Genomic DNA, 576,716 nt, shown 5'->3' with positions numbered 1-576,716 from the left:
GTAAGTATAGAAGAGATTCTTCCATTATAGCAAAGCAAACCTTATGATGAGGAGGGATGGCGTCAGACAGTGACTCATTAATAGAGTGTTCTCCTGAATGTCTAATTGCTGAAGGCACAGCAAGTCAGATTATTTTGACACCTGACATGCAATTAAAACATGGTCACACGGCTAAAGAAAGATTTTACACCTTTATACCCCCTCTTCTACATAGAGAATGAATAATTAGCATATTTCTTCTGCTTAGAATAATAATAAGGGCCTCAGATCAGGATTTGCTTAATGAAGTAAAATTCAAGTTGTTGACATTAATATATGTGACATATTTTTTCGGTTGTAAAAATAAGCCCTGGAAGGCTTCTTCTTTTACATGAGTGTCGTTAAAACAAAACTGCTCCACGGACAGACAAAAGACTTACGCTGCAACCAAAGGGATGGGGACAAGTACCTCTCAATGCAGTGACAAACGAGAACATAGGCTTCATATTATTCAGCAGTATCCGTTGTCCTTGTGCTGAACCCTTTTGCCCTACAGTTCTGGGTAGACAGAAATAAAGAAAACTTGAGTGATCCCACTGTCCATATGACACCACCAGTTTGGCAATATGCAAATAAAGTGTTTACTCTTTTTGGTCCAAAGAGGATTTGCATGCTAATGGAGAGCGGTTGTACAGATGGTAAAGATACTTTAGAAATTGTTACATATAGGTGATAAACTGATCTTTAATAAAATTAAGTTGCTTTAGAAACATGTGTATAACATTTTAATAGACATGATCGAATTTGTTGAAATTAAATCTTCTGTCCGATTCGTCAATTTTTTTAAAAAGTTTCTATTGAGTGAAATGTTCTTCAATTGCCTTGAAAGTAGGTATAACACTCTTTAACCTCATATTTTTATCTAGGACCAGAGGGAGGGAGAGACTAGTATGCTACTCTGGGTTTCTGGGAAATATACATGTGTTCTCTGGGGGGGAGGGGGGGGGTACTCTTTCTTATTACGGAGAGTGCCTAGTATGCTTGTGGAATATTATGTATTATGTAGGCCAGGCAATGCCCCTCTGGGTTTTGGGGCATTATCTTTCTTAAGCCTATCTCATGCCAGCAGAAGAAATTGTGCTAATTTCAAATATTTTCCCTAGAAACCCAGAGGAGCCTTGACTGGCTTATGATGATACTCCTCATACATACTCAACACCCTCCATAATGAGAAATAGTTCCCCAACCAAGGTCTCTCAGGCAGCCAAGTAAGTTTTCTTTGTTCAGCTCTGCTAAAGGGTACTAACGAAGAAAGAACTGTGTTCCTGGTATGAGATACTCTTTCTTTTTAGAAAGGAGACTAGCTTGCATGTCTCTTTTGCAGAGAAACATTGTGTGGGGATGCAAGCACAGCAATAAATTAAAAAAAAATCTTATTATTAATAAGCACTGATTGAACAGTTTGAAGCTACCACCAGGGGAAAAGTTTATTATTAAAAATCACTGATTGAACAGTTTGAGACTACCACCAAAAACTTAGTGAAAATAAATATTAGGAGAAAATTGATCCATGAAGCACAAGGAGATGTCTATAAATATATATACTAGAGATGAGCAATTCTATCAGTTTGGAATTCATCCAAAAATTTGGATTTTAACTAGAGATGAGAAAATTTCATCATTGTTGTTGATTGTTTTGGGTTTGATTTGTCAAAACTTTTTGAAAAGTTCAGCTCAGACCCAAATCATATCAGGACTAATTAAAAATGCTGCAAATAACCTAATCATTGGTATATAACACCTTCTAATCTCTTAAGAAGCCTCAGCAAATAAACATGAGCCTAGAAGAAAAGAGAGACCCCACATTACTAAAACTTAGGTACAAAGAAGCCAAACCCTTTATGGTGTATCCATCATGATTGTGATTGGTTGAAATACTCCTGTGGGTATTTGTTTCATGGGTGTGATATTGTTATAGGGCAACATCATTTGCAATACTACAGCAAAGATGCTATGCGGAAATTAATCATGCCCTGCACTCCAGAATTCTGGCTTTAAAAAGTCACAAAATAGGGCATTTGGACTTTTTGGTCTTATTTGCGAATATATTTATCTCATCTTAACCTCATGAAAAATGAACCCCCTGTACTCAGATTTTCTTCAATATAACATTTTTTTTTATAAAGATCAGAATGAATTCACAAATATGCAGTAATGGGGTTTATTTGGATATGGGGCACATTTTTTGCCGCATTAAAAAATACTAGGCATTGACTTTACATTGCCATCATTTGACCATATGAGACTCTTAAGCCATGCATGACATGCTGACAAACCTATGAAAATGTGACAAGTGGATTAGCTATGCTGCTTTATGAGGGATATTCAAGTCTCTTTTGGTTAGTGATATTTCATGGGGTCTAACCACAGCTGACCTGTAGAAATGGCTAGAAGAAATATTTTTCAGTTGTCTTAACAGATAAGGTAAGCAGCAATCATAATATGGCTTTGCATCCTGGGTGTGTGGCTTTATATAAATACTTACTGATAGAATGGGCACAAAGGCAAATATTCATCTGTTGGATGTTATGGAGTGTGACCACACATGTATAGAAGAGGAGGACTGTGAGATTTATAACAGCTGTTGCATGTGCCGTTCTGTGCACGTCGTAAATAAAATATCACAAGGACTCCACCAGGTAAACTGCAATGCTGCTCGTTATCTTCCCTTATACTTAGCAATGATCATGAAGAAATCTTAATGTCCCATTATGAAGTGAGTAAAAGTAAAATCTTTAGTAATCACACGTAATCTGGTACTTGGATGGTTTGTATCCTGAACAAGGTGGCAAATTGGGTGAATAACATGAACCTTCAGTTCTAATGTTGGCTAAAAACGTGTCAGCATGGGCTGGAGGCAAGCTTTAAATGACTATTAATGCCTTGATGGATGCGAAATGGCAGAAAACCTCCAAGCTTGTATGAAAGTTTCATAATTGTGCACCTGTGTTCCTAATTTTGCTTTACCTACATGTTTTAATTATAACAATAAGGCCTCATGCACACGACCGTATTTTGTTTCCGTGTCCGATCGTTTTTTTTTTTTTGCGGATAGGATGCGGACCCATTCATTTCAACGGGTCTGCAAAAAACGCGGACAGCACACCGTGTGTCCAGTATTTCCGTTCCGTTGCTCCACAAAAACAAATTGTGCATGTCCTATTTTTTTCTCGTTTGTGGACAAGGATAGGCATTAGTACAATGGATCCACAAAAAAAATGGATCCGCAAAAAAAACGGATGCCCTACGGAACGTCATCCGTTTTTTTGTGGACCGCAAAACACATACGGTCTTGTGCATGTAGCCTAATAATAATAATAATAATAATGATATTAATATTTAGACAATTTGTCCGTATCCCTTTTCATATCAGATCTTAGTGACCCTGCATTGATTATTAACGAAAGGTGACATCTTTTGCATCTCCAAGATTCAGAGGACCACAGTTGTCCACTAGAGATGAGCAAATCAATTCTAAACAAATCAAATGAGTTCAAAATTTTCCAAATGATTTGAATTCTGGCGAATCAGAAATTTGTCTTTCGTCCCAGGCAAATTTCTCAAAATGACAGCCACCATTTTACAGATCATAAGACAGAGGAGAGAGTATCTGGCATAAAGATGAGCAAATTTCTTGAAATTGGTTGTGTCCGACTCGCAAATGTTTCCAAAAATTTGATCCTGATATGAATCGATTCTACCCAAATAAGATATGCTACAATTGCTCTTAAAATTTGTATATAACAGTCTTCGGTCTCCTAGGACTCATTTTTTTCTGAAAACATTTAGGGTACTTTTACACTTGCGGCAGAGGATTACGGCAGGCAGTTCCGTCATAATCCTGACGCAAACAGATGGCATTTATCAGACGGATCCAGATGCGGCTCCGTCTGACAAATGCATTGGAATACCGGATCCGTCTCTCCGGTGTCATCCGGAAAAACGGATTCGGTATATTTTTTTTTTGCATTTTTAAAGGTCTGCGCATGCGCAGACCGGGAAACCAGATTTGTTTTGCTGGAACACTTAATGCCGGATCCAGCACTAATACATTTCAATGGAAATTAATGCCGGCAAGTGTTCAGGCATTTTGGCCGGAGAGAAAACTGCAAGAACTGGTATTTTCTCCGGACAAAAAACATAAAAGGGACTGAACTGATGCATCCTGATGCATACTGAACGGAATGCTCTCCATTCAGAATGCATTCGGATAAAACTGATCTTTTTTTGGGGGGTATTGAGCACCTGTGACAGAACACAACATCGGAAAAGAAAAACGCTAGTGTGAAAGTACCCTTAGAGAAAAAATATGAGTCCTAGAAGACCAGAGAGATAAAGACAGCGAGATAGATAGACCCATACGTGATACTCCACTAATTTGCTAATTAGCATATATTTGACTTTCTGGGGAAGATATGCAAATTTGATTTTCTTCCAAAAAAGAAAAGAACTCTATGCCTATCAGATGCCAGTATACATAAGATACTAAAATTTGCATCTATGTTTCCCAGAAAGGCAGTGCAGGGTTGGCTGGACTGCAATACACCTCATGCATACTTGTTAGTCTCCCTAAAGAGAAAGAACACTCCCCTAGAGTACCTCCATGGCCAATCAGCTAACCAGATATCCAGTTACTTGTCCTTTTTGAAGGAGAACTGGATTGCTCATCTTATTCCCAGTGGAGTATTATGCATGAGTATCTCTGTATAATTCACCTGAAATGATTCACAAGAAATTCGAGTTTGTTAGCATCCAAATTTTGGGGGAACTTTGGGACGAATTCCAAATCAGTAAAATCGATTCACTAATTTCTAACTAGGCACCAAAAAGGAATCATTTTTTAAATCGATACAATGTGATTTCAAACTGATTTTTAAACCACAAAGTATCATAGGTAACTTTTAACTCAATTTAACCAAATTTATTCAGAGCAAAATGAATCTAATGGCTGATTCGACCAAATCAGACCCAAATTGAATTTTGGGAATTTTGCTTATCTCTACTGTCCACTGAAAATAATGTGAGCTTATTGACTCAATTGGGCATCATACAATGCTTTGATTTCTATCTAGCAATACTTCCAGGAATATAGGAATAGGTTTTTGCATGAACGCACCATCGGCGTGTGTGCATTTTGCAACCACTGAGTACCGATCAGTAGTGTCCATTACTGATCGCGTCTTGCAGTTTGAACTACTTTTTTTCTCTACTCCTTTTCTCTATATTTCAAATTTATTACAAGCCCCTTTACGTGTGAAAACGCTACATACACACCCCACACTAAATAAAGGTTTACACATTTCACACATCACACCCCAATAAAATAAAAATGGCCCTTCCATCCCAACATGTATACTCAGCTGAAGAGTCATATGCCATGCTTGCCTCTGATATTGAGTCTGCCAGTGAGGGAGAAGAGGATGGCACATTCCTCTACTCCTCTACCCCCTCATTATCACCATCATCTGCTGATGAGGGACCCTCTAGAAGGCGCCCCATGGTACCAGAGTAGGTAGCCCCCCAGAGTGACCCCATATGGACCCCACCCCCTGATGAATATCAGACCCAAATTCCTGAGTTTGTGGGCAACTCAGGAATTCAGATAGATTATGCGGACTTCACTGAGCTAGATTTTTTCAAAATCTTTTTCCCTGAAGATTTTGTAAATTTAATGGTGGCCCAAATCAATTTGTACACCGATTTGAGTCAATTAGGTAATTCCTACACTACTATGACAATGCACAGTGCCCACCCCAAAACGACCCAACATTTGACCATCTGTTCAAAGTTAGGCCTGTCATAGACCACTTCAGCATCAAGTTTGCTGAGGTGTACAACCCAGGGAAAAATGTATGTGTAGATGAGTTCCTATTACTGTTCAAAGGGAGTATTAGATTCCGCCAGTACCTGCCTAAAAAACAGGCAAGGTATGGCATAAATATATACAAACTCTGTGAGAGATGCTCCAGGTACACCCACAAATACCGCATTTTTGAAGGGAAAGATTCCAGTATAGAACCCCCAGAATGCCCCCCATCCTAGAAGTTAGGAAGATTGTGTGGGACTTACTGCACCCTCTGCTGGATAAGGATTACCACCTATATGTGGATAACTATTATACCAGCATATCCCTAACTGCCAGAGGTACTGTGGCTTGCAGCACAGTGCGCAAAAATGAGAGGCCTCCCTAGATCTCTGGTAGTGCAACCACTGAGAATGGGTAAAAGTAGGGCTCTCCGCCATGAGAACATGCTGGTTGTTGGAGGGACGTCCTTGTACTGACCACCATTCACACTAATGCCAGCTCCCCTGCTCCCGTACGAGGTACCACAACAACTACCTCTAAACCAGTTTGTATCCTTGACTACAACAGGCACATGGGAGGCGTGGATCTTGCAGATCAACTTATGAAGCCCTACAGTGCCGTACACATGGCAATGTGCAATGCGCACGTGCTATTTCATTCTGCAGGCTACAGAGGAACTTTCCTTCAGTTCCAAGAGGTGGTTTTCAAGGCCCTAATTTTTCAAAACCAGGCCGTGTTGGGTCATAGTACTACCAGAAGTTATGGTGCCTGTGTTGTACCAGGGCAACATTTTCCAGGTCAAGTCCCCCAGACAGCAAGGAAGGGAAGGACCCAAAAAAGATGCAGGGTGTGTGCCAAAAGGGGGATAAAGAAAAACACAATTTACCATTGCGAAACCTGCCCTGAAAAACCTGGCCTGTGCATGCAGGAGTGCTTCAGAATCTACCACTCATCCATGGAGTATTAATTAAATTTCATCCATGATGTACCCTGTAGTTTTACAACCTTATATCTCTGATTTTGTCCGCATAGCTCACATATCCACTTTTCACCAACCACTACATATTCATTTCTATGAAAAACCTGTTAGGTCAAAAGTGCCCTTTCCACCCCTTAAAATGTTTCGTATGGGGGTGCTCTTTCCAAAATGGGGTTAATTCTTTTTTTATTTTTTTATTTCTGGAAATTTATTTAATGTGACATGGCACCTAAAATACATGTCTGTTTATTCAGGTCTACAAAAACCAGTTTTTGCACTTTGCATCTTGAGACCTGCTGTGTGCCAATACAGCAGGCTACAAACATATATGGGGTGTTTGCAAAAAGCGGTGAAAATGAGTAACATATATTGTGGTGCATTTTCTCCTTTAACCACTTATGAAAGTGAAAAATTGGGGTCTGCTAGTAATTTTTCATTTTTACAAATGTGTGCTTATGAATCCTTTCTCTAGTATTTCTGCTTTCTGTGAGACACCTGTTTGCTGAAAAGTACCATATCCACCACTTAAAACGTTCGTACGGGGGTGCTCTTTCCGAAATGGGGTCACTTCTTTGGGTTTTTCATTTCTGGGGACCTCAGAAGTTTTATTTAATGTGACATGACACCTACAATATATGGCCTCTTTCACACGACCGTTTTTTTTTTTTTCCGTTTACAGGCTGTTTTTTGCAGTCCGTATATGGAAACATTAATTTCAATGGTTCCGCAAAAAAAAACGGAATGTACTCCGTATGCATTTAGTTTCCGTATTTCAGTTTTTCCGGCCCGTTGAAAGATAGAACATGTCCTATTACTGCCCGCAAATCACGTTCCGTGGCTTTATTCAAGTCAATGGGTCTGCAAAAAAAAACTGAACACATACGGAAATGCATCTGTATATCTTCCGTATCCGTTCCGTTTTTTGCTGAACCATTTACTGAAAATGTTATGCCCAGCCCAATTTTTTCTATGTAATTACTGTATCCTGTATAGGCCATACGGAAAAACGGAACCAAAACGGAAACACAACGGAAACAAAAAAACAGAACAACGGATCTGGAAAAAACGGCCCACAAAACACTGAAAAAGCCATGTGAAAAGGGCCTTTGTCTGTTTATTCAGGCCTGCAAAAGCCAGTTTTTGCACTTTGCCTCTAGAGACCTGCTATGTGCCAATACAGCAGGCTACAAGCACATATGGGGTGTTTGAAAAAATGGGAGAAAATGGGGAACATATACTGGGGTGCATTTTCTCCTTTAACACCTTGTGAAAGTGAAAAATTGGGGTCTACTAGTAATTTTTCATTTTTACAAATCTGTGCTTTTAAATCCTTTCTCTAGTATTTTGGCCTTCTGTGAGACACATGTTTGCTGAAAAGTACCCTTTCCATAACTTAAAATGTTCGTACGGGGGTGCTCTTTCCAAAATAGGGTCATATCCTGGGGTTTTTCATTTCTGGGGACCTCAGGAGATTTTTTTAATGTGACATGGCACCTAAAATACATGTCTGTTTATTCAGGCCTGCAAAAAACAATTTTTGCACTTTGCCTCTAGAGACCTGCTGTGCGCCAATAGAGCAGGCTACAAGTATATCTGGGATGTTTACAAAAAGGGGAGAAAATGGGGAACATATAATGGGGTGCCTTTTCTCCTTTAACCCCATGTGAAAGTGAAAAATTCTGCTAGTAATTTTTCATTTTTACAAGTATGTAGTTTGAAATGCTTTCCAAGTATTTCTGTCTGCTGTGAGAACCAGTTTTCTGAAAAGTACCCTTTCTACCACTTAAAATGTTCGTACAGTTGTGCTATTTCCGAAATGGGGTCACTTCTTGGGGTTTTTCATTTCTGGGGACCTCAGGAATTTATTTAGGAATACTCAGGAATACTATAAGTGAGCAATATTTATGTGGGTTAAAACATGCGCATGTAAGTGAATATTTCCTAACTATCTAGAGCACATTTTCATTAGAGATCAGCATCTAAAACCTGTCTGCCCCCCAACATGTTTCACCAGTGATCTGGCTTCATCAGGGGTTTGGGCATACTTAGGGGGGCAGACTTAGGTTTTAGATGCTGATCTCTAATGGAAATGTGGGGTGCATTTTGTCCTGTTACCCCTTGTGAAAGTGAAAAATGTGGGTGTAATTGTAATTTTTCATTTTCATTGCCAAGCGTTTCCTAATTCTGTGAAACGCCCGATTGGTCAAAGCGCTCACTACACACCTTAAAATATTCCTTGAGGGGGTGTAGTTTCCAGAATAGGGTCACTTTTTGGGGTTTCCACTGTAGGGCCACATGAGTGTGTCTTCATATGCGACAGAACTCCCAATTACCATTCCAGCTAAATCCGCTCTCCTAACGCTATATGGTGCTCCTTCCACTCTGAAGCCTGCTGTGCGCCCATATATCAGTTTTTTAGCACATATGGGGTGTTGGCGTATTCTGGGGGAAATGGGGACCTGTTACCCCTTGTGAAAGGTACAAATGTCGTGTAAAGCAACTTTTTCAGGAAAAAATAGTAATTTTTCATTTTCACAGCCAAGCATTTCTTAATTCTGCGAAACTCCTGATGGGTCAAAGTGCTCACTACACACTTTTAAATATTCCTTGAGGGGTGTAATTTCCAGAATGGGGTCACTTTTTGGGGGTTTTCACTGTAGGGCCACCTCAGGGTGTCTTCATATGCGACATAGCTCCCATTTACCATTCCAGCTAAATCCGCTCTCCAAAAGCTACATGGTGCTCCTTCCCATCTGAAACATGCTGTGCGCCCCATACATCAGTTTCTGGCACACATAGGGTGTTTCTGTAAACTCCTGATTCAGGGTAATAGATTTTGAGTGTTGATTGGCTGTTAACCCTTGATGTGTTGCAGAAAAAATCGATTAAAATTTAAAATCTGCTATAAAAAAAGGAAATTTTAAAATTTTAATCCCTTTTTTATTTAATTCTCATGGGGCACCTAAAGGGTTAAGAAAGTTTGTAAAATCTGTTTTGAATACCTTGATGGGTGTAGTTTATAAAATGGGGTGATTTATGGGTAGTTTCTAATATGTAAGCCCCAGAAAGTGACTTCATAACTGAACTGGTCCGGAAAAAATTGGGGTTTGGAAATGTTCTTAAAAATTTTAAGATTTGCTTCTAAACATATAAGCCTTCTAATGTCCCCCCCCCCAAAATGTCATTTTCAAAATTATCCAAACATAAAGTAGTTATAAAAGTAGAGAAATTTTTGGTAAATTTTGTATTTTTTTATTAATAAAAATGAAATTTTTTTACTCAATTTTACCACTGTCATGAAGTACAATATGTGATGAGAAAACAATTTCAGAATGGCCTGAGTAAGTAAAAGTGTTTTAAAGTTATTACCACATAAAGTGACACATCAGATTTGCTAAAAATTGCCTGGTCCTTAAGGTGAAAAATGGCAGGGTCCTTATGTTTTTTTATTTATTTATAGTTGCTTCTCCCACAATGCTGTGATGTTTATAGCTTCTGTTTGGACCTTTGGATAGATTGTGGTTGGATCTTGAGTTCCTGGTGCTTCCATTGCTCTTTTGAAGTAAAGTCTTCCCTTTCCATTTTGTATTTTGTTTAAATTCTGTGTTGCATTTCCCTATTGTTTGTATTAGGCCTGAAGGAGACTTTGTTCATGCTTCCTTTCGGAGGAACAGGTAGTCTCGTCCCTACCGTTAGTACCAGGGTTCTATAGGGCTTGATAGGACTCTAGGTATTCCTGCAAATGAACTCACCTACCTTTGGGGTCTGTTATACTGGTAGTCAGTCAGGATTTTGGTTAGGGTTTTCACTAGGAGGTGTCCCTTTTCCTTCCCTAGTTCTCAGACATGATTCCATGTTCCCCTCTTCCCTCCTATGCTCGGTGTGGTGTTTCCCTCCCACACTGAAGCGTGACATTTTAAACCACCAAAACTGTAATTTTTGTTTGTTTGTGTGCATTCATGAATCCTATTGCAGTGCCGCTGGGGTATTTAAACCCTACGGCGCTTGCTCCCATTTTCCCACCCTCAGCCCAGGTGGGCTGGCGCGGTGATATGACATCACTGTGCCAGCCTGCGCATCCTGGAGCCCACTTCCAGGCAGGGGGATCCTTTGATCCTCCCACCTGTGAAGATAATGCATACCTCTGGCACTGTAATTACAGCACCGGAGGGCAGCGGCACACAGGGGCATAGGAACTCTTTGTTCCCATGTACCTGTTAGGCACACCATCTCTCCGCTGCTGCCGGAGATGTTAACAAAGGGCAGAAGATCATTATTGATCCTCTGTCCTTTGAGGAGGCCGAAACTGGACATAATTGCAGGCACATTCTGGGGGGTAGGGCATCCATGGTTGATCTTCTGGCCACATTTTAACTCTATATACAGCTGCAAGAAAAAGTATAGGTAATATCTTTATAAAAGTTCTTAGCAAATATTGAACCGGTCCATCAAACTTGCCCTAGATGTATCCAACTATTACAGTTGCAAGAAAAAGTATGTGAACCCTTTGGAATGACATGGATTTCTGCACAAATTGGTCATAAAATGTGATCTGATCTTCATCTAAGTCACAACAATAGACAATCACAGTCTGCTTCAACTAATAACACACAAAGAATGTAATGTTACCATGTTTTTATTAAACACACCATGTAAACATTCACAGTGAAGGTAGAAAAAGTATGTGAACCCCTAGACTAATAACATCTTCAAGAGCTAATTGGAGTGAGGTGTCAGCCAACTGGAGTCCAATCATTGAGATGAGATTGGGGGTGTTGTTTACAGCTGCCCTGCCCTATAAAAAAATACACACCAGTTCTGGGTTTGCTTTTCACAAGAAGCATTGCCTGATGTGAATGATGTCTCGCACAAAAGAGCTATCAGAAGACCTACAATTAAGAATTGTTGACTTGCATAAAGCTGGAAAGGGTTATAAAATGATCTCGAAAAGCCTTGCTGTTCATCAGTCCACGGTAAGACAAATTGTCTATAAATGGAGAAAGTTCAGCACTGCTGCTACTCTCCCTAGGAGTGGCCACCCTGTAAAGATGACTGCAGGCTGTTCAATGAGATGAATAAGAATCCTAGAGTGTCAGCTAAAGACTTACAAAAGTCTCTGGAATATGCTACCATCCATGTTAGCGAATCTACAATATGTAAAACACTAAACAAGAATGGATTTCATGGGAGGATACCACAGAGGAAGCCACTGCTGTCCAAAACAAAATTGCTGCACGTTTACAGTTTGCACAAGAGCACCTGGATGTTCCACAGCAGTACTGGCAAAATATTCTGTGGACAGATGAAACCAAAGTTGAGTTGTTTGGAAGAAGCACACAACACTATGTGTGGAGAAAAAGAGGCATAGCACACCAACATCAAAACCTCATCCCAACTGTGAAGTATCGTGGTGGGGGCATCATGGTTTGGGGCTTCTTTGCTGCGTCAGGGCCTGGACAAATTGCTATCATTGAAGGAAAAATGAATTCCCAAGTTTAGGGCTCTTTCACATCTGCGTTCTTTTCTTCCGGCATAGAGTTCCGTCGTCGGGGCTCTATGCCGGAAGAATCCTGATCAGTTTTATCCTAATGCATTCTGAATGGAGTGAAATCCGTTCAGGATGCATCAGGATGTCTTCAGTTCCGGAACGGAACGTTTTTTGGCCGGAGAAAATACCGCAGCATGCTGCGCTTTTTGCTCAGGCCAAAAATCCTGAAGACTTGCAGCAAGGCTGGATCCAGAATTAATGCCCATTGAAAGGCATTGATCCGGATCCGGCCTTAAGCTAAACGTCGTTTCGGCGCATTGCGGGATTAGCTTTTTCTCAATGATTACCATGGCTGCCGGGACGCTAAAGTCCTGGCAGCCATGGTAAAGTGTAGCGGGGAGCGGGGTAGCAGCATACTTACCATCCGTGCGGCTCCCGGGGCGCTCCAGAGTGACGTCAGGGCGCCCCAAGCGCATGGATCACGTGATTGCATGGCACGTCATCCATGCGCATGGGGCGCTCTGACGTCACTCTGGAGCGCCCCGGGAGCCGCACGGACTGTAAGTATACCGCTCCCCCGCTCCCCGCTCCTACTATGGCAACCAGGAATTTAATAGCGTCCTGGGTGCTATAGTAACACTGAAAGCATTTTGAAGACGGATCCGTCTTCAAATGCTTTCAATACACTTGCGTTTTTCCGGATCCGGCGTGTAATTCCGGCAAGTGGAGTACACGCCAGATCCGGACAACGCAAGTGTGAAAGAGGCCTTATCAAGACATTTTGCAGGAGAACTCAAGGCCATCTGTCCACCAGCTGAAGCTCATCAGGAGATGGGTGTTGCAACAGGACAACGACCCAAAGCATAGAAGTAAATCAACAACAGAATGGCTTAAACAGAAGAAAATACGCCTTCTAGAGTGGCCCAGTCAAAGTCCTGACCTCAACCCGATTGAAATGCTGTGGCATGACCTCAAGAAAGCGATTCACACCAGACATCCCAAAAATATTGCTGAACTGAAACAGTTCTGTAAAGAGGAATGGTCAAGAATGACTCCTCACTGTTGTGCATGTCTGATCTGCAACTACAGGAAATGTTTGGTTGAAGTTATTGCTGCCAAAGGAGGTTCAACCAGTTATTAAATCCAAGGGTTCACATACTTTTTCCACCTACACTGTGAATATTTACATGGTGTGTTCAATACAAACATGGTAACATTTCATTCTTTGTGTGTTATTAGTTTAAGAAGACTGTGATTGTCTATTGTTGTGACTTAGATGAAGATCAGATCACATTTTATTACCAATTTGTGCAGAAATCCATATCGTTCCAAAGGGTTCACATACTCTTTCTTGCAACTGTATATATATATATATATATATATTTATAGATGCTTCGGGCAGATCTATAAAAAAATAAATAAAATATATATATATATATATATATATATATATATAAAATCACAAATACCGCAGCAGCACAGTCAGACCGCGTGCACTGGGTGCAATTACTCACAGAGGTCAGCTTCTCCTCCACGATACGTACTTTCCAAATAACGAGGCAGCACTTCCAGATTTCGGTGACAGAATAACAGGCTGGGAATAAAGTTTTGGAGTCTTCATCCTGTCACCGAAATCTGGAAGTACTGCCTCATTATTTGGAAAGTATATATATATATATATATATATATATATATACAGTACAGACCAAAAGTTTGGACACACTTTCTTTATTTTCATGACTATGAAAATTGTAGATTCACACTGAAGGCTTCAAAACTATGAATTAACACATGTGGAATTATATACATAACAAAAAAGTGTGAAACAACTGAAAATATGTCATATTCTAGGTTCTTCAAAGTAGCCACCTTTTGCTTTGATTACTGCTTTGCACACTCTTGGCATTCTCTTGATGAGCTTCAAGAGGTAGTCATCTGAAATGGTTTTCACTTCACAGGTGTGCCCTGTCAGGTTTAATAAGTGGGATTTCTTGCCTTATAAATGGGGTTGGGACCATCAGTTGCATTGTGGAGAAGTCAGGTGGATACACAGCTGATAGTCCTACTAAATAGACTGTTAGAATTTGTATTATGGCAAGAAAAAAGCAGCTAAGTAAAGAAAAACGAGTGGCCATCATTACTTTAAGAAATGAAGGTCAGTCAGTCTGAAAAATTGGGAAAACTTTAAAAGTGTCCCCAAGTGCAGTCACAAAAACCATCAAGCATTACAAAGAAACCGCCCCAGGAAAGGAAGACCAAGAGTCACCTCTGCTGCGGAGGATAAGTTCATCCAAGTCACCAGCCTCAGAAATTGCAGGTTAACAGCAGCTCAGATTAGAGACCAAGTCAATGCCACACAGAGTTCTAGCAGCAGACACACCTCTAGAACAACTGTTAAGAGGAGACTGTGTGAATCAAGCCTTCATGGTAGAATATCTGCTAGGTAACCACTGCTAAGGACAGGCAACAAGCAGAAGAGACTTGTTTGGGCTAAAGAACACAAGGAATGGACATTAGACCAGTGGAAATCTGTGCTTTGGTCTGATGAGTCCAAATTTGAGATCTTTGGTTCCAACCATCGTGTCTTTGTGCGACGCAGAAAAGGTGAACGGATGGACTCTACATGCCTGGTTACCACCGTGAAGCATGGAGGTGTGATGGTGTGGGGGTGCTTTGCTGGTGACACTGTTGGGGATTTATTCAAAATTGAAGGCATACTGAACCAGCATGGCTTCTTGCAGCGGCATGCTATTCCACAACATCTTGCAGCGGCATGCTATTCCATCCTGTTTGCGTTTAGTTGGACCATCATTTATTTTTCAACAGGACAATGACCCCAAACACAACTCCAGGCTGTGTAAGGGCTATTTGACTATGAAGGAGAGTGATGGGGTGCTGCACCAGATGACCTGGCCACCACTGTCACCGGACCTGAACCCAATCGAGATGGTGTGGGGTGAGCTGGACCGCAGAGTGAAGGCAAAAGGGCCAACAAGTGCTAAGCATCTCTGGGAACTCCTTCAAGACTGTTGGAAGACCATTTTAGGTGACTACCTCTTGAAGCTCATCAAGAGAATGCCAAGAGTGTGCAAAGCAGTAATCAAAGCAAAAGGTGGCTACTTTGAAGAACCTAGAATATGAAATATTTTCAGTTATTTCACACTTTTTTGTTATGTATTAATTGTGTGTTAATTCATAGTTTTGATGCCTGTACGCTGAACACTGACGTCCAAAAAGTGCAAAGTGTTGGCAGAGAATTCTAAGGTGAATTGTATGTCCAGAACTAGGCTATTTAAGTAATTGTGAAACTATTTCAATTTGGGTACCGTACCCGTCTAGATAACAAAAATATCGTCTATGTATCTCCACCACCTCAGCACATGGCTGAAGTGGTGGGACACATAGATATATTGCTCCTCCAAATGAGAGACGACCATGTTGGCGTAAGTTGGGGCCACATTCGTCCCCATGGCCGTCCCCCTGATTTGCATATAATAATCATCTCCAAATAGGAAATAATTATTATATAAAATCATATTGCATATTTCTATGACGCGTTTATCTTTATTTGATGCCCTATTCATGTGATCTGTTAAGTGACGTGTCACGTGACGTACTACTCGGGATCATGTGATTTTTTCCCGAGTTACATCACGGACATGCGCAGTTCTAGTTCCGGAACGCCATATCTATGTTGTGCAGTTTGCAACATTGTATCCTCCTACCACTGAGCACGTCTGATTCCATGCCTGGCCCTCCTACGCTTGTACACATACAGGTGATAATTATCCACTGTTGATTACCACTTATGTAAAATAGAAGTATTCTTGTATATCAATATACTTGGATGATTCTGTTATATGAATTTTATGTATCAAATTATATTGTCTTCCAGGCAAGATGTTTCTGTATATTCACATGAGTTATTTACAGCATATTTTTGTATGTTCTTGCGAATTGTCACTTATGTATGTTAACACAATATGACCACATAAAAACTCGCTGTTCACTAAGATGTATTGCTTGAGAATGGTCCCAGCAAGTGGACCGAAACGTCGCATGGGTGAATAAAGGATCCCACAGTTTTTTCACCAACTGGATGTGCTGCGGTGTATTTATTCATCTAGGATCTTCACTTTGGTAAAGTGCAATACTGCTGGCACCCATCTGCACGTTACAAGGTGTGCTGCCCTGAATTCCTTTAACTATATTAAAAGGCATATATACATATATTATCATAATAATCCTTCTCTCTACACACTGTAAAAATTGTATTATTACCTTTGTATGTTGTGAATATCAGTGTGCAGTGTGTTTGTGGAAGGGGGGATTGGGGACATTTAATTCTACTTCTATCTTTAAATTACAGAAAATTAAATTACAGATAAAATACGTAGTACTGGTTTATAATCTATGTGTACCAAACCCATTACTTTTCATCTATAGGTTTCATAATAAAATGTCTTGAAATGGAAAAGTGCAAAATGAAAGACCCATGCCTCATCCTCCCAGTTAGGTAGTAGCAGAAACAGCCATTATGTCAGTAGAAGTTAGCAGCAGATGACAGTTTTCCCTGACTTCAGGAAGGTGCAACATTATTATTGAGGACAAAAAGAATGAGATTGTGGACTGGGTGTCTCTCTTCCTCACATTTACAGCAGAATTACATTAAGGTCACCTCTAAGTATGACACCGTGCCTTGTAGTCAGTGGTCAAAGAATTCCTCCTGCTCCCCCTCCTTGCAACCCCAGAGAAGCATTTTAGTTGCATCCTCCTAGAAAGGCGCCTTCTTTTTTCCTAAGAAAAGGGAACAAAACTCCACCACACACTACAGAAGATAGTCAAGAGACTCTACCTGAGTTGAATTGCCTGCCTGTAATTATGTTCTGTACTGTACTGTATATTTTCAGTTTCTAATCCCCATATTACACCTACTGCCACTACCATTACCATTACACAGCCACCACTACTGCTACTACTACCCTTAAACCGTCATGCACAAATCTACTGCCTTGTCTGTTTCATGCTGTGCTGCTCCTGCTGCCACTACTATTGTGGCCACATGCCACTGTTAACCTACTCATTCCACATCCACACTGTACTGCTGCTGCTTGCAATTTTTAGGCTCGATCAGAACAAGCAACTCTTTCTTCTGACAAATCATACTTTGTAGATGTACAAATATGGAAGCCATTCTGTCCGTTAACGCATAATTTTTGGATGTTTGTGCATAACTGGCCACTGTTATGGCAATAACATGTGTATGTATTTTGGATACTTGGTCACAACAAGCTACTGTTTTTTTTTACCATAACACTGTGTTTAAACACCCTCTGCTTCTGATAAGGTGGAATTTCTGGAAGCTTTCTAATATGAAAAAGCATAATACATAACACACAGTATGCTTTTAACACTGTCAACCATGCATTTATGAATAGCTGTTTATGTCAGTGTCACTCTGACATTACTTGCTATTGCTGTCATTGCATTCAAGAGCTTAAAGGAGGAGGGAGAAGAGAAAGAGCAAAAATTCCCCCCAAAAAAATATATTCATTAAAAAATCTAGTCTTAGGAGATGGCAGAGTTTTGTATACTAATTTTCAGGCCAATTGAAGCATGGTGGAATCCAATTTTTTTTTTTATTCAGTAAATTGGACATTAAATGAATTTCAACAAATTCGCTGGTCATATATATATATATATATATATATATATATATATGTATATATATATATATATATCTATCACAAAGAAGTATAAGAGTTGCATTGAAGCTGTAGCAATAACAACCATTGTAAGTACTTCTTCCACTTCTTCCCTCATCATCAAAGCAGATATAAATTACCCGCAGTGCACTGAAACTCCTGCAATCTTTCATATCATTTATTTAAAAAAAAAACAACGATTTGAAGAGAAAAGGTTTCTCAGCCAGGAAGAGGGAGAAATGAACACCTGTTGTAAAAATAACCTCTTAGACAGAAAGCAGTTTTAGAACGGTGAAAGGTAAATGACAATGAGAAATTGGCCTATTAAAAGAATAACATTTTCTCGCATCAAAACAAAAGATTGATAATAGTGTAAGAGGCTAATTTTCGAAATAATTTCCTTGTCAAGAGGAAAACTAGAATAAAAGGCTCCTTCTGTGATTCTGCGGAAGAGATGGCAGAATTGCCAGTTTAAACAATGTATGCAAAGTTGCTGCAATGTTAAATGCAGAAGGAAAAGAAGAATCTGAAGTTTTCTAAAGATCATTTGGACAATCCAGTCAGTACGTTTGAAGCTGACACTGAAAATCTAATTCTGTTTGATATTAATTATTCACTTCTTTTAATTTCTATTCATTTTCTAATAGAAAAACTTTATCACACATTTACATGTTATTTACATAGAATGGGCCACTAACTATAAAGTTTTGGTTTCTTGAAAACCTATGCAGTAAATTGCAAGCATTTGCTTTCATTAAACTCTAGTAACAATGGTGATAATAATACAGTGTAACAGAAACACAGTATCAGTTTTCTTGCCCGAACTTCAAATGGGGTAATGGTCTTTTGATACATATATAAAGAACTTTACATTGGTCTGTAATTTAGAAACACCACCAATTTCCAGAATTAAAAGGTTTTATAGAGTGATCATCAAACCTTTATGGCACTGCTCAGACATTTCTGCTACTGAAAATTCCACTGTTGACTGTTGACTATCTGAATACTGCCCAATGGTTTTGAGCTCCTATTATTATTGAAATCCGTGGCACTTCAAGATCAGGCTATAAAAATGGGATCTTGTCATCTGTATCTATGGCATTCATTTTAAATGGATTTCTCCTGTTGCATTATTTAAATAAAATAGGGGCATTTATTAAGACCAGCGTGTTCCACGCTGGTCTTGTCCCTCTACACAGCTGGAGGAAGTGCTAAAGTTATGTAGAGGTGCACGCCTTTGGCACCTGGCACCCCGACATTTGGCACTTCCACCAGCAGGCCCCCTTGCTGGAGTATATTTAAGCAATTTAAGCCAGTTTTTGTCGTGGAAAATCATAAATGAGTCTGTCTGCTTCCCCACCAATGCCATGCCACCTTTTCTTTCCACTACCAAAAAGTGGCGTGAGCGGGGAAAAGTTGCAGATTTTGTAACAAACACACCTCCGCATACCTCTGAACAGGTTACTGAGCATGTCTAGAATGCTTTTTCAAAGATGTCAAGGAACATTTCAAGTTGGCAGGTTACTATGGTCCATGTGACTGCTGTAAAGCATATATTTGAATGTTGTTAATAGCAGATCAAGTAAGATGGCCGACCCCATAATCATGTACAGAAAATAGAATGAAAAATATACTATCTGAAAAGTTTTAATTAGTACTTTAGTAAAAATATATAGGTAATATCTTTATAAAAGTTCTTAGCAAATATTGAACTGGTCCATCAAACTTGCCCTAGATGTATGCAACTATTACAGTTGCAAGAAAAAGTATGTGAACCCTTTGGAATGATATGGATTTCTGCACAAATTTTTCATAACATTTTATCTGATCTTCATCTAGGTCACAACAATAGACAATCACAGTCTGCTTAAACTAATAACACACCAAGAATTAAATGTTACCATGTTTTTAGGGAACACACCATGTAAACATTCACAGTGCAGGTGGAAAAAATATGGGAACCCCTAGACTAATGACATCTCCAAGAGCTAATTGGAGTGAGGTTGGAGGTGTTGGTTACAGCTGCCCTGCCCTATAAAAAACACACACCCGTTCTGGGTTTGCTTTTCGCAAGAAGCATTGCCTGATGTGAATGATGTCTCGCACAAAAGAGCTCTCAGAAGACCTATGATCAAGAATTGTTGACTTGCATAAAGATGGAAAGGGTTATAAAAGTATCTCCAAAAGCCTTGCTGTTCATCAGTCCATGGTAAGACAAATTATCTAAATTATCTATAAATGGAGAAAGTTCAGCACTGTTGCTACTCTCCCTAGGAGTGGCCGTCCTGTAAAGATGACTGCAAGAGCACAGCGCAGACTGCTCAATGAGGTGAAGAAGAATCCTAGAGTGTCAGCTAAAGACTTACAAAGTCTCTGGCATATAACATCCCTGTTAGCGAATCTACGATACGTAAAAAAAAATGGATTTCATGGGAGGATACCCCAGAGGAAGCCACTGCTGTCCAAAAAAAACATTGCTGCATGTTTACAGTCTGCACAAGAGCACCTGGATGTTCCATAGCAGTACTGGCAAAATATTCTGTGGACAGATGAAACTAAAGTTGAGTTGTTTGGAAGAAACACCAACATCAAAACCTCATCGCAACTGTGAAGTATGGTGGTGGGGGCATCATGGTTTGGGGCTGCTTTGCTGCGTCAGGGCCTGGACGGATTGCTATCATCGAAGGAAAAATGAATTCCCAAGTTTATCAATACATTTTGCAGGAGAACTTAAGGCCATCTGTCCACCAGCTGAAGCTTAACAGAAGATGGGTGTTGCAACAGGACAACGACTCAAAGCATAGAAGTAAATCAACAGAATGGCTTAAACAGAAGAAAATACGCCTTCTGAAGTGGCCCAGTCAGAGTCCTAATCTCAACCCGATTGAGACATCCCAAAAATATTGCTGAACTGAAACAGTTCTGTAAAGAGGAATGGTCAAGAATTACTCCTGACCGTTGTGCACGTCTGATCTGCAACTACAGGAAACGTTTTGTTGAAGTTATTGCTGCCAATGGAGGTTCAACCAGTTATTAAATCCAAGGGTTCACATACTTTTTCCACCTGCACTGTGAATGTTTACAAAAAATAGTAACATTTAATTATTTGTGTGTTATTAGTTTAAGAAGACTGTGATTGTCTATTGTTGTGACTTAGATGAAGATCAGATCACATTTTATGACCAATTTGTCCAGAAATCCATATCATTCTAAAGGGTTTACATACTTTTTCTAGCAACTGTATATAGGTAGGTACAACTGCATGGTATATGTTTGTTCATTTGCATATAGACTTTGACGTGAAAGCATCTCAAAGAATACAAAATGCATTACCTATGGACATTCTACCTTCAATAAGTGAGTATTGAGTACTATTAGAAAATGTATTATTACGTTGCTACCTCATAACATTATTAAAGGGTATATCTCATGAAGACTACACATCGTTAAATGTTCTATTACAGCGTAAGGAGATCATTGAAGGATGTACCTACAAACAAGGAGAGGCTCTGACTCTGGGCCACCTAGCCTCTCGATGAATTCTAAGATCATCCATTCATCTGAATGGCCAGATATAATACTACAGTTGTGGTTATTTTAAGAATCTTTGGCAATAAACCATTACTAAACTAAAATTGTCCTTTGCTCTACATAAAACTCAACATGTTGAAAAAACATTATATTGCTCTCCAAGAAAACCAGCTTCTTGCCAGTAAAAAGGGTTAAATGGTCTGGCTACCCAATTGCTTTCCAAACACTATCTATATTTTAGGAGGTGCCAGCCCCAGACCATATAACCTGCCAGAAGTTTTATAGGCAAAACGTTAGGTGATAATGTATTGATGTCTTACATTTTACACAAAGCCTAGTGCCTTCAGGGTTCGACAGCGAGTTCAGCACTGACTAACAGGGTAATAAAAAAGCCCACAACAGAAAACAGCTTTATAGCCCTCTGTTGACTTGTGCTTTTCATTATATTGTCTCACCTCAGACATCAGCAGTTCTCCATGAATTTTACTGAGGCCTTGTGAAATGCCAGTACTTTCACCTCCTACATGCACAATCCTCCAAATGTTCCTGTATCTAAGGGAAATGGATATGATGGTAATGATAAAAATAGAGGAATTATTGCAGCAGATAAAACAAAGGGCCATGGGAATCAGGGAGCAGTGCACATAAAGTAAGGCTCTACTTTTGCCCATTTAGTGGAGTTCTACTATAGCATTTTGTAATATATCTTTATTATTACCAGTAGACTAGGAACAAACATAAGGAAATACAGAAAAAAGACCAAAAGCGGCCCACGTACCAAAACTTCACCAGTAGTACACCAATAAGTATTGTGCTAAATTGGGGGGCCGGCTACAAAATATCTTAGTACAAGCTCCTAAGCAGAGAACAAGACTTAAATAAATAATAGAGCTCAAAAAGTACATGTAAAAGGTATAGTATTTTATTAATCACAAAATATAAAAGACAAATGTCACATTAAAAGGAAAGGTGGCAGAGAGAAACACACCATCCTGGCAGTACACAGACTAAGTATAGGAGTATATTACAAAGTCTTATATAGAATATTTGCACAGATATGTCCCATATATAGTGCAACAATAACAAGTGTCAAGTACTACCCATGGTGACAGTCAGCACCGGTTAAATAGGAAAAAAGATTAATGTAGAACCAGGGAACGAAATCACATACATTCCCTTAAAGGGGTTGTCCAAGTTATATTTATTGATGACCTATCCTCAGGATAGGTCATTTAATATCAGATCGGCGGGGGTCCGACACCCAGCACCCCCTCCGATCAGCTGTTTGAAGAGAAGGCGTGTGCGGTGTCAGCACTGCCTCCTCTTCACTGTTTACCTTCTAGATGTTGCATCTGCAGTGGTGAGCAGGTGTAATTACACCCAAGCCGTCCCATTCACTTCAATAGGAAGGCTTGGGTGTAATTACACCTGCTCACCACTGCAGATGCAACGGCTAGAAGGTAAACAGTGAAGAGGAGGCAGCGCTGACACCGCGCATGCCTTCTCTTCAAACAACTGATCGGAGGGGGTGCTGGGTGTCGGACCCCCTCCGATCTGATATTGATGACCTATCCTGAAGATAGGTCATAAATAAATATAACTTGGACAACCCCTTTAAATGGAAAAACTGGGAACTGTTGCATGGAACTCACCCAAGAAACTGTGCACAAACCAGGATGGCGCTACCCCGACGCACGTTTCGGCGTGCCTTCATCCGGGGGTCGTCAGGTCTGAAAAGTCACGTGAGACACTGTCTGCTCTTCTAGATCTGGACTAACTACGTCTATGCTCAAACCACGTGAGCCCCGACATGCATGCCTAAGCCACGTGAGCTCCGACGCTGCCGATCTACTCAGAGGCTAGCGCACCGAACGCCAGTCTGAAAACCCTTGCAGGAAGAGAGAAGCGGAGGTAAGCATTGATAATGTCGGTGACCACGTGGGACGCCATGTACAGGCACACTCCCTTGCTCCGCGATACCAAGGACACGTAACCGTGTAATATCAGTGGATTACTATTGCTCTGGTGGGCACGCATATACTATTACTAAACCTACTAACTGCATAACCTGGAGATATTTGTGGCAACCAGAGTCATTTGGATATTGATACATCAGCAAACATTTAAACTAAACTAATTAAGGATCTGTCAACTATTTTATATCTGGTGACACCTACCGAGTATACATCACTCACAGCATATTTATTTATTGATTTGCAGCCTCCATTCCATTTTAACCATATTTTATGGAACCCACACCGTTAGTGGAATGCACAATATTGTAGACTGTTTATGATATTTTTTGCTTGTATGCATTTTATGCTGTATTTATTATGGTTTTCTTTTAATGCAATTTGGGTGCAATTCGGTGCACTTTTTAATGTATTTGTTTAGCGTTTTCTTTTTAGCATATTAATAAATAAGTATTTGCCTCCACTTGATCCATCTGGTGAGTACCTGTTCAACTATAATAATCGCCCATTCAAGAACTGTCACGACCCCTGGTCATGGTCGTGACTCCTTGGGTGCCGCATGCTGTTGCCCGCGGTTTGGGAGTTCGTCAACCGCAGCTGGGGCACTTAGTTGTTTGCCTCAGGTGCGGTTGCCGCGGACAACAAGTGTGCGTGCGGTTGCCCTTGGCAACGTGTTTTATGTGCACTCCCTTTGTCGTTTTGTGGTGCACGAGGTTATGTGTTGTATGCACGTAGACACCTCCCTTCACCTGTGGTTGTCCGCGGCAACGTCTGTTGTTGTATGCATGTGGTGGCAGGGTTTCGGCCTGCGGGCTGTTCCCCAGAACATGGTGGCTACGCATGCCGTTGCTGGCGGTAACAGGTGAGTGGGTTGGTGTGGGTTATGTATTATGTGCACTTCCCCTTATATGTGTGTTTTCCCTTCTGTGTGTTGGAAGGGTTAACTTCCTTCCCAGTGTGTGTGATGTCACTGGGTGTGGTTGATCGTTGGGTGGGGCCTCTTGGCCTATAAAGCCTCAGTCCCTGGCTGGGCTCAGTAGGTTGCTCTCAGCCATGCTGGCTGGAGCAGCCTCCTGTCTCCTCCATCTGCCTGGTGAGGACCATCCTTCTGGTCATAAAACCTGTGTTGGGAATTTCTATGTTTCTTGGTGTTATCTAGGTGTGTGTGGGGTTATCTTGTTAGTGCAGCTTATGGTTTCCTGGTTTCCCTTGTATGTCTGGTGTGTGCTGTGTCCTTTATGTTGCTGTGGACATCAGCACTTGTTCATGGGTTCCAGGTTTGTGTGTCTGTGGCAGGTAAGTGCAGGACTAGTCTCACTTACCTGTCATTTCCATATGTCTGTTGATGTTTCCCCTGTGTTGCTTGGCCGTTGAGACTCCTGCTCCCCCGTGCCTAGGAGGAGCAGGTCGTCTCACTCTGTCCCCTAGTACAGGGCCGACTTGAGGGCTCGTAGGGACTTTAAGGTTCCGGCGTATGAGTCCTCCTACCACCAAGGTCGGCTCATACAGATAGGAGACAGGGTCAGCGTTAGGGATGCAATAGGAGGTGACCTGCTCCCTAACTCTGTGGTCCCGGCCAAGGGGTAACCCTACCATCTCCTGGCACCGCACGGCTGGGGGTTTTCCCCACCGCCAGCCGTGACAAGAACTTGTTCCAACACCAGAGGCTGCGTGGGAACTGTTGATTAGTGGAGGTGAGGAGACCCTCACGATTCAGATATTAATGATCTATCCTGAAGATAAGTTATTAATGTTAGGAGCCTTGAAAACCCTTGCCTTTGTCAGGGCTTAGTAGGAACTTTACTATGACAGGCCTGGGAGCCTTCATTGCCTTCAGCAGTTATATGGCTCTTGTGATTTCAAATGACTTCTCAGTTGCTGTGGTCGCAATTGACCATGGCATCTATGGGATTAAAAGTTTGTGATCGGATTTGTCTCCAATAAAGCACTCTGCCATTGGATGTCAGCTGTGTACAACATCTTTACATCAGCTGTACATGTTTAGCAGATCTTGGGAATGGGTTAAGCCTCCTGGAGGTGAAGGAATAGGACCGAATTTTAAACTGGTTGTAAGTAAATAAATTAATAGTATTTTGCCTTAACCTCTTCAGCCACCATGACTTACTTGTCTGTCACGGTGGCTGAGGTAATGAGCAGTGCAGGCTGCTGTAGTGAGCTCAGTCTATATGCAGCGGTTGCTGGCTGTATAATACAGCAGACATCGGGCCGCAATGACGGGGAACAGTGATCGCACCGAACCCAATCATTTAACTCCTCAGATGCCGCGATCAACACCGTTCTTGGCCTCTTTGAGGTAAGGAAGAGGAATGCCGCTCCCTCTGCCTTCTGATCGGAGCCCCTGCAGTGAAATCGTGGGGCTCTGATCGGTTACCATGGCAGCCTGGATGCTTCTGAAGCTTCCCAGACCTGCCATGGTAAGCTGCCTACTATTAAACCTTAAAATAATCTCTATTAGGGGGAATAGGACAAGGGATCAAAAGATCCCAGGATCTAGCCCCGTAAGAGGGTTAAAATATATTATTCACTCCCCAATTTTACATATAGAAATATATAAACAATAAAAAATAAGCATATCAGGTATTGCCATGTCCGAAATGTCTGAACTATTAAACTATTTCATTTTAATAGTTATTCAATATTAATAAAAAAAATCCTGTGCTGTGAACTCCAAATCACACAATTTGCCATTTTTAGTCACCATTTCCACCCTAAAAATTGAATAACAGTGATCAAAAAGTCATACATACCACAAAAGTGGTACAAAAAAGCTACAGTTCGGCCCACAAAAACAATCCCTCATACAGCTCTGTGGATGGAAATATAAAAAAGAATAAGGATGTCGTCATTTTTAGTGTACAGTGAATGCCATGATGTCAAAAACCCCACATGGGAAATTAAATGGGGCCCCTAAAAAATACAACTTATTCTGCAAAAAAAAAAAAAGCCTTCCTATGGCTATATGAATGGAAAATTAAAAACGTTATGGCTATTGAAACGTGGGGAGGAAAAAAATGAAAATGCAAAACAAAAAATGGGCCCAGTACTTAAGAGGTTAATTCTATGTGCCACATTTACTAAATGACATAGTCACTTCTCAGTCACTTTTTGTGCCTTGCTTGGCAAGTGAGCATGGCTCATCTGGAAAGCAGTGGGATTTAAAAAGAGGTGCGTGGAACTTGTGCCAAATTTGTGCCATAACTTTGGCACAAACTGAGTCAACTAATAGGTGGTGTCTAGTCTCAATCTACTCTTGTCTGACTCTTAGGATTAGTAAATCTGCTCCACTGTATTTGGTCTGTTTTGTTTATTACGAAGAATAATTGTTTCTTTCTACACAATTGCATGTTTCCATATATCGTTCTATCTTGATGACCAAAAGCCTTCTGATTCTCTTAGATAAGAAGAATATCATAATGTAATTTCAATCATTTCTTAGTACGTATTTTAGACATTTAAAACCTGCTTGTGATTTATTTCTTCAGCCTCCAAATGAAGGTGTGACACCGCCTTGAAGACAGTCGCAGTTAGATTGCATGTTAAGATCTTCTGATTATCCTTGTGATCACTCTAGCATTCAGTGGGTTAAATTTCCATTTCCTTAAATCTTGTTTTGCCCCCCCCCCCCCCTTCTTCTTAAGTATGCAAATTACAAGAGGTTATTGTTCTAAAGTGAAATTAAATAGCTATGAAAAGCCAGACCATTAATAAAATTTCCATAATATCCTCAGGATATGCCAGCAATTTCGGCAGTTGTGGATAGGAGGAGGAGTTGGAAAGGAGAGTGCTATATTTACATGGCATTGATGTAATTAATTGTGTAAAACACGGGAGTAGATGTGTTTGAAGGGGGGTTGGGGTGGCAAATTCACAATCCTCTGTCATATTTTTTCTTTGACAGTGAGTGTAAAAAGAAAACAAATGTGACACACAATATTACGGGTGGTCATATTATAATCTTCATATTGTAAAACTAGATGGACAACGGTGAAAAATAAGCAAAAAAGAAATTGAAAAGTCCAGTTCTAGAGTTAAATTGAAAGTTAGAATCATCAATCAGACAGACATAATTAATGAAGATTAATTTTATCATCGCATGTTCGAAATTCCCCTTTGTAATATCATCATATGACTTCTTGCAAAATCGGACAAAATGTATTTTAAGACATATACTGGAGATGATATAGATGTTTTATACCTTATGTCTTTGGCTCTCTCAGGCACCAGGTCTGGATGGAACAGCAGCCCTCTAAAGTTATGCCGGACCATATGTCATAAAAATATTGATATTATTTTCTGTTATATTCTTCCATTTCTTAGCATTTATATGTAGCACCAATATTTCCACGGCACTGAGCAGAGTTTGCAATCACTCACTTAAAGGGTTTGTCCCACGAAAAATATTCTACAGTTTTCAAACCAGCCACTGGATCTAAATACATTTATTATGGCATATATTAAAAAATTTAGCATAGCCGCTCATGTACTCAATTAAATGTATAGCACCACCTGCTGTTTTTTTCTTATTACTTTGTCCTGTTCACTGAGAAGGCCGCACATGCTCAGCTCCATCCTTCAACTGCCTTCTTGGCTGTGATAGGGAGAGCATGGGCACGCCTCCTGAGCTGTGATAGGTGGAGCATGGACACACCCCCATAGCTTCAGCAGAAAAGTCACTCCCCTAGAACTGTCCGCTTGATATAAATCTAGCAGAGCAATGAATGGAGAACTCTCTGGATCCATGTGAGGTACAGGGCTGGTTCTAGCTTTGTTAGAAAGTGATTGTCTTGTACTATATGATGTCTGATTTTCATTTTTTACATTAGTCATGGGATAATTCCTTTAAAACTAGTCATACACATATGGTAAAAGTCAGCCAAAAGGGCTTATTTGACCAATTTCAGCCAACCATCATTTCAAAATTTTACATGAACAATTGTTCATGATGACTGATGTAGACTTCTGCCAAAAATGAAATCTGTCACGTTGAAAATGTTTGGCCGTTGTCAGCTGAGACTAGAAGTGTATGGTGCGATTGGCCAAATGTGATCAAGCCTGCTCTGGGGTGTTTTTTTTTGTAATGATGTCCTTGATCTTTCAGTTTAATCTGGAAGGTTGGTGATTAGATCATTAATACTAATTATTTGGTCAAGTGCCGGCCGATCATACTCTTAAGTCATTTGGTCGGCAAACAATCTGGTCTTCCTATTTCAGACATAAAGGAAAATAAACATGGTGGTAGATGGATAGTTTTACAAGCACAAAGCAAATTAGAAATCATCAAATTTATCGCTCTATATATACAAACCTCCAATTATGCACATGTTTTACTGCAAAATAAAACTTTGATTTATGTGTAGAATATACTGGATAGAAGCAAAAATAACAAAATTATTAGTTTAGGCTTTATAAGATCCTACGGCAATGCATGGCTTGTTATGGTGTAGTTATCAAAGCTGTGTGTTGCAATCAGCAAGCAGAGATCCTTAAAAAAAATTGATTAATTCATACATACAGTACACTGCAAAATTGTATAACTTTTCTTATACATATCATTAATAAACTTTTTCTTTTAATTTAAACTGTTAGTTTACTCCTACGTAGGGATGAGCGAACCCGTGGAAGTGGGGCCAAACCCAAACACCATTTAAATGGGGACCCAAACTTTACTTTATTATTTTTCATTATAACATGGTTATATCAGAAAATAATAGCATTCTTAAGACAGAATGCTAACCAATATGGCCATTTAGGGGTTAAAAAAAATGAAATTAATTCACCTCATCCACTTGATCGTGCTGCAGCAAGACAAAAAAAAAACCATGAGGTAGGTATGATGACAATTCTCCTCATAAAAATAAAAATTCCAATCAGGGAATCAGAATAACTCCTTGAATCAAAGACCGCTCTCTAGTAGCTATAGCCTGTAATATATTACGCTCCAGAAATACATCCAGGCCCCTCTTGAATTCTTTTATTGTACTCACCATCACCACCTCCTCAGGCAGAGAGTTCCATAGTCTCACTGCTCTTACCGTAAAGAATCCTCTTCTATGTTTGTGTAGAAACCTTCTTTCTTCCAGATGCAGAGGATGACCCCTCGTCACAGTCACAGTCCTGGTGATAAATAGATGATGGGAGTGATCTCTGTACTGTCCCCGATATATTTATACATAGTTATTAGATCTCCCCTGAGTCGTCTTTTTTTATAAAGTGAATAACCCTAATTTTGATAATCTTTCTGGGTATTATTGGCCACCCATTCCAGTTATTACTTTAGTTGCCCTCCTCTGGACCCTCTCCAGCTCTGCTATGTCTGCCTTGTTCACGGGAGCCCAGAACTGTACCCAGTATTCCATGTGTGGTCTGACAAGTGGCAGGACTATATTCTCATCATGTACAGGTCGTGGCCAAAAGTTTTGAGAATGACACAAATATTAGTTTTCACAAAGTTTGCTGCTAAACTGCTTTTAGATCTTTGTTTCAGTTGTTTCTGTGATGTAGGGAAATATATATTAATACACACACTTCATACGTTTTAAAGGCTTTTATCGACAATTACATGACATTTATGCAAAGAGTCAGTATTTGCAGTGTTGGCCCTTCTTTTTCAGGACCTCTGCAATTCGACTGGGCATGCTCTCAATCAACTTTTCGGCCAATTCCTGACTGATAGCAACCCATTCTTTCATAATCACTTCTTGGAATTTGTCAGAATTAGTGGGTTTTTGTTTGTCTACCCGCCTCTTGAGGATTGACCACAAGTTCTCAATGGGATTAAGATCTGGGGAGTTTCCAGGCCATGGGACCCAAAATGTCAACGTTTTGGTCCGCGAGCCACTTAGTTATCACTTTTGCCTTATGGCACAGCGCTCCATCGTGCTGGAAAATGCATTGTTCTTCACTAAACTGTTGTTGGATTGTTGGAAGAAGTTGCTGTTGGAGGGTGTTTTGGTACCATTCTTTATTCATGGCTGTGTTTTTGGGCAAAATTGTGAGTGAGCCCACTCCCTTGGATGAGAAGCAACCCCACACATGAATGGTCTCAGGATGCTTTACTGTTGGCATGACACAGGACTGATGTCACCTTTTCTTCTCCAGACAAGCCTTTTTCCTGATGCCCCAAACAATCGGAAAGAGGCTTCATCGGAGAATATGACTTTGTCCCAGTCCTCAGCAGTCCATTCACCATATTTTCTGCAGAAGATCAATCTGTCCCTGATGTTTTTTTGGAGAGAAGTGGCTTCTTTGCTGCCCTTCTTGACACCAGGCCATCTTCCAAAAGTCTTGGATGCACTGACACCTGCCTGCTGCCATTCCTGAGCAAGCTCTGCACTGGTGGCACTCCGACCTTGCAGCTGAATCCTCTTTAGGAGACGATCCTGGCGCTTGTTGGACTTTCTTGGATGCCCTGAAGCCTTCTTAACAAGAATTGAACCTCTTTCCTTGAAATTCTTGATGATCTTATAAATTGTTGATTGAGGTGCAATCTTAGTAGCCAAAATATCCTTGCCTGTGAAGCCATTATTATGCAACGCAATGATGGCTGCACGCGTTTCTTTGCAGGTCACCATGATTAACAATGGAAGAACAATGATTTCAAGCATCACCCTCCTTTTAACAGGTCAAGTCTGCCATTTTAACCCAATCAGCCTGACATAATGATCTCCAGCCTTGTGCTCGTCAACATTCTCACCTTAGTTAACAAGACGATTGCTGAAATGATCTCAGCAGGTCCTTTAATGACAGCAATGAAATGCAGTGAAAAGGTTTTTTGGGAATTAAGTTAATTGCTAGACTCTTCATAACATTCTGGAGTATATGCAAATTGCTATTATAAAAACTTAAGCAGCAACTTTTCCAATTTCCAATATTTATATAATTCTCAAAACTTTTGGCCACGACTGTACATATTTTACTACAGTAAAGATTGCTGTCAACTAAAATTCTGAACAATGGATTTATTTGGTTAGACTTTGGATTTGGTTAGAAGAACCATACATACTTTAGAAGAACCCATATGATACAGTGGATGTAAAAAGTCTACACAACCCTGTTAAAATGTCAGGGTTCTGTGATGTAAAAAAAAGAGACAAAGATAAATAATTTCAGAACTTTTTCCACCTTTAATGTGACCTATAAACTGTAAAACTCAATTGAAAAACAAACAGGTAGAAGGAATAAAATTAAAAAAATATAGTTGCATAAGTGTGCACACCCTTAAACTAATACTTTGTCGAAGCACCTTTTGATTTTATTACAGCACTCAGTCTTTTTTGGTATGAGTCTATCAGCATGGCACATTTTGACTTGGCAAGATTTGCCTACTCATTTTTGCAAAAACACTCCAAATCTGTCAGATTGCGAGGGCATCTCCTGTGCACAGCCCTCTTCAGATCACCCCACAGATTTTCAATTGGATTCAGGTCTGGGCTTTTGCTGTGCCATTCCAAAACTTTAATCTTCTTCTGGTGAAGCCATTCCTTTGTTGATTTGGATGTATGCTTTGGGTCATTGTCATGCGGAAAGATGAAGTTCCTCTTCATGTTCATCTTTCTATCAGAAGCCTGAAGGTTTTGTGCCAATATTGACTGGTATTTGGAACTGTTCATAATTCCCTCTAGCTTAACTAAGGCCCCAGTTCCAGCTGAAGGAAAACAGCCCCTTAGCATGATGCTGCCACCACCATGCTTCACTGTGGGTATGGTGTTCTTTTGGTGATGTGCAGTGTTGTTTTTGTGCCAAACATATCTTTTGAATGTATGGCCAAAAAGTTCAAACTTGGTTTCATCAGACCATAACACCTTTCCCCACATGCTTTTGGGAGACTTCAGAAGTGTTTTTGCAAAATGTAGCCTGGCTTGGATGTTTTTCTTCGTAAGGCTTTCGTCTTGCCACTCTACCCCATAGCCCAGACATATGAAGCATACGGGAGATTGTTGTCACATGTACCACACAGCCAGTACTTGCCAGATATTCCTGTAGCTCCTTTAATGTTGCTGTAGGCCTCTTGGTAGCCTCCCAGACCAGTTTTTTTCTCGTCTTTTCATCAATATTGGAGGGACGTCCAGTTCTTGGTATGGTCACTTTTGTGCCATATTTTCTCCACTTGATGATGACTGTCTTCACTATGTTCCATGGTATATCTAATGACTTGGAAATTCTTTTGTAGCCTTCTCCTGACTGATACCTTTTAACAATGAGATCCCTCTGATGCTTTGGAAGCTCTTTGTGGACCCTGGCTTTTGCTGTGGGATGCGACTAAGAAAATTTCAGGAAAGACCAACTAGAGAAGCTGAACTTTATTTGGGGTTAATCAGAGGCACTTTAAATGATGGCAGGTGTATGCTGATTCCTATTTAACAGGATTTTGAATGTGATTGCTTAATTCTGAACACAGCTACATCCCCAGTTATAGGGCTGTGCATCTATGCAAACACATTATTTTATATTTTTTTCTTGCCTCCACCTAAAGTATTTCAGTTTTTTTTCAATTGAGTGGTACAGATTATAGGTCACATTAAAGTTGGAAAAAGTTCTGAAATGATTAATCTTTGTCTAATTTTTTCACAGCACAGAAACAGGGGTGTGTGTATATAATGATGAGTGTTGATCGAGCACCATAGTGCTTGGGTGCTTGGGGGCTCGGGCCAAACACATCAGAATGCTCGGGTGCTCTACCGAGCACCCGAGCACAATGGAAGTCAATGGGAGAACCCGAGCATTAAACCAGGCACACCCTGCTCTGAAGAGGGGAGGGTGCCTGGTTCATAAGAAAAGGTTAGAAATTAATGGAAACAATACCTAAATGGTTCAGAACAGAATGGGGAGGATGTCTGGATGCATCTTGGACTCCCAGGTCGCTGCTAGGAACGATGTTGTCTAAGTAGTACGCCACATTTACAGACTGATAATAATACGCACGAAACCGAAGATAAAATTGATTTGAGAGAAAAAATTGTTAGGAAAGATTCTTTCCTGTATATTTACTTGTATATAAAGTGCAAGTGCTGCCAAAAATTACAAGGAAGAGGCACTCCGATACAACCTGTATATCAAATAAAGGAGGGCCTCGTTCACATTGTGGTACAATTGTTCAGGTAGTGGGACTCCTACACTCATTAAGCCTATGCACTAAGTGAAATGGCTGCCAAAAATTACAACGAACCGGCACTCTAATACATCCTTCATTACACATGAAGGATGGCATCATACACAGCTTTGAAAATTTATGAATGATGGCCTGCTGGTGACCCTCAAAAACATTTGGAGCACGGGCCTGCTAATCTGACAATCTAAAACTTTATGGGCAAGGGCCTGCTGCCGCTTTGGTGACTCTAGATAACCTGGGCCCGATCGCACGTCCCCGTGATGGCGACGATCCATTTGGATGTCTGCCCTTGTAAATTTAGATGTTATTTTCAGAGCGAACCACGGTGACCATGGATAACGGGGAATCAGGGTTTGATTCCGGAGAAGGAGCCTAAGAAACAGCTATGGCTACCGCTTCCAAGCAAAGCAGTATGCGCGCAAATTACCTATTAGGTATAATTAGGTGAGGGCCTGCAGGTGATCTGACCCTCTAAAAAATTATATGCGAGGGCCTGCTGCTGAGCTGACCCTCTAAAACATTATGGTTGAGGGCCTGCTGCTGAGCTGACCATTTAAAAAAATTTCAGTGTTCAAAGCAGGGTTGCCTGAATACTTCAGCTAGGGATAATCGGATAGGACTCTGGTTCTATTTTGTTGGTTTTTCGGAACTGGGGCCATGATTAACAAGGACGGCCGGGGGCATCTGTATTGCGCCGCTAGGGTGAAATTCTTGGACCGCACTTTCCTCAAAAAACCGCCAGACTGTGGAACACCTACCCCGTGGGAAGGGAGATTTCCGCAAGGGGGTGCTCCGGGGAACAGTTGTGGGCCTGTTTGGTGTGGCCCGCCTTCTCCCTTTTGCCACTCCACTGCATCTTCCAGCCTGTTGTGGTGCAGCAGATCCCTCCCCCTCTGTACTGCTGTCTTTGCTCGGCTTTCAACCTTCCCAGGTTGGGTCAGTGACTTCATCGTCCACCACCTCCTCTTCCACTTCCTCACTCTGCTCATCCTCCTGACTTATTGACCTAACCACTACCTCAGTGATTGACAACTGTGTCTCATCCTCTTCCTCAACCTCTTGAGACAGTAATTGCCGTTGAGTTATTGGCAACTGTGTCTCATCATCATCCACCTCTGCGTGCACCATCAGCATCACGGCCACTGCCCAGCCCCTTACTGCTTGACTTATTCATATTAAATGTTATATATGATTGAAAGTCAGTCACATGTACAGTAGGGTAGGATTTGGAAGTGTATGCGCAAACAAATTTTAAAAGGTATTTGGGATGTGGAAACGTCACACAGGAGATATCCCTCAGATAATGTCAATGCTGTCACCAGCGGCTAATGAAAAATTACAGGGAATGTCACAGGCATTTGGGATGAGGAAACATTATACAGGAGAGCGCTGGTAATGTCACTGTCAGAAGCGGACACCGTCTATTGAAAAAGTACACTGTATCACAGATATTTTTTGGATACGCACACTTTACACAGGAGATGTGGCACAGCTAATGTTGCTGTCTGCAGCGGTCTAACTATTGTACGCTATTTACCTGCTAAAAATAGATATTGTTGCCACACACACAATAGTCCTTAGAAGGACTTTTGGGTCTGTAAAGTTTTAGCTATTTAGCACAGGTTGCGCTAAAAATATAGATTGCTGCTGCCACACACAATAGTCTTTAAAAGGACTTTTGGGTCTCTGAAAAGATTTGGTGGTAAAAATATTCTTAAATCACTCCCTACACTGTCTGTCCCTTCCTCAGCACAGCTCTCCCTGACTAAGAATGAGCCGACCATGCGTCATCGGGTGCTATGTAGCACCCGATAATGCGTTCCGGCCAGCCAATCACTGTTATGCTACCAGCCAACAAGGCTACGGCATTACAGTGAGGGCAGTATTTACCAAGAAACCTGCGGGGTGGAGACTCGAGCATTGCGCTCGAGCACATGCGGTATTCGGCCAAATACCGCCATGTGCCGAGCATCGAGATGCTCGAGCCAAACAGGTGTTCTGCCAACATGCTCAATCATCACTAATAATGATCTGTAAAAGGAAATGAGTGTCTGAAATGATCACTTAATAAAGCACAAAGGCTACAAGAAAGCCCAGTGTGAAAATTGTCCTAGAAATATAAGTACCTTGCAGGTACGCTTGTAATTCCTCAGACAGAATAGGTAATAAATGAGCAGTACCGCTCTAATTTGCTCTGTGTAGATAATAAGTGAGATATGTTCCCCTCATCTTGCCGGACTCCATTTCAACCGTCGGGTAGAATCCTGTCCAATTTATAGAAGTAATATTTGAAGAAACATGAAAATATTGTGCTGCCAGAGAGGGCAAGGATAGCTATTTGCACGCTAGTGACTTTGCAATTACAACGTTATCAAGCAACTAATTTTTTTCTTTGGCTGTGCCTACTTAAAAGAAACTTTGGGACGTGCTAATCGAAGGCTTTAATTGAGGGCCTGGATTCATCTCATTTTCTGTCTTGAACAGGTGGTAAAAACATACACAGCAGGTAATTCACACCACCTCAAAAACTGTCGCTTTAAGGAGACAACTAATCATGGAAAGCTTCCAGTTGCAAATTATCAGCTTCAAATTAAATCCACAGCTCTCGCCTTCATAAAAGAGCCTACCTCCCTCTCTACTGGGGGATGTTGGGAAACAATTCACAAATTATTTTTCTCTTTAATGTATCACTAGCATTGTATGGAGGAAACTGTATTTCCAAACATCCCGTTTGACATGTGTCATTGTTTCAATGTAATGAGCTCTTTAGAGCCACAGGGACTTGTACTCATTGCTGAAAATGTAAAGGCCCACAACACATCCATTCATTCTACTGAGCGCCACTCACTTATTAGTAGTGGCACTAGCTGTAGAGTAATTAGAAACTTGGTGGGGGGTTTATGCATTATTTTAATTGATTATTTTATAAAAATATATTATATTTATGTAGACTGTATCCATTCATGCCTGGTGTCGGCCCAGCTCACAATATAATATCTTGTAACGCTAAGAGTAAATTAGTTGAAAGTTAATTAAATTATTGGTATAATTTTCAATGGCTGGAAATTAGAGCACAGGAAAGAAACCCACAGAAATATGATAAGAACATGCAAAGCAGACCTAACAACCACATAGTCAGATCTATAGGGGGTTCAGAGGGAGCAGTCGCATCTGTTTCCTCGTGCCTGAGGAGCCAAAGGTGTGTGATGAGCCAGTGCTTAATTGTTCAGACCATCAGATCATATTGTGTCCCTGCTATGTTAACTTTTTTAATTAACCCCTTCAGGACCCTGCCATTTTTCACCTTAAGGATCAGGCCATTTTTTTCAAATCTGACATATGTCACTTTATGTGGTGATAACTTTAAAACGCTTTTACTTATCCAAGCGATTCTGAGATTGTTTTCTCATCACATATTGTACTTCATGGCAGTGATAAACTTGAGTCAAAATATCTCATTTTTAATTTATAAACAAAATTACCAAATTTACCAAAAATTTGAAAAAATTTGCACTTTTCAAAATTTCAATTTCTCTGCTTTTAAAACAGATAGTGATACATCCTGAAATAGTTATTACTTTACATTTCCCATATATCTACTTCAAGTTTAGAAGCAAATCTAAAAAATTTTAAGAAAGTTTCCAAAACCCAATCTGCCTTGACGTTCTTAACCCCAGGACGATAGGTGACAGTGAAATTGAATCTGGTGAAAAACAAAGACTATCTGGACTGCCTCAGGTTCAGTCGTTTAGCTGACTCCAGGTAAGCCAGGTTTTTGTGATCAGTGAACACCTTGATCGGATGAATCACCCCTTCCAACCAATAAATCCATTCCTCAAAAGCCAACTTAATGGCCAGTAACTCTCTGTTCCCCATGTCATAATTTCTCTGTGGAAGAGAGTTTTTTTTTGAGAAAAAGGCACATGGATGCCATTTACCAAGTGACGGGCCCTGCAATAAAACTGCTTCTACCCCCACTTCAGATGCATCCACTTCCACAATGAAAGGTTGTGATACATCCGGCTGCACCAATATAGGGGCAGAAGAGAAGCATTCCATAATCGCAGAAAAGGCTTGCAACGCCGAATCAGACTACACTGAAACAGTTGTCCCTTTCTTAGTCATGTCAGTTAAGGATTTTACCATTGTCGAATAGTTGTGAATACATTTTCGGTAATAGTTGGTGAACCCCAAAAACTGCATAAAAGCCTTCAGATTTTTGGGTCGATCACAGTCCAATACAGCACAGACTTTCTCTGGATCCATTCAAAAACCCAAAGATGACAGCAGGTAGCCCAAAAACTGCACCTCGTGTACAGCAAAAACACAGTTCTCTAATTTTGCAAAAAAATTATTATCTCTTAGGATCTGTAACACCTGTCTAACGTGATCCTGATGTATCTCCACGTCTGGAGAATAAATTAGAATGTCATCCAAATACATGACTACAAACCTCACCACAAGGTGATGAAAAATGTCATTCACAAAATCCTGGAAAACAGCAGGAGCATCGTTCATTCCTAAAAGGCATGACCCGGTTCTCAAAGTGCCCCTCAGGAGTATTAAAAGCCATCTTCCATTCATCCTTGATCCAAACCAGATTATATGTGCAGCGGACCAGACCACAGGGGCAGTATGTGAGTGCACTCTGGGTGGGCTGATGGGGGCAGTAGTCGTACTCACGGTTTCGCAGCTCCCTGGGTCGGCATGCAGTGATGAGGAAGACAGCATTAAATCCTCCGGGGCACTCTGTATTGCAGGGAACACCAGCCAGAAGGAAGTTGAGGTGCCCTTGATGGTAGTGGGTATGCTTAGGGTGCTTTGGTGGCTAGGCCCCTGTATTCATGACGCCAGCACCGTAAGGTGCAATAAAGAGATGGAGCAGAAGAATGAGGCAGTAGTTAAACCAAACAGGAACTTTACTTGTCAGTTGTAGTAAGGCATCCAATATCATCACTTTGTCTTGCATACAGATGGCAAAAAGGGTAAAGCTGCAAATCCAAATTAGCAGGCTCCTGGAGGTGAAGTGTAGAGGTTAGCTCCAGTTCACTTTAGAAAAGGTGATATTCTTACTTGTATTTGGTTCATGATCTTGCTCTGATCGCTCAACCCTTCAATAGTAGTTTAGATCCTCTGTAAATAAGTATTCTGACAGATGGCCTTTCTGTCCTTAATTACGGCGGGCAGCCTGTAGCTTAGAAACTCTCCACCTAATCAGTGGCAATTCTAGGAACAATATATGGGGGGGGGGGGGGGGCGCTCACATAAGATACCACAGTCAAAAATGGAGGGGCACTAATAAATTTCACCACTTAATCATACTACCAAAAAAATGAAATATGTATATATAAATAAGATTACAAAATACGGTATTGCGGTATGCAGGGATACCTTTTTATTGCACTAACCTAATACTTAAAAGACATTGTTTTTTACAATGTTCATCTGACGGGTTAAATTTAGTGCTATTTTTATAGAACAGGTTGTAATGGATCTGACAATACCAAATACTTTTACTTAACCCCTTAAGGACGCAGGGCGTACCGGTACGCCCTATTTCCCGAGTCCTTAAGGACTCAGGGCCTACCGGTACATCCTAACTTTAAATCGGGATTCCGGCGCCGCAGGGGTTAATCGCAACGGGATGCCGGCTGAAATCATTAAGCCGGCATCCCGTAACAACGCAGGGGGGGTCATTTGACCCCCCCGCCTTGGCGAACGCAGAAAACCGCAGGTCAATTCAGACCTGCGGTTTTCTGCGTTTCCGGTCCATTCGGGTGCCCTGTGACCCGATAAACCGGAAAAAGACTGCGATCAGTGGCGTGATTACACACCACCAATCGCAGTACAAAGATTTGGAGAGGCGGGGTGCTGATTGGTGCAGGGGAGAGAGGCGCGAGATTCAAACTTTCTGCGCTCCTCTCTCCCCTCTTCCTGTTCTGCACGAGCACCCGGCAGCATCGTCCAGCACCAGCTCCTGAGTCCCCCTAATCGCCATCCATCACCCTCCTGCACCCATTGCCACCCAGGTAGGTTAGGGTCCGTGAGGGAGAGGCACCGTTAGGCAGGGAAAGAAGGGAAAAGTTAGTTAGGGAAAAAAAAAAAAGCACTTTTATTCAAAACTTTCTTTGATCCATCTATCAGACCCCAGACCCCCCCCTGCCACTTGCCCAGATTGCCTCCGACTCTGAGAGCCCCAGTGAGGATGAGGATGACCCCACATTCCTTTTGTCATCCGCATCCTCCTCATCATCATCGGATGACGATGAGCCACCGAGGCGGCGCAGACGCCGCCAGGCGGAGCCAGGGGCCCCACATGCTAGGGATCCTGTGGCCCACCCTAGTACCAGCCGCCCTGGGGTTCGTACTGGTTTCCCGGCCCACCAAATAAGTTCACCGGAGCCCCCTGCCGATGAACTTAGCTGGTGTCCCCCAGTGGACTTTGAGCCTGAGATTCCGGATTTTGCTGGCAATCCTGGAATCCAGATTCCCACAGTGGGGTTTACTGAAATTGACTATTTTAGTTTTTTTTTTTGTAACCCACTGGTGAATCTGATGGTGGAGCAGACGAATCTGTACGCCCAACAGTTCGTCACTCAAAACCCAGGCTCATTTTTGGCTAGATCCGGTGGCTGGACGCCCGTCAGTGCAGCGGAGATGAGGAAATTTTGGGGCCTCGTGCTGCATATGGGTCTAGTCCAAAAACCCAGTGTCAGGCAATACTGGAGTGGGGACGTCCTATACCAGACCCCACTGTACAGTATGGTCATGACACGTCCCCGGTTTGAGGCCATCCGGAAAAATGTCTGCATTATTCCGATAATGCAGCATGTCCACCCCGAGGTGATCCTGCCTATGACCGGCTGTATAAGATACGGCCGGTCATCGATCACTTTGGGGCCAAATTCATGGAGGCCTACGTATCTGGAAGGGAGGTCGCGGTTGATGAGTCTCTCGTTGCGTTCAAGGGGAGACTCAGTTTCCGCCAATACATTCCCACAAAGCGGGCGAGGTATGGCGTGAAGCTATACAAAATTTGTGAGAGTACCTCAGGGTACACTTACAAATTTCGTGTGTACGAGGGGCGAGATTCCCGTATTCAACCCCCAGAATGTCCCCCCACTCTGGGTGTTAGCGGGAAACTCGTGTGGGACCTTATGTACCCACTGCTGGATAACGGTTACCACTTGTAGGTGGATAACTTTTATACCAGCATTCCCTTGTTCAGGTCCCTTGCCGCCAGATCCACGTTCGCTTGTGGGACCGTGCGGAACAATCAACGCGGCCTCCCTGCCTACCCCCTCCAGGTACCTATCCCCAGGGGTGAGACCCGTGCACTTACCAGTGGAAACCTGTTGCTGGTCAGGTATAAGGACAAAAGGGATGTCTTTATGCTGTCCACAATCCACGGTAACAGCACCACCCCAGCCTCTGTGCGAGGTACCACGGCAACGGTCCTCAAGCCCGATTGGATCGTCGACTACAATCGGTATATGGGAGGAGTTGATCTCTCTGATCAAGTCCTCAAGCCATATAACGCAATGCGCAAAACCCGGGCATGGTACAAAAAAGTTGCAGTCTACTTGGTGCAGGTTGCCATGTACAACTCTTTTGTACTATCCCGAAGTGCTGGCAGCACAGGGACATTCCTCCAGTTCTATGAGGCAGTCCTCAAGGCCCTGATCTTTTCGGACCGGGAAAGAGCCAGCCGGAGTACCTCGGGAACTGGAGGCGCCCGGATCGTCCCTGGCCAACACTTTCCAGGTGTGGTCCCACATACTGGAAAGAAGGGACGAACCCAAAAAAAGTGCAGAGTGTGTTGCAGGAGGGGGATACGGAAGGACACCACCACTCAGTGCGACACGTGCCCCGATCATCCGGGCCGCTGCGTTATCGATTGCTTCAGGGAGTATCACACTTCCATAGAGTACTAAATTTTTATAATCCCCAACAGTCCACTAGAGAACATAAAAAACTATGGCTCTCAGACTTTGGAGACACGAAAACAATTTTCCCCAAAAAATATTAGTTTTAGTGCAGGCATCCTCAAACTGCGGCCCTCCAGATTTTGTAAAACTATAACTCCCAGCATGCCCAGACAACCTACAGCCATAAGCAGGACATGGTGGGAATTGTAGTTTTACAACATCTGGAGGGCCGCAGTTTTAGGATGCCTGCTTAGTGTCTCCAAAGTCTGAGAGCCATACATATTGGGCATCGTCGCTTGCGTAAAAGTCGTCGCTCTAAAAATAACTTTTGACCAAACGCCTCGGATGAACAGTGTTAAAAATATAAAATAAAAACGGTGCCAAAACACCCATTTTTGGGCAAAATTTCCATTTGAATCCTTTTTGCCGGTAATAAAGCAAGGGTTAACAGCCAAACAAAACTAAATATTTATTGCCCCGATTCTGTAGTTTGCAGAAACACCCCATATGTGGTCGTAAATGGCTATATAGCCGCATGGCAGGGCATAGAACGAAGGGAACTCCATACGGTTTCTGGAAGGAAGATTTTGATGGACATTTTTTTTTTTTTACACCATGTCCCATTAGAAGCCCCCCCCTGATGTAGCCTAGACTAGAAACTCCAAAAAAGTGACCCCATCTAAGAAACTACACCCCTCAAGGTATTCAAAAGTTACTTTACAAACTATGTTAACCCTTTAGGTGTTCCACAAAACTAAATAGCAAATGTAGAAACAATTTTAGAATTAAATTTTTTTGTTACATTGCCTCAAAAAAGAGTAATATAGAGCAACCAAAAATCATATTTACCCCTAAAATAGTCCCAAAACAACAACCACCTTATCCCGTAGTTTCCTAGATAGGGTCACTTTTATGGAGTTTCTACTCTAGGGGTGCATCAGGGGGCTTGAAAGGGTACATGGTGTAAATAAACCAGTCCAGCAAAATCTGCCTTCCAAAAACCATATGACGTTCCCCTTCTTCTATGTCCTGCCGTTTAGCCAAATAGTAGTTTACGACCACATATGGGGTGTTTCTGCAAACTACAGAATCAGGGCAACCCATTTTGAGCTCTGTTTGGCTGTTAGCCCATTTTTTCCAGTAATAAAGGACGGGTTAAAATGGTAAATTTTCCCAAAAATTTAAATTTCAAAATTGTTTCTCCATCTGCCATTAACTCTTGTGGAACACCTAAAGGGTTAACAAAGTTTGTAAACTCAGTTTTGAATACCTTGAGGGGTGTACTTTCTTAGATGGAGTCACTTTTTTGAAATTTATATTCTAGGGGTGCAACAGGGGGCTTCAAATGGGACATGATATAAACAAAACCAGTCCTGCAAAATCTGCCTTCCAAAACCCATATGGTGTTCCCCTCCTTCTATGTGCTCCCGTTTGGCCAAACAGTAGTTTACGACCACATATGGGGTGTTTTTGCAAACTACAGAATCAGGGCAACCTATATTGAGTTTTGTTTGGCAGTTAACCCTTGTTTTACTCCTGGAAAAAAATTGATTATATTGGAAAATTTTCCAAAAAATTGAAATTTCAAAATTGTTTCTCCATCTGCCATTAACTCTTGTGGAACACCTAAAGGGTTAATAAAGTTTGTAAACCCAGTTTTGAATACCTTGAGGGGTGTACTTTCTTAGATGGAGTCACTTTTTTGAAATTTCTATTCTAGGGGTGCAACAGGGGGCTTCAAATGGGACATGGTATAAACAAAACCAGTCCTGCAAAATCTGCCTCCCAAAACCCATTTGGTGTTCCCCTCCTATGTGCTCCCGTTCGGCCAAACAGTAGTTTACGACCACACATGTGATATTTTTGTAAAGCGGTCGTTATGGACGCGGAAATACCCAATACGTCTGGTTTGCTTTCTTTTTTTTTCTATTATTTTTACAATTTTAGGTGTTTTATTTTGGGAAATTTGATATATATATTTTTAATTTGAAACTGTGTTTTTGTATTATGAAATTATTTTATTTACTTTTTTTAAACTTTTTATTTTTGTCCCACTCTAGGACTTCAACTTCTCGGGTCTGATCCCCTTTGCAATGCATTACAATATAACCTGTATTGTAATGCATTGGCTATCAGCTTTTATGCTGACAGTCTGCCTGTGAGACCCAGCCTAAGGGCTGGATTTCACAGGCTTCCGTAGAAGGCAAGCCCCAATGCCTATGGAAGGCATTGGGTTTGCCTTCTGTGCCATCGGGTCCATGCCACTGCAGCGCGGGGACATGATGGGGAAGCGGAGGGAACCCGTACCCTCCACAAACCCTCTGCATGCCGTGGTCAGCTTTGACCGCAGCATACAAGGGGTTAACACCCCGACATCTGTGTTTTCACCGATGCTGGTGTATGCAGCAGGGACCCAGCTGTCAGTGAATGCCAGGTCTGTGACGCTTATCAGGCGGGCGCAGCTCCTGCACCCGCCCTATCATCCCGCCATACATGTACGGCGCTGATCCTTAAGTCACGTCCACCAGTGCCGTACATGTACGGCGTGGGTCTTTAAGGGGTTAATATTTCTTATATTTTCATTGATAGAGGTTTTGTATCTTCAGTATTGTAGCATTGTGCGTCTATGTGCAGCAAGCCAGTAGGGGGCGAACTAGGAGGACGGAAGTGGTAGTTGGGACACTGATAGGAGTGGTAGTGGGTCACGGTGGTTGTCCTCACTCCAATACTCCCTGGGGCCAAGCAGTGATTGAAGGGAGCACCCTTTTATCCCTTGAGGCACACCTGGGATTTCTGGAGCTCCTGCTTGGTGTTAGGTGGGGTGCTCTTGAGGTTAGGTTGAAGGGTGCAAGGCAGAAGGGCAGATGTTAAAGTGGAGTCTATGACCAGACGTTTTAGTTACAATAAATAAAGTTCTCTTTGCTGAATTGATGATGGGAGTAGTAGTAGTACAAATAGCAGCAATAGGTTCAGTTCCAAAGTATATTACAATCCCAGTGGGCCCCCTTGAGGCATTTTCTTACATTTACATGTCCCCCTGTGACTCCAACATGGTATAATGACCCCCAGTGGCCCCTATACAGTATAATGACCACTAGTGGCCCTTTACACAGTATAATGACCCCCAGTGGCCCCACACACAGTATAATGACCCCACAGTGGCCCTCCATTCAGAATAATAACCCCCAGTCACCCCCCATTCAGAATAATGACCCCCCCCAGTAGCCCCCACACTGGGGGAATACTGTATGGAGGGGGCACTGGGGGTCATTATACTGTGTGGTGGTCACTGGGGGTCATTATATTGAATGGGGGATCTGGGGGTCATTATACTGAATGGAGGGTCATTGGAGATCATTATACTAAATGGGGAACACTGGGGGTCACTATACTATGTAAAAGGCCCTCACAGTATAATGACCCCACAATGGCCCTCCATTCAGAATATTGACCCCCAGACGCCCACACACTGGGGGTTATACTGTATGGAGGGGGCACTGAGGGTCATTATATTGAATGGGGGCTCAGGTGGTCATTATACTAAATGGAGTGTCAATGGGGATCATTATACTAAATGGGGGGCACTGGGGGTCATTATATTGTGTAAGGGGCCCTCACATTGTAATGACCCCCACATAGTGACCCCCTCACATACCTATCATTGCTGGAGCACAGGGGACCCGGCGGTCCGGTCATTCACTAACCACAGATCCCTGCGCTCCTTCTCTCCTCAGGCCCGCTGCAGCAGTGAGACACACGTCATGACGTCACCCCTGGGTCAGGTCTGGAGGAGAGAAGGAGATGTGCAGTGATGTAGCTAGAACTGACTGGGCCCCACAGCAAATTTTAGTACGTCAGGGATGGTGGACTGTGTTTCCCAAGGATCATTTATCTACTGGGAAATACAGGGCACAGTATAATACACTAGAATCTATATACTATAAAGATATTTGCCCTACCCCCGAATAGTAATGCAATTAGGGGGTCATTTATTATATAGAAATACGTCTATATTAGGCATATTTCTGACACAGATGTGGCGCAAAGGTCCTTAGCACCGCAATCTGTATCTTTTCCCACTCATACCAGGTCTAAAAAAAGTGGCGTGGGCAGGAAAAGGGATACAGTTATGGCCATACAGTTATTGGATACCACCACCATACAGTCATAACACTGCCATACAATTATAAAACCACCATACAGTGACCGGATAAAAGGGAATAAGAGGGCACAGTGCAGGGAATGACTAGGGGCACTGCACAGAGTGTGGTAAGAGGGCACAATGCAGGGTATAAAGGGGCACAGTACGGCGTGAGGGGCACAGTACGGAGTGGGGGGCACAGTCACATGAGCCTGTGATATTAGAAGGTCCTTATGGTGAATGTGGTTCAGATGCCACCATAATGAGAGGCAGAGGAGTGAGACAGGGGCCCTGGATGGACAGGAGGGGTGGACACAGCAAGTAGGTGGAAGGGACTCTGAGGGGGATTCATACAAGTAGTAGCAGTAGGTCTGTGTAGGGCAGCGATAGGAGATAGGAGGGTGGAAAAGGAGCTCTGGATACATGAGGGAGGAAAGGAGACAGCAGGGGCTCCATGAGAATGAGATAGGACAGGATATGGGGGGGGGGCAGGTGTCATGGAGGCAAACTGCTTAATGAAACAGTAAAACAACTAAATAGAATGAAACAGCATCAAGCAGCAGATCGAAGAGTTCCCCCCCCCCCCTCCTGTCCCACAGAGAAGAGACAGTCACAGTGCAGACTCACTGACAACCTGTGTGTACACTTCTTCTCCAGCCCTGCCGGTCTCTCTCCTCAGGCAGCATGTCCTGTGTAGAAGGGGCGTGTCTGAGTCTCTGCAGCAGCCGGCCTCATGTGACTCAGAGGGCCCACCAAAGGGGTACTGCGTAAGTGAAATGACAGCAATGAGAGCTTCCATCTGTATTGATGGAAGTGCTCATAGGAGCTCAGTGGGCCCCTCTAGGAGCATTGGTTCCCGGCACTTGGCCGGGTTTGCCGGTTTATGACGCCGGCCCTCACCTTGGTTCTTGGTGCCACCTAAAATGCACAATACAATTACACCACAGGGACATCCAGGTATATAGAGAGAGGTGCTAGTAACACAAGGGACTCAATCCGCTGATCATATTCTTTACCTGAGTGTAAACCTTTAGAGTCCATGCTTTTTCCTAATCTATTTAATATCCTAATATTTTGCAGAAGTCATGGTTTATTTTTCTTAGTAGAAAACTCCACAGGGCCATATTTACAGCTCATGTTGCCCTAGGTATGAATCTTGAATGAGCATCCTACCAAGGTGTTGTCTACCTTTTTTAAGTGATGGTCCATTCTCAGAATAGCGCATTACTAGTTTATTGGCAGGTGTCCAATAACCTGCTCCACCACCAATCAAGTGTTTGGCAGGAAGCAGACAGCTCCATCTACGTTGTGGACTGAGCTGATCCCTTCAGCGCTGCTCACATTGAGTTCACTGGCTATTACTTAATAAAAGGCCCATTTACACTTGCCAATTATTATCATGATTTACTTGTTTCTGAGCAGTCCTAAGAATATGTGATCAGTGTTCACAACAGAGATGATCAGCACTAAATTTTTTATCGTAAATAATCTATAGTGATTTCAAAGAAGTAATTGTATTAGTGGCAAGATTGATTCTTTTTAATGGCATTCATAGTGACCTTCACACAAACCATTAATATCTAGTGCAGTTCCAGGTCCTGCTGTTCAGTGGTATGGACTGTGTCATGAACTCTTCTGGGATAATACAGGTCACACTATGCTGTACCAAAACCTGGACCCTGTATACCAGGGATCAGCAACCTCCGGCACTCCAGCTGTTCATAAACTACAGGTTGCTAGATAAACCCTAACCCTAAAAAATAAATACAGTGACTAATATCAGCATAATATGATTGAGTAATACCCTTACTATATACTAGACAATGCTCCCACAGACCAACTGGATAACACTCACATACCATAACTGTATAACACCCCATACACTATACTATGGTGGACCTGAAAACAACATACATTTTCTGCAATTATGCTCAAAACTTAAAGCTCTAAACTTTGCTTTTAGAAAATCTGCAGGTCATATGTTACAGGTAGGGATGAGCGAACCCGAACTGTATAGTTCGGGTTCGTACCGAATTTTGGGGTGTCCGTGACACGGACCCGAACCCGGACATTTTCGTAAAAGTCCGGGTTCGGGTTCGGTGTTCGTTGCTTTCTTGGCGCTTTTTGAAAGGCTGCAAAGCAGCCAATCAACAAGCGTCATACTACTTGCCCCAAGAGGCCATCACAGCCATGCCTACTATTGCATGGCTGTGATTGGCCAGAGCACCATGTGACCCAGCCTCTATTTAAGCTGGAGTCACATAGCGCCGCCCGTCACTCTGCTCTGAATCAGCATAGGGAGAGGTTGCGGCTGCGACAGTAGGGCGAGATTAGGCAGATTAACTCCTCCAAAGGACTTGATTAATTGATCGATCTGCAGCTGTGGATCATTGAGCTGCTGATACTCAATTGCTCACTGTTTTTAGGCTGCCCAGACCGTTTGTCAGTCACTTTTTTCTGGGGTGATTGGCGGCCATTTTGCTTCTTGTGGTGCGCCAGCACAAGCTGGTGTGGTTGTTTTTTGACTAAAGCCTACATCAGGGTGAAGCTGTCACACCAAGTGCATTTAACCAGCAATAGTCTGTTTATTTTTTGGCCATATACTACATCAGGGGCAAGCTGCGCCTGTCACCAAGTGCATTTAACCCTCAATGGTGTGGTTGTTTTTTGGCTAAAGCCTACATCAGGGTAAAGCTGTCACACCAAGTGCATTTAACCAGCAATAGTCTGTTTATTTTTTGGCCATATACTACATCAGGGGCAAGCTGCGCCTGTCACCAAGTGCATTTAACCCTCAGTAGTGTGGTTGGTCAAGCTGTCACACCAAGTGCATTTAACCAGCAATAGTCCTGTTTATTTTTTGGCCATATACTACATCAGGGGCAAGCTGCGCCTGTCACCAAGTGCATTTAACCCTCAGTAGTGTGGTTGGTCATGCTGTCACACCAAGTGCATTTAACCAACAATAGTGTGGTTATTTTTGGCCATATCCCAGTCTAATTCTGTCAGTAAACCTATACCTGTCACCCAGCGCCTAAATACTAGGCCTCAAGTTTATATCCCGCTAAATCTGTCGTTACTGGTGTGGCTGGTCAAGTTATTTAGTGTCCGTCAAAGCACATTTTTTGTTCTGGGTTGAAATACAATTCCCAATTTAGCAATTTCATAATTTAGTGGTTTCTGCTGTATCAGAGCTATTTGAAATCTATCCCTAAAAGGGTATATCATATTCAAGGTGCACATAGGGTCATTCTGAATAACTTCACACACCCGCTACTGTGCATTTCCAAGTCTAATTCTGTCAGTAAACCTATACCTGTCACCCAGCGCCTAAATACTAGGCCTCAAATTTATATCCAGCTAAATCTGTCGTTACTGCTGTAGCTGGGCAAGTTATTTAGTGTCCGTCAAAGCACAGTTTTTGTTCTGGGTTGAAATACAATTCCCAATTTAGCAATTTCATAATTTAGTGGTTTCTGCTGTATCAGAGCTATTTGAAATCTATCCCTAAAAGGGTATATCATATTCAAGGTGCACATAGGGTCATTCAGAATAACTTCACACACCCGCTACTGTGCATTTCCAAGTCTAATTCTGTCAGTAAACCTATACCTGTCACCCAGCGCCTAAATACTAGGCCTCAAATTTATATCCAGCTAAATCTGTGGTTATTGCTGTGGCTGGGCAAGTTATTTAGTGTCCGTCCAAGCACAGTTTTTGTTCTGGGTTGAAATACAATTCCCAATTTAGCAATTTCATAATTTAGTGGTTTCTGCTGTATCAGAGCTATTTGAAATCTATCCCTAAAAGGGTATATCATATTCAAGGTGCACATAGGGTCATTCAGAATAACTTCACACACCCGCTACTGTGCATTTCCAAGTCTAATTCTGTCAGTAAACCTATACCTGTCACCCAGCGCCTAAATACTAGGCCTCAAATTTATATCCAGCTAAATCTGTCGTTACTGCTGTAGCTGGGCAAGTTATTTAGTGTCCGTCCAAGCACAGTTTTTGTTCTGGGTTGAAATACAATTCCCAATTTAGCAATTTCATAATTTAGTGGTTCCTGCTGTATCAGAGCTATTTGAAATCTATCCCTAAAAGGGTATATCATATTCAAGGTGCACATAGGGTCATTCAGAATAACTTCACACACACGCTACTGTGCATTTCCAAGTCTAATTCTGTCAGTAAACCCATACCTGTCACCCAGCGCCTAAATACTAGGCCTCAAATTTATATCCATGCTAAATTGCTGTGGCTGGGCAAGTTATTTAGTGTCCGTCCAAGCACAGTTTTTGTTCTGGGTTGAAATACAATTCCCAATTTAGCAATTTCATAATTTAGTGGTTTCTGCTGTATCAGAGCTATTTGAAATCTATCCCTAAAAGGGTATATCATATTCAAGGTGCACATAGGGTCATTCAGAATAACTTCACACACCCGCTACTGTGCATTTCCAAGTCTAATTCTGTCAGTAAACCTATACCTGTCACCCAGCGCCTAAATACTAGGCCTCAAATTTATATCCTGCTAAATTGCTGTGGCTGGGCAAGTTATTTAGTGTCCGTCCAAGCACAGTTTTTGTTCTGGGTTGAAATACAATTCCCAATTTAGCAATTTCATAATTTAGTGGTTTCTGCTGTATCAGAGCTATTTGAAATCTATCCCTAAAAGGGTATATCATATTCAAGGTGCACATAGGGTCATTCATGAATAACTTCACACACCCGCTACTGTGCATTTCCAAGTCTAATTCTGTCAGTAAACCTATACCTGTCACCCAGCGCCTAAATACTAGGCCTCAAATTTATATCCTGCTAAATTGCTGTGGCTGGGCAAGTTATTTAGTGTCCGTCCAAGCACAGTTTTTGTTCTGGGTTGAAATACAATTCCCAATTTAGCAATTTCATAATTTAGTGGTTTCTGCTGTATCAGAGCTATTTGAAATCTATCCCTAAAAGGGTATATCATATTCAAGGTGCACATAGGGTCATTCAGAATAACTTCACACACCCGCTACTGTGCATTTCCAAGTCTAATTCTGTCAGTAAACCTATACCTGTCACCCAGCGCCTAAATACTAGGCCTCAAATTTATATCCAGCTAAATCTGTGGTTATTGCTGTGGCTGGGCAAGTTATTTAGTGTCCGTCCAAGCACATTTTTTGTTCTGGGTTGAAATACAATTCCCAATTTAGCAATTTCATAATTTAGTGGTTTCTGCTGTATCAGGCTATTTAAAATCTATCCCTAAAAGGGTATATCATATTCAAGGTGCACATAGGGTCATTCTAAATAACTTCACACACCCGCTACTGTGCATTTCCAAGTCTAATTCTGTCAGTAAACCTATACCTGTCACCCAGCGCCTAAATACTAGGCCTCAAATTTATATCCAGCTAAATCTGTGGTTATTGCTGTGGCTGGGCAAGTTATTTAGTGTCCGTCCAAGCACATTTTTTGTTCTGGGTTGAAATACAATTCCCAATTTAGCAATTTCATAATTTAGTGGTTTCTGCTGTATCAGAGCTATTTGAAATCTATCCCTAAAAGGGTATATCATATTCAAGGTGCACATAGGGTCATTCATGAATAACTTCACACACCCGCTACTGTGCATTTCCAAGTCTAATTCTGTCAGTAAACCTATACCTGTCACCCAGCGCCTAAATACTAGGCCTCAAATTTATATCCAGCTAAATCTGTCGTTACTGCTGTGCTGGGCAAGTTATTTAGTGTCCGTCCAAGCACAGTTTTTGTTCTGGGTTGAAATACAATTCCCAATTTAGCAATTTCATAATTTAGTGGTTTCTGCTGTATCAGAGCTATTTGAAATCTATCCCTAAAAGGGTATATCATATTCAAGGTGCACATAGGGTCATTCAGAATAACTTCACACACCCGCTACTGTGCATTTCCAAGTCTAATTCTGTCAGTAAACCTATACCTGTCACCCAGCGCCTAAATACTAGGCCTCAAATTTATATCCAGCTAAATCTGTGGTTATTGCTGTGGCTGGGCAAGTTATTTAGTGTCCGTCCAAGCACAGTTTTTGTTCTGGGTTGAAATACAATTCCCAATTTAGCAATTTCATAATTTAGTGGTTTCTGCTGTATCAGAGCTATTTGAAATCTATCCCTAAAAGGGTATATCATATTCAAGGTGCACATAGGGTCATTCAGAATAACTTCACACACCCGCTACTGTGCATTTCCAAGTCTAATTCTGTCAGTAAACCTATACCTGTCACCCAGCGCCTAAATACTAGGCCTCAAATTTATATCCAGCTAAATCTGTGTATGCTGTGGCTGGGCAAGTTATTTAGTGTCCGTCCAAGCACAGTTTTTGTTCTGGGTTGAAATACAATTCCCAATTTAGCAATTTCATAATTTAGTGGTTTCTGCTGTATCAGAGCTATTTGAAATCTATCCCTAAAAGGGTATATCATATTCAAGGTGCACATAGGGTCATTCAGAATAACTTCACACACCCGCTACTGTGCATTTCCAAGTCTAATTCTGTCAGTAAACCTATACCTGTCACCCAGCGCCTAAATACTAGGCCTCAAATTTATATCCTGCTAAATCTGGTACTGTGGCTGGGCAAGTTATTTAGTGTCCGTCCAAGCACAGTTTTTGTTCTGGGTTGAAATACAATTCCCAATTTAGCAATTTCATAATTTAGTGGTTTCTGCTGTATCAGAGCTATTTGAAATCTATCCCTAAAAGGGTATATCATATTCAAGGTGCACATAGGGTCATTCAGAATAACTTCACACACCCGCTACTGTGCATTTCCAAGTCTAATTCTGTCAGTAAACCTATACCTGTCACCCAGCGCCTAAATACTAGGCCTCAAATTTATATCCTGCTAAATCTGTGGTTATGCTGTGGCTGGGCAAGTTATTTAGTGTCCGTCCAAGCACAGTTTTTGTTCTGGGTTGAAATACAATTCCCAATTTAGCAATTTCATAATTTAGTGGTTTCTGCTGTATCAGAGCTATTTGAAATCTATCCCTAAAAGGGTATATCATATTCAAGGTGCACATAGGGTCATTCAGAATAACTTCACACACCCGCTACTGTGCATTTCCAAGTCTAATTCTGTCAGTAAACCTATACCTGTCACCCAGCGCCTAAATACTAGGCCTCAAATTTATATCCAGCTAAATCTGTGGTTATTGCTGTGGCTGGGCAAGTTATTTAGTGTCCGTCCAAGCACAGTTTTTGTTCTGGGTTGAAATACAATTCCCAATTTAGCAATTTCATAATTTAGTGGTTTCTGCTGTATCAGAGCTATTTGAAATCTATCCCTAAAAGGGTATATCATATTCAAGGTGCACATAGGGTCATTCTGAATAACTTCACACACCCGCTACTGTGCATTTCCAAGTCTAATTCTGTCAGTAAACCTATACCTGTCACCCAGCGCCTAAATACTAGGCCTCAAATTTATATCCAGCTAAATCTGTCCTTACTGCTGTAGCTGGGCAAGTTATTTAGTGTCCGTCAAAGCACAGTTTTTGTTCTGGGTTGAAATACAATTCCCAATTTAGCAATTTCATAATTTAGTGGTTTCTGCTGTATCAGAGCTATTTGAAATCTATCCCTAAAAGGGTATATCATATTCAAGGTGCACATAGGGTCATTCAGAATAACTTCACACACCCGCTACTGTGCATTTCCAAGTCTAATTCTGTCAGTAAACCTATACCTGTCACCCAGCGCCTAAATACTAGGCCTCAAATTTATATCCAGCTAAATCTGTGGTTATTGCTGTGGCTGGGCAAGTTATTTAGTGTCCGTCCAAGCACAGTTTTTGTTCTGGGTTGAAATACAATTCCCAATTTAGCAATTTCATAATTTAGTGGTTTCTGCTGTATCAGAGCTATTTGAAATCTATCCCTAAAAGGGTATATCATATTCAAGGTGCACATAGGGTCATTCAGAATAACTTCACACACCCGCTACTGTGCATTTCCAAGTCTAATTCTGTCAGTAAACCTATACCTGTCACCCAGCGCCTAAATACTAGGCCTCAAATTTATATCCAGCTAAATCTGTCGTTACTGCTGTAGCTGGGCAAGTTATTTAGTGTCCGTCCAAGCACAGTTTTTGTTCTGGGTTGAAATACAATTCCCAATTTAGCAATTTCATAATTTAGTGGTTTCTGCTGTATCAGAGCTATTTGAAATCTATCCCTAAAAGGGTATATCATATTCAAGGTGCACATAGGGTCATTCAGAATAACTTCACACACCCGCTACTGTGCATTTCCAAGTCTAATTCTGTCAGTAAACCTATACCTGTCACCCAGCGCCTAAATACTAGGCCTCAAATTTATATCCAGCTAAATCTGTGGTTATTGCTGTGGCTGGGCAAGTTATTTAGTGTCCGTCCAAGCACAGTTTTTGTTCTGGGTTGAAATACAATTCCCAATTTAGCAATTTCATAATTTAGTGGTTTCTGCTGTATCAGAGCTATTTGAAATCTATCCCTAAAAGGGTATATCATATTCAAGGTGCACATAGGGTCATTCAGAATAACTTCACACACCCGCTACTGTGCATTTCCAAGTCTAATTCTGTCAGTAAACCTATACCTGTCACCCAGCGCCTAAATACTAGGCCTCAAATTTATATCCAGCTAAATCTGTCGTTACTGCTGTAGCTGGGCAAGTTATTTAGTGTCCGTCCAAGCACAGTTTTTGTTCTGGGTTGAAATACAATTCCCAATTTAGCAATTTCATAATTTAGTGGTTTCTGCTGTATCAGAGCTATTTGAAATCTATCCCTAAAAGGGTATATCATATTCAAGGTGCACATAGGGTCATTCAGAATAACTTCACACACCCGCTACTGTGCATTTCCAAGTCTAATTCTGTCAGTAAACCTATACCTGTCACCCAGCGCCTAAATACTAGGCCTCAAATTTATATCCATGCTAAATCTGTGGTTATTGCTGTGGCTGGGCAAGTTATTTAGTGTCCGTCCAAGCACATTTTTTGTTCTGGGTTGAAATACAATTCCCAATTTAGCAATTTCATAATTTAGTGGTTTCTGCTGTATCAGAGCTATTTGAAATCTATCCCTAAAAGGGTATATCATATTCAAGGTGCACATAGGGTCATTCTGAATAACTTCACACACCCGCTACTGTGCATTTCCAAGTCTAATTCTGTCAGTAAACCTATACCTGTCACCCAGCGCCTAAATACTAGGCCTCAAATTTATATCCTGCTAAATCTGTCGTTACTGCTGTAGCTGGGCAAGTTATTTAGTGTCCGTCCAAGCACAGTTTTTGTTCTGGGTTGAAATACAATTCCCAATTTAGCAATTTCATAATTTAGTGGTTTCTGCTGTATCAGAGCTATTTGAAATCTATCCCTAAAAGGGTATATCATATTCAAGGTGCACATAGGGTCATTCAGAATAACTTCACACACCCGCTACTGTGCATTTCCAAGTCTAATTCTGTCAGTAAACCTATACCTGTCACCCAGCGCCTAAATACTAGGCCTCAAATTTATATCCTGCTAAATCTGTGGTTATTGCTGTGGCTGGGCAAGTTATTTAGTGTCCGTCCAAGCACAGTTTTTGTTCTGGGTTGAAATACAATTCCCAATTTAGCAATTTCATAATTTAGTGGTTTCTGCTGTATCAGAGCTATTTGAAATCTATCCCTAAAAGGGTATATCATATTCAAGGTGCACATAGGGTCATTCTGAATAACTTCACACACCCGCTACTGTGCATTTCCAAGTCTAATTCTGTCAGTAAACCTATACCTGTCACCCAGCGCCTAAATACTAGGCCTCAAATTTATATCCTGCTAAATCTGTCGTTACTGCTGTGCTGGGCAAGTTATTTAGTGTCCGTCCAAGCACAGTTTTTGTTCTGGGTTGAAATACAATTCCCAATTTAGCAATTTCATAATTTAGTGGTTTCTGCTGTATCAGAGCTATTTGAAATCTATCCCTAAAAGGGTATATCATATTCAAGGTGCACATAGGGTCATTCTGAATAACTTCACACACCCGCTACTGTGCATTTCCAAGTCTAATTCTGTCAGTAAACCTATACCTGTCACCCAGCGCCTAAATACTAGGCCTCAAATTTATATCCTGCTAAATCTGTGGTTACTTGCTGTGGCTGGGCAAGTTATTTAGTGTCCGTCCAAGCACATTTTTTGTTCTGGGTTGAAATACAATTCCCAATTTAGCAATTTCATAATTTAGTGGTTTCTGCTGTATCAGAGCTATTTGAAATCTATCCCTAAAAGGGTATATCATATTCAAGGTGCACATAGGGTCATTCTGAATAACTTCACACACCCGCTACTGTGCATTTCCAAGTCTAATTCTGTCAGTAAACCTATACCTGTCACCCAGCGCCTAAATACTAGGCCTCAAATTTATATCCAGCTAAATCTGTCTTATGCTGTGGCTGGGCAAGTTATTTAGTGTCCGTCCAAGCACAGTTTTTGTTCTGGGTTGAAATACAATTCCCAATTTAGCAATTTCATAATTTAGTGGTTTCTGCTGTATCAGAGCTATTTGAAATCTATCCCTAAAAGGGTATATCATATTCAAGGTGCACATAGGGTCATTCTGAATAACTTCACACACCCGCTACTGTGCATTTCCAAGTCTAATTCTGTCAGTAAACCTATACCTGTCACCCAGCGCCTAAATACTAGGCCTCAAATTTATATCCATGCTAAATCTGTCGTTACTGCTGTGCTGGGCAAGTTATTTAGTGTCCGTCCAAGCACAGTTTTTGTTCTGGGTTGAAATACAATTCCCAATTTAGCAATTTCATAATTTAGTGGTTTCTGCTGTATCAGAGCTATTTGAAATCTATCCCTAAAAGGGTATATCATATTCAAGGTGCACATAGGGTCATTCAGAATAACTTCACACACCCGCTACTGTGCATTTCCAAGTCTAATTCTGTCAGTAAACCTATACCTGTCACCCAGCGCCTAAATACTAGGCCTCAAATTTATATCCTGCTAAATCTGTAGTATGCTGTGGCTGGGCAAGTTATTTAGTGTCCGTCCAAGCACAGTTTTTGTTCTGGGTTGAAATACAATTCCCAATTTAGCAATTTCATAATTTAGTGGTTTCTGCTGTATCAGAGCTATTTGAAATCTATCCCTAAAAGGGTATATCATATTCAAGGTGCACATAGGGTCATTCTGAATAACTTCACACACCCGCTACTGTGCATTTCCAAGTCTAATTCTGTCAGTAAACCTATACCTGTCACCCAGCGCCTAAATACTAGGCCTCAAATTTATATTCAGCTGAATTTGAATACAATACATTGGGCCAAATAATATTTTTGTTGTTGTGGTGAACGATAACAATGAGGAAAACATCTAGTAAGGGACGCGGACGTGGACATGGTCGTGGTGGTGTTAGTGGACCCTCTGGTGCTGGGAGAGGACGTGGCCGTTCTGCCACATCCACACGTCCTAGTGTACCAACTACCTCAGGTCCCAGTAGCCGCCAGAATTTACAGCGATATATGGTGGGGCCCAATGCCGTTCTAAGGATGGTAAGGCCTGAGCAGGTACAGGCATTAGTCAATTGGGTGGCCGACAGTGGATCCAGCACGTTCACATTATCTCCCACCCAGTCTTCTGCAGAAAGCGCACAGATGGCGCCTGAAAACCAACCCCATCAGTCTGTCACATCACCCCCATGCATATCAGGGAAACTGTCTGAGCCTCAAGTTATGCAGCAGTCTCTTATGCTGTTTGAAGACTCTGCTGGCAGGGTTTCCCAAGGGCATCCACCTAGCCCTTCCCCAGCGGTGGAAGACATAGAATGCACTGACGCACAACCACTTATGTTTCCTGATGATGAGGACATGGGAATACCACCTCAGCAAGTCTCTGATGATGACGAAACACAGGTGCCAACTGCTGCGTCTTTCTGCAGTGTGCAGACTGAACAGGAGGTCAGGGATCAAGACTGGGTGGAAGACGATGCAGGGGACGATGAGGTCCTAGACCCCACATGGAATGAAGGTCGTGCCACTGACTTTCACAGTTCGGAGGAAGAGGCAGTGGTGAGACCGAGCCAACAGCGTAGCAAAAGAGGGAGCAGTGGGCAAAAGCAGAACACCCGCCGCCAAGAGACTCCGCCTGCTACTGACCGCCGCCATCTGGGACCGAGCACCCCAAAGGCAGCTTCAAGGAGTTCCCTGGCATGGCACTTCTTCAAACAATGTGCTGACGACAAGACCCGAGTGGTTTGCACGCTGTGCCATCAGAGCCTGAAGCGAGGCATTAACGTTCTGAACCTTAGCACAACCTGCATGACCAGGCACCTGCATGCAAAGCATGAACTGCAGTGGAGTAAACACCTTAAAAACAAGGAAGTCACTCAGGCTCCCCCTGCTACCTCTTCTGCTGCTGCCGCCTCGGCCTCTTCTGCTGCTGCCGCCTCGGCCTCTTCCTCCGCCTCTGGAGGAACGTTGGCACCTGCCGCCCAGCAAACAGGGGATGTACCACCAACACCACCACCACCTCCGTCACCAAGCATCTCAATCAATGTCACACGGCAGCGTTCAGCTCTCCATCTCACAAACATTTGAGAGAAAGCGTAAATTCCCACCTAGCCACCCTCGATCCCTGGCCCTGAATGCCAGCATTTCTAAACTACTGGCCTATGAAATGCTGTCATTTAGGCTGGTGGACACAGACAGCTTCAAACAGCTCATGTCGCTTGCTGTCCCACAGTATGTTGTTCCCAGCCGCCACTACTTCTCCAAGAGAGCCGTGCCTTCCCTGCACAACCAAGTATCCGATAAAATCAAGTGTGCACTGCGCAACGCCATCTGTAGCAAGGTCCACCTAACCACAGATACGTGGACCAGTAAGCACGGCCAGGGACGCTATATCTCCCTAACTGCACACTGGGTAAATGTAGTGGCAGCTGGGCCCCAGGCGGAGAGCTGTTTGGCGCACGTCCTTCCGCCGCCAAGGATCGCAGGGCAACATTCTTTGCCTCCTGTTGCCACCTCCTCCTTCTCGGCTTCCTCCTCCTCTTCTTCCACCTGCTCATCCAGTCAGCCACACACCTTCACCACCAACTTCAGCACAGCCCGGGGTAAACGTCAGCAGGCCATTCTGAAACTCATATGTTTGGGGGACAGGCCCCACACCGCACAGGAGTTGTGGCGTGGTATAGAACAACAGACCGACGAGTGGTTGCTGCCGGTGAGCCTCAAGCCCGGCCTGGTGGTGTGCGATAATGGGCGAAATCTCGTTGCAGCTCTGGGACTAGCCGGTTTGACGCACATCCCTTGCCTGGCGCATGTGCTGAATTTGGTGGTGCAGAAGTTCATTCACAACTACCCCGACATGTCAGAGCTGCTGCATAAAGTGCGGGCCGTCTGTTCGCGCTTCCGGCGTTCACATCCTGCCGCTGCTCGCCTGTCTGCGCTACAGCGTAACTTCGGCCTTCCCGCTCACCGCCTCATATGCGACGTGCCCACCAGGTGGAACTCCACCTTGCACATGCTGGACAGACTGTGCGAGCAGCAGCAGGCCATAGTGGAGTTTCAGCTGCAGCACGCACGGGTCAGTCGCACTGCGGAACAGCACCACTTCACCACCAATGACTGGGCCTCCATGCGAGACCTGTGTGCCCTGTTGCGCTGTTTCGAGTACTCCACCAACATGGCCAGTGGCGATGACGCCGTTATCAGCGTTACAATACCACTTCTATGTCTCCTTGAGAAAACACTTAGGGCGATGATGGAAGAGGAGGTGGCCCAGGAGGAGGAGGAGGAGGAAGAGGGGTCATTTTTAGCACTTTCAGGCCAGTCTCTTCGAAGTGACTCAGAGGGAGGTTTTTTGCAACAGCAGAGGCCAGGTACAAATGTGGCCAGCCAGGGCCCACTACTGGAGGACGCGCAGGGATGAGGAGGAGGTGGAGGAGGATGAGGATGAAGCATGGTCACAGCGGGGTGGCACCCAACGCAGCTCGGGCCCATCACTGGTGCGTGGCTGGGGGGAAAGGCAGGACGATGACGATACGCCTCCCACAGAGGACAGCTTGTCCTTACCCCTGGGCAGTCTGGCACACATGAGCGACTACATGCTGCAGTGCCTGCGCAACGACAGCAGAGTTGCCCACATTTTAACGTGTGCGGACTACTGGGTTGCCACCCTGCTGGATCCACGGATACAAAGACAATGTGCCCACCTTACTTCCTGCACTGGAGCGTGATAGGAAGATGCGCGAGTACAAGCGCACGTTGGTAGACGCGCTACTGAGAGCATTCCCAAATGTCACAGGGGAACAAGTGGAAGCCCAAGGCCAAGGCAGAGGAGGAGCAAGAGGTCGCCAAGGCAGCTGTGTCACGGCCAGCTCCTCTGAGGGCAGGGTTAGCATGGCAGAGATGTGGAAAAGTTTTGTCAACACGCCACAGCTAACTGCACCACCACCTGATACGCAACGTGTTAGCAGGAGGCAACATTTCACTAACATGGTGGAACAGTACGTGTGCACACCCCTCCACGTACTGACTGATGGTTCGGGCCCATTCAACTTCTGGGTCTCTAAATTGTCCACGTGGCCAGAGCTAGCCTTTTATGCCTTGGAGATGCTGGCCTGCCCGGCGGCCAGCGTTTTGTCTGAACGTGTATTCAGCACGGCAGGGGGCGTCATTACAGACAAACGCAGCCGCCTGTCTACAGCCAATGTGGACAAGCTGACGTTCATAAAAATGAACCAGGCATGGATCCCACAGGACCTGTCCATCCCTTGTGCAGATTAGACATTAACTACCTCGCCTTAACCATATATTATTGTACTCCAGGGCACTTCCTCATTCAATCCTATTTTTATTTTCATTTTACCATTATATTGCGAGGCTACCCAAAGTTGAATGAACCTCTCCTCTGTCTGGGTGCCGGGGCCTAAATATATGCCAATGGACTGTTCCAATGTTGGGTGACGTGAAGCCTGATTCTCTGCTATGACATGCAGACTGATTCTCTGCTGACATGTAGACTGATTCTCTGTTACGGGACCTCTCTCCTCTGCCTGTGTGCTGGGCCCAAATATATACCAATGGACTGTTGCAGTGGTGGCTGACGTGAAGCCTGATTCTCTGCTATGACATGCAGACTAATTCTCTGCTGACATGAAGACAGATTCTCTGTTACGGGACCTCTCTCCTCTGCCTGTGTGCTGGGCCTAAATATATGCCAATGGACTGTTGCAGTGGTGGCTGACGTGAAGCCTGATTCTCTGCTATGACATGCAGACTAATTCTCTGCTGACATGAAGACAGATTCTCTGTTACGGGACCTCTCTCCTCTGCCTGGGTGCTGGGCCTAAATATATGCCAATGGACTGTTGCAGTGGTGGCTGACGTGAAGCCTGATTCTCTGCTATGACATGCAGACTAATTCTCTGCTGACATGAAGACAGATTCTCTGTTACGGGACCTCTCTCCTCTGCCTGTGTGCTGGGCCTAAATATATGCCAATGGACTGTTGCAGTGGTGGCTGACGTGAAGCCTGATTCTCTGCTATGACATGCAGACTAATTCTCTGCTGACATGAAGACAGATTCTCTGTTACGGGACCTCTCTCCTCTGCCTGTGTGCTGGGCCTAAATATATGACAATGGACTGTTGCAGTGGTGGCTGACGTGAAGCCTGATTCTCTGCTATGACATGCAGACTAATTCTCTGCTGACATGAAGACAGATTCTCTGTTACGGGACCTCTCTCCTCTGCCTGTGTGCTGGGCCTAAATATATGACAATGGACTGTTGCAGTGGTGGCTGACGTGAAGCCTGATTCTCTGCTATGACATGCAGACTAATTCTCTGCTGACATGAAGACAGATTCTCTGTTACGGGACCTCTCTCCTCTGCCTGTGTGCTGGGCCTAAATATATGACAATGGACTGTTGCAGTGGTGGCTGACGTGAAGCCTGATTCTCTGCTATGACATGCAGACTGATTCTCTGCTGACATGAAGCCAGATCCTCTGTTACGGGACCTCTCTCCTCTGCCTGGGTGCTGGGCCTAAATATATGACAATGGACTGTTGCAGTGGTGGCTGACGTGAAGCCTGATTCTCTGCTATGACATGAAGACTGATTCTCTGGTGACATGAAGCCAGATTCTGTGTCATGGGACCTCTCTCCTCTGCCTGGGTGCCGGGGCCTAAATTTATGACAATGGACTGTTACAGTGGTGGGTGACGTGAAGCCTGATTCTCTGCTATGATATAAAGACTGATTCTCTGCTGACATGAAGCCAGATTCTGTGTTATGGGACCTCTCTCCTCTGACTGGGTGCCAGGGCCTAAATTTATGACAATGGACTGTTTCAGTGGTGGGTGACGTGAAGCCTGATTCTCTGCTATGACATGCAGACTGATTCTCTGCTGACATGAAGACAGATTCTGTGTTATGGGACCTCTCTCCTCTGCCTGGGTGCTGGGCCTAAATATCTGACAATGGACTGTTGCAGTGGTGGCTGACGTGAAGCCTGATTCTCTGCTATGACATGCAGACTGATTCTCTGCTGACATGAAGACAGATTCTGTGTTATGGGACCTCTCTCCTCTGCCTGGGTGCTGGGCCTAAATATCTGACAATGGACTGTTGAAGTGGTGGCTGACGTGAAGCCTGATTCTCTGCTATGACATGCAGACTGATTCTCTGGTGACATGAAGCCAGATTCTGTGTTATGGGACCTCTCTCTTCTGCCTGGGTGCCGGGCCTAAATTTATGATAATGGACTGTTACAGTGGTGGGTGACGTGAAGCCTGATTCTCTGCTATGATATGAAGACTGATTATCTGCTGACATGAAGCCAGATTCTGTGTTATGGGACCTCTCTCCTCTGCCTGGGTTCCGGGGCCCAAATTTATGATAATGGACTGTTACAATGGTGGGTGACGTGAAGCCTGATTCTATGCTATGACATGAAGACTGATTCTCTGGTGACATGAAGCCAGATTCTGTGTTATGGGACCTCTCTCCTCTGCCTGGGTGCTGGGCCTAAATATCTGACAATGGACTGTTGCAGTGGTGGCTGACGTGATGCCTGATTCTCTGCTATGACATGCAGACTGATTCTCTGCTGACATGAAGACAGGTTCTGTGTTATGGGACCTCTCTCCTCTGCCTGGGTGCTGGGCCTAAATACCTGACAATGGACTGTTGCAGTGGTGGCTGACGTGAAGCCTGATTCTCTGCTATGACATGCAGACTGATTCTCTGCTGACATGTAGACAGATTCTGTGTTATGGGACCTCTCTCCTCTGCCTGGGTGCTGGGCCTAAATATCTGACAATGGACTGTTGCAGTGGTGGCTGACGTGAAGCCTGGTTCTCTGCTATGACATGCAGACTGATTCTCTGCTGACATGAAGACAGATTCTGTGTTATGGGACCTCTCTCCTCTGCCTGGGTGCTGGGCCTAAATATCTGACAATGGACTGTTGCAGTGGTGGCTAACGTGAAGCCTGATTCTCTGCTATGACATGCAGACTGATTCTCTGGTGACATGAAGCCAGATTCTGTGTTATGGGACCTCTCTCCTCTGCCTGGGTGCCGGGGCCTAAATTTATGATAATGGACTGTTACAGTGGTGGGTGACGTGAAGCCTGATTCTCTGCTATGATATGAAGACTGATTATCTGCTGACATGAAGCCAGATTCTGTGTTATGGGACCTTTCTCCTCTGCCTGGGTGCCGGGGCCTAAATTTCTGACAATGGACTGTTGCAGTGGTGGCTGACGTGAAGCCTGATTCTATGCTATGACATGCAGACTGATTCTCTGCTGACATGAAGACATATTCTGTGTTATGGGACCTCTCTCCTCTGCCTGGGTGCTGGGCCTAAATATCTGACAATGGACTGTTGCAGTGGTGGCTGACGTGAAGCCTGATTCTCTGCTATGACATGCAGACTGATTCTCTGCTGACATGAAGACAGATTCTGTGTTATGGGACCTCTCTCCTCTGCCTGGGTGCTGGGCCTAAATATCTGACAATGGACTGTTGCAGTGGTGGCTGACTTGAAGCCTGATTCTCTGCTATGACATGCAGACTGATTCTCTGCTGACATGAAGACAGATTCTGTGTTATGGGACCTCTCTCCTCTGCCTGGGTGCTGGGCCTAAATATCTGACAATGGACTGTTGCAGTGGTGACTGACGTGAAGCCTGATTCTCTGCTATGACATGCAGACTGATTCTCTGCTGAGATGAAGACAGATTCTGTGTTATGATACCTCTCTCCTCTGCCTGGGTGCTGGGCCTAAATATCTGACAATGGACTGTTGCAGTGGTGGCTGACGTGAAGCCTGATTCTCTGCTATGACATGCAGACTGATTCTCTGCTGACATGAAGACAGATTCTCTGTTACGGGACCTCTCTCCTCTGCCTGGGTGCCGGGGCCTAAATATCTGAGAATGGACTGTTCCAGTGGTGGGTGACGTGAAGCCAGATTCTCTGCTATGGGACATCTCTCCAATTGATATTGGTTAATTTTTATTTATTTTATTTTTATTTTAATTCATTTCCCTATCCACATTTGTTTGCAGGGGATTTTCCTACATGTTGCTGCCTTTTGCAGCCCTCTAGCCCTTTCCTCGGCTGTTTTACAGCCTTTTTAGTGCCGAAAAGTTCGGGTCCCCATTGACTTCAATGAGGTTCGGGACGAAGTTCGGATCGGGTTCGGATTCCGAACCCGAACATTTCCGGGAAGTTCGGCCGAACTTTTCGAACCCGAACATCCAGGTGTCCGCTCAACTCTAGTTACAGGTTAAAAAATGAGTGAAGCAAAGCAAGGATCCATTAAAAACCCTTTGAGGACCATAAGATTACCGTCATTAATATACATATTTTTTTTTTTATTTCCATTTAAGAATGTATTTGAACAATAAATAAAACCATTTCCACACTTGTGTCATATTTGGGGGAGGAGTTTATGACACGGGACAAATGTGACTATTTAGGTCACTTTTAATGGAAGGCCAAAAGAAGCTACATTTTTTTGTTACGGCAACTGAATTTCGTACACTTCAGTTGCTGTAACTAAGCCATTTCATGAAATAACTGGCAAAAAGCTAGATCCATTTGTTGATAAGAACTTATATTTTGACTCAAAAAAAAAATTTTGTTTAGTATTTTAAGTTCTTAATCAGACGATACAGGCAATTAAAAACATGGGACAAATACGTCCCTTGGTCCTCAAAGGGTTAAATCCATATGGGCAATCCTAGTGTGCACATGGATCGTGAAAATGATTCTCACGGGAGTAACAAATTAAAATAGGTCCCACTCGAGAGAAGCAACCTTATGCACTTTGATCAAAATTTATTAAAATGGCCTCTTGTACAGTTAGTGCACTATGGTGTTGTATACTAGCAATGTAAATTTTTTGGGGGAATAACATTACTTAGTATTGGAGAACAAAGCATGAGTTAGGCTGCTTTCCCACTGGTGTTTTGGCTTTCCGTTTGTGAGATCCGCCATGGGCTCTCACAAGCGGTCCCTAAACTGATCAGTTTTGCCCTAATGCATTCTGAATAGAAAAGGATCCGCTCAGATCCGCATCAGTTTGCCTCCGATCAGCCTCCATTCCGCTCTGGAGGCGGACACCAAGACACTGCCTGCAGCGTTTTGGTGTCCACTTGACGAAACTGAGCCAAACAGATCCGTCCTGGCACACAATGTAAGTCAATGGGGACGGATCCGTTTTCTATGACATAATCTGACACAATAGAATACGTATCCGTCTCCCATTGACTTTCAATGAAGTTCATGACGGATCCGTCTTGGCTATGTTACAGATAATACAAACGGATCCGTTCATGACGGATGCATGCGGTTGTATTATTTTAACGGATCCGTTTTTGCAGATTCATGACAGATCTGCCCAAAACACGAGTGTGAAAGTAGCCTGAAACATACCGTACTTTCCAAGTGATCCTTTTAAAAAAAAAAAAATCCTCCTTCTCCGATGAGCAACCACCATTGTCAATAGAATGAAGGAAAAATCAAAAATGTACAGTCATTTTCAGCATGAAACTGTATCATATACTGAACATAAACGCATTCGTTGGCTTTTCTCTAGCATTTAATCACAATATAGAGGATCAAACACCTTCCTAAATCTTCACTGATTTGTGTTTGATGTGTCTCGTTAATAAATGAAACATTAAGCCCTTCTTTAAAAATCTGTTCTGTTGCTTAGGGGAACATATTCATACATCATCCTCAACTAAACCAAATGTCATACCTTTAACTTAGCAAAAAGTTATGTACAAGTCTATTATTCTAATAATCACAGGAGCGGGAATATTTCATGGAGGTGCTGCAAGCTGCACCGCAGGACGCCGTTTTATAGATTTTAAAATTCTCCCTCTCTGAGCAGCCTTCATTCTAAATAATACAGTGCTAAATATATCACATTTAAAGTGCTTTTGGCATGCAAATGATCCTATTTTTCTGGCAGAAATGCTTTTAAATAAGATGTGTGCTGACTTTTTGGAAACTCACTAAGTGCATTAAATTTCATTGTCCCGTAGAACCATGCAGAGCAAAGTCTACGCATGGATCATTTTCCCATGCCAAGCCTCGACAAATGCATGTATACATGCATATGTGTAAATGTCTTTGCCCCTTTATAATTTATTTTAGTTTCTTGGCTAATGTATAGATTCTATAGGAGGCTAACTGCAGTTTTTTCATTTTATTAGTGGTCAGCCTTATGACTGGAATATGTTATGTAAATTATGTTTTTTATTATATTTTTCTTAGAATAATGTGCTTGTGCTTTTAAGCTGTAAATACTGATAATTCTCCAATGTCTTAAATAAAAGATCTCAAGATATCATGGGAACTATAAAATTTACCACACTTTAGTTATAGCCTGTTGGCTCTATACCATGATTTTTGATACAATTTTTTTTCAGGTTATGTTATTCTGGTTGTGATAACTTATCCTCTATCCACAGAATGGGGGATAACTATCAGATCAGGGATTGACCTGAGAATAGGGATCCTGTACCTCTTGGAGCCCCCCAAAAAGAACAGAGCAGCAGGTTGAGCATGCTTACTGCAACACCTGCCACTCCGTTCATCATCCATTAATGGGATTTCCGGAGATAGTGCTCACCTATTTCTGGAAATCCCATAGAGCTGAATGCAGTGGCAGTGTGCTTGCCTGACCTTCCACTTCATTCATTTTGGGGGGCTATGAGGTTTGTGGGATACCCTATCTGGTGACTGGTGGGGGTCCCAGCAGTAGGATCACTGGTGATTTAATAGTTATCCCCTATCCTGTGGATAGACAATAACTTTTAACAACCAGTTTGCCCCTTTAAGTTATTCCATTATGAGAACATTCAAATTCTTACTTACCTGGGTTTCCATGAAGTCTTCTTCTGAAGCAGAATAAAAGTAAAGCTCCCTGCATGTTCTTTTTAGACTTTTTTCATGTAATGTCAGCTTACATGATACTTCCCTTTACTGCCCGCACAATATCACCATATAGTGTCTAAAGGGCAAACCAAATAAATACATTGTTGGGTGATGAGACACTTATAAAAACATTTTTAGGGCAGAATTAAGAAAAACAAAGGTGTACATAAAGTAAGAAAAAAGCAAGCAAACACATTCTCTACTGGCTCCCAATGTTTACCCTACTAATGAGCTAAATGTAGGTGGGACTGTAGTAAATGTCTATGAAAATGTTGACGCTGCTGCACTGAAAGCTTTATTTTGTCTTTGAATTATCTGTCTCTTGAGAAGTGCTGGCAGATCTCTTAATTTAAACTGTTTATTTGAACTTTGGTAATGGTTCTTCAAACATACAGTAGGTGGCCTTACCTTTGTGATTAAAGTTGGCCGGAATGGCTGATTCTCAGCCATTCCTTCTTTCTGAGAAAAGTACCAGTGATATTTTAGATGAGGGATGGCTCTATTGTTTGAGGAAATGAATACGGTGCATTAGTCGTGACTTAGTTCCCGGTCACTAAAAAGTAATTGTATAGTATTACAGACTGGCACTCAACAACTGGTGTCACTATGGAGTGAACTATTTTATTTCCGTAAAACACAAATATACATATAGATCACAGTATGAAATCTAACCATTAAAAATTAACCTTCATCTTTGAAGGTTAATTTTTAATGGTTAGATGTCATACTGTGATCTATTTGTAGATTTGTGTTTTACGGAAATACAATATTTCACTCCGCAGTGACACCAGTGGCCGAGTGCCAGTCTGTTGGTCGAAACTGCATAATCGGCTGAATTTAGCAGATCACTTTTGCCTTCCTCTGGATCAACTTGCAGGATGACAGGCCGAACTGGATGGACAAATGTATTTTTTCGGACTTATATACTATGTTACTATGTTGATTGTCATTGTGCTCAAGTACCAGGAAATTAGTTTTTTTTCTTTTTAAACTGACTCCTTGGTAGGCCAGTTTCGTTGGTGGGATCATTCTCATGGATGACTGATCGGCATTGTGGCTGATCATTATCTTAAATGCATGACCAGCTTTGAGCTCTGAGTTAGGTGTGTTCTCAACTGGAAGTAGTCCCCTTATAGAGTTAAGACCTTCATGTGCATAAAAAGTTAGCAGTCCCTATATAGGTGCTAAAGGTCTCCTACAAGAGTATTTTGAGACAAGTATTAAGCCCACACCATAACTGAGCTTGAAGTATCAAAAGCTGGCACACAAGAATGCTAATGGAGCAAAACCTTTCACATACATCTCTCTAACGATTTTGTCACTTTATTAACAGGATATATGTATTACGTCCATGCTGTGAAGAACTGCTTACTTGTGGAGAAATTATTAAGTTGTCATGATCAACAAGCGTCTTTTAGTAATTACCTGAGTGATTACAGATCATTCAAAAAATATTTAAAGATGACAAGAAAAAGAACCACACATAATAAGTTGTTAAATCATTGGCAAATGGTGATTTACTGAGAAATTCTACGAAGGTGTTTCAAGTTAATTACATTACAGTAGCAACAAATTCTTTGTAAGGCACGGTATCATTGGAAGCAACCTTGCCACTGAACATAGAGTCTAACCTCCAAAACTACCGATACATAGAGATGATGTAGAGTTGAGATTGTCATTTGAGCTAATATCCAGGTCTGCAGTTTTATGTTAGGCTCTGCATATCAAGCTTAGCATCCTTCTCAAAGTTGGTTTCAATGGTCTACTCAGCTGATATAACAAGTAGTGTTTAGCAAATTAAAGCATCCAAAGCGGAATTCGGTGCAAAGTTTAGGAAAAATTTGATTCAACATGAATCCTAAAATGGCGGCTACACATGTTACAATGCAAAACTAAGAAGCCCGGGAATGCAATATGACCCATAATGCTGTGCAGCCAGACAATCCGCCGGTAGCTATCCACTGTGATGTCACAGCCCTGTAAAACCATGATTTCGCACTGTCTCCGCCATTGTCTTGTGAGCTGAGCATAGGAAGAGACGTGGCAGGCGCTTATGCCCTAGGGACAGTATTGCTGCAATAAACCAGCGTTCATGTTTGATCCATCCACCATGTTCAGCCATCTGGTCTTAATCCTAATCATTTTAAAAGCAAATTGCCACTGGGTTCATTAGTAGGAAGGGATTCCAGACCTTATGGAGGGATCCATATGGAATATGGTCATCCCTCTTGTGGATCCCTCAATTTTATTGCTTTAAAGGGAACCTGTCATCAAATCTATGCTGACCTCATTGAGGGCAGCATAAAATAGTGACAGAAATGCTGATTTAATCAGTGTGTCAATCATGAGCTAAAAGTCAGTGGTTGCTGAGAACCAGCATCATATTCATTGCAGCCCAAGCCTTGAAAAGAGTCAAATCTACCTGAGAAGAGTCATGATTATTCATAATCTCCTGCTCTCTTACCAATCTGCTGATGATTGGCAGTTCTCTCCTAGAGAAATGGAGAAAACTAGGTAGAAGACTGTCAGTCATCAGCAGGTGGGCGGGAGAGCAGGAATTCATGAATAATCATGACTCTTCTCAGGTGGCCGGGACTCTTTTCCAGGCCCAGTCTGCAATGTTTGTGATGTTGGTTCTCGGTAACCACTTACTTTTAACTTTTAAATGACAGACCGCTGAAATCAACTCACCTGTCTCTACTTTATTCTGCAGTTAGTATGGGCAGCACAAAGTTGATGACAGGTTCCCTTTAAGGAAGTTTTTTCCACCTCAATACTGTGTAACATCTCTGGTACCATAACACAGGAGGACAGGGGCTGCTGCATGAATGCTCCAGCTCCCCAGATCCCCGCCGGGGATAGCCAGAGCACACCCGGATGACCACGTATCCGAAGAGTTGAATATCTGCAAAAGGAATTATTGCCAGTCGTCGACACCCAGTGGCCATGGCGTCAGCTGCATTCGCCAGCGGGTGTGATTTTTAAATGTCCAGCTGCTGACGAAAATTTACTTTTCAGAAGTCGGGAAAACGTTAAATTCCAAGCCACACCGAGATTGGGCCACCAGGTGGGAAGAGTATGATTAGGCAAAGTAGCCTGATTATATCTGATTTATAGAGAGATTTGTGACAAATTAATTCGGAATTAATCAAATTTCTTGGTGAACTTTGGTGAATTGGCCAAATCTAATTTTTCAAAACTTCACTCATCTCTAATTACAAGCATAGAAGTTTCATAATTGATCTTTTACATGAGGTCTTCAGTTATTAAAATAGGTATCACAATCTGCTGCCCAGAAACGATGATTTAATTGAACAAACATTTTGCTCTTTCATCATGTGATCAGTAACACCTTTACAAACACTTATTATTGGGAACGAGCTTTCATAGTAATGTTCCTTTTTGATAATCGGACCAAAAATTGGGCCATGTAAATCCAGTTTAAATTAGTCTCAGCAGCAGACAAAACTAGACAGAATCTAAAATCCAATGGGGTTATGGGCCTATGGTAATCTTTGTAAACATGAATTTTGCTTGTGAATAGAGTTGAGAGGACACCTGGATTTTCGGGTTCGAGGGGTTCGGCCGAACTTCACAAAACCCGAACCCAAACCTTATTGAAGTCAATCGGGACCCGAACATTGGAGCACTAAAATGGCTGTAAAAAAGTCATGGAAAGGGCTAGAGGGCTGCAAATGGCAGAAAAATATGGTTAAGAGCATGGCAAGTGCTCTACAAACAAATGTGGATAGGGAAATGACTTAAAATAACATAAAATATGCAAAAAAAAAAAATCTTGATCTAGGAGGAGGAGGTCCACATGGAGGAGGTTGAGGAGGTGGTGGATGTGGAGGTGTAGGTGGAAGCGGCAGTGGAGGAGGAGGGAGGTAGCCAACACTGGTTTTTGGTTTTGTTTTATATTTTATTTTATTATTAATTTATTTTTTGTTCAAATTTGGGTAGCCCCCAAAACATTGGGAAATATAACCTGTGATCACCCTTTCCAGCCGTGCTAAACAAACATTCAGACAATACACTGGCTTCCGGCAGGCCAGCACCTCCAAGGCGTAAAGGGCAAGCTCAGGCCATGTGCCCAATTTGGAGACAAAGAAGTTGAAGGGGGCAGACCCATCAGTCAGTACGTGTAGGCGTGTGCACACATACTGCTCAACCAATTTGCAGTATGTCAGCCACGATCCAATTGGATATCTTCTCTATCAACTTTCGATGTTCTTTTCTGCGCCTACCATGGTGATCACGGGCAGCGGGGAATCAGGGTTCCAGGCAGTAGAAGTAGCCTGAGAAAGGGATACCACATCCAAGGGAGGTCAATGGATGAAATTAAATGTGATCGAGCAGAAATGTGGGACAAATTATTGAAGCAGAAGCTTCCAAGTAAAGGAGGGGGCACGCGGAAATTACCCACTCCCGACTCGGGGAGGTAGTGACTATAAATAACAATACAGGACTCCTAAGATGCCCTGTTATTTAAATGATTAATAAAAAATTACAGGGAATGTCACTGGGGTATTTTGGATTTGGAAACGTTAGACAGGAGAGGCTCTGCTGCCGCTTTGTTGACTCTAGATAACTTCTGCCTGATCGCAAGTCCCCATGACGTCCACGATCCAATTGGATATCTTCTCTATCAACTTTAGATGTTCTTTTCTGCGCCTACCATGTTGATCACGGTTAGCAGCGAATCAGGGTTCCACGCCGGAGAGGGAGCGTGAGAAAGGGATACCACATCCAAAGGAGGTCAATGGCTGTAATGTGATCAAGCTGAAATGTGGGACAAGTTAATTAAGTGGAAGGACCGAATGAATGGAGGGGGCGCGCGTCAATTAAACATGAAATTTATAAATTGATGTCCCTGTCACCTATGCAGAGAAGGGTTTTTTTATCAGCAAAAATGGGTTAATGTCACCCACCAATGGAACAGACTATTATTTCGGGCCCTGTCAACTATGCAGAGCAGGGGTTTATTCACGGCAAAACTGTGTTCATGTCACCCACCAATTTAGCAGAGAATTTTACAAAAATTAGGTCCCTGTCATCTGTGCAGAGCAGGGGTTTGTATACGGCAAAATTGGTAAAATGTCACCTGACAATGTAACAGACGATTTTTTTTAAATTTAGGTCCCTGTCACCTATGCAGAGCAAGGGTTTATTCAAGGCAAAAATGGTAAAATGTCACCCAAGAATGTAACAGACGCTTTTGCACCCTTCTCCCTCTTTTGCTGTGCTGGTGCCTCTGTGCGACCACCATCTCTTCCTCTGAACTAGATAGGTACCCTCGCATGACCTTGACTCCATGTGGGGTCTAGTATCTCATCATCCTCCACATCATCTTCCACCTACTCTTTACCCCTGCCCTCCTTGTCGGTCTGCAGATTGGCACCTGTGTTTTGTCATCATCAGAGACGTGCTGCGGTGGTCTTCCAATGTCCTCATCCTGAAACATAAGTGGTTTGGCATCAGTGCACTCAAGCTCTTCCACTTCTGGTGCAGGGCTATGTGGATGGCCTACAGAAACCCTGCCAGCAGAGTCATCAAAAAACATAACAGACTGCTGCATGGCTTGGGGCTCAGACTGCTTGCCTGTTTTGCAAGGGGGTGAGTTGAAAGACAGATGGCCATGGGCTGTAGGTGCCAACTCTGATCTTTCAGCAGGAGACTGGGTGGGAGACAATGCAAAGGAACTGTAGGCACTGTTTGCCCCCCCTTCTACTATAGTCTGTACTTGCTCTGGCCTCACCATTCGTACTGTCCTAAATGCAGTGTAGGCCGCAAAATACTTTCTAGCGCAAAAGATGAGCATTTGTCACCCAACATTGTAACATATGAATTAGTGAAATGTATTTCCTTGTCCACTAGGTAGAGCAGGGGTATATCACAGCCAAAAATTTGTGAATTTCACCCGACAATGTAACAGACAAATTAGTGAAATGTATTTCCCTATCTACTAGGTAGATCAAGGGTATATCACAGCAAAAAATTGGTGAATTTCGCCCGACAATGTAACAGACAAATTAGTGAAATGTATTTCCCTGTCTACTAGGTAGAGCAGGGGTATATCACAGCCAAAAATTGGTGAATTTCACCCGACAATGTAACAGACAAATTAGTGAAATCTATTTCCCTGTCCACTATGTAGAGCAGGGGTATATCACAGCCAAAAATTGGTGAATTTCACCTGACAATGTATCAGACAAATTAGTGAAATGACTTAAAATAAAATACATAAAAATTAAAAATAATTATCTTGATCTATGAGGTGGAGGGGTTCACTGATAATTGTAGTAATTGGTAGGCGTCTACCTAATGAGTAACATTTAACTGTGTAAGTGGTGGTCGCTAAAAAGTTACTTTTATTAAATTATTTAAAAAAGAACGGGTGGAAGTTCTCAATACATAACACAAATACATTCACCTGGGTGGCACCCACTACACTGGAGCGTACGCAGCTGGCCAAACCCAGGGTTCAAAAAATTATCACCAGATAGGGCAGACTCGTGACCAGAGCCCTAGGGAGGATGGACTTATTGTGGTGTAAAAACCTCCATCCACCCCTCTTGATCAGGCAATCGGATCAGACTGTAGAAGGCCCCAGTTCAGTCACAGAGGGTATCCAGCAGAACCATTGAAGCAAGCATATCACCACGCCTCCGGATGTGATAGAGAAAGTTTGCTGCATCCAAAAATGGCTACGGGTGGTGACCCCAGGGCTAGGATCATAGCTGCCACTTTCTGTCCTCCTGCTCCAGTTGCCTCAGGATGGATGAACACAGTTAAATTTAAAAGTCAGAAGGGGAGCGTCAGATCATTACTTACTTGGCAGGCACTAATGGCAGGTGGCCCCCTGGGCATAGGTCCACTGGGAAGTTTCCCTGTAAGGTGTATGGTCAAGCTGCCCCTGGATGGAATATTATTTCAATTACTTCAGTTACATCTTCTCTTTGTTCATTTCATTATGATTACTAGAGGAATACTGAATGAGCCTCTTAGCATGCCACCATAAATGTTGGCCATGCCACTGTTGTGAGGCCCATGGTGAAGGAGCATTGGTTCTGTACTCCTTCTGCTTCCCAAAATAATATGACATATTTCAGAACACACCACTAAAGGGAGCTGAGTGCACATAGAATTTACAGCTTCCTTTGAATTTAATATAATTTTATAATTTCCTATGCACTGAGCTCTTACTAGTAGTGGCTGAAGGGAAGACAGACACATGTACAATAAACTATATGAGGAGTAGCAGAGATTTAGAGCTACTATATATGTATTTATGCCAGTTGTCTGAAGTTGTCATTTACCATCAGAAAGATGCCAATATTAAACGTATTTCTGGCTCTGATTGTGGCGCAAAGGTTATTTGTGCCGCAATCTGTGACTTTTCCCCGCTCACACCAGGTCTTAAAAAGTGGGCGTGGTCTTGGCGCGGAATCATTTTATACACCTGTTTTTGGCATAGAAAATGGTCTAATTGTAAGCCAGCAAGGAAGCTGTCTTACATTTAGACTGGAGCTGGATACCTCTACATAACTTTGGCGGATCCACTGCTAGCTAAAGGTCTAAAACGCCGGTCTTAAAAAATTACCCCCTATATTTATAAAGCGAATGGAGCATAATACGACATGGTCTCCTTAGCATCAAGCGTGATGTGGTGATGTCATCAGGTCTGAGCTGAGAAGGGAACCGCACAGACAGAAGGATGATCCTTGGCCTGTGTGCTCTCCTAATCAGACCAGCAGATGCAATGATGTCACCACATCGCACCTGATGCTTAAGCACAGGCTTGAAAATGAGGCCCAGACTGAAATGGATGACAGACACAGCAGCTGGATGTATAGTGCCTTGCAAAGGTATTCACACCATAAGTATTATTCCTGTTTGGTTGCAATAAAACCTAGAATTAAAATAGATTTTTGGGGGGTTTGTGCCATTTGATTTAAATAACATGCCTACTGCTTTGAAGGTTTAAAAACAATAATTACAAGAAAAAGAGAACTTTATTGTGCATATAATTATTTACCCACTTAAAGTTTATTAATTTGTGGGGCCACTTTCTGCTATAATTACAGATACAAATCTCTTGGGGGTATGTCTAAATTAGCTTAGCACATCTAGGCACTGTGATTTTTCCCCCCCATTCTTTCAGGAAAAGAATAGATAAGTTGTGTTGATGCACAGTAATCTTCAAGTCCGACCACAGATTCTCGATTGAATTGTGGTCTTGAATATGACTGAAACAGGTTCCCTCAAGAATTGCACTGTATTTTTACTGTGATTCCTTTACCATTCCATACCCATCCTTCCATCCTGAACAGTTTTACAGTCTCCACCACATGATGCTGCCACCACCATGCTTCACTGTGGCATATTGTTATTTGGATGAAGAGGAAGTGTTGGGTCACACATAGTGTTTTCCATGTGTAAAAAGTTAAATTTTAGTCTCATCTGACCACAGAATCATCTTCCAGGTGTTTGGGGAGTCTGTCAGATGTGGTTTGGCAAACTATAAATGTGTTTTTCTTTATTCATTTTTATGGCCACTTTTCCATAAAGTCATACTCTGTGGAGTCCACATATTATAGTCTTCCTATGAACAGATACTTCCATCTCCTGAATGGAGTATACGCCTTATAGTGGCCCTATGGACAGATACTTCTGTCTCTCTTGTGGATCTTTGGAGCTCCTTCAGTGTTATCATTGGTGTCTTAGTTGAATCTCTGGTTAATTCCCTTTTTGCCAATCTTGGTGGACTTCTATCTCTTGTTAGGTTTGCAGTTGAGCCAAAGTCTTTCCAATTTATTTATAGATTTAATTGGGCTCTGTGGGAACCCAGACAAACCTCCATTTTCACCCAGGCAGCCCCCCTGACTTGAGCATCGGAGCAGTTCATGCTCCGATGCTCTCCTTTGCCCTGCGTGAAATCGCATTTTCAGGAGTTCCGGTGACAAACCAGGCTCTCCACGGGGCTGCCATGAAGCCCGGTGACATCACCGGTGCTGATGGTCGGGCTTTAGCGATGCCCTTGCCAGTAAAACGACTAGGGCAGAGCTAAAGCACGACCATCTGAGCGCCAGGCAGTGTGTTATTTTAAACAAAAGAGCCCGTGCCCTGCGCAATCTAGCGCAGGGCAAGGGAGCGCATCTGAGCATGAGATGCTCCGATGCTAACATCAGGGGGGCTGCCTGGGTGAAAATATAGGTATGTCCAGGTTCAGCTCTGAACCCGGACAACCCCTTTAAAGTTTGGCCAGCACTTTTTCCTATAGTGCACAAACAATTCCTGGAAACAATCATGATAAATGCCATTTTTTGATGTGAGACAACCCCTTTAATTGGTTGCACCAAATCTTATGTAGAGGTTTCATAGTAAAGGAGGTGAATACATACAACATTTCAGTTTTTATTTACTTTTTTAGTCAACATATTTTTTTATTCCACTGTAACAATTTGGATCAGTTTGTAATGTCTGTCAGATAAAATCTAAATTAAAATCCACTTGAGTTCGAGGCTGTGATGAAACAAAACATAATGGGGTGAATATTTTCATAAGACGCTGTATAATATGTATATATACATGCACTAAATATACATTTTCGAGCGCTGGAATGCAACTTTTTTTAGGACTGAATTATGAATTTTCTACAAATTCTAGCTAATAATCCAACTTCTGCTTGAAACATATGAATGAAGGCTAAATCTAAAATTAACCTCGGTTTAGACAAACAGCCTTTTCCGGACATCATGACTCTTTCGTTTTGATATAGTCTACAAACGGTTGGCTAAAACCTAATGGGTCAGCCCAAGTTTCCAAGGTTCATTGTTTCAGTATTGACCTATGAAATTGTTTAGATGCCACCAAGACAGATTCTTCACCTGAGCATGCAATCCACTGAGTACTCCAGGAAGCCATGAGCATGCAGACTTATTGGGGCATGTGGCCCTGAGCTCCACAGATGGCTAAGAAGGAAGTGAATCAGAATTTTATCTGTTAGCAGGACACACATGTTTCAGAGCTCATGGGTCAAACTTTCTTTTCATCTGATGACAAAATAGTCCCCTGAACATTCTGGCTTCTGTTCTCTTTGGATCAACATTAAAATATTTCAAGTGTCCAAAAAAGTGTGTGAAATTCCCACCCTACCATAGCTAAATTTAGAGAAGAGGGTGAGTGTTTAGCTCCATCTGTCATCTGCTGTAGCCATAGTTTCAACAATAACAGCTTATAATAGCCACAGGCCCCACCAACAATAATAATTTATTATATGTCCTACATTAACATGGATAAACCTCCAGGTAGGACACGCCACCCAGTTCATGCCATAGATGAAATAACTGCCCAGCTACACATTTAGCTTACTATTAATAACGAAAAGCTTCATACAAAGATTCAGTTTCCTGCCATACCCCTTAGCTAAATACCCTGGCTATAACAGAGTGTCTTGGTGCCATTTCCACCCCTGCAGCCAGCACACAGGGCACATGCCCTACCAGTCCACCCTACAGGGCACATGCCCTACCAGTCCACCCTTCCTTTAGCTTTGTATTAGGTCTGGTTCTAAGTTAGGCCACGCTCTTACTAATGGCATAAATGCAATACACATATAGCAAAGATTTTTTTACAAGGATTGGTCAACACATCAAGTCTCAATACATAACACATGTGTAACAACCATATTAACTCTTCTTGTACCCAGATACCTTGTTTGGTTGCATATAAAAACAAAAAGCATAAATTAAAACATATGTATAAACTTCACTGCAAGAAAAATAGATATATACAAGAAAAGCAGATAATGTTCAGAGTTCCACACATGATAACTAGAAATTAGCAAATTTTAAAAAAATTCAATTTGGCCGTTTCGCCTAAATTTTTTTTAAAAATTGGTTCAATCCAAATCTATTCGTGGCGAATTTAGTAAAAAAAATTCTATTTCCTGGCTACAGAGAGCCTTTATAGTGATGTACTGTAGAACACTGTGCCTTGCAGTAACACGTATAGGGAGTCTGCTTTTCTAGTGAAATAATACTGTGAGTCAGTATGACATGCATATGACAGGCGTCTCTCTTAGAATCACTGCACACTTCACTTATTTGGGCAGTCACGGGGCAAAAACTGACCAAATAGCGCAAGTATGAACTTAGCCTTACAGGTCGATGTTAGCACCAAGAAGAAGCGCACTCCTTTTACATCGTCGTCAGCTGATTCCACATAGATGTCTACAGAACCTGTTCTATTAAACAAGTAGAGCCCCCCGACTGAGTGGAGAGGGTGTCAGCTGTAAGTTTGTGTTGACGTCACTGAATAGTTTGCCCTTCCTCTGATCTTTCAGAACAATAACTCACAAAAATACAGATCCTGTCTGTTGAGCATTCTCCTTCACTCGGTCAGCATTTGGTCAGTAATAGAGTTGAGCGAACACCTGGATGTTCGGGTTCGAGAAGTTCGGCCGAACTTCCCGGAAATGTTCGGGATCCGAACCCGACCCGAACTTCGTCCCGAACCCGAACCCCATTGAAGTCAATGGGGACCCGAACTTTTCGGCACTAAAAAGGCTGTAAAACAGCCCAGGAAAGAGCTAGAGGGCTGCAAAAGGCAGCAACATGTAGGTAAATCCCCTGCAAACAAATGTGGATAGGGAAATGAATAAAAATAAAAATAAAATAAATAAAAATTAACCAACATCAATTGGAGAGAGGTCCCATAGCAGAGAATCTGGCTTCACGTCACCCACCACTGTAACAGTCCATTGTCAGATATTTAGTCCCAGGCACCCAGGCAGAGGAGAGAGGTCCCTTAACAGAGAATCTGGCTTCATGTCAGCAGAGAATCAGTCTTCATGTCATAGCAGAGAATCATGCTTCACGTCACCCAACACTGGAACAGTCCATTGTCAGATATTTAGGCCCCGGCACCCAGGCAGAGGAGAGAGGTCCCGTAACAGAGATTCTGGCTTCATGTCAGCAGAGAATCAGTCTGCATGTCATAGCAGAAAATCAGGCTTCACGTCACCCACCACTGTAACAGTCCATTGTCATATATTTAGGCCCAGGCACCCAGGCAGAGGAGAGAGGTCCCATAACAGAGAATCTGGCTTCATGTCAGCAGAGAATCAGTCTGCATGTCATAGCAGAGAATCATGCTTTACGTCACCCACCACTGTAACAGTCCATTGTCATATATTTAGGCCCAGGCACCCAGGCAGAGGAGAGAGGTCCCGTAACAGAGAATCTGGCTTCATGTCAGCAGAGAATCAGTCTGCATGTCATAGCAGAGAATCAGGCTTCACGTCAGCCACCACTGTAACAGTCCATTGTCATATATTTAGGCCCAGGCACCCAGGCAGAGGAGAGAGGTCCCATAACAGAGAATCTGGCTTCATGTCAGCAGAGAATCAATCTGCATGTCATAGCAGAGAATCATGCTTTACGTCACCCAACACTGGAACAGTCCATTGTCAGATATTTAGGCCCAGGCACCCAGGCAGAGGAGAGAGGTCCCGTAACAGAGAATCTGGCTTCATGTCAGCAGAGAATCAGTCTGCATGTCATAGCAGAGAATCATGCTTTACGTCACCCACCACTGTAACAGTCCATTGTCATATATTTAGGCCCAGGCACCCAGGCAGAGGAGAGAGGTCCCGTAACAGAGAATCTGGCTTCATGTCAGCAGAGAATCAGTCTGCATGTCATAGCAGAGAATCAGGCTTCACGTCAGCCACCACTGTAACAGTCCATTGTCATATATTTAGGCCCAGGCACCCAGGCAGAGGAGAGAGGTCCCATAACAGAGAATCGGGCTTCATGTCAGCAGAGAATCAGTCTGCATGTCATAGCAGAGAATCATGCTTCACGTCACCCAACATTGGAACAGTTCATTGTCATATATTTAGGCCCCGGCACCCAGACAGAGGAGAGGTTCATTCAACTTTGGGTTGCCTCGAAATATAATGGTAAAATGAAAATAAAAATAGGATTGAATGAGGAAGTGCCCTGGAGTACAATAATATATGGTTAAGGGGAGGTAGTTAATGTCTAATCTGCACAAGGGATGGACAGGTCCTGTGGGATCCATGCCTGGTTCATTTTTATGAACGTCAGCTTGTCCACATTGGCTGTAGACAGGCGGCTGAAGTTTGTCTGTAATGACGCCCCCTGCCGTGCTGAATACACGTTCAGACAAAACGCTGGCCGCCGGGCAGGCCAGCACCTCCAAGGCATAAAAGGCTAGCTCTGGCCACGTGGACAATTTAGAGACCCAGAAGTTGAATGGGGCCGAACCATCAGTCAGTACGTGGAGGGGTGTGCACACGTACTGTTCCACCATGTTAGTGAAATGTTGCCTCCTGCTAACACGTTGCGTATCAGGTGGTGGTGCAGTTAGCTGTGGCGTGTTGACAAAACTTTTCCACATCTCTGCCATGCTAACCCTGCCCTCAGAGGAGCTGGCCGTGACACAGCTGCCTTGGCGACCTCTTGCTCCTCCTCTGCCTTGCCCTTGGGCTTCCACTTGTTCCCTTGTGACATTTGGGAATGCTCTCAGTAGCGCGTCTACCAACGTGCGCTTGTACTCGCGCATCTTCCTATCATGCTCCAGTGCAGGAAGTAAGGTGGGCACATTGTCTTTGTACCGTGGATCCAGCAGGGTGGCAACCCAGTAGTCCGCACACGTTAAAATGTGGGCAACTCTGCTGTTGTTGCGCAGGCACTGCAGCATGTAGTCGCTCATGTGTGCCAGGCTGCCCAGGGGTAAGGACAAGCTGTCCTCTGTGGGAGGCGTATCGTCATCGTCCTGCGTTTCCCCCCAGCCACGTACGAGTGATGGGCCCGAGCTGCGTTGGGTGCCACCCCGCTGTGACCATGCTTCATCCTCATCCTCCTCCACCTCCTCCTCATCCTCGTCCTCCTCGTCCTCTAGTAGTGGGCCCTGGCTGGCCACATTTGTACCTGGCCTCTGCTGTTGCAAAAAACCTCCCTCTGAGTCACTTCGAAGAGACTGGCCTGAAAGTGCTAAAAATGACCCCTCTTCCTCCTCCTCCTCCTGGGCCACCTCCTCTTCCATCATCGCCCTAAGTGTTTTCTCAAGGAGACATATAAGTGGTATTGTAACGCTGATAACGGCGTCATCGCCACTGGCCATGTTGGTGGAGTACTCGAAACAGCGCAACAGGGCACACAGGTCTCGCATGGAGGCCCAGTCATTGGTGGTGAAGTGGTGCGACTGACCCGTGCGTGCTGCAGCTGAAACTCCACTATGGCCTGCTGCTGCTCGCACAGTCTGTCCAGCATGTGCAAGGTGGAGTTCCACCTGGTGGGCACGTCGCATATGAGGCAGTGAGCGGGAAGGCCAAAGTTACGCTGTAGCGCAGACAGGCGAGCAGCGGCAGGATGTGAACGCCGGAAACAGACGGCCCGCACTTTATGCAGCAGCTCTGACATGTCGGGGTAGTTGTGAATGAACTTCTGCACCACCAAATTCAGCACATGCGCCAGGCAAGGGATGTGCGTCAAACCGGCTAGTCCCAGAGCTGCAACGAGATTTCGCCCATTATCGCACACCACCAGGCCGGGCTTGAGGCTCACCGGCAGCAACCACTCGTCGGTCTGTTGTTCTATACCCCGCCACAACTCCTGTGCGGTGTGGGGCCTGTCCCCCAAACATATGAGTTTCAGAATGGCCTGCTGACATTTACCCCGGGCTGTGCTGAAGTTGGTGGTGAAGGTGTGTGGCTGACTGGATGAGCAGGTGGAAGAAGAGGAGGAGGAACCTGAGTAGGAGGAGATGGCAACAGGAGGCAAAGAATGTTGCTCTGCGATCCTTGGCGGCGGAAGGACGTGCGCCAAACAGTTCTCCGCCTGGGGCCCAGCCGCCACTACATTTACCCAGTGTGCAGTTAGGGAGATATAGCGTCCCTGGCCGTGCTTACTGGTCCACGTATCTGTGGTTAGGTGGACCTTGCCACAGATGGCGTTGCGCAGTGCACACTTGATTTTATCGGATACTTGGTTGTGCAGGGAAGGCACGGCTCTCTTGGAGAAGTAGTGCCGGCTGGGAACAACATACTGTGGGACAGCAGGCGACATGAGCTGTTTGAAGCTGTCTGTGTCCACCAGCCTAAATGACAGCATTTCATAGACCAGTAGTTTAGAAATGCTGGCATTTAGGGCCAGGGATCGAGGGTGGCTAGGTGGGAATTTACACTTTCTCTCAAATGTTTGTGAGATGGAGAGCTGAACGCTGCCGTGTGACATGGTTGAGATGCTTGGTGACGGAGGTGGTGGTGTTGGTGGTACATCCCCTGTTTGCTGGGCGGCAGGTGCCAACGTTCCTCCAGAGGCGGAGGAAGAGGCCGAGGCGGCAGCAGCAGAAGAGGCCGAGGCGGCAGCAGCAGAAGAGGTAGCAGGGGGAGCCTGAGTGACTTCCTTGGTTTTAAGGTGTTTACTCCACTGCAGTTCATGCTTTGCATGCAGGTGCCTGGTCATGCAGGTTGTGCTAAGGTTCAGAACGTTAATGCCTCGCTTCAGGCTCTGATGGCACAGCGTGCAAACCACTCGGGTCTTGTCGTCAGCACATTGTTTGAAGAAGTGCCATGCCTGGGAACTCCTTGAAGCTGCCTTTGGGGTGCTCGGTCCCAGATGGCGGCGGTCAGTAGCAGGCGGAGTCTCTTGGCGGCGGGTGTTCTGCTTTTGCCCACTGCTCCCTCTTTTGCTACGCTGTTGGCTCGGTCTCACCACTGCCTCTTCCTCCGAACTGTGAAAGTCAGTGGCACGACCTTCATTCCATGTGGGGTCTAGGACCTCATCGTCCCCTGCATCGTCTTCCACCCAGTCTTGATCCCTGACCTCCTGTTCAGTCTGCACACTGCAGAAAGACGCAGCAGTTGGCACCTGTGTTTCGTCATCATCAGAGACGTGCTGAGGTGGTATTCCCATGTCCTCATCATCAGGAAACATAAGTGGTTGTGCGTCAGTGCATTCTATGTCTTCCACCGCTGGGGAAGGGCTAGGTGGATGCCCTTGGGAAACCCTGCCAGCGGAGTCTTCGAACAGCATAAGAGACTGCTGCATAACTTGAGGCTCAGACAGTTTCCCTGGTATGCATGGGGGTGATGTGACAGACTGATGGGCTTGGCTTTCAGGCGCCATCTGTGCGCTTTCTGCAGAAGACTGGGTGGGAGATAATGTGAACGTGCTGGATCCACTGTCGGCCACCCAATTGACTAATGCCTGTACCTGCTCAGGCCTTACCATCCTTAGAACAGCATTGGGCCCCACCAAATATCGCTGTAAATTATGGCGGCTACTGGGACCTGAGGTAGTTGGTACACTAGGACGTGTGGCTGTGGCAGAACGGCCACTTCCTCTCCCAGCACCAGAGGGTCCACTAACACCACCACGACCATGTCCGCGTCCTTTACTAGATGTTTTCCTCATTGTTATCGTTCACCACAACAACAAAAATATTATTTGGCCCAATGTATCAAACTCAAATTCAGGCCTTTTTTTACAGACACCTAACACTATCTGGCTATCTATTTAGGTACCGTATTACACTAATACAGGCACAGCAGTAACCACATATTTAGCTGACTATAAATTTGAGGCCTATTATTTAGGCGCTGGGTGACAGGTATACGTTTACGGACAGAATTAGACTGGGATATGCACAGTAGCGTGTGTGTGAAGTTATTGAGAATGACCCTATGTGCACCTTGAATCTTATATACCCTTTTAGGGATAGATTTAAAGTAGGTCTGATACAGCAGAAACCACTAAATTAGGAAATTGCAAAATTGGGAATTGTATTTCAACCCAGAACAAAAACTGTGCTTTGACGGACACTAAATAACTTGACCAGCTACAGCAATAATGACAGATTTGGATGAATATAAATTTGAGGCCTAGTATTTAGGCGCTGGTTGACAGGTATACGTTTACGGACAGAATTAGACTGGGACATGCACAGTAGCGTGTGTGTGAAGTTATTGAGAATAACCCTATCTGCACCTTGAATCTTATATACCCTTTTAGGGATAAATTTAAAGTAGGCCTGATACAGCAGAAACCACTAATTTAGAGAATTGCTAAATTGGGAATTGTATTTCAACCCAGAACAAAAACTGTGCTTTGACGGACACTAAATAACTTGCCCAGCTACAGCAATAACCACAGATTTAGCTGACTATAAATTTGAGGCCTATTATTTAGGCGCTGGGTGACAGGTATACGTTTACTGACAGAATTAGACTGGGATATGCACAGTAGCGTGTGTGTGAAGTTATTGAGAATGACCCTATCTGCACCTTGAATCTAATATACCCTTTTAGGGATAAATTTAAAGTAGGCCTGATACAGCAGAAACCACTAATTTAGAGAATTGCTAAATTGGGAATTGTATTTCAACCCAGAACAAAAACTGTGCTTTGACGGACACTAAATAACCTGCCCAGCTACAGCAATAACCACAGATTTAGCTGACTATAAATTTGAGGCCTATTATTTAGGCGCTGGGTGACAGGTATACGTTTACGGACAGAATTAGACTGGGATATGGCCAAAAAATAACCACACTATTGATGGTTAAATGCACTTGGTGTGACAGCTTGACCAACCACACTATTGCGGGTTAAATGCACTTGGTGACAGGCTCAGCTTGCCCCTGATGTAGTATATGGCCAAAAAATAACCACACTATTGACGGTTAAATGCACTTGGTGTGACAGCTTGACCAACCACACTATTGAGGGTTAAATGCACTTGGTGACAGGCTCAGCTTGCCCCTGATGTCGTATATGGCCAAAAAATAACCACACTATTGATGGTTAAATGCACTTGGTGTGACAGCTTGACCAACCACACTATTGAGGGTTAAATGCACTTGGTGACAGGCTCAGCTTGCCCCTGATGTAGTAAAAATAACCACACTATTGATGGTTAAATGCACTTGGTGTGACAGCTTGACCAACAACACTATTGAGGGTTAAATGTACTTGGTGACAGGCTCAGCTTACCCCTGATGTAGTATATGGCCAAAAAATAACCACACTATTGATGGTTAAATGCACTTGGTGTGACAGCTTGACCCTGATGTAGGATTTAGCCAAAAAACAACCACACTATTGAGGGTTAAATGCACTTGGTGGCAGCTTGTGCTGGCGCACCACAAGACACAAAATGGCCGCCGATCACCCCAGAAAAAAAGTGAATAAAAAACGCTCTGGGCAGCCTAAAAACAGTGAGCAATTGAATATCAGCAGTTCAATGATCCACAGCTGCAGATCGATCAATGAATGAAGTCTTTTGGAGGAGTTAATCACTGCCTAATCTCGCCCTAACGTCGCAGCTGCAACCTCTCCCTACGCTAATCAGAGCAGAGTGACGGGCGGCGCTACGTGACTCCAGCTTAAATAGAGGCTGGGTCACATGCTGCACTGGCCAATCACAGCCATGCCAATAGTAGGCATGGCTGTGACGGCCTCTTGGGGCAAGTAGTATGACGCTTGTTGATTGGCTGCTTTGCAGCCTTTCAAAAAGCGCCAAGAAAGCGACGAACACCGAACCCGGACTTTTACAAAAATGTTTGGGTTCGGGTCCGTGTCACGGACACCCCAAAATTCGGTACGAACCCGAACTATACAGTTCGGGTTCGCTCATCCCTAGTCAGTAAGCCATCAGTATTGCTAATGCCAAATACCAGGAGTGGATCCAAAACAGAGATGACACGTGAATTTGCATGTCTTCTATGTTTTGTACCCTCTCCTGCTTTTGGCTACCAAATCACAAAACTATCTCACACTATTTATAGGATAATAAAAATGGTTGACGTTCGTAGATTATATATTATCACAGCCTGATAAATGTATTAATAGAAAACAAACAAAACTTTATTATAATCAATTTAAAATCGGGGAAATACTATATATACCACTAAGTGTGACCATCAGGTAACCAGATTTAAATGGTGTAGATAGGGATGATGTATAACCCACTACACTTCCTAAAGTCTGGAATAATTCTATTGCTTGCTAGCAAGGTGCTGCTAATGATGTGCAAGCAAAGAAAAACGGACACAGTCCAATTAGATTGTGGGCTAGTGTGTGACAACAGCACTCCTCTGTATTGACAACACAATCCGATAATTGCAGATGTACAATTGATGGCTGTCTTCTGAGAGAGCTATTTGTGGTAAGCCGCACTGACTATACTAGGCATATGGAATCTTGTCTGTGATTCAACCAATCATCCACACAATAGATACGCCTCAGTAGTTGTTGCAATTGCTAATGTACTTAGTACCATACACATAATATCCACTCGGCTATGTTTGGAAAGGTCTATATTTGTAGCCAATCATCCAAATCACATACACCGTTGTTGTGTGTTCACTTTATAGTGGACTCACTCATCATCCACATATTGTGTGGATGACTGGTTGAATCACAGACCAGATTCCATATGCTCCACTTTTTCACCGAAGTGGCGGTCACCCCTACTGCTGGCCCTTCGGCCTTAGTTCCCCAGGGTTCTAGCCTCTACCTGGAGCCAGGCCACTCTGCTGGGGTTACCTCTGTCTCATAGGTATCAGTCACTCTCGTAGCAGGCCATAATGCCGGGAAGCCCGGGAAGTCGCTTCCTATTATAAGTTTATAGTGTAAATTTGTGGCAACTGCCACTTCGTGAGTTCAACTGCTGGCCTCTGTGTTTAGAGACACCAGGGAGGTGGGATAAGTCTTTTAAGTCTCCATGGATGCACATGACCCCGACTTTCCGGCCAGTATACTCCGTAGACCGTACCAGGGGAGCCATTACTAGGGACACCAGACTCCCTGAGCCCAACAGAGCCTCCGCTGGAGTGTCTCCCACTTCCACCCAGCACAAGTGGTTTAGATTTTCTGGGGTACCTGCTGTACACATTTTCCTGACATAAAATGACTGACGGTAGCCATAGTTAGTATCCATGGGATCCACCTGATGTGGACAGTCAGCTCTTGCATGGCCAGCAGACTATCGGAGCCAGGTTCATAGGGGTTACATCCCGGATGGGTTTGGTTGGTACAATTCGCCGGGTCTAGGATGGAGATTTATGGGGTTTGACTGCCCCCCTGCAAAAAGAGTCCCCATAAGATTCCTAGTAGCCTCGTAGTGGTCCACCATTTCCAGTGCATTGCCAGGAGACACCTGGTCAATCCAGTGGCGGAGAAGGGATAGCAGAGCCCTCCAGAACATATCAGCCAATAGACTATCCAGCATAGCCGTGGGACTCAGCACATCAGGCTGTAGCCTTTTTTGCAAGAGGTGGAATAAGTCATAATTCTGGGGTCTCGCAGGCTCCGCCGGATTAAACCCCCACTGATGTACCCGCTGTGCCCGGGTCAACACATTCACCCTTAGTCTTGCCAAAATCTCACCCTTTACTTTTTGGTAGTCGGCCCCTTGATCATCTGGCAAGTCGAAATACACTCGCTGGGAATCGGATGCCAGGAACGGAGCGACTACCTCGGCCCAGTGGTCTTGGGGTAGCTTCTTCCTGATGGTCATTTTCTCATACATCGCCAGGTAGGTTTCGATGTTGTCTTTGGGGGTCATCTTAGGATTCGCGGCATGGACTGCTTTCCAGGCATTGTGGATGTTTAGGGTTGCTCCTGCTGTCCGCAAAAAACATCACATGTTGTAACAGCAACTGGTTGATCTCCCGCTGCTGCTTATGAGCATCGTGTTGGTGCAGGTTTATCTCTCGCTGCTACAGATTAGTCTCCATGAAGGCCTTTACAACAGCCTCCATTTTGACATGGGGCACTGGTTGTAATACAGCTGGTTTAATGTACAACATACAACTGTGCCTGGAAAAATGCAGAACCCCAAAATATCAGCGTTCATTGCTCTTGTCCGCATCCGTCACCAATTGTGGGGATTCGCTCTGGTAGACCGGGTATGTGGACGCAATACAGAGGCAAATTACCAGTTCTTAAATTAAACTTCCATGTTTATTCACACATAAAGCAAAAAAAAAACATCACTTTGCAGTCTTGGTGTTAGTTCACACACAATGGAAAGTCCACATAGCAAAAAATCACCTTGTTGGCAGTTCTGCCTCCAGCAGTCCATAGCAGGATTTTAGAGGGGCCGTTTCCCTTACAGACGGGTCTCAGCCCTCCAGCATGGCACAAGCCTCAGATCCCAGAACACATACTTCCTGAGCTCTACAGTTAGACTGAGGTAATCCTCCTCACCTGGCAGTGCTAGCTGGTTTTTAGGCCTGGCCAAACCCAGCCTGCAACATGGGGAGTAGTCACCCACCCAGCCAATGGCCACTAGAGGTGTTCCTTGGCAGTAATGTAAATGTTGGCAGTGTTTACATTAAAAAGCTTGCAGAGACATGCTATAGACACCAGAACTACTACATTTAACTGTTGTGGTTCTGGTGACTATAGTGTCCCTTAATATAGAGAAGAAAAAAAAGAATCAGCACAAAAGTATCAAATTAAAAAAGCACAACTTCTGACACAAATATATAGTATTTTGCAGATTACTTTTATTTATTTTTTTACAATGTGCAGATAGTACTGTACTACTAACCCCTCCATCCACCCCTACATACAGGGTAATACAAAGCCACATACCTCTTACATCCAGTGACGTCTCTTCGATGCAGATGTTCTCTTTCCTCATCTTCTCCTTTCAGACCTTCAGACCAGACCACCATTTTTCAGCCATTTCTCATCTCTGCAGTTTGACAAACAAAATCTTAGTTTACTACTTTTCCATCATCCTCCTATCTTCTGGACAAATCATCCTACCACCCCCAATACTGTGCCGCTGTGCTCCCCAATACTATACTGCAGGAAAAGATAAACCCCCTGATAATAGTAGTACCATGCAGATAGTGCCCTTCAATAATTATTGGCACACAGGGCCCTAAAATAGCTGCACCCAGCAAATAGAGCCTCTGACACTTATAGTGTAAACATAACGTCCCCCAAAAATAATTGTGGTAAGCTGATACTGTGCCAAGGTGCCCCCACAGTAATAGTGCCCCCAAATGTCCTACCAATAGGAATAATTCTCTGCTAGAGCACACATGGTAGTAATAGTGCTCCTACAGTGCCCCCAACATGTCCCCACTGTGCACCAGAAGTAATAATGCTCCGATAGTGCCTATACTAGTAATCATGTTCCCCATAAAACCCTAGTAGTAATTAAGCCCATCATAATGCCCCCCAGTAGTAATAATTCTCCTTATAATGTGCCAGTGCATAAAATACCACTTTTTAATGCCCCCAGTTGAGCCAATGTCCCCATAGTGCCCCCCATAATGTACCAGTATAAAGTGCCCCAGTAGATGCCCTCAGTGTCTTCAATAATTTGAAAATATAAAATACCCCTTCTTAGTGCCCCCCATAGATGAGCCCATAGTACTCCTCTCTCTCCTTCCCCATAGTACCCACCATAATGTGCACCAGTATAAAATATCCCTATACAGAGCCCCTCATATAAAATACCCCTTATTTGTGGCCTCAGTAGAAGCCCCCATAGTGTTTCTCTCCCCCCTTCCGCCACATAAAATACCCCTTCTTTGTGGCCTCAGTAGATGCCCCCATAGTGCCCCCAATAATGTGCCAGTAAGAAGTGCCCCCATAGTGCTACTCAATAATGTGCCAGTAAAAAGTGCCACCAATAATGTGCCAGTAATAAGTGCCCCAATAGATGCCCCCACATGCCCCCCAATAATGTGCCAGTAAGATGTGCCCCCATAGATACCCCCCAATAATGTGCCAGTAACAAGTGCCCCATAGATGCCCCCCAATCATGTGCAAGTAACAAGTGCCCCCATAGATGCTCCCCAATCATGTGCCAATAATAAGTGCCCCCATAGATGCGCCCCAATCATGTGCCAATCATGTGCCAGTAGTAGTACCATATAAAAAAAATAAAAACTTATACTTACCCCCATCAGGCCTGCACCGGCCTCTGATAGGCTGCAGGCCTAGTGCCTCTCCCTCCCCTGCCGCAGCACTTCCATCTGTATCGCTGTTCTGAGGACGGCGATACAGATGACTATGGAGATCAGCTCTTCCACAATGGAAGCGCTCATCTCTCTGTGCCTTGCCGCCACCCCCCACATAACCAGTGGCCAGCGGAGCTCAAGAGGCAGCTGCCTTGGGCTCCCCATGAGCAACTGGGCCCGGGGCAGCTGTCCCTTTTGCCCTGCGTTAAAGAGGGCCCTGCACCCAGCACTTTGACTACTCCCAGTAAGAGCCGTCCCAGATCAGCTATAGAGCCATACTAAGTATTAAGGTGTCAAACAGCAACTGCTGCTAACACATAAAAACTGGCTCTAACTCCACCAAGGCTAGGAACCTCGGTGACACATACCTATCATCCAAGATGATTCCTTGTACCTTCTTACAGGAGACAAAACTTTCACTTAAAGAACACAATTCCTACAGATAAATGTTAATAAATGTCGTTCATGATATTTTCAACAAGTGTATATGTAAACCCATGTCCGGAATATTACAAACTAAACCTTGAAATAGGGGTCTAAAGGGAACAGGTAGATTAAGCCTCATTAAGCCTCTAGTAATTGAAATTAATAATATAGTGATATTTTTGGTCTCAAATTAAGACCCTGTGCACTCAGAAATCACAATGAAAAATCCAAACTGCCTCCTGTGATAATAACCCTTTCCTATGATCCCTCCCACCCTTAATGGACGTCTCACTTTTTCAATACCCTAATCTTGAGAGCTGTAGTAGAACCTTTATAAACAGAAAAGAAATGATGAGCTACATTTGATACATTGTGATTCTTGGGATTCGGATTGATCAAATGATCAAAAATCGCACTTTTAAACATCTTGTAGTGCATCCAGTGTAGATCTTCTGACAGTCGGCACACAAAATCAAATAAATTATGGTATTACAATTTATATAACTTTTTATAGGGAATAATTTTGGCCCAAACTAATATAATTACAGGTTTTATATGGGAAATGAGTGCTACATTTCGAAAATCCTCTGCAACCCCATGTATGCCGTTTATCTACATGCTAGGGGCAATTAAATTTCCTAAAGTGGCTGGTCTGTATATAACGCCAAAACACTATTATCTTAGAGCAATGGTAAGTAATTCAACACAATGGGGTTCATTTACTATCAGAAATATTTCTGGCGCAGATTGAAGAACAAAGGTTATTTGTGCTGCAATCTGTGACTTTTCCCCGCTCACACCAGGTCTAAAAAAGCAGGAGTGAAGGCCATCTCATTCATCATTTTCTACGCCTGTTTTAGACATAGAAAATGGTCTCAATTTTAGCCAGCAGGGAAGCTGTCTTACATTTAGACAGGCGGTGGATACATCGAAGTTATGTAGAGGCCGGCGCCTCTACATAACTTCGGCGGATCCACCGCCAGCTGAAGGGCTTATTGAGACCGGTATCTAAAACGCCATTCTTAATAAATTTCCCCCAATATTCTTAATCTTGATAAATTGTTTACTGTACTGCGGAACCAATATATGAACATTGGGGAGATTTATCAAAACTGGCTTAGTTAACCATAGCAACCAATCAGGTTCCACCTTTTATTTTTCAGATCTTCTTTCCTTAACACCAGTTTTGATAAATCTCCCCCATTGTCTCCTAAAGAACAAATCTTTGGCTCTTGATTCTGCAATAGCGTTGTTCTGTTCCTATTCGATGCTTTAGGTAACATCCAACCAGGAAAACCCTGTTTTTTGTATGCGACCTTTTACAAATTTTATCCCGTGATGGAAGGAATCCACCAAACGACATTTTTTTCTTATTCTTATAAATTACCCTACTGATATTCCCTTTCTTGTATGTTTGGGATGCACACTATTAGTATGCAAGAGGTTACAATGGGCTGATCAATCACTCCTCATAGGGGCAAGTCCAAACTATCAATTAAAAATGAGTGACTCTTAGAGGAAAACTGCAAATTAAACTCATTGGCATTAATATAATCCCAGATCACTGAATAAACCATGAAATAGGGGGCACACTACAAATGAAAATGGAGTGCATTGGAGCTTCAAATCAACAATATATCCCCAAAACAGGCCACATGGCCCAAGAAAACCCCAATAGACTGCACATCCACTGTAAAATCAATATATACATTTTATTAAACCCCAAAGACACATAAACATAATTAAAAATTGCATACAATAACAAGTGTTGGTACAAAATAAGACCAAACACCTGACAGCACCCACCAAAAACCCCAAATATGGGCACAATGTATTTAGTCCAAAATAACAATGTCTAATGGTATAAGACAAGGGTATCGCCTAGAGTCCACGGTAAATATACAATGAACAATAATATGGCATCAAAACGCCTGGTGCCTGAATAAGATGAAGAATGTAAGGACTAACAGGGTGGGTCTGAGTCAAAGAAATGACACCCCACGCATATTGCCAGTAACATCCGGCTTCTACAGGGGCTCTGTTCCCTCTGCAACTGCCGTGCCCTCTGCACTTTGATTGAGAGGACCAGACATTATGATATTTTCACTCCTTGGCCCTGTCAATAAAAGTTGAGAGAATGCAGCAGTTGCAGAGTAAGCAGAGCCTCTAGGTGTAATGGCAACGCCCTCATTGCTCCTAGGGACTCATTTGCATATAATAAAAATCATTTTTCTCAGCAAAGCAGGCACATAAACTGTATGGACATGGGACCAACACAGATGCCTTCAGCTGTCAAGAGCACATGGCACATGTAACGGTTTCATAGGTACAAATCTGCTGACAGATGCTCTTAAAATAAGTATCATTCAAATTTGGGATATTTATGTTATATATGTTCCTTATATTTATTCTGTATATTTTTTACATACATGTATTTTATTTTATTTTTTTATGACTCCATTATCTTATGTCCATACAAGATTTTGTTTGTCACTGTAATGGGTATAAATTGCACTTTGTGCTACACTTCTGTTGCGACATGCCAGCGAAAACACGTTCATGCAACAAAGTGTTTATATGGTATCCTGCACGCCTCATCTTGCTTTCTCTTGGACTCGCTTTTTGTAATTTCAGGGATCCTCTGGACCACCAGTGGGCGGTGCTACGGTTACCTGCACTCAATCTGAGCAGTTCTTACGTGCTTCTCAGAGTTGTGCCTGTGTTTGCATAACTCCATTTAGCGAGTTTGTGTCACGGATCAGAGTGGGGGTAACTCTAATCCATGGGATGTCAATAAGAAAGATAGCTGCTAGGCCAGGACAGGAATCAGGGAGCAGGTCACCTCCTATCACAGCCCTCATTCTGACCCTGTCTCCTAGCCGTATGAGCCAACCCTGATGGTAGGAGGGCTCATACTCAGGAACCTAAGATCCCTACTAGCCCTCAGGGTGGCCCTGGACTAGGAGCAGAGTAGGACGACCTGTTCCTCCACATCACGGAAGAACCGGAGTCTCACTGGCCAAGCTGCAAGGAAAGGGGAACATGTACAACATATGGCAATGGCAGGTAAGAGAACTAGTATCACACGTACCTGCCACAGACACACAGCCTGGAACCCATGCACGAGTGCTGCTGTCCACAAGAACACAAACGGACACAGCCCACACCACACATCACACAGGAACCCAGGACCATAGGCTGAAATAAAGATAAAGACACCACTAGACATATAACAATACAAGAACAATAATGTCTAACATAACTTATGACCACAAGGGTGGCCCTCAGTGGACAGTTGGAATAATACCAGGAGGATGACTCCAGCAAACCGCATGGCTGAGGTACCCCTCAGCTTCTGGCATCCAGCAGGAGCTAAATAGCCCCAAGTAACCACACCCACACAGAGACACACCCAGTGTTCACACACTAGGATGGGAATTAACTCTTCCAATACCAGGCAAGGGATGGAAGCTACTTAAAGGGGAACACACACTCCTCCTGTTACCGCGGGCAACGGCATGCGTGGCAACCATGTCCTGGGGATCAGCCAGAAGGCCGAGACACTGCCATCACATGCACACAACACCACACGTTGCCACGGGCAACCACAAGTGAAGGAAAGTGTCACTAAACACACATAGGCCGTGACAGTTTGATTGCTTACCTATCTCCTCTGTGTCTTCTCTATTGCGGTACTTCACCATGGAGCGTCTTGTTGTTAGTAATGATCAGCATAGGCAATATTATTTTTCGCGATATTTGGCGCCTAATATCAATCAATTTGCAAATTCTAGAATTCGTGATCTCTAGTCATTATTTTCTTTATTGTGAAAATCGGCAATGTAATATGCACGTATTGCACACACAATACAAGCGTGGCTCACTTTTGCTACATTTTTCAAGCTGCTAGAAGTTTCTGGAGAAAATGGTTGCAAATTACTAGTTTTTTTTTCAAAGGCGAAAGACAAAGACACTAATCCCTATCACAGCACAGTAATTCCTATCACAGCACAGTAATTCCTATCACAGCACACTAATCCCTATCACAGCACAGTATTTCCTATCACAGCATAGTAAAACAGACAGCAAATGTATTTTTTTTTTTCAAAGACGACAGACAAAGACACTATACTATTGCAGCCTTCTCTCATTGGCCCATAAGCAAGAAGAGAGGTTACTGATGAAAAAAAAATATATTAGCGATTACAAAGATATAGCACTATATTCTAGATCTTCATGAATTCTCGAAGAACCGATATTCGCTATAAAAATTAGCGATTTGAATATTCGCGATCAACACTACTTGTTGTGTGATTTACTTTAGACTCAGGTTGTTCTGACATCTTCTGACAATTATCTAATACTTTAACACAGATGTAATAGGCGTGTACTTTAGCATATATATTACAACCAGAATAATTAAACTTCTCACTGTTCTACTAAACCAGGCTTGGATCATACATAGAAATGTGGTTGAATTAGCCAGTTTAGCCATGCATTCAGGGGCGTAGCTATAGGGCCCAGGAGTCTGAGGGTGTCCAAAGACCCTTGTGCCACATAAGAAGATACCAGTAGAAAGTGCATGCTGGTCAAGTTACACCTCTGGCTGGAGGGAAGGGGTTAGGTCAAAAATTTGGCATTGGGGGGTTGCTGTTTCAATTTTGCCTCAGGCAGAAGGAAGACTATGTGCTTCCCTGCCTGTGGCCACAAAGCACTGAGGGAACGGGGGCCCAAGCTGAACTCTTGCAACAGGACCCATAAGCCTTTAGCTACGCCCCTGTATGCATTATATGACCTTGTTACTGGTGAGGAAGCCCTCAACACCACTTTTTGCTGGCCAGGTCTACATATCACTATTGTCCCTGCTGTGGATGAACATGATTGCCTACCAATCCACCTCACATCCATCCATCTATTGTTTTCTATTTCTAGTGACATTCCCAATCAAGGAACTCTACATAGATGTGACAAAGCACCCATTGGCATTTTGTACATTGGAATGACACATTTTGGGGTATTATAAAATAGCTTTTTGCTTCCATTCTTACTAATTGTGATTTCTAGGTCTTAATATGCTGCAATGCCCACTGAAAACACCAGTGAACCCTCAGAATTAATTTGAACATAAACCCCCTTTATCGTCCTAAAAACCAATTACCTCGTTAGGAATTTAACACACATAAAAAAGATCCTTTCCTTAATAATGTATGAAGAAAATCACAGGCCCTAGTCAGGTATTATTACTGCTTTTAAAATTAAATAATCCACAAAACAGCCATTCTATCTCTCCTGCAGAAAAAAAATGCTAATAATGCTTTTAAAACGGTCTTTAAAAAATCTAATTATATCATTGCAAAAGTGAAGGGACCAAAGGCCAAGCGAAATTCTGCCAACATAAATCACATCTCTCCCCCCTTGTAACTTTATTCCAATGGTTTTAAACGCTTGCGATGCAGTCATTTTAATAGCAGTACAGGAACGAGTGAGTCGTAACTTTTCTCGATCACATAACTGTCTATAAGTGTTATTAAATGCTCCAAAATAAGCGAACCCATTACTGTATGTGCCTCACACTGCATTTAACCAGCATGGATTATAGTCTTTTAATCATGCAGGGGCAATGTGAGATAGTTTTAAGACACGGTATTAAGGTCACGGCAATGGACTAGCGGCCTTTAACACATTGGTAGTTTGGAAAGCATTACAGCAAGAGCTGCTGCTATGTATTATTCTATGGTTTTGACATGCTGAGCATATGTTATTATATGTAATGTTACTCTGGTTTTCTGGGTCTTTAACCCCTTCATGCGTTTGGATGTAACTGTACGTCCAAAATGCAAGTAATTTAGCGCATTTGGACGTACAGTCACGTCCAAACTGCTTACCGCGGTTGTGACACTGTAAAGTTCACAGACCTGGAGTCTCCGCTCTGTCTGAGAGCAGAGACACCGGAAAAGCCGACAAGGGACCAATCTGCAGACTAAACAATTGGAACGCTTCAGAGTTAAAATGCCAGTTTCAGGCAAGATCCCCTGTGTGCTGCCGTGTCCCTGTTCTTTTCCGTGCTCCCAGTGATTTAGTGCCCCCTGATAATGCCCCAAGATGCCACCATTTCACCCACCTCCCGATGCCCCCTGCTCCTCTGGGCCGGCTGTGATGGCGGCGGCTCAGGAACCAAGCAGCTGTTATCAGCAGAGAGTGTCAGCTATAACTTACGGCTGACACTCTGCTGCTATGGCTGAAATCTGTGCTGGAGCCGTTCTTGGCTGTTTAACCCCATAGATTTTCTGGTCAGTAGCTGCCCCGGCATCCATGGGGTTGAGATGGAGGGAGTTCCCTCTCTCTTCCACTGGGCCACCGCTGCTGCAATGGCAGCAGGCCCGGATGGTCTGATCAGCCTTAGTGTAAGTGTAGCACTGACAATACAGTGCATTGCAATAGATGACTATTGCAATGCACTGTATAGCCATCAGGCCCACTGGATCTTCAAGATCCAAATGGGTCTTGATAAAAAAAAAATGTGAAAGAAAAGTATAAAAATAAAATAAAAATTTAAATAAAAATAAAATAAAAATTGTCTTTTCTCATATCCGTTCATTTATGTAATAAAAAAAGTAAAAAAAACATATAATTTGTATCACCGTGTCCGTAATGACCTGATCTATAAAAGAATCTATAAAAGAATTACTAATCCCGCACTGTGAGCGCTGTAAAAAAAAATAATGTAAATAACAATAAAGGAATTTCTGTTTTTGTCACCTCACCTCCACAAAAAAAAATAACAAGTGATCAAAAAGTCATATGTACCCCAAAATGGTACCAATAAAAACTACAGCCCATACCACAAAAAAACAAGCCCCCAAACACAGCTAGATTGGTGAAGAAGTAAAAAAGTTAAGGACTTTAGTATATGATGCAAAATAAAATGTATTTTTAAAACAAAAGGGATTTTATGCGGAAAAAGTAGTAAAACATAAAAAAATATATAAATTTGGTATCTCTATAACCGTATCAACCCACAGAATAAAATTATCATATCAAATTTACCGTAAGAGGAACCCCATAAAAAATAAAAAACACTGACACAATTGCCATTTTACCCACTTCACCCCCACAAAAAATGGCATAAAAAGTTCTCAAAAAGACATACAGGTGAAACTCGAAAAATTAGAATATCTTGCAAACTTCCATTTATTTCAGTAATGCAAATTAAAAGGAACTGCATTAATGCAGCTTAAAATTCGAATTTTATAAAAAGGTTCAATATTCTAGGCTCAAAGTGTCGCCCTCTAGTCAGCTAATTAGTCTATACCCCCTGAGCAAAGGGGACCTCAAAATTGTGACTTTGGGGTTTTATAAGCTGTAAGCCATAACCATCCAAATTATAACAAATAAAGGCTTGAAATATCTCGCTTTGCATGTAATGAGTCTCATATAGTCTTAGTTTCACCTTTTAAGTTGCATTACTGAAATAAATGAACTTTGCACAATATTCAAACTGTTCGAGTTTCACCTGTATGTATTAGTGTTGATTGAGCACCAAAATGCTCGGGTACTCTACCGAGTCAATAGGAGAACCCGAGCATTAAACCAGACACCCCCTGCTCTGAAGAGGGGAGGGTGCCTGGTTTATAGGAAAAGGTCAGAAATTGATGGAAACACCACTGAAATGGTTCGGGAACAGCATGGGGAGGATGTCTGGATGCATCTTGAACTCCCAGGTCGCTGCCGGGAACGATGTTGTCCGAGTAGCATGCCACTTTTACAGACTGACAATAATACGCACAAAACCGAAGATAAAATCGATTTTAGAGGAAAAATTTATAGGAAACATTCTTTCCTGTATATTTACTTGTATATAAAGTGCAAGTGAAGACAAAAATTACAAGGAAGAGGCACTCCGATACAACCTGTATATCACATAAAGGAGGGCCTCATTCACATTGTGGTACAATTGTTCATGTAGTGGGACTCCTACACTGAAAGTGAAAGGGCTACCAAAAATTACAAGGAACGGGCACTCCAATGCACCCTTTGTTAGACATAAAGGAGGGCATCATACACAGCTTTGAAAAATTATGATTGATGGCTTGCTGGTGACCCTCAAAAACATTTGGAGCAAGGGCCTGCTGATCTGACCATCTAAAACATTATGGGCGAGGACCTGCTGCCGCTTTGGTGACTCTAGATAACCTGGGGCCGATCGCACATCCCCGTGACGGCAACGATCCATTCGGATGTTCGGTAGCGTAGGATTTGGAAGTGTATGTGCAAACAAATTTAAAAAGGTATTTAAAGTTCTGTCTTTGTTTGTGACGCCAATTGCGGTGTGCGCAGGGTACTATCCCAGGGCCCTTCCAATGTGTTATAACGCACGTCCCAGTTAGGAATGCCAGAGTGGTGTAATGGCCTATAATGTCTCTATAGGGTATTGGTAATTGTGTCAACAGTGTCTCCTACCTGGGTATGGCTGGACTCCTGGCTCACTTGCAATAAATTTGAGTGTAGTGATAGTAGGAGTAATAGAGGAATTCTGAAGCAAAAATTACGTCCAGACCTTTAGATGAAGTTCAAACATTTATTTACTGAAGATAACTTGTATCCAAGCAGTATACAGCTTTGGTCTCTGGTCCCAGCAGGTTTTGGCAATCATTGGCAGGAATAAATGCTTCTGCTTGATATGTGGGGAGCTTGCAGGATGAATTGTCTGCTTGGTAGCTCTGTAAATGTGGCAGGAATATATATTTTGCACTTTTCTATAATCTCTGCTTTATGGGGACAGACTAGCTGAGGAGGAATGGCTTCTCCTAGGTCTCTGGACTTATCTCTCTGATGATTTCTCAGGGGATGCTTTCTTCCTGGAACTCTGGAGGTTGTCTGTAGTTTTCTGCTTCTTCCTCCAGCTGAGGCTGAAGGAGCTCAGACTGGGAATATGACTAAGTCTTAGACCTAGACTTGGTCCTTGCTGTCTCCCCTATCCAGGGGGTAACTAAAATCTGGTTCTAACAGTTTTTTCCCTCCCTTGCTACAGGAAGATGGAATTCTCCACTTCTCTAGATAACATTAAAACTATCTTTACCAATGATGCTGCCACTTGCTGGTATATCAGGAAAATGACTTGAACAATTGCATTTAACATAGGTTTATGCACATTTGTGAAGGACATAAGCAAAATCACGTCAGATGACAGTATAAAAGCTCTTAACAGATGTGTTCTGAGGTGTTACAGAAACGTCACACAGGAGATATCTCTCAGGTAATGTCAATGCTGTCACCAGCGACTAATAAAAAAGTACAGGGAATGTCACAGGTATTTGGGATGAGAAAACATTATACAGGAGAGGTACCACCGGTAATGTCACTGTCCGCAGCGTCTACGCAAAAAAGTACACTGTAGGTCACAGATACATTTTTGAAGCGCACACGTTACACTGCAGATGTGGCCCTGGTAATGTCACTGTCAGCAGCGGACACCGTCTACGGAAAAAGTATACTGGATGTCACAGATATTTTTGGGATGCACACACTTTACACTGGAGATGTGGTGCAGCTAATGTCACTGTCCGCAGCGGACACCGTCTACGGAAAAAGTACACTGGATGTCACAGATATTTTTTGGATGGCCACACTTTACACAGGAGATGTGGCACAGCTAATGTCACTGTCCGCAGCGGACACCGTCTACGGAAAAAGGACACTGGATATCACAGATAAATTTTTTCAGCGCACACGTTACACTATAGAAATGTGGCATTGGTTATGTCACTGTCAGAAGTGGACACCGTCTATTGAAAAAGTACACTATATGTCACAAATATTTTTGGGATGCACACACTTTACACACGAGATGTGGCGCAGCTAATGTCACTGTCCACAGCGGACACCGTCTTTTGAAAAAGGACACTATGTCACAGATATTTTTTCAGCGCACACGTTACACTGCAGATGTGGCACTGGTTATATCACTGTCAGAAGCGGACACCGTCTATTGAAAAAATACACTGTATGTCACAGATATTTTTGGGATACACACACTTTACACTGGAGATGTGGCGCAGCTAATGTCACTGTCCGCAGCGGACACCGTCTACAGAAAAAGTACACTGTATGTCACAGATATTTTTTGGATGGCCACACTTTACACTGGAGATGTGGTGCAGCTAATGTCACTGTCCGCAGCGGACACCGTCTACAGAAAAAGTACACTGTATGTCATAGATATTTTTTTGATGAGCACACTTTACACAGGAGATGTGGCGCAGCTAATGTCACTGTCTGCAGCGGACACCGTCTATGGAAAAAGTACACTGGATGTCAGATATTTTTTGGATGCGCACACTTTACACTGGAGATGTGGCGCAGCTAATGTCACTGTCCGCAGCGGACACCATTTACGGAAAAAGTACACTGGATGTCACAGATATTTTTGGGATGCGCACACTTTACACTGGAGATGTAGCACAGCTAATGTTACTGTCCGCAGCAGACACCGTCTACAGAAAAAGGACACTGTATGTCACAGATACATTTTTTCAGCGCACACGTTACACTGCAGATGTGGCACTGGTTATTTCACTGTCAGAAGCGGACACCGTCTATTGAAAAAGTACACTGTATGTTAAAGATAATTTTTGGATGCGCACACTTTACACAGGAGATGTGGCGTAGCTAATGTCACTGTCCGCAGCGGACACCGTCTGCGGAAAAAGTGCACTGGATGTAAGATATTTTTTGGATGCGCACACTTTACACTGGAGATGTGGTGCAGCTAATGTCACTGTCCGCAGCGGACCATCTACGGAAAAAGTACACTGTATGTCACAGATTTTTTGGGGATGCGCACACTTTACACTGGAGATGTGGCGCAGCTAATGTCGCTGTCTGCAGCAGCCTAACTATTGCACGCTATTTAGCGCAGGAGGCGCTAAAAATAGATATTGTTGCCACACACAATAGTCCTTAGAAGGACTTTTGGGTCTCTGAAAAGTTTTGGTGGTAATAATATTCTTAAATCACTCCCTACACTGTCTGTCCCTTCCTCAGCACAGCTCTCCCTGACTAAGAATGAGCCGAACATGCATCTTCAGGTGCTATATAGCACCCGATGACGTCAGGGGTCGAGTGGAGGGGGAACGCATGGGAACGGCGTTCCTGCACTTTTTTCATGGCAGGAACGCCGTTCCCTTTCAGCCTCAAGGCAGGAGAACACGGCTGAATCAGATTCACAGGGGGAGACAGAGCGCACTGTGCAGGGCAGGTTAAGGGAGGAGGGGCGTCTTCAGTTGAGAGGAAGCTGTCTGTGCGGTGCCGCTGCCTGCGACTCCTCTCATGGCGCCCCGCCCCCTAATGACATCATCTCCTTCACTACGAGATCATTTAGAATGTCTTTTAGAAAAGTTTGTCCTGGGATTCGAACTCACGACCTCTACACATCAGAGGAAGGCATTTACCCTCACAGCCATGAAAGCCGTCTAGGTAAATGCTTAAAAAAAAAAAAAAATAAGACTTCTAATTATACCTAGTGTACTGATATCTAGTGTACAACCATACACATGACAGCTGCCCACTGTGTATGGATGTAGCAGGGCTGGGTGTGTTGGGGCAGCTGTCATGTGTATGGTTGTACACTAGGTATCAGTACACTAGGTATAAGTAGAAGTCTTAATTTTTTTTTTTTTAAACAGCTACCTTGACAGCTTTTATGGCTGTGAGGGTAAATGCCTTGCCTCTGATGTGTAGAGGTCATGAGTTCGAATCCCAGGACAAACTTTTCTAAAAGTGTTTTTTTTTTTTATAAGACTTCTACTGATACCTAGTTTACTGATACCAAGTGTACAACCATACACATGACAGCTGCCCACTGTGTATGGATGTAGCAGGGCTGGGTGTGTTGAGGCAGCTGTCATGTGTATGGTTGTACACTAGGTATCAGTACACTAGGTATAAGTAGAAGTCTTAATTTTTTTTTTTTTAAACAGCTACCTTGACAGCTTTTATGGCTGTGAGGGTAAATGCCTTGCCTCTGATGTGTAGAGGTCATGAGTTCGAATCCCAGGACAAACTTTTCTAAAAGTGTTTTTTTTTTTTTTATAAGACTTCTACTGATACCTAGTTTACTGATACCAAGTGTACAACCATACACATGACAGCTGCCCACTGTGTATGGATGTAGCAGGGCTGGGTGTGTTGAGGCAGCTGTCATGTGTATGGTTGTACACTAGGTATTAGTACACTAGGTATAAGTAGAAGTCTTATTTTTTTTTTTTTAAGCAACTACCTCAACAGCTTTTATGGCTGTGAGGGTAAATGCCTTGCCTGTAATGTGTAGAGGTCATGAGTTCGAATCCCAGGACAAACTAAAAGTGTTTTTTTTTTCTTTTTCTGATACTTCTACTGATACCTTGTGTACTGATACCTAGTGTACAACCATACACATGACAGCTGCCCCAACACACCCAGCTCTGCTACATCCATACACAGTGGGCAAAGTTACCTACAGTAGAAGTCTTATATATATTTTTTTTTAAGCAGCAAGCTAGACAGCTTTCATAGCTGTGAGGGCATATGCCTTGCTTCTGCTGTGTAGAGGTCATGAGATCGAATCCCAGGACAAACTTTTCTAAAAGTGCTATTTTTTTAATTTATTTTTTAGTCCGCAGCGACACAAATTACAGCATGCTAGATTTTCTGTGCTTTTTTATTTTTTGGAGGGGGGGGGGGGGGTTGCAGTGGATCTTGGGTGAGTTCCCACACTTTTTTTCCCAGGACTTGACCCCTGGATGACGTGTTCCGGCCAGCCAATCACTGTAATGCCAGCAGCCAACATGGCTACGGCATTACAATGAGGGCAGTACTTACCTGCGGGGCGGAGACTCAAGCATTGCACTCAAGCACATGCAGTATTTGGCTCGAGCTACACTGGTGTTCGGCCCGAGCATGCTCGATCATCACTAATATGCACCCCAAAATGATACCAATTAAAACTAAAGTCCGTCCTGAAAAAAAACAAGCTCTCACACAGCTACATTGGTGAGTAAAAATGTTTTAATGACCCCTAAAAACTATTTCAGCAAATGACATGTTAGAAAATCCTGATGCGGCTAATTCCCTTCTGAATGCTGCCGTGCCCCCAAACAGGGGTTTACGACCACATATATGATTTTACTGTATTCAGGAAAAAAAGTATAACAAATTTTGGGGTTCCTGTTAGCCCTTGTGAAAAAAAAATTGGGGCTAAAGCAGCATTATATTGGAAATAAAAGTTAATTTTTAATGTTCACAGCCATGCATTTCTAAATTATATGAAACACTTGTTGGGTCAAAGCATTCACTTCAGCCCTATATTTATTCCTTGAGGGGTGTAGTTTCCAAAATGAGGTCACTTTTATTTTTTTTCTAGGGGTACCTCAGGGTCTCTTCAAATGTGACACGGCACCTGAAAACCATTCTAGCAAAATCTGCCCTCCATTAACAATATGGCTCTCCTTTCCTTCTGCGCCCTACTATTTGCCCTGCTATTTGCCCATACAGCAGGTTACAACCACATATGGGGTATTTCTGTAAACTGCAGAATCAAGGTAATAAATATTGAGGTTTATTTGGCTGTTCACTCTTACGTTGTAACAGGAAAAATTGATTTAAATGGAAAATCTGCACAAAAAATGAAATTTTACAATTTCTCGTACATTTTACTTTAATTCTTGTGGAACACCTAAAGGGTTAACAAAGTTTGTAAAATCAGTTTTAAATAACTTGAGGGTTTTAGTTTCTAAATTTAGGGGGTCATTTAGGGGTGGTTTCTACTATGTAAGCTCCACAAAGAGACTTCATAACTGAATTGCTCCTTAAACGAGAGGCTTTTGGCAATTTTCTTAAACATTAAAAAAATTCTTCTAACTTCCTGAAAAAATAAAATGACATTTACAAAATGATGCAAACATAAAGTAGATATATGGGGAATGTAAAGTAATAACTATTTTTGTGAAGTATCACTATCTGTCTTAAAAGTGGACAAATTCTAATTTTAAAAATAGCTAATTTTTCAAAATTTTCTGCAAATTCAGTTTTCTTTATGCATAAAGTTAAAACGTATCAACTGAAATTCACCGCTAACATGCAGTATGATGTTTCACGAGAAAAAATTGTCAGAATGACTTGGATAAGTAAAAGTGTTCCAAAGTTATTACCACATAAACTGACACATGTCAGATTTGAAAAATGGGGCTCTGACATTTTGTCCAAACTGGCTGTTGCTTGAAGGGGTTAATATTCATCCATATCAGATTGGCAGGGTCTGACCCCTGGTACCCCCCTGGCAAGCTGTTTTCAGAAGTTGCTCCGTACACTGTGTAGTGGACGTGCCTGGTTACTGCGGTGCTGCTCCCATTGCCTTGAAGGATAGTGTCACGGCCTATGGTGTGTTTAGTGACACTTTCCTTCACTTGTGGTTGCCCGTGGCAACGTGTGGTGTTGTGTGCATGTGGTGGCAGTGTCTCGGCCTTCTGGCTGATCTCCAGGACATGGTTGCCACGCATGCCGTTGCCCGTGGTACCAGGTGGAGTGTGTGCTTGTTTGTGCTTTTCCCCTTTAAGTAGCTTCCATCCCTTGCCTGGTATTGGAAGGGTTAATTCCCTTCCTAGTGTGTGAACACTGGGTGTGTCTCTGTGTGGGTGTGGCTACTTGGGGCTATTTAGCTCCTGCTGGATGCCAGAAGCTGAGAGGTACTTCAGCCATGCGGTTTGCTGGAGTCATCCTCCTGGTATTATTCCTACTGCCCACTGAGGGCCACCCTTGTGGTCATAAGTTATGTTAGACATTATTGTTCTTGTATTATTATATGTCTAGTTGTGTATTTATCTTTATTGCAGCTTATGGTCCTGGGTTCCTGTGTGATGTGTGGTGTGGGCTGTGTCCGTTTGTGTTCTTGTGGACAGCAACACTCGTGCATAGGTTCCAGGCTGTGTGTCTGTGGCAGGTACGTGTGATACTTGTCTACTTACCTGCCATTGCCATATGCTGTACATGTACCCTTTTCCTTGCAGCTTGGCCAGTGAGACTCCGGTTCCTCTGTGATATGGAGGAACTGGTCGTCTTACTCTACTCCTAGTCCAGGGCCACCCTGAGGGCTAGTAGGGATCTTTGGTTCCTGAGTATGAGCCCTCCTACCATCAGGGTTGGCTCATACGGCTAGGAGACAGAGTCAGAATTAGGGATGTGATAGGAGGTGACCTGCTCCCTGATTCCTGTCCTGGCCTGGCAGCTATCTTTCATATTGACATCCCACGGATTAGAGTTACCCCCACTCTGATCCGTGACAGATAGGTCATATTAAAGTCCAGAAAACCTCTTTATTTATAATGCCTATTTATTCTGTATTTATACTGTAAGTTTCATCAACCATGACAACTAGATATGAGCAAATTTCATATTTTGAAATTCGTTCACACTTCATTTGGTGGAAAAAGGTGAATTGTGTTATGGTTTCCGTTACCACGGACCATAACGCAATTCTATGATGGAATGCATAACGTATTCGTTTTGCAACCCATAGACTTCTATTATGACGGAATGAATAACGGAATGCCTCTAAAGGCATTCCGTTATGCATTCCGTCATAGAATTGCGTTATGGTCCATGGTAGCGGAATCCATAACGCAATTCACCTTTTACCACCAAAAGAAGTGTGAACGAATTTCACAAGTGGAAATTCGCTAATCTCTAATAACAACTGTATTGGTGCCAATTCCTAAGCAACCAGACAGAGATTAAACAGTAGTGGATTTATTAAATAAACGGCAGTACAGTCCAAACCAGTAAGCATATACAGGTAACCAACCCGAATAATAACCTGTGCAGGGAAACACCAAGGGGACAGCCAGTAACCAGGCCAAAGTTCATATGTGCAGTATTAGTCCATGTAACGTGGTACCTAGGGATGAGACGTCAGGATTTCCAGGTTCCGATCGAAGGTCATACACGAGACAAATAGTGATGAACGGCAGGTGTTATATTCGAATTCACAATATTTCACAAATATTTCACCCCGTTGCCGTATTGCGGAGCGCATTTGCGGATCCGCAATACACGGGTGCCATTCCGTGGGCATTCCGCATCACCGATGTGGACCCATTCACTTCAATGAGTCCGCAAATTCAGAGATGTGGAAAGGTGCGGGATGGAAGCACGGAATGGAACACTTAGGGAGCACTACGGAGTGCTTCCGTAGGGTTTAGTCTCGTACTTCCATTGCGCAAAAAGATAGGAAATCTTTTTGCGGAACGGCCGGATCGCGGACCTATTAAAGTGGGTCCGCGGATGGTGTTTGTGCATTGCGGCCACAATTTGCGGGCCGCAGCACGACCACGGGGCGCACACGTTCGTGTGCAGGAGGCCTAAGGACAAGACAGATTTTTGCAAAATCTAACATGTGTCACTTTATGTGGTGATAACTTTAAAACGCTTTTACTTATCCAAGCCATTCTGAGATTGTTTTCTCGTCATATATTGTACTTCATGACAGTGGTAAATTTTAATCAAAATATACAAAATTTACCAAGAAAAATAAAAAATTCGCAACTTTCCAAATTTCTATTTCTCTGCTTTTAAAACAGATAGTGATACGTCATATAATGGCTATTACTTTACATTCCCCATATGTTTACTTCATGTTTGGATAATTTTGTGAGTGCTATTTTATTTTTCGGGGACGTTAGAAGGCTTAGAAGTTTAGAAGCAAATCCCACTTTTTAAGGACCAGTTCAGGTCTGAAGTCACTTTGTGGGGCTTACATAATAGAAACCACCCAAAAATAACCCCATTTTAGAAACTGCACCCCTCAAGGTATTAAAAACAGATTTTTACAAATTTTGTCAACCCTTTTGTTAATTAATGGAAAATGGAGATGAAATTTCAGAATTTCACTTTTGGCAGATTTTTCATTTTAATAATTTTTTTCTCCGCTAACAAAGCAAGGGTTAACAGCCAAACAAAACTCAATATTTTTGCCCTGATTCTGTCGTTTACAGAAACACCCCATATGGGGTCGTAAACTGCTGTATGGCCACATGGCAGGGCGCAGAAGGAAAGGAATGCCATATCTTTTTGGAAGGCAGATTTTGATGGACTGGTTTTTTGACACCATGTCCCATTTGAAGCCACCCTGATGCACCCCTAGAGTAGAAACTCCAAAAAAGTGACCTAATTTTAGAAACTACATGCCTCAAGGTATTCAAAATTGATTTTAGGAAAGTAACACCATACGGTTTCAGGGCAGATTTCACTGGGATAATTTTAACTTGCCATGTCACATTTAAAGACCCTCTTATGCACCCCTAGAGTAGAAACTACAAAAAAGTGACCCCATTTTGGAAACTATGGGATAATGTAGCAGTTTTGTTGGTACTATTTTAGAGTACAGATGATTTTTGGTTGCTCTATATTACACTTTTTGTGAGGCAAGGTAACAAAAAAAATTTTAGGGTATCATTTTGGGTTGCCGTGCAAGGCATTGGGCAGCTTCTGCACAACATCGGGCTGCCTTCTGACGCATAGAGTCCCCGCCACAGCAGCGCGGCATAGAAGGGGTTAATCCTCCAGGATCGCTGTAAACAGCGATGTCAGCGGATACAGCAGGGGCTACCAGGGACTGCCGGACCCCTGCAGTGATCGGGCGAGCAACGCTCCGGTGCCCGCCCGATCAGCCTGCTGTGCATGTACGGCAGAATGCATTCTGGCAATGCATCCCCTGCCATACATGCACGGCGTTTTGCACTAAGGGGTTAATATAGTTTATCTTATTAAAAAAATTGGCAATTAAATATGCGCATGAATCGAATCATGTAAGGGCGTTAAGCAACTTTCCTATTGGGTTGGCTTGGTAGAATTGTTGAATATGTAGAATATAGTGCTATATTCGTAATACGAATATTCGTTTTTGTTTTTTTCATCTGAACCCATTACATTTACTATCAATAATGGGTTCAGATGAAAAAAATTAATAAAGAATATTAGTTTTAACGAATATATATCAATATATTCTAAATATTCGCGAATTATCGAAGTGCCGATATTCTCAAGAAAAATTTGCTATTTGAATATTCGCGCTCAACAATAGAGACAAACTGTTCAGCAAAGATTAGGTATCCAGAGGCAGTCTCTAGAGATAAATCGAGGAAGGCAGAGGTCATGCACAGATTAGTCTGGGAGAGTATGAACCGCAACATACACCCGGGTTTTCAAAACAACAGTGGGCACTGACCAGCCAGGGAGATCACCATTTAAGTACCTGCTAGCCAATCACAAAGTGCCATGTGTCTATTCCTCATAGGCCATATAATGATCCTAATTAGTGATGGCCGAACATCTGCCGGGACGTTTCGCGAACGCCATCAAATGTTCGCAAACCGCAAGTTCGCAGCGGGTCCTATTCATTTTAATGGCAGGCGAACCTGAAAAACCTTCAGCTCATATTTGCAGCCAAGAAATAATTACTAGAAGTGCACAAATAGTCCCACAACATGGACAGTGACATACCAGATGTATTATTCGAATTTGCGATCTCCATTCACAATTTTTTTTCCAATGCGAAATATCGGAAATATAATATTTGCGTACGCGCATGCGCAAATGCACTGTACAGTCCCCAAATGAACTATTAAGAAAGTATATTGGTATATAACACCCCTTTTCAATCAGTTTTTTTAGGGGGCGACTGGTATATCACACCAGTGGAAATTATTTGTTCCAATAACGCTTGTCCCTCTATATACCTGCAGTATCGCAGCAAAACCGCGCACAACTGCCGCACAATACAAATGCACTATAATATACTGTCTAACATAGAAAGTATATTATAACATTGTACAAGGAGGGCAATCCTTTAGAATATACATAAAGATAAAACGTTACGTAACCTTTAATAATGTTACTATGAGGGTCCATTCACACGTCCAAAAGTGTTTTGCGCAAAACACGGACACCGGCAATGTGCATTCCGCAATTTGCGGACCGCACATCGCCGGCACTATAATAGAAAATGCCTAATCTTGTCTGCAATTGCGGACAAGAATAGGACATGTTCTATTTTTTTGTGGAAATGGAAGCACGAATGTGGAAGTGCGGGTCCGCGGATGCGGATCCGTAAATGCGGTTGCGGACAGCAAATTTCGGCCCCATTAAAAATAAATGGGGCTGCACCCGTTCCGCAAAATTGAGGAACGGATGCGGACCCATTTTGCGGACGTGTGAATGGAAAAGATATCCCTCAAAATGAAAATAAATTAAATTATTAAAGTTAAGCAAAAAGCATAGATGTGGTAGGCAATAACAAGTGCTCGGCAGCACCAAATCAGAAACCATATGTCCTACCACAATCCGGGGGGCTCCAGTGCACATCCATGAATCCTCGAGGGAAAGCAAAAAACATCCATCCCTGGGCTAGATGATGATGTGGTATTGAAAGACAGGGTGGGCAAAGAACTGTCCCTGATATTGCCCTACAGGGGGTGCTATTCTGGCCCTGATAGCCTAATCACAGACCACCCGCCCTGATAAGAGTGACCCCGTCCAGAACCTTACCCTATATAAAAATGGCCCTAGTAAGCCCCTAGCACCTAGGCCCCTGACTTCCAGGTGATCACTATATAGATCTATGTGTTTTTGACTCATTATAAAAGTATATTATAAGTATATCGCACCCCTCTGTGTATCACACCTATCGATAGCACACCTATACCAGTCCTTAAAATGACTTTTGTGTCCCTAACAGCCTGTTCCTGCTCTACACAGAAACCGCTCCCTACACTGGCAAAACACAGAATGTAAAATGGCGGCTAGATCAGGTTTATTTATAAGGTAGGGGGTATGTCCATGTGCTGAAACGTCTCAATTGGCTGTCCTGTACCACCTGATGGATGTGTCATGGGTCAAAGTTCTTCACAATGTAAAAGAATATGGCGGGCGCGAATATCTCCATATGTTCGCATGTTCGGCGAATCGCGAACACGCAAAGTTTGCCGCGAAACGACCTGCCGGGTGAACCACAAGGCCATCTCTAATCCTAATCCCTGACACTTGTGTGGCCTAGGCTGGTCCTTAATCACTTAACCCATGCCTGCCCTCTAATCTACTAAAATTTATGTACAGGTATTTTCCCCGTCAGCGGCCAGTGTAGCGAATAAGATGCTCGTACGTTTGGCCGGGTATCCTGTTGCGAACCTCCTCTCGAGCGTGCAGGCGGACGCTCGAGCGGCCCAGCATGAAGACACGATCGCGTCGGCATGGAGACCGGAATGGAACCCGCAGGTGATACGAGACAGGACCAGCCGCCATGTGCCGCCACCAGTCCGGTCAATCTGCCTCCGAGACCCTGGCGGCCTTCCCCTCCGGCCACCATGCGGACGCACTACCGCGTTTGCCCGCAAAGGAGTCAGAACCGAAGGTCCCCAGGCACATGTGTGACCTGTCCCGCTACTCCAACTGGGTCCCCCGCAGGCCGAGTCCCACGAGGACCCCTGGGGGCCCCAGTGGATCGCGGAACAGGAGAGTGTCTTACAACAACCCTACAAAAAAAAAAGATGCTCAGTAGTGCTCAATGGTTGATTCTTACAAACAATTAATAGCAAATAAGTTAGTAGTAAGAGGTCTAAGTAGGGGCTGAACACTCTGTCAGCCCACTAAACCGTTTTTTTTTTTTTGGTTAATATTAATCCCTACACTGCAAGCTCCCTGTACATATGCTAAATATCCATTTTCGTTCAGTAGATTTTGTTAAAAATCAAGTTTATAATATGTAAATTACCTTGCTACCAGCAAGTAGGGCGGCTACTTGCTGGTAGCAGCCGCATCCTCCTCTCATCATGACGCCCCCTCCGCCGTTTGATTGACAGGGCCAGGGAACGGGATCGTTCTCTGCTGGCCCTGTTTGAATTCAAAATATCGCGCCTGCGCCGTACCTGTCTTTAATCGGCGCAGGCGCACTGAGAGGCGGCCGCTCTGTCGGCCGCTCCATCCTCTATGCGCCTGCGCCGATGACGTCATCGCATACACCCGGAAGAGAAGACGCCGGCATCGCTGGAAGGAGGCGGAGAGTCTGGATGACGTCGCTGGATGCTCGAATCAGGTAAGTATGTAGGTAATAAGCATGCTGCCACAAAAAAACACCAACGAAATGGGAATAAATAATAATAAATGATTTTATAAAAAGTACAATTATTAACACTATACCACCAACGATTATGAATAATAAGCACCTGCTCAATAAATATACAGATACTTATATATGACACATATATAAATATCTGTATATATTTGTCAAATAGTATATATATATATATATATATATATATATAAATATGAATATATTTTTGTGTAACTGATATATATCATTATATATGTTTCTTTGTGTATATATTACTATATATATATATATATATGTTCACAGACAGGCATATATATACACACATAGAAACAGATATAGAGATACACATAAATATATATATATATATATATATATATATATATATATACACATACATAGAGAAATTTAGATATATTATCATAAAGATACATATAGATAGAGTCGTGATAGATAGGCACAGGTGGATAGACACAGGTGAACAGGCATGTCTGCGTGTCCATCTCTGCGTGTCCATCTCTGCGTGTCCATCTCTGCGTGTCCATCTCTGCGTGTCCATGTCTGCCTGTCCATCTCTGCGTCTCCATCTCTGCGTCTCCATGTCTGCCTGTCAATCTCTGCTTGTCCATCTCTGCCTGTTTATCTCTGCCTGTCCATCTCTGCGTCTCCATCTCTCCATGTCCATCTCTGCCTGTCCATGTCTGCATGTCCATCTCTGCGTCTCCATGTCTGCGTCTCCATGTCTGCGTCTCCATCTCTGCGTCTCCATGTCTGCCTGTCAATCTCTGCGTGTCCATGTCTGCCTGTCCATCTCTCCGTGTCCATCTCTGCCTGTCCATCTCTGCCTGTCCATCTCTGCCTGTCCATCTCTGCCTGTCCATCTCTGCCTGTCCATCTCTGCGTCTCCATCTCTGCGTCTCCATCTCTGCGTGTCAATCTCTCCCTGTCCATCTCTGCCTGTCCATCTCTGCCTGTCCATCTCTGCCTGTCCATCTCTGCCTGTCCATCTCTGCTTGTCCATCTCTGCCTGTCCATCTCTGCCTGTCCATCTCTGCGTCTCCATCTCTGCCTGTCCATCTCTGCGTCTCCATCTCTGCCTGTCCATCTCTGCGTCTCCATCTCTGCCTGTCCATCTCTGCGTCTCCATCTCTGCCTGTCCATCTCTGCGTCTCCATCTCTCCATGTCCATCTCTGCCTGTCCATGTCTGCATGTCCATCTCTGCATCTCCATGTCTGCCTGTCAATCTCTGCGTGTCCATGTCTGCCTGTCCATCTCTGCGTGTCCATCTCTGTGTGTCCATGTCTGCCTGTCCATCTCTGCCTGTCAATCTCTGCGTGTCCATCTCTGCCTGTCCATCTCTGCGTCTCCATCTCTGCGTCTCCATCTCTGCGTGTCCATGTCTGCGTGTCCATGTCTGCGTGTCCATGTCTGCGTGTCCATGTCTGCGTGTCCATTTCTGCCTGTCCACCTGTGCCTATCCACCTGTGCCTATCTATCACGACTCTATCTATATGTATCTTTATGATAATATATCTAAATTTCTCTATGTATATATATATTTATGTGTATCTCTATATCTGTTTCTATGTGTATATACAGACGTGGACAAAATTGTTGGTACCCTTTGGTCAATGAAAGAAAAAGTCACAATGGTCACAGAAATAACTTTAATCTGACAAAAGTAATAATAAATTAAAATTCTATAAATGTTAACCAATGAAAGTCAGACATTGTTTTTCAACCATGCTTCAACAGAATTATGTAAAAAAATAAACTCATGAAACAGGCATGGACAAAAATGATGGTACCCCTAGAAAACACAGAACATAATGTGACCAAAGGGACATGTTAATTCAAGGTGTGTCCACTAATTAGCATCACAGGTGTCTACAACCTTGTAATCAGCCATTGGGCCTATATATATGGCTCCAGGTAATCACTGTGTTGTTTGGTGATATGGTGTGTACCACACTCGACATGGACCAGAGGAAGCAAAGGAAAGAGCTGTCTCAAGAGATCAGAAAGAAAATTATAGACAAGCATGTTAAAGGTAAAGGCTATAAGACCATCTCCAAGCAACTAGATGTTCCTGTGAGTACAGTTGCACATATTATTCATAAGTTTAAGATCCATGGGACTGTAGCCAACCTCCCTGGACGTGGCCGCAGGAGGAAAATTGATGACAAATCTAAGAGACGGATAATCCGAATGGTAACAAAAGAGCCTAGAAAGACTTCTAAAGAGATTCAAGGTGAACTTCATGCTCAAGGAACATCAGTGTCAGATCGCACCATCCGTCGTTGTTTGAGCCAAAGTGGACTACATGGGAGACGACCAAGGAGGACACCATTGTTGAAAACGAATCATAAAAAAGCAAGACTGGAATATGCCAAACTACATGTTGACAAGCCACAAAGCTTCTGGGAGAATGTCCTGTGGACAGATGAGACAAAAATCGAAGTTTTTGCCAAGGCACATCAGCTGTATGTTCACAGACGAAAAAATGAAGCATATCAAGAAAAGAACACTGTCCCTACTGTGAAACATGGAGGAGGCTCTGTTATGTTCTGGGGCTGCTTTGCTGCGTCTGGCACAGGGTGTCTTGAATCTGTGCAGGGTACAATGAAATCTCAAGACTATCAAGGAATTCTAGAGAGAAATGTACTAGCCAGTGTCAGAAAGCTTGGTCTCAGTCGCAGGTCATGGGTCTTGCAACAGGACAATGACCCAAAACACACCGCTAAAAACACCCAAGAATGGCTAAGAGGAAAAAATTTGACTATTCTAAAGTGGCCTTCTATGAGCCCTGACCTCAATCCTATTGAGCATCTTTGGAAGGAGCTGAAACATGCAGTCTGGAAAAGGCACCCTTCAAACCGGACACAACTGGAGCAGTTTGCTCATGAGGAGTGGGCCAAAATACCTGCTGAGAGGTGCAGATGTCTCATTGACAGTTACAGGAAGCGTTTGATTGCAGTGATTGCCTCAAAAGGTTGCGCAACAAAATATTAAGTTAGGGGTACCATCATTTTTGTCCATGCCTGTTTCATGAGTTTATTTTTTTACATAATTCTGTTGAAGCATGGTTGAAAAACAATGTCTGACTTTCATTGGTTAACATTTATAGAATTTTAATTTATTATTACTTTTGTCAGATTAAAGTTATTTCTGTGACCATTGTGACTTTTTCTTTCATTGACCAAAGGGTACCAACAATTTTGTCCACGTCTGTATATGCCTGTCTGTGAACATATATATATATATATATATATATATATATATAGTAATATATACACAAAGAAACATATATAATGATATATATCAGTTACACACAAATATATTCATATTTATATATATATATATATATATATATATACTATTTGACAAATATATACAGATATTTATATATGTGTCATATATAAGTATCTGTATATTTATTGAGCAGGTGCTTATTATTCATAATCGTTGGTGGTATAGTGTTAATAATTGTACTTTTTATAAAATCATTTATTATTATTTATTCCCATTTCGTTGGTGTTTTTTTGTGGCAGCATGCTTATTACCTACATACTTACCTGATTCGAGCATCCAGCGACGTCATCCAGACTCTCCGCCTCCTTCCAGCGATGCCGGCGTCTTCTCTTCCGGGTGTATGCGATGACGTCATCGGCGCAGGCGCATAGAGGATGGAGCGGCCGACAGAGCGGCCGCCTCTCAGTGCACCTGGGCCGATTAAAGACAGGTACGGCGCAGGCGCGATATTTTGAATTCAAACAGGGCCAGCAGAGAACGATCCCGTTCCCTGGCCCTGTCAATCAAACGGCGGAGGGGGCGTCATGATGAGAGGAGGATGCGGCTGCTACCAGCAAGTAGCCGCCCTACTTGCTGGTAGCAAGGTAATTTACATATTATAAAACTTGATTTTGAACAAAATCTACTGAACGAAAATGGATATTTAGCTTATGTACAGGGAGCTTGCAGTGTAGGGATTAATATTAACCAAAAAAAAAAAAACGGTTTAGTGGGCTGACAGAAGCCCTTTAACAAACTCAAGCTCAACAAGAAAAAATAATTTTGAGACATTTGTTGACTTCAATATTTTGGCAACTCTTGGATTTGGAATGGATGTGTACTCTTCCAACTCTCATGGCAATTTTCTTGGCCGAGATAACGCTATCGATGAGCAGTGATGAGCGGCAGGGGCAATATTCAAATTTGTGATATTTCGCTAATATTTGAGCGAATATTCATCATATATTCGCAAATTCGAGAATTTGTGATCTCGTCATTATTTTCGACAAACAGAAAATTCTAAGATTTGAGATCAACACTACTCCTAAAGTCAAAGATATTGCAGCCTTCTCATTGGTCCACACGCAAGAAGCAGTGAGGAATTATGGGTTCAGATTTTTAAAAAAATGAATATTCGCGAATACATAGCACTATATTCTAGATATTCGCGAATTATCAAGATGTACCCCCTTCAATGCAAGGACTTGCACTGCGGGTATAACTACCACCATCATAAATACTGCCAACACTGGCTCCCTTCACAAAGTTAACTCCAAATAGAGTTGTCTTCTGCTGTGTCTTTATACCCCATTACCGTGTCTAAAGCTGTGCCCACAGTAATATCCATGGTGAGCAGGTCCTGTCCCAACATTATGATTTATTAGATTGTATACATACATTTTGCTGCTAGTCATCCATTGGATATTAAGATATTTATCCGTCACAGTCTTACTCAAGTCTTTTACCAACTTAAATCCTGTTCATGACCTAATTATTACAGGTATATTATATGTTTTCCCAATTGAAAATTTGCTAGTCTAGTGTATGTATGTTAATGTAAAAGTAATTACGTGCGCCAACATATAGGAGTGAACAATACAGACAGCACCTCCCAGGTAACATCCCTTCATTGGTTTTAGACAACCCCAAAATCAAGAGTAGAAGGAGAAAAAGGGGAACAAAATCATGTATTTGTCCTTTATGTATTCTCTCCCTTCAAGATAAATGCATGGTTTCAGCCTCAAAAACTGCATCTAAAAACCTGAATGTGTAAACCCAGTCGAAGGAGCTGCCAAAGCATGCTTTAATTAGGAGAATATTGAAGCTTTCCATGCCACCATAATGCACAAGTATTTGCGTACTGAAGGGTTTACAATGGACATGCCAAATCTAGTGTAATATTAGAACGATTTTGTGCGTATTTTCTGCTGATTGCAGGGGATTGTGCTATTAAGATCTTTTTGCCCTGCTTTACCCCCAGTGTATCTTGGGAATTTGGGAACTACAAGATAAGTATGTGTTAGACTCCAGCGCAGAACATGCTCGGTGCACAGCACATTACCACGTTATAAAACCCCTCGCATACAGAGGCACAGTGTTCATCTAAAATGAATCTCTTCTGGATAAATGGGTAATATCGAAACACAAATATTTTCATGTCGATCTAAGGGTCTCAGGAGACAAGAAAGCACAAGATAGGAGCTCGGAGAGAATGACTGACAGTTTCTTAAAGGTTAATATCTGTTTTAATCTATTTCCATAGCACAAGACAGGGAGAGAGAAATAATACTGTATTAAGCATAAGGTATGCGTTTGGGATTAGGGAAACAATTTCAACCATTACAGTATGAATAACTAAAGCCACTGGGAGAGATAGGAGTCTAAACAAACGATATTTAATTTTCCCGAAATTTAGCTGCGCCTTAAATATTGTCCTTCATTATTAAAGGAATAAAGGATTTCTTAGATTTATTTTACACAAGGAGAATTAACCATTTGCTCTCTGAAATCTCCTAGAGTTTGGTCACTAATGGAATGTGGATTGAATTCTAAATCCAAGTAAGTGCCTACACAGATTGCAGTATTATTTTACTAGATGCGAATATTAACTGCACTGATTTCTTCAAGCATAACTTACAAGCCTTACAGTAGCTAGTCAGAACGAGGGAGAATGCCACACAATGGAGAACATTTCTTACAATGTATTGCTGTTTTGCATCAATATTTAGGGGGACCTGAAAACTGTTGAAAATGTCCAGATCCATATTTGTCATAAATCCATTTTTCCTGTAAGAATACATATATTAACACCTTGCATATGGAGCTAATGGGAAAATGTTTCACAATAAGGGTAATTGTAAGCTAAGTGCTGTTCCCTTTTAGCACCTCTTCGTATTTGTAGTCTCTTCGCATACAAAATAGCTCTGCTCTCGGAAAAGGAAAATGGACTTTCTAGGGCCACCTATTGAGGGTAGGAGATCCTATGGCTCTGTCTCTGACTCTTTAATGGAGCATAGTGGCAAAGTGAAAAGGACACAGGCGCTCACAAGGTTATATGTAAGATGAACTGAGCTTCAGGAAAGGGATATTGTGGCCACCTTTGTGTGTTGTGAAAAATTAGACACAAAACTAGTGGATGAACTTTAGGTGTTATTGGCTGATGCAGCCAATGGAATCTAGGTGCTCAGTGTGTGAGGCCAACCCTCATGAGGAGAACAGAGTATTTCAACATGAGGGATGCAGGTGTCCTACATACATCCACATTCAGACATCTCCTGGGGCAGACATGACTATGGGTATGTGAAGGAAGTCTTCTTTATTAGTAACAACCTTAGGCTACTTTCACACTAGCGTTCGATCGGATCCGTTCTGAACGGATCCGATCATAATAATGCAGACGGAGGCTCCGTTCAGAAAGTATCCGTCTGCATTATATTAGCATATAAAAGCTAAGTGTGAAAATAGCCTCGGACGGATCCGTCCAGACTTTCAATGTAAAGTCAATGGGGGACGGATCCGCTTGAAGATTGAGCCATATTGTGGCATCTTCAAACGGATCCGTCCCCATTGACTTACATTGTAAGTCTGGACGGATCCGCACGCCTCCGCACGGCCAGGCGGACACCCGAACGCTGCAAGCAGCGTTCAGCTGTCCGCCTGTCCGTGCGGAGGCGAGCGGAGCGGAGGCTGAATGCCGCCAGACTGATGCAGTCTGAGCGGATCCGCATCCATTCAGACTGCATCAGGGCTGGACGGAAGCGTTCGGGTCCGCTCGTGAGCCCCTTCAAACGGAGCTCACGAGCGGACCGACGAACGCTAGTGTGAAAGTAGCCTTAGAAAATACACATTTCGGATGTACAAGGACATCTTTAACTAGTCAAAATTTTACTTTCACCTCTATCTCAGACCTTGTCATGTGACCTACACCCTTCAGTGAAGCCTAGAATGTACGGGCTCCTGAGAAGTTTTGTTACAGGATGAGATAATGTGAGTCTGAGATAGAGCTGAAAAGTAAGGTTTAGACTTGATAAATGAGTACATGCACTTTAAAATGTTGTTGTAGAGGTTGTTACTAATAAAGAAGAATTCCTTTAAATACTCATGGTCGTCTCCATGACAGGAGATGTCTGAATGTGGATGAGTGTAGTACACCTGCATTCCTTATGTTGAAATACTCCTTTAATGGGTGTCACGCTGGCGGTCCGTGCCCTCCGTGGTCTTGCTGTCCCGGGCAGGAGCAGATATTGCTCTGTTCTCCCTGTGTAAATTAATGCTTTCCTCCTCCCCCTGTCCAGATGTTGGTTAAGTTGCTGATCAGTCTCCCTATTTAGCTGGGCTGAGGCTCCACCTCCTCGTCTGAGCTTTGAGGTTATTCCTTGCTAGTAACAAGTGAAGGTGATCCATGTACCGAACATGTACCGAACGTTGTTTGTCTTCCAATTCCACTCCTTGCTGCCTGCCCCAACCTTGGAACTGTGACCTGGATTACACTTGTGCTCAGCCTGCCTTGATCTTGGAACTGCTATTTGGAATGCAAGTACTCAGTCTGCCCTGATTATTAGACTGTGTTCAGACTACTCTTGCCTGTGTCCTTAGTGCTTCACACTGGTGTCTCTGACCCCCCGAGGGTCAGCAGCCAACTAGCCAACTACACCAGGATTACTCCAGGTGATAGCGGCCTGGTTGGTTCTTTGCAGCAAAGTCCAGATCCCTGTAAAGGGGTTAAAGGGTATTCACCAGGGAGCCTCTAGGACAATGCCCTTAGGTTTAGTCCAAAGTCAAACTGGTTAGTTAGCACAGTGGGTCCACATCCACTGTCCGTTCCAAGGGTCCTTGTAATACGAGTAAGGATATAAGCCAAATATGCAGTACTAGACAGACCAGTTTTCTCCTTCCTGGAGCACAGCTATTTGTCAAAGTCTCTTTGTAGAAAGCCATGGCCAGCTGATGGTGTCCTAACAGACAGAACACATAGGGGAACAAAGTTCAATCACTTACACTCCTTTGTTTTATTCAACCTATTGTGAGCCTTTCAAATTGATATTCTACATCCTATACTTTCTACACAAAGAAAAGAAGTAAAAAAGATGTAAAAAAGACTATTCCCAATTATCCATCAAATTCATCTATGTTCGAGCAATAATATGTAAAAACGTAAAAATCACACTAACATAAGGAGATGTCTGATCTACGTATTTCCTTGCTAAGAAGCAAATGAATGAGCATAATAACTATACTGTCATATTAAGGAATGCAGATATTGAATAAGCTGTAAACAGGGCTGTAGGCTAAAAGAGAGACAGCCACAACATAATACAGTTAGGGTACTTTCACACTTGCGTTTTTCTTTTCCGGCATAGAGTTCGGTCACAGGGGCTCTATACTGGAAAAGAACTGATCAGTTTTATCCCCATGCATTCTGAATGGAGAGTAATCCATTCAGTTTGCATCAGGATGTCTTCAGTTCAGTCATTTTGACTGATCAGGCAAAAGAGAAAACCGCAGCATGCAAAAAAACCTGAAGACTTGCCTGAATGCCGGATCCGGCATTTTTTCCCATAGGAATGTATTAGTGCCGGATCCGGCATTCAGAATACCGGAATGCCGGATCCGTCCTTCCGGTCTGCGCATGCGCAGACTGAAAAAGAGGTGAAAAAAATAAATGCCGGATCCGTTTTGCCGAATGACACCGGAAAGACGGATCCGGCATTTCAATGCATTTTTTCGACTGATCAGGCATTTTTTAGACTGATAAGGATCCTGATCAGTCTTACTAATGCCATCAGTTAGCATACATCTTGCCTGATCCGGCAGGCAGTTCCGGCGACGGAACTGCTTGCCGGATCTCTCTGCCGCAAGTGTGAAAGTACCTTTAGTCGAAAAACTATAAAAAGTAGAAATGACCAGGAGCCAAATATCAACGCTGATGGAGACCAGGAAAAGTGCTAAGACTAGGGTCCAAAGTGGACTTTGATCAGAATTTCATAAAAAAATTAGATTGGCCATGAAACCGAATTTCCTCATGCTTTGTGGTAAGGAATGAATTTTCCCTGAAATGGTCGCAAAAAAAAATACATACTTACCTCATCCATTTGAGTGTGAAGAGGCTGCCGTGGCCACTTTGACTGAAGATCCTGTGCACCAAGGTGGCAGCAGCAGCCTCTTCGCTCTCAGGCTGGGTTCACACCTGAGCGTTTTACAGCGCGTTCCTACGCGCTGTAAAACGCTCAACAAGGAGAAACCAATGATTCCCTATGGGAATGGTTCACACTTGGGCGTTTTACAGCGCGTACGATCGCGCTGTAAAACGCCCGACGCTCCAAAAAGTACATGAGCGACTTTTGGGGCGTTTGTGGCCATAGGACACTGTAGTGAATCACACAAACGCGCGTCAAACGCGCGTTTACTATTACAAAAACGCGCATAAAAATGCGCGTCAAAAACGCGCGTAAAACGCGCGTTTGCGCAACGCTCAAGTGTGAACCCAGCCTCAAATGGATAAGGTGAGTATTATTTTTATTTTTTTATCAGACTAACCCTGAAAGCTCTCACTATTATTCCAAGATGCCACGATCAGCAATGAACGTGGCATCTGAGGGGTTCAATGACGAAAGGGCGGAGCAATCACCATTCCCCATCATTGCACCCACTACTTACAAAGAAATGCTCTTCGTGACAAAGTAATTTGTCACAAAGCAAATATCTTTGAGAAATTTGGCGATGTAGCTAAATCAAATTTTTTAAAACTTCACTTAACACTAGCTAAGACAATGGATTTTTTGTAGTTGCTTCGACCAGAGGAATTAAACTCAGTGCTGTTGTTACAAGTGTAGATTCTCATTGATTTATTGTGAAAAAGATAAGTTTGAAACATAATTTATAAATATATTTGCCAGGTTGTTCTCCAGTAGGTCTGAGCATGCATTGTGTAACCATGCCCCTGCTCTCAGACCACACCCATTTATACATAGCCACACTGACTTTCTGTGCCCCATGCTTTTCCCTCTCCATGCATGTGCAGCGAGATCCTGAAGAGCCAGTGCAGAGGATGGGAGTGGTAGTGGACCTAATGAGATGTTGTGTCACGGTGAACTCCCTCAGGCCATTGCTCCCTGGGGATCAGTGCAGTGGAAAGGTGATTTGAAGAATTAAGCCACAAGTAAAAGTACAAAAGTCTCTCTTTACCCAGTGCAAAAGATGTAGTACATCCAGCAGTAGTTGGTACAAAATAAGGTGTTGTGGTTGGATAAGGTACAAACCGGATTCCCAAAAAGTTGGGACACTAAACAAATTGTGAATAAAAACTGAATGCAATGATGTGGAGATGGCAAATGTCAATATTTTATTTGTAATAGAACGTAGATGACAGATCAAACGTTTAATCCGAGTAAGGCCCCTTTCACACGAGCGAGTTTTCCGCGCGGGGGCAATGCGTGACGTGAACGCATAGCACCCGCACTGAATCCTGACCTATTCATTTCAATGGGGCTGTGTACATGAGCGTTGTTTTTCACACATCAGTTCTGCGTAGCGTGAAAATCGCAGCATGTTCTATATTCTGCGTTTTTCACGCAGCCCTGGCCCTATAGAAGTGAATGGGGCTGCGTGAAAAACGCATTGCATCCGCAAGCAAGTGCAGGTGCGATGCGTTTTTCACTGATGGTTGCTAAGAGATGTTTGTAAACCTTCAGTTTTTTATCACACGCATGAAAAACGCATCAAAACGCATTGCACCCGCGCGGAAAAAACGGAACAACTGAACGCAATCGCAGACAAAACTGAGTGAACTTGCTTGCAAAATAGTGCGAGTTTCACTGAACGCACCCTGAACGCATCTGGACCTAATCCGTCACACTCGTGTGAAAGGGGCCTAAATGTATCATTTTAAAGGAAAAATACGTTGATTCAAATTTTCACGGTGTCAACAAATCCCAAAAAAGTTGGGACAAGTAGCAATTAGTGATGAGCGTCAGGGGTCATATTCGAATTTGCGATATTTCGCGAATATTTTTTAGAATATTCGTCGAATATTCAAAAATTCGAAAATTCACGATTTTTTTACTCGAAAATTGTGTAATATGCGAATTTTCGGATTCAAATTTTTATTGCAAATTTTTCAACTTGCAACTATTAGACAAAGAAGATTATAGCACTATATTAGCTAAATTGCTCTATATTCGATTTTTTTCGAATATTCGCTATATTGCTATAACTTCATTTTTTCGAATATTTGTAATATTCTAAAACAAGAATATATAGCAATATAGCGAATATTCGAAAAAACGAATATAGAGCAATTAAGCTAATATAGTGCTATAATCTTCTTTGTCTAATAGTTGTAATTTTTTTCTCATCTGAAGTTCAGATTGGAAAAAAATTACAACTATAAAAAAAAAAGATTATAGCACTATATTAGCTAAATTGCTCAATATTCTTTTTTTTCGAATATTCGCTATATTGCTATAACTTTGTTTTTTCAAATATTCGTAATATTCTAAAACAAGAATATATAGCAATATAGCGAATATTCGAAAAAACGATTATATAGCAAAATTCGCAAACACTACTACTCCTAAAGTCAAGTATATTGCAGCCTTCTTATTGGCCCACAAGCTAGAAGCAGGAAGGGATCATGTGTACTGATAAAAAAAAAAAAAAACTATTCGAAATTACGAATATATATAGCTATATTCGAAATATTCGCGAATTTTCAAAGTACCTATATTCGCGATAAAAATTCCAAATTCGAATATTCGTGATCAACACTAGTAGCAATAAGAGGCTGGAAAAAGTTAATTTGAGCATAACGAAGAGCTGGAAGACCAATTAACACTAATTAGGTCAATTGGCAACATGATTGGGTATAAAAAGAGCTTCTCAGAGTGGCAGTGTCTCTCAGAAGCCAAGATGGGTAGAGGATCACCAATTCCCACAATGTTGCGCAGAAAGATAGTGGAGCAATATCAGAAAGGTGTTACCCAGCGAAAAATTACAAAGACTTTACATCTATCATCATCAACTGTGCATAACATCATCCGAAGATTCAGAGAATCTGCAACAATCTCTGTGCGTAAGCGTCAAGGCCGTAAAACCATACTGGATGCCCGTGATCTCCGGGCCCTTAAACGACACTGCACCACAAACAGGAATGCTACTGTAAAGGAAATCACAGAATGGGCTCAGGAATACTTCCAGAAACCATTGTCAGTGAACACAATCCACCGTGCCATCCGCCGTTGCCAGCTGAAACTCTACAGTGCAAAGAAGAAGCAATTTCTAAGCAAGATCCACAAGCTCAGGCGCTTTCACTGGGCCAGGGATCATTTAAAATGGAGTGTGGCAAAATGGAAGACTGTTCTGTGGTCAGACGAGTCACGATTCAAAGTTCTTTTTGGAAATCTGGGACGCCATGTCATCCGGACCAAAGAGGACAAGGACAACCCAAGTTGTTATCAACGCTCAGTTCAGAAGCCTGCATCTCTGATGGTATGGGGTTACATGAGTGCGTGTGGCATGGGCAGCTTGCATGTCTGGAAAGGCACCATCAATGCAGAAAAATATATTCAGGTTCTAGAACAACATATGCTCCCATCCAGACGTCATCTCTTTCAGGGAAGACCCTGCATTTTTCAACAAGATAATGCCAGACCACATTCTGCATCAATGACAACATCATGGCTGCGTAGGAGAAGGATCCGGGTACTGAAATGGCCAGTCTGCAGTCCAGATCTTTCACCTATAGAGAACATTTGGCGCATCATAAAGAGGAAGGTGCAACAAAGAAGGCCCAAGACGATTGAACAGTTAGAGGCCTGTATTAGACAAGAATGGGAGAGCATTCCTATTTCTAAACTTGAGAAACTGGTCTCCTCGGTCCCCAGACGTCTGTTGAGTGTTGTAAGAAGAAGGGGAGATGCCACACAATGGTGAAAATGACCTTGTCCCAACTTTTTGGGGATTTGTTGACACCATGAAATTCTGATTCAACATATTTTTCCCTTAAAATGGTACATTTTCTCAGTTTAAACTTTTGTTCCGTGATTTATGTTCTATTCTGAATAAAATATTAGAAGTTGGCACCTCCACATCATTGCATTCAGTTTTTATTCACGATTTGTATAGTGTCCCAACTTTTTGGGAATCCGGTTTGTACAATTAATGCACCTCTGCTATGATATTTTGCTTATAACTTTCTCTTGGACTTCTGGCTAAAAACTAAGCAGTGACACTTGTGGATTTGGGTGTCCACTGTATAATGCAGGCTTGGAGTTGGTCTAGCCTGGTTGTAATGTAGGAGATGGGTGTCCGAACTATATTCCCTCACCTGCAGCAGGGTCTGTGAAGCTGTATTTTCTGGTCACTCTCCTGTCTGTATCACTCTGTCGCTTTCCAGTGCATTATTGCTCCAGATGGAGTCTATCATTGCATAATGTGACCCTCAATCTGACAACCTGATTGATACAGTGTCTGCTTTGTAGAACAAAAGTCTCTCTATGCACTCACATTGAAGTTGTCATAGACTTGCATAGAGAGAATGACCCTTGGTCCACACAGCAGACACTGCAGAAATCGAGTAGTCAGACTAAGTGTCACATGATGCAAAGATGGGAGTAGTAGTGGTAGCGAGTAGGAGGATCGACTACTGTACTATATTCCTTATGTAGTTTACTAACTGGGGCAAATCTATTTAGTATAGAATGCCATGCATCTGTAAATAAGTGAATATCTTTTCATTCCAGCTTGATACATAAATCATTCAGTGCAAAAACAAGATAAAGTTCTGCTCAGTAAGGCTGGAAAATGATCTATGGACTGAAAGGCATAACATAATTATTATGTAGAATGTGTGTCCACTGGTCTGTAGCTACAATGACCCCGGACCATTATGCATGGCCATGTTCAGGGATTGCGAGCTTCCAAGACACGAGCTGTAGCTTCTACTCCCCCTCTTTCCAAGATTCTGAAATGCTGATCTATGGGTCTTGATTGTCGTGAAAAGTAATGAAACCATTAAATGTAAGGTATTAAGACCAGACAAGATGCAATTAGCTAAGAAATTACTCTGATCTCAGTGACATTTTCAAAAAATCATAATACAATGTACATCAGAGCCCCTGACTGACAGGCTAATCCAGTTTTGATAGGAGCGCAGTCTGCACAGTGCGAGCAGAGAGAGGCGCCTGCAGATAATACCCACAGCTGTGAGGCCCTGATATGTCCTCAACATCTTGTCACCCAGGAATTTCCGCAGGTTTAAGGGACGATAAAAATATTGAGCAGTAATGACAGGATCATCTCCTGCCCCTGAAATAAAAAGTACTAATCCCTTTCTGCCAGGTCTATGAATTTGTAATATAAATTATATAAACTCTGGTAATTCATCTCTGTTAGCTCAGTTGTGTTTGAGAATCATACAGCGGACTTTTCCCTGATTTAAAGCGCCGGATGAAAGAGGGACATGCTGATTTTAAATATTACTGTAAAGTGATTTACTGGGCAGAAAGACCTAGCATTCGCATAGAGCAGTCAAGGAAAAGAAACGGCGAAGTTCACTGATTAGAAGCTGAAGTTCAAAGAATGCTAATGGTTTATTTCGTACGTCGCTCTGCCACACGTAATGTCTCTGACAGCTTTGAACTATTCATCTCTTAAGCATCATCTGAAGCTACAGTAGGATTGCTACACCGACTTTTTCCCCTGACATAAAATTAATAATAATTATGCCTATTAAAAAAAAAAAAAAACTTTGCGCAGCTACAAAAGATTGCAGATTATAATCCCACTAACTGCATTTGCAGAAGAAATGAAAGCGCCGTAAATGACAGCAAGAGACATCTGTTCATGGATGTGGAAGTGAAGGCATTACACTAAAGAAGATCATTTTTGCAACTTCAGCTTCCACTAGGCCTCCTTAAATATAATCCCCCTGAGTATAAGTAGTAGACATTAAATAGTCAAGCATTAAAGAGGTTGTCTGGTGTACAAAAACAGGGAAGTCGGATCTATTTTCCGGGCCCTTCTTTATCAAACTCAGAGAAGAGCCACTGCAAAGAGTGCCTCCAAATGTGGAGGACCTGGCATTACATACAGTCTGTGATTCAATTAGAACTGTGTGCAGTAAGCCCCTGAGGAGCAATGCAGAGAATAGTGGCCCTGATGAGAGGTTGTGTCACAGTGTACTCTCTCAGACAATTGATCCCTGGGGATCGTGCAGTGGAAAGGTAGTTGAAGGGAACCTGTCACCAGTTTTATGGTGTCCTAACTAAGGGAAACATAAATAAGTGACTGATTCTCTTAGCAAAATGCTGGGTCACTTTCTTTAATTGACCCAGTCAATCTGCCAACATCTTGTATTGAAAAGCTCCAGCTGATAATGATGAGTCATGAATATTTATGAGCTCCTGACTCTCCCCTCCTACCTGCTGCTGATTGACAGTTTTTTTCCATATGAATCAGCGGCAGGTGGGCAGGGGAGTGGCTATAGCTCTGAATTAAAAAAACGCTGGACTCAGTGACATCACGCTGGACTCAAATCAGCTCATTAGCATGCGGCATGTGGCATCTTTGTGTGTATATTATGAGGTAACCATCTGTCACACCAGTAAGTGAATACATATAAGATACTTTTTAGTAGTTAATGATTGTATAAAACTAGTTAGATTATAATCAAATATCCACATGACAGGTTCCCTTTAAAGAAAGAAAAGTCTTTCTTTATTTAGTGCAAGATATAACTTGTGGCACATCCAACAGTATTAAGTAGTGATAGACGAACATCGGCCGGGACGTTTCGTGAACTCGCGTTTGTGATCAAATGTTCGCGAACCGCGCCTTCGCGGCAGGCCCCATTCACTTTAATGGCAGGCAAACCTGAAAAACCTTCAGGTCATATTTGCAGCCACCAAATACTTACTAGAAGTGCACAAATGGTCCCACAACATGGACATTGACATACCAGATGGGGATCAATGGCAAAAATTCCCACAAAAAATATGTATTTTATTTAGGGGCCATTTATGCATCTTAAAGGGAAACTCTTAAAAATGTGCCCTGCTGGAGCCTAGAAATTTTTTATTTTAGGCCACGGGAGTTCGGGCCCCAAAAATTAAGCATTCACCTGACAGAAAAGAACAAGTGATTATGTGGTTGGAGGTACATTAGACAGTCAGTGGATAACAATTTTACTGCAGGACAGTGGAGTTCGGGCCCGAAACATTAGGCATTCACCGGACAGAAAAGAACAAGTGATTGTGTGGCTGGAGGTATATTAGACAGTCAGTGGATAACAATTTTACTGAAGACCAGTGGAGGACAGGCCCCAAACATTTGGCATTCACCGTACATGGGGCGTTGCTAGGGTCTCAAAAGATCCGGGGCACAAGCCCCAATAAATATGTTGCCCCCCTGCACTTTGCTGTACTTGCTGTACAGCAGCACTTACCTGTCACATCCGTAGATCTTCTCTGTCATCATCTTCTCCACTCGGTCTGGACAACTTCTCTCAGCCGTCTCTGCAGAGTGTGACACACAGACATCTTAGCTTCCTCACATTCTATCATTATCCCCCAACTGGAGTCCCCACAGTGTTATCCTGCTGCTTGCTGTGCCCCCCCTCAGGGGTGTAGCTATAGGGGGTGCAGAGGTAGCAGTCGCTACGGGGCCCAGGAGCCTGAAGGGGCCCAAAGACGCTTGTGCCGCTTAAGAAGACACACAAAGCACTGAGGGAAGGGGAGCCCAAGCTGAACTCTTGCACCGGGGCCCATGAGCCTTTAGTTACGCCCCTGCACCCCCCAATATCCCCAAATACTATCCTAAAGAAAAATTACTGCCGCCTATAGTAATAGTGCTCCTCATAGTCCCACCAATAGTAATTCCCTTCTAGAATTCCCTCATTAGTAACACTGCCCCAACCGTGATAATGCTCCTCAACAATGCCCCATTATTAGAAGAGCCCTCCCATATTAATAATACCCTCACAGAGTCCCAGGTAGAAATTAGCCCCCCTATTGTTCCCCCAGTGGTAATAAAGCTCCCTACAGACCCCTCAGTAGTAATAAGGCCCCCATAGTGCTCTTAGTAGAAATAAGGCGGATCTATAAGACCCTCCTATAGAGCTCCCAGTAGTAATAAGAACGCCTATAATGTCCCCTGGATCTGCAGTGCCCCCTGCAGTTATAATCCTCCCTCCACCATACAGTCCCATGTAAATAACATCACCTCCTCCCCAGCCGCCTCCAACGCACAATCCCATGTAAACATCACCCCCTAGAGCTACTTTCACACTTGCGTTCGTGCAGATCTGTCCTGTACTTGTACAGGACGGATCCGCACCGATAATACAAACAAATGCATCCGTTCAGGACCGTTTCGTTTGTATTAGATTTGAATTTCTAAGTCCCAATACGGATCCGTCCTGACTTACATTAAAAGTCAATGGGGGACGGATCCGTTTACAATTGCACCATTTGTGTCAATGCAAAGGAATCCGTCCCCATTGACTTACATTGTAAGTCAGGACGGATCCGTTTGGCTCCGCAAGGCCATGCAGACACAAAAACGCTGCTTGCAGCATTTTGGGGTTCGCCTCCAAAACGGAACGGGGGGCCGTATGGAGCCGAATGAATGCATTCTGAATGGATCCGCATCCATTCAGAATGCATTAGGGTTAAACTGATGCATTTGGGGCTGCTTGTGAGAGCCTTGAAACGGATCTCACAAGCGGATCCCCAAACGCAAGTGTGAACGTAGCCTAAACATTAAGTCCCATGTACATAAACATCATTCCCCCCTACTATCCAATTTTAACATACAGTCCCATGTAAATAACATCACTCTCTCCCCCAGCCACCTCAAGCACACAGTTCCATGTCAATAACATCCCTCCCTTCAGCCCTAACATACATCCCATTTAAATAACTACAACTCCCAGCATCTGCCTCTCCCTTCAGTTACCTCTCTTCATGTACAGACATCACCATTAGGCTCCTTCTCCTCTTCACTCCGGTCCAATCCTGCACTGGTCACATGATGGTGACATCATCCAGGTCAACCTATCACAGCCTGTTTTGCTAGTCACATGACCTGTGATGTCACCACAGGTCCTTCACCTCTTCCCAGTGTTTTAAATTCAATTGTATTGCCATTCTGTGTACGGCAATACAGTTGTATCTAGCAGGCAGGCAGGACATTCGGGGCCTGGGACAAAACATCCAGGGCCCAGGCCCCGAATGTTTTAACCTAGCGATGCCCCTGCACCGGACAGAAAAGAACAAGTGATTATGTGGCTGGAGGTACATTAGGCGGTCACTAAATAACAATTTTACTGTAGGCCAATGGAGCATTCACCTAAAAGAAAAGGCCTTTTATGCCGCTGTATATACCTAAGACAAGGACTATTCTTTGTTCTATGTGGTGGCGGATATGTGTGGGCTGGCATGAGGAAAATCAATTACACGTGGTCGTCACAGGTGTGGAATTCCTCCGAGATCCATGCCTCATTTATTTTTAGAAATGTGAGGTAGTCCACACTGTCATGAGCTAGGCGAGTGCGCTTATCGGTCACGATCCCCCCCCTGCTGCGCTGAACGTCCTTTTGGACAGGACACTCGACGAGGGGCAAGCCAAAAATTCCATTGTGCCAGCTCTGGCCACAGGTCAAGCCTGCACACCCATTAGTCAAGGGGTTCCTCGCTTCTCAGAGCGTCCACATCGGTCGTTAACGCGATGTAGTCGGACATCTCTGAGGCTGGATCCGGAGGGCGGCTGTAGATGGGTTGGCTGCAAGAATGATCTCATATATGAAGTGACCAACACATTTTCAAACCGCCCTCTTCTTGCAGGCGTGGTAGGATTGGTACCCGCACCTGTTTACTGTGGGTAGAAATTTCTCTGCCAGCGCCCGCAACAGCAGAATGCAGCATCTCTCGCAGCAAGGCCTGGAAATGCTGCACAGCCCACTGTGTTGCTGGTAACATGTCCGCCATTTTGTGTTTGTACCGGGGGTCTAAGTACATTGCCACCCAGTACTGGTCCTTGCCCCTTATGCTTTTTATATGGGGGTCCCACTTCAAACACTGGAGCATGAAAGCCCCCATTTGCACTAAATTGGAAGCGGTGGGGCGCCCTGGCTCCTGCTCATCGCCCAGAAGAATGTCGTCCTCGGTCTCTTCTCCCCAGCCACGGACAACACCAGGGATCCCCGAAAAGTTTAAAGTCTCCCTCAAAGCCTGCTCTTCTTGCAGGGACAGTTCTTTGCCCACCCTGTCCAGGGATAGATGTTTTGGGCTTTCCCTCCTACAAAAATGGTCCGCATCTGTTACGCAACTTTGTGGAACGGGTGCAGACCCATTCATTTTCAGTGGGGCCGGAATGTGCTATCCGCATCCGCATTCGCGGATCCACATCCTCATTTGCGGATCCGCAGTTCCGCATCTGTGCTTTCGTTTCCGCAAAAAAATAGAACATGTCCTATTCTTGTCCGCAATTGCAGACAAGATTAGGCATTTTCTATTATAGTGCCGGCGATGTGCGGTCCACAAATTGCAGAACGCACATTGCCGGTGACCGTGTTTTGCGGATCCGCAAAACACTTACGGACGTGTGAATAGACCCTCATAGTAACATTATTAAAGGTTAAGTTTTATCTTTATGTATATTCTAATGGATTGCCTTCCTTGTACAATGTTATAATATACTTTCTATGTTAGAAAGTATATTATAGTGCATTTGTATTGTGCGGCAGTTGTGTGCGGTTCTGCTGAGATACCGCAGATATATAGAGGGACAAGCGTTATTGGAACAAATAATTTCTACTAGTGTGATATTCCAGTCGTCCCCCAAAAAACAGATTGCAGCGGGGTGTTATATGCCAATATACTTTCTTTATAGTGCATTTGGGTACTGTATAGTGCATTTGCGCATGCGCGTACACGAAAATTATATTGCTGATATTTCGCATTGAAAAAAATTATGATTGGAGATCGCAAATTCGAATAATACATCTGGTATGTCACTGTCCATGTTGTGGGACTATTTGTGCACTTCTAGTAATTATTTCTTGGCTGCAAATATCAGCTGAAGGTTTTTCAGGTTCGCCTGCCATTAAAAAAAAAATTGTACCCGCCGCGAACTCGCGGTTCGTTAACATTTGATCGTGTTCGCAAACCGTCCCAGCAGATGTTCGCCCATCACTATTGATCAATGACACAACGCAATGCACACTCCAGAAAGAAGGCGTAAGGTATTGATGGCGCCCTGGCTGCGACTGACCAGTTTGGTGATCTCATCAAATGGCCGCAGAAGTCTGCATGCGCCACTGGCGCGTTGAAAAGAAACCAGAACCTGTCCTGCTGCATAGTTCATACAGGTAGTCATTAACGGCACGTTGCTACTGGAGCAGCCTATCAAGCATATACAAGGTATACAAGGTATATACAGCGCGTTGGGTTGTCAAAAATCAGACGTCTGACGGCAGGCGGTGTCGCCGCTGAACGTCAGCAAGGCAAGCCATGGCCGTGCAAGACGTCCTGGACCTGGTTATTTGGCAACAAATCGCTGTACGACTAAGTCCAGGACATGTGCCATGCACGGCACGTGTGTCATTTTGCCCTGTTTCAGCGCGCTCAGCAGATTGGCACCGTTGTCGCACACCACTTTACCAACTGTCAAATTGAGCGGGGTTAGCCTCTGATCAGCCTGTGACCGCAGAGCTGAAAGGAGTGCAGTACCAGTGTGACTCTTTCCTTCCAGGCACAACAACTGCAGCACAGCATGGCAACGTCTCACTTGGCATGTTGAATAGGTTCTGGGGAACTTGGGGGGTGCAGCAGAAGAGGCGATAGTAGTGGAAAAGGAGGATTCAGCCGAGGAGGAGACGGAAGATGGAGTAGGAGGAGGAGAAGAAGAGGCAGGCCTGCATGCAATCCGTGGTGGTAACACCAAACCCACCAGGGTGCCACAGGTTACATGCTTGATGGACGTCAGAAGGTTCACCCAGTTGGCAGTAAAAGTTATGTACCTTCCCTGCCTGTGTTTGCTAGACCACGTGTCTGTGGTCAGATGTATCTTGTCACCGACACTGTGTGCCAGAGATACATTTACTTGCTGCTGAATGTGGCCATATAGCTCTGTGATGCCCTTCTGGGAGAAATATTTCCTTCCAGGGACCTTTCATTGCGCTGTGCCAATGGACACAAATTTTCTAAAGGCCTCCGAGTCCACCAGTTTATATGGCAGTATTTGGCGGGCTAGCAGTTCTGACAAGCCGGCAGTCAGCCGTTGGGCAAGAGGGTTATCCGGCGTCATCAACTTTTTACGATCGAACATTTGGGCCACGGAAGCCTGCTTTCTGCCAGATGAACGCGACAACAGTACGGTGGAAGGTGGAGTGGAGGACAAATGGGAGGAGAGAGGAAAAGAGGCAGGAAGTGGAGCGCAGGGAGTGTGGCTTTGTGGGTTCTGACGGCATTGCTCCCACTGGGCTCGGTAAATAGAGGCCAGGTGCCTTCTTAGGGTCCATTCACACGTACATCTGTGTTTTGCCGATCCACAAATTGCGGATCCACAAAACACGGACACCGGCAATGTGCTTTCCGCATTTTGCGGACCGCACATCGGTGGCACTCTCATAGAAAATGCCTTTTCTTGTCCGTATTTTTTTGCGGAATGGAAGTGTGGATCCGCAAATGAGGATGCAGACAGCATACTCCGGCCCCATTGAAAATGAATGAGTCCGCACCTGTTCCACAAAATTGAGGAACGGATGCGGACCCATTTTTTGGATGTGTGAATGGACCCTTAAGGCGGTCGTCCCTAGGTGAGTGTTGGGCTTACCACAACTTATGCGTTGACAGCACAGGCTGCAGATGGCAACACTATTGTCAGCACCTGACACTTTAAAAAAAGCCCACACTGCTCAGCCATGTGCCGGCGTCCTGGGAGTGCAAGATGTGACCGTGCATGGTGGATGGCTCGCTCCAGATACAGTTGCAGTCTGCTTTTTGCCTCCTGTGCACTGGGAGTTCTGCCTGCTTCTCCTCCTTCTCCTCCCTCTCTGCTGCTCCGTCTCCCCTCCTCTTCCTCTCTTGTGGGAACCCACGTGACGTCCATCGACACGTCATCATCGTCACCTTCACCACCACTGACATTAGAGATCTCGGAGTAGGCAACAGCGGGGACCACCCTCCTTGGACTGATCTGGGTATTGTCGTCAGACCGCTGGGTGGCGGCCATTACCTCCTCTTCCTCATCCGATGTCAAGAATGACAGTGCATCAGTAAGGTCTGGGAATGGATGGGAAAATAATTCCTCTGATTTGAGTGGAGGGGCTATGGTGGTGGTGGTGTCTTTGGGGGTGCACACAGCAGAGAGTGAGAAGGGTGCAGATGCGGAAGGCTGAGTGAGCCACTCAACCAACTATGGTGCGTCCTTTGATGTAATCACATGCACCTTCTCCAACTTCCCACTTAGGCTCTGGCCTGGTGCAACTGCCCGACCCCTACCATCCCTGTGCAACGGCCTGCCTCTTCCTCTGCCTGTCATTTTCAAAATGACCGTGCACCAAAGTCCCTAGAGTAGAGCAGTATTTGTGGAAGCAGGTATCTCGCAGGCCTCAATCAGTATTTGGTGGAAACTGGTATATCGCACCCCTCAATCAGTAATTTGTGGAAGTAATTTGTGGAAGCAGGTATATCGCACTCCTCAATCAGTAATTTGTGGAAGCAGGTATATTGCACCCCTCAATTAGTAATTTGTGGAAGCAGATATATCGCATCCCTCAATCAGTATTTTGTGGAAACAGGTGTATCGCAGGCCTCAATAAATATTTGGTGGAAGCAGGTATATCGCCCCCCCAATCAATAAAACATTAAACAATTGCAGACACCCCAGGTCTGGGGTAAGGCATATGTATGCTTTATTTCTCTTGTGGTGGCGCTGCAAGAGATTTGAATGAATGCTGCCAGATTTTCAAGTCTACAGCATGTTCTATGTGATGTAATTAATTGCAGGAATTGCTGTATCCACTGTAAAATCCATAGATAACAGGCAGATTGTTTGCAAAATGTGCAACGGACAATTTCCTCTATGTCTGAATATAGCCTTACTGAGCACTGATGATATGATTTTCTGCTGATACCAATCGGTGTACTGTCGTACTGTACTTTACCCCCTAAAGCCTCGGCTACACAGAGCACTGTTTATTTGAGCTGGCACAATGTGGTGGAGCCCAGTAAACACACAGGGCACAAGCAACAAAGTCACTACTAAGGCCATTTGTTTATTCATACAGTCAGTATTTCTATAGCTGGAAAAATACATGAAAAAAAAGTCCCGGCTACCCCATAAAACTGTATGATCAGCTTGCTTGTTATTCCATTGACAGAAGGGGGAAACAAAATATCTAAAATAGACCCCTTTCCACCCATTCCCAATATGAGATGTTGGAGACATCAAATTGTCCTTATACACACAGAAATATGCAAAATCAATAAGAGTTTGGCCAGCTTATGTGAGCTTAAAGAGCGCATATGAGCAGGATCGACCCTATGAAATCTGACATACTGTCTGATAGTATTGATCCTGCTGAATAAAGGATACTTGTTTTGTAAAAATCTGTTGTGCCATTCCAAAGACTACTTTAGCTTCTCGGTGCACCTGAGCTTTCCAGGGCTGGCAATGCCCCCAAAATGCTCTTAGGATCTCATTTTCATAACACAGGAACGCCACAACAGGTATCATTTTAATTGACAGGATCAACCCTACCAGGCAGTAGAACTGTGGCCCACCTAAAGGACTGCTGGAGATTGCCAATCACTGGACATTTCTTCTCTTCAGCAAGACCACTGCACCATTAGAAAGGAACAAGGTACCCCCCCCCCCCCTCAGTCTCATGATCAGTAGGGATCCCCCAACAATTAGGCACTTTATCATGTACCAGCTATTTTGGGGGGCCCAGGAGCTTCAACTTAAGTAATAATTCTGACAGCATGCTGATCTCCAGGAACCCCCAAATATTAACCGTGCTGCCCATTTCTGTAGACATCTCTGTAGATGCAGTAAACTCCTTCCCATTGCTAAGTAGTATGGTCTTTGGTGATAGTATTTCTATTATAAATGGACATTAGCTCCATATAAATCATATTAAATAAGACACTGCATCATTACAGCATATTAAACATGATCACATCCCGACTGCCACTTACAGCATATGGTATCTTGGCTGCATTTAGTGAATCTGCGTTCCTATGAGCCGCAGGAGTGACATGGAAATACCATATTAGTTTCTTCCACTGGTTTTATACCCTCATTACTTTCAGGAATGTTGTATCTGTGCCTCTCCTGTATAATAAATCAGTTACAGCTTCTTACATTACTAACTGAAGCTTTTACTCTAAGCCCAAAGAAAAATGAATGTGATAATACAATACAAAATGAGGGAGCTCAACGTAGACTCCAAATATAGTGAAGGATTTCTGATTTTATGCTGCATGTCAGGTTTTGGCAAGGAATGTATTTTGACATTTGAGGGAAATGCCTGAATTACGGCATACAATCTCAGCTAGCTATTTTGTTGATGCATATGCAGAGTCTGAAATTACCAGCTGCACTACTGAGGATTGTGTACTTACCCCAGCGCCTATTTACTATGTGCTTGTTACCCAAACATAAAATGTGTGCACGTCAATACACCTTCCTGTCTATTTATCTACATTCTTCATACAGTATCTATCTACCTACGTCATATCTATCTGTATAGCTATCTACCTACCTGCATCATAACTATCTATCTATCTACCTATGTCATATCTATCTACCTACGTCATATCTATCTGTATAGTTATCTACCTATGTCATATCTATCTACCTACGTCATATCTATCTGTATAGCTATCTACCTATGTCATATCTATCTACCTATGTCCTATCTATCTACCTATGTCCTATCTATCTACCTATGTCATATCTATCTACCTATGTCATATCTATCTATATATCTATCTACCTATCTGCATCATATCCATCTATCTACCTTCGTTATATCTATCTATATATCTATCTACCTATCTGCATCTTATCCATCTATCTATCTATCTACAGTTGCAAGAAAAAGTATGTGAACCCTTTGGAATTATATGGATTTCTGCACAAATTGATCATAAAATATGATCTGATCTTCATCTAAGTCACAACAATAGGCAATCACAGTCTGCTTAAACTAATAACACACAAATAATTAAATGTTACCATGTTTTTATTGAACACACCATGTAAACATTCACAGTGCAGGTGGAAAAAGTATGTGAACCCTTGGATTAAATAACTGGTTGAACCACCTTTGGCAACAATAACTTCAACCAAACGTTTCCTGTAGTTGCAGATCAGACGTGCACAACGGTCAGGAGTAATTCTTGACCATTCCTCTTTGCAGAACTGTTTCAGTTCAGCAATATTCTTGGGATGTCTGGTGTGAATCGCTTTCTTGAGGTCATGCCACAGCATCTCAATCAGGTTGAGGTCAGGACTCTGACTGGACCACTCCAGAAGGCGTATTTTCTTCTGTTTAAGCCATTCTGTTGTTGATTTACTTCTATGCTTTGGGTCGTTGTCCTGTTGCAACACCGTCTTCTGTCGAGCTTCAGCTGGTGGACAGATGGCCTTAAGTTCTCCTGCAAAATGTCTTGATAAACTTGGGAATAAATTTTTCCCTCGATGATAGTAATCCGTCCAGGCCCTGACGCAGCAAAGCAGCCCCAAACCATGATGCCCCCACCACCATACTTCACAGTTGGGATGAGGTTTTGATGTTGGTGTGCTGTGCCACTTTTTCTCCACAGATAGTGTTGTGTGTTTCTTCCAAACAACTAAACTTTGGTTTCATCTGTCCACAGAATATTTTGCCAATACTGCTGTGGAACATCCAGGTGCTCTTGTGCAAACTGTAAACGTGCAGCAATGTTTTTTTTGGACAGCAGTGGCTTCCTCTGTGGTATCCTCCCATGAAATCCATTCTTGTTTAGTATTTTACGTATCGTAGATTCGCTAACAGGGATGTTTTGTAAGTCTTTAGCTGACACTCTAGGATTCTTCTTCACCTCATTGAGCAGTCTGCGCTGTGCTCTTGCAGTCATATTTACAGGACGGCCACTCTTAGGGAGAGTAGCAGCAGTGTTGAAATTTCTCCATTTATAGACAATTTGTCTTACCATGGACTGATGAGCAGCAAGGCTTTTGGAGATACTTTTATAACCCTTTCCAGATTTATGCAAGTCAACAATTCTTAATCGTAGGTCTTCTGAGAGCTCTTTTGTGCGAGTCATCATTCACATCAGGCAATGCATCTTGTGAAAAGCAAACCCAGAACTGGTGTGTGTTTTTTATAGGGCGGGTGTCACGGGGCGCCAAAGGCACACTCAGTCTCCCATCAGCCGCAGACCGGCTGCTTAGCTTCGGGAGCGAGGATCTGTGTTTGGCCTCGTTCCCAGGGCGGCTTTGCTAGCTGGGAGGCTCACTGCTCCTAGGTCTGCCTTGAGCGTCGAGCTGATCACTCGGTGCTCAACATGTCTGTCTGTCGGTCATGTGACGCTGGCCCCGTCACATGACCCTCACACCCCACTATAAATACAGGCAGCCTGCTGGCCACAAGTTACCTGTTAATTCTAGGTTCCTGGCTAATTGTTGGACTACTGAATTCTCACCTAAACATCCTGTTCCCTGATGATCCTTTGCCTGCTCCTCCTGTACTGCGCATCTCTCCTGGTATCCTGACCCCGGCTTCCACCTGACGATTCTTTGCGGACTCCTGTTGTACTTCGTTTCTCTTTTGGTATTTGACCTCGGCTTTTCCTGACTATTCTCTGCTCATTCCTTAGTACTGCGTAGCTCTCTAGGTATTGACCCGGTCCGCTCACGTTCCGTTATTTGTCTTGTCTGTCTTCCCAGCACGTATCCTAAGTTAGGGACTGCCGTCTAGTTGTCCCCTGTCATTTGGACTTGCGAGGCAAGTAGGCAGGGCCAGGGGTGAGGGTGGAGCGCAGTGGTCACGATACTCCCCCCTGTGTGTAGTGTACGTGACCGTCACAGCAGGGCAGCTGTAACCAACACCTCCAATCTCATCTCATTGACTGGACTCCAGTTGGCTGACACCTCACTCCAATTAGCTCTTGGAGATGTCATCAGTCTATGGGTCCACATACTTTTTCCACCTGCACTGGGACTGTTTACATGGTGTGTTCAATAAAAACATGGTAACATTTAATTATTTGTGTGTTATTAGTTTAAGACTGTGATTGTCTATTGTTGTGACTTAGATAAAGATCAGATCACATTTTATGACCAATTTGTGCAGAAATCCATATCATTCCAAAGGGTTCACATACTTTTTCTTGCAACTGTATCTGCATCATACAAACGGGATTCCAAAAAAGTTGGGACACTATACAAATCGTGAATAAAAACTGAATGCAATGATGTGGAGATGGCAAATGTCAATATTTTATTTGTAATAGAACGTAGATGACAGATCAAGCGTTTAATCCGAGTAACTGTATCATTTTAAAGGAAAAATACGTTGATTCAAAATTTCACGGTGTCAACAAATCCCAAAAATGTTGGGACAAGTAGCAATAAGAGGCTGGAAAAAATAAATTTGAGCATAACAAAGAGCTGGTAGACCAATTAACACAAATTAGGTCAATTGGCAACATGATTGGGTATAAAAAGAGCTTCTCAGAGTGGCAGTGTCTCTCAGAAGCCAAGATGAGTAGAGGATCACCAATTCCCACAGTGTTATGCAGAATGATAGTGGAGCAATATCAGAAAGGTGTTACCCAGCGAAAAATTGCAAAGACTTTGCATCTATCATCATCAACTGTGCATAACATCATCCGAAGATTCCGAGAATCTGGAACAATCTCTGTGCGTAAGGGTCAAGGCCGTAAAACCATACTGGATGCCCGTGATCTCCGGGCCATTAAACGACACTGCACCACAAACAGGAATGCTACTGTAAAGGAAATCACAGAATGGGCTCAGGAATACTTCCAGAAACCACTGTCAGTGAACACAGTCCACCTGTCATGGAACCATGAACCAGACGTACAACAAGAGATGAGTGGAAATAAGAAGGCTTTATTGAAAATAAAGCTGTAAGGCAAAAGTCCAAACGGATGGCTAAACCGAAGCAGGGTCTTGCGAAACCAGAGATCAGGAACCAGAAGGGTAGTCAGATGAAGCCAGGATCAGGAACCAACAGGGTAGTCAGACGAAGCCAGGATCAGGAATCAGCAGGGTAGTTAGACGAAGCCAGGATCAGGAACCAGAAGCAGTAGCAGTCTTAGAAGCATGTGAGCACAGGAGGACCAAGCAGGGAACTGAAGCCACAGACCTCCTATATATATGAGCTAGGCATCCAGCTCCTCCCAGTGAGAAGGAGGAGCCGCAGGGTGGGAGGCTACAAGAAACCCAGAAACCAAGATGGCCGCCAGCACATGTCAAACGAAGGAGAACAGCAAGGAGGTAAGACCATGACAGTACCTCCCCCTCAAGGGCCCCTCCTCCGCGGAGTAAGGAACGGTTTCTGAGGGAAGCGTGCGTGGAAGGCTCGGAGCAAGGCAGGAGCATGGACATCTGCGGAGGGAACCCAGGAACGCTCCTCTGGACCATAACCACGCCAATGGACCAAAAACTGCACCCGGCCGCGGACCAGGCGTGAGTCCAGGATATTGCTCACCTCATACTCCTCACGATTGCCCACTTGGACCGGACGAGGCCGAGGAATCGAGGAAGTGAAACGATTACACACCAGTGGCTTCAAGAGGGAGACATGAAACACGTTGGAGATCCGCATGCCAGGAGGAAGCGCAAGGGCATAGGCTACCGGGTTTACCCTGCGAAGCACTCGGAAGGGACCAACAAAGCGAGGCGCCAGATTGGGAGTGGGCACTCGAAGGTTGAGGTTGCGGGTGGACAACCATACGCGGTCTCCGACCTGGTAGGAAGGAGCGGGCGCTCGTCTGCGATCAGCCTGGAGTCTCTGGCGCTGCGCAGAGACCTCAAGGGACCTCTGGATCTGTACCCAAGAAGCACGTAGGACGGAAAGGTGATCCTCCACAGCCGGAATATCCTGGGGAGAGAATACCTCCGGTAACACGGCAGGTTGGAACCCATAATTGGCCATGAAGGGAGACGTCCCAGAGGAAGAGTTCACCGCCGTGTTCCTGGCAAACTCAGCCCAAGGCAGGAGGTCAACCCAATTGTCTTGGTGATCGGAGACATAGCAACGAAGGAATTGCTCCAAGGCCTGATTGGATCGTTCTGCGGCCCCATTGGACTGAGGGTGGTAGGCCGATGAGAAAGAGAAATGAATCCCCAACTGGGAGCAAAAGGCGCGCCAGAACCTGGACACAAACTGACTCCCCCGATCTGACACAATCTCCTTGGGCAAACCGTGCAACCGGAAGACCTCCCTGGCAAAAATCGAGGCCAACTCTTGTGCAGAGGGTAACTTCTTGAGAGGTACACAGTGGCACATTTTGGAAAACCGATCCACTATCATGAGAATGACCGTATGGCCTCGGGATGCAGGGAGGTCCACAATGAAATCCATCCCCAGGTGTGACCATGGACGCTCCCCGGTGGCTATGGGTTGCAAAAGGCCCAACGGAAGGTGCCGAGGGGACTTACTCTGGGCACAAACGGAGCATGCCGCTACATATGCGGCGATGTCGGAACGCAGAGAAGGCCACCAGAACAGACGTGAAACAGCCCAGGACAGCTGATTCTTTCCAAGATGCCCCGCGGCCTTGGAGTTATGGTAGGTTCGCAACAACCGAGTGCGCAACTCCTCAGGCACAAAACACCTGCCGTTGGGTCTCCCAGAGGGAGCACCAGATTGAGCCACCAAAATCTGCTCACCCAGGGGAGAGGTAAGGCTGGTGCGAATGGCGGCCAGGATCTGATTCGGAGGTATGACCGAAGTCGGAATCGACTCCTCCCCGGACAGCTCGGAGTACTGCCGTGATAAGGCATCCGCTCTGATGTTCTTGGAACCGGGTAGGTAGGAGACCACGTAATTAAAACGTGACAAGAACAGAGCCGATCTGGCCTGACGTGGTGTCAATCTCTTGGCCTCAGAGAGGTAGGTCAGATTCTTGTGGTCCGTCAGGATGAGAACCGGAACCACCGAGCCCTCGAGCAAGTGCCTCCATTCTTTAAGGGCCTGCACGATGGCCAATAACTCCCTGTCACCAATCTGATAGTTGCACTCCGCGGAAGACAGTTTCCGGGAGTAAAACCCACAAGGAAGCAGAGGACCCTCTGGTGTTCTACGCTGAGACAGGAGGGCGCCTACTCCCGTCTCAGACGCGTCCACCTCGAGGACAAACGGCAACCCAGGGTTGGGATGCGACAGAATCGGAGCCGACACAAAGGCGGACTTTAGAGCCTCAAAAGCTCGGATGGCCTCGGGCGGCCAGACCTGGGGATTACTGCCCTTCCTGGTCAGATCCGTGAGAGGTGTGGCTAGCATGGAAAAGTCCCTGATGAACTTCCGATAATAATTGGCGAAGCCCAAAAAGCGCTGCAGCGCACGAAGACCACTGGGCTGGGGCCACTGTAAGACAGCCGAAACCTTCTCAGGATCCATGGAGAACCCCTCAGCGGAAATGATGTAACCTAAGAAGGTTACCTGGGATCGGTGAAATTCGCATTTCTCAAGCTTACCGAACAGCTTGTTCTCTCGTAACCGTTGCAACACTCGTCTGACATCCATAATGTGGGCCTCCATGGATTCAGAATATACCAAGATGTCATCCAAATAGACCACCACACACTGCTGCAACAGGTCACGGAAAACATCGTTGATGAATTCCTGGAAGACTGCGGGCGCATTGCACAACCCAAAGGGCATAACCAAGGATTCATAATGACCGGTCCTGGTGTTAAACGCGGTCTTCCACTCATCGCCCGCCTTGATCCTTACCAGGTTATATGCCGCCCTCAGGTCGAGTTTGGTAAAGACCGTGGCCCCTTTGAGGCGATCGAACAGCTCGGAAATCAAGGGTATCGGGTAAGCGTTCTTGATCGTGATGCGATTGAGATCCCTGTAATCGATGGAAGGCCTCAACTCACCGCCCTTCTTTTTCACAAAGAAAAATCCAGCCCCTGCCGGGGACGAGGATTTGCGAATGTGTCCGCGTGAAAGCGCCTCCCTCATGTACTCCTCCATGGCCTCATTCTCCGCTACCGACAGTGGATAGACTTTGCCACGAGGAGGAACGGCACCAGATTGTAACTCTATGGCACAATCGTATGGGCGGTGCGGAGGTAGGGCAACCGCACGCACCTTATCGAATACATCCCGGTACTCCTCGTATTCAGGAGGCAACAGAGAGTCCGAGGAAGTACACAGCAACTTGACAGGCCCATGGATGCAACTAGCCCCACACTGCGGTGACCACGAGAGGATCTCGGCCGATTTCCAATCGAAAGTCGGATTATGCTTCTGGAGCCAGGGGTACCCCAAGACCACCGAGTAGTGTGGAGACTAAATAACCTGGAGACAGACCGACTCTCTGTGAACGGCACCAATGGCCATCCCCACTGGAAGGGTCTCATGAGTCACGTGTGGCGGCAGAAGGGGTCTGCCGTCTATCGCCTCAAGAGCCAGTGGGGAACCTCAAGGCTGCAGAGGAATGGAATTGGCGGCAGCGAACACACTATCAATGAACAAACCACCAGCACCAGAGTCCACCAACGCCTGGGTCGTCACCGAGCCCCCGACCCAGGAGAGGACAACAGTAATCAGTGGTTTGTCAACACGGGAAACCGGGGACGAGGAGACTCCACCCAAGATCTGCCCCCGACAGGATCTCAGGTGCGAGCGTTTCCCGGACGGTTCGGGCATGCCAACCGAAAATGCCCACCGAGACCACAGTACATGCATCGGCCCTCGCGTCTCCGGAGTACCCTCTCCCCCTCGGACAGGCGAGCAAACCCCAGCTGCATGGGTTCACCCCCAGACAAGTCATCCCCAGGAGGCATGGGAGGAGAGGGAGGCACGGGTGGGACAGCAAACGTAGGCGCCAATCTGTTAGAAGGCCTCCGCAGGCTCTCCTGAAAGGAAGGTCTCTCCCTGAGTCTGGTGTCAATCAAAATCAGGAAAGAAATAAGAGACTCGAGCTCCACAGGTAGGTCCTTAGCTGCAACCTCATCCTTCAAGGCATCCGAGAGACCATGAGAGAAAGCAGCGACCAGAGCCTCATTATTCCAGCCCACCTCTGCTGCCAGGGTACGAAACTCAATGGCGTATTCAGCTACGGATCGTGAACCCTGTCTGATGGACATAAGGAGCTTCGCAGCAGAGGCAGCACGAGCCGGCACATCGAATACCTTCCGAAGAGAAGCAACAAAACCGGAAAACTCGGCAACCACCGGATTGTTGTTCTCCCATAAAGGGCTGGCCCAGGCCAAGGCCTTGTCCGAGAGCAGCGAGATCAAGAAGCCCACCTTTGATCTCTCAGTAGGAAAGGCATGTGGCAGCAACTCGAAGTAAATGCCCACCTGGTTAAGGAAACCTCGGCACTGAGTTGGCTCTCCCCCAAAGCGCTGTGGAAGGGGGGCAGAACCGGTCATACCCCGAAACACCGCAGGCGCAGCAACAGGTGTCGGGGTAGACTCTGGCGCAACAACCGGAGCGGCAGTAGGAGCGGGCCCAGGAGCGACAACCGACCCATCGGCAACGGAAGCTAAATGAGCCGTGCGTTCAAGCAGGGTTTGCAACGCCACAGCGAACCGACCCAACAGGTGATCCTGCTGATCAAGTCTGGCAACCAGCGTAGGTAGCGAGGATGGCCCTGTACCGTCAGAATTCATGGCTTGGTCCTAATGTCATGGAACCATGAACCAGACGTACAACAAGAGATGAGTGGAAATAAGAAGGCTTTATTGAAAATAAAGCTGTAAGGCAAAAGTCCAAACGGATGGCTAAACCGAAGCAGGGTCTTGCGAAACCAGAGATCAGGAACCAGAAGGGTAGTCAGATGAAGCCAGGATCAGGAACCAACAGGGTAGTCAGACGAAGCCAGGATCAGGAATCAGCAGGGTAGTCAGACGAAGCCAGGATCAGGAACCAGAAGCAGTAGCAGTCTTAGAAGCATGTGAGCACAGGAGGACCAAGCAGGGAACTGAAGCCACAGACCTCCTATATATATGAGCTAGGCATCCAGCTCCTCCCAGTGGGAAGGAGGAGCCGCAGGGTGGGAGGCTACAAGAAACCCAGAAACCAAGATGGCCGCCAGCACATGTCAAACGAAGGAGAACAGCAAGGAGGTAAGACCATGACACCACCGTGCCATCCGCCGTTGCCAGCTGAAACTCTACAGTGCAAAGAAGAAGCCATTTCTAAGCAAGATCCACAAGCTCAGGCGTTTTTACTGGGCCAGGGATCATTTAAAATGGAGTGTGGAAAAATGGAAGACTGTTCTGTGGTCAGACGAGTCAGGATTCGAAGTTCTTTTTGGAAATCTGGGACGCCATGTCATCCGGACCAAAGAGGACAAGGACAACCCAAGTTGTTATCAACGCTCAGTTCAGAAGCCTGCATCTCTGATGGTATGGGGTTGCATGAGTGCGTGTGGCATGGGCAGCTTGCATGTCTAGAAAGGCACCATCAATGCAGAAAAATATATTCTGGTTCTAGAACAACATATGCTCCCATCCAGACGTCATCTCTTTCAGGGAAGACCCTGCATTTTTCAACAAGATAATGCCAGAACACATTCTGCATCAATCACAACATCATGGCTGCGTAGGAGAAGGATCCGGGTACTGAAATGGCCAGTCTGCAGTCCAGATCTTTCACCTATAGAGAACATTTGGCGCATCATAAAGAGGAAGGTGCAACAAAGAAGGCCCAAGACGATTGAACAGTTAGAGGCCTGTATTAGACAAGAATGGGAGAGCATTCCTATTTCTAAACTTGAGAAACTGGTCTCCTCGGTCCCCAGACGTCTGTTGAGTGTTGTAAGAAGAAGGGGAGATGCCACACAGTGGTGAAAATGGCCTTGTCCCAACTTTTTTGGGATTTGTTGACACCATGAAATTCTGATTCAACATACAGGGAGTGCAGAATTATTAGGCAAGTTGTATTTTTGAGGATTAATTTTATTATTGAACAACAACCATGTTCTCAATGAACCCAAAAAACTAATTAATATCAAAGCTGAATATTTTTGGAAGTAGTTTTTAGTTTGTTTTTAGTTTTAGCTATTTTAGGGGGATATCTGTGTGTGCAGGTGACTATTACTGTGCATAATTATTAGGCAACTTAATAAAAAACAAATATATACCCATTTCAATTATTTATTTTTACCAGTGAAACCAATATAACATCTCAACATTCACAAATATAAATTTCTGACATTCAAAAACAAAACAAAAACAAATCAGTGACCAATATAGCCACCTTTCTTTGCAAGGACACTCAAAAGGCTGCCATCCATGGATTCTGTCCGTGTTTTGATCTGTTCACCATCAACATTGCGTGCAGCAGCAACCACAGCCTCCCAGACACTGTTCAGAGAGGTGTACTGTTTTCCCTCCTTGTAAATCTCACATTTGATGATGGACCACAGGTTCTCAATAGGGTTCAGATCAGGTGAACAAGGAGGCCATGTCATTAGATTTTCTTCTTTTATACCCTTTCTTGCCAGCCACGCTGTGGAGTACTTGGACGCGTGTGATGGAGCATTGTCCTGCATGAAAATCATGTTTTTCTTGAAGGATGCAGACTTCTTCCTGTAGCACTGCTTGAAGAAGGTGTCTTCCAGAAACTGGCAGTAGGACTGGGAGTTGAGCTTGACTCCATCCTCAACCCGAAAAGGCCCCACAAGCTCATCTTTGATGATACCAGCCCAAACCAGTACTCCACCTCCACCTTGCTGGCGTCTGAGTCGGACTGGAGCTCTCTGCCCTTTACCAATCCAGCCACGGGCCCATCCATCTGGCCCATCAAGACTCACTCTCATTTCATCAGTCCATAAAACCTTCTAAAAATCAGTCTTGAGATATTTCTTGGCCCAGTCTTGACGTTTCAGCTTGTGTGTCTTGTTCAGTGGTGGTCGTCTTTCAGCCTTTCTTACCTTGGCCATGTCTTGCACACCTTGTGCTTTTGGGCACTCCAGTGATGTTGCAGCTCTGAAATATGGCCAAACTGGTGGCAAGTGGCATCTTGGCAGCTGCACGCTTGACTTTTCTCAGTTCATGGGCAGTTATTTTGCGCCTTGGTTTTTCCACACGCTTCTTGCGACCCTATTTTGAATGAAACGCTTGATTGTTCGATGATCACGCTTAAGAAGCTTTGCAATTTTAGGAGTGCTACATCCCTCTGCAAGATATCTCACTATTTTTGACTTTTCTGAGCCTGTCAAGTCCTTCTGTTGACCTATTTTGCCAAAGGAAAGGAAGTTGCCTAATAATTATGCACACCTGATATAGGGTGTTGATGTCATTAGACCACACCCCTTCTCATTACAGAGATGCACATCACCTAATATGTTTAATTGGTAGTAGGCTTTCGAGCCTATACAGCTTGGAGTAAGACAACATCCATAAAGAGGATGATGTGGTCAAAATACTCATTTGCCTAATAATTCTGCACTCCCTGTATTTTTCCCTTAAAATGGTACATTTTCTCAGTTTAAACTTTTGTTCCGTGATTTATGTTCTATTCTGAATAAAATATTAGAAGTTGGCACCTCCACATCATTGCATTCAGTATTTATTCACGATTTGTATAGTGTCCCAACTTTTTGGGAATCCGGTTTGTATCTATCTATCTACATCCAATCTGTCTGTCTATCTATCTATCTATCTATCTATCTATCTATATTTCTATCTATCTACCTACCTTCCTACATCATATCTATCAATAGAACATCTCCAGTTGTATGTCTGGCTCGTAGCCAAATACTGTACAATGCCTTCTAATTGTTTTTGTAGACACTGTTTGTCGGTCTAGGCTTGGAATGAGACATCCAGTTTCACTTACAGTAAAGAACTAATCAGTACTCAACATTTTTTCTAATCAGACAATCTGTCCATGCAGAGGTTCGCCTCTATGCACCTCCTATTGTCATTTAAGTTATCGTTGTTCTCCCAACCATGGGGACGCGCAACATTGAACAGTGCTGGCATCTCGGCCTGGGTGCATAGCTATCTGCTGGAGAGATAAACCAAGATCTTTCAGTTCAAGGATTCCATCCCTCTCAGTTTGTGACAAGAGGTGATAACTGGCACATTGATGAACAATCATCCCAAAAACTTAATCAGATTTTTTAGGTTTCATATTGCTAAAGAACTTTGCTATCAATCTGGCTTTTATGCCCCTCCCACATGACAAAGATTGGAGCTAGGTGCTTGAAAATTTGATCATCTTAGTGAAACCTGCTACTTCCTTGATTTGCAATTTCAAAGTTGAAGAATGTAGTTACCTGTGCTGTATCCTTTTAATATGGAACCTTGAAGAAATGTGTCCAGAAATTATTATTCCTTCACATGGTCACACTATCACACTTATGGCGCTTCTATAATGGAATGATAATATAATTATAATAACCTCAAAATAACTACATCATGTTCCCTGACATACATTCTTTAGGTTTGTAGTATGCAGCATATACTATATAAAGTAGAAGAAGTTTGATACAGGGCCTCCATTTTGATGGATATACTGTACACTCTGGCCATATACTGTATATATATATATTACGTACATCTTACATATTACATACATCAGCTCAGTAGCCATCTCCAGATTTACTATGTTCAGGAACTTTGGAAGAGTAGATAAGTTTACCTGTAAAGATTGTTAGCTATGCTACAGAGACCTCTAGTCATGATGATGCATTACATCACTATCATAGATTTAAGAGCTGAGCCCGTGGTTTAGCAGCACGTCTCTCTATGAACATGAAGCCATCTGGTCACGTTCTTTTGGCCTCCAGCTCCCAACTGTCTACTTTAAAATGAAAGCCAAAGCTAGTGTCACCTGTTGTAGAAAACTTTTAGGCAGCAGAACAAGGGACGCATGACTCTTTCATGTCTGTTTAGCTTGACTCTAGCTAGTTCTGCTCAAATATATTTTCAAGAGAGATCAAACACTCACTGAGAACATAGGTCCCCTAACTTCTGAGATTAAAGATCTCCCACCGTCCCATGGTTATATTCCTCATTTCAAACCTTCAAATTTCATTCCATTGTAGCTCAGCTTGATACCCACCGGTCATGACATATTTGATAACATAGGCTTCTGAAAATGTCTCAAAGAGATAAGAAGATAATTGGGAGTAGTTTGTGTCAGGTCTTTTAAAGTGCTGTCAACTTAGAAACTTTGGACTGTCTAAGCCTTAATTTCATACATATATTGGTCAGTAAATAAGCATAATGTAAATCTGTGCTTAAAGGGGTATTCTGTTTTTAGCAAGACAATATCTACAATTTGCCAATCTGTATCAGTTCTTAATGGTTTCAAGTCTCTGCCTGCTGTCATTCAATGCGAACCATTATTGTTTATGCAATGGCATCCTGGAAGGAAAGTATGGGAGTGGTAGTTGCTCTGACACACGGGTCACAGTGGCAACCCTCACACCGATATTCCTCTAGGGCTGTGCAGTGAAAAGAAGGCACAGCCTATCTTCCCTTGGGGGCATCCCTTGAAATTGAGGCACCTGCCTGATGGTGATTAGGGTGCCCTTGGTGTTAGGTGTTTTGGCCGGGTGCAAGGCAGGAGTGTAGCTGCAGAGGTTAAGGTCAACGAATGGTTTCGGAGTCAGTGGCCAGGCAAGTTGGTGCAAATAAATAGGTCTTTAGTAGTGCAGAATAGGGGTAGTAGTTCATCCAACAATATCAACACACAGTTCTAAAGAACACGGTGCAATTCTTCCTAAATAGCAATGTATGGATTGGAGCCATGATGGGGTTGTAGTTCTTTTTCTCTGTCTTTCTAAAGTTTTTCAGCGGAATCATAGGCATGCAATTGGGGGGCAGGGTTGGTATAGGTTCTGTTATTTCCAAGCTCATGGGTACAGATTTATGATATGGCTGGCCAGATCTTCTCAAAGTGTGGAAAGGTGTGTTGGCCATATACCCTCTCACAGCAACAATGTCTATATCAGCTTTAAACGAGCACAATACCTTACTGACGGACTCCAATGCACAGCCTTCTAGTCTTCCTTTACTTTCTCACTCTCTCTCTGGAGCACTTTGGATAAAGCTGCAACTGTGTCAGAGATGATGGTTCATATGGTTAATGATATGTCTGCTTGACATGACATATAAGTAATTTATGTGAAAGTGCTTAAAAGTAATAAAAAAACAACATAAAACTTGTCTAGATATGATTGAATTTCTTAAAATTCATTTCAGGTCTGATTCTAATGAATCGGTAAAGAAATTCTATTTGTGTCCAAATCGATTCTACCCAAATCAAAAGTGCTCCAATTGTCCTGAAAATAGTTGTATGACACTCTGAGGTCTCCTAGGATCAGCAATACTAAATAATGTCAGTGTCACTCTGACATGTATAGCTATGGGTAAACACATGTTTGACGGTGTTAACAAACATCAAACCCTTAGTGACCACTAATACGCCTTTTTACTGATGCAAACAAAGGGAGTTTAAAGGGTTTCTACCACCTCATTTGGACCTAATTAGATGTTAGACACTAGCGATCTGCTAGTGTCTGCTCTACCTAACCATGCTATTCTAAGACCTTTGTGTGCAGCCGTTACACAAAAAAAACTACTTTTATTGCTATGCAAATGAGCCTCTAGGTGCTACGGGGGGTGTCTTTTCAGCACCTAGAGGCTCCGACTACTCACCCTGTATTCCGCCCCGCTCGTCCATCAAGCCCGCCCATCTCCTCTAGATTGCCAGCCTCCATCTCATCCATCGGCCGAATTCTCGCGCCTGCGCCGTGTGCGTCTGTATTCGGCACAGCCGCAGTGACTGTCTGACCGGCCGGGCGTCGTCTGTTCCTCGGAGCACTCTGGCGTAATCGGCGCAGGCGCAGTGGAGATGCCGGCGCAGGGAGCAGTCAGACAGTCACTGCGCCTGCGCCGAATACAGATTCACACGACGCAGGCGCGAGAATTTGGCCGACGGATGAGATGGAGGCACGCAATCTAGAGGAGATGGGCGGGCCAGACAGACGAGCGGGGCGGAATACAGGGTGAGTAGACGGAGCCTCTAGGTGCTGAAAAGACGCCCCCATAGCACCTAGAGGCTCATTTGCATAGCAATAAAAGTTGTTTTTTTAGCGTAACGGCTGCACACAAAGGTCTTAGAATAGCATGGTTAGGTAGAGCAGACACTAGCAGACAGCTGGATTTTTATAAATCTGTATATGTACACAAAATGTTGCATTAAAAACTTATGACTGGGCAGTTAATGTACAAGGTTACAGTCTGTTTAGAAAGGATCGTCAAAACCAGAGGGGAGGGGTCTGCCTTTATGTAAAGTCCTGTATAAAGCCCAGAGTCCAAGAAGATATAAGTGAGGGACATGAACATGTGGAGTCACTGTGGGTAGAAATACATAGAGGCAAAAATAATAATAAATTACTAATAGGAGTTTATAATAAACCACCTAATATACCAGAGTCCACAGAAAATCTACTATTAAACAAGATAGACAAGGTGGCAAATCATAATGAGGTGGTTATTATGAGGGACTTCAAATACCCAGATATAGACTGGGAAACTGAGAGCTGTACATCTCATAAAGTTCAGGACCCGACTAGAGGGACGGCCATACAGGACTTAGTATTAACCAATATACCTGACAGAAAAACAGATGTGCAGGTTGGGAGTCCATAAAGTAATAACCTTCCAATTATCCTTCAAACGAGCGTTTCTACAGGGAGAAACAAAAATACCAAACTTCAAAAAAGCAAACTTTGGCCAACTAAGAGAGGCCATAGGCCTTACTAACTGGGACAAAGTCCTCAAAAATACAGCCACAAAATGGGATATTTTTAAAAGCATCCTAAAATATAATTGTGAGAGGTACATATCTTATAGGAATAAAAGGTTAAGGAACAAGAATAAATCAATGTGGATAAATAGAACTTTAAAGAAGGCAATTAATGACAAAAAAAATCACTAAAACAGGAGGGTAGCAAGAAAGCACTGAAAAACTATAAGGAAAAATATTGAATATGTAAAAAAACTAATAAAAGCCGCCAAACTAGAGACCGAGAGATTAATTGCAAAAGAGAGCAAAACTAACCCTAAAATGTTCTTCAATTATATAAATGGTAAAAAGTATAAATCTGAAGGTGTCGGCCCTCTACAGATTAACGAGGGCAGAGTTGCAGAGAGCGACGAGGAGAAAGCAAAGCTATTAAAAAAAAAAAATCTCCACTGTATTCGCTGAGGAAAATAAACTGTCAGATGAAATGCAGAATGTAAAAGTAAATTCCCCATTAAAAGTTCCCTGTCTGACCCAGGAAGAAGTACAACAATGACTTAAAAAGACTAAAATAGACAAATTGCCAGGGCCAGATGGCATACACCTTTGTATCCTAAGAGAATTAAGTAATGTCATAGCCAGACACTTATTTCTGATATTTAAGGACTCTATACTGACAGGGAGTGTTCCACAGGATTGGCACATAGCAAATGTGGTGCCAATATTCAAAAAGGGTGCAAAAACAGACCCTGTACCACATAAAAGGTTAGTATATAAAATGAGAATGCTCGGACTGGGAGAAAACGTCTGTATGTGGGTAAGTAACTGGCTCAATGATAGAAAACAGAGGGTGGTTATTAATGGTACACACTCAGATTGGGTCACTGTCACTAGCGGAGTGCCTCAGGGGTCAGTATTGGGCCCTATTCTCTTCAATATATTTATTCATGATCTTATAGAAGGCTTGCACAGTAAAATATAATTTTTTGCAGATGACATTAAACTGTGTAAAGTAATTAACACTGAAGAGGACAGTATACTATTACAGAGTGATCTGGATAGATTAGAGGCTTGAGCAGATAAGTGGCAGATGAGGTTTAACACTGACAAATGTAAGGTTATGCACATGGGAAGGAATATTGCAAGTCACCCGTACATACTAAATGGTAAAACACTCGGTAACATTGACATGGAAAAGGACCTAGATATTCTAATAAACAGCAAACTAAGCAGTAAAAACCAGTGTCAAGCAGCTGCTGCCAAAGCCAATAAGATAATTGGTTGCATCAAAAGGGGCATAGATGCCCGTGATGAGAACATAGTCCTACCACTTTACAAATCACTAGTCTGTCAGACCACACATAGAGTACTGTGTACAGTTCCGGGCTCCTGTTGTGGACAAGGCAGACATAGCAGAGCTGGATCGGGTTCAGAGGAGGGCAACTAAAGTAATAACTTGAATGGGGCAACTACAGTACCCTGACAGATTATCAACATTAGGGTTATTCACTTTAGAAAAAAGAAGACTGAGGGGAGACCTGATTACTATGTATAAATATATCAGGAGTCAGTTCAGAGATCTCTCCCATCATCTATTTATCCCCAGGACTGTGACTGTGACGAGGGGACATCCTCTGCGTCTGGAGGAAAGAAGGTTTGTACACAAACATAGAAAAGGATTCTTTACAGTAAGAGCAGTGAGACTATGGAACTCTCTGCCTGAGGAGGTGGTGATGGTGAGTACAATTCTGGAGTGGAATCTTGGATGAATTTCTGGAGTGTAATAATATTACAGGCTATAGCTACTAGAGAGGGGTTGTTGATCCAGGGAGTTATTCTGATGGCCTTATTGGAGTCGGGAAGGAATTTTTCCCCCCTTAAATGGGAAAAATTGGCTTCTACCTCACAGTTTTTTTTTTGCCGAACTGTGTCTGTTACTATGTTTGTGCTGCAAAAAATAAGCCCTCATACAAGTACATTGATGAAAAAACAAAAAAGTTATAGCTGTGCCTTCAGATTTGTTATGCTTTTTAAAATAAAAATAAATAAAAAAAATTGTCCCTCATTGGGGGCAGATGAATGCCAATGTTAAAATACATACTGTGCTATTGTTAAAAACAGTGTCTTGTTCTGAATAAGAAGTCTGAAAGGGGGAAAAGGACTTCCAATGGCTGTAACAAAAATATGCAGTGCTATTGATCCACTAAAATTAGCTTATATGTCCACATATACCAGGGCTGGCCAACCTGCGGCTCTCCAGCTGTTGCAAAACTACAACTCCCAACATGCACAGACAGTCTACAACTATCAGACAAAACACAATGAAAGTCAGTCCTGTGTCCCAATAAAGGCAAATACTTGCGCTGCTGCAGGCTCCGGGATAGTGTGGTAGGTGTTCACACTCAGTACAGGTAATAGAAAATTTGGAACCGCGCTGCTTTAGACTAATTTCCCCAGTCACTGATGGATGGCATTGGGCTCCAGACCCTTTCCTTATCACCCCAACAAGGTCCGGTCTTCCACAGACAGTAGCCTCTATGAAGTTCAAGAGAATAGGCACAATAGTGAAGCACCCTTTGGCAAATGATTTTAAAACGTTTTAATCTACTCACAAGAGTTGTTCAACAAAAAGCATATAACAATATCATTTAAGATCGTCATATTGTTATATGCTTTTTGTTGAACAACTCTTGTGAGTAGATTAAAACGTTTTAAAATCATTTGCCAAAGGGTGCTTCACTATTGTGCCTATTCTCTTGAACTTCATAGAGGCTACTGTCTGTGGAAGACCGGACCTTGTTGGGGTGATAAGGAAAGGGGCTGGAGCCCAATGCCATCCATCAGTGACCGGGGAATTTAGTCTAAAGCAGCGCGGTTCCAAATTTTCTATTAGCCTACAACTATCAGCCTACAGCAGGGCATGGTGGGAATTGTAGTTTTACAACAGCTGGAGAGCCACAGGTTGGCAATCCCTGACATATACGGTTAAAAAAAATATATATATTTTTGGGAAAACAAAATAGGGGCTCAATTGAATGTCTACTCTGGCTGTTACCAAACTATACACTGCTATCGACACACTAAAATACATTTATTTGTGTAGTTATTTGTAGTTGAAAAATTGCAACAGTTTTTTGGGAAAAAAATACTGGCCTAACTGAATGACCCTTTGCTGCGACCAAGCTATACACTGCTATTTATACACTAAAATATTTGTGCACTTATAAGCGGTATAAAAATTGCAAGTTTTTGGAAAGAAAAAGGCACAATCTATCAGCATATGCAAAGATGCTGGGATATATGCCTATTGCTCAGGTATGAACTATAGAAGTTTTGCAACAGGTTTTTGCACAAAATAACTCATGACTGTGTCTCAAGGCACAGAAAAAAAGAGTAACGTCTCTTTTAATGATTTTTGTGCAGTGAAGCAGTCTATGTATGATCAGCTCCATTTCTGGCTACAGACACTGTAACTGCTCTTATGCTGTCTCTAATTATAAAAGCTGACTTTATACCTAGTAATTGAATCTACCTAACTAAATTTATCTTATTCACAATTCTTACTATGTCCCTGCAAGACATTAAAATAGCTGTCTTCTTGTGTGCCTACAGCTAAAAGAACAGACACCACCTCTCACATCAGTGGCGGAGCTCAGAATAACTGGACTTCAGACCAAGCATAGAGCCCGACAGACCCGCCAATATCTTCCCTCCTGAGTGGCTGTCAGGTTGACTGCAAATAACTGTGGGCAAGCACGCTAACCAGGACCCACACGGGGTCTTGCGATCCTCCATCATTATCCTACCTACCTTGCTTCCCTCACTAGCATAAGTGAATTGCCAATACTTTGTATTATAGGGAACCTGTCACCTCCAAAAAACATCCCAAGCTGGCAGCAGTAGCCAGCAACATGTTTGTAACGATCATTTTCTTCCTGCAGGTAGTTGAAGCAAAAGCTGTAAAAACGTTCTTTAATCCCCTGCCCGACGCGCTTCTCTAGTCAGGCTTGAAGTCACGGAGGCAGCGGCCTCCTTGTTTCAAGTCACGGTAACCACGCCCCCTTGCCTGCCCCTTTGCTGTGATTGATAGCGCTTATGCACGACAGTTCGGCTGGCTTTGCCAAACTGATGGCTGTCAGTCACAGCAAAGGGGCAGGGAAGGGGGCATGGTTACCGTGACTTGAAACAAGGAGGCCGCTGCCTCCGTGACTTCAAGCCTGACTAGAGAAGCGCGCCGGCAGGGGATTAAAGAACTTTTTTAAAGCTTTTGCTGCCAGCTTGGGATGTTTTTAGGAGGTGACAGGTTCCTTTTAATTTAGAAGAAGAATTTTTGTGAAACTTGTGACAAATCCAGTTTGTTTAGGATCGATTTGATCATCTCTAGTCTAGACCCTTCAAATATAAAATAAACCATTGAATTGGACCATTATAATAACTTAATTCAAAATATTAATCCGTTTCTGGTGGATCCTTAAAACGACCAGGTTTGTTACAATGGGGACAATCCCCTGCAAGTTTGTCCCCGTCCCCTCCCACATGGACATAAACCTATGAATAGAAGGAACTATTCATTTTCGATATTTGTGGTGGTTCCACCAGGAAGTCCTCAATTATATGAGTTATATGACATTTCTACTTAACATGCCATACAAGGAATTTGCGTATGTGAAAGTGCTTAATAGTAACAAAAAATCTATAAAATTTGTCTTGACCCTTCCTATATAAAATAAACCATTGGATTGGTAGGCCGCTCCCGCTGCTGGTAAGTCTCGCCGCTTGACCCTTTGCCATCCAGGCTCACGATAACACGGGCTTTATTCTCATTTCTGTAATAGTGTTGTGTTATGGTTAATGAATTACTTTTTCCTATCCGTTAAGATAAATAGACAATAAGGGAGCGCCAGCGAGACACAGGGGGACCTTTGGCAATGTAACACAGCCTGCCGCCTCATTACAGAACTAACAGTCTGCAGGAGGCCTGACATTAAAAGGTACATCACGTCTCCAAACGGTCTCCTCTTACTGAGATGATTGTAGCTTCCTTCTAAAAGTGCTGGTTAGAGAGAGGCAAAAGCAAAACTGAATGTGGGCTGAATATTTCATGTAAATGCAAGCAGCCACTTACGGGTTGTTCCTCACTGATTGATGCCAGAGAACCACTAACATCTCAGCGTTGAAGAGCTTTCACCGCACTCTTCTCCTCCTAGTCAATGATTGTATGAGGAGATGTGGCTATTAGAAGAATATAGCTGTGGTTTGCTGGAGAGCTCTTGATTACCACTGATGTTAAACTAAACTATGAGAGCGGCGGCACAATGGGAATTTCCTATCGGAGTAAAGGCTGGAGGATGAAATTCAGCCATGAAAAGAATGATTGCAGTTTACCATATGCAGATGGAGATGGGTCAGATGACTTATTGTATCATCACGCCAAGGCTGCTGAGCGTAAATTACCCAGAAAAGACTTTCTTCCATTAATAGAGCTACTATTGCCCTTCTCTAATTCTTTTACCTATTCCCTAGCCTATGAAATATGGAAATCTACCAAGTGGGTAGTTAGTTGGCATAACAACATAGACTTCGAAAAATTACCCAATACCTTAAGCTGTGCTGCCTTTTATAATATGTATTTTTTTCAGCAAATAATGGAAAGTTATACAATTTTCCAATAGGCTTTCCATATTATTTTCTCATATTTTTCAAGATCTTGTCACCGAATGGCTCATTAAAGGTCAGAGCTGTAACTTCTACACAGTGTATAAGATCTATTTGCATGAAACACTATTAAAGGGGGTTATCCCATAACTAATGCAAAAAATGAAAATGATACATGATCTAGTACATGACAACCTCTTTCTAACAAAGCTAGAACCAGCCCTGAACCTCACATGGATCCAGTTGCTCCAATTGTTCTGATAAATTATACAATGCAATTAGGGCCGGGCCGACACAGAGGCTGGGGAGGCTCCAGCCTCACGGCGCAGGCCAGCTCCCCAGCCCCTGGGCGGCAGGCAGGCCACTGACCACGTCGCTGCTGCTGCCCCGCCTGCCAGGCTGCCGGCCGCGCTGGAGGACGAGGGAGTAGTTCGCACTTGGCACTGACTTACGTTGGGGTGGATGATGATTAATAACAAACATACATATCTAAATGGCGGGGGCTTGACTTGAGTCATCTACTGATCAGTGATCATCAGAGCATTAGAGCTGCAGGAATAAATAACATCTAAATGTCTGGTGGGGTAGATGGGGGGGGGGTCGAGGGCTGATGGAGGGAGGGGGGGTTAGATGATCTAACCCAGCCCCCCTTCCCCCATCAGCCCTTGTCCTACCACCCCATCTACCCGTACCCCTGCAAAACTTGCTAGTCTTGTTGACAGGATTATGTTTATTTATATTAAGATTATGTGGTTATTGTCTTATATGACTTGTTTTTGCACTTTATTTCTATCTTTATATGGATCTAAAGAGGTTGTGCATTTGTTTACAGCTATAGTTAGGCCCCTTTCAAACTTGCGTTGTCCGGATCCGGCATAGAGTTCCGTCGTCAGGGCTCTATGCCGGAAGAATCCTGATCAGTTTTATCCTAATGCATTCTGAATGGAGAGAAATCCGTTCAGGATGCATCAGGATGTCTTCAGTTCCGGAACGGAACGTTTTTTGGCCGGAGAAAATACCGCAGCATGCTGCGCTTTTTGCTCCGACCAAAAATCCTGAACACTTGCCGCAAGGCCAGATCCGGAATTAATGCCCATTGAAAGGCATTGATCCGGATCCGGCCTTAAGCTAAACGTCATTTTGGCGCATTGCCGGACCCGATGTTTAGCTTTTTCTGAATGGTTACCATGGCTGCCGGGACGCTAAAGTCCTGGCAGCCATGGTAAAGTGTAGCGGGGAGCGGGGGAGCAGCATACTTACCATCCGTGCGCCTCCCGGGGCGCTCCAGAGTGACGCCAGGGCGCCCCAAGCACATGGAACACGTCATCCATGCTCCCAGGGCGCTCTGACGTCATTCTGGAGCGCCCCGGGAGCCACACGGACTGTAAGTATACCGCTCCCCCACTCCCCGTTCCTACTATGGCAACCAGGACTTTAATAGCGTCCTGGCTGCCATAGTAACACTGAACGCATTTTGAAGACGGATCCGTCTTCAAATGCTTTCAGTACACTTGCGTTTTTCCGTTTTTTCCGGCGTGTAATTCCGGCAAGTGGAGTACACGCCGGATCCGGACAACGCAAGTGTGAAAGAGGCCTTAGTTGGTACATTAAACTGTGCATATTTATGTATGATTACAACAGTAAGTATTTAGTAAAGACTCCACAAGTTGGCACCTGCGCACTGGATGTGCTGACTGACCCCCAATTTTTCTTTGCAATTGTTCTGACTGGCAGTTTAGGGAGGGTTTTCCTTTCTCAGGGGTGTGTCCTGTCTGCTGCAGCTAGTGGCTGGAACTGAGCCTGTGTTTCCATCTCAGTGAGGGGAACAGAGAAATTAGAAAAAGAGCAAACAACAGGTGGCGCTATACAGAAAAATGTCAGTGAATAACTCAGTGGCTATACAAAATTTTTAATTACATGCAATTACAAAAGTATTCACATCCAGGTAAAACTCTAGAATACTATTCTATTATTCGTGGGACAACCCCTTTAAGGCTTAATTCACTTGCTGATATTTTGATTTAGTTATATTATTACTTTTACTAATTCATATACATAGATGCTTAAGGCTAGCTTCATACCTGCGGTGTAAATTCCAGCAGGCTGTTCTGGCAGACAATACCAGGAATCGGCCGGGCACAAACCGCAGGGTGCATCTTAATGGTGTCGGCAGGCATTCCTTCTGCATCCGGCAGTGCCAAATCCGGTGAATTCCGGCAAACTGTTCTGTGCTTATTTCTCTTGAATAACAGACATATAATCTAAAAGCTCAGTTCTACCTATGTAAGGCTACCTCATGTGTAGATGTTTGTGGATTTTCTGCCAAGTTTGATGACGTTTTCACTGCCTGTCCCTGTCAGTCAAAGTTTAGAGGGCGCGGCAGTTGCAGAGAGAGCTGAGCCTCTAGGTGTAACGATAACACCCAATTTGCTCCTCATTTGCATATAATAAAACATTTTTTTTTCCCAGCAATGCGGGCACATATGAACATGGGACTAACACAGATGCCTTCAGCTGCCAAGTGCACATGTACCAGGTCAGCCAGTGTCATAGGTACAGATCTACTGACCGATGCCCATTAACAAAACACCTACTGCAAATGAACATAATTGTGAGACATGGCTCTGACAACCCCTTTCTACATGCCTTACTAGAGCATATGGACTTCAAATATAGGTCCTCTACTCAGAATCCTCCACTCAAGATCCTCCTTTATTAGCTATGGGAGAAAGACATTGGGGAAAGCATCTCCTACTCTGGTATACTTGGCATTACATGCGCGTGCATTCATTGAATTGGCGATGTGGAATACCTATTTTTTCCCCCCCAGTTTCCCTGCCAATAAGAACTCATGGGTTCCAGCAGTTGGAGCCCTCCAGCAGTCTGCTTTATCAGAAGAGGTTTTCCAAATTGTTAGACACAAGTCTTCCAGCATGCAAGATCATCTGAACCTATCTCAAAAGAAGCTCAAAAGATGATCACATTTGCAATTGATTTACCTAAGGAGAATTGCACGATTCATGTTATTCTTTACTAACCTGCACTTATGTGAGCTACTTACTTGAGCCCAGGTTATTACAATAATTACATGTGTGTGTGAACCAGGGCATAGTACCAGTCTGAACTCTGTATCCACATTGATCTTATGCATTGATTTTTTTCTGGATCGAGCTATGTTTGATTACCTATAGGAACATGCACCATATCATTTAGGCCATTGGATGCATAAATTAAAGCTGCAACCAAATTTAGATGGAAAATGAGAATGGAAGAGCTTGCATCTCTGAGAAGTTGGGTTTCATCCCCCCGACATTGTGACTGCAAGTGTCCAGGAAGCCGTTCCTTTATGTTGAAAATGTAGCAGAGCTTCATGGTAATGCAACCTGCATAACCATCACTCTACGTACATCTTTGTTGCTCTCCCCATCACCAACATAGGGCTGTCAGCAGTTTTGAGGGCATAACGTGTTTCTGACACCTGAAAAATGGGTATTAAGCTGGCGGACATTATCGATGTGCTAATGTCAGCTGAACATAACTATATCAGTGCCATCTCACTGCCTTCCACCATTATTGAGAAGAAAATAACTTTTATAATATGCTAATTAGCCTCTAGGAGCAGGGGGGGGGGCATTGCACCTGCTCCTAGAGGCTCCTTTTCCCATCTCTTTTCACGCCTTTCTTCTCTTGATTGAGAGGGTCAGGGCAGCACTGCTCTCCTCCCGCCGTCCGTGTCTACTCGCGAAAATCTCGCGCCTGCGCTGTCCCGTTCAGTATTCGGTGCAGGCGCAGTGAGGGAAGGACGTTCTCCGGCAGACGGCTTCCTCACTGTGACGTATTCAGCGTAGGCGCAGTGAGGAAGCCAGCAGCCACTGAGCGTCCTTCCCTCACTGTGCCTGCGCCAAATACTTAACGGGACGGCGCAGGCGTGAGATTTTCTTAGTAGACATGGCCGGCGGGAGTAGAGCAGCGCTGCCCTGGCCCTGTCAATCAAGAGAAGAAGGGCATGAAAAGAGGTGGGAAAACTAAGCTTCTAGGAGCAGGTGCAACGCCCCCCCCCCCCCCCCCCCCCCCCCCCGCTCCTAGAGGCTAATTAGCATATTATACAACTTCATTTTTCTCAATAAAGGCTTCAGGCAGTGAGATGGCACTAATCTAGTTATGTTCAGCTGACATTAGCACATCGCTAATGTCAGCCAGCTTAATACCTATTTTTCAGGTGACAGAAACCCTTTAAAACTGCTGACAGACTCCCTTCAGACAAAATATAAGTCATTGGCCTCATAAAGACAACCATATTTTGTCTCTATACAATTAGTCTCTGGGATCCTACTAGATGATTCCTCTGATTCAGTGTTGCCAACCAGAAATTTTCTTTTTTTCTGGACAACTTATCCCAAAATCATGGACAGCCAACATTTTTTTTACGGACAAATTGCAAAACCATAATGAATTATAAAGATTATAAGTAATCCATTTCTATAGCTCAATATACTGATAGGAACTCATTACCAGCATTTACTGTGAGCTGTAAAATGATGATAATTATCACCAAAATAGTCTAGACAAGTACCACCAGCCTCAAAAAAATCACGGACACTTCTATTTTGTTCACGTACACAGGAAAAAAGTTGCCAACCCTGCTCTGATATCATACATAGGCATACAGAGATGGTTTCTGTTATATTCCATAGCATTGCTTTTCCATAATATGTGAGGGGACCCAGTCCCGGTTGGTCCTTTGCTATTAGGTGGTGAAGACCTTCACAGGAACTGAATTGTTCACCAAAAATTGCATAAAAAAGCTCCCAAAGGTTATAGAAGTGAGAAGCGAGAATCGGGGAGGGGGGGGGGGGGGCATACACTAGACTTGTCTGTCCTGGGGGTCCAGTTAGATCTTTGCCATGAAGTCACCTCTCTTAGGTTTCGCCACTCTCCATAGTGCTCCGTGTGCCTCCATAAAGGCTCGGTGCACACAGGCACATAGAAAAAAATATAGTACTTGTCATAAAAAATATAGAACGGTGTCCTGTTTTATCTTTTCCGATATTAATTGCAGGACGAATTGGTGAACAGCACTTGATTGGGTCATTAAGGGAGTGGTTTATGTCCTGTAGATCATGGACTGTCTCTCCCTGAGTTTATGTGCAAGGACACACTAAATAGTCATGTATCAGACATAATGCTTTCATGCTGCACTGAGAGAGATAGGAGACATTCACGGAGGTTTTTATCTGCACCGTATAGATCAATTTTCAAATACTGTATCCACTGACTGAGTACAAAACCAATTTTATCTCCTGCATTGATGTGTGAACTTTATCAGAGGGGAGAACATTTCTTCTCTCTGCTGCCTGGTCTTGTACGGTGATCATTTAGGCGTGATCCAGTAAATATACATATTTAGAGCTCTTTAAACCATGCTTTTCAGGCGACCTTGAAAGTGGCAGCAGTTGATTCTTCCAGGATATTTAACAGCAAAGTGTGTCTTGGTAATGATTGGTGGGTGGGAGATGCCAATCACAGCAGAAGAAATGATCGGGCCGATGCGCCACTTAATAGCACAGATCTTTAATGGTGCAGCACCTAGCATTCCGTTCCCTGTCTCTGACATAGAGTTTTTAACCCTTTGAGTGTAGAAGGGGACCAGCAATGCACAATATCAGAAGGATAAAATCCTTTCAAGTCAGTATGAGGCAAAATCCTAAGAAAACAGCTAAAATCTACATGTGAAGCATCTGAACCCTTGACTCAAATGTCCCAGGTTAGAATGGCATGGACATCAATGCTCTGACTATATTGTGATAAATAAAGGATTTATAAAATAAAATATACTCCCATCAGTCAAAATAATAAAACCACCGAGGGATGAAGTGAAAAACAATTGTTTCATGACCATTTAACCTGTCAAGGGTGGAATATATTATGCAGCAAGTGAGAAATCCGTTCTTGAAGTTGATGTTTAGGAAGCAGGAAAAATGGAAATTGAGGATCTGAGCAACTCCAACAAGGTCCAATCTGTGATGTCTAGATGAATGCATCTTCAAAACAGCAGGACTTGTGGGATGTTCCCAGGACGCAGTGGTTAGTATCTACCAATGTTGGTTGATGCTGGTGGTAGTAGTACTCACAGTGGTGGTCCTCACTTTGGGCCATGCAGTGAAGGCAGTGGCACACCCTTTGATCCCCTCGGGCAACACCCTGGTTTGGGGGACCTTCTGTCTGGTGGTGTTTGGGGTGCCCTTGGTGTTGCTGGGTTTTGGGGTGCAAGGCAGAGTCTTTGTCAAACTTACATGTAGGAGTGGTTTGGCTTCCAACCACCCTTGGTAAGGAAACATGCAGTAAGTGGTCCAAATCCATTTGCAGGATGAACAAGGCCTTCTCTTTTGGTCTGGAGTATATTGAGATCAATATAGTGGAAGCAGAATTCTCAGAGTCTCTGCTCTTCAGTAACGGACATTGGCAGGGCTCAAAACACCTCATTATAAAGTCTGGCTCCAATTTAGCATGGAGCCCATCTGGTGCTACTCTACTGCGTTCACTTCTCACCACAGACTTTTCCTGCCACAAACAGTGCAAAACCTAGCAACTACAATCATGTTAAAGGCACAGCATGTGTAAACATAACAGCATGTTAAGGACACATGGCCAACCAATGTAACACAATGGGAATGTCCAGTTAACCTCACTGGCATATCTACAGTTCAAGTGCACCCCAGGGGTTAGTTCTAGAGATGAGTGGATCCATTGATATGAGTTGATTTGTCCCATCAAGCAGAGTTCTAAACCTGCAAGGGAGTGTCCCTGAAGCTGAGGACGCTTCCTATGCTGCTTGATTGACCAGAGATGTAGCGGTGCATGTACAGTTGATGCTCCAGTACCAGAAGCAGAGCTTTTGCGCTTCTACTGCTACTCAGAGCAGCGTCACCGGCGTCAAGTTGTCAGGGAAATGTCCAATCCTGTCAATCAAGAGGCATGGGAAGGGGATCCTTAGCTTCCAGGACAGCCTTTCATAGGTGTAGAACTCTGCTTGATGAGACAAATCGAATCGTACAAATCGGTTCTTTCATCTATAGTCAGTTCACATCAACTTAAGTTAGTGGTGTTGGTCAACGCTAAGCAGTAGTAACCCCTTAAAAAGCAACCTTATAATACTGGTGTCTTGTAATGTTGCTGAAGGGCCACCACAGGCACCAGGCTATGGCTTTGACTGGTACCTCTGAGTCTCCTATTGTTACTCCCCTGATGATATATTCATGTGAGGGCATACAAAAGGCAAGTACAAAAATACATGGACTTATGTAGTTGGCCAATACCCTGTAGGTTCATTACTTTGCTATCTTAGCAAATGGTAACCTAATATTCCACAGCACGTCCCCCACTGAAGAAGCCGACAATCCACCTTAAAGCCCAAGTTCTCTTCAGTCACTCTTAAATGCCAGCCATTCTTTTCATCTTCCTGTATTCCAGGAGGAGGTTTCACTCAATATTAACAGCAATTTGTTCTGTTTTTAATGTATAATTCATCAATTACATGTCAGCCACCACAAACAGCAGCGCCTCTGTCATGTAATACAAAAAAATGTATGAAATTTACCTCTGGTGGATACAATATGGGATACGGTCTTACATAATAAATAGAATTAAGTGAAAAAGAGGCAACCAATACAGAATGCAAATTGAAAATATATAAATCCCAATTTTATCAACTGCATATTAAATGTAATAAAAAAACCTGTATGAATATGAAAACATGCAGAAGATGATGAATATAAACATGCAGAGACGTGGATGTGTATATTTATGTATATGGATATAGGAAACCGGTTAACATGAATAGGTACATAAAACATGTAAATGGGGGATGGTGAAAGATTCTTGTTTGTATTCAGAGACTTAAGGCTACATTCACAATACACTGTCAGTTTTTCATGGCCATTTTGTATCAGTGTGTGTATCTATTTTCTGGTCATCCATTCATTTTTAATGGCTGTTTTGCATCCGTTTTTACCGGCGGTTAAAAACAGCTATTAAAATTGGGCATTTTTTTTTTAAATACCAACGCCTGAAATTTTTAGGGCCACATTTATTAAGACCAGCGTTTTAGACTCCGGTCTTAATAAAGCCCCATAGCAGGCGGAGCATCCAGCGCAGATTCTAAATGTAAGAAAGCTTCCGAGCTGCCTAACATTTAGACCATTTTCTACACCTAAAACAGGAATAGAAAATAATGAAAGAGATGGGCCTGTCCCGCCCATGACAGGCCCACAATTGTATACCTGGGGTGAGCGGAGGGAAGTCGCAGATAGCGATGCAACTAACCATTATGCTTCCATCTGTGCTTGAAATACACCTAATATAGGCGTATTTCAGTATAATAAATGACCCCATAGAGCTTACATTGCAGCATGTCCATGAGAGTGGAAAGAATAGAAGTGAAGATGATGGTGGTGATTATTCGCAATGGCGCTTCTCTAGCCAGGCAGTGATGGGAAAGGTGCACCCATTCTTCCCCTCAGGGCACACTCTGGTTCTGGGGCCCTCTGTCTGGTGGTAGTGGAGGTGCCCTTGGTGTTTTGTGGGTGCAAGGCAAGGGTTGTGTGGAAGGGTAGTGGAAATCAAGTTATGGTGATGCAGACGGTAGTCCAAAACAGGCATATCTGCGTTTCCTTTCATTGGTTTGTATCTCTCAGCATTTTCCCTTGTAAATGGCCATCATGCATTTTTTTAAAGGGAGTCTACAGCCACTGCCCTATTTAAAGGGGTTGTCCAAGTTATATTTATTGATGACCTATCCTCAGGATAGGTCATCAGTATCAGATCGGAGGGGGTCCGACACCCGGCACCCCCTCCGATCAGCTGTTTGAAGAGAAGGCGCGCACTGTGCCAGCGCTGCCTTCTCTTCACTGTTTACCTTCTAGCCGTTGCATCTGCAGTGGTGAGCAGGTGTAATTACACCCAAGCTGTCCCATTGAATAGCATAGTCACACAATTCTAGTTCAAGTCCTGGTTTTTATTCTTGATCCAAGAAAAAAAAATTAACTGATCTTTTATCAGGGGAACTACACTTATGTGAACAGTTGGAGAGGGACTCCCCATACGTTTAGTTTTTCCCTCAGAGGGTGGATTAGTTTGCTGGCTTCTTTTCTGCTCACTCACCTTAGATGCACTGCTCAGGCCATCTGCTCAGTGCTCACCCCAGACTTAGACTAACTACTAGCTACAGACACAAAAAGCAAAGGAGGAGCCAGCCCACACTTAGCAACTGCCTAGAAACTAAGTTAATAAACTCATTACTCCTCTATACTTCCCTATACACAGCCTTTGGGATGCACAGTGCAAAATACAGTGACATTACATTAACTGTTGAAGTGGGACACTGCAAGAATACTTGTTGTGCTTCTTCACTTCAACTGCAATCTATGGTTTCATGAGTAATAATGATTTGTAAACAAGAAAAATGGAGGGTGGTCCCTAAGGGGATATAGTGCGGAAACACTCTCACAGGATGTACTGCTCTGTAACAGAGATAGTAAGTAGAAATGAGGGGCAGTAACATATTATAAAAAACTAAGGTTTATTAGAATTAATTAAGATCCCAAATTGGGAAAACAAGCCCCTACCAGACAAAACAAAACAGACAACAATGTCCCCGCAAGGTAGGTCCCTCAGTCAGAGCTCACCACCAGTTAAACACAAAATTGGGGTCTTTGGCGGGTGCCGTAGACCTAAAATGATGCCATAAGGCAAAGTAAAGGGTAGATCTTACCGGGAGTGCCAGTCAGGACAGATGTACTCCAATGCACAGGAGGTGGAGGAGCTTCTTGTGTTCTGAGACACGTCCTCTTGTCCGTGATACCAGGGTTCCAAGGGGCTACAGGGAAGAGTCTATCCCTGTTAATGCCCTACTTGGCCTGTGAGTCCCTATGGTATCCTCCTAACACGGGGTCCTGTCCCCGCAAGGGGTGGCCACGTCCGGAACCTAGCCCTATTAAGTCGCCCTAGGTAGCCCTAAAGGGACAACGAATTGGTCCTGATGATGATAAGGGCTGCCAGAGTGAAATGGGGGAAATGGGTATGATATATGTATATAAAGTCCCGTCCCTATGCGTTTCGTTATTTCGGGAATATATCAAAGTATAAAGGGTGCCTCCACTTTACTAAAAATAGACACCTAAACTCTTCAGGGGACAGGGGTCAAAGAGTGGAGGATAATATCCCCACTCCTGCCAACCTACGATAGTATATCTAGATCAGAAAGGAAAGAAAAGGGCCTGTTGGTTAAAAAACCTGACTCGACCGGTGTGGTCCAAATCAGCCCAGATACAGTTCTGATCATGAAACATAAGGCATAAGAGACAGCGCTCTCAGCCCAAAGTGGTAAATATCTAGGTTGGAAGGAGGGGTAAGCAGGGGTAGCCCTGTGAGTTGCGCAGACCTGATTGGACTGGTATAGTCCAGAACAGTCCAGATACGATTTTCAACATGGAGCGCGTATGGCGAATGCCATGTGAAGCGGTAGTGCAGGTAGACTGACCGCTTCTGTATCGGCGTCTGTCCCATATTATTAAATTGTGCTGTAAAAAAAATAGCAGCAAACCTACATACAGTATGCTGCACATCCTTCATCTAATTTAGTGCAAGGTGGAACGCACACCAGGGGTATAACAAAAATCGTAAGTCCCCATAGAAAATGTCAGAATGAGCCCTACCAAGTCAATACCCTCTGTGAGAGAGCCTGTAACTAGTGTTGATCACGAATATTCAAATTCCCTTTTTTTTCATTAGTTTTTTTTTTTTTTTATCAGTACACATGATCCCTCTCTGCTTCTAGCTTGTGGGCCAATAAGAAGGCTGCAATATACTTGACTTTAGGAGTAGTAGTGTTTGCGGGTTTTGCTCTATATTCGTTTTTTCGAATATTTGCTATATTGCTATATATTCTTGTTTTAGAATATTACGAATATTCGAAAAAATGAAGTTATAGCAATATAGTGAATATTCGAAAAAACGAATATAGAGCAATTTAGCTAATATAGTGCTATAATCTTCTTTTCTTTATAGTTGTAATTTTTTTCCAATCTGATCTTCAGATGAGAAAAAAATTACAACTATTAGACAAAGAAGATTATAGCACTATATTAGCTAAATTCCTCTATATTCGTTTTTTTTTCGAATATTCGCTATATTGCTATATATTCTTGTTTTAGAATATTACGAATATTCGAAAAAACAAAGTTATAGCAATATAGCGAATATTCAAAAAAACAAATATAGAGCAATTTAGCTAATATAGTGCTATAATCTTTTTTTTTATAGCTGTCATTTTTTTCCCATTTGAACTTCAGATGAGAAAAAAATTACAACTATTAGACAAAGAAGATTATAGCACTATATTAGCTAAATTGCTCTATATTTGTTTTTTTCGAATATTCGCTAAATTGCTATATATTCTTGTTTTAGAACAGGGGTGTCAAACTCAAATTCATCGGGGGCCGCATCAGCAGTTTGGTCACCCTCAAAGGGCCGGTTGTACCTTCTGAAAAGCAATTTCTTCAGCCACAAGATGGCTGGCTTTCACTGCTGCATCATTTTTTGCTGTCATTTTTGCAAAAATATTCCGTTGAGAATGCAGGCTACCTTTTAATTCTTGGACCTTTTGTTGCTTTTCCTGGTGGCTAAGGTTAGCAAATTTGGCTCCATGTTTGGTCTCAAAGTGCCGGCGTAAATTGTATTCCTTCATCACTGCCACTGCCTCATATCAAATAAGACATACCGGCTTGTCTCTATTAATCACAAACATGTATTCACTTTCCCATCTCTCCTGAAATTGCCTTCCCTCTGCATTAACTTTTCTTTTCTTGGACATTTTTGGGTTATTTGATTGTAGTTTATGGTCCCTATACCACTGTAAAGTGACATGGAAGTGGTCAGTATATCCAAAGTTTACCGCTCCACCTGCCATGGTATGTAACCATTGCAGTGCTGTGAAGGGCAGGTGCAGACCAACGCAGAGCCCACTCACATTTCAGTAGCAGATGATGCAAGTCAGAAAAGGAGGGTCACACATCGCTGATATTGTCCACAAGACACTTTATTGGAGACTGCTCAGACCAAATACCATGTTCTTCTGTCTGAGCAGTCTCCAATAAAGTTTTCTTGCGCATGATACCAGCAGTGTGCAACCTTCCTACTGGAATTATATTCTCATATTAATTATAATCAGACTTTTAAGCAGAATAATAAGCAGACCCCCCCCCCCCGCCCCCACATACATCATATGTACTTACAGTACAGGAGAGAAGGGTTCAGGCAGCCGTTGGATCTGTCACATTACAGGATGGCATGCGCTCAATATAAAAACAAGTGGAGGTTTCCTGAATGCATGTAAAGTGGAGGTTTCCTGTGTAGAACGGCCAGCGCCGCTAGAGGGCAGACGTTCTCTGGCTTGTAGGCTGCCGCGCATGCGCTGAAGAGGCGGCTTTCTTGTGTCAAAAAAAATTAAAAAAGCGAGAATAAAAGGTGAAGGCTGGCGGCCGGCGGCGGCTGCGCGGGCCACATGACGAGGTCTGGCGGGCCAGATTCGGCCCGCGGGTCTTGTGATTGACACCCGTGTTTTAGAATATTACGAATATTTGAAAAAACAAAGTTATAGCAATATAGCGAATATTCGAAAAAAATCAGCGAATTAGCTAATATAGTGCTATAATCTTTTTTGTCTAATAGTTGTAAGTTGAAAAATTCGCAATAAAAAATTTTAATTACGAAAATTCGAATTACGGAAATTTGCATATTACACAATCATTACCATGCCGATTTTTTGAGTAAAAAAAAATCGTAGAATATAACGAATATTCAAATTTGACCCCTTCCGCTCATCACTACCTGTAACCACCACGTAGTTCCCTCAATACTGAGTAAATGACCTTTCTTTTTCTGTTCTCTGTGTCCATCTCTGCATCATCCTTATGTGGGGCCCCAAGTTCATAAGTAGAACCTATAAGGACTGAACACCTTGGTCCAACTTGTTACAGTGGACAGTGAGGGCGTATGTTTTCAACCCCATTGCTATGAAGTCCAGTCCAGTTAATAACCCTCTGAAGTCCCATAATTCGTTGAATAAGTCCCCTCTGTGTGCAATCAAAGTTTCATTTGACCTGTTACATGATAGTATAAATTAACCTGTTCTGAAAGGCCCCTGAGTCTGCAATACTACTAAGCAAGCAACATGAAGACCAAGGAGCTCTCTGCACAGGTCAGAGACAACATTGTGCAGTATAGAACAGGGTTGGGTTAAAAAAAAAAAAATCCCAAACTTTGAACTTCTCACATATCACAATTAAATCCTTTATACCAAAATGGGAGGAAGTTGGCACTAGAAACCTGAGAAGAAAAGGTCACCAAATAAAAATGCACAGACCAGACAAGGAGGACATTAATCAGAGATTCATAAAAGACACCAGTAATAACACTGAAAAAGGACCAAAGGTGCACAGTGGAGATGGAAGTATCTGTCCACGGGACCACTATAAAGCGTACATTCCACCAAGTGGGCTTTATGGGAGAGTGGACAGAAAAAAAGCCATTGCTTAAAGAAAAACAGAAGACAGATTTGGAGTTCACCAGAAAGCATGTGGCAGGCTCCTCAAACACCTGGGAGGCGGTTCTCTGGTCAGATGAGACTAAAATTGAACTTTTTGGCCATCATGGGAAATGCTATGTGGTACAATACCCAACACTTTCCATCATCCCAAGAACATTCTTTTGTAATGTATTGACTTGTATTAGAAGTAGCAGTCTCTGTGGGATGTGCCACAATCTTACTAGGGATGCCACAAACAGCTCAGGACCTGTGTGGAAATGAGTGAGTTGTACAAAATAATCAGAACCTGCTTACAAACTCCTAAACATAGTCCTATCAGTAATATACCTCTTTTGTGGTCCATTCATGGATAGACTGAGGGGTAAATTCATATTTCCCTTTATTTCCCTTTTTTCAATGCATTTGCAACTTTTCTAGTAGCAATCTGCCTTTTACAAAGCCCTCACCAATTGAACAAAAAGGGGGCATGGCCGGGGCTGAGTCAGGGTATTGGGATGGCGTCAATATTGGCCTGGGTAATTAATCGTTATTTTAACCAGAAACTGGCATAAATAAGAACTGAAATCTACTCCAACTGCCGCAGATATGATTTCCAGAGGAGGCAGGTAATTTATGGTCAGGTAATAATTTTTTCAATTGGTCTTCATTAAAAATATGGAATCTTTTTTTCTGTACATAGCTGACATGCTCTAGCAGCAGCCTGTGGATTTTCTGTCTTTTCCGTCATCTGGGGAGCAGGCAGACTCCTTATCTTTGCTCTCTGACCTTATAAACGCTTATTCTATTATTGATAAGAATGTGGCTTAAGTAAGTGTTTATGACCCCTTAGCAATTTAGAGATAAGGGTTATTAGATGACCGGCACAAAGTGAAAGTACCAGTCACACAGTTAGAAAAACAGTTAACCCTTTGTGACAAAACAGCTCAATCTTTTTAATAAAGGCCATTTGAAAATATGATTTTTAGCCAAAAATGAGTAGTATGCAATCATAAACAAAAAAGCCTCCAAAGGTGTACATTGCCTTTAACTTTTTTGCCCATGCTGCTATATTCAAGGACTGGGTATTGTGTACACGTGGCCAGTGTATGGGTTCGCTGCATGCCATGAGCTCCCTGTAAACATTAGTGTTGAGTGCTAATATTCGAAAAAGCAAATTTTTTTCGCGAATATCGGCTCTTCGAGAATTTGCGAATATTTAGTATATATAGTGCTATATATTGGTAATTACGAATATTCAGTTATTTTTTTGTTGTTTTTTAACACAGTACATTTCAGGTGATCATCCCTCCCTTCTTCTAGCTTGTGGGCCATTGAGAAGGCTTTGTCACAGCTTAGCAACATCCCTAGCAACCAATAGAAAAGTTGCCTACTCCAAGCCGATATTTCGCGCACATTACGCAAATAATACATTGCCGATTTTTGCATTCAAGAATATAATCTCGAATTCAACAAAATATTCGCGAAATATCACGAATTTGAATATTGCCCCTGCCGCTCATCACTAGTAAATATGCCCAGCATCTTCATCCAGTCATTATATACCGCATCAACATATGCTTCAAAGTGCTTGTGCTCTATTATAGATTAGCATTTCATGAAGTGTCTATGTAATATTTCATATAAATGTGCATGCTTTAGGTACTATGCTTTTAATACCTTAAAATTAAAATGTATTTTATTAAGCAGGTCCCACTTTGGCTGCTTCATCTAGTAATGCTGTCTGCTATGTCTGGAATTCATACATTAATCAAAAGCTTGTATGGTATTATAATATTTTCTGCAAAAATTCCTTTTACAGCACTTCTCAATCCAAACCTGAAGGTTGCAAAGTTTGAGGTTGCAGGAGTCCTCAGCCTGCTGACCAGTGTAGAGCAGAGACCCACTTAGGATTCAGTTAGTGGGGTCTAATTTTATTCTAATAGAGGCTGTATAATGGAGCTGTGACTAATAGAGATGCTAGTGGAGGGAGGGGAATGAGTGAGTAGGGAGACACAGGCAGGGCTAATGTGAATAAAAAATTCAGCTGTCACATCCTCACTTTTCTAATTCAGTAGTCTAAATAATTTATTTGACACTTTAGCACAAAATGACCTTTCTCTGGGAAAAAAAAGAAAAAAATTACAGTTTTAAACTTTTAGCAACTGCTACCCACCAGGAAGATTGCTGGCAAAAATCTACTTATGCCCTAATGTCAAGGTTAATTTCAAATCTTACTAAAAATAGTTTTTATGAGTATTTTTTAATGTTAAAAGTCATTTTTTTTAAAAATCTGTACACAAAACATGATATTGATCAGGTAGGTAGCGTGCTTATTTTTTTTTTACACTGATTATTTAGTAAATAGTGACATATCTTGTGAAATCTGAGATTTCTAACAAATGTTTATACGTGTAAAATTTGTCTTAGACATAAACACCATACTGTATGTAAGTAATAGCATATAATTCAATAACATTAAAGAGTTGTCTTTTTTGGACACTTCCTTTTAATAAAAGACATACTACAAAAGACATACTGATAGGGACCTTAGATTGTGAGCCCCATTCGGGACAGTTGGATGCTAATGTCTGTAAAGCGCTGCGGAATATAGTAGTGCTATATAAGTGCATAATATAAATAAATTAAAGAAAGGTCCCTTCACCATAACTTGATCACAACAAGTTGCCCAGCTACTAAGACCTCAGCTTAGTTGCAATCTGTGGGGAAATCTGGAGGCAACTCTCCTTTACCACTAAGCAATTTCAAAAGAAACTAGACCGTCCATGTAATGTATGGATGTTTTGGATCCTCCACTGTTTTGTGCAGCCATTCTTCAGTCTGGTTGGTAGCTGAAGGTTACTGCAGCCATTTAAATGAATGGATCTCTATGTAATACATCTGTGATGAACATAAGACATCTGTATTTGACTCTTGTTTCCTATATTCATGCTTAATGTTTCAAAGGGTCAATGGCTGAATTGTAGTGTATTGGCCAGTTAGTGACCCCCAGCTGGTTTATGACTAGTGATGAGCGGGAGGTGCCATATTCGATTTCGCGATATTTCGTGAATATTCAAATGAATATTCGTGTTATATTCGTCAAAATCGAATATTCGTAATTATTCCAATTATCGCGAATAATATGCGATTTATTTTTTTCGCGTATTGCGATTATTTATCTTGATAGTATAAGGCAACGTTCCTATGCTAATTGACTATGGCTAGGCTAATATGTGTATTTTACGAAATTTCGTGATATTGCTATAACTTCGTCTCTTAGAATATTACGAATATTCTAAAAGAAGAAGTTAGAGCAATATTACGAAATTTCGTAAAATACACATATAGATTGTAATTTAGCTAATATAGTGCTATAATCCCTTTTTTTTCCTCAAATTTTTTTTTGCCTCTTCTGAACTTAAGTTTTGTAAAATATGTACACTATTAAAAAATATTACTATAGCAGTATATTAGCTTAAATACAATCTATGTGTATTTTACGAAATTTCGTAATATTGCTCTAACTTCGTCTTTTAGAATATTCGTAATATTGCTCTAACTTCGTCTTTCAGAATATTACGAATATTCTAAAAGACGAAGTTAGAGCAATATTAAGAACATTTGCAAAAGTCGAAATTGCAATGCGAGTAATATAACACGAAATAATCGCATGAAGATTTCAACTTAGTACTGCTATATTCCATATTCTAGCCTAATATGGAATATAGCAGTGCTAACTTAGCACAGCTATATTCCATATTAGGCTAGAATATGGAATATAGCAGTGCTAAGTTGAAATCTTCATGCGATTATTTCGTGTTATATTACTCGCATCGCAATTTCGACTATTGCGAAATTTAGTAAAATACACATATAGATTAGATTGTAATTTAGCTAATATGGAATATAGCAGTAAGTTGAAAACGCCACTGACTGGAGCAGCCAGGAAGCCAGGAATCCAAAGGACAGGTAAGAACAACTTTAGAGAAGTGGGAAAGAAAAAAATATAATAATAAAAAAAAAAAAAACAATATTCGAATTCGCGAATATATAGAACAATATTCTAAATATTCGCGAAATCTCAAAATTGCGATATTCGAGAAAAAAATTTGCAATTCGAATATTCGCGCTCAACACTATTTATGACCTCCCATTCCCATTATCTTGTTGAAAAATGCAGGGTCTTCCCTGAAAGAGATGACGTCTGGATGGGAGCATATGTTGGTCTAGAACCTGAATATATTTTTCTGCATTGATGGTGCCTTTCCAGACATGCAAGCTGCCCATGCCATACGCACTCATGCAACCCCATACCATCAGAGATGCAGGCTTCTGAACTGAGCGTTGATAACAACTTAAGTTGTCCTTGTCCTCTTTGGTCCGGATGACATGGCGTCCCAGATTTCCATAAAGAACTTCGAATCGTGACTCGTCTGACCACACAACAGTCTTCCGTTTTGCCACACTCCATTTTAAATGATCCCTGGCCCAGTGAAAACGCCTGAGCTTGTGGATCTTGCTTAGAAATGGCTTCTTCTTTGCACTGTAGAGTTTCAGCTGGCAACGGCGGATGGCACGGTGGCTTGTGTTCACTGACAATGGTTTCTGGAAGTATTCCTGAGCCCATTCTGTGATTTCCTTTACAGTAACATTCCTGTTTGTGGTGCAGTGTCGTTTAAGGGCCCGGAGATCACAGGCATCCAGTATGGTTTTACGGCCTTGACCCTTACGCACAGAGATTGTTCCAGATTCTCTGAAACTTCGGATGATGTTATGCACAGTTGATGATGATAGATGCAAAGTCTTTGCAATTTTTTGCTGGCTAACACCTTTCTGATATTGCTCCACTATCTTTCTGCGCAACATTGTGGGAATTGGTGATGCTCTAACCATCTTGGCTTCTGAGAGACACTGCCACTCAGAGAAGCTCTTTTTATACCCAATCATGTTGCCAATTGACCTAATTAGTGTTTATTGGTCTTCCGGCTCTTCGTTATGCTCAAATTTACTTTTTCCAGGCTCTTATTGCTACTTGTTCCAAATTTTTGGGGATTTGTTGACACCGTGAAAATCAACGTATTTTTCCTTTAAAATGATACATTTACTCGGATTAAACGTTTAAATCTGTCATCTACGTTCTATTACAAATAAAATATTGACATTTGCCATCTCCACATCATTGCATTCAGTTTTTATTCACAATTTGTTTAGTGTCCCAACTTTTTGGGAATCCGGTTTGTAAATCATTCACATCAACATCCTGTTGATGGAACCGGGTTATATTTAGTATTGCCATCTACTGTGTGTGAGGCAGTGTATGGACTCAGCTGCAGAATATCTTTTTGTCAATAAGTGTATATTCTATACAATGAAAAAGAACTGCCTCAAACACACAAAAAAGCACTTATAGGTAATCAGTGCCCAAACAGTGCATGTCAGAAAGTACTAAGCAAGGCATAACATTAATACCAAAAAATATTGTAGCCAAAGAATATATTGTGTATATTTTAGCCATTAAAATGACTGGTCAACCATCTTAAACATAGACATGCCTGGTCTGCCAGAGCAGGGGGCACTGATACTTAGTGGTACAACACTTAGGGTTACTAAGATGGTCAAACAATACCCAGGCATTGCCCAAAGTTTTTACAAGACATGACTGTCATTTGTGTCAATGTGCAACATGACTGCAAAGTCAGAGGTACGAGGATTTAGCGGACTTATGTCATAAAGCTAAGGGCAAGTACCTCAAATGTAGTGTTTATTAAAATACTTAAAATACTACCTGTACCGCCTGCCACATCAGAAAGATTAGGGAGGTAAACAAGTGGTTCAAGAACTGTTCTAGAAAGGAGGGGCTTAGGTTTTTGGAGAACTTTTTTACTATTATTATTATTATTTATTTGATAGCACTATTAATTCCATGCTGCTGTACATCAAGAGAGGGTCACACATTATAATATAAAAAATACAATAAACATGAAACTACAAAAAAAAAACTGGTATAGAGGGGGGAAGTTTGCAATCTACAAGGGAAGGGGAAGGACACAGTGGGTGATTGTAAAAGCTGCTCTTCTGGTTTTATGCTGGCTACAAGGTCATTGTAGGTGGTAGGATTTCCTGAATAGATGGGTTTTAAGGTTGCTTTTGAAGATTTGGATGTTAAGGGAAAGTCTGTGTCACTTTCGGGTGTGGGAGGGAAACACCACACCGAACATAGGAGGGAAAGGGGTGAGGAAATAAGGCCTGGAAACTAGTAAAACCCTAAAGCCCTGATTAACTACCATTATGAACAGACCCCAGAGATAGGTGAGCTCATACACAGGAAAACCTAATGCCCTAACTCACCCTATAGGACCCTGGTTCTAATGTCCGGACTGAGACAACCTGTTCCTCCAAAAGGAAGAACGAACATGAGTTTCCCTTAGGCCTTAATACAAATGACAGGGAAATGCAACACGCAAAATAACCCAAACAAAATACAAAAGGGAAGGAAAACACTTAACTTCAAGTGGCTATGGCAGCACCAGGAACTCAGCAGAGATCCACACATCAGCTATTCACAACTCAAACTGACGCTATAAACCGCATAGCATATTGGGGGGAGAAACAACAATAAATAGAGAAGGTTAAATGGCCATAAAAGCCACACCTGGGGAAAGAAGGTGTGGCAAGCACCAGAAACAACACAGACGTCATTTGATCCAAACAGAAAACATGTCAGATCAAACCACGTGTTGCCAGTCTCACTGACCACTTAAACTAGGGAGTGCAGAGAAAGGCAATTACAATATAAGAAGATAGCGTAATTAGAGAACTGGGGCTTAATAATGGCACGGAGGTGGAATGGAGGGTGGGGTTAGAATAGTTAATAATGATAAGTCTAAAATAACCAAAACTCTTAATTGCATGTCTACTAATGCCAGAAGTCTGACTAATAAAACTGGTGAACTGGAATTATTCATGTCTGAGGAGGACTATGACATAGTTGAAATAACTGAGACTTGGCTGGATGATAGCTTTGACTGAGCAGTTAATATGCAGGGTTAGAGTCCATTTAGAAAGGATGCTGTAGACCAGAAAGTGGGAGATGTTTGCCATACTGGACTTAGTGCTAACCAATAGACCTGACAGGAAAACAGAGTTGCAGGTTGGGAGACACCTGAGAAATAGTGACCATATGTTTCGTCAATGAGCCACAATAACACTGAACTGTAGGAAGGCAAAATTTCATCAGCTTAGGCTACTTTCACACTAGCGTTCGATCGGATCCGTTCTGAACGGATCCGATCATATTAATGCAGACGGAGGCTCCGTTCAGTACGGATCCGTCTGCATTAATAACTTAGAAAAAATTCTAAGTGTGAAAGTAGCCTGAGCGGATCCGTTCAGACTTTCAATGTAAAGTCAATGGGGGACGGATCCGCTTGAAGATTGAGCCATATGGTGACATCTTCAAGCGGATCCGTTCCTATTGACTTACATTGTAAGTCTGAACGGATCCGCTCGCCTCCGCACGGCCAGGCGGACAGCTGAACGCTGCAAGCAGCGTTCAGCTGTCCGCCTGTCCGTGCGGAGGCGAGCGGAGCGGAGGCTGAACGCCGCCAGACTGATGCAGTCTGAGCGGATCCGCTCCATTCAGACTGCATCAGGGCTGGACGGAGGCGTTCGGGTCCGCTCGTGAGCTCCTTCAAACGGAGCTCACGAGCGGACCGACGAACGCTAGTGTGAAAGGAGCCTTAGAGAGGCCATTAGCCTCATTAACTTGGATAATGCCTTCATAAATAAGAATGCAAATAATAAATGGGATATCTTTAAAAGCATCCTAAATTTTCATTGTGAGAAGTAGATAACTTATAGCTAGAGATTAGAAAAGTTTTAAAAATTTTGATTTGGACACCGTTGAATTTTTTCAAAAACATTTGCTTCGTTCTGAATTAATCAGTCATGAAACACGTTAATTCAGCTATATCCCGGTCTGTATATCGGTTTACATCACTGTGCATCACAGCAACGTGCATAGCTAGTCTTTTCTGGTAGCAATACTGTTACCGTGACAGGCAAGTGGACACCCCAATAACAGTAGAATTAGACAATTTATTTAACCAATTTGAGAATCAAGGCCTAATGGTATTGCTTATCTATTAAACATGGTGTACACTGTTCAATTAGAGCAGGTGTGCACAACCTGTGGCCCAGGGACCACATGGGGCCCTTGATACCATTTTGTGCGGCCCCCAATCATCTGGTAACAGTATGTCTATGTTTGTGGCTGCTCACATGTTTCTTTCATGTATTCTCCCATAAAATGACAGTCCTGAAAGTGTAACTAGACATTTATAGTATATACTCTATGTTCAATATACCATAACTACAGTATGTCAGTTGGTAACATCCCTTGAAGTTTTATTTTCGGCCCTAGGAATTGGTTTAGTCTGACAATGTGGCCCCCAATCAGAGAAGGTTGTGCAACCCTAAATCAGAGAGCTCTGTGCCCTACACAGGGATTGATGCAAAGTAGGCTGTCTCCTATGGATCCCTTCAGCTTCAGATTACAGAGACCCTGACCCTGCACTGTCCCTGCAGTATTCCTATCCAATATTCCACAATTAAAGGCTTCTTGAACACTGTCCCTAGCGCTTTTCATGTCTCTCCCTATGCTCAGATCACAGTGAAATGGCGGAGAACGGGTGGGATCAGGCTTTTTAGCAATCTGCTGATTGGCTGGCTGCATAGCATTATGGGTCATATCACGGTTGTGGGCTTTCTACTCTTACTTTGTAACATGTGTAGCCACCGTTTTAGGAAAAAACTGGTTCGTTACCACAAAGCATGAGGAAATTCTGATTCATTGTGAATACAATTTTTCCTAAACTTCGGATCAAATTCCACTTTTGATGCTTCAGTTCGCTCAACACTACTTTTGGCAATAAAAGGGTTAGGAACATAAAAAAAAAACAATGTGGATAAAATGAAATAGAAAAGTAAAGGGGCAATAAATGACAAAAAGAAAGCATTTAAATTACTAAAGCAGGAAAGTAGGTAATAAGCACTAAAAGACTAGAAGGACAAAATTAGAATATGTAAAAAAAAAAAAAAAACACATAAGGCAGTCAAGGTGGAGACAGAGAGCCTCATTGCCTTAGAAAGTAAAACTAACCATAAAATGTTCTTCAAATATATAAATGGTAAAAATCTGGAAGTATTGTCCCTTTAAAGAGTGATGAGTAACAAGATGTAGAGGGTGATGAGAAGATAATTTATTCAACATATTTTTTATGGTATGGGACATATCCATTTCAGAAATGGGTTTAAATATTATATAATATATGCATGTATAATAGTTAATGGAGAAAAAACATCTCTTAAGTTAGAAAGGGGGACAAGACAAAGTTGTCCTCTGTTTCCCCTCCTTTTTGAACTAACAATTGAACCCTTTTCTAAGGTAATTTTTCAAAAAGATTTGCTTCGATCCGAATTTATTTGCTGTGAATCGCGTTAAAAAAAGTCTATTTCCGGGCTGCAGAGAGCCTTTATAGGGGTGTAGAACACTGTGCCTTGCAGTAACACGCATAGGGAGTCTGCTGGGGTAGTGAAATAATACTGTGAGTCAGTATGACATGCAGATGACGTCGCTCTTAGAATCACTTCACTTATTTGGGCAGTCACAGGGCCAAAACCGACAAAATAACTCAAGTGTGAACTCAGCCTTAAAGGTCAATTTTAGCGCCTAGCACTGCCTTTACATCCTCGTCAGCTGATTCCACATAGATGTCTACAGAGCCGGTTCAATTAAACGCTTATACAAGTAGAGCCCCCCGACAGAGTGGAGAGGGTGTCAGCAGTAAGTTTGTGTTGACGTTACTGATTATTTTACCCTTCCTCTGATCCGTCAGAACAACAACCCACAAAAAACTGATTCTGTCTGTGGAGCATCCGCCTTTACTTGGTCAGCATTTGCTCAGTAATCCATTAGTATTGGCCCAGTCATGAAGTGGGGAAGGTGGGAACGGCATTAGAAGTCCACAGAGTGGCCCTATGACATAGTGGTGAGGTGGAAGCAGCATGAGGAGGCCACTGAGTGGCACAATGACAGAGTCTGGAGGAGGCGGATGCAGCAGCATCAGAAGTAGGCCACAGGGTGGAACAATGACAGAGTCTGGAGATGGCAGCAGTATAAGGAGGCCACCGAGTGGCACAATATTTTTTGTTTCAAAATATATATAGTTTCCTCACACTTTCAGACATCACACGACCTCACACGATGTAATTCGGTCCATACAGCAAAAGGATTTTTTCATTCACCCATCATTTTTACCGAAAAAAAATATTTTGAAATAAAAAATTTCACCAATGAAACGGAATTCGGTTTATACAGAAGAAAGTGTACATTCACCCATCAAATTTTCCCAAAAAGTGTGTGTCCCAATAAAATTTCACCAATGAAAGGATAACGGAATTCGGTTTATACAGAAGAAAGTGTACATTCACCCATTACATTCCCCCCCCCCCCCCCAAATTTTTTTTTTTTTTTACTGAAATACATTCCTATACACTTTTAACAGAAATAACTGCAGAAGTGAACTGAGAATATATTTTTCTTGTTGGACTAAAACAGGCCACTATACGCTTTTACCAAAAAATAATAGCAGAAGTGAACTGAAAATATATTTTTCTTGTTGGACTTAAATAGGCCACTATATGCTTTCACCAGAATTAACTGCAGAAATGCTCTGATAATATATTTTTCTTGTTGTACTGAAATACGACCCTATATGCTTTGACCAGAAAAAACTTTAGTTTTGAATCAAATTTTTTGTTAGCTTTGATTCGCTCATCTCTAGTAATAAGATAAGACAACAGAATAAAGGGTTTTAGGTATGGGATTTTAAGGGAGAAACTGATGCTCTGTGACGTTGCTCTTTTGCTAGAGGATGTTGATAACTCTGTTTAATCCCTTAGGGACCGGGCTCATTTTCACCTTAAGGACCAGGCCATTTTTTGCAAATCTGACCAGTGTCTATTTATGTGGTGATAACTTTAAAACGCTTTGACTTATCCAGGCCATTCTGAGATTGTTTTTTCATCACATATTGTACTTCATGACACTGGTAAAAGGAAGTTAAAAAAAATCATTTTTATTTATAAAAAAAATTCTCTACTTCTATAATACAGTTTATTACATTAGTAATACCCCTTAAATAGTTATTACTTTACATTCCCCATATGTCTACTTCATGTTTGGATCATTTTGGGAATTCCATTTTAGTTTTTGGGGATGTTACAAGGCTTAGAAGTTTAGAAGCAAATCTTGAAATATTTCAGAAATTTTCAAAAACCCAATTTTTAGAGACCAGTTCAGGTCTGAAGTCACTTTGTGAGGCTTACATAATAGAAACCACCTAAAAACCCAATTCTAGAAACTACACCCCTCAAGGTATTCAAAACTGATTTTATAAGCGTCGTTAACCCTTTAGGTGTTCCACAAGAGTTAATGGTTAAAGTTTTTTGGGCCAATTTTCCATTTTAATCAATTTTTTCCAGTTACAAAGCAAGGTTTAACAGCCAAACAAAATGCTATATTTATTGCCCCGATTCTGTAGTTTGCAGAAACACCCCATATGTGTCCGTAAACTACTTTACGGGCACACGGTAGGGCGTAGAGGGAAAGGTGCGCCGTGTGATTTTGGAAGGCAGATTTTGCTGGACTGGTTTATTTACACCATGTCCCATTTGAAGCCCCCCTGATGCACCCCTAGAGTAGAAACTCCATAAAAGTGACCCCATCTAAGAAACTACATCCATCAAGGTATTCAAAACTGATTTTACAAACTTAAATAACCCTTTAGGTGTTGCACAAGAGTTATTGGCAAATGGAGATAAAATTTGAGAATTTCTATTTTTTGGCCAATTTTCTATTTTAATCCATTTTTTCCAGTAACAAAGCAAGGGTTAACAGCCAAACAAAATGCTATATTTATTGCCCCGATTCTTTCGTTTGCAAAATCGTCCCATATGTGGCCGTAAACTACTGTACGGGCACACAGTAGGGCGTAGAGGGAAAGGTGCACCGTGTGGTTTTTGGAAGGCAGATTTTGCTGGGCTGGTTTATTTACACCATGTCCCATTTGAAGCCCCCATGATGCACCCCTAGAGTAGAAACTCCATAAAAGTGACCCCATCTAAGAAACTACACCCCTGAAGGTATTCTAAACTGATTTTACAAACTTTGGTAACCCTTTAGGTGTTGCACAAGAGTTATTGGCAAATGGAGATGAAATTAGAGAATTTCCTTTCTTTGGCCAATTTTCCATTTTAATCCATTTTTTCCAGTAGCAAAGCAAGGGTTAACAGCCAAACAAAATGCTATATTTATTGCCCTGATTCTGTAGTTTTCAGAAACACCCCATATGTGGCCGTAAACTACTGTACGGGCACACGGTAGAGCGTAGAGGGAAAGGAGTGCCGTGTGGTTTTTGGAAGGCAGATTTTGCTGGACTGGTTTATTTACACCATGTTCCATTTGAAGCCCCCCTGATGCACCCCTAGAGTAGAAACTCCATAAAAGTGACCCTATTTTGGAAACCACGGGATAAGGTGGCAGTTTTGTTGGAACCATTTTTAGGGTACATATGATTTTTGGTTTATCTATGTTACATTTTTGTGAGGCAAGGTTACCAAAAATAGAAATTCTGAAATTCCATCTCCATTTGCTATAAGGAACACCTAAAGGGTTAATAAAGTTTGCAAAATCAGTTTTGAATACCTTGAGGGGTGTGGTTTCTTAGACGGGGTCCACTTTTATGGAGTTTCTACTCTAGGGGTGCATCAGGGGGGCTTTAAATGGAACATGGTGCCCAAAAAATAAAATGCCATCAAAATCTGCCTCCCAGAAACCATACGGCGTTCATTTCCTTCTGCGCCCTGACGTTTGGTCATACAGCAGTTTACGACCACATATGGGGTGGTTCTGTAAACTGCAGAATCAGGGTAATAAATATTAAGTTTTGTTTGGCTGTTAACCCTTGCTTTGTTACTGGATAAAAACGATTAAAATGGAAAATTTGCCAAATAATAGCTGTTTTGGCACTGTTTTTATTAAATTTTTTGGACCGTATTCATCTGAGGGGTTAGGTCATGGAGTATTTTTATAGAGCAGATTCTTATAAACCAAAAAAAAAACATTTTAGTATCTCCATAGTCTAAGAGTCCGTTTATTTTTTATTTTTAGCCGATTATCTTAGGTAGGGGCTCATTTTTTTAAGGGATGAGAGGACGGTTTTATTGGCACTATTTTGGGGGGGCATATGACTTTTTGATCGCTTGCTATTACAATTTTTGTGATGTAAGGTGACAAAAAAATACCTTTTTTTTGCACCGTTTTTTTTTTTTTTTTTTTGACCGTGTTCATTTGAGGGGTTAGGTCATGGGGTATTTTTATAGAGCAGATTCTTACGAACGTGGTGATACCTAATATGCCTTTTTTTTTATTTTAGTTTTACTTATTAATATTTTTGAAAAAAAGAAATTTTAGTTTTAGTGTCTCAAGTCTGAGAACCATAGTTTTTTATCCGATTGTCAGTGGCTAAATTGGGGAAGGAGAATAAAAATGTTGTACTCCATGGAAGTGTGGTACACCCTGAAGCAACTAATAATGCAGAGGACCGGATGATCGGTGCACGTGTCACACTGAGTAGTGGTGTCCTTCCATATGCCCCTCCTGTGACACACTCTCCACCTTTTTTGGGTCCGTCCTTTCCAGTATGGGGGACCACACCTGGAAAGTGCTGGCCAGGGATGATCCGGGCGCCTCTAGTTCCCAAGGTACTCCGGCCTGCTCTTTCTTGGTCAGAAAAGATCAGGTCCTTGAGGACTGCCTTATAGAACTGAAGGAATTTCCCTGTGTTCCCAGCGCTCCGGGACAGCACAAAAGAGTTGTACAAGGCAACCTGCACCAAGTAGACCCCAACTTTTTTGTACCATGACTGGGTTTTGCGCATGGCATTATATGGCTTGAGGACTTGATCAGAGAGATCAACTCCCCCCATATACCGATTGTAGTCGACGATATAATCGGGCTTGAGGACGGTTGCCGCGGTACCTCGCACAGGGACAGGGGTGATGCCGTTACCGTGAATTGTGGACAGTACAAGGACATCCCTCTTGCCCTTATATCTGACCAGCAACAGGTTTCTACTGATAAGAGCATGGGTCTGACCCCTGGGGATAGATATCTGGAGGGAGTGGGTAGGGAGGCAGTGTTGATTTTTTCGCATGGTCCCACAAGCGGACGTGGATCTGGCAGCGAGGGACTGGAACAAGGGGATACTAGTATAAAAGTTATCCACGTACAGGTAGTAACCCTAATCTAGCAGTGGGTGCATAAGGTCCCACACAAGTTTCCCGCTAACACCCAGAGTGGGAGACAATCTGGGGGTTGAATACGGGAATCTCGCCCCTCGTACACATGAAACTTGTAAGTGTACCCTGAGGTACTCTCACAAAGTTTGTACAGCTTCACGCCATACCTCGCCCGCTTAAAGGGAACATACTGGCGGAAAAGGAGTCTCCCCTTGAAATCAATGAGAGACTCATCAACCGCGACCTCCCTTCCAGGTACATAGGCCTGCACAAATTTGGCCCCAAAGTGATCGATGACCGGCCTGGTTTTGTACAGGCGGTCATAGGCAGGATCACCTTGGTGGGGACATGCTGCATTATCTGCATAATGCAGGCATTTACAGATGGCCTCAAACCGGGATCGTGTCATGGCCGTACTGTAAAGTGGGGTCTGGTAGAGCCCATGTGCAGCACGAGGCACCAAAACGTCCTCATCTACAAAATCAGGAATCACGGGCTCAAAACGCTCTGGGGTACACCAGACAAGTTCACCGGCAGGGCGCTCAGGTGGACTGATCTGGTGGACCGGAAAACTAGTACGAGCCCCGGAGCTGCTCGTACTAGTGTGGGCCACAGGGTCCCTAGCATGGCAGTCCCCTTGCTCCACCTGGCGGCGTCTCCGCTGCCTTGGGGGCTCATCTTCATCGCTAGATGATGAGGAGGACACGGATGACAAAAGGAAAGTGAGGTCATCCTCGTCCTCACTGGGGCACTCGGACCCGGAGGCAAGCTGGGCGTATGCCTCCTCGGCCGAGAACATCCGACGGGCCATAGGGAAGTGTGTTTGTAAACTTTATATGGTGTGTGTGGGGGGGGGGGCATGGGTGTTCGCAGAATTACTCTAAACCTAACAGACAAAAATATATATATAAATATAAAAAGGGCAAAAGATTTGAAAAAAAATAAAAAATTAATTAAACCGTCCGAAGTTGATCAGCAGTGGGGTGTGGATGCGCTAATAGTGGCCGAACGCTAAGAGTGTCGGCCACAGTCAGCGTACGCAGAAACAAAGTTGTGGTAGGGAGGGCAGGGGGGCAAGCTGCAGCATCCCTGGGGGGGTCTAGGGTCACACAGTTGTGCACAGATGGGGGTGCTGGGGCACAGATGGGCGTGCTGGCTCTGATGATCCCTGCAGCTGGCTCTGGAGATCGTGCAGCGCTCCTCTCTCCTCGGCTCCCGGACACAAAAGGAGGAAGAGAAGAGCGCTGCAGTAATTTGAATGGCCCGCCCGCCCCAGCCGACCAATCAGAGCCGATCCTGAGAGGTGATGTCTGCAACTAGCGTTATGGAGTCCGTTATGGCTTTTCGTTATAACAGGGTTATAACGGAACATAGCGGATTCCATAGGGTGGAATGCAAAACGGTAGCCTTTAATAGGCATTCCGTTTTGCTCCGTCCTAATAGAAGTCTTTGGGAAAAAATAACAGATCCGTCTGGGTCCCGTTATGCAAACGGAAAACAAAGTCCTGTTGACAGGACTTTGTTTTCCGTCTTGCATAACGGGAACCAGACGGATCCGTTTTGATTCCCATAGATTCTATTAGGACGAAAGCAAACGGAATGCCTTTTAAAGGCTTCTGTTTTGCATTCCGTCATAATGCAAGTCTATTGGCAGCAAAACGGATCCGTCCTTCCATCTTATGGATTCCGTTATTTTCCGTTATAACGGAAAGCCATAACAGACTCCATAACGCTAGTGTGAAGCCATAACGGACTCCATAACGCTAGTTGTGTGATATTTAACACCAAGTATGTTACAAAAATTCAATGGTTTTTGCTTTGTTTTTTGTTTTGTTTTGTATGACTAACTTTGCAAAAAATTGCAACTTTCACCATAAAAGAAAAAAGCTTGAAAGTAAAAATGTTACTTTTCGACTATAACTTTAACTATTATTTTATACTGTAGGTCTCAGTGAGATTTGAACCCAGACTTTTTATACAGTAAACAGATGCTGTACCCACCATGCTATCAAAAAGTGCTGTTGGAAATGTGGATTTCTTATGCCTTATTACTGTTTTTAATCATTGCATTGCTGCAATCATAATAACTCGTACAATATAGTGAATATAATATTAAAGGTAATAGGTAAACAATGTATATAAAAATTAGTGGTTGAATACGGTTTGCCTGTATGGAGCCCTGAAATTCCTAATGCCAGCCTTAGATCCAAGCCTGCTTGAAGCCCTGCTGGAAAACCCTGCCTAAGGCATCATTGCTGGGCAAGGTCCAGGAGAATGAACAGAACATTGCCCGAGAGGCAAGGTCGCTGATGATGTGTCTACAGGGCAGAGCCTTACAACGGAAAAGGAGACAGCCAGATGCCATTATAGTCAAAGGCGATCCTGCGATACATGGTCATATCCAGCAATATCAGATACGGTGAGCTGCGGTAGCCTGATCTTAAGCGTGATCATGCCACCGTAATTCAAACATAACTGTGAATGGGACCTCGGGACCCAAAGGATTTTATTTGGCTAAATGTTATCCCCCTTTTTGATTAAATTAAGATGGAAAACAAGGATATGGAGAAAGCTTTCTTATCCCTACTGTTTAGGACAGCTTCAATTAAATCTGTACTTAACCCTATGGTGGTTTATATTACAGTCCTGATCAAAAGTTTAAGACCACTTGAAAAATGGCAAAAAATCATATTTTACATTATTGGATCTTAACAAGGTTTCAAGTAGAGCTTCAACGTGCAACAAGAAGAAATTAGAGTGAGACAAAACATTTTTTGAGCATTCAATTAAAATAACGATTAAACTGAAACAGGCTGTTTTTCAGCTGATCCAAATTTTACGACCACATGCCTTTAAAAAGCCAAATCTGTGCAAAGATGTGGATTCAGTGTCGTTTTCTGTCAGGTAGTCACAGGTTGTGATGGCAAAGGCAAAATAACTCTCCCTTTTTGAACGTGGTCGGGTTGTTGAACTGCATAAGCAGGGTCTCTCACAGCGCGCCATCGCTGCTGAGGTGGGACGCAGTAAGACAGTCATTTGGAATTTCTTAAATGATCCTGAGGGTTATGGAACAAAAAAGTAAAGTGGAAGACCCCAAAAAATGTCATCAGCACTGAGCCAGAGGATCCAATTGGCTGTCCGTCAAGACACTGGACGATCCTCGACCCAAATTAATGCCCTTACTGGTGCTGACTGCAGCCCCATAACCATCAGACGGCATCTGAGACTGAAGGGCTTCAAAAACAAAAAAACTTCTTCAAAGACCTTGTCTCCTTGAACGCCACAGAACTGCTCGTTTGGACTTTGCAAGCGAGCACCAAACATGGGACATTCAAAGGTGGAAGAAAGTTTTATTCTCTGATGAGAAAAAATTTAACCTTGACGGTCCTGATGGTTTCCAACGTTACTGGCATGACAAGCAGATACCACCTGAGATGTTTTCTATGCGCCACAGTGCAGGGGGCGCCATAATGGTCTGGGGTGCTTTTTCCTTCAGTGGAACAATGGAGTTTCAGGATATGCATGGGCGTCAAACGGCCGCTGGCTATGTCCAGATGTTGCAGAGAGCATTCCTCATGACTGAGGGCCCTCGTCTGTGTGGTAACGACTGGGTTTTTCAACAGGACAACCCTACAGTACACAATGCCAGCAGGACAAGGGACTTCTTCCAGGAGAATAACATCACTCTTTTGGCCCATCCTACGTGTTCCCCTGATCTAAATCCAATTGAGAACTTTTGGGGATGGATGGCAAGGGAAGTTTACAAAAATTGATTAACAGTTCCAGACAGTAGATGGCCTTCGTGCGGCCATCTTCACCACTTGGAGAAATGTTCCCACTCACCTCATGGAAACTCTTGCATCAAGCATGCCGAAATGAATTTTTGAAGTGATAAGCAATAACGGCGGAGCTACCCATTACTAAGTTCATGTTTGGAAGTTGGATTTCTGTTTTTTGTTTTATTTTGGAGGTGTGGTCCTAAACTCTTGATCAGCTAAAAAACAGCCTGTTTCAGTTTATTCGTTGTTTTTATAAAATTGAATGCTCAAATCTATTTTAAAGATCAAAAAGTAAAGGAGCTTTAGTCATTTCGGAAGTCTATGTATCGTTCCTGGCATTACAAGTTAGGTGGATGCAGGGGTGGTTGTTGAAAGTGCCAGCATATCCACATGATCTCTTAATACATAAAGCTCTAGGATGTAATACTCATTAGAGAGGATCTAGAGAAAATAAATTCCTCTTACTGGGATCAGGCTATATAGAGTTTGCATCTGTAAACATTTGGAGTTGTATGAACTGTCTTTAGTATTACCCTTTTATTTAACTGCTGACTTTAAAAGCCCATAGCAACCAATCATATTTCACCTTACATTTTCCAAAGGAGCTGTGAAAAATTAAAGGTGGAATCTGATTGGTTGCCATGGACAACTAAGCCAGTTCTACTTTACACTAGTAAAGTGATCCTGAGGGTTCAAAAAAAGTCAAGTGGAAGACCCAAAAAAAGCCAGTTCTACTTTACACTAGTTTGATAATCTCCTCCATAAAGTTGGAGAAAGCTGCATCCTGTAGGGTTGCATCATTTAACAAATGGGCCTGAGTATTGGCTAAGGCCTCTTTCACACTTGCGTTGTCCGGATCCGGCGTGTACTCCACTTGCCGGAATTACACGCCGGATCCGGAAAAACGCAAGTGAACTGAAAGCATTTGGATCCGAAATGAATGCCCATTGAAAGGCATTGATCCGGATCCGGCCTTAAGCTAAACGTGGTTTCGGCGCATTGCCGGATCCGACGTTTAGCTTTTTCAGGATTTTTGGCCGGAGCAAAAAGCGCAGCATGCTGCTGTATTTTCTCCGGCCAAAAAACGTTCCGGTCCGGAACTGAAGACATCCTGATGCATCCTGAACGGATTTCTCTCCATTCAGAATGCATTAGGATAAAACTGATCAGGATTCTTCCGGCATAGAGCCCCGACGACGGAACTCTATGCCGGAAGAAAAGAACGCAGGTGTGAAAGAGCCCTAAGATTTATTTTCCCTTTGATGGGCATATTATTGTGATATGTTTTATTTTTCTCCTCTCTCCACTGGAGGTAATGGGTTTTACATAGTTAAATATTACATAGTTAAAAAGTACCTTTCATGGGTCCAGACATTATAAAATAAGTGGCACTTTAGGTAGGGCATCAAACAGGGATCTAAGAAAGCTTACTATTAATCCTGGGCGCCGCTCCGTTCGCCCGTTGTGGCCCCTGTTAATTCTCGTGCCTGGTATGCTAATTACTAGTATTGGTTCAATGAGGAGGTGACGCCAGAGTTTCTCTGTGGGCGTCTCCTTCTCCCTGGCTGTAGCGCTGTCCAATCACAGCACAGAGCGTCACAGCCAGGGAGGTCCTCTATAATACGGTTGAAAAAAGATATAAGTCCATCAAGTTCAACCAAGGTGTCACGTACGGGAACTAAGTCAGAGACAGGGGAAGAAAAAAGAGGGTTAGTCACTGGGCCTTCAGAATGAGGGTCCAGAGATAACTTCGCCAAAGGTAGGGCAGAATAAGTGCAATTCGATTTCACCTAAATTTTGGAAAAAAAAAAATATTTGACAAAAGATATAGTTAATAGTGGAACAGAGAAGGGCAGGCTGCCAATGGTCTCAATCTACCCTGATGCCCTCGGGGTAGGTGATTGGAAGAAAACAGTGGCGTTGCGTGAAGACGCTAAAAAGGACCAAAGAGAGGCGCCATAATCCCTTGTATCTAGGATTGGGATGGTATATAGCCCAAAGGTAGAAGCTTATGTTATTAGGTATACGTAAAGTGGAGTGGCAATACTTACACACTCACCAGATATCTATGTTCTCAGGATCAATTCATATATGGTAGGCAAATAGTAAAAACAATAGTAATTGTAAGTATTGCCACTCCACTTACGTATACCTAACAACATAAGCTTCTACCTTTGGGCTATATACCATCCCAATCCTAGATACTAGGGATTCTGGCGCCTCTCTTTGGTCCTTTTTAGCATCTTCACGCAACCCCACTGTTTACGTACGGGAACTGCCCTGTCACATGACCCGGGTGCGACTGCCAAGGGTCGACCTATTTCACTCACTCAATCTCTCGCGCCCCTACACATAGGCCTCAGATTGAGCCTAGATCACACCCATACACAGCCTCTCATGCACCCCAACAGGCTGCCACCATCTATGACCTCTAGACAAGTAAAGTCGTTCCTGGGAATGGTGGGCTATTACATGAGGTTTGTCCCCCATTTTGCCACTTTAGCGGTTTCGTTGACAGGGCTCTTAAAGGGACGGAAGTCCGTGATAGTCCGCTGGAATGACCAGGCGGAAGAGGCTTTCTCCGCTTTGAAGTTGGCCCTGTGTGGGTCCCCGGTTTTGGTGACGCCCGACTTCAAGAGGGAATTAATGGTACATACTGATGCCTCCGAAGTGGGCCTCAGTGCGGTGCTGTCTCAGGAAGTCAACGGGGAGGAGCATCCTATTGTCTACCTCAGCCATAAGCTCACTCCAGCGGAGACCCGGTACAGTATAGTGGAGAGAGAGTGTCGGGCCATTAAGTGGGCACTCGAGTCTCTCCGGTATTCTCTGTTGGGGAGGAAGTTCCGTCTGGTGATGGATCACTCCCCTCTCAAGTGGATGAGCCAGTCCCAGAGAGAGGAATGCTCGGGTCACCAGGTGGTTCTTATCGCTGCAAAACTTTAAGTTTACAGTAGAACACAGGGCAGGCCGGTTACAGGGAAACGCAGATGCCCTGTCCCGAGTACACTGTCTGGCGTGTGTTCACCCCCTCAGGGTTGAACAAAGGGAGAGGTATGTAGGAAGGCGCAAGGGTCCGTCATTGACGCAAGGTACGTGTCACTAAGGGTTCCTGGCCTCGGTGAGATAGGAACCGGTTATTTTGTGTGTCAGCTGCAGCTAGTGCTCGCTGACACAGTTTTTTCTTAGTGTGGCTTAAAAGCCGATCCGGGCCGCTTCTTATTGGGAGCTGCCAAATAGCAGGGTGAGTGGCTGTTCCCCATGTCCAGGCCAGGTTTTGGGCTGGGGTTTAAAATCCCAGCCAGCAGCCCAGCTGGGTGTGGAATGAACCTCCAGGTGATAGTGGAGCTCTGTGTTTTGCTGCAGAGTTCTACCGTACTACAAGGCTGAGAGCTGCATGAGAGCTGCCAGCTGGAAGCCAGGCACCCTAAAGCCTGCTGTGGACTGCCAGGTGATGTGTTTCTTTGAGTTCTGTGGACTTTTGCTGTGTGAATTAACACGAGGATTCCTGCAGTGTGAATTAACACCAGGGCCCTGCCTAGTATTTAGTTTTTTCCTGCCTTTTTTGTGTGAATAAATACTGACTTTTATTTATCAACCGTGGTTTTGCCTCTGTATTGCGTCGGCTTAGGCTACTTTCACACTAGCGTTCGGGGCTCCGCTTGTGAGTTCCGTTTGAAGGCTCTCACAAGCGGCCCCGAACGGATCCGTACAGCCCCAATGCATTCTGAGTGGATGCGGATCCGCTCAGAATGCATCAGTCTAGCACCGTTTGGCCTCCGCTCAGCAAGCGGACACCCGAACGCAGCTTGCAGCGTTTTCGTGTCCGCCTGGCCGTGCGGAGCCAAACGGATCCGTCCAGACTTACAATGCAAGTCAATGGGGACGGATCCGTTTAACGTTGACACAATATGGTGCAATTTCAAACGGATCCGTCCCCCATTGACTTTCAATGTAAAGTCAGGAGTCCCTATTAATATACCATCAGATCGGAGTTTTCTCCGATCCGATGGTATATTTTAACTTGAAGCGTCCCCATCACCGTAAAACTCAGATCCGACAGTATATTCTAACACAGAGGCGTTCCCATGGTGATGGGGACGTTTCATGTTAGAATATACTGAGAACTGTGTACATGACTGCCCCCTGCTGCCTGGCAGATGCTGCCAGGCAGCAGGGGGCAGACCCCCCCTCCTCCTGTAATTAACTTATTGGTGGCCAGTGCTGCCCCCCCTCCCTCCCCAGTATTAATTGTAGCCAGTGTGGCCCCCCTCCCTCTATATTCATCGGTGGCCAGTGCGGATTCCCAGTATTAAATATGACCAGTGCGGCCTCCCCCTCCCTCCCTCCCTCCCTCCCCAGTATTAAATATGACCAGTGCGGCCCCCCTCCCTCTATATTTATTGGTGGCCAGCGTGGATTCCAAGTATTATGACCAGAGTGGCCTCCCAGTATTAAATATGACCAGTGCGGCCTCCCCCTCCCTCCCTCCCCAGTATTGAATATGACCAGTGCGGCCTCCCCCTCCCTCTATATTTATTGGTGGCCAGCGCGGATTCCAAGTATTATGACCAGTGCGGCCTCCCCTCTCCCCCCCCCCTAATTAAAATCACCCCCCCCCCATCATTGGTGGCAGCGGAGAGTACCGATCGGAGTCCCAGTTTAAATCGCTGGGGCTCCGATCGGTTACCATGGCAGCCAAGACGCTATTGCAGTCTTGGCTGCCATGGTTACTTAGCAATAAATACAAGCATTATACTTACCTGAAGAGCTGCGATGTCTGTGTCCGGCCGGGCGCTCCTCCTACTGGTAAGTGACAGGTCTGTGCTATAAGTAATGCGCCGCACAGACCTTTCACTTACCAGTAGGAGGAGCTCCCGGCCGGACACAGACATCGCAGCTCCTCAGGTAAGTATAATGCTATGTATTTATTGCCAAGTAACCATGGCAGCCAAGACTGCAATAGCGTCTTGGCTGCCATGGTAACCAATCGGAGCCCCAGCGATTTAAACTGGGACTCCGATCGGTACTCTCCGATAGGGGGGGGGGGATTTTAATTAGGGGGGGGGGGAGAGGGGAGGCCGCACTGGTCACAATACTTGGAATCCTCACTGGCCGGCCACCAATGAATATAGAGGGAGGGGGGCCGCACTGGTCATATTTAATACTGGGGAGGGAGGGAGGGAGGGGGAGGCCGCACTGGTCATATTTAATACTGGGAATCCGCACTGGCCACCGATGAATATAGAGGGAGGGGGGCCGCACTGGTTACAATTAATACTGGGGAGGGAGGGGGGGCCGCACTGGCCACCAATAAGTTAAATACAGGAGCAGGGGGCAGTCATGTACACAGTTCTCAGTATATTCTAACTTGAAGCGTCCCCATCACCATTTTTCCGAAGTGAAAAATCAGATCTGAAATAAACAGTTATGCAAACTGATCCGTTCTGAACGGATGCAAGCGTTTGCATTATAGAAGCGGATCCGTCTGTGCAGACACCAGACGGATCCGCTCCTAACGCAAGTGTGAAAGTAGCCTTACCCTGCCTACCAGAGCAAATCTCTACATTAGGTTACAAGAAAATAACACAGACCTACGCGTGCACAAAACAGTATAAAAATAAAAGGATAAAAAGCAGAAAGGTTTGTACTCAACGAATTGTGTGATCAGAGTTCCTTCTGGTTTCGGGGGACAGGATGAAAGTGGAACACAACCCAATGTTGATCGGATTTCCAAATTGTGTCAAAGAAATGTTCTCAATCGTTCATCTTTATTTCTATTGGGCAGAGGGTGGAGCTGAGAGGAGTCTCCCTCCTATTCTGTCCCAGCCTTCTGGGATGGTCCTCATTACCTGTGCCTGCTCCACCTTTCTTACTCAGCTAGGAGACATAAAATATTAATAAAACATGGCTTCTCGTCCACACTAATGGATATTCAGGACCTGACATGTTTTAATAATGCATATTATATCCGGCTGATCATTTTGATACCGCACATGACTGGTGTGGTTGTCCCAGAAGGTGAGATACTGGTTATATGGAAATGCTGGTTGTCAGGGGAGCGACGTTTTGGCTCCCTACGATAACCCACGTCACACGGGATGCATTGATTATATTTATTAATACGTGAGTTGTACCAGAGATGAGTTATTGCTTATGATATATCTTTTCATCTTCTGGTACTGGATTTGAAAAGCTGCTGGACCCCCGCTGGGGAGGTCCCATGCTGTCTGAGTGTCTGCATTTCTAGGAACCATCTTAATTACCACTTGCAAAGGGCCAGTTTTTTAACATTCAGGTGATAAACTGATTTCCTCCAAGGGTAATGCATATTCCAACTGCAGGCCCAGACGGAACGGCAGGTAAAATCACAGAATGGAAAATATATAAGATCACACCACAGGTATAAAAGAAAGTTATGAGAAATTTTGTTCATTTCTCACACAAGGGATAGGTAGGGACGCGAATCCCAGAAGGAAATTGGGGGTGGAAAGAGGGTAGGGTTCTAGGTGAATGTTATTATATGTAAATATACACTGCCTGTCCCCAAAAAAAGTTGCCGCAAAAAAAAAAGCCTTTAGCTTTGATTACAGCACGCATTCGCTGTGGCATTGTTTCGATAAGCTTCTGCAATATCACAAGATTTATTTCCATCCGGTGTTGCATTAATTTTTCACAAAGATCTTGCTTGACGATGGTAGAGTCTGACCACTGCGCAAAGCCTTCTCCAGCACATCCCAAAGATTCTCAATAGGGTTAAGGTCTGGACTCTGGGGTGGCCAATCCATGTGTGAAAATGATGTCTCATGCTCCCTGAACCACTCTTTCACAATTTGAGCCCGATGAATCCTGGCATTGTCATCTTGGAATATGGCCATGCCATCAGGGAAGAAAAAATCCATTGATGGAATAACCTGGTCATTCAGTATGTTTAGGTAGTCAGCTGACCTCATTCTTGGAGCACATACTGTTGCCTAACCTAGACCTGACCAACTGCAGCAACCCCAGATCATAGCACTGCCCCCACAGGCTTGTACAGTAGGCACTAGGCATGATGGGTGCATCACTTCATCTGCTTCTCTTCTTACCCTGATGCGCCCATCACTCTGGAACAGGATAAATCTGGACTCATCAGACCACATGACCTTCTTCCATTGCTCCAGAGTCCAATCTTTATGCTCCCTAGCAAATTGAAGCCTTTTTTCTGGCTTGCCTCACTGATTAGTGGTTTTCTTATGGCTACACAGCTGTTCAGTCCCAATCCCTTGAGTTCCCTTTGCATTGTGCGTGTGGAAATGCTCTTACTTTCACTATTAAACATAGCCCTGAGTTCTACTGTTGTTTTTTTTTTATTTGATTTCACCAAACATTTAAGTGATCGCTGATCACAATCATTCAGGATTTTTTCCCGCCACATTTCTTTCTCGAACACGATGGGTCCAAACTATCCTTCTAGTTTTTAATAATGCGTTGGACAGTTCTTAACCCAATTTTAGTAGTTTCTTCGATCTCCTTAGATGTTTTCTCTGCTTAATGCATGCCAATGATTTGACCCTTCTTAAACAGACTAACATCTTTTCCACGATCACGAGATGTGTCTTTCGACATGGTTGTTTAACAAACGTGAAGCAACTCATTGCACCAGTTGGGGTTAAATAACCTATTGATAGCTGAAAGATAATCACCTATGCAGTAATTATCCAATAGGAGGCTCATAACTATTTGCTTAGTTAAATCCAGATGGCGACTTTTTTTTGGGACAGGCAGTGTATATGTAAATGCAATTTTGTGATTAAATTTCATTAAAAAAAAAAAAAAAAAAACTTTTTTCTCCACTGTATTCAATGAGGACAATAAAATATCAGATGAAATGCACAGTGTCAAAATAAACTCCCCATTAAAAGTCATCTGTGTGACCCAGGAACAAGTGCAGCTACATTTTTAAAAAGAGAGAGAGAAAAAAATCACTGTGTCCAGATAGCATACACCTCTGTATCCCTGTAATAGACAGACCCTTATTTCTAATTTTTAAAGGAGTTGTCTCAGCTAATTTAAATCTTGGACAAGCCCTACAATAACCTAAAATAAAACGCATGTTATACTCACCCCTTTCTACAGTACCATTCTCTACAGCACTGCTTTGGTGTCAGTGCTGATGCTTTTTTATAAACTGGTATACAGCATGTGACTGCTGCAGCAATTCATTGTCCTCCTCAGCAGTCTAAGGCCTAATGCACATGACCGTTCCTTTTTTGCGGTCCGCAAACCACGGATCCGCAAAAAAAACGGAAGCCGCCCGTGTGCCTTCCGCAATTTGCATAACGGAAAGCCGGCCAATTGTAGAAATGCCTATTCTTGTCCGCAAAACGGACAAGAATAGGACATGTTTTTTTTTTGTGGGGCCACGGAACGGAGCAACGGATGCGGACAGCACACGGACTGCTGTCCGCATCTTTTGCGGCCCCATTGAAGTTAATGTGTCCGCATCCGAGCCGCAAAAACGGCGGCTCGGATGCAGACACAAACAATGGCCATGTGCATGAGGCCTAATGCTGAGGACAGTGATTGGCTGCAGCAGTGATGTTCCGTACACCTGCATAGTACTGGAGAAAGAGTATAAACATTTTTTATTTTAGGCTATTGTAGAGCTTGTCTGAAATGTTTAATTATCTTGAGCAACCCCTTTAATGACTCAGCGATTACAGGGTCTGTGTCACAGCACTGGCACATAGCAAATGTGGTGCCAATATTCAAAAAGTGAACTGGAAGATTATAGATAAAGATGAGCAAATTTCTAAAAAATTCAATTCGGTCTGTTCGCCAAAATTTCCAAAAAGATTTGATCCGGATTTATTTGTGGCAATTTATTTGTGGAAATCGCTTTAAAAAGCTGCTATTTCCTGGCTGCATAGAGCATAGTGGTGTAGAACACTGTGCCTTGCAGTAACACGCATAGGGAGTCCCCTGTGGTAGTGAAATAATACTGTGAGGTCGTATGACATGCAGATGACAGGCGTCACACTTAGAATCACTGCACACTTCACTTATTTGGGCAGTTACGGGGCCAAAACTGACCAAATAACTCAAGTGTGAACTGAGCTTTACAGGTCAATGTTAGCACCAGGTATAAAGAACTGTGCAAAGGCCCAAGATCCTACTATAGCGTTAAAGAGCGCACTCTTTTACACCATCATCAGCTGATTCCACATAGATGTCTGTAGAACCTGTTCTATTAAACACTTATATAAGTAGAGCCAAAAAACAGATCCTGTCTGTTGAGCATCAACCTACATTAAGTCAGCATTTAGTCAGTAATCCATCAGTATTAGTAAAGCCAAAAGAAAACAGGAATGGATCTAAATCAGAGATGGCACGTGAATGGAATGCTCAGTTACTTCAGCCAACACTCGTACCCCGCAAAGCACGCCCTCCTTAAGTGCAGCGGCAGAACGCTAATGCATGTCTTCTGTGTTTTGTACCCACTCCTGCTTTTGGCTACCAAGTCATAAGTCAATTCTTTTTCAAAATAGGGACCATGTCATACAAGCCTTACAGCAGCCATGGCAGTGGAACGTGAGCGCAGAGGGCAATGGCGCCTAAAGGTACATAGGATGTCTTGATAGTAGTTCAGTTTGTCCTCCCTCTCAGTGGGTGTAAAAAAAGGCCCCCATTTTGGACCGGTAGCTAGGGTCTAACATGGTTGAGAGACAGTAGTTATCCCTCTGCCAAATGGTAAAAATTTGTCTGTCACTACGCAAGTAACTGAGCATGCATTGGGCCATTTGCGCAAGTGACTCGGAGGGACTCCCTGCCTCCATCTCCACTGCATACTGCTACGGTGTGTCTGGTCCTCTGACTCATCTCCCTCATCGCCCTGTAGCTTTTCCGGCTGCTGCTGCTCCTCCTCTCGTATCACCTGTGTAGAAAAAACACCCATTTCTCTATGCATTGCTTGTGCTCGAATGTCCCCTGGCCAGCCAGATTTAGCACTAGATTTTTGTGCTCAAGGACATGAATCAGTGGAATAACATTGTTCATCCTGTAGTCCTGGTGACTAACAAATAACGTGGCCTCCTCAAAGTGCCTGAGAAAACTGCAGGTGTCGCGCATGAGCTGCCATTGGCTAACATCAAAGTTACATAGGGGAGTACCTCTGTCCACCTGTACCATCAAGAAATTGTTTATAGCCTTTCTCTGTTGATATAATCGGTCCAAGATATGAAGTGTGGAATTCCAACGGGTGGAAACATTGCATATCAGCCTATATTGGGGACGCTGTTCTGCCGCTGCACTTAAGGAGGGTGTGCTTTGCGGTGTACGAGTGGCTGAAGTGCATGCAAAGTTTCCTGCCCATTTTTAGGATGTATTGCAGATGGGCGGAAGTCTTCAGGACCACTTTACAACTAGATGTAACACGTGCGCCCTACAGGGCACATGGCTCAGCCCTCCTTGACGCAGCGCTGACAGAAAAGTGTGACACCACCGTGCCCTGCACATGTGGTATGCTGGTGGGGCAATGTAAATTGTCCCTGCAGTGGAGGCTGAGGACACGTTGGAGGATGAGGTGGCAGACATTGTCACAGAACCAACGGTGTGAGAACATGGAGGTGGAAGCTGCATTACTGGGCCAAGTTGCTGGTGTGGCTGGGCAGGAACCACATTTACCCAGTGGGCCGTAAAGGTCATATATTTTCCTTGACTGTAGTTACAGCTCCACACGTCGGCACTGCCTTGCACTTTTGTAGACATCGACAGGCTCAAGGACTGGCCCACCTTTTGTTCCACATATTTGTGCAGGGATCGTACTGCCTTTTTCGAAAATTAATGACGGCTTGGGACTCTCCGCCTCGGCTCGGCACAAGCCATCAGTTCTATGAAAGGTGCAGAGTTCACCACTTAGAAAGGGAGGGACTGCAGCACCAGCAACTTGTCCAGGAGCATGTTCAGCTTCTGTGCCGTTGGATGAGTGCGCACATACTGTTACCTCTTGGCAATCGCTTCTGTGATCGATTGCTGATGGAATAACTGATGAGGAATAGGAGGAGGAGGATCAGGAGCATCAGGATCAGCAGCTGATGGAAAGGACAGACAGCTCTCTTTGGCTGAGGTGGTGGAGCCTTGACTGCATGAAATTGGGTGCATGCCTCTGGGTGATGCAGTGTTTGCTGCAGCAGGCTGGACCACCACATTGGAGCCACGGTTCTCCCAGGCCACTTTATGGTGATGCTGCATGTGTTAACGCAGGGCCGTGGTGCCAACATTGGCACCCTGGTCATGACTCACCTTCTGCCTACAAATCCAGAAAATGGCCATGTTTACCTCCTCCGGCAGCCCAACAAAAAATTGCCACACCGCCGACAATTCACCGCAGAATGTCTAATGGGACGTACCTATATTTCCTTTTAATACACCACATAAATGCCTGTAGTATAATGTTACTTCACCGCTGAACGGCAATTATTTTTTTTCTATTAATACACCCCCTAAAAAAGTAAAACAATGTAAAATCAACGCAGAACGGCTAATATGACGTACGTATCTTTCTTATTAATACACCCTGTAAAAGGTTTGCTGGAATTAGTGATGCATCATATAGTGCAAACAACCTAAAAGCAGCAGTATAACTGCAATTTGGATCCCCAATTAGTCCAGCAAGGTGTAATAGAATCGCTCCTATTACCCAGGCTGTACACTCTTCTATTGCACCCTGGTATCCTTTTATAGTGTAGATGATGCCTTCCTATCCTTTCCCTACACCTTGAATAATCTTTCCCTGAACTTGTAAATCATTTTTTCAGCACAGTGAAGTCTTTCCTAGCACTGTCCCTAGCGCCTGGTGACTTCTCTCCCTGCACTAAGTACAGTGGAAAATGGCAGAATCCAAGATGGCTGAGGCTATTTATAGGGCTGTGACATCACAGGGCTGGCTGGCTGCTCGCTGGCTGTATGCATGGCATTGTGGGTGATCCCTCGTTCCCAGAGTTCTTTGCTCCATGTCCTAACACGTCCACTAGCCATTTTAGACTCGACCACCATGAGTCAATGGATGTGGTATATCTGGACTTCTCCAAAGCATTTGACACCATACCACATAAAAGGTTAGTATATAAAATGAGAATGCTTGGACTGGGAGAAAATGTCTGTATGTGGGTAAGTAACTGGCTGAGTGATAGAAAACAGAGGGTGGTTATTAACGGTACACACTCAGATTGGGTCACTGTCATTAGTGGGGTACCTCAGGGGTCAGTATTGGGCCCTATTTTCTTCAATATATTTATTAATGATCTTGTAGAAGGCTTGCAGAGTAAAATATCAGTTTTGCAGATTACACTAAACTGTGTTAAGTAATTAACACTGAAGAGGACAGTATACTACTACAGAGGGATCTGGATAGATTGGAGGCTTGGGCAAAGAAGTGGAAGATGAGGTATAACACTGACAAATGTAAAGTTATGCACATGGGAAGGAATAATGCAAGTCACCAGTACATACTAAATGGTAAAACTGTGGGTAACACTGACATGGAAGAGGACCTAGGAAAAGGACAGCAAAATTAACTGTTGACACCAGTGTCAGGCAGCTGCTGCCAAGGCCAATAAGATCATTGGGTGCATCAAAAGGGGCATAGATGCCCGTGATAAGAATATAGTCCTGGCAGTTTACAAATCACTAGTCAATCTAATTACTATGTATACAAATATCAGGTGTCAGTACTGTACAGAGATCTCTCTACGACACTTTCTGCCAGAATTGGTGGTGACAATGAACAAACTAAAAAGTTCAAGAGGGAACTTCATGAATTTTTTGACTGTAAGAATATTACAGGTTATAGATACTAGAGTTCTGGAGAAGCATCGTTGATCCATAGAGTTATTCTGATTGCCTGATTCGGCATTGGAAAGGCTTTTTTCCCCCCTCAGATAAGGAAAATCTGTCTGGATCAACATTGGAGAATAATAGGCTAAACTCTAGGTAGTACAGTACTTGGAAGTTTTGCTCATGCTATTTTAACCTGTGTTGGACATTTCTAGCCCATGTGACATGACATGTCATACTATCTTGCTGGAAGAAACCATCTGCCTCAGGGAAGACAATCAGAATGTATGGGTGTACATGATCTGCAAGGATAGATTCATACTGAAATCAGTTCAGAGTGCCTTCCACATGGATGAGTTGGCCCGGAGAATGCCACCAAAGCATTCCCCAGACCATAATGCTGCCACCACCAGCATGGTGATCCTCCAGCAATGGTTCCAGGGTTTTTGTTCGCTGATTGTTTCTTTTCTGATAAGCCAATGTCCATTCTATTGATTAAGCAGAAAGGTAACCCTTACCAATCAGAGGTCCAATTCTGATAAAGCCGAGATGGGGTGACCATGTGTCTGCTTTGGAGCAGCATATGCAGTAGAAATTGTTGAACTGTTATTTTAGACACACGTCTAATAGTCCCCTGGTTCATTTTGGGGTTGAGCTGCTCCGTGGTAGTGTGTCAGTCTGCCCTTGGCCAGCTTCATGGCCGACTTCACCTCTCACATCAACGGCATGTGGTGCTTTGCTGTTTTCACGTCACTTATTTGCAGTGGTGACATTTGTCCACTCACAATACACTTTCACCTTAACAGCATCAGAAGAGTTCACAAAACTGTGCAATTTCAGATCCATGACAGCAAAAAGGAATATATGTGCAGAATATTGCACACCTTTTCTACTCATCAAGTCAGCTCATGTTCTGACCACCCTGCAATCCATCAGTGGTGGTCGTGCTTGCACATTATAGGAAAAAGCAACGTCCTCTCTAGTGGCCAGGACCGTGGGAGCGCACTTAGGCACACATGCGCCGCAGCTCCCGTCCAGGGCACATAGTATCTGTGCTGCAGGGTGGTCGTAACCCCTGGATATGAGCAGTGTATAATGTAATGGAAAAATGAATCCAGCCAGCAAAGAATGCAATATGGAGAATCACAATACATTAGTAACTTCCTCTACATGATAAATGCAATTTGCAGAAGTGAGACAACCCCTTTAAGGCTACTTTCACACTAGCGTTCGGCTAGCGTTCGATCGGATCCGTTCTGAACGGATCCGATCATAATAATGCAGACGGAGGCTCCGTTCAGTACGGATCCGTCTGCATTATTTTAGCAAAAAAAAGCTAAGTGTGAAAATAGCCTAGTACGGATCCGTCCAGACTTTCAATGTAAAGTCAATGGGGGACGGATCCGCTTGAAGATTGAGCCACATTGTGGCATCTTCAAACGGATCCGTCCCCATTGACTTACATTGAAAGTCTGGACGGATCCGCACGGATCCGCACGCCTCCGAACGGCCAGGCGGACACCCAAACGCTGCAAGCAGCGTTCAGCTGTCCGCCTGTCCGTGCGGAGGCGAGCGGAGCGGAGGCTGAACGCCGCCAGACTGATGCAGTCTGAGCGGATCCGCCTCCATTCAGACTGCATCAGGGCTGGACGGCTGCGTTCGGGTCCGCTCGTGAGCTCCTTCAAACGGAGCTCACGAACGGAAACCCGAACGCTAGTGTGAAAGTAGCCTAAGACTGCTAATTATTTCTGTATTAGATTCAGACCAAACTGTTTCCCCCCTTGCGTTTATCCCTGACCTCAGCAATAAAGGATTTAAACCTCATCCTAATATGTACACTGTCCACATAGCAACAAATCCCTGGGTAAAAGAGAGCCACATTATATTTTTTGTTCTCCTTGTTAATCAGCCAGGAAATCCACCCTTTCATTGACAAAAATGTCAAAAAGAAGCCGAAAAGATTGGCACCAGAATGAGGACAATCTACTGAGGGTTGATACGCACTGTCATCTAGAATTTGGGTGAGGAGAGGATAGAGGCTTTTTTTTCATTCCTTTACTTTGACTATGGGAGGCAGAAGGAGAGGTGAAAATTACCATCTTCCAAATCTTCGAAGACAGTCTTTTTTTTTGTTTGCTGCTGCTGTTTCAGTTGCTCCAAAATGTGCAACATTCATGTTAACATTGCAGCGTTTTTTTATGTTGTGAAAATTAAGTGACTTCAGAGTCTCAAAACAAGCACAAGGAGGGGGATTCTTCAAAAAGGTGGAACCCATCAGAGAGGATTAATAGAATTCTGATGAACTGGCCACATTCCCATAACGTGGTGAGAAGCCGCTTTGAATTTCCCCCTATTATTCACCTCCTGATAACAAAAAAGCCTCTCTATATTTAATGAAGGTTCAGCCCTGGGACACTTAATAGGATTAGGAATAATTTCTACAAATTTTCAAAAACACAGATCACATGGGAAGACTTAGAATCTGCTGATCATTTCGCCATAGCCGGAAGATCAAAGGGCATGAGCCTGGATTGGAGAACTCTAATTTGACCCTAGCTCAGCTTTTATTTTAATGAAAGGGTTAAGCTTTTCTAAGGTCAACGTACAGCAACAAATAGTGTGACTAAAGGCAGCTTTGGGATGTCAGGGGAAACAATGAAGAAGTAGAGTATCATGTATTGTGATGTCTGCAAATGGTAATGATCATTTAAAGAGGAATATAAATGCTGCCAGATTTTAACTTCTTAAATGCCATAACATCCATAGACGCAGTGAGTTTCCTTATACTGTACCAGGGCATGCATTTTATTAATATGTTCGGATGGCAGAGTACAGCAGGTTGTTGTAATAATAATTCTATGCAGCCAATATTTAGTTATATTTAGGCCTCATGCACACGACAGTTGTTTTGGTCCGCATCCGAGCTGCCGTTTTTGCGGCTCGGATGCGGACCCATTCACTTCAATGGGGCCGCAAAAGATGCGGACAACACTCAGTGTGCTGAGTTCCGTGGCCCCGCAAAAAAAATATAGCATGTCCTATTCTTGTACGTTTTGCGGACAAGAATAGGCATTTCTACAATGGGCCGCCCGTTTCGCAAATTGCGGAAGGCACACGGGCGGCTTCCGTTTTTTTTGCGGATCCGCGGTTTTCGGACAGCAAAATACAGCACGGTCGTATGCATGTAGCCTTAGTCTGTTTTTTCCCTCTCCCTCATTGGGACCATTACGGTTCTTACCAGAGATGTCATCCACATTTACCAGACTCGTGAATGACAAATTTCCCTAATTTCATAGTAATATGGATACTATGAATGTATCACTGAGTATCTAGGCAGACTTGGCAATCCGGAAACTTGACAAGTTGACCGATAAGCCCTTCCAAAGCAGAAGCTATGTAAGTTATTAGCACCCAGCTAAGAAAAAGCATAAAATGTGGTGCAATCTGCAGGCATCATGGTATAGAACAGAAGTAGGGATGAGCGAATTGACTTCGGATTGAACATCCAAAGTCGATTCGCACAAAACTTTGACTACTGTACGGAGTGAGCGCTCCGTACAGTAATAGAATGTATTGGCTCCGATGAGCCAAAGTTATTACTATGCGAAGTCTCGCGAGACTTCGGGTAATAACTTCAAAAATGTATTTCTACTTTTAAACACCTTTTCCCGAACTCGGGTTCGGCTCCAAGATACCAATTGAAACCGATAACGAGTTTGGGAAAAGATTTTTAACTGTAGAAATTAATTTTTGAAGTTTTTACCCGAAGTCTCGCGAGACTTCGCAAAGTAATAACTTCGACTCATCTGAGCCAATGCATTCTAATACTGGACAAAGCACTCGCTTCGTACAGTATTCAATTGATTCACTTATCCCTAAACAGAAGGAGCTGATAGATATCTCTGTATAAACACTTCCACAGATAATGCTATCAATCACTGATAACACCTCCCTGTGTACAACTATCACTGACTGACAGCTATGTATGTATACACACTTAGACAGAGAATGCTATCAATCACTGATATCACCTCCCCTGTGTACAACTATCACTGACTGACAGCTATCTATGTATACACACTTAGACAGAGAATGCTATCAATCACTGATAACACCTCCCTGTGTACAACTATCACTGACTGACAGCTATGTATGTATACACACTTAGACAGAGAATGCTATCAATCACTGATATCACCTCCCCTGTGTACAACTATCACTGACTGACAGCTATCTATGTATACACACTTACACAGAGAATGCTATCAATCACTGATAACACCTCCCTGTGTACAACTATCAGTGACTGACAGCAATCTCTGTATACACACTTACACAGAGAATACTATAAATCACTGATAACACCTCCCCGTGTACAACTATCAGTGACTGACAGCTATCTATGTATACACACTTACACTGATCGTTACACAAAAACAAGCCCTAACATAGACTGAAATATAGAAAAGTAATTTTTTAAAGTAATTAAACCAAATAAAAACTGTACAAGTTTTGTATCGTATTGAGCCGCAGAATAAAGACGTCATTTTTAGTGAACGCCATGATGTCAAAATCTCAAAAACCTTGGCGGAATTGTGTGTTTTTTTTTGTTTTGTTTTTTAACCCACAAAGAATTTATTTTTTTCCTGCTTTCTGATACAAGACATGGTAAATTAAGTGGCGACATTTAAAAAATGCATCTTGTCCCACACAAAAAAAGCCCTCATATGACTATGTAAATGGAAAAATAAAAAGGTTATTGCTAATGTAAATATGAAAATGGGCCCGGTCTTTAAGGGGTAAAATGTATCAAACTACAATGTTTTATATTGCTTGCTGTTTTTGAGAGCATCAGGGTTTTTGCACATTTTACATACACAATTCTGCTAATTGCGCACACACACACACAGAGCTTTGGGTGGCACATTATATATCACTGTGTTACACATTTTGCATACACAGCTCTGCTACACACACAGCTCTGAGTGGCACATTATATATCACTGTGTTGCACAATTTACATACACAGCTGTACTGTGCACATTATACATTCCTCTGTCGCATACAGCTCTGCTACATACACCACAGACACTACTCTGCTGGATTCACACTATACACCTATCCAGGGCCGGTAGCGAATCTACATTTTGCCCCCCCCCCCCCCCCATGTGCCAATATCATCCTTGACACAAATATTAGTTTTCACAAAGTTTGCTGCTAAACTGCTTTTAGATCTTTGTTTCAGTTGTTTCTGTGATGTAGTGAAATATAATTACACGCACTTCATACGTTTCAAAGACTTTTATCGACAATTACATGACATTTATGCAAAGAGTCAGTATTTGCAGTGTTGGCCCTTCTTTTTCAGGACCTCTGCAATTCTACTGGGCATGCTCTCAATCAACTTCTGGGCCAATTCCTGACTGATAGCAACCCATTCTTTCATAATCACTTCTTGGAGTTTGTCAGAATTAGTGGGTTTTTGTTTGTTCAGCCGCCTCTTGAGGATTGACCACAAGTTCTCAATGGGATTAAGATCTGGGGAGTTTCCAGGCCATGGACCCAAAATGTCAACGTTTTGGTCCCCGAGCCACTTAGTTATCACTTTTGCCTTATGGCACGGTGCTCCATCGTGCTGGAAAATGCATTGTTCTTCACCAAACTGTTGTTGGATTGTTGGAAGAAGTTGCTGTTGGAGGGTGTTTTGGTACCATTCTTTATTCATGGCTGTGTTTTTGGGCAAAATTGTGAGTGAGCCCACTCCCTTGGATGAGAAGCAACCCCACACATGAATGGTCTCAGGATGCTTTACTGTTAGCATGACACAGGACTGATGGTAGTGCTTACCTTTTCTTCTCCGGACAAGCCTTTTTCCTGATGCCCCAAACAATCGGAAAGAGGCTTCATCGGAGAATATGACTTTGCCCCAGTCCTCAGCAGTCCATTCACCATATTTTCTGCAGAAGATCAATCTGTCCCTGATGTTTTTTTTGGAGAGAAGTGGCTTCTTTGCTGCCCTTCTTGACACCAGGCCATCTTCCAAAAGTCTTCGCCTCACTGTGCGTGTAGATGCGCTCACACCTGCCTGCTGCCATTCCTGAGCAAGCTCTGCACTGGTGGCACTCCGATCCCGCAGCTGAATCCTCTTTAGGAGACGATCCTGGCGCTTGCTGGACTATCTTGGATGCCCTGAAGCCTTCTTAACAAGAATTGAACCTCTTTCGTTGAAGTTCTTGATGATCCTATAAATTGTTGATTGAGGTGCAATCTTAGTAGCCACAATATCCTTGCCTGTGAAGCAATTTTTATGCAACGCAATGATGGCTGCACGCGTTTCTTTGCAGGTCACCATGGTTAACAATGGAAGAACAATGATTTCAAGCATCACCCTCCGTTTAACAGGTCAAGTCTGCCAGTTTAACCCAATCAGCCTGACATAATGATCTCCAGACTTGTGCTCGTCAACATTCTCACCTGAGTTAACAAGACGATTACTGAAATGATCTCAGCAGGTCCTTTAATGACAGCAATGAAATGCAGTGGAAAGTTTTTTTTGGGATTAAGTTAATTTTCGTGACAAAGAAGGACTATGCAATTCATCTGATCACTCTTCACAACATTCTGGAGTATATGCAAATTGCTATTATAAAAACTTAAGCAGCAACTTTCCAATTTCCAATATTTATGCAATTCTCAAAACTTTTGGTATAAAACTGTATACACACTTACACAGAGAATACTATAAATCACTGATAGCACATCCCCCGTGTGCAGCTATCAGTGACTGACAGCTATCTATGTATACACACTTACACAGAGAATACTATAAATAACTGATAGCACATCCCCTGTGTGCAGCTATCAGGGACTGACAGCTATCTATGTATACACACTTACACAGAGAATACTATAAATAACTGATAGCACATCCCCCGTGTGCAGCTATCAGTGACTGACAGCTATCTATGTATACACACTTACACAGAGAATACTATCAATCACTGATAACACCTCCCTGTGTACAACTATCAGTGACTGACAGCTATCTATGTATACACACTTAGGCCTCATTCACACGGCCATGGGCCATATTGCAGCCCTCAAACAGCGGGTCCCCAATATGTGGGCACCAGCCGTGTGCTCCCTGCATCATGGATGTGGACCCATTCACTTGAATGGGTCCATAATCCAGAGCTGCAGTGAGGAACAGAGGCATGGAACCCCACGGAAGCACTACAGAGTGCTTCCATGGTGTTTAAGGCCATGCCTCCACACCGCAAAAAAATAGAACAAAAGGGTTGAATGGGTGAGGATCCGTCGCGGCTGCCGCATGGGTGGAGCCCGTGCATTGGGGACCGCAAATTGCGGTCCCCAATGCACGGAACAGCCGCACAACGGCCGTGTTCAAGAGGCCCTACACAGAGAATGCTACCACCTCCCTCATGTGACTGCTCTATAACATGCTGTCACGCTTCGGTGTGGGGGGGAAACACCCCTCCAAGCATAGGAGGGAAGTGAGAACAGGGAATCAGGCCTGAGAACTAGGGAAGGAAAATGGACACCTCCTAGTGAAAAACCTAACCAAAATCCTGACTGACTACCAGTATGAACAGACCCCAAAGGTGGGTGAGTTCATGAGTTCATACACAGGAATACCTAGAGTTCTATCAAGCCCTATAGGACCCCGGTACTAATGGCAGGGACAAGACTACCTGTTCCTCCAAAAGGAAGGACGAACAGGAGACTCCTACAGGCCTAATACAAACAATAGGGAAAAGCAACACACAGAACCCAAACAAAATACAAAAAGGAAAGGAAAGAATAATCTTCAAAGGAGCAATGGAAGCACCAGGAACTCAGCTGAGATCCAACCACAATCTATCCAAAGGTCCAAACAGAAGCTATGAACCGCACAGCATTGTGGGAGAAACAACTATAAATAGGGAATATTAAATGACACTAATAGCCACACCTGGGGAAATAAGGTGTGGCAAGCACCAGAAACAACACAGACGTCATTTGATCCAAACGGAAAACATGTCAGATCAAACCATGTGTTTCCAGTCTCACCGATCTCCTGCCACCTGTCGCAGGAACGTCCGTGGGGATAGGTTCTCTGTACAACTCTTTTTTAAAGGGGTTGTTCCACAAATTTTATTTTATTTTTAAAATTTTTCAAACCAGCACCTGGATGTGAAAACTTTTGTAATTGCATGTAATTATAAACTTACTATAGCCACATAGTTATTCACTGAAATCTCTCTGTATAGCGCCACCTGCTGTTTGCCTTTCTTCTAAATTCTCTGTCCAGCTCACTGAGGTTGACATACATGCTCACTTCCATCCTTCAACTGCCACCAGCTGCTGCAGAAAGGACCCTCCCCCTGAGAAAGGGAACACCCCTCTGAGAAAGTGCATGCCCCTGAGGTTCCAGCCTGAAATAAATCTAGCAGAGCAATTGCAGCAATGAAAGAGGAGGATCTCTGGATTCATGTGAGGTACAAGCGTGGTTCTAGCTTTGCTATAAAGAGATTGTCATGTACTATATGATGTCTGATTTTCCTTTTTTACATTAGTCATGGGATAACCCCTTTAAGGGTTGTCTGAGCAGTATGTGTTTTTCTGTTGAACTCTGCAGGGTGGAAATGTATACCACACTTTTTGCTTAATTTTTCCCCAAATGTATATGTTAAAGATAGGACAAAAAAGACATGCTGCTGCCCAGGTATGCTTTTTTACAGCACAAGTCAGTGGTAGACATATACTGGATTGCCACATGCCTCGTTCAGACATGGCAGATTTGTTGTGGATTTAGTGTAAATTCTACAGCGATAATCCGGAATAAAGAGCCGTTCAAAACAAGAAAATGGGGTTTTCAACATGGATTTGATCTGAAAATCTGAAGCATGGCCACTAAGTCTGTGATTTGCAGCTGGTTTACTTGACGGATTTAATTCTCAGAGTTGAACAGAGCTGTTATATGTCACTTAGAAATCTATGGGCTTTTCCGTACCAGTGTTCGCCTCTAGTTTTGTATAAATCACACAGAAACAATTTTTTGTCAATGTTCAGACGTCATATCATAATGTAAGCCATGTACCAGGGTGGGCTCCCCAAGATACAGCAAAGTCACTAATTGTGTTGATCACGAATATTCTAATTGCAGATTTTTATCGCAAATATTGGCACTTCGAGAATTCACGAATATCTAGAATATAGTGCTATGTCTCCGTAATAGCGAATATTCTAGATTGTTTTTCATAAGTACCCATGATCACTCACTGCATGTTGCTTGCGGGCCAATGAGAAGGCTGCAATATCTTTGACTTTAGGAGTAGTGTTGATTGCAAATTTTATTGTGAATTTTCGCAATCAAGAAAATAATGACTGGAGATCAAGAATTCTCAAATTCGTGAATATATGACGAATATGCCAAAATATTTGCGAAATATCGCAAATTTGAATATTGCCCCTGCCGCTCATCACTGGTCACGAACAAGGAAAACGACTCTGACACCAGCTCTTGTAGAACAGACTTTGTTTTACTGGTAAGGGATATCAAACACAATCCCAAAGGCAGTGAACATAAAATCAGATTACATACATGTCGCACAGCACAGCGCCCTACGATGGTAGCCGGAAAACACTTGTGCCATTTACCTACTGCGAGCACAACTAACTCTGTCTCTCCATATCTGTTATCACCCTGAAGAACAGGAACAATCGTGTGTGTGTGAGAGATACAGGCTAGCCCACGGTGCCACACAGAAGCTTACAATCTTACCAGACTATACAGTACTATCCCCCTCCCTTTTACCAAACTGTAATGTGGCGCTTGCCTAATACAGGTATATATCACTCCCGATAAACATGCTGGGGTAACTGGAGATTATGGTGAAGTCCTCTCTGTTCTCCAGAGTGAACCAAAACTTTAACTGATAAGGGTACTTTCACACTTGTGGCAGAGAATTCCGGCAGGCAGTTCCGTCGCCAGAACTGCCTGCCGGATCCGTCAAAACGTATGCAAACTGATGGCATTTGTCAGATGGATCAGGATCCTGATCCATCTGACAAATTTATTGAAATGCTGGATCCGTCTCTCCGGTGTCATCCCCAAAAAATGGATCCGGCATTTTGGTTTCCACATTTTTTGCAGTCTGAGCATGTGCAGACCGCAAAAATGGATCAGTTTTGCCGGAACACTCAGCATTAATGCATGTCAATGGGAACAAGTGTTCCGGAGTTTTGGACGAAGATAAAACTGCAGCATGCTGCGGTATTATCTCCATCCTGAAAAGGCAAAAAAGACTGAACTTAAGACATCCCCATGCATCCTGAACGGATTTCTCTCCATTCAGAATGCATGGGGATGAAACTGATCAGTTCTTTTCCGGTATAGAGCCCCTAGGACGGAACTCAATGCCGGAAAAGAATAACGCTAGTGTGAAAGTACCCTAAGTCTTTGTGATAAACAAGCAACAATTCTTGGTAGCCTGCCACTCAGCAACACTAACAAACTACCAACAGGTTTGATCTCAGTCTCTAGTATTTAGGCACCAATCTTATATTGAGGTGCATGCACGCTCTGTCTTTCCGACCCGCGTCTGCTCTGCGTCAGCTGGTGACTGCGAACTGAACAGAGGCTGATCCAACACACATGCGGTACCGCAGGGTCCGTTGCTTTGCTCTTCAGCTCTCATCAGCGATTCTGGCAGCTGTACTCCTCCTGGATGGGATCCGGGTCCTTGACACAATCAGCTTCACTTGGCTGCAGTCCTGGTCACAAAAGGGTGACTCCACGCACTTTTCCAGTCTCCAACTAAGATTGACGCCAGCTTCAATCCTCTAGACACACAGCTCCACCTCCTATTCATATTTAAATCTGAGCAGTCTGTTTAGCTGTGTGGGGAAACAGCGGCCTCTTGTGGCCAAACACTAAAATAACAGTGTTCATGCAATAAGACCTGTTTCACAATCTCACAATAACATGCATTGGAACTTGCTGGAATTACTGTACTTTCACATAAAACCAGAAACTCACGGTTCTAGGGGGCAGGTTCTAGGGACTGTATTACAGCTCCAAATAGCATGGATTCATAAGGCCTCTTTCACACAGTGTGACGGATTAAGTCCGGATGCGTTCAGTGTGCGTTCAGTGAAACTCGCACCATTTTGCAAGCAAGTTCAATCAATTTTGTCTGCAATTGTGTTGTCAGTTTTTTTCGCGCTAGTGCAATGTGTGTGATTAAAAAATGAAGATTTACAAACAACATCTCCTAGCAACCATCAGTGAATAACGCATGGCATCCGCACTTACTTCCCGATGCAATGTGTTTTTCACTGAAGCCCCATTCACTTCTATGGGGCCAGGGCTGCGTGAAAAACGCAAAATATAGAACATGCTGCGTTTTTCACGCAACGCAGAACTGATGCGTGAAAAAAAACGTTGATGTACACAGACCCATTGAAATGAATGGGTTAGGATTCAGTGCGGGTGCAATGCGTTCACATCACACATTGTACCCATGCGGAAAACTCGCTCGTGTGAAAGGGGCCTAATACTGCTGTGTACATGAGCCATGATCTAGATTTGGAGATTACAGGTGCAGCATTGGGGGAATAAAGTTTGTTTAGACACAGGATATGGCCATGGAAATTAAGAGCATCTGTCAGCAGATTTGTACCTATGACACTGGCTGACCTGTTACATGTGCGCTTGGCAGCTAAAGACATCTGTGTTGGTCCCATGTTCGTAGGTGCCCGCATTGCTGAGAGAAATGAGGTTTTAATATGCAAATGAGCCTCTAGAAGCAACGGGGCGTTACCATTACACCTAGAGGCTCAGCACTCTTCAGGGGAGTAGCTAAATGATCATGGGCCCTGGTGCAAGAGTTGAGCTTGGGACCCCCTTCCCTCAGTGCTTTGTGGCCAGGGGTAGGGAAGCACATAGTCCTCCTGCTCCCTGAGGCATAAATTGAAACAGCCCCTTCCCCTCCAATGCCAAATTCTTGACCTAACCCCTTCCTCCAGCCAGAGATGTAATTTGACCTGCATGTGTAACATCCCAAAGTTATGCTACTAAACTCTTTTACCCCGCTACAGTATGTTAAGTGTATGTATATTGTCATCCTGTGTAATCTAACCTTGCATCCTTCATTATATGCATTTTCTAGGCCTGTTTTATATATTTGCTGTAGTTTTCTATGTACACCAGCAGGTGGCAGCAATGTGTGACCAGGACCTTAGACAGTTTAGTGTTTCTAAACTGGAATAGTACATTCCAGTTTAGCTCCCCCTCTATGAGCAGAAGTGGGCTGGTCCCATGTCCTGCCTCATGGGGAGGAAAGGAAGTTCTAGTTAGTGTACCAGCTACCCCTGCTGCGGGGAAGGCTGTATTGGTAGGAGCTCCCAGTTCGAGGGATCCCAACCCAGGATCGTGCCTTGGCTGAGTCCAAAGATCTCCATTCCCAGCCTGAGCCATCAGTCTCAGCTGGTTGACAAGCAAGCAGTCACCTCCAGTCCTCCAGGAAGAGCCATTCCCTGTGAGCATAACTGTGAGTACTTATCCAGAGACCAGGAGAAGCCAAATTCCTCCTCAGCTAGTCAGGCTCACACCAAGCAGAAGATAGACAGAGCAGAAGACAGATTCCTGCCATATTCTCCAGGCATATTATAGACGCAGAAGAGATATTGATCCCTGCCACATATTGCCAATACCTGCTGGGACCCAAAAGACTAATGCTGTATCTCGCATGGATTTATGCTGCCTTCAGTAAAGACAAGTTGAATTATACTTCAAGTCTGGATCTCATTCCTTCCTCAATTACTCCTACTAGCAACACACTCATTTATTGCAAATGAGCCAGGATCCAGGAGTCCAGCCGTACCAAGATAGGAGACACCGTTGACACTATACCTACTATCACACAGAGACATTACCCCACTTTGGCATTCCTCACCTGGTACGTGAGTTGCAACACCTTAAAGGGCCCTGAGACTATAACCTGCGCACCCTGCAATTGGCGTCACAAACAAAAAACTATTAACTATTACCTACACCTGACCTAGTCAGTGCATATTATTGCACCAGTGTGCATAACCTCAATCCGGCTTACTGCACATGTACTTTCTGGAATACCAGTGTCTTCTTATGTGACACAAGGGTCTTTGGGCCTCCTCAGGCTCCTGCGCCCAGTAGTGGCTTATACCGCTGCATCCCCTATAGCTACACCCCTGGCACTCTATTTCGCCCTCTGCACTTTGATTGTCAGGACAAGGCAGTACAAAAATCATAATGCCTATCCCTATCAATTAAAGTGCAGAGGGCAGGGCAGTTGCAAAGAGAGCAGAGCCTCTAGGTGTAACAGCAACACCCCCATTGCTCCTAGAGTCTCATTTGCATATATTATAACTTCATTTTTCTCACCAATGCGGGCACATATGAACATGGGACCAACACAGATGCCTTCAGTTGCCAAGTGCACATGTAACAGGTCAGCCAGTTTCCTAGGTATAAAACTGCAGACAGCTGCCCTTTAATAACGTCTCTGTCAATATGGACAAGTATACTACATAATAGAATCCCTGTGTGAGTGCACTGTGTCCGTGTGTGTGTCACCAGTTTTGCACTGGGAATGCGCAATGTGGCGTGCAATCAGGACGCACCACTACACACACACACACACACACACACAGAGTGCTCCATAGCTGTTTAAGCCCTTTGTCTGGAAGGGGCTAACCATCGGGCCCCTGCCCCCCCCCCCCCTTCCAGGATGCGCACCATGTTATAAGCCGGCACAGTCAGTGGAGAAGGAGGGAGTCCCTCCCTCCCCACTGTGTGCGGCTGCCACTGGCCACCAATGAGAATAGAGAGGAGTAGAAGTGAGGGACTGTGGCCACTGCGCCACTAATGAATATAGTTAATAGTTTTATACAAACATAGCCTTTAGCAGGAGAATAAACATTAGTAGGAACAGTCTATATTAAATGGCAAGGGAACCTGACCACACCGACTGGTGGCTGAGACTGGCGCCTGGGCCTTGGACTGCTGACACTAACTGGTAGCTGAGACTGGTGGCCGAGACTGGTGGCTGTGGCTGAGATTGAGACTGACTGTAATTTATACTGAGAAGATGGGGAGTAGAAGAGAGGGACTATGGCCACTGCGCCACCAATGAATATAGTTAATGGTTGAATACAAACGTATCCTGCATATGCCGACCTTATCCCATACCCGCCCTCTATTGCTGTGGATCGCAGTGCGCAGTCATAGAGGCCAGGGCCCGGGTATGGGATATGGTCGGCACACGCAGTATACGTTTGTATTCAACCATTAACTATATTCATTGGTGGCGCATTGGCCACAGTCCCCCCCTTCTACTCCCCTTCTTCTCAGTATAAATTGCGGTTAGTCTCAGTCTCAGCCACAGCCACCAGTCTCGTCCACCAGCCACAGCCACCAGTCTCAGCCACCAGTCAGTGTCAGCAGTCCAAGGCCCAGGCGCCAGTCTCAGCCACCAGTCGGTGTGGTCAAGTTCCCTTGCTATTTAATATAGACTGTTCCTACTAATGTTTATGCACTACTGTTCTAGTGCCCGTTATTGTAACGGGCTTAATGTCTAGTATAGAAAAAATAGTTCTTGACTGTGGGGATATGGATGAATAAGGGGATGAATTTGGAGTGATATTATCTGTAGGATTGCCTGAAGTGGAGCAGAACAATGGCTGCTTCATGCTTCAGACTTTTCTCTGCATCTGTGTCTTAGTTTATGTAACTTACTTTGGCTTTTGATGCTGTGATTCAGCTTCCCTCATTTCACTGCTTTCTACACAGTTGCCTTAGCAGCTAACAATCGATTTTATTGTTGGCATCTTCCAAGACACTGAGATGTTGCACACTTCTTCAAGGCCGTATGAAAGATGCCTACGTTTTCCGTGAATGGGCTTTCTATAGATTTGCATGGCATTTGCATCTCATTAAAGTTTACAGTATGTCAGTCTGTTGCAAACATTGGCTTCTCATTAACACCAAGAACACCCTAGTATTCTGGGAATGTGAACATTCCTATGCTTTTATGTCATCGGCCCAAGAAATGCTCAGATTAGAGAAGGGTGCTTGTTGAAAATTACCTGCATTCCTTTACCACTTCATAAATGTAAAGAGTCCTCCTACCATGAAGAAGATATTTTATCTAATGTTGTATAAAACTTTATTTAGCAGGGACCCATACACATTCAATGACTGTCTGGCCATAAGCCATCTCTCCCAGCTCCCCCCACACACGTATTCTCCGCTCAGCCATTTATGTATGTGTTTTCAGTGGTGGAGAGAGTAGGAAGCCACTGTCAGACTCCTCTGGTGGCAGCTAACCTCCTGGGAGAACAGAAAGATCAGACATAAAAAGTACCAGATACTTTTCTCCCCAACATCATCTGTTGGGAGAGAGTGAGTAGACCCCCATGAAAATGGATTGCAGGGTGGCCATAATTCCTGGAAACGAGCAGTGTGTAATGATATAAAAGAAAATGGATCAAGCCAGCAAAGGAGGCAATATGGACAATCACAATACATTAATACGTGCCTTGTATTAACTTCCTCTACATGATGAAGAAACTTTATTAGCACATATAGCCTATAGCAACCAATCATATTCTGCGTTTAGTTTTTCAAAGTACTTTTGGAAAATGAAAGGTGGAATATGATTGATTGCTATGGGCTATGGGTTTTCTTTATTATTTTGTTTGTAAATCCACCTTTGGCTTTAAATGCTGCCTGAATCCTTCTGAGCATGCTCTCGATCCGATTTACTTATGTCTCAACCAAAATCTGTTCCCAGGTCTCTTCTACACGTTCCCAATGTTTGTGAATAGTGGTTGACTCACTTGGGTACGAATACAGCTTTTTCTTCAAATCTTCCCACAAATGTTCGATTGGATTGAGGTCTGGGGACTCTGGGGGCCAATCCAGCACCTCTACTTTATTGTCATTAAACCATTATTTCATCAATCTTGATGTATGCTTTGGGTCATTGTCCTGCTGGAACACTATGTTGTCCTTTTCATACCCATATTTCTCGAGTATACGAAGTAACTCATTTTGTGGGATACTCACATAATAGCTTAGCATTCAGACCACCATCGAACTTGGTCATGTATACAAAGCCTTTGGCTGTGAAACAACCCCATATCATCAGACTTTCTCCACCGAACTTGACAATTCCTTCAGTTACTCGATCCCTTAGTCCCCTTTTCCCTTTTTCTACCAGACTCATTTGCACCCATCAAAGCCGTCTATTGACTTTCGTTTCATCGCACCCAATCACCTGTTTCTAATCTTCTGCTGTCCACTGTTCGTACTTTTCAAGTTAATCCGAAAAAAAGCAATGGAGGCAGCATGTCCGGTAAAAAAAACCTTTAATGGGCACAGCCAAGTGAACTTTTTTGCACGTTAAGTTCACTTGGCTGTGCCCATTAAAGGTTTTTTTTACCGGACATGCTGCCTCCATTGCTTTTTTTCGGATTCACTATGAGGGAGCCTTAAAGAATCTTGGACTCCAGGTGGGCTGTTGCATTTCGGTTGACCGCAAGATCTGGTGAGTGCGATTCCAATACTTTATTTTTTACGTACTTTTCAAGTTGACACTTCTTATGACTATATTGAAGTCGCGGCTTCCTCACATTTTTTCAGGTCACCATTTCAGGTTTGTAATGCTTCTCACGCAGTGCTTGCATGGACATCTGTGATGTCACTATTACGAAACATATGAGCCACCTCCACTGCTGTGTTTGTCAAGCCAAAACTGATATTCTTGTGATGAACCAACATGATTAGAGTTGAGCGGACACCTGGATGTTCGGGTTCGACCGGTTCGGCCAAAGTTCACAAAAAAGTTTGCGTTCGGCACCCGAACTTGACCCCAAACCCCATTGAAATCAATGGGGACCCGAACTTTGAAGCACTAAAATGGCTCTAAAAAAGGCATGGAAAGGGCTAGAGGGCTGCAAATGGCAGCAAAATTTGGTTAAGAGCATGGCAAATGTGGATAGGGAAATTACTTAAAATAACAAATAACGTAAAAATAATGAATAATAATCTTGATCTAGGAGGAGGAGGTCCATATAGAGTAGGAGGTTGCAAAGGTGGTGGATGTGGCCGTATTGGTGGAAGCCGGGGTTGAGGAAGACGAGGTAGCCAACACTGTTTTTATTATTTTTTTATATTTTTTTTATTTTTGTTTAAATTTGGGTAGACCCCAAAGCATTGGGAAATATAACCTGTACTAACCCCCTCCAGCCGTGCTAAACAAACGTTCAGACAATACACTGGCTGCAGGGCAGGCCAGCACCTCCAAGATGTAAAGGGCAAGCTCAGGCTATGTGCCCAATTTGGAGACCCAGAAGTTAAAGGGGGCAGACCCATCAGTCAGTACATGTAGGCGTGTATACACATACTGCTCAACCATGTCGCACATCGTCGTGATGTCCATGATCCAATTGGATATCTTCTCTATCAATTTTCGATGTTCTTTTATGCGCCTACCATGGTGATCAGGGGTGGTCGGGAATCAGGGTTCCAGGCCGGAGAGGGAGCCTGAGAAAAGGGATACCACATCCAAGGGAGGTCAATGGATGAAATTAAATGTGATTGAGCGGAAATGTGGGACAAAGTATTGAAGCCGAAGGTTCCAAGTAAAGGATGGGGTGCGCGGCATATACCCACTCCCAACTCGGTGAGGTAGTGATGATAAATAACAATATAGGACTCTGAAGATGCCCTGTTATGGGAATGATTAATAAAAAATTACAGGGAATGTCACTGGGGTATTTTGGATTTGGAAACGTTAGACAGGAGAGGCTCTGCTGCCGCTTTGTTGAATCTGGATAACTTCTACCTGATCGCACGTCCCCATGACGTCCACGATCCAATTGGATATCTTCTCTATCAACTTTCGATGTTCTTTTCTACGCTTACCATGTTGATCACGGTTAGCGGCGAATCAGGGTTTCACGCCGGAGAGGGAGCGTGAGAAAGGGATACCACATCCAAGGGAGGTCAATGGCTGTAATGTGATCAAGCTGAAATGTGGGACAAGTTAATTAAGCGTAAGGATCGAATGAAAGGAGGGGGTGCGCGTCAATTAAACACAAATTTTTGAAATTTAAGTCCCTGTGACCTATGCAGAGCAAGGGTTTATTCACGGCAAAAATGGTAAAATGTCACCCAACAATGTAACAGATGCTTTTGCACCCTGCTCCCTTATTTGCTGTGCTGGTGCCTCTGTGCGACCACCACCTCTTCCTCCGAACTAGACAGGTCCCTCGCATGACCTTGATTCCATGTGGGGTCTAGTATCTCATCATCCTTCACATCATCTTCCACCCACTCTTTACCCCTGTCCTCCTTGTCGGTCTGCAGATTGGCACCTGTGTTTTGTCATCATCAGAGATGTGCTGCGGTGGTCTTCCAATGTCCTCCTCCTGAAATATAAGTGGTTGGGCATCAGTGCACTCAATCTCTTCTACTTCTGATGCAGGGCTATGTGGATGGCCCACAAAACCCTGCCAGCAGAGTCATCAAAAAGCATAACAGACTGCTGCATGACTTGGGGCTCAGACTGCTTGCCTGTTTTGCAAGGGGGTGAGTTGAAAGACAGCTGGCCATGGGCTGTAGGTGCCAACTCTGATCTTTCATCAGGGGACTGAGTGGGAGACAATGCAAAGGAACTGTAGGCACTGGAGTTGAGCGGACACCTATGGAGTAGGAGGTTGAGGAGGCGGTGGCTGTGCAGTGTAGGTGGAAGCGGCGATGGTGGAGGAGGAGGTAGCCAACACTGCTTTTTTAAATTTTTTTATTAGGGTATACCCCAAAACAATGGGAAATATAACCTGTGATTACTCCCTGCAGTCGTGCTAAACAGACGTTCAGACAATACACTGGCTGCAGAGCAGGCCAGCACTTCCAAGCGGTAAAGGGCAAGCTCAGACCATGTGCCCAATTTGGAGACCCAGAAGTTGCAGGGGCTGACCCCTGTCAGTCAGTTTGTGTAGGCATGTGCAAACTTACTGCCCCACCATGTCGCAAGTCCCCGTGATTGTCACAATCCAATTTATTATCTGCTCTAATAACTTTCAATGTCCTTTTCTGCGCCCACATGGTGATCACGGGTGGCAGGGAATCAGGGTTCCACGCCGGAGAGGGAGCATGAGAAAGAGAGACCACGTCCAAGGGAGGATTCATTTTTTCAAATTTAAAATTATAGCGTTGAATATCAGATACACAGAAAAGTATCAGATACACAGATACACAGATCTAGCTCGACTCCAAAACAAAACAAAAGACTAGACACATGCTGCTAATCTGGCAGACCTCCGCACGTAGCCTGAGCAGGACATGACAGCAGGGGTCTATGACAGAAAATAATTGTTTATTGTCACCTGAAAATATTAAAGAAAAATGATTGAAATTTATTAAGCTGTCAACTAGGTAGAGAAGGGGTATATTACACCCCAAAATTGTGTGAATTTCACCAGAAAATGTAACTGACAATTATATTTTTTTAAACCTGTCTACTAGGTATAGCAGTGGTACATCACACCCAAAAAGTGGTGAATTTCACCAGAAAATGTAAGTGACAATTTTTTTTAATTTTCTTTGGTCTGCTAGGTATAGCAGTGGTACATTACACCCAAACATTGGTGAATTTCACCAGAAAATGTAACTGACTATTTTTATTTTTTAACCTGTCTACTAGGTATAGCAGTGATACATCACACCCAAAAATTTGAGAATTTCACTGGAAAATGTAACTGACAATTTTTTATTTTTTTTTAACCTGTCTACTAGGTATAGCAGTGGTACTTCACACCCAAAAATTGTCGAATTTCACCCGAAAATGTAACTGACAAAGTAGTGAAATGACATAAAATAAAATACGTACAAATAAAAAAATAAAAAATTGATTTATGAGGTGGAGTTCCATATGGAGTAGGAGTTTGAGAAGGCGGTGGACATAGCGGTGTAGGTGGAAGCGGTGGTGGAGGAGGACGAGGTAGCCAACACAGGTTTTTGTTTTTAATTTTATTTTTTAAAATTAGGGTACACTCCAAAAGAAGGTGAAATATCAAAAATACAATGAGCAATTGCGCTGCAGTATAACAATAGCTGGTTAGTGCCGGTATACATGTCTATTCTGCACAAGGTACGGACAAGTCCTGTGGAATCCATGCCTGGTTCATTTCATACAAGCTCAGGCCATGTGTCCAATTTGGAGACCCAGAAGTTGAAGGGGGCAGACCCGTAATTCAGTACGTGTAGGTGTGTGCACACATACTGCTCCACCATGTTGCTGAAATGCTGCCTCCTGCTAAGACGTTCCATATCAGCTGGTGGTGCTGGTTGTTGTGGCGTGCTGACAAAGCTTTTCCACATTTCGGCCATGCTAACCCTGCCTTCTGAGGTGCTGGCTGTGCCCCAGCTTTTCCACATTTCGGCCATGCTAACCCTGCCTTCTGAGGTGCTGGCGGTGCCCCAGCTGCGTTGGCGACCTCTTCCTCATCCTCTGCCTTTGCCTTGTGCTTCCACTGTGCCCCCCGCTGTCAGGTGGGAATGCCACCAGCAGCGCATCTACCAGCATGCGCTTGTACTCGTGCATCTTATGATCACGCTCCAGTGACGGAATTAAGGATGGTACGTTGTCCTTGTAACAGGGATCAGAGGCAACGAAAAGCTGTCCTCTGTGGGAGGTGTATCGTCTGTGTCCTCTGTATCCCCCAATCCACGCACCAGTGATGGCCATGAGCCAGTCTAGGTGCCACCCTGCTGTTAACATGGTTCCTCCTCCTCAATCTCCTCCTCATCCTCCACCTCCTCATCCTCCAGAACTGTGCCCTGGCACGTCCCTTATTTGACGCTCTCCTAATTTTTTGCGTTCACCCAACAAACTAACAGATGGTTTATGTCAGGTGACAATGTAACCGCCAATAGTCAACAATTAAGTTCACTGAGGGCAAGGCAGTGCCCGTGTCATAAAGATGAAAAATGTATTGAGGTCACACAACCAGGCGAATTTTATACAATTACTTCACGGTCACAATTCTTTTTAATTTGTCAACCAACAATGTAACTGCAGTATTAACTGGTTGTATTTGACTATGACAACCAGTTAATAGGCCCCAAATGTAGTGTCTTGCTCAAAATGGGTGTTTTTTTAAAACCAGAATATAACAGCAGTATCTAACACTTGTATTGGACCGCCAGAAATGCAGCAAAAGTCGCAAATTTATTATCTTGGACAAAATGGTTGTTTTTTTAAACCCAGAATATAATTGCAGTATTTAAAGCTTGTATTTCACTGTCAGAAATGCAGCAAAGGCCCCAGATGTAGGGTCTTGCAAAAAAAGTTTTCTTTAAACCCAGAATATAACTGCAGTATTTAAAGCTTGTATTTCACTGTCACAAATGCAACAAAGGCCGCAAATGTATTATCTTGCCCTTTGTGTTTTTTTAAAACCAGAATATAACAGCAGTGTCTAACACTTGTATTGGACTGCCAGAAATGCAGCAAAGGCCGCAAATTTATTATCTTGGCCAAAATGGTTGTTTTTTAAACCCAGAATATAACTGCAGTATTTAAAGCTTGTATTTCACTGTCACAAATACAACAAAGGCCGCAAATGTATTATCTTGCCCAAAATGGGAGTTTTTTTAAACCAGAATATAACAGTAGTGTCTAACACTTGTATTGGACTGTCAGAAATGCAGCAAAGGCCCCAGATGTAGGGTATTGCAAAAAATGGGTGTTTTTTTTTAAATCCAGAATATAACTGCAGTATTTAAAGTTTGTATTTGACTGTCATAAATTCAGCAAAGGACCCAAAATGTATTATCTTGCAAAAAATTTGTGTTTTTCAAACCCAGAATATAATTGTAGTATTTAAAGCTTGCATTTCACTGTGACAAATACAGAAATGGCCCCAGATGTAGGGTCTTGCAAAAAATTGGTGTTTTTTTAAACACAGTATATAACTGCAGTATTTAAAGCTTCTATTTCACTGTCACAAATACAACAAAGGCCCCAAATGTATTATCTTGCCCAAAATGGGTGTTTTTTTAACCAGAATATAACAGCAGTGTCTAACACTTGTATTGGACTGTCAGAAATGCAGCAAAGGCCCCAGATGTAGGGTATTGCAAAAAATGGGTGTTTTTTTTTAAATCCAGAATATAACTGCAGTATTTAAAGTTTGTATTTGACTGTCATAAATTCAGCAAAGGACCCAAAATGTATTATCTTGCAAAAAATGTGTGTTTTTAAAACCCAGAATATAATTGTAGTATTTAAAGCTTGCATTTCACTGTGACAAATACAGAAATGGCCCCAGATGTAGGGTCTTGCAAAAAATGTGTGTTTTTTTAAACACAGTATATAACTGCAGTATTTAAAGCTTCTATTTCACTGTCACAAATACAACAAAGGCCCCAAATGTATTATCTTGCCCAAAATGGGTGTTTTTTTTAGCCAGAATATAACAGCAGTGTCTAACACTTGTATTGGACTGCCAGAAATGCAGCAAAGGCCGCAAATTTATTATCTTGCCCAAAATGGTTGTTTTTTTAACCCAGAATATAATTGCAGTATTTAAAGCTTGTATTTCACTGTCAGAAATGCAGTAAAGGCCCCAGATATAGGGTATTGCAAAAAATTTGTGTTTTTTTTAAACCCAGAATATAACTGCAGTGTTAAAATTTTGTATTTGACTGTCACAACTTCAGCAAAGGACCCAAAAATGTATTATCTTGCAAAAAATTGGTGTTTTTTCAAACCCAGAATATAATTGTAGTATTTTAAGCTTGTATTTCACTGTGACAAATGCAGCAATGGCCCCAGATGTAGGGTATTGCAAAAAATTGGCGTTTTTTTAAACACAGTATATAATTGCAGTATTTAAAGCTTGTATTTCACTGTGACAAATACAGCAAAGGCCCAGATGTAGGGTCTTGCAAAAAATTAGTGTTTTTTTAAACCCTGATATAACTGCAATATTTAAACCTTGTATTTGACTGTCACAAATGCACATATGTTGTGCTGATGCACTGAACTTGCACAAAATGGCCGCCGATGCCCACCTAACTAACAGACGGATAAAAGTTATTTTTCTGTGTCACTGGGCTCAGGTCAGGGTAAAAAAATGGTGCATCGCACCCACAAAACAAAATCGCTGTAGAACAAGCACTTCTGATAACAGATTCTTTCCTATTCTCTCCCTCACAGCAGCAGCATCCTATCCCTACACTAGTAACAGCAGAGTGACGTGCAGCGCTACATGACTGCAGCTTACATAGAGGCTGGATCACATGCTGCACTGGCAAATCACAGCCATGCCATTAGTAGGCATGGCTGTGATGGCTTCTAAGGGCACACAAGTTAAACGCCATTAAATCGCCGAACACCGAATTCGAACCTGAACTTTTTCAGAAAAGTTTGGGTTCGGGTCCGGGTGTCCAGAAATCCTAAAGTTTGGTACAAACCTGAACTTTACAGTTCGGGTTCGCTCAACCCTAGTAATTTCTATGTTAGAAGGTATATTATAGGTATACCACACCCCTCAATCAGATTTTTTTGGGGGGGCAAACAGTTATATAACACCAGTTGTAATTAGTTATTCCAATAGCGTTTGTCCCTCTATCTAGCTGTGGTATCTCAGCAGAACCGCACACAACTGCTGCACAATACAAATGCACTATAATGTACTTTCTATGTTAGAAGGTATATTATAGGTATATCACACCCCTCTTTCAGTTTTTTTTGGGGGGGTAGCAGATATATCACACCTGTTACAATTACTTATTCCAATAATGTTTGTCCTTCTATCTAGCTGCGGTATCTCAGCAGAACCGCACACAACTGCTGCACAACACAAATGCACTATAATATATTTTCTATGTTAGAATGTATATTATAGATATATTACATCCCTCAATCAGTTTTTTTTTGGGGGGGGGCAACAGGTATTTCACACCAGTTGAAATTAGTTAATCCAATAGCGTTTGTCCCTCTATCTAGCAGCAGTATCGCAGCAGAACCGCACACAACTGCTGCACAATACAAATGCACTATAATATACTTTCTATGTTAGAAAGTATATTATGAGTATATTATTCCCCTCAGTAAGTCATACCTATCGATAGAACACCTATACCAGTCCTTAAAAGGACTTTTGTGGCCCTATTAGCTAGCTTTTTGTGTCACTAACAGTCTGTCCCTGCTACACACAGCAACTTCTCCCTACACTGGGAAAAAACTGAATGTAAGATGGCTGCCAGATCGGGTTCTGTTATAAGGTGGGGGTGTGTCCATGTGCTGAAACATCTCAATTGGCTGTCCTGTCCCACCTGATGAATGTTTCATGGGTCAAAGTTCGGCGCTATGCAAAAAAATATGGCGCGTGCGAATATCGCCATATGTTTGCATGTTCAGCAAATCGCGAACGAGCAAAGTTTGCCGCGAAATGACGGCCGGGCGCACCGCAAGGCCATCTCTAATGGTCTATGTATTTGCAATGGTGAATATTTTTATGCTCTACAGAATACCTGCATGGTGTTTCCTTTTTAGACTGTACAATTTTATTATAGCCACCATAATTGCCATGATAGAACTGCTTATATACTGTGGGTGAATTCTGTTTTGCAGACCACTCAAACACACAGGTTAAAGGACAATGGTAGAGAAGTGCAGGGTAGCAGGTTTAAGATAAAGAACATAAATACAGTAGCACTGTTGGATGGAACTTAAATAAGGCCCTTGTATGGTACATAAATAAGCCATTAGTCAAGACACATAATTTCTGGCAACAAAAGAGAATTTACTTAAGTGCAATAAACACTTTAGAAAAATAGTGGTTTTTCAGTTTCTGCCCCTTTTGCATTCCTATGTTCAGAATTACCAGCTCTTCCAGAGAAGACACGCAATCTAGAACTTAGAAGACCTGCAGTTTAAGGGAAATTATTGAACCATGCATTAGAAGCAATGTCATCCCACTTCTGCCTTAACCATGTAATTTCTTAGATAGTCTCTAGCTTATCAGACAACAGAGTACTATGGGCAAGTGTGGGAACAATGGGTTAAAGAGCAAAACTAGAAATTCAACATTTTACCCAGAAGAAAATGCCTGTCACAGATTGCCAGGAATATGGAGCTCTTAGTATAATATTGTACATTTCAGAGCGCAGTAGTGCAGTGAAACTGCACAAGGTACATGCTCTGAATTACTCTATTTCCAAAGTGCTCCTAAATGTATTGCCGATTGTCACATTAGCGCCTGCCTTCAGGTGTCTGATCTATAGTTTGTTGTGATATATGCAGTATATATAGGACTGTAGTGAAAAATGGTTTTCAAAAGGGGTGCTCCTCTCAAAGAAGAGAACCAGTATATACGGTTGGATATAAGGGAACTGAAAATTTGTCAGAAAAAACTGAAGGAGTTGAAAAGAGGTCTTCTCGAAGGCATAGTCTTTTAGGGTACATCCAGACAGATTTGCATCCAGCAGCTCTCAGAGTCCACACAATTTACATATGAGGAGTGGACTTCCACAGGGCTCACGGTGAAATCAGCAGCAAAACCCACAGTGTATTTTTCCTCCACAAATTACGTACCATAAATGTCTAAATATACAGAGCGCATCTCCTGCTCACGTTCCCTTGCTTTTGGCTAAGGTCTGGAATATGGATACCGGAGATGAGCAAATCCATTCTAAACTAATAAAATGTGTTACCAAGATTCAGATTAAACCAAATTCAGTTGTGGTTCATTTAGGATGAATTGCTCAATGGCTGCCACTTTTTTTTACAGGTCAGAAGACAAGAAGACAACTGTCACCAAAACTGATAGTTTTTTGGACCATTTATTCATTTTTTTTAAATCCACTTTCTATATATGTCACTTCACTACTGATTATTAAGGCTGTCTTGTCATTAAACAGAATCTGTGACCACGATTTTGGACTAATATGAGCTGTAAAATGTCTGTAGAACCGCAGATAAGGAGTCCAGATCACTATTTATTTTTTTCCTGCTGCACTCCGTTCCCCTTCTGTCAGCGCTCACATTGTCAGAACTGCTGTTCACATGAGACCTCTCCATTATGTCAGCACAGCAGTATGGACTGTGTATTTCAGTGCAGCTTTGAGTGCTGAGGAAACAGAGGGCAGTAGTAAAAAAAAAATGGCGATCTGGACTTCCTATACGCAGTTCTACTCATATACTACTTCAGATAATAGTTCAAGATCCTGGTGACAGATTCCCTTTAAAGATCTTAAATGGGTGGGATTCAGTCCTAGGAGACCCTATAGCAGTGATGATGAACCTTTAAGAGACCAAGTGCCCAATCTGCAACCCAAAACCCACTTGTTTATCCCAAACACGGCAATTTAACCTGAATTCTACAGCCCAATATAGTATATCTTCCATGTACTTCATCATTTAGCTATAATAGCCTGCCTACATTCAGTGCACTGCCTGTGCCGTTCATGATGAATGGCAGGAAAAGTCTAAGACATATTGGTACAGCATAGACTTTTTACAGGGGGCAGGTGCCCACAGAGAGGGCTCTAAGTGCAGCCTCTGGCACCCGTGGCATAGGTTCGCCACCACTGCCATATAGTGTCGTACACAACTTTTTCGAGCAATTATAGCACTTCTGATTCTAGTTGAATTTTTTTCAGGCCAGAATTTAATTTGATAAACGATTTGTGCAAATCAGAGCTGAATTTTTTTTTAAAGAAATGATCTCATTTCAAATAGATAACCAGCTAAATTTCTATTTTATGTGTTTTCTTCACTTAGTCGTATCCACAAGCAGTTACTTACAGTTATTTTTCAGAAATATCTCCAGCTTACTATTTTTGCTGTAGTATTTTGATGGGTATATAACTGCCTTTACTTAAAGCCCCGAGTAAATTCCTAATTCTGCATAGTCTAGGTGGTGGGGTCTTTATGAATTTAGCAGTCACCTAGCAAAGCAAAATATGAGTTAGGCGCAATATTTGACTCTATCTCGGCACAGCGAGCTCCCTACATCCTTTCTTTCTCATTGTTTCAGTGTGAAATCACTTCCCCAGGACATAATTAGAGCTGCTCCATTTATTGCATTAAATGATTAGTATGCACTCCAAATGATTCGCTATATTTTCCTTTATTGCTGATGATTTTTAAATATGAGACTGCATGTTTTAAAGGCTTAGTGCAGATTCTCAATGGTTGCGCGCCTCCTTGTTACAGAACTCTGCCATTTTACACTATGCATGTCATTCTTAAGACACTTTACTAGAATGGCATTTTCAGCAGTACAACCACACATGTATTGCCTTAGTAATCAGATTTTTATATTTACACACCAAGTTTGATTTTTATTATATACCACTTGGAAAAGGGTTGCCCAAGATAATTAAAAATCTCAGACAGCTAAATAAAAAAAATCAACAAAATCACTGAAAATTATATCTCACAGACAGTTGCTATAACAATACAAATATCACTGAGGGCAACCTCCAAAAAATGAACTTTGAATCAGTATATCATAAAATACATCAGATAAGATGGGTCCCACCGGGACGAATATAGCCGTAGTACAGTGAAAAAATCCGAAAGTTGTGAAAACAAGGACGGTTCGCAGCTAAGTAGGCCGGGTAGCACAGATGGAACAACACGTCAGAGAGACTAATGCCTGTCCCTATGATTATCCTAAAAATAAAGAATTAAAAATCTCAGACACCCCTTTCTCCAGCTTCATTCTCTGCAGCATTGGTCCGGTCCACCTGTCGATACTCGTTTACAAAAAGCAGCAGGGATGTTTCGGTATATAGCACCTGACCTCTCCAGCCTCAGAGATTTAAAGCTGAAGACAATGATTGGCTGCAGCGGTGACATGCCGTATACTGGAAGGTCCCTGCTGCAGTTTGTACACAAGTAGCAGCAGGCAGACAGGACCAGAGCTGGGAAAAGAGGTGGTATAAGATATAATTTAAAAAATTTAGCTTTACAAGATTTTTTATTATATTGGACATGTTTCAAGCGGTATAAATTAAAATAAAACTTGGTATGTAAATATAAAATCTGATTACTAAGGCAATACATGAGTGGTTTTACCACTGAAAATGCCATTCTTGTAAAATGTATGAGATCGTTTTTTATTTTATGCTACTGAAGGGATTGTCCAAGATTTCAGACAACCCCTTTAAAAACATATAATTTAATACCACTGGTCTCAGAACCACATGAGTTGGCATGCTTTCATTTTAAAACTTCTATTGGGTCAATCTACTCTAGAAAAATGTCACAACTACAAGGCACATACATAACCTAGGCAAAATTAGGACATCCAGTCTACTGTTGGGACAAGAGCATATATTGAAGAAATGGAAGACAATAGATTAGAGAGATGTATTACAGACTAAGAAACCACTGCTTTATTTTACAAAACACACATTTTTAAAGCCATACTTGAGGGAAGTCTGTTGAGCCTGGAGGGTGGAGTCTAAGGTGCTAGAGGTCAAAGATCACCTTTCCAAGTCAAGTTTTTACACTATGTCTCTTTTTGATTGAAGAGCTGGGTGGATTGGGTTTCCACAACCAAACTCCAATACAAAAGCCTAAAGGTGGCCATACACATTAGACAGAGGTTGGTTGATAATTGAACAGCAGCTGAACAAAAAAACATCTGTTGAATGTTCATTTCACAAACATGGCCATACACATTTTACTCCATATTGGCCTTTGCAGTTGTTCAAACTGCCCATACACATTCAGTGAAACTGGAACATGAATGAAAGGTCATTCTGGGAACTTTTTTCAAATAAAGATCTTTTGTTCAAGAACTAACTTTCTTTGAACAAAAAATGTTTTGTCCAACTATTGGACCAAAATATTGAACACGGCCAACTTCTTTTCAACTGATAATAGTCTATCATCGGTTGGCTAAAACAATAGTTCATTGTTAAATTTAAGCCAACGAACGTTTGTTTTGGCTGAAATTATCAATTTTGATGAACTTTAGACTAATGTGTATGCCCACCTTAAGATCAATGTGCAAAAGCCAATTATGGGTCAAAGTGGTGCAACACACAACTACCACTGGTGTAGTGAGAGCATGTTCTTCACCCATGAATCTGGGTTTAGCCAGAAGCAAGAGGACGCCCCCTTTCTGAAATTATAGTGCTAATTGTAAAGTCTGATGGAGGAAGAGACAAAAACTGTCCTGGCAAGTTTTATGGTTTTAATGAAACATCTTTAGCTCCAAAAGAAAAAAATCTTCTGAGGCATTGCCAGTTTACCACTTTATGGCAACAAATCTTCTTTACACAAAATATTTGTTGAGTTTAGTGTAGAATTAAAAGAACCTTATTAGCGTTCACCATAAGCCTGGCACAGTATGATGGACTATATTCAAATTAAAGCTTATAGTTTCATATTAAAACTTATAGTTTTAGAAGGACATATTTAATAAAGATGCTATAATATTATATTTATATTAAAATATTTAGGTTAAACTTGGCAATATTTTTAGTATAGGTCATCACAGTGTCAGCAGGGCCTCCAACCCCCGAGGACTATATGATCAGTGTTCGCCCAGGCACAATAATGCATCCATACATGCAGCTGTCCTTGGTACTGATGCTCAGGTCTATACAAGTGAATGGGGCAGACCTGCAGTATCTAACACAGTGATGATTCTATCCCTGGGTTCGCATTGAAGCTATTGTCATCATAATTGAACTTCCACCAACCGCAGGGATATGTTTACCAGAAAAAAAAATTATGACTAAAAGTGCTTTCACACATCTGAATATGAACATAAGTGTCAACTTTTGAGGAATTTTTCTACTTTGTTCAGTATATATGAGCGTAAGTGTAGACATGAGTAGACTTTTGAGTCAGTTTATTTTCTACTTTTTTCATAGAACATTGTTCAAGTTAACAATTTTAATCTCCTAAATAATAGCAGAATAATAAGGAAGTCAGGAGGTGATGTATTGATAAAGAATTTTTAATGACCCTCTATCACCAGACTAACTAACCCCCAATACATCAGTATAGTTATATTACATCTTCATGCAGATTCCCTATACAGTACGTGTGTTATATGTACTTGTAGGCAGTGATGGCCAGTTGGCAGTGTTCGCCCGCGAACACATGCGGGCTGCCATCTTGACTCACAAGTCCGGCGATGCACAGGAAAGCCCTTACCTGTGCCTGTGTGTGGGAGCCGGTCTGAAACAAATGCGGTCACCGGGAGCAGGCAGTTCCAAGAACAGCCGCCGGGGGCCTTCATTGGGCTGTTCTCGGAACTGCCTTCTCCCAGTGACCGCATTTGTTTCAGACCGGCTCCCGGCACAGGCACAGGTAAGGGCTTACCTTGGAATCGCCAGACTTGCCAGTCAAGATGGCAGCCCGCATGTGTTTGTGGGCGAACACTGCGAACTGGCCATCACTGCTTGTAGGGACTTCACGCAAAAATAAGACCTGTGTTTGATCTTTAAGAGTTCTTATAGACATCATCACCTGCAGGCAAGACACATTTAGGAACACATGTCATATTTTGAGGTTTAGACATTTTTACAATAGAAATTCATTGATTCCTGCAAATTTATATTGACCCAAATTATGACTATAATAACCACAACTAACGTTAATGTAGGCCCAGTAATTTATTCAGAACACACTGTATATGATGGAAAAATATGGTTCATTGATTGGGACCAATTTATTTGTCGCCATAGATTCCTTAATTGATATTTTGACTGAGAGTGGTTTCACAGTAGTCTTTTTATGTCGTTATTGAAGACAAAGCAAAGAGGGGTTAGTAAAGGAATGGTGTTATATGGGACATATTCTTTTTTTCTAATAAGGCCCATGGCGGTGTCTGAATTTCAGCCTTCAAAATACATCTACCTTCTGCGTGCATTCTGGATTTTCCTCACTCCCATCAATAGAAAGAACTAACAGACATCTTCTGGAATATGCGGAACGGCTGCAAAGATCCACAAAAAATGCTGATGTGTGCATGGCCACACAGAAATGAATGTCAGTATACTATCTGTAAAAACCCACAGATGAAGAATAGGATCATGTGCATAAAGCTTCAATCCACTCCTAGTTTGGGCTTCAAAAACTGCAACAAACGTCATGTGTGAAGGCACCTTCAGTCATTCATTGGGTCAACAAAATCATGACATATTTCTTAGCCTCCACCGATTCCATCTTTTCTTCCCTTTATCTAAATAGTTTTTAAAAATAAATAAAAAAGAATATTCCAGATGCCCAAGGGGCGCAAGTGTCGTTTAAAACTGCGCCGACATGGAGATTGCAGTTTTCATTTTTCATGGCTGCGTTGTGAATTGCAACCGTGCAAATGAAAATACTTTTAGCTGCGATCATTTCCAAACTGCACCGTTCTTCATGTAACCATGGCTCCCGGCTCCATCCCGACCCTAGTACATTTAGATTCCAGCCTCCTAGGACTTTTATTCTCTTTTTGCTTATTTCACCACTACGTGTCCAGCTCCGCCATCAAATATGCTCTATTACCTCAGAGCACTCAGGCACCTTGGCCTACTTGTATTGTAATCAATCCAGCAGGCACTCCAGCACTAGTCTTCTCCCTCCATTGTTTTCATGCCAGCCGTCTAACCAGAAGACTTTGACAAACACACTGTTATTTTATAATTAGGATTTTCGGTTTTAATTAACCTGTGTAATAATCCTCATTAACCGATTTAGAAGAATGCTGTGACTACCAGTACACAGTTTAACTCCTTCCAGCGGCGCTGAGATGCTCTGGATCAGAGAAGGCGCTCGCTGTCATCGCTGTCTCTGCTGCTGAGCCTGGAATTTTAACCAGCTCAGTCCACCTGTGACCAAGATTCACACGCACAGACATATTAGCACATCTGCTGCCAGTTATATATATTACCTGGTGCCAGACTCAGCTGCCTTATCCTCCATCTGCTTAGGAAAATGTTACGCAAATTCCTATATATAAAGGAACCGCTCATGAACATTTCATTAGTTTTAAATCAAATAATTTCACAGCTAATCTAAGAGGTTGGGTAAATATTTGCAAATTAGAAAGAGGTAAGACTTGTAAAAAAAAAAAAATCCTCTTTATTATTTTTTTCCAGTCGGGTATTGATTTTAGCTGCAGATTTCAAACAGAACTGAATAGCCCCTAATGAAGTGAATTGTTTAATGCAAGGTGCTGCCGTGCAGAGGAAGACGCTTTCCTGCTCCTCATTAATAGCAATTCACGCCGAGTGCTTGAAAGCTGTCTGTATTATAAATAAAATCCGGATACGACGATGGCGCCTTCCCTAAACTAAATTATGTCCACTTGTATTGTCAGATCATTCCATTAAACGATGCCACAGCTTAATCTAAAGGACATAACATGTGGATTATTATCTGACTGATGAAGAATAATACCCACAAGACATTTCTCTCTTTTATTTAAAAGACAATATTTAAAGATTTACGCCCGCACCGGGGAGATCTTACAGATTTCCAAGCAAGAACGGTTTAATTATCTTTAGATTTAAAATAACATTTTTCTAATCTTTGACATTTTTTCATTTCATATTTTTTTTTTTACTGTATTAACGGCCCATGATGATGAAATATCACCTCAAAATTATTACCTTTCCAAATATATAAAATGGATTTCTCAGATTATATTGTTTTTTATATTTATAAAATAATAGGTGGATTATTAACTCTAATCCGCTATTCCTTTCAATCCGTAAATAAATGGACTTATGGTTGGGGGGGTCACTCTCCACTGCAACTCGTGATTGCAATCATGAAAAATAAAAATTAAATTTTTTTGTTTATAAAAAACAAAGGCATCAAGGAAGGAACCATTGATAAATCTGTGAACCTTGGGTGGGTGAAGAAGCCCACACGTCAAATGGAAGAGTTAGCTGTTCTGAGAAATACATCTAAAATATATTTGTCAGGAGTAAGATGGAAAATTCTGGCTGCTCTGCCCAGACAGGCAGATACGTAAATGGAAATGTTCATTGATCCCCCAATTGTTTTCTTTTTTTTACTTTTTTATTTTGTTTCACCAATTCAGCACCGTCCAGGACTACATTGACAATCATGCAAAGGGTGGCGGGTTAGAAACGGAGGTGGGGGGTTATAGCAACAATTTGCTGCCGTGTGTTAATAATAAGGCGGTATTTCACAAAGGAGAAATTCGGACATGTATTTTTTTTTTTTTATGCTTGGAGATTAGCGCTCATCCAGAACAAGCAAACAATTTGTTATCGGCTGAGAAATTTCACGGGAATAAACTGTACCTGCCTTCAGTGGAATTTAGCATTCGACACTAAGCACAAGGTTTTCCCTGCGGAAAAAAGCTTGACCAGGGTATTCTCATTTACAAAGAAGCAGGTTAAACAGTTAAACGCTAGCAAATCCCTCATAGCCCTGTGGGAAATTCCACTTTAATCCTGAACTTATAGGAGGACAATCAAAAGCCAAAAGCCTGGGTAACAAATCTGATCCGTGGTTACAAGTATGTTCTCCTGGGATGGCAGGAGATGCTCCCTGCACAAGCCCAGGAAGGATAAATACCTTAATGATGAGACAGATAGTGGATGCGGAAGCAGTGCCTGGCTACAGACATTCGCTTCCAATTTAACATTGCATCATGAAAAGGCAATTGTGCCGGAACGGAGGGCGAGCCAGTCCTGATTACTGAAACCTGAAGTGTGGCTTTAAGGAATGATTAATGACAGTGTCAGAGTTAAAACAGTGGCACAATGAGAGTTATCTCTAATCCACCTGCTTGCAGACTGTGATTGTAAAAGCAGGACGCAAACAGACCCTCGTTTACCGCGATAACAAAACGAAAAAAAGAAAAAAAATTCCGACCTTAATACGGGGGCAGAAAAAAAAAAATCTGTCGAGCTACAGATAGGTGTTAATGTCATGGGTAAAAAGGTGCGTATGCGAGAGACAGATATTAAAACCTGCTGTATATTGCCTTGTCCAGAGATAGCATTTCTTTCTTTTTCACTTGACATATGGAGAGCGGGTGATTCTAAGGAGAACCTTTTAACATTTCTCCTTGTGTTTTCTGTAATGAGGCTTCCCCTGATTTTGCGCCGTTACAATACTCTGGATATATCTGCTTATATTTCTAAGGCTTTTTAATAGCTTTTAAAAAAACGTTGCATCCTCCAGCACAAATAATGTTTTTTATTTTGTTTTTTTTTAGGCCTTATTCCTGGAACGCTTAATGTGTTATTCCTAGAGGCTGCAAGTTACAAGCAGAAAGACGACGATATTTTATATCATACGGCAACAGGGGAAGGAAAGGAGGGAGGGGTCGAGATTCCTTTTTTCGTTTTCAGCGACGCAACACAAAATCCCATCCGCTAATTGTAAATATTTGAGAAATATGGCTGGAGCGCTGCGCGGGAAATAAATGCCTGCTCGCCCGCATTTCTTTATTTAAAGCTGAATTATTTACTGCAGTTCAGATTCATTTCCCTTTGGTTGCAGAAAGCGGCAGCCTCTGCTACTCCTATTATTATATATTATTATTGTTATTATTGCCTGTGCTCGGTAGAACATAATATTTGCAGAGGGCCTTAATCGTCTCGTCTTTTTCCTCTAAACAGATTTTGTAGGAGAGGCGTAGTCAGATCCTTCCAAAAGAGTATTTTCTATGTGCACTTCACATACATGGGTATATGGCTTGGCTGACCTCCATGCTCATATGGTATAGGGAAGGCTTCCTCAGTCCAGTGGAAAACGGCGATATCTATTGTGTGTCGATGCATATTGTAGTCTCGCTGATTCTGTCACATACCATTTATTAACTCTTTCAGCAGGACGCAGACACTACATTGGGAGAATATAATTTATTGATACTGGAAAACCTGTGGGTTTTGAAGCGTCTTTTGTAAGTCTCGGAATATTAAACAAAACCTCTCGTCTGCTGCTCATTGTTTGCTCGTCAGAAATGACAATGCTGCCACACAGAGGAACCTGGCTGCCATGACACCCTGCCTGCTCTCAGATTCCTACTCCACGATAAATCTTTGTTTTAAAGGAGTCCTAAAACTGAAGTCGGCAGCTTCTAAGTAAAACTTCGGGGGGAAAAAAGAGCTACTTTTATTATGTATACCTATACGTCGGAGATGTCTTAGAACTGGAGAGAAGTGAGATAAAATAGTAGTCAAATATTTGCCGTTATCAATCTCATTCCATTCAGCTTCTGTCCAAACTGCTTACAGAGAACAGTAGATTGTACAATAATACACAGCAAGGATTGCAGATACAACTAGGACAGATTTGAGGTTTCAAGACCATTTAACAACATGGAATGTAAATTGCGCAAAAGCCATTTGATAAATAATGAAAAGTGGATCTACTACTACTAATAAAAATAATAATTATAAATGTTGGCGGCCATAATAAAAAAAATTGTAATAATAATCTAAGGTCGCATTTGAAAAAAATCTCATTTTAAACGAAGCATTTTTTTAAATATTTTTTATTTTATATTGTGCAGATAAAAAAGCATTTCCATGACATAAAGGCCATATGTTAATACACCCTTAGACTTGGTTCACCCAGGGCATTGTGTGCTATTTTTGCTGTGTTTTAGGAACTGCAATGGGCAGGTGTTAATTGTCAGCAAACTGAAAATGTGATTTTACACATAGCAATTTTTAAGTGTTGAGGGTCATCTATTTGTATGTATTTTTTGCAGCGCTGCATAGGTGAGGATTTCATCTTCTCTATGTGTGGAATTTTATACATGTAGCCCTATGGCTCTCGATGGCCTGTGTCAACAAGGGCTTCGGTGTCATTGTCAAACTACTGTAAAATGATGATTTTGCTTGTCATACATCTTATGATAAGTGCAAAGATACAAAAAATAAGAAAACATTAAGTAAATAGAGCTTTTTTATTTTTTTAAAGAATATTCTCCCTCTTCTTCCCTCAACAGAATCTGTTATAACTTGAGTCAAAGTATACTTCTTGTGGATATGAGAGAAAGGCAACTGTGGGTATGTTCACACGTGGCAGATTTGTTTCAGAAATTTCTGCAAATGAAAATCAGCTCCAAATATCTGAATGAGGTTGTTTCTGCACAACGTATATCATTTTGGAAAATCGGTTGCATATACATAACCATTATAGCCGCTATTGGAAAGCATTCATATCTATGTGGAGCAGAAATATTGTTATCACGTTGTCACTAGAGCCACAATTGTTCCATCGGAAAAGTGTGTGAACGGCCTTTATATCACATTTCTGGGTATAAAATGTGAGACAAGGCAACCTGTCATTATATTTCACACTTTTTTTTTTTTTACAAAACAAGGAGGGGGGGGGGGCTGATAGTTAACTATGACAGACGAGATATTTTTTTTTAAAGGGGGCATGTCAGGCCTGCGCATCACTGCACCTTTAGATTTGCTCTTTTATCATGTGCCTTGTTGCCCGCAGCAACCAATCAGAGTACAGCTTTTATTTTGTAAACACCACTGGTAACAATGAAACAATGACTCTGGTTGCCATGGGCAACCTATGTTGTCTAGTTTCATGTGTACTTCTTTAGGAAATTACTGATGGAGACCACTCACTATTATAATCAATATATATTATGAGCCACATGTATTTTATTTATTTTACTCACTTATATAGCGCTGACATATTCCACAGCACTTACATACATTATCATTGTTGTCTGTGTCGGAGGAAACCCACGCATCATGGGGACAACATACAATCTCCATGCAGACATCCTTGGTCAGATTCGAACCCAGGGCCCCAGCGCCGGGTCTAACCACTGAGCCGCCATGCTGCTCATACATATATACTGCAACCAATCTTAGAAGTGCTCTTATGGATTGCAATGGAGAAAACCTATGGTTCGACCATGTGGCTCAGATTTCACCCTATGCATTACAAAAGTTGAAACCTGTGGTGGATATATCCACAGCATATCTGCACCACAGGTCAATGTTTGCAGCATATAATATTGTATAATATTTATAAATTGTAGTCCACTTTACTGGTACTGCGGCGTATCTGTCCAGTCTGGCTGTGCCCGGCCTGCGCTAGTTTTTACACTTGTGGCCCTACATGCTGATGCCTATTCCCAGGCTACATATAACAATATACCTCTTCAAGTATTGACTAACGCCAGTTATAACGCCTGGTGGTGCGTACGTGAATTAAACTAATATTTTCAGTAAGGGAGAGTGATAAACTCACAAGGCTGTGTATGAAAGTCAGGCTGCGTCAGCCTCTGGCTATATCTAATCCCCACCTATTAGTTTGTTGGACTCATTTATTTATATATAGACATTTTTTTAAGACCAAAGTGAAGAGAATTTCAGCTTTGTAAATACTGCAGAGCTGACGTGCTGTCAGAGCCCGGGATGAATGAAATGGGATATATAAATAATGCCGCATTCATGAAGTCTCTGGTTTGCTAATTACCAAGATTCTCTGTGTAAGCCGAGTCCTGAAAGGCTGCGGATAAGAAAGATGCTTTTATACCTGTCTGTCACACCGGGAATCTCAGCTGTAGACTGTCACCCAACTCCTCATGTCAAAGTCTGCAGAAGAGAGGAGCAGGAAGGATGGGATTTTTTTTTTTCTTTTTTTTTTTTTTTAAGAATAAAAAAGGAGATGTATTTTAATGAAAGCCACTGCATATGAAACGCTCGAAACTGACACAGAGATGTGACCAGACCTGGAGCTGATAGCAGACACAAGATTTTACTTGTAATTGCAAACTGGGACCCTGCAAATCTCATTCACCATTTCCTTCCTAGTAAGCCAGTGGTTTTAAGGGTTAACCAGAAGACTAAGGCCAGGTCCACGTATGGCTGTGTAAAGTCCGTTTTCCATTACATTCAATAGGAAAATATGATGTTCTCGGCACATATCGGCCTCGTGGGCTAAGCCCTGGGTTCTGCTTTTTTGGTAAATTTTCACTAAAAAAAAAATGGGTGCAATTGATTTAAGAAGTATTTGCTCCCAAAAAGAATTAGTCTTTGCTCCACTTGTAGCACTTTGTGGTTCATGATATATGAAATGTCCTAAAAAAACTGCATTTGCATGACACAAATGTAATCCAGAAACACAACACTTTTTAATTGCAACGTATTTAACTGGCGTGAGGCTTTAGATATATCTGCCACTAGTCAAACAGTGGCACAATAAATTTAGACTGATGGAAAACGGGTGTTGTGGACCACTGAGTTTTGGTGTCATTTTTGGGAGGACACGTTCTCCCTGTAGACATCAACTAAAAAAGCAACCCCCCCCCCCCAAAAAAAAATATATATATATAAAACACTGTGCGACTTCTGTAACTTTGTTGGTGAGATGCGTGACTTGGGTTCAACCGCTTCACCTATCTGGGACCAGTTCTTCTATGGATATATGTAAAGGGACCCTCTTTTTGTCTAGTGCAATGGTAAGATAAATCAATTAGTATTTTCAAGGATGGTTTCAAATTTGAAAGACATAGGGGGTCTTTTATTATCCTGAAATACGCCTATATTAGGGGTATTTCAGCTGCAGATGGCGGTGCCCTGGTTAGTTGAGCCGCAATCTGCGACTTCTCCCCACTCACGCCAGGTGTAAAATAGTGGGCATGGTGGTGAAGGGGACCGGCCGGCAGGCCCATCTCATTTATCATTTCCTACGCCTGTTTTTGGTGTAGAAAATGGTCTGAATGTAAGACAGCTTGGACGCGGTCTTACATTTGGAGCTGGCTCTGGATGCGCCAAAGTTATGGAGGGGCCTGCACCTTTTCATAACTCCAGCTATAGGCATTTATAAAGACCGGAGTCTAAAACGTCGGTCTAAATAAATGTGCCCCATATTCCTTTTGTCTCTATGGCACCCAGTGCCCAATGTTATCCCTTTTCTGGCTGGAGGGTGCACTTCCCAGTATGTGCCCACTGTGCTGGCTACATTTGTTGAAAGTGACTGGTTTAGAAAGAAGGCTTTGATATGTTGGTTGTTTCTGGTTGAGTAATTGCTGTGGTCTATGTTCCTCTGTATGTGTAATTAGGCGGGTTTATATGTCATCAGTGAGACCAGTAAGGATTATCTTACACCGCGCAGTCATACTTCACAGCACAGGAATGTGGCCTTGCTATGTGAATTTGGAGAGTGATTTATGGCAGTTTACCCGGCTCCAGTGCTCACTCTGTAAATTCTACATAGAAACCGATGTATGTGTGTGGGGGGTTCAGTAACTAACCGTATAGACAGTAAACAGGCACCCACAAACAGCGCTGCCAGAAATATTAGCATAGGGATGAATGTGACGCAGGCTGTATACTGGGAGATATAATAAGAGCTGCTCTTATCAACTGTGATAAGAAATGATGAAAAGTAATGAGATGGAGCTTTATCACCAGGAGCAGCGTCAATGTCAGGAGTTCTACATTATTACTATATACTGTCTACTGCAGGTTTATTTTATTTATTTTGACTATCTTACATTGAGAATGCCACACAGATGATATGGTTCATGCCCCAAACAATATAACATATAAAAGGTTAGAAATCTAAATAAAAATACATCTAACCATCTAGTCTATCTCATATCTATATATCTATGTATCTATCCATCCACTTCTGTCTATATCTATCTATCTATATACCTTATATCTATTCAAATGCAAATCAACTTTATTGGCAGGACTAAATATGTATTAGCATTGCCAAAGCAATTGGGAAATAAGTGGGTAGGGATAGGGGATGGGAATGGGGACACATCCAGGGTGAGGGTATAGGTGTCCATGGTATATCAGGCTCCTCTCAGTCTATGGCAGGCAGTTATATATTGTGCTGCTATGGCTGCTGTGTTCTCCACTTCCCCCAGCAGTATGGAGAGTCTCTCTTCTTCCTTCATGGAGGTGAAGTCTGGGCAGAGATCAGACAGTCTCCTGAAGTGGGTGTCCTTCATTGCTAAGTATTTGGGGCACCGCGACAGGAAGTGAGTCTCATCTTCCATAGCCTCCTGGTCACACTGTTGGCACAGTCTGCTCTCTCTGGGCATGTACCTCTGCCCATGCCGTCCAGATTCAATGATCAGGCTGTGGGCGATTAGTCTGTACTGGCTCAGGATCTGTCAGTCTCTGGGGTTGGGGAGTTTACCAATCTATCTCATATCTATGTATCTACAGTATCTCATATCAATTTCATCCATCTATCTATCATATATATATATATATATATATATATATATATAAAATATCTAGGTATCTATCTATATCATATCAATTTCATCTACCTATCTATCTCATATCTATGTATTTATATATCTCATATCAATTTCATCCATCTATCTATCTATCTATCTATCTATCTATCTATCTATCTATCTACCTCATATATATATATATATATATATATATATATACATATAATATCTAGGTATCTATCTATATCATATCAATTTCCTCTATCTATCTATCTATTTGTCTGTCACATCTATTTACCTATTTCCTATACAGTAACATAACATATTTATACAAACCGGATTCCAAAAAAGTTGGGACACTAAACAAATTGTGAATAAAAACTGAATGCAATGATGTGGAGATGGCAAATGTCAATATTTTATTTGTAATAGAACGTAGATGACAGATCAAACGTTTAATCCGAGTAAATGTATCATTTTAAAGGAAAAATACGTTGATTCAAATTTTCACGGTGTCAACAAATCCCCAAAAAGTTGGGACAAGTAGCAATCAGAGGCTGTAAAAAGTAAATTTGAGCATAACGAAGAGCTGGAAGACCAAATAACACTAATTAGGTCAATTGGCAACATGATTGGGTATAAAAAGAGCTTCTCAGAGTGGCAGTGTCTCTCAGAAGCCAAGATGGGTAGAGGATCACCAATTCCCACAATGTTGAGCAGAAAGATAGTGGAGCAATATCAGAAAGGTGTTACCCAGCGAAAAATTGCAAAGACTTTGCATCTATCATCATCAAATGTGCATAACATCATCCGAAGATTCAGAGAATCTGGAACAATCTCTGTGCGTAAGGGTCAAGGCCGTAAAACCATACTGGATGCCCGTGATCTCCGGGCCCTTAAACGACACTGCACCACAAACAGGAATGCTACTGTAAAGGAAATCACAGAATGGGCTCAGGAATACTTCCAGAAACCATTGTCAGTGAACACAATCCACCGTGCCATCCGCTTTTGCCAGCTGAAACTCTACAGTGCAAAGAAGAAGCCATTTCTAAGCAAGATCCACAAGCTCAGGCGTTTTCACTGGGCCAGGGATCATTTAAAATGGAGTGTGGCAAAATGGAAGACTGTTCTGTGGTCAGACGAGTCACGATTCGAAGTTCTTTTTGGAAATCTGGGACGCCATGTCATCCGGACCAAAGAGGACCAGGACAACCCAAGTTGTTATCAACGCTCAGTTCAGAAGCCTGCATCTCTGATGGTATGGGGTTGCATGAGTGCGTGTGGCATGGGCAGCTTGCATGTCTGGAAAGGCACCATCAATGCAGAAAAATATATTCAGGTTCTAGAACAACATATGCTCCCATCCAGACGTCATCTCTTTCAGGGAAGACCCTGCATTTTTCAACAAGATAATGCCAGACCACATTCTGCATCAATCACAACATCATGGCTGCGTAGGAGAGGGATCCGGGTACTGAAATGGCCAGTCTGCAGTCCAGATCTTTCACCTATAGAGAACATTTGGCACATCATAAAGAGGAAGGTGCAACAAAGAAGGACCAAGACGATTGAACAGTTAGAGGCCTGTATTAGACAAGAATGGGAGAGCATTCCTATTTCTAAACTTGAGAAACTGGTCTCCTCGGTCCCCAGACGTCTGTTGAGTGTTGTAAGAAGAAGGGGAGACGCCACACAGTGGTGAAAATGACCTTGTCCCAACTTTTTGGGGATTTGTTGACACCATGAAATTCTGATTCAACATATTTTTCCCTTAAAATGGTACATTTTCTCAGTTTAAACTTTTGTTCCGTGATTTATGTTCTATTCTGAATAAAATATTAGAAGTTGGCACCTCCACATCATTGCATTCAGTTTTTATTCACGATTTGTATAGTGTCCCAACTTTTTTGGAATCCGGTTTGTAAATACATTTGCCATTTTATATACAGTATAATTTGGTACATTTTGCACATTTATAAACACATTTGTACACAATTGTAGAAATGCAAATATACATTAAATAAAGTAATATATATATATTTTTTTATATATATTAGTATTTCCCCCTCGCCCCACCTCTTCTCTACACTAGAAGACTAAATCACCAGTCCCAGAATGACATCTTTGTGAACTGTTAATAACATGCATTTCAACTGCTCATTTCTTTCAGTAGATCTTAGCTCTATTTCTGGGTGCGCTGCGTGCTACTATGTGTCCAATTCTAGAAATAATCATTCTGTATTGAGCCCTGAATGGCAAATCTACCCAGGTATGCAGTAATAATACTTATATGCTTTACTGGCAATGGACCCATCACCATAATACCAGCTACATTTATTATACAGGTGTTTGTGGTCCACCCTTATGGGACCTGCAATGATGATCCTTGTTTCCCATGCAGCTGCGTTATCACACTTCTATGGATCATATTCTTGTAAAAATAGGGCCTCATTTATGTCGTGTTGACATGCTTAACCTTGCATTTAGCACTGATGGAGAACTGACGGCGCTTGTTCGGCGGCACATACCTTTCTGCATTATAGATCCTTTTGTGACCTGCCATAGAAGGCCACCCTAGGCTGCTGTATTATTTTCTAGAAACAATGTTTTTAAGGGAGAATACCTCCATAATTTGACGTTCACTGGAAAGAATAGGATTGTTTTCTCACTGGTTTTGAATGAATCCTAAGAGAAAAACCTCCAGTGTGTCTGTGTATAAAAATCTGAGGCAAATGGAGCTACAATATACACCCCTAGCAAGCAATGAACATCATAGTAAAACAGCAGCATACAGAGGCCTAAGAATTAAAAACCTAGTAAACATTCCTACAATGATCAGGTATAACAGCTAGGCAGTAGAAAGTGAATGGTGAGTATCCTTTGAACTTTGAGTTGTCTAGACTTTTGAGGACATCATGGATTTTAAAGAAATAGCCCGAAAACAAGGCAAACCTTAAGCTTGATGCAGATTTTACCACACTGAAGCTTTCTTATTTTGGACATAGTATTTATGAAAAATGAAAAAGATATCATTGAGATGCCTGCGGTTCCATGTAGAAGACATTCAGGAAAAGTGACATGCTGGTCCATTAGCACTCTGTCCCGTTTTCTGTCCTGCAAAATAAAAAAAGGAAACTGATAGAAACTAATACTTTTTTTTACATTTTAATCAATGTCAATATAACTTGTTGGACTAATGTCTTTTTTTCAACCGTATTAGCTATGTAACTATGTAAGTAAACCTATATACAGTATAAAAAACGTATCAGAGAACTGTAGAGAGTATAAAGAAGGGCAACTAAATTATACAAGGTACAGAATTATACAAATCATACCGGCACCGTGGCTGTTCTTGCTATGGAGGCATTATGTGTGTGCGTGTGTGTATGTATGTATATATATATATATATATATATATATATACAGTATATATATATATATATATATATATATATATATATATGTATACAGTATATATCAAAACATAGTTGTCCAGCACTTGGAAATAAAAAACATAACGTTTCATGTTTTTAAAAAATCCTCAATGGCAAGTTGTACTACAGGCATGATTATTAAGACTGATGTGATGATTAGAACGCGTAGGTTCTAGTGCAATTTGCAATTGGAGTATTTTTAAAGGCATAAAATAAAGTTGATATGTTTTTAAATGGACAACTATATTTTGGACTGATTATGACTGCTGGAGCAAAGAATAGCATAGCTCCATTTGCCCTGCAAAAAAACTGATAGAATGTTTTTTTTTTTTACATTGCAGTCGAGAGACATTTTGTTTCTATCCGTTAAACGTATTGACTTGTTTTTCAGATGATACCTTCAAATCTTCAAAAAAAAAATTAAAAAAGGTTTCACAAAAACCTGCACATTTAACCGCAAAATGGCATATGCCTGTACACGTTTTTCATATACCTTCTAATTAGTGTTGAGCAAGCATGCTCGGCCGAATATCATTGCCCGGAACGCGTCATCGGGTGCTATAAAGCACCCGATGACGCGTGTTCGGCTCATTCGAAGTCAGGGAGAGCAGAAAATAGGAAAGGACAGACAGTGTATGGAGTGTAATTGAATATTATTTCTGTACAAAAATATTTTAGAGACCCAAAAGTCCTTGTAAGGACTATTGTGTGTGACAGCAGCAATATATGTTTGTAGCGCAACCTGCGCTAAATTGCTCAGTGTTAGGGAGAGCTGTGCATAGGAAGGGACAGACAGTGTAGGGAGTGTAATGGGAAGATTTTTATACAAAAAACTTTTCAGAGACCCAAAAGACCTTTTGTGTGTGACAGCAGCAATATCTATATATTTTTAGCGCATCCTGCGCAAATTATTTGTGCCACATCTCCTGTGTATATTGTGCGCATCCCTAAAATATCAGTGACATCCAGTTCACTTTTTCCGTAGACGGTGTCCTCTTCTGATAGTGACCTGACCAGGCCAACATCTGCTGTGTAACGTGTGCGCTTCTAATATTTTGTCACATAAGATTTCATTTTTCAATAGACGGTGTCCTCTTCCGACAGTCGGGAGTGGGTAATTTGCGCGCCCCCTGCTTGCCTTCCTTGGATGTGGTAGCCGTTTCTCAGGCTCCCTCTCTGGAATCGAACACTGATTCCCCGTTACCCGTAGTCACCATGTTAGGCGCATAAAAGAACATCGCAAGTTGATAGGGCAGACATCCAAATGGATGATCAACGTCACGGGGACGTGTGATCAGGCAGAAGTTATCTAGAGTCAATAAAGCAGCAGCAGGCCCTCACCCATGATGTTTGCGATGGTCAGCTCAGCTGCAGGCCCTCAGCCATAATTTTTTCGATGGTCAGCTAAACAGCAGGCACTCTGCCATAAGAGTCTGGTCAACACAATCCTCACCGCCTAGAGTCACGTAACTAATTAGCACGGAGGAGTCTCAGTTATCAGAATTAACCAGACACTCCACAGAATCGAGAAAGAGCTATCAATCTGTCAATATTTTCTGTGTCCGGGCCGGGTGAGGTTTGCCGTGTTGAGTCAAATTAAGCCGCAGGCTCCACTACTGGTGATGCCCTTCCGTCAATTAGTTTAAGTTTCAGCTTTGCAACCATACTCGCCCCGGAACCCAAAGACTTTGGTTTCCCGGAAGATGCTCGGCGGGTCATGGGAATAATACCGCCAGATCATTCGTCGGATCGTCTTCAAACCTTCGACTTTCGTTGTTGATTAATGAAAACATTCTTGGCAAATGCTTTCACTGTGGTTCGTCTTGCGCCGGTCCACGAATTTCACCTCTAGCGGCACAATACAGATGCCACCGGCCGTCCCTCTTAATCATGGCCCCAGTTCCGAAAATCAACAATATTTTTGGCTGAACTTGCACTTTATATACAGGAAAGAATGTTTTCTATAAATTTTTTCTCTAAAATCGATATTATCTTCGGTTTTGTGCGTATTATTGTCAGTCTGTAAAAGTGGCGTACTACTCGGACAACATTGTTCCCAGCAGCGACCTGGGAGTCCATGATGCATCCAGTTTTCCTCCCCATGCTGTTCCCAAACCATTTCAGTGGTGTTTCTATCAATTTATGACATTTTCCTATGAACCAGACACTCTTCAGAGCAGGGGGTGCCTAGTTTAATGCTCGGGTTCTCCTATTGACTTCCATTATACTCGGGTGCTCCTGAACATCCCGATGTGTTTGGCCCGAGCCCCCGAGCACAACGGTGCTCGATCAACACTACTTCTAATTTATACAAACAAAACTAGATTCGAACAGACCCTAAGACTAATCAACTGTCCTTTAACATCTGACCACTGTGATTTTCTTATGTTAAGAAACAGTGCAGAAAAAAAGCGACTTCAGAGAAAGTTTCAAATGTCTGACCAGTTAAAAAAAATCTTTACATTTTGAAATACTTTGACTGCCATCATGTGGCTAAAATGTGGTACTACAATGGTCTAGGAGATTTCGCTGTCATTTTAAATCATGGGATCCTACCAAAATGATATAATGATTTGAAGAATAAGACAATTAAACTGGTCATACACATTAGAGATTTGTTGGTTGATTCAACAATATCTGTCACCACACTGATGTAGTGTATATAGAGACATCCCAACATGTCCTGTCAAGGAAAACAAGGATCAACTCAACTGCTCTGAGTGCAATTGAGTTTAACAATTTAGTTCTTTGTGGCTAAGTTTACACATTTTTAAGCCATGTGAAGAAAACACAGGTTTCAGATGTAAGATTTCAGTGAATGGGTAATTATAATTTCTGATTTTATATAGTTATGTTTTTTCTTCAAGCTCTTCTCACAAAACAGACATTATATGAACTTTCCAATGTAGAATATATATTTTAAACGGCCTGAGTCTATTGACCAAAAGATCATATAAAAGGAATCTCTCTCCAGTTTTTTTGCTGCTCTTAGGTGCAGCATTAACAAGTGACAGCCCACTCCTAGCACTGTCAGCAGTTTTGCATGGTCAGAATTACTTAAAAAAGGGTCAGAACTTACAGATTGAGTATTTTTGGCCTTGTGTAATATTCATGGCTCTCCACTCTAGGATGGTGGAAGGAATCAGTCCAACAAAGTTGAAACTAACAGCAAAATGAGTAGTTGTTTCCTCTTTCACATCAGTAAACCATAGACGTGTGCTCTCCATGTTCTCCAAAGACAGCACAAGCATCCAATTACTTAAATGTGTTTTTTCACTCATAATTGGTCTTCCTCTGACAATGGGTCGCTGGTAAAATAACAGAGACATCTACTACTTTGGTCTGTAATAAGGACCAAACATGCCCATTGGCAAACTATGGGTCCTTAAAAATTACTGGTAGAACATGGACGGCATCCAGGCTTTCTCAGTGGCTTTCACTGACCATTGGTAGGAGATGTTCTGGAAATCCCTTTTTCAGCCTAGCAGTGCCTGTGGAATATGGATGACTCACAGAGGAAGGGGGTTAGTCAGCACCTCCCAGTGCGCAGGTGCACGCCGCCATGGCAAAGACCTAGAGGAAAAAAAAGAGACAATGCAGCAGCACCCTGCAAATCAGATAAAGTACAATAATGCCCAAAATTATAGTGCTAATGCTACGCTTATTTATAAAGCGAGATGCTTGGCCAATGCATTTTGTACAAAACCATCTGAGCCCGTCTGCCGTACGTCAAGGCGATCTCTGTAAGACGGGTCCTAGCACTAAATACTACCTGTTATGCGCCATAATGGCCGCCATAAAGTTCAGGGAGCGTTGGATCCATATGCATGCTGGATCCACTCTGCTTTTTACCATTTTTGGTGCCATAATGGTCTCCATTACAAGGGATACAGGTACCAACATGCATGCCGAGCCCACTCTATACTTTTCCTTGTGCCAGACGGCTTCCAATGAATGTAGTGGGAGCAGGCCACAGCTTTATACTGAAACTAATTCAAATCAGCCTATGGGGCAGACAGGCTAATCAGGAGTGCACGACTCGCTGTAGTGCCACATCTCCAGCATTGTAAATCTGCAAAAAAAGGGGGTTAGTCAGCACCTCCCAGTGTGCAGGTGCACGCTGCCATGGCAAAGACCTAGAGAAAAGAAAAGAGACAATTACCTGCATCCCTTGTAATGGAGACCATTATGGCACCAAAAATGGTAAAAAGCAGAGTGGACCCAGCATGCATGTGGATCCAACACTCCCTGAACTTTATGGCGGCCATTATGGAGCATAACAGGTAGTATTTAGTGTTAGGACCCGTCTAACAGAGATCGCCTTGATGTACGGCAGACGGGCTCAGATGGTTTTGTATAAAATACATTGGCCAAACATCTCACTTTATAAATAAGCGTAGCATTAGCGCTATAATTTTTGGCATTATTGTACTTTATCTGATTTGCAGGGTGCTGCAGCATTGTCTCTTTTTTTCCTCTGACTCACAGAGGCAAACATGGGCCTAAGGCCCCATGCACACGGCCGTGTTTCACAGCCGTGTGCGGGCCGTGGAACCGCGGCCTGGATCCCTCCTGAGAGCAGGAGCGCACGGCGTCACTGGTTGCTATGACGCCGTGCGCTCCCTGCTGCCGGCACAGTACAGTAATACACTGGTATGATCTATACCAGTGCATTACTGTATTGCAGTACAGATCCTTCACACATCTTCACAAATAAAACACTGACAATCTCGTCAGTGTCTGCACTGACAGTTATATTTGACAGAGAAACTTCACTACTGCCCCCCTGAATGATATCTGGCACTGGGAGGTCACTGGTGAACACAAATGAAAAGTAAGAGATTAGTATCTCTGCCTTCCCTTTGTCACACAAGGAAATTCAATTTGCAGCAGAGCCAAATTTCCTTGTACTTCGTGGTAACGAATCCATCTTCACTGAAATGGCGCCTAAAAAATCATACTTACCTCATCCATTTGAGAGCAAAGAGGCCGTTGCGGTCATCTTGATTGAAGATCCTGCGTTAAGTCTCGTATGCAGTGACGTTTGACATAACGCCAGCCAGCGTTATGGCATCATCACGCACAACACTAGATTTCAAATGGATAAGGTGAGTATTTTTTTTTTTACTGATTAATCCCTGAAAACCCTCATTTTTCATCTCAGATGCGATCAGGGATGAAGGCGGCATCTGAGGGGTTCAGTGACGGGTGCGACGCAATTGCCATTCCCCATCATTGCACCTACTTACAAAGAAATTCTTGTAAACTTGGCTCATCTCTAGTTACAAATGCTCTTTTTTGTCTTATTATGTTCTGTACATCCCTTATAACCCACTTTGGTTTCCTTTTATTCCTGGAAATTTTGTTTCCCATGGGTATAGACTTACTACTGTTTTAATTTGTGTGGATTATTTTGAAGGTATTTTGAGAGTATTTAAAACTGTTCCTCGAAAGAGTCTTTGAAGTTCTGGAAGGAGCATTGGTTAAACTCGAGTTGGGAGGTCCTCATGCGGGAGTTCGGATTTTATTGATACGTGACATTTGATATTTGTTAGTATAATAAATGCCATGTGTTGAGTTGCCAGCTTGCTGGAGGATATGCCAGTGTCAGCACAAGCCTGAAGCTGACATAGCAGTGCTGCAGTGAGATGTGCCCGGGCAGGGCTCCCTAGAGACCCACAGCAGCACTGTAGGATGGGTGAATACTGGCAGCCAGTTTTGCTGCAACCTGATTCTCAGTTGACCCGTGGGACACTACAAGGTCCCCTGACCCCAGTGAGAACTGTTTACAATTGGACTTAAAATGAAGTTTTCAGTCTTTAAGTGCTTGTACTACTAATCACCAAGCATATTATGTGATTTGCAACCATCAAGCGTCACTTTCATAGAAGTAAAGTGATTTTTCCACCCATTACATTATGTGATGTTTGCTAAAGGGGGGGCATCCCCTCAAATGTTGATTTGTAAATAGCAGGTTATTGTTGTTTCACATGTAACTAGTTTTAATTGATATAATAAAAGTTATACAGGGGGTATTTTTTCTTTCCGTTCCTTCCAGTGAATCAGTAGCTCCCACCACCACTACCGTGCTCAAGTGTTTCTGATGCGAACCACAAGTGGTGGTGAAAGTTATTGCTGGGTTTTAATGATTTTCTAATAAAAGCAGATTTTATTATGGGTGTGGGATGAACTTTCTTTTAATTTTCTGCATGAAATGTCCGAGCAAAACGTTGTCAGTGCATCCGGGGCCATGAAGATCTAATTATCACCGGTGAGCTAGTTTGCTATATTTTTTTTTATATGAGTTAGGTGTAATTACAAGTATGGCGTCCCCATTCACTATGGGACGGCTCTGTAGTATTCACTTGAACAGACTGAGTCGTCCCATAGAAGTGAATGGGGACGCCATACTTGTAATTACACTACTCAACACTGCAATTGCTGCATCGAGCAGGTAAACAGAGCAGAGAAGGCAGCGCTCATACGAATGCTGCCTTCTCTCCAAACAGGTGATTGGCAGGGGGGTGCCGGGAGTCAGCCCCTGCTGATATGTTATTGATGACTTTTCCTGACCAATAGTAAAATAGAGAACAACCCCTTTAAGTGACGCACAAGAAAATAAATCCATGCAATACATTCATTCTTGTTCTGAGTGAGTCAAAGTTTGTTATTAAAGGGGTTGTCAGAGTTTTGTTTTACCAAAGTGATGGGGACACATGGTAAAATAATTTTTGGAAAAACTTACTTTCCTTATCTTCCCTTTGGTGTTGGCTCCAACCCAATGCTGCCATTCTGTCATCTTCCAGGGCTGGAGTCAGTGATATGTTCTGTCGCTGCAGTTGTGACATTCCATATACTGCTGTAGCCAACTACTGGTGTCAGCGGTCTTACACTGTACACCTCTGAGACCAGTGATTGGCTGCAGTGCTATACAGAACATCACCACTGCAGTCAAAGATTGTGTCATTGGCTGCAGCCTGGAAGTGAGTGGCAGTGCTGGATTGGAGCAGGTGCAGAAGGGAAGGTACTTTTTTTTTTAAATTATTTTACCAAGTCCTCCCTATACTTTGGTAAAATAATTAAAACTTAGACAACATCATTAATTTGTATTTCCAGACCTTATAACTGTGATGTTGTGGCTAAGGGTTCAAAAATGCTCTGGAAAAGGTAAATCTGTCCATTATTCTTATATCGTATGATGAGCATTTATTCTTGTCCTGAGCTTCTGCGCTGTTTCATCTACATAAAGACTCCCAGTAGAACATTTGGTACATGCCATTATGTAGACTGTATTCAGTGTACCGCAGGTGAAGGTACCTGGGATCTTGTAGTCCTGTGTGTTTTGGAAATCATTACGTTCTTCATGGTATTGGTCATTAGGTTTTACATCTTTACTGTTGTAGGGAAATACTTCTGATGTTGTTGAAGGCAGTGAGCTCCTCACAATAATTTTTGGATTAGGGAGGTGTCTATAATGCAGAAGAGGGGGTCTGGAAATATGGATTTTAAACTGTTATCTTTTTGTAAAAGAGTGTTGTTTTCCATGCAGCATCTCCAGATGTGGACTTTAGGTGACAACCAGAGGCACATGATGGTTCCCTTGGTGTGAACTGTAGGAACACATTTCTTGGCATTCTGATGGCATAGTCCTGCCACTTTAGGAATCACTAGTCAGACCACACATGGAGTACTGTGTACAGTTCTGGGCTCCTGTGAACAAGGCAGACATAGCAGAGCTGGAGAGGGTACAGAGGAGGGCAACTAAAGTAATAACGGGAATGGGGCAACTACAGTACCCTGAAAGATTATCAATATTAGGGTTATTCACTTTAGAAAAAAGATGATTCAGGGGAAATCTAATAACTATGTATAAATATATCAGGGGTCAGTACAGAGATCACTCCCATCATCTATATATCCCAAGGACTGTGACGAGGGGGACATCCTCTGCGTCTGGAGGAAAGAAGGTTTCTACACAAACATAGAGGAGGATTCTTTACTGTAAAAGCAGTAAGACTATGGAACTCTTGAGGAGGAGGTGGTGATGGAGAACTCACTGGATGCATTTCTGGAGTGTAATAATATTACATGTTTAGTTACTAGAGAGGGGTCGTTGATCCAGGGAGTTATTCTGATTGTCTGATTGGAGTCGGGAAGGAATTGTTTTCCATAAAATGAGGAAAATTGGCTTCTACCTCATGAGGGTTTTTTGCCTTCCTCTGGATCAACTTGCAGGATATCAGGCTGAACTGGATGGACATACAGTATGTATTTTTTCAGCCTTACAAACCATGTTAATACGTTACTATGCCTGGCAATTTGATTATCCGCTGGTCTTGAATGATAACCCTGATTCTGAAATGCCTTTCTGAGGCAAAGTTGAGTGTCCCCAACTTTGGGATTAGAACATATATGGTTGTATCTGATAAGCTTGACTGTAGACAATGGAGTTTTTAGTATTTGGGACTTTGGGGCTTAAGAAAAGAATGAGTGCTCGTTGTCATATTTAAAAAAGAAGGACGGATCTAGCATGCCAACCAATGCATTTTAGTATTAAAAGGCAATTTCAAATCCCAGATAGACAGGATAGTCTCGGAAATAAAGTAACTAAAACGACAACCTTTGACACGCTCAGAACAGGAATGAATGTGTCTCACAGATTTATGTGCTTCTACATCACTTCAAGAGGCACTCCCACAAAAAATGTTGTTCTCTTGCCTTCTAACAAGATACATTATGTAAATTGTACTGAGGGTAATTACTAGTGACTGTATTTGCTATCCTCTCCCTTCTCACTCTACCACTGATACAGTGTCTTACATGTGGACAGGAAGTCAGTTTCTCTATTCATTCTTATGACAGCCTCGATGTCCGTCTCATAGGAATAAATAGAGAAACTGACTTCCTGTCTACTTATAAGACACTGTCCAGTTCAGTACAGTTGCAGATTCAGGACAGGATATGCCATACATGGTGTGGGTTCCACCTCTGTGACCTGCTTCGATCTCAAGAACAGGGCCTGGTCAAGCCCTATTCACTTCAATAGCACTTCTGAAAATAGCCAAGGGCTCTGATTTGACTATTTTCAGAAGTGTTATAGAAGTAAATAGATAGAGTCATGCATGCACTCAAATACTGCTTTAAGAAAAGCGCCCTTCAGACCTGGTAGAGGCATCAAAACAATGGACCAGAACTTAGAAGACAATATAAATGTCACACTCCTTATCTATGAACTGCTCCAACATCTTTCCTCCGCTGCTCATTGATAGTTCTGTTTTACATCACTTGTCTCTTTTACCACATGGTTCCTATGTGACTCTTCAGATATCGTCTAAGGCCCCATTCACACAGGCGTCGCGGAAGAGGTCCGGATGGGTTGCGGGTGTATTGCAGAAAACTCGCGCAAGTGCGCACGCAATTTCAGTCAGTTTTGCTTGCGATTGCATTGTGTTGTTCAGTTTTTTCCAAGTGAGTGTGTTCTGGTTCTGGCCAAACTGCCAGTTCGGTTGATGTACTGCTCCAAATTAATTAAGATACGTGCACGGAGAGATCAGACAGACAACTCACTACATGGAGTTAATCAGTATCTCTGGTTTATTTCTGAAAACAACATGGGTTTCACGAGAGGAAGGAGTGGGAGGGGGGTGAAAGATAAAGTATATATTTTCTATTGGCTATGAACTCTCTACTTTTCTGTAACCTTGACGGCCAGAGGAAATTCCTCCTCCCTCCCCCCCCTTGTTCCTGGGTGAAACTGTTACTACTTTCTTTCTTTGTACCTGCTTGCTTGAGCTGAACGGAAACCACAAAGAAACACATGATAAAAACACAAAGTAAGATTCTAGTTTATAGGTGTAGGCTGAATGCCTGGCCGCCATCTTAGCTCAACAAGCAAGTATCCATTTTGTATCAATAGTCCATAACAAGTGCAAGGCGTTTTAATGCGTTTTGCAAGCGCGTGATAAAAAACTGAATGTGGTACCCAGACCCGAACCCGTACTTCTTCACTGAAATCGTTAATTTCTAACGATAATTTGTTTTCCCTTAGCCCTAACAGCAGCACAGATGGGGTTAACTGCCCCCCGTGGACTGGTAGGACCGGTGGAATTTTTAATGAGCCCAAAAGAATAAACCAATAAAAGAACTCCAGCTCCCTTAAAGGGAGGGGTTCATCCCCCAGCCCACCGTGTATATCACAAGAAAAAAATACTTTAGGGCGGGAAATTTGTGTGCTGCTGTTAGGACTAAGGGAAAACAAATTATCGTTAGAAATTAACGATTCCCTTACGTCCTACCAGCAGCACAGATGGGGAGATAGCAAGAAGAATCCCCTAGGGAGGGTCCTCATGCTCGGCAGAAGTAAGGACTGTCTGCCCAAAGGCCGAGAACTCTGATACCCTGGCATCAATCCTATAATGGGAGATGAAGGTTGATTCAGAGCTCCAGGAAGCTGCCTTACAGATCAACTCTAGGGGGAGAAGACTTCTCTCCGCGACAGAGGTAGCTACGGCCCTTGTAGTATGGGCCCTCACAAACTCCGGAGGATCTAAGGATTGGGAGATGAAAGCTTCCCTAATGGCTTCCTTGACCCAGCGACTAATAGTCGTTTTAGACGCCTTACGGCCTTTAGACTTACCGGCAAACAGGATAAAGAGATTTTCATCCATCCTGAATTCTTTGGATCTATCCACATAGATCTGAAGGCATCTAGATATATCCAGTGGATGTCGGACTGGAACATCAGAGGAGGAGGCAGAGAGTAATACAGGTAGAGAGACTACCTGATTAATATTCTGAAAGGTTGGAACTTTAGGCCTAAAATAAGGTAGAAATTTTAGAAGGACCCTATCCTGTAGGAACATGGTATATGGGTATAACGCGGAGAAGGCTTGTAGCTCCGAAATTCTTTTGGCCGAGGTTATGGCCAGAAGAAAGACCATCTTAAGTGTTAAGAATTTAAAGCTTGCCTCCTCCAAGGGTTCAAAGGGGGGGGGGATGCTAGCCCCCTGAGAACAACTGACAAATGCCATTGAGGAACGGGTTTCAGTATTGTAGGCTTCAATCTTTCCGCTCCTTTAAGGAAGCGCTTAATGAGCGGGTCCCGAGAATATGGTCTGTTAAGACAGGCCGAGATGGCAAATACTTGGACCTTCAGGGTAGATGGGGAGAGACCTCTATCTATCCCATCCTGAAGGAACTGTAAGATCGCTGCGAGGGGCGGCTCTGCAGATACCACCTGGTTGGAGCTACACCAAGAGGTGAAGATCCTCATGATCCAGGAGTAGGCCTTTTTGGTAGACTCTGCTCTGGAATGCGATAAAGTTCCCAGGACCGACTCAGAGAGCCCATCCACTCTGGGAAGGGACTGATCAACCTCCAGGCTGTCAGGTTGAATCCCACGACACCAGAGTCTGCTCCGGGGGGAGTCTCCAATATTGTCCCCGACTCATCTGAATGAGCTGGGTAAACCAGGATCTCCTGGGCCAAAATGGTATGATGGCTATTACCGAGGCCTGATCCTGACGGATTTTCATCAATACCCTCGGAATCATGCAAAAAGGAGGGAAGATGTACGCCAGCCTGAACCTCCACGGTATTGTCAGAGCGTCTATCGCCAGGGGGTTGTCCTCCCTGTATAGGGAACAGAACTTCTGTACCTTGGCGTTGAACTTGGTTGCCATGAGATCTACCTCTGGCATCCCCCATCTGAGGACTAATTGTTTGAAGATCTCCGGATGTAGTGACCATTCCATGGTCGGTAGGCCGCTGTCACAACCAGACATCTGAGAAGCTCTGACAGATGCCTTTCAGAACCTCCTCCTTGAGCTTTCATTGTGTTGGTTTTCAGTTCCTCATCTCGTTAGCCTCTCTCAGCTGTCTTGTAGTTGGACTGATTGCATCCCTTTAAATTCCACCCCATAATGCATTAGTGTGTGGCTTATACAACTTCCTGGAGTGTGTGTGCATGCTGATCCTATTTCCCAGTCTTCTACAAGATTAGTGTTACATTCATTTGTGATTTTATGTTTGCTGGATCCCAGGTGACCCTGACTCCCTCCGTGTCTAGTGTAGGGAGCCGGTGGTTGTGTCCCCTCACTATTATAGGGTGTTCAGGTGTTATACAGTCGAGGTACGAGGATATGCGATCATCTACCATTGGGATCTTCGCATAGGCTGAGCAGTCAGGGAGAGTGCCAGGTTTTATGCAGGGGTCTCCCTTTTGTTCCTTAGTTTTGGATCCAGTGAGTCATATATTCATTTTGTATTGTCTTGTTTCCTGTACACCTTCCGTGACATTATAAGCTGCCAAAACCGTCTCAAGCATGGATCCGGTTTCACTTTTGACTGAACGCTTTCAGGGTCTTTCATTGGAGGTAGCTGATCTCCGTAAGACTCTTTCTCAGTTTCTAGTGACCGGTTCAGCTTGCGTTCATGGAGTTTGTTCTGAGCCTAAGATCTCGCTCCCGGATACGTTCTCCGGGGGTAGTGAGAATTTTGTGCGTTTTAGAGAGGCTTGCAAACTCCATTTTCGCCTTCTTCCCCATTCCTCTGGTGATGAGGAACGGAGGGTGGGGATCATTATATCGCTGCTCAGGGGTAACGCTCAGTCGTGGGCCTTTTCGCTGCCGGTGGGGGCACGGCCCCTCCGTTCAGTGGATGAATTCTTTTTAGCCCTGGGTCAGATATATGATGATCCGGATCGTATTGCTTTGGCTGAGTCTAGACTACGTCTCTTATGCCAGGGTAAACAATCCGCAGAGATATACTGCTCAGAATTTCGGAGATGGGCAGCTGATACTGGTTGGAATGATGCTGTACTCCGAAGTCAATTTTGCCATGGTCTTTCAGAGGGATTGAAAGATGCATTTGCCTTTCATGAGAGGCCTATCTCCTTGGACTCTGCTATGTCTCAGGCCGTTCGTATTGACAGGCGTCTTAGAGAGAGAGGAGAGAGCACTCCTTCCTGTCATACTCAATCCCAGGACAGTGCAGCGGTCTCATTCTGTGCGCAGGGGTCTCAGTCCCTGTCAGTCCCTTCTGAGCAGGAGCCCATGCAGCTGGGGTTGATTGCCTCTGATAATAGAAGATTCAGCCCGCATGGGAAAGTTTGTTTTTGTTGTGGAGGTATAAATCTTTGGCAAATGTTTGTCCCTCTAGGAGATTCAGGAAGTTTTTGGGAGTAATAAAGAAACAAAAAGGAAAAAATCTTTTAAAAATGTTCCATCTGTTACTATTGGCAGGGTTGAGGCGGAGATTGAAGGTTTTCCGTTTGCTTGTAGTTCCCGTTTTGTCCTGCCTGCCAGGGTGGCGCTAGAAAGCAAGAACATTTTTTGTGAGATTTTTGTAGATAGTGGAGCAGCTGTCAATCTCATTGATAATCAATTCGCGATAACTCATGGTTTCCAGGTATGCACTTTGGGAAAGGATATTCCTGTTTTTGCTATTGATTCCGCTCCACTTTCTCAGAAATCATTAAAGGGCATAGTTCACAATATCCGTTTAATTGTGAGTGATGCTCATGTTGAGGATGTTTCATGTTTCGTCCTTAGCGGATTACCTACTCCTCTTGTGTTGGGGCTACCCTGGCTCACTAAACATAACCCCACCATTGATTGGCAAGCGAGGCAAATAAATGGTTGGAGTGACTTTTGCAGAGAGAATTGCCTCACGACATCTGTTTCTGAGATTTCTACTAAGACTGTACCACCTTTTCTCTCTGAATTTTCGGATGTCTTCTCTGAGAGTGGAGTTCAGGATTTGCCCCCGCACAGGGAGTACGATTGCCCTATTAATCTCATCCCAGGCGCCAAGCTGCCTAAATCTCGTTTATACAATCTTTCCAAACCTGAAAGGGTCGCTATGCGTGCTTATATCTCTGAGAGTCTGAGAAAAGGACACATACGACCCTCGAAGTCACCTGTTGCCTCTGGTTTTTTCTTTGTTAAGAAAAAAGATGGTTCTTTTTCAGGGAGCTGAACAGTATCACTATTCGTGACCCTTATCCGCTTCCTCTGATCCCGGACCTCTTTAACCAGATTGTTGGGGCTAAAGTCTTTTCCAAATTAGATCTAAGAGGGGCATACAACCTGGTCAGGGTCAGAGAAGGAGACAAATGGAAGACGGCCTTCAATACCCCTGAGGGCCATTTTGAGAATTTGGTTATGCCTTTTGGTTTGATGAATGCCCCAGCCGTTTTTTCAGCAATTCGTGAACAGCATTTTTTATCATTTAATGGGAAAATTTGTATTAGTGAATTTGGATGACATTTTGATTTTTTCTCCTGATTTCAAAACTCATAAGGAACACTTACATCAGGTCTTGCTCATCCTGCGGGAGAATACATTATACGCAAAACTGGAAAAATGTGTGTTTGCGGTTCCAGAAATTCAATTTCTGGGGTTTCTTCTCTCCGCTTCTGGTTTTCGCATGGACCCCGAGAAGGTCCGCGCTGTGCTTGAGTGGGAGCTTCCTGAGAATCAGAAGGCGCTGATGCGTTTTTTGGGCTTTGCCAATTATTACAGGAAGTTTATTTGGAATTATTCCTCTGTTGTTAAACCACTCACTGATATGACCAGAAAGGGGGTCGATTTTTCGTCCTGGTCGGTAGAGGCACGTAAGGCCTTTTCTAATATCAAGGAGAGTTTTGCTTCCGCTCCCATCTTGGTACAACCTGATATTTCTCTAGCCTTCATAGTTGAGGTTGATGCTCCTGAGGTGGGTGTTGGTGCGGTCTTGTCTCAGGGTTCCTCTCCTGCCAAATGGCGACCGTGTGCCTTTTTCTCAAAGAAACTCTCCTCCGCAGAGAGAAATTACGATGTGGGAGATAGGGAGTTATTGGCCATCAAATTGGCTTTTGAGGAATGGCGCCATTGGCTAGAGGGAGCCAGACACCCTATTACCGTGTTTACTGACCATAAAAATCTGGCCTACTTGGAGTCAGCCAAGCGTCTGAATCCGAGACAGGCCAGATGGTCTTTGTTCTTTTCAAGGTTTAATTTTGTTGTCACGTTCCGCCCTGGAGTTAAGAATGTGAAGGCAGATGCCCTGTCACGTTGTTTCCTGGGAGGTGGGAATTTTGAAGACCCAGGTCCCATTTTGGCTGAAGGTGTGGTGGTCTCTGCTCTTTTTCCTGAATTGGAGGCAGAGGTGCAGGTAGCCCAGTCAGAGGCTCCTGATCCTTGTCCTCCTGGGAGGTTGTTTGTGCCTTTCGCTTTAAGACACAAGATTTTTAAGGAACACCACGATACTGTCCTTGCTGGGCACCCGGGGGCAAGAGCCACAGTGGATCTCATCGCTCGGAGATTCTGTTGGCCTGCGCTTCGTAAGTCGGTTGAGGGTTTTGTGGCTGCTTGCGAGACTTGCGCTCGTGCCAAAGTCCCTCATTCACGGCCATCAGGTCCTCTCCTTCCCTTACCCATTCCTTCCCGTCCTTGGACACATCTGTCCATGGACTTCATAAGGGACCTGCCTCGTTCCTCCGGGAGGACTGTGATTCTGGTGATGGTGGACCATTTTAGCAAAATGGTGCATTTCATCCCTTTTCCTGGTTTGCCCAATGCTAAGACGCTGGCGCAGGCATTTATTGATCACATTGTCAAATTGCATGGTATTCCTTCAGACATAGTCTCTGATAGGGGCACGCAGTTTGTTTCCAGATTCTGGAAGGCTTTCTGTTCTCGCTTGGGGGTTCGGTTGTCATTCTCTTCTGCTTTCCACCCGCAGTCGAATGGCTAGACAGAGCGCGTCAATCAGAATCTGGAGACATATCTGCGCTGTTTTGTGGTGGAGAATCAGGAGGATTGGTGTTCTTTTTTGTCCCTTGCTGAGTTTGCTTTAAATAACCGTCATCAGGAGTCCTCTGATAAGTGACCATTTTTTGGTGCATATGGGTTTCATCCGCAGTTTGGGACATTCTCGGGAGAGGGTTCTTCTGGTTTACCTGATGAGGACAGATTCTCCTCATCTTTGTCATCGATTTGGCAAAAGATTCAGGATAATCTAAAGAGCATGAGTGAGAGATATAAGTGTGTGGCAGATAAGAGACGTGTGCCTGGTCCGGACCTGAATGTTGGTGATCTGGTGTGGTTGTCTACCAAGAATATTAAATTGAAGGTTCCCTTCTGGAAGTTGGGTCCTAAGTTTATTGGGCCTTACAAAATCCTGTCTGTCATCAATCCTGTTGCCTACCGTCTTGATCTTCCTCAGACTTGGAAGATCCATAATGTTTTTCATAAGTCCTTATTAAAACCTTATGTTCAACCCATTGTACCCTCGCCTTTGCCTCCTCCTCCGATTATGGTTGATGGTAATCTTGAATTTCAGGTCCCAAGGATTGTGGATTCTCGTGTTGTCTGCGGTTCTCTCCAGTACCTTGTTCATTGGGAGGGTTATGGTCCTGAGGAGAGGATGTGGGTCCCGTGACGGACATTAAGGCCACTCGTCTCATCAGGGCTTTCCATAGGTCCCATCCTGAGAAGGTGGGCTCTGAGTGTCCGGAGTTCACTCGTAGAGGGAGGGGTACTGTCACAACCAGTCATCTGAGAAGCTCTGACAGATGCCTTTCAGAACCTCCTCCTTCAGCTTTCTTTGTGTTGGTTTTCAGTTCCTCATCTCGTTAGCCTCTCTCAGCTGTCTTGTAGTTGGACTGATTGCATCCCTTTAAATTCCTCCCCATAATGCATTAGTGTGCGGCTTATACAACTTCCTGGAGTGTGTGTGCATGCTGATCCTATTTCCCAGTCTTCTACAAGATAAGTGTTACATTCATTTGTGATTTTATGTTTGCTGGATCCCAGGTAACCCTGACTCCCTCCGTGTCTAGTGTAGGGAGCCGGTGGTCGTGTCCCCTCACTATTATAGGGTGTTCAGGTGTTATACAGTCGAGGTATGAGGATATGCGATCATCTACCATTGGGATCTTCGCATAGGCTGAGCAGTCAGGGAGAGTGCCAGGTTTTATGCAGGGGTCTCCCTTTTGTTCCTTAGTTTTGGATCCAGTGAGTCATATATTCATTTTGTATTGTCTTGTTTCCTGTACACCTTCCGTGACAGCCGCGACTTAGGCGGTCCGTGATGACGTTGAGGGAGCCTCGGATGTGAGTGGCGGATAGATGGGATGAGTTCAGCTCTGCCCCCGCAGAATTACCCCAATCTCGGAAAGAAGGGGTAAGGATCTTGTGCCTCCCTGCTTGTTTATATAAAGCACGGCAGTCATGCTGTCTGACTGGACTTTCACTGCTTTGTCCCGAATCTGAGGGGCGAAGTGAATGAGGGCTAGCCGGATAGCACGCATCTCGCGGAGGTTCGAAGAAAGATGCCGCTCCTGAGGAGACCAGGATCCCCGAACTGGGGACCCGTCTAGATGAGCGCCCCAGCCTAATAGGGACGCGTCCGTGGTCAATATGAGCCAAGCTGGTTGGGTCATAGACTTCCCTTCTGGTAGATGGTTTGGTTGGATAGGGAGCACAGGGAATCTAGCCCCATAAGGCTGCCGTTCCATTTGTTTGAGACCTCCGACTGAAGGGGTCGGAGGTGCCATAAAGCCCAAGGGACTGCATCCGCAGCAGCTGACATGAGCCCCACCATCTTCATGAGGGTCCGTATGGAGACTCGTCGTGGTACATAAAGGAACCTTGCTAGGTCCTGAATCCGCGTTCTTCTTTCTGGTGTCAACTGGAGGGACATCTCCAGAGAGTTGATTATGAATCCTAGATAATGGATAGAAGTCGAAGGGCTCACTTTCGACTACTGCCAGTTGATAATCCAGCCCAGGCGGAGCAGAAAAGAAATTGCGACATGAAGATGATGGGAAAGTAGAGGGACTGAAGGGGCTAGAAGAAGCCAGTCGTCCAGGTAAGGGACAATGGTCAGACCTTGGATTCTCAATGCTGCCACTACCGATACTACCACCTTGGTGAAGATCAGGGGGGCAGACGAGATTCCGAAGGGAAGGGCGGCAAACTGGAAATGTCTGCACACTCCTGATATCTGGACTGCGATCCTGAGAAATTTGCAGGAGGAAGGATGGATCGGGATGTGGAGGTAAGCGTCTTTGAGGTCCAGAGTGGCCATCACATCCCCAGGGCTGAGGAGGTGGCTGTCTGACCTTATGGTTTCCATGCGGAATCTGGTCCTCCTTATGAAACGATTGAGATATCTCAAATCTATAATAATCCGAAGATCTCCCGTCTTTTTGGGTACCAGGAATACTGGAGAATAAATCCCTAGACCCTTCTCCCCTGCCGGTACCTCCTCCAGGGCTCTCTTGGAAAGGTAGTCTTGAATATAGGCTTCCAAGATCCTTTGCCTGGCTGGCAAAAAACTGTGTGTAGCAATGAATCTTCCTGGGGGGAGAGAAACAAGGTCTATTAGATAGTCTGTGGCTACTATATTTTGGACCCAGGGATCCAGGATTTCCTGGGCTCATACGTGCCTGAAGAAAAAAAGACGCCCCCCTACAGGGAGGTGGGGGAGGGGTACGGGAAATTCCAGAGGCGTAACGACAGGGATAGCAGGGTTTATCCAAGAGCCTCTGAGAGGCCCATAGTCAGGAGGGCTTTGCCTCCCTAGTGGGTTTGCGGGAGCGTCTAGAAAACTTTCTAGACGGCCCCCCCAATCTCTACGTCCAGCCTGCTGTCCTGGTCAGCCCCCGCGGGCTTGTCTGCCCCTGCCTCGAAAGGGCTGTTGGGGGAGACTCTTCCCCTTTTTATCTGAAAGACCCTCCATAATGGTGTCTAATTCAGATCCAAATAGACGACTAGGTTCAAAGGGGAGCCCACAGAGGTTATACTTGGACGCATTGTCTACATTTCAAGGTTTCAGCCACAGAGGTCTCCTAGCGGCAGACACTAAAGCCATTGTTTTGGCCGCCAACTTTAACTGAAGTTGGGCTGTGTCACATAGAAAATCCATGGCCAAATTGACGGATTTAAAGGTAGCGAGAATATCGTCGCGAGAGACACTTTGGTCGACATCCGTCTGGATCTGATTCAGCTTGGCTCTGAGGAAGGAAGAGACCTCTGTGGCAGCAATGGAAGTCAAGGCCGAGGCTGCGGCCGCCGAATAACCCCTTCTGAGGGTGCACTCTGCCCTCCTATCTAGAGGGTCCTGCAGGCTAGACCCATCGTCTGCAGGAACCAGAGTGCGCCTGGACAACTTGGCAATCGCCATGTCCACCTTAGGAATGGAACCCCATGATTCCACTAAGGGTTTAGCCATTGGGAACATTAGTTTGAATTTCCTGGTAAGGACTGGGCCTTTCTCCGGCTTTTATCACTCTGTGCGCATCACAGAGAGAAGGGTCTCATCTGCCCTAAAGACCCGCTGGGTCCGGCAGGCGGGATCGGAAGACTCCCCTACGTCAACATCATGGTCCCCCGACCTGATGGACCTTACAAGCTTCTGTGTCTTTTCCGGTGGAAAGAAGCCAGAAGTCGATTCTTCCTCATCAGAGGAAGATGACCCTACAGAAAGGGGCATTGGCCTATCAATGAGGGCGGCCACCTCCATAGGAGTTTGGGAGTGAACAGGTAGCCTCTCGTTAAGGAGACGTACGACCCCTTTAATGAAGTCGTTAACATAAGTCTTGGCTTACTGGTACATGTCCTGCATCGAAGGCTCTGTAGCAGTAGCGGAACGACAGCTGTCACACCTGGAAAAAGGGCAGCTCTCATCAAGAGGCGTATTACAGTCATAGCAAGCCACGTGTCTCCTCTTGGTGGCTGATTTCCGTGGCTGATCTGGCTCTCTGGGAGAGGCCATAGCTGAAAAATAGAAAGGAGAAAAATTAAAGCATCCTAAAAAAAGAAATAAGGGAAAACCCTTAGAGGAGAAGTCAATGATAAGCTGAAAAGCAAAAAAAAAACGGTCTGAATAGCAATATCTCACAAATAGCAGGAGACTCTGGAGCTAGCTTGTAAAAGCAGCGCAGCCAGAGACAGACTGAAGGAATCAGGGAGCTTAAATAGAGTAGCTCCGCCCAGGGGAATGGTCTGGTAAGATAACCCTCCCCCTAACGATACTGCTATCCAAAAACCGTTTTCCTCCTTGAAAAAAAGGCTTAAGCCTAAGTGAGGGGAACCCTCACACATACACATATCCCCCCTTGGAGTAAAAACCGGCCGGCAAACTCGGCCCGAGGACCAACGGCCGGGCCGAGAGACCGGAAGTGACACCGCGGCTAGGCTCGCGTCACTTCCGGTCATGGTGGCGCCCATGCCAAACCTTGCAGCGGAGCGCCGCCGAGTCATCGCAGGGGGGGAATAACAGAGGCAAGCATGCCAGGCATAGTAAGTGAACAAATCCACCGCAAATGAGGCGCCAAATACAAGCGCACTAGGATAAAGGGGACCAAGGGTGACCCACAGGAGTCAGAAAAAACATCCCCAACTCCCAAAAGGGAGAGAGAAAACTCGCCAGTCCACCTGTCCAAAGGACAGAAAAAAACACGGTGGGCTGGGGGATGAACCCCTCCCTTTAAGGGAGCTGGAGTTCTTTTATTGGTTTATTCTTTTGGGCTCATTAAAAATTCTGCCGGTCCTACCAGTCCACGGGGGCAGTTAACCCCATCTTTGCTGCTGGTAGGACGTAAGGGAATTTGGGTTTGGGTTCGGTGTTCTGTAGATTGAATTTTTTCCATTATAACATAATGGAAAATAATAGCATTCTTTAATTCAGAATCCAAAGTCAAATGTCAATTGAGGGTTAAAAAAATAAAAAAATTACTCACCTCATCCACTTGATCGCCCAGCCATTATCATCTTCTTTCTTCTTCTTCCAGGACCTACAAAAGGACCTGCGCTGATGTAATCACGCTCACCACGTGTTGAATGAAGATAGAAGATTTTTCTATCTTCATTCAGCAGGACCTGTGCTGACGTCACCGCACTCACCATGTGGTGAGCGCAATGATGTCAGCTCAGGTCCTGCAAGAAGAAGAAAGAAGACGATAATGGCTGCGCGATCAAGTGGATGAGGTGAGTAATTTTTTTAAATTATTTTTTAACCCTCAATGGATATCTTACTTAGCATTCTGTATTAAAGAATGCAATTATTTTCCATTATAACCACGTTATAATGGAAAATAATAAAGTAAATGGACTTTAATGGGGTCACGGGGCTCATCCCTATTTATTAACATCATCTCCTTAGCAACCATCTGAGAAAATCGCATTGCGGATGCAATGCAATTTTTATGCAGCCCCATTCACTTCTATAGGGCCTGCGTTACATGAAAAACGCAGAATATAGAACATGCTGCGATTTTTCATGCAGTGCACAAGTGAGGCGTGACAAACATCGCTCATGTACACAGTCCCATTGAAATTATTGGGTCCGGATTCAGTGCGGGTGCAATGCGTTCACGTCACGTATTGCACCCGCGCGGAAAACTCGCCTGTGTGAAAGGGGCCTAATACCTTGCCTGATGGAGATACCTAAGTAAAGCTTGCTATTCCTTATCATATGTATATATCACCTAAAATGCTCAAAAAGTTTCCACACAAAAAGAAAATATTATAATCAATAAGTTCCTTTATTGGACATCCATAAACGGTATATAATTAAAAACATACACAAAAGCAGTAATCATGGAAACATGACAGTGTTACAAACAAATGTATAAAAACAGAGAAGGCTCCAGACCAAACAAGGACTAATATCCTCCCACCGCAGTTATAGCAGTTCAAGTTGAGTGGGGCTCACATAGTAAAATGCACTCAGAGCATAAATAGCAAAATGCACCAACCTGTAAGGTGGTGTGAACCTGCGTGCAGCCCCACACAACACAGACTGCAGGAGGAGTGTAAGATCCTCACCTGCTTTGCACTCCAGGGGAACCAAGAGGGGTCCTCGTGGAGTTGCGGGACAGGTTATGCGTGTCTCTGATGCACCAGCGCTGACCCCTTTGCGAGCCAGTGCGGAGATGCGTTCGCGTGGACATCGGAGGGGAGGACCGTCGGAGTCCCGGGGACAGAGTGGCCAGGCGAGTGACAAGACGCCGCGGCCAGGGTTGTCTCCGGTGTCTCCTGCGACTTCCGTTTCCGCATCTGGGTCCACGCGCTCGCATACTCGCGCTGAGTCAATCATGCGTCCGTGCGTACGCACGTGGGCAGGTTCGCAAAGGGATACCCGGTCGCGAGTACGCGCTTCTTATGCACTTCGTCGACCAGTGGCGCATATTATACTGACTCACAAGAGCAAAGTGGATTAGGGAGCCAGCCATGGGTTAATCAACTTGTGATTGCCTTAGGCCTTGTCCTCAGGTGCAGGGCAATTGTTCACCTATGGTAGTGGACACTTGGCACCCTGGGATTGGTCAGCAGGCATGAAACCACTTCAACCCCGCTAGCTGAAACCCCCTTCATGACCAGAGCACTTTTTACACTTCGGCACTACACTACTTTCACCGTTTATCGCTCGGTCATGCAACTTACCACCCAAATGAATTTTACCTCCTTTTCTTCTCACTAATAGAGCTTTCATTTGGTGGTATTTTATTGCTGCTGACATTTTTACTTTTTTTGTTATTAATCGAAATGTAACGATTTTTTTGCAAAAAAATGACATTTTTCACTTTCAGCTGTAAAATTTTGCAAAAAAAAACGACATCCATATATAAATTTTTCGCTAAATTTATATTTCTACATGTCTTTGATAAAAAAAAAATGTTTGGGCAAAAAAAAAAAATGGTTTAGGTAAAAGTTATAGCGTTTACAAACTATGGTACAAAAATGTGAATTTACGCATTTTGAAGCAGCTCTGACTTTCTGAGCACCTGTCATGATTCCTGAGGTTCTACAATGCCCAGACAGTAGAAAAACCCCACAAATGACCCCATTTTGGAAAGTAGACACCCTAAGGTATTCGCTGATGGGCATAGTGAGTTCATAGAACTTTTTATTTTTTGTCACAAGTTAGCGGAAAATGATGATGATTTTTTATTTTTATTTTTTTCTTACAAAGTCTCATATTCCACTAACTTGCGACAAAAAATAAAAAATTCGAGGAACTCGCCATGCCCCTCACGGAATACCTTGGGGTGTCTTCTTTCCAAAATGGGGTCACTTGTGGGGTAGTTATACTGCCCTGGCAATTTAGGGGCCCAAATGTGTGAGAAGAACTTTGCAATCGAAATGTGTAAAAAATGACCGGTGAAATCCGAAAGGTGCACTTTGGAATATGTGCCCCTTTTCCCACCTTGGCTGCAAAAAAGTGTCACACATCTGGTATCGCCGTACTCAGGAGAAGTTGGGGAATGTGTTTTGGGGTGTCATTTTACATATACCCATGCTGGGTGAGAGAAATATCTTGGCAAAAGACAACTTTTCCAATTTTTTTATACAAAGTTGGCATTTGACCAAGATATTTTTCTCACCCAGCATGGGTATATGTAAAATGACACCCCAAAACACATTCCCCAACTTCTCCTGAGTACGGCGATACCAGATGTGTGACACTTTTTTGCAGCCAAGGTGGGCAAAGGGGCATATATTCCAAAGTGCACCTTTCGGATTTCGCAGGCCATTTTTTACACATTTTGATTGCAAGGTACTTCTTACACATTTGGGCCCCTAAATTGCCAGGGCAGTATAACTACGCCACAAGTGACCCCATTTTGGAAAGAAGACACCCCAAGGTATTCCGTGAGGGGCATGGCGAGTTCCTAGAATTTTTTTATTTTTTGTCGCAAGTTAGTGGAATATGAGACTTTGTAAGGAAAAATGAAAAAAAATGAAAAATCATCATTTTCCGCTAACTTGTGACAAAAAATTAAAAATTCTAGGAACTCGCCGTGCCCCTCACGGAATACCTTGGGGTGTCTTCTTTCCAAAATGGGGTCACTTGTGGCGTAGTTATACTGCCCTGGCAATTTAGGGGCCCAAATGTGTAAGAAGTACCTTGCAATCAAAATCTGTAAAAAATGGCCTGTGAAATCCGAAAGGTGCACTTTGGAATATGTGCCCCTTTGCCCACCTTGGCTGCAAAAAAGTGTCACACATCTGGTATCGCCGTACTCAGGAGAAGTTGGGGAATGTGTTTTGGGGTGCCATTTTACATATAACCATGCTGGGTGAGAGAAATATCTTGGCAAAAGATAACTTTTCCCATTTTTTTATACAAAGTTGGCATTTGACCAAGATATTTATCTAACCCAGCATGGGTATATGTAAAATGACACCCCAAAACACATTGCCCAACTTCTCCTGAGTACGGCGATACCACATGTGTGACACTTTTTTGCAGCCTAGATGCGCAAAGGGGCCCAAATTCCTTTTAGGAGGGCATTTTTAGACATTTGGATCCCAGACTTCTTCTCACACTTTCGGGCCCCTAAAAAGCCAGGGCAGTATAAATACCCCACATGTGACCTCACTTTGGAAAGAAGACACCCCAAGGTATTCAATGAGGGGCCTGGCGAGTTCCTAGAAATTTTTTATTTTTTTTGCATAAGTTAGCGGATATTGATTTTTTTTGTTTTTTTCTCACAAAGTCTCACTGTCCGCTAACTTAGGACAAAAATTTCAATCTTTCATGGAGCCTTACAGGGGGGTGATCAATGACAGGGGGTGATCAGGGTGATCAGGGTGATCACCCCCCTGTCACTGATCACCCCCCCTGTAAGGCTCCATTCAGACGTCCGCATGATTTTTACGGATCCATGGATACATGGATCTGATCCACAAAACACATGCGGACGTCTGAATGGAGCCTTACAGGTGGGTTATCAATGACAGGGGGTGATCAGGGTGATCACCCCCCTGTCACTGATCACCCCCCCTGTAAGGCTCCATTCAGACGTCCGCATGATTTTTACGGATCCATGGATACATGGATCGGATCCACAAAACACATGCGGAAGTCTGAATGGAGCCTTACAGGGGGGTGATCAATGACAGGGGGTGATCAGGGAGTGTATATGGGTGATCACCCGCCTGTCATTGATCACCCCCCTGTAAGGCTCCATTCAGACGTCCGCATGTGTTTTGCGCATCCGATCCATGTATCCGTGGATCCGTAAAAATCATACGGACGTCTGAACGGAGCCTGACAGGGGGGTGATCAATGACAGGGGGGTGATTAATGACAGGGGGGTGATCAGGGAGTTTATATGGGGTGATCAGGGGTTCATAAAGGGTTAATAAGTGACGGGGGGGGGTGTAGTGTAGTGTAGTGTTTGGTGCGACTTTATTGACCTACCTGTGTCCTCTGGTGGTCGATCCTAACAAAAGGGACCACCAGAGGACCAGGTAGGAGGTATATTAGACGCTGTTATAAAAACAGCGTCTAATATACCTGTTAGGGGTTAAAAAATTTGGATCTCCAGCCTGCCAGCGAGCGATCGCCGCTGGCAGGCTGGAGATCCACTTGCTTACCTTCCGTTCCTGTGAGCGCGCGCGCCTGTGTGCGCGCGTTCACAGGAGATCCCGGCCCTCGCGAGATGACGCATATATGCGTGACTCTGCGCAGGGCTGCCACCTCCGGACCGCACATCTGCGTTAGGCGGTCCGGAGGTGGTTAAAAGGAGGTCTCTCAGGGTGATCAGTGCCCACTGTTATTTTCCCTCAACCAGGTATAGGTCACAACTCCTAGTGACTGAAGACTGCCAGGAACTTTGTCCTTACAGCGGACCCAAGATCTGGAGTGACTCGACTGCCAAGTGCACAGCATCATTCAGCACTGGTTGGGACTATTCCTGGAATCTCCTTGCCTGGTTTTTTGTTATTATTCCTTGTTACCAGCAAGTGTCCTGGACGTTTTTTGTTTCTGGTGAATAAACACCTTTTTGCTTTCATCACTGGTCTGTTTGTTGGTGCCTTGCATTACAGAACAGTGGGCCCAACTAACAGTTGCCATGGACAAGATCCAGCAGCAGCTGAATGAATTAACGGGAGCCGTTAACCTGCTGTTCCAACGACGCCCAAATATACCAGCAGCCGCTGCAGCGCAAATCCAAGAGCAACTGACAACTGTGATGGAGGAGGTTCAGCAGCTTATCCAGGGAGCCTCAGCACTACCCGTCACTATCGCAAGGCATCAAACAGAACCTAAGATCCCTCTGCCTGACCCCTTCACAGGAGAGCGACAGGAGTTCTTAAACTTCAGGGACTCCAGTCTCCTTTATTTCCAGTTACGACCGATGGCTTTTGGCACTCTCAGGCAGAGAATTGGGATTGTAATGTCACTGCTACGTGGAGACCCCCAACGTTGGGCATTTAACTTGCCTCAAGACCATACAGCTTTTTCGTCAGTGGATGCCTTCTTCGAGGCTATGGCTGTGATTTACGATGACCCGGATCGTACTCGCACCGCAGAGACCAATCTTGAGCATATTCAACAAGGCCGCCGCCCAGCTGAAGAATACGCTGCAGAATTCAGGCGATGGGCAGCTTTCACCACCTGGGGCGACGCAGCCCTACGCCATCGCTTCCATTTGGGACTTTTTGGATGCGGTCCGGGATCTTCTTTTGGCCTTGCCTACCCCCTTCTCGTTGGAAATGGCTATCTCTCAGGCAATCGATGCCGACAGGCGAATCCGGGAGAGGCGAGTGGAACGGTCGTCTCGGTTTTCATCCTCTCGACCACATCCAGGGCCTCTAAAATCGGCCGAAGAGCCAATGGAGGTTGGATCCTCCCATCTCACACAGGCAGAACGAGCTCGTCGCCAACAGAAAGACCTGCGCCTATTTTGCGGGAAGTCTGGACACCTCGTTAAAACCTGTCCCCTCCTGCCGGCGGGAAACGAATGAACCTAGGGGGCATAGAGGAGAACCCCCTAGGTGCTATTATCCCTCCTCCAAGCCGGGTGATGGTATCCATATCCTTATGGTGGCAAGACAAGGTCCATGAGTTTTCAGCACTAATCGATTCTGGGGCCGCTGGGAATTTTGTGGACTCAACCTTGGTTCGTCGACTTGGCATCCCGTTGATCCAGCCGAAAACCACCATGTCAGTGACCGCGATTGATGGTTCCCCTCTTCAAGATGGTCGTGCAGTGTGGATGACTCCGGGAATACAGTTAACGGTGGGGGCTGATCATCGGGAGACCTTAAGCCTTTTTGTCCTTGACATGCCATCCACTCCCGTGATTTTGGGTCTCCCTTGGTTAAGGCTCCATAATCCAGTAGTGGACTGGCGCTCGGGTCTTATCTGTCAGTGGAGTACGGAATGCCTTACTAAGGGCATTCGTCCCGACCTGTCACTAGCCTCCATGGAAGTATTAAGTACTTTACCACAGCAGTATCATAATTTCCGAGATGTGTTCAGTCCTCAGGGGGCTGATGTATTACCTCCCCACAGGTCATATGATTGTCCTATAGACCTGTTGCCAGGCACCATGCCACCACGAGGGCATCTTTATAATCTCACTGGGCCTGAGGTTCAGGCTCAGCGGGAGTATATTAAAGAGAACCTTGAGAAGAATTTCATTCGTCCATCCACTTCCCCTGCTGGAGCTGGATTCTTCTTTGTGGAGAAGAAGGATGGAGGCTTGAGACCTTGCATCGATTATCGTGCCCTTAATCGGATTACGGTGAAGAATCGGTATCCACTGCCTCTGATTGATGATCTGTTTTCTCAGGTGGCAGTGGCCCGAGTCTTCACCAAACTCGATTTAAGGGGTGCTTATAATTTAGTTCGCATTAGAGAGGGTGACGAATGGAAGACCGCATTTAATACCAGAGACGGGCATTACGAGTATCTCGTGATGCCTTTCGGTCTCTGTAATGCTCCCGCGGTCTTCCAGGAGTTCATCAACGATGTTCTCAGAGATTTCTTGGATATATGTGTTGTTGTCTATCTAGATGACATACTAATCTACTCCTCGGATCTGGTCTCTCATCGGAGACACGTGTGTCAGGTTTTCCAGAAGCTGAGGGAGAACCGCCTCTATGCCAAACTTGAGAAGTGTCTGTTTGAGGTGAAGGAGTTGCCTTTCCTGGGGTACATTATCTCAGAAAAGGGATTGGCTATGGACCCATCCAAACTTTCTGCTGTCTTGGATTGGCCTCACCCTAAGGATCTTAAGGGGTTGCAGCGTTTATTAGGCTTTGCCAACTTCTACCGCAAGTTTATTAAGAATTTTTCTGCGATAGTAGTACCTCTCACCAACCTCACTAAGAAGGGATCTAATCCTTCTAAGTGGACGAGAGAGGCAGTCAGAGCCTTTGAGACGCTGAAGCAGGCCTTTTGCACGGCACCAATTCTTACTCATCCAGACACCTCCAGACCTTTTGTTCTCGAGGTCGATGCCTCAGAGGTCGGTGTAGGGGCAGTTCTCTCACAGTATTCTGGGGACCCCGAGAGGTTACATCCCTGTGCCTTCTTCTCTCGGAAGCTCTCTCCAGCCGAGTGTAATTATGATATCGGCAATAGAGAGCTTCTGGGAGTAAGATTGGCTTTTCAAGAGTGGAGACATTGGCTAGAGGGTGCAGAACATCCCATCACGGTTTACACTGACCACAAAAATTTGGAGTATCTAGAGAGTGCCAAAAGACTCAACTCCCGACAAGCCAGGTGGGCATTGTTTTTCACCCGCTTCAATTTCCGCCTCACTTATAAACCAGGTTCCAAAAACGTGAAGGCAGATGCCCTGTCCCGCTGCTTCCCTGAGGCTGCTTCCGTCCTGGACTCTGAGCCAGAAACCATTCTCCCAACTAAATGTTTTCTTGCTGCCCTGGGGGCCGCAGAAGTAATGGAGGACTTGTCCTCTCTTCTTGAGCCCTCACAGGCAGAGAGTCCACCTGACAAACCCGAGGGTCGATGGTTCGTACCCATTAACCTTCGATTGGAGGTCATCCGACAGCTTCATGACTCAAAGTCTGCCGGGCATTTGGGTGTTAAAAAAACACTTGCCCTTGTTAAACGTCACGTGTGGTGGCCCAACATGTCCGTGGATGTTAAGGCCTATATCCAGGCATGTACTGTTTGCGCCAGATGTAAACCGTCCCGGTCTGCCCCTTCTGGGACTTTACTCCCACTGCCTATTCCCCAGGCTCCATGGACTCACATTTCCATGGATTTCATCACAGATTTGCCAAGGTCCTCTGGAAGTACGGTAATCTGGGTAGTGGTGGACCGTTTTAGTAAAATGGCAGATCTGTTCTTGAATCATGTCTTTCGATTACACGGAGCGCCGGATGACATTGTTTCAGACAGAGGAGTGTAATTCATCTCCCGCTTCTGGCGTTCTTTCTGCTCCCGATTGGGTATTAATTTGTCTTTTTCTTCTGGTTTTCACCCAGAGACCAACGGTCAGACGGAAAGGACTAACCAGACCCTGGAGCAATATCTCCGGTGCTTCGTGTCAGACTGCCAGGAGGAATGGGCAGCGTATCTACCCTTTGCGGAGGTGGCTTATAATAACTCTGAGCATGCTTCCACTAAGATGTCTCCGTTCAGGTGCGTGGGGGGCAGGGATCCAAGACTCTCTTCTTTGGCCGGACCCTCCACTGACTCACTGGTGGTGGATCAGTGGTTCAAGGATAGACGTCCCATTTGGTCGTCGGCCCAGCGGAATCTCCGCAGTGCGGTGGCGCAACAGAAGAAATTTGCTGATCGTCATCGCACCGTAGAGCAAAAGTTTAAGGTGGGAGATCAGGTGTGGGTCTCCACCCGGAACATTCCGCTGCGTCAGCCATCTTCCAAGTTGGGTCCTCGATTCATTGGCCCATACCCAGTGACACAAAAGATCAACCGAGTTACGTACAAGGTTGCTCTTCCACCGTCGATCCGAGGAGTGAACACCTTTCATGTTTCACTTCTCAAATCGGCAGCCGACTCCGCTCTCTTCATTCAGACCCCATCCCCGCTGGAGGTCCAAGGGGTACCGGAGTTCGAAGTGAACAGAATTTTGGACTCTCGTTTTGTCCAAAGGTCTCTTCAATACTTGGTGGACTGGAAGGGTTTTGGTCCAGAGGGGAGATGTTGGATACCTCGCCAGGTGCATGCGGATGAGTTGGTGGCAGCCTTTCACCGGGATAATCCGGGGAAAGCTTGCTTGGAGTCTTCAGAGCCGCCTCCTCGAGGGGGGGGGGTAATGTAAGATCCTCACCTGCTTTGCACTCCAGGGGAAGGAACCAAGAGGGGTCCTCGTGGAGTTGCGGGACAGGTTATGCGTGTCTCTGATGCACCAGCGCTGACCCCTTTGCGAGCCAGTGCGGAGATGCGTTCGCGTGGACATCGGAGGGGAGGACCGTCGGAGTCCCGGGGACAGAGTGGCCAGGCGAGTGACAAGACGCCGCGGCCAGGGTTGTCTCCGGTGTCTCCTGCGACTTCCGTTTCCGCATCTGGGTCCACGCGCTCGCATACTCGCGCTGAGTCAATCATGCGTCCATGCGTACGCACGAGGGCAGGTTCGCAAAGGGATACACGGTCGCGAGTACGCGCTTCTTATGCACTTCGTCGACCAGTGGCGCATATTATACTGACTCACAAGAGCAAAGTGGATTAGGGAGCCAGCCATGGGTTAATCAACTTGTGATTGCCTTAGGCCTTGTCCTCAGGTGCAGGGCAATTGTTCACCTATGGTAGTGGACACTTGGCACCCTGGGATTGGTCAGCAGTAGGGATGAGCGAACTCGAACTGTATAGTTCGGGTTCGTACCGAATTTTGGGGTGTCCGTGACACGGACCCGAACCCGGACATTTTCGTAAAAGTCCGGGTTCGGGTTCGGTGTTCGTCGCTTTCTTCGCGCTTTTGTGACGCTTTCTTGGCGCTTTTTGAAAGGCTGCAAAGCAGCCAATCAACAAGCGTCATACTACTTGCCCCAAGAGGCCATCACAGCCATGCCTACTATTGGCATGGCTGTGATTGGCCAGAGCACCATGTGACCCAGCCTCTATTTAAGCTGGAGTCACATAGCGCCGCCCGTCACTCTGCTCTGATTAGCGTAGGGAGAGGTTGCGGCTGCGACAGTAGGGCGAGATTAGGCAGATTAACTCCTCCAAAGGACTTGATTAACTGATCGATCTGCAGCTGTGGATCATTGAGCTGCTGATCCTCAATTGCTCACTGTTTTTAGGCTGCCCAGACCGTTTGTCAGTCACATTTTTCTGGGGTGATCGGCGGCCATTTTGTGTCTTGTGGTGCGCCAGCACAAGCTGCGACCAAGTGCATTTAACCCTCAATGGTGTGGTTGTTTTTTGGCTAAAGCCTACATCAGGGTGAAGCTGTCACACCAAGTGCATTTAACCAGCAATAGTCTGTTCATTTTTTGGCCATATACAAAATCAGGGGCAAGCTGCGCCTGTCACCAAGTGCATTTAACCCTCAATGGTGTGGTTGTTTTTTGGCTAAAGCCTACATCAGGGTGAAGCTGTCACACCAAGTGCATTTAACCAGCAATAGTCTGTTCATTTTTTGGCCATATACTAAATCAGGGGCAAGCTGCGCCTGTCACCAAGTGCATTTAACCCTCAATGGTGTGGTTGTTTTTTGGCTAAAGCCTACATCAGGGTGAAGCTGTCACACCAAGTGCATTTAACCAGCAATAGTCTGTTTATTTTTTGGCCATATCCCAGTCTAATTCTGTCACTAAATCCATACCGGTCACCCAGCGCCTAAATACTAGGCCTCAAATTTATATCCCGCTAAATCTGTCCTTAGTGCTGTAGCTGGGCGAGTTATTTAGTGTCCGTTCAAGCACATTTCTTGTTCTGGGTTGAAATACAATTCCCAATTTAGCAATTTCATAATTTAGTGGTTTCTGCTATATCAGAGCTATTTGAAATCTATCCCTAAAAGGGTATATAATATTCAAGGTGCACATTGGGTCATTCAGAATAACTTCACACACACCCGCTACTGTGTATTTCCAAGTCTAATTCTGGCACTAAACCCATACCTGTCACCCAGCGCCTAAATACTAGGCCTCAAATTTATATCCCGCTGAATTTGAATACAATACATTGGGCCAAATAATATATTTGTTGTTGTGGTGAACCATAACAATGAGAAAAACATCTAGTAAGGGACGCGGACGTGGACATGGTCGTGGTGGTGTTAGTGGACCCTCTGGTGCTGGGAGAGGACGTGGCCGTTCTGCCACATCCACACGTCCTAGTGTACCAACTACCTCAGGTCCCAGTAGCCGCCAGAATTTACAGCGATATATGGTGGGGCCCAATGCCGTTCTAAGGATGGTAAGGCCTGAGCAGGTACAGGCATTAGTCAATTGGGTGGCCGACAGTGGATCCAGCACGTTCACATTATCTCCCACCCAGTCTTCTGCAGAAAGCGCACAGATGGCGCCTGAAAACCAACCCCATCAGTCTGTCACATCACCCCCATGCATACCAGGGAAACTGTCTCAGCCTCAAGTTATGCAGCAGTCTCTTATGCTGTTTGAAGACTCCGCTGGCAGGGTTTCCCAAGGGCATCCACCTAGCCCTTCCCCAGCGGTGAAAGACATAGAATGCACTGACGCACAACCACTTATGTTTCCTGATGATGAGGACATGGGAATACCACCTCAGCATGTCTCTGATGATGACGAAACACAGGTGCCAACTGCTGCGTCTTTCTGCAGTGTGCAGACTGAACAGGAGGTCAGGGATCAAGACTGGGTGGAAGACGATGCAGGGGACGATGAGGTCCTAGACCCCACATGGAATGAAGGTCGTGCCACTGACTTTCACAGTTCGGAGGAAGAGGCAGTGGTGAGACCGAGCCAACAGCGTAGCAAAAGAGGGAGCAGTGGGCAAAAGCAGAACACCCGCCGCCAAGAGACTCCGCCTGCTACTGACCGCCGCCATCTGGGACCGAGCACCCCAAAGGCAGCTTCAAGGAGTTCCCTGGCATGGCACTTCTTCAAACAATGTGCTGACGACAAGACCCGAGTGGTTTGCACGCTGTGCCATCAGAGCCTGAAGCGAGGCATTAACGTTCTGAACCTGAGCACAACCTGCATGACCAGGCACCTGCATGCAAAGCATGAACTGCAGTGGAGTAAACACCTTAAAACCAAGGAAGTCACTCAGGCTCCCCCTGCTACCTCTTCTGCTGCTGCCGCCTCGGCCTATTCTGCTGCTGCCGCCTCGGCCTCTTCCTCCGCCTCTGGAGGAACGTTGGCACCTGCCGCCCAGCAAACAGGGGATGTACCACCAACACCACCACCACCACCTCCGTCACCAAGCGTCTCAACCATGTCACACGCCAGCGTTCAGCTCTCCATCTCACAAACATTTGATAGAAAGCGTAAATTCCCACCTAGCCACCCTCGATCCCTGGCCCTGAATGCCAGCATTTCTAAACTACTGGCCTATGAAATGCTGTCATTTAGGCTGGTGGACACAGACAGCTTCAAACAGCTCATGTCGCTTGCTGTCCCACAGTATGTTGTTCCCAGCCGGCACTACTTCTCCAAGAGAGCCGTGCCTTCCCTGCACAACCAAGTATCCGATAAAATCAAGTGTGCACTGCGCAACGCCATCTGTAGGCAAGGTCCACCTAACCACAGATACGTGGACCAGTAAGCACGGCCAGGGACGCTATATCTCCCTAACTGCACACTGGGTAAATGTAGTGGCAGCTGGGCCCCAGGCGGAGAGCTGTTTGGCGCACGTCCTTCCGCCGCCAAGGATCGCAGGGCAACATTCTTTGCCTCCTGTTGCCACCTCCTCCTTCTCGGCTTCCTCCTCCTCTTCTTCCACCTGCTCATCCAGTCAGCCACACACCTTCACCACCAACTTCAGCACAGCCCGGGGTAAACGTCAGCAGGCCATTCTGAAACTCATATGTTTGGGGGACAGGCCCCACACCGCACAGGAGTTGTGGCGGGGTATAGAACAACAGACCGACGAGTGGTTGCTGCCGGTGAGCCTCAAGCCCGGCCTGGTGGTGTGTGATAATGGGCGAAATCTCGTTGCAGCTCTGGGACTAGCCAATTTGACGCACATCCCTTGCTTGGCGCATGTGCTGAATTTGGTGGTGCAGAAGTTCATTCACAACTACCCCGACATGTCAGAGCTGCTGCATAAAGTGCGGGCCGTCTGTTCGCGCTTCCGGCGTTCACATCCTGCTGCTGCTCGCCTGTCTGCGCTACAGCGTAACTTCGGCCTTCCCGCTCACCGCCTCATATGCGACGTGCCCACCAGGTGGAACTCCACCTTGCACATGCTGGACAGACTGTGCGAGCAGCAGCAGGCCATAGTGGAGTTTCAGCTGCAGCACGCACGGGTCAGTCGCACTACAGAACAGCACCACTTCACCACCAATGACTGGGCCTCCATGCGAGACCTGTGTGCCCTGTTGCGCTGTTTCGAGTACTCCACCAACATGGCCAGTGGCGATGACACCGTTATCAGCGTTACAATACCACTTCTATGTCTCCTTGAGAAAACACTTAGGGCGATGATGGAAGAGGAGGTGGCCCAGGAGGAGGAGGAGGAGGAGGAAGAGGGGTCATTTTTAGCACTTTCAGGCCAGTCTCTTCGAAGTGACTCAGAGGGAGGTTTTTGGCAACAGCAGAGGCCAGGTACAAATGTGGCCAGCCAGGGCCCACTACTGGAGGACGAGGAGGACGAGGATGAGGAGGAGGTGGAGGAGGATGAGGATGAAGCATGGTCACAGCGGGGTGGCACCCAACGCAGCTCGGGTCCATCACTGGTGCGTGGCTGGGGGGAAAGGCAGGACGATGACGATACTCCTCCCACAGAGGACAGCTTGTCCTTACCCCTGGGCAGCCTGGCACACATGAGCGACTACATGCTGCAGTGCCTGCGCAACGACAGCAGAGTTGCCCACATTTTAACCTGTGCGGACTACTGGGTTGCCACCCTGCTGGATCCACGCTACAAAGACAATGTGCCCACCTTACTTCCTGCACTGGAGCGTGATAGGAAGATGCGCGAGTACAAGCGCACGTTGGTAGACGCGCTACTGAGAGCATTCCCAAATGTCACAGGGGAACAAGTGGAAGCCCAAGGCCAAGGCAGAGGAGGAGCAAGAGGTCGCCAAGGCAGCTGTGTCACGGCCAGCTCCTCTGAGGGCAGGGTTAGCATGGCAGAGATGTGGAAAACTTTTGTCAACACGCCACAGCTAACTGCACCACCACCTGATACGCAACGTGTTAGCAGGAGGCAACATTTCACTAACATGGTGGAACAGTACGTGTGCACACCCCTCCACGTACTGACTGATGGTTCGGCCCCATTCAACTTCTGGGTCTCTAAATTGTCCACGTGGCCAGAGCTAGCCTTTTATGCCTTGGAGGTGCTGGCCTGCCCGGCAGCCAGCGTTTTGTCTGAACGTGTATTCAGCACGGCAGGGGGCGTCATTACAGACAAACGCAGCCGCCTGTCTACAGCCAATGTGGACAAGCTGACGTTCATAAAAATGAACCAGGCATGGATCCCACAGGACCTGTCCGTCCCTTGTCCAGATTAGACATTAACTACCTCCCCATAACCATATATTATTGGACTCCAGGGCACTTCCTCATTCAATCCTATTTTTATTTTCATTTTACCATTATATTGCGAGGCTACCCAAAGTTGAATGAACCTCTCCTCTGCCTGTGTGCTAGGCCTAAATATATGCCAATGGACTGTTGCAGTGGTGGGTGACGTGAAGCCTCATTCTCTGCTATGACATGCAGACTAATTCTCTGCTGACATGAAGACAGATTCTCTGTTACGGGACCTCCCTCCTCTGCCTGGGTGCTGGGCCTAAATATATGCCAATGGACTGTTGCAGTGGTGGGTGACGTGAAGCCTGATTCTCTGCTATGACATGCAGACTAATTCTCTGCTGACATGAAGACAGATTCTCTGTTACGGGACCTCTCTCCTCTGCCTGTGTGTGTGCTGGGCCTAAATATATGCCAATGGACTGTTGCAGTGGTGGCTGACGTGAAGCCTCATTCTCTGCTATGACATGCAGACTAATTCTCTGCTGACATGAAGCCAGATTGTCTGTTACGGGACCTCTCTCCTCTGCCTGTGTGTGTGCTGGGCCTAAATATATGCCAATGGACTGTTGCAGTGGTGGCTGACGTGAAGCCTCATTCTCTGCTATGACATGCAGACTAATTCTCTGCTGACATGAAGACAGATTCTCTGTTACGGGACCTCTCTCCTCTGCCTGTGTGTGTGCTGGGCCTAAATATATGCCAATGGACTGTTGCAGTGGTGGCTGACGTGAAGCCTCATTCTCTGCTATGACATGCAGACTGATTCTCTGCTGACATGAAGCCAGATTCTCTGTTACGGGACCTCTCTCCTCTGCCTGTGTGTGTGCTGGGCCTAAATATATGCCAATGGACTGTTGCAGTGGTGGCTGACGTGAAGCCTCATTCTCTGCTATGACATGCAGACTAATTCTCTGCTGACATGAAGACAGATTCTCTGTTACGGGACCTCCCTCCTCTGCCTGGGTGCTGGGCCTAAATATATGCCAATGGACTGTTGCAGTGGTGGCTGACGTGAAGCCTCATTCTCTGCTATGACATGCAGACTAATTCTCTGCTGACATGAAGACAGATTCTCTGTTACGGGACCTCCCTCCTCTGCCTGGGTGCTGGGCCTAAATATATGCCAATGGACTGTTGCAGTGGTGGCTGACGTGAAGCCTCATTCTCTGCTATGACATGCAGACTAATTCTCTGCTGACATGAAGACAGATTCTCTGTTACGGGACCTCCCTCCTCTGCCTGGGTGCTGGGCCTAAATATATGCCAATGGACTGTTGCAGTGGTGGGTGACGTGAAGCCTCATTCTCTGCTATGACATGCAGACTGATTCTCTGCTGACATGAAGCCAGATTGTCTGTTACGGGACCTCCCTCCTCTGCCTGGGTGCTGGGCCTAAATATATGCCAATGGACTGTTGCAGTGGTGGCTGACGTGAAGCCTCATTCTCTGCTATGACATGCAGACTAATTCTCTGCTGACATGAAGACAGATTCTCTGTTACGGGACCTCCCTCCTCTGCCTGGGTGCTGGGCCTAAATATATGCCAATGGACTGTTGCAGTGGTGGCTGACGTGAAGCCTCATTCTCTGCTATGACATGCAGACTGATTCTCTGCTGACATGAAGCCAGATTGTCTGTTACGGGACCTCTCTCCTCTGCCTGTGTGCTAGGCCTAAATATATGCCAATGGACTGTTGCAGTGGTGGCTGACGTGAAGCCTCATTCTCTGCTATGACATGCAGACTGATTCTCTGCTGACATGAAGCCAGATCGTCTGTTACGGGACCTCTCTGCTCTGCCTGTGTGCTAGGCCTAAATATATGCCAATGGACTGTTGCAGTGGTGGGTGACGTGAAGCCTCATTCTCTGCTATGACATGCAGACTGATTCTCTGCTGTCATGAAGCCAGATTGTCTGTTACGGGACCTCTCTGCTCTGCCTGTGTGCTAGGCCTAAATATATGCCAATGGACTGTTGCAGTGGTGGGTGACGTGAAGCCTCATTCTCTGCTATGACATGCAGACTGATTCTCTGCTGACATGAAGCCAGATTGTCTGTTACGGGACCTCTCTCCTCTGCCTGTGTGCTAGGCCTAAATATATGCCAATGGACTGTTGCAGTGGTGGCTGACGTGAAGCCTCATTCTCTGCTATGACATGCAGACTAATTCTCTGCTGACATGAAGCCAGATTGTCTGTTACGGGACCTCTCTCCTCTGCCTGGGTGCTGGGCCTAAATTTATGACAATGGACTGTTGCAGTGGTGGCTGACGTGAAGCCTGATTCTCTGCTATGACATGCAGACTGATTCTCTGCTGACATGAAGCCAGATCCTCTGTTACGGGACCTCTCTCCTCTGCCTGTGTGTGTGCTGGGCCTAAATATATGCCAATGGACTGTTGCAGTGGTGGCTGACGTGAAGCCTCATTCTCTGCTATGACATGCAGACTGATTCTCTGCTGACATGAAGCCAGATTCTCTGTTACGGGACCTCTCTCCTCTGCCTGTGTGTGTGCTGGGCCTAAATATATGCCAATGGACTGTTGCAGTGGTGGCTGACGTGAAGCCTCATTCTCTGCTATGACATGCAGACTAATTCTCTGCTGACATGAAGACAGATTCTCTGTTACGGGACCTCCCTCCTCTGCCTGGGTGCTGGGCCTAAATATATGCCAATGGACTGTTGCAGTGGTGGCTGACGTGAAGCCTCATTCTCTGCTATGACATGCAGACTAATTCTCTGCTGACATGAAGACAGATTCTCTGTTACGGGACCTCTCTCCTCTGCCTGGGTGCCGGGGCCTAAATATCTGAGAATGGACTGTTCCAGTGGTGGGTGACGGGAAGCCAGATTCTCTGCTATGGAACCTCTCTCCAATTGATTTTGGTTAATTTTTATTTATTTAATTTTTATTTTAATTCATTTCCCTATCCACATTTGTTTGCAGGGGATTTACCTACATGTTGCTGCCTTTTGCAGCCCTCTAGCTCTTTCCTGGGCTGTTTTACAGCCTTTTTAGTGCCGAAAAGTTCGGGTCCCCATTGACTTCAATGGGGTTCGGGTTCGGGACGAAGTTCGGATCGGGTTCGGATCCCGAACCCGAACATTTCCGGGATGTTCGGCCGAACTTCTCGAACCCGAACATCCAGGTGTTCGCTCAACTCTAGTCAGCAGGCATTTAAAAGGAGGTCTCTCAGGGTGATCAGTGCCCACTGTTATTTTCCCTCAACCAGGTATAGGTCACAACTCCTAGTGACTGAAGACTGCCAGGAACTTTGTCCTTACAGCGGACCCAAGATCTGGAGTGACTCGACTGCCAAGTGCACAGCATCATTCAGCACTGGTTGGGACTATTCCTGGAATCTCCTTGCCTGGTTTTTTGTTATTATTCCTTGTTACCAGCAAGTGTCCTGGACGTTTTTTTGTTTCTGGTGAATAAACACCTTTTTGCTTTCATCACTGGTCTGTTTGTTGGTGCCTTGCATTACAAGGAGAGAAAAAGTTAAAGTGCACAGAGTACAACAAAACACATTCCTTACTGACCCTGGTCTGAAGCAGCCGCCCGATGATCGTTTAGCTTCACGCTTCCTCTTGGGGCAATATATACCCTAAGTAGTCTTGAAAGCTTACCTAAGTAGTCTTGAAAGCTTGCTATTCCTTATCATCTTTTCAATTAGCAATTAAAAAGTATTACTTGGCGAGTTGTTGTACTGTCATAACACATACCAAATATCTGTGCTGAACCCTACTGCTGATAATGCTACCACACAATACCAAAAGTCCAATTTAAATAAGTAAAAAAGGTAACAATCATAATTGTGTTACAAAAGTTCTATACAACTTGTTGCTAGTGCCTGGGATACATCACATCTTGACAATGACATTATGTCCCCTAAAGCAAAGTATGATGTAAATATGTAACCTGTACTTCGAAATATACATCAATCAACAGATAGTGGAAGGCTCATATTTCACTTACGTGAATTAGACAGTTACATCTGCTATGTAATGTTAGAGGGACATGGGGAAAAAAATACATTAAAGAGCTTCCAAAAAGTCAAAAAGGGCAATGGTTGTCAGAAGAGAAGTTTTAAAAGGGGTCATGTCCTGCAGCTTACAAAACCCACAAGTCGTCTTAGAAGGTCTTCATTACCACAATGCTGACGGATACTTGAAAAAGAATTCCAGCACCAGGAGAACAAAAGCTAGAGGAGGTAAAAGGGTTGCATTCTTAGTGGAAAAGACATATTATTTCACTATTTGGAGGACCACTGTGTAAATAGTCTATGGCAAGACCCTATATAAATCAAATTGCCTGGGTCAGAATTCCATTGAAGGAAATCAGTTTTCTGTTGGCTTTTAGTGACATGAAGAATCATCAGTCCTGGCTATACCTGGTGATAGACATTAATAAATTGCCATATTTCAACGAGGGTCAGCCGGCACTCTGTTTGTAGGCGTGGTGCACGTGTCCAGGGCCGAAGTCCAAATACAAGTAAAAGAAAAGACCGGCACTCACTTGTCTTCAAAGGTTTTTTTCTCTTTATTCGCCACACATAGAAATGTTCAGTGACGCGCGTTTCGGCTCTGTTGCGAGCCTTTCTCAAACCAATGGCATATAACAAAGTCATACAATACAGGTGATTTAAATAGACCGCCAAAGCGGAAATGACATCATGTAGTCATGGTAATTTAGACAAACAAAATGGAATAAAAGATAAAAAAGGAAAGAGAGAAAGCAAAGGGGAGGGAACAAAAGAAAAGGGAAAACACAAAGTAACAATTTAAATAATCAGATACACGTGAGAAACAGCCCAATCGCAACAGCATCAATGAGAATGGTAGCAATCATAAATTCTTTTGAAGTTCTCTAGATATTCGTACTAGCTTGCAATTCAGATGATGCGGTTGGGGGGTTCCTCACGTTTTCTGTAAAATACAAGAAAACAAAGTATAAATTTAACATACATATAAAGGAAACAGACATCTACAGAAAGCTATGGAGATCATACTCCCGGTTTAACCCCATGGGTTCCAGTGTCTGAAGTGTATGAATCCAATAGGATTCACGCTTCTTTAGCATTTTTAAACGATTACCACCTCTGCGAGGTTGTTGTACCTGCTCAATAATTTGAAAGCGCAATTGCGCAATATTGTGCTTACAGCGGTCAAAGTGATGAGGGACGGGTAGGAGTAAATTATTTTTTCTAATAGTGGACTTATGCTTGGAGAAGCGATCCTTCATGCGCATGGATGTTTCACCTATATATAACAGTCCACAAGGGCACTTGAGTAAATATATGATGAAACTACTATTGCATGTAAAAAAGCCTCGAACTGGAAAGCGCTTGCCTGTATGGGGATGCGTAAAATATTCCCCTTTAATTACACTTGAACAGTGTATACACCCTAGGCAAGGGAATGTGCCCTTTCTAGGAGTTGATAGAGTCTTCTGTCGCTTCTCAGTTTGAGCACTGCCCACATCCGCCCTCACCACCATATCGCGGATATTTTTGTTACGTTTATAACACAATAATGGAGGATTTTTAAACTCCTCAATAGAGGGATAAGCCCTTGACAATATATTCCAATGCTTAGAAAAAATTAATCGACACCTATTGACCCATGGGTGGAACTTAGTAACAAACGGTATACGTGACCCCCTGGACTCCTGTTTAGGGGTCAAGGAGGTAACCCTATTTCTCTCACTATCCAGCAGTGCTGTGGGATATCCTCTATTCTCAAATCTCATAGACATTTCATCAAGGCGTTTTTCTTTCACTTCAGTATTAGAGACAATCCTACGTACCCTTTGAAATTGGGAGTGGGGTAATGCTTTTTTTACTGTGGGAGGATGATAGCTTGAGAAATGGAGAAGAGAATTTTTGTCGGTACTTTTGATATACAAATCAGTCACAATTGACCCACCTGCACCCTTAATGACCAGGGTATCTAAAAAAATAATCTCATGATCACTATAATGTAAAGTAAACTGCAGCTCGGGCCAAATTGAATTCAAAAATTCTGAAAAGGCACGAAGGGATCGAATGCCGCCCCGCCATACACAAAACACGTCATCGACGAATCTTTGCCAAAAAATACAATGAATTTTAAACATATCATTGGTGTAAATATACTTGTCTTCAAACCATGACATGTATGAATTTGCATATGGCGGTGCGGCATTCGAGCCCATCGCGGTCCCACAGCACTGCTGGTAGTAGGTGTCCTGAAATAAAAAATAATTTTCAGTTAAAATGATTTCAAGAAGTTTCAGGAAAAATTCTTTGGCACCTTCACTGTGAGAGGAGAAGGATAGAAGCCACTCTACAGCCCGTATGCCCTTCCAGTGAACAATAGAAGTGTACAGAGAACAAACATCGAAGGTAACTAATAAATCATCATCCTGTAACACCAGGGTCCCAACCTCACGCAAAAATTGATTCGTATCAAGCAGGAAAGACGGCATGTTCTTGGTTAGGGGTGTCATAACCTTTTCAAGTAAAATAGCTGGTGATCATGAGATTAATTTTTTAGATACCCTGGTCATTAAGGGTGCAGGTGGGTCAATTGTGACTGATTTGTATATCAAAAGTACCAACAAAAATTCTCTTCTCCATTTCTCAAGCTATCATCCTCCCACAGTAAAAAAAGCATTACCCCACTCCCAATTTCAAAGGGTACGTAGGATTGTCTCTAATACTGAAGTGAAAGAAAAACGCCTTGATGAAATGTCTATGAGATTTGAGAATAGAGGATATCCCACAGCACTGCTGGATAGTGAGAGAAATAGGGTTACCTCCTTGACCCCTAAACAGGAGTCCAGGGGGTCACGTATACCGTTCGTTACTAAGTTCCACCCATGGGTCAATAGGTGTCGATTTATTTTTTCTAAGCATTGGAATATATTGTCAAGGGCTTATCCCTCTATTGAGGAGTTTAAAAATCCTCCATTATTGTGTTATAAACGTAACAAAAATATCCGCGATATGGTGGTGAGGGCGGATGTGGGCAGTGCTCAAACTGAGAAGCGACAGAAGACTCTATCAACTCCTAGAAAGGGCACATTCCCTTGCCTAGGGTGTATACACTGTTCAAGTGTAATTAAAGGGGAATATTTTACGCATCCCCATACAGGCAAGCGCTTTCCAGTTCGAGGCTTTTTTACATGCAATAGTAGTTTCATCATATATTTACTCAAGTGCCCTTGTGGACTGTTATATATAGGTGAAACATCCATGCGCATGAAGGATCGCTTCTCCAAGCATAAGTCCACTATTAGAAAAAATAATTTACTCCTACCCGTCCCTCATCACTTTGACCGCTGTAAGCACAATATTGCGCAATTGCGCTTTCAAATTATTGAGCAGGTACAACAACCTCGCAGAGGCGGTAATCGTTTAAAAATGCTAAAGAAGCGTGAATCCTATTGGATTCATACACTTCAGACACTGGAACCCATGGGGTTAAACCGGGAGTATGATCTCCATAGCTTTCTGTAGATGTCTGTTTCCTTTATATGTATGTTAAATTTATACTTTGTTTTCTTGTATTTTACAGAAAACGTGAGGAACCCCCCAACCGCATCATCTGAATTGCAAGCTAGTACGAATATCTAGAGAACTTCAAAAGAATTTATGATTGCTACCATTCTCATTGATGCTGTTGCGATTGGGCTGTTTCTCACGTGTATCTGATTATTTAAATTGTTACTTTGTGTTTTCCCTTTTCTTTTGTTCCCTCCCCTTTGCTTTCTCTCTTTCCTTTTTTATCTTTTATTCCATTTTGTTTGTCTAAATTACCATGACTACATGATGTCATTTCCCCTTTGGCGGTCTATTTAAATCACCTGTATTGTATGACTTTGTTATATGCCATTGGTTTGAGAAAGGCTCGCAACAGAGCCGAAACGCGCGTCACTGAACATTTCTATGTGTGGCGAATAAAGAGAAAAAAACCTTTGAAGACAAGTGAGTGCCGGTCTTTTCTTTTACTTGTATTTGGACTTTGGCCCTGGACACGTGCACCACGCCTACAAACAGAGTGCCGGCTGACCCTCGTTGAAATACTTCAGTTTTTTTCAGCGCGAGCACCTGTGTATTTTCTATACAATATGGCTTCATTCTCCTATACGGAAGAGCGGGCACGGGAGATCGTGTCCAATGTGACTGCTAATGTGGACTTTCTCAAAATACCTCCCACGGAGTATCGAGGGAGAGAACTTGAAAAGGAGGTGAGGAGATTAACCTCCTGGGAACTGCATGTATCCACACTTGCTGAATATTGCCGCTTGCACCGTATCCCACGTGGATTGCGAGTCCATTTGAGACCTACGTTTTTTTGTGACAACATTGATTATTGTACTAATTTCTCAAATATTCTAAATAAGTGCTCCATGGACCTGATGGTATTAACCATCGAATACCTGACGGAAGCTATCATGACTAGCAGGCAGAAAATTGCCACCATTGAGACGCAACTGAAGGACGCTTTACCAGCTGAGGAATTGATTACTCTAAAATCCAAAGTGGAAAAAATTGGCGCTGACCTGAAAAGGGAGATAGAAAGCACTAAACGCCAGAAATTTATCAGAGATTCTGAGGACTATCAGAATAAACGTGTATACAAATGGCAAGATCTGTCTGGCACAGCTATTCCTCTTTTCACCAGGCAGCAACGTCGGGGAACCTCGATGTCATCCGGATCGGGAAGTGATTCCACTATTGGACCTCCGCGTGCGCCTTTTTTAGGCAGAAGGAGACAAAGACCTCAACAAAGAAAAATACCAGACGAGCAGGACGCCATTATCGGGGGCATCGACGCACCACGGATAACACGCTCTCAGGTAGAGATGACACTTTAATTTTCAATATATCCTCTAAAAGCTTAAGTCCTCTCCAGTTGCAGGTATTGGAGAAGGGACTATCATTTTGTCCTACTAGTCCGCTCGACAGTTTTGAGTTTGACATGGACTGTCAGCGCTTCTTTAGGAATCTCCGACTTAAAGCACACTTCTCAGGCTTGCAGTCCACTAATGTTGAAAAAAGCGCAAGTACAGCAACCACCAGTGACACTTGCTTATCATTGAAGGATTTTGGACTGAGAAGCAAGAGTAACTTTCAACCACCTAAGTGTTATCATCCTGTTGAAACGTTTATTTTATTGGTCCAACGTGACATGTCAAAATCTCTGCAGGAGATACGGCAGGGTGGATTTCATGTAAACCACAACTTGTCGCGCCTTGAGAAGCAGGCTATCGATAACTTATTGGGGGACGATAGCCTGATTTTCAAGCCTGCTGACAAGGGGGGTGCTCTTGTCCTTATGGACAAGGAGTATTACGTCAGTGAGATCTTGGGCCAGTTGGCCAATACTGATGTATATCGTCCTTTGGATGGCGATCCGGTATACATTATAAAAAAGAAATTGTGTACTTTGGTTGATACATTCATTTCACAGCAGATTATTGACCCCAAATTGGGGGAATATCTGATTAATCATCATCCTGTAACACCAGTGTTCTATACACTGCCCAAAGTGCACAAATCTTTGTCTCAACCACCGGGTCGGCCCATTGTGGCCTTGACTGACTCTATTTTGTCTCCACCAGCTATTTTACTTGAAAAGGTTATGACACCCCTAACCAAGAACATGCCGTCTTTCCTGCTTGATACGAATCAATTTTTGCGTGAGGTTGGGACCCTGGTGTTACAGGATGATGATTTATTAGTTACCTTCGATGTTTGTTCTCTGTACACTTCTATTGTTCACTGGAAGGGCATACGGGCTGTAGAGTGGCTTCTATCCTTCTCCTCTCACAGTGAAGGTGCCAAAGAATTTTTCCTGAAACTTCTTGAAATCATTTTAACTGAAAATTATTTTTTATTTCAGGACACCTACTACCAGCAGTGCTGTGGGACCGCGATGGGCTCGAATGCCGCACCGCCATATGCAAATTCATACATGTCATGGTTTGAAGACAAGTATATTTACACCAATGATATGTTTAAAATTCATTGTATTTTTTGGCGAAGATTCGTCGATGACGTGTTTTGTGTATGGCGGGGCGGCATTCGATCCCTTCGTGCCTTTTCAGAATTTTTGAATTCAATTTGGCCCGAGCTGCAGTTTACTTTACATTATAGTGATCATGAGATTAATTTTTTAGATACCCTGGTCATTAAGGGTGCAGGTGGGTCAATTGTGACTGATTTGTATATCAAAAGTACCGACAAAAATTCTCTTCTCCATTTCTCAAGCTATCATCCTCCCACAGTAAAAAAAGCATTACCCCACTCCCAATTTCAAAGGGTACGTAGGATTGTCTCTAATACTGAAGTGAAAGAAAAACGCCTTGATGAAATGTCTATGAGATTTGAGAATAGAGGATATCCCACAGCACTGCTGGATAGTGAGAGAAATAGGGTTACCTCCTTGACCCCTAAACAGGAGTCCAGGGGGTCACGTATACCGTTCGTTACTAAGTTCCACCCATGGGTCAATAGGTGTCGATTAATTTTTTCTAAGCATTGGAATATATTGTCAAGGGCTTATCCCTCTATTGAGGAGTTTAAAAATCCTCCATTATTGTGTTATAAACGTAACAAAAATATCCGCGATATGGTGGTGAGGGCGGATGTGGGCAGTGCTCAAACTGAGAAGCGACAGAAGACTCTATCAACTCCTAGAAAGGGCACATTCCCTTGCCTAGGGTGTATACACTGTTCAAGTGTAATTAAAGGGGAATATTTTACGCATCCCCATACAGGCAAGCGCTTTCCAGTTCGAGGCTTTTTTACATGCAATAGTAGTTTCATCATATATTTACTCAAGTGCCCTTGTGGACTGTTATATATAGGTGAAACATCCATGCGCATGAAGGATCGCTTCTCCAAGCATAAGTCCACTATTAGAAAAAATAATTTACTCCTACCCGCACAATATTGCGCAATTGCGCTTTCAAATTATTGAGCAGGTACAACAACCTCGCAGAGGCGGTAATCGTTTAAAAATGCTAAAGAAGCGTGAATCCTATTGGATTCATACACTTCAGACACTGGAACCCATGGGGTTAAACCGGGAGTATGATCTCCATAGCTTTCTGTAGATGTCTGTTTCCTTTATATGTATGTTAAATTTATACTTTGTTTTCTTGTATTTTACAGAAAACGTGAGGAACCCCCCAACCGCATCATCTGAATTGCAAGCTAGTACGAATATCTAGAGAACTTCAAAAGAATTTATGATTGCTACCATTCTCATTGATGCTGTTGCGATTGGGCTGTTTCTCACGTGTATCTGATTATTTAAATTGTTACTTTGTGTTTTCCCTTTTCTTTTGTTCCCTCCCCTTTGCTTTCTCTCTTTCCTTTTTTATCTTTTATTCCATTTTGTTTGTCTAAATTACCATGACTACATGATGTCATTTCCGCTTTGGCGGTCTATTTAAATCACCTGTATTGTATGACTTTGTTATATGCCATTGGTTTGAGAAAGGCTCGCAACAGAGCCGAAACGCGCGTCACTGAACATTTCTATGTGTGGCGAATAAAGAGAAAAAAACCTTTGAAGACAAGTGAGTGCCGGTCTTTTCTTTTACCTATTAATAAATTGCCAGTCAACTAATGATCTATTCTAGTATCGAGAACATTTGGTGCAGCTAGACACATTCATCTCTAAATCTCTAAGGAGGCATATTCCTCAACCCTCAAGGTGGTATCTCACAATCTAGCCCTCAAACCCTTAAAGGCTATGTACACCTTAAAAGCTATTTATTTATTTTATTATTGCATTATACTTATTTTGAGCTAAAAAAATCTTTTTTTCAATTGGTTTTTATTAACAATATAGAATCTTTTTTTCTGTACAGAGCTGACATGCTCTACTAGCTGCCTTTCCGTCATCTGAGGAGCAGATGGACTTCTTATCTCTGCTCTCTCACATCTTTAACACTCATTTTAGCTCAATCCTTCAGCTTACTGATAAGAATGTGGATTAAATAAGTGTGTATGACCTCTCAGTAGTTAGGCTACTTTCACACTCACGTTTTGGCTTTCCGTTTGTGAGATCCGTTCAGGGCTCTCACAAGCGGTCCAAAACGGATCAGTTTTGCCCTAATGCATTCTGAATGGAAAAGGATCCGCTCAGAATACATCAGTTTGCATCAGTTCCGTCTCCATTCAGTCACCATTCCGCTCTGGATGTGGACACCAAAATGCTGCATGCAGCGTTTTGCTGCCCGCTTGACGAAACTGAGCCAAACTGAGCCGTTTTCTTTGACAGGACCGGATGGCATATACCCCCTTATCCTAAGAGAATTAATTAATGTCATAGCCAGACCCTTATTTCTGATATTTACAGACTCTATACTGACAGGGAGTGTTCCACAGGATTGGCACATAGCAAATGTGGTGCCAATATTCAAAAAAGGGTCCAAAAACAGAGCCTGGAAACTATAGGCCGGTAAGTTTAACATATGTTGTGGGTAAACTGTCTTGGAGGATCTCAATGAAAATAAGCAAATAACGCCATATCAGCATGGCTTCATGAGGAATCAGTCATGTCAAACTAATTTAATCAGTTTCTATGAGGAGGTAAGTTCTAGACTTGACAGCGGCGAATCAATGGATGTCGTATATCTGGACTTCTCCAAAGCATTTGACACTGTACCACATAAAAGGTTAGTATATAAAATTAGATTGCTTGGACCTGGAGAAAATGTCTGTAGTGGGTGTGATGGACTGAACCATCACTGGGGCTGCTGGAGAAGCCTGAGGGCTAGCCTCCTTCCTATTATGGACCCAGAACTATGGAGACCCCCTCAGCTCTTTTGGGGTTATAAGGAACTGAGAACCCTGATTTATGTGTGGAGTTTATATGCCACATATTTCCTATTGACCACTAAAGGTGCAGGGTGTGAATCCAGCAACACAAAAAGGGTTAACTCTGCACTGAGACTCCCACTGATTGTGTTAGAGATGGGATTAAGATAGCTGACTCTAGGAGTAGCCGACTCCAGTGTAGATCACCCTATGATACACTCAGGAGATAATCCCATCACATGTGTCTCCTCTCTCCCTATTCATTCATTAAGATACTGGGGGGATGTCTGTTTGCATGTTGTTCGTGGTTGATTGATTTATGTTGTTAGACTTCTTGAACTGTATATATACTGAGTTGGTCTTCAATAAAGTGAATTCCTGTTTTACCTTCAACATAGAGCCTCATCTCATGTTTGTGGGGATTGCTATATGCTGTATACTCCCCTGGCTATAATCCCTAGCTCTTGTAAGAGCTGTTCCTGTTCCTTGTTTCTGCATCGCTCTCTGAAGGAAGAGAGGTTCATCCACTGGAGCCTGGAGCCTTGTCGTAGGTAGGTCCAGGGTGGGTAGGAGATGGCGAGACCCCGACCAAGCTGCAGCGGTTTGTGGGGTCTGTGTTGGTTATGGTGTTAAGTAGAGTGCTTGGAGCCCTCGGGAAGCACTAGGAGCATCCATCAATGGAGGTACCCAGTTGGGTACTACTTGTATTTATTATTTATGTTATTCATTAAGTGTAGAAATTGTTTCATACATTTTCATTATTGTCCGGTTCTGGTTTTTATCCGGTCTAGGTTTTGTCTGTTGCCTGAACCTGTATAAATTGTGCTCCTTGCTATGCTTTTCACTGTGTTTAATGAAGAAGATGGCATGCCTTCGAAACACGTTACATGAATAAAGCAACTCTTTGGTATCCTGTGCTCCACAGTCTGCTTCTTTTGGACAATTTTTTGCTAGCTTCGGGGATCCCTCTGGATTACCAGCGTGCTGTGCTGTGGTTACCTTCATTCCTTCCCTTGGAGGGTCCATGTGCTTCTCAGTGTTGTGTCTGCATTTGCACAACTTTGTTCGGTGAGCCTCATTAGCTACCTATAGTTCTAGGTCTCTAGTGCATAGTTACTTGTCTATGGAGCGCCATGTTTTTTTATTCCTTTCTTTCGTCACAGGGCGGAGGCATTTATATTGGGTTAGACAGATAGATGAGCCTGGCTGCTGCATTCAGGGTAGGATAGGATAGATTGGAGAAGTGAAAGTCCGGTGAGGGCAAGACCAATTAATAATGAGTTATAATAATTGAGATGGGAATAGATCAGGGCAACAATGAGAGTTTTTGTTGTTTCCACTGTAAGAAAGCGGCGGGTTCTAGAGATGTTTTTGAGAAGTTGGCGGCATGAGCGAGTTTCAGGATAACGACTAGTGTCACACGCAAACAGCGATAATGCAGCTTTAAAACTGCCCAGACCACTATCCCTAACTACGGTAGTTGCTTGCTCACCCTAGGTAGTGACCCCATAACTGGACGACTGCAATATGTAAAGGGACGACACATAAACAGGGACAAATAAACAGACAAACACTAAGAGAGTCTTCATATGGACAAAAGGTCAAATGCCAGTTGGACAATGAAGTACAAGATACACCAGAGGCAAACGAAAAAAAAAAAAAAAAGCCAAAAAGTCAGAACCAGGAGATCAATACAATACCAGAACTTATAAGTTTTATTGTCCTGAGGAAGGGGAATGTCTTGCCCCCGAAACGCGTAGACCTACTTTAATAAAAAGATTACCTTTACTGGTACCTTCTGAGCATCGAGTCCTTACTGCACCAGCGCCACCGAGAATGGTCTGACCTTTTCTTCACTTCTCTGCGTAGGACCCAACTTTCAGGAGAGAACCTTCAGTTTGATATTCTTTGTAGACAACCACACCAGATCACCCACATTTAGGTCCGGACCAGGCACACGTCTTTTATCCGCCACACACTTATATCTCTTATTCATCCTCTTCAGATTACCCTGAACCTTTTGCCAAATAAATGACAAAGACGAGGAAAATCTCTCCTCATCAGGTAAACCAGAAGACCCCTCTCAAGAGAATGTCCCAAACTGCGGATGAAACCCATATGCACCAAAAAATGGTGACTTATCAGAGGACTCCTGGTGACCGTTATTTAAAGCAAACTCAGCAACGGACAAAAAAGAACACCAATCCTCCTGATTCTCTGCCACAAAACAGCGCAGATATGTCTCCAGATTCTGATTGACGCATTCGGTCTGACCATTCGACTCCGGGTGAAAAGCAGAAGAGAATGACAACCGAACCACCAAGCAAGAACAGAAGGCCTTCCAGAATCTGGAAACAAATTGCATGCCCCTATCAGAAACGATGTCTGAAGGAATGCCATGCAATTTGACAATGTGCTCAGCAAACGCTTGCACCAGCGTCTTAGCATTAGGTAACCCAGGAAAGGGAATGAAATGCGCCATTTTGCTAAAATCGTCCACTACTACCAGAATCACAGTCTTTCCCGAGGAACGAGGCAGGTCTGTAATGAAGTCCATGGACAGATGCGTCCAAGGACGGGAAGGAATGGGTAATGGGAGGAGAGAACCTGATGGCCGTGAATGAGGGACCTTGGCACAAGCGCAGGTCTCGCAGGCTGCCACAAAACCCTCAACCGTCTTATGAAGAGCCGGCCACCAGAATATCCAAGCAATGAGATCCACTGTGGGTCTACTCCCCGGGTGCCCAGCAAGGACAGTATCGTGGTGCTCCTTAAAAACATTGTGTTGTACAGCGAGAGGCACAAACAACCTCCCAGGAGGACAAAGATCAGGAGCCTCTGCCTGGGCTGCCTGAACCTCTGCCTCCAAATCAGGATAAAGAGCAGAGACGACCACCCCTTCAACCAAAATGGGACCCGGGTCTTCAAAGTTTCCCACTCCCGGAAAACAACGTGACAGGGCATCAGCCTTCACATTTTTAACACCAGGGCGGAACGTGACAACAAAAATAAACCTAGAAAAGAATAAAGACCATCTGGCCTGTCTCGGGTTCAGACGCTAGGCTGAGTCCAAGTAGGCCAGATTCTTATGGTCGGCAAACACGGTAATAGGGTGTCTGGCTCCCTCTAGCCAATGGCGCCATTCCTCAAAAGCTAATTTGATTGCCAACAACTCCCTATCTCCCACATCGTAATTTCTCTCTGCGGAGGAGAGTTTCCTTGAGAAAAAGGCACACGGTCGCCATTTGGCAGGAGAGGGACCCTGAGATAAGACCGCACCCACACCACTATGTTTTTTTGGTAGTTTTTTTTAACAGAGAGGGCATTGCTACAAAGTAGGCACAGAGCAGAAGGCATTACTACTACAAAGGGGGCACAGAGGGCTTTTCAACTATAAAAGGGGCATAGAGGGCATTGCTAATATAAAGGGGTCACAGAGGGCATTCCTACTATAAATGGGGGCACAGAGGACATTGCTATTATAAATGTGGGTACAGACGGCATTGCTACTATAAAGGTGGCATAGAGGAGAGGGCATTACTACTACAAAGGGGTCCTAGAGGGCATTACTAGCATAAGGGGGCCCCAGAGGGCATTACTGCTACAAAGGGGGCGCATAGGGCATTGCTACGATAAAGGGGGCACAGAGGGCATTGCTACTATAAAGGGGCACAGAGGACATTGCTACCATAAAGGGGCACAGAGGGCATTACTACTATAAAAGCGCACAGAGTGCATTACTACTATAGAGGGCATAAATAATGTGAAGGGGGCACAGTGGTCATTACAATTATGAAGGAGCACAATAAGCAGTATTACTATGAAGGAGGCACAATGAGCATTATTACTATGAAGAGGGCACAATGGGCATTACTACTGTGAAGGGGGCACAGTGGTCATTACTACTATGAAGGAGCCACAATGGGCATTACTACTGTGAAGGGGGTCCAGAGTGCATTACTAATGTGAAGGGGGCACAAAGAGGGCATAACTACTGTGAGGGGGCATAACTATTATGGGGGCACAGAGTGGGTATTACTACTGTGAAGGGGGCACAGAGTGAGTATTACTACTGTGAAGGGGGCACAATGGGCATTACTACTGTGAAGGGGCCACAGAGTGCATTACTACAGAGAGGGCATTACCACTGTAAAAAGGGGGCACAGATGTGTCTGGTAACCAGTGCTTGATTGTAAGTTAGTAAACAGGATATCACTGCTTTAAAGTTAAAGTTACTCGGGGTTAAGGATTACTGTTTAGATATGTATACTGCTGTGAGCGGCGGGCCCGGTATATTGGGGGACACTGTTATAGGGGGATCTGTGGATGACATATATAGCATAACATGAAGTCACTGTAAATAACTCTGCTTTTGTCTTTAACACACAAACATAGGAACTGTATTAAGGTTATTGGCAGGTCTAGCTGTATAAACATATAAGCTTTATTAGCAACTTAGGACAGGTCTTAGCTGGCCAGCTACACTCCCACCAAAATTACCTATATTTCTATGTTTTCAGAAGTAGGACTTAAACATGAATTTGAGGAATTTTCCATCATGTTCTCAACTTCCAAATGTCTTTTTTTACTCTCAAGTAGAACAACTAACTTTTGTATAGGACGTTCCAACTTGAGTGGAGTAGTGAGATGTTTTTCCTTTTTGTTGACTAATTCTGAGTCTCCTATTAGTACAATTCACTGCAAAAAATGCACCAAAATGATACGCAACTGACAATATTAGCTAATTCCTCAGGCCGATGTTAAAAGCTGAGAACTTTGCCAATATCTTCCAGTCAGGAACATATCGGAGCCCCTCATGCATTGCTCCCCTGGTTATAGACACGCTACAGTGTCTGGGTTTGGAGCATTTTCACCCATTTAGGCCAATTTTTCTCTGTGAGTTTTTGTCCTTATGTGTATGGAATGTGCCACTTTATTTTGTTGGTAACATTCTTGTGCACCTGGTGGCTTCTGTGTCATATGGTCTGTTGTGGGTGCGGCTCACAGCTTTATCCTACCTCTCAGTGCATTGGTGATACCACTATGGAGGCATGTGAGAGTCTGGCTGTGAGTTGGTTCAGATCCTGTTCACACACCACGGGCAATTGAGTGGTAGGACCCCATGCGTGCTGAGACACCGTGACATGGTGCATGAGGGGCTCCGATATGTTCCTGACTGGAAGATATTGGCAAAGTTCTCAGCTTTTAACATCGGCCTGAGGAATTAGCTAGTGTATTGTGTATGTATATTTTTTTATCTGCACAATGTATCATTGTGTAAGATGTTCTTGTGGTGCATGCGGTCTGCCCCGGCATCCTCCATTCTACTAATTTTTTGCCTTCTCTGCACAACCAAGTATCCGATAAAATCAAGTGTGCACTGCGCAACGCCATCTGTGGCAAGGTCCACCTAACCACAGATACGTGGACCAGTAAGCACGGCCAGGGACGCTATATCTCCCTAACTGCACACTGGGTAAATGTAGTGGCAGCTGGGCCCCAGGCGGAGAGCTGTTTGGCGCACGTCCTTCCGCCGCCAAGGATCGCAGGGCAACATTCTTTGCCTCCTGTTGCCACCTCCTCCTTCTCGGCTTCCTCCTCTTCTTCCACCTGCTCATCCAGTCAGCCACACACCTTCACCACCAACTTCAGCACAGCCCGGGGTAAACGTCAGCAGGCCATTCTGAAACTCATATGTTTGGGGGACAGGCCCCACACCGCACAGGAGTTGTGGCGGGGTATAGAACAACAGACCGACGAGTGGTTGCTGCCGGTGAGCCTCAAGCCCGGCCTGGTGGTGTGTGATAATGGGCGAAATCTCGTTGCAGCTCTGGGACTAGCCAATTTGACGCACATCCCTTGCTTGGCGCATGTGCTGAATTTGGTGGTGCAGAAGTTCATTCACAACTACCCCGACATGTCAGAGCTGCTGCATAAAGTGCGGGCCGTCTGTTCGCGCTTCCGGCGTTCACATCCTGCTGCTGCTCGCCTGTCTGCGCTACAGCGTAACTTCGGCCTTCCGGCTCACCGCCTCATATGCGACGTGCCCACCAGGTGGAACTCCACCTTGCACATGCTGGAGCAGCAGCAGGCCATAGTGGAGTTTCAGCTGCAGCACGCACAGGTCAGTCACACTACAGAACAGCACCACTTCACCACCAATGACTGGGCCTCCATGCAAGACCTGTGTGCCCTGTTGCAAGTACTCCACCAACATGGCCAGTGGCAATGACGCCATTGTCAGCATTACAATACCACTTCTATGTCTCCTTGAGAAAACACTTAGGGCGATGATGGAAGAGGAGGTGGCCCAGGAGGAGGAGGAAGAGGGGTCATTTTTAGCACATTCAGGCCAGTCTCTTCGAAGTGACTCAGAGGGAGGTTTTTGGCAACAGCAGAGGCCAGGTACAAATGTGGCCAGCCAGGGCCCACTACTGGAGGACGAGGAGGAGGTGGAGGAGGATGAGGATGAAGCATGGTCACAGCGGGGTGGCACCCAACACAGCTCGGGTCCATCACTGGTGCGTGGCTGGGGGGAAAGGCAGGATGATGACGATACTCCTCCCACAGAGGACAGCTTGTCCTTACCCCTGGGCAGCCTGGCACACATGAGCGACTACATGCTGCAGTGCCTGCGCAACGACAGCAGAGTTGCCCACATTTTAACATGTGCGGACTACTGGGTTGCCACCCTGTGTCGGGATTCGAACCCGTGACCAGCCACATCCCAGGCAGTAGCCCTGCTTACTAGGCTACCATCCTCTCTGGACATTCCTCCCTGAAACCTATTAGTTAACCTCAGTCTTGCCAAGCCTTGCTCATCACCCTTGATTCCCCACACCTGGTACTTCCCTATATAAGTCCAGCCCCTTGCACTCTAGCTTGCTGATTATTGAGCTCCTGAGCCTTGATCAAGCTTCTCCTCATCTGTTGCTCTTGCTACTGCTGGAAGTCCACTGCTGACCAGGAATTGCCTACCGACTACTCTTCTGCCTTATCCCTACCTACTGAACTGCTACCACCGTTGCCATCCGGATTGTCTGACCACGCTTACTGCCGCCTGCCCTGACCCACCGCCTGCCTACCGACTACTCTTCTGCCTTATCCCTACCTACTGAACTGCTACCACCGTTGCCATCCGGATTGTCTGACCACGCTTACTACCTGCCTGCGGTCCTTGCCACTGGGCTCCACTCCTACCTCCAGCCAGCGGTCCTCTGACACAGGTGAGCCTGTAGGACTGTTACACCCTGCTGGATCCACGCTACAAAGACAATGTGCCCACCTTACTTCCTGCACTGGAGCGTGATAGGAAGATGCGCGAGTACAAGCGCACGTTGGTAGACGCGCTACTGAGAGAATTCCCAAATGTCACAGGGGAACAAGTGGAAGCCCAAGGCCAAGGCAGAGGAGGAGCAAGAGGTCGCCAAGGCAGCTGTGTCACGGCCAGCTCCTCTGAGGGCAGGGTTAGCATGGCAGAGATGTGGAAAAGTTTTGTCAACACGCCACAGCTAACTGCACCACCACCTGATACGCAACGTGTTAGCAGGAGGCAACATTTCACTAACATGGTGGAACAGTACGTGTGCACACCCCTCCACGTACTGACTGATGGTTCGGCCCCATTCAACTACTGGGTCTCTAAATTGTCCACGTGGCCAGAGCTAGCCTTTTATGCCTTGGAGGTGCTGGCCTGCCCGGCAGCCAGCGTTTTGTCTGAACGTGTATTCAGCACGCAGGGGGTGTCATTACAGACAAACTGCAGCCGCCTGTCTACAGCCAATGTGGACAAGCTGACATTCATAAAAATGAACCAGGCATGGATCCCACAGGACCTGTCCGTCCCTTGTCCAGATTAGACATTAACTACCTCCCCTTAACCATATATTATTGTACTCCAGGGCACTTCCTCATTCAATCCTATTTTTATTTTACCATTATATTGCGAGGCTACCCAAATTTGAATGAACCTCTCCTCTGTCTGGGTGCCGGGGCCTAAATATATGCCAATGGACTGTTCCAAAGTTGGGTGACGTGAAGCCTGATTCTCTGCTATGATATGCAGACTAATTCTCTGCTGACGTGAAGCCTGATTGTCAGTTACGGGACCTCTCTCCTCTGCCTGGGTGCTTGGCCTAAATTTATGACAATGAACTGTTGCAGTGGTGGCTGACGTGAAGCCTGATTCTCTGCTATGACATGCAGACTGATTCTCTGCTGACATGAAGCCAGATTGTCTGTTACGGGACCTCTCTCCTCTGCCTGGGTGCTGGGCCTAAATTTATGAAAATGGACTCTTACAGTGGTGGGTGACGTGAAGCCTGATTCTCTGCTATGATATGAAGACTGATTCTCTGCTGACATGAAGCCAGATTGTCTGTTACGGGACCTCTCTCCTCTGCCTGGGTGCTGGGCCTAAATTTATGACAATGGACTGTTGCATTGGTGGCTGACGTGAAGCCTGATTCTCTGCTATGACATGCAGACTGATTCTCTGCTGACATGAAGCCAGATTGTCTGTTACGGGACCTCTCTCCTCTGCATGGGTGCTGGGCCTAAATTTATGAAAATGGACTGTTACAGTGGTGGGTGACGTGAAGCCTGATTCTCTGCTATGACATGAAGACTGATTCTCTGCTGACATGAAGCCAGATTGTCTGTTACGGGACCTCTCTCCTCTGCCTGGGTGCTGGGCCTAAATTTATGAAAATGGAAAATGGACAGTGGTGGGTGACGTGAAGCCAGATTCTCTGCTATGGGACCTCTCTCCAATTGATTTTGGTTAATTTTTATTTATTAAATTTTTATTTTAATTAATTTCCCTATCTACATTTGTTTGCAGGGGATTTACCTACATGTTGCTGCCTTTTGCAGCCCTCTAGCCCTTTCCTGGGCTGTTTTACAGCCTTTTTAGTACCGAAAAGTTTGGGTCCCCATTGACTTCAATGGGGTTCGGGTTCGGGACGAAGTTCGGATTGGGTTCGGATCCCGAACCCGAACATTTCCGGGAAGTTCGGCCGAACTTCTCGAACCCGAACATCCAGGTGTTCGCACAACTCTAATTGCTATATATTCTTGTTTTAGAATATTACGAATATTCGAAAAAACGAAGTTATAGCAATATAGCGAATATTCGAAAAAAAAAAACGAATATAGAGCAATTTAGCTAATATAGTGCTATAATTTTTTTTTTTTTATAGTTGTAATTTTTTTCCAATCTGAACTCCAGATGAGAAAAAAATTACAACTATTAAAGAAAGAAGATTATAGCACTATATTAGCTGAAATTGCTCTATATTCGTTTTTTTTCAAATATTCGCTATATTGCTATATATTCTTGTTTTAGAATATTACAAATATTCAAAAAAATGAAGTTTTAGCAATATAGCAAATATTTGAAAAAAAACCGAATATAGAGCAATTTAGCTAATATAGTGCTATAGTCTTCTTTGTCTAATAGTTGTAATTTTTTTCTCATTTGAAGTTCAGATTGGATAAAAACTACAACTATAAAAAAAAAGATTATAGCACTATATTAGCTAAATTGCTCTATATTCGTTTTTTTCAAATATTCGCTATATTTCTATATATTCTTGTTTTAGAATATTACGAATATTCAAAAAAAAAAATCGAATATAGAGCAGTTTAGCTAATATAGTGCTATAATCTTCTTTGTCTAATAGTTGTTGAAAAATTTGCAATAAAAATTTGAATCCGAAATTTCGAATTACGAAAATTCGCATATTACACAATCCTTACCTTGCCGATTTTTCGAGAAAAAAAAATATTAGACGAATATTCAAAAAAATATTCGCAAAATATCGCGAATTCGAATATGACCCCTGCCGCTCATCACTAGTGCCAACTGCTGTGGCTTTCGAAAGTGTGCAGACCTACAAGGAAGTCAGGGGTGAAGACTGGGTGGAAGATGATGTGGAGGACGATGAGGTCCTCGATCCCACATGGAATCAAGGTCATGCGAGTGACCGATGTAGTTCGGAGGAAGAGGCGGTGGTCCCACAGAGCCACCAGCACAGCAAAAGAGGGAACAGGGTGTAAAAGCGGAGCGGCCATCCTCTAGACAGTACGCCTCCTACTGCCCGGAGCAGTATGGGACCGAGCACACCAAAGCCAGCTCCAAGGAGTTCCCTGGCATGGCAGTTCTTCAGACAATGTGCTGACAACAAGACACGAGTGGTTTGCACGCTGTGCAATAAGAGCCTGAAGCGAGGCATAAACATTCTGAACCTGAGCACAACCTGCATGATCAGGCATTTAAGTGCAAAGCATGAGCTGCAGTGGAGTAGACACTTAAAAAACCAAGAAAGGTCTCTGGCTCCTCCTGCTTCCTCTTTCCCTTCACAACCAAGTAGGGGACAAAATCAGGTGTGCACTGCGCAACACCATCTGTGGCAAGGTGCACCTGACTACAGATACAGACCAGTAAGCACATATCTCCATAACAGCACACTGGGTAAATGCAGTGGCGGCTGGGCCTGAGGCGGGTAGCAGTTTGGCGCATGTCCTTCCACCACCGAGGATTGCAGGACGCTCCAGTTTGCCTCCTACTCTGCTTCCTCATCCTCTACCAGCTACTCATCCAGTCAGCGTAACACCTTCACCACCAACTTCAGCACAGCCAGGAGTAAACGACAGCAGGCAGTTTTAAAACGTATCTGTTTGGGGGACAAACCCCACACCGTGCAGGAGCTGTGGTCGGGCCTTAAACAACAGACCGATGAGTGGTTTGTGCCAGTCAGCCTCAAGCCCGGCCTGGTGGTGTGCGATAATAGGCAAAATCGCGTAGCAGCTCTGGGACTAGCCAGTTTGACGCACATCCCTTGCCTGGCGCATGTACTGAATTTGGTGGTGCAGAGATTCTTTAAAAATTACCCCGACATGTCAGAGCTGCTGAATAAAGTGCGGGCCGTCTGTGCGCGCTTTCGGCGTTCTCACCCTGCTGCTGCTCGCCTGTCAGCGCTGCAGCGTAAATTCAGCCTTCCCGCTCACCGCCTGATATGCGGAACTCCACCTTGCACATGCTTGCCAGACTGTGTGAGCAGCAGCAGGCGATAGTGGAGTTTCAGCTGCAGCACGCACGGGTGAGTCGCTCTGCGAAACATCACCACTTCACCACCAATGACTGGGCCTCCATTCAAGACCAGTGTTCCTTGTTGCGCTGTTTCGAGTACTCCACCAACATGGCCAGTGCTGATAACTCAGTTTCCAGCATTACTATCCCACTTCTATGCCTCCTTGAAAAAACGCTCCTGGCGATGATGGAAGAGGATGAGGAAGAGGGATCATTTCGTAGGGTTTCCGGCCAGTCATTCCCAAGTGGCTCCGAAAGTGGGTTCCTGCACCCACAAACCCAAGGTACACAATTGTCCAGCCAGGCCACAGTTCTGGAGGATGACGAGGTGGAGGATGAGGAGGAGGGGATGGAGGAGGAGGAACCATGTTCACAGCAGGGTGGCACCCAGACCAGCTCATGGCCATCACTGGTGCGTCGATGGGGGGATACAGAGGACAGAGACGATACACCTCCCACAGAGGACAGCTTTTCGTTGCCTCTGGGCATCCTGGCACACATGAGCGATTACATGCTGCAGTGTCTCCGCAACGACCGCCGAGTTGCCAACATTCTAACTTGTGCTGATTACTTGGTGGCCACTCTGCTGGATCCCTGTTAGAAGGACAACGTATCATCCTTAATTCCATCACTGGAGCGTGATCGTAAGATGCGCGAGTACAAGCGCACGCTGGTAGACGCGCTGCTGGTGGCATTCCCACCTGACATCAGGGGCACAGTGGAAGCACAAGGCGAAGGCAGAGGACGAGGAAGAGGTCGCCAACGCAGCTGGGGCACCGCCAGCACCTCAGAAGGCAGGGTTAGCATGGCCGACATGTGGAAAAGCTTTGTCAGCACGCCACAACAACCAGCACCACCAGCTGATATGGAACGTCTTAGCAGGAGGCAGCATTTCACCAACATGGTGGAGCAGTATGTGTGCACACGCCTATACGTACTGAATGACGGGTCTGCCCCCTTAAACTTCTGGGTCTCCAAATTGGGCACATGGCCTGAGCTTGCCCTTTACGCCTTGGAGGTGCTGGCCTGCCCTGCAGCCAGTGTATTATCTGAACGTGTGTTTAGCTTGGCAGGGGGCGTCATCACAGACAAGCGCAGCCACCTGTCCACAGCCAATGTGGACAAGCTCACGTTCATTAAAATGAACCAGGCATGGATCCCTCAGGACTTGTCCGTAGCTTGTGCAGAATAGACATGTATACCGGCACTAAGCAGCCATTGTTATACTGCAGCGCAATTGCTCATGTTTGTATTTTGGATTTTTCACACTCTTTTGGAGTGTACCTTCATTTTACTAAATTAAATGAAAACCAAAAACCTGTGTTGGCTATCTCGTCCTCCTCCACCGCCGCTTCCACCTACTCCGCAATTTTTTTTTTTAGATGTGTTTTATTTTATATCATTTCACTACTTTGTCATATACATTTTCGGATGAAATTCACCAATTTTTGGGTGTATAGTACCACTGCTATACCTAGTAGACCTGATAAAAAAAATTGTCAGTTACATTTTATGGTTAAATTAACACATTTTTGGGTTTATAGTACCACTGCTATACCTAGTAGACAGGTTAAACAAAAAAAAAAATTGTCATTTACTTTTTTAGGTTAAATTAACCAATTTTTGGGTGTATAGTACCACTGCTATACCTAGTAGACAGGTTAAAAAAAAATTGTCAGTTATATATTCTGGTGAAATTCACCAATTTTTGGGTGTGATGTACCACTCCTATACCTAGTAGACCGAAAAAAATAAAAATAATAATTTTTGTGAAATTCACCAATTTTTGGGTGTAATATACCCCTCCTCTACCTAGTTGACAGCTTAATACATTTTATTACATTCTTGGGTTGACATTATACAATTTTAGACGTGAATAAACACCTGCTATGCATAGGTGACAGGGAATAAAATTTTATAAATTATTCAGTAATTAATGTGCGTCACATGCTTTCATTCAATGCTTACACTTTGAAAAGTTGTCACACTTTTATGCTTTATTAATTTCTCCCATATTTCAACTCTAATTTGAAATGTGAAAAAATGAATCCTCCCTTGGATGTGGTCTCTCTTTCTCACGCTCCCTCTCTGGCCTGGAACCCTGATTCCCCGCCACCCGTGATCACCATGGTAGGCGCATAAAAGAACATTGAAAGAGGACGTCAGCCCCTGCAACTTCTGGGTCTCCAACGTGTGTTTAGCATGACTGGAGGGGGTTATCACAGGTTATATTTCCCAATGTTTTGGGGGTGTACCTAATTTTAAAAATAAAATTGAAAACCAAAAAACAGTGTAGGCTACCTCCTCCTCCACCGCCGCTTCCACCGCCACCGCCACATGCACCGCCTTCTCAACTTCCTACTCCATATGGACCTGGTCCTCCTAGATCAAGATTATCATTTTTACGTATTTTATGTTATTTAAAGTCATTTCCCTATCCACATTTGTTTGCAGAGCACTTGTCATGCTCTTAACCACGTTTTGAGGCTATTTGCAGCCCTCTAGCCCTGTCCATGACATTTTTACAGCCATTTTAGTGCTCAAAAGTTCGGGCCCCCATTGACTTCAATGGGGTTCGGGTTCGGGGTCAAGTTCGGTTCAAGTTCGGGTCCCGAACTCAAACTTTTTTCCGAAGTTCGGCCGAACCCGATCATCCAGGTGTCCGCTCAACTCTAATGCTGACCCCTTTTGATGCCTGGGATCCATTACAGCTATGAAACCATTTGTCATAAGAGGAATATTAAAGCTTGGGAATTTTATGTATTTTGTAATGCGTCTCCTGCAATAATAGTATAGATGGTGATTTATTGCTTAACAGTGTAAAAACCTGCGATCTCTTTTGAGGTACATTAAACCCCTTCCAATTAAAGGAGTAAATTATATGTGTGGTCATGTCACATATTGGGTAAATATGAAACACTTATAAGCAACATGTTTCTTTGTCTCAGGGTGCCCCAACGAACCAGTACATAACATAAAAATAGCAAAAACAATAATGTAGAAAATATATGTTTGATGAGTCCAAGCTGGCCTAACCCGGAGGCCCAGAAGAGGACACCCAGGTCAGTCAACAGCTCGTCCGGATTGGGCTCATCAACTTTAGCCAGATAGTCGGGGGGGGGAGGGGGGGAAATGCTGTTAGACACAATATTGCAACAGGCAGGTATTGAAAAACTAGAGTCGCGTAGAGCCATGGAAAAGTGTGGGGTGGGGGGGGGGAAGGGAAGGAAGACGAAGGTTTGCAGGGGAGGGGAGGGGTGTTTTTTTGTTGTTTGGTAAAGGGGGGGGGGAATTGGAGTAAACCAATGTTAATAGGATAGAGACATAGATTGTTTCTATGTAAACCGTGTAGTGACTGTATCACAACATACTGTTACATGGAAATAGAGTGACCTCCTATGTGTCTAAAAAAGTGAAAAGAGCGAGCTCTAAAAAAAGTGAACCTCTGAGTCATTAAACAAAAGGTCGCATCTTTAAGGAGAGCAGATATTGGAAACCTGAGAATAGAGAGATACTTGCGTAAAATTCTACGCAGGATTAGATCAACTTGCAGAGTCCTTTGAATTGACTTTTTCGCTCGCTGAAGCCGCTTTCTTTCCCCTGCTGTCGACCAGACATCTGGAGCTGTGGGGAGGTCTGAGAGGCCATCCTCCATAGGTACCGGCATCCAGGAAGGTACCTGCACAGGAGGAATCTCCAACTTGAGCAAGACAGATTGTAAGTCCTCTAGGGACCGAATAATCAGCTGCTTGTTGTTTTTCATGATCGCCAACCCAAAGGGGTAAAGTCATCTATATAGTAAGCCATGTGCCTTGATGTGATCTAGCAAAGGCTTCAGTGTCCTCCTCTTTGCCAGGGTTGTGGGAGAAAGATCCTGGTAAATGTGTACCAGGGAAGAGGCCAGCCGGATCTCTCCTTTTTCCTGCGCTTGACGCAGGACTGCAGATGTGTCCACAAAGTTAAGCAGTTTGCAAATTACATCTCTCGGGGGGTCAGTCGCACCTGGTTTGGGACGTAGAGCTCTGTGTATGCGCTCAATCGTAATAGATGCGGCCCTGTCTTGGCCCAATACGTCTGCGAAAAAGGATGCGGCCACTTGAGAAAGGTCATCCCCACCATGCTTTTCAGGTATGCCTTTAAATCGCAGGTTATTCCTGCGGTTGCGATTTTCCAAATCCTCTATCTGATTAAAGGCTTCATTTAGTTGGCGCTGTTGTTCCAAGAATTTGGATCGCACTGAGCCGCTAAAGGTAAGTAGCGCCCCAGACTGTTCATCCAGAGTGTCCACTCGGCCCCCAAGATGGCGGAGATCCGCCCCAATATCTTTTAGCTCCTTCATAAGAGGCCTCAGGGCTAGCATAATGGTTTGTTTTAAGAACCCTTGGGTGATGGGTTCAGTGTCATTAACCCCTCCAGCGGCGCTGTCTGCATCAGAGTCCTCTGAAGCGGCTGATTCTAATGTGCCAGCATCCGGCGCCATCTTGGACGCTAGTGTGCCAGAGATAAAGTCCTTTTATTTTCAGATATTTTTTCATTTCTGCTTGTTGTTTCAAGGGTCTGTGGGGTCCAGGGGTCTCTTTGCTCTAGAGTTATAAAAAGCTGTTTAAAAGCTGGTTAAAGCGCCGAGCGAGAGAGGACTAAGCTTCCTTCTCCGTGCATGCTCAGACTCCGCCTCTGCTCAGATAACTTTGACAGAGGTCCAGGGGCGTAGCGTGGGGGGGGGGGGGGCGTTCCCCAGGCGCCAAATTGCAGGGGGAGCCAGGCAGCTGAAACTTCATTGAGGGCCACAGGAGCCTATGGCTCCCGTCCCCTCTGTTATGCCTCCTAGGCTTCAGGCCACTAGGCCTGAAGCCTATAAGACAGTAGAGCAACGCAGGACTCGGTCACGAATCGATTACCTCACTGTGACCTCCTTCGTCGGATCTTGCGAGATGACGCGATGACGCGGCACGGGAAGGCACAGTGAGGCGTTCGTGACCGCCTGCGTCGGGATGCCATAAGCTGTGATGGAGACAGGTAAGTATTTCTTTTTTTTTTTTTTTATGTTCCCTAACCTAATTGCAGAGGCACTGGGGGCACTATGGAGGTGTGGGAGGAGCAGAAAGAGGAGGACCACTGACAGTACTGAATGGCATAGTAATAAGAGTGGAGAGGCGGCCATTATATTAATAACAAAGAGGGGGACATTATATTAATAATAAAGAGGGGGCCAATACATTAATAATAGAGAGGGGGCCATAACATTAAAAATAAAGAGGGGGTCATTACATTAATAATAAAGAGGGGGGCATTATATTAATAATAAAGAGGGGGCAAATACATTATTATTAATATAATGTCCCCCACTTTATTATTAATGTAATGCCCCCCTCTTTATTATTAATGTAATGGCCCCCTCTTTATTTTTAATGTAATGGCCCCCTCTTTATTTTTAATGTAATGGCCCCCTCTTTATTTTTAATGTAATGGCCCCCTCTTTATTATTAATGTGATGGCCCCCTCTTTATTATTAATGTGATGGCCCCCTCTTTATTATTAATGTGATGGCCCCCTCTTTGTTATTAATATAATGGCCCCCTCTTTGTTATTAAAGAGGGGCCATCACATTAATAATAAAGAGGGGGCTATTACATTAATAAAGAGGGGGACATTATATTAATAATAAAGAGGGGGGGCCATTATAATATACAGGGGGAATAATATTATGGGGAATGGGGGACTATCTGTCTGGCTCTAGCACAATATTGGGGTGCAGCAGGATGAGTTGTTGAGACACCAGGAAGGAGAGGATGATAGTAAAGTGAGGAACCTCAAAAAAATTCTGTGAAACTCTGCAGAGACGAGAAGCGGCTGAAAGAAGGTGTCATGGCAGTCTTATCTCTGAATGAAGACGATGAGGAAAGTCTCCATCGCAGGACACGTCACTGGATGTAACCGGTATGGTGCGGTATTCTACTGTAATAATAATGTCCAGGCCCATATCTGTCTCACGTTGGGGGAGAAGATTAAGACTATGGCCCACCCTGCCGCATCCTGGCCCCAGATTTCAGGTCACACTGTGTGTGTTCTGAATTCTGGGGCCTCGCACCCATCTACTACATTATCTGTACTCAGAGAGTTATCACTATGTTATCTGAGGTGTTACATGGGACTGCAGGGAACATCTATTACATTATCTGTACTTAGAGTGATCACTGTGTTATCTGTGGTGTTACATAGGACTGCTAGTGATCTACTACAGTATCTGTTAAAAGGGTCGTGCCTGTGTTAGGGGGGTGCAATTTTTGGCTTGCCCCGGGTGCTGGCAACCCACGCTATGCCACTGCCAAGGTTTTAGACCTTATATAGCCTGTTAGGGTTAAGGCTTGTTCACAATCATCGTTAGGAAAGTCTAGGTAATGCAAATTTTAAAGCTTTATAAATACCAAGACTCCTCTAACCTTTTTCCCAAAAAACTTTCAATATGAAAATGATTGAGGCCCACAAGAGTTTTCAGGTTTTTATTTCCTCAGTTCAAAATGTAATTACGAAATGGCAGTTAACAGGAACAGTGGAAGTCAAGAAAAGGTCTGGAAAAACAAGACAAATTTTACAGACAGCTGCTCGTAGGATTACTGGAAAGGCAAATCAGAACCCCCGCTTGACTGCAAAAGACCTTCAGGAAGATTTAGCAGACTCTGGAGTTGTGGTACATTGTTCTACTGTACAGCAAAACCTGCACAAATATGGATTTCAAGGAAGAATCGTCAGGAGAAAACCTCTGCCACAAAATTCTGCATCAAACATTTGCAAAAAATACACCTAAGCAAGCCTGATGCATTTTGGAACCAAATACTGTGGACAAATGAGGTTAAAATAGAGCTCTATAGCCACAATGAGCAAAAGTATGTTTGGAGAAAAAAGGGCAAAGAATTTCATGAAAAAACACTTCTCCAACCATTAAAGTATAACTGTCATATATATATTTTTTTTGTATTGGATTGTGGTGAATAATATCTTCTTGGTGGCCCTATTTCAACTTTTCACTGTGTACTCAATTACCCCTTAATTCCACAGTTTTGTTCCCTGTACTGCCTACTTTTACCTGTGCTTAAAATCAGGTTGCTATGCAGAGTCCGTCTATGTGTTTAAGGATGGAGGACGCAGAAGCACGCAGCGTGCAAGGTCAGATTACTGACAACCAGGGACTGTAAGTAAATGATTAAAGCCAGGTCCTCCCCAGCAGCTAATAACAGTGCCTGGGCTGTGTGCACTTCTCCCTGTCCCTGCGCTTGGCAGACGCTCCCTCACTGAGCAGACTGGGACAATGCAGATTCGAAGCAGCGCAGAGCAGGGAAGGGAGATCTGACATCTGCTCAGTGTATAAATGAAAGCAACATGTGGTAAGAGGACCCCTTTGTGCTGCAGGAGATTAACCCTTTAGGGGGGGGGCTCTGGTTACTGACACTTTTGGGGGGCTAATGTTACTGGCTAGTGAGGGCAGGCGGGATTAGCCTCAGGGTGAGGGCAGTGGCGGCAATAGTGAAATTGCAGTTTTATGCAGACTGGTTGCTAAGGGCTGAATCTTATTAAATATGGGGTAAGTCAGTCTAATAGTAACTGATTCTGGAATATAATGTTATTAGTAACTACAGTACAGACCAAAAGTTTGGACACACCTTCTCATTCAAAGAGTTTTCTTTATTTTCATGACTATAAAAATTGTAGATTCACACTGAAGGCATCAAAACTATGAATTAACACATGTGGAATTATATACATAACAAAAAAGTGTAAAACAACTGAAAATATGTCATATTCTAGGTTCTTCAAAGTAGCCACCTTTTGCTTTGATTACTGCTTTGCACACTCTTGGCATTTTCTTGATGAGCTTCAAGAGTTAGTTACCTGAAATGGTCTTCCAACAGTCTTGAAGGAGTTCCCAGAGATGCTTAGCACTTGTTGGCCCTTTTGCCTTCACTCTGCGATCCAGCTCACCCCAAACCATCATGATTGGGTTCAGGTCCGGTGACTGTGGAGGCCAGGTCATCTGGCGCAGCACCCCATCACTCTCCTTCATGGTCAAATAGCCCTTACACAGCCTGGAGGTGTGTTTGGGGTCATTGTCCTGTTGAAAAATAAATGATGGTCCAACTAAACGCAAATCGGATGGAATAGCATGCCACTGCAAGATGCTGTGGTAGCCATGCTGGTTCAGTATGCCTTCAATTTTGAATAAATCCCCAACAGTGTCACCAGCAAAGCACCCCCACACCATCACACCTCCTTCTCCATGCTTCATGGTGGGAACCAGGCATGTAGAGTCCATCCGTTCACCTTTTCTGCATCGCACAAAGACACGGTGGTTGGAACCAAAGATCTCAAATTTGGACTCATCAGACCAAAGCACAGATTTCCACTGGTCTAATGTCCATTTCTTGTGTTCTTTAGCCCAAACAAGTCTCTTCTGCTTGTTGCCTGTCCTTAGCAGTGGTTTCCTAGCAGATATTCTACTATGAAGGCCTGATTCACACAGTCTCCTCTTAACAGTTGTTCTAGAGATGTGTCTGCTGCTAGAAGTCTGTGTGGCATTGACCTGGTCTCTAATCTGAGCTGCTGTTAACCTGCGATTTCTGAGGCTGGTAACTCGGATGAACTTATCCTCCGCAGCAAAGGTGACTCTTGATCTTCCTTTCCTGGGGCAGTCAGTTTCTTTGTAGCGCTTGATGGTTTTTGTGACTGCACTTGGGGACACTTTCAAAGTTTTCCCAATTTTTTGGACTGACTGACCTTCATTTCTTAAAGTAATGATGGCCACTCGTTTTTCTTTACTTAGCTGTTTTTTTCTTGCCATAATACAAATTCTAACAGTCTATTCAGTAGAACTATCAGCTGTGTATCCACCTGACTTCTCCACAACGCAACTAATGGTCGCAACCCCATTTATAAGGCAAGAAATCCCACTTATTAAACCTGACAGGGCACACCTGTGAAGTGAAAACCATTTCAGGTGACTACCTCTTGAAGCTCATCAAGAGAATGCCAAGAGTGTGCAAAGCAGTAATCAAAGCAAAAGGTGGCTACTTTGAAGAACCTAGAATATGACATATTTTCAGTTGTTTCACACTTTTTTGTTATGTATATAATTCCACATGTGTTAATTCATAGTTTTGATGCCTTCAGTGTGAATCTACAATTTTTTATAGTCATGAAAATAAAGAAAACTCTTTGAATGAGAAGGTGTGTCCAAACGTTTGGTCTGTACTGTACATATATGAAAATTGAAATTAGGGTCTAAGTGTGACAGTTATCCTTTAAGCATGGGGGGTGTATCAACCATGCTTTAGGGTTCTGTTGCAGCCAATGGCACAGGGAACATTTCAGGTAGAGGGAAGAATGGATTCAATGAAATTCCAGCAAATTCTGGAAGCAAACATAACACCAACTGTAAAAAAGCTGAAGTTGAAAAGAGTATGGCTTCTACAAATGGATAATGATCCTAAACACACCTCAATACCCACAATATACTACCTCTAAAGGCGCAACCTGAAGGTTTACCATGGCCGTCACAGTCCCCTGATCTGTACACCATTGAAAATCTGTGGATAGATTTCCAAAGAGCAGTGCATGCAAGACGGACCATGAATTTCACAGAACGGTAAGACGTTTGCCAGAAAAAATAGGTGAAAATCCCTAAAACAAGAATTGAAAGACTCTTGGCTGGCTTGAAAAAGTATTTACAAGCTGTGATACTTGCCACGGGGGGCTGCTACTAAGTATTGTATATGCAGGGTGCCCAAAGTTTTGCTTTGAGCCCTTTTTCCTTTTTTTTTTTTTTTGAAAATGTAAAATATGAAAATAAAAAATTGTTTTTGCTTAAAATAATATTTTTTATTTTTTTGGAGATCATTTCATCTTCAAACTTTTGCATGCCAGTGTATGTTTGTGTGCATATAGATAGACAGATAGATGTTCATAATGCACTTGACACACTTACAATAAGACAATAAGTGCATACACAAGAGAACATATCCTATAAAAAAAGTTGTTCTTTCTTCATGGGGGTGGCTCCTTATTAGGCGAGGAGTAGAAGGGGCTATCTTTGTGGCCTGTATTGTCCACCTTTTCTTCTCCTTCCCTGCTGTCATCTAGTTTAAATGACAAACATAACATTTAACATGTAATCAAACAGATATAGAAACAGACAAACATAAAGGGCCCATTTTACACACACTCCTAGGAAATGTTTCCATCGTATTTACACACCTAAGTTCTTTGAACCCATAAAAAAAAGTCTTCCTGGAGCTCCATACATATTGTATAAAAACACATTAAAAAAAACACCACAAGAAAGATTATTTAAAAAAAAATGTAAGTGGTTCCTTTCCACACACTCAGTACCTAAATTGTATACATTTATTGCTGTTAATATATCTTGTTGTTAACTCTTAGTATGCATACACGCTTTACTTGCTATAGCTTTGTTGTAACATCACTCACAGCCAAGCAGCCCCTTCACATATTTCTTGCACTACAAACAGACAGTTATACGAAGAGATGCAAATCAAGTTTTTTAAAATATAACATAAAAGTGCACACAATAAAATAAAATCAATGCCAGGTAGATCGATCGATAGATAGAGATATATAATAATAACCATCAACCTTTGAGTTTAACTCACCCACTTGAATCTTTCTGATGCAGTGCGCAGTCTCCAAAGAGCCTTGTTTTTGTGTTACCATGTACTAGCAGCAGAGACCGGGAGGAAAAAGGCAGGGCTTACCTATATGAATAAAGAGCAGTCAAATCCCTGGCTAAATGGAAAAAACTAAAGTCTGTCCTTAACACTTTAAATTCATGCATACAATGCCGTTTCCAATCTATCTCATTGTTACTTATAATGTGAAGCATAAATGCACAGACAGAGGACTGGGAGACAATCATATAACCACATACAGTTGTTACTTCTAACTGTTTCAGAGGAGTCGCACCCCCGCAAATCTGATACTGATGACAAGTGTTGAGAGAAGCGAGCTTTAGGCCATAGGTCCAAAGTAGCTTTGGTCAAAACTTCGTTTGACTGCTGTACGAAGATGGATGAGCTCTGGCGAGGTGAAATTCGTTATCATTGCAGTCTTTCGAGACTTAAGTGAATAACTTCGGCCATCGATTTTCAAACTTGAAAACAATTTTAAAACTTGATTCCAAAGTAGGCTTTAGTACCAGCTGGTATCTTGGTAGCAAAGCTGACTTCAGATTCAAGTTTTAAAATGGTTTTCAAGTTTAAAAAATCGAAGTCCGAACTTATTCACAGAAGTCTTACAAGACTTTGATGATAACGAATTTCACCTTATCAGAGCCCATACATTTAAATGCTGTACGGAGATAAAGTGTTGACCAAAGCTTGTTTCGATCAACACTAATCATAACCTATCCTGTTTTCCTGGATAAACCCTTTAACCAGTTCCTGGAAATTATTACACAGGTGCATTTTCATGATTTTTTCCTTAAACATCTGGGCACTTTTCCATATTAGCTATTGGATTAATTATATCTACAATCTGCAGACTTTCACTAGTCACTATCCAAATTCCTGGAGACTATCCAACTGCTTCTATGATCTCTATAGATAAATACTTCCTGTCTCCACTCAGTTATAACCACCTATAGAGATCTAATGCAACAGCCTTATCTGTCAACCATCCCATGTCTACAGATGACCCTGGTTCCCATCCTGAGTGACCAGGATCAAACCAAACCAACTCTTTTTATCACGTAATAAACAAGAGGTGTATTTTTTTACCCAAATCCCACTGCTACCACCATTTGTATTACCATGAATCCTGAGGTTCAGGAATAAATAGGCTTAACACAGCTGCATAAAAAGTTGACTAAACTATGATAAAGACATTATACAAAAGATAACATACAAAGTAAAGTAAGTAACAGTCACCAAAGTTGTGAACAAGAGAGTTCCCTACTGATCAGCTATCAACATAGTATCTGGCCAAAGCCCATATGAAACAAAGAGAAGTAGTGGTAGCAAAACACATGATGATGTCTTAAATGGAGCTAGCTTATTTTTTACATAGCTAGATGTTTCCTAGCTTCATAGTCCTATCTAAAGTTCCTCAATGTAAAGTACACATTAACGTTTAATTCAAACCTCATTAATGCTACCTGGCACTCCTGGTACCACTAACCAACTACATTACAAGGAAAAGAAGGGAAAGAACAAAGTAAAATAAACCTTGCTACACACTGTAATGATGGGAGTAGTGGTACTCATGGTTGCAGTCTTCACTCTGGTGCTCCTAAAATCATGCAGTGAAGGGTTGGATGCATCTTTTCTTCCCCTTGGGGAACACTGTGCTTTAGGGATCTCCTTCCTGGTGGTTGGTGGTTTGCCCTTGGTGGCTCTGGGTTTAGAGGTGCAAGGCAGGGTTCAGTGCAATATAATGTAGTGGTAGTAAAGGTGAGGATGAAGCACAATAATGAGGCAGGTTTAGGTAAAACAAGTCCACTATACTTTAGTAAGATAGGGGGGTCATTTATTAATATAAAATATAAGGTGTATTTCTGGCTCAGATTGTGGTTCAAATTTACCATGTTCTACAACTGTTTTAGGCAAAAATGGTCTAAATGTAAGACAGCTAGGAAGCTGTCTTATATTTACAAGCGGTGGTGGATCCGCCAAAGTTATGTAGAGGCCGGTACCTCTTCATAACTTCTGATCCACCTCCAGGTATAGGGCTTATTAAGACCGGCATCCTAATAAATGTGCCCCATAGTTTGTACGGATAAAAAAAAGACATACGTTCATCCAATTCAGCCTATAATCTTGCAAAGTTGATCCAGAAGAAAGTGAATAAACCCCATGTGGTAGCAGCCAACTTCCCTCATTTTAGAGGAGATAAATTCCTTCCCAAATCCAATCAAACAAAATAATTCCCTGGATCAATGACCCGTCTCCAGAATTCCAGTAACTATAACCTGTAATATTAGCCCACCTTGAACTCTATTAGTGAGTTCAAGATCATAACCTCCTCTGGCAGAGAGTTCCATATTCTCAGTCCTTTTACAGTAAAGAATCCCCTTTACATTTGTGTAGAAACCTTCTTTCTTCGAGATGTCTCCTTGTCACGGTCACAGTCCTGGGTATAAATAGCAAGAGCAGGTTTTTTTTTCCACTGGTTTAACACACATTTGTGCCCCAAACCCCTGCTCTGCAAATATCTGATGTTTGGCTTGTTCTTGACAAGGATCCATAATTTGCTGCAATCCAGACTCCTTTTTTGGGTTGCGTACATAGTGGTTCACAACCCATAAAGGTGGCAGCAATACCTATTAGCCACACCAATGCTATTATCCTTGGCTTGGCTGTACTACCCTATGTGACCTGTGACACTGTCTTTTTATTTTTTCATCAGTTTCAGCACCTGGGTATAAATATTAGTGATGGACGAACATCGGCTGAGACGCATGTTTGCTAACCGCGTGTTTGCAGCGTGCCCTATTGACTTTAATGGTAGGCGAACTTGAAAAACCTTCAGGTCATATTTGCAGCCACCAAATACATACTAGAAGTGCACAAATAGTCCCACAACATGAACAGTGACATAACAGAGGTGGATCATTGGCAAAAATTCCCACCAAAAATATGTATCTTAATCAGGGGCCATTTTTATGAGTCTTAAAAGGGAAACTCTCAAAAATGTGCCCTGCTGGAGCCTAGAAATTTTTTATTTTAGGCCACTGGAGTACAGGCCCCAAAAATGAGGCATTCACCTGACAGAAAATAACTTGTGATTATATGGCTGGAGGTACATTAGGCGGTCACTGGATAAAAATTTTACTGTAGGCCAGTACAGGCCCCAAAAATTAGGCATTCACCTGACAGGCAAGAACTTGTGATTATGTGGCTGGAGGTATATTAGGCAGTCACTGGATAAAAATTTACTGTAGGCCACTGGAGTACAGGCCCCAAAAATTAGGCATTAACCTGACAGAAAAAAACTTGTGATTATATGGCTGGAGGTACATTAGGCGGTCACTGGATAAATATTTTACTGTAGGCCAGTACAGGCCCCAAAAATTAGGCATTCGCCTGACAGACAAGAACTTGTGATTATGTGGCTGGAGGTATATTAGGCAGTCACTGGATAAAAATATTAATGTAGGCCACTGGACTACAGGCCCCAAAAATTAGGCATTCACCTGACTGAAAATAACTTTTATGCAGCTGCATATACATAAGACAAGGACCATTCTTTGTTCTGGGTGGTGGCGGATATGTGTGTGCTGGCATGAGGAAATCCAAATTATACGTGGCCGTCACAGGTGTTGAATTCCTCCGAGATCCATGCGTCATTCATTTTTATAAATGTGAGGTAGTCCGCACTGTTGTGAGCTAGGTGAGTGCGCTTATTGGTCACAATCCTCCCTTCTGTGCTGAATGTCCTTTCGGACAGGACACTCAACGAGGGGCAAGCCAAGAGTTCCATGGCAAATTGTGCCAGCTCTGGCCACAGGTCAAGCCTGCACACCGAGTAGTCCAGGGGTTCCTTGCTTCTCAGAGCATCCACATCGGCCGCTAACCAGATGTAGTCAGACACCTGTCGCTCTAGGCATTCCCTGAAGCTGGATCCGGAGGGCAGCTGTCGATGAGTTGGCTGCAAGAATGATCTCATATCCAAAGTGACCAACACATCTTCAAACCACCCTCTTCTTGCAGGCGCGGTAGGATTGGTACCCACACCTGTTTTGCTGTGGATGGAAATTCCTCTGCCAGAGCCTGTAACAGCAGAATGCAGCATCTCTTGCAGCAAGGCTTGGAAATGACTCAGATGGAGTAGCCCCCCTGGGAATTCATTCAGCATTGCGACTTCCTCATCTTCCAGCTACTGCTCCTCGACGTCTAGATCAATGACACAATGCACGCTCCAGAAAGAAGGCGTAAGGTACGATGTCACTGATGGCGCCCTGGCTCGACTGACCAGTTTGGTGATCTCATGCGTCGCGCATGAGCAGTCACTGGCGCGGTGAAAAGAAACCAAGCTCCCCAGAACCTGTCCTGCTGCAGAGTTCGTACAGATAGTTGTTAACGGCACGTTGCTGCTGGAGCAGCCTATCAAGGATATGCAGTGTCCCAGGGGGTCAGTAGTGTATGCTGGGCTTTGTAGTGCAGATTAACCCACTAACCTGGGATCCACTGTCGTCTTCAATCGGGGCAAATACTGGAACAGGCGGGTATCTAATGTTCGTGACGCCAGTGTCAGTTAAACGGTGACACGCCGTGTAAAGTAGTGTAGATGAATGAAACAACCACGAGATAGCCAACCAAAAACTGGAACTTTACTGAATGTCAGTGATAATCATACATGGACGCAGGTGGAAGCGCAGTTCCATGAAAGACAGTTGGTTTCTATTTGAATACAGCTGGTTCTTAGAAGTACAGACTGGCCGGTTATAGCAATGTTCTTTACAGAGTGTTAATTACAGGAGATGCAGTACAGGCGGCTTGCACACTATTCCTGACTGGTCCTGAAACATGTGACTTATTCTCCAAGGTCTAATGCCCTATCTCTGGCTTATCCTTGAAGCTATCCTTATTGAGTACCTCCTCTGTTATCTTGAGTACCTCTTGCTTTATCAGATTGGCCTCTGTTGTATTCTGTGTCCCGGCTGGTTGCTTATGATGTTTCTTGCTTCTATGAATGCGGACTCAGGAGGGGAACCTTTTCCTTGGATCCGGAACCCGGTTACAGGGCCTATACTACCCTCTCCTAGTCGGCAGGCTTCAGGCCTGCTCTACTCTCACAGGCCCATGGCCTGGGCTTGACTCAGACACAGGATCATCTCTGACTCCTTTTCCCACTGTCTGCCTGCTTACTACTTCCTGACTGGGCCTTATATAAACTAGGGTTCCCTAGCTCCCTCTAGTGACTCAGAGCTGGAATGACACCCTAGCCGGCCTGCACATGCACATTTCACAGTAACAGGAAGTACATAGCATTGCATTAACAAGATATTTTATACCAACCTCCCCATAAATACAGGGGGAACGACAGTACCCAAGTGACCCTTCTGTAGTGACGGGGTATTACTCTCCCGTACACTACAGATATACAAGGTGGAATTCCAGCACGTCAGGCTGTCACAAATCAGACATCTGACGGCCAAGTGGTGTCGCCGCTGAATGTCAGCAAGGCGAGCCATGGCCGTGTAAGATCTTCTAAAATAGCCAGAGATATTCCTGTCCTGCCGCAAGACGTCCTGGACCCGGGGTATTTGGCAACGAATCACAGCACGACTAAGTTCAGGACATGTGCCATGCATGGCACGTGTGTCATTTTGCCCTGTTTCAGTGCGCTCAGCAGATTGGCACCGTTGTCGCACACCACTTTACCAACTGTCAAATTGAGCGGGGTTAGCCACTGATCGGCCTGTGACCACAGAGCTGAAAGAAGTGCAGGACTGGTGTGGCTCTTAGCTTCCAGGCACAACAGCGGCAGCACAGTATGGCAACATCTCACCTAGGATGTCAAATAGGTTCTGGGGAGCTGGGGGGCGCAGCGGAAGAGGCGGTAGCAGTGGAAAAGGAGGAGTCAGCTGAGGAGGAGACAGAGGATGGAGGAGGAGGAGGAGGAGAAGAAGAAGAGGCAGGCCTGCATGCAATCCTTGGCGGTAACACCAAATCCACACGGGAGCCACGGGTTACATGCTTGATGGCCGTCAGATGGTTCACCCAGTTGGCAGTAAAAGTTATGTACCTTCACTGCCTGTGTTTGCTAGACCACGTGTCTGTGGTCAGATGTATCTGTGCCAGATATATATTAACTTGCCGCTGAACGTGGCCATATAGCTCTGGGATGCCCTTCTGGGAGAATTATTTCCTTCCGGGAACCTTCCATTCCAGTGTGCCAATGGCCCCAAATTTTCTAAAGGCCTCCGAGTCCACCAGTTTATATGGCAGTGGTTGGCGGGCTAGCAGTTCCGATAAGCCAGCGGTCAGCCGTTGGGCAAGAGGGTTATCCGGCATCATCAACTTTTTACGCTCAAACATTTGGGCCATGGAAGCCTGCCTTCTGCCAGATGAACGCGACAATGGCACGGTGGAAGGTGGAGTGGAGGACAAATGGGAAGAGAGAGGAGAAGGAGACGAGGCAGGATGTGGAGTGCCGGGAGTGCGGCTTTGTGGGTTCTGACGGTGTTGCTCCCACTAAGCTCGGCAATTGGGGGCCAGGTGCCTTCTTAAGGCAGTCATCCCTAGGTGAGTGTTGGGCTTACCACGACTTATGCGTTGACAGCACAGGCTGCAGATGGCAACACTATTGTCAGCAGCTGACACGTTGAAAAAAAGCCCACACTGCGGAGCCATGTGTTGGCGTCCTGGGAGCTCCAGATGTGAGCGTGCATGGTGGATGGCTCGCTCCAGATACATTTGCAGTCTGCTTTTTGCCTACTGTGACCTGCGAGCTCTGCCTGCTTCTCCTCCTTCGCCTCCCTCTCTGCTGCTCTGCTTCTCCCTCTGAACTCCCCTCCTCTTCCTCTCTTGTGGGCCCGCACGTGACGTTCATCGACACGTCATCATTGTCACCTTCACCAACACTGTAATTTCAGATCTCAGAGTAAGCAGCAACAGCAGGGACCTCACTCCTTGGGCTGATCTAGGTACTGTCGTCAGACCGCTGGGTGGCGGCCGTTGCTACCTCCTCTTCCTCGTCCGATGTAAAGAATGGCTGCGCATCCGTAAGGTCTGGGAATGGATGGGAAAATAATTCCTCTGACTCAAGTGGAGGGGCTATGGTGGTGGTGTATTTTGGGATGCACATAGCAGAGGTGTAGTTACAGAGGAAGAGCGGGGTGCAGAAGCGGAAGGCTGAGTGAGCCACTCAACCAACTCTGGTGCGTCCTTTGACGTAATCGCACACATCTTCTCCAACTTCCCACTTAGGCTCCGGCCTGGTGCACCTCCCCGACCCCTATCACCCCTGTGAAACGGCCTGCCTCTTCCTCTGCCTGTCATTTTCAAAATCACCCTGTGCCTATGTCCATAGAGAAGAGCAGTATTTGCAGAAGCAGGTATATGGCACCCCTCAATCAATATTTGGTGGGAACAGGTATATCGAACCCCTTAATCAGTATTTTGTGAAAGCAGGTATATGGCAGGCCTCAATCAATATTTGGTAGAAACAGGTATATCGAACCCCTTAATCAGTATTTTGTGGAAACAGGTATATCGCAGGCCTCAATCAGTATTTTGTAATCGCAGGTATATCAAACCCCTTAATCAGAATTTTGTGGAAGCAGGTATATCGCAGGCCTCAATCAATATTTGGTGGAAACAGATATATCGACCCCCTTAATCGGTATTTTTTGGAAGCAGGTATATTGCAGGCCTCAATCAATATTTAGTGGAAATAGATATATCGAATGCCATAATCAGGATTTTGTGGAAGCAGATATATCGCAGCCCTCAATCAGTATTTTGTTGAAGCAGGTGTATCACAACCCTCAATCAATATTTGGTGGAAACAGGTATATCGAACCCCTTAATCAGTATTTTTTGGAAGCAGGTATATCGCAGGCCTCAACCAATTTTTGGTAGAAACAGGTATATCAAACCCCTTAATCAGTATTTTGTGGAAGCAGGTATATCGCAGCCGTCAGCCCGTATTTTGTGGAAGCAGGTATATCGCAGCCGTCAATCAGTATTTTGTGGAAGCAGGTATATCAAATCTTTTCGTATGTGTAAGGTATTCAAAATATATGAGTCTTACTAAATCAACAATGAATTTTCCAAAACAAAAATTGTTTGGTATGCCCAAACAATGGTTAGGATACCATACCAGTCAATCATATACAGATACAACATAGATAACGACGTGTAGTGAATAACAAGTACGGGGTCACCAGGGAGGGATTTTTTTTTTTACCCTGAATGTCACCCTATCATGCCCCTCAGCCCAGAGACGAATCATGATGGTGGAGACTCTCTGTCCTTGTGCCTCACCTGTTATGCCCTTGATAGCCCTAGTTAAGAAAAATAGCCCCCAGTGACCCCGATGCGTTTCCCCCAACAGTATGGGTATCTCAGGGGGTAAATGTACAGGGTCTATGTCTCACATCAAGGAACATGGAAAAAGTGCCCAAAATAATCTGGCACAGTAAGATAATGAAAAAATCAGGTACTATATCAGAAAATTAAAACGTAGTAGTCAGACGTCGCTGAAAGTTAAGTACTATATAGTACAAAGTGAAATGAAGAGTGGGTATGGTATTGATAGATAAAGCGCCAATATAGGACCAGATATATCTCACATATCCTAGGAGTCCACCAAATTTCTGCTGGCTGTACGATATCTGAAAAGAAAGACATATAGTGAAGGTCCTACCCTTACAGTCTGGTGCCTACATGATGTTACAGATAAAACCATAGATAATGCACACTTACATGGGCTCCCAGAGATAAGATCACACCACCCCTTACCGATGCTGGATGCTGTGGGCATATAGAGGGTGGGAGGGCAGACAATTAAATAGTGTGCCAAAATAACACTTCCTCCTTAACAGGTAAATCACTGGTGCGCTAGATCGAACGTTTATTGCGTCACTTCCGGTCGAGTGAGCTAACATCCGGTATGTGGATCGCAAATTTGGAACGTATATCACATCCGGCTGGAGCGCGCACTTTCCGGCACGTGGAACGCAAATTCAAAAAAAATCACTTCTGGCCGGCTGTATTCCGGACCAACATAATATCAGGAGTGATACACCTATAGAGGGATGGCCATACCCACACAGCATCAGAACAGAATACCCTTCAGGCCCAATAGGTCACATGACATGACTGGGATATAAGCACTAGTTAACCCTACATGATGCAGAAGGGTTAGTATTAAAGTTGCACTGGGAAAGGATAGAAATCCTACAGTGTCACTAAATTAACTAAAGTTTGGATGTTTTACACGTCACGGGCATAGTTCAGACTAAACGTTAATCTATCACTTAGGCAGGCAGAAGTAGAGGGACTAAAACAGTTGCCGAAAAATTATAAAATCACAATACATCCAGCGGATAAAGGGGGAGGCAATTGTGATACAAAATACATCCAATAGTGATGAGCGGGAGGTGCCATATTCGATTTTGCGATATTTCGCGAATATTCAATTGAATATTCGTCGAAATCGAATATTCGTCATTATTCTATTTATCGCGAATAATATGTGATTTAATTATTTGCGTATTGTGAATTTTCTTTTAACTGTATAAGGTAACTTTCTTATGGCTATGGCTAGGTTAATATGTGTATTTTACGAATATTCGCTATATTGCTATAACTTAGTTTTTTAGAATATTTGTAATATTCTAAAAAACAAAGTTATAGCAATATAGAGAATATTCATAAAATACACATATACACTGTAATTTAGCTAATATAGTGCTATAATCTTTTTTTGGTCAATTTTTTTTTGCCTCTTCTGAACTTATCACGACCGGCGTGCCTATCACTTACATGACACAGAGGGAGGGAAAGAGGAAGGACCTGTCCAAGGGAGAGGGAAAGGTGGTGACCCCTATCTCACCTTGAGGCTGGCACCTGACTGCCCTGACGTCCCTAGACGGGTTCCTCACCCGTACGCCGATCACGTGCCTAAAACCCTGGCTTTCCCTAAGATGAACCCTAGATAGTGAATAGGGCGGTGGGAACAGTCCGCACCACTAGCTCTAAAGGAAAACACCAAGGGGAGGACAGACAATACAGACTAAACATATAATCCCAGGTGGGCGACAACAGAAGACAACAAAAAGCCCAACAGGGATCCGGAGGATAACACTCTGGAACAACAACCAGGATTCACAGCTCCAGTGGGTCAGTATAGAAGTCCAGGCAGGAAGCTCTATTTCTGGCAACTAGAGAAGTGTGAGAGGAGAATATAAGGAGGTTGGGAGTGACAGACAAGAAACAGCTGAGGAGGAGATGCTACGGATCCCTGAGTGAGACAAAAAGGATTGCAAGGCAAACACAGAAAACTATCATTAAGAAACAACGTGATCTTTAGACATAGAGCACGCAGCCACCCGCTGTGACTTCCTGACCCCGGGTATAACGGAGTCAGACGTGGCTCTTGACACCCTCGTGACAGTACCCCCCCTTTCACGAGGGGCCTCCGGATGAGAGGCATGGAAAGCCTGAACTAACCTGTTGGCGTTTACCTCTGACGCTGGAACCCACATTCTGAAGAGAGCGGCGGACCAGACGAGAATCAACAATTTTGGATATTTGAAACTCCAGATTGCCATCCACAATAACAGGAGGAGGTGGCAGCGGTAATGGTTCTAGAGGTGGAACATACTTCTTGAGTAACGACTTATGGAAGACGTTATGGATCTTAAAATTCTGAGGTAGCTCCAGGCGAAAAGCCACGGGGTTAATGACGGCTACTATTTTATAAGGACCAATGAACCTAGGACCCAGTTTCCAAGAGGGAACCTTCAACTTAATATTCCTAGTAGACAACCACACATAGTTCACTCCTAGGTCCGGACCTGGCGACCGTTTCTTATCAGCCATGCATTTATATTTACCTCCCATATTTTTCAAGTTAGCTTGCACCTTCTGCCATACCGATGAAAGAGATGATGAAAACCGTTCCTCTTCGGGAACCCCAGAAGACCCCCCCTCTTTGAAAGTACAGAATTGGGGATGAAAACCATATGCACCAAGAAATGGTGACTTGCTAGTGGATTCCTGACGGCGATTATTTATGGCAAACTCTGCTAACGGTAAATATGATGACCACACCTCTTGGTTTTCAAACACAAAACACCTTAGATATGTCTCAAGGTTTTGGTTGGTACGCTCAGTCTGTCCATTCGACTGAGGATGGAAAGCTGAGGAAAAGGACAAGTGTACCCCCAAACGGGAACAAAAAGCTTTCCAAAACTTAGAAATAAACTGGGTTCCCCGATCCGAAACCACATCGGAAGGGACCCCGTGAAGCTTCATGATTTCACTGATAAACACCTGAGCAAGAGTCTTAGCATTAGTAAGTGCGGGTAACGCAATAAAGTGTACCATTTTGTTAAACCTGTTTACTACTACCAAGAAAACAGTTTTACCCGCAGACAAAGGTAAGTCAGTGATGAAATCCATTGACAGATGTGTCCATGGCCTATTGGGGATGACAAGTGGCAATAAAGAGCAGGCTGGACGTGTATGAGAGACTTTCGCGCGTGCACAAGTAGAACAAGTAGACACAAAATCCATTACATCCTGACGCAACCTTGGCCACCAAAAACGACGAGACAATAGCTCCAAGGTTGCTTTACTACCTGGGTGCCCAGCAAGTGACGAATTATGATGTTCCTTTAATAATTTGAGACACAGGTTTAACGGTACAAACAATTTCTCTGAGGGGCAAGAGGCCGGGGCGTCCCCCTGGGCCTCTAACACCTTCCCCTCCAGAACAGAGTGTACAGCAGAGACAACCACTCCTCTTTGTAAAATGGGTACCCGATCACTAACATTACCCCCTCCAGGGAAACTACGAGATAATACGTCTGCCTTGGTATTTTTTGCCCCAGGACGATAGGTGATAAAAAAGTTAAATCTGGTAAAGAATAGCGACCACCTAGCTTGTCTAGGGGTGAGACGCTTAGCCGATTCGAGGTACAGAAGGTTTTTGTGATCCGTAATCACCGTGACGGGGTGGATTGCTCCCTCTAAGAAGTGACGCCACTCTTCAAATGCCAGTTTAATCGCCAACAGTTTCCTATTTCCAATATCATAGTTCTTTTCAGCTGTAGATAACTTTTTGGAAAAGAAAGCGCAAGGACGCCATTTGCCAGGAGACGGACCCTGAGACAATACAGCCCCCACTCCCACCTCTGACGCATTTACTTCAACAATAAAAGGCTGGGAGACATCAGGTTGAATTAGAACAGGTACCGAGGTAAATCTCTCTTTTAGAGAGGAAAATGCAATTTTAGCGGCGTCAGACCATTTAGAAAAATTAGTCCCCTTCCTAGTCATGTCAGTAAGGGGTTTAACGATCACTGAATAATTTTTAATGAACTTTCTATAGAAATTTGCGAAACGCAAAAACCGTTGTAGAGCTTTAAGGTTCTCAGGAAGATCCCAATCTAAAATTGCCTGGACCTTCCTAGGATCCATACGGAAACCTGAAGCAGATAATAGATATCCTAGGAACTGTATTTCCTGAACGGCGAAGACACATTTTTCAATTTTTGCATATAATTTATTCGTCCGTAGGACCTGCAGTACATGTCTGACATGTACTTCATGTGTTTTCAGATCAGTCGAATAAATTAAGATATCATCTAGGTATATCACCACAAACCTGCCGATAAGATGACTAAAAATATCATTAACGAAATGTTGGAAGACAACAGGAGTATTGGTCAGACCGAAAGGCATGACTAAATTTTCATAATGCCCCTCAGGGGTGTTAAAAGCTGTCTTCCACTCATCCCCTTCCTTGATACGAATCAGATTGTAGGCCCCCCTAAGATCAAGTTTGGAGAACCACCTAGCACCCGCAATCTGGTTAAACAGGTCAGGAATGAGAGGAAGAGGGTATGGGTCTCGGATGGTTATCCGGTTTAGCTCGCGGAAATCTAGGCAAGGACGCAGGCCCCCATCTTTCTTTTTAAAGGGTTTCTACCACTTCGGTGTCACATATTTAGCTGTCAGACACTAGCGATCCGCTAGTGTCTGCTCTGGCCAACCATCCTAATATAATTGCTTTTGGGGTGGTGGTTTGGCTAAAAAAACTACTTTTATTAATATGCTAATGAGCCTCTAGGTGCTATGGGGGCGTCATTTGCACCTAGAGGCTCCGTCTACCTTCAGAAACTGCCGCCGCCCAGCGCGTCCCTCCAGCCCGCCCATCTCCTCCTGAATGCGATCCTCCTTGTGAGCGCCTGTATTTGGCGCATGCGCAGTAAATGTCTGACAGCTTCCCTGCTCAGACATCTCCACTGCGCTTGTTCCTCGGAGCACTATGGCGTCATCGCGCAGGCGCAGTGGAGATGTCTGAGCAAGGAAGCGGTCAGACATTCACTGCGCATGCGCAGAATACATACGATCGCATTCAGGAGGAGATGGGCGGGCTGGAGGGACGCGCTCGGCAGCGGCAGTTTCTGAAGGTAGACGGAGCCTCTAGGTGCTAATGACGCCCCCATAGCACCTAGAGGCTCATTAGCATATTAATAAAAGTAGTTTTTTTAGCCAAACCACCACCCCAAAAGCAATTATATTAGGATGGTTGGCCAGAGCAGACACTAGCGGATCGCTAGTGTCTGACAGCTAAATATGTGACACCTAAGTGGTAGAAACCCTTTAACAAAGAAAAACCCTGCAGCCACGGGTGAAGAAGAGGGTCTGATGTGTCCCTTAGCCAGACTCTCGGAGATATAATCCTTCATGGCTTGTCTCTCGGGACCCGAAAGATTATATAACCTGGTCTTGGGTAATTTTGCACCGGGAATCAGGTTAACCGGGCAATCATAAGGACGATGAGGTGGTAACTTCTGACAACCCTTTTCAGAAAAAAACGTCCTCAAAGTCCGAAATAAATGTAGGTAGGGTAGCTAAGGAGGCGACTAAGCAATTGCTATTTAAGCAATTCTCTCTGCAATGCTCACTCCACTCCAATATCTCCCTGGCCTGCCAATCCACCACTGGATTGTGCGCTACCAACCAGGGAAGACCCAATACCACAGGAGAGGGAAGGCCCTTCAGAACGTAACATGAAAGACACTCATTATGGTGGTCCCCTACCCGAAGGTGTACGTTATGGACAATGTGAGTGAAGTTTCTCTGAGACAGAGGAGCAGAATCAATAGCGAATATGGGAATAGGTCTCTGCAGCGTACAGAGAGACAAACCCATAGTGCGGGCAAAATGGGCATCTATCAAATTTACCCCTGCTCCACTGTCTAGAAAGAAAGAAATAGTCTCCGTCTTAACACCAAAAACAATAACCGCTGGCAACACAAATTGAGATGTTCATATGGAGGAAACGTATACCCCCCGGCTGACATCCTCGGCACAGCCTGGGGTTAGTAATTTTCCGACGGTCTTTTGTTTTTGAGAAAGGAGGGACAGACATTAATGAAATGACCCCTCCCCCCACAGAAAAAACAAGCCCCATGCCTATGGCGAGCCTCAGGAGGATGGACCTGACGAGTAGTTCCTCCTAGCTGCATTGGCTCGTCTAAGTCAGTACAGACTAACTGCTGCTTGGGAGAGGTTACCAATTGCTCAGGAATTTTCAATCTCTCCCTAAGACGTCTATCTATTCTGATAGAGAAGGACATAACAGCATCAAGGGAAAGGGGGGGTCTCATACAGCGCAAGCGCATCCTTAACCCTTTCGGATAACCCAGAGCAGAACTGACTCCTGAGAGACGGGTCGTTCCACTGAGTATCCGTAGCTCACCTACGGAACTCTGAGCAATATTCCTCTGCCGGCCGATCTCCCTGTAGGAGTCTCCGTAACTTCGACTCAGCCAGGGCGACTCGGTCAGGGTCATCATATATGAGACCCAAGGCCCCAAAAAATTCCTCCACTGACCGGAGAGCCTGGGAACCAGGGGGTAAAGAGAACGCCCAGGATTGCGGGTCCCCCTGAAGCAGGGAAATAACAATCCCCACCCGCTGTTCTTCATTACCAGAGGAGTAAGGGCGCAGCTTAAAATATAATTTACAGGCCTCACGGAACGTCACAAATTTGTCCCTTCCCCCAGAAAATCTGTCAGGAAGAACAACCTTGGGTTCTGCAACAACCTGGTTACCCATAGCAACCGCAGGGCTTGCGGTCTGCTGCATTTGCTGCTGTTGCTGGAGGACCGACGCCTTCAATCCTGCCACCTCCAAAGAAAGGCCTTGAAGTTGTTTTGCCAAAGCAGCAATAGGATCCATACTGGATTCTAAATAGAGAAAAAAAAAAATATATATATTATTATTATTATTTTTTTTTTTCCCCTTCCCAAAAAATAAGGGCCAGATATAATATCACGACCGGCGTGCCTATCACATACGTGACACAGAGGGAGGGAAAGAGAAAGGACCTGTCCAAGGGAGAGGGAAAGGTGGTGACCCCTATCTCACCTTGAGGCTGGCACCTGACTGCCCTGACGTCCCTAGACGGAAACAGCTGAGGAGGAGAAGCTACGGATCCCTGAGTGAGACAAAAAGGATTGCAAGGCAAACACAGAAAACTATCATTAAGAAACAACGTGATCTTTAGACATAGAGCGCGCAGCCACCCGCTGCGACTTCCTGACCCCGGGTATAACGGAGTCAGACGTGGCTCTTGACACCGTCGTGACAGAACTTCAGTTTTGAAAAAAATGTACACTATTAAAAAAAAATACTATAGCACTATATTAGCTAAATTGCAGTCTATATGTGTATTTTAAAAATATTCGCTATATTGCTATAACTACTTTGTTTTTTAAAATATTCGTAATATTCTAAATGATGAAGTTATAGCAATATAGCGAATATATTCGTTATTTAGAATATTCGTCTTTTTTTTTTCAATGTGTACTGTTATTCCACTTTGGCATACTGCTCCCCGACTAGCGTCCCCGTCACCATGGGAACACCTGTCGGTTAGAATATACCATTGGATCTGAGTTTTCACGATCTCAGGGAAAACTCAGATCAGATGGTGTTTTCTAACCCACAGGCATTCCGATGGTGACGAGGACGCTTGTCCGGGAGGAGTATGTGAACAACTGTACAGATAGGAAAAAATAATGCGAAAATTCTAAATAATGAATATATTCACTATATTGCTATATATTAGTTTTTTTGAATATTGGTCATTTTTTTTCCATATGAAAACATGATTCCTTCCTGCTTAAGTTGCTTGTGAGCCAATGACTCATTGACCCACAAGAAAGAAGAAGGGAGGAATCATGTTTTCAGATGTTAAAAAATGACGAATATTCGATATAGCAAATACATAGCACTATATTCGTAATATTAGCGAATTTACGAAGTTGCGATATTCGCGATTAATATTCGCTATTCGAATATTCGAGCTCAACACTAACATTCAAATATGACTAGGAGTGTAAAAAACTATTAGGAGAGGAAAACACCTATAGGAAATTAACAATAGACCATACAAAAGCATACCAAATATTATTAGTATATTTATGTAAGAAAGGAAGAGATAAAGACATTTTACTTGAAAGAGATTTTAAATATATAGTGGGAACATAAGGACCTTAAAAACCCACCAGACTGCCTGATAATATTGGGTATTGGGTCAGTTTTGTCTAACCTATCTCAATACTTAGACCGAATACTCCAACCAGTAGTCAAAACCACCCCGTCGTATGTTAGAGATACAACACAGGTCTTCTCAATGGTGGACGCCCTCTAGTATAAACCAAACTGGACCCTGGGAACACTTGATGTGAATACCTTTTACAGAGTGATATACCATAAACAAGGCATAGAGGCCATACACACAGCTGGGGGAGGGTCTGGTACTCTGGCGACGTTTTATAGATAACATTATATTTATATGGGATAGGAGTGAAAGCGAATTGGGACAGTTTCTAAATGCAATAAATTCAAACTAAAAAAATTTGATATTTACACCAAACATAGACAGAAAACAAATTTCCTTTTTAGATTTTGTAACATCTGTGCAAGAAAATAAACTTACCTACAAAACACATCGTAAAAATGTGGAGAAAAACAGCTACATCCTTTACAATAGTTGCCACCTTCCGAAATGGCTGACTAATATACCTGTCAACCAATTTCGGCGACTAAAGCGGAACTGTAGCGTATAACCTCAATTTGAAGAAGCAATGAAAAAAGAGCCTTAGTAGAAAAAAAAACCGCATGTGTATGAAATAAAGTGCATCAAAAACGCAGCATTACGCAGGTAGCACAAATTAGCATAAATTAACATAATTTGTTTATTTTTGTTATAAATAATGAAACCCTTAGAATAAGTATAATGAAGATAATTTAGCAGAAATCATATTATGGGAATGACAAATATATTCAGATAAACGCAAATGATTCACAGCATGGACAAACAAGTGTACAGAGAAAAAACGCATGAATATGAAATACTGCGCTAAAAATGCACCACCACCGCAGGAAATGGAAAATGTGTGTAAAGTAAAATCATTTAAATGTAGCAGTGAAATAGTATCATGACATTAGAAATACATGCACATGAGTATAAGGTCCATGCACAGGTTTTGGATTTATCCCTCCAACCTAATCAAGGTGAATGAAAGAAGGTGTATATAAAGCTGGGCTTATAGAGGTGATTTATAGCCACTGAGGAAGGAGACGCAGTTCCGAAACATGTTTGGCGCTTTGTCTCCATAAGCCAGATGTCGACAGCAGTAAGCGCGGAAAAACCACAATAGAAGGATGGAAAAAGCATTACAGTGAAAAAGGTACAGCGGTTACTTGTGTTCAACTTGTCAGCACAATACGCAACTGGAATCTCAAACCACCCGGCAAGTACCACAACCACCTGGTGAAAAACAAAAACTAGGGGCACGTGGTCCGGACACAGGTATCCAGAGGAGTGCACCGGTGATCTAGTAGCAGTGCTGAGAACGAACGTGGAACAAAAAGGACTTCTACAATAGGGGTAAGTGCTCTACCCTGTCAATACACTGTACCTGATGTAATCCATCCAAGGAGATCGCAACACTATAAAGTTGAATATTGCATAAACAAATCCGAAGTCTCATTAAAAGGCAAATATAAAGCGGGACATTAGTACCGACATACAATGGGATTTTGCTACTAACACAGTGACGTAACGAGACATTATTACATTGTTGCAACAACTGAAAACATATTTGTGTGAGGTGCTTACGGTAGTACAGTGAAGAACCTAGGAAATCAGGGAATAAGCGTAGTAGGTTGTGGTGTGCCGAAACCGAGGATGAGGTAGGCCTGAGAAAGAAGAGGGCCCACCCAAGGAAAGAGATGTGGAAGAAATGAGTTATAAATGAGTGGAGTAGTGGGAGGGTCAAGTTCAGACCTCGGACGGTGCAGGAGCCAGGTAGAGGGGTGCCCTAAATAGGCTGGAGGCGGACCTCAGCCCCTCCCACAAATCCAGGCCAAAGCCTTCACAATTGTGTGAGGCGCTTACGGTAGTACAGTGAAGAACCTAGGAAATCAGGGAATAAGCGTAGTCGGTTGTGGTGTGCCGAAACCGAGGATGAGGTAGGCCTGAGAAAGAAGAGGGCAAAAATGAAATAAACAGTTTATTGTATTCGATATACATGAAAGCTCAACCCGACATGTTTTGGAAAGCGTCTCTTAACTCCCGTGTTGGATTGGGGATGTAACGTGCGATAGCGGATGACTTCCAGCGCCCCAATTTCTTAATGACATGAGCCGGGATGTTGGCACTGGAGGCCGTGGACGCGGCCCCGATCCGAAAGGAGTGCCCTGAGTAGTTGGATGCGTTGAGGCCTAGTTGAGTGAGGGATGACCTGACATAGGTCATAAAGGTGGTGGTGGTGAGTACAGACCCACGCAGTTGAAGTAGTGGCTGAAAGGGTAGGAACTTGTGATGCTGTTTGTAAGCGTCCAGAACCCCGACTGGGCACCATCTGTTCTGCGTAGGGTAATATGGAATGTTCACGGGTGAGAGCTGACTGCTTTTGGAGTGAGGTAAGGTTAGGATATAATGATCCACGTGTTTCGTCAAGTGGGAGGCTAGAAGACAATGTGTGGTTTGGGTCGCAGAGGTCGTGGTGAATTCCCCGGGCCTCAGGAATCCGTAGAAGGCCAGGTACATCGCTGTTTTGATGATGGAGTTGGTATCAGCTTCAAAAGGCCTGGTGTCTAGTAAGTCGGATAATGCCTTGAAAATGTGACTGTTAATGGGTAGTCTCTGTGTTGGCCGTGCGGGTTCTGTCTTCTGAATGCCTTTGAGTATGGTTTTGATCTGGTGCGAGGCCATGAAACTGATGTTGTTAGGGTGTATGATTAGCATATGATGTTGAATGCCGGTGAGATACAGTTTGATGGTGTTGTATGACATTTTGAGCTTGAGGTGGCAAAAGGAAGCAAACCCCAGCAGGGAAGTCATGACAAATGGGTGCGTGATGTTGTGTTCCAACAGGAACTTGTTGAAAAGTGCGAACGCTCTGTTGTATGACCTGCGTGTGTTGTCTGATAGTGCAGAATGGGATAATGACTGGCTATGGCGCATGATGACATCTAATCCAGAATGAGCTGGTGAAATGACGGGGTGATGGAGGCCGTGGGTGACGCTGACGGGAGAGCCTGTTGAAACGCCTGAAATTGGAAACGAGACCGATTGTCAGCTGCCGTATTGCACCTTCCCGGGACATGGAAGCAGTGTATGAAGAAATTGTTGCAAGCTGCCAACCAAGTAAGCCTTCGCAGGAACCTCATGATTGTGAGGGATTTGGACCGACCCTTGTTAATGATCTGGCAGGTTGCCTGGTTGTCTGAGTAGCATCGGACCGACATGTTTGCCCATGAATGACCCCACGCCACGGCGGCCGCCACGATGGGGTAGATCTCGAACAGAGCCGAGGTAGTGGAAAATCCTTCCAAACCCTGGACCGCAGGAGGCAGGCTACCCCACAGCCAATCGTTCCCAAAAATGGCCGCGAAGCCTGTGGTAGATGCCGCGTCTGACCAGATAGATGGGGAAGAGTCCGATAGCTGAGGGAGGAACATGCTCCTGCCGTTCCAGGTGGACAGAAATCTTCTCCACATACCCAGATCTGCAGTGGCAGTGGGCATCCAGGGGCAGCCTGTGAGAGTCGTGAAGAAAAAAGGGGAAAAGGTGCAGAAGCCGTGAAATGAACGAGCGACCCTGGGGGGTGATGCGCATGGCAAAGTTCAGGGAACCCAATAGGGACTGTAATTCTTTGCGATTGCAGTTGCCGAGTTGAAGGTAGTTGTCTATGTGGTTGAGAATAACCTGGATCTTCCCGGGTGGCAAACTAGCTTGCATAGAGGCAGAATCCAACTGAATGCCCAAGAAGGTGATGACTGTGTCCGGCCCCTCTGTTTTCTCAGTGGAGATGGGTACCCCAAGTTCCCCGAACAGCTTGATGGTGGCCCTGAGGCTGGCGGGAGGGGAGATGTTTTCCTCCACGAGTAGAAAGTCATCAAGGTAATGCAAGACCATCGGGCATCTTGCTACGTTTAAGAGCAACCAGCATAGTGCCTCCGCGAATGTGTCAAAAATGGCCGGGCTACTCTTGGATCCGAAGGTCAACCGGGAGAAAAAATAATAGTTTCCGGACCACTTGATGCCATGAAGGTGCCACAGCGACGGGTGAATTGGTAGCAATTTGAACGCATTGGCGATGTCGGTTTTGCTGAGCCATGCTCCGACCCCTGCTTGCCTGATGGCGGTGATGGCGTGATCTATGGTGGTGTATTGGAGTGAGAATTCCTCCGATGGAATGAGGGAGTTGAGACTGGGGTCGGCTGAACCGTGTGGTGCCAACAAATCGATGATTAGCCTCTGTTTCTGGGAAGATTTCCCGGTGACGATGCCAATGGGATTGGTGCGCCATGTGGTGAATGGAGGGGTCTTGAATGGTCCTAGCACGAAGCCCTCTGCGACTTCCTGGGCTATGAGGGCGTCAATTGCGGTGGGGTTGCCTTGGGCGGATAGGAGATTTGGACACTCCAGGGTGCCCGTCGGCATGTGCAGGATGCCCGTGTGGAAGCCTTCTGTCAGCCCTGCCACGAGGAAATCCGTGAGATGCCTGGATGGGTGCTGAGACATAAATGCTGTAAAAACCGGCATATTTATGGTCGATAGATACGGTTTAGAAAACATTTTATTTGGACACATTGATTTGGCATGTGCCCGGAAACAATTGGTACAAATGTGCAACAACCTACACCCGCTATAATTGCAGGATCCCACATTAAAATTGTTGCAAACCTGGGACTTGCCCAGAAACTTGATTGGCCGCCCCAGCTTGTCCCGGCCTGATTTCTCCGTGACCCCGGAGGGGCCGGCCGCTTGAGAGGGGGCCTGTCTGTCCGCCGCGTTCGGGCAGAAATTGGTGGTGTGGGCCGTGGAGGAGCAGTGCGCACAGGCTGGCGTCCTCAGGCCTGCGAAGTGCCGGCAAAAAATGACAGTGTCGATTCTTGCCCAGTTGGAGCGGACTCCGTACTGGGAGAAAGCCCCTGCCACCTTTGCCAAAAAAGATCTATGGTAGTCATAGAATGCCGACCCCCCATATTTGTTGCCCAGGTCCACCAGTTTGTGTATGTAGAGGTCGAACTCCTCCCTTCTGTTAGGGTAGACCGTGCAGATGACATCCCTGTAGATGCCGAAAGCCAAAACAAATTCTGGAATAGACAGTTTTCTATTGAGGCGGGCATCCCTGGATTTGACCACAACTGAGACATCGTCGTAGGCATAAGTTTTGTTCTCGACAATATCTTGAGAGGCAATCAGGAGGGAGGCCAGGTTCACATCCTTACCTTCCAGAATGTCCCTTTTCAAGTGCTCCGGTATCATGTGCGCCGGGCTGACTTCTTGGTCATCTGGGTTGATGGATGGCACGCCCACTGGCAAACCGGATGGTGCCGGTGACGCTGCCAGTGGTGGCCCTGCCAAGGAGAGGGACGTGGTGACCGACTCCAGCCTCTCCAACCTGTCGTTGACCCTGGACATGGACGTCATCAAAGAGGCCAGCATGGCGTGTATATCCCCCGTGCTGGACTGGCTAGGTCCTTCCCCTGCCTCCGCGTTACTGGTTGACGTGCGCAGTAGTCGGAAAAGCTCTGCTTTCCTTGCCGTGGTGGGGAAGGGAATCTGCCGTCTCCTCAACTCCGTCGTGATACGCGGAATTGTCCAGGATCTGATGGACGCCGGGCTGGCAAGATCGTCTCCCTGGGCTAAGGTGATGGATCTAGCCGGAGTGCCAGGAAGGGAAAAGTTCTCAATTCCTTCCAGAGACATGCTAAAACAGAATAGTTTGTTAGTGTGGGGAAACACAGGATCGTGCTGGCAAGCTAGCTATGCCGGATGGCGAAATAATTAAGCCTAGGATGGTGACAGATGAGGCCCTGCTAATTGCCGAGCGGCTTGAGAGGCTCTATCTATGAGTTGGCGCGAGGGGTTGATGAGGCCACTGACGTGGTGGCAGGAGTGTGAGGCCTCTCGGTGACTTGTAAGACAGGACTAGGGGAAGGGAGTGACAGGTGAGGCCCTCTCTATGCAACAGCGAGGCGGCTTACTAACGAGTGGCGCGATGGGCGGCTGCCTCCGAGCGTGTGAGGCGGGGTGTTGGCCTCGCGGACCACTGACTGATGGCGAAGCCAAGAGGGGGGTAATCTAGTGGGATTCCGGAGCCCCTAACGCCAGCACGCTGACCCTAATGGGATGGACTGAAATGTAGGAAAAAGAAACGATTTGAGCAGGTGTACGTACCTGGTAGCAAGAAAAAAGTCACTGGATACGTGCAGCGTAAATAAGTCTAAGCTTGACCGCCTAAAAGAGGGGTAGACAGAAAGTGTTATGACGAGAGTTGACTGTGGTCTGAACGTTAGCATGACCTGAGAGGATTGCGCCGTGAGCCGCAACGGTGACCCGGTATTGTAGATGGTATGTGAAATGAGGCCCCGTGCGCGGAAGGTGTGAACGCGGACCCCCCTTTTCTTTTTTTTTTTACTATATGGCGGGTTTTCTCTGAGATATTAATGTACCAATTGAAAAAGGGGTTTTTTTGTTTTTTTTTCGGGTTTTCTCTGTGATATTAATGCACCACTTGGCAAAGTTTTTGTTTTATTTTTAATTTTTTTCCTTCGGCGGGTTTCTCTGATATTAATGCACCACTTTTTTTTTTTCTTTAACTATATGGCGGGTTTTCTCTGTGATATTAACCCCTTAAGGACACAGGGCGTACAGGTACGCCCTTGTGCCCTGGTACTTAAGGACACAGGGCGTACATGTACGCCCTGTGCATTTTCGATCACTGCCGTGCGGCTGGCAGTGATCGGAACCCGGTGCCTGCTCAAATCATTGAGCAGGCACCTAGGCTAAATGCGCGGGGGGGTCCCGTGACCCCCCCATGTCAGCGATCGCGGCAAACCGCAGGTCAATTCAGACCTGCGGTTTGCTGCGATATCTGCAGTTTATGATCCCCGCGGTCCCTGACCGCGGGGATCAGAAACTTTAGGATTCAAAACGTTGTCCAGTATTCCTCCCCCTGCACCCCTGAGTTATTTGGGCACGGTGGGAGGTGCAGGGGGAGGGTTGCGGGCGGTGCGGGCGGTGCGGGAGGCGGGCGGTGCGGTAGGCGGGATCGCGATCCCCCGCCCGCCTCCCATTGCGTAATCGTTGGCGTCTAGTGGGTATACCAGGGTGCCAGCACATTGCTGGCACCCTGGTATAAACGGCTGACATCGGTGATGCGATGTCAGCCGTTTAACCCTTTCCATACAGCGGTCCGTACGGACCGCTGTATGGAAAAGGTTAACAGCTCAGGGAGCTCCCTCCCTCTCCCATCGGGGGGCTGCTGTGCCTTTGCAGTCCCCCGAATGGAGAGGGAGAGAGCTTTCAGGCAGCCCCCCAAGCCCCGTCCTTACCCTTCCCCGTCTGCGCAGTTCTGAACACTACTGAGCAGACGGGGAAGGTTCCCATGGCAACAGGACGCCTTCTCAGGCGTCCTGCTGTCCATGGTTCTGAACAGATCTGTGCTGAAAGCATAGATCTGTTCAGACAAAGTGTAAGTAAAATACAGTACAGTACAATATATATTGTACTGTACTGTATTATGCAGACATCAGACCCACTGGATCTTCAAGAACCAAGTGGGTCTGGGCCAAAAAAAAGTGAAAAAAGTGAAAATAAAGTAAAAATCAAAAAACACATTTATCACTGATTAAAAATGAAAAAAATAAAATTCCCTACACATGTTTGGTATCGCCGCGTCCGTAACGACCTGATCTATAAAACGGTAATGTTACTTTACCCGAACGGTGAACGCCATAAAAATAAAAAATTAAAAACTATGATGAAATTGGAATTTTGCCCACCTTACTTCCCAAAAAAGGTAATAAAAGTGATCAAAAAAGTCGCATCTACGCCAAAATTGTAACAATCAAACTGTTATCTCATCCCGCAAAAATCATACCCTACCCAAGATAATCGCCCAAAAACTGAAAATGTTATGGCTCTTAGACTATGGAAACACTAAAACATGATTTCTTTTGTTTCAAAAATGAAATCATTGTGTAAAACTTACATAAATAAAAAAAAGTATACATATTAGGTATCGCCGCGTCCGTATTGACCTCTATAAAAATATCACATGACCTAACCCCTCAGATGACCACCGTAAAAAAATAAAAATAAAAACGGTGTAAAAAATGCCATTTTTTGTCATCTTCCGTCACAAAAAGTGTAATAGCAAGCAATCAAAAAGTCATGTGCACCCCAAAATAGTGCCAATCAAACCGTCATCTCATCCCACAAAAAATGAGACCCTACTTAAGATAATCGCCCAAAAATTGAAAAAACTATGGCTCTTAGACTATGGAGACACTAAAACATTTTTTTTGTTTTAAAAATGAAATTATTGTGTAAAACGTACATAAATAAAAAAAATTGTATACATATTGGGTATCACCTGCGTCCGTGACAACCTGCTCTATAAAATTACCACATGATCTAACCTGTCAGATGAATGGTGTAAATAACAAAAAAAAAAACGGTGCCAAAAAAGCAATTTCTTGTTACCTTGCCGCACAAAAAGTGTAATATAGAGCAACCAAAAATCATATGTACCCTAAACTTGTACCAACAAAACTGCCACCCTATCCCGTAGTTTCTAAAATGGGGTCACTTTTTTGGAGTTTCTACTCTAGGGGTGCATCAGGGGGGCTTCAAATGGGACATGGTGTCAAAAAAACCAGTCCAGCAAAATCTGCCTTCCAAAAACCGTATGGCATTCCTTTCCTTCTGCGCCCTGCCGTGTGACCGTACAGCGGTTTACGACCACATATGGGGTGTTTCTGTAAACTACAGAATCAGGGCCATAAATAATGAGTTTTGTTTGGCTGTTAACCCTTGCTTTGTAACTGGAAAAAAAATATTAAAATGGAAAATCTGTCAAAAAAGTGAAATTTTGAAATTGTGTCTCTATTTTCCATTAAATCTTGTGCAACACCTAAAGGGTTAACAAAGTTTATAAAATCAGTTTTGTATACCTTGAGGGGTGTAGTTTCTTAGATGGGGTAACTTTTATAGAGTTTCTACTCTAGGGGTGCATCAGGGGGGCTTCAAATGGGACATGGTGTCAAAAAACCAGTCCAGCAAAATCTGCCTTCCAAAAACCGTATGGCATTCCTTTCCTTCTGCGCCCTGCCGTGTGCCCGTACAGCGGTCTACAGCCACATATGAGGTGTTTCTGTAAACTACAGAATCAGGGCCATAAATATTGAGTTTTGTTTGGCTGTTAACCCTTGCTTTGTAACTGGAAAAAAAATATTAAAATGGAAAATCTGCCAAAAAAGTGAAATTTTGAAATTGTATCTCTATTTTCCATTAAATCTTGTGCAACACCTAAAGGGTTAACAAAGTTTATAAAATCAGTTTTGTATACCTTGAGGGGTGTAGTTTCTTAGATGGGGTAACTTTTATGGAGTTTCTACTCTAGGGGTGCATCAGGGGGCTTCAAATGGGACATGGTGTCAAAAAACCAGTCCAGCAAAACCTGCCTTCCAAAAACCAAACGGCACACCTTTCACTCTACGCCCCGCTGTGTGGCCGTACAGTAGTTTACGGCCACATATGGGGTGTTTCTGTAAACGGCAGAGTCAGGGCAATAAAGATAGTCTTATTTGGCTGTTAACCCTTGCTTTGTTAGTGGAAAAAATGGGTTAAAATGGAAAATTAGGCAATAAAATGAAATTCTCAAATTTCATCCCCATTTGCCAATAACTCTTGTGCAACACCTAAAGGGTTAACAAAGTTTGTAAAATCAGTTTTGAATACCTTGAGGGGTGTAGTTTATAGAATGGGGTCATTTTTGGGTGGTTTCTATTATGTAAGCCTCGCAAAGTGACTTCAGAGCTGTAGTGGTCCCTAAAAATTGGGTTTTTGTAAATTTCTGAAAAATTTCAAGATTTGCTTCTAAACTTCTAAGCCTTGTAACATCCCCAAAAAATAAAATATCATTCCCAAAATAATTCAAACATGAAGTAGACATATGGGGAATGTAAAGTCATCACAATTTTTAGGGGTATTACTATGTATTACAGAAGTAGAGAAACAAACTTTGAAATTGGCTAATTTTTCCAAATTTTTGGTAAATTTGACATTTTTTTATGCAAAAAAAAATATTTTTTTTAACTTTTTTTTACCAGTGTCATGAAGTACAATATGTGACAAAAAAAACAATCTCAGAATGGCCTGGATAAGTCAAAGCGTTTTAAAGTTATTATCACTTAAAGTGACACTGGTCAGATTTGCAAAAAATGGCCTGGTCCTAAGGTGTAAAAAGGCTGTGTCCCTAAGGGGTTAATGCACCACTTGGCACAGTTTTTTTTTTTTTTTTTTTTTTTTTCCTTTAACTATATGGCGGGTTTTCTCTGATGTTAATGCGCCCCCTTTTTTTTTTTTTCAAGCAGAATGGAAAAACACCACATTTGTATGACCCTTCAGACTGCAGAGTGGGCTCACATGTCCTGCACATGCCACCATGTAACGGAACCTCCTGTGTATGGACCCCTGGCCATTTTAATGCAACACTACCATGTGCTGAGTACTGTCATGTGATCGTGCTGGCGCCGGTCATGTTGCTCATGGGCTGCACTGTGGAGATAAGGGGAATTTGGGGCCACCTGAAACGTCCCTGGGGCAGGGCAGTGGGATTCCGGTTCCGGGATATGTGCAAGTGCCCCCCCCTCCACATGCATGCACGCGGCGCCGGCCGCCAGGCTACCGCGCATGCGCCGGCGTGGCCGTGCATGCGCAGACCAGGTGCCGGGACGCGGCGGCCGCCATTGGCAGCGCGGCAGGAGGACGGAGGGGCAGGCCGGTGCAGCGGTGGGGGAAATGAGAACCGTAGCAGCAGCGCTGACTGTGGAGGGGGGAGTGTGTGTGGAGTGGCCGGGATGAGACCCGAATGTGGCCGAATAAGAGAGTGCGGGCATGCCGCTGAGCTGGACCTGGGGGTTGGGGGGGGGGGGGGACATGTGTGAGAGAGGTGCTGGTGATGGAGGGGAACCTGAAATGGTGGCCGCCATGGGAACCAGTACCCGTGCTGGCAGTCGCTTGGAATGGGGATGCAGTGCAGTGGTGTGCTGCATGAGACGGAGTGTAGCAGACATGAAACCCGTGACTTGTGAGCGACAAAATAGCGTGACATGAGTGAAATGAAAATGGTGAAATGAATTGAGCTAGTACAGGGGGCAACCGTGAGGCCCTGTGCTGTACCGTATGGATGACTCACAGTTTAACGGGCAAACGCGACCCGCAGAGAACCAGGTGAAGCCGGACGGATGAAACCGGAATGCTCCAAATCCTGGACCCGAAAGCAACGAACTACAGAAAACTCAGCAACTCGTAAGTAACTCTCTAGTTAACTCCACAAGCAACTCTCTCTCTCAAGTTCAGACCTCGGACGGTGCAGGAGCCAGGTAGAGGGGTGCCCTAAATAGGCTGGAGGCGGACCTCAGCCCCTCCCACAAATCCAGGCCAAAGCCTTCACACATGTCATATCAGAGTGCATGGAAAGGAAGAATATGTGATGAAATGTACCACCAGTGGACTGTAAGATGCAATTGCCAACTATATCTTTGGGGTCAAATTATTAATGTTTTGGTCTGTGAAGCAGTATTGTCCAGCTACTCGCTGAAATCTATAGGCTGGAACAACTAGCCATAGATCCCAGCGACTAGTTTTGGAAAACAGAGGAAACTTGTCAAGTCAAATTTTAGATATTATTTTATGTTTTAGAAATTTTAACTAAATTAAATAAATTTGTTATACTTATATTAAAGGAGTTGTTCCAATCAATCCAGATAGTGGTGTGCCCCCCATTGTTTATTGTAAGATGTCTTTTTGTCAAACTCTGCAGAGACAAGAAATGGCTGAAAGAAATCATCATGGCCATCTGGTCAAAATGGAGAATATGAGGAAAGAGAATATCTACATCAGGGAGACGTCACTGGATGCAAGTGGGAAAGATATATCAAAATATCACTTTATTCTCAGATATATAATAAATACGGGAAAAGACAGGATGGAAAACAGTATACAGAGAGCCATAGGGCAGTATACACAGTGCGGGATCATGTGTGTCCACACAAATAAGCATGGATAACCTACAGGTAAAAATAGTTATGGTGCATGAATAATCAATCCTGTGTAGAAGATATTGATGAATATAGGGCCCACCAAGGGGATATATCCCATACAACAGGATCAATAAGATTACTGATTATTCATGGACCTCACATCAGCAGAAGTTATGTGTACATATATAAACTTCCAAGACTCCAGTATGTATAATACCATGAATACAGTCACTGGATGTCAGATAATAACAATATCCCACAGATGGTATCATGGGCCTAATGTGGATGTGAAATGAAACCAAGTATAGATACACCGTAGTGCTATAGCACTATACATGGAACGTACCTGAGGACATGATAACCGCAAGTATAAGCCCGAGAGCGCAGACCTCGGCGCACGTTTCACCTCAGCGGCTTCGTCAGGAGGTATCAAATGACAGACTAGCAGGGTATATATAATCTAAATGAGAGTCTAATTAAAGTACCTGGATTGCAGGCACCTGTGGTCCAATACAGCGGGCGCGGAAACATCATGATGAGCGGCACCATCTCTTAGCGCATCACCGTCCACATGCTGCGCATGCGCAGGCGCATGTGGACGTCACAGAGCACATTGAGATGACGTCGCACAGCGCATGCGTGGTCTCGACCCAATGGAACGCAGGTGAACCGCAAGTCACAAGGGGCGGATCGTATTTGACAGGAAGGCTATAGATAATATAATGTATATGCGGCTACGCAGACCTTAAAGAAAATGTATTGTGTGACAGAACATCCACATTAGGTCCACAAACCACCACGGCATAACAATAAAATACCAGACACCAAAGACCAAAAAGACATGGCACCATAATACATATGTTACAAAGATAATAACATAACCCAGTGAAACAATTACATCATATGTGAATCGATCACAAATATGCTAATAATAAGCGCTAAGAGCAGTGCTATATAAAAATGCATCAATGTTGCAGCAACTCACGCCCCATATACAGTGCATAAGTAACTGATAGCTACAACACCAAGTGATAACCATATGTGTTATACATATAATAATAATACAATAATAAAAAAATAATAAAAAGTGGACAATAAGGTACAAGAAGAAAATGCATCCTGATAACATATAATGCATCTAGAAGTGATGATGTTGTCTACACCCTGAAAGAGTGCCAACATATAAAACCGTGACATGTGTAAATCACCAATATATATGGGGAGGGGATGCCGAGGATGACCCCGCAGGCAGCGAAGGCCGCCCGCGGGGTCAGCCGAGGCATCCCCAGCCCACCAGGCACAAGAACAATCTCAGGCAGTCATGGGTGTCAGAGACCAGCAATGCAGACAAAATATGATGTAATATAAAGAGAGAGATATGCCCGCCACGATTACTGTAGTGGCATTGTATAATATAGCGAGACCCTAACATAGTCATGGTGTTCTCCACAGGGACGAGAGTCAGCATAAACAAGCCTCGAAAAGGAGAAGGAGAGGAAGAGAACAAGAGGAACCCTGTCCAAATGTGTATAGGCAGAGAGTGTCCGGGGCGTCACCACCGGCGGCAATGGTCGCCAATGGGGACGACCGGGACACTCCCTACCAAATCCAACAGTACACACTATACCCACCTAAAATAAAAATATCAGATATCACATCGATAGTATGTGGGAAATATAAATATACAGGGTGCGTACACAAAGAGTATAACATAAAATGCAATTTCCTCAAGACACATCATAGAATGTCCATCTGTGGTCTGCCCTTCATCCCGAACATATCTTCTCCAAAAAGATGGTTAGATCCACCTACGTATCCCAGGCACACCAAAAAAGACAATCTCGAAAGTAAGAAAAAGATATTATAATACAAATAATAAAACTTACTATATATACCCTGTTGATTAAAATTCGCGCAACTTATAGGAAGGAGGAGAAGCTGTTAGATTCGTTCAAGCCATATGGGGTGACAGTATCCAAGATAACAATCCATCTCGTTTCTCTGCGAAGCAGAGCTAGTTTCACATTACCACCCCTGGATCCCAAATAGATTCTGTCTATACCTCTTACTGTAAGACCCCGCGGATCATACCTGTGAAATCTACGAAAATGCCATGGAACTGCTTGCAATGTATCATAATCTTTTTTGGGTGCTTCTGCAGCTGCTTTAATTTTATTGACGTGTTCCAATACCCGGACCTTGAGAGCCCTAGTCGTCATGCCAATATAAATTAATTGGCATGGACATGTGATCAGGTATATGACTGCTTCAGTATTGCAGTTGATATTGTGCAAAATCTTGAAGTTCTTATTACCAGATGAATCGCTGAAGACAGAGGAACGAACCATGTATTTGCATGCAGCACATGACCCACATGAAAATGATCCCCATTTAGGACCTTTACTACCAAATATGCCTCCTAATATTTTAGGGACATAATGGCTTTTGGTCAGAATGTCTCGCAAATTACGAGACCTTCTCCATGTGATTTGGGGATATGGTGTCAGACACACTGCCAAATCTCCATCCGTTTGCAAAACCGGCCAATGCTTACGCAGGACATATTGGATGAACCGCCATTTGTGATTAAATGGGGTGATGAATCGAACCTCTGAGTCCTTATTATCTTTCCTTTTGATTTTACCTACCAGCAGGGAATCTCTTGTTGTCTTTCTGGCTCTTTTATAGCCTTGCTGGATCATATTCGCGTGATACACTCTATCGAGGAATTGCCGTGACAACATAGATGCCTGCTGTTCAAAATGTTCATCACTGAAACAAATCCTGCGTGTTCGTAGAAATTGCCCTGTGGGTATTGCCTGAATTGTTTTTGGATGATGCGCAGAGGAGGCGTGGAGAAGGGCATTGACAGCTGTGGTTTTCCTGAAAAGGTTAGTGGACAAAAATCCATCAGGACCCTTGGTGATCATAATGTCCAAAAATTCGACATTGGTAAGACTGTATTTCCAAGTAAGTTTGATATTGCGTATGTTAATGTTGAGACAATTCAAAAATTCTTCAAGTGCAGGAACCGAGTCCTGCCACAAGAAGAATACATTGTCTATATACCTAGACCATAGGAGTGCGGCATCATATCCAGGAGTGTTATGGACTATCTTTCTTTCCCACAGCCCCAGGAACAGGTTGGCATAAGAGGGTGCACATGATGCCCCCATAGCTGTTCCCTGGAGCTGTAGGAAGAGGCGGTCTCTAAATAAAAAATAATTATGCGTGAGCATAAATTCCAATAACACCAAAATTAACTCGACCATGTTGTTATCATAGTCTGTCATAGATAGAAAAAATCTAGATGCCCGCACTCCCTGGTCATGGTATATAGACGTGTATAAAGACTCGATGTCGCACAGTGACAAGCACCGTGTCAGAATCAACATGGATCCCATTGAGGCGTCTCAACATATAAGTGGTGTCCTTCACAAAGGAGGGCAAAGTCTCCACAATCTTTTGAAGGAAAAAATCAATAAATCTGCCCACATTGGTGCATAAACCCCCTATCCCGGAAACTATGGGGCTTCCGGGAGGATGGGTCTGACTTTTGTGAACCTTTGGAAGCAAATACAGAGTCGGTTTGATGGGGAAATCGACCTGTAGACCTTGCATCATATTGAGGCTAATGATGCCCTGATCATGGGCATCCCTCAAGATGTCATCCATCTTTTATAAAGAGACGTAGGATCTCTATCAATTTTCCTATAACACTGTTTGTTATTGAGTTGCCTAAAGGCTTCTTTCTCATACATCTGTACCGGCCATATGACGACATTTCCCCCCTTATCGGCAGGTTTAATCACTATATCACTGAAATCCTGTAGTTCCCTCAGTGCCTGCCTCTGCAATCTGGTCAAATTGTCACCCCTAATATATGTGTCTTCGATGTTCAAATCCCGTTTGACCAGTTTTACAAAGACATCCACCGCGGGACACAAGGTTTTGGGGGGAAACGTATGCGAGTGCCGGTGCAGATGTATGAGGAATGAGTGGGTCCTAGCCTCAACCTGGTCATCTAACAGGGATTCTAAATCCCTAACTGCTTGCCTCTCGGCAGTTAACATGGTAGCCGTCATCCCATGACCACGGCTAAAATGTTTTTTGAATAACAACTTACGGGCAAATAATTCAAGGTCCTTAACCACCTCAAAATAATCAAACTTACTAACTGGAGAGAAAGATAGACCCTTTTGTAAGACTTGTTGTTGTGGTACAGTCAACTGAATGTCGGAAAGATTATTTAACTTTAGTTCTTTACTTTCTTCCCGCGGCCATTGCCGTTCCAATATTTTCGTTTCTTTGCTGGGGTACGCAGGTTGTAACCTGTCCTTTCCATGTCTGGACCTCGTCCAGTGGCCGAGCGCCTGTCTAAAAAAGACGACGCGCCACATTCCTCTTCAGATATGGAAGATGCTATAGATTGGGAACGTGAACGTGGTTCAGATCTAATATTGGTTCTCTGCCACCTGAAAACTTTATTCTGCTGATAATCCCCTAAATCTCTCTGAAACTTCTTGGTTTTCATGGACTGTATTTCTTTCTCCCACTTAACAAGATCTTCTTCCAGGCACTTATCAAAAACGTCCAGATCTTCCTTAGTACGGAGTTGCTGGATGCCTTCCTTGTGGCTGTCAATGTCCTTCTCCACAATCTCAAAAGATCTACGATCTGCACCAATCAACAATTCAATTAGGGTCTGTGAGCACTTGGTCAGAGTTTCCTCCCATTTACTCATGAATGTGGGGTCATCGCCCTCCAGGGTTGGAAATATCTGAACACGAAGGCCCCGTGGTATGATGTTCTTATTTAAATAATTTTCTAATGCAGCTTTGTTCCACCACAGCTTCGTACGCTTTTTTAAGGCCTCTCTGATCTTATGTTTTAACTCCTTACTGTCACATTTCTCTGAATCCTGTGCCGTGTTTTCACCGAAAACTGTTCCCAGTTGTGACAACCAGTCCTTGTCACGTGATCTAAAATCCATATATGAGGTATTGCCTAAAAGCACAAAATACTATAAAACATGATATACAGGTGGTGTGTGTTGCTGTCTAGATTAGACAGAGAGGTGCTTTTGTAGGTTTAATAGACGTCAGTGGATGTAAGAGGTATGTGGCGCTGTATAATACTGTATGTTTTGTAGCACTGTGTGTAATATCTTCCAATTATGTCTTTAATGCCAGACACACGCCAGCAAGTTGAATGCAATAAACTCACAGCGTGTGGCCTCCGCTCCTCTGACAGGATTGCACACCATTATGTCTCAGTATAATGCAACAGATTCCAGAACTCAGGGTTACACAGCATTATAATACTATGCGTTCCTGCCAGAGGGGTGGAGGCCAGAACCGGAACTGTCACTGACACTCTCTGTGAGTTTATCACATTCAACTCACTTGTGTGTGTCTGGCCTAACAGTAAGGCTGGAGGGAAGGGGTTAGGTTGAAAATTTGGCATGGGGGGGGGGGGCAGTATAAATGTTTTGCCTCAGACAGCAGAAAGGCTAGGTGCACCCCTGCCCATTGCAACAAAGCACTGAGGGAAGAGGGGCCCAAGCTGAACTCTTATAGGTAATTCCCTACATTGCTTGTACAAATATCTTACTGCTCTGATTTTCTTTATACGTAAACTATTTGAATAATTATTGTCTATCAAGTCTGACTTTCTTTATTGCTGCCCTCAGTATGTATAAGTGGGCTATAAGAAATTATTATATATCTAAATATATATTGTACCCTCTTACTGGGTCTGATTCTTTAAATTAGGTGTAATAAATGAGACACAAGAGTGAAATTATAAAATACGTATATTGTACAGTGAGGAAATGTAATTACAATTATTATCGATGAGTAAATATGGAAGTATAAAGAAACAAAAATAAATATACAGTACAGACCAAAAGTTTGGACACACCTTATCATTCAAAAAGTTTTCTTTATTTTCATGACTATGAAGGCATCAAAACTATGAATTAACACATGTGGAATTATATACATAACAAAAAAGTGTGAAACAACTGAAAATATGTTATATTCTAGGTTCTTCAAAGTAGCCACCTTTTGCTTTGATTACTGCTTTGCACACTCTTGGCATTCTCTTAATGAGCTTCAAGAGGTAGTCACCTGAAATGGTCTTCCAACAGTCTTGAAGGAGTTCCCAGAGATGCTTAGCACTTGTTGGCCCTTTTGCCTTCACTCTGCGGTCCAGCTCACCCCAAACCATCTTGATTGGGTTCAGGTCCGGTGACTGTGGAGGCCAGGTCATCTGGCGCAGCACCCCATCACTCTCCTTCATGGTCAAATAGCCCTTACTTTCAAAGTTTTCCCAATTTTTCGGCTGACTGACTGACCTTCATCTCTTAAAGTAATGATGGCCACTCGTTTTTTTTTTACTTAGCTGCTTTTTTCTTGCCATAATACAAATTCTAACAGTCTATTCAGTAGGACTATCAGCTGTGTATCCACCTGACTTCTCAAAGCAACTGATGGTCCCAACCCCATTTATAAGGCAAGAAATCCGACTTATTAAACTTGACAGGGCACACCTGTGAAGTGAAAACCATTTCAGGTGACTACCTCTTGAAGCTCATCAAGAGAATGCCAAGAGTGTGCAAAGCAGTAATCAAAGCAAAAGGTGGCTACTTTGAAGAACCTAGAATATGACATATTTTTAGTTGTTTCACACTTTTTTGTTATGTATATAATTCCACGTGTTAATTCATAGTTTTGATGCCTTCAGTGTGAATCTACAATTTTCATAGTCATGAAAATAAAGAAAACTCTTTGAATGAGAAGGTGTGTCCAAACTTTTGGTCTGTACTGCATATCACATACAGAGAGACTTGTACACAATCATAGTTACAATTGCTTAAACTACAAAACTACAATACAAAGCTACCCCAAGACCATTTGGTAACTAAACAACTAAATCACTCTTACTCTACAGTAATTACCATACTTGGGTCTGTCTAGGTTTCTCAATCAGTCCTTCTTCTGCCCCTTCCAGTTTTTATGTCCGCCTCCTCTGTCTGTGCTTTCCTCTTTTCTTCTCTCTTCCTTCCTTGCTGTCCAGTCCCCGTCCTTCCTTGATGTCCATTCCACGTCCTCCGTCCTCCTTTGGGTCTCACACTCTGAGCTTTTATATGAGTAACAGCCAGTTCTAGAATCTTCTAGAACATGGTCTGGACACATCTGATTGGTTGCTCCCTATGATTTTCTAGTTCTTTCTGGTTAAGATTGATAGAAGTAGTTGGAATGTCCAGCATTTTCCTTCCCCACTAGCCACTGTACCACCTACAGGACAACTATCACACATTTTTTAGGCAGTTGACAACTATTTGTTGCCTTTGATATGTTAATGTTCCTTTGTCCAGATAGACAGTACCTGCTCATACTGGATTTGAGAGGGCACTAATTAACTGAAAGTTGCTGAAAACCTTACATACGTCCAGGGTACCAATACAATATATGGCTTATATTATTTTCCTACAGGGCACTTTAACAGTTGTTTGGGAGTTATAGCTGTGGCAACAATGGCCTCAAAAGTTCCACAAATGCATTCAGCAAATATAAGGGAGACATTGTGATAGATAAGTACAGTCCTATGCAGTTTGTGGCATTCTGTTTCATTGTCTATTAATATACCATGGATCCTACAGTATCAAATGCAGCTAAGAGATTAAAGAGGATTACAGAGCACTTATCCATGTTCCTTGGCATATTATAATCAGGAGATCATTCAGTCCCTGTTCTAGATAAAAATGTACTCATCAGTTTATTGCCAGGGCCTCTGGACTTGATGATTACTGTAAGAAATACCTTGTCTGAAAACATGGCACCGTCAGACAGCTAGCATATGAAGGCTGGTGTATGGTATACATTTCGACCAGGAATATATCTTTCAACATTATAACAATTTAGTATTTAGTTAGTAAGACTATTATCTTCTTTACTTGTCTAACATGCTTTGGTAAGAGATGTGTAAGTTCATTCTAGAAAGCTACAATGCTTTGCAGGGCTTTATTCCAAATGCAATATGCTACAGCAGTGTTCTCAACCAGTTCTGAGAGCCACTTAGGTCTCCTAAAAGTGACCCTCTGGCAGGTGGTGCCTATAGATACTATTGGGCCCTAATGGCACCAAAGAGATCACAGCTTTACTAGAACAAAACATTATCACCAGCAGTTAGCATTATATTTTTTATTTACTTTAGGATATATACTACTAGGATACATATAGTACATAAAGACATATGTGTATATGTAGTATAAGGTCTATGAGTTGACATTGGGTCTCACCTACAGCAGGAACTTTGGGGGGGTGCTTCTCTAAACTTGAGTCAAAAATCACTCAAAATTGAAACGTTCCTTTAAAAATTATGCTGGTATCCACCAAAGCATATTTTATCTCAACAGGATATACCCACCATTAGAGGAGAGTAAATCAATTCTTAGCTAATTAAATTCGTTACAAGTTTCCCAAAAAATTTACTTCCAAAGCTGAAGTTTTGTTGATTTGATTCAGATGAATTGGACAACGTGGTGCCCATCATTTTACATATCAAATTTAGTACACTAGTGAGGGAAACAGGGCAGGGGAGATGAAGATCACATGACTCTAGTGAGGCCTGGTCCATAATGCCTTGCAGTCACAGGCACAGCAGTTATTACAGGCTTTGAGCTATTTATATATATTGTGGGAATTAGCTCTGTAGCGGTAAGCAGAATGGGACCAAATGGAGTTAGAGACATTAACACGTTCAATTTCAGCTTTTACATTCAGGTCCAAAACACAAATCAACCATGGCTCTGCTGAGCGCAAATTAAACATATAAATTCCCCTGACTATACAAGTGGCTTACTACCAACCACCCGAACAAAATAACATTAAGATGTTTTACCTCCCTTTTTGAAGCTAGCGACCTCAGCAACAGTCTCAGCCTCTGTCTCCTCAGATGTCTCTCTCTCTAGAGCACACCTTGCACCTTAATAGTAAATAGCTGGACTGTGTTGCAATGAAAATTTGTACTGGCCCAGAAAGAAATATTAGACCCCACTACCAACCTGCCCATTATGTCCTCAATATCCATGTCCAAAACAAGATATGTACTTCCGGAAGTTTAGTACACATATGAGAGGAATCTTGGGGAAATATAACGATCCCTGATTACTTTTTCTGTCACTCTATTTATCTATCTATAGACTGCGCTGCAAATCAGTTTTTTTAAAGAGACTGTTCTTTTCTCCCCCAAAAACTGTTTCCTGTGTACACTAAGCTTATATATGTTGCTGCACAGGTTGTACAATTGCATCTTTTTTCCCCACAAAACATTGATAAGTGTACAATAAGTGCATTTACTACATCACCAGCAGGTATATTTTGCTGCAGAGGTTGTGCAATTGCAATTTTTAGCTCAAAAGCCTGTTTTAAAGCTTCTACAGTTTTGAAGTGTACAATAAGCTTATTTTAATGCATCACCAGCAGAGAATATTTGGGTCACAAAGGTGCAATTGCCCATTTTTTTCCCCAAAACCCTTTTGCAAAGCTTCTACAGTTAATAAATGTCCAATATGCTTTTTTTTTAAATGTCACCTGCAGAGAGAGAGATAGAGAGAGAGTTATAAAAATAAAGACAGAGAAAATATATAGAGAAAAAAAAGAAAATTGTGGGACATCTTAAAATGTCATACAAATTTATTAGTACCTGAATCAAACCATCTGTTATGAGAATGGGTGTGTTACTACAGTGTTAACCAACAGATTTGGCTTTGGGCTAAACCATGGTATTTACCCTTTAACCCCTATGCACGGATCTGGACTAGGACACCACCTCTTAGCAAAGTCTCTGTCTGGTTAACAGCTGACACCCCACACCTTCCAACAGATTCTTTAGAGTTGGACTTGAAAGGAATTTTAAGTAATTAGGGCATCTCTATCCACCATCTGATACGTGTTGGAAATATGCTTTTGATAGAAAATTTTCTGTATTAAGTCTAATAGAAACAGGTACAGTGGTACCTAAACGTTTATGAGCTCCTCAGAATTTTCTATATTTCTGCATAAATTTGACCTTAAAGTACATCAGATTTTTACACAAGTTCTAAAGTAGATAAGAATAACCAAATTAAACAAATGAATCAAAAATATGAACTTATTTTATTTATTGATTGAGAAAAATAATCCACTACCACATGTCTGTGAGTGGCAAGATAATTTGAAGATGAAATTAGAGTTAGGTATGTGAGTGGATGGCCTGTTTAATTTAAAGAACATGAATCTATGAAATGTTTGTGGAAGTGGCACAAACAAAGGAGATTTGAGGACCACAGAAGAAGAGTTGTTGATGCTCATTAGACTATAAGAGGTTACAAAGCCATCTCTAAAGAGTTTGGACTCCACCAGGCAGACTGTGTACAAATGGAGGAGATTCAAGGCCATTATTACCCTCCCTAGGAGTGGTCAACCAACACAGTTCATGCCAAGAACAAAGCATATAATAGTTCACAAGGTCACTAAAGAACCCACAATAACTTCAAAGCAACTAAAGGCTTTGATCACATTAGCTAATATTAACATTCATGAGGATGCTGAACAACAATGGTGTGCATGGCAGGATTGCAAAGAGAAAGTTGCTGTTCTCCAAAAACTACATTGCTGATGGACTGCAGTTTGTTAAAGATTAACTGGAGAAGCCAGAAGAATATTGGGACAATGTTTTGTGGATGGATGATACCAAAATAGAACTTTTTGGTTTAAATGAGAAGCGTTATGTTTGGAGAAAGGAAAACACTGCATTCCAGCATAAAAACCTCTTCCATTCTAAATAACAGTGGTGGTAGTATAATGGTTTTGGTCTGTTTTGCTGCATCTGTGCTTGACGGCTTACCATCATTGCTGAAACAATAAATTCTGAATTATATCAGCAAATTCTAAAGGAAAGTGCCAGAACCTCAAAATGTCAGGCCGAATCTCAAAAGAATGTGGGTCATGCAGCAAGTTAACCACCCTAAACTCACAAGTCATTCTACAAAAGATTAGCTAAGGAAGAATAAAGATTCTCCATAAATTGATTTTTCATGGATATGGCCTCCTGATCGAACTGTTCGTCACTAGTACAGTTGCGCTTCAACCTACGACATTGGCTGAATGGCACATTCAGTAATCATTGAGGTAAATGAAACCTATGAAACTGTTATAATGTAATATTACTATTGGATAAAGTACTGCTAGTACATAGTGTATAATATAAAATAGAATACAGCGGCTCACCCCTATTACGTATGGATAGGTGCTCACCCTCTGGTCCTACCCTCAGGATCCACAGAAGAAAATGTAATATATATAAAATGAGGGGGCACTCACAAGAGGAAACCACTAATGGATGATTCAATAGTAATTTAATATTCTAAAAACAAACCCCTAAGATACATATAAAACATACATCAAAAAATATACCTATATATATATGTGATATACAGCGATAAAGCAATTCATAAAACAATTCCCACTGGTGGTTAATAGTATATAGCGGCCTATTCAGTGCCGTGCATATAAGTTCGTAGCACAAACTTTTTAGGAATAATGTCCCAATTTCAGTTGTGGTGTATTATCACCTTCACAGAGCTATATGCATAATTTGAGAGCCCTGGACATGGGTTGTATTCAGTTGGAAGAAATATTATTATCAGTCCGGATCGATGGCTTAAATGACCCGTATCACTGAGTAAATAGAAACTTATAACCCCTTGGGACTATATCGTAATAGCTCCACTGGGGCACTGTTGGTCCGGTATGATGAGCGTACAAAGATGTATTGTCCTCCCAGTTACTTACGGTTACTTGCCGCTGTAGATTCTCGGACTCACCCCTCTTTGCTATCTGACTGCAGCATCAGTTTTCCAGGTGGCCGTACCGGCCGAGCGTGGCGTCCCACGTGACCTGGTCGTCTGGGGTTCCGAGTCGGCGCTTTGGATGACGTCAGCAATCTGCGACTCTAGCTTTAGTGTGCGGCTGTACCTTTAGTGGCGGTAACTTTAAAACGGAGGTGAATCTTTGATGTTTTGGAGTTAGTTAATTAAAGTCCAGCTTCTTTTTCTTGTGGAATCCTCGCTCACTCTGAAAATGCCAAACGCGTTTCAGGGTCTTGCACCCCTTCCTCAGTGGCCACTGAGTGAGTGGATTCTCACTCTTTATATATGGTGTTATCCCACCCCTCATTTTGCTTTCTTGTGCTGATTCAAATACCCGAAATGGATTTAATCGCTGCTATCTTTATATATAGATCATGATAAAACACTTAAATATGGTTAATAATCATAAATATTACGACCCTTATATTCATACTTCTAAGAACAATTCAAAGAGTGGACTGCAAGGTCAAGAACATTATTCTAGAAAAAACCGCATTAAAAACGCACCAATGTGAACTGCGTTTTACATGCGGTTTTTGTTTCTTTATACTTTGTAGGATCAGATGATTCCTTCTGACGGAGATGGATCCAAATTTCCTGATTTATTTTATTTCTTATGCATTTCTTTTAAACACTTTGTTGGTTATTTTTTCATAGAATTCTCATTTCTGAGGGTTATTGCCGCGACTAGGAGGAGCCGTCCAGTAGGGAGGGGAAATCACAGCATCGACCATTGATTAAACTGCGATATCCCATCCCCTCTGGACAGCCCCCCATATTTACAGGAATCCAAACACTTCCATCTCCGCATTTAGGCCCCTTGGGATGATGGTGTCGTATTCGAAGATTCTGCGGGATTCCTGTCTCGACATGTGTGCAATGTGGTTTCCTCCTCTCCACATTTTTTTGACCCTTTCTATCGCAACAAATCTAAGACCAGTTGGATCACAGTTGTGTTGGGTCTTGAAATGTTTCGATAGGGAGTGTGTCTCTAGGCCTTTCTTTATATTTGCCACATGTTCGGCTACCCTCTTTTTAAGTGTCCTTTTGGTTCTACCTATGTATTGTTTCCTGCATCCACATTCCAACAAGTAAATAACGTCCGTGGAATCACAGGTCAGACATTCCTGTATTTCAACACTGAACGAGTTTACTGTGGACATTACCCTACTTGTTTTTTTGGGGAAACTAGTAATTTTGCAATTTGTACATCTCCCGCATTTAAAGAATCCATTGGTTGTTAGCCAATTCTTTTTTTGTTGTTGATTATCCTTTCTAGCTCTCACAGTTGGCGCTATTTTACCTGCTAGGGTATTCGCCCTTGTGTACGTTATTTTTGGTGTATCACTCAGCAGTGGGCCAATTATTTTGTCATTTAATAGATGTCCCCAATGTTTACGAATGCTTCTTTCGATTACTCTGTATTGGGAGCTGAATGGAAGAATGATTCTTATTTTTTCTTCTTGTAGTTGTGGTGGGCCTACCACAAAGAAGTTTTTTCTTTCCATCCTTTTTACTTTCTCCAGTGATTTGTCTATGATTTGGACTGGGTAATCTCTTTCCACAAATTGTTGTTTCAAGGCAGCCGCCTCTTCATCAAATTTGCTATCAACTGTACAATTCCGCTTCAGTCTGCGGAATTGACTGGTTGGTATATTTGTCAGCCATCGGGGAAGATGGCAGCTAGCAAATCTGATGAAGCTGTTTTTGGCAACTGGCTTGAAAAACGTATTACATTGTAACTGGTTATCCTTAATCAATACTTCCAAATCTAGGAACTCGACCTTTTCCTTACTAATAGTTGGACTGAACACAAGATTCTTATCATTTTTATTGATATCCGTGAGGAATAAGTCGAGAGATTCCGTTGTATTGGACCAAATAAACAGGACATCATCAATGTACCGCCGCCACAGCACCAGATCCGACCCCAGCCTGGGCAATATGATCTCTCTTTCCCATTGAGCCAAGAATAGATTGGCATAGCTGGGGGCGAATCTGGTGCCCATGGCGGTACCGGTACACTGTAAGTAGAACTCCTCCTCAAACGCAAAATAATTGTGGGTTAGAATGTACATTCTAACCCACAATTATTTTGCGTTTGAGGAGGAGTTCTACTTACAGTGTACCGGTACCGCCATGGGCACCAGATTCGCCCCCAGCTATGCCAATCTATTCTTGGCTCAATGGGAAAGAGAGATCATATTGCCCAGGCTGGGGTCGGATCTGGTGCTGTGGCGGCGGTACATTGATGATGTCCTGTTTATTTGGTCCAATACAACGGAATCTCTCGACTTATTCCTCACGGATATCAATAAAAATGATAAGAATCTTGTGTTCAGTCCAACTATTAGTAAGGAAAAGGTCGAGTTCCTAGATTTGGAAGTATTGATTAAGGATAACCAGTTACAATGTAATACGTTTTTCAAGCCAGTTGCCAAAAACAGCTTCATCAGATTTGCTAGCTGCCATCTTCCCCGATGGCTGACAAATATACCAACCAGTCAATTCCGCAGACTGAAGCGGAATTGTACAGTTGATAGCAAATTTGATGAAGAGGCGGCTGCCTTGAAACAACAATTTGTGGAAAGAGATTACCCAGTCCAAATCATAGACAAATCACTGGAGAAAGTAAAAAGGATGGAAAGAAAAAACTTCTTTGTGGTAGGCCCACCACAACTACAAGAAGAAAAAATAAGAATCATTCTTCCATTCAGCTCCCAATACAGAGTAATCGAAAGAAGCATTCGTAAACATTGGGGACATCTATTAAATGACAAAATAATTGGCCCACTGCTGAGTGATACACCAAAAATAACGTACACAAGGGCGAATACCCTAGCAGGTAAAATAGCGCCAACTGTGAGAGCTAGAAAGGATAATCAACAACAAAAAAAGAATTGGCTAACAACCAATGGATTCTTTAAATGCGGGAGATGTACAAATTGCAAAATTACTAGTTTCCCCAAAAAAACAAGTAGGGTAATGTCCACAGTAAACTCGTTCAGTGTTGAAATACAGGAATGTCTGACCTGTGATTCCACGGACGTTATTTACTTGTTGGAATGTGGATGCAGGAAACAATACATAGGTAGAACCAAAAGGACACTTAAAAAGAGGGTAGCCGAACATGTGGCAAATATAAAGAAAGGCCTAGAGACACACTCCCTATCGAAACATTTCAAGACCCAACACAACTGTGATCCAACTGGTCTTAGATTTGTTGCGATAGAAAGGGTCAAAAAAAATGTGGAGAGGAGGAAACCACATTGCACACATGTCGAGACAGGAATCCCGCAGAATCTTCGAATACGACACCATCATCCCAAGGGGCCTAAATGCGGAGATGGAAGTGTTTGGATTCCTGTAAATATGGGGGGCTGTCCAGAGGGGATGGGATATCGCAGTTTAATCAATGGTCGATGCTGTGATTTCCCCTCCCTACTGGACGGCTCCTCCTAGTCGCGGCAATAACCCTCAGAAATGAGAATTCTATGAAAAAATAACCAACAAAGTGTTTAAAAGAAATGCATAAGAAATAAAATAAATCAGGAAATTTGGATCCATCTCCGTCAGAAGGAATCATCTGATCCTACAAAGTATAAAGAAACAAAAACCGCATGTAAAACGCAGTTCACATTGGTGCGTTTTTAATGCGGTTTTTTCTAGAATAATGTTCTTGACCTTGCAGTCCACTCTTTGAATTGTTCTTAGAAGTATGAATATAAGGGTCGTAATATTTATGATTATTAACCATATTTAAGTGTTTTATCATGATCTATATATAAAGATAGCAGCGATTAAATCCATTTCGGGTATTTGAATCAGCACAAGAAAGCAAAATGAGGGGTGGGATAACACCATATATAAAGAGTGAGAATCCACTCACTCAGTGGCCACTGAGGAAGGGGTGCAAGACCCTGAAACGCGTCTGGCATTTTCAGAGTGAGCGAGGATTCCACAAGAAAAAGAAGCTGGACTTTAATTAACTAACTCCAAAACATCAAAGATTCACCTCCGTTTTAAAGTTACCGCCACTAAAGGTACAGCCGCACACTAAAGCTAGAGTCGCAGATTGCTGACGTCATCCAAAGCGCCGACTCGGAACCCCAGACGACCAGGTCACGTGGGACGCCACGCTCGGCCGGTACGGCCACCTGGAAAACTGATGCTGCAGTCAGATAGCAAAGAGGGGTGAGTCCGAGAATCTACAGCGGCAAGTAACCGTAAGTAACTGGGAGGACAATACATCTTTGTACGCTCATCATACCGGACCAACAGTGCCCCAGTGGAGCTATTACGATATAGTCCCAAGGGGTTATAAGTTTCTATTTACTCAGTGATACGGGTCATTTAAGCCATCGATCCGGACTGATAATAATATTTCTTCCAACTGAATACAGCCCATGTCCAGGGCTCTCAAATTATGCATATAGCTCTGTGAAGGTGATAATACACCACAACTGAAATTGGGACATTATTCCTAAAAAGTTTGTGCTACGAACTTATATGCACGGCACTGAATAGGCCGCTATATACTATTAACCACCAGTGGGAATTGTTTTATGAATTGCTTTATCGCTGTATATCACATATATATATAGGTATATTTTTTGATGTATGTTTTATATGTATCTTAGGGGTTTGTTTTTAGAATATTAAATTACTATTGAATCATCCATTAGTGGTTTCCTCTTGTGAGTGCCCCCTCATTTTATATATATTACATAGTGTATAATACTGACATATGTGAGAAGGGTAATGCGCATTTTATGAACCAATGCGCAATTGACACAGTATTATTTAATCTGATATAGCATTGTCCAATTCAGTCACGGTCCGGTCCAGTGCTTAAACTAATATATTTAGGTGACAAACAGCACACCACTGCAGAGCTGTGGCAGGTTATAAGGGACCAGCCTGAGTTGTGGCTCTCGCCAGGCATGGTTGTGTCTGATAATGGCCGTAACTTGGGGGCGGCTTTGGAGCTCAGCAAGCTCACACACATACCATGCCTAGCCCACATGTTCAACTTAGTGGTTCAGTGGTTTCTCAAAACCTAACTCAATTTGCCTGAGCTACTGGTGAAGGTGCGCCGCGTGTGTGCCTATTTCCGAAAGTCATCTACAGCTGCAGCAGAGCTTGCAATTGCCATCTCACCGACTGTTGTGCGACGCGAGCACGCACTGGAACTCCACGTTACACATGTTGGCCAGGCTTTGTGAGCAGCAGAGTGCAGTAGTGGAATACCAGTTGCAACATAGTCATTGCCTTTCCAGCCAGCTTCCGCTCTTCTCAAGCGATGAGCGGGCATGGATGTCTGACCTCTGTGACGTTTTACACAACTTTGAGGATACAACACAGATGGTGAGCGGCGATGCTGCTATTATCAGCGTAACCATCCCACTTCTGTGTCTACTCAAACGCTCACTGCTCACAATGAAGGAAGACGCTTTGGATGTGGAAGAGGTGGAAATGGGGGAACACAATACACAGCCAGACCACCCTTCGTTCGTCTTTTCAGCATGACTTGCATGATGATGAGGAGGAGGAGCAGGAGACGGTTGCCTCCGCTACAGAGGGTATTACCCACAGCAGGTTTATTCCATCTGTTCAGCATGGATGGGCTGAAGAGGAGGAACAGGATGAGGAGATTGAGCAGTCTTGTCTGTTGGGACTCTGGCACACATGGCTGACTTTATGTTATGCTGCCTTTCCTGTCACCCTCACGTTATACGCATTTTGGCTAACACCGATTACTGGTTGTTCACCCTTTTCGACCTTGCTACAAAGAGAACTTCTCATCTCTCATTCCTGTGGTGGAGAGGATTAGCAAAATAGTGCAATACCAGAAGGTCCGTGTGGTTCAGTCTTCCTTTTCTCATCCTCCTCCTCCATCATATCAGCATGCTTATTAGGCTGCCCTCGCTCCTAATGTTTTAGAGGGTCAGCTCAGCAGCAGGTACTCAACCATACTGTTTTAGATGGTCAGCTCAGCAGCAGGCCCTCAATTATAATTTTTTCGATGGTCAGCTCAGCAGTAGGCCCTCAACCATAATTTTTGTGATGGTCAGCTCAGCGGCAGGCACTCGCCCCTAATGTTTTAGAGAGTCAGTTTAGCAGCAGGCACTCGCCCATAATGTTTTAGATGGTCAGATCAGCAGCAGGCACTAGCCGCTAATGTTTTAGAGAGTCGGCTCAGCAGCAGACCCTCACCCCTAATGTTTTAGAGGGTCAGCTCAGCAGCAGACCCTCACCCCTGTTTTAGATGGTCAGCTCGGCAGCAGGCCCTCAATCATAATTTTTTCGATGGTCAGCTCAGCAGTAGGCCCTCAACCATAATTTTTGTGATGGTCAGCTCAGCGGCAGGCACTCGCCCCTAATGTTTTAGAGAGTCAGTTTAGCAGCAGGCACTCGCCCATAATGTTTTAGATGGTCAGATCAGCAGCAGGCACTAGCCGCTAATGTTTTAGAGAGTCGGCTCAGCAGCAGACCCTCACCCCTAATGTTTTAGAGGGTCAGCTCAGCAGCAGACCCTCACCCCTGTTTTAGATGGTCAGCTCGGCAGCAGGCCCTCAATCATAATTTTTTCGATGGTCAGCTCTGCAGTAGGCCCCCAACCATAATTTTTTTTAATGGGCAGTTCAGCAGCAGGCCCTCAACCATAATTTTCTCGATGGTCAGCTCAGCAGCAGGCACTCGCTCTTAATGTTTTAGAGAGTCAGTTCAGCAGCAGGCCCTTGCCCATAATGTTTTAGATGGTGAGATCAGCAGCAGTCACTAGCCACTAATGTTTTAGAGAGTCAGCTCAGCAGCAGGCCCTCACCCATAATATTTTAAATGGTCAGCTCAGCAGCAGAACCTCACCCCTGTTTTAGACAGTCAGCTCAGCAGCAGGTCCTCGCCCATAATGTTTTAGATGGTCAGCTCAGCAGCAGGCCCTCGCCCCTAATGTTTTAGAGGGTCACCAGCAGGCTCTTGCTTCTAATGTTTTTGGGGTCATCAGCAGGCCATCAATCATAATTTTTCAAAGGTTTGTATGATGCCCTTCTTTATGTGTAATAAAGGGTGTATTTCCTTTGTGCCAATTTCTTGTAATTTTTGGCAGCCCTTTCACTTAGTGCATAGGCTTTATGAGTGTAGGAGTCCCACTACCTGAACAATTGTACCACAATGTGAATGAGGCCCTCCTTTATGTGATATACAGGTTCTATCGGAGTGCCTCTTCCTTGTAATTTTTGGCAGCCTTGCACTTTATATACAAGTCAATTTTGAGGAAAGAATGTTTCCTAACAATTTTTCCTCTAAAATCGATTTTATCTTCGGTTTGGTGTGTATTATTGTCAGTCTGTAAAAGTGGAGCACTACTCGGACAACAACGTTCCCTGCAGCGACCTGGGAGTCCAAGATGCATCCAGACATCCTCCCCATGCTGTTCCCAAACCATTTCTTTGGTGTTTCCATCAATTTCTGACCTTTTCCTATGAACCAGACACCCTTCCCTCTTCAGAGCAGGGGGTGCCTGGTTTAATGGTTGGGTTCTCCCATTGACTTCCATTGTGCTCGGGTGCTCAGTTAGAGTACCTGAGTATCCTGAGGTGTTCTACTCGAGTACCCGATCACCTGTGCACTTTGGTGCTCGATCAACACTATTACTCATATTAACTGGAAGAGACACAGAGAAAGCCTTTATATTGCCTATTCCTCCCTATATTATAGCCTTAGGAAGACAGTGTATAGAGTCTGTTGTTAGCCCAGTGGTCCGTGCCGACGCTGCTGCCCCTTCCCGCAGGCACGGGCTCCCTCTCCCTCTTGCTGTCATGCGCCGCGCTGACAAGTGTGGGCAGCAGGTAGCTTAACTCTTGTATCTGTGCTCCTTGCCAGAGCTTACTTCCTGCTTGAGTCCTGTACTGGTTTGTTAGGCCTTGCATGGGTGTGTCTCTCCTTCCTTATGAGGCAGCACGTACACACCCTCTGTCTCCCCAGCCTATGACTGGATTGCAGGAAGTATTTAAAGGTGCTTCCTGCCCAAGGAAGATGCCTGAGCAACTCATGGTCACTAGCTTGTCTAGTTTCTAGTGTGAAGGTGTTTTTGGAGTTCTGCTTTTCTGTGTACCGGACCCTGCTTTTGGATTTATCAGATTTTTTTTGTTTGCTGCCTGCCTCTGACCTTGGACTTCGTTTACGGACTTTGCTTGATCTCTGTTAGAAAAAGACTGGCACTCTAACATATATTAGTCGCATGGACGAAGTGTATCAGAGTTATGTAATATTTCATATATATATTTATGTCACTCAAAAAAAAAGTATATACACACCTAAAACATCTTAAAAGCATATAGAACATGTACATAAATAAGTGCGCTTAATAAAAACTTCATGTAAAAACAAATAATGGGTATAATAAATCACAGACCAGATCTGGGTGGGTCATTCACCATAGCAAATTTCTGTATTCCAGATCCTTGGTCGCCAATATAGTGCTTGAATGGTGGTAGTGGATAAATTAAATATAGTCCGGTTGATTTATGAATATATATATAGTCATGAAATATTTCATAGATTGAAGGGATAATGCAATTAGTTCATATGTGCATAAATAGATAATTATTTCTTGTTCTCCGTTTGTGCACTGACAGTTCGAAAGATTAATATAACTGGGCACTGTGTGGTCAAACTTATTGGAACGTTCCACTTTTGATATTTAGTTACACAAATCATACACAGTTGACGTGTGTTACAGTATTTCCATATAGTAGGTGTTTTAGAATTGGAGGCAGTATGAGCACAAATGGAAGTGTTACTCCACAAAACTGTGGTTGGGGGTATTATGCAAAGATACCATGCAGAAAATTAGCAAAAGCGTTTTCAGTTGATGAATCCTAAATTAGTAGCAGCAGTCCAAAAATGGTTGGGGTTGATTGGTATGTCCCTTAAAAACCGAGGGTACCAATCGGTGGCAGTTAGTAACAGTGACAACATCAATGATTAGTGGCACCAATAATAGCAATAATTCTTCCAAGCTTTTGCTCAGGCAAATGATAAATCCTTTAATCGATAACGTCAGTCCAATAGCGTTTTATATATCACTTATTGAGCAGTCGTGACAGTTAGTAACAGGTGATAATAGTTGGTGATAAAAATAGCAGCAGTGACTAATAGCACCAGTAATAGCACTGATCAGTAGCGCAGTGTTTTTTGTTAGCTGTTGTTCAGACTTCTCGATTACAGTTATTGGTGCTTACTTGACTGATAACTCGCTGGTAACAGCAGTATTAGTTGCAGCAATAAAAGTGACTCTATATCCATTTTGTAGCTGCTCTATTGTGTCTGACTGATTTTGGTGGCGTCCCACTCGATCGTCAGTGCACTCACCCTGCTTGATCGCGGTGTACCTGCTGCCGTTCAAACTCGCTGTCTCACATGGTCTTGGTTTCCTATGTCCGCCTTAGTTTACGCTTGGTGTCTCACATGGTTATGGAGATATCACGTGATTCTATCCTTCAGTAGATCGATTGCCTGTTTCTTTGTTGACAAGCCGACTGCTTGTGTCACTGTAAATTATATCCACAATCCTTGCATTACTATTTAGAGTATAGTATCTTGCATTTTTCGATGGCTGTTTCAAAAAGCCTGCTAAATGCGTTTCAAGTTTCTCAGACCTCTTCCTTATTAGCCATGTTTGAAACACCATATTTTGGATTTTCATGCGTTTTTCATGCGTTTTTCTTAATATATGCATCTTGTGTTGATTTTAAAAGATTATAACTCATATTATACCCCTATGCACATAGACTGAGTGAAAGTGCTCAATGATATTGCACAAATCTGGTAAATGAATGTAAGAAACTCTTTGTAATGGTAAAAATTAGATATGTTGTTTTAAAAAAAAAAATTTTTATTAATTATTCTCTAGATGGTGACCCTCTAAAACATTAGAGGTGAAGGCCTGCTGCTGATCTGACATCTAAAACATTAGGGCTGAGGGTCTGCTGCTAAGCTGACCTTCGAAAAAATTATGGGTGAAGGCCTGCTGCTGAGCTGACTCTAAAACATTATGGGCGAGGGTCTGCTGCTGATTGGACCATGAAAAAAAATTAGGGATGAGGGCCTGCTGCTGAGCTGACCATCGAAACATTATAGGCGAGGGCCTGCTACTGAGCTGACCATCTAAAACATTATGGGTGAGGGTCTGCTGCTGAGCTGAACATCTAAAACATTATGGGCGAGGGCCTGCTGCTGAGCTGACCATCTAAAACATTATGGGCGAGGGCCTGTTGCTGAGCTGACCATCTAAAAGATTAGGGGTGAGGGCCTGCTGCTGAGCTGACCATCTGAAACAGGGGTGAGGGTCTGCTGCTGAGCTGACCATCTAAAACATTAGGGGTGGGGGTCTGCCTCTGAGCTAACTCTCTAAAACATTAGCGCCTAGTGCCTGCTGCTGATCTGACCATCTAAAACATTATGGGCGAGTGCCTGCTGCTGAGCTGACTTTCTAAAACATTAGGGGCGAGTGCCTGCTGCTGAGCTGACCATCGCAAAAATTATGGTTGAGGGCCTGCTGCTGAGCTGACCATCTAAAAAAAGTATGGTTGAGTACCTGCTGCTGAGCTGACCCTCTAAAACATTAGGAGCGAGGGCAGCCTAATAAGCATGCTGATATGATGGAGGAGGAGGACGAGAAAAGGAAGACTGAACCATATACCCTTTTTTGTGGTGGAAGGGGTGCATGGGAATACAGTGTATTCAATACACCATAAAAGCCACATTTAAAGTGCCTTTATGTTCAGCCGCTTTCCTCTGGTGGAGTAGAGAAGTCAGGGGCAATCCAGGCCTTGTTCATTTTTATAAGGCCTCATGCACACAAACGTTTTTTTTTGCGGTCCGCAAAAACGGGTCCCATAGTTACGTGATCCGTGTCCGTTTTTTCTTCCGTGGGTCTTCCTTGATTTTTGGAGGATCCACGGACATGAAGGAAAGTAAAAAAAAAATTTGTTTTGGTGTCCGCCTGGCCGTGCGGAGCCAAACGGATCCGTCCTGACTTACAATGCAAGTCAATGGGGACGGATCCGTTTGACGTTGACACAATATGGTGCAATTGCATATGGATCCGTCCCCATTGACTTTCAATGTAAAGTCAGGAGTCCCTATTATACCATTGGATCGGAGTTTTCTCCCATCCGATGGTATATTTTAACTTGAAGCGTCCCCATCACCATGGGAACGCCTCTATGTTAGAATATACCATCGGATTTGAGTTAGATCGTGAAACTCAGATCCGACAGTATATTCTAACACAGAGGCGTAACTATAGTGATGGGGACGCTTCAAGTTAGAATATACTACGAACTGTGTACATGATTGCCCCCTGCTGCCTGGCAGCACCCGATCTCTTACAAGGGGGCTGTCATCCGCACAATTAACCCCTCAGGTGCCGCACCTGAGGGGTTAATTGTGCGTATCATAGCCCCCTGTAAGAGATCAGGGGCTGCCAGGCAGCAGGGGGCAGACCCCCCTCCCCAGTTTTAATTTCATTGGTGGCCAGTGCGGCCCCCCCCGCCCCCCCCCCCCTCCCTCTACTGTATTAATTTCATTGGTGGCCAGTGTGCGGCCCTCCCCCGGCCCCCCCTCCCTCTACTGTATTCATTTCATTGGTGGCCAGTGCGGCTCCCCCGGACCTCCCTCCCTCTATTGTATTAATTTCATTGGTGGCCAGTGCGGCCCCCCCAGACCCCCTCCCTCCCTCTATTGTATTAATTTCATTGGTGGCCAGTGCGGCCCCTCCCTAGCCCCCCTCCTTCCCTCTATTGTATTAATTTCATTGGTGGCCAGTGTGTGGCCTCCCCCCCATCATTATTGGCAGTGGAGAATTTCGATCGGAGTCCCAGTTTAATCGCTGGGGCTCCGATCGGTAACCATGGCAACCAGGATGCTACTGCAGTCCTGGTTGCCATGGTTACTTAGCAATATTAGAAGCATCATATTTACCTGCTGCGCTGTCTGTGACCGGCCGGGAGCTCCTTCTACTGGTAAGTGACAGGTCTGTGCGGCGCATTGCTTAATGATCAGTCACTTACCAGTAGGAGGAGCGCCCGGCCGGTCACAGACAGCGCAGCAGGTAAGTATGATGCTTCTAATATTGCTAAGTAACCATGGCAACCAGGACTGTAGTAGCGTTCTGGTTGCCATGGTTTCCGGTCGGAGCCCCAGCGATTAAACTGGGACTCCGATCGGAACTCTCTGCAGCCACCAATCATGGGGGGGAGGGGAGGCCACACACTGGCCACCAATGAAATTAATACAATAGAGGGAGGGAGGGTGGGCCGAGGGGAGGCCGCACACTGGCCACCAATGAAATTAATACAATAGAGGGAGGGAGGGGGGGCCACATTGGCCACCAATGGAATTAAAACTGGGGAGGGAGGGGGGTCTGCCCCCTGCTGCCTGGCAGCCCCTGATCTCTTACAGGGGGCTATGATACGCACAATTAACCCCTCAGGTGCCGCACCTGAGGGGTTAATTGTACAGATCACAGCCCCCTGTAAGAGATCAGGGGCTGCCAGGCAGCAGGGGGCAGTCATGTACACAGTTCGTAGTATATTCTAACTTGAAGCGTCCCCATCACTATGGGAACACCTCTGTGTTAGAATATACTGTCGGATCTGAGTTTTCACGAATCACGAAGTGAAAACTTAGATCTGAAAAAGCTTTTATGCAGACGGATCTTCGGATCCGTCTGTATAAAGTAGCCTACGGACACGGATACACTGACTCGGATGACATTCTTGTGTGCATCCGTGTTTTTTCACAGACCCATTGACTGGGTCTGTGAACCGTTGTCCGTCAAAAAAATAGGACAGGTCCTATTTTTTTGACGGACAGGAAACACGGATCACAGCCGCTGATGAACAACGTTGCATTTTCTGAGTTTTCAACGGACCCATTGAAAGTCAATGGGTCCGCAGACAATCACGGAAAACAGAACAGAACAACGGCCACGGATGCACACAACGGTCGTGTGCATGAGGCCTAAGAGTCAACCTGTCAGCATTTTCAGTTGACAGCCAGATGCGCTTATTAGTTATTATGCCCCCAGCAGCTCTAAATACTAATGTTGATCACAAATGTTCGAATTGCAAATTTTTATCGCGAATATAGGTACTTCGAAAATTCGCGAATATTTAAAATATAGAGAGATATTTTTTATTGCGAATTTTCATAATGCAAATTTTTATCGTTGGCCAACAAGCAGGAAGCAGGGAGGAATCATGACTTTAAAATAGAAAAATGATGAGTATTCAGAAAACTAATATATAGCACTATATTGAACATATTTGTTTTTTCGAATATTCGTAATATTCTAAAACAAGAATATATAGCAATATAGCGAATATTCTAAAAAAACAAATATAGAGCAATTTAGCTAATATAGTGCTATAATCTTCTTTGTCTAATAGTTGTAATGCTGCCAGCTTTGTTAGCTGGAAATTTTTGGAGCAATTTTTCCACAAGGACCTTCTGGTATTGCACTATTTTGCTAGTCTTCTCCACCACAGGAATGAGAGATGAGAAGTTCTCTTTGTAGCGGGGGTCGAGAAGGGTGAACAACCAGCAAGTAATAGGTGTTGGCCAAAATGTGTATAACACGAGGGTCACGGGAAAGGCAGCATAACATAAAGTCAGCCATGTGTGCCAGAGTCCCAACAGACAAGACTTTGCTGTCCTCATCAGGAGGATGACTCTCAATCTCCTCATCCTCTTCCTCCTCTTTGGCCCATCCACGCTGAACAGATGGAATAAACCTGCTGTGGGTACTACCCTCTGTAGCGGAGGCAACCATCTCCTGCTCCTCCTCCTCCTCATCATCATCCAATTCACGCTGAAAAGACGAACAGAGGGTGGTCTGGCTGTGTACTGTCTTCCCCCATTTTCACCTCTTCCACATGCAAAGTGTCTTCCTTCATTGTGAGCAGAGAGCGTTTGAGTAGACACAGAAGTGGGATGGTTACGCTGATAATAGTGGCATCGCCGCTCATCATCTGTGTTGATTCCTCAAAGTTGCGTAAAACCTCACAGAGGTCAGACATCCATGCCCACTCATCGCTTGTGAAGAGCGGAAGCTGACTGGAAAGGCGATGACCATGTTGCAACTGGTATTCCACTACTCCACTCTGCTGCTCACAAAGCCTGGAAAACATGTGTAACGTGGCGTTCCATTGCGCGCTCGTGTCGCACAACAGTCGGTGAGCTGGCAATTGCAAGCGCTGCTGCAGCGTTGCCAGACCGGCAGCAGCTGTAGATGACTTTCGTTAATGGGCACACATGCGGCGCACCTTCACAAGTAGCTCAGGCAAATTGGGTTAGGTTTTGAGAAACCATTGAACCACTAAATTTAACACGTGGGCTAGGCATGGTATGTGTGTGAGCTTGGCGAGCTCCAAAGCCGCTACCAAGTTACGGTCTTTATCAGACACAACCATGCCTGATTGTAGGTTGAGTAGTGAGAGACACAGCTCAGTCTGGTTCTTTATACCCTGTCACAGTTCTGCAGCGGTGTGCTGTTTGTCGCCTAAACATATTAGTTTAAGCACGGCCTGTTGCCGCTTCCCCACTGCAGTGCTACACTGCTTCCAGCTACTGACTGATGGCTGACTGGTTCTGCAAGATGATAATTCAGAGGTGGAAGTAGAGGAGGAAGTGGAGGATGAGAAGGGCGGGCTGCTGTCACTAATGTAGGTGGTGGCGGAAATCCTGATGGAAGTAGGGCCCGCAATTCTTGGCGTCGGTAGCACCTGTGCCATCCCAGGGTACGACTGTCTCCCGGCCTCCACAACATTCACCCAGTGTGCCGTCAGGGAAAAGTGGACCTTCCCAATTACTGCGTTGGTCAGGGCACGGGTGATGTTACGGGACACATGCTAGTGTAGGGCGGGGATGGCACACTGGGAAAAAAATGTTGACAGCGGGGGACTGAGTATCGAGGGACTGCCGCCGCCATCAGGCTGCAGAAAGCCTCAGTGTCCACAAACCTAAATGACAACATTTCCAGGGCCAGCAATTTGGAAAGGTGTGCATTTAGTGCTATGGCCTGTGGGTGGGTGGCTGTGTATTTGCACTTTCGTTCAAAGGCCTGGGGTAGCGACATCTGTGCTGGGACACAGAAGTGGATATGCTAGCTGATGGTGCTTGCAAAGGTCCAGGTGCAGGGCGGAAGGCATCCGGGCCTCCGTCTTGGACATGGGATTGGCCAGCACGTAACACAGGGGAAGAGGAAGCAGTGGTGTGACCCGCAGACACTGATTGTGGACCCAGGTGCTCGGCCCACTTATTAGGGTGCTTTGATTCCATGTGGCGGATCATGCTCGTGGTGGTACGGCACAGGTTGCAAATGACAATTCTTTTATTGTGTGCACATCTTGTGACTGTGGATGCTCAAGAGTTTGGGCATCAGTGCACACGATCTCCTCATGTCCCTCTTCAAGCGGGCTTGGCTAGAGGCCCAAATCAAGGAATTTCGATGAAAAGAGCTCCTTGGAATATCCGAGTGTGGGATCACTTGTTTGGCAAGACTCTCCATGGTGGGAGGAAGTAGGATCAGGGTGAGGATTCTGTTGACCAGACTCTTGGCTACTGAGACTGGACTTTGTGGAAAACAGGGTGGTGCTTAACCGACTGGAAGCATTATCTGCTTCAATCCAACCAACCATCTGGTCGCACTGGTGTGACTTCGAGAGTGATGTCCTGCACCGCCCTGCAAACTGGGACATGAAGCTAGGTATCGTGGATGAGTGTGTTTCTTGTGCCCTGGCAGCAGGCACAGTTTCACCACTCCCAGGGCCACGGCCTCTGCGTGCACCATCAGCAGCACAGCCACTTACCCTTCCCTTACTGCTCGCCTTCTGCATATTAAATGGTATATATGCTTGCAAGTAAAGATGGCCTTGTGGTTCGCCCGGCGGTTGTTTCGCAGAGAACTTTGCGCATTCATGATTCCCCCGAACATGCGAACATATGGAGATATTCGCGCCCGCCATATTCTTTTACATTGTGAAGAACTTTGAACCATGACACATCCATCAGTTGGTGCAGGACAGCCAATTGAGACGTTTCAGCACATGGACATACCCCCTACTTTATAAATAAACCTGATCTGGCCGCCATTTTACATTCAGTGTTTTGCCAGCATAGGGAGAGGTTGCTGTATGGAGCAGGGACAGGCTGTTAGGGACACCAAACGCTAGCTAATAGGACCACAAAAGTCCTTTTAAGGACTGATATAGGTGTGCTATCGATAGGTGTGATACACAGAGGGGTGCAATATACTTATAATATACTTCTATAATGAGTCAAAAACACATAGATCTATATAGTGATCACCTGGAAGTCAGGGGCCTAGGGGCTAGGGGCTTACTAGGGCCATTTTTATATAGGGCAAGGTTCCGGACGGGGTCGCTCTTATCAGGGCGGGTAGTCTGTGGTTAGGCTATCAGGGCCAGAAAAGCACCCCCCTGTAGGACAATATCAGGGACAGTACTTTGCCCACCCTGTCCTTCAATACCACATCATCATCTAGCCCAGGATTGTGGTAGGACATATGGTTTCTCATTTGGTGCTGCCGAGCACCTGATTTAGTGCCGCAAAGCACTTGTTATTGCCTACCACATCTATGCTTTTTATTTTGAGGGATATCTTTTCCATTTACACGTCCACAAAATGGGTCCGCATCCGTTCCGCAATTTTGTGGAACGGGTGCAGACCCATTTATTTTCAATAGGGCCGGAATGTGCTGTCCACATCCGCATTTGCGGATCCGCACTTCCGCATCCGTGCTTCCGTTTCCGCAAAAAAATAGAACATGTCCTATTCTAGTCCGCAATTGCAGACAAGATTAGGCATTTTCTATTATAGTGCTGGAGATGTGCGGTCCGCAAATTGCGGAATGCACATTGCCGGTATCCGCAAAACACTTACGGACTGTGAATGGACCCTCATAGTAACATTATTAAAGGTTACGTTTTATCTTTATGTATATTCTAATGGATTGCCTTCCTTGTACAATGTTATAATATACTTTCTATGTTAGAAAGTATATTATAGTGCATTTGTATTGTGCGGCAGTTGTGTGCGATTCTGCTGCGATACTGCAGGTATATAGAGGGACTAGCGTTATTGGAACAAATAATTTCTACTGGTGTGATGTTAAGGGAAATATGGCTTTCAGACAGAACCTCATCCTGATGACCACACAAATATGCCTAGTAATTGGACTCAGTGGTATTCACCCATTCAGTATGGCCAGTAGCAGTGTGTCCCTTGTTAGCATATCTAAGACAGGAAGGGCACATTGTGAAAGCAGTTGAACAACATCCTCTTGACCAAGAGATGGGGGAAGATATTTGGGTGGTCACAGGGTGGAGTCTATGGTGGGGGGCTGGGACACAGCAACATATAGGTGAAAGTTGGGAGTGGGGCTGGGGCTTCTCTTCCTGGACACCGATGGATGAACAGCATTTCAGGAGCAAGCTAAGTTATATGTGTGCTTATGTAGGTATGTATATAAGTATAATATCCCAGTAGACTTTATATGTGTACATATAGATATTTGCAGTCTGCAATTGTATTACCAGTAGATTTTATATGCTATTTATGCATGAATCTCTATATGTACATGTCCTAATGGTCAGATACTGGATGTGAGTTGGTTAGAAGAGTAGATCCAGTAGACTGTATATTGGTGGAGATACTGTATATACATACACATTATTAGCCACATTTGCTTAGCATCCAGGGTGGACAGGAACGGAGGTGGCTGTGTGTGGTGGTGTCCTCTATGTATTGTGTTATCTGTATCTTTATGTATAATGTCCATTGCTTTGTCATCTCTATGTTATCAGTAAACTATTTTTATATACAGTTATAAGTATCTGCGAGGGTTGTGTGTTGCTCTTGGGGAATATGAAGGACTGGAGGAGGTGTAATTATACACAGAATAATCGGGTTGTATGGGAAACAAGGGCAACATGCTAGGAATAGAATAGAAGGGATGGAAAACGGAGATATACATAAATCTCCAATTTCCAAGAAGCAAAAACCCCCTCTTCATGTGATATACCAGTCACCCCCTCAAAAAAATGATAGAAGCGGAGTGTTATATACCAATATACTTTCTTTATAGTGCATTTGGGTACTGTATAGTGCATTTGCGCGTACGTGAAAATTATATTGCCGATATTTTGCATTAAAAAAAATCATGAATGGAGATCGCAAATTCGAATAATACATCTGGTATGTCACTGTCCATGTTGTGCGACTATTTGTGCACTTCTAGTAATTATTTCTTGGCTGAAAATATGAGCTGAAGGTTTTTCAGGTTCGCCTGCCAATAAAATAAATGGGACCCGCGGCGAACTTGCGGTTCGCAAACATTTGATCGTGTTCGCACGATCGCCCTCGTGAACCGTCCCGGCAGATGTTCGTCCATCACTACTTGCAAGTATGTCACACGTACAGTAGCACAGGTTTTGTAAGTGTATGCGCAAATAAATTAAACTGAATGTCACTGATATTTAGTATGTGCAAATGTTATACAGGAGATTTAGCGCAGGTAATGTCGCTGCCATCAGCAGCGAAAAAATTTGACTGAATGTCACTGATATTTATTATGCACAAACGTTATACAGGAGATGTAGCTCAGGTATTGTAACTGTTCGCAGCGGACACCATCTACGGAAAAGGACACTGGATGCCACAGATATTTTTAGTATACGCACATGTTATACAGGAGATGTAGCGAAGATAATGTCGCTGTCCGCAGCGTCTATGGAAAAAGTACACTGACTGTCACAGATATTTTTAGGATACGCACACGTTAAACAGGAGATATAGTGCAGATAATGTCGCTGTCCGAAGCATCTACAGATAAAGTACACTGGATGTCACAGATATTTTTAGGATGCGCACACGTTACACAGGAGATGTAGTGCAGATAATGTCGCTGTCTGCAGCAGCCAAACAATTGCAAGCTATTTAGCGCAGGTTGCGCTAAAAATATATATTGCTGCCAACAAATGTGCGGGGAGGAGACTCGAGCACACGCAGTATTCAGCCGAACACCGAGATGTGCCCAGCATCGCGATGCTTGAGCCGAGCATGCTCGATCATCACTAACGAGTAAGCTACCCAATTTGGCAAAGGGGTGCAATTTCTCATTTCTCAATTAATTCTCACTCTCAGTATGGCACTACAATGCCCAACTGTGGGGTGTAGTTTTTTAACAGAAGGTTAGTCTGTCTCTTTAATATGGAAGGAGACCTGAAATTTATTACCCCAACCAAATACTGTGGTGTCTACAGCCAATATTCATGAGTCACCTATTCTGGCATTTTGTCCATGCACTGTACCTTTTAATGGCCCTCAACCATCTATAAAGTTCAATACTCCTCTACCTCAAGGGTTGGCTTGTTCCAGACACTCTTCTGGCTGCTCACGGCTTACAGTTTCTCTTCACAGACACTAACCACAGACTAGTATCCTGGTTTCTCTGTCATGAATTACCACTCACTGACGCCCAAGAGCTCTTAGATCAGAAGAGTGGGGACAAACCCACACAAAGCAATTGTATCTACGGCTGGAAAATTAACCCTTTCTTCTACAGTATATACAGCTCTTGGGATCACAAATATGACAGTAGGAATACATTAATTCCTTTAGCAGGGAACCACCGGGTCGGTGCATTATGAATATGAGGTACTTTTTGTCCATTACTCCATACTAAACAGCTTCAACTCTGGTATATTGGTGGGTTTCCACAACATTTCTATTGGATTTTATGTGGCCATTCCAAAAATCTAACTTTATTCTTCCTTAGCTATTCTTTGGTAAAATGACTTGTGAGTTTAGGGTGGTTAACTTGCTGCATGACCCACATTCTCTTGAGATTCAGCTAACGGACAGATGTTCTGACATTTTCCTTTAGAATTTGCTGATATAATTCAAAATTCATTGTTTCAGCAATGATGGCAAGCCGTCAAGCACAGATGCAGCAAAACAGACCAAAACCATTATACTACCACCACTGTTATTCAGACTGAAAGTGTCACTGCCAGTTCTGTAAGAAGGTCTGGCAGACGTTCTTCTCTACCTCTTGCATGACGTTCTTTGTTTTGGTTTCACTTTGCCATCTCCTTTCCTTCCCCCAGGTGTCACCTACTATTTAGACTAATTGTCTCCCTTTATATTCCCTCCCATACTGCCTCACTTTGCGGTTTATACTACTTCCTGGATGAGTTGTTCACTGCTGGAGGCTGCTGCTGCTGTTTCCTCAGATAAGTCTTTTTCCTTTATTTGTGTTTCCTTGCTGGCTTGATTCTGGGTGACCCTGACTCCGTCCGTATTAAGTGCAGGGAGCCGGTGGTCGTGTCCCCTCACTATTATAGGGTTTTCAGGTGTCACACAGTATTAGGTACGTGCACATGCAATCGTCTACCATAGAGACCCTTGCATGGGCATAGCAGTCAGGGAGAGCTCTAGGGGTTTTATAGGGCTCACCCATATGCTCCTTAGTTTGGGATCAAGCCAGTCGGATGTTTATTTATAAGTTCCAGCTTTCTGCAACATCATCCGTGACAGGAAGAGGTTTTTATGCTGGAATGCAGTGTTTTCCTTTCTACAAACATAATGCTTCTCATTTAAACCAAAAAGTTATCTTTTGGTATCATCCATATTGTCCTAATATTCTTCTAGCTTCTCAAGTTAATCTTTAGCAAACTGCAGTCAAGCAGCAATGTACTTTTTGGAGAACAGCAACTTTCTCTTTGCAATCCTGCCATGCACACCATTGTTGCTCAGCATCCTCATGAATGTTAGTATTAGCTAATGTGATAAAAGCCTTTAGTTGCTTTGAAGTTATTGTGGGTTCTTTAGTGACCTTGTGGACTATTACATGCTTTGCTCTTGGCATGAACTTTGTTGGTTGACCACTCCTAGGAAGGGTAATAATGGTCTTGAATCTCCTCCATTTGTACACAGTCTGCCTGATTGGGGATCGGTGGAGTCCAAACTCTTTAGAGATGGTTTTGTAACCTCTTATAGTCTAATAAGCATCTTCTGTGGTTCTCAAATCTCCTTTGTTTGTGCCACTTCCACAAACATTTCATAGATCCCTGTTCTTTAAATTAAACAGGCCATCCACTCACACACCTAACTCTAATTCCATCTTCAAATTATCTTGCCACTCACAGACATGTGGTAGTAGATTATTTTTCTCAATCAATAAATTAAAAAAGTTCATATTTTTGACTCATTTGTTTGATTTGGTTATTCTTATCTACTTTAGAACTTGTGTAAACATCTGATGTACTTTAAGGTCAAATTTATGCAGAAATATAGAAAATTCTGAAGAGCTCATAAACGTTTAGGCACCACTGTACCTGTTTCTAATAAACTTAATACAGAAAATTTTCTATCAAAAGCATATTTTCAACATGCCCCCATACATATCAGATGGTGAATAGAGATGCCCTAATTACTTAAAATTCCTTTCAAGTCCAACTCTAAAGAATCCGTTGGAAGGTGTGGGGTCTGTTAAGCAGACAGAGACTATGCTAAGAGGTGGTGTCCTAGCGGCTCTCCCTGCATTCCAAGTCCAGATCCGAGCATAGGGGTTAAAGGGTAAATACCATGGTTTAGCCCAAAGCCAAATCTGTTGGTTAACACTGTAGTAACACACCCATTCTCATAACAGATGGTTTGATTCAGGTACTAATAAATTTGTATGACATTCTAAGGTGTCCCACAACTTTTCTTTTTTTTCTCTATGTATTTTCCCTGTCTTTATTTTTTTTAGAACAATGTAAGAAAATTATACTCTCTCTCTATATTTTTCTCTACAGGTGACATTTAAAAAAAAGTGTATTGGACATGTATTAACTGTAGAAGCTTTGCAAAAGGGTTTTGGGGGAAAAAAGGGGCAATTGCACCTTTGTGACCCAAATATTCTCTGCTGGTGATGCTTTAAAATACGCTTATTGTACACTTCGAAACTGTAGAAGCTTTAAAACAGGCTTTTGAGCTAAAAATTGCAAGTGCACAACATCTGCAGAAAAATATACCTGCTGGTGATGTAGTAAATGCACTTATTGTACACTTATCAATGTTTTGTGGGGAAAAAAGATGCAATTGTACAACCTGTGCAGCAACATATATAAGCTTACTGTACACAGGAAACAGTTTTTTGGGGAGAAAACAACAGTCTCTTTAAAAAAACTGATTTGCAGCGCAACACAGTCTATAGATAGATATATAGAGTGACAGAAAAAGTGATCAGGGATCGTTATATTTCCCCAAGATTCCTCTCATATGTGTACTAAACTTCAGGAAGTACATATCTTGTTTTGAACATGGATATTGAGGACATAATGGGCAGGTTGGTAGTGGGGTCTAATATTTCTTTCTGGGCCAGTACAAGTTTTCATTGCATCACAGTCCAGCTAATTACTATTAAGGTGCAAGGTGTGCTCTAGAGAGAGAGACATCTGAGGAGACAGAGGCTGTTGCTGAGGTTGCTAGCCTCAAAGTGGACATTTGCTCCTAGTGTGAGGTAAAACATCTTAATGTTATTTTGTTCGAGTGGTTGGTAGTAAGCCAGGGGAATTTATATGTTTAATTAGCGCTCAGCAGAGCCATAATTGATTTGTGTTTTGGACCTGAATTTAAAAGCTGAAATTGATTGTGTCAATTTCTTTAACTGCATTTGGTCCCATTCTGCTTACCGCTACAGAGCTAATTCCCACAATATATATAAATAGCTCAAAGCCTGTAATAACTGCTGTGCCTGTGACTGCAAGGCATTACGGACCAGGCCCCACCTAAAGTCATGTTATCTTCATCTCCCCTGCCCTGTTTCCCTCACTAGTGTACTGAATTTGATATGTAAAATGGTGGGCACCACGTTGTGCAATTCATCTGAATCAAATCAACAAAACTTCAGCTTTGAAAGTAAAACCTTTGGGAAACTTGTAACGAATTGTATTAGCTTAGAATTGATTTACTCTCCTCTAATGGTGGGTATATCCTGTTTAGGTAAAATATGCTTTGGTGGATACCAGCATAATTTTTAAAGGAACGTTTCAATTTTGAGTGATTTTTGCCTCAAGTTTAGAGAAGCTCCCCCCCCCCCAAAGTTCCTGCTGTAGGTGAGACCCAATGTCGACTCATAGACCTTATACTACATATACACATATGTCTTTATGTACTATATGTATCCTAGTAGTATATATCCTAAAGTAAATAAAAAAATATAATGCTAACTGCTGGTGATAATGTTTTGTTCTAGTAAAGCTGTGATCTCTATGGTGCCATTAGGGCCCAATAGTATCTGTAGGCACCACCTGCCAGATGGTCACATTTAGGAGACCTAAGTGGCTCTCAGAACTGTTTGGGAACACTGCTGTAGCCTATTGCATTTGGAATAAAGCCCTGCAAAGCATTGTAGCTTTCTAGAATGAACTTACACATCTTACCAAAGCATGTTAGACAAGTAAAGAAGATAATAGTCTTACTAACTAAATACTAAATTGTTATAATGTTGAAAGATATATTCCTGGTCGAAATGTATACCATACACCAGCCTTCATATGCTAGCTGTCTGACGGTGCCATGTTTTCAGACAAGGTATTTCTTAATATGAAAGCAAATGAAGTTCCAGCACTCACGATTTTTGGTAGCTAAATATATAAAGGTATTTCTTACAGTGATCATCAAGTCCAGAGGCCCTGGCAATAAACTGAGGAGTACATTTTTATCTAGAACAGGGACTGAATGATCTCCTGATTATAATATGCCAAGGAACATGGATAAGTGCTCTGTAATCCTCTTTAATCTCTTAGCTGCATTTGATACTGTAGGATCCATGGTATATTAATAGACAATGAAACAGAATGCCACAAACTGCATAGGACTGTACTTATCTATCACAATGTCTCCCTTATATTTGCTGAAAGCATTTGTGGAACTTTTGAGGCCATTGTTGCCACAGCTATAACTCCCAAAAAAATGTTATAGCGCCCTATAGGAAAATAATATAAGCCATATATTGTATTGGTACCCTGAACGTATGTAAGGTTTTCAGCAATTTTCTGTTAATTAGTGCTAGGGATCGACCGATTATCGGATTTACCGATATTATCGGCCGATATTCAGGATTTTGAACGTTATCGGTATCGGCATTTATTTTGCCGATATTCCGATAACGTCCTGGGAACACAGATCGCGCTGCTGACAGCGCTCTCCGTGTTCCCTCAGCAGCAGCACAGGGGAGAAGGAGCAGTGTCTCCTCCCCCTGTGCTGCTGCTGCCGCTCCAGCCAATGGGAGGACAGGGGACAAGAGGAGGGGAGGAGCTATGGCCACTGCGCCACCAATGAAGCTTAATCTCACATTAATTCATATACAGGAGGCGGGAGCTGGCTGCGCAGTATCACACAGCCGGCTCCCGGCCTCTATGAGCTGTAGCTGCGATCCGCGGTAGTTAACTCCTCAGGTGCCGCGGATCGCAGCTACAGCTCATAGAGGTCGGGAGCCGGCTATGTGATCCTGCAGCCAGCTCCCGCCTCCTGTATATGAATAAATTAGAGATTAAGCTTCATTGGTGGCGCAGTGCGCCCCCCCCAAGCCCCCCAGTATCAGACATTGGTGGCGCAGTGCGCCCCCCCTCCCCCCCAATATTAGGCATTGGTGGCGCAGTGCGCCTCCCCCCCAAGCCCCCCCAGTATTAAGCATTGGTGGCGCAGTGCGCCCCCCCCTCCCCCCCCAGTATTAAGCAGTGGTGCGCCCCCCCCCCTCCCCCCAGTCGCAGTGCGCCCCCCACAGGATTCCCTCTCCCCTGCTCCTCCGATCGGAGCCCCAGCAGTGTAATGCTGGGGGCTCCGATCGGTTGCCATGGCAGCCAGGACGCTATTGAAGCCCTGGCTGCCATGATAAGCTCCATGCTGCTCTGTGCACAAAGCATCGGGCAGCAGGGACAGTGTGAGCTCCTATTCACCCTGATAGATCTCTATCAGGGTGAATAGGACAAGGGTTCTAGTCCCTAAGGGGGCTAAAAGTTAGTTAAAAAAAAAAAGTAATAAAAATAAAAACACCAAAATATTAAATATAAATGAAAAAGAAAGATTTACAAAAAAATAAAAATACACATTAACAATAAACAAATTTTCAGCAGATTTGTGGGAATTTTAATTTTTTTTTTTCAAAAATGAAAATTCCCAGAATATCGGTATAAATTATCGGCTATCGGCCTGAAAGTTCACAAATTATCGGTATCGGTATCGGCCCTAAAAAATCAATATCGGTCGATCCCTAATTAGTGCCCTGTAATTGGTACAGTGTCTAGTGGGGAAGGAAAATGCTAGGCATTCTAGCTACTTCTATCAATCTTAACAAGAGTTAACCAGAAAGAGCTAGAAAATCATAGGGAGCAACCTATCAGATGTGTCCAGGCCATGCTCTAGGAGATTCTAGAACTGTCTGTTACTCATATAAAAGGTCAGATTGTGAGACCCAAAGGAGGACGGAGGACAGAGGACGGGGACTGGACATCAAGGAAGGACGGGGACTGGACATCAAGGAAGGACGGGGACTGGACAGCAAGGAAGGTCGGGGACTGGACAGCAAGGAAGGAAGAGAGAAGAAAAAAGGAAAGCACAGACAGAGGAGGCGGACATAAAAACTGGAAGGGGCAGAAGAAGGACTGATTGAGAGACCTAGACAGACCTAAGTATGGTAATTACTGTAGAGTAAGAGTGATTTAGTTGTTTAGTTACCAAATGGTCTTGGGGGTATCTTTGTATTGTAGTTTTGCAGTTTAAGCAATTGTAACTATGATTGTGTACAAGTCTCTCTGTATGTGATATATATTTATTTTTGTTTCTTTATACTTCCATATTTACTCATCGATAATAATTGAAATTACATTTCCTCACTGTACAATATACGTATTTTTTTATTTCACTTTAATTACAATTTAAAGAATTAGACCCAGTAAGAGGGTACAATATATATTTAGATATATAATAATTTCTTATAGCCCACTTATACATACTGAGGGCAGCAATAAAGAAAGTCAGACTTGATAGACAATAATAATTCAAATGGTTTACGTATAAAGAAAATCAGAGCAGTAAGATATTTGTACCAGCAATGTAGGGAATTACCTATAAGAGTTCAGCTTGGGCCCCCCTTCCCTCAGTGCTTTGTTGCAATGGGCAGGGGTGCACCTAGCCTTTCTGATGCCTGAGGCAAAAAATTTAAACTGCCCCCCCCCCCCCCATGCCAAATTCTCAACCTAACCCCTTCCCTCCAGCCTTACTGTTAGGCCAGACACACACAAGTGAGTTGAATGTGATAAACTCACAGAGAGTGTCAGTGACAGTTCCGGCTCTGGCCTCCACTCCTCTGGCAGGAACGCATAGTATTATAATGCTGTGTAACCCTGAGTTCTGGAATCTGTTGCATTATACTGAGACATAATGGTGTGCAATCCTGTCAGAGGAGCGGAGGCCACACGCTGTGAGTTTATTGAATTCAACTTGCTGGTGTGTGTGTCTGGCATTAAAGACATAATTGGAAAATATTACACACAATGCTACAAAACATACAGTATTATACAGCGCCACATACCTCTTACATCCAGTGACGTCTCCCTGATGTAGATATTCTCTCTTTCCTCATCTTCTACGTTCTGACCAGATGGCCATGATGATTTCTTTCAGCCATTTCTTTTCTCTACAGAGTTTGACAAAAATACATCTTACAATAAACAATGGGGGGCACACCACTATCTGGATTGATTGGAACAACTCCTTTAATATAAGTATAATAAATGTATTAAAATTATTTAAAATTTCTAAAACAACATAAAATGATATAAAAAATTTGCCTTGAATAAAATAAACAACAAGTTTCCTCTGTTTTCCAAAACTAGTCGCTGGGATCTATGGCTAGTTGTTCCAGCCTATAGATTTCAGCCAGTAGCTGGACAATACTGTTCACAGACCAAAACATTAATAATTTGACCCCAAAGATTTAGTTGGCGATTGCATCTTACAGTTCACTGGTGGTACATTTCATCACATATTTTTCCTTTCCATGCACTCTGATATGACATATATGTTTTCAGTTGTTGCAACAATGTAATAATGTCTCGTTACTTCACTGTGTCAGTAGCAAAATCCCATTGTATGTCGGTACTAATGTCCCGCTTTATATTTGCCTTTCAATGAGACTTCGGATTTGTTTATGCAATATTCCACTTTATAGTGTTGCGATCTCCTTGGAGGGATTTAGTGCTCTTTCACACTTGCGTTCTTTTCTTCCGGCATAGAGTTCCGTCGTCGGGGCTCTATGCCGGAAGAATCCTGATCAGGATTATCCCTATGTATTCTGAATGGAGAGAAATCCGTTCAGGATGCTTCAGGATGTCTTCAGTTCCGGACCGAAACGTTTTTTAGCCGGAGAAAATACCGCAGCATGCTGCGCTTTTAGCTCCGGGCAAAAATCCTGAACACTTGCTGCAAGGCCGGATCCGGAATTAATGCCCATTGAAAGGCATTGATCCGGATCCGGCCTTAAGCTAAACGCGCATTGCCGGATCCGACGTTTAGCTTTTTCTGAATGGTTACCATGGCTGCCGGGACGCTAAAGTCCTGGCAGCCATGGTAAAGTGTAGTGGGGAGCGGGGGAGCAGTATACTTACCGTCCGTGCGGCTCCCGGGGCGCTTCAGAGTGACGTCAGGGCGCCCACGCACATGGATCACGTGATCGCATGGAAACGTCATCCATGCGCATGGGGCGCTCTGACGTCATTCTGGAGCGCCCCGGGAGCCGCACGGACTGTAAGTATACTGGTCCCCCGCTCCCCACTACTACTATGGCAACCAGGACTTTAATAGCGTCCTGGCTGCCATAGTAACACTGAACGCATTTTGAAGACGGATCCGTCTTCAAATGCTTTCAGTTCACTTGCGTTTTTCCGGATACGGCGTGTAATTCCGGCAAATGGAGTACACGACGGATCCGGACAACGCAAGTGTGAAAGAGGCCTAAATCAGGTATTGACAGGGTAGTGCACTTACCCCTATTGTAGAAGTCCTTTTTGTTCCACGTTTGTTCTCAGCACTGCTACTAGATCATCGGCGCACTCCTCTGTATACATGTGTCCGGACCACGTGCCCCTAGTTTTTGTTTTTCACCAGGTGGTTGTGGTACTTGCCGGGTGGTTTGAGATTCTAGTTGCGTATTTTGCTGACAAGTTGAACCCAAGTAACCGCTGCACCTTTTTCACTGTAATGCTTTTTCCATCCTTCTATTGTGGTTTTTCCGCGCTTACTGCTGTCGACATCTGGCTTATAGTGACAAAGCGCCAAACATGTTTCGGAACTGCGTCTCCTTCCTCAGTGGCTATAAATCACCTCTATAAGCCCAGCTTTATATACACCTTCTTTCATTCACCTTGATTAGGTTGGAGGGATAAATCCAAAACCTGTGCATGGGCCTTATACTCATGTGCATGTATTTCTAATGTCATGATACTATTTCATCAGAAACATTTACGTTACTTCTACATTTAAATGATTTTACTTTACACACATTTTCCATTTCCTGTTGTGGTGGTGCATTTTCTTTTTCATTGCTATCTAACTTTTCTATAGATCAAAATATTACCAACATTCTTATTTCAGGATTTCTACTACTTTATCAAAATATATTAGTTGTCTCTCTATTCTTTCTTCTTTTCATTTATTTCAAAATATCTAATAATTAATTAGAAAATGGCAGACGAATATATAGTCACCTTTACTCATGAATAGGGGAGGGGTCCGGATCCAAGGGGAAACCCGGGCGCCGGTTAATACCACGTTCCGATTTCCCATCAGAGCTGGGCCCCCACCCTCATTAATTTTCTTATTACTCTAAGAAGCCAAATAACTCCATGTCTGTATTGAGGCCTTGTGGGGTTAGAGTTTTAAAGTAAAAAATACGCCTCGATTCCGCCCAAGACATACAGGCTATATGGTCACCTCTTCTCCATCTATATTGAATGCTTTCAATTGCCATGAAGAGCATACCACTAGGGTTTTTACAATGATGATATTTGAAATGTGGCGCCCCTGCCACATTTCATTGTCTAATGGACATTGTGCTTCGTCCAGATCGGCGATACGCCTCGGCTTATCTGGATGAAATTGTCATTCACAGCACCAACTGGGAAAGTCACCTGCCCAAAGTACAGGCCGTAGTGGACTCCCTTCGAAAGGGTGGTCTAACAGCTAACCCCAAAAAATTTATGATAGGGTTAGAGGTGACCAAATACCTAGAATATGTCGTTGGGCGCGGAGTCATCAAACCTGAAGTAAACAAAATAGAGGCGATAAGGAATTTGCTCTGACCTGTCACCTCTCGGCAAGTAAAGTCATTCCTGGGAATGGTAGGCTATTATATGAGGTTTGTTCCCCATTTTGCCACTTTAGCAGCTCCATTGACAGGGCTCTTGAAGGCATGGAAGTCCGTAATGGTTCGCTGGAATGACCAGGCGGAAGAGGCTTTCTCCGCTTTGAAGTCGGCCCTTTGTGGGTTCCCAGTTTTGGTGTCGCCCGACTTCAAAGGAGAGTTTATAATCCAGACCAATGCCTCTGAAGTAGGCCTCGGTGCTGTACTGTCTCAGGAAGTCAAAGGGGAGGAGCATTCTGTTGTCTTCATCAGCTGTAAGCTCACTCCAGCCGAGACCTGGTACAGTATAGTGGAGAGAGAGCGCCTGGCCATTAAGTAGGCACTCGAGTCTCTCCGCTATTATCTGTTGGGGAGAAAGTTTCATCTGGTGACCGACCGCTCCCCTCTCAAGTGGATGAGCCAGGCCAAAGAGAGGAATGCTCAAGTCAACAGATGGTTCTTGTCCTTGCAAAACTTTAAGTTTACAGTAGAACACAGAGCAGGCCGGTTACAGGGAAAAGCGGATGCCCTGTCCCGGGTATATTGTCTGGCGTGTGTTCACCCCCTCAGGGTTGAACAAAGGATATTTTACATAGCAAAGAGTTTTGTTTGGGAAGGCAGGTATTTTCCTCCCAACATGGGCAGCTGGGCGGATTTCCAGCCAGGTGAGATCAAATACTGGACTGGAGTTTAAGTGCCGGTCCAGGTTTTGGCAGCACCTGGCTGTCCTTTAAATAGGCAGCTGGGCTCAGAATCAGGGTCTCTGTCTAGGGATCTGAGGCATAGTGCCATACTAGAGGGCTGAGAGCCGCATGCGGGGAAACAGGCCCCCTAAAGCCTGTTGTGGACGCTGAAAGAACCTGCTAACAAGGTGACTGTATTTGTGCTTTAGACTTTCCTTTGTGTGACTGTCAATGTTGCTTTGTTTTTTTTCTCCTGCGTGAATAAACACTAAAGTTTTGTTTTACAAACTGTTTCTTTTGCCTCTGTTCTGCATTTGCTTACCCTGCCTACCAGAGCGAATCCTCACACCCTTAACAAACAACCAGCACAAGACCTATGCGGAGAAGTTTTGATGAGAAGTGGAACTGTTTTCTTAAAACTCAATTAATAGCACTCACACAGATTGTTGTAAAACGAAGGATATTTATTTTAGAAAAGTTAGTGGAACAGATTGAAAAATTAAAAAATGACATAGATCAACTACCACAAAATAAGGGATTTAATAAATGGCAGACACATAGCTGTAAAGGTTTAAATGACATGGAGCAGGAAAATTATGTTTAAAAAAGCAAAAAAATTTCACTGTAACATACAAAAAGAATCACAAAATAAGGAAAGGGAAAGAATACATGAAGAGGGGATTCTTGAAAATAACACCACACAAAAAAAATATGGGAATCACTAACAATATATCTAATATTCCAACTTCAAATAAGTTTGAAGCTCTCACGGAAGTTCATTTTTTAGACAAAACACCCACTCATCACAAAGCACGACCACAGATGAAACACCAGGCACAAAGGGGGGAACACTATCAAACTCGGAATCACAATTACAATTTGAGGCACAGGCAACCAACTCCGGTGGAGTATGGAAGGCAATACAATTCACCAATAAGGGAGAGAGAGTTAACACAAACTCTGAGACCCCAGAGACAACATCCTAGAACATATCAGGACCAATATTTAAAACAACAAGCCACAAAAAAGAAGATACGAAGGGGACAGGGAAAATGGAATCGACAGAAACAACAGATGGGGGAGAAACAGATAAAAGAGGAGGACTCCATTATTAATCTCAGTCAATGTACGTTGACAGAGCCCCCAAAAAAGCTGTTGAATAAGTGACTTAAATTCGCCATACAACCCCATTGAACAAATTCAAAGCCTATATAGGCATCAAAAAATTTGTAAGAAGACTATGCCTAAAGAAATATTTTTTTTAAGAACCGTATGAGAAGGAAATCGCTCTCCCAACAAAATATCAACACACGTCTTTAAAACCCTGTATGTATCCTAGACGAGAAATAGGAGAACAAATAGGAACCTTTAGAAAAAAAACTTAGAAATGGTAATAAGGAATATGAAAAATCCCCCCCCCCCAAAAAAAAAAAATTTAGAACCTGAAACCACAAGAAATACTAAAACAGTTGCAGAAAAATAATAAAATCACAATATGTCCAGGGGATAAAGGGGGGGCAATTGTGATACAAGATACATCCAAATATGACAAGGAGTGGGAAAAACAATTAGGAGAGGGAAACACCTATAGGAAATTAACAAAAGACCCTACAAAAGCATACCAAACATTATTAATAGATTTATGTAAGAAAGGAAGAGATAAGGACATTTTACTTGAAAGAGAATTTCAATATATAGTGGAAACACAACAACAGATTCCCGTTTTTCATTGTTTTACCGAAAATTCATAAGGACCATCAAAACCCACCAGGCCTCCCCCCGATAATATCGGTTTTTGGGTCAGTTACATCTAACCTATCTCAAAACCTAGACCGAATACTCCAACCAGTAGTAAGAACCACCCTGTCGTATGTTAAAGATACAACACAGGTCATCTCAATGATGGAAGCCCTCCAGTATAAACCTAACTGGACCCTGGGAACACTTGATGTGAATACCTTTTCCACAGTGATAGACCATAAACAAGGCATAGAAGCCATACACACTGTCTTACAAAGGGAATGTGAATTAAATGAGGAACAAATATTATTCACCTTAGACGGGATTTAACATATTTTAACACACAACTATTTTTGGTATGATTCAGATTTTTATTTGCCAGATTCGCCCCCAGCTACGCAAACTTATTTTTGCCGTAATGGGAATATGAAACCATTCGGCCAAAGCTGGGGGAGGGTCTGGTACTCTGGCGACGTTTTATAGATGACATTTTATTTATATGGGATAGGAGTGAAAGCTAATTGGGGCAGTTTCCAAATGCAATAAATTCCAACTCAAAAACTTAGAGATTTGCACCAAACATAGATAGAAAACAAATTACATTTTTAGATCTTGTAATATCTGTGCAAGAAAATAAACTTACCTATAAAACACATCGTAAGGATGTGACGAAAAACAGCTACATCCTTTACAATAGTTGCCACCTTCCGAGATGGCTGACTAATATACCTGTCAATCAATTTCGGCAACTAAAGCAGAACTGTAGCGTAGAACCTCAATTTGAAGCTCAGCAACTGTCAACGGAGTTTATAAACCACGACTACCCGCGGGAAATTATTGAAACATCACTAGAACAAGTAAGGAAAATGAAAAGGGAAACATTTTTTGAGTCAAAAAATCCAAAAGAACAAAAAGAGGAGGAAATTAGAATTGTACTCCCATTTATTTCCCAATATAGAACAACGGTGAAAATAATAATCCAACATTGGCACCACCTACTTAAGGATAAGGTTATAGGATCATGGTTGCCAACACATCCTAAAATCACATATACCAGAGCCCCGTCATTAGGCAATAAAGTTGCCCCAACAATAAAAAGTCAGAGCAAAACTACCTCAATTACGTAATGGGCGAATGTAAAAGGTTTTTTTAAGTGTGGAAAATGTGGCAACTGTCAAGTCACAAAGGGCCCTAGAAAAACGAATATAATATGCTCCACACAGAACAACTATAAATGGGAGATTAGGGAACTCCTAACATGTAACTCGAAGAGTGTCATTTATATGATACAGTGCACCTGCAACAGGCAGTATATAAGGAGCAACAAACAAACCCTCAAAAAGAGAAGTGCCGAGCACATAAATAACATATGAAAATGGTTAGAGACACATACTCTCTCTAAACATTTTAAAGCTCATCATTGTAAAAACCCTAGTGGTATTCTCTTCATGGTAATTGAAAGCATTCAATATAAATGGAGAGGAGGTGACCATATAGCCTGTATGTCTCGGGCGGATTAGAGGCATATTTTTTATTTCGAAACTCTAACCCCACAAGGCCTCAATACAGACATGGAGTTATTTGGCTTCTTAGAGTAATAAGAAAATTAATGAGGGTGGGGGCAAGGCTCTGATGGGAAATTGGAACGTGGTATTATTCGGCATCCGGGTTTCCCCTTGAATCCGGACCCCTCCCCTATTCATGAGTAAAGGTGACTATATATTCGTCTCTCACACGTACTAATGAATTATTAGATATTTTGTAATAAATGAAAAGAAGAAAGAATAGAGAGACAACTTTTTGATAAAGTAGTAGAAATCCTGAAATAAGAATGTTGGTAATATTTTGATCTATAGAAATGTTAGATAGCAATGAAAAAAGAGTCTTGGTAGACAAAAATGCATAAAAAACGAGTTAAAAACACACCATTAACGCAGGTAGCACAAATTAGCATAAATTGACATTTTTTGGTTATAAATAATAAAAACCTTAGAACATGTATAATGAAGATAATTTAGTAGAAACCATATTATGAGAATGACAAATATATTCAGATAAATGCAAATGATTCACAGCATGGACAAACAAGTGTATACAGAAAAAACGCATGAATATGAAATACTGCGCTAAAAACGCACCACCACCGCAGGAAATGTAAAATGTGTGTAAAGTAAGATAATTTAAAGTGATGTAAATGTTTCTGATGAAATAGTATCATGACATTAGAAATACAGTGCTGCCCATAATTATTCATACCCCTGGCAAATTTTTACCTAAAGTTACTTTTATTCAACCAGCAAGTAATAAGGCAGACAAAAGCTTGCCTGGCCTTTGCAAAAGCTCATCTGGACAAAGAAGACTTCTGGTCTTCTGTGTTATGGTCAGATGAAACAAAAATGTTATTGTTTGGTCACAATGATGTTTCCTTCATTTTGATTAAAAAAGGAGAAGCCTATAACCAAAAGAACACCATCCCCACTGTCAAACATGGTGGTGGGAACCTAATGCTTTGGGGGTGTTTTTCAGCCAATGGACCAGGGAACCTAATCACAGTAAACGGCACCATGAAAAAAGAGCAATACATGAGGATTCTCAATGACAACATCAGGCAGTCTGCAGAGAAACTTGGCCTTGGGCACGAGTGGACATTTCAGCATGATAATGACCCAGAACACACAGCAAAAGTGGTGAAGAAATGGTTAGCAGACAACAACATTAACGTTTTGGAGTGGCCCAGCCAGAGTCCAGACTTGAATCCAATGAGAATCTGTGGAGGGAGCTAAAGATCAGGGTGATGGCAAGAAGACCCTCCAACCTGAAAGATTTGGAGCTCATTGCTAAAGATGAATGTGCAAAAATACCTTTGGAGACATGCAAAAAGCTGGTCTGCTATTATAAGAAGTGTTTGATTGCTGTAATAGCTAATAAAATCTATTGATTATTGAGAATGGTATAAATAAATTTGGACTGAACACTTTTTGCTCAAATGTAAATAAAAGCTGAGAAATGTTTTTTTTTCTACAATAATGCCTCTTGTACATCGTCTTATTATCTTTTGGGAGAAACCTATGTCATTTCCTGTCAAAAAACTACTTGCTGGTTGAATAAAATTTGCCTGGGGTATGAATAATTATGGGCAGCACTGTACGTGCACATGAGTATAAGGCCCATGCACAGGTTTTGGATTTATCCCTCCAACCTAATCAAGGTGAATGAAAGAAGGTGTATATAAAGCTGGGCTTATAGAGGTGATTTATAGCCACTGAGGAAGGAGCCGCAGTTCCGAAACATGTTTGGCTCTTTGTCACCATAAGCCAGATGTCGACAGCAGTAAGCGCGGAAAAACCACAATAGAAGGATGGAAAAAGCATTACAGTGAAAAGGTACAGCGGTTACTTGGGTTCAATTTGTCAGCACAATACGCAACTGGAATCTCAAACCACCCGGCAAGTACCACAACCACCTGGTGAAAAACAAAAACTAGGGGCACGTGGTCCGGACACATGTATCCAGAGGAGTGCGTCGGTGAACTAGTAGCAGTGCTGAGAACGAACGTGGAACAAAAAGGACTTCTACAATAGGGGTAAGTGCACTACCCTGTCAATACACTGTACCTGATGTAATCCATCCAAGGAGATTGCAACACTGTAAAGTGGAATATTGCATAAACAAATCCGAAGTCTCATTGAAAGGCAAATATAAAGCGGGACATTAGTACCGACATGCAATGGGATGTCATATCAGAGTGCATAGAAAGGAAAAATATGTGATGAAATGTACCACCAGTGAACTGTAAGATGCAATCGCCAACTATATCTTTGGGGTCAAATTATTAATGTTTTGGTCTGTGAACAGTATTGTCCATCCACTGGCTGAAATCTATAGGCTGGAACAACTAGCCATAGATCCCAGCGACTAGTTTTGGAAAACAGAGGAAACTTGTTGTTTATTTTATTCAAGGCAAATTTTAGATAATATTTTATGTTGTTTTAGAAATTTTAAATAAATTAAATAAATTTGTTATACTCATATTAAAGGAGTTGTTCCAATCAATCCAGATAGTGGTGTGCCCCCCATTGTTTATTGTAATTGATATATAATCTGTAGGGACGGGGGATCCTGAATTGGAGGTGCACCCACGTTTTCCATTATACATAGTATGAGCCACACCTTATTGCACAAACAAAGACATCTTAGTTTACTTTTCCATCATCCTCCCACCCCATCTTGCCACTCCCAATACTGTTCCCCAATACTATACTGCAGAAACAGCCCCACCCGAAAATACAATTACAGCAAAAAGTGCCCTAAAAAATATTTGCACCCAGTAAATAGTGACCCTGACACTAATAGTGTCAACATAATGTCCCCCAAATTAATTGTGCTCAGCTGATACCGTGCCAGGGTGCACCTACAGTAATAGTGCTCCCAAAAGTCCCACCAATAGAAATAATTATCTGCACATAGTATTCAAAGTGTCCCCAATAGTAATAATGCCCCCATTGTGTCCATACTAGTAATCATGTTTCCCCTAGTTCCCCCAGTAGTAATAATTGTCCTTATAATGTGCACCAGTACAAAAAAATACCCCCTTATAATCTGCGCCAGTGCAAATACTCCTTTACAGTGTGCACTAGTACAAAAAATACTCCCTTATAATGCATGCAAATACAAAAAATGCCCCCTAATAATGTGCGCCAGTAGAAAAAATATCCCCTTGTAATATGTGCCAGTGCAAAAAATGTCCTCTTAAAATGTATGCCAGTACAGAAAATGCTGCCTCTTATGACCCTAGTAGAGTTAATATCCCCATTGTGCCCCCCATAATTCATGCCAGTCCAAGAACATTCCCTCACCCCCATATGTGTGTCAGCCCCTATTTATTGCTGCCAATATATGCCCCCATAGTGCACTCCCCCCACAATGTCCCATAGTGCCCCCAGTAGATACCCCCATAGTACTCTCCCTCCACAATGTCCCCATGTATTGCCGTCCTGATGACAGCAATACATAATCAGCGGTGCGCCACTGGTAAGGGATGCCCTGTGGGTTCCCTGGCTTATGGGCCTGGTCACGGTTGTGACCGCTGCGACATCTATAGCTACACCAGTGGTCTTCACCCTTATAACATATCCAGGGACCTGATCTCCACTGCTGGGAATTCCCTGGTTGTTTCTGCAGAATAGCCACTGATTGGCTGAGCAAGACAAGGGGAGTCAGACAAGACATTATTCTGAATAATTAGAGAGAACTATCAGAACCATGAAATCTAAAGACAGAGTCAGGGTCAGAGCCTATTCTAATAACCAGAAATGACTACAAGTGTCAGAACCACTGGCAAATAGGAAATCAGGCAGTCCAGAGAAAAAGACAGGTCACAACAACAGGGGTTACCCCGAGGAGTCAATCAGATAATCAGAAGTCAAATTAAAGGGGATTTCCAGGCTCTCAGTATTAATAGCCAATCCTGAGGATAGGTCAATAATATGCAGCTTCTGACACTGGAACTAGCACTGTGAATGGAGACAGAGCCACAGCTCTGCTCAAAGTGTAGTGGCCGCGTGGGGTTACTGCACCTCCCTGCGCTGCAGTACTACTACATTGGAACTGAGCATGTGTGACCACTTTAGTAGGTGGACTTGCACATAATTATACAGATTTATATGTTATACTGTTTATTATAATGAAGAAAAAGGAATATCTCACAATTAGAGCATATATTAATAAAGTAAATTACAAAAATATGTAATTTTTTATGCTGAAATAAAATAATATTTAGTGGTGGCACAACAACGACAAACATTTGTAATGCTCTTTTCTCACAAAGGACTGAAAGTGTAGTCCAGGATCAGACAATTAGCTATTTTATTGTGCTTTTGTATGGGTTTTGAACCTGCAGCCGAAGCGGTTGGAACCGAGCACCACTGTCACTGTGTCTGGAGGAGCCTTGGATTGCTGAGTAGGGTTGTGGTGAGCTGAAGCATCATTAAATTTGTATCTGTCATTGCTTACAGTTTATTCTTGCCGGCTGATCTAAACGGGCATTAAAGGAATATAGGGGTGCAGCAGTTCTTTCAGATTGCTGGGGCCTAAGTTGTTTATGGCTTTAAAGGTCTGTAAGAAAATTGTAAAAGTTATTCTTCATTTTATGGGCAGCCAGTGCAGAGAGTGGAGGGTGAGTGTTATGGGAGCATACCGGGGCTGATTTGTGATTAATCTAGATGCAGCCTTTTGGACTAGCAGGAGGAATTGTCAGTGTCGGACTGGGGTGCCTAGGGCCCACCAGTAAAATTTATTTTGGGGGCCCACCGTACTGATACATTCAAATATTACCTGCTCACACAGCAGCAAGATGCTACCAGATGATTGAATATGGGGGTCCCTGCAGCAACTTTGAGAAGGTAGGTCCTGGGGAGAGGAGGACACTGGTAGGTTTCCTCTATACCCAGAATTCATCTCCGCTCTGATCGGGTCTATAATTATAAACTGGAGAGTTTCATTAATAATCTATGAAGTTTTTTATATGAACATAGGCTGGTTTAGATGTTGTACATTTAATATACGTATGTAGTGCAGTAAGTCTACTGTGTTATGTGCCAGTTGTGCAGGGGGTGGGAGACTAGGGGCCCACCTTGCTTAAGGGCCCACCGGGGAATTCACCTGTACCGCTGTGGGCCAGTCCGAGGCTGGCCATGGTATTGCTTTGTCTGGGAGGCCTGTATAGAGGGTAATACACTAATCAGCTGCAAGGTTATGAAGACACATACCAGTGTGGATAAACCTTCTGGTGGAATGAGGTTTTTGATTATTGCATAGGTCCTCAGATGGAAGTATGAATATTTAAAAATGTCTGATACCTGTTTCCTGAAAGACAGTCCCCATCAATAACTACACTCAAATTACAACCATAGTCTGAGCTTTGAAGAGTTGTGTTTCACCATTAAAAGTTAGTCTTTGATTCACTGGTTCTTGTTCCAGTTCATGAGTGCCGTTTGATTTCTTGTGCTTTGATCTCAACTTGTTTCTTGACCTCCCTTTGTCTCACGTTTGGTACTGCATAGCGTGTCTGGTTCTGACCAAATTTGTACGACTCTGCTTTTGTGTTTGTCCGTATTGTGTGATTTGCTTTTTTGTTTTGCACTTGTTCTAGTGTAGGGACTGTCGTCCAGTTGTGCTTCTGACATTTAGGGCTTATACTGCAAGTAGGTAGTGTAAAGCGGGTTGGGTTCTAGTTCAGGAAGTCACTGTCCTCGTCTGTCCCTACCTACAGTCGTTATATTATCACTGGCTGTAAAAAAAAAAAAAAAAGTTTTACCTTCACCATTATAGACACTGTGGCAGCTTTAGCAGTGGTTTGCCAGACTGTGTCTCTGGGTTATTTTCCCTTATGTTAGCATGGAAACTGCACAAACAGTATAGTGGATAGAACCAAGCCCTGTGGTACTCCATAATTTGAGGGGACTGGTAAGGAGGATAATGTACCAAGAGATACTCTTTGTGTCCTGTGTGTTAGAAAAGAACTGAACCTCTGAAGAACTGTGCCATTGATTCCACAAAACTCCTTAAGCTTGTGTGTTATTATGTCGTGGTCAACGGTGTCAAGTGCTGCTGAAAGGTCTAGGAGTATTAAGATGGCACATTCGCCCCGTCTCTTGCTATTAGCAGGTCATTTTGCACTCCTATAACTGATGATTTCATGCTATGTTTTTTTCTGGAACTCAGATCGCAAAGGGTCATAGATAGAATCATCTGACAGTCTGTTGTCTAATTGGACAGCCTTTTTTGTAATTTTCCTTAGGAAAGGAAGGTTAGAGACAGGTCTGTAGCTGCTCATAGCATTTGGGTCAATTGAGGGCTTTATAACCTTTAGGACCAGGCCAATATTAGCTTTTTCCATTTTTGTGTTTTTTTTCACCCCACCCTCCAAGAGCCATAACATTTTTACTTTTCCATTCACATAGCCTTATAAGGGCTTGTCTTTTGTGGGGCACATTGGATTTTTTATTTCATTTACCATATCTTGTATTGAAAACAGCAAGATTATCTCTGTGGGGTGAAACTGAATAAAAATTGCAATTTCACCCTCCCTTACATCTTAAGACCTGTCGCAGGCAGTATACAATTGCAGGCCTGGAGGCCATCACAATGCCCCAGGCTACTGTAGCAATTTATTGGCACCCCTCTAAGGTCAGAGTCCCATTTTCTGACCTACCTCTCAGATGCCACAGTCTCCATTCACATGCATCTCAGGGATTAAATGGCCGGGATAAGAGTTATCTCTAATCCCCATCCCTACAGGCAGATGACTTCTGTATTATACAGCTGTGACCAGCGGTGTCTAGAGTATGCTTCGCTCGTGAGCCTGCTCCATACTTTTCTCACATATTCAAGTCAGAGAAAAAATAATAATAAAGCAACTAAAGTTTATTAGAAAAAAGGACTTAGTTACAACTTAATATGCATATACTCTACGTAAGTAAGTAAGCCTTCATAAAGCTACACTGACAAAATATATATGACCAGTAATGGCTCCTGAAATGTGGCAGTGCAAAAAATTTTTTTTTTAAATGGCAAAAATAAAATAAAAAAAATTCATAATTTGTGAAGAGCCCCTATGCAGCCAAGCCTGAAAGGACTATACTTCTAGTTCAGACTACCTCTAGTTGCCACATTCAGGTGGGAGGGTGTTGGGTGCCAGCCTGTGTGTTAGAGAGGTGCAGGTCACAGAGGTGGGAGCTACTAGACATTTATGGCATATCCTGTGGATTTCCTAGAAACGTTTGAGATGAGAATACCCTATAAAGGTCTTCTTTCTCTCATATTTTATCTGGGGTACCAATACAACAAATTTAAAACATTTAAAATTCCTACAATAATCAATTATCATGAATTAATGAATAAAGTTATTACATAACTTCCAACCTACTTTTTAAGCCATTTTTGAAAAGAAAAAAAAAGGTTCTCCGTGTGTATTGCTGTCCTATTTATGAACATTATGTAATAATCATATGGGATATAAACCGATCCTGTCATTAATAACAAGATAACATTACATGAAATTAGTGGAGCCAGAAAATAGTTTATTTTTAGATTGCACTTTTTGAAGGACCCATTTATTGTGTGGCTTCTTCTACATATTTTACATAGCAGGACAGAACATATTAAAATGCTGCAAAGACTGCAGTGTTCCCATGTCCTCTGAAATGTAGAGAGGAGCACAATCATGTACAGAGACTACAGCAGCTTGTATTTCTTGCACATTATATTACTGTATTTGCTTTCATGGATACTGTACTCAGATGGTTTTATTTGCTGCCAGGAATCCACTTGACCTCAGGAGTTTTATTGCTTCCATGAGTAAGGAGTAATGTGCAAGATGAAACCTCTCATCATACATTTCCATGAGTATGGTGTAGTACGAAGAAAGCAAAGAAGCCCATTCATCCCAGTGAGGAATTTCGATAATGTGCCTTGTCTTCTCGAGGCTAAGGTTTCAGACAGACTGCTTGCCTGATGGTTGTGTATTACATAAAGATATGCTTACTACTGGCACTTCCTTGGCACTTAGGACACTTAGCTAAGAGATTAAATTAAACTGGTAGAAAAAAAAACACTTCAGTAGTGTAATACTTGTATAGCAAAATGTTGTCACTATGTTATAATGGTAGAGTCAAAAGTCAAGACCATGGACTCAATGTGCGATAAGCAGTACCAGTAAACTGGACAATATGATAAATATATTACAGCACATAAATCATATTCTTCATACAATCTGCCCATAACCATGTGATGGACACGTGTGCACAGTTAGATTGGAAGACACAGCTCTGATAACTGGGGTTTGATGCTGTGCAGTTTACAGCAGTATAGAAAAATGGGGGGTCAGTCAGCACATCCAGTGTGAAAGCACAAAAGGAAAAAAATATATACAATGCAACAGCACTCTGCAAACCAAATAAAGTACAATAATGCCAAAGTAATAGAAAGTATTCTGGTGCTAATGATATGCTTATAAATTTGAGTTGCTTGGCAAATATATTTTGTACAAAATTATTTCGGCCCGTCTGCCAAAAGTCAAGGCGATCTCAGTAAGACGGGAATCTAACACTAAATACCACATTAACTGGTGCCATACTGGCCTCCATTACATTCAGGGAATGTTTACAGCAGTGTCCATAACCTCTTATGTCTGTAATAGACAAAACGTTTTCCCACGTCGTACACCTAGTCTACATAGCCAACATCAACCTTCTGGATGCACCACAAGAAGCATAGTTTAGTGTAATATGGAGATTTATCTAGTAGAAACAGTCTGTAAAAATCTATATTTTGGTGGCAGAAATTTACATATAACCTCCTGCTTCTGTCAGTAATTGTGCCCCTGCTCACTACGTGTACAAAGCTTTCTCACCTTAAATCCTCAGGAACACTACTATTATGTTTCCCTCATGCCCTATGTCATGCCATGACAAGGGAAGCTGCTTGTTGCAGTCTGGAAATATTTTGGACAGAAGGGAAAGACTTCTTCTCACCATCAGGTGACTGGCGACTCTTAGAAAGGTGTGGTCCCCAGGCTGGCATGACTCTCATTCCCAGTCAGCAGGACTTGCTCTGATCACCAGTGTTCTGGGATGGAGATCTCCATCAATAATGCCTATCAATGATGCTAGACTGTGTAAAGTAAAGCAAACCAGTGCTACTATATATCTGAAAATGATATAACTTCTCATTTACCAGTACATTAAATAGTGCTAGATAAGCAGAATATGAAGAGGAAATAATGGACCACATCCCCAATGATAAATTCTTAAGAATTGTGGGAGACTTGAGATCCATGAGCTACAGTCAGGTCCATAAATATTGGGACATCGACACAATTCTAACATGTTTGGCTCTATACACCACCACAATGGATTTGAAATAAAACAAACAAGATGTGCTTTAACTGCAGACTGTCAGCTTTAATTTGAGGGTATTTACATCCTAATCAGGTGAACGGTGTAGGAATTACAACAGTTTGCATATGTGCCTCCCACTTGTTAAGGGACCAAAAGTAATGGGACAATTGGCTTCTCAGCTGTTCCATGGCCAGGTGTGTGTTATTCACTCATTATCCCAATTACAATGAGCAGATAAAAGGTCCAGAGTTCATTTCAAGTGTGCTATTTGCATTTAGAATCTGTTGCTGTCAACTCTTAAGATCAGATCCAAAGATCTGTCACTATCAGTGAAGCAAGCCATTATTAGACTGGATCGTTAACACATTTGCGTTTATCCATCTTAAGTTTCAAAACTGATAGCACGATAACAGATCACTTTATCAAAATCTGTCCAGCTTGTTATATACTTATTGCTGACATCAGCCTGAGTGCGTCCGGACAGGTCTGGACATGTCCATTGGAATATTTCCAATATAATGCATTAATATTATAACTGAATAGGCTGTGTATGTATAACTTAAAATCTAGACGTGTCAGGCAAATTCCGAGTTCATATTTGCAATCAGCGCGCTCATTTTAGTATAAATCACATGTTTTTCTCTCAGTAGCAAAATCATTGTTGCGCGGTGTTATCAGTCATCCATAACAGAATGTGTGGCCAGGAAACAACTATACACCCCCAGTATTCCACTTGTGTGCCAAGTTGCTGGCAGTGCAGTCATTGCCTAGTACAAACCACTGCCTTTAATCAGCTGATCAGTTGAGGATACTTGGCTTCCTGTATTTCTCAAAAAAGGCCATCCCTGCCTTGTATTCTCATGTGGCGGAGAATATTACCAGGATACAGTCTATACTTATCTTGCAAACAACAAGCGTGTCTGACCAGGAAGCCCCTCTCTGCCCCCCTCCACCACTGAGTCACTGCTCTGTCACCTCTACCAGTGCTATTGCCACAACAAGCAGCAGCAGCCAATACAGTTAGCTGAACGTGATGGAGCCACACTAATCTCATGCACATCAGTTAATTGATACACAACACGTGAACAACCAGTTTCAGTCATACCTGGACTGCGCCCTTTCTCTGGCAACACCCTAAACCCTAATCCCATGGGCTTCTGGGTCAGCCAATTGGACCAGTGGCAGGAGTAGTAAAGGGCTACAATACTAATCAAACTCAAAGTGACAGGTGGCCACGCCCCTTTCCTGCCCATAACCAAGCCCACTCCACCCATAACCCCACCCAAACCATGCCTAAAATACCACCCATTAAAATCCCCTTTTAGATCCGATAAGGCGTCAGTAATTCAATTAAGTTTAATATGTTTAAAAATAAAATGATATTAAGCTTGTATTAAAAGATAACTGTAATATTATTATTTTTTGGAGTATTGGATTGTGCTGATTAATATCTCCTTGGTGGCCCTATTTCAACTTTTCACTGTGTATTCAATTACCCCTTAATTACACATTTTTTTCCCTGTACTGCCTACTTTTACCTGTGCTTAAAATCAGGTTGCTATGCAGGTCCGTCTATGTGTTGAAGGATGGAGGACGCAGAAGCACGCAGCGTGCAGGGTCACATTACAGACAGCCAGGGACTGTAAGTAAATGATTAAAGCCAGGTCCTCCCCAGCAGCTGATAACAGTGCCTGGGCTGTGTGCACTTCTCCCTGTCCCTGCGCTTGGCAGACGCTCCCTCACTCAGCAGAGCTGGAGAATGCAGAGTTGGAGCAATGCAGAGCAGGGAAGGGAGATCTGCCATCTGCTCAGTGTATACATGAAAGCAACATGTGGTAAGAGGACCCCTTTGTGCTGCAGGAGATTAACCCTTTAGGGGGGAGGGCTCTGGTTACTGACACTTTTGGGGGGTTATTGTTACTGGCTAATGAGGGCAGAAGGGATTAGCCTCAGGGTGAGGGCAGTGGCGGCCATCTTAACTGAATAGTGAGATTGCAGTTTTATGCAGACTGGTTGCTAAGGGCTGAATCTTATTAAATATGGGGTAAGTCAGTCTAATAGTAACTGATTCTGGAATATCATGCTATTAGTAACTAAATATATGAAAATTGAAATTAGGGTCTAAATGTGGGAGTTATACTTTAAGCTTCAATCAACCTTTTATTAAGCTATTATAAATATTAGCAGTGGCTAATTATACATATTGGCAATAGTTATTTGATCCGTCTATCTAACTATTTATAGGACCTTCGATGATGTCACCAGGTCCTGTTCTAATTAATTATCTATCATCTATCTATCTTTTGTGGGGATTCGCTTTGGTAGGCAGGGTAAGCGGACGCAGTACAGAGGCAAAAAACAAGGTTTAAATCAAAGTTCAGTGTTTATTCACACATAGCAAGAAAACAAGCCAAAAGAAAGTGTTCAGTTTTGGTGCCTGTTCACACCACACAAAGTTCACAGTGCAAAAAGACGTCACCTGGTCAGCAGATGATTTTCACCCAGAGTCCGCAGCAGTCTTTAGTGGCCTGTTTCCCCAGCCTATGGCTCACACAAACAGATGCCTCAGTGTCTCAAACCACAGACTCCTCAGCTCCTCTATCATGGAGGATAATCCACCACCTGAACATGCTGGCTGGGTTTTTTATATTCTAGCCAAAACCCGGCCTGGAACCGTGGGGAACAGCCACCCACCCTGCTCTTTGGCTGCTCCCAATAAGAACCGGCCCGGATTGGCTTTACAGCCATTCTAACAGTTGAAGTGTCAGATTGCACTACAGACCTGACACTTCAGGAAAAAACCCGGTTCTTACCTCACCGAGGCCAGGAACCTCGGTGACACGTATCTTCCGTCAAAGACGGCTCCTTGTTCCTTCTTACATACCTCCCCCTTTGTTCAACCCTGAGGGGGTGAACACTTGCCAGACAGTGTACGCGGGATAGGGCATCCGCATTTCCCTGTAACCTGCCTGCCCTGTGTTCCACGGAAAACTTAAAATTTTGCAAAGATAAGAACCACCTGGTGACCCGAGCATTCCTCTCTTTGGCCTGGCTCATCCATTTCAAAGGGGAGTGGTCGGTCACCAGACGGAACCTTCTCCCCAAAAGGTAGTAGCGGAGAGACTCGAGTGCCCACTTGATGGCCAGGCACTCTCTCTCCACTATACTGTACCTAGTCTCGGCTGGGGTGAGCTTCCGGCTGAGGAAGACAATGGGATGCTCCTCCCCGTCAATATCTTGAGATAGTACAGCACCGAGACCTACCTCGGAGGCATCGGTCTGCACTATAAACTCCCTTTTGAAGTCGGGCGTCACCAAAACCGGGGACCCACACAGGGCCGACTTCAAAGCGGAGAAAGCCTTTTCCGCCTGCTCATTCCAGTGGACCGTCACTGACTTGCGTCCCTTCAAAAGGCCTGTCAATGGTGCGGCGACTGTAGCAAAATTGGGGACAAACCTCATATAGTACCCCACCATACCCAGGAACGACTTTACTTGCCGAGTAGAGACAGGTCGGGGCCAATTCCTAATTGCCTCAATTTTGTTCACCTGAGGTTTGATCACTCCGCGCCCAATGACATACCCCAGGTACTTGGTCTCTTCTAACCCTATCGAGCACTTTTTTGGGTTAGCGGTTAAGCCAGCCTTCCTAAGGGAGTCCACTACAGCCTGGACTTTAGGCAAGTGACTTTCCCAGTCGGTGCTATGGACAACGATATCGTCCAGGTACGCTGAAGCGTATCGACGATGTGGACGGAGTACAATATCCATTAACCTTTGAAACGTGGCGGGAGCGCCATGTAGACCAAAGGGTAATACCTTGTACTGATACAGCCCCTCTGGCGTGACGAAAGCCGTTTTTTCTTTGGCAGCCTCAGTCAAGGGTACCTGCCAGTACCCTTTGGTGAGGTCCAACACAGAAAAATACCGGGCTTGGCCCCACTTTTCAATAAGCTCATCCACTCGGGGCATGGGATACGCGTCAAACTTGGACACCTCATTAAGTTTGCGGAAGTCATTACAAAACCGCAATGTCCCGTCTGGCTTGGGTATTAATACTATCGGACTGGCCCACTCACTTTTTGACTCCTCGATGACACCCAGCTGGAGCATTAGCTGCACTTCCTCCGTGATGGCTTGTCGCCTAGCCTCGGGTACCCGGTACGGTTTTAACCGGACTTTCGCCTGAGGCTCAGTGACAATGTCATGCCGGATTACGGACGTGCGTCCAGGGAGGTCTGAGAACACATCCGTATTCCGACTAATGAACTCCCTGGCTTCCTGAGCCTGTTTAGAGGAGAGGCTGTCAGCAATTTTCACTGTGACAGCCGCTTCCCCTGCTTCAGACTGAGGGGCCAAAACCGCTTCCCCTAGGAACCCTGGTCGTGGGCTGTCTTCCGTACAGGTTTCCCTTTCCTTCCACGGCTTGAGCAGATTCACATGGTACACCTGCTCTGGCTTTCGCCTCCCTGGCTGGTGTACTTTGTAATCTACTGGTCCAATTTTTTCTAGTACCTCGTAGGGCCCCTGCCACCTAGCTAGGAACTTACTATCTACCGTTGGTACCAGAACCAACACCCGATCACCCGGGTTAAAGTTTTGGACCCGAGCCTGCCGATTATAGACCTTACTCTGGGCTCGCTGCGCTGCCTCCATATGCTCCCTAACCAGAGGTAACACTGTTTCCATCCGTCCCTGCATCTGGGTGACATACTCAACTACACTTTTGTGCGGTGTGGTTTGTTGTTCCCACGCCTCTTTGGCGACGTCTAATAAACCACGAGGGTGTCTGCCGTATAGTAGTTCGAAGGGCGAGAACCCAGTAGAGGCCTGGGGCACTTCTCGCACTGCGAACATGAGATAGGGCAGAAGAAGGTCCCAGTCCCTCCCATCCTTAGACACCATTCTTTTCAGCATATTTTTTAACGTCTGGTTAAACCTCTCTACCAGGCCATCCGTTTGCGGATGATACACGGATGTCCGTAACTGTTTTATTTGGAGCAACTTACAGAGTTCCCTCATGACCTTGGACATAAATGGGGTCCCTTGGTCAGTTAGAACCTCCTTAGGCAGACCCACTCTAGAAAACATTTCCATTAACTCCTTAGCTATGAGTTTGGCTGACGTATGACGCAGTGGCACCGCCTCCGGGTACCGAGTGGCGTAGTCGAGGATGACCGGGATGTGCTGGTGCCCTCTAGCTGACTTCGGTACTGGGCCTACAAGATCCATAGCGATCCGCTCGAAGGGAACCTCAATAATCGGGAGAGGGACCAGAGGACTACGGAAATGTGGCTGGGGGCTGGTTATCTGGCAGGTTGGGCAAGACTTGCAAAACTCTTCTACCTCTCTGAACACACTGGGCCAGTAAAACCGCTGTAAAATCCGGTCCTGCGTTTTCTGCTGGCCCAGGTGTCCCCCAAGAACATGTTGGTGGGCTAATTTCAACACGAGCTTGCGATATGCCTGGGGCACCACCAGCTGTTCAATATGTTCACCCCGTAGTTTATTTACCCGGTACAGCATCTCCTGTTGAACCACAAAACGGGGGAACATAGATTCGGCTCCCGGTTGTTGCGGCTCACCCTCAACTACTACCACATTTTCCCAGGCTCGAGATAGAGTCGGGTCCTGGTGTTGTGCTGTACCGAAATTATCCCTAGAGACATGGAGGTCTGCCAGCTCAGGACCCGGCGGCAAATCCTCTACGTCTCCCACCATCACACTTAACGGGTCAGGCCACTCTGCTAGGGGTACATCTGTCTCCCGGGTAACTTTCGTATCCGGCCAGAGTGCCAATTCATATGGTAGCTTTGTGGCGACGGCCACCTCATGCATCCACCTGCCGGCCACCATTGACAGAGAGACCAGGGCGGTGGGATACTCCCCCATGTATGCAAACAACACCGACTCTTCGGCCAGTATACTCAGCCGGCCGCACCAGGGCAGCTCTTACCAGGGACACCAGGCTCCCTGAATCCAGCAGAGCCACCGCCAGAGTGCCCCCCACTTCCACCTGGCACAGGTGGCTATTGTCCATAGTCTCTGAAGTTCCTGTGGCACACAACATCCCGGCATATAATGAGTGGCGGAAGCCATAGTTGGTGTCCATGGGTTCCCCCCGATGGGAACAGTCCGCCCTTATGTGTCCAGGCTCCTGACAACGCCAGTAGACCACCGGGTTTGGGTCGGCAGGGGGTACATCCCGGGCGGGTCTAGCTGGCACCGGTCGCCGGGGTGGAGTTTTCCGGGGTTTGACTGGCCCCCTCCCAAAAGAACCCCCCTGTAGATTTCTGGTGGCCTCATAGCGCTCCACCAGGTCGACCATCTCCAGGGCATTATTCGGAGACACCTGGCCGATCCAGTGCTGGAGAGGGTACGGCAAAGCCCTCCAAAACACATCCGCCAACAGCCGATCCAACATAGCAGTGGGAGTCAACATGTCCGGCTGCAGCCATTTTTGCAAACGGTGCAGCAGATCATAATATTGTGGTCTAGCGGGTTCAGCCAGGTTAAATTCCCACTGATGCACCCTCTGGGCCCGGACCAATACATTCACCCCGAGTCTCGCCAGGATCTCACCTTTTACTGTCGGGTAGTCGGCCGCCTGATCATCGGGGAGATCAAACAATACTTGCTGGGGACCGGACGCCAGGAACGGAGCAACGACCTCAGCCCACTGGTCTCGGGGTAACTTTTCCCTCACGGCCACTTTTTCGAAGACCGCCAGATAGGTCTCGATGTCATCCGAGGGGGTCATCTTCGGAATCGCCGCGCGGACAGCTTTCCGGGCATCGTGGACATTCTGGGACGCTCCTGACGCCTGCAACGCCATCACATGTTGCAATAGCAGCTGGTTCGTTTCTTGTTGCTGCTTGTTAGCCTCCCGCTGCTGCAAGTTAGCCTCCACGAGGGCCTTCACGACTGCCTCCATTTTGTCAGGGGATACGGGTCGTAACCTTGCCGGCTTAATGTAGGACATGCACTTGTGCCCGGATAAACAAAAACTTTTCGGCCTTCAGGCCTGCCTCACTGCGTTTGCCTGCATTCTCCACCAAATGTGGGGATTCGCTTTGGTAGGCAGGGTAAGCGGACGCAGTACAGAGGCAAAAAACAAGGTTTAAATCAAAGTTCAGTGTTTATTCACACATAGCAAGAAAACAAGCCAAAAGAAAGTGTTCAGTTTTGGTGCCTGTTCACACCACACAAAGTTCACAGTGCAAAAAGACGTCACCTGGTCAGCAGATGATTTTCACCCAGAGTCCGCAGCAGTCTTTAGTGGCCTGTTTCCCCAGCCTATGGCTCACACAAACAGATGCCTCAGTGTCTCAAACCACAGACTCCTCAGCTCCTCTATCATGGAGGATAATCCACCACCTGAACATGCTGGCTGGGTTTTTTATATTCCAGCCAAAACCCGGTCTGGAACCGTGGGGAACAGCCACCCACCCTGCTCTTTGGCTGCTCCCAATAAGAACCGGCCCGGATTGGCTTTACAGCCATTCTAACAGTTGAAGTGTCAGATTGCACTACAGACCTGACACTTCAGGAAAAAACCCGGTTCTTACCTCACCGAGGCCAGGAACCTCGGTGACACGTATCTTCCGTCAAAGACGGCTCCTTGTTCCTTCTTACACTTTCTATCTATCTATATATCTATCTCCTATCTATCTATCTAAAATAGGAAAATCCAAGGCAGCACCAACAGTAGCAGGAGTCCCGAGTGCCCGCAGTATAGACGTTACAAACCGTCAGTACATACAAAGAAAAACAACCGCAGCACTTCCATAGGTGAAAAGTTAGTGGAGTCCTTTATTTACCCATGCAACTTTTCAGTCCGCTTTCTGGGACCATTCTCAAGCCTTGAGAATTGTCCTAGAAAGAGGACTGAAACGTTGCGTGGGTAAATAAAGGACTCCACTAACTTTACACCTATGGGAGTGCTGCGGTTGTTTTTCTTTTGTATCTATCTATCACATATCTACATATATCTATCTATCAATTTATCCATCTATCTAGCAAATTTATCTATCCAGCATCTATCTATCTATCTTATCTAGGACCTTTGATGAGCCCCTTTTCCCGCCCATAACCCTGCCCCACACCTCCCACAAACCCTCCCAGCCCCCGCCCCAAAACTGATGTCAGAGCTGATCTCACCGAAGGTCCTGTTCTAATTAATTATCTATCTAGGCCAAATCTAACGTTCAATAGATAAATATTTTATCTATTATCTATCAATCTATCACACATCTATCTATCTATCTATCTATCAATGTATCTATCAGGCATCTAACTATCTATATATCTTATCTAGGACCTTTGATGAGTCCCTTTTCCCTGCCCATAACCCGCCCAAGCCTTCCACAAACCCTCCCACCCTTGCCCAAAGCTGATGTCATCACAGGTCCTAGGTACATTTCTATCTAGCCCAAATCTATTTTAAGAGGGACAGCCGCGGGACTCAACTTTCCAGGGTGTCGATTCAACCGTCCTATTTTTGATGCATGCATTTTATGAAATACGGTGTCCATTTTGTGAAGCGCATTAGGGTACGTCCGAGCATGTTGAAGGCATGTTCGGGCATGTCCTAAGACACTATTTAAGAGTTCATAACCATGCCCTATGGCGTCCCCATAACCCCTACCAGTCCAGACCAAAGGAAATTTACTTAGTTACATAATTATGTTTAATAAAAATGGAAGGCTTACGTGATTTAAGCAAAATGTCTTTATTTACGATGCATCACGGTACATTTTTCAATAACTCTGTAGGGCAGACACGTTTGTGCGTAATTACAGCAACAGATACATAATTGTTTCATGTGCTTTGTTACAAAGGAGAGTACAAAACGATAATTTTTTTTCTAAAATCGTAAATATTTTTAATATATTTTCAAAACACATGCCTTTAGTGATACAATGTTAGATATAGATGCAGTAATGCCCGCAGACAGTAAAAATTTCAGAAATTCGCCAGTAAATATTTCATTTGCGGGCAATAATCCATAACTATCAAAAAATATAGAGACACCATTCGGCTATAATATAATTAAAATCCAGTGCTTTCCCCGCTGATACAAATTGTCTGTATTTACAATATAGGCTGCCGGACGGTCGATGATTTTATTTTCCGGTAATAAATCGCACGGAAATAAATACGCGTCGAAAGTTTGCTTTGATAACCCAAGTAATTTCATAATTATTCATTTTATTGAAAATCATATAAAACTTCTATTGTTTATTTCAATAATATTTTCATGAACAGAATACACAATCATATTTATAGTGAAACACAGAGAGAGAATGCACCAAACCGATATAACACTGACTATGCTGGCAAGACATAAATGCAGGTATTAAAATCTGAGACTTTTGCCAATATATTCCAGTCATGGAGATATCGGAGCCCATCATGCACCACGTCACGGTTCTCAGCATGGCAAGGGGTCCTAACCGCTGCTCTAACTGTGGTGTGAACACGGTCTGAAGGTGATGTAATTCAGCTCGCAGCCAAGCTCCCCACAAATGCCCAGCATGAATACTGCGGTTGTACAATGTGAATGAAGCCAGGCCGCGAGCCGCACCCACACCAGACCATGTGATGGAGGTTACCAGGTGCAAAAGAGTGTTAGAATGCCAAGTAGGGCAAACGCACTCAAATCTAACAAGTCAGAAACCAAAAAACAAAAAAATATATAGTGGCAATTCTGGAGTAGCTGCCAAACCCCTGACACTGTGGCGTGTCTTCTATTGGGGGAGCAGCCCGACCGCATGTGGACCGCAGTAATCGACTAACCCCAGCAAATTAAATCATATTTATAGTGTTTACCACTGGCTCAGCAAATCTAATTTCAGCTCTGAGATTTCCAGTTCTTACTAAAGAGAAATGGCCGCAGGTTTTTGAAAGATATTCAACTCTGATTTGGCATACTCGGCAGATGCGTCGTGTACAAAAGCCATAGCTGTTGATTAGAAGATGTCACTCGGTGACCGGCTTCTTGTTTTCTGGCGGCGACTAGTGATGAGCAAACATGCTCGGCCGAATACTGGTTCGGCTCGAGCATTGCTGTGCTCGGCACATGGCAGTACTCGTCCGAGTAAGGCATGTGCTCGAGTGCCATGCTCGAGTCTCCTCCCCGCACGTTTTGCTGGTTTTAAGCAGCCAATAAAGGTGCAGGTAAGTACTGCCATCACTGCAATGCCAGTAGCCATGTTGGCTGCTGGCATTACAGTGATCTGCTGGCCAGAACGCGTCATCCGGTGCTATATAGCACCCGATGACACTTGCTTGGATCAGTCATAGTCAGGGAGAGCAGAGCGTAGGGAGGGAAAGGCAGTGTAGGAAGCGAAATTCACAGTTATTATTGTAAGAAAGTTTTTGAAAGACCCAAAAGTCCTTTTAAGTACTATTGTGTGTGTGTGTTTTAGAGCAGCAATATATTTTTACCTGCGCTAAATAGATCAGTCTCAGGGACATCCGTGCTGAGGAAGGGACAGATAGTGCAGGGAGAGAAATTAGCTGATTTTACCACCAAAAGCTTTTCGAAGACCCCAAAGTCCTTTTAAGGACTACTGTGTGTGTGTTTGACAGCAGCAAGATATTTTTTTTTAATACCTATTAGTGACATATACTGTACATCATCCGCAGACTGTCTTTTTGCGTAAATTCTAATAATCAGCAGCACATTTATTGTCTATAGTGTGCGTTTAATACACATCCGTGACATATACATTATTCCATCCGAAAACGGTTTCTTTAGCGTAAATTTAAATAATCAGGGTACAGCCCTCATCTACTGTCTCTGTAGTGTGTAATACATATCCGTGACATATACAGTACGCCATCCAAAAACTGTTTCTTTAGCGTAAATTTTAATAATCTGGGCCTAATCTAGTGTCCATAGTGTGTTGTTTTCTGTGACATATACAGTACTCCATCTGAAAGCTGTTTCTTTAGGGCAAATTTAACTAATCTGGGCCTAATATAGTGTCCATATTCTGTGGGTTTCTGTGACATATACTGTCCTGCATCCGTTATATATACAAACAATAGAGCTAAGAAATGGGGGTCATTCTAGATAAAAGTGGTACAATACCGACTATAAATGAATAATGTAAATTACCCCCATTTCTTAGCTCTATTGTTTGTATATATAATGGTGTGCAGCCATATACTGTCCTGCATCCGAAAACTGTGTCTGTATTGCAAATTCCAATAATCTGGGCCTAATATAGTGTTCATATTCTGTGGTGTTCTGTGACATATACTGTCCTGCATCCGAAAACTGTGTCTTTAGCGGGAAGTAAAACAATCTGTGCCACATCTAGTGACAAAACCATTAATATGAATATGGCGAGCACTAAGGGACGGGGAAGTGGGCATGATGCTGATGGTGCACACAGAGGCCGTGGCCCTGGGCGCAATTAAATTGTGCCTGCTGCCAGTGCACCAGAAAAAAAAAACATCCACCGTACCCAGCTTCATGTCCAACTTAGCTGGGCGGTGCAGGACAAAACTGTCCAAGTCGAACCAGTGCAAACAGTTGGTCGGTTGGATTGCTGAAGATAATGCTTCCAGTAGGTTAAGCATCACCCTCTCTTCCACCAAGTCAAGTCTCTGTAGCCAAAATTCTGGTCAACTGAATCCTCACTCTGATCATCCTTCCTCCCACCATGGAGAGGCTTGCCAAACGAGTGATCCCACACTTGGATATTCCGAGGAGCTCTTTACAGTGCCACTATTACATTTGGTCCTGGTGCCCAGCACGCTTAAAGAGATGAAGGTGGTAAACGGCAATCATTCATTCACGAGGTGGATGATGAAGAGACAGTTGTCAATCACTGAGGTTGTGGTTAGGTCAAGTCAGGAGGATGAGCAGAGTGAGGAAGTGGAAGAGGAGGTGGTGGACGATGAGGTCACTGACCCAACATGGGGAGGTGAAAAGCCGAGCGAGGACAGCAGTATAGAGGGGGAGGGATCCTCAGCGAGCACACCCATGAGTAAATCTACCTTGCCAAGGGGTAGGTGTTCCGCAGTATAGCGCTTTTATGAGGAAAGTGCAGACGACAAAAGAGTGGTAGTTTGCAACCTGTGCCATACCAAAATGAGCCGCCACATGGCATCCAAGCATTCTAATAAGTGGGCCGAACGCCTGGGTCCACAATCTGGGTCTGCAGGTCACACCACTGCCTCCTCTTCTCCTGTGTTACGCACTGCTGGTCAATCCCCTGTCAAAGGCTCAGGCCCGGATGCCCCTCGCCCTGCACCAGGACCTTCGCATGAACCATCATCAATAACATCCACTTCCCTGTCCCAGCACAGTGTCCAAATGTCCATAACACAGTCATTTGAACGCAAGCGCAAATACCCACCCACCCACAGGCCATAGCACTAAATGCGCAACTTACTGGCCCTTGAAATGTTGTCGTTTAGGTTTGTGGACACTGAGGACTTCCGCAGCCTGATGTCAGCAGCCATCTGTCATGGCTGAGGATGGGGAAAACCCTCAGCCGTGCGATGCCAGAAGATGTTAATAGCTGCTCGGCCAGGACGACAGAATTAGGGAGCAGGTCACCTCCTATCGCGTCCCTAATCTGACATTAATTCCTAACCATATGAGTCAACCCGATGGTGGGAGGGCTCATACACCGGAACCTAATAATCCCTGCTAGCCCTCAGGATTGCCCTGGAACAAGGAGCAGGGTAAGACGACCTGTTCCTCCTAGGCACGGAGGAACAGGAGTCTCACTGGCCAAGTTACAAGAAAAGGGGAACAGAAACAACTTATGGCAATGGCAGGTAAATGCCACAAGCACAACACCCACCTGCCACAGACACATAGCCTGGAACCAATGTGCAAGTGCTGCTGTCCAAGAACACAAATGGACACAGCACACACCACACATCACACAGGAACCCAGGACCATAAGCTGCACCAAACAAGCATACCAAACACACACCTTCATAACCCCAAGGGTGGCCCACACTGGCAGATGGTAAATAAGCAGGAGGATGACTCCAGCAACCATGGCTGAAGTACCCCTCAACTACTGGCATCAACAAGAGCTAAATAGCCCCAAGTGGCCACACCCACACTCAGACACACCCAGTTTTCACAGACAGAGAAGGGAATTAACCCTTCCAAAACCAGACAAGGGAAGACAGCAACTTAAAGGGGAAGTGAACACACAAACAATACCGTGCACACCAAACATGGAAAGTGCACACATATCACACAAGTTGCCAGAGACAACCGCCTGCTATGACAGCGAGCAGCCTAGCAACCAGCTCCTACTGCCACATACCTAATGTTGCCAGCAGCAACCACAAGTGAGGCAACAAACTAGCGGCCCTCACCTGTGATTGAACAACCAACCAAACCGCAGGCAACAACAAGCGGTTCAGGAGTCACGACCATGGCCATGGTCGTGACACCATCCCTCGGTACGCAGGCCCCAGCCGCCACTATTTTTCACGGTGTGCCGTGCCCGCCTTACACCAGCATGTGTCCCAGAACATCACCCATGCCCTGACCAACGCACTTACTTGGATTGTTGTGTCTGACAATAGCCGTAACTTGGTGGCGGCTTTGGAGCTTGACAACCTGACACACATCCCATGCCTAGCCCATGTCTTAAACTTAGTGGTTCAGCGGTTGATCAAAACCTACCCCAATTCGCCAGAGCTACTAGTGAAGGCGCTACTAGTAAAGTGTGTGCCCAAGTCGTCCAGAGCTTCAGCCGGTCTGTCAGCGCTGCGACGTGAGCATGTGCTGTAACTCTACGTTCTGCTGTTGGCCAGGCTTTGCGAGCAGCAGAGGGCAGTTGTGGAATACCAGCTGCAACATGGTCATGACCTTTCGAGTCAACTGCCACTATTCACAAGCAAGGAGTGGGCATTGATGTCAGACCTCTGTGAGGTTTTAAAAAACTTTGATGAATCCACACAGATGGTTAGTGGCGATAAAACGCTATTATCAGCGTAACCATCCCACTGCTGTGTCTACTCAAACGATCGCTGCTCACAATTAAGGACGATGCTCTGAATGTGGCAGATGAGGAAATGGGGGAGGATATTAGACAGGGTGATATCCAGACCACCCACAGTTCATCTTCTCAGAGCGAATTGGACCATGAAGAGGAGGAGGTGGAGGAGCTGGAGACAGGTGCCTCTGCTACAGAGGGTAGTACCCATGGAACTTTAATTCCATCTGTTCAGCGGGGATGGGCAGAAGAGGAGGTGGATGAGGAGATGGAGAGTCATCCTGATGTCGACATCAACGTCTTGTCTATAGGTAATCTGGCACACATAGCTGATTCATGTTAGGCTGCCTTTCCCGCGACCTTCGCGTTATACGCATTTTAGATAATACGGATTACTGGATGTTCACCCTTCTTGAACCCACTACAAAGAGAACTTCTCATCTCTCATTCCTGTGGTGGAGAGGACGAGTAAATCGGTGCAATACCAGAAGGTACTTGTTGAGAGATTTCTCCAAAATGTTCCATCTGACAACACAGCCGGCAGAGTCCATACTTCTTTAGGCAACCGAGGAAGGGAGACAAGGGGAACACACAGCAGTTCCTACAAAGGCAGAGCAGCACTCTCCAAGGCATGGGACACTTTCAAAACACCCCGCCAGCAACTTCACCCTGAAGCGCGGTCTAGTGGTACAAGGAGGGAAAAGTTTTGGAAGATGGTGAAGGAATACATAGCAGACCATCCTAAATGATCCCTCAGTGCCTTAAAACTACTGGGTGTCCAAGCTGGACACGTGGCACAAACTTGCACTCTACGCCTTGGAGGTTCTGGCCTGCCCTTCCACCAGCGTTTTGTCTGAGCATGTATTTAGTGCTGCTGGTGGCATTATAACAGATAAACGTATCCGCTTGTCCACTGGCAATGCTGATTAAAATGAACAAGGCCTGGATTGCCCCTGACTTCTCAACTCCACCAGAGGAGAGCTGAGCTGATGATGAATATAAAGGCAATTTCAATCTATCATTTATAATGTACTCAATCTACTGTAGTGTATTCCCATGCACCTTTTCCACTACATAAAAGAGTATATGGTTGAATCTTGTTTCCTCCTCATCCAGATTGTATATATTCCCTCCACTCAATTTTTTTTAAATAGAGTCAGCTCAACTGCAGGCCCTCAACTCAATTTTTTTATAGGGTCAGCTCAACTGCAGGCCCTCAACTATTAACGTGTATAATGTTTTAGAGTGTCAGCTCATCTGAAGGCACTCGCAAATAATGTTTTAGAGCATCAGCTGAACAACATGCACTTGAAAATAATGTTTTAGAGCATCAGCTGTACAGCATGCACTCACATATAATGTTTTACAGTGTCAGATCACCTGCAGGCACTAGCATATAATGTTTTAGAGCGCCAGCTCACCAGCAGGCACTCGCGTATAATGTTGTAGAGCATCAGCTCGCCAGCAGGCCCTCCCCCTTAATGTTTTAGAGGGCCAGCTCAGCAGCAGGCCCTTGTCGCTCCTGTTTTGGATGGTCAGATCAGCAAGCCCTGTTTTTGAGGGTCACCAGCATGCCACCAATCATATCTTTTTAAGGGTGTGTATGATGCCCTCATTTATGTGTAACAAAGGGTGTTTTGGACTGCCAGTTCCTTGTAATTTTTGGCATCCCTTTCACTTAGTACATAGGCTTTATGAGTGTAGGAGTCCCACTGCCTGAACTATTGTACCACAATGCAAATGAGGCCCTCCTTCATTTGTATATGGTTGAATCTTCCTTTTCTCATCCTCCTCCTCCTCCATCATATTAACATGCTTATTCGTCACATATAGTGCCCTCGCATATATGCCCTTGCATGTAATTACAGGGTCAGCTCACCTGCAGGCCCTCGCATATAATGTTTTACAGGGTCAGCTCAACTGCAGGCACTTGCATATAATGTTTTACAGGGTCAGCTCACCTTCTGATGACGACAGCAAAGTCTTGCTTGTTGGTACTCTGGCACACATGGCTGACTTCATGTTAGGCTGCCTTTCCCACGACCCGTGCGTTATACGCATTTTAGACAACACAGATTACTGGTTGTTCACCCTTCTCAACCCCCGCTACAAAGATAATTTCTCATCTCTCCTTCCTCTGGTGGAGAAGACAAGCAAAACGGTGCTATACAAGAAGGTCCTTGCTGAAAAATTGCTCCAAAGTTGATAGGACAGACAGCCAAATGTATTGTCGTCGACCGGGGATGTGCAATAGCCTAGAAGTTATCTAGAGTCAACAAAGCGGCAGCAGGCCCTCACCTACAAGTCCAGTCTCAGTAGCCAAGAGTCTGGTCAACACAATCCTCACCATGATGGCACATTGAGTGAACATTGTGGAAGCCGGGAGCAAGTTGGCCGCTGGCACTAGACTTGCCCTCCAATAGATCCTCGTTACCGTAAAGTGTATTCATTCCATTAACAGGACCGCTTAGGAGTGCTGTATTGTTATTTATCGTCACTACCTCCCCGAGTCGGGAGTGGGTAATTGCTGCGCGCCTGCTGCCTTCCTTGGATTCTTGTGCTTTAATAACTTGACCCACCTTCTCTGGGTGGTTCACAATTAGGGAAAAAAAGGGGCAAGGCAACAACAGCCAATCAGATTTCAGCCACTGACCTCCCTTGGATGTGGTATCCCTTTCTCAGGCTCCCTCTCCGGCATCGAACCCTGATTCCTCGTTACCCGTGATCAACATGGTAGGCGCAGAAAAGAACATCAAAAGTTGACAGGGCAGACATCCAAATGGATTGTCGCCATCACAGGGATGTGCAATCGCCCAGAGGTTATCTAGAGTCATCAATGCGGCAGCAGGCGCTTGCCCCTAAGGTTTAAGATGGTCAGATCAGCAGTCGCTTGCTCCTAATGTTTTTGAGGGTCACCAGCAGGCCATCAATCATAATTTTTCAAGGGTGTGTATGATGCCCTCCTTTATGTGTAACAAAGGGTGTTTCGGAGTGCCGGTTCCTTGTAATTTTTGGCAGCCCTTTCACTTAGTGCATAGGCTTTAGGAGTGTAGGAGTCCCACTAACTGAACTATTGTACCACAATGTGAATGTGGCCCTCCTTTATGTGATATACAGGCTGTTTCGGAGTGCCTCTTGCTTGTAATTTTTAGCAGCACTTGCACTTTATCTGCAATTGAATATACAGGAAAGAATGTTTACTAACAATTTTTCCTGTAAAAGATTTTTTGTGGGGTTTTGTGCGCATTCTTGTCAGTCTGTAAAAGTGGCGTACAACTCGGATAACAACCTAGGAGTCCAAAATGCATCCAGACCTCGTCCCTGTGCTGTTCCCGATCCATTTCGGTGGTGTTTCTGTCACTTTCTGACTTTTTCCAATGGACCACGCACCGTCCCCTCTTCAGAGCAGGGGGTGCCTGGTTGTCTCCCATTAACTTCCATTATACTCGGGTGCTCAGTCGAGCACACGAATATAGCAATGTATTCGGGCCGAACACCCGAATACTTTGTTGCTCGATCATCACTAACGGTGACGTCTCTTAGTCGGCTCTACTTTATTCATAAAAGGGGGTAGGACGACACTGTCGCATCCCCCTTTTCTTTTCAGCGTTTCTCTCCAAATTTGCACGACGCCAGAGCCCTTCTGCCCTTGCGTAGGTCTATTTATTTGATCCATAATGGCGGTCGACAGCGATATTCCTGGCAGCTGTTTTTCCGTGCAGTTTTACAAGTTCCACACCTTTCTTGAGTAGGGGAATGACTCGCCAGAACAATCCACAAAGTAACCCGGCCAGACCAGATCCGTGCATGAATTCTGCTTTGTGAAAACAGTCCAAACCATGACCGGCTTGCGCTATGTAATAATGTGTATAAGTGTTCGGATCGCTGTACACTCTCTGGGACAACATTTTAATGCGTCGTCACAGTGTGAGGTCTAAAGTGTAATCACACGATAGTTTTCCCGTATTTGAATTTAACGGGTTTAGTTTGATCCATGAGTCTCGATATTGTAATGGTATCAAAGTGTTGTTTGCAGAGAGGATATAGTCCGGCCTGTTATAGTTTTGCGTGATTATTTCGCCATTTTTGCCACTTGGCACCACAGTTCTTAAAAACTGTACGTAACTATCGCAAACAAGTTGATGCTGAATGATATTGGTATAAACAAACATTGTATAAAATCCGGCTTAATATCGGGAATAATTTTTCTCTTTGTAGTTAAAGAATCATTCTCTTTTGCTAAAATGAAATAATCTTCCCCGAAATGTTCTAAAACAGGCAAGCCAGATTTGTTGTAGCACAAAACGATGTGCCCCGCATCTACATTCTTGTTCGAGCGATCGCGCGAGTACCCCTGAAGCCCCAATATATTGCCTAACTTTTCACCGGGCATAAACGTGTATACCTAAACGTTACATAAACGGTTCTGTCAATTTCGTCGCATTTTAGACGCAATTGATCAGGCGGTATTATTATAGAATCAAGTTTGTTATTAATGGCCTTGATCAGCTCGTTCATATTAGGGTAATAACCCGATTGAACAGAAAACTGTCTGATAGGGTACACCATCGCCGGTCCCAAAGGTTTTCAACGTATGGGGATACTAAATCTCTACTGCCGCATAGATGGACTGGTTTTGCTAATTTAGTGGTGTAATCGGCGATGGTATTTTTGGGGTAAAGTTTGGCAGAGGCGTTGCAGGGTGGCGTAATAAAAAACGAGCCGCCTTCCATAGTTTACACGCTCACCAACTGGTTTTCCGGCACCCAAGAGTTAAACTTTTTGGGCTAACCGACCCACTTTACAAAAGACAGCGTTTTTCCCCTAACCTTCTTCTTTTTCACGATTTTTTCTATCCGGTAAACGCGCCGCTTATCGAGGGGAACTTTTTGGACTTCTTCCGCGTAGAACGATGAGGCCTTTAGTGTTTACGGCGTTAATGGTAAATATCTCGTCCGTATAGGTTTGTTCATAGCCCTTCGCAAACGTCCCCTTATAGTGTACAATTCTGACATGGTCGCCTATTTTTAATAACGGTTTAACTTTTTTTTAATAGAAGTGTAATCGCTGTAGATATTTTTACAAACGGTTAAAGAGTACGGATGAGCGAACCTGAACTGTATAGTTCGGGTTCGTACCGAATTTTGGGGGAACCCGGACATTTTCGTAAAAGTCCGGGTTCGGGTTCGGTGTTCGTCGCTTTCTTATCGCTTTTTGAAAGGCTGCAAAGCAGCCAATCAAGAAGCGTCATACTACTTTCCCCAAGAGATCGTCACAGCCATGCCTACTATTGGCATGGCTGTGATTGGCCAGTGCAGCATGTGACCCAGCCTCTATTTAAGCTGGAGTCACATAGCGCCGCCCGTCACTCTGCTCTGATCAGCATAGGGAGAGGTTGCAGCTGCGACGTTAGGGCGAGATTGGGCAGTGATTAACTCCTCCAAAAGACTTCATTCAGAGATCGATCTGCAGTTGTGGATTGAACTGCTGCTATTGAATTGCTCACTGTTTTTAGGCTGCCCAGAGCGTTTTTCAGTCACTTTTTTCTGGGGTGATCGGCGGCCATTTTGTGGCTTGTGGTGCGCCAGCACAAGCTGCCACCAAGTGCATTTAACCCTCAATGGTGTGGTTGATTTTTGGCTAAATCCTACATCAGGGTCAAGCTGTCACACCAAGTGCATTTAACCAGCAATAGTGTGGTTATTTTTTTGGCCATATACTACATCAGGGGCAAGCTGAGCCTGTCACCAAGTGCATTTAACCCTCAATGGTGTGGTTGTTTTTTGGCTAAATCCTACATCAGGGTCAAGCTGTCACACCAAGTGCATTTAACCATCAATAGTCTGGTTATTTTTTGGCCATATACTACATCAGGGGCTAGCTGTCACCAAGTGCATTTAACCCTCAATGGTGTGGTTGTTTTTTGGCTAAATCCTACATCAGGGTCAAGCTGTCACACCAAGTGCATTTAACCATCAATAGTCTGGTTATTTTTGGGCCATATACTACATCAGGGGCAAGCTGTCACCAGAGAAGGACACTAAATGTGTCTACCTCCCCTTAACCATATATTATTGTACTCCAGGGCACTTGCTCATTCAATCCTATTTTATTTTTATTTTATTATTATATTGCGAGGCTACCCAAAGTTGAATGAACCTCTCCTCTGTCTGTTATGACATGCAGACTGATTCTCTGCTGACATGAAGCCAGATTCTCTGTTACGGGACCTCTCTCCTCTGCCTGGGTGCCGGGGCCTAAATATATGCCAATGGACTGTTCCAATGTTGGGTGACGTGAAGCCTGATTCTCTGCTATGACATGCAGACTGATTCTCTGCTGACATGAAGCCAGATTCTCTGTTACGGGACCTCTCTCCTCTGCCTGGGTGCCTGGGCCTAAATATATGACAATAGACTGTTGCAGTGGTGGCTGACATGAAGCCTGATTCTCTTCTATGACATGCAGACTGATTCTCTGCTGACATGAAGCCAGATTCTCTGTTACGGGACATCTCTCCTCTGCCTGGGTGCCTGGGCCTAAATATATGACAATGGACTGTTGCGGTGGTGGCTGACGTGAAGCCTGATTCTCTTCTATGACATGTAGACTGATTTTCTGCTGACATGAAGCCAGATTCTCTGTTACGGGACCTCTCTCCTCTGCATGGGTGCCTGGGCCTAAATATATGACAATGGACTGTTGCAGTGGTGGCTGACGTGAAGCCTGATTCTCTTCTATGACATGCAGACTGATTCTCTGCTGATATGAAGCCAGATTCTCTGTTACGGGACCTCTCTCCTCTGCCTGGGTGCCTGGGCCTAAATATATGACAATGGACTGTTGCAGTGGTGGCTGACGTGAAGCCTGATTCTCTTTTATGACATGCAGACTGATTCTCTGCTGACATGAAGCCAGATTCTCTGTTACGGGACCTCTCTCCTCTGCCTGGGTGCCTGGGCTTAAATATATGACAATGGACTGTTGCAGTGGTGGCTGACGTGAAGCCTGATTCTCTTCTATGACATGCAGACTGATTCTCTGCTGACATGAAGCCAGATTCTCTGTTACGGGACCTCTCTCCTCTGCCTGGGTGCCTGGGCCTAAATATATGACAATGGACTGTTCCAATGTTGGGTGACGTGAAGCCTGATTCTCTTCTATGACATGCAGACTGATTCTCTGCTGACATGAAGCCAGATTCTCTGTTACGGGACCTCTCTCCTCTGCCTGGGTGCCTGGGCTTAAATATATGACAATGGACTGTTGCAGTGGTGGCTGACATGAAGCCTGATTCTCTTCTATGACATGCAGACTGATTCTCTGCTGACATAAAGCCAGATTCACTGTTACGGGACCTCTCTCCTCTGCCTGGGTGCCTGGGCCTAAATATATGACAATGGACTGTTCCAATGTTGGGTGACGTGAAGCCTGATTCTCTGCTATGACATGCAGACTGATTCTCTGCTGACATGAAGCCAGATTCTCTGTTACGGGACCTCTCTCCTCTGCCTGGGTGCCTGGGCCTAAATATATGACAATGGACTGTTGCAGTGGTGGCTGACATGAAGCCTGATTCTCTTCTATGACATGCAGACTGATTCTCTGCTGACATAAAGCCAGATTCACTGTTACGGGACCTCTCTCCTCTGCCTGGGTGCCTGGGCCTAAATATATGACAATGGACTGTTCCAATGTTGGGTGACGTGAAGCCTGATTCTCTGCTATGACATGCAGACTGATTCTCTGCTGACATGAAGCCAGATTCTCTGTTACGGGACCTCTCTCCTCTGCCTGGGTGCCTGGGCCTAAATATATGACAATGGACTGTTGCAGTGGTGGCTGACGTGAAGCCTGATTCTCTTCTATGACATGCAGACTGATTCTCTGCTGACATGAAGCCAGATTCTCTGTTACGGGACCTCTCTCCTCTGCCTGGGTGCCTGGGCCTAAATATATGACAATGGACTGTTGCAGTGGTGGCTGACGTGAAGCCTGATTCTCTTCTATGACATGCAGACTGATTGTCACGAGGGTATCGAGAACCACGCCTGACTCCGTTATACCCGGGGTCAGGAAGTCGCAGCGGTTGGCTGCACGCTCTATTTAAGATAGGGCTGTTTTCCTTATGGTAGCTTTCTGGGTTTGCTTTGCAAACCCTTTTGGCTCACTCAGGGATCCGTAGCTCCTTCTCCTCAGCTGTTCCTTGTCCAGCACTCCCAAACCTCCTTATATTCCTCTCTCACACTTCTCTGGTTGCCAGAGATAGAGCTTCCTGCCTGGACATCTATCCTGACCCACTGGAGCTGTGTTGCTGCGTTCTCTGACTGTTGATTCAGAACGCTACCCTCCAGATCCCTGTTGGACCTTTGTGGACAGTTGTTGTCGTCCACCTGGGTGTTTGTGTTTGTCTGTGTTTGTCTGTCCTCTCCCTGGTGTTTCCCTCTTAGTGCAGTGGTGAGGACTAGCGATCCCACCGGCCCGTTCACTATCTAGGGCTCATTTCAGGGAAAGCCAGGGTTTAGGCACGTGATCGCCGCACGGGTGAGGAACCCGTCTAGGGACGTCAGGGCAGTCAGGTGCCAGCCGCAAGGTGAGTTAGGGGTCACCACCTTTCCCTCTCCCTTAGGCAGGGCTTTCCCTGTTTTCCTCCCTGTGCGTGACACCGGTCATTACATTATCTCTGGCCCTTATTTTGTGTAGGTAAAAAAAATATATATATATATATATATTTATATTTTTTTTTTTTACCTACTTAGAATCCAGTATGGATCAAATTGCTGCTCTGTCCAAACAATTTCATGGCCTGTCTTTGGAGGTGGTAGGATTGAAGGCGTCGGTCCTCCAGCAACAGCAGCAATTACAACTGACCGCAAGCCCAGCGGTTGCTACTGGTAACCAGGTTGTTGCGGAACCCAAGGTCCCTCTCCCTGACAGATTTTCTGGGGGAAGGGACAAGTTTTTGGCATTCCGTGAGGCCTGTAAGTTATATTTTAAACTGCGCCCTAACTCCTCTGGTAATGAAGATCAGCGGGTGGGGGTTGTTATTTCCCTGCTGCAGGGGGACCCGCAGTCCTGGGCGTTCTCTTTACCTACTGATTCCCAGGCTCTTTTGTCAGTGGATGAGTTTTTCGGGGCCTTGGGTCTCATATATGACGACCCTGACCGAGTAGCACTGGCTGAATCAAGATTACGGAGACTCTTACAAGGAGAACGGCCGGTAGAGGAGTATTGCTCTGAATTCCGTAGGTGGGCTACGGATACCCAATGGAACGACCCGGCTCTCAGGAGTCAGTTCTGCTCTGGGTTATCCGAAAGGGTTAAGGATGCGCTTGCATTATATGAGACCCCCTTTTCCCTTGATGCGGTTATGTCCCTTTCTATCCGTATAGAGAGACGCCTTAGGGACAGGTTGCAAGAACCAGAGAAATTGGTAACTCCTCTCAAGCAGCAGTTAGTCTGTACGGACTTAGACGAGCCTATGCAGCTAGGAGGAACTACTCGTCAGGTCCGTCCTCCTGAGGCTCGCCGTAGGCGTGGGGTTTGTTTTTTTTGTGGGGAGAGGGGTCATTTCATTAATGTCTGTCCTTCTTTCCTCAGAAACAAAAGACCGTCGGAAAAACTACTAACCCCAGGCTGTGTGGAGGATGTCAGCCGGGGGGTATACGTCTCCTCCATACGTACATCGCAATTTGTGTTGCCAGCGGTTATTGTTTTTGGTGATAAGACGGAGACTATTTCTTTCTTTTTAGACAGTGGAGCAGGGGTAAATTTGATAGATGCCCATTTTGCCCGCACTTTGGGTTTGTCTCTCTGTACGTTACAGAGACCCATTCCCATATTTGCTATTGATTCTGCTCCCCTGTATTAGAGAAACCTCACCCACATTGTTCATAATATACACCTTCGGGTAGGGGACCACCATAACGAGATGCTTTCAGGTTATGTTCTGGAGGGGCTTCCCACTCCGGTGGTGCTGGGTCTTCCCTGGTTGGTAGCGCACAATCCAGTAGTGGATTGGCAGGCCAGGGAGATATTGGAGTGGAGTGAGCAGTGCAGAGAAAATTGCTTAAATAGCAATTGCTTAGTTGCCTCCATAACTACCCTACCTACATTTATTTCGGATTTTGAGGATGTTTTTTCTGAAAAGGGTTGTCAGAAGTTACCACCTCATCGTCCTTATGATTGCCCGGTTAACCTTATTCCCGGCGCAAAATTACCCAAGACCAGGTTATATAATCTTTCGGGTCCAGAGAGACAAGCCATGAAAGATTATATCTCCGAGAGCTTGGCTAAGGGACACATCAGGCCCTCTTCTTCACCCGTGGCTGCAGGGTTTTTCTTCGTTAAAAAGAAAGATGGGGGCCTGTGTCCTTGCTTAGATTTTCGCGAATTAAATCGGATAACCATCCGAGACCCATACCCTCTTCCTCTCATTCCTGACCTGTTTAATCAGATTGCAGGTGCTAGGTGGTTCTCCAAACTTGATCTTAGGGGGGCCTACAATCTGATTCGTATTAAGGAGGGGGATGAGTGGATGACAGTGTTTAACACCCCTGAGGGGCATTATGAAAATCTAGTTATGCCTTTCGGTCTGACCAATGCTCCTGCCGTCTTTCAACATTTCGTTAATGACATTTTTAGTCATCTAATCGGCAGGTTTGTGGTAATATACCTAGATGATATTTTAATTTATTCGTCTGATCTGAGAACACATGAGGAGCATGTCAGACAAGTACTGCAGGTCCTACGGACGAATGAATTATATGCTAAGATTGAAAAATGTGTCTTCGCCGTTCAGGAATACAATTCCTGGGTTATTTTTTATCTGCTTCAGGTTTCCGTATGGATCCTAGGAAGGTCCAGGCAATTTTAGATTGGGATCTTCCTGAGAACCTCAAAGCACTACAACGGTTCTTGGGCTTCGCGAATTTCTATAGGAAATTCATTAAAAATTATTCACTTATTGTAAAACCGCTTACTGACATGACTAGGAAGGAGATTGATTTTTCTAAATGGTCTGACACCGCTAAAGTTGCTTTTTCCTCTCTAAAAGAGAGGTTTACCTCAGCACCTGTACTAGTCCAACCTGATGTCTCTCAGCCTTTTATTGTTAAAGTCGATGCGTCAGAGGTGGGAGTGGGGGCGGTGCTGTCTCAGGGTCCGTCTCCTGGCAAATGGCGTCCTTGTGCTTTCTTTTCGAAAAAACTATCTGCAGCAGAAAAGAACTACGATATTGGCAATAGGGAACTATTAGCTATTAAACTTGCGTTTGAGGAGTGGCGCCACTTCTTAGAGGGGGCAGTCCACCCCGTCACTGTGATTACGGACCACAAAAATCTCCTGTACCTCGAATCAGCTAAGCGTCTCACCCCTAGACAGGCTAGGTGGTCGCTATTTTTTTACAAGGTTTAACTTTGTTATTACCTATCGTCCTGGGGCAAAGAACACCAAGGCTATGCACTATCTCGTTGTTTCCCTGGAGGGGGTAATGTGAGTGATCCGGTGCCCATTCTACAAAGAGGAGTGGTTGTCTCTGCGGTACACTCTGTTTTGGAGGGGAAGGTGTTAGAGGCCCAGGGGGACGCCCCGGTCTCTTGCCCCTCAGAGAAATTGTTTGTACCGTTGAACCTACGTCTCGAATTATTAAAGGAACATCATAATTCGGCACTTGCTGGGCACCCGGGTAGTAAAGCAACCTTGGAGCTATTGTCTCGTCGTTTTTGGTGGCCAAGGTTGCGTCAGGATGTATTGGATTTTGTGTCTTCTTGTTCTACCTGTGCGCGCGCAAAAGTTTCACATACACGTCCTGCAGGGTCTCTATTACCACTCGTCATTCCCAATAGACCGTGGACACATCTGTCAATGGATTTTATCACTGACTTACCTTTGTCTGCGGGTAAAACAGTGATTTTGGTAGTAGTGGACAGGTTTAGCAAAATGGTACACTTCATTGCGTTACCCGCACTACCTAATGCTAAGACTCTTGCTCAGGTATTCGTCAGTGAAATCGTGAAGCTTCACGGGGTCCCCTCCGATGTTGTTTCGGATCGGGGTACCCAGTTTATTTCTAAATTTTGGAAAGCTTTTTGTTCCCGTTTGGGGGTACACTTGTCCTTTTCCTCAGCTTTCCATCCTCAGTCGAATGGACAGACTGAGCGAACCAACCAAAACCTTGAGACATATCTAAGATGTTTTGTGTCTGAAAACCAAGAGTTGTGGTCATCATATTTACCGTTAGCTGAGTTTGCCATAAATAATCGTCGTCAGGAATCCACTGGCAAGTCACCATTTCTTGGTGCATATGGTTTTCATCCCCAATTCTGTACTTTCAAAGAGGGGGGGGTCTTCTGGGGTTCCCGAAGAGGAACGTTTTTCGTCATCTCTTTCATCAGTATGGCAGAAGGTGCAAGCTAACTTGAAAAATATGGGAGGTAAATACAAATGCATGGCTGATAAGAGACGGTCGCCAGGTCCGGACCTAGGAGTGAATGACTATGTGTGGTTGTCTACTAGGAATATTAAATTGAAGGTTCCCTCTTGGAAACTGGGTCCTAGGTTTATTGGCCCTTACAAAATTGTAGCCATCATCAACCCCGTGGCTATTCGCCTGGAGTTACCTCAGACTTTTAAAATTCATAATGTTTTTCATAAGTCGTTACTCAAAAAATATGTTCCACCTCTAGAACCATCACCGCTGCCACCCCCTCCTGTTGTCGTGGATGGTAATCTAGAATTTCAGATATCCAAAATTGTTAATTCTCGTCGTGTCCGCCGCTCTCTTCAATATCTGGTGCATTGGAGAGGTTACGGTCCCGAGGAAAGAATGTGGGTTCCTGCGTCTGAGGTAAACGCCGACAGGTTAGTTCGGGTTTTTCATGCCTCTCATCCTGAGAGACCTGGTCCTGAGTGTCCGGAGGCCCCTCGTAGAGAGGGGGGTACTGTCACGAGGGTATCGAGAACCATGCCTGACTCCGTTATACCCGGGGTCAGGAAGTTGCAGCGGTTGGCTGCACGCTCTATTTAAGATAGGGCTGTTTTCCTTATGGTAGCTTTCTGGGTTTGCTTTGCAAACCCTTTTGGCTCACTCAGGGATCCGTAGCTCCTTCTCCTCAGCTGTTCTTTGTCCAGCACTCCCAAACCTCCTTATATTCCTCTCTCACACTTCTCTGGTTGCCAGAGATAGAGCTTCCTGCCTGGACATCTATCCTGACCCACTGGAGCTGTGTTGCTGCGTTCTCTGACTGTTGATTCAGAACGCTACCCTCCGGATCCCTGTTGGACCTTTGTGGACAGTTGTTGTCGTCCACCTGGGTGTTTGTGTTTGTCTGTGTTTGTCTGTCCTCTCCCTGGTGTTTCCCTCTTAGTGCAGTGGTGAGGACTAGCGATCCCACCGGCCCGTTCACTATCTAGGGCTCATTTCAGGGAAAGCCAGGGTTTAGGCACGTGATCGCCGCACGGGTGAGGAACCCGTCTAGGGACGTCAGGGCAGTCAGGTGCCAGCCGCAAGGTGAGTTAGGGGTCACCACCTTTCCCTCTCCCTTAGGCAGGGCTTTCCCTGTTGTCCTCCCTGTGCGTGACACCGGTCATTACACTGATTCTCTGCTGACATGAAGCCAGATTCTCTGTTACGGGACCTCTCTCCTCTGCCTGGGTGCCTGGGCGCCTGGGCCTAAATATATGACAATGGACTGTTGCAGTGGTGGCTGACGTGAAGCCTGATTCTCTTCTATGACATGCAGACTGATTCTCTGCTGACATGAAGCCAGATTCTCTGTTACGGGACCTCTCTCCTCTGCCTGGGTGCCTGGGCCTAAATATCTGACAATGGACTGTTACAGTGGTGGGTGACGTGAAGCCAGATTCTCTGCTCTGGGACCTCTCTCCAATTGATATTGGTTAATTTTTATTGATTTTATTTTTATTTTTATTAATTTCCCTATCCACATTTGTTTGCAGGGGATTTACCTACATGTTGCTGCCTTTTGCAGCCTTCTAGCTCTTTCCTGGGCTGTTTTACAGCCTTTTTAGTGCCGAAAAGTTCGGGTCCCCATTGACTTCAATGGGGTTCGGGTTTGGATCCCGAACCCCAACATTTCCGGGAAGTTCGGCCGAACGTCTCGAACCCGAACATCCAGGTGTCCGCTCAACTCTATTAAAGAGTTCTCTTTTGTTACATCGACAGGGCGACACCTTATGGTTCTGTGGTACGTGCGATTATAAATATACACCAGGTCTTGAAACTTGTCAATGTATTTGTATGTGTTTTGTTCTCTAAGATAACGCCGCATTCTTGTTTTCAGCGTTCTATTAAAACGCTCCACCAATGACGCTTTGACCGTATTCAGAGTTAAAAATCTTGAAGGTTTCACAAAGTTCTCTCATAGGTTTGCTGATGAACTCTCGACCCCGATCCGTCTGAAGTTTCCTGGGGGACCGCCTGCTTAACGTAAAAATATGCTGAAAAGCAGCAGCCACTGTTGCACCAGATTTATTGGAAAGTCCAGACACCCAAGCGTATTTCGAGAGAATATCAACGACTGTTAGCAAGTATTTTTCACCATTATTTTCTTTAGAAAAATTGATCATCGACACAAGATCAACAATGGTTTCCATGAAGAAGTCCCACCTGCGAGGCGTTTTAGCCTTAAGCAACCCGTGACTCTGCATCGCGACGCGAATCAGGTTGATGATGTTGGATCCTGGTATAACTTGATCTTTGTAAATGAATTCACCCCTAGCGTTCCAGTAAGGCTTGTTACCCAATCGTCGCAGTTTGTTCGACAAAAGTTCAGCATTTTTCCTATACCTTATATTAACATTGTCAAGTATCTCTTTAATATCGTCTACACAAGAAGAATCATTTGTCAACCGTTGTTGATCGGGTTGCGAATGCGTAATCAAAATAAGGGTGGACATTTCTTTATCAGATTTTTGTCTGTTGAGCGTCAAGTATCTCTGTAACACATTAGTGTATCTCTGAAAGGTCATTTCTGTGTAGTATTTCACTAATTTCAATGTCCAAATGCTGCGTAGGGGTTTGGAAACCAGGACCATATCTCAAAGCCGAGCAGCAAACCTATAAAACCACCGCGCTGGTCCACAATGCGCTTCTTGTCTTTAATGGAACAGCTTTTATCGCTTAATTTCTTTATAGCCTTGCGTCATCTTTTCAGTATATTTTTTCATCGCTCTCTAAGAGGTATCTTTCCTTTAAGGATATTGAGAGCGATCTCACTAATAGCGGATATCAAATCATTACTGGCGCTGTGTAATATTGATTTTTAGACCGTCGGTTTAGTTTTGACCAACGCTTTTAAAAGATCCCAATTACTACAGATCCTCTTGGACATCTTTACAGGAGCCGCAACGCTACCAAGAATGACCGTCGAGATGAGATATATCACATTTTAGAGCTTCTTTTTGCACAAATAAACCACCTGGGCGGGGAAAGGGGCTCATCAAAGGTCCTAGATAAAATAGATAGATAGATAGATAGATAGATAGATAGATAGATAGAATATTTATCTATTGAACGTTAGATTTGGAGTAGATAGATAATTAATTAGAACAGGACCTGGTGACATCATGGAAGGTCCTATAGATAGATAGACGGATCAAATAACTATTGCCAATATGTATAATTAGCCACTGCCAATATTTATAATAGCTTAATAAGAGGTTGATATAAGCTTAATAGAAGCTTAATATTTTATTTTTAAACATATTAAACTTAATGGAATTACTGGCGCCTTATAGGATCTAAAAAGGAATTTGAATGGGCGGTATTTTAGGCATGGTTTGGGTGCGATTGTGGGTGGGGTTATATATCGAGAGAAGGAGGGTATATTGACCCCTGTTTGGCAATCCAGAATGGAGTATGTGAGCTAGAAGTGGACTACTATGCATGCAGCTCTCTCCATTATACTTTATGGTAGTTGTGAAATGGCAAGCAGTTACAAGACCAATAATCTACTATGGAGATACCCACATGCATGCCTGGAGTGCTAAATGGGGGAGAATGAGACTCCCATCATCCCAATAATGAATCTACATTTATCAGACATTTATGGCACACACTTTTGATATGCCATAAATGTCTAGATAGTAACACCACTTTAAAGACTTTGTGCAGTGGCATATTACTGATTACTAGTGTTCAGCAAAGTGCACTTCGGTTTAGAGATCCGAATTCGCTTTGTTCAAAACTTTTAATGCTGTATAGAGATCTCTGTACAGCATTAAAATGTATGGGCCTCACGTAGGTAAAATTTGTTATGTCCGAAGTCTCGCGAGACTTCATTGAATAACTTCGGCATTTGATCCTTCAGCTAGAAAACCATTTTAAAACTGGGATACGAAGTTGGCTATTAAATAGTGCTATAGCTAGTGTGACACAGTGAGGGGTTGTGTCTGGCAAGGCAGGTATTTTCCTCCCAACATGTGTGGCTGGGTTGGTTTCCAGCCAGATGAAGTCAAATACCGGACCGGAGTTTAAGTGCTGGTCCGGGTTTTACCAGCACCTAGCTGTTCTTAAATAGGCAGCTGGGCTCACCAGAGAGGTCTCTGTTTTGGGGATCTGAGACTTTGTGCCGTGTTGGAGGGCTGAGAGCCGCATGCTGGGGAAACAGGCCCCCTAAAGCCTGCTGTGGACTACTGGAGGCCAAACTGCCAGCAAGTTGACTTGTGTTGTATGAACTTTCCATTGTGTGTGAATTAAAACCAAGACTGCAAAGTTACGTGCTGTTTTGTGCAATTGACTCAAGAGTGAATAAACACTGATGTTTTGAGTTAAGAACTTGTATTTTGCCTCTGTACTGCGCCCACTTACTCTATCTACCAGAGCAAGCATCCTCAAACTGCGGCCCTCGAGCTGTTGTAAAACTACAACTCCCACAATGCCCTGCTGTGGGCTGATACCTGTAGGCTGTTCAGGCATTCTGGGAGTTGTAGTTTTGCTGGAGGGCTGCAGTTTGAGGATGCCTGTACCAGAGCAAAGTCCCACAGTTGGTGAAGGATGCGGGCAAGAGCAGTGAGGCTGGCGTGAATGCCGATATTTTTGGTTTCTGCATTTTTCAGGCACTGTTATATGTTGTACATTAAACCAGCTGTATTTCAACCAATGCCCCACGACAAAATGGAGGCTGTTGTGAAAGCCCTCATGGAGGCTAATCTGCAGCAGCAAGAGACAAACCTGCAGCAACGCAAGGCTAATAAGCAGCAGCAGGAGACTAACCAGTTGCTGCTACAACACGTGATGGCTTTGCAGACAGCAGGAGCAACCCGGAATGTCCACGACTCCCGGAAAGCAGTCCGTGCCGCGATTCCTAAGATGACCCCCGCAGACGACATTGAAACATAGCTGGCTATGTACGAGAAAGTGGCCATCAGGGAAATGCTACCCCGTGGCCAGTGGGCTGAGGTCGTGGGTGAGATTTTGGCAAGACTGGGGGTGAATGTGTTGGTACCTTAGTGGGGGTTTAAGCCGGTTGAGCCTGCAAGTACCCAGTACTATGACTTACTCCACCTCCTGCAAAAGTGGCTACAGCCTGATGTGCTGAGTCCCACAACTATGCTGGATAGACTATTGGCTAATATGTTCTAGAGGGCTCTGCCACCCCCTCTCCAGCACTGGATCGGCCATGTGTCTTCTGGGAACGCCATAGAAATGGTGGACTTGGTGGTACGCTACAAGGCTACTAAGACTGTTACAGGGGGTTCTTTTGGGAGGGTAGCAGTCTAACCCCGTAAATCTCCATCCCAGACCCAGCAAACCAACCAACCAAACCCACCCGGGGTGTACCCTCTATGGACCTGGCTCTGATAGTCTGCTGGCTGTGTCAGGAGCCAGGCCATGTAAGAGCTGGCTGTTCCCATCAGGTGGAACCCATGGATACTAACTATGGCTACCGTCAGTCGCTATATGCCAGGAAGCTGTGTGCAGCAGGTACCCCAAAAACTCTAAACCACCTGTGCCAGGTGGAGGTAGGAGACACTCCAGCGGAGGCTCTGCTGGACTCAGGGAGTCTGGTGTCCCTATTAAGGGCTCTCCTGGTATGGTCAGCGGAGTATAGTAGCCGGAAAGTCAGGGTCATGTGCCTCCATAGAGACTTAAATAACTATCCCACCGCCCTGGTGTCTCTAACCACAGGGGCTGGCAGATGGACTGACGAAGTGGCAGTTGCCTCAAAATTACACTACGAACTTATAATAGGGAAAGACTTTCTGGGCTTCCCGGCACTGTGGCCTGCTATGAGATTGACTGATACCCATGAGACAGGGGTAACCCTAGCAGAGTGGCCCAGATCAGGGGGGAGACCAGAACCCTAGCAACCTGAGACCAAAGGGCCAGCGGTAGGGGTGACCGCCACTTCGGTGGAAGAGGGGGAGACAAGCCCGCTAAGTGTGAGGGTGGGAGATGTGGAGGACTTGCCGCCGGGTCCTGAATTAGCAGACCTTAATGTCTCCGCGGATAATTTTGGTACCACTCAACGTTGGGGCCCAACCCTATCCCGCGCCTGGGAAAATGTGTTAATAGTAGATGGTGAACCACAACAACCTAGGGTAGCCAGTGTTTCCCTGTTTTGTGGTTCATCAGGATATGTTGTATCGGGTAAACCAACTACGGGGTGAGCCTATTGAACAGTTGATGGTCCCCAAGGCTTATCGCAAGCTTGTGTTAGATCTAGCCCACCCACACGTTCTCGGGGGTCACCTGGGGCTGCAGAAAACGCAGGATCATATTCTACAGTGGTTTTACTGGCCCAGCATATTCAAAGAAGTGGAAGAGTCTTGCTTGACCTGCCAGATAACTACCCCTCAGCCACATTTCTGTAGTCCCCTAGTACCTCTCCCGATTATCGAAGTACCGTTTGACCGAATAGCTATGGACCTCATAGGCCCAGTACCGAAGTCCGCCAGAGGGCATCAACACATCTAAGGCTACTTTCACACTCACATTTTGTGCGGCTCCGTCATGGATGGATCCGTTCAGAGAATCCAGTGATACAACCGTCTGCATCCGTTCAGAACGGATCCGTTTGTATTATCTTTAACATAGCCAAGATGGATCCATCTTGAACACCATTGAAAGTCAATAGAGGACGGATCCGTTTTCTATTGTGCCAGATTGTGTCAGTAAAAATGGATCCGTCCCCATTGACTTTCATTGTGTGCCAGGATGGAACCGTTTGGCTCAGTTTCATCAGACGTACACCAAAACGCTGCAAGCAGCGTTTTGGTGTCCGTCTCCAAAGCGGAATGGAGACTGAACTGATTCTGATTCTGAGCGGATCCTTTTCCATTCAGAATGCATTCGAATGCAAACTGATCCGTTTTGGACCGCTTATGAGAGCCCTGAATGTATCTCACAAACGGAAAGCCAAAACGCGAGTGTGAAAGTAGACTTAGTCATTCTAGACTATGTCACTCGGTACCCGGAGGCGGTGCCACTGCGACATACCTCGGCCAAACTCATAGCTAAGGAGTTAATGTAGATATTTTCCCGAGTTGGACTACCTAAAGTGGTTCTAACCGACCAAGGGACCCCTTTTATGTCCAATGTGATGAGGGAACTCTGTAAGTTGCTGCACATAAAACAACTACAGACTTCGGTTTACCATCTGCAAACGGACAGTCTGGTAGAACGGTTTAACCAAACATTAAAAAATATGTTGAAAAGGGAAGTGTCTAAAGATGGGAAGGACTGTGACCGCCTTCTGCCCTATCTCATGTTCGCAGTGCGAGAGGTACCCCAGGCCTCTACTGGGTTCTCGTCCTTTGAACTGCTATATGGCAGACACCCTAACAGTCTCTTAGATGTGGCCAAAGAGGTGTGGGAAAAACAACCCACTCCACATAAAAGTGTCATTGAGTACGTTACCCAGATGCAAGATCGGAAAGAGACAGTGTTGCCTCTTGTTAGAGAGCATATGGAGGCAGCCAGTGGCGTAACTAGAAATGACTGGGCCCCACAGCAAATTTTTGAATGGGGCTCCCCTCCCCCATTAATTTTTTCACAACCCCTTCCTTTCATGCCGCCCCCATTCCTGTGTCTAGTAAAGATTGCTCTCTCAGTCCAGGCCTGGCAGCTGCTCCATCCATTTCCTACACTGTCACTGTATATCATTTCATTGTGTAATACTGTTTAGGGGGCCCTGACGAAATATTTTAGTCCTCCTCCTCCTGGATGGGCCCCCTTCTGGGTCAGGGCCCCAAAGCAGCCGCTTCCCCTGCTTCCCCTATAGTTACGCCACTGGAGGCAGCTCAGCTAGCCCAGAGTCGGGTCTATAATCGCCACGGGTCCGGATCTTTAACCCTGTGATCGGGTTTTGGTTCTGGTGCTGACCGTGCAGTGGCGTAGCGTCGGTTGCCAGCACCCGGGGCAAGCCAAAAATTGCGCCCCCCCCCCCTGCGCCTACCCCAGGCACGCCACTTTTAACAGATACTGTAGTAGATCACTAGCAGTCCTATGTAACACCTTAGATAACACAGAGATAACTCTCTGAGTACAGATAAATTAGTAGATGGGTGTGAGGCCCCAGAATTCAGAACACAGTGTGACCTGAAGTCTGGGGCCAGAATGCGGCAGTATGGGCCAAATTCTCAATCTTCTCCCCCAACCCTACCATGAAACAGATATGTAGATGGACATTATTATTACAGTACAATACCGCACCATACCTGTTACATCCAGTGACGTCTCCTGTGATGTAGACTCTCCTCGACGTCTTCATTCAGAGATAAGACCACCATGATAACTTCTTTCAGCCGCTTCTCGTCTCTGCAGAGTTTCAGCGAAAAAAATTTTGGTTCCTTACTTTACTATCATGCTCTCCTTCCTGGTGTCTCAACACTGTCATCCTGCTGCCCCCCAATACTGAGCTAGAGCCAGACAGATAGCTTTCATTCCCCATAATATTATTCCCCCTGTATATTATAATGGCCCCCTCTTTATTATTAATTATTTAATAACAAAGAGGGGGCCATTATATTAGCAAAGAGGGGGCCAGTACATGAATAATAAAGAGGGGCCATTACATGAATAATAAAGAGGGGGTCATTATATTAATAATAAAGAGGGAGCCATTACATTAATAATAAAGAGGGGGCCATTATATTAATAATAAAGAGGGGCCATTACATTAATAATAAAGAGGGGGCCATTACATTAATAATAAAGAGGGGGCCATTATATAAATAATAAAGAGGGGGCCATTACATTAATAATAAAGAGGGGCCATTACATTAATAACAAAGAGGGGGCCATTACATTAATAATAAAGAGGGGGCCATTACATTAATAATAAAGAGGGGGTAATTATATTAATAATAAAGAGGGGGTCATTACATTAATAATCAAGAGGGGGCCATTACATTAATAATAAAGAGGGGGTCATTAAATTATTATAAAGAGGGGGCCATTACATTAATAATAAAGAGGGGACCATTATATTAGCAAAGAGGGGGCCATTACATTAATAATAAAGAGGGGGTCATTACATTAATAATGAAGAGGGGTTATTACATTAATAATAATAATGTACTGACCCCCTCTTTATTATTAATATAATGGCCCCCTTTTTATTAATAATGTACTGGCCCCCTCTTTGCTAATGTAATGTCCCCCTCTTTGTTATTAATGTACTGGCCCCCTCTTTGCTAATATAATCGCCCCCTCTTATTACTGTGCCAATGCCATTGAATAGGATAGCCTTTCTGCTCCAGTCCTCTCCTCTCCCACCCCCCATACTGCCCCCAGAGCCTCTGCAATTAGGTAAGGTAACATAAAAAAAAAAATACTTACCTATCTCCATCCCCGCTTGTTCCCGCCGCAGGCGGTCACAAACGCCTCACTGTGCCTTCCTGCGTTGCGTCATCGCATCATCTCGCGAGACCCGACGCAGGAGGTCACAGTGAGGTTATCGTGACCGAGTCCTGCATCGCTCTACTGCCTTATAGCCTATGGGGCATAACGGAGGGGACGGGAGCCATAGGCTCCCGTAGCCCTCATTGAAATTTCGGATGCCTGGTGCCCCCTGCAATTTGGCGCCCGGGGCAACGGCCCCTCCGCCCCCCCCCCCCCCACGCTACGCCCCTGTGACCGTGGACAGTAAGTTCCTGGCTAGGTGGCAGGGGCCCTACGAGGTACTCAAGAAAATTGGAGATGTAAACTACAAGGTACACCAGCGGTGGTGGTGAAAGCCGGAGCAGGTTTACCATGTGAATTTACTCAAACCGTGTAAAGATAGGGAAACCTGTACAAAAGACAGCCCGCAGCCTATGTCTGATGCAAGATAGGTGGCTGCCACAGTAAAAATTGCTGACAGCCTCTCCTCTAAACAGACTCAGGAGGCCAGGGAGTTTGTTAGTCGGAACACGGATGTGTTCTCGAACCTCCCTGGAAGCACTTTCATAATCCAGCATGTCATTGTCACTGAGCCTCAGGCAAAAGTCAGATTTAAAACCATAACGGGTACCCGAGCCATAGCGGAGGAGGTACAGCTAATGTTGCAGCTAGATGGCATTGAGGAGTCAAAAAGTGAGTGGGCCAGTCCTATAGTATTGATACCTAAGCCGGACGGGATGTTGCGATTTTGTAACGACTTTCGAAAACTTAACAAGGTTTCCAAATTCGATGCATATCCCATGCCCCGGGTGGATGAGCTCATCGAGAGGTTAGGACAAGCCCGGTATTTTTCTGTTTTGGACCTCATGAAAGGGTACTGGCAGGTGCCCTTAATGGAGGCTGCCAAAGAGAAAACTGCCTTCATCACGCCTGACAGGCTGTATCAATATAAGGTCTTACGCTTGGGTCTGCATGGTGCCCCCGCCACTTTTCAGTGACTAATGGACTGGGAAATAACCAAACACAGGGAAAACAAACAGAACAATTGACAAGGCCCAAAAGCTAGGGAGAAAAGGGTCACCTCCTAGCGATCCCTAAGACTTTCCCTATACTGCTGTGCACATGTGCATACCCTAATGGTGGATATGCACATGCCCTCGTGCCTAAGTCTATGCACCCTGGGAAAACCCTGAGCAGTAGGGAAAAGGGAAGAGGCGACCTGCTTCTTCAAACAGGAGGAAGCAAGCGTCTCACTAGAGGCCTAGATAAAAGACACAAAGGGAAGAAACAGAGAGGACTTATCTTGAGCTGAGCTGGAGCAGACGATCCACAACACATCCAAAGTCCACAGGAATTAACTATAACCCGCACAGGCCACTGGGAGAAGGAGGAATAAATAGCCTCGCTAACAATCAACCCAGTACACCTGAGGGAAGGTGGATCCAACTAAAACCCAAACGAAAACAAAGAGAAGAGTCAGACATGTGCAGCCAGTCTGACAGATCTCCGCACATTCACAGGGCACATCGTCGGTACGCTTCGGCTTACCTGGACGACATTGTCATCCACAGTAACGACTGCGAATGTCACCTACCCAAAGTGCAGGCTGTAGTGGACTCCCTTCGGAAAGCTGGACTAACCGCTAACCCAAAAAAATGTGTGATAGGGTCAGAAGAGACTAAGTACCTGGGGTATGTCATTTGACGCAGAGTCATCAAACCCCACGTGAACAAAACAGAGGCGATACAGAATTGGCCCCGACCTGTCACCACTAGGCAAATAAAGAGTCACGATCAGTGTGGGGGAAAAAACTCCACACTAAACACAGGAGGGAAGGGGAAAAGTAACTTGGCCTGGAAACTAGGGAAGAAACAGGTTACCTCCTAAACAACCCTAATCCGGGCCCTAACTACCTATCAATATGAATAGACCATGAAGGTAGGAATATTTATATGCTGGATACCTAGGCCCTTAAATCCCTATAAGGCCCTGAAATGAGGTTAGGACCAGAGACAACCCATTCCTCCACAGATGGACGAATGGAAGTCTCTGTCTTAGGCTCAGATACAAACAACAGGGAAAATAACAAACACAAAACTGTCATGGAACCATGAACCAGACGTACAACAAGAGATAAGTGGAAAATAAGAAGGTTTTATTGAAGAGCAAGCCGTAGCAAAGTCCGAACGGATGGCTAAACCGAAGCAGGGTCTTGCGGAGACAGAGGTCAGGAACCAGAAGGGTAGTCAGACGAAGCCAGGAACAGGAACCAACGGGGTAGTCAGACGAAGCCGGAATCAGGAACCAACGGGGTAGTCAGACGAAGCCGGAATCAGGAACCAACGGGGTAGTCAGACGAGGCCAGGATCAGGAACCAGAAGCAGCAGCAGTCTTGGAAGCATGTGAACACAGGAGGACCAAGCAAGGAACTGAAGCCACAGACCTCCTATATATATGAGCTAGGCATCCAGCTCCTCCCAGTGGGAAGGAGGAGCCGCAGGGTGGGAGGCTACAAGAAAACCCAGAAAGCCAAGATGGCCGCCAGCACATGTCAAACGAAGGGAACAGCAAGGAGGTAAGACCATGACAGTACCTCCCCCTCAAGGGCCCCTCCTCCGCGGAGTAAGGAACGGTTTCTGAGGGAAGCGTGCGTGGAAGGCTCGGAGCAAGACAGGAGCATGGACATCTGCGGAGGGAACCCAGGAACGCTCCTCTGGACCATAACCACGCCAATGGACCAAAAACTGCACCCGGCCGCGGACCAGGCGTGAGTCCAGGATATTGCTCACCTCATACTCCTCACGATTGCCCACTTGGACCGGACGAGGCCGAGGAATCGAGGAAGTGAAACGATTACACACCAGTGGCTTCAACAGGGAGACATGAAACACGTTGGAGATCCGCATGCCAGGAGGAAGCGCAAGGGCATAGGCTACCGGGTTTACCCTGCGAAGCACTCGGAAGGGACCAACAAAGCGAGGCGCCAGCTTGGGAGTGGGCACTCGAAGGTTGAGGTTGCGGGTGGACAACCATACGCGGTCTCCGACCTGGTAGGAAGGAGCGGGCGCTCGTCTGCGATCAGCCTGGAGTTTCTGGCGCTGCGCAGAGACCTCAAGGGACCTCTGGATCTGTACCCAAGAAGCACGTAGGACGGAAAGGTGATCCTCCACAGCCGGAATATCCTGGGGAGAGAATACCTCCGGTAACACGGCAGGTTGGAACCCATAATTGGCCATGAAGGGAGACGTCCCAGAGGAAGAGTTCACCGCCGTGTTCCTGGCAAACTCAGCCCAAGGCAGGAGGTCAACCCAATTGTCTTGGTGATCGGAGACATAGCAACGAAGGAATTGCTCCAAGGCCTGATTGGATCGTTCTGCGGCCCCATTGGACTGAGGGTGGTAGGCCGAGGAGAAAGAGAGATGAATCCCCAACTGGGAGCAAAAGGCGCGCCAGAACCTGGACACAAACTGACTCCCCCGATCCGACACAATCTCCTTGGGCAAACCGTGCAACCGGAAGACCTCCCTGGCAAAAATCGAGGCCAACTCTTGTGCAGAGGGTAACTTCTTGAGAGGAACACAGTGGCACATTTTGGAAAACCGATCCACAATCATGAGAATGACCGTATGGCCTCGGGATGCAGGGAGGTCCACAATGAAATCCATCCCCAGGTGTGACCATGGACGCTCCCCGGTGGCTATGGGTTGCAAAAGGCCCAACGGAAGGTGCCGAGGGGACTTACTCTGGGCACAAACGGAGCATGCCGCTACATATGCGGCGATGTCGGAACGTAGAGAAGGCCACCAGAACAGACGTGAAACCGCCCAGGACAGCTGATTCTTTCCAGGGTGCCCCGCGGCCTTGGAGTTATGGTAGGTTCGCAACAACCGAGTGCGCAACTCCTCAGGCACAAAACATCTGCCGTTGGGTCTCCCAGAGGGAGCACCAGATTGAGCCGCCAAAATCTGCTCACCCAGAGGAGAAGTCAGGCTGGTGCGAATAGCGGCCAGGATCTGATTCGGGGGTATGACCGTAGTCGGAATCGACTCCTCCCCGGACAGCTCGGAGTACTGCCGTGATAAGGCATCCGCTCTGATGTTCTTGGAGCCGGGTAGGTAGGAGACCACGTAATTAAAACGTGACAAGAACAGAGCCCATCTGGCCTGACGTGGTGTCAATCTCTTGGCCTCAGAGAGGTAGGTCAGATTCTTGTGGTCCGTCAGGATGAGAACCGGAACCACCGAGCCCTCGAGCAAGTGCCTCCATTCTTTAAGGGCCTGCACGATGGCCAATAACTCCCTGTCACCAATCTGATAGTTGCACTCCGCGGAAGACAGTTTCCGGGAGTAAAACCCACAAGGAAGCAGAGGACCCTCTGGTGTTCTACGCTGAGACAGGAGGGCGCCTACTCCCGTCTCAGACGCGTCCACCTCGAGGACAAAAGGCAACCCAGTGTTGGGATGCGACAGAATCGGAGCCGACACAAAGGCGGACTTTAGAGCCTCAAAAGCTCGGATGGCCTCGAGCGGCCAGACCTGAGGATTACTGCCCTTCCTGGTCAGATCCGTGAGAGGCTTGGCTAGCATGGAAAAGTCCCTGATGAACTTCCGATAATAATTGGCGAAGCCCAAAAAGCGCTGCAGGGCACGAAGCCCACTGGGCTGGGGCCACTGTAAGACAGCCGAAACCTTCTCAGGATCCATGGAGAACCCCTCAGCGGAAATGATGTAACCTAAGAAGGTTACCTGGGATCGGTGAAATTCGCATTTCTCAAGCTTACCGAACAGCTTGTTCTCTCGTAAGCGTTGCAACACTCGTCTGACATCCAGAATGTGGGCCTCCATGGATGCAGAATATACCAAGATGTCATCCAAATAGACCACCACACACTGCTGCAACAGGTCACGGAAAACATCGTTGATGAATTCCTGGAAGACTGCGGGCGCATTGCACAACCCAAAGGGCATAACCAAGGATTCATAATGACCGGTCCTGGTGTTAAACGCGGTCTTCCACTCATCGCCCGCCTTGATCCTTACCAGGTTATATGCCGCCCTCAGGTCGAGTTTGGTAAAGACCGTGGCCCCTTTGAGGCGATCGAACAGCTCGGAAATCAAGGGTATCGGGTAAGCGTTCTTGATCGTGATGCGATTGAGACCCCTGTAATCGATGCAAGGCCTCAACTCGCCGCCCTTCTTTTTCACAAAGAAAAATCCAGCTCCTGCCGGGGACGAGGATTTGCGAATGTGTCCGCGTGAAAGCGCCTCCCTCACGTACTCCTCCATGGCCTCATTCTCCGCTACCGACAGTGGATAGACTTTGCCACGAGGAGGAACGGCACCGGATTGTAACTCTATGGCACAATCGTATGGGCGGTGCGGAGGTAGGGCAACCGCGCGCACCTTATCGAATACATCCCGGTACTCTTCGTATTCAGGAGGCAACAGAGAGTCCGAGGAAGTACACAGCAACTTGACAGGCCCATGGATGCAACTAGCCCCACACTGCGGTGACCACGAGAGGATCTCGACCGATCTCCAATCGAAAGTCGGATTATGCTTCTGGAGCCAGGGGTACCCCAAGACCACCGAGTAGTGTGGAGACGAAATAACCTGGAGACAGACCGACTCTCTGTGAACGGCACCAATGGCCATCCCCACTGGAAGGGTCTCATGAGTCACGTGTGGCGGCAGAAGGGGTCTGCCGTCTATCGCCTCAAGAGCCAGTGGGGAACCTCGAGGCTGCAGAGGAATGGAATTGGCGGCAACGAACACTCTATCAATGAACAAACCACCAGCACCAGAGTCCACCAACGCCTGGGTCGTCACCGAGCCCCCGACCCAGGAGAGGACAACCGTGATCAGTGGTTTGTCAACACGGGAAACCGGGGACGAGGAGACTCCACCCAAGATCTGCCCCCGACAGGACCTCAGGTGCGAGCGTTCTCCCGGACGGTTCGGACATGCCAACCGAAAATGCCCACCGAGACCACAGTACATGCATCGGCCCTCGCGTCTCCGGAGTACCCTCTCCCCCTCAGACAGGCGAGCAAACCCCCGCTGCATGGGTTCACCCCCAGACAAGTCATCCCCAGGAGGCGTGGGAGGAGAGGGAGGCACGGGTGGGACAGCAAACGTAGGCGCCAATCTGTTAGGAGACCTCCGCAGGCTCTCCTTAAAGGAGGGTCTCTCCCTGAGTCTGGTGTCAATCAAAATCAGGAAAGAAATAAGAGACTCGAGCTCCACTGGTAGGTCCTTAGCTGCAACCTCATCCTTCAAGGCATCCGAGAGACCATGAGAGAAAGCAGCGACCAGAGCCTCATTATTCCAGCCCACCTCTGCTGCCAGGGTACGAAACTCAATGGCGTATTCAGCTACGGATCGTGAACCCTGTCTGATGGACATAAGGAGCTTCGCAGCAGAGGCAGCACGAGCCGGCACATCGAATACCTTCCGAAGAGAAGCAACAAAACCGGAAAACTCGGCAACCACCGGATTGTTGTTCTCCCATAAAGGGCTGGCCCAGGCCAAGGCCTTGTCCGAGAGCAGCGAGATCAAGAAGCCCACCCTTGATCTCTCAGTAGGAAAGGCACGGGCAGCAACTCGAAGTAAATGCCCACCTGGTTAAGGAAACCTCGGCACTGAGTTGGCTCTCCCCCAAAGCGCTGTGGAAGGGGGGCAGAACCGGTCATACCCTGAAACACCACAGGCGCAGCAACAGGTGTCAGGGTAGACTCTGGCGCAACAACCGGAGCGGCAGTAGGAGCGGGCCCAGGAGCGACAACCGACCCATCGGCAACGGAAGCTAAATGAGCCGTGCGTTCAAGCAGGGTTTGCAACGCCACAGCGAACCGACCCAACAGGTGATCCTGCTGATCAAGTCTGGCAACCAGCGTAGGTAGCGAGGGTGACCCTGTACCGTCAGAATTCATGGCTTGGTCCTAATGTCATGGAACCATGAACCAGACGTACAACAAGAGATAAGTGGAAAATAAGAAGGTTTTATTGAAGAGCAAGCCGTAGCAAAGTCCGAACGGATGGCTAAACCGAAGCAGGGTCTTGCGGAGACAGAGGTCAGGAACCAGAAGGGTAGTCAGACGAAGCCAGGAACAGGAACCAACGGGGTAGTCAGACGAAGCCGGAATCAGGAACCAACGGGGTAGTCAGACGAAGCCGGAATCAGGAACCAACGGGGTAGTCAGACGAGGCCAGGATCAGGAACCAGAAGCAGCAGCAGTCTTGGAAGCATGTGAACACAGGGACCAAGCAAGGAACTGAAGCCACAGACCTCCTATATATATGAGCTAGGCATCCAGCTCCTCCCAGTGGGAAGGAGGAGCCGCAGGGTGGGAGGCTACAAGAAAACCCAGAAACCAAGATGGCCGCCAGCACATGTCAAACGAAGGGAACAGCAAGGAGGTAAGACCATGACAAAAACAATAAGAAAAGACAAGATTTATCTGAAAGTAGAAAACTGGCAACTCCAGAAGCACCACAGAGCACAACCGACCAGCTAGTCAGAAGGCAGGATAAAATCTATAAACCGCACCTCCAAGAGTGAGAAGCTGCTACTTATGGGAAAGGTAGTTTACCAACAAGCATTCACCAAAACACAGACACAATAAGATCCACAGTGAAATTGTCAATTTAACCCATGAGTTGTCAGTCTCTCCGATCTCCTGGTACCTGCCACAGGAACGTCCGTGACAGAACCCCCCCCCCCCCTTCTACCGGTGACCTCCGTGCACCCAGGACCGACCTTTGAGATCTATGAAAGGCATTCACTAAACAATTGGCATTAACGTCGGATGCCGGCACCCACATCCTCTCCTCCAGCCTATAACCTCTACAGTGGACAAGATATTGAAGGGATCCATGGAGAACTCAAGAGTCAACTATTTCCGCGATCTCGAATTCCAAATTACCGTCCATAATAGGATAATAGGATTATGCTTGGCAAGCCACAGTCAACCCAGAACCATAGGTGCAGGGAGACCTTCCAAGACAAAACACAAGATAACTTCTTGATGGAAGTCACCCACTCTTAATCTGATATCATACAAAACTTGCGACAAGCACCTCTGAGTAAGAGGGGCAGAATCAATAGCAAATACAGGAATCTTTTTATTTAATGTACTTGGTGATAACCTGTGCAAGCAGACAAACTGAGCATCAACCTGGTTCACCCCAGCCCCTATGTCTTAAAATACTTTAATTTAATTTCCACAGTTTTTTACTCTAGCGTCACCTCGGCAGTCAGGAGAAATCGGGTACTACCAGCAAAGGACAAATGCACATTCTCTGACTCCCCACTCACACCTTCGATAGTCAGATGGGATTTAGACGCCCCTTTTTGTTTCTCTTTTTGCCGCTTAATGCTTGGACATATATTGACAAAATGTCCCCTTTGACCATAGAAAAAACATACTCCCTGCTTGCGACTCCTACTTTTGCAAGCAGATCCCGGAGTCGCTCCCCCTAATTGCATGGGTTCATCCTTAGGTATAAGCTCAAGAGTCTCTTCACCCAAAGAGTCAAAGGAATATGATACGTTATGTAAAAGAACGTCCTGAGAGAGTGGGCCCTTAGATCTCTCTCTCAGGCGTCTATCAATACGTACAGTCAAAGACATAGCGGCTTCCAAAGACTCAGGATTGTCATGAAAGGCGAAAGCATCCTTCAGCCTCTCGGAAAATCCCTGACAAAACTGGCTACGGAGAGCTGGATCATTCCACTCAATATCCATAGCCCACCTCCTAAATTCGGGACAATAGATCTCCACCGAACGACGAACATCCATGGCTGAACAGACAAAAAATTACGGTTATTCAGCAGTTTATAATGTCACGATCAGTGTGGGGGAAAAACTCCACACTAAACACAGGAGGGAAGGGGAAAAGTAACTTGGCCTGGAAACTAGGGAAGAAACAGGTCACCTCCTAAACAACCCTAATGCGGGCCCTAACTACCTATCAATATGAATAGACCTTGAATGTAGGAATATTTATATGCTGTATACCTAGGCCCTTAAATCCCTATAAGGCCCTGGAATGAGGTTAGGACCAGAGACAACCCATTACTCCCCAGATGGACGAATGGAAGTCTCTGTCTCAGGCCCAGATACAAACAACAGGGAAAATAACAAACACAAAACAATAAGAACAGACAAGACTTATCTGAAAGTAGAAAACTGGCAACTCCAGAAGCACCACAGAGCACAACCGACCAGCTAGTCAGAAGGCAGGATAAAATCTATAAACCGCACCTCCAAGAGTGAGAAGCTGCTACTTATGGGAAAGGTAGTTTACCAACAAGCAACACCTGAAGCAAGGGGTGTGGCATTCACCAAAACACAGACACAATAAGATCAACAGTGAACTTGTCAATTTAACCCATGAGTTGTCAGTCTCTCCGATCTTCTGGTACCTGCAACGGGAACGTCCATGACATAAAGTCATTCCTGGGAATGATAGGCTATTACATGAGGTTTTTTCCCCACTTTGCTACTCTAGCCGCGCCCTTGACAGGGCTCTTAAACGGACGAAAATCAGTGATGGTTTGCTGGGATGATCAGGTGGAAGAGGCATTTGCCGCTTTGAAGTCGGCCCTGTGTGGGTCACCAGATTTGGTGACGCCCGACTTCAAGAGAGAGTTCATGGTACAAACTGATGCCTCCGAAGTAGGCCTCAGTGCTGTACTGTCACAGGAAGTCAACGGGGAGGAGCATCCCATTGTCTTCCTAAGCTGCAAGCTCACCCCAGCCGAAACCAGGTACATTATAGTGGAGAGAGAGTGCCTGGCTATCAAGTGGGCACTTGAGTCTCTCTGATACTATTTGTTGGGGAGAAAGTTCCACCTGGTGACCGACCACTCCCCTCAAGTGGATGAGCCAGACCAAAGACAGGAATGCCCGGGTCACCAGATGGTTTTTGTCTCTGTAGAAATTTAAGTTCTCGGTAGAACACAGAGCAGGCCAGTTGCAGGGAAACGCGGATGCCCTGAACCGGGTGCATTGTCTGGAGTGTGTCCACCCCCTCAGGGATGAACAAAGGGGGGGGGGGTATGTGACATAGTGAGGGGTTGTGTCTGGCAAGGCAGGTATTTTCCTCCCAGCATATGCGGCTGGGTTGGTTTCCAGCCAGGTGAGGTCAAATACCGGACCGGAGTTTAAGTGCCGGTCCAGGTTTTGGCAGCACCTGGCTGTGCTTAAATAGGCAGCTGGGCTCAGCAGAGAGGTCTCTGTTTTTGGGATCTGAGGCTTTGTGCCATGCTGGAGGGCTGATTCCTAATTAGTGCCATAGCTAGGCAGATTTGCCTTTCAGGGTCCTGAGAAAGCTGGTTACTTGCATAATGCAAGGGTAACATTATCTGGATAGTGTGTACAGATCCCTAAAACTTGTAATCCAGCTTTCCCACGCTGATGAATGTCAGATTTGCCTAGACAGATAGTGAGAAATCCTTCCTGCCTATATAGGCAAACTTGACATTAAGGCACCTGGAAAAACTGTATATCACTTTCTGTAGTGTCCGTGCACTGTACTGTATAGTATCCCTTAACATTGTATTATCTTTAACATATCTTTCACATAGCAAGGATGGATCCATCATTAACTCCATTGAAAGTGGGAGGCTACAAGAAAACCCAGAAACCAAGATGGCCGCCAGCACATGTCAAACGAAGGGAACAGCAAGGAGGTAAGACCATGACAAAAACAATAAGAAAAGACAAGATTTATCTGAAAGTAGAAAACTGGCAACTCCAGAAGCACCACAGAGCACAACCGACCAGCTAGTCAGAAGGCAGGATAAAATCTATAAACCGCACCTCCAAGAGTGAGAAGCTGCTACTTATGGGAAAGGTAGTTTACCAACAAGCATTCACCAAAACACAGACACAATAAGATCCACAGTGAAATTGTCAATTTAACCCATGAGTTGTCAGTCTCTCCGATCTCCTGGTACCTGCCACAGGAACGTCCGTGACAGAACCCCCCCCCCCCCTTCTACCGGTGACCTCCGTGCACCCAGGACCGACCTTTGAGATCTATGAAAGGCATTCACTAAACAATTGGCATTAACGTCGGATGCCGGCACCCACATCCTCTCCTCCAGCCTATAACCTCTACAGTGGACAAGATATTGAAGGGATCCATGGAGAACTCAAGAGTCAACTATTTCCGCGATCTCGAATTCCAAATTACCGTCCATAATAGGATAATAGGATTATGCTTGGCAAGCCACAGTCAACCCAGAACCATAGGTGCAGGGAGACCTTCCAAGACAAAACACAAGATAACTTCTTGATGGAAGTCACCCACTCTTAATCTGATATCATACAAAACTTGCGACAAGCACCTCTGAGTAAGAGGGGCAGAATCAATAGCAAATACAGGAATCTTTTTATTTAATGTACTTGGTGATAACCTGTGCAAGCAGACAAACTGAGCATCAACCTGGTTCACCCCAGCCCCTATGTCTTAAAATACTTTAATTTAATTTCCACAGTTTTTTACTCTAGCGTCACCTCGGCAGTCAGGAGAAATCGGGTACTACCAGCAAAGGACAAATGCACATTCTCTGACTCCCCACTCACACCTTCGATAGTCAGATGGGATTTAGACGCCCCTTTTTGTTTCTCTTTTTGCCGCTTAATGCTTGGACATATATTGACAAAATGTCCCCTTTGACCATAGAAAAAACATACTCCCTGCTTGCGACTCCTACTTTTGCAAGCAGATCCCGGAGTCGCTCCCCCTAATTGCATGGGTTCATCCTTAGGTATAAGCTCAAGAGTCTCTTCACCCAAAGAGTCAAAGGAATATGATACGTTATGTAAAAGAACGTCCTGAGAGAGTGGGCCCTTAGATCTCTCTCTCAGGCGTCTATCAATACGTACAGTCAAAGACATAGCGGCTTCCAAAGACTCAGGATTGTCATGAAAGGCGAAAGCATCCTTCAGCCTCTCGGAAAATCCCTGACAAAACTGGCTACGGAGAGCTGGATCATTCCACTCAATATCCATAGCCCACCTCCTAAATTCGGGACAATAGATCTCCACCGAACGACGAACATCCATGGCTGAACAGACAAAAAATTACGGTTATTCAGCAGTTTATAATGTCACGATCAGTGTGGGGGAAAAACTCCACACTAAACACAGGAGGGAAGGGGAAAAGTAACTTGGCCTGGAAACTAGGGAAGAAACAGGTCACCTCCTAAACAACCCTAATGCGGGCCCTAACTACCTATCAATATGAATAGACCTTGAATGTAGGAATATTTATATGCTGTATACCTAGGCCCTTAAATCCCTATAAGGCCCTGGAATGAGGTTAGGACCAGAGACAACCCATTACTCCCCAGATGGACGAATGGAAGTCTCTGTCTCAGGCCCAGATACAAACAACAGGGAAAATAACAAACACAAAACAATAAGAACAGACAAGACTTATCTGAAAGTAGAAAACTGGCAACTCCAGAAGCACCACAGAGCACAACCGACCAGCTAGTCAGAAGGCAGGATAAAATCTATAAACCGCACCTCCAAGAGTGAGAAGCTGCTACTTATGGGAAAGGTAGTTTACCAACAAGCAACACCTGAAGCAAGGGGTGTGGCATTCACCAAAACACAGACACAATAAGATCAACAGTGAACTTGTCAATTTAACCCATGAGTTGTCAGTCTCTCCGATCTTCTGGTACCTGCAACGGGAACGTCCATGACATAAAGTCATTCCTGGGAATGATAGGCTATTACATGAGGTTTTTTCCCCACTTTGCTACTCTAGCCGCGCCCTTGACAGGGCTCTTAAACGGACGAAAATCAGTGATGGTTTGCTGGGATGATCAGGTGGAAGAGGCATTTGCCGCTTTGAAGTCGGCCCTGTGTGGGTCACCAGATTTGGTGACGCCCGACTTCAAGAGAGAGTTCATGGTACAAACTGATGCCTCCGAAGTAGGCCTCAGTGCTGTACTGTCACAGGAAGTCAACGGGGAGGAGCATCCCATTGTCTTCCTAAGCTGCAAGCTCACCCCAGCCGAAACCAGGTACATTATAGTGGAGAGAGAGTGCCTGGCTATCAAGTGGGCACTTGAGTCTCTCTGATACTATTTGTTGGGGAGAAAGTTCCACCTGGTGACCGACCACTCCCCTCAAGTGGATGAGCCAGACCAAAGACAGGAATGCCCGGGTCACCAGATGGTTTTTGTCTCTGTAGAAATTTAAGTTCTCGGTAGAACACAGAGCAGGCCAGTTGCAGGGAAACGCGGATGCCCTGAACCGGGTGCATTGTCTGGAGTGTGTCCACCCCCTCAGGGATGAACAAAGGGGGGGGGGGGTATGTGACATAGTGAGGGGTTGTGTCTGGCAAGGCAGGTATTTTCCTCCCAGCATATGCGGCTGGGTTGGTTTCCAGCCAGGTGAGGTCAAATACCGGACCGGAGTTTAAGTGCCGGTCCAGGTTTTGGCAGCACCTGGCTGTGCTTAAATAGGCAGCTGGGCTCAGCAGAGAGGTCTCTGTTTTTGGGATCTGAGGCTTTGTGCCATGCTGGAGGGCTGATTCCTAATTAGTGCCATAGCTAGGCAGATTTGCCTTTCAGGGTCCTGAGAAAGCTGGTTACTTGCATAATGCAAGGGTAACATTATCTGGATAGTGTGTACAGATCCCTAAAACTTGTAATCCAGCTTTCCCACGCTGATGAATGTCAGATTTGCCTAGACAGATAGTGAGAAATCCTTCCTGCCTATATAGGCAAACTTGACATTAAGGCACCTGGAAAAACTGTATATCACTTTCTGTAGTGTCCGTGCACTGTACTGTATAGTATCCCTTAACATTGTATTATCTTTAACATATCTTTCACATAGCAAGGATGGATCCATCATTAACTCCATTGAAAGTCAATGGGGGACGGATCCGTTTTCTATTGTGGCAGATTGTGGCAGAGAATGTGTCCACACTGACTTGCATTGGGGGTCATTCCAGATCCATTTTGCTCTGCATCTCAGGATAGAAAGCGCAGCATGGTATGGTTTGCTATTCAGTATGAGAACGGAACGGATTGCATTTTGGAGCATTCCGTTCTGTTCAGTTCTGTTTTGTCCCCATTGACAATGAATGGGGACAAAACGGAAGCGTTTTTTTCCGGTATTGAGCCCCTATGACAGAATTCAATACCGGAAAACTTAAATGCTAGTGTGAAAGCACCCTAAGTTTTACTGTTTACAGTGCTTTCATAGGGTTATGACTGTGCCCCATCTCATTCCTGAACTTTCTGTGTGACTGTGAGGTCAAGCTAGTTAACATAAGTTGATAACAGCCTCTCTCCTAAAATCTCCTAAAACTGCATTCTGTAGCAGTTTGAAGATATCCAAGCAGAAAGATTTAGACAAACTAGCAGGTTATGCTTTTCAGGTTTTAGTATCCATTTAAGCCACATATCATTACCATCAGGGTGAACACAGACAGCAGAGGGCCCCTGTGCAAAGAATGTGCCTGGGCCCCCCCCTCCCCACGCCAAATTCGCAACCTAACCTATTCCGTCCTAACATTACTTATAGCAATACAAAACATACAGGGGAAGGCTAGTGTCATACCTGCAGCACTACGCACCGGCCACCTGATCTGGCAGAAAATGCAAGGAATTGGCCGGGCACAAACTGCAGCATGCAGCGGTTTGTGTCCCGTTGATTCTTTGCATTGTGTCCCACTGATTCTCTGTATTTTTGCCATATTGTGGCCGGATCTCTGCAGTACCCCATTATAGTCAATGTAGCAGGCAGGCATTCCGGCAGGCTGTTCTCTGCTGGAAGAGCCTGCCAGAATCACTAACGCAGATGTGAAAGTAGCCTAATACAGGTCCACATACCTCTTCCATCCAGTGACGTCTCCTTTGATGTAGATGTTCTCTGTCTTCATCTTCTCCTTTCAGACCAGACCACCATGATGATTTCTTTTAGCCATCTCTTCTCTCTGCAGAGTTTGACAGACAGACATCTTAGTTTCCTACTTTTCCATCATCCTCCCACCTTCTGAACACCCCATCCTGCCACCCCCAATACTGTGCCCGCTGTGCTCCCTATACAAGTCACACACAGATACTTCCCCTTCAATAATTATTGGCACACAGTGTCCTAAAAAATAACTGTGCCCATGAAATAGTGTACACATAATGTTCCCCAAAAATAATTGTGCTAAGCTGATACCGTGCCAGGGTGTCCACCAAAGTAACAGTGCTCCCTAAAGTCCCACCAATAGAAATAATTATCTACCAGACAACACGTAGTAGTAATAGTGCCCCTACAGTAATAATTTCCCATTGTGTCCCAGAAGTAATAATGCTCCCATAGTGCTCATACTAGTAATTATGTTCCTCATAGTCCTTCAACTGTAATAAAGCCCACCATAATGCCCACGGTAGTAATAATTCTCTTTATAATGTGTTACAGTAAAAAAAAAAATGCCCTGTTGTGTGGCAGTATAAAAATTACCTCCTCTTGCCCCCTGTAAAGCAAATGTCCCCATAGTGCCCTCATAATGTGTGCCAATGCCCCCTACTGTGTGCCCCCCAAAAAATCTTAGTGACCCCAGTTGAGACAAGGTCCTCATAGTGCCCTATAATTTGCGCCAGTATAAAATACTCCTATATCGTGCCCCAATAGTGCGCCTCCCCTTGTCCCCATGGTGCCTGACAATGTGCCAGTATAAAATGCCCCCATAATGTTGGCCAGTATAATTCCCCTAGATAATGACCCTAATAGTGCTCCTCTCACCCCTTCTCCATAGTACCCCCCATGTGTCCCAGTATATAAGATATGGTCCCCAGTAGATAGCCCCATAGTGCTCCCCCTTCTCTATAGTGCCCTCCATAGGGCCCCCAAAGTGCTCCTCCCCTCCATAGTGCCCCCCATGTCTGCCAGTATATAAGATATGGCCCAAGAAGATACCCCCATAGTGCTCCTTTTCCCCCTTCTCCATAGTGCCCACCATGTCTATGTGCCCACCAGTATATAAAATAGGCAGGCCCCCCCATATGTCAATTGCTCAGCCCCCCCCCCCCCCCCCCCCCCCCCATATGTCACTTGCTAAGAACCGGCAGAGTCAGGAGGACCCCCCCCCCTAATATCAGTTGTTAATTATTTATTTATTTATTCAGGCCCCCCCATATGCTCATTCAGGCCCCCCATATCAATGTGACAGACCCCATCAGATCTCAGATCAGACTAAAAATAAATAATTAAAACTTATCTCTCCTGCTTCGCTGCTCCTCTGCTCCCCATGTCCACCGCGGTGTCCTGATGTGAGTGCCAGCCCTGCTGGTCTCCAACAGCCCGCGCTGCACAGTCACATGACCTGACTGTGTACAGCGTCAGGTCATAGTGCGCGCTGTACGCAGTCAGGCTGGAGGAGACCAGGTAAGTAAGCACCTCTCTCCACCGCCACTGCCTCTCTCTTGCATACTAGAGGGGGGCACATTCATACTAGTGAGCGCTTCTGGATGCGCTCACTACTATGATACTAGAAGCGCTCACTAGTATGAATGGGCCCCCTCACACGCTGAACCGGCTGCACAGGCGATATGTCTGCTCCTGATTACCATTCATAGGTTCACCCAACCCATCGGAACCATGTTTCACCAATAGCTTCCTCTCCTTTGCTATTGGACACATTCTGCAGTCTGGCTGTGTTTTTTTGTGTAAATTTCAGCTTCAAAATAGCCATGCGATAGCAGGTTGCAGACATGTTCCACAAATGTTTTGGCAACTTTTTTTGCGGTCATTTGGTACATGTTGCCGTGTATCCCCAATAGTGATGTCCCGAATAGTTCGCCGGCGAATAGTTCCCGGCGAACATAGCTTGTTCGCGTTCGCCGCTGCGGGCGAACATATGCGATGTTCGGTCCACCCCCTATACATCATCATTGAGTAAACTTTGACCCTTTACCTCACAGTCAGCAGACACATTCCAGCCAATCAGCAGCAGACCCTCCCTCTCCAGACCCTCCCACCTCCAGGACAGCATCCATTTTAGATTCATTCGGAAGCTGCATTCACAGAGAGAGGAGGGAGAGTGTAGCTGCTGCTGATTCAATAGGGAAAGCGTTAGCTAGGGCATTGTTCTGTGTCCACAGACTCATCTGCTGTAAAGACAGCGTCCAGACAGCACCCCAAAAAGGCCTTTTCAGGGCTGGTACATCAGTCTGCTTTTTTTTTTTTTCATATATATATATTGCAGTTGCCTGGCTGCCCATGTGTGAGAGTCAATATAGATAAAACAAGAGAGAAAAAACAGGAGGCAGCGCCTCGTGTGTAAAACCGTATGATATTTTTATAAAAACCACCAAAGCACTGATCGCGCTTACCGTGTTTGGTTGTGAAGAGGCACAACTCCTATGGATCACTTTAGCTGGTAGAAAAGCCCGTCCAGCTTGCGGGGGTGACTGCTGCTGCTGCCTAGGTTCTTGCTGGTAGCCGTGGGGTACGGTGTCCGGGATTAGGTAGTGGTGGATAGTGATAAAAAATTGAACCTTATTTATAACGGCGCTGCTGCAGAAGACAGGACTCAGATAGGTAAAATAAAGTAGGTTCTTTATTAATATGTCTACGCGTTTCTGGGGCGGACTGCCCCCTTCATCAGGACAATGGGTCTGTTCATTGGGGGTTTTGGTTACTGTGCTTTTTATGGGGTTTTTTGGCGCAATAGTACGGGATTCTGTGGGCGTGGGGGCGCCAGCGGGGGGTGTGTCCGCACGTGCTTTTGTTGTTATCGTTGCTATGGCGCTTGCTGGCATGTTATTGGCTGTGTCTATTCTGCCGGCGGATCGTTGTAGGACCTAGCTTGCGTGCTGTGTGGGCGGGGTGGTGACGTCACGCTCCTGGTTGTCTTGTTGGTGTCTGGGCCAGCTTGGTTTTGCTGACGTCTTAAGTGGGCGGTAGCAATGTAGCGCTCCTGACCAGCTTATTGGTGTATGGGCCGGCTTTCCTTGCGTCTCCTGGGAGGGCTTGAATGACGTATTCTGTGGGCGGTGCGATGGTCCTTGTGTTCCAGTGTTTGTGGGCGGTTACCATCCTCGCTTGGTTTGTGTGTCCATCCGAGTGGTAGGCGTGGCTTGAGTGGCGCTGGCCTGCTGTGTTCTATCGTATAGAGAAGTGAGTGGTGTGGCTCGGGTGCTGTTTCAGGTCTCTAGTGGGTTGATCTGTCAGACTCAGAAAGGGATTATTATATGCCCCAACCATATGTGTGGTTCTGTATTGCGATAGTTTGTGTGTAAGGGGTATAGACAATTGTTCCAGTATATAAAAGCATCTGGCCTAGATTCATATGGATTTGTTATATGCCGCAACATATGTAGGCGTCTGTAGTGGGGTTATTCACGTGTCAGGGGTATGGGCAAGTGATTCTGTCTATAAAACGCGTGTGGGCGGGGCGTAAAGTGTGTAAAAATACGAATACAAAACAAATTATCATAAAAAGAGGAGAGATGAAATGAATCTCAAATAAATATGATAAAAGATACAAACAAGGTACAAAAAAGGGGAGTAATGAGAATAAAGGACAAAATAAAGATAAAAATAGTAAAAATAAAAATAAATATAAACATAAAAATAAATATAAATAGAATAGGAGTAATAATAATATAATAGGGATAGTATATATATAAGAAATATATATATATATACATGCTCGTAGTGGTCGTGATGATGGACGAGAACGTATTAAAAAAGGGATGGAGTGAAGAAGTGGGACTGTTAGTCTGAGGGTCTTATCACTCTAGGTATTCTTGTTGTGAAGGGATGTATATTTTGGATCGGGCTGGGATCCGTATATTGCAGATGGTAGTCAGTGAGGGTCGGTGAGGGGTTTATGTCTGTATGTTGTGGGGGTTTATGTTTGTAGTCAATTGTAGGAGGGGTTTTTTTTTTTGGGGGCAAAGAGAGGGTAGGGTGGTGAGGGTAAAGGGTAAGCGCGGAATCCTAAAATGGTCAATATTAGTGCATACCCATAAGTGTGCTCAACATAAAGTGAGCTGCATGTTTGGTGCGCATGGGCGCACGTATGTGCATCTGTAGGTGTTGTGGGGTATGAGTATAGTTCAGAATTACAAGATGGTTTCACTGATCTCATTTAATCCAAAGGGGGTTAGGGTGTCCAGTTGGAATATCCAAAATACTTCTCGTCTCTGCAGGCTGGTGAATCTGTTGTAGGGGTTTGCTGGTACGTAGTCAATGGGTGTGATTTTTATCTCATGTTTGTCTTTTTCTGCTGTGGTCATGCAGTGTCTGGAGATGCTATGTTTCACGCTCTGTTTTCGTATATTGTATCTGTGTTGGTTTAATCTGCAATGTAGTGGCTGTGTGGTACGGCCCACATATTGGAGGCCGCATTGGCATTCAATCAGGTAGATGACATAGCTGCTTTTGCAGGTGAGGTTATGTTTGATTTTGAAAGTGGCACCGTTTTTTGTTGATGTAAAGGTTGTGCTTTTATGTGTAATGGTATTACAACAGAGGCAGCGTCTTTCGTTACATTTATAGCTGCCCGTTATTTTCTGTGTTGTGCACTTTTTTTCTCCCGTGTCCTGTTTTGGTTTGTTTGGGGCCACGGTACTCTTGATTGTGGGGGCTCTTCTGTATGTAATTATTGGTTTATTGGGTAGGTATTTTTTAAGATAAGGGTCTTGTTTCAGAATGTGCCAATGTTTTGTTAGTATTGTGCGTATGTCATTATTGGATGTATTGTATTGTGTGATGAGGTTGAGATGTCGTTCTGTTCGGGTTCCGTTTTCCTCTGTCATTTTTTTGGTCAGGCATTCTTTTTGAGTATTTTTAATGCTTCTTTTGTATGCGTCTGTAACGAGACTTTTTGGATACCCTTTTTCAATTAAGCGTTTTCAATTTTTTATCACTATCCACCATGTGTGAGAGTCTGCAGGCTCAGTCATAGACAGCACTGTGTGCACAGTGCACACCATTCATACAGGGTATGACAGAAAATACCTTGCAGATAAAAAAAAAATTCAATTTAATATTTTTCTGTGATCTAATCACATTTGCAAGCCCGTGTGTGTCAGGCGCCCACACATACTGTATTGTGGCCACTGGCTAGTGGCTGGCTAGGCCTGCGCTCATACCATTACAGGGTGTCATTCAGTCAAATACCTTGCAGAAAAAAAAAATCTATTTTAAATTTAACTGTGATCTAATCACATTTGCAAGCCTGTGTGTGTCAGGCCCCCACACATACTGTATTGTATCCACTGGCTAGTGGCTGGCTAGGCCTGCACTCATACCGTTACAGGGTGTCATTCACCCAAATACCTTTCAGAAAAAAATAAACTATTTTAAATTTAACTGTGAACTAATCACATTTGCAAGCCCGAGCCGTGTGTGTCAGGTCCCCACACATACTGTATTGTGTCCACTGGCTAGTGGCTGGGCCTGCACTCATACCGTTACAGGGTGTCATTCACCCAAATACCTTTCAGAAAAGAAAAATTCTATTTTAAATTTAACTGTGATCTAATCACATTTGCAAGCCCGTGTGTGTCAGGCGCCCACACATACTGTATTGTGGCCTCTGGCTAGTGGCTGGCTAGGCCTGCACTCATACCGTTACAGGGTGTCATTCACCAAAATACCTTTCAGAAAAAAAAAAATATCTATTTTAAATTTAACTGTTTTCTAATCACATTTGCAAGCCCGGGCCGTGTGTCAGGCCCCCACACATACTGTATTGTGTCCACTGGCTAGTGGCTAGGCCTGCACTCATACCGTTACAGGGTGTCATTCACCCAAATACCTTTCAGAAAAAAAAAAAGGATTTTAAATTTAACTGTGATCTAATCACATTTGCAAGCACGGGCCGTGTGTGTCAGGTCCCCACACATACTGTATTGTGTCCACTGGCTAGTGGCTGGCTAGGCCTGCACTCATACCGTTACAGGGTGTCATTCACCCAAATACCTTTCAGAAAAAAAAAATCTATTTTAAATTTAACTGTGATCTAATCACATTTGCAAGCCCGGGCCGTGTGTGTCAGGCCCCCACACATACTGTACTGTGTCCACTGGCTAGTGGCTAGGCCTGCACTCATACCGTTACAGGGTATCATTCACCCAAATACCTTTCAGGGAAAAAAAAATCTATTTTAAATTTAACTGTGATCTAATCACATTTGCAAGCCCGGGCCGTGTGTGTCAGGCCTCCACACATACTGTATTGTGTCCACTGGCTAGTGGCTAGGCCTGCACTCATACCGTTACAGGGTATCATTCACCCAAATACCTTTCAGGAAAAAAATTAATCTTTTAAATTTAACTGTGATCTAATCACATTTGCAAGCCTGTGTGTGTCATGCCCCCACACATACTGTATTGTGTCCACTGGCTAGTGGCTGGCTAGGCCTGCACTGATACCGTTACAGGGTGTCATTCAGTCAAATACCTTGCAGAAAAAAAAATCTATTTAAAATTTAACTGTGATCTAATCACATTTGCAAGCCCGTGTGTGTCAGGCCCACACAGACTGTACTGTGCCCACTGCCCACCACTTATATAGAGTGGCACAGTACCTTGCACGCATAATAACACTTATCTAATAAAAAATGACAGGCGGAGGCAGGCCACGCTGCAGGGGCCATCGTGTTCGTGGTGTTGTGATTTCCACTGGCCCTGGAAAAATGCCCAGTGTTCTGAGGCCACGTACCCTGAACCCCAAAAATTCGGAGAAAATAGTTGACTGGCTTACACAGGACACCCAATCTTCAAAAGCTTCCGCTAAGAACCTTTACGCACCATCCTCCTCCAGCTCAGCTTTGGTCACCACTCTCCCGCCCGCCGCTACCACCACCACTACCACCACAGCCACCACAGCCGCTTCACTTGATCCCTCAGAGGAGTTATTTACACATCAGTTGGATGAAATTAGTGATGCGCAACCATTATTGCCAGGGGATGTAGATAACAGGGATATGTCTCAGTCAGGCAGCATTACACACATGGACGTACAGTGTGATGATGATGATGATGTTGTACCCGCTGCTGCTTCCTTTGCTGAGGTGTCAGATACAAGTGAAGTGGTTGATGATGACGATGTGTCCGTGTATGCCACATGGGTGCCTGCTCGAAGAGAAGAAGAAGAGGGGGAAAGTTCAGAAGGGGAGACAGAGAGAAGGAGGAGACGAGTTGGAAGCAGGGGGAGGTCGTCGCAAGGAGCTAGTGGCAAAGTCAGACAGCATGTATCGGCACCCGGGGTCAGCCAGACAGCACGCCAATCAACGCATGCTGTTGCCACCACCAGAATGCCGTCATTGCAAAGCTCAGCAGTGTGGATTTTTTTTGTGTGTCTGCCTCTGACTACAGCCATGCCATTTGCAACCTGTGCCAAAAGAAACGGAGTCGTGGGAAATCCAACACCCACCTAGGTACAACTGCTTTGCGAAGGCACATGATCGCACATCACAAACGCCTATGGGATCAACACATGATGACGAGTAGAAGCAGCACACAAGCTCAAAGCCACCATCCTCCTCCTGGTCCAGCATCTTCAGCCACGTCAACCACTGCTGTCCTCCTTGCCCCCTCTCAACCACCCGCCACTCCGCCTCTCACCTTGAGCAGTTCCATCTCATCTGCCCACAGTCAGGTGTCTAAAGGAAATGTTTGAGCATAAGAAGCCAATGTCACAGAGTCACCCCCTTGCCCGGCGTCTGACAGCTGGCTTGACGGAACTCTTAGCCCGCCAGCTTTTACCATTCCAGCTGGTGGAGTCTGAGGCCTTCAAAAAATTTGTCGCTATTGGGACACCACAGTGGAAGGCAGGGGCGTAACTAGAGATGACTGGGCCCCACAGCAAATTTTCTTATGGGCCCCCCCCCCTTCCCCCATGTAAACCCCGCTCCTTTGGCTAGTCACGATCTAGACCAGACTAGGCTGCCATGCCATCCTTTTCCTATTATATATATTATATACATACACACACACCCTATCTGTCATGTAGTGTCATTCTATCATACTGTTGTGGGGGCCGTGTCAAAGTCTTAGGCCCCTTTCACACGGGCGAGTTTTCCGAGCGGGTGCAATGCGTGATGTGAACGCATTGCACCCGCACTGAATCTGGACCCGTTCACTTCAATAGGGCTGTGCACACGATCAGTAATTTTCACGCATGACTTGTGCGTTGCGTAAAAATCGCAGCATGCTCTATATTCTGCGTTTTTCATGTAGCGCAGGCCCCACAGAAGTGAATGGGGCTGCTTGAAAATCGCATTGCATCTGCAAGCATTGCGGATGCAATGCGATTTTCACGGATGGTTGCTAGAAGATGATAGGGGCCCGAACTTTATTATTTTCCCTTATAACATGGTTATAAGGGAAAAAAATAGCATTCTTAATACAGAATGCATAGTAACATGTGGCTTGAGGGGTTAAAAAATAATAAAATATTTAATTATTCACCTCATCCACTTGATTGCGCAGCCCGGCTCGTCTTCTTTCAGGACCTGGCAGGAAAAGTACCTTTGGTGACGTCACCGCACTCACAACGTGGTGAGCGTGGTGACGTCGGAGCAGGTCCTGCTGAATGAAGATAGAAATCTTCTATCTTCATTCAGCAGGACCTGCGCCAACGTCACCACGCTCACCACCAGGTTGCTAGAAGATATTGTTTGTAAACTTTTCGTTTTTTATCACGTGCATGAAAAACGCATCAAAATGCATTGCACCCGCGCAAAAAAAACTGAGCGCAATCGTAGACAAAACTGACTGAACTTGCTTGAAAAATGGTGCGAGTTTCACTGAATGCACCCTGAACGCATCTGGAGCCAACCCATATCGTTTGTGTAAAAGGGGCCATCCATTCCCGTATTGTGGACCGCATATGCGGATCAGCAATAAATGGGCACCCTTCCGTGTGCATTCTGCATCACCGATGCGGACCCATTCACTTCAATGGGTCCGCAAATCTGGAGATGCGGAAGGGTGCGAAACGGAATCACAGAACGGAACACTACGTAAGCACTACGCAGTTCCATTCCGCACTTCCGTTCCACCAAATGATAGAACATGTCTTTTTTGCAGAATTGTGCTTTCCTGGGTAATATACCCGGAGAGGTGAACATGACATCACACTACACTGTATGTACAGAACAGTATGACCCCTGCTGTAGCATAGGCGCCCATTCTATGTATTGCTGCAGGGCTGACATCGACTGTAGTCTGTCCCCATGGTCTGAGCCCCTGGTAACCAGTCGAGTAGCTAGAAATGACTGGGCCCCACAGCAAATTTTGAAACGGGCGGGCAGGCGTCATACAGTGGCATTTGATTCTTTAACATACATGTGTTTTTACTGGACTATGACGTACACGATACAAAAATGCAGTACTGCACGTTTTTGTATCCTGCACAATCCGGTAAAAGAAAAAAGGATATATATATATATTTTTTTTTTACAATGGAACTCTATGGTGAACGGATGTCACTGTCATGGCATCAGTATGAGGCATCCGAATACGTTTTTTTTGTATATGTTAAACAGGTGGGAAAAAAGTGATGTGAACCCAGCCTTAGGCTACTTTCACACTTGCGGCAGTGTGATCCGGCGGGCAGTTCCGTCGTCGGAACTGGCCGCCGGATCCGCCGATCTGCCGCTGACTGAAAGCATTTGTGAGACGGATCCGGATGCGGATCCGTCTCACAAATGCATTGCAAGGACGGATCCGTCTCTCCGCTTGTCATGCGGACAGACGGATCCGTCTTGTACATTTTTTCACATTTTTGCCGATCTGCGCATGCGCATGCCGGAACGACGGATCCGCCATTCCGGTATTCTGAATGCCGGATCCGGCGCTAATACATTCCTATGAGAAAAAATGCCGGATCCGGCGTTCAAGCATGTATTCAGTTTTTTTGGCCGGAGAGAAAACCGTAGCATGCTGCGGTTTTCTCTTTTGCCTGATCAGTCAAAACGACTGAACCCGATCCGAACTTCGTCCCGAACCCGAACCCCATTGAAGTCAATGGGGACCCGAACTTTTCGGTACTAAAAAGGCTGTAAAACAGCCCAGGAAAGGGCTAGAGGGCTGCAAAAGGCAGCAACATGTAGGTAAATCCCCTGCAAACAAATGTGGATAGGGAAATGAATTAAAATAAAAATTAAATAAATAAAAATTAACCAAAATCAATTGGAGAGAGGTCCCATAGCAGAGAATCTGGCTTCACGTCACCCACCACTGGAACAGTCTATTCTCAGATATTTAGGCCCCGGCACCCAGGCAGAGGAGAGAGGTCCCGTAACAGAGAATCTGTCTTCATGTCAGCAGAGAATCAGTCTGCATGTCATAGCAGAGAATCAGGCTTCACGTCAGCCACCACTGCAACAGTCCATTGTCATAAATTTAGGCCCAGCACCCAGGCAGAGGAGAGAGGTCCCGTAACAGACAATCTGGCTTCATGTCAGCAGAGAATTAGTCTGCATGTCATAGCAGAGAATCAGGCTTCACGTCAGCCACCAATGCAACAGTCCATTGTCAGATATTTAGGCCCAGCACCCAGGCAGAGGAGAGAGGTCCCGTAACAGAGGATCTGGCTTCATGTCAGCAGAGAATCAGTCTGCATGTCATAGCAGAAAATCAGGCTTCACGTCAGCCACCACTGCAACAGTCCATTGTCAGATATTTAGGCCCAGCACCCAGGCAGAGGAGAGAGGTCCCGTAACAGACAGTCTTGCTTCATGTCAGCAGAGAATCAGTCTTCATATCATAGCAGAGAATCAGGCTTCACGTCACCCACCACTGTAAGTGTCACGAGGGTGTCAAGAGCCACGCCTGACTCCGTTGTACCCGGGGTCAGGAGGTCGCAGCGGTTGGCTGCACGCTCTATGTCAGATAGGGAAGTTTCCTTATTGTAGCTTTCTGGGTTTGCTTTACAAACCCTTTTGGCTCACTCAGGAATCCGTAGCTCCTTCTCTCAGCTGTTCCTTGTCCAGCACTCCCAATCCTCCTTATATTCCCCTCTCACACTTCTCTGGTTGCCAGATATAGAGCTTCCTGCCTGGACATCTATTCTGACCCACTGGAGCTGTGTTGCTGCGTTCTCTGAGTGTTGCCTTAGAACGCTACCCTCCGGATCCCTGTTGGACCTTTGTGGACAATTGTTGTCGTCCACCTGGGTGTTTGTGTTTGTCTGTGTTTGTCTGTCCTCTCCCTGGTGTTTCCCTCTTAGTGCAGTGGTGAGGACTAGCGATCCCACCGGCCCGTGAATTAAATCGGATAACCATCCGAGACCCATACCCTCTTCCTCTCATTCCTGACCTGTTTAACCAGATTGCGGGTGCTAGGTGGTTCTCCAAACTCGATCTTAGGGGGGCCTACAATCTGATTCGTATTAAAGAGGGGGATGAGTGGAAAACAGCTTTTAACACCCCTGAGGGGCATTATGAAAATCTAGTTATGCCTTTCGGCCTGACAAATGCGCCTGCCGTCTTTCAACATTTCGTTAATGACATTTTTAGTCATCTAATCGGCAGGTTTGTGGTAATATACCTAGATGATATTTTAATTTATTCGTCTGATCTGAGAACACATGAGGAGCATGTCAGACAAGTACTACAGGTCCTACGGACGAATGAATTATATGCTAAGATTGAAAAATGTGTTTTTGCCGTTCAGGAGATACAATTCCTAGGTTATTATTTATCTGCGTCAGGTTTCCGTATGGATCCTAGGAAGGTCCAGGCAATTTTGGATTGGGATCTTCCTGAGAACCTCAAAGCACTACAACGGTTCTTGGGCTTCGCTAATTTCTATAGGAAATTCATTAAAAATTATTCGGTGATCGTAAAACCCCTTACTGACATGACTAGGAAGGGGACTGATTTTTCTAAATGGTCTGACGCCGCTAAAGTTGCTTTTTCCTCTCTAAAAGAGAGGTTTACCTCGGCACCTGTACTAGTCCAACCTGATGTCTCTCACCCTTTTATTGTTGAAGTAGATGCGTCAGAGGTGGGAGTGGGGGCTGTACTGTCTCAGGGTCCGTCTCCTGGCAAATGGCGTCCTTGTGCTTTCTTTTCTAAAAAACTATCTGCAGCAGAACAGAACTACGATATTGGCAATAGGGAACTGTTAGCTATTAAACTTGCGTTTGAGGAGTGGCGTCACTTTTTAGAGGGGGCAGTCCACCCCGTCACTGTGTTTACGGACCACAAAAATCTGCTGTACCTCGAATCAGCTAAGCGTCTCACCCCTAGACAGGCTAGGTGGTCGCTATTTTTTACCAGGTTTAACTTTGTGATTACCTATCGTCCTGGGGTAAAGAATACCAAGGCTGATGCACTATCTCGTTGTTTCCCTGGAGGGGGTAATGTGAGTGATCCGGTGCCCATTCTACAAAGAGGAGTGGTTGTCTCTGCGGTACACTCTGCTTTGGAGGGGAAGGTGTTAGAGGCCCAGGGGGACGCCCCGGTCTCTTGCCCCTCAGAGAAATTGTTTGTACCGTTGAACCTACGTCTCGAATTATTAAAGGAACATCATAATTCGGCACTTGCTGGGCACCCGGGTAGTAAAGCAACCTTAGAGCTATTGTCTCGTCGTTTTTGGTGGCCAAGGTTGCGTCAGGATGTAATGGATTTTGTGTCCTCTTGTTCTACCTGTGCGCGCGCAAAAGTTTCACATACACGTCCTGCAGGGTCTCTATTACCACTCGTCATTCCCAATAGACCATGGACACATCTGTCTATGGATTTTATCACTGACTTACCTTTGTCTGCGGGTAAAACAGTGATTTTGGTAGTAGTGGACAGGTTTAGCAAAATGGCACACTTTATTGCGTTACCCGCACTACCTAATGCTAAAACTCTTGCTCAGGTATTCGTCAGTGAGATCGTGAAGCTTCACGGGGTCCCCTCCGATGTTGTTTCGGATCGGGGAACCCAGTTTATTTCTAAATTTTGGAAAGCTTTTTGTTCCCGTTTGGGGGTTCACTTGTCCTTTTCCTCAGCTTTCCATCCTCAGTCGAATGGACAGACTGAGCGTACCAACCAAAACCTGGAGACATATCTAAGATGTTTTGTGTCTGAAAACCAAGAGTTGTGGTCGTCATATTTACCGTTAGCTGAGTTTGCCATAAATAATCGCCGTCAGGAATCCACTGGCAAGTCACCTTTTCTTGGTGCATATGGTTTTCATCCCCAATTCTGTACTTTCAAAGAGGGGGGGTCTTCTGGGGTTCCCGAAGAGGAACGGTTTTCGTCATCTCTTTCATCAGTATGGCAGAAGGTGCAAGCTAACTTGAAAAATATGGGAGGTAAATACAAATGCATGGCTGATAAGAGACGGTCGCCAGGTCCGGACCTAGGAGTGAATGACTATGTGTGGTTGTCTACTAGGAATATCAAGTTGAAGGTTCCCTCTTGGAAACTGGGTCCTAGGTTTATTGGTCCTTACAAGATTGTAGCCATCATCAACCCCGTGGCTTTTCGCCTGGAGTTACCTCAGACTTTTAAAATCCATAATGTCTTTCATAAGTCGTTACTCAAAAAATATGTTCCACCTCTAGAACCGTCACCGCTGCCACCCCCTCCTGTTGTCGTGGATGGTAGTTTGGAATTTCAGATATCCAAAATTGTTAATTCTCGTCGGGTCCGCCGCTCTCTCCAATATCTGGTGCACTGGAGAGGTTACGGTCCCGAGGAAAGAATGTGGGTTCCTGCGTCTGAGGTAAACGCCGACAGGCTAGTCCGGATTTTTCATGCCTCTCATCCTGAGAGACCTGGTCCTGAGTGTCCGGAGGCCCCTCGTAGAGAGGGGGGTACTGTCACGAGGGTGTCAAGAGCCACGCCTGACTCCGTTGTACCCGGGGTCAGGAGGTCGCAGCGGTTGGCTGCACGCTCTATGTCAGATAGGGAAGTTTCCTTATTGTAGCTTTCTGGGTTTGCTTTACAAACCCTTTTGGCTCACTCAGGGATCCGTAGCTCCTTCTCTCAGCTGTTCCTTGTCCAGCACTCCCAATCCTCCTTATATTCCCCTCTCACACTTCTCTGGTTGCCAGATATAGAGCTTCCTGCCTGGACATCTATTCTGACCCACTGGAGCTGTGTTGCTGCGTTCTCTGAGTGTTGCCTTAGAACGCTACCCTCCGGATCCCTGTTGGACCTTTGTGGACAATTGTTGTCGTCCACCTGGGTGTTTGTGTTTGTCTGTGTTTGTCTGTCCTCTCCCTGGTGTTTCCCTCTTAGTGCAGTGGTGAGGACTAGCGATCCCACCGGCCCGTTCATTATCTAGGGCTCATTTCAGGGAAAGCCAGGGTTTAGGCACGTGATCGCCGCACGGGTGAGGAACCCGTCTAGGGACGTCAGGGCAGGCAGGTGCCAGCTGCAAGGTGAGTTAGGGGTCACCACCTTTCCCTCTCCCTTGGGCAGGGCTTTCACTGTTTTCCTCCCTGTGCGTGTTGCCGGTCATTACAGTAAGAGTCCATTTTCATAAATTTAGGCCCAGCACCCAGGCAGAGGAGAGAGGTCCTGTGACAGACAATCTGGCTTCATGTCAGCAGAGAATTAGTCTTCATGTCATAGCAGAGAATCAGGCTTCACGTCAGCCACCACTGCAACAGTCCATTGTCATAAATTTAGGCCCAGCACCCAGGCAGAGGAGAGAGGTCCCGTAACAGACAATCTGGCTTCAAGTCAGCAGAGAATCAGTCTTCATGTCATAGCAGAGAATCAGGCTTCACGTCAGCCACCAGTGCAACAGTCCATTGGCATATATTTAGGCCCAGCACCCAGGCAGAGGAGAGAGGTCCCGTAACAGAGGATCTGGCTTCATGTCAGCAGAGAATCAGTCTGCATGTCATAGCAGAAAATCAGGCTTCACGTCAGCCACCACTGCAACAGTCCATTGTCAGATATTTAGGCCCAGCACCCAGGCAGAGGAGAGAGGTCCCGTAACAGACAATCTGGCTTCATGTCAGCAGAGAATCAGTCTTCATGTCATAGCAGAGAATCAGGCTTCACGTCACCCACCACTGTAAGAGTCCATTTTCATAAATTTAGGCCCAGCACCCAGGCAGAGGAGAGAGGTCCCGTAACAGACAATCTGGCTTCATGTCAGCAGAGAATCAGTCTTCATGTCATAGCAGAGAATCAGGCTTCACGTCACCCACCACTGCAACAGTCCATTTTCATAAATTTAGGCCCAGCACCCAGGCAGAGGAGAGAGGTCCCGTAACAGACAATCTGGCTTCATGTCAGCAGAGAATTAGTCTGCATGTCATAGCAGAGAATGAGGCTTCACGTCAGCCACCAATGCAACAGTACATTGTCAGATATTTAGGCCCAGCACCCAGGCAGAGGAGAGAGGTCCCGTAACAGAGGATCTGGCTTCATGTCAGCAGAGAATCAGTCTTTATATCATAGCAGAGAATCAGGCTTCACGTCACCCACCACTGCAACAGTCCATTATCATAAATTTAGGCCCAGCACCCAGGCAGAGGAGAGAGGTCCCGTAACAGACAATCTGGCTTCATGTCAGCAGAGAATTAGTCTGCATGTCATAGCAGAGAATGAGGCTTCACGTCAGCCACCACTGCAACAGTCCATTGGCATATATTTAGGCCCAGCACACAGGCAGAGGAGAGAGGTCCCGTAACAGAGGATCTGACTTTATGTCAGCAGAGAATCAGTCTTCATGTCATAGCAGAGAATCAGGCTTCACGTCACCCACCACTGTAAGAGTCCATTTTCATAAATTTAGGCCCAGCACCCAGGCAGAGGAAAGAGGTCCCGTAACAGACAATCTGGCTTCATGTCAGCAGAGAATTAGTCTGCATGTCATAGCAGAGAATCAGGCTTCACGTCAGCCACCAATGCAACAGTCCATTGTGAGATATTTAGGCCCAGCACCCAGGCAGAGGAGAGAGGTCCCGTAACAGAGGATCTGGCTTCATGTCAGCAGAGAATCAGTCTTCATGTCATAGCAGAGAATCAGGCTTCACGTCACCCATCACTGCAACAGTCCATTTTCATAAATTTAGGCCCAGCACCCAGGCAGAGGAGAGAGGTCCCGTAACAGACAATCTGGCTTCATGTCAGCAGAGAATTAGTCTGCATGTCATAGCAGAGAATGAGGCTTCACGTCAGCCACCACTGCAACAGTCCATTGGCATATATTTAGGCCCAGCACACAGGCAGAGGAGAGAGGTCCCGTAACAGAGGATCTGGCTTCATGTCAGCAGAGAATTAGTCTGCATGTCATAGCAGAGAATGAGGCTTCACGTCAGCCACCACTGCAACAGTCCATTGGCATATAGTTAGGCCCAGCACACAGGCAGAGGAGAGAGGTCCCGTAACAGAGGATCTGGCTTCATGTCAGCAGAGAATTAGTCTGCATGTCATAGCAGAGAATCAGGCTTCACGTTAGCCACCAATGCAACAGTCCATTGTGAGATATTTAGGCCCAGCACCCAGGCAGAGGAGAGAGGTCCCGTAACAGAGGATCTGGCTTCATGTCAGCAGAGAATCAGTCTTCATGTCATAGCAGAGAATCAGGCTTCACGTCACCCACCACTGTAAGAGTCCATTTTTATAAATTTAGGCCCAGCACCCAGGCAGAGGAGAGAGGTCCCGTAACAGACAATCTGGCTTCATGTCAGCAGAGAATTAGTCTGCATGTCATAGCAGAGAATGAGGCTTCACGTCAGCCACCAATGCAACAGTCCATTGTCAGATATTTAGGCCCAGCACCCAGGCAGAGGAGAGAGGTCCCGTAACAGAGGATCTGGCTTCATGTCAGCAGAGAATCAATCTTCATGTCATAGCAGAGAATCAGGCTTCACGTCACCCACCACTGTAAGACTCCATTTTCATAAATTTAGGCCCAGCACCCAGGCAGAGGAGAGAGGTCCCGTAACAGACAATCTGGCTTCATGTCAGCAGAGAATCAGTCTTCATGTCATAGCAGAGAATCAAGCTTCACGTCACCCACCACTGCAACAGTCCATTTTCATAAATTTAGGCCCAGCACCCAGGCAGAGGAGAGAGGTCCCGTAACAGAGGATCTGGCTTCATGTCAGCAGAGAATCAGTCTTCATATCATAGCAGAGAATCAGGCTCCACGTCACCCACCACTGCAACAGTCCATTTTCATAAATTTAGGCCCAGCACCCAGGCAGAGGAGAGAGGTCCCGTAACAGACAATCTGGCTTCATGTCAGCAGAGAATCAGTCTTCATGTCATAGCAGAGAATGAGGCTTCACGTCACCCACCAATGCAACAGTCCATTTTCATAAATTTAGGCCCAGCACCCAGGCAGAGGAGAGAGGTCCCGTAACAGACAATCTGGCTTCATGTCAGCAGAGAATTAGTCTGCATGTCATAGCAGAGAATGAGGCTTCACGTCAGCCACCACTGCAACAGTCCATTGGCATATATTTAGGCCCAGCACACAGGCAGAGGAGAGAGGTCCCGTAACAGAGGATCTGGCTTCATGTCAGCAGAGAATCAGTCTTCATGTCATAGCAGAGAATCAGGCTTCACGTCACCCACCACTGTAAGAGTCCATTTTCATAAATTTAGGCCCAGCACCCAGGCAGAGGAGAGAGGTCCCGTAACAGACAATCTGGCTTCATGTCAGCAGAGAAATAGTCTGCATGTCATAGCAGAGAATGAGGCTTCACGTCAGCCACCACTGCAACAGTCCATTGGCATATATTTAGGCCCAGCACACAGGCAGAGGAGAGAGGTCCTGTAACAGAGGATCTGGCTTCATGTCAGCAGAGAATTAGTCTGCATGTCATAGCAGAGAATCAGGCTTCACGTCACCCAACATTGGAACAGTCCATTGGCATATATTTAGGCCCCAGCACCCAGACAGAGGAGAGGTTCATTCAACTTTGGGTAGCCTCGCAATATAATGGTAAAATGAAAATAAAAATAGGATTGAATGAGGAAATGCCCTGGAGTACAATAATATATGGTTAAGGGGAGGTAGTTAATGTCTAATCTGGACAAGGGACGGACAGGTCCTGTGGGATCCATGCCTGGTTCATTTTTATGAACGTCAGCTTGTCCACATTGGCTGTAGACAGGCAGCTGCGTTTGTCTGTAATGACGCCCCCTGCCGTGCTGAATACACGTTCAGACAAAACGCTGGCCGGCGGGCAGGCCAGCACCTCCAAGGCATTAAAGGCTAGCTCTGGCCACGTGGACAATTTAGAGACCCAGAAGTTGAATGGGGCCGAACCATCAGTCAGTACGTGGAGGGGTGTGCACACGTACTGTTCCACCATGTTAGTGAAATGTTGCCTCCTGCTAACACGTTGCGTATCAGGTGGTGGTGCAGTTAGCTGTGGCGTGTTGACAAAAGTTTTCCACATCTCTGCCATGCTAACCCTGCCCTCAGAGGAGCTGGCCGTGACACAGCTGCCTTGGCGACCTCTTGCTCCTCCTCTGCCTTGGCCTTGGGCTTCCACTTGTTCCCCTGTGACATTTGGGAATGCTCTAAGTAGCGCGTCTACCAACGTGCGCTTGTACTCGCGCATCTTCCTATCACGCTCCAGTGCAGGAAGTAAGGTGGGCACATTGTCTTTGTAGCGTGGATCCAGCAGGGTGGCAACCCAGTAGTCCGCACACGTTAAAATGTGGGCAACTCTGCTTTCGTTGCCCAGGCACTGCAGCATGTAGTCGCTCATGTGTGCCAGGCTGCCCAGGGGTAAGGACAAGCTGTCCTCTGTGGGAGGCGTATCGTCATTGTCCTGCCTTTCCCCCCAGCCACGCACCAGTGATGGACCCGAGCTGCGTTGGGTGCCACCCCGCTGTGACCATGCTTCATCCTCATCCTCCTCCACCTCCTCCTCATCCTCGTCCTCCTCGTCCTCCAGTAGTGGGCCCTGGCTGGCCACATTTGTACCTGTCCTCTGCTGTTGCCAAAAACCTCCCTCTGAGTCACTTCGAAGAGACTGGCCTGAAAGTGCTAAAAATGACCCCTCTTCCTCCTCCTCCTCCTCCTCCTCCTGGGCCACCTCCTCTTCCATCATCGCCCTAAGTGTTTTCTCAATGAGACATAGAAGTGGTATTGTAACGCTGATAACGGCGTCATCGCCACTTGCCATGTTGGTGGAGTACTCGAAACAGCGCAACAGGGCACACAGGTCTCGCATGGAGGCCCAGTCATTGGTGGTGAAGTGGTGCTGTTCTGTAGTGCGACTGACCCGTGCGTGCTGCAGGTGAAACTCCACTATGGCCTGCTGCTGCTCGCACAGTCTGTCCAGCATGTGCAAGGTGGAGTTCCACCTGGTGGGCACGTCGCATATGAGGCGGTGAGCGGGAAGGCCGAAGTTACGCTGTAGCGCAGACAGGCGAGCAGCAGCAGGATGTGAACGCCGGAAGCGCGAACAGACGGCCCTGCACTTTATGCAGCAGCTCTGACATGTCGGGGTAGTTGTGAATGAACTTCTGCACCACCAAATTCAGCACATGCGCCAAGCAAGGGATGTGCGTCAAATTGGCTAGTCCCAGAGCTGCAACGAGATTTCGCCCATTATCACACACCACCAGGCCGGGCTTGAGGCTCACCGGCAGCAACCACTCGTCGGTCTGTTGTTCTATACCCCGCCACAACTCCTGTGCGGTGTGGGGCCTGTCCCCCAAACATATGAGTTTCAGAATGGCCTGCTGACGTTTACCCCGGGCTGTGCTGAAGTTGTTGGTGAAGGTGTGTGGCTGACTGGATGAGCAGGTGGAAGAAGAGGAGGAGGAAGCCGAGAAGGTGGAGGTGGCAACAGGAGGCAAAGAATGTTGCCCTGCGATCCTTGGCGGCGGAAGGACGTGCGCTAAACAGCTCTCCGCCTGGGGCCTAGCTGCCACTACATTTACCCAGTGTGCAGTTAGGGAGATATAGCGTCCCTGGCCGTGCTTACTGGTCCACGTATCTGTGGTTAGGTGGACCTTGCTACAGATGGCGTTGCGCAGTGCACACTTGATTTTATCGGATACTTGGTTGTGCAGGGAAGGCACGGCTCTCTTGGAGAAGTAGTGGCGGCTGGGAACAACATACTGTGGGACAGCAAGCGACATGAGCTGTTTGAAGCTGTCTGTGTCCACCAGCCTAAATGACAGCATTTCATAGGCCAGTAGTTTAGAAATGCTGGCATTCAGGGCCAGGGATCGAGGGTGGCTAGGTGGGAATTTACGCTTTCTCTCAAATGTTTGTGAGATGGAGAGCTGAACGCTGCTGTGTGACATGGTTGAGACGCTTGGTGACGGAGGTGGTGGTGGTGTTGGTGGTACATCCCCTGTTTGCTGGGCGGCAGGTGCCAACGTTCCTCCAGAGGCAGAGGAAGAGGCAGAGGCGGCAGCAGCAGAAGAGGTAGCAGGGGGAGCCTGAGTGACTTCCTTGGTTTTAAGGTGTTTACTCCACTGCAGTTCATGCTTTGCATGCAGGTGCCTGGTCATGCAGGTTGTGCTCAGGTTCAGAACGTTAATGCCTCGCTTCAGGCTCTGATGGCACAGCGTGCAAACCACTCGGGTCTTGTCGTCAGCACATTGTTTGAAGAAGTGCCATGCCAGGGAACTCCTTGAAGCTGCCTTTGGGGTGCTCGGTCCCAGATGGCGGCGGTCAGTAGCAGGCGGAGTCTCTTGGCGGCGGGTGTTCTGCTTTTGCCCACTGCTCCCTCTTTTGCTACGCTGTTGGCTCGGTCTCACCACTGCCTCTTCCTCCGAACTGTGAAAGTCAGTGGCACGACCTTAATTCCATGTGGGGTCTAGGACCTCATCGTCCCCTGCATCGTCTTCCACCCAGTCTTGATCCCTGACCTCCTGTTCAGTCTGCACACTGCAGAAAGACGCAGCAGTAGGCACCTGTGTTTCGTCATCATCAGAGACATGCTGAGGTGGTATTCCCATGTCCTCATCATTAGGAAACATAAGTGGTTGTGCGTCAGTGCAGTCTATGTCTTCCACCGCTGGGGAAGGGCTAGGTGGATGCCCTTGGGAAACCCTGCCAGCGGAGTCTTCAAACAGCATAAGAGACTGCTGCATAACTTGAGGCTGAGACAGTTTCCCTGGTATGCATGGGGGTGATGTGACAGACTGATGGGGTTGGTTTTCAGGCGCCATCATATGTGCTTTCTGCAGAAGACTGGGTGGGAGATAATGTGAACGTGCTGGATCCACTGTCGGCCACCCAATTGACTAATGCCTGTACCTGCTCAGGCCTTACCATCCTTAGAACGGCATTGGGCCCCACCATATATCGCTGTAAATTCTGGCGGCTACTGGGACCTGAGGTAGTTGGTACACTAGGACGTGTGGATGTGGCAGAACGGCCACGTCCTCTCCCAGCACCAGAGGGTCCACTAACACCACCACGACCATGTCCACGTCCGCGTCCCTTACTAGATGTTTTCCTCATTGTTATGGTTCACCACAACAACAAAAATATTATTTGGCCCAATGTATTGTATTCAAATTCAGCGGGATATAAATTTGAGGCCTAGTATTTAGGCGCTGGGTGACCGGTATGGATTTAGTGACAGAATTAGACTTGGAAATGCACAGTAGCGTGTGTGTGAAGTTATTCTGAATGACCCTTGCATATTATATACCCTTTTAGGGATAGATTTCAAATAGCTCTGATATAGCAGAAACCACTAAATTATGAAATTGCTAAATTGGGAATTGTATTTCAACCCAGAACAAAAAATGTGCTTTGGCGGACACTAAATAACTTGCCCATCCACAACAGGACAGCGGTAACGACAGATTTAGCGGGATATAAATTTGAGGCCTAGTATTTAGGCGCTGGGTGACCGGTATGGATTTAGTGACAGAATTAGACTTGGAAATGCACAGTAGCATGTGTGTGAAGTTATTCGGAATGACCCTATGTGCACCTTGAATATTATATACCCTTTTAGGGATAGATTTCAAATAGCTCTGATATAGCAGAAACCACTAAATTATGAAATTGCTAAATTGGGAATTGTATTTCAACCCTGAACAAAAAATGTGCTTTAACGGACACTAAATAACTTGCCCAGCTACAACAGTACAGCGGTAACGACAGATTTAGCGGGATATAAATTTGAGGCCTAGTATTTAGGCGCTGGGTGACCGGTATGGATTTACTAACAGAATTAGACTTGGAAATGCACAGTAGCGTGTGTGTGAAGTTATTCTGAATGACCCTATGTGCACCTTGAATATTATATACCCTTTTAGGGATAGATTTCAAATAGCTCTGATATAGCAGAAACCACTAAATTATGAAATTGCTAAATTGGAAATTGTATTTCAACCCAGAACAAAAAATGTGCTTTGACGAACACTAAATAACTTGCCCATCCACAACAGGACAGCGGTAACGACAGATTTAGCGGGATATAAATTTGAGGCCTAGTATTTAGGCGCTGGGTGACCGGTATGGATTTAGTGACAGAATTAGACTTGGAAATGCACAGTAGCGTGTGTGTGAAGTTATTCTGAATGACCCTATGTGCACCTTGAATATTATATACCCTTTTAGGGATAGATTTCAAATAGCTCTGATATAGCAGAAACCACTAAATTATGAAATTGCTAAATTGGGAATTGTATTTCAACCCTGAACAAAAAATGTGCTTTGACGGACACTAAATAACTTGCCCAGCCACAACAGTACAGCGGTAACAACAGATTTAGCGGGATATAAATTTGAGGCCTAGTATTTAGGCGCTGGGTGACCGGTATGGATTTAGTGACAGAATTAGACTGGGATATGGCCAAAAAATAACCACACTATTGCTGGTTAAATGCACTTGGTGTGACAGCTTGACCAACCACACTACTGAGGGTTAAATGCACTTGATGACGGGCGCAGCTTGCCCCTGATGTAGTATATGGCCAAAAAATGAACAGACTATTGCTGGTTAAATGCACTTGGTGTGACAGCTTGACCAACCACACTACTGAGGGTTAAATGCACTTGGTGACGGGCGCAGCTTGCCCCTGATGTAGTATATGGCCAAAAAATGAACAGACTATTGCTGGTTAAATGCACTTGGTGACGGGCGCAGCTTGCCCCTGATTTAGTATATGGCCAAAAAATTAACAGACTATTGCTGGTTAAATGCACTTGGTTTGACAGCTTCACCCTGATGTAGGCTTTAGCCAAAAAACAACCACACCATTGAGGGTTAAATGCACTTGGTGACAGGCGCAGCTTGCCCCTGATGTAGTATATGGCCAAAAAATAAACAGACTATTGCTGGTTAAATGCACTTGGTGTGACAGCTTCACCCTGATGTAGGCTTTAGCCAAAAAACAACCACACCATTGAGGGTTAAATGCACTTGGTGACAGGCGCAGCTTGCCCCTGATGTAGTATATGGCCAAAAAATGAACAGACTATTGCTGGTTAAATGCACTTGGTGTGACAGCTTGACCAACCACTCTACTGAGGGTTAAATGCACTTGGTGACGGGCGCAGCTTGCCCCTGATGTAGTATATGGCCAAAAAATAAACAGACTATTGCTGGTTAAATGCACTTGGTGTGACAGCTTCACCCTGATGTAGGCTTTAGCCAAAAAACAACCACACCATTGAGGGTTAAATGCACTTGGTCGCAGCTTGTGCTGGCGTACCACAAGACACAAAATGGCCGCCGATCACCCCAGAAAAAAGTGACCGACAAACGGTCTGGGCAGCCTAAAAACAGTGAGCAATTGAATTTCAGCAGCTCAATGATGCACAGCTGCAGATCGATCGATTAATCAAGTCCTTTGGAGAAGTTAATCTGCCTAATCTCGCCCTACTGTCGCAGCCGCAACCTCTCCCTACGCTAATCAGAGCAGAGTGACGGGCGGCGCTATGTGACTCCAGCTTAAATAGATGCTGGGTCACATGGTGCTCTGGCCAATCACAGCCATGCCAATAGTAGGCATGGCTGTGACGGCCTCTTGGGGCAAGTAGTATGACGCTTGTTGATTGGCTGCTTTGCAGCCTTTCAAAAAGCGCTAAGAAAGCGTCACAAACGCGCCAAGAAAGCGACGAACACCGAACCCGAACCCGGACTTTTACGAAAATGTCCGGGTTCGGGTCCGTGTCACGGACACCCCAAAATTCGGTACGAACCCGAACTATACAGTTCGAGTTCGCTCATCCCTATACACGTTCAGACAAAACTCTGGCCGCCGGGCAGGCCAGCACCTCCAAGGCATAAAAGGCTAGCTCTGGCCACGTGGACAATTTAGAGACCCAGAAGTTGAATGGGGCCGAACCATCAGTCAGTACGTGGAGGGGTGTGCACAAGTACTGTTCCACCATGTTAGTGAAATGTTGCCTCCTGCTAACACGTTGCGTATCAGGTGGTGGTGCAGTTAGCTGTGGCGTGTTGACAAAACTTTTCCACATCTCTGCCATGCTAACCCTGCCCTCAGAGGAGCTGGCCGTGACACAGCTGCCTTGGCGACCTCTTGCTCCTCCTCTGCCTTGGCCTTGGGCTTCCACTTGTTCCCCTGTGACATTTGGGAATGCTCTCAGAAGCGCGTCTACCAACGTGCGTTTGTACTCGCGCATCTTCCTATCATGCTCCAGTGCAGGAAGTAAGGTGGGCACATTGTCTTTGTAGCGTGGATCCAGCAAGGTGGCAACCCAGTAGTCCGCACACGTTAAAATGTGGGCAACTCTGCTGTCGTTGCGCAGGCACTGCAGCATGTAGTCGCTCATGTGTGCCAGGCTGCCCAGGGGTAAGGACAAGCTGTCCTCTGTGGGAGGCGTATCGTCATCGTCCTGCCTTTCCCCCCAGCCACGCACCAGTGATGGGCCCGAGCTGCGTTGGGTGCCACCCCGCTGTGACCATGCTTCATCCTCATCCTCCTCCACCTCCTCCTCATCCTCGTCCTCCTCGTCCTCCAGTAGTGGGCCCTGGCTGGCCACATTTGTACTTGGCCTCTGCTGTTGCAAAAAACCTCCCTCTGAGTCACTTCGAAGAGACTGGCCTGAAAGTGCTAAAAATGACCCCTCTTCCTCCTCCTCCTCCTCCTGGGCCACCTCCTCTTCCATCATCGCCCTAAGTGTTTTCTCAAGGAGACATAGAAGTGGTATTGTAACGCTGATAACGGCGTCATCGCCACTGGCCATGTTGGTGGAGTACTCGAAACAGCGCAACAGGGCACACAGGTCTCGCATGGAGGCCCAGTCATTGGTGGTGAAGTGGTGCTGTTCCGCAGTGCGACTGACACGTGTGTGCTGCAGCTGAAACTCCACTATGGCCTGCTGCTGCTCGCACAGTCTGTCCAGCATGTGCAAGGTGGAGTTCCACCTGGTGGGCACGTCGCATATGAGGCGGTGAGCGGGAAGGCCGAAGTTACGCTGTAGCGCAGACAGGCGAGCAGCAGCAGGATGTGAACGCCGGAAGCGCGAACAGACGGCCCGCACTTTATGCAGCAGCTCTGACATGTCGGGGTAGTTGTGAATGAACTTCTGCACCACCAAATTCAGCACATGCGCCAGGCAAGGGATGTGCGTCAAACCGGCTAGTCCCAGAGCTGCAACGAGATTTCGCCCATTATCGCACACCACCAGGCCGGGCTTGAGGCTCACCGGCAGCAACCACTCGTCGGTCTGTTGTTCTATACCCCGCCACAACTCCTGTGCGGTGTGGGGCCTGTCCCCCAAACATATGAGTTTCAGAATGGCCTGCTGACGTTTACCCCGGGCTGTGCTGAAGTTGGTGGTGAAGGTGTGTGGCTGACTGGATGAGCAGGTGGAAGAAGAGGAGGAGGAAGCCGAGAAGGAGGAGGTGGCAACAGGAGGCAAAGAATGTTGCCCTGCGATCCTTGGCGGCGGAAGGACGTGCGCCAAACAGCTCTCCGCCTGGGGCCCAGCTGCCACTACATTTACCCAGTGTGCAGTTAGGGAGATATAGCGTCCCTGGCCGTGCTTACTGGTCCACGTATCTGTGGTTAGGTGGACCTTGCTACAGATGGCGTTGCGCAGTGCACACTTGATTTTATCGGATACTTGGTTGTGCAGGGAAGGCACGGCTCTCTTGGAGAAGTAGTGGCGGCTGGGAACAACATACTGTGGGACAGCAAGCGACATGAGCTGTTTGAAGCTGTCTGTGTCCACCAGCCTAAATGACAGCATTTCATAGGCCAGTAGTTTAGAAATGCTGGCATTCAGGGCCAGGGATCGAGGGTGGCTAGGTGGGAATTTACGCTTTCTCTCAAATGTTTGTGAGATGGAGAGCTGAACGCTGCCGTGTGACATGGTCGAGACGCTTGGTGACGGAGGTGGTGGTGGTGTTGGTGGTACATCCCCTGTTTGCTGGGCGGCAGGTGCCAACGTTCCTCCAGAGGCGGAGGAAGAGGCCGAGGCGGCAGCAGCAGAAGAGGTAGCAGGGGGAGCCTGAGTGACTTCCTTGGTTTTAAGGTGTTTACTCCACTGCAGTTCATGCTTTGCATGCAGGTGCCTGGTCATGCAGGTTGTGCTCAGGTTCAGAACGTTAATGCCTCGCTTCAGGCTCTGATGGCACAGCGTGCAAACCACTCGGGTCTTGTCGTCAGCACATTGTTTGAAGAAGTGCCATGCCAGGGAACTCCTTGAAGCTGCCTTTGGGGTACTCGGTCCCAGATGGCGGCGGTCAGTAGCAGGCGGAGTCTCTTGGCGGCGGGTGTTCTGCTTTTGCCCACTGCTCCCTCTTTTGCTACGCTGTTGGCTCGGTCTCACCACTGCCTCTTCCTCCGAACTGTAAAAGTCAGTGGCACGACCTTCATTCCATGTGGGGTCTAGGACCTCATCGTCCCCTGCATCGTCTTCCACCCAGTCTTGATCCCTGACCTCCTGTTCAGTCTGCACACTGCAGAAAGACGCAGCAGTTGGCACCTGTGTTTCGTCATCATCAGAGACATGCTGAGGTGGTATTCCCATGTCCTCATCATCAGGAAACATAAGTGGTTGTGTTTTCAGGCGCCATCTGTGCGCTTTCTGCAGAAGACTGGGTGGGAGATAATGTGAACGTGCTGGATCCACTGTCGGCCACCCAATTGACTAATGCCTGTACCTGCTCAGGCCTTACCATCCTTAGAACGGCATTGGGCCCCACCATATATCGCTGTAAATTCTGGCGGCTACTGGGACCTGAGGTAGTTGGTACACTAGGACGTGTGGATGTGGCAGAACGGCCACGTCCTCTCCCACCACCAGAGGGTCCACTAACACCACCACGACCATGTCCACGTCCGCGTCCCTTACTAGATGTTTTCCTCATTGTTATCGTTCACCACAACAACAAAAATATTATTTGGCCCAATGTATTGTATTCAAATTCAGCTGAATATAAATTTGAGGCCTAGTATTTAGGCGCTGGGTGACCGGTATGGATTTACTGACAGAATTAGACTTGGAAATGCACAGTAGCGTGTGTGTGAAGTTATTCTGAATGACCCTATGTGCACCTTGAATATTATATACCCTTTTAGGGATAGATTTCAAATAGCTCTGATATAGCAGAAACCACTAAATTATGAAATTGCTAAATTGGGAATTGTATTTCAACCCAGAACAAAAAATGTGCTTTGACGGACACTAAACAACTTGCCCAGCCACAACAGGACAGCGGTAACGACAGATTTAGCAAGATATAAATTTGAGGCCTAGTATTTAGGTGCTGGGTGACCGGTATGGATTTGCTGACAGAATTAGACTTGGAAATGCACAGTAGCGTGTGTGTGAAGTTATTCTGAATGACCCTATGTGCACCTTGAATATTATATACCCTTTTAGGGATAGATTTCAAATAGCTCTGATACAGCAGAAACCACTATTGCTAAATTGGGAATTGTATTTCAACCCAGAACAAAAAATGTGCTTTGACGGACACTAAATAACTTGCCCAGCCACAACAGTACAGCGGTAACGACAGATTTAGCGGGATATAAATTTGAGGCCTAGTATTTAGGCGCTGGGTGACCGGTATGGATTAACTGACAGAATTAGACTGGGATATGGCCAAAAAATAACCACACTATTGCTGGTTAAATGCACTTGGTGTGACAGCTTGACCAACCACACTACTGAGGGTTAAATTCACTTGGTGACGGGCGCAGCTTGCCCCTGATGTAGTATATGGCCAAAAAATGAACAGACTATTGCTGGTTAAATGCACTTGGTGTGACAGCTTGACCAACCACACTACTGAGGGTTAAATGCACTTGGTGACGGGCGCAGCTTGCCCCTGATGTAGTATATGGCCAAAAAATGAACAGACTTGCTGGTTAAATGCACTTGGTGTGATAGCTTGACCAACCACACTACTGAGGGTTAAATGCACTTGGTGACGGACGCAGCTTGCCCCTGATGTAGTATATGGCCAAAAAATGAACAGACTATTGCTGGTTAAATGCACTTGGTGTGACAGCTTGACCAACCACTCTACTGAGGGTTAAATGCACTTGGTGACGGGCGCAGCTTGCCCCTGATGTAGTATATGGCCAAAAAATGAACAGACTATTGCTGGTTAAATGCACTTGGTGTGACAGCTTGACCAACCACACTACTGAGGGTTAAATGCACTTGGTGACGGGCGCAGCTTGCCCCTGATGTAGTATATGGCCGAAAAATTCACCGACTATTGCTGGTTAAATGCACTTGGAGTGATAGCTTGACCAACCACACTACTGAGGGTTAAATGCACTTGGTGACGGGCGCAGCTTGCCCCTGATGTAGTATATGGCCAAAAAATGAACAGACTATTGCTGGTTAAATGCACTTGGTGTGACAGCTTGACCAACCACACTACTGAGGGTTAAATGCACTTGGTGACGGGCGCAGCTTGCCCCTGATGTAGTATATGGCCAAAAAATGAACAGACTATTGCTGGTTAAATTCACTTGGTGTGACAGCTTGACCAACCACACTACTGAGGGTTAAATGCACTTGGTGACGGGCGCAGCTTGCCCCTGATGTAGCATATGGCCAAAAAATTAACAGACTATTGCTGGTTAAATGCACTTGGTGTGACAGCTTGACGAACCACACTACTGAGGGTTAAATGCACTTGGTGACGGGCGCAGCTTGCCCCTGATGTAGTATATGGCCAAAAATCTAACCGACTATTGCTGGTTAAATGCACTTGGTGTGACAGCTTGACCAACCACACTTCTGAGGGTTAAATGCACTTGGTGACGGGCGCAGCTTGCCCCTGATGTAGTATATGGCCAAAAAATGAACAGACTATTGCTGGTTAAATGCACTTGGTGTGACAGCTTGACGAACCACACTACTGAGGGTTAAATGCACTTGGTGACGGGCGCAGCTTGCCCCTGATGTAGTATATGGCCAAAAAATTAACAGACTATTGCTGGTTAAATGCACTTGGTGTGACAGCTTGACCAACCACACTACTGAGGGTTAAATGCACTTGGTGACGGGCGCAGCTTGCCCCTGATGTAGTATATGGCCAAAAAATTAACCGACTATTGCTGGTTAAATGCACTTGGTGTGACAGCTTGACCAACCACACTACTGAGGGTTAAATGCACTTGGTGACGGGCGCAGCTTGCCCCTGATGTAGTATATGGCCAAAAAATGAACAGACTATTGCTGGTTAAATGCACTTGGTGTGACAGCTTGACCAACCACACTTCTGAGGGTTAAATGCACTTGGTGACGGGCGCAGCTTGCCCCTGATGTAGTATATGGCCAAAAAATGAACAGACTATTGCTGGTTAAATGCACTTGGTGTGACAGCTTCACCCTGATGTAGGCTTTAGCCAAAAAACAACCACACCATTGAGGGTTCAATGCACTTGGTCGCAGCTTGTGCTGGCGCACCACAAGACACAAAATGGCCGCCGATCACCCCAGAAAAAAGTGACTGACAAACGGTCTGGGCAGCCTAAAAACAGTGAGCAATTGAGTATCAGCAGCTCAATGATCTACAGCTGCAGATCGATCACTGGATGGAGTCTTTTGGAGGAGTTAGGGCCGCTTCACACGAGCGGATGCCGTGCGTGGCATCCGCTCCGTGAAAGAGTGCCAAGACCCGCTGCAGACTGCAGAGGCACGGAGCGGTAACATGACTGTTAATGCTCCGTGCCTCTCTGTGATCTCTTTACTACGAAATCACAGTTGTCACTGTGATTTCGTAGTAAAGAGATCGCAGAGAGGCACGGAGCATTAACAGTCATGTTACCGCTCCGTGCCTCTGCAGTCTGCAGCGGGTCTTGGCACTCTTTTACGGAGCGGATGCTACGCACGGCATCCGCTCGTGTGAAGCGGCCCTTAATCAGCCTAATCTCGCCCTACTGTCGCAGCCGCAACCTCTCCCTACGCTAATCAGAGCAGAGTGACGGGCGGCGCTATGTGACTCCAGCTTAAATAGAGGCTGGGTCACATGGTGCTCTGGCCAATCACAGCCATGCCAATAGTAGGCATGGCTGTGACGGCCTCTTGGGGCAAGTAGTATGACGCTTGTTGATTGGCTGCTTTGCAGCCTTTCAAAAAGCGCCAAGAAAGCGTCACAAAAGCGCCAAGAAAGCGACGAACACCGAACCCGAACCCGGACTTTTACGAAAATGTCCGGGTTCGGGTCCGTGTCACGGACACCCCAAAATTCAGTACGAACCCGAACTATATAGTTCGAGTTCGCTCATCCCTAATCCTGATGCAAACTGAACGGATTACTCTCCATTCAGAATGCATGGGGATAAAACTGATCAGTTTTTTTCCGGTATAGAGCCCCTGTGACGGAACTCTATGCCGGAAAAGAAAAACGCAAGTGTGAAAGTACCCTTAAAGGAGTTGTCTGGGTTTAGAGCTGAACCCGGACATCCCTCCATTTTCACCCTGGCAGCCCCCTGACATGAGCATCGGAGCAGTTCATGCTCCGATGCTCTCCTTTGCCCTGCACTAAATTGCGCAGGGCAAAGGTATTTTTTTTGGAGATCTGGTGACGTAACGGGGCTCTCCATGGGGCTGCCAGGAACCCCGGTGATGTCACTGGCACTGATGGGCGGGACTTAGCTCTGCCCTAGCCAGTAAAACGGCTAGGGCAGCGCTAAAGCATGCCCATCAGAGCCGGTGACGTCACCGAACACACTGCCGGGCAAAAATTTCCGCCCGGCAGTGTGTTATTGAAAACAAAAGAGCCCGTGCCCTGCGCGATTTAGCTGGGGGGGGGGCTTCTGAAAGGACAGCAGATGAATGCAGCTGGGGGGGCTACATGAGATGCAGGACAGCTAGGGTTGGCAGGCATAAGCCTGGAATGTATGGGCTCCTGATAGTGACACAGCATCTTCTTTCTGCAGCACTTCCTGTCTCTATTCAGTCTCCCCTCTCCCTCCTGTTACTGCCAACTACAGAGCAGTCTCTGTAGCAGAAGCTGGGCTGTACTAATAGTCAGGAGAGGGAGGGGAGACAGGATCTCCCTGTAGCACACTGTACTGAGCCCTGGCTGCACTATTAGGCAGCCAGGCTCCTCTATTAATGGTCCGTGCTGATGGGCGGGGCTTATCTCTCTGCTCTGCTCCGAGGACATTCTGAAGCAGCAGTGAAGTAAGTGTAGAGGGGGTGTGGCCAATCTGACTGTTTACTACTGCGCCGGGCCCCTTGTCAGCCCGGGCCCCGAAGCAGCTGCTTCCCCTGCTTCCCTGGTAGGTACGCCACTGGTGGAAGGTACCCAGACAAAAAATTTCTTTCTAATAAGGCAATCCCAAACCTCTACTCGGTGATTAAAAAGGAAGTCATGGCATCTCTGGCATACAGTGTTGGGGCAAAGGTCCATCTGACCACTGATACCTGGTCCGCAAAGCACGGTCAGGGCAGGTATATCACCTACACTGCGCATTGGGTCAACCTGCTGACGGCTGCCAAGCATGGAATGCGTGGCTCTGCAGCAGAGTTGGTGACACCGCCACGACTTGCAGGCAGGCCTACTGCCACCTCCTCTACTTCCCCTACTCTATCCTCTTCCATGACCTCCTCGGCTGAGTACTTTTCTGCTGCGGCGTCTGGCTGCATATTAACTGAACCCCCCCAGCTCCCCAGGGGCTATTCCACATCCCGGATACGACAGTGTCACGCTGTCTTGGGGTTGACTTGCCTGAAAGCAGAGAGCCACACCGGACCAGCACTCCTGTCCGCCCTGAATGCACAGGTGGATCAGTGGCTGACCCCGCACCAACTGGAGATCGGCAAAGTGGTGTGTGACAATGGAAGCAATTTGTTGGCGGCATTGAATTTGGGAAAGTTGTCACATGTGCCGTGCATGGCACATGTGTTAAATCTCATCGTACAACGCTTTGTGTCTAAGTACCCAGGCTTACAGGACGTCCTCAAGCAGGCCAGGAAGGTGTGTGGCCATTTCAGGCGTTCCTACACGGCCATGGCGCACTTTTCAGACATTCAGCGCCGAAACAACATGCCAGTGAGTGTCAGAACCTCCCAGGGAGCCAGTAGTGGGATGAGGAACCCACTGGCAGTAAGCAGCTGACAGCCCAGAATGCGGTACAAGTTTAGGGATAATCCAAGAGGGGTAGTCAATGTCCAATCCGGGTCGAGGCAGGCAGCGAAGGTTCAAGGCGGAAGACAGTCCAGGGGTCAGTAGCCGGGAAGGATACAAAGAAACAACAGGCAATAGAAGGATCTGCAGGGAGGCTAGGTGTTCACCATAAGGTGGAATAACTCAGCAATGAACCAGAGCTCAGGCCAGGTCTTTATAGCCAGGGAAGGTAGGAACCACCCTCCCCAGGAACCAATGGCAGGCGAGGAAGGTGGAAGGTGTGTACTGGGAATCTCCCTCAGCAAGGCTCACACCTGACAGCCGGATAATGCAGGAACTCTATGCACCCGGAAATGTGCGAGCAGCCTGTGTACTGCGCACACGCCGTGCACCCGCACCTCGGGCACCAGGTGTTCTACCGAGCTGAAGGGGAACCCGTGCCCTGCGCCGTGCCCGTGGTCCCAGAGTAGGGGTAACACTCCCTGCTTCCTGACAGTGAGGCGCTTGATTTGCGACAGCCCAACACGTTGGAATTCAACACTCCTAATGTTCGACCGCCTGCTCCAATAAGAAAAAGCCGTCAACGAGTATTTGTATGACCGGGGTGCTAGGACAGCCTCTGCGGAGTTGGGAATTTTTTTGACACGTTACTGGACTCTTATGCGCAATGCCTGTAGGCTCATGCGTCCTTTTGAGGAGGTGACAAACCTAGTCAGTCGCACCGAAGGCACCATCAGTGACCTCATCCCATTTGTTTTCTTCCTGGAGCGTGCCCTGCGAAGAGTGCTGGATCAGACTGTAGATGAGAGTGAAGAGAAAGAGTTGTGGTCACCATCACCACCAGAAACAGCCTTGTCATCATCGCTTGCCGGACCTGCGGCAACGCTGCAAGAGGAGTATGAGGAAGAGGAGTCAGAGGAGGAATGTGGCTTTGAGGAGGAGGAAGACCAACCACAGCAGGCATCCCAGGGTGCTCGTTGTTGTCACCTATCTGGGACCCGTGGTCTTGTACGTGGCTGGGGGGAAGAACAGACCATCAATGACATCAGTGAGGAGGAGGAATGGGAAATGAGTAGCTCAGCATCCAACCTTGTGCAAATGGGGTCTTTCATGCTGTCATGTATGTTGAGGGACCCTCGTATAAAAAGGATGAAGGAGAACGACCTGTACTGGGTGGCCACGCTACTAGACCCCCGGTATAAGCAAAAGGTGGCGGAAATGTTACCAAATTACCGGAAGTCAGAAAGGATGCAGCAGTTCAAAACCAAACTAAAAAATATGCTTTACACAGCTTATAAGGGGGATGTCACAGCACAACGGGAATCTAACTGGAGAAGAGGTGAAAGTAATCCTCCTCCTACCACGACCACGGCGGCAAGGACAGGACGCTTTACAGATGTGTTGTTGATGGAGGACATGCAGAGCTTTTTCAGTCCTACACATCGCCACAGCCCTTCGGGAACCAGTCTTAGCGAACGACTCAACCGACAGGTGGCAGACTACCTCGCCTTAACTGCAGATATCGACCCTCTGAATAGCGATGAACCCCTTGACTACTGGGTGTGTAGGCTTGACCTGTGGCCTGAGCTATCCCAGTTTGCGATAGAACTTCTGGCCTGCCCCGCTTCAAGTGTCCTGTCAGAAAGGACCTTCAGTGCAGAAGGAGGCATTGTCACTGACAAAAGAAGTCGCCTCGGTCAAAAAAGTGTTGATTACCTCACCTTCATTAAGATGAATGAGGCATGGATCCCGAAGGGACTGACAGTAGGGGATACATTTAACTAACAAAAGGCCTGATGACATGCCTTGGCCTCAAAATGGTCCCCACACTGCTGTATTTAATGTCTGCATACCGGATGACTTTCGTGAATTCTCTGCCACCAACTAGGGTTCAAGCCGCAATGTTTTAGTCACCTTTCTGCCTTGAAAACATCAATTTATCTAGCCGCTGCTACAATAACATTGTTTTTCAGGCATGCGTACATGCCTAATTTTTCTGGCCTCTGGTGCTGCACTGTGGCTGCAAAAACAAAACAAAAAAAAGGAACATACAAGTGTCAATTCCCCTTCGTGATCGTTACCTTGTTGTGGTGAAGGGGCTTGCATATCACAATGAAGCGATCATCACCTCTATGAGTGTGTTGGCAATGTTGCCACACCCCAGATGATAAGGCCGTTGCTTCATTATGATCAGACCAAAAGCGATCGGGACGGCTGGATGTTTTTTCATAGAAAAAACTTAATTATTATTTTTTTTTTAAGTTGTATGGGTGGGTTTTTAATACATAAAATAAAAAAAATCATAATAAAGTCTCTTAATAGTTTATTAGAAATAATGCAGACAATTTAAAAAATCCCCAACAATTCCAATACAAAGCAAGTACAAAGCTCAGAACTAAATTATTTCAGGATGTCGTAATGGTTTGTTAATTCGACAATGGTTAATCAATTCGACACACGTCCCTGGATAGGGGACGTAACAGGGATTAAACTGATAGGAATAGGACTAGTTAAGACACCACTCATATAGGGTGTCACAGCACATTGCTCCGTGCACGCGCAGTGCCCCAATTTGGGAGTAAGAGGACCGACCAAGCTGCTTTTTCCATCTCCCGGTTCCTAAAATCAATTCAGTTTGGTGTATCAGAGTTTGGTCTGTCACTGTGAAGGCAGTCGAAGATACCCGGCCTAAATTGTTTTTCACAAAAAGCAATCCCACCCTGATATGGGACGTAACAGGGATTAAACTGATGAGAATAGTACTACAGAAAATAGCACTCATATCGGGTGTGACAGTAAATTGCACGGCACAGACACAGTGACCGTGGCGTGGATTCAAACTAGGGGAGGGAGCCAGCAATTTTTTAACCATCTCCCCGTTCGAAAAATCTATTTAATAAATGGACCCCAGATTGGGGACGTAACAGGGTTTAAACTGATGAGAAGAGAGAACTACAGGAAATACCACTCGTATCGGGTGTGACAGTAAATTGCACGGCGCAGATGCAGTGACCGTGGCGTGGATTCAAACAAAGGGGAGGGAGCCAGCATTTTTTTAACCATCTCCCCGTTAGAAAAATCCATTTAATAAATGGATTCCAGATTGGGGACGTAACAGGGATTAAACTGATGAGAAGAGAGAACTATAGAAAATACCACTCATATCGGGTGGGACAGTAAATTGCACGGCACAGACGCAGTGACCGTGGATTCAAACAACGGTGAGAGAGCCAGCGTTTTTTTAACCATCTCCCCATTCGAAAAATCAATTCAATTTCACCTTTCCGGGACCCTTGGTGTTGTACGTGGCTGGGTGGAGGAAGAAAGTTTCAATGACATCAACGGGACATGGCTAGCTTGATATCCAACCTTGTGCAAATGGGAAGTTTGCGGTTGGGCAAATGGACTGTTTGCGGTTGTTTGCGGTGCATTAAAAGGGGAGTTTGGTCTGTCAATGTCTGTGAAGCGGGCGTAACCCTTACACTACCTGATCGATACAACATCATACCTGATCGTATACACACACTGGATGTTCGCGACATCTCTAATCCCCAACAGGGATTGTGGCCCGTGGGAGAGGTTTAATATGACAAGGTGGCACTAGAGCTAAATAGTGGAGGTCTAAAAGCAGAACAAACTTATTGTCAAGGGACGAGAGTCTAACGAAAATTACTAACATGTACAGCCCTTTACAATGAAAATGAATATTGAATAGCAATGATATGGATATAAATCCCTGTCTATAAATCACATAAAAGACAAAAACATTCCTTGATAGCCAGTTAACGAGAACAAAAAACTTAGTCACTGAGTCAATGTACAATGGGGTCATTTATGAACAGATATACACCACTTTTGTGGTGTATATCTGGCGCAGATTCTGTCACAGGCCATGTTACGGCAGAATCTGCAACTTCTTCCCTGCTCACAGCAGGTCTAAAAAAGTGGCATGGCGTGGGCAGAGAAGGGGACGGGCAGTCAGGCCCATCTTATTCATCATTTTCTACGCCTGGTTTAGGTGTAGAAAATGGTCTAAATGTAAAACAGCAAGGAAGCCGTCTTACATTTAGAATCGGCGCTGGATGTGTCGAAGTTATGGTGAGGCCGACACCTCTACATAACTTCGGTGATCCACTGTCTGTGCAGGGGCTTATTAAGAGAGACTTCTAAAATGCTGGTCTTAATAAGTGTGCCCCAATATGTCTAAAGATGGCAACCAGAGTCTTGCCAAAAAATATCCTTCTCAAGCAAGAAGCAGTTAAGAAAATACTGTCCCCAATTTGATAACAATCAGCGTTACATAGAAAACAAAACATAAAGCTGTAACTTAATACTAGCTGTCTCAACATTTCCTCTTGGCAAAATTCTTTCATTTGGGCTATAACCATGTGCTGGACTTTGTTTGACATTGTACAATGATTCCAGAAAAGTGCCACATTGTCTGTGAAAAGTATTAGAAAAGAAAGCAGACCTAACAGGCTCCATAGAGTATGATGTCCTCTCTGGTGGACAACTCGAAAACTTTTCTAACAGCTCAAGGATGCAGAACTGGGTAATTAAGAGATTAAAGGTATTTGCACTGCCAAGATAAATCACCACTGACATTTATTATGGAAAAGGTCCAGATCAGCAGATCTCGCTGAACAACCTTGTGCAAATATAGTAGCTTCAGTCTGCGCCAAGCAGAAAGGCACCGGCCAGACGGCTGAGAAATTAACCTGTGATTGAAAGCCTGACGATAGATAAGCCAACGAGCCCTGCTGTTCAGGAAAGGCCCTGGTGCGACATTTAAGCAGTTAATGCAATCAATTCCTCAGAATAACACAAATCTGGACTGCGAAAGTATGCAGACTGCTAATTATATGTATTTACAGATCCTAGACTCTGTATATTCTCTGTCCCTGCCTCATTATCTCATTGAATGCACTGACGTGAAGTGTTTCTGGGCCCTACCCTGGTCTACTCATTCTTTCCATTGCAGGGCTTCTTTCTACTTCATTTTGCCAATTTATGTTTTACTATCATGCTTCCTTTCAATTTGTATTATGTTTTCCAAGCCTTGGATACATCGATGAGTGTTTTTTTTTTTTTTTACATAACTATGTGTTCTAGGAAGCAAAATAGCCTGTAGATATAGGATTTGTGTTCTTAAAGAGGACCTTTCACTAGAATAAAACTTCTAAACTAACTATACAGACATGTAGAGCGACGCCCAGGGACCCCCCTGCACTTACTGTTATACCTGGGCGCCGTTCCGTTCTCCAGGTATAGCCTCCGGTATCTTCATAGTTAGGCTCCACCCAGGGGAACCTGCCGGCGTCTCATTCTCCCATGCTGTAGCGCTGGCCAATCACAGCGCTCAGCTCATAGCCTGAGAGGCTTTTTTTTCTCTCAGGCTATGAGCTGAGCGCTGCGATTGGCCAGCGCTACAGCATGGGAGAAGGAGGCGCCGGCAGGTTCCCCTGGGTGGAGCCTAACTATGAAGATACCGGAGGCTATACCGGGAGAACGGAGCGCCGCCCAGGTGTAACAGTAAGTGCAGGGGGGTCCCTGGGCGTCGCTCTACATGTCTGTATAGTTAGTTTAGAAGTTTTATTCTAGTGAAAGGTCCTCTTTAAAGAGACATAAACTGACATTTCTTCTGCTTCTATTAAAGTGGGAAAAAGACATTCCTTAGGTGAACTGTGCTGTCCAGATCGTTTCTTTTGCAGCAAGCACCTAAGGAGCAAGAAGGATGCAAGGTGCATAAAATGGGAGTTGTAGTGGCCCTGATAGGATCTTGTGTCACGGTGTACTCCCTCAGGCAGTTGCTCTCTGGGGATCAGTGCAGTGAAAAGGTGGAAAAGGTGGTACGAAAGGATCAGGCAGATGTAGAACAACAAACAATTTGCTTTCCTGAGTGCAAAGGATGAATCACAGTACATTCTCTGTAGAAGGTGCAATGTCTCTTTCTCCAGTGGTGAAGTATGGTGTCAGGCAATATGGCAGACAATAGCACTCTAGATTACTCCATCTATCTCTTTTGATTTCCCTTCACTAACATCAATAAGCTGGCTCTTGTGGCTATAGGTGTCCACCTGTGTAATGCAGGCTTTTGCATGTATCTGTCCTGAATTGTGTGGAAAGGTGTCTTAAATTGTTGTCCCTCACCTTGCTAATCACTATGCTGACTTTGTGTGCCGTAACTTGCAATTATTCTGGTAGCCAGGGACCCTGCAGTATTCCTGGTGTAGTGGTTCTCACAGAAGAGTTGTTTTTGTAGCCCCAGGGCTCTTGGAGCAGGAGCAAATGGACGTGTTCCCTCACTCCAGACTTGCTCAGCTAACTCTCCCTAGAACTCTCTAGAACTCCCCCTCCTGGCTGGAAGTAGGACCAGCCCACTCCTACCAAGAGGAAAGTTCCATTCCTAATGCCAACCATACCTCGTCATTCCTGAAGCATATGGCAGTTACATAACATAACATTGACAAATATAATAAACAATTGAAGATGCCCTATCTGGGGTATTGCACTTTACTTGGGTGTCACAGAAACCATACCATTATAGGTGCCTTTATTGTGCTGATATGCAACTAAATGTTATTATAGAAATGAGTGCAGGTCAAAAGACCGAGAGGAAAGTTGTCTTTGTGACGGCATGCCCCTAACATGAGTCCGCTCTTGCTCACACATTGCAGTCATATGTGCATAGTAGTAACTGCTTTGTTCTTTGAATATTGTGAAATGGTTGCAAAATTCTTCCTGTTTTCCTATAATCTATTGACTTGTTCGTATAGATTTCAGCTGTTATAAGAAAAGCCATAGGTTCAAGGGATCACAGGCTGGTTCAATAATGGTAGTGTATAGTGTGAGAATGGAAAATAATTCATGGCTCAGTCCTATAAATATGATTTTGACTGTGATTTTGATCATGATATTTTTATATAAACAGGTGAATAATCAAAAAGCTAGTTGAGCTGCTACAGGGAGAAAATTGCATTTTTCTTTGATACAATATATTACACAGTTTCTTATGGTCACCTGTACTATTGATTTATGCAGAGTTTGTTAAAACGTTAGTGATTATTTATTGGCTACAGTATGTTATCCATTACTTAAACACCTCAGCTCCCCTAGCTTAACCTGTTAAGGACACATGACGTACCGGTACGTCATGATGTCCTGGTACTTGGGGACACGTGACGTACCGGTACGTCATGTATGGTTCTGATCACTGCCGCCGGGCGGGCTGTGATCGGAACCCGGTGCCTACTCAAATCATTGAGCAGGCACCTAGGCTAAATGCGCCGGGGGTCCTGTGACTTCAGGGGTCAATTCAGACCTGCGGTTTTCTGCGTTTCCGGGTTATTTGGGTCTCTGAAGACCCGATAACCCGGAACAGGATGGTGATGGTGGTGTGATTTCACCCCACCAATCACCATCCAGCGATCCTGAGTGGTGATGGTGACATCACCACTCAGGATCGCCTCTGATTGGTCTGTGGCGGGACGGCGGCAGATTCAAAAGATGCAGGCGCTCCTCTCCTCCTCCTTTTGTGTTCCGGAGCTGGAGGAGAGAGGAGCTGCCTGCACGTCGTCAGTCTGTGCCAGCATCGCCCCATCTGTGCCATCCAGGACCGGATCTGTGCCCCAGCACCCCCCATCTGAACAGCAGGTACATAGGGAAAGTATAGGGAAAGTTTGGGTTAGGCAGGGGAAAAAAAGGGAAAGTTAGTTTGTTCAACTTTGATTGCATCACCCTACCCCCCTGCCGCCCCCCCCACACACTTTTTTGGGGTGCAGGATTTTTATTTTATTTTTTGTGTACGCTGACTGTGGCCGGCACTCTTAGCATTCGGCCACTGTTAGCGCATCGCACACCCCACCGCTGATCAACTTCGGACGGTTGATCAGTGTTTTTGAAAAAAAAATTCAAATTTTTTGGCCTTTTTTTAGTTATTATTATTTTTTTCTGTTAGTTTTAGGGTGAATTTTTGAACACCCATGCCCCCACACACACGCACACAAAATAAAGATTTTCACACACGCACATACACACGCAGACACACACTCCCCTATGGCCCGCCGGACGTTCTCGGCCGAGGAGGCATACGCCCAGCTTGCCTCTGACTCCGAGAGTCCCAGTGAGGACGAGGATGACCCCACATTCCTGTTGTCATCCGCGTCCTCCTCATCATCCAGCGATGATGATGAGCCCCCAAGGCGGCGGAGACGCCGCCAGGCGGAGCAAGGGGGATCGCCATGTTAGGGACCCTGTGGCCCAGCCTGGTACGAGCAGCTCTGGGGCTTGTACTGGTTTCCCGGCCCACCAGTTAAATCCAGCAGAGTACCCTGCCGGTGAACTAGTTTGGTGTAGCCCAGAGCGATACGAGCCCGTGATTCCTGATTTTGTAGGCCAATCAGGAATCCAGATTTCCACAGTGGGCTACACTGAATATGACTTTTTTTGTCATTTTTTCTGTACGCCCAACAGTTCGTCGCTCAACACCCGGGCTCCTTTTTGGCCAGGCCCGGTGGCTGGACGCCGATCAGTGCAGCCGAAATGAGGACATTTTGGGGCCTCGTGCTGCATATGGGCCTGGTCAAGAAACCCAGTGTCAGCCTGTACTGGAGTGGGGACGTCCTATACCAGACCCCACTTTACAGTACGGCCATGACACGCTCCCAGTTTGAGGCCATCCGGAAATGTCTGCATTATTCTGATAATATGATCCCGAGGTGATCCTGCCCATGACCGTCTGTATAAGATACGGCCGGTCATCGATTACTTTGGGGCCAAATTTATGGAGGCCTATGTGCCTGGAAGGGAGGTCGCGGTTGATGAGTCTGTCATTGCGTTCAAGGGGAGACAAATTTTCCGCCAGTATGTGCCCCCCAAGCGGGCGAGGTATGGCGTGAAGCTATACAAAATTTGTGAGAGTACCTCAGGGTACACTTACAAATTTCGTATATACGAGGGGCAAGATTCCCGGATTCAACCCCCAGAATGTCCTCCCACTCTGGGTGTTACCGGGAAACTTGTGTGGGACCTTATATACCCACTGCTGGATAAGGGTTACCACCTGTACGTGGATAACTTTTATACCAGTATCCCCTTGTTCCAGTCCCTTGCTGCCAGATCCACGTCCGCTTGTGGGACCGTGTGGAAAAATCGACGCGGCCTCCCTGCCCTCCCCCTCCAGGTACCTATCCCCAGGGGTAAGACCTGTGCCCTTACCACTGGAAACCTTTTGCTGGTCAGGTATAAGGACAAGGTCCGTATGCTGTCCACAATTCATGGTAACGGCATCACCCCTGTCCCTGTGCGAGGTACCGTGGCAACGGTCCTCCAGTTCTATGAGGCAGTCCTCAAGGCCCTGATCTTTTCAAACCGGGAAAGAGCAGGCCGGAGTACCTCGGGAACTTTAGGCGCCCGGATCGTCCCTGGCCAACACTTTCCAGGTGTGGTCCCCCATACTGGAAAGAAGGGACGAACCTAAAAAAGATGCAGAGTGTGTCACAGGAGGGTGATACGGAAGGACACCACAACTCAATGTGACACGTGCCCCGATCATCCGGGCCTCTGCATTATTGGTTGCTTCAGGGAGTATCACACTTCCATGGAGTACTAAATTTATATCCCAATTTAGCACTGACATCAGATAAAAAAAACTGGTTCTCAGACTTGAGACACCCAAAAAAAAAAAATTTTTTTATTAAAAGTAGACATATTAGGTATTGCCGCGTCGGTAATAATCTCCTCTATAAAAATACCCCATGACCTAACCCCCCAGATTAACACAAAGAGATGAAAAGATAAAAAAAGAAGGTGCAAAAAAATATATTTTTTGTCACCTTACATAATAAAAAGTTTAATAGCAAGCGATCAAAAAGTCATATAGCCCCCAAAATAGTGAAAATGACACTTAGACTTTAGAGATACAAAAAATGTGTTTTGTATCAAAAAGGATAATATGGTCAAAAACCTAAATAATTGTTAAAAAAAAGTAGACTTATTAAGTATCGCTGCGTCCGTAAGAATCTCCTCTATAAAAATATCCCATGACCTAACCCCCCAGATTAACACGGTTAAAAAAAATAAAAAATAAACGGTGCCAAAAACGCTATTTTGGGCACTTTTCCATTTCAATCCGTTTTTTACGGTAACAAAACAAGGGTTAACAACCAAACAAAAGTTCATATTTATTACCCTGATACTGCAGTTTACATAAACGCCACATTTGTGGTCGTAAACTGCTGTATCAGTAAAAGGGAGGCCGCAAAAGGAAAGGACCGACATGGTTTCTGGAAGGCCGATTTTGATGGCCTTTTTTATTGACACCATGTCCCTTTTGAAGCCCCCCTGATGCCCCCCTAGAGTAAAAACTCCCTAAAAGTGACCCCATCTAAGAAACTACACCCCTCAAGGTATTCAAAACTGATTATACAAACTTTATTAACCCTTTAGGTGTTTCTCAACAGTTAATGGCAAATGGAGATGAAATTTCAGAATTTAAATTTTTGGTAACCTTGCCTCACAAAAATGTAATATAGAGCAACCAAAAATCATATGTACCCTAAAAATAGTCCCCCAAAAAATGCCACCTTATCCCGTAGTTTCCAAAATTGGGTCACTTTTAGAAGGTTTCTACTCCAGGGGTGAATCGGGGGGTTGAAACAGGACATGGTGTAAATAAACCGGTCCATAAAAATCAGCCCTCCAAAAACCAAGCGGCACGCCTTTCACTCTACGCCCTGCTGTGTGGCCATACAGTAGTTTACGGCCCCATTTTGGGTGTTTCTGTAAACGGCAGAGTCAGAGCAATAAAGATACAGTCTTGTTTGGCTGTTAACCCTTGCTTTGTTAGTGGAAAAATGGGTTAAAATGGAAAATAAGGCAAAAAATGCAATTTTCTAATTTTATCCCCATTGGCCAATAACTCTTGTGCAACACCTAAAGGGTTAACAACATATGTAAAATCAGTTTTGAATACCTTGAGGGGTGTACTTTTTTAGATGGTGTCACTTTTAGGGAGTTTCTACTCCAGGGGTGCATCAGGGGGGTTGAAACAGGACACGGTGTAAATAAACCGGTCCATAAAAATCAGCCCTCCACAAACCAAACGGCACGCCTTTCACTCTACGCCCTGCTGTGTGGCCATACAGTAGTTTACGGCCACATATTGGGTGTTTCTGTAAATGGCAGAGTCAGGGCAATAAAGATACAGTCTTGTTTGGCTGTTAACACTTGCTTTGTTAGTGGAAAAAATGGGTTAAAATGTAAAATTAGACAAAAAAATTAAATTCTTAAATTCCATCCCCATTTGCCAATAACTCTTGTGCAACACCTAAAGGGTTAACAACGTATGTAAAATCAGTTTTGAATACCTTGAGGGGTGTACTTTCTTAGATGGGGTCACATTTAGGGAGTTTCTACTCCAGGGGTGCATCAGGGGGGTTGAAACAGGATACGGTGTAAATAAACCAGTCCATAAAAATCAGCCCTCCAAAAACCAAACGGCGCACTTTCACTCTACACCCGCTGTGTGGCCGTACAGTAGTTTACGGCCACATATTGGGTGTTTCTGTAAACGGCAGAGTCAGGGCAATAAAGATACAGTCTTGGTTGGCTGTTAACCCTTGCTTTGTTAGTGGAAAAAATGGGTTAAAATGGAAAATTAGACAAAAAATGTAATTCTCAAATTTCATCCCCATTTGCCAATAACTCTTGTGCAACACCTAAAGGGTTAACAACGTAAGTAAAATCAGTTTTGAATACCTTGAGGGGTGTAGTTTCTTAGATGTGGTCATTTTTGGGTGGTTTCTATTATGTAAGCCTCGCAAAGTGACTTCAGACCTGAACTGGTCCCTAAAAACTGGGTTTGCTTCTAAACTTCTAAGCCTTGTAACATCCCCAAAAAATAAAATATCATTCCCAAAATAATTTAAACATGAAGTAGACATATGGGGAATGTAAAGTCATCACAATTTTTGTGGGTATTACTATGTATTACAGAAGTAGAGAAACTGAAACTTTGAAATTTGCTAATTTTTCAAAACATTTTGTAAATTAGGTATTATTTTGTGCAAAAAAAAAATTATTTTTACTTCATTTTACCAGTGTCATGAAGTACAATATGTTACGAAAAAAACAGTCTCAGAACGGCCTGGATAAGTCAAAGCGTTTTAAAGTTATCAGCACTTAAAGTGACAGTGGTCAGATTTGCAAAAAATGGCCTGGTCCTTAAAGGGGTTGTCCGGGTTCAGAGCTGAACCCGGACATACCCTTATTTTCACCACGGCAGCCCCCCTGAGCCTAGCATCGGAGCATCTCATGCTCCGATGCGCTCCCGTGCCCTGCGCTAGATCGCGCAGGGCACAGGCTCTTGTGTTTACAATAACACACTGCCGGGCGGTAACCTCCGCCCAGCAGTGTGTTCGGTGACGTCACCGGCTCTGAGGGGCGGGCTTTAGCTCTGCCCTAGCCGTTTTACTGGCTAGGGCAGAGCCAAATCCCGCCCATCAGTGCCGGTGACGTCACCGGGGTTCCTGTCAGCCCCATAGAGAGCCCCGGTACGTCACCGGAACTCAGAAAAATGCCTTTGCCCTGCGCGATTTAGCGCAGGGCAAAGGAGAGCATCGGAGCATGAACTGCTCCGATGCTCATGTCAGGGGGGCTGCCGGGGTGAAAATGGAGGGATGTCCAGGTTCAGCTCTGAACCTGGACAACCCCTTTAAGGTGAAATAAGGCTGTGTCCCTAAGGGGTTAAACCCCCTTAATGACCAGACCACTTTTTACAATTCTGCACTACACTACTTTCACGGTTTATTGCTCGGTCATACAACTTACCACCCAAATGAATTTTACCTCCTTATCTTCTCACTAATAGAGCTTTCATTTGGTGGTATTTCATTGCTGCTGACATTTTTACTTTTCTTTGTATTAATCGAAATTTACCGAGATTTTTGCAAAAAAAATGACATTTTTGAATTTCGGTTGTAAAATTTTTCAAATAAAACTACATTTCTATATAAATTTTTTCTTTCCATATTGGGTCACTTGCGGGGTAGTTATAATGCCCTGGCATTGTAGAGGACCTAAAGCATGAATAGTAGTTTGGAATCCAAATGCGTAAAAAATGCCCTGTGAAATCGTAAAGATACTCTTTAGAATTTGGGCCCCTTTGTGCACATAGGCTGCAAAAAAGTGTCACACATGTGGTATCGCCGTACTCAGAAGAAGTAGGGCAATGTGTTTTGGAGTGCATTTTTACATATACCCATGCTGGGTGAGAGAAATATCTCTCTAAAAGACAACTTTTCCCATTTTTTTATATAAAGTTGTCATTTGACAGAGATATTGTCACAGTCATTACTTCTGGCTGTGACCTTCTGTCTATGCTCTCGCTGCAGCTCCGTTTCTGTGTGCTATTTGTGGTTCTTTATGGGTTAACTCCCCTGTGTGCCTATTAGGAGTTAATCCTCTCTGTCTGCTCCATGGGTGTGGCCTCTCTGCTGCACCCATGGAACCTGTATTTAAGGCTGAGGTTCCCTCAGTTCTGTGTAAGCTCTCCTGGTGTGTGTTGTCTTGTCCTGCTCCTTGTTTGTACTCACTCCCCCATGCTGCTGACCCATGGGATCCGTGTTTGTCTGTGCTCTGTGGGTTTCCTACTTGTTCATTGATGTCCTCTTTTCTGTGTTTTTGTTATCTGTTCTGCCAGTTATGTTTTAGTTACCTTGTGTGTATTTATGTCTCTGTTCAGCAAGCGCTTGCTGCAGAGTGCTATGGGCAAAGCCACGCAGTATACCACTGGTGGAGCTAGTCCTTCTCTGCTCATTGCCACTCCTGTTCCCTTGCGTGAACTTCTGCTTGTGTTTTTAGTTGTTATTTGTATTTGCCTGTTTGTTATGTTTGCGTATGTACCTTCTGGTACCTGTTGTCCGTTTGATCCTGTTGTCACTGTCTAGTTGTCATGGTCTTACCTTCTCACTGTTCTCCTTCGTTTGACATGTGCTGGCGGCCATCTTGGTTTCTGGGTTTCTTGTAGCCTCCCACCCTGCGGCTCCTCCTTCCCACTGGGAGGAGCTGGATACCTAGCTCATATATATAGAAGGTCTGTGGCTTCAGTTCCTTGCTTGGTCCTCCTGTGTGCACATGCTTCAAAGACTGCTGCTGCTTCTGGTTCCTGATCCTGGCCTCGTCTGACTACCCCGTTGGTTCCCGATCCTGGCTTCGTCTGACTACCCCGTTGGTTCCTGATCCTGGCTACGTCTGACTACCCTCCTGATTCCTGACCTCCGTCTACGCAAGACCCTGCTTCGGTTTAGCCATCCGTTTGGACTTTAGCTACGGCTTGATTTTCAATAAAGCCTTCTTATTCCCGGTAGCCTTATTCGGTAGCGGAGAATGAGGCCATGGAGGAGTACGTGAGGGAGGCGCTTTCACGCGGACACATTCGCAAATCCTCGTCCCCGGCAGGGGCTGGATTTTTCTTTGTGAAAAAGAAGGGCGGTGAGTTGAGGCCTTGCATCGACTACAGGGGTCTCAATCGCATCACGATCAAGAACGCTTACCCGATACCCTTGATTTCCGAGCTGTTCGATCGCCTCAAAGGGGCCACGGTCTTTACCAAACTCGACCTGAGGGCAGCATATAACCTGGTAAGGATCAAGGCGGGCGATGAGTGGAAGACCGCGTTTAACACCAGGACCGGTCATTATGAATCCTTGGTTATGCCCTTTGGGTTGTGCAATGCGCCCGCAGTCTTCCAGGAATTCATCAACGATGTTTTCCGTGACCTGTTGCAGCAGTGTGTGGTGGTCTATTTGGATGACATCTTGGTATATTCTGCATCCATGGAGGCCCACATTCTGGATGTCAGACGAGTGTTGCAACGCTTACGAGAGAACAAGCTGTTCGGTAAGCTTGAGAAATGCGAATTTCACCGATCCCAGGTAACCTTCTTAGGTTACATCATTTCCGCTGAGGGGTTCTCCATGGATCCTGAGAAGGTTTCGGCTGTCTTACAGTGGCCCCAGCCCAGTGGGCTTCGTGCCCTGCAGCGCTTTTTGGGCTTCGCCAATTATTATCGGAAGTTCATCAGGGACTTTTCCATGCTAGCCAAGCCTCTCACGGATCTGACCAGGAAGGGCAGTAATCCTCAGGTCTGGCCGCTCGAGGCCATCCGAGCTTTTGAGGCTCTAAAGTCCGCCTTTGTGTCGGCTCCGATTCTGTCGCATCCCAACCCTGGGTTGCCTTTTGTCCTCGAGGTGGACGCGTCTGAGACGGGAGTAGGCGCCCTCCTGTCTCAGCGTAGAACACCAGAGGGTCCTCTGCTTCCTTGTGGGTTTTACTCCCGGAAACTGTCTTCCGCGGAGTGCAACTATCAGATTGGTGACAGGGAGTTATTGGCCATCGTGCAGGCCCTTAAAGAATGGAGGCACTTGCTCGGTGGTTCCGGTTCTCATCCTGACGGACCACAAGAATCTGACCTACCTCTCTGAGGCCAAGAGATTGACACCACGTCAGGCCAGATGGGCTCTGTTCTTGTCACGTTTTAATTACGTGGTCTCCTACCTACCCGGCTCCAAGAACATCAGAGCGGATGCCTTATCACGGCAGTACTCCGAGCTGTCCGGGGAGGAGTCGATTCCGACTACGGTCATACCCCCGAATCAGATCCTGGCTGCTATTCGCACCAGCCTGACCTCTCCTCTGGGTGAGCAGATTTTGGCGGCTCAATCTGGTGCTCCCTCTGGGAGACCCAACGGCAGATGTTTTGTGCCTGAGGAGTTGCGCACTCGGTTGTTGCGAACCTACCATAACTCCAAGGCCGCGGGGCACCCTGGAAAGAATCAGCTGTCCTGGGCGGTTTCACGTCTGTTCTGGTGGCCTTCTCTACGTTCCGACATCGCCGCATATGTAGCGGCATGCTCCGTTTGTGCCCAGAGTAAGTCCCCTCGGCACCTTCCGTTGGGCCTTTTGCAACCCATAGCCACCGGGGAGCGTCCATGGTCACACCTGGGGATGGATTTCATTGTGGACCTTCCTGCATCCCGAGGCCATACGGTCATTCTCATGATTGTGGATCGGTTTTCCAAAATGTGCCACTGTGTTCCTCTCAAGAAGTTACCCTCTGCACAAGAGTTGGCCTCGATTTTTGCCAGGGAGGTCTTCCGGTTGCACGGTTTGCCCAAGGAGATTGTGTCGGATCGGGGGAGTCAGTTTGTGTCCAGGTTCTGGCGCGCCTTTTGCTCCCAGTTGGGGATTCATCTCTCTTTCTCCTCGGCCTACCACCCTCAGTCCAATGGGGCCGCAGAACGATCCAATCAGGCCTTGGAGCAATTCCTTCGTTGCTATGTCTCCGATCACCAAGACAATTGGGTTGACCTCCTGCCTTGGGCTGAGTTTGCCAGGAACACGGCGGTGAACTCTTCCTCTGGGACGTCTCCCTTCATGGCCAATTATGGGTTCCAACCTGCCGTGTTACCGGAGGTATTCTCTCCCCAGGATACTCCGGCTGTGGAGGATCACCTTTCCGTCCTACGTACTTCTTGGGTACAGATCCAGAGGTCCCTTGAGGTCTCTGCGCAACGCCAGAGACTCCAGGCTAATCGCAGACGAGCGCCCGCTCCTTCCTACCAGGTCGGAGACCGTGTATGGTTGTCCACCCGCAACCTCAACCTTCGAGTGCCCACTCCCAAGCTGGCGCCTCGCTTTGTTGGTCCCTTCCGAGTGCTTCACATGGTAAACCCGGTAGCCTATGCCCTTGCGCTTCCTCCTGGCATGCGGATCTCCAACGTGTTTCATGTCTCCCTGTTGAAGCCATTGGTGTGTAATCGTTTCACTTCCTCGGTTCCTCGGCCCCGTTCGGTCCAAGTGGGCAATCGTGAGGAATATGAGGTGAGCAATATCCTGGACTCACGCCTGGTCCGCGGTCGGTTGCAGTTTTTGGTCCATTGGCGTGGTTATGGTCCAGAGGAGCGTTCCTGGGTTCCCTCCACAGATGTCCATGCTCCTGCGTTGCTCCGAGCCTTCCACGCACGCTTCCCTCTGAAACCGTTCCTTACTCCGCGGAGGAGGGGTCCTTGAGGGGGAGGTACTGTCATGGTCTTACCTTCTCACTGTTCTCCTTCGTTTGACATGTGCTGGCGGCCATCTTGGTTTCTGGGTTTCTTGTAGCCTCCCACCCTGCGGCTCCTCCTTCCCACTGGGAGGAGCTGGATGCCTAGCTCATATATATAGAAGGTCTGTGGCTTCAGTTCCTTGCTTGGTCCTCCTGTGTGCACATGCTTCAAAGACTGCTGCTGCTTCTGGTTCCTGATCCTGGCCTCGTCTGACTACCCCGTTGGTTCCCGATCCTGGCTTCGTCTGACTACCCCGTTGGTTCCTGATCCTGGCTACGTCTGACTACCCTCCTGATTCCTGACCTCCGTCTACGCAAGACCCTGCTTCGGTTTAGCCATCCGTTTGGACTTTAGCTACGGCTTGATTTTCAATAAAGCCTTCTTATTCCACCTATCTCTGTTGTACGTCTGGTTCATGGTTCCATGACACTAGTTTTACACTCCAGAGTGGACCTTGGCAACTCCCTGCGGCAAAGCCTAACCCTACCATCTGGGGCCCTAGTGAATACCAGGAGTTGCTTAGGCACGCCCCTCTGGAGTATTACTTGACAGTGGCGCAGTGGGGGTTTTCCTCCCACTGTGCGGACGGTACATAGAGCTCTTAATTTTCCCTGTGTTTTCCTCCTTGGTTTCTGTTTGTGCAATAAACCCTGTTGTGTCTGTACCGTATTGCTGTATGTTTATTGTTTGACGACGCGGAGGTCTCTCCTGGGACCTCCAACTCGTGACAGATATTTCTCACACACAGTATGGGTATATGTAAAAACTTCTCCTGTGTATGGCAATACCACATGTGTGACACTTTTTTGCAGCCTAGGTGCGCAAAAGGGGCCCAAATTCCAATGAGTACTTTTTAGGAGGGCATTTTTAGGCATTTGGATTCCAGACTTCTTCTCACACTTTAGGGCCCCTAAAATGCCAGGGCAGTATAAATACCCCACATGTGACCCCATTTTGGAAAGAAGACACCCCAAGGTATTCGGTGAGGGGCATGGCGAGTTCCTAGAATATTTTTTTGGGGGCAAAAGTTAGCGAAAAATGATTTTGTAAGAGAAATCAAAAATTAAAAAATCATTTTCCGCTAACTTGTGCCCAAAAAAAATATTCTAGGAACTCGCCATGCCCCTCACGGAATACCTTGGGGTGTCTTCTTTCCAAAATAGGGTCACTTGTGGGGTATTTATACTGCCCTGGCATTTTAGGGGCCCTAAAGCGTGAGAAGAAGTCTGGAATATAAATGTCAAAAAAAATTACGCATTTGGATTCCGTGAGGGGTATGGTGAGTTCATGTGAGATTTTATTTTTTGTCACAAGTTAGTGGAATTTGAGACTTTGTAAGAAAAAATTAAAAATAAAATCAATTTCCGCTAACTTGTGCCCAAAAAAAAAATTCTTCTATGAACTTGCCATGCCCCTCAAAAGTGATCTTTTTATAGCGCCGCAGCAATTTTGCGATGTTTTTGCTGTGATCAGAAAAAAAAAATTGTCACTGCGGTGGGGCAGACTGAACGCAAGTGTGCGCACAATATCAGGCCTGATTGGGCGAACACTGCATTTTTTGTAGAGCCTATAGAACATGTCCTATACTTGTCCAGAATTGCGGACAAGAAAAGGCATTTTCTATATAGTTCTGGCAATTTGCGGATCCGCAAAATGCGGAAAGCACATTGCCGGTGTCCATGTTTTGCAGATCCGCGGTGTCCGTGTTTTGTGGATCCGTGCATCCGCAAAACACATACGGGCGTCTGAATGGAGCCTTACAGGGGGGTGATCAATGACAGGAGGGTGATCAGGGAGTCTATATGGTGTGATCATGGGTTAATAAGGGGTTAATAAGTGACAGGGGGTGGGGGGTGTAGTGTAGTGGTGTTTGGTGCTACTTACAGAGCTGCCTGTGTCCTCTGGTGGTCGATCCAAGCAAAAGGGACCACCAGAGGACCAAGTAGCAGGTATATCAGACGCTGTTAACAAAACAGCGTCTGATATACCTTTCAAGAATTAAAAAAATTGCATCTACAGCCTGCCAGCGAATGATCGCCGCTGGCAGGCTGTAGATGAACTAGTTTACCTCCCGATCCTGTGAACGCGCACTCCTGTGTGCGCGCGTTCACAGGAAATCTCGCGTCTCGCAAGATGACGCACCGGCGCGTCAAGGAGTAACAAATCGACCTCCGCCGGAACGCAATCCTGGGTTAGGCGGTCCGGAGGCAGTTAATAAAGCTATGATGCACTATTGAGGACTAACAAGATGGTTGAATACAGCCTGCCTGCCCAACAGGCAGAAAACGAACACTCTCTGTCAACTCTCTCCTTGTGATGATCCCAGTAAAATAAAAATTTGTTCCAAACAGCAGAACTTATGATTCTTCCTCTGGCCACATGAGGGCAACAACTAATAAGACACAATGAGAGATTTTGTATTTTATTTGCTCTGGAGTTAACACTTGTAAAATGTATACAAATTTTTGTAGGCATTTTTTGTCATAACCTGGATTTGTAAATGGTGCTCGCACCATCTTCGTAAAAAGCCTTAGGCAACTAACGTTTCAGATTTGCTGTTCAGCCTACCTACTCAAGCCAGGCAACATTCTGATTCTTCTTTGACATTCAACTTATTCTTCAACATTTGTCCCACATATACATTGTCTGGATATTTGAGTCCCTAAGTTGTCCTTTTATGTGAAATCTTTCATATTCTACTGCAGCGATCGGGCCACAGGGGCAACACGTGAGGTGACAATGGTCCGATGGGGGTAGTAGTTGTCTCTACTCACGGTTAGCAGAGCCTCCCTGGGCCAGTCTGCAGTGATGGGGAAGACAGCACTAAATCCTCCGGGCACTCTTTATTGCAGGAAACACCAGCCAGATGGAAGTTGAGGTGCCCTTGATGTTATAGGTGTTGAAGGTGCTTTGGTGGCTTTGCCCCTGTATTCGTGCTGCCAGCACTGTAAGGAGCAGATGTTGAGGGTAGTTGAAAGGATAAGAAGTCAGTTATAATAGAAAACAGTTGGATTTTTACTGAATCAATGGTCTCATTGGTACAGGACAGTTGGTACAGTTGGTACAGTTCATTTATACAGTTGCAAGAAAAAGTATGTGAACCCTTTGGAATTATATGGATTTCTGCACAAATTGGTCATAAAATGTGATCTGATCTTCATCTAAGTCACAACAATAGACAATCACAGTCTGCTCAAACTAAAAACACACAAAGAATTAAATGTTACCATGTTTTTATTGAACACACTATGTAAACATTCACAGTGCAGGTGGAAAAAGTATGTGAACCCCTAGACTAATGACATCTCCAAGAGCTAATTGGAGTGAGGTAGCAGCCAACTGGAGTCCAATCAATGAGATGCGATTGGAGGTGTTGGTTACAGCTGCCCTTCCCTATAAAAAACACACACCAGTTTTGTGTTTGCTTTTCACAAGAAGCATTGCCTGATGTGAATGATGCCTCGCACAAAAGAGCTCTTAGAAGACCTACGATTAAGAATTGTTGACTTGCATAAAGCTGGAAAGGGTTATAAAAGTATCCCCAAAAGCCTTGCTGCTCATTAGTCCATGGTAAGGCAAATTGTCTATAAATGGAGAAAGTTCAGCACTGCTGCTACTCTCCCTAGGATTGGCCGTCCTGTAAAGATGACTGTAAGAGCACAGCGCAGACTGCTCAATGAGGTAAAGAAGAATGATAGAGTGTCAGCTAAAGAATTACAAAAGTCTCTGGCATATGCTAACATCCCTGTTAGCGAATCTACGATACGTAAAACACTAAACAAGAATGGATTTCATGGGAGGATACCACAGAGGAAGCCACTGCTGTCCAAAAAAACATTGCTGCACGTTTACAGCCTGCACAAGAGCACCTGGATGTTCCACAGCAGTACTGGCAAAATATTCTGTGGACAGATGAAACCAAAGTTGAGTTGTTTGGAAGAAACACACAACACTATATGTGGAGAAAAAGAGGCACAGCACACCAACATCAAAATCTCATCCCAACTGTGAAGTACGGTTGTGGGGGCATCATGGTTTGGGGCTGCTTTGCTGCGTCAGGGCCTGGACGGATTGCTATCATCGAAGGAAAAATGAATTCCCAAGTTTATCAAGACATTTTGCAGGATAACTTAAGGCCATCTGTATACCAGCTGAAGCTCAACAGAAGATGGGTGTTGCAACAGGACAACGACCCAAAACATAGAAGTAAATCAACAGAATGGCTTAAACAGAAGAAAATATGCCTTCTGGAGTGGCCCAGTCAGAGTCCTGTCCTCAACCCGATTGAGATGCTGTGGCATGACCTCAAGAAAGCGATTCACACCAGACATCCCAAGAATATTGCTGAACTGAAACAGTTCTGTAAAGAGGAATGGTCAAGAATTACTCCTGACCGTTGTGCACGTCTGATCTGCAACTACAGGAAACGTTTTGTTGAAGTTTTTGCTGCCAAAGGAGGTTCAACCAGTTATTAAATCCAAGGGTTCACATACTTTTTCCACCTGCACTGTGAATGTTTACATGGTGTGTTCAATAAAAACATGGTCACAGTTAATTATTTGTGTGTTATTAGTTTAAGCAGACTGTGATTGTCTATTGTTATGACCAATTTGTGCAGAAATCCATATCATTTCAAAGGGTTCACATACTGTTTCTTGCAACTGTATAATAAAGGTAATAATCCAGATGTTACTTTAGCTGAGATCCTTATAGCAGGTCTGGCAATTGTCAGTTGAGAAGTTCTCTAATGCTGTTACTTTACAGGCAAAGAATGGCTAAATTTGCAGTCCACTTTCTAGCACTCAGGTACTGAATATAACGATTTCCTATTTATCTTGAGCAATTAAATAAGGGCTTTCTCCCTCGTTGCAGGCAAACTCTCTGCTACATTATTTGATGCAAGATGCTCTCCTGAAATATTCAGGTTCACTATGTCCCAGAAGGCATTTAGTGAAAAAGGATAATTCTACGCATTAATCATCTAATTGTGTCCAGGTACCTTTAAGTTCCTCCTGGTCACTGGTGCTGGTGAAGTCCCTTGGCTAGATTCAGCTCTAATCTTCACTAGACTTACTCTATATTCATACTTAGACTTACTTTCTTGTGCTGGGCTGCAATAAACTCTTGGTTTGTCCTCTCCAGGCTTGATCAGGGCCCAGAGAAAAGAAAGGCAGCTTCATTGTGGAACTTACCTGTTCTCCTCCTCCATTAACTTCCTTCTCCTCTCTCTCTCTCACTTCAACTAACTACTTCCTCCTACTCTCTCAATACAACACTTCCTGTAGCAAACCCCAAGCTATATATATAATGTGGCGCCAGCACCACCTAGGGGCGAATAGATGCAATGACATTGCCAGCCTGATATTAGGATAATACAATACATTAAATACATTAACCTCTTCAGGACACATGACGTAGCGGTGATCGGAACAAGGTGCCTGCTCAAATCATTGAGCCGGCACCTAGGCTAAATGCGTGAAATTCCGTGACCCCCCATGTCGGCGATCGCAACAAACCGCAGGTCAATTCAGACCTGCGGTTTGATGCGCTTTTTGCAGTTTCTGATCCCCGCGGTCCCTGACCACGAGGATCAGAAACTTTATAATGCCCAAAATATACATGTTTCACCTCCCCCTGCACCCCTGAATGATATTATGTGGGCGAATGGTGCAGGGGGAGGGTTGCGGGCGGTGCGGCAGGCGGGATCGCGATCCCCCGCCCGCTTCCGCTTGAATAATCGTTAGTGGGTATACCAGGGTGCCAGCACATTGCTGGCACCCTGGTATAAATGGCTGATATCTGTGATGCGATGTCAGCCGTTTAACCCTTTCCATAGTGCGGTCCATACGGACCGCTGTATTGAAAAGGTTAACAGCACAGGGAGCTCCCTCCCTCTCCGATCGGGGGGCTGCTGTGCCTTTGCAGCCCCCGATGGAGAGGGAGAGAGCCCCCAGACAGCCCCCCACCAGAGCCGTCCTCACCCTTCCCCGTCTGCGAAGTTGTGGCAGTCGGGGAAGGTTCCTATGGCAACAGGATGCCTTCTCAGGCATCCTGCTGTCCATGGTGCTGAACAGATCTGCGCTGAAGGCATAGATCTGTTCAGACAAAGTGTATGTAAAATACAGTGCAGTACCCTATATAGTGTACTGTACTGTATTATACAGACATCAGACCCACTGGATCTTACAGAACCACGTAGGTCTGGGTAAAAAAAAAGTAAAAAAAAAGTGAAAAAAATGTCAAAATCAAAAAACACATTTATCACTGATTAAAAATGAAAAAATTCAATTCCCTACACATGTCTGGTATCGCCGCGTCCGTAACGACCTGATCTATAAAACGGTCATGTTACTTTACCCGAATGGTGAACGCCATAAAAATAAAAAATAAAAAACTATGATGAAATTTAAATTTTGCCCACCTTACTTCCCCAAAAAAGGTAATAAAAGTGATAAAAAAGTCACATGTACGCCAAAATTGTAACAATCAAACCGTCCTCTCATCCCGCAAAAATCATACCCTACACAAGATAATCGCCCAAAAACTGAAAAAACTATGGCTCTTAGATAGGGATGAGCGAATCCGAACTGTATAGTTCGGGTTCGTACCGAATTTTGGGGTGTCCGTGACACGGACCCGAACCCGGACATTTTCTAAAAGTCCGGGTTCGGTGTTCGTCGCTTTCTTGGCGCTTTTTGAAAGGCTGCAAAGCAGCCAATCAACAAGCGTCATACTACTTGCCCCAAGAGGCCGTCACAGCCATGCCTACTATTGGCATGGCTGTGATTGGCCAGTGCAGCATGTGACCCAGCCTCTATTTAAGCTGGAGTCACATAGCACCGCCCGTCACTCTGCTCTGATCAGTATAGGGAGAGGTTGCAGCTGTGACGTTAGGGCGAGATTAGGCAGTGATTAACTCCTCCAAAAGACTTCATTCAGAGATCGATCTGCAGCTGTGGATGATTGAACTGTTGCTATTGAATTGCTCACTGTTTTTAGGCTGCCCAGAGCATTTTTCAGTCACTTTTTTCTGGGGTGATCGGCAGCCACTTTGTGTCTTGTGGTGCGCCAGCACAAGCTGCCACCAAGTGCATTTAACCCTCTATAGTGTGGTTGTTTTTTGGCTAAATCCTACATCAGGGTCATGCTGTCACACCAAGTGCATTTAACCATCAATAGTGTGGTTATTTTTTGGCCATATACTACATCAGGGGCAAGCTGAGCCTGTCACCAAGTGCATTTAACCCTCAATAGTGTGGTTGGTCAAGCTGTCACACCAAGTGCATTTAACCAGCAATAGTCTGTTTATTTTTTGGCCATATACTACATCAGGGGCAAGCTGCGCCTGTCACCAAGTGCATTTAACCCTCAGTAGTGTGGTTGGTCAAGCTGTCACACCAAGTGCATTTAACCATCAATAGTGTGGTTATTTTTTGGCCATATCCCAGTCTAATTCTGTCAGTAAACGTATACCTGTCACTGGGCAAGTTATTTAGTGTCCGTCAAAGCACAGTTTTTGTTCTGGGTTGAAATACAATTCCCAATTAGCAATTTCCTAATTTAGTGGTTTCTGCTGTATCAGAGCTACTTTAAATCTATCCCTAAAAGGGTATATAAGATTCAAGGTGCACATAGGGTCATTCTGAATAACTTCACAAACACGCTACTGTGCATTCCCAAGTCTAATTCTGTCAGTAAACATATACCTGTCACCCAGCGCCTAAATACTAGGCCTCAAATTTACATCCATCTAAATCTGCGGTTATTGCTGTGGCTGGTCAAGTTATTTAGTGTCCGTCAAAGCACAGTTTTTGTTCTGGGTTGAAATACAATTCCCAATTTAGCAATTTCCTAATTTAGTGGTTTCTGCTGTATCAGAGCTACTTTAAATCTATCCCTAAAAGGGTATATAAGATTCAAGGTGCACATAGGGTCATTCTGAACAACTTCACACACACGCTACTGTGCATTTCCAAGTCTAATTCTGTCAGTAAACCTATACCTGTCACCCAGCGCCTAAATACTAGGCCTCAAATTTAATTTACATCCATCTAAATCTGCGGTTATTGCTGTGGCTGGTCAAGTTATTTAGTGTCCGTCAAAGCACAGTTTTTGTTCTGGGTTGGAATACAATTCCCAATTTAGCAATTTCCTAATTTAGTGGTTTCTGCTGTATCAGAGCTACTTTAAATCTATCCCTAAAAGGGTATATAAGATTCAAGGTGCACATAGGGTCATTCTGAATAACTTCACAAACACGCTACTGTGCATTCCCAAGTCTAATTCTGTCAGTAAACATATACCTGTCACCCAGCGCCTAAATACTAGGCCTCAAATTTACATCCATCTAAATCTGCGGTTATTGCTGTGGCTGGTCAAGTTATTTAGTGTCCGTCAAAGCACAGTTTTTGTTCTGGGTTGAAATACAATTCCCAATTTAGCAATTTCCTAATTTAGTGGTTTCTGCTGTATCAGAGCTACTTTAAATCTATCCCTAATAGGGTATATAAGATTCAAGGTGCACATAGGGTCATTCTGAATAACTTCACACACACGCTACTGTGCATTTCCAAGTCTAATTCTGTCAGTAAACCTATACCTGTCACCCAGCGCCTAAATACTAGGCCTCAAATTTATATTCAGCTAAATCTGTCATTACTGCTGTGCCTGTATTAGTGTAATACGGTGCCTAAATAGATAGCCAGATAGTGTTAGGTGTCTGTAAAAAAAAGGCCTGAATTTGAATTCAATACATTGGGCCAAATAATATTTTTCTTATTGTGGTGAACGGTAACAATGAGTAAAACATCTAGTAAGGGACGCGGACGCGGACATGGTCGTGGTGGTGTTAGTGGACCCTCTGGTGCTGGGAGAGGACGTGGCCGTTCTGCCACAGCCACACGTCCTAGTGTACCAACTACCTCAGGTCCCAGTAGCCGCCATAATTTACAGCGGTATTTGGTGGGGCCCAATGCCGTTCTAAGGATGGTAAGGCCTGAGCAGGTACAGGCATTAGTCAATTGGGTGGCCGACAGTGGATCCAGCACGTTCACATTATCTTCCACCCAGTCTTCTGCAGAAAGCGCACAGATGGCGCCTGAAAACCAACCCCATCAGTATGTCACATCACCCTATGCATACCAGGGAAACTGTCTGAGCCTCAAGTTATGCAGCAGTCTCTTATGCTGTTTGAAGACTCCGCTGGCAGGGTTTCCCAAGGGCATCCACCCAGCCCTTCCCCAGCGGTGGAAGACATAGAATGCACTGACGCACAACCACTTATGTTTACTGATGATGAGGACATGGGAATACCACCTCAGCACGTCTCTGATGATGACGAAACACAGGTGCCAACTGCTGCGTCTTTCTGCAGAGTGCAGACTGAACAGGAGGTCAGGGATCAAGACTGGGTGGAAGACGATGAGGTCCTAGACCCCACATGGAATGAAGGTCGTGCCACTGACTTTCACAGTTCGGAGGAAGAGGCAGTGGTGAGACCGAACCAACAGCGTAGCAAAAGAGGGAGCAGTGGGCAAAAGCAGAACACCCGCCGCCAAGAGACTCCGCCTGCTACTGACCGCCGCCATCTGGGACCGAGCACCCCAAAGGCAGCTTCAAGGAGTTCCCTGGCATGGCACTTCTTCAAACAATGTGCTGACGACAAGACCCGAGTGGTTTGCACGCTGTGCCATCAGAGACTGAAGCGAGGCATTAACGTTCTGAACCTTAGCACAACCTGCATGACCAGGCACCTGCATGCAAAGCATGAACTGCAGTGGAGTAAACACCTTAAAAACAAGGAAGTCACTCAGGCTCCCCCTGCTACCTCTTCTGCTGCTGCCGCCTCGGCCTCTTCTGCTCCTGCCGCCTCGGCCTCTTCTGCTGCTGCCGCCTCGGCCTCTTCCTCCGCCTCTGGAGGAACGTTGGCACCTGCCGCCCAGCAAACAGGGGATGTACCACCAACACCACCACCTCCGTCACCAAGCATCTCAACCATGTCACACGGCAGCGTTCAGCTCTCCATCTCACAAACATTTGAGAGAAAGCGTAAATTCCCACCTAGCCACCCTCGATCCCTGGCCCTGAATGCCAGCATTTCTAAACTACTGGCCTATGAAATGCTGTCATTTAGGCTGGTGGACACAGACAGCTTCAAACAGCTCATGTCGCTTGCTGTCCCACAGTATGTTGTTCCCAGCCGGCACTACTTCTCCAAGAGAGCCGTGCCTTCCCTGCACAACCAAGTATCCGATAAAATCAAGTGTGCACTGCGCAACGCCATCTGTGGCAAGGTCCACCTAACCACAGATACGTGGACCAGTAAGCACGGCCAGGGACGCTATATCTCCCTAACTGCACACTGGGTAAATGTAGTGGCAGCTGGGCCCCAGGCGGAGAGCTGTTTGGCGCACGTCCTTCCGCCGCCAAGGATCGCAGGGCAACATTCTTTGCCTCCTGTTGCCACCTTCTCCTACTCAGCTTCCTCCTCCTCTTCTTCCACCTGCTCATCCAGTCAGCCACACACCTTCACCACCAACTTCAGCACAGCCCGGGGTAAACGTCAGCAGGCCATTCTGAAACTCATATGTTTGGGGGACAGGCCCCACACTGCACAGGACTTGTGGCGTGGTATAGAACAACAGACCGACGAGTGGTTTCTGCCGGTGAGCCTCAAGCCCGGCCTGGTGGTGTGCGATAATGGGCGAAATCTCGTTGCAGCTCTGGGACTAGCCGGTTTGACGCACATCCCTTGCTTGGCGCATGTGCTGAATTTGGTGATGCAGAAGTTCATTCACAACTACCCCGACATGTCAGAGCTGCTGCATAAAGTGCGGGCCGTCTGTTCGCGCTTCCGGCGTTCACATCCTGCCTCTGCTCGCCTGTCTGCGCTACAGCGTAACTTCGGCCTTCCCGCTCACCGCCTCATATGCGACGTGCCCACCAGGTGGAACTCCACCTTGCACATGCTGGACAGACTGTGCGAGCAGCAGCAGGCCATAGTGGAGTTTCAGCTGCAGCACGCACGGGTCAGTCGCACTGCGGAACAGCACCACTTCACCACCAATGACTGGGCCTCCATGCGAGACCTGTGTGCCCTGTTGCGCTGTTTCGAGTACTCCACCAACATGGCCAGTGGCGATGAGGCTGTTATCAGCATTACAATACCACTTCTATGTCTCCTTGAGAAAACACTTAGGGTGATGATGGAAGAGGAGGTGGCCCAGGAGGAGGAGGAGGAGGAGGAGGAGGAAGAGGGGTAATTTTTAGCACTTTCAGGCCAGTCTCTTCGAAGTGACTCAGAGGGAGGTTTTTTGCAACAGCAGAGGCCAGGTACAAATGTGGCCAGCCAGGGCCCACTACTGGAGGACGAGGAGGATGAGGATGAGGAGAAGGTGGAGGAGGATGAGGATGAAGCATGGTCACAGCGGGGTGGCACCCAACGCAGCTCGGGCCCATCACTGCTGCGTGGCTGGGGGAAACGCAGGACGATGACGATAAGGCTCCCACAGAGGAGCTTGTCTTTACCCCTGGGCAGCCTGGCACACATGAGCGACTACATGCTGCAGGGCCTGCGCAACGACAGCAGAGTTGCCCACATTTTAACGCGTGCGGACTACTGGGTTGCCACCCTGCTGTATCCACGGTACAAAGACAATGTGCCCACCTTACTTCCTGCACTGGAGCGTGATAGGAAGATGCGCAAGTACAAGCGCACGTTGGTAGACGCGCTACTGAGAGCATTCCCAAATGTCACAGGGGAACAAGTGGAAGCCCAAGGCCAAGGCAGAGGAGGAGCAGGAGGTCGCCAAGGCAGCTGTGTCACGGACAGCTCCTCTGAGGGCAGGGTTAGCATGGCAGAGATGTGGAAAAGTTTTGTCAACACGCCACAGCTAACTGCACCACCACCTGATACGCAACGTGTTAGCAGGAGGCAACATTTCACTAACATGGTGGAACAGTACGTGTGCACACCCCTCCACGTACTGACTGATGGTTCGGCCCCATTCAACTTCTGGGTCTCTAAATTGTCCACGTGGCCAGAGCTAGCCTTTTATGCCTTGGAGGTGCTGGCCTGCCCGGCGGCCAGCGTTTTGTCTGAACGTGTATTCAGCACGGCAGGGGGCATCATTACAGACAAACGCAGCCGCCTGTCTACAGCCAATGTGGACAAGCTGACGTTCATAAAAATGAACCAGGCATGGATCCCACAGGACATGTCCGTCCCTTGTGCAGATTAGACATTAACTACCTCCCCTTAACCATATATTATTGTACTCCAGGGCACTTCCTCATTCAATCCTATTTTTATTTTCATTTTACCATTATATTGCGAGGCAACCCAAAGTTGAATGAACCTCTCCTCTGTCTGGGTGTCGGGGCCTAAATATATGCCAATGGACTGTTCCAATGTTGGGTGACGTGAAGCCTGATTCTCTGCTATGACATGCAGACTGATTCTCTGCTGACATGAAGCCAGATCCTCTGTTACGGGACCTCTCTCCTCTGCCTGGGTGCGTGGGCCTAAATATATGACAATGGACTGTTACAGTGGTGGCTGACGTGAAGCCTGATTCTCTGCTATGACATGCAGACTGATTCTCTGCTGACATGAAGACAGATTCTCTGTTACGGGACCTCTCTCCTCTGCCTGGGTGCGTGGGCCTAAATATATGACAATGGACTGTTACAGTGGTGGCTGACATGAAGCCAGATTCTCTGTTAAGGGACCTCTCTCCTCTGCCTGGGTGCCTGGGCCTAAATATCTGACAATGGACTGTTACAGTGGTGGGTGACGTGAAGCCAGATTCTCTGCTATGGGACCTCTCTCCAATTGATATTGGTTAATTTTTATTTATTTTATTTTTATTTTTATTCATTTCCCTATCCACATTTGTTTGCAGGGGATTTACCTACATGTTGCTGCCTTTTGCAGCCCTCTAGCTCTTTCCTGGGCTGTTTTACAGCCTTTTTAGTGCCGAAAAGTTCGGGTCCCCATTGACTTCAATGGGGTTCGGGTTCGGGACGAAGTTCGGGTCGGGTTCGGATCCCGAACCCGAACATTTCCGGGAAGTTCGGCCGAACTTCTCGAACCCGAACATCCAGGTGTTCGCTCAACTCTACTCTTAGACTATGGAAACACTAAAACATGATTTTTTTTTGGTTTCAAAAATGAAATCATTGTGTAAAACTTACATAAATTAAAAAAAGTATACATATTAGGTATCGCCACGTCCGTATCGACCGGCTCTAAAAAAATATCACATGACCCAACTGACCCAACCCCTCAGATGACCACCGTAAAAAAATTGATATAAAAACGGTGTAAAAAAAGCCATTTTTGGTCATCTTATGTCACAAAAAGTGTAATAGCAAGCGATCAAAAAGTCATATGCACCCCAAAATAGTGCCAATCAAACCGTCATCTCATCCCTAAAAAAATGAGACCCTACTTAAGATAATCGCCCCAAAACTGAAAAAACTATGGCTCTTAGACTATGGAAACACTAAAACATGATTTTTTTGGTTTCAAAAATGAAATCATTGTGTAAAACTTACATAAATTTTAAAAAAAGTATACATATTTGGTATCGCCACGTCGGCTCTATAAAAATATTACATGACCTAACCCATCAGGTGACCACCGTAAAAAAAATAATATAGAAACGGTGTAGAAAAATCCATTATTTGGCATCTTACGTCACAAAAAGTGTAATAGCAAGCGATTAAAAAGTCATATACACCCAAAAATAGTGCCAATCAAACCATTATCTCATCCCGCAAAAAATTAGACCCTACTTAAGATAATCGTCCAAAAACTGAAAAAACTATGGCTCTTAGACTATGGAGACACTAAAAGTTTTTTTTGTTTTAAAAATGAAATCATTGTGCAAAACTTACAGTACAGACCAAAAGTTTGGACACACCTTCTCATTCAAAGAGTTTTCTTTATTTTCATGACTATGAAAATTGTAGATTCACACTGAAGGCATCAAAACTATGAATTAACACATGTGGAATTATATACTTATCAAAAAAGTATGAAACAACTGAAAATATGTAATATTCTAGGTTCTTCAAAGTAGCCACCTTTTGCTTTGATTACTGCTTTGCACACTCTTGGCATTCTCTTGATGAGCTGTACATAAATAAATAAAATTGTATACATATTAGGTATCGCCGCGTCCGTGACAACCTGCTCTATAAAATTACCACATGATCAAACCTGTCAGATGAATGTTGTAAATAACAAAAAAAAACGGTGCCAAAAAAGCTATTTCTTGTTACCTTGCCACACAAAAAGTGTAATATAGAGCAACCAAAAATCATATGTACCCTAAACTAGTACCAACAAAACTGCCACCCTATCGCGTAGTTTCTAAAATGGGGTCACTTTTTTAGAGTTTCTACTCTAGGGGCGCATCAGGGGGGCTTCAAATGGGACATGATATCAAAAAAAACAGTCCAGCAAAATCTGCCTTCCAAAAACCTTATGGCATTCCTTTCCTTCTGCGCCCTGCCGTGTGCCCGTACAGCAGTTTACGACCACATATGGGGTGTTTCTGTAAATTACAGAATTAGGGCCATAAATAATGAGTTTTGTTTGGCTGTTAACCCTTGCTTTGTAACTGGAAAAAAATTATTAAAATGGAAAATCTGCCAAAAAAGTGAAATTTGGAAATTGTATCTCTATTTTCCATTAAATCTTGTGCAACACCTAAAGGGTTAACAAAGTTTGTAAAAATCAGTTTTGAATACCTTGAGGGGTGTATTTTCTTAGATGGGGTCACTTTTATGGAGTTTCTACTCTAGGGGCGCATCAGGGGGCTTCAAATGGGACATGTTGTAAATAAACCAGTCCAGCAAAATCTGCCTTCCAAAAACAAAACGGCGCACCTTTCACTCTACACCCCGCTGTGTGGCCGTACAGTAGTTTACGGACACATATGGGGTGTTTCTGTAAACAGCACAGTCAGGGCAATAAAGATACAGTCTTGTTTGGCTGTTAACCCTTGCTTTGTTAGTGGAAAAAATGGGTTAAAATGGAAAATTTGCCAAAAAAATGAAATTCTCAAATTTCATCCCCATTTGCCAATAACTCTTGTGCAACACCTAAAGGGTTAACGAAGTTTGTAAAATCCGTTTTTGAATACCTTGAGGGGTGTAGTTTCTTAGATGGGGTCATTTTTGGGTGGTTTCTATTATGTAAGCCTTGCAAAATGACTTCAGACCTGTAGTGGTCCCTAAAAATTGGATTTCTGAAAAATTAAACTTCTAAGCCTTGTAACATCCTCAAAAAATAAAATATCATTCCCAAAATAATTCAAACATGAAGTAGACATATGGGGAATGTAAAGTCATCACACTTTTTGGGGGTTTTACTATGTATTACAGAAGTATAGAAACTGAAACTTTGAAATTTGCTAATTTTTCTAAATTTTTGGTAAATTAGGCATTATTTTGTGCAAGAAAAAAAAAATTGACTTCATTTTACCAGTGTCATTAAGTACAATATGTGACGAATAAACAATCTCAGAACAGCCTGGATAAGTCAAAGCGTTTTAAAGTTATCAGCACTTAAAGTGACAGTGGTCAGATTTGCAAAAAATGGCCTGGTCCTTAAGGTGAAATAAGGCTGTGTCCCTAAGGGGTTAAATAAGACCTTTAGCAGCAAAAGTTTAAAGTGCCCACATATAGCACATAGTGGGACACTGCACTTATGTACTTATTTATTCAGCATTGAGTATGAGCACGCCTTGTCTGAGGAATGTTCTGCCACACTAAGTGCACTTGGCCACACAAATCATCAAGATCTGCAGCTGGAAGCACCCTTTGCAATTGCCAAAATGACGTCCCAAATGTGTTGAATGAAAGTCAATTCTGGAGAAGCTGTAGGCCATGGTAGCATGTTTAAGTCACACAGCCTGCTCATAGTAGTACGAGCAACGTGTGGGCTCCTGGGACACTGCGGAGAAATGACCATACCACTGGTTCCATGACCAAATCAATATAACGCCAAGCTGTTAGTGTACCTGTATTAAAGACTACAGGGGTTTGGCTACCATACATTATACCACCTAACGCCATAATCCCGGGAGTTGGACAGGTGTGATATTCCCTTGTGAAGGCCTCTTTATGGCATTTTCCTTGTTGTCTCCAGACCAATCTCCAGCTGTCACTGCATCTGGAACAAAAGCAGGACTTATTGCTGAAGAGAATAGGTCTCCATTCCAGCCTTCATTGCCTTCTTCCTGTGCACCATCATAGTCTTTGACAGCAGTGAAGTAAGGTCAATGGTACACCTATAGCTGGACATATGGCTCGTAGAACACCCAAGTTTTGGGATGTGACATCCAATTTCACTTGCAGTACAGAATTGATTAGTACACAACATTCTTCTAAACAGATGATCCATCATTCCACCTCATTCCAGTTTATCTTTTTTCTCCCAACCACTGGGACATGCAACTTTAAACAGTGCTGACATCGTAGTGATAAACTAAGATTTCTCAGTTCAAGAATTTTATCCCTCTCAGTTTCAGACAAGTGGAGATAACTGGCATGTCAACATACAGTAGAAAATGCACATCCTACACAACTTGATCTGATTTTTGAGGTTTGATCTGACTAAAAAAACTTTTCGGCTCCTTTTATGCCACTCCCACAACAAATTGGAGGTAGTGTCACGGGAAGTACGGGGAAGGAAAGACAACCAAAGGGAACCACAACTAAACAACAACAGACTAGGCCCCAAATCTAGGGAACGAAGAGGTCACCTCCTAGCAATCCCTGATACTCTCCCTAAGCTGCTAACAACATGTGCAAATCTCAAAGGTAGAAATACACATGCACAGGAACCTGAGACTGCTGCAACACTGCACCAAACCCTCAGCTTAGGGAAAAAAGAAAGAGGCAACCGGCACCTTCCAAACTGAAGGAGCTAGTGTCTCCCTGAGGCCTAGCCAGAAAAGACGCACCAAGAAAAGGGATAAGGACTTAGCTTGAGAAGTAACTGGAACAGGAGAACCACCACACAAGCAGAGCACTCCACAGAAAAACGGTCAGCCGCAGGGAAACAAGTGAGAGGCGGAACATATAAAGAGCAACTTGACTGACAATGAGCAGCATCTGCGAAGGGGTGTAAACCTGTCAGCAACAATGAAAATAAGAGAGATCTGTCAGATAGACTCCTGAGTCTTCCGTCTATCTGAACTTCTAAGATTTCTCCCAGGACCGGTGGTGACAGGTAGGTGCTTGAAAATTTGATTATCTGTAGCCTTATGTCTTGTCCTTCTTGGTGTTGCAATTTCAATGTTAAGGCGTGTACATGCATGGTCATGCTTGTTGCATGAGAAAAGTTTTAGTCGATTTTGCACTGCAATGCTTAGTGTCTACTGGGTTTTCACTAACTGTGAAGTGTCCTGGACTCTGCAGTAAATACACACAAACCCCTCCTGACTGCTCTTGGCAACTGTTCTAGGATCCATCCAGGAGACTACTAGGGGCATCACCCATGAGTGGGGATACTGAAGATCGTTTACTGCAGTTAGGGACCAGCCAACAGCCACCACAGAACAAGACTGAATAAAACTACTTCTTATCACTATGCAACTTTTAAGACTATCCACAATGGCGTATCTATAATCTGGTTGACATAGAGCTGTAAGCATTTTAGAGGAGTTGAAGCTACTGATATTTTACCTTTAATGTCTAATGATTTAAAAATGAACTGGGTTTGTTAAATCTTTTGTTCTAACATGAGGTAAACCGTTTGGAAAAAGCATGCACACTAGGTTGAGCAGAGTGTGCATGTTTATGCAGCGGTCAGGTTAAACAGCTGTTCAATTGAACTAAGCACCTTCCAGACACTCCTACACCAAATTATTTGGCTAGGGTCCTCCACCAAACTTGGAGAGGTTGTTCATCTTAGGAGGCATTTTGGTCAAATTTTCCTATGTGCCCAGACCTGTAGAGGGAAGCATACTTACCCGCTCCCTGTCTCTGGGTTTCGGCTCCTTTGCTCTCCCACCGTTGTTTCCTTGCTCCATTCCTATTATATCAATATCAGATTTGACGGCATTGCAGCAATTTACTGCTCACAACAGTGAACTTCCCCCTTGCATCTCGTGACGTATAGATGTGATGCAAGGGGAGCAGGCCACTGCTGCGGGCAGTGATGGGAGGGGATGTTGATATATTGGGAGGGGTGTGGCAGGCGCAGCACTATGAAGTGCCTTTTGCGCTGTGGCATTAGAAGAATTTTGATATCTCTGACTTTTAGTCTAACCAGACTGTCTATTACTCTGTAATTCTTCTAACTCCGTTCTATGGAAACAGTAGGTTTAAAGAGCACACCAAATGCTTGAAATAACTTCTTTATTAACTTCAACTTTTCATCATATATAACACTGCCGCCTCTGCAGCACATAGTCCATGTAGAAAACACGTGTTAAAAAGATATCACAAAATGGCGGTATGCATAAGATGGTAGTTCAACTGTTCAATCTTGTCATTCAACATAAAATGGTAGATATATTTCTCTCTTCAGTATCTGTACTCTCACTTAGTTATTTAAACACTTTATGATCTCTCTGAGAGGTATATCTGAGGTCTAACTAATAGTTCTACTTGCTGAATTTGGTCGCAATTTGCAGTATGCAGTTAGAAGTAACTATTTGCAGATTGGTTGAGTATGATCTGGTATGGATGTATGCAATTTGGATTGCAATATGGAATTTGAATTTGGATTGTGAACTTTGTAGTTTGCAATTGGTGGAACTGTAAGTAAACACACATAACTGGTTCAGTATACAGTTCTAATCACTATATTAACAGTAGGAACATTATATAACTGTCTTAAATACCTATTTTGGTCTCTCTGCTTACATAAAACACAGCTATTAGTAGAGTGAATATCTGTTCAGCTTCTCTCCTCTGGTGTAATGATTCCAGCAGCTCCTGCTAGGGGAATTTCCCACACAGGCTGTGTGTGAGGCTGGCTGTCATTGGTAAAAACTGCTGCTGTGTGTGAGGCTGGCTATGATTGGTCAAGACTCCTGCCCAGCAACAAACGGTTTAACTCTATGCTTTCTGTTGTTTCTGGTGTGTCATTGAGCTTACCTTACATTATATAATGAATCTTAAAGGCATATTATATTTTCTGCTTCTGTGAACACAATATATAACAGTTTTATGACATCCAAACATGAAGTCACTGTAAATAACTCTTCTTTTGTCTTTAACACACAAACATACTAACTGTATTTAGGTTATTTGCAGGTCTAGCTGTATAAACATATAAGCTATATTAGCAACCTAGGACAGGTCTTAGCTGGCCAGCTACACTCCTACCAAAGTTACCTATAATTCTATGTTCTTAGTGGTAGGACTTGAACATGAATTTGAGGAATTTTCCATCATGTTCTCAACTTCCAAGTGTCTTTTATCACTCTCAAGTAGAACAACTAACTTCTGTATAGGACGTTCCAACTTGAGTGGAGTAGTGAGACGTTTTCCCTTTCTGTCAAGTTATGAGTCTCCTATTTGTAACCCCCACTTTGGCCTCAAATTTTCAGGTATGGGTTCATCCTATCCTAACTTCTGTCTGCATACTTCTTGCAGTATTTCTCTTGCTTTGAGGATTACTGGGGCCAAGAATCCTAATGGATCATATATAGAAGCCACTGCGGAAAGAATGGTACGTCTAGTTGAAACTTTCTCTTCAATAAAAACTTAAAAGAAGAACTTGTCATTCTCTACATTCCATCCCAATCCAAGTACGTTTTGAACTGGAAGATGATCATAATTGAGAACTACATTCTTCATTGATGATGCACGTTCAGAAGCACTGATGGATTTCAGTACCTCTCTGCTGTTTGAGATTAATTTATGAAGGCGCAGGTTTCCTCTTGCGCATAACTCCTGGCTTTCTTTCACCAGTTTGATTGCAGATTCTGTGGACTCTAGACTTATGAGACCATCATCTACATAAAAGTTTTTCTTCAGAAAATTTGCTGCTGATGGGCAATCCTTTTCATTCTGATTGGCCAGGAACTTCATACCATAATTGGCGCAACCTGGAGACGATGCTGCTCCAAACAAGTGTACTTTCATTCTGTATTCTGCTGGCTCTGTATCTGTATCTCCGTTCTCCCACCATAGGAACCTCAGGAAGTCTCTATCTTCATTCTTCACATGAAACTGGTGGAACATCTTTTCAACATCACACATGACTGCTACGGAATACTTTCAAAGAAAAAGTTTGTCTGGACGCCATTCCACAGACACGTGCACCGCGAATCCAAAGAAGGTAGTGCCGCCCTGCTTCTTACTAGAATCTGCTACAGAATACTTTCTGAATCTACAGAGTACTCCAGGCAGAGTGTTTGTAAGGTCTGGTCCTTTTAGTAGATGATCATTCAATGAAATACCATTGTACTTTTCTGAGCAATCAAATACTACTCTAATCTTATCTGATACACGGAGAGAAAATGCACCAAACAGATATAACACTGACTATGCTGGCAAGACATAAGTAAAGGTATTAAAAGCTGAGACTTTTGCCAATATATTCCAGTCATGGAGATATCGGAGCCCATCATGCACCACGTCACGGTTCTCAGCATGGCAAGGGGTCCTAACCGCTGCTCTAACTATGGTGTGAACACGGTCTAAAGGTGATATAGTTCAGCTCGCAGCCAAGCTCCCCCACAAATGCCCAGCATGGATACTGAGTAGTACTATGTGAATGGAACCAGGCCGCGAGCCACACCCACACCAGACCATGTGATGGAGGTTACCAGGTGCAAAAGAGTGTTAGAATGCCAAGTAGGGCAAACGCACTCAAATCTAACAAGTCAGAAGCAAAAAAACAAAAAAATTTATATAGTGGCAATTCTGGAGGAGCTGCCAAACCCCTGACACTGTGGCGTGTCTTCAATTGGGGGAGCAGCCCGACCGCATGTGGACCGCAATGATCGACTAACCCCAGCAAAATATGCGTACAATGGAGGATATCGGCGCGGTCCACATGCACCACAAGAGCAAACTACACAGAATGTAGCAATCATATAATACACGGAGAGAAAATGCACCAAACAGATATAACACTGACTATGCTGGCAAGACATAAGTAAAGGTATTAAAAGCTGAGACTTTTGCCAATATATTCCAGTCATGGAGATATCGGAGCCCATCATGCACCACGTCACGGTTCTCAGCATGGCAAGGGGTCCTAACCGCTGCTCTAACTATGGTGTGAACATGGTCTAAAGGTGATATAGTTCAGCTCGCAGCCAAGCTCCCCCACAAATGCCCAGCATGGATACTGAGTAGTGCTATGTGAATGGAACCAGGCCGCGAGCCACACCCACACCAGACCATGTGATGGAGGTTACCAGGTGCAAAAAAGTGTTAGAATGCCAAGTAGGGCAAATGCACTCAAATCTAACAAGTCAGAAGCAAAAAAACAAAAAAATTTATATAGTGGCAATTCTGGAGGAGCTGCCAAACCCCTGACACTGTGGCGTGTCTTCAATTGGGGGAGCAGCCCGACCGCATGTGGACCGCAATGATCGACTAACCCCAGCATAATATGCGTACAATGGAGGATATCGGCGCGGTCCACATGCACCACAAGAGCAAACTACACAGAATGTAGCAATCATATAATACACGGAGAGAAAATGCACCAAACAGATATAACACTGACTATGCTGGCAAGACATAAGTAAAGGTATTAAAAGCTGAGACTTTTGCCAATATATTCCAGTCATAAGATTCCAGAATCTTATCTGGTTTCTTTGAGTGGTAAACACCTTGATGTGGGATGTACCACACTTCTCCTTCTTTAGGTTGGTTATTAACTTTCTCTGCATGTCCTTCTTCAAAGATACCTTCCATGAATTTCAAATAATCATTCTTGAGTTTGGGATCTCTTCCCATCCTTTTCTCTAAACATTTCAATCTTGCTAGGGCAAGATTTCAGTTATTTGGCAGACGAGGTCGTTTTCTAAAAGATAAAGGCTTTTCAAGATGACCTTGTTGATTCTGCGGAATACTTTCTTTTAGAGTGTGTACAAACTTTATGTCTTCTTGGAATACACTCTTTTTTCTTTAGAACTTATGTCTGCAAAGTCGGATTCAAGGATCTTGATTAGTGATCAGCGAGCATGCTCGGCTGAACTGCTGTTCGGCTCGAGCATCGCTATGCTCGGCAGATCCAAGTGCTCGAATACAATTTAATACAATAGCAGTCAATGGGACAACCCCAGGCACCCCCTGCTAAGAAGAGAAAAGGGTGTCTGGGTCATAAAAAGAGGTTAGAAATTGATGGAAACCCCATCAAAATGGTTTGGCAACAGCATTAGGAGGATAGCTGGGTGCGTCTTAGACTCCTATTATGTACGACATAAAATAGACAACCACACAAAGGTTATATGCCAAAAGCCAGGTATGTACAAGCCATCCATCCATGAGACAGATAACAGCCAGCATACCTTACAATGGTAGCCTTGTACACTATGAGATATTCCAAACCAGCTCTCATCTGACTGAGAACCAGTAAACCTCAAAGTTATTTTGCATCTGTTGGATGGCTAAGGTGGACCTGCACACCTAGATCAATATCATTAGGGTGACAAAAAGTTTTCCGATTGTCATAATATTCAATAACCTTTCTATACAATTTTGTCATGTAAAAACTCATTTGCATAAACATGGGCATATGGGAAAGAAATGCAAATGAGCAGAATCTGCCTTGTTTTTCAGCTGTCATAAGACTATAAAAACCAACTGATGGCGCTATTGAGTTACGAACAGCGCCCTCTATTGGCTTCAGAGTCTTATGACAAGACAAATATTCTTGTCAGAAGACTATTAAACCAATAGAGGGCGCTATTGAGTTATGAACAGTGCCCTCTATTGGTTTCATAGTCTTCTAACAAGAATATTTGTCTTGTCATAAGACTGTGAAACCAATAGAGTGCGCTGTTCATAACTCAATAGCGCCATCTATTGGTTTTCATAGTCTTATGACAGCTGAAAAACAAGGCTGATTCTGCTCATTTGCATGACAAACTCAGAGAACTCTTTAAAAGTTCTTGCCTAGATCTAACTGTTTAGTCACATAGCGATTCCATCTAGAAGCCACTCCTTCAGGTAGCTTGGCTAGCATCCTATGGTTTTCTAGATAGTCATTCAGTACTTCTAGATCTTGAACATGTGGGATGGCATGCTTGCAGGAAGTCACCATACTCTTGGAGTCTGAAGTGTTCTTTAGGACCTATTTTAGGCCAGATGAATTCAATTTCAATTCAATTTCTCTCTAAAAACTCTTTGTACTAAGAAAGGATGACCATATATTTTTCTCCCAAGCTTGCTTGTAGGCTTCTTCGTCTTTTCTATAGAAGTTACCTTTAAGAACTTTCTTTGCTTCCCCACCAACATATCTCTCAAGGTAGAATAACTTGTCAACTCGACTGAAGCAATGATGCTCAATGATCATTTCAAAGCTTGCCTTCCACTCTATGAACTTCAGTATGTCTCCTGAAAATATAGTACAAACAGGATTCCCAAAAAGTTGGGACACTAAACAAATTGTGAATAAAAACTGAATGCAATGATGTGTAGATGGCAAATGTCAATATTTTATTTGTAATAGAACGTAGATGACAGATCAAACGTTTAATCCGAGTAAATGTATCATTTTAAAGGAAAAATATGTTGATTCAAATTTTCACGGTGTCAACAAATCCCCAAAAAGTTGAGATAAGTAGCAATAAGAGGCTGGAAAAAGTAAATTTGAGCATAACGAATAGCTGGAAGACCAATTAACACTAATTAGGTCAATTGGCAACATGATTGGGTATAAATAGAGCTTCTCAGAGTGGCAGTGTCTCTCAGAAGCCAAGATAGGTAGAAGATCACCAATTCCCATAGGGGAGCAATATCAGAAAGGTGTTACCCAGCGAATAATTGCAAAGACTTTGCATCTATCATCATCCACTGTGCATAACATCATCCGAAGATTCAGAGAATCTGGAACAATCTCTGTGCGTAAGGGTCAAGGCCGTAAAACCATACTGGATGCCCGTGATCTCCGGGCCCTTAAACGACACTGCACCACAAACAGGAATGCTACTGTAAAGGAAATCACAGAATAGGCTCAGGAATACTTCCAGAAACCATTGTCAGTGAACACAATCCACCGTGCCATCCGCCGTTGCCAGCTGAAACTCTACAGTGCAAAGAAGAAGCCATTTCTAAGCAAGATCCACAAGCTCAGGCGTTTTCACTGGGCCAGGGATCATTTAAAATGGAGTGTGGCAAAATGGAAGACTGTTCTGTGGTCAGACGAGTCACGATGCCATGTCATCCGGACCAAGGAGGACAAGGACAACCCAAGTTGTTATCAACGCTCAGTTCAGAAGCCTGCATCTCTGATGGTATGGGGTTGCATAAGTGCGTGTGGCATGGGCAGCTTGCATGTCTGGAAAGGCACCATCAATGCAGAAAAATATATTCAGGTTCTAGAACAACATATGCTCCCATCCAGACGTCATCTCTTTCAGGGAAGACCCTGCATTTTTCAACAAGATAATGCCAGACCACATTCTGCATCAATCACAACATCATGGCTGCGTAGGAGAAGGATCCGGGTACTGAAATGGCCAGTCTGCAGTCCAGATCTTTCACCTATAGAGAACATTTGGCGCATCATAAAGAGGAAGGTGCAACAAAGAAGGCCCAAGACGATTGAACATTTAGAGGCCGGTATTAGACAAGAATTGGAGAGCATTTCTAAACTTGAGAAACTGGTCTCCTCAGTCCCCAGACGTCTGTTGAGTGTTGTAAGAAGAAGGGGAGATGCCACACAGTGGTGAAAATGGCCTTGTCCCAACTTTTTGGGGATTTGTTGACACCATGAAATTCTGATTCAACATATTTTTCCCTTAAAATGGTACATTTTCTCAGTTTAAACTTTTGTTCCGTGATTTATGTTCTATTCTGAATAAAATATTAGAAGTTGGCACCTCCACATCATTGCATTCAGTTTTTATTCACGATTTGTATAGTGTCCCAACTTTTTTGGAATCCAGTTTGTAGGTCTGGAACAGGAAGTCTAGCTAGGACTGTTCTCTGTGGTCTTGCTGGGACAATGGTTGTAACATTCTCCTGCGCATTGCCATGGCATCTAGGAATAGAATCATCCGGTTCTATTTTCTCACTTAGTTCTGGTTGAGATAGAGAGTAAATCCACATATCTTTTTCCTAACACTGGACTAGGCCTCTCTTTGTCTTTCTGAGCAGGGAAGGAAGGATAATGACTTATTTCCTCACTAAATGCTGACGATTTCCTTCCATTCTCCTGGGAGTATGTAGGAAAGCAGGAGTCTGCTTCTTCACTTAGTACAGATTTGTACCTAAGGCTACACTGATTCATATCCTCTTCGTGTACTCTGAGTCTGGCTTCTATGATCTTAACTTCTTTTTGCCTTTCCAGACTTTTCAATTCAGCTTCCATTTGGTGGCGCTGTGCCTCCATTTCAGCTTTCATTTGATGCCGCTGTGCTATCATTTGACAGCGCTGTGCCTCGATGGCAGCTTCTATTTCAATTTCTGCTCTCTTGACAGCAAGTTGTTAAGCTAATTCTTTTTTTTTGGGCTGAAGTATTTGAGGACTTTGATATATGGGTGGCACTTCAGCTAGCAAAGGAAGTCGCACTTGAGATTGTGGTTACCCCTAAGGATCTAGCATAGTCTCTCATAAAAAGCTCATTCATTCTACTTTTTGCTTTAACTTCATCATAATTAGCTGCAGATGAAAGTTCTCTCATGAGCTTTACTAAATCTTTATTGACTGCAGTACATGTGTCCATGTTCCTTTCAATATCCTGGGAAGGTGTTGTAAACGACTGCAGGTTGACATATGCTGCAATGAGCTCTGATTCAGATTCTTCTACAGTCTCTTCCATATCACTCAAGTTCCCTTTTATACTTTATTGCTTTATCTTTTTACGAATGTCTTTAATGTATAATTTCCACTTATCATACATTCTGGCAAACTTTTTTCCTTTCAGTGCTGCATTTTGCTCCAAATTTTCCAGCATCTTTGGGGTCAGTTTTCTGGCACGTGATGAACGTCTTAGTTCATCTGCTTGGGCTATATTTGTTTGAGGTAAGACTAATGCTGCAGCAGACTCTTCTACCTCAGGCTTGTTCCCTTGCTCTTCAACTTCTATCCTATCTATCTTAGTATCCTCTAACAATGGCATGGTAATACTAGGCTCAGACATTTTTACTGGATCTCACAGGCGGGAAGCTGTATGAGTAATACACAGAGTATTACTCATACAGCCAGTGCATTCCAAAACAGAAGTATTGGAATGCATTGTAAAGGATTAGACCCCTAAAAGTTCAAGTAAAAAGTGGGACAAAAAAAGAAGTGCCAAAAAAGTAGAAAAAATAAAGTTTCCCCCCCCAAAAATTTAAAGTTTCAAGTAAAAATAAACATATACGTAATTTTCCCCAAATAAAGCTAAAAAAAATTGGTAAAAAAATAGGAGGAAAAAAAAAGTATACATATTAGGTATCGCCACGTCCGTATCGACCGGCTCTATAAACATATTACATGACCTAACCCCTCAGATGAACACCGTAAAAAATATTTTTTGGCCACCTTACATCACAAAAAGTACAACAGCAAGCGATTAAAAAGGCTTTTGCCCACCAAAATAGTACCAATCTAACCGTCACCTCATCCCGCGAAAAATTAGCCCCTACCTGAGACAATCGCCACAAAAATAAAAAAAACTACGGCTCAGAATATGGAGACACTAAAACATAATTTTTTTGTTTTAAAAAGCTGTTATTGTGTAAAACTTACATAATAAAAAAATATACATATTTGGTATCGCCGCGTTCGTATCAAATGGCTCTATAAAAATATCACATGACCTAACCCCTCAGATAAACACCATTAAAAAAAACTGTGCTAAATAAACAATTTTTTGTCACCTTACATCACAAAAAGTGTAATAGCAAGCAATAAAATAGTCATATGCACCCCAAAATAGTGCCAATCAAACCGTAATCTCATCCCGCAAGAAAGGACACCCTAGCTAAGATAATCGCCCAAAAACTGAAAAAACTATGGCTCTCAGAATGTTGAGACACTAAAACATGATTTTTTATATTAATAAAAAAAGTATACATATTAGGTATCGCCGCGTCCGTATTGACCGGCTCTATAAAAATATCACATGACCTAACCCCTCAGATGAACACCGTAAAAAATTTTTATTAAAAACTGTGCTAAATAAACCATTTTTTGTCACCTTACATCACAAAAAGTGTAATAGCAAGCGATAAAAAAGTCACACGCACCCCAAAATAGTGCCAATAAAGCCGTCATTTCATCCCGCAAAAATCATACTCTACCCAAGGTGTTGAGGAAGGGTTGAGACGTATGCGTGTATATCCATGCATGCCTGCAAACACGTGCGGGCATGTATGGTATATATATGCATACATTAACCACCGCATCATGGGGTGATGTGCGCAGATGTGCCCAGCATCTGCGCACGTCTGCCCATGGTGATCCCCAGGGGCTCATGCTGGCCCCTGTGGGAAATATGTGGTCCCTGGAAGCTGTGCTCCCTTATAATCCCCCTTATATTAGTATATATGTGTCCCCTTATAGTTAGTATATATTTCCTGTATGACCGTGTATATATTGGCCCTGTATGGCAAGTGGGGACATATGCATGTCCCCTGTATGTGATGCCCCAGATATATGCGAGGGTGTGTGTATATATAGATATGTGTGTATGTATTTGCACACGTGTCTATGTATATACACTTATGTCAGTATGACAGTATGTATGTGGGCTTATTGCTGCCCATTCATACCCCCGGTTCAATTCCAACTGTTATCAACAGAGTTGTTTAGAGTAAAACTTGTGCTGATAGCATGTAGGATAACAGCTGATTAGCATCCAGTCCCCTTTTGTTCAGGCCTAAAGCAATCAGACACTTTGGCACCATTTGTGAGGGGACCTTCTAACCAGAGACATCAAAAACCACACTATGATGTCACATGCCTGAGGAAGGAGGAGGGGGCTGTTTTGGGGCTATAATAACCCAAACCGAACAGAGGCCTGGGGCTTGCAACCAGACTGGATTCAGAGACACATGAGGACTGCTGCCTGAAGGAAGAGAGGCCCATTTGGCCCTGGAGATGGCTGAGTATACGCTGGCATGGCATTGTACCTCCCTTGCAGTGCCAACCATATTCTGTGCCCCCTGATGTCCCTAACCCATTAACCTCTTCCCTGCCAGAACCCCAGCTCTCCTGCTGGTATTAACCTCAGCACTCACTGGCAAATAACCCTTGCAGTGCTGAATCTATACCCTCTTGTAACCCCGTAGGGACAGTGAGTAGATAGACGGGTGGGTTGTTATACTTGTATGTGTGTATTGTATAGTTAGTTTATGGGTGGAATTGGGAACTTGTAGCGTAGTTTGAGCATTGTATAAGTGGAGTACTGTGTATTTAGTGTTGTGTAATTACTGTATTGCGTGCTTGGTGTATTAAATACTGTGTTACTTGTACCCTTTGTGTAGTGTGTACTTGTTAGCGAGTTAGTAAGGCGCATGCAGCTAGTATTAGTGATTAGTGTAAAGCATAGCAAAAGTATTGTGTAATTGTTATCATATAAAGGTATAAATAGGCGGAGTCTTCACTAGACGGCTCCTCCTATTTAGGAATATTAATTATCGATATTCGCATAATATTGGTGATTAATATTCCCCCTTTACATTGGCGAGTCAGGCCCACTGCTTAGATTTTGAAATCTGTGTTTGGTTTTGAGGTTAGAGGTCGGCCATCCTGTGAATTATCAGGCAAGAGAGACGTGGTCAGCGGTCTGAGCGTCTAGGAGAGACGTGGTCAGCGGTCTGAGCATCTAGGACCTGATAATTCGGACAGGTAACGCGACTCTTCCTCACAACACCAAACGCAGATCAAAATCTTTAGCAGAGAATCTATGTTCTATCTGTGAATTAATATTTTGCTATTTGCTTTGCACGGTCACTACACCGCTCGAGTGATTGCGAGGGAGAAGAGGACACGTCACTGGAAGAGATCCATCTTCGTGGGAGCAGCGTACAAAGTCAGGCTGGTCGGGAAGAGGCGTTCCGGGAAAATGGACTTCTTCCAAGCAGCTGCGAGGAGGTACGGCCCCAAGGAGAAGATGGATGCTCAAACGGTGAGTATGGACTTCCCCACACTGCAACACTTGAGCAAACACAGTACATTCAATCCCATCCTCCCCACCACATACAAGTCAGCAGAAATGCTGTGGTCCGATTTGTTGGCACAGGCTTGTAGTTATGACAAGCTTTGTGTTAACAAACGGACGGTGTTGAATAAGGCCACTAAACGGCTTCGGATGCTGGCCAAACTCGTTCATACGTTTGAGGCTAGCATCTGTAAGCCAAAGGAAGTGGCGCTGGTGTCTCAGTCAACAGAGACAATTCCTCCGGCTGTTCACTGCCAGTGCTGTGCCAATAGTTCCGACCAGGTTTCGGCATTGCGGGCACAGCTGGCGGAGAATGTGCAGTCTACTGTTGACCGAGATGCGCAGGTGGCTCGAATACAGTCACAATTAGTGGAAATGCAGAAGCAGAAGGAGGAAATTGAGGCTCAGTTGACTCAGTCTTATACTGAGGTCAAGGCCTTCAAGGAACGCACTGCCTCTACTAGTGTGACGGTAGCCAAATTGAAGGCTCACGTTGCTGTAAGCTCCCAGATAATAACTGGCTTGCAACAGGTCATCACCAAGTTGGTGCCGGCCCTTTCTTTTCCCATAAAGTCAGGGTCGGAATATCCCAAAACTTTGCCCTATGCAGGGCAAATAGGGGGGAGAGTAGTCTGTGACAGGCCAAATCACCAGACCAAGCCTGTCCAGACTAACAGAGATTTCTCCCTGACTTTGGGGAAAAGAAACATCGTGAAAAGTGCCTCCCTGAAGATGGAACAATTCAGGGAGCGCGGTTGCAGTGTGGACGGACCTAGGCCACACCGGGCAAACATCAAATGCTTTGCTTGTGGTGGCTTGGGTCATATAGCGAAGCACTGCAAAACACACAGGACAGAAAGCCCAATCAGGTGCTTCAGGTGTGGGAACAAAGGACACATTGCAAGGAATTGCCCTTGTGCAAGTAATTGCAATGTGTCCAGTGATGGGATTCAGGTAGCAAATCGTGCAGCGGGGTCTAGTCAGCTTGGCCATAAAGGGGTAACCTCTTGGCAGCATCATCAGCTGCTGAGGAGCCAGAGTGGCCAAGCTAGGCTAGGCAACATTTGACACCCCTGTACTATTTGTTACACCGTTTTTTCCCTGTACATGTCCATGTTGTGTGTTTTTGTTGTCTGTTGTAACGTTCTCTTTGATGTTGATGGTGGTCTTTGTCTATGAGTGTGTTCCACCAGGCTGATTTATGTAGTGTTGTAATGTCCCGTCTGCTGTCTTGTTTCATTCTGTGTCCCCTTGGAGTGGAGCAGTGTTATACTGTGGATCGAGAACGTATAGGGTCGCGAGCAGATAATATCACACGGGAAATCCTGCTGGTCGGGAGAAGGCATAAGGACCTTCTTCATGCAGCACACAAAGGATGATGTGATATTATTCTGGGCAACCAGGGTCTCGGATCGATACGGATAACACTGTTGTGCTCAAGGTTTTCGGTAGGGCTGTGTTGCGCTGGGGACTGGGGCGGACAGACAACATTGGTGTAATGTTGTGCTGCGCACTTAATTCTAGTCCGAGCAGGTAGCACAGCTCTGATAGGGATTGGACGCAGAGTGTTTGGCAGCAGAGTGTGGACTATGTTCTTGTGTTGTGGGGTCCTGAGGAGCCGGGGCATGCCTATGCCGTTGGTTCTGCGGGCCTTCACAAGATGGGATCACAGGGGGAAGTCAGCCTGGGTACACATGAGTGGACAGGGATGCGGTGCCATCAAGATGGTGCTTTGTCCACAGAACTCCAGTTATCCTAACCTAGTAGGGAGGCCATCCTTATCTGTTGGTACAGAGGGATGTGTAGCAGAGGACACGCTCCTCTGAAGGTAGGGTGTTCAGACACCAGTGTTGGGATAATGAGGAGTCCTGTGAGACAAAGGGCAGCCCAATACCTTTCTCTACCCATGGGTCAAAGGTATTGGTGCTGGGAATTTTTGTACATGTAACTGCACCGTTAGGGGAGAAATTCCCCTGGGAGCACCTGGTATTTTCTTCTGCCATAGGTTTTATATGGAGCGGAAGAAAAACCCAGGAGAGGCCACGGAAGAGGCCAGCTATTCCCCCTGACACTCTTGGGAGGCTCCAGAGGATCCCACTGGATTTTGGCAACCAAGCGACCTCTGCCTAGAGGTGTTTTTAGAGATGGAGGACTGTGCCACAATCCAGCGGGAGCATTATTTAAAGCTCTGGAGGAAGATTTGGAGACGTTCGGGTGGAAGAGCATATCACTTGTTTCACCCAGTGAAACTTCTTCTGGTTCTGGTGATCGTCATCTACAGTCGGAGGGTCAAGGGACTTATTGACCAAAATACACCAGAACCAGACAGAACTGTACAGAACTATCCGGAGGAGGAGGCTCAGGACATAACCAAACATGGTTCCTGTAGCCAAATATTATTGTATGGACACGTTTTGTTTTCAATGGGGGTTCGGGACGTATAACAGGTACTACCCTGAAACCCCATAGCACATTGTATTGGATTATGTTTGTTGGTTGATTGTGTACCCATAGACACTCTAGGTACAAATGTGTGACAGCCTATACCCAGGGAAACTCACCCAACGCATTGTGGTGAGTTATAATTTGGCTGGACACATTTGCATCCTATAGTCGTTTCCCATTGACACAGGGGTCTACGACCTACCTGTGTCTTTGGAGGTAGAGAGGAATGCCAGGTTGCATGAGTCTCTATGGGTACACACATGTATGGAATTTGGTTTTGGGAGGGATATGACATGTATTTTGTGTGAATGGGGATAAGGTTAGGTCACGATAGGGACAGGCATCATTCATTTGCCACCTTGAACCCTGGAACGGTGAAGTTCTTAAGGGAAGGGCTGGATGTGTAGTGTGGCGGAGGTGTTCTCCGCAGTAGAATTTAGGTACTGTGACATCGCCGCTTAAGAGTCTGACCTGCCTTGTAAAGACCTATTAATCTGTCCACGGGAGAACCGCACCCATCAAGCTGGAAACAGACGTTGGGACTGAGACTGTGAGGGTGAACCCGCTCCAGATGCCTTGGAGGCGGGCCATACCTGAAGATCAGCAGAACGACCGAGAGACTGTGGGGGTGTGGTCACTCCAAAGTGGGGGTGGCCGACACCAAGAGACTGTTAAAGAAAGGCCAGTTAAAGACTGTAAGGGTGAACCCGCTCCAGAATTGGGGGGGACGAAGATACCTGAAGATCGGCAGAATTACCGAGAGACTGTGGGGGTGTGGTCACTCCATAGTGGGGGTGGCCGACACTAAAAGACTGTTAAGACTGTGTATCCTGTGGACGGAGGAGTAGGTTACGGTGAAGGGCAGGTCGGAGGAAAATGGATTAGGGATGTCTAAGTACCTAAAGAACAGTGTACACTACAGTTCTTCCTGAACTTCCACCTAGGATGGGGTTGAGGGGGGGGCAAATATATCTCAACCCGTTCCCCCAATATATTGTCGTATTATATAGTCCGACAACAGGGGGATTGTTGAGGAAGGGTTGAGACGTATACGTGTATATCCATGCATGCCTGCAAACACGTGCGGGCATGTATGGTATATATATGCATACATTAACCACCGCATCATGGGGTGATGTGCGCAGATGTGCCCAGCATCTGCGCACGTCTGCCCATGGTGATCCCCAGGGGCTCATGCTGGCCCCTGTGGGAAATATGTGGTCCCTGGAAGCTGTGCTCCCTTATAATCCCCCTTATATTAGTATATATGTGTCCCCTTATAGTTAGTATATATTTCCTGTATGACCGTGTATATATTGGCCCTGTATGGCAAGTGGGGACATATGCATGTCCCCTGTATGTGATGCCCCAGATATATGCGAGGGTGTGTGTATATATAGATATGTGTGTATGTATTTGCACACGTGTCTATGTATATACACTTATGTCAGTATGACAGTATGTATGTGGGCTTATTGCTGCCCATTCATACCCCCGGTTCAATTCCAACTGTTATCAACAGAGTTGTTTAGAGTAAAACTTGTGCTGATAGCATGTAGGATAACAGCTGATTAGCATCCAGTCCCCTTTTGTTCAGGCCTAAAGCAATCAGACACTTTGGCACCATTTGTGAGGGGACCTTCTAACCAGAGACATCAAAAACCACACTATGATGTCACATGCCTGAGGAAGGAGGAGGGGGCTGTTTTGGGGCTATAATAACCCAAACCGAACAGAGGCCTGGGGCTTGCAACCAGACTGGATTCAGAGACACATGAGGACTGCTGCCTGAAGGAAGAGAGGCCCATTTGGCCCTGGAGATGGCTGAGTATACGCTGGCATGGCATTGTACCTCCCTTGCAGTGCCAACCATATTCTGTGCCCCCTGATGTCCCTAACCCATTAACCTCTTCCCTGCCAGAACCCCAGCTCTCCTGCTGGTATTAACCTCAGCACTCACTGGCAAATAACCCTTGCAGTGCTGAATCTATACCCTCTTGTAACCCCGTAGGGACAGTGAGTAGATAGACGGGTGGGTTGTTATACTTGTATGTGTGTATTGTATAGTTAGTTTATGGGTGGAATTGGGAACTTGTAGCGTAGTTTGAGTATTGTATAAGTGGAGTACTGTGTATTTAGTGTTGTGTAATTACTGTATTGCGTGCTTGGTGTATTAAATACTGTGTTACTTGTACCCTTTGTGTAGTGTGTACTTGTTAGCGAGTTAGTAAGGCGCATGCAGCTAGTATTAGTGATTAGTGTAAAGCATAGCAAAAGTATTGTGTAATTGTTATCATATAAAGGTATAAATAGGCGGAGTCTTCACTAGACGGCTCCTCCTATTTAGGAATATTAATTATCGATATTCGCATAATATTGGTGATTAATATTCCCCCTTTACACAAGGTTATCGCCAAAAAACTGAAAAAATTATGGCTCTCAGACTATGGAAACACTAAAACATAATTATTATTTTTTTTGCTTCAATAAAGAAATCATTGTGTAAAACTTACATAAATAAAAAAAGTAGGTATCGCCGCATCAGTGACAACCTGGTCTATAAAAATATTACATGATCTAACCCGTCAGATGAATGTTGTTATCTTGCCTCTCAAAAAGTGTAATATAGAGCAACCAAAAATCATATGTACCCTAAACTAGTACCAACAATACTGCCACCCTATCCAGTAGTTTCTAAAATGAGGACACTTTTTTGGAGTTTGTACTCTAGGGGTGCATCAGGGGGGCTTCAAATGGGACATGGTGTCAAAAAATCCAGTCCAGCAAAATCTGCCTTCCAAAAACCGTATAGCATTCCTTTCCTTCTGCTCGCTGCCGTGTGCCCGTACAGCTGTTTACGACCACATATGGGGTGTTTCTGTAAACTACGGAATCAGGGCCATAAATATAGAGTTTTGTTTGGCTGTTAACCCTTGCTTTGTTACTGCGAAAAATTTATTAAAATTGAAAATTTGAAAGAAAATAAAAATTCTGAAATTTCATCTCCATTTACCAATGACTCTTGTGGAACACCTAAAGGGTTAACGCTGTTTGTAAAATCTATTTTGAATACTTTGAGGGGTGTAGTTTCTTAGATGGGGTCACTTTTATGGAGTTTCTACTCTAGGGGTGCATCAGGGGGGCTTCAAATGGGACATGGTGTCAAAAAAAAACTGTCCAGCAAAATCTGCCTTCCAAAAACCGTATGGCATTCCTTTACTTCTGCGCCCTGTCATGTGCCCGTACAGTAGTTTACGACCACATATGGGGTTTTTCTGTAAACCAAAGAATCAGTTTGGTTTGGCTGTTAACCCTTGCTTTGTAACTGGAAAAAAAAATATGGAAAATCTGCCCAAAAAGTGAAATTTTGAAATTGTATCTCTATTTTCCATTCATTCTTGTGGAACACCTAAAGGGTTAACAAAGTTTGTAAAAATCAGTTTTGAATACCTTGAGGGGTGTAGTTTATAGAATAGGGTAATTTGTGAGTGGTTTCTATTATGTAAGCCTTGCAAAGTGACTTCAGACCTGAACTGGTCCCTAAAAATTGGGTTTTTGAAAATTTCAGAAAAATTTCAAGATTTGCTTCTAAACTTCTAAGCCTTGTAACATCCCCAAAAATATAATATCATTCCTAAAATGATCCAAACATGAAGTAGACATATGGGGAATGTAAAGTAATAACTATTTTTGGAGGTATTACTATGTATTATTGAAGCAGAGAAATTGAAACTTGGAAATTTGCAATCTTTTTTTTTTTTTGTAAATTTGGTATTTTTTATAAATAAAAATGTTTTGTTTTTTTTTACTTCATTTTACCAGTGTCATGAAGTACAATATGTGACGAAAAAACTATCTCAGAATGGCCTGGATAAGTCAAAGAGTTTTAAAGTTATCAGCACTTAAAGTGACACTGGTCAGATTTGCAAAAAATGGCCAAGTCCTTAAGGTGAAATAGGGCCGAGTCCTTAAGGGGTTAAAGGCATATTATATTTTCTGCTTCTGTGAACATAATATATAACAGTTTTATGACAACCAAACATGAAGTCACTGTAAATAACTCTGCTTTTGTCTTTAACACACAAACATAGGAACTGTATTAAGGTTATTGGCAGATCTAGCTGTACAAACATATAAGCTGTATTAGCAACCTAGGACATGCTTCTCTCCGTAGATCAAGACATGTGGGGTGGTCTGCTGGAAAGGCCCCTCAAAATGAACAAACCCTTTAGAACTGCCCTTGTAATTGACAAAAAGGATAATGTTTTTACTCTAAACATTTATTTATGTTTGAAAATGTTCTTTCTCGTTTCAAGTTTTGTATCTTCATTCATTGGGAAGTACAGTATAGTAATAATATATGATCCTTACTGGCAAGTTTCAGCTATACTAATTCTTACACATTTTATTTATTAAACCACTTTTCATACTAATGAAAAATATCTCTTGTTGTCTAAGGAAGCGGAGGGTAAGTGATAACAACGTTGGTGTTCTAGGGTAGTGCTTACTTTCAAGATGTTCTTGGGTAGAGGAGGGGGTTAATATTTTATTCCATAGTAGCCATAAAAGAAAGGATACTTGTGGGTGATATTATTTTTCTTGTGACCTAGTACAAAGTGTTATTTATCACCATGTCTCTGCCATCTGAGTCACTCAAATTAGGAGGTGCTTTATATGTCTCCAGATGTTGAGCTTGACCTATTTATTGATCTTCAGTTTAATCTGAGTTGGACAATCTGTACGTATTGGACAGCAGTGGCTTTTGGTGGTTTGGTGGTTTGCTTTGCTCCCAGGCTCCAGCAATGTGTCCTGCCAAGAAACTGTCTATGAAGAGCACATTTCATTCAACTTCCCTTCCTGCTCACATTGATCACAGAGATAATTTCTGGGCAGGGAGAGAGAGAGAGAACTGTGCAGCTATGAATCACTCTAGAGTTCTTCCATGACAATCCATGATAGATAGGTTCAGACTCATGGCACTCTCACCAATCAGCTGTTTAAATGTTTAAAGTAGTAGCGGTGCAGGTGTGAGTACTGCTTCCTCTTTAAAATTACCTGCACATCATTTACTTTTGCAACAGCAGTGTAGTGTAATTACTTGGGGTTTGAATATTTAAGATGTATTTTTACTTTATTCAACTTTATTTTTTAGCCCCCTTAGGGGACTTGAAGCTGTGGTCTTTTGATCGCCTGTACTATACACTGAAATGCTCCAGGATATAATAGTGGCTGTGACATTGCAGACTTGAGTCCCTTCAGAAGGCTCAATCTGCCATGGGGTACCAATAGGAGAATAGATACACCTCACTTTCTCTGTCTAACTGCTCAGATACTGCAGTCACTATTGACCAGGCCATCTGAGGGGTTAAACTGCCAGGATCACAGTTTTCTGTGATCCAGGCAGTGAGAGTCAGATACCTGCAGTAGATTACATCCAGCACCCACACGTGATGGGGCAGGCCCAGCTCTTGAGCCCACCTCATCACCCTGTTGTACTATTATAGCACTCAGCATTAAATACCTGTGCTCGGTGACTAAGGGGGTCCTCACTGAGCTTTCACCACTTCCTGATGTAGCGATTTCCAATTTTTTGTTTTTTAGTCCCTGCATTCCTGGAGTTAAAACTTTTTTATTTCTCTGTTCACATAGCCATATGAAGGCTTATTTTTTGCAGAATAAGTTGTACTTTCTAGTATTGCATAAGATGTAGTGGGAAGCTGGAAAAAAAAATCTAAATGGTGTGGAATAGAAAAAAACTATTCTGCCCAAGTTTTATGGGTTTTGTTTTTACAGAGTTTCCTTTGCGATAAAACTGACATGTTAGCTTCATTCTGAGCCTCAGTATGATTACAGTGCTGCCAAATTTTAATAGTTTTTTTGTTTTAATTCTTTGAAAGATTTTATAATTTGAAAAAATTTTACTTTTTCTTTTAATGGTCATATTTTAACCCCCATAACATTTTTATATTTACATCTACGGAGCTGTGTGAGGACTTATTTTTGTTGTTTTACATTGTTACTATTTTGGAGTCATCAGCCATTTTGATTTTTTATCTGTTATGCCATTCACCATATGGGATAAACATTTTAATATTTTAATAGTACAGGTGTTTCGAGACATGGTGACACCAATGGGGTTTTTTTAAATGAGGAAAGGGGAGTAATTAGAATTTGTATATATTTTTAGATTTCTTTATATTTAAAAAGAAATGTAACTTTTTTCCACTTATTTTAAAGCCTTACTTTAAAAGTCATAAAAAAATCTGTGATCTGTGTTATCGCCAAACTCGCCACCAGGTGTCTGCAATGTAAAACAGAAGGCGCCTAGGGGCTATGACGCCTATTCATCTCCTGAGTGGGCCCCATCTTTAAAGACCAGACATGTACAGACGGATATCACAAAGGGGTTAAAATGTCTATTAATGTGAGCTTATTTTTATTTTATCACATTTACTTAATTTTACATATAAATAACTATGTTTTCTTATTTTTCCATTGACATAGCAATGTAAGGGCTTGTTCTTTTTAATGTCATCATTTGTAGCACATGCAACTGATTAACTTTTATGAATGCTCTTTGGGAAAGAATGAGTAACAAATATGTTATTTTTATTTTATGGGCCTGTACGATTACCAGGATACGAATTATAGGAAGTTTTTTTTGTGTGTTTTACAATGTTTGTTAATAGCACGTCTCATAAAATGTTTTATATTTCAGCATTCCAAGAGCCATAACTTTTTTATGTTTCCATTGGCGTAAGTTGTATGCGGGTTTGTTTTTTTGCATGACGATGCCATTTTGGGTACATTGGACTTTGCATTGATTAACATTTTTAATTGATTAACTTCACTAAGATGTTTACCGTAATTAACATGCCAACCTTATTAAGGGTTGTGATAATTGCAGCAATCTGTGCATGTGTAGTCTTTTTACCACTTTTACAAAGTATAAGCGCTTTTATATGAAAAAAATGTTTTTTTTTCAATGTACAGTATAATTCTTTTTTTTTTTTTATAAACTTTAGACCCTTAAAGGAACTTCTAAATTAGATCACTTTGGCATATGTAAAATTGGCAGGCTGTCTATTAGTCTGTGTCATTTGGAAATTTTGTGAAAAGGAGAATAACTCAACGCTCTAGATGATGTCATGGGAACTGGGACAGGTAAGCATTCTTTACTAGGCAGAGGAACACTGTCAATTTCAGTGGGCTCAGTATATTGTATTATCTTAAAGGGGGACCAAAGTGTGGCAGTATTTCTTTCAGGGGCTATTGTGTGTGTCAATAATGAATTCAGAGTAGCAAAGTAATTGATAGTGTTATATTTTATTTTGCATTGTGCACAGCAGCTTCGTGTTACATCTCTGGTGACGTCGACTTATAAGTAGGTCCGTGGAGTCAGTAAGCCAAAGTTCTGACTCTTACTCCTGAATTTTATCAGACTCCAACTTCGAGACTCCAGCTCCAACTCCTGCATAAATGGTGACATTGGGATTTTTCTCACCATCATGTAAATAATCAGGCTACTTAGAACTTAAACCATATTTATTGGAATACAATTTCTTAAATTCCTGATATTTTCTAAATTCCTGTAAGTATATATGCAATGCACTATGCATTTAATAAATGGAAAACACTGTTATACTTAATAATTGTAATAAACCTATGAATTTGTCCTCAGAAAATGTTAGGAAAGCTCTATGTGTATGTTCTGGAAATGCAGAGAATATCTATATGGGAATAAAAATAAATATTTAGAGGGAAGCTGTCACATTACACATGGTGTTTGAGCTGCAACTTATTATGCCGCAGGAGGAGCTGAGCAGATTATTATATAGTTTGTGGGAAAAGGGTTAGTAAAATGTGTAATTTCTACATTAAATTCCTGATCATTCACAAATTAGCACGAGTCAAATGCCAGGAGGTGACATCAGAGGCAAAATCAGTAATCAGAGGCAATTTAAAAGAGACAGTCAAAGGTTAGTGATCCAGAAGAGCAAACAAACAGCTGGTTAGTGAGGCTTAGAACACCAATCACAGGCAACTGTGACCAGCAGCTGCATGTTTAAATAGCCCCCTCAGGAGGAATGCCAGCACAGAGCCTGATTGGTCCAGCGTCCTAGCTCCCTGAAAGGTCAAGCAGCCCAACTGTGGTAGTTGCCATAGCACCATGCAGGGTCTTTCGCTGGAGGTAGCAGATCTCCGTAAAACTGTGTCTCAGTTTCAGGTGACCGGTTCTGCTGGCGTTCATGGAGTTTGTTCCGAGCTTAAGATCTCGCTTCCGGATACGTTCTCCGGGGGTAGTGAGAATTTTGTTCGCTTTAGAGAGGCTTGCAAACTCCATTTTCGCCTACTTCCCCATTCCTCTGGTGATGAAGAGCAGAGGGTGGGGATCATCATCTCGCTGCTCAGGGATAACGCTCAGTCTTGGGCCTTTCCGCTGCCGGTGGGGGCACGGCCCCTCCGTTCAGTGGATGAATTATTTGTAGCCCTGGGGCAGATAAATGATGACCCTGGATCGTATTGCTATGGCTGAATCTAAACTGCGTTTTTTATGCCAGGGTAAACAGTCCGCAGAGATATATTGTTCAGAATTTTGGAGATGGGCAGCTGATACTGATTGGAATGATGCTGCACTCCGAAGTCAATTTTGCTATGGTCTTTCTGAAAGATTGAAAGATGCATTTGCTTTTCATGAGAGACCAGTGTCGTTAGAGTCAGCCATGTCTCTAGCTGTTCTTATTGACAGGCGTCTTAGAGAGAGAGAGAGGAGACTACTCCTTCCTGTCATATTCAGTCCAAGGACAGTGGGGCTGTCTCATTCAGTGCACAGGGGTCTCAGTCTCTCTCAATCCCCTCTGAGGAGGAGGCATGGAGCTGGGTTTGCTTGCCTATGATAGTATAGGATTCAGCTCTCAGAGGAGGGTGTGTTTCTGTTGTGGGGGTATAAATCATTTGGCTAATGTTTGCCCCTCTAGGAGATTCATGGAGTTTTCTGAGGGTAATAAAAGAAAAACACAAAGAAAAAAAAACTCTAAAAAGTTTCCATTTGCTACTATTGGCAAGGTTGATGCGGAAATTGAAGGTTTGCCATTTACTTGCAGTTCCCGTTTTCTCCTACCTGCCAGGGTGGCGCTAGACAGCAAGAACATTGTTTGTGAGATTTTTGTAGATAGTGGAGCAGCTGTCAATCTCATTGATAATCAATTTGCAATAACGCATGGTTTCCAGGTATGCACTTTGGAAAAGGATATAGCCTGTTTTTGCTATCGATTCTGCTCCACTTTCTCAAAGATTGTTAAAGGGCACAGTTCACAATATCCGTTTGACTGTGGGTGACGCTCATGTTGAGGATATGTCGTGTTTCGTCTTAACCAGATTACCTACTCCTCTAGTGTTGGGGCTACCTTGGCTCACTAAACATAACAGTAATGGATGAATTCCGTCTGGTAGTTCCAACCCAACTAAATGGATCCAACCGGACGTTACTCAAAATGAAAACACTATAGTAGGCGCCACTCCCAGGAGTATGGAGGAGATAGGTATGGTAAGTAATATCCCCTTATACCAGATGATGGTGATGATACAGAATAATCTCCTAACAGGAGGTTGGTGATTCTGAAGGTTAGAGTACTCACTTTACAGGGGGGTTAGTCACAGGATAAAGCTCAAGACACCCGTGACCAACTGCCCCCCTAGCCGGGATCGCATATCAGATGGTATCAATTAATGGCCGCCAAACGATAAGGCTTCTGATCAAATGCAGTTTATTTAAGTAGAAATTACAATTACCCAACGCGTTTCGGAGGTCTCACAACCCTCCTTCTTCAGGGATCTTTTGAAAGAGGTCTCCAGTATCTCCTCCTGAAGTACTGGAGACCTCTGTCAAAAGACCCATGAAGAAGGAGGGTTGTGAGACCTCTGAAACAAATTAGCTTTTGAGGAATGGCGCCATTGGTTAGAGGGAGCCAGACACCCTATTACCGTGTTTACAGACCATAAGAATCTGGCCTACTTGATATCGGCCAAGCGTCTGAACCCGAGACAGGCCAGATGGTCTTTGTTCTTTTCTAGGTTTAATTTTGTTGTTACGTTCCGCCCTGGGGTTAAAAATGTGAAGGCGGATGCCCTGTCACGTTGTTTTCCAGTAGGGGGGAACTTTGAAGACCCAGGTCCCATTTTGGCTGAAGGGGTGGTCATCTCTGCTCTTTATCCTGATTTGGAGGCAAAGGTTCAGGCAGCTCAGGCAGAGGCTCCTGATCTTTGTCTCCCTGGGAGGTTGTTTGTGCCTCTCGCTTTACGACACAAGGTTTTTAAGGAGCACCACCATACTGTCCTTGCTGGGCACCTGGGGAGCAGAGCCACAGTGGATCTCATTGCTCCGAGATTCTGGTGGCCGGCTCTTCGTAAGACGGTTGAGGGTTTTGTGGCACCCTGCGAGACCTGCACTCGTGCCAAGGTCCCTCATTCACGGCCATCGGGTTCTCTCCTCCCGTTACCCATTCCTTCCCGTCCTTGGACGCATCTGTCCATGGACTTCATTATGGACCTGCCTCGTTCCTCGGGGAAGACTGTGATTCTGGTAGTAGTATACCGTTTTAGCAAAATGGCGCATTTTATTCCCTTTCCTGGGTTACCCAATGCTAAGACGCTGGTGCAAGTGTTTGTTGATCACATTGTTAAATTACATGACATTCCTTCAGACATCGTTTCTGATAGGGGCATGCAATTTGTTTCCAGATTCTGGAAGGCCTTCTGTTCTCGCTTGGGGGTTCAGTTGTCGTTCTCTTCTGCTTTTCACCCGCAGTCGAATGGTCAGACCGAACGCGTCAATCAGAATCTGGAGACATATCTGCGCTGTTTTGTGGCGGAGAATCAGGAGGATTGGTGTTCTTTTTTGTCCCTTGCTCAGTTTGCTTTAAATAACCGTCACCAGGAGTCCTCTGATAAGTCACAATTTTTTGGTGCATATGGGTTTCATCCGCAGTTTGGGACATTCTCTGGAGAGGGGTCTTCTGGTTTACCTGATGAGGAGAGATTTTCCTCGTCTTTGTTATTTATTTGGCAAAAGATTCAGGGTAATCTGAAGAGGATGAGTGAGAGATATAAACGTGTGGCGGATAAGAGACATGTGCCTGGTCCGGACCTGAATGTGGGTGATCTGGTGTGGTTGTCTACAAAGAATATCAAACTGAAGGTTCCCTCCTGGAAGTTGGGTCCTAAATTTATTGGGCCTTACAAGATCTTGTCCGTCATCAATCCCGTTGCCTTCCGTCTTGATCTTCCTCTTGTTGTTGATGGTAATCTTGAATTTAAGGTCTCTAGGATTGTGGATTCTCGCATTATCCGCGGTTCTCTCCAGTACCTCGTTCATTGGGAGGGTTATGGTCCTGAGCAGAGGATGTGGGTCCCAGTGGCGGACATTAAGGCCACTTGTCTCATCAGGGTTTTTCATAGGTCTCATTCTGAGAAGGTGGGCTCTGAGTGTCCGGAGTCCACCCGTAGAGGGAGGGGTACTGTCACCGCCAGGTCTTTGAGACGTTCTTCTCTACCTCTTGCATGACGTTCTTTGTTTTGGTTTCACTTTGTCATCTCCTTTCCTTCTCCCAGCTGTCACCTATTTACACTAATTGTCTCCCTTTATATTCCCTCCCATACTGTCTCACTTTGCGGTTTATACTTCTTCCTGTTTGGGTTGTTCACTGCTGGAGCCTGCTTCTGCTGATTCCTCAGATAAGTCTGTTTCCTTTATTTGTGTTTCCTTGCTGGCTTGATTCTAGGTGACCCTGACTCCGTCCGTATTAAGTGCAGGGAGCCAGTGGTCGTGTCCCCTCACTATTATAGGGTTTTCAGGTGTCACATAGTATTAGGTACGTGGACATGCAATCGTCTACCATAAAGACCTTTGCATGGGCATAGCAGTCAGGGAGAGCTCTAGGGGTTTTATAGGGCTCACCCATATGCTCCTTAGTTTAGGATCAAGCCAGCTTTCTGCAACACCATCTGTGACATCTGCATTGCTGACAGGGAACTAAATTTAGTAAAAACATCTGTTACTTCGGTGGGTGACTGCAAGAAATGAGGAGAGCGTCAAATAATGGATGTGGCCCTGGTTGTGGTGCTGCTGGTGTTGGTGGAGCTCCTGTTGCAGGTAGAGGACGTGGTCGATCTGTGCCAGCTACACCTTCCTCAGGTGTGAGTAGGCAACAGAACCTTCAGCATTATTTGGTAGGCCCGAATGTCGCTCTACGAATGGTGAGGCCAGAACAATTACAGGTGATAGTAGATTGGGTGGCTGACAGTGCCTCCAGTTACTTCACATTGTCTCCCACCCAGTCCCCTGCTAAAAGATCAGAGTTGGCACCTGCAGCCCATGGCCATCAGTCTTTCACCTCACCTCCTTGCAAATCAGCCAAGCAGTCTGAGCCCCAAGTCATGCAGCATCTTTACTGCTTTTTGATGACTCTGCTAGTAGGGTTTCCCAGGGCCATCCACATAGCCCTGCCCCAGAAGTGGAAGAGATTGAGTGCACTGATGCCCAACCAATTATGTTTCAGGATGAGTACATGGGAGGACCACCGCAGCACATCTCGGATGATAACGAAACACAGGTGCCAACAGCTGTGGCTTTCTGCAGTGTGCAGACCGGCAAGGAGGGCAGGGGTGAAGACTGGGTGAAAGATGATGTGGAGGATGATGAGGTCCTCGACCCCACATGGAATCAAGGTCATGCGAGTGACCTGTGTAGTTTGGAGGAAGAGGCGGTGGTCGCACAGAGCCACCAGCACAGTAAAAGAAGGAGCAGGGTGCAAAAGCGGAGCGGCCGTATCCTAGACAGTATGCCTGCTACTGCCTACCCCAGCAAGGGATCGAGCACACCAAAGCCAGCTCCAAGGAGTTCCCTGGCATAGCAGACAATGTGCTGGCGACAAGACACGAGTGGTTTGCACGCTGTGCAATCAGAGCCTGAAACGAGGCATAATCGTTCTAAACCTGAGCACAACCTGCATGACCAGGCATCTAAGTGCAAAGCACGAGCTGCAGTGGAGTAGACACCTCAAAAACCAAGAAAGGTCTCTGGCTCCTCCTGCTTCTTCTTCTGCTGCAGTCTTGGCCTCTTTATTCCCCTTGGAGTGACAGTGACACCTGCCACCCTGAAAACAGAGGATGTGCCAGCAACGCCACCACCTCGGTCACCAAGCAGCTCTACAATGTCCCATGGAAGAGTTCAGCTGTCTATCTCCCAAACACTGGAGCGAAAGAGGAAGTACCCCCCTACCCACCCCCGATCCCTGGCCCTGAATGCCAGCATTTCCAAAATCATGGCTTTTGAAATGCTGTCATTCCATCTGGTGGACACGGACAGTTTTAAGAATCTGATGGCGGTGGCTGTCCCACAGTACGTTGTGTCCAGCCGCCACTACTTTTCCAGGCAAGCCATCCCTTCCCTGCATATCCAAGTGGGGGACAAAGTCAGGTGTGCAATTTGCAACGCCATCTGTGGCAAGGTCCACCTAACTACGGATACGTGGACCAGTAAGCACGGTCAGGGACGTTATATCTCCCTAACAGCACACTGGGTAAATGCAGTGGCCGCTGAGCCTGAGACAGATAGCAGTTTTGCGCATGTCCTTCCACCACCGAGGATTGCACAGCATTTCTCTTTGCCTCCTGTTGCTTCCTCCTCCTACTCTGCTTCCTCATTCTCTACCACCTCCTCATCCAGTCAGCGTAACACCTCACCACCAACTTCAGCACAGCAAGGGGGAAACGACAGCAGGTAGCTTTGAAACTTATCTGTTTGGGGGAAAAAACTCACACCGCGCAGGAGCTGTGGATGGGCATGGAAAAACAGACCGATGAGTGGTTGGTGCCAGTGAGCCTCAAGCCAGGCCTAGTGGTGTGCGACAATGGGCGAAATCTCGACGCACATCCCTTGCCTGGCGCATTTGCTGAATTTAATTTAATAACTTGTCCCACATTTCCACCCGATCAGATTTCAGCCATTGACCTCCCTTGGATGTGGAATCCCTTTCTCAGGCTCCCTCCCCGGCATGGAACCCTGTTTCCCCGTTACCCGTGATCACCATGGTAGGCGCATAAAAGAACATCGAAAGTTGATAGGGAAGATATCAAATTGGATCGTGGACGTCACTGGGACGTGCGATCAGGCAGAAGTTATCTAGAGTCAACAAAGCAGCAGCAGGGCCTCTCCTGTATAACGTTTCCTCATCCAAAATACTGCAGTGACATTCCCTGTAATTTTTTATTACTCATTCCAATAACAGGGCATCTTAAGATTCCTGTATTGTTATTTATCGTCACTACCTCCCCGAGTCGTGAGTGGGTAATTGAAGCCCGCCCCCTCTTTTTCTTTGATTATTCCACTTTAATAACTAGTCCCACATTTCCACCCGATCAGATTTCAGCCATCGACCTCCCTTGGATGTAGTATCCCTTTCTCAGGCTCCCTCTCCGGCATGAACCCTGATTCCCCGTTATCTGTGATCACCATGGTAGGCACATAAAAGAACATTGAAAGTTGATAGGGAAGATATCCAATTGGATCGTGGACGTCACGGGGACGTGCAATCAGGCAGAAGTTATCTAGAGTCAATAAAGCAGCAGCTGGGCCTCTCCTGTCTAACGTTTCCCCATCCAAAATACCGGGCAAGTTGCTGGTGTGGCTGTGCAGGAACCCTTAGACCTCCTCCTCAGTACAGTCAGTCTTGTTCATATGTTCTGTTTTTTATCCAATAGTTTTAATATAATTGATCTTATTAAGACATACCCTTCCACTATGTCCATTCATCCCACCTTTACAGGTGATTCCCTATTACCATCACCATTACTCCTTTTTGATTGAATCAAATATCTGTCACTTATTGATTAGCAAGGGATTCTGGCACTGTTTTTAATGGTCTTTTCACTTTCTTTACCCTCTTATTCTCTCTTGTAGTAGTTTTGTCTACTCATATAACCATCATTGGCACTCGACCTCCGAACAGATCTTTCTAGAGCAACTTCCAACCATTTTCTTTCCCCTGTAGGCGCCCTGCTTGTTGGTCCTGAGACCTTCTACGGGGATCCCCCAGGAAGGTTATTTGTGAAAAACACTCTTTTTTTTTTTTTGCTGAAAACTTCTGTAACTCCATAGTTACAGCTCCACACCTCAGCGCTGCCGTGCGCTTTGGCGCTTTTTGGCAAAGAAATGATGGCTTGGGACTCTCCACCTTGGCTTGGCACAAGCAGAGTCCACCACTTGAAAAGGGAGTGCAGTACAGTGCCAGCAACTTGGCCAGGAGCACATTCAGCTTCTGCGGCGTTGGATGAGTGCACGTGTAAGAGGGTGAAACGGCCTCCATTGCTTAAATACGGTTTCTAATACTGTTGATGTGAATTTTTACTTGTTAGAGTTGTCATTGTGCAGTTTGCCACAAGAGGCTGCTGTTTCTCCACACAGTTAAGTTTTGCTAAGTATTTGAATATGCATAAGAGGTGGAGATGATGACTCATGCTGCTGCTGTAAAGCAGCAGGAAATGGTGGGCTGAGGAGACATGTATGGGCAGAGACTGGAAGACGTCATTGTGTGCCCTTCTCGCGTCAGTGGGACTTGGAGTGGCCAGGATCACTGTTGAAAGTGACTGATGGCTGTCAGCGATCCAGATGACGTCTAGGAGAGAGAGGATTGGTTCCCGAAAGGCTGGAAGAGCCGTGGAACGGTCGGGCTGCCATAAGAGGTGAAGTTACTCAGCCTGGAGAAAATGCAGTCCGCCATTTTGTGAGTTGTCTGAGAGGACCGTGTGGATCCAGATTCTGTTCCTAGGGATGAGCATCAGCGTCAGGAAGCTGATAAATACAGAGGGTCAAAGTTACAGGTCCTGCTGGATCACATGTTGTGGCAGGGACTTGGTGTTCGGTTTGGAGCAACCAGCGGATACAGTATATATTCAGGTCAGTGACTCCGCGGCATGGTATTGACTTGTAGGCTCTGCCGTGTGTGCCATCGGTCAGGTCTGTTCCCCTGCGGCACAGTATTGACTTGCAGGCTCTGCTGTGTGCGCCGCCGTGTTAGGGTTGTTCATTTGGACAGGAACAGTGACTCTGAGCCTGGAGTATAGGGTATCTTGTGTACTTCTATTTTAAATTCTCTTTTTGCACAAATGCTGTTGTCTGTGTCGCTTTTCTTGTCTGTGACTTCGCTGTATCCTGGAAAGCCCTCCCCGGTTAACGGTCTTACACACACATACTGCTGTCTCTTGGCAATCACTTCGTTGATCGATTGCTGATAGAACGACTGACGAGGAGTAGGAGGAGGAGCAGGAGAATCAGGACCAGCAGATAATGGGAAGGACAGACAGATACCTTCAGCTGAGGTGGTGGAACCTTGACTGCCTGAAATCGGCTGCGTGCCACTGGGTGATGCAGTGGTTGTTGTAGCAGGCTGGACCATCGGTTCTCCCAGGCCACTTTATGGTGATGCTGCAAATGTTGACACAGGGTCATGGTGCCGACATTGGCATCCTGGATATCCTTAACCTTCTCCGGCGGCTTAACAAAAACTGCCACACCACCGAGTAGGTGATTTTACCCCCAACACTCCGCACTGACAGACTGCTACCGCCGCTGCTTCCGTGAACCCCTGCACCACTACTTTCCTGGCAGGTAGGCTCCTGCGAAGCGGGTGATCTACCCTGGGCACGTTTGGCTCCTGACCTCCCACTGCTGCCACCCTGCTGACTCTCGGCCACGCTAGAAACTTGCTGGCTCTGCCGCTGCCTCACGGGCAAGCTGCCACCCTCTTCTCCCGATGATTATGAATCCCCTAATTCACCCGGCTCCCAAGTGCGATGAGCTACATCATCATCATCGAGTACTGTCTGCACGTCATTGATGTCCTCCTCAACGGTCTCTGGGTCAGGAGCCTGATCGCTCGCAACACCAGCTCCCATGCCACTCTCCTCATCACTACTTGCCCGCCTACCGGAGGAAGCGGCGGATGTCTCCTCCACATCTTGGCTGGCCAGTAGCTGCTGACTGTCCTCTAGTAGTTCGTCCTCGCTGTATAGTGGAGCTGAGCCCATAGCATATAATACTTCTCTGGCTGAGGGAACAGAAAAGGACAGAGGCAGGTTGAGGACAGGTGAGGGCACAGGGCCTGCTCCCGGGCCATGCCAACTAAGGGCTGTGTCTGACGAACCCACCGACTCTTGACGGGGGGTGTCTGATGTCACTTGTGATGAAGTGGATGAGCGAGTCAGCCATTCACGAACCGCTGGGTTGCTGGTCAAGACACGACCGCTGGATGACACCGGGAGTTCAGTCCTTTCGCTGCGACTCCTGCTGCCGCGTCCCCTTACTCTGCTGCGACCTGTGCCTACGCCAAAAACATTTCGGCCTCTGCCACTCCCCTGTCTGGCACTTCTCTGTCTCATATACTGTTAGATCAAATAAATAAATAAAAAGGAAATTAAAATACCCCCAAAAAGTCTGTAATTTTCTCACTTCACCACACAACGGCTAATAAGCCCTTTATTTCCACTAATACACGCCAAAAAGGGCTTAAAAACATATAACTGCACAGCTGAATGGCAAATATATATTTTTTTTAGTAAAATATAAAATATACTGGGCACTCACACTGTATGTGGAACCAAGTGATAGATACTATGAGCTTCAATTGATAAGTTTATTGACATAACCATACATTGACATATATAGAAATATAATGTCCCCACAATTAATAATATAATAAGAACAACCTAAAAATTAATAGTAACTAAAATGGTGGATTAATTAAACATCGGTATAACCACAATAGCTTATCTTGCAACTAAAAGGACACTCCGAGAGTAGGTAAGATGATGCCTACGTATTAAATTAGTTGTACATCAGTGTGACCGCAATAGTTGCCTTGCGGCTAAAAACCTTGATCACTTAGGATGATAGAATGTAGTGACAAGAGTCATTAAATTGCTGCCGGTGTTATCTACATGCAGGATTGGGGTCCTCTGGTTGGGACAAAGTCTCTGCGTCTCTAAAAGTCCACTTTACAATGAGTGTTTAAAGCGGTGTCCCGCTCTTACTCACTGTTCGGTGATTCCTTTTGCAGTATTCCACTGCTGAAGTTCCGGTTCACTGTGTCGTAAACTTGCTCCCAGGTTCGTCTGCTGCCGGTCTCTATGGCTCTGGGCACCGCTCCGTTCTGGTAAAGAGCCGGTGTCCTCCAAGCCTATAGTCACCCTGCTTCCACGCTGAGTTACCTTTGCAGGCACAATGTTAGATAATCTCGTGCTGGGATCTTGATTGATCAGTGTTTGTAGTGAGTCAGCTCGCCGGGATCTCTTTGCTTACAGGATACGCCGGTTTTCTTGCAGCGTCAACCTGGGATAATTGTGCAGTATATTCAACACAGATTCATGTAAGTGGACTGGGGGTCTTGAACCAAACGAGTTTCGGGGCTTAACGTTGCCCCTTCCTGACCACTGAGGAAGGGGCAACGTTAAGCCCCGAAACGCGTTTGGTTCAAGACCCCCAGTCCACTTACATGAATCTGTGTTGAATATACGGCACAATTATCCCAGGTTGACGCTGCAAGAAAACCGGCGTATCCTGTAAGCAAAGAGATCCCGGCGAGCTGACTCACTACAAACACTGATCAATCAAGATCCCAGCACGAGATTATCTAACATCGTGCCTGCAAAGGTAACTCAGTGTGGGAGCTGGGTGACTATAGGCTTGGAGGACACCGGCTGTTTACCAGAACTGAGCGGTGCCCAGAGCCATAGAGACTGGCAGCAGACGAACCTGGGAGCAAGTTTACGACACAGTGAACCGGAACTTCAGCAGTGGAATACTGCAAAAGGAATCACCGAACAGTGAGTAAGAGCGGGACGCCGCTTTAAACACTCATTGTAAAGTGGACTTTTAGAGACGCAGAGACTTTGTCCCAACCAGCGGACCCCAATCCTGCATGTAGATAACACCGGCAGCAATTTAATGACTCTTGTCACTACATTCTATCATCCCAAGTGATCAAGGTTTTTAGCCGCAAGGCAACTATTGCGGTCACACTGATGTACAACTAATTTAATACGTAGGCATCATCTTACCTACTCTCGGAGTGTCCTTTTAGTTGCAAGATAAGCTATTGTGGTTATACCGATGTTTAATTAATCCACCATTTTAGTTACTATTAATTTTTAGGTTGTTCTTATTATATTATTAATTGTGGGGACATTATATTTCTATATATGTCAATGTATGGTTATGTCAATAAACTTATCAATTGAAGCTCATAGTATCTATCACTTGGTTCCACATACAGTGTGAGTGCCCAGTATATTTTATATTTTACTGTCAATTTCTTAAAGGAGGGGCGATTCCTTTTTACTGTGAGCACCTCCTTCTGCGGGGTCATCCACTCCTGTGCGTCTCATTACTGTATCATATTTTTTTTTTTGCCACTAATACATGTCAAAAAGGGCTTTAGAACATATAACTGCACCGCTGAACGGAAAATATATATTTTTGCCACTAATACACGCCAAAAAGGGCTGTAATTTTCTCATTTTACCACACAACGGCAAATACTTTTTTTTTGTGCCACTAATACACGCAAAAAAAGTGCTTTAGAACATATAACTGCACTGCTGAACAGCAAATATATATTTTTTGCCACTAATACACGCCAAAAAGGGCTGCAATTTTCTCACTTCACCACACAACGGCAAATACTTTTTTTCTGTGCTACTAATACATGCCAAAAAGGGCTTTAGAACATATAACTGCACCGCTGAACGGCAAATAATATTTATTTATTTTTGCCACTAATACACGGCAAAAAGGGCTTTAGAACATATAACTGCACTGCTGAACGGCAAATAGGCCCTTTTTTTTTTCCACTTATACATGCCCAAAAATTCTTTAGAACATATAACTACACCGCTGAACGGCAAATAATATATTTTCTTTGCCACTAATACAAGTCAAAAAGGGCTTTAGAACATATAACTGCACCTCTGAACGGCAAATATATATTTTTTTACCACTAATACACGCCAAAAAGGGCTATAATTTTCTCACTTCACCATACAACGGCAAATGCTTTATTTGTGCCACTAACACACGCCAAAAAGGGCTTTAGAACATATAATTACACTGCTGAACTGTAAGTAATATATTTTTTTGCCACTAATACACACCAAAAAGGGCTTTAGAACATATAACTGCACCGCTGAACGGCAAATAATATATATTTTTTTACTACTAAAACATGGCACAAAGGACTTTAGAACCTATAACTGCACCGTTGAACGGCAAATATTTTATTTCTTTTTTGCCGCTAATACACGTCAAAAAGGGTTGTAATTTTCTCACTTCACCACACAACGGCTAATATACCCTTTTATTCCACTAATACAAGCCCAAAAATGCTTTAGAACATATAACTGCACCGAACAAGGGCAAATAAGACATATAAATATTTCCTTGTAATAAACCCTGTTAATGGCGATATCAAACAGCACTTGATATCCAATAACAAGAACGGTTTGCTGGAATTACAGAGCTGTATAATGGCAATTTAGATCTGCAGTCAGTGCAGCAAGGTGTAATAGGATTGTTCCTATTACCCAGATTGTAAACTCCCCTACTGAACCCTGTTCTGCTTAGAAACTGTGGAATGATTCCTCCCTATCCTTTCCCTGAACTTCTATACAGCAAAATAAAAGTTTTCAAGTCTTTCCTAGCACTGTCCCTAGCGCCTGCTGACTTCTCTCCCTGCACTAAGTACACTGGAAAATGGCTGAATCCAAGATGGCTATTTATAAGGCTATTTACAGTTGCAAGAAAAAGTATGTGAACCCTTTGGAATGATATGGATTTCTGCACAAATTGATCATAAAATGTGATCTGTTCTTCATCTAAGTCACAACAATAGACAATCACAGTCTGCTTAAACTAATAGCACACAAAGAATTAAATGTTACCATGTTTTTATTGAACACACCATGTAAACATTTACAGTGCAGGTGGAAAAACTATGTGAACCCCTAGACTAATGACATCTCCAAGAGCCAATTGGAGTGAGGTGTCAGCCAACTGGAGTCCAATCGATGAGATGAGATTGGAGGTGTTAGTTACAGCTTCCCTGCCCTATAAAAAACACACACCAGTTCTGGGTTTGCTTTTTACAAGAAGCATTGCCTGATGTGAATGATGCCTCGCACAAAAGAGCTCTCAGAAGACCTACGATTAAGAATTGTTGACTTGCATAAAGCTGGAAAGGCTTATAAAAGTATCTCCAAAAGCCTTGCTGTTCATCAGTCCACGGTAAGACGAATTGTCTATAAATGGAGAAAGTTCAACACTGCTGATACTCTCCCTAGGAGTGTCCCTCCTGTAAGGATGACTGCAAGAGCACAGCGCAGACTGCTCAATGAGGTGAAGAAGAATCCTAGAGTGTCAGCTAAAGACTTACAAAAGTCTCTGGCATATGCTAACATCCCTGTTACCGAATCTACGATATGTAAAACACTAGACAAGAATGGATTTCATGGGAGGATACCACAGAGGAAGCCACTGCTGTCCCAAAAAAAAAAACCATTGCTGCACGTTTACAGTTTGCACAAGAGCAGCTGTATGTTCCACAGCAGTACTGGCAAAATATTCTGTGGACAGATGAAACCAAAGTTGAGTTGTTTGGAAGAAACACACAACACTATGTGTTGAGAAAAAGAGGCCTAACACATCAACATCAAAACCTCATCCCAACTGTGAAGTATGGTGGTGGGGGCATCATGGTTTGGGTCTGCTTTGCTGCATCAGGGCCTGGACGGATTGCTATCAATAAAGGAAAAAAGAATTCCCAAGTTTATCAAGACATTTTGCAGGAGAAATGAAGGCCATCTGTCCACCAGGTGAAGCTCAACAGAAGATGGGTGTTGCAACAGGACAACGACCCAAAGCATAGAAGTAAATCAACAACAGAATGGCTTAAACAGAAGAAAATACGCCTTCTGGAGTGGCCCAGTCAGAGTCCTGACCTCAACCCGATTGAGATGCTGTGGCATGACCTCAAGAAAGCGATTCACACCAGACATCCCAAGAATATTGCTGAACTGAAACAGTTCTGTAAAGAGGAATGGTCAAGAATTACTCCTGACCGTTGTGCACTTCTGATCTGCAACTACATGAAACGTTTGGTTGAAGTTATTGTTGCCAAAGGAGGTTCAACCAGTTATTTAATCCAAGGGTTCACATACTTTTTCCACCTGCACTGTGAACGTTTACATGGTGTGTTCAATAAAAACATGGTAACATTTAATTCTTTGTGTGTTATTAGTTTAAGCAGACTGTGATTGTCTATTGTTGTGACTTAGATGAAAGATCAGATCACATTTTATGACCAATTTGTGTAGAAATCCATATAATTCCAAAGGGTTCACATACTTTTTCTTGCAACTGTATAAGGCTGTGAGATCACAGGGCTGGCTGACTGCTGATAGGCTGTATGCATGGCATTGTGGGTGATTCCGCATTCCCAGAGTTCCTTGCTCCATGTCCAAACACGTACAGCAGCCATTTCAGTAAAAAATGTGATTTGTTACCACGAATCGTGAGGAAATTCGGATTTGGTGCGAATCAAATTTTTTCAGAAATTCGGATCGAATTCCACTTCATCAACTTTGATTCGCTCATCTCTAGTCATTACTATCATACTTTGTGTCTCTTGTATCCTGAAGTTAAATGATGTCACCTACGATATAAATGTATGTACCAGAGAGCTTATTTATTAGAGTGTAACTTTTTAACACCCTTTTTTCTGAATTTTTGCTACAGATAACATTCTGATGTATTTCCTTTTTGAGGAACCACAATGTCCCGTTGTTGTTTTATTCCAGGATAAAGGACTATAAAGTTATAAAAATTACCCTCCACAGTTTGTTTTTTGTTTTTTAATGAAATGTTGCACTAACCTAATGTCACCACTAGATGGTACTAAACCTCACATAATAAATTGTCAATATGAAATGACTGGCTTTGTTCATGCAGGTGCTACATTGTACAGATGTGGCTTAACAGTTCTGGGGTTTCTCTGTGAGCTAGGGGGCCGATCAGATGATCAGGTTTTCTGATGTTGTTCGGGAAGCCAAAATTAGGAGTGGATCATGAAAGGAGAGAAAGAATAAAGGACATAAAGGGTATCTGTCCTGTCTTAGTGTCTTCTGTAGGGGCTAGCACTGAATTGTCAGCTCACCATAGACCAAGATATGCCAACAGTGTCTTATAGGTGGGGGTCCAACCACTATGGCCCCTGCTGATTGCTAGGTAGGTGCTGTTAAACATAATCTGCTAATCAGTCCTCCTGGCTTTCCTTGGGTTGAGGTATGGACAACCAGCCCGCCATGCAGTTTATTAAGCATGGTAGGTTATGTATAATAATGAAGGAAGTTATAAGAACGGTGCGTTCCATTACCTTAAAAGGGTTTTCCCATCTTGGACATTGGGGGCATATCACTAGGATATACCCCCAATGTCTGATAAGTCCAGGTCCCACCACTGGGTCCGGCACCTATCCTTAGAGCAGAGCCACCGGGCATGCACGGCCACCCTCTATTAATTTCTATGGGTCTGCTGTCCGTAAGCCCCATAAAAGTGAATGGAGCACTGGCCACTCTTGCATGGTGTGCTTCCCATTCATTTCAGTAGGACTTCCGAAAATATTATTTTTGGCAGTCCCATAGAAATGAATGGAGGGAGGCTGCACACGCACAGTGGGACTTGCACCTATCAGACATTGGGGACATGACCTAACGATGTGCCCCAAATGTCCAAGATGGGACAAACCCTTAGGGTCCATTCACATGTCCGCAATTTTTTTCTGGATCCATTCCAGATTTTGCGGACCAATTCATTTTCATTGGGGCCGGAACGGATGTGCTGTCCGCATCTGCATTTCCAGATCCGCACTTCCGGATGTGCAATTCCGTTCCCGAAAAAAATAGAACATGTCCTATTCTTGCCCGCAACTGTGAACATATTCTATTAGTATTATAAATGCAGAACACACATTGCCGGTGTCCGTGTTTTGCGGATCCACAAAACACCTGCAGATGTGTGAATGAACCCTTATACACAGGACGGCAAGATTGCCTAATTTTTTCAATTCTTAAAGAAATCTGTATGTACAGCATTACAAGGGTTGTCCAAGATCAATAAAAACTAAAATAGCAAAGGCAGAGATACTTACCCCCTTCGCTCCCCTGCTGCCTCCAGTGCTGCGCTGCAGTCCGCTGCTGCTTGTTTTCCTGGCTGCAGTGGTGATGTTCTGCGCACGCAGGTAACTGTTGCAGCCATTCAGCAGTGCACTGTGTCACTGCTGAGGCCAGTGATTGGCTGCAGGTGGCCTGTGTACGTGGAATGTCACCTCTGCAGCCAGGAAGATGACGTCAGCGGCTGGGAGTACTGGAGCTCAACAGTGGAAGTTGTGGGGAGAAAAGGAGTGAATGTTAATTCTATTGTTATTTTGCCACATTTTAAGGGGCGGACAGATTTTTTGTTTAACTCGGACATCCCCTTTAAGGTTTAAATATAGCATGGTTCTGCTAACCCTGGCATTTAGGGTATTTAGCACTTCTGTGCAGTAGAGATATGAGCAACCAACAGGACAATATGCACAAATTTAAAGTATAGTTATGAATGTCTGAGGGCGTACAACCCAATAAATATAGTGGGCGCAATGCATTGTTAGTGATGAGCTGCAGGGGTCAGATTCGAATTCGGGATATTTCGCAAATATTTTGTAGAATATTTGTCATATATTCGCGAATTCGTATATTCGTTATATTCTACATTCTTTTATTTTTTTTTACACAAAAATCGGCATGTAAAGATCACATAATATGCGAATATTACACGCTCAATACAGGCGTGGGTCAAAAACGAATATATAGCACTATAGAATATAGTTCTATATATTTGTTTTAGAATATTCGTCATTTTTTCCATCTGAGCACATGATTCCTCCCTGCTTCTTGCTTGTGGGCAAATCATTTGGCATTGGTCATTACGAATATATAGCACTATATTCTGAATATTCGTGAATTCTCAAAGTGCCGATATTTGAGATTAAAATTTGCTATTCGAATATTCGCGCTCAACACTATGCATTATATGGTCGACTAAATGGTGGTCAGTATATGGGCTACAGCACTTTAAATCAAAATCATAACAGCCAGTGAATGCTGGAGCTGATAAAAACATACACCCAGTACTTCTGAGTAATAGTGATGTATTACTGGAGCCATATAGACCCCATCACTGACACCTACCTATTACATACAGTACAGACCAAAAGTTTGGACACACCTTCTCATTCAAAGAGTTTTCTTTATTTTCATGACTATGAAAATTGTAGATTCACACTGAAGGCATCAAAACTATGAATTAACAAATGTGGAATTATATACATAACAAAAAAGTGTGAAACAACTGAAAATATGTCATATTCTAGGTTCTTCAAAGTAGCCACCTTTTGCTTTGATTACTGCTTTGCACACTCTTAGCATTCTCTTGATGAGCTTCAAGAGGTAGTCACCTGAAATGGTTTTCACTTCACAGGTGTGCCCTGTCAGGTTTAATAAGTGGGATTTCTTGCCTTATAAATGGGAATGGGACCATCAGTTGAGTTGTGGAGAAGTCAGGTGGATACACAGCTGATAGTCCTACTAAATAGACTGTTAGAATTTGTATTATGGCAAGAAAAAAGCAGCTAAGTAAAGAAAAACGAGTGGCCATCATTACTTTAAGAAATAAAGGTCAGTCAGTCTGAAAAATTTGAAAAACGTTTAAAGTGTCCCCAAGTGCAGTCACAAAAACCATCAAGAGCTACAAAGAAACTGGCTCACATGCGGACCGCCCCAGGAAAGGAAGACCAAGAGTCACCTCTGCTGCGGAGGATAAGTTCAACCGAGTCACCAGCCTCAGAAATCGCAGGTTAACAGCAGCTCAGATTAGAGACCAGGTCAATGTCACACAGAGTTCTAGCAGCAGACACATCTCTAGAGCAACTGTTAAGAGGAGACTGTGTGAATCAGGCCTTCATGGTAGAATATCTGCTAGGAAACCACTGCTAAGGACAGGCAACAAGCAGAAGAGACTTGTTTGGGCTAAAGAACACAAGGAATGGACATTAGACCAGTGGAAATCTGTTCTTTGGTCTGATGAGTCCAAATTTGAGATCTTTGGTTCCAACCACCGTGTCTTTGTGCGACGCAGAAAAGGTGAACGGATGGACTCTACATGCCTGGTTCCCACCGTAAAGCATGGGGGAGGAGGTGTGATGATGTGGGGTGCTTTGCTGGTGACACTGTTGGGGATTTATTCAAAATTTAAGGCATACTGAACCAGCATGGCTATCACAGCATCTTGCAGTGGCATGCTATTCCATCCGATTTGCGTTTAGTTGGACCATCATTTATTTTTCAACAGGACAATGACGCCAAACACACCTCCAGGCTGTGTAAGGGCTATTTGACCATGAAGGAGAGTGATGGGGTGCTGCGCCAGATGACCTGGCCTCCACAGTCACTGGACCTGAACCCAATCGGAAATAAGCCCCAGATTGATGAATTCAAAAATCCGCCCCTTATTTGTAATAAAAAAAAAACAAAGTTACATAGACAAACTAGTACGTGCGGATATTGGGAGTACTCGTGGTACCCTCAAACAGAGTGTACTGGCCACACAGCGGAAGGGTACTTTTCCGTGTCTGCATTGCTTCCAGTGCTCTAACATAATCAAAGGGCCCAATATATATCACCCACATACTGGACGTACATACCCAGTGGATGGCTTTTTCACGTGCGAATCAGCCAATATTATATATTTGATAAAATGTCGATGTGGGTTGCTATATATTGGGGAAACAATGCAGAGCATTAGAGATCGCATTGGCAAGCATAAGTCAACTATTAGGACCAAGAATTTACTTTTACCCATCCCTTCCCATTTTGAGAAACATAACCATACAATTGCTCAATTGAAGTTTCAGGTTATAGAGCGGGTCATTAGACCCAGGCGGGGAGGTGACATTAAAAAACTTCTATTACGCCGGGAGGCCTACTGGATCCATACCCTGGATACCCTACATCCAAGGGGTCTCAACAGAGATTATGAAATTATGCACATTTGAGTTCTGTTCACCTGTGCACTTTCTGTTTACCATCAAATAGTAATTTATGTATCATTGTTTTCTAGACATCTACCACCTAATGAAGAATTTTGTCTGCTATGCTGGTATTTACCATCTACTATCTATTATAATCATTAATATGTGTTCTAACACCTGTGCCGTCTGTCTGATTGATTCTCTGTTACCATGTTACCATGAATGTACCGCCCCTTATGGGCGTTTCCCATCACTGGGAGGTTCCCTATCCTCAATCATTGATGTGAATATATATATCTGTTACTCACAATGTACATCTACTTGTTGAAAAAGGCAGTCTAGCCGAAACGCGTTCTACATGATGGGACATATTGATTTATGATAATAAAATTCTATGAGCATCAAGTCACGTCTGCGGGGATTTTCCATTCAACTACACGTGGAACCGGTCCTATCCCGTGCGGCGTGCATCTCAGCGTGTGCTGGCTGACTTATTTCTATACTGGGCTTCTGTGATGTTCGTATGTCGTTCCCTCCAGACGCTAATATACTCTTCTTTGCTCTTGGGTATCGTCCTCTGGATTCCCCCTTTGCCAGGCTGTATTGGTTGGTGGCTTGGGCAGGCTGGGTTTGGGTGACTTGTTGCAGGGTGCTTTGTTTTTCTGGGGCTTCTTGGTGTAGCAAGGCTTTGTGATGGTAGAAGCTGGGACTGCTGCTATGCAGATGGGCTCTGAATGATAGCGCCCTCTTCTGGACAGCAAAGTAAAGTGGGAATCTGCCCAGTTCTGCTTGACAGTCGCTGTTTGAGGTGCTCCTGTGGACCTGGTGAAAGTGTTTGCAGAGTTCTAGGTGGAATGGTTCTGTTGGCCCAGAGTCCCACTTTGCCTGCTCTGGGTATATGTCTGGGCCCCAGACTTCGCTGCCATACAGGAGGATTGGGGCGATGATGGTGTCAAGGATTTTAAGCCAGACAGTCACTGGTGCTTTAAGGTTAATGCCTTCTGATGGCATAGAAGGTTTTGCTCGCCTTGTCTTTAAGTGTTTCCATGGCTTTCTTAAAACTCCCTGATTGACTGATTTCTAGGCCCAGGTAGGTGTAGCTGTCGGTTTCTGAAAGTGGACAGTTGTTTAGCAAGAAGGGAGGACGCCCGGCTGCTTTCCAGTTTCTTTTCTGGAACTCCATTTTGTTGGTTTTCTTTGGATTGATGGGCAGTGCCCACGTGTTACTGAACTTCTCCAGTATTTTCAGGTTATCTTGGAGACCTTTCTCAATTGGCGATAGGTAGCAGAAGATCATCTGCATAAAGGAGAAATTTCACCTTGGTGTCATGGAGGGGGAGACCAGGTGCTTTGGAGTACTCTAGAGCTTCCCCCAGCTCATTGATGTAGATGTTAAACAGGGTTTGACTGAGGCTGTAGCCCTGTCTGACTCCTCGGCTCTGCCGGAAATAAGCCGCTCTCCTCCAATTTACCTTTACACTGCATCTGTTCTCAGTGTAGGAACTTCTGCTGACATCATATGTTTTTCCTCCTATTCCACTTTCAAGAAGTTTCAGGAATAGGCCCGGGCGCCACACTAAGTCAAAGGCCTTCTTAAGGTCCACATTGTGGACATGGCTCTTGATGAGGCTCTGCAGGGTGTAGATGTGGTCCCTGGTGCGGTGGTTTTGTATAAAGCCTGCTTGGCTTCTGCTGAGGATGTTGTGCTGGGTGAGAAATTGTGCAGCACTTAACTTGTAGAAGACTGGAAAATAGGATCAGCATGCACACACACTCCAGGAAGTTGTATAAGTCGCACACTAATGCATTATGGGGAGGAATTTAAAGAGATGCAATCAGTCCAACTACATGACAGCTGAGAGAGGCTAACGAGATGAGGAACTGAAAACCAAAAACAAAGAAAATTCAAGGAGGAGGTTCTGAAAGGCTTCTGTCAGAGCTTCTCAGCTGTCTGGTTGTGACATGAGGATACTCTTTTTCAGGATACTGCTGAGGAGTTTTCCCAGATTGCTGCTAATGCATATACCTCTATAGTTGGCTGGGATTTGGTCCTCCCTCGAGGTGGCTTTGTAAAGATCCTTGAAGTACTGGAGCCAGATGTTGCTGTTTTGGATGTGGAGGTTGTTGTTGTTGTTGGTTTTGTCCATGTGCTTCTATAGTTCCCAGAAGGAGTTGTCCTGGAGAGCATCTTCGAGTTGGAGGAGCTTGGTTGAGATGTTGCCTTGCTTTTTCTTTCTGAGGGTATTTTTGTATTGCCTTTGTATGTTGTTGTAGGCTTCCCTCAGACTGGGGTTGTTCGGCCTTCCTTATATCTTTACACTCCCGGTAGAAGCAACTGTTGGGTTGTTGCTTTTTTGTCCTTTTGTTGCATCTTTTGAGGTCAGACATTTCCGCCATGGTGTAAAGTATATAATGAAAGTATCTTACCGCGAGATTTACTCTTTCTGGGTTCAGCTCATACACTTTGCTATGGAAGTTATGGAGCATCTCCTGGATCTCTGTGCTATTTATGGCCCCCATATACTTTAGGGCTGACATCATGGACCATTTAAAAGATGGAGGTAGGCTAAAGAGGCCGGTCTGCTGTGATGTTTGTGCCGGTCTGTGGGATGACTATGAAGCCACTAACATTTTTGGGGTTCATATCTGTGATGGCATAGTCTACCACACTGTTGCCTACATAGAAACATAGAAACATAGAATGTGTTGGCAGATAAGAACCATTTGGACAATCTAGTCTGCCCAATATACTGAATACTATGAATAGCCCTTGTCCCTATCTTATATGAAGGATGGCCTTATGCCTATCCCATGTATGCTTGAACTCCTTCACTGTATTTGCAGCTACCACTTCTGCAGGAAGGCTATTCCATGCATCCACTACTCTCTCAGTAAAGTAATACTTCCTGATATTACTTTTAAACCTTTGCCCCTGTAATTTAAAACTATGTCCTCTTGTAGCAGTTTTTCTTCTTTTAAATATTCTCTCCTTTTTTACCTTTTTGATTCCCTTTATGTATTTAAAAGTTTCTATCATATCCCCTCTGTCTCGTCTTTCTTCCAAGCTATACATGTTAAGGTCCTTTAATCTTTCCTGGTAAGTTTTATCCTGCAATCCATGTACTAGTTTAGTAGCTCTTCTCTGAACTCTCTCCAAAGTATCAATATCCTTCTGGAGATATGGTCTCCAGTACTGAGCACAATACTCCAAATGAGGTCTCACTAGTGCTCTGTAGAGCGGCATGAGCACCTCCCTCTTTCTACTGGTAATGCCTCTCCCTATACACCCAAGCATTCTGCTAGCATTTTCCTGCTGCTCTATGACATTGTCTGCCTACCTTTAAGTCTTCTGAAATAATGACCCCTAAATCCCTTTCCTCAGATAATGAGGTTAGGACTTTATCACTGATTTTATATTCTGCTCTTGGGTTTTTACGCCCCAGGTGCACTGTCTTGCACTTATCAACATTAAATTCTAGTTGCCAGATTTTTGACAATTCCTCTAGTTTTCCTAAATCCTTTTCCATTTGGTGTATCCCTCCAGGAACATCAACCCTGTTACAAATCTTTGTGTCATCAGCAAAAAGACACACCTTACAATCGAGGTCTTCTGCAATTTCGCTGATGACGATATTAAACAATATGGGTCCCAGAACAGATCCCTGAGGTACCCCACTGGTAACAAGACCATGGTCTGAATATACTCCATTGACTACAACCCTCTGTTGTCTGTCCCTCAGCCACTGCCTAATCCATTTAACAATATAGAAGTCCAAGCCCAAAGACTGAAATTTATTGATAAGCCTTCTATTTGGGACAGTATCGAAAGCCTTACTAAAGTCTAAATAAGTGATGTCTACTGCACCTCCGACATCTATTATTTTAGTCACCCAATCAAAAAAATCAATAAGATTAGTTACATGGGAGTTTAGGGTATATCTAACAAGAGAGTCTCTCTTGGTGCAGCCATTGAGAATATGAAGTCCGAGGCTTCCACATAAGTTCAGCAATGTTCTGCCACTGACTTATTGGGGATGTAAGATTACCTCAGCCAACTACCCCCCTCCAACCCCACCAATACGTTCGTCCCTTTATCTCCTCAATGTCTCTGCTCTGCATTACTCTATGTGAGGCAGGTGGATTCCTCCATGGTTTGTGCCTCTGATGGCCATATTTGGAGTAAAAGTCACAATTTCCAGTTTGTTGAGGAGGGTATGAGGTTTCATGTCTATTTGTTGTTGCCAACTTTTCCATAGGTTTTTGTCTTGTGTGGGGTCTGAGCCGGGGGCCTCTGTTAAGCACTATGTCTTTGAATTATTTGGCTAGAAGGCTAACTCCTTGGTGATTGAGGTGTTTATTGTCATATAGGTGATGATGGTTTATGGAGGGGTGTGGTGCCAGGGTGATGTCTGGCATGGCGCTGATTTTAGCTGCCAGCTCTGTGTTGATGCTCTGGATGATGTGTTCAGGGATGTCCTTTCTTGGAAGAAGACATGACAAGATGATTTTACGTCTGGGGAACTTCTGTTGTGCGGTTCCTTGCTAGCTGGCTCAGTTGTCCTGCTATCTGCTGGTGCTGGTCCTGGAGGTTATTGGTGCCTGTATGTATGATAATGTGGTTGGGTTTGGTAAAATATGGATTATTGATAATGGCTGTTGCTTGTACGGTAGTAGATTTTACTGACTCTTTTTCCTGGGAAAAGTCGCTCTGTGTTCAAGTATTTACCATTGGAGTCTATAATCAGAACAGTATCAGGGCACAGTGTCACCGCCAGTTCTGTGAGAAGGTCTGGCAGATGTTCTTCTCTACCTCTTGCATGACGTTCTTTGTTTTGGTTTCACTTTGTCATCTCCTTTCCTTCCCCCAGGTGTGACCTATTTAGACTAATTGTCTCCCTTTATATTCCCTCCCATACGGTCCTCATTTTGCGGTTTATACTACTTCCTGGATGAGGTGTTCACTGCTGGAGGCTGCTGCTGCTGTTTGCTAAGATAAGTATTTTTCTTTATTTGTGTTTCCTTGCTGGCTTAATTCTAGGTGACCCTGACTCCGTCCGTATTAAGTGCAGGGAGCCGGTGGTCGTGTCCCCTTACTATTATAGTCTTAGGTACGTGTAAAGTGTCCCACTAGGTAAATGTGGGCACTACACAAGGGTTAATTGGGCCACGTTGTCCTCCACCTCCTGTGGAACAGTGGCATTGTATCTAACAGTCCATTTTAATGGACTTTTATATGTTTTTATGTTCATTTCTTCCCTGTGATATGTGTAGCAGGCCTATTAGGGTGTAGTTCCTCCTCCTAGACACTAGGGAACCCCCAATACATATAGTTAGGCCCAGACAGGGAAGGGGGAGTCTGTGTGCAGAGTCAGAAGCAAGAGAACACTTTAGCCAGAGTGGAGCTGAGGTCTAGACTCTGAAATGCAGCTAGACAGCCCAGGCTTCTAGCTGACCTCCAGGGGAAGAAGTTACCTCCTGAGAAACCTGCAGTTCCCACAACCAAAGTGCAGAGCAGAAGAGGAACCAGCCAACCTGAGGGCTGAAGGGCAGAAGGATTATTTGGAAAAGCAAGGATATATACCTGAGGAAGTTTTCTACCAAGGATAAAGCCAGCATTAGGAATCAAGACAGACAGGAGTTCTGATGAACAGTGCACAGGATTTCTGAGGAAAGGTGCATCCTGGTCTGTAAGTGTTTTAACCCTCTGAGTATCTTGCAAGAACATTGTACCTGCCATTGATGTAAAAGCCTGCTTATAATTGCTACTGCCATGTGGAACTGAACCCAGACTGTACAAAGTTAACTGTTTCCAGTAAAGGAAGTTTTGGTTCACCACAACATTGTGTTCCTCAATTATTCCCATTATCAAATCGGTGTGCCAACGTTACAGGCACTGGCGTCACAAACCATTTAAAGGGATCTTGCCACCAGCACATTAAACACCTGCAACATCCAGGACACCTCATCTACCATCAGGCCTGGTCCCTATACACAGAGAGTGCCCAGAGGTCCCCTGTGCCAGCCTCTCTATCACTGCTTTATGTCTGCCCAGGGTCTTTCAAGAAACTGTGAGTAACCCAGAGCAACCCTTGTTTGCCTAAGTAACCGTGACCTCACCATCGCAATACCCTGCAGGGCTGCGTACTGCATATTTTGGCGTCACGAACAGGATGCGATCATTCCTGCGCCATTGTGGAATATAAACTGTGTGCCGTTATTGCCCATAAAGTGATACAAGCCCTAACTGTGTATTTTAAAAAGATTGCTGGGCCAAAGAACTGTAATAATCGCGGTGCGAACATTGTATTGCTGTGGACTGTGTTGCCGCTTCGGAGTCACCACTTGCTGTCAGTGAATAGACAGCGTTATGCTTAAAAAGATGGCCGCCTATAAACTGACTGGATTTGTTTGCTGTGCCATCGCTGTGATGTAATTGGCGGGAAAAATTGGCGCCTTCTGCTGGAAGAGCGGGAAAGACTGTATGTCCGTGCCACCGCCCTGTCTGCAAATTTGCATGTCTGCTATAATGGACTCCGCCTCCCCTATGCTAGGAGTACCTGGGGGGCGGCCTCCCAGAGGAGTGGGAGGTCTTGACTGAACTAATGTGTGCCGCCCAGAGAAAGATCGAGCGTGTTGCAGAGTGAGGATCGCTCTGACTTGATAATTGCGCCAGTTGTCACGATTATGGATGCTGCCATGATTACAGGAGAAGAAGCGCCACCGGCCTACACGCCGGAACCAGAGAGACCCACCAGCCTGCCGCCAGGATCACAGCCTGAGCCCTATTTTGGCTCATGGAAGGACTTTCCCAGGCCCAGTATGCAGTGGTCTGCGCTGATGGCGGAGGTGTGGGAAGCAGCCATTAAAAAAACTACGCGCAAGAAAATATACTTCGATGAATTGGCCAGGACTGTCTTTGAACGCCACGCCACTACGCAACCCCACCTGGAAAGGAGAATGGGGGTAGTGGTGACCTTTGATAAAGATCGAGGCTTCGGCTTCATAAAGGACTATACTACCGGCAGAGACTTGTTCGTGAACCAGAGGTCAGTTAAGCGCAACTAACTAGCTGACCATCTGCATAACCTCCGCGAGGATGAGGAGGTGGAGTTCACCCCTGCCAAGGGCCTGAGAGGCCCCTACGCAACTGCCGTGACCCGTCCCAAGCCGGGATCTGAAGATTGGAAAGAGATAGAGGAGCCTGCCAGCCCGGGACGTGAACCAGAGCGCCCAATAGAACCCGCGCACAGCACCTTCCAGGAACGGAGTTCCTTCATCGGTCCGAACGTATTCTGGCAACCTACTGTATTAGAGAAGTGGGTGAGTCCGCACACCTCACCTGAACTGCCCCGCCGGGAGAAGACGCTCAAGGAGATCGAGAACCTGGAAAGGTTCCATGCAGCGCTAGATAATATACGGCGAGGAAAAAGTGCCGACCACTTAAAGGGATCTTGCCACCAGCACATTAAACACCTGCAACATTCAGGGCACCTCATTCACCATCAGGCCTGGTCCCTATACACAGAGAGTGCCCCAGAGGTCCCCTTGCCAGCCTCTCCATCACTTCTGTACGTCTGCCCAGGGTCTTTCAAAAAAAATGTGAGTAACCCAGAGCAACCCTTGTTTGCCTAAGTAATCGTGACCTCACCATCGCAAAACCCTGCAGGGCTGCGTACTCCACGTGGGCATGCATCGTCTACCATTCAGATCCTTGTATAGGCATAGCAGTCAGGGATAGCTCTTAGGGTTTTATAGGGCTCACCCATATGCTCCTTAGTTTGGGATCAAGCCAGTCGGTTGTTTATTTATAAGTTCCAGCTATCTGCAACATCATCCGTGACATTATAAACTGCCATAACCGTCTTAAGCATGGATCCGGTTTCAGCCTCGATTGACCGCATGCAAGGTCTTTCGCTGGAGGTAGCAGATCTCCGTAAAACTGTGTCTCAGTTTCAGGTGACCGGTTCTGCTGGCATTCATTGCGTTTGTTCCAAGCCTAAGATCTCGCTTCTGGATACGTTCTCCAGGTATAGTGAGAATTTTATTCTCTTTAGAGAGGCTTGCAAACTCCATTTTCGCCTACTTCCCCATTACTCTTGTGATGAGGAGCAGAGGGTGGGGGATCATAATCTCGCTGCTCAGGGATAACGCACAGTCTTGGGCCTTTTCGCTGCCGGTGGGGACACGGCCCCTCTGATTGGTGGATTAATTTTTTGTAGCCCTGGGGCAGATATATGATGACCCGGATCATATTGCTCTGGCTGAATCTAAACTGCGTCTTTTATGCCAGGGTAAACAGTCCGCAGAGATATATTGTTCTGAATTTCGGAGATGGGCAGCTGATACTGGTTGGAATGATGCTGCACTCCGAAGTCAATTTTGCCATGATCGGAAACATTGAAAGATGCATTTGCTTTTCATGAGAGACCAGCCTCGTTAGAGTCTGCCATGTCTCTAGCTGTTCGTATTGACAGGCGTCTTAGAGAGAGAGGGGAGACTACTCCTTCCTGTCATATTCAGCCCAAGGACAGTGATGCTGTCTCATTTAGTGTGCAGGGGTCTCAGTCTCTCTCAATCCCCTCTGAGGAGGAGGCCATGCAGCTGGGTTTGCTTGCCTCTGATATTAGAGGATTTAGCTCTCAGAGGAGGGTTTGTTTCGGTTGTGGGGGTATAAATCATTTGGCTAATGTTTGCCCCTCTAGGAGATTCATGGAGTTTTCTGAGGGTAATAAAAGAAAAACTAAAAGAAAAAACCCTCTAAAAACTTTCCATTTGCTACTATTGGCAAGGTTGATGTGGAAATTGAAGGTTTGCCGTTTACTTGTAGTTCCCGTTTTCTCCTACCTGCCAGGGTGGCGCTAGACAGCAAGAACATTGTTTGTGAGATTTTTGTAGATAGTGGAGTAGCTGTCAATCTCATTGATAGTCAATTTGCAATAACGCATGGTTTCCAGGTATGCACTTTGGAAAAGGATACGCCTGTTTTTGCTATCGATTCCACTCCACTTTCTCAAAGATCGTTAAAGGGCATAGTTCACAATATCCGTTTGACTGTGGCTGACGCTCATGTTGAGGATATGTCGTGTTTCGTCCTAAGCGGATTACCTACTCCTCTAGAGTTGGGGCTACCCTGGCTCACTAAACATAACCCCACCATTGATTGGCAAGCAAGGGGCAAATAAATGGTTGGAGTGGTTTTGCAGAGAGAATTGCCTCATGGCGTCTCTTTCAGAGGTTTCTACCAAGACTGTACAATCTTTTCTCACTGGATTTTCGGATGTGTTTTCCGAGAGTGGCGTCCAGGAGTTGCCCCCTCACTGGGAGTACGACTGCCCTATTAATCTCATCCCAGGCGCCAAGCTGCCAAAATCACGTTTATACAATCTCTCCCAACCTGAAAGAGTCGCTATGCGTACTTATATCTCTGAGAGCCTGAGAAAGGGACACACCCGACCCCCGAAGTCACCTGTTGCCACTGTTATTTTTTTTGTTAAGAAAAAAGATGGTTCTTTAAGGCCTTGTCTGGATTTCAGGTAGCTGAACCGTATCTAAATTCGTGACCCATATCAGCTTCCTCTGATCCTGGACCGGTTTAACCAGATTGTTGGGGCTAAAGTTTTTTCTAAGTTGGATTTAAGAGGGGCATACAACCTAGTCAGGGTCAGGGAAGGGGGCGAATGGAAGATGGCCTTCAATACCCCCTGAGAGTCTTTTCGAGAATTTGTTTATGCCCTTTGGCTTGATGAATGCTCCGGCCGTCTTCCAACATTTTGTGAACAGAATTTTTTATCATTTAATGGGGAAATTTGTACTGGTGTATCTAGATGACATTTAGATTTTTTCTCCTGATTTCAAGACTCATCGGGGCCACCTCCTTCAGGTCTTGCTGATTCTGCGGGAGAATAAATTGTACGCTAAACTGGAAAAATGTGTGTTTGCGTTTGCGGAGATTACATTTCTTGGTTTTCTTCTCTCCGCTTCTGGTTTTCACATGGACCCTGAGAAGGTCCACGCTGTGCTTGATTAGGAGCTTCCTGAGAATCAGAAGGCGCTGATGTGGTTTTTGGGTTTTGCCAATTATTAATGATGTGGGAGATAGGGAGTTGTTGGCCATCAAATTAGCTTTTGAGGAATGGCGCCATTGGTTAGAGGGAGCCAGACACCCTATTACCATGTTTACTGACCATAAGAATCTGGCCTACTTGGAATCGGCCAAGCGTCTAAACCCGAGACAGGCCAGATGGTCTTTGTTCTTTTCCAGGTTTAATTTTGTTGTCACGTTCCGCCCTGAGGTTAAAAATGTGAAGACGGATGCCCGGTCACGTTGTTTTCCGGGAGGGGGGAACTTTGAAGACCCGGGTCCCATTTTGGCTGAAGGGGTGGTCGTCTCTGCTCTTTATCCTGATTTGGAGGCAGAGGTTCAGGCAGCCCAGCTAGAGGCTCCTGATCTTTGTCCTCCTGGGAGGTTGTTTGTGCCACCATGATACTGTCCTTGCTGGGCATCCGGGGAGTAGAGCCACAGTGGATCTCATTGCTCAGAGATTCTGGTAGCCAGCTCTTTGTAAGACGATTGACGGTTTTGTGGCAGCTTGCGAGACCTGCGCTCGGGCCAAGGTCCCTCATTCACGGCCATCGGGTTCTCTCCTCCCGTTACCCATTCCTTCCCGTCCTTGGATGCATCTGTCCATGGACTTCATCACGGACCTGCCTCGTTCCTCGGGGAAGACTGTGATTCTGGTGGTAGTGGACTGTTTTAGCAAAATGGTGCCTTTCATTCCCGTTTCCTGGGTTACCCAATGCTAAGACGTTGGCGCAAACGTTTGTTGATCACATTGTTAAATTGCATGGCATTCCTTCAGACATCGTTTCTGATAGCGGCACACAATTTGTTTCCAGATTCTGGAAGGCCTTCTGTTCTCACTTGGGGATTCGGTTGTCGTTCTCTTCTGCTTTTCACCCGCAGTCGAATGGTCAGACCCAACACGTCAATCAGGATCTGGAGACATATCTGCACTGTTTTGTGGCAGAGAATCAGGAGGATTGGTATTCTTTTTTGTCCCTTGCTGAATTTGCTTTAAATCACCGACACCAGGAGTCCTCTGATAAGTCACCATTTTTTGCTGCATATGGGTTTCATCCGCAGTTTGGGACATTCTCTGGAGAGGGGTCTTCTAGTTTACCTGATGAGGAGAGATTTTCCTCGTCTTTGTTATTTATTTGGCAAAAGATTCAGGGTAATCTGAAGAGGATTATTGAGAGATATAAGCGTGTTGTGGATAAGAGATGTGTGCCTGGTCCAGACCTGAATGTGGGTGATCTGGTGTGGTTGTCTACAAAGAATATCAAACTGAAGGTTCCCTCCTGGAAGTTAGGTCCTAGGTTTATTGGGCCTTACAAGATCTTGTCCGTCATCAATCCCGTTGCTCAGACTTGGAAGATCCATAATGTTTTTCACAGGGCCCTATTAAAACCTTATGTCCAACCCACTGTACCCTCCTCTTTGCCTCCTCCTCCGATTTTTGTTGATGGCAATCTTGAATTTAAGGTCTCTAGGATTGTGGATTCTCGCATTTTCCGCAGGTGCTCTCCAGTACCTCGTTCATTGGGAGGGTTACGGTCCTGAGGAGAGGATGTGGGTTCCAGTGGCGGACATTAAGGCCACTCGTCTCATCAGGGCTTTATATAGGTCTCATCCTGAGAAGGTGGGCTCTGAGTGTCCGGAGTCCACCTGTAGAGGGAGGGGTACTGTCACCGCCAGTACTGTGAGAAGGTCTGGCAGACGTTCTTCTCTACCTCTTGCATGACGTTCTTTGTTTTGGTTTCACTTTGTCATCTCCTTTCCTTATCCCAGGTGTCACCTATTTAGACTAATTGTCTCCCTTTATATTCCCTCCCATACTGCCTCACTTTGGGGTTTATACTACTTCCTGGATGAGGCATTCACTGCTGGAGGCTGCTGCTGCTGTTTGCTAAGATAAGTCATTTCTTTATTTGTGTTTCCTTGCTGGGTTGATTCTAGGTGACCCTGACTCCGTCCGTATTAAGTGCAGGGAGCCGGTGGTCGTATCCCCTCACTATTATAAGGTCTTCAGGTGTCACACAGTCTTAGGTACGTGGGCATGCAATCGTCTACCATTCAGACCCTTGCATGGGCATAGCAGTCAGGGAGAGCTCTTAGGGTTTTATAGGGCTCACCCATATGCTCCTTAGTTTGGGATCAAGCCAAGTCGGTTGATTATTTATAAGTTCCAGCTATCTGCAACATCATCTGTGACACACAGTGGCTTACTGCTTATGTTCTTGTCCGGCCTGCTGTTTGGGCTTCTTGTAGGAGCTGCTGTGTTGGGATTCTGGTAATGGTTGGGTCTGTTGTGGTTGTGTACTTGTGCTTGTCAGCTCTGGCCCCTCTTTTATTACTCTGATGTTCTTTGCTTTGCTCTAACTTTCTGTTATTTCCATTTGGCAGTTAATTGATATATTGGTGTCGGGGCTGCTGGCTTTCATTTGGTTCTCACACCCTTCTTTCCCTGTGTTCCTCTCCTTGATTAGGGAATAAGTCTTGTATTTCAGTTTTTCTATCTCTCGTCTCAGTTCAGGGAGGCCGGACTGGGCGGAGATGAGAGGAGGCAAGCATGACACTGGTTTGGTTGTCGAGGAGTCAGGAAGTTAAAGGGTTAATTGCCCAGTAGCTGGGAGGTGGAGGGAGTTGCTAGGGTAACTGGGGGTGTGGTGGGAGGTACTAAAAAGGGGGAGTGAGGCAGAGTCAGGTGCCATTTTCTAGCTAGAAATCAAACTCCCATCCTCCCGCCCTTTATGTGAAGGATGGTGTGGAGGCAGTAAAAGAAAGAAAAAAAAGAATTAAAGGAAGAAAAATAACAACAATAAGTTTTTTTAAGTTTTTTTTTAGTTTTTTTTTTAAATAGAAAATTTTGTGCAGATTTATGGTGGGGATTGTCGCGGCAGTCGTGGCGGTGTGAGGTCCTAGAAGTTGGTGGATATGGTGGTAATGATACACCAAAATTATAACCAATGTTACACAACAAGTGTGTGGTCCCAAACGAATACAACGCCACAAATCCACACCACTATTAAATATTAAATTACATCTTTATTCAAATAACCTCTGTAAAACATTACAATAATACACAATACATTATAATAATACCATTCTGGGGGGCATTAAGTAAGTGAGACCGAACGGGCGGCAGCTGGATTTCGAGTGGGATGTGGCAGTTTTGCGGTGGCTCGGGATTAGAGGTATGCTGTGGGGTGGGTTGTTGCAGGAAGTGCATTGCTTCATGTGTTTAGATCGCCCCCCCCCCCCCCCAGACGTTCTGGTGTTACACGTTGGGTGCAATGATCTAGGGGCTCAGCCATTCAGGGAGCTAATTAGGGACATCAAATTTGATCTCCTGAGGTTATGTGCTTTGTTTCCTAACATGGTTATGGTGTGGTCGGACATTGTGCCGAGATGGACTTGGCGGGGTGCGAGGTCAGTGGATAGGTTAAATAAGGCTCGTAATAAGATCAATAGGGCGGTTGGTAGATTTGTGGCTAGGAATGGGGCAGTTGCCGTTCGGCATGCGGAGCTGAAAGCAGGAGTGGGCGAATTTTGGAGAGCAGATGGTGTGCACCTTAACGCAGTTGGAATATATTTATGGTCTTTGGGAATCCAGGGTGGTATTGAAATATCCCTGAGAATGTGGAGGGAAAACTTAAGTGGGTCAAGTTGCGCGTTGTTGCGGTGGAAGGTTCTAGAAGTTAGTGGATATGGTCATACTTGAGAATGGGAGGGCCCCCACCAATTCATTGGTGAACAGGAATTGAGGTATTAGGCGTCCATCAGTTGGTGCCTCCGAGTTGGCGTTCATCGGCTGGGGGCAAGATGGAGTTGCCAGTTTGTTTTGGTGAATTTATTTTATTTGGGCTTCTACGACTTCCCTCATCATTTACTCAGGTTATAGGGGGTTGATGTTAAGTTATTCATGTTTTGTTATGTATATTTATATATATAATGGCTGCTGTGGCCAAATTAATCTGAATCTGGAGTCTGGCTCTTATTCGTCAATGGGGAATCAAGAAGGTTAAAGGGTTAGGGAGACCCGAGTAGTCTAACCAATACCTTAGTCATTGTTTTCTTGCTGCAGTTCTTGTAATTTACCTCTTATTTCCTGCAGGGCTGAGGCCTGTTCACACTTCAGTCTGGTTATCTCTACAGCTACTTGGTAATTAGCATTTTTGTCACCAGAATTTCTTTGAAGCTTCTCTTTAAAGTGTATAAAGTCTCTTTCTAGCTGAGATAAGCAATCTCTGAGGATCTCTAGGGAGGGATGTGAGGAATTAGGACATGGGGCTGAAGGGGGATCTCTGGTTGTTTTCTCTGTAGGGGTAAGGGGGGTCTCTGGTGGTTGTCTCTGTAGATATAGGATCATTTATCACTGCTCTTAGTCAGTTCTTTGTAGGTTTGGGCCTCGACTTTAATATGAGGGAAGATATCTTCAAAGTGGCCGAGGTTGTCCTCGGTGCCCTGGATGACTATGGTGCCATTATTGTACAGGTTGATGGTAAGTGTGACGTCATTGTCATTCTGTGGGTCTTTTACCCTGATCTGTCGGCACTTGTTGAGGCCAAACCTGGTGATATTCCTATAATGCCTGCACAGGTCTGTGTGCCAGGCGGTGGGCTGCTCGCTATAGAAAAGCAAATTCGTTTTTCTCTTTTCTTCTTCTTTTAAGGTAAAATGACTGAAAAGTGTTTCTGGTCTTTCTCTAATTTTGGCATGTTTTTTTGTCTCTTCTCACTTGATTGCTTCTCTAGCCTTCACAGTATGTGATCTCCTGGGTGTCTGGACCCCCGGCTGTCTGAGGCTATAGTCTCCAGCTCTATCCTATGGTCATTTACATTCTTGGAGCTTTCTTTTTCTAAATTATCATTTTCTAAATTGTAGTTTTTCATTTTCTGGAAGCTCTCCATATTCTTTACTTCTATGCAGCGTGCTCTCTAGAAGGACTATTAGACAGGTGATGGAGCCGGATGCTCTTACCTTTAGATGTTTTCAGATGCTCCACTCTGTCTGATGCTCCAAGTAGTCTGTGTTATAGGTAGAGTTCTTGTCTGATCAATATTGTCCTTATTTTCGTAGATATTTAGTCCTCCTTGTTTCTGTTATCCATGGAGTCAGTATTTTCCAGGTTTTGTCTTACAGGTTGCTCATTACAAGGTATAAATTGGTAAAAACTCAGGAGCTCATGTTTAGTGCTGCTTACTCCTGGGACTCCTGGGCGGGATGTATCTATCTATCATCAAATCAAATCAGCTCTATTGGCAGGACTAAATACATTTTAGCATTGCCAAAGCAAGTGGGAAATAATTGGGTAGGGTTAGGGGTGGGGACACGTCCAGGGTGGGGATAAAGGAGTCCATGGTATATCAGGACCCCTCTCAGTCTATGGCAGGCAGTAATATATTGTGCTGCTATGGCTGCTGTGTTCTCCACTTCCCCCAGCAGTATGGAGAGTCTCTCTTCCTCCTCCATGGAGGTGAAGTGTGGGCAGAGATCAGACAGTCTCCTGAAGTGAGTCTCCCTCACTGCTAAGTATTTGGGGCACCGCAGCAGGAAATAAGCCTCATCCTCCACGGCCTCCTGGTCACACTGCTGGCACAGTCTGCTCTCCCTGGGTATGTACCTCTGTCGGTGACGCCCCGATTCAATGAGCAGCCTGTGGGCGCTCAGTCTGTACCGGCTCAGGATCTGTCGGTCTCTTGGATTGGGGAGTTTCTCCAGATTGGGGCCAGTTTGTACTCCCTCTGCAGGCTCTGGTATACTGTCAGCTTCTGTGATGTTCAATCTCTATCTATAATCTATCTATCTGTCTGTCTGTCTATCTATCTATTTATCTATCATCTATCTCATATCTATCTATTTATCTTTATATTATCTATATATCTATCATCTATCTATTTCATATCTATCTATCTATCTATCTCATACCTATCTATTTATTGTCTATCTATCTATCTCATACCTATCTATTTATTGTCTATCTATCTATCATCTATCTATCTCAGGGCTGGCCAACCTGCGGCTCTCCAGCAGTTGCAAAACTACAACTCCCAGCATGCTTGCAGCATACGGGTAGGCTACCCGACACTGCTAGATTGGAATGTGTATTTCCCTTTAAGCCAGTCAGGCCGGTTACCGGCAATCCTTGTCACAGCCAGCAGAGGGAGCCCCCAGTTCAGTATAAATAGGCTAGGGCCTAGCTCAGGAAGGCAGAAGTTTCTAGACTCAGTGCTGAGAGGGTAGAGTAAGCCCTGTAACCGGATTCCAGATCCGAGGAGAAGGTTCCCCTCCTGAGTCCGTATTCGTAGAAGCAAGAAGGGCATAGTTAAACAGCCTAAAGACCCAGAATAAAACAGAAGGCGAGTCTAATCAGCAAGAGGTACTCAAGGTAACAGAGGAGGTACTTGATAAAGACAGATTCAAGGATACGCCAGAGCTAGGGCATCAGACCTTGGAGAATAAGTCATATGTTTCAGGATCAGTCAGGAATAGAGTGCAAGCCTCCTGTACTACAAGTCCTGTGTTTAACCCTCTGAAAATCACCTTGCTATTTCCGGCCTGTCTGTAACTTATGCAAACCCACTGTCTTCATATGCAAATCAACTGTCTTCAATGGAACTGCGTTTCCACCTATGTCCATGCATGATTACTACTGAAAACCAGTAAAGTTCCAGTTTTGGTTGGCTATCACGTGGTTACTCCATTATTCCACATAACATTACACGGCGTGTCACCGTTTAATTGACACTGGCGTCACGAACATTTACGTACTGCCTGTTCCAGTATCTGCCCAGATTGAAGACGTCAGTGAATCCCAGGTTAGTGGGTTACTCTGCACTACAAAGCCCAGCATACCCAAAGATACACTACTGACCCCCTGGGACACTGCATCGCTCTTTTTGGCGTCACGAACAGGATCTGCATACTTCTGAAGTGCAGAGAAGTGTGAACTGTGGGCTTTAACTATTCCACCACCGTATTGCGAGGACTGTACCCTTTATTTCCAAGTCGGTGGATTACAATTGTGCCTGGGAGAAATCGGAGGCGCTGTGCTGTGTTGCGCTACCCCCAGGAAAAGAAAATCGTGGTTGTGGATTATAATTCATTAACTCCTCAACAACCCTGCTTGCTGTCAGGGAATGGTGATCAAGATGGCCACCGGCCGCCTGGAGTAAAGTTTCCCGCGCTGCTAAGGACCTTCGTGGGCGGATCCCTTCAAAGACACCGAAAAGCCCGCCCCTCTTCATTATCGCATTGCCGCGGCCCTGTTTCCTCTATGTCACCGCGGTCGCAGGAAGTCCGGAGTCTCTCGATATTTGGCCTGCTTCACACCCGGCGATACCGGTAAGAACTTGTATCCGGAGGGAAGGGGATTGTTCCGGCCCTTTTAGTCGCCAGCGGCCGCATCTTATTAAACTAACATGTCAGATCCGGGAGTTGCCGAGCATCCTATAGCCCCCAGCATGATGCCCTTTACCATGCCTTACTATTTTTGGGCCCCATGGTTTCCCCGCTATAACGGAGAGGCCCATACCCTAAGAGACTTTAAAGAAAAGTTGCTGGCCTTATTCAAACTGTACCCCATAAATGCCGATCAGCAAATGGAAATCTTGCTAGCGCAACTGGAGGGGGCTGCCCGCAGAGAGGTATTATCCTGGCCTGCTGCGGAACGGAGTACTCTAGAGCAGATATTCACCCGCCTCAGGGCCACTTTTGAAACGAGGACTGCCTCAGAGATAAAGATGCACTTCTTTGGCAAGAAACAGAGGTCCGGTGAGTCCCTCCGTGACTATGCCCTATCACTTCAGGAGGCTTTGGGGGCTGTAATCCAGATAGATCCCAAGGAAGCTGATAACCAGGATCAGACCCTGAGGGAACAATTTATAACCGGAGTGTCTAGTGAGCAAATAAGGACCCAATTAAAGATGCTGTCCGCCCAACACCCTAACAGTACCTTTCTGGACTTTAAAGAACTGGCTATAAAAATTCTGGGGTCAGCAGTATCTACAGAGTTGAGCTCACCACCTGAGTTATCAGCCTGCAGGTCAAAACCGTTTATCATTA

Source organism: Bufo gargarizans, chromosome 11 (assembly GCF_014858855.1).
Source record: "Bufo gargarizans isolate SCDJY-AF-19 chromosome 11, ASM1485885v1, whole genome shotgun sequence".
Classification (NCBI taxonomy): Eukaryota; Metazoa; Chordata; class Amphibia; order Anura; family Bufonidae; genus Bufo; species Bufo gargarizans.
Note: the sequence above shows the minus strand (reverse complement) of the source record.